Below are 567,216 nucleotides of genomic sequence, written 5' to 3'. Positions count from 1 at the left end.
CATTCCAAAAACATGCTAGGTTAATTGGCCACTCCAAATTGTCCATAGGTATGAATGTGAGTGTGAATGGTTGTTTGTCTATATGTGCCCTGTGATTGGCTGGCCACCAGTCCAGGGTGTATCCCGCCTCTTGCTGGGATCGAAGACAGCTGGGATAGGCTCCAGCACCCCCGCGACCCTCGTGAGGAAAAGCGGCAGAAAATGAATGAATGAACGTTTTAATTTTTTAAACGTAAAGTCGGGCCTGGATTTAATGTGCCCTCTGCTGGCCGCTGCCATACAGTGATATCCATAGCAACTACTACATAACAACACCTCATTAATGCCAGTGTTATGATATGATTCATTGGATTGACATTTAATCTTCCCCGTCAATAATTCCAGGTTCCTCAGTGCCCTGGCGGTGCTAGCCGAGCGTCCCGAGCTGGTAGAAAGGGTAATGATCACCAGGACCATCTGCACTGAGGGAGCCTACCAAGTTCGCTTATGCAAAGACGGAACATGGACGACAGTGCTGGTGGATGACATGCTGCCTTGCGATGACTACGGCTTCCTTCTATTCTCCCAGGTTTTATAACGCACACAAGCCACAAATGACACATGAAGCAACACAAAACATTGCACGGGAGCGAGGATATTATGCTGTGTCCTTTCCAAACCACAGAGGTTATTGAAGATGGAAAGATACAGGTGGAGGGTTCACCTTCTGACGGGCTTTTTATAGTCCTGCACGCACCAGATTGTGACCCCTGAAGGCAGCCAAACATGAATGTGACTGTTAATGTGTCATTTCACCCGATGTGCCATTCATCTTGTTGATGGCTTTCATTGCATGCTGTGCATCATAAAAGCCACAGCGTCCTTATTTTTGTATCGATCATAAATGCTTCAATTAACAGCGCTATTTAGTGCCTAACCTCAGTGTTCCATAGTCGCCGGGTGCGTCAGGGTCTCTAAATGTGACTCTTGGTTGTGGTCACTCCAGGCCCAGAGGAAGCAGCTTTGGGTGGCACTCATTGAGAAAGCCCTGGCAAAGCTCCACGGTTCCTACTTTGCCTTACAAGCGGGGCGTGCCATCGAGGGCTTGGCAACACTGACGGGGGCTCCGTGCGACTCCCTGATGCTGCAGGTCAGCTCCACCAACCCACGGGAGGAACCCATCGACACTGATCTGATCTGGGCCAAGATGTTGAGCTCCAAGGAAGCCGGGTAAGACGAATTATAGCCAATGGCAAAGAGTGTTTTTTTTTCCAATCTGTGTACAGTACAGTATGTTCGTAGTGAAAGAGGTCCTGTAACCTTCACTTTGATATTTGTGCTTCCAAAGCAGCAGACTAACTAGCGGAGCCCCAAAATGGCTCCATCATCTGCAGCCAAACCGGCGGCCCATCTGTCAGACAAGCTGCAGTATGTTTTAATAAATCAAAGCCAGGCACGTTATGACAGCATAGTGATGGCATACGCTTCATCAGCAAAGTGGAGGAGTGTTTTGCAATACATCGCCAAGCATAACACGCATCATAAGTACATTGGAAGCCAACTGTTGTTGCTGCTGTTGTGTAGGTTTCTGATGGGGGCCTCATGTGGGGGAGGCAACATGAAGGTGGACGATGCTGTCTACGAGTCGCTGGGTTTGCGGCCTCGCCATGCCTACTCCATCTTGGATGTACGAGACGTTCAAGGGTACAGGTATGGATGGCACTTTTACTCCCATTCAAAAATGTGACTGATCTCAATAACTCGCGGATTTTTGCCATTCGGTGGTTATTATCGGGAATGAGAAATCTTGTCGCGTTTTAATCTTGCGAGACCTTGTGACACGCACCGCGGATGCCTTTCTCTCGTGTGGTAGAACGAGCATTGTTGTCTTTGCAAAGGCATACTTCTAACAGATCTCATTTTGGATCTCTACAGAAGAGCGAGTGCGCCCGTCTTGTGTATAAACAAACATCTAATGACAGAAAGCCTTGCTATCTTGTGTGGTGGCTGCTCTTGAAGTGCGTTCACGAACAAAAAGGTATCTTCTCATTGAAGTGCCTCTACACTTACCGTATAGAATGCATATTTAAATTCACCCAAGGCTTCTAAGTCTCCTTTTTGTGTCCTTGCGTTCCCTTCAGCTGCAGCTCTAATTAATGCAAGCATGAATCATACAATAGTAGCTTTTGCTCACTTAGAAATATAAGTTTTTCCATAATCTCATTTTGACCTAAATTCAAAGATTATTTACAACAATACTTATTTACAAATACAAACAATACAAGCAGTTGATGTTTGCTAAATACAAGGATGAAGAGTCTTGAACCTGTCATGATGTGCTATGTATATATATATATATATATATACAGTAAAGTCTCGTTATATCGATATCGGTTATAACGAATTACTGCTTATTACGATACTATTTTCATTTCCCGGCAAATTTCTAGTCTTTTATGATATAATTAGTTCCGTTAGTACGATACCCGGTTATTATGATAATCCGGTTACTACGATGCCCTTTTCATCTCCCGCCAGCCAATTTGGTCTGCTTATATCGATACAAAATCAGCTTAAATCAATCTTTGCTTAAGGATTTCAATACCAAAAAAGAACACGGCGAACGGCTGCTTCCAGTCAACTTTATTTTTCACACTTCCACCACCAGAGCACAGCACACACACCGATTCCCGCACTTCCTGGTTCACAGGTCATGCTCAACCCGCCCCACATAGCTGGCCAAACACATGCCTGCAACAGAAGAACCAACTGACATAGCATACACACCTATTCCAACGAAGACACAAGCGTACAAATACATGTATACCCCCTAGTATGCTGGACCATAGTGAGGATAAGCGACATAGAAAATTGATGAACAAAAACAGTCCAGGGTGTACCCCGCCTCTCGCCCGAAGCTGGGATAGGCTCCATAACCCCCGCGACCCTCATGAGGATAAGCGGTAGAAAATGAATGAATGAATATATTAGGAAAGCAGGAAGTGAACAAATGTAACAGTTACTGATTGTAAAAGTACCAGATGGAGGGGTAGGATTTAATAAGCTTTGCTTCTTCCTACTCCTTTTGGACATGTGGAACTGTGAACTGATTATGTGATGCATTCAATTGTAATCTGATGCATGTTCAAATGAAATAAAACCATTACCATTATTTGATGTGAATTATGTATGCTAATATGGACATTTGTATGTTTTATTTTATTTCTTGGTGGATAAAGGATCAAACATCCTTTTGTGAAAGTGCTCTTCATATGGAGAGGGTTTGATATAAATAGAAAGCAGGTGCACCCTGACTGTGGTGTAATCCCTTTGATCGGGTGAGACGAGGGCTGGGGGGGCACGCGCAGTGAAAACACACAATGGGGAGGGGGTGGGGGTGCTTCTTCTACCTGTGAGAGGAAGTGAGGAAAAGTCTCAGATGTCCTTTTCTAAGAGCCGCACACTTTAATTTTCTGCCATAAAGCAAGTGGTGGTGTGGAAGAGCTTGATCCAAAATGGCAAGGAGGACATGAGAAGCTGCTTTTAGGAGCAGCTTTTCACCCGACTGCAGATGTTTGGGAAAGTCAGAGCCCTCTGGTGTGGTGCTGATGATATTATTAGTAGAAGACTGAAAATAGATTCACTACAGATAGATTCCGCACTACAGAGTTTTGCCAAAATTAGCCCCCAACTAGGGGGTGGCGAGTGGCCAAGGGTGGCCTGGTCCATCCCTGGTCAGTGAAGGGACACTTGGTGGCAGGATTCCCCACTTACGTGTACCTTGTTTTTTTTTTATTTGTATGGAAAATTATTATTAACAATAAAATGTCATAAATAACATAAATTATTAATAATTTATATTTTGATTAACTCAAATACATGGGGAACATATCAAAAGTAACAAGAAAATAAATATTTTAAATAAAAAAATTACAAAAATGAAAATAGATTAACATCAATCATCCCAAGGCCATTGTGTAGTAAATCTATACAAGCTTTACATTGACTACTCTCAAGTTTCGAAATATGCTTTCTAATCAAACATTAATGTTTCTGAGGTGGTTTTCCCTCCCTTCTCACCATCCTTCTTCCAGGTTGCTGCGCCTCCGTAACCCGTGGGGTCGATTCTCGTGGAATGGCAGCTGGTCGGACGAATGGACGGACTGGCCACAGCACCTGCGTCACGAGCTAATGGCTCACGGGAGCAGCGAAGGGGTCTTCTGGATGGAGTACACCGACTTCATCAAGTAGGAAAAATGAACTAGCCTTCATCCATCCATTTTCTATTCTATACCACTTATCCTCACTCAGGGTCACGGGCATGCTGGAGCCTACCACAGGCGGGACTGGTGGCCAGCCAATCACAGGACACATATAGACAAACAACCATTCACACTCATATTCATACCTATGGACAATTTGGAGTCGCCAGGGCTCTACATTCATTCATTCATTTTCTACCGCTTTTTCCTCACGAGGGTCGCGGGGGTGCTGGAGCCTATCCCAGCTGTCTTCGGGCGAGAGGCGGGGTACACCCTGGACTGGTCGCCAGCCAATCACAGGGCACATATAGACAAACAACCATTCACACTCACATTCATACCTATGGACAATTTGGAGTGGCCAATTAACCTAGCATGTTTTTTTGGAATGTGGGAGGAAACCGGAGTACCCGGAGAAAACCCACGCATGCACGGGGAGAACATGCAAACTCCACACAGAGATGGCCGAGGGTGGAATTGAACTCAGGTCTAACCACTGTGTGCTAACCACTTGAACACCTTGCAGCCTGGCTATCGACTGATGTTTATTTTTTTTCTTGAATGAGACTTTTCAGTCATTCATTTTCTACCGCTTATCCTCACGAGGGTCGCGGGGGTGCTGGAGCCTATCCCAGCTGTCTTCGGGCGAGAGGCGGGGTACACCCTGGACTGGTGGCCAGCCAATCACAGGGCACATATAGACAAACAACCATTCACACTCACATTCATACCCACAAGTCACCAATTAAGCTAACATGAATGTTTTTGGAATGTGTGAGGAAGCCGGAGCATCCGGAGCAAATAACATGCAAACTCCACACAGAGATGCCCGAGCGGGGAATCAAACCCAGGTGTCCAAGCTGTGTGGCCAGTGTGCTCACCACTCCTCAACCATGCAGCCTAACTAGCCTTCAATCAATTTTAACTAGCCTCCATGCCCCCTAGAGGCCCCCAAGAGTCATTACAGCCTCTTCCCAAAAGCTGGTATATTTCCTCCCAGCACAAGAGTCATGATGCCCTCATGCTGTGGTGTTTTCTCTCTGCGCCACAGTCAATCACAGCACTCAGCAGTGCAGTGTCTGTGCTGATGCTTTGATGCTTATCAAATGTGAGCAACGGTAGCTGGCAAACATACACTTTGTCTTCATTCCAGACAAGCAGCTGTCGCAAATGTAAAATGCATGAAGTTCCAGCTGGGACAGGGTTCATGTGAGGATCTACTCAACACGAGACGTTTCAAATGTCAACGCTTTTGTTTGTGGACAACAGTGATAAAAAGGACTCTGAAAATGTCATCTAAGTTCCACCATGATTGGCATGCGTCATGTGACTAAGTGTTTAGTAATCTCATTGCCTCGGTGGATTTTACTCACCATCTGGTTTTGGCAGGAAACTCAGTGGGACTGTTGTTGTTTTTATGGCATGTTGTGTTGACAAGCATGGAATGGACTCATTCCATGCTTGTGTGATTGGGGCCTTTTTACTATTACTCTCCTGTTCTGGTGGAATTAGAATCATCTTTCACACATTTTAATTGACACTTCATGTAGTCTATTGAAGAGCTGTTTCATTTGAAAAAAAATGGAAGCCAGTTCCCATAATGGAATATTTTAGATGCTGATGTTTTTCAAGCAACTCCAATTTTGAACCAATGCATTCCATTAAAGTAATAAATCATATCATTAGCAGATATTGCTTTCACTTCTGCACTGATATCCAATATTTTTCCAAGGCGTATATTTTTCCACCTCTGCCTTTACGGCGTACGAGTGGTTAGCACGTAGTTCTCACTGCTAGGAGACCTGAGTTCAATTCCACCCTCGGCCATCTCTGTGTGGAGTTTGCATGTTCTCCCCGTGCATGCGTGGGTTTTCTCCGGGTACTCCGGTTTCCTCCCACATTCCAAAAACATGCTAGGTTAATTGGCGACTCCAAATTGTCCATAGGTATGAATGTGAGTGTGAATGGTTGTTTGTCTATATGTGCCCTGTGATTGGCTGGCCACCAGCCCAGGGTGTACCCCGCCTGGAGTAGGCTCCAGCATGCCTGTGACCCTAAGTGAGGATAATTGGTATAGAATAGAAGGCTGGCGACCAGTCCAGGGTGTACCCCGCCTCTCGGCCCAAGACAGCTGGGATAGGCTCCAGCACACCCGCAACTCTAGTGAGGATAAGCAGTAGAAAATGGATGCATGGATGTCTTGTAGATCTACAGGCAGCTAAAGGCATTCATGCATTTTCTACCACTTATCCTCACGAGGGTCGTGGGGGTGCTGGAGCCTATCCCAGCTGTCTTCGGGCGAGAGGCGGGGTACACCCTGGACTGGTGGCCAGCCAGCCAATCACAGGGCACATATAGACAAACAACCATTCACACTCACATTCATACCTATGGACAATTTGGAGTCGCCAATTAACCTCTCATTTTATGTTAATGCCTTTTGTACAGAAAAGCGGTGACATGAAAAAATGCCGGCATTAACAGGCAACATGAAAGGGGCTACAGTGGTGTCTTCCTGCCTCTGTTACAGCTCTGAACTCCCCTGAAAGGGTAAAAATATTGCTGGGTGGACTTTACACTATGCAACACATTCACATGGGATATCCCTGCTTTTACAGACTGCGTGAAAGGGCCTCCACAGGTGGCTTCCGCCTCGATTACTGTTTTCCTATTTCTCTGAAAATGATACTTGATATCCCCCATTTTTGCACCATGCTATTTATACAGAAGAGTAGCACGCAAAAAGATTGTAAAATGCTGGCTATTACAGGAGGTGTGAAAGGGGCTACACATGTTCCTCCTGTCATTGTGTGGCAGTGCCATTTATACAGAAAAATGGCAGGGAAATGCCAGCTTTCTTTTTTACTGGCAGTATAAAAGGGGCTTCACAGGTAACTTCCCAGTTTTATTACAGCTGCAATAATACCTGCTGAAGGCTGGAGGTTTGACTTTGCAGTTTACACAGAAAAGTACTGATAGTGCTCTAAATATTACCAATTTATTCATCCTTCCGTTCTGTGTCCATGCCGTTTGTAGGGAACAGCAACATGGAAAATAGGTGGAAAATTGTGGAAAAGTGTTCATTCCAGCAATATTGTTGTTGTAGTGATTTAAAGGCCGTGAGTTTATGTATACAGTATACTGTGTGTTTGTTATTCATGTACCTCCTGTCTACAAAAATAACATTTGCAATAAGTCCACAAGGGCCGAGGCAGCTGTCCTGTTTGAACAACTCCACCTGAAAAATGTGTTTGGCCCTGAGGACCCCATCTGTCTTTTTGGCCGACTTCCCACAGACACGTAATCTCTCGGCTTTGCATTTAAACCGAGCAGCCGATGACTGCCTGGATTGGAAAACAGAAGGAAAAAGGAGTGATGAAAGACAACACAATCACTCCTGACGCCCCGATGTGGACTTAAAGAAGAATGTCTCCACCTCCCACAGGTACTTTGACTCTGTGGATATCTGTAAGATCCACTCAGACTGGCAGGAGGTGCGGCTGCAGGGATCCTTCCCGAGCAAGGCCAGCGGTCCCGTCACTGTCACAGCCCTCACCGTGCTGGAGAGGACGGCGTTGGAGTTTGCTCTCTTCCAGGAGGGAAGCAGGTACGCATCGCATGAAGCAGCATCCTCAAGTACCGTGCCCTTTCACCTTCAGACCCACCTCCTCGATTACCTCCTAGGCGCTCTGACACCGCCGACAGTCACCTGCTGGATCTGTGCATCATGGTGTTCCGGGCCTCTTTTGGGAGCAGCAATAAGCTGACCCTGGGCCGCCTGTTGGCGCACAGTAAGAGAGCAGTGAAGAAGTTTGTTGGCTGCGATGTGATGCTGGAGCCGGGGGAGTACGCCGTGGTGTGTTGCGCCTTTAACCACTGGCAGATGAACGTCAGTGGGTCAGGAGGTCCACCCACACCTAGTAAGTGTGCATTGTTACCTCCTGTGGTTGTTTGTCGTCCCGAGAGGGTTTTTTTTATTGCCTTTAGATAACAGCATATGCATCTATTCTCTTCATTGCTTAATAAAAATAATAATAATAATGTCCGTTAAAATAATAATAATCATGTATATTAATAATGTTTTAATGTCTGACTTTTTATATCTGACTGATGTGCCCTGCCCCGCTTTTAGCCTTGTTTTAGCTCAAAATTAATGTTTGGATATTGTATTTTAATGCATCATTTACTCTGTTTTTACTCAACTCTATTTTTATTTCTTTTTTTTCTCCAATGTAAAGTGTCTTTGAGTACTTGGAGAATTATTATTATTATTATTATTATTATTATTATTATTATTATTATTATTATTATTATTATTATTATTATTATTATTATTATTATTATTATTATTATTATTATTATTATTATTATAAATGCTCAAAAATGAACACCACTCCAGTACAAGTCCGAGTCAGTCACACTTCTGGGAAATCAAGCTGTCCATTTAGGAAGCAACACTAATTGTGATCAGTTTCACTTAGCAAGATAATCCTAATCCTAGTCCACAGCTTCTATATCATGGAGGAGATACCAGGAGACCAGCCAGTATACCACCAGACATGAAGAGGGCCATAAGGAGGACAACAACTTAGCTTAACTGCACCGGCAGATTACTCGTCAAGTCAAGTTTGTTTATATAGCCCTTAACCAACAAAAGAGTCCCCCGAATCCTTTGAATGGAACCCCCAACCCATCCATCCATTTTCTATACCGCTGACACTCATTAGGGTGAACCCCCAAAACAGGCAACGAAAAACTCAAAACCCCATTTGGGGGGGGATAAAGACGGGACTACGGAGGGTCATGTCACAACAAATGGGCACTGAGCCTGGGATGATGATAAACAAATTATTCATTCATTTTCTACCGCTTTTCCTCACAAGGGTCGCGGGGGTGCTGGAGCCTATCCCAGCTGTGTTCCGGCGAGAGGCGGGGTACACCCTGGACTGGTGGCCAGCCAATCACAGGGCACATATAGACAAACAACCATTCACACTCACATTCATACCTATGGACAATTTGGAGTCGCCAATTAACCTAGCATGTTTTTGGAATGTGGGAGGAAACCGGAGTACCCGGAGAAAACCCACGCATGCACGGGGAGAACATGCAAACTCCACACAGAGATGGCCGTATGTGGAATTGAACTAGGGTCACCTAGCTGTGAGGCCTGCGTGCTAACCACTCGTGCCACTGCAATATATGGTCTAAAATCTATATGAATCTCCATATAATGTGCTTTTTATTTAATATTAATTAACATGATATTCTGATCACATCTATCCCTAACCTGACCTCCATTTCCGTCCTAGTCTCCAGTCCAACCAGTGGAGCCCAGCGGCGACCCAGTCAAGACTTCCCAGGCTACATCCTGGCTATTTACAGCTCCAGGCAGGTGATGGTGGAACAGGTAGAGGCGACCGCCACCACGCTGGCAGACGCCATCATCCTGCTGACAGAAAACAAAGGCGAAAGACACGAGGTAACGTGCGGTCATTATGGATGATTATCGATGATTGCTGGACTTGATGTTGGCTCATAAAAAGTGGGCGCCATCCTAGGGCCGTGAGGGCATGACGTGCTACTATTTGACACACGGCTGGGCGGGGCTCATTGTAGTGGTGGAAAACCGCCACCCTAAGTACTACCTCCACGTCTCCTGTGACTGTACGGACAGTTTCAATGTGGTGTCAACGCGCGGCAGCCTCAAGACCATCGACAGCGTCCCACCTTTACACCGGTACACACACACACACACACACGTGCACAATACCTAAGTGCTATTCTGGTTTGGTTGTAAATAAATATTTACACCTCATTAATCCGCCTTAATTTAATCTACATGTTGTATATAGTACATTTAATACTTCATTCATGTTGCGGTTGCGGGTATGCTGGAGCCTATCCCAACTTACTTCAGGCAAGAAGTAAATGAACCTTCTTTCAATGTTACCACGCGCTCCGCTACCATTCTATTAGATTTTATTCTATAAAAAAAACTTCAACTATATTAGGAAAGCAGGAAGTGAACAAATGTAACAGTTACTGATTGTAAAAGTACCAGATGGAGGGGTAGGATTTAATAAGCTTTGCTTCTTCCTACTCCTTTTGGACATGTGGAACTGTGAACTGATTATGGGATGCACTCAATTGTAATCTGATGCATGTTCAAATGAAGTAAAACCATTACCATTACCATTACCATTACCATTACCATTACCATTACCATTACCATTACCATTACCATTACCATTACCCATCCACTCCTCATTTCACTGCTCTCTGTTTCCCCCCACAGGCAAGTGCTGGTGGTGCTCTCCCAGCTGGAAGGAAACGCCGGCTTCTCCATCACGCACCGACTGGCTCATCGCAAGGCAGCCCAAGCATCTCTGGGCGACTGGACGCCCACCAAAGCCACACACAGCCCCCAGCTCACCCCAGACATTGACGGGCTGCACCGACCCAGGCCGCTATGACCACCGTCCAACAATATGGCTGACTGTCAAAGCACTGGAAGACCGGGAGAAAGACACACATGTGAATGTATTCATCAACACTGAAGCTTTCATCCAAGTTGGAATGAAACGGGGAGGGTGGGGGGGGGCGTAGGGTCGGGGACTCGCTCAGCCTCAAGCCCCGCTTTTAAAGTGTCAAAACGTGTGGACAGCTTCCGTACAAGCGCTGTATACGTGGATTCCCAAAAAGTCAGGGTGGAGTGCTGTAACTACTGAGCCATTTTCCAAGACTTTCTCCTTAAAACTCCGCCCACTCTGAATACCAGAAAGAGCACCCGACCCAACAGTTGGTACCAATTGAGCCAAACCACTTTCCATGTTGGTTTTTTTATAATTTTGACAATGCAGGTACAGTACCAGTCTTACATGTTTCATCCTTATACTTTTTATTGTTGTGCATGTGTGAAGGTCTTAGAACAGGGGTCTGCAACCTTTAACATCCACTCTTGAAAGCATATTAGCTCAGCTCAACCTTCTCTTGCTTATCCAATCAGCAGTCATAGTGCAGAGCTTGGCATGGGAGCCACAACAAGGAGCCTAAAAAACCCCACATGGGGCTCCGGAGCCGCGGGTTGCCGACCCCTGTCTTAGAAGAAGCCATCATTTTTACTTACATGTTCATGCTCTATTTTTATCTCAGGACCAAAAGGTGTCATTGAATTGTTCCTACAAGAGAAAACCTACTACAATGTTTAACATGTCGCCATCTCGTGGACATAGAGTGTAATGGACATCATAACAACAAACAGAAGTCAAACAGCCTATTAAATAGCTGACAGCTTTGCACTCACCCATATTTTACCTATATTGTTTTTACCTCTTTTTAGACATGATATGGACTAAGGAACTGGGACATTATCATATATTTAAAAAATCTCTAAATATGGCTAGTGTACACGTACAGAGAACATTTTAAGTATATTTTTCCCAAAGGTGTTGGATGACTTTTCCCTTTTCTGGTGACTTTAGGCTAAAATTTGACCATTTCCATTCATTGGGATATTTGGACCAAATTTTGACATTTCCCTTCATGTGGGTAATTCCTTTTTAAATTTGATTTTTGTCTTACATTTGAAGCAAATTTTGACTTTTCATCTGTTATCAAATTTTGTTGTTTCCTTAACTCGGACATTTAAATGACATTTCCGTTTATTTAGACCAAATATTGACATTTCATATATTGAGATGTTGGAAATTTTCCGTCATAGAGAGGTATGATGAGGTGTATTTATTTTTTACCTGTTCCTTTTATTTTTGCTGATTTCCCTTAAATCTCATTTAGACACTTTTCTTTCTCCAAATTTTTTATCAAATACATACATTTTTTTCATTTGCATAATTGTACTCAAATTTTGACATTTAAAGCAGATTTTGACATTCCCCTTGATTTAAACATCCATCCATTTTCTATACTGCTTATACTCACGAGGGTTATCCCTATCCCAGCTGTCTTTTGGAGCAAATTTTTCAGGACATTTAGCTCATATTTTGAGATTTTCCTTATCAAGACATTTTGTTCCAAGTTCTTTCACAGCAAACCACACCTTATTGACCTTGCAACGGAAAAAGGGCCTTCCTAAACTGTTCCCACAAAGCTAGAAATATAAACTTAACAAAATATATTGAGAAAAAATTTAAATATTAAAATTAATAAACGAATGAAAAGGTTATCCCAGCACCTTTATGTCCCTCTTCCCCCAAATTGGTGCGGTCTAAACACTGGAGGCTTGTTTACTCCCCCTTGTGTGTCTCTAAATGGAGTGAATGAATGCTGTGTTGGAAGGTCACCTGGATGTTTGTGTAATATCATACACACATTTCAAATACATTGGAGTTGTCAAGGGAGTCCCACAGGAGCTGTTAGGATGGTGGTGGGGGATCTCTCTTTGTATGTATGAGTGAGAATCCAGGCCCTTGCATTTTGTTGCAGCAAGAAAAGGATTTAGGACAGGATGCCTGACGGCTATTTTACACTTTTCCCTGTTAGGATTCCTCCCGTGAAACCGTGCTGCTGGAGATGAATGCGGTACAGTCTAGTGACAGCTAGGTTTATTTCTGTCTTACTTGAAAGCTGCGGAGTGATTTTGGCTCCATTTAAATTGAAAACTTGATTTATTTTTGTCTTTTTTGCCATTTTTTTTTACCTTCAGGGGGAGTTTAAAAAGTGTAAATAAGTTTTCCAAAGAGACATCCATGTATACAATGTCCACTCTTCCAGATACCTTCACTGAACATCCGTGCAATTTAATGTATTTTCTATTGGTTTGCAGGAAGGTGATGACTTCCATCTAATGTTTGTTTTCTGTCTTCATAGTCACTTTGGCTCTCACTGGTGTCCTCTCCTGTTTAAGCAGTGGTGGTGTTAGGTTTTATTTGTTTGGTTCACTGGCGCCCCCTACTGCTGGTCAGAATAGGTTACAGGCTAGAGACAATAAACACTAGCTGGCCTTTTCTCTGCTATGACATTGTACAGGTGCAAAGCTAAGCTCTGGTGTAAAAAAGAAATAATGGTAATACAAAAAAAATTCAAGTAGTTAAATCCAACAAACTACAGCTTCAAGCTTACGAATGTGATATACAGTATATATATTTTATTGATCCTTTTCTGTCAGGGGGAATGAGTATATGTGTACAAATTTCTTTGTTTTAATATTTCAATCTCAGGTTCCACTGGACCAAATAAACGTGTTTTTTTTAATGAAGCATCAGTTTTTGTTACTTTGCATTGAAAGCTGGATTGTAAACCCTGATCTCACAGTTGGTCTTATACATGTGAAGAAATGTTTGACATTTGCCTTGATGGGAATATTTGGATCTTATGTAAACAATGGAAAATTCATCCATCCATTTTCTACTGCTTATCCTCACCAGGGTGGCGGGGGTGCTGGAGCCTATCCCTATCCCAGCTGTCTTCGAGCGAGAGGCGGGGTACACCCTGGACTAGTGGCCAGCCAATCACAGAGCACATATAGACAAACAACCATTCACACTCACATTCATACCTATGGACAATTTGGAGTCGCCAATTAACCTAGCATGTTTTTGGAATGTGGGAGGACCCACACAGAAAAACCCACACATGCACGGGGAGAACATACAAACTCTAAAACATACCAAATTGTCCATAGGTATGAATGTGAGTGTGAATGGTTGTTTGTCTATATGTGCCCTGTGATTGGCTGGCGACCAGTACCCCGCCTCTTGCCCGAAGACAGGCTCCAGCACCCACCGCGACCCTTGTGAGGAAAAATGGGTAGAAAATGAATGAATGAATAAATGATGCAATTCAACATGATGCAAATAAGTAAAGTGAAAAAATGTAATTCAGTATGGTCCTACAAAAAGGATTTGGCTTTATTCCTTCTAGGCACTTGGTAGTAGTCAGCTGGGATAGGCTCCAGCATACCCCCTGTGGACCATAGTGAGGATAAGCAGCATAGAAAATTGATAATAATAATACATTTTATTTGTATATACTGACATTGTATATAATACTCAAAGACACTTTACAGAAAAATGGAGTTGAGTAAAAGCAAGTAAACAGAGTAAAAGATACATTAAGATACAACATTCATTCGTTTATACACAGCTAAAACATGAATAGAAGCGGGGCACAGCACTCAGGTATAAAAAGTTAGACATTAAAAACAGATTTAAACAGGTGGGTTTTTAGTTGTTTTTTGAAAATGGGAATGTCAGAGCAAGCACGGAGTGAATGGGGCAAAGAGTTCCACACGACACTAAAAACAGAAACAAATAACATTATAAACTTCACCAAAAACATAATAAAATACTATAAATAACATCTACAACTCTAATACTGTCAAAGGACAAGAAAGAAAAAAACAGGCATCAGAATTCCAGACATCAGCGAAAGCACCACCCCCCCTTTGAGACAGTCAGGAACAGCTGATCAGCTGACCTGAGTGAGCGGGAAGCTTGTAGCAAATTTGTCCATTTCACTTCTTTCATATGTTCCTTATTGGGACGTATGTTGTAGATAAAATGTCAACATTTGTATTCATTTTAGACATCGACATTTCCCTTCATTGGGACATTTTGGCTCAATTTTAGACATTTCTCTTATCGACAACAAAAAGCCCCCCCCCCCCTCCTCTTTTTAAAGTCTCCTTCTCCCAAATTTCCCCCTCCTTCTGTAATCCATCCCTCCTTTCTAAAAATGTCCTTCTGTCCTACTTTCGAGTCTTTTCCAGCTCCCTGTCTCTCCACTCTGCCCATCTCCCCACCCCTAAACCTCAGCTACACAAGCAGTCCAGTCCCCCAAGGGGACATTTGTTCCAGAACCCGAAGGCTTCATAAGAGGATGACACCCCCGCATAAGGAGCCGCCAATCACCTCAATCCTAAACCAAGAAGCAAGCAAAGACACCCAGTAGGAAGTTGATTTTACCCGGAACCAAAAGGTAGGGGCTATCTGCTGGCACTCCAGCGTGTGTGTGGTAGGACGTATCTGGGACTGCACAGGCACCGCTGAAAATGTATAATGTTTGGGTTAAATAGTGCTAGGACTGCTGTTCTGGAGATATGGAGCATTTTAATTAGATAGAAGCTGGTTTTTCTACTCTAATTCTTTTTTCTTTTTTTTTACCGTAATACCGTAAATTCACCTGGCATTTTAGTCGAGTGGTTAGCATGGAGGACACACAGGGCCTTGGTTCGATTCTCCGCTTGGGCATCTTTATGTGTAGTTTCCATGTTGTCCCTATGCGTAGTCCGGTTTCCTCCCACATTCCAAAAACATGCTAGGTTAATTGGCCACTCCAAATTGTCCATAGGTATGAATGTGAGTGTGAATGGTTGTTTGTTTCTATATGTGCCCTGTGATTGGCTGGCTGGCGACCAGTCCAGGGTGTACGCCGCCTCTCGCCTGAAGTCAGCCGGGATAGGCTCCAGCCTGTGATAGGCTCCAGCATACCCTAAGTGAGACCCTAGTGAGGATAAGTGGTATAGAAAATAGAAGGATTGGATGCTATAGTAATCTCAACATGCAGTGTAAATCCACCCCCTAGTGGCTGTTAGCAGCACTGCATGACCTCACAGCAATCTGATTGGATGCTTTCTCAGTGTCGTTATATTGATTGCTGAGATGTATAAAAATTTGAAACTGAATAGTGTGTGTAAAAAATGTGTTGACAAAATGACTGCTTTTACATTAGAATGTAATTTATTTATTTTACGTCAATTATTCTTTTTTTATGTATTGTGTTATTATTAGCATAATAATAAAACTAAACAAAATATAAGCACCCCCCGCGACCCTCGTGAAGATAAGCGGTACAGAAAATGGATGAAAAAATTAATTACTTTTTAAACTAGTGTAAATATGTATTATTATAAATGTTTTATCATTGTCATATTTTTATATTTAGATTTTTATCATTGTCAATGTTTTTTGATTAAAAATCTGACCTTAAATTAAATTATTAAAAAAATACTAAATTATTATTTTTTAATTTTAATTATAATTTTTTCTAAATTGTTTTTTTTTATTGGACTTCACTTGGCTTCCTTTCTTCATTCCCTAATCATCTCAGACCATGGCATCACACATCCCAGCTCTCCCACAGTCCTACACTCCAGGCACTGACAGCGTCTTCTCTGACCAGTCTGGCTTCTACTCCCTGGACTCTAATGTTCCTGGTCTCTCCAAAGTCATCCTCAACAATCTCAACCTGACTGACTATGGACAGTACAGGTAAAAATAACAACAGGCCACCAAATGCCACCTCAGATTAACTCAAAATGAACCGTATGTCATCTCTGAATAGGGCTGCCCTGGATGGACAGACCAAAGGAATCGCCTTCCGTAACTACAAGGAGATGTTCCAGAAGATGGAGGATACCTTCAAGTTCTGCACCGGCTGCAACAAACTTCAGGAACATCTGACCGAGGGTCAGATCCTGAAGCGATGTGTCAAGTGAGTCCAATAAATGCGGGGATGCATTAACACTGATTAGCAGCGAGCGTCAAGTGAAACCAGGGCTGAGCTCTGCTTTGACATTGCTGTCCATGAGAGGACACGGTGGAAGATATCCAGGTGTAAATATAGCTAAGACCCTCTGGCTGTGACTCATCTCTGAGGAACTCTACAGCCTATAAAACAAACTTACGGACACTTTTAATGTCAAAACATCCCATCATATACTTCACAGCCTACTTTTATGACAGGGTTTTAAAGAAACAATATGCGATAAGCTGATTGCTATTAAAAAAACAGCATCACAACCGTTGTGATGGCCTATAATGCTGGTGGACCAGCCAGGACACATCTCATTTGTGTTGATGTTAATGTTACAGAGTTGTGCGCATATAGTCTTTGTATATAATGACATTACACACAAAATATCACATAATGTACATCAGAAGTTATATAACAGCCTGCTCTTTATTATATGGATTTAAAGTTACAATACGTAATAATTGGATTTTAGCATGGGAGTATTCTAAAAATGTTCAATGGTACACTACCTGGTAGAATGAACAACAACAATGCCATTGTCATGGAAAAACGATGGGTCTCCTATAATGTTGGTGGACCAGCCAGGACGCCTCATTTGTGTTGATGTTAATTTTACGGAGTTGTGTGCATATAGTTTATGTATATAATAATATAATAATACAATGATATTACACACAAAATATCGCATAATGTACATCAGAGGTTATATAACAGCCTGCTCTTTATTATATGGATTTAAAGTTACAATACGTAATAATTGGATTTTAGTATAGGACAGGGGTGGCAAACTTTTTGACTCGTGGGCCGCATTGATATGACAAAATTTACGGGGGGGGGGGGGCAGACTATATATTTTCCACGTAACAGTCCACCTGGTATTATTGTATCTGTAAAATTGTCATGCAATCTGCTATTATTATTAATTATTTTATATTTATATTTAAATATTTTAAAAATAATAAAATAATTACAATAAAATTAAAATAATAATTATATTATTATTATGTAAAATATGCAACTATAACAATAATATTATATATAATTAATATAATAATTAGCATTCATATAATAATTATAATAATCATAATAGTTCTAATAATAATTATAATAATCATAATAGTTCTAATAATAATTATAATAATCTAATAATAATAATAATTATTAGTATTATTATTATTATGTGCTTGTGTCCCTTTTTTCAGGAGCACTTTGTAAACAACAGACCATGTCAAAAAACGAAATTGATAAAACCATCAAAAGGTTGGCTCAGGCCATGATGCCAGGTTGTATGTTGAGTTTAAATGAAATACTTTGGAAAGATTGGGCGGGCCGTATTCAAACACTTGGCGGGCCGGATGTGGCCCCCGGGCCATAGTTTGCCCACCCCTGGTATAGGAGTATTCTAAAAATGTTCAATGGTACACTACCTGGTAGAATGAACAACAACAATGCAATTGTCATGGAAAAACGATGGGTTGCCTATAATATTGGTGGACCAGCCAGGACAGAGCTCATCAGTGGCGGTTTTGACATTGAATCACGCCCTGGGCTGATCGACGTTGTGGCTGGTTTCTCCTCTTCTTTCTTCATTGCGCACCTTTTTTCCTGTTGTGTTAGCATTAGCATGGAAGCTAATGTGTTGCATGCATGCAGACTTAAATTAACAGCAATGTTTATATTTTGTGACACGATGTCACAAACACACAATGTTTGTGTTCCCCTTCAGTTACTGATCAAATAACACATCACCACATCGACTTCTGTTGGTAATTGGAAAAGCTGTCCCAAATGAATTTGTTTTTAGAGTGGCATGTGAAGCCCCCCAAAAGCCTCACACACACACACACACACACACACACACTAAAAATTCTCAGCTGCCTCTGCCTCTCTCAATAGTACTTACTCAGAGCAGCTGATGTTTTATCACAGATTAGAAACATGTAATTACATTCCTTGTCTGTCACTGCCAAAAGTGACTTTTTTTACCTTACTAAAGTTACTATACATTTGCACATAAAGCCACTTTCCCAGGCTTATAATTTGAATTAGAATGTGTACAGTAAAGGAAGGATGCGAAAAGAATATGCTTTCCTGTCAGACTGCGTATCCCACCCATGATGTCATCTTGTGTGGAGTGAGAAGGTGACGGACAAGGTCAGCAGGATGCTATTTATCTCCTCCATGTCAGTATAGTGTATACACTATATGTAGTGTGTAAGGGATGTGAGGCAACCGCATAGGATTGTATTGCAGTTGGGCAAGTCACTGCAATACATTCATTCATTCATTTTCAACCGCTTTTCCTCATGAGAGTCGCGGGGGTGCTGGAGCCTATCCCAGCTGTCTTCGGGTGAGAGGCGGGGGAACACCCTTAGAGTTGTTGATGTTATTTATAGTATTTTATTATGTTTTTGGTGAAGTTTATAATGTTATTTGTTTCTGTTTTTAGTGTCGTTTATCAATTTTCTATGCCACTTATTCTCACTATGGTCCACAGGGGGTATGCTGGAGCCTATCCCAGCAAACTACTGTCAAGTGCCTAGAAGGAATAAAGCCTTTTTGTAGGACGATACTGAATTCAATTTTTCCCTTTGCTTATTTGCATCATGTTGAATTGCATCATTCATTCATTTTCTACCGCTTATCCTCACGAGGGTCACGGGGGGTGCTGGAGCCTATCTCAACTGTCTTCGGACAAGAGGCGGGGTACACCCTGGACTGGTGGCCAACCAATCACAGGGCACATATAGACAAACAACCATTCACACTCACATTCATACCTATGGACAATTTGGAGTGGCTAATTAACCTAGCATGTTTTTGGAATGTGGGAGGAAACCGGAGTACCCGGAGAAAACCCACGCATGCACGGGGAGAACATGCAAACTCCACACAGAGATAGCAGAGGGTGGAATCAAACTCAGGTCTCCTGCGCGCTAACCACTTTCCCGCCATGCAGCCCCATTCACACATGGGGCAATCATTCATTCATTCATTCATTCATTTTCTGCCGCTTATCCTCACGAGGGTCGCGGGGGTGCTGGAGCGTATCCCAGCTGTCTTTGGGCGAGAGGCAGGGTACACCCTGGACTGGTGGCCAGCCAATCACAGGGCACATATAGACAAACAACCATTCACACTCACATTCATACCTATGGACAATTTGGAGTCGCCAATTAACCTAGCATGTTTTTGGAATGTGGGAGGAAACCGGAATACCCGGAGAAAACCCACGCATGCACGGGGAGAACATGCAAACTCCACACAGAGATGGCCGAGGGTGGAATTGAACTTTGCTCTCCGAGCTGTGAGGTCTGCGCGCTAACCACTTTTCCGCCATGCAGCCCACTGCAATACAATGTGCAGTAATTTGGAGGTGAAGTAGGTACACATGTCCATGCTAATGAGAGCCAATGGTGAGCATTCCCAGTAAGATGAAGTGAATAAAAATGTTTATAATTGTGGTGTGTACTCATGGTAAACCACTAAGAGCTGTTTTTAACATCCCTTGTACCCTGACAGGTGTTTAAATGTGTACTACTGCACCAAAGACTGCCAGGTAAACAACTGGCCTCAGCATAAAAAGGTATGCAAGACGTTGCGTCTAGTGGCCATCGACAGACTGGTGGAGTGGCTGATGTTCACCGGTGAGTAGCAAAGAGGAGACAACATGGGGAGGATCGCTGTGCTAGCAAACATTATCATCCGTACAGGAGATCTTCCACTTGCGACTGAAAAGTGGTCCAAGCCTGCTGCAGAGGTAAAAACCTGGCAGGACTGGCTACCCCTGCAGGAGGACTACCTCATGCCCCGCCTGGACGCCATCTTGACATGCGCTAACATGGAAGCCCTCTGGAAGAACGCCAGCAGGCCGCGACCAGAGGACGCCGACTTGCGTCAGTCCGTGTGGCGAATTCAGAGCGAATTCCTCTCCCGCGTCCTCGCAGTGGGTGTCGCTGTGCAGCACTACAAACTAGACCCTTACGTTAAACCGCTCACGATTCACATAGTTGGGGCATCCCATAATGAGACCATGGGAGCCAGACTGACGGACTACGACGAGCTCAGCAACATGTTCCCTGGACATCAGGGCATGGAGGTGGTCATGGTGGGACCGGAGGTAGTGGAGGGACCCATAATGAGGCCTCCACTCACAGCATTTGGGCCCAAGCAGAGGGTCTACATCAGCGCCTATAAGGGACTCTACCATCAGTTCTGGGAGGAACTGGTGGAGAAAGAGGAAGCCTCCAAACCAGACCTGGTGGTCGGGTTTCATCCTGGTATGTGAATGCATTTTAAGGTTGGGGTTTGCTCATGTAAGGTGATGGGGGTTGTTTTCAGCTTCCAGGAATTGCGTACAGGGCCATGCGACATGGGGCCGTGGATTATCATGTAGCAATATGAGGTGATGCTTGGGGATGAACGTCACAACGAATCGGGTTGCGGTATGGGCAGGCACGTACGTTATGGACAACAAACAATGGGGCTCTATCTTGCAGGCCGTTGTCTTTCTTACTGTGGAGTCCTGAACACTGACCTTTACTGAGGCAAGTGAGACCTGCAGTTCTTTGGATGTTGTTGTGGGGTCTTTTGTGACCTCTTGGATGAGTCGTTGCTGCTTTTTTGGGGTCATTTTGGTTGGCCGGCCACTACTGGGAAGGTTCACCACTGTTCCTTGTTTTCGCCATTTGTGGATAATGGCTCTCACTGTGGTTAGCTGGAGTCCCAAAGCTTTAGAAATGGCTTTATAACCTTTTCCAGGTGTCATCAAAAATATGCAATAATGACCAAGATTATTATTCATTCATTCATTTTCTACCGCTTATCCTCAAGAGGGTCGTGGGGGTGCTGGAGCCTATCCCAGCTGTCTTCGGGCGAGAGGCGGGGTACACCCTGGACTGGTGGCCAGCCAATCACAGGGCACATATAGACAAACAACCATTCACACTCACATTCATACCTATGGACAAATTGGAGTCGCCAATTAACCTAGCATGTTTTTGGAATGTGGGAGGAAACCGGAGTACTTGGAGAAAACCCACACATGCACGGGGAGAACATGCAAACTCCACACAGAGATGGCCGAGGGTGGAATTGAACTCGGGTCTCCCAGCTTATGAGGCCTATGCGCTAACCACTCATCCGCCGTGCAGCCCAAGATTATTATTATTATTATTATTATGAAAACAAAATGGCAAAATAAGACAAAAATTGTGTCTGTCAAATGATTACAAACTTCAATTAGATTAATCACATTTTAATCATGCCACTTGTGGCATAGCGCCCACAAGCTGACTTTCTGAAATGTTTCTCCCCTGCATCATGTCATGTATACAAAACCATAATTATTTACCAGTGCCATGGAGCTAATGTGTGTCGGATGACACAGGTTCCTCTATGGAGGCTCACAGAGTGCCAGCTCATTAATGCAGCACTATAAACTCACGTATTCCACGCTATGCCTGCCGTTCTGTGACCCTTTAACCTGCCAAGCAGCAGTAAAGCTCCCTACGGGCCGCACCCGTAAACCCCCCACCCTGTGGCTCACTTATCACCATGAGCTAAATATACTGTATATATACTGTATATACGGAACTCTATCATGCAGGGAGAAAACTGCTTGAGTGCCTGGCTTCTGGAGACGCAGGAAGCATGACCAGGCAGATAAATGCTACAGGAATGGATTGTTATGATTGGACATTTAGATTTTTAAAACATGAATAGATAAACAAAAATATATGAAATAAGACGTTCCAAAAAAGGCCACAAGGACTATATACTGTACTTCATTCATTCATTCATTCATTTTCTACCGCTTATCCTCATGAAGGTCGCGGGGGTGCTGGAGACTATCCCAGCTGTCTTCGGGCGAGAGGCGGGGTACACCCTGGACTGGTGGCCAGCCAATCACAGGGCACATATAGACAAACAACCATTCACACTCACATTCATACCTATGGACAATTTGGAGTCGCCAATTAACCTAGCATGTTTTTTGGAATGTGGGAGGAAACCGGAGTACCCGGAGAAAACCCACGCATGCACGGGGAGAACATGCAAACTCCACACAGAGATGGCCGAGGGTGGAATTGAACCCGGGTGTCCTAGCTGTGAGGTCTGCGCGCTAACCACACGAAATTCATGAGTAAAACTATGTAAAAGCACACAGTCTAGGCCATGTGCAAGCACTAAAATGCAATATTTTGACATGAATTCCAAGTATTTTAGGCTGAAGGCGTCACTTTTTTGTACCAGACTTAGCTAAACGCCGTTTCATTCGCCCTAATTGTATCAGATAATCTCTAAAAGCTATTTCTCCAATCTTCACTTTGCATAAAGTCCACATTCTTTTTAGTGCTGCTGAAGAGCCAGAATGCAGCACTTTATCTCCTGAAGGTTTAAAACATGAAATCCTTGTTTAATGTTTTATCTTGATGAGAAGCACTAACCTCGGGTGAGGCGGAACAGCTGAAGCTTAAATGAATTCATAGCTTGCTCTCGCTATGCACGGTTATGCTTTGACGCCATTCAATATGAGCCGATGTCCTCCAAAAATCGTGAGGTCGTTATTGATCAACGAAGAGCCCACTCAAGGACGGAACAGTGAGGGATTGAAAGTATCTGATTTCCGAGCTCAGATGACTGGGTGAAGGGCGAGCTATTCATACTGCGCAATAAATCAGAGTCAGGGCTGAAGTGACAAGTGGCGACTGCGAGTGCAGGATTATAGGTTAGGTTGAAACCGGACTGCGGGTCTCACTTGTCAACATGTCAGTGTCAGGAGGCCACCGTGGATTTTCAGTTAGTACGATCATCCTAATGAAATGTCGCTTTATTGTTATTTATTGTGTATATAAATGACACCATGATCAGGATGATTTATGCAAATTCTGTTTTGAGTTCATTAATCATCATTTGCAGGTTTCCACGCCAACCAAGGTCTGGTGGAAGGTTGGCTCCCCACTCTTCTGCTGCTTCGAGACTACAACATCCCAGCCTTCTTCACTATGTACAGGTCAGTCATACGGAAATAGTACTTTTGGAAGTAAATCTTATTCTGTTCTTTTCCAACAGTGACATGGAACTAAAGTACTCGCTGCAGATCCTCCTTGAGTTAGAGATGCACATTAGGGACAGCGGAGCCAACCCATTCACATCACAGAAACCAGAACAGGTTCAGGCCTGTCCCAACAAGCCACCCGTGTATTGCAATTCTCACTACGTCGCTTTCCAGGGACTGTTTCCGCAAGAAGACCTTGAGGAGACCAACTAAAAGATAGACTTTGTTTAACACAGGCGATGCTCATGAACGTGACTTTTTTGTTGCATTTTATTGAATTCAGACACCAGGGGACTTCTCAGTTTGTGTCTGTCATGCCCCACCAAGGGACAGGATTTTTTTTCACGCTGCCCTGATTTCAAATACTAGAGAAACTGATAATATGTAAATATTCATTTATCTATACTGTACAGACTGAATTTGAAACTGAAACCAGGAAAGTGCATCACAATAGAGAGCATACAATTGTTTTCAAGTGTAAAATTGCGTGTTGAGTACTACATATTTGCACCTGGCAGGTCTGCACTAAAATGAAAAGCCTCTCATCAACTGCTTGGGAAGCAATGCAATCAGATACATGCATGTCATGGGTGTGCCTATGCAACAAGACCAAAATGACTCTAATCAGGTTTTAGACTACTTAACAGAACATATAAATAGATTATACATGTATTATTACATAAGCACATGTATTAGTTTTCCCCAGTGTGTGTTGCATTTTTGTGGTCAAGCGTGTGCAGACTAAATACAGCTACTGTGGATCAGGTGTACATAGTGGTCAGCAAATGGTTGTCTTGTAGTTTTTCTTAAAGATGTAATGTAACACTGGCCTCTAGTGGTGACAATATGTTAAAACATCCAAATCGTTAGCCTCAAAACTGATCAGTGTCAACTGCAATCAAATAAATACGTACATTTGTGACTGTTTGTGGAAGGGTATTATTAACTGTTTTTTTTATAATTATTTTTTATTTTAAAGAAATTACCGTATGACGTCAATGTATATTTGTAGCACGAGAGGTCCAGAATAGTTTGGAGTCCTTTCTCGAAAGAAAAGAACAGGTGTTAATAGGCAGGTCTGGGAGAAGCTCTGCCCCGAGTGGTTGAATGAGAAGTAAAATAAACAACACCACGTCTGACGAAGCTCCAAAATGACGGAAAATGTGCGGTAAGTTTGATCAAATGGCTATTTTTGTAATTTTTAAATATACAAAGTAACGCGCATGCGCAGCTGTCAGATCGCGAGGCGACTCATGACACTGTACGGCTAGCCTCGCTTAAAGTCAGAGCTCAATGTCACTGTTTTATAGTCTGAAAAGTAGTGAAAATGCACTTTTTAGAACATTTCATAATATAATTTGTAGTTGATTTGTCCACCTTGGACCCTCCAGTAAGTAACGCGCATGCGCAGCTGTCAGCTCACGAGGTGACGCATGACACTGCATGCTAACAGCTAGCCTCGCTTGAAGTCAGATCTCAATGTCACTGTTTTATAGCCTGAAAAGTAGTGAAAAGGCACTTTTTAGAACATTTCATAATATAGTTTGTAGTTGATTTGTCCACCCTCTACATTAGACCCTCCAGTCTCAGGCTAATAATAGCACAAATATCAGTGGGAAAGTAGTAACCAACATAAAGCACAAAACCAGCAGGGTAGAGAACCGATGACTTTGATGGCAGCCATGTTTTTTAACCAATCTTGCTTACATTTTACAGACATGTGCATTTACATGTGCTAGCCATTCCCCTAATGGTGTACGCCAAGTTGTGTACCAAACTGTGGTGATTCAGCTCAACACCTTAAAGTTACAGTGGGTGTTTGTCAAATAAATACTGTAAAATATTCATACATGTGCATGTTTTATCAAATATTCACCCTTTTGTTTGCAGCTGTTCAGGAGTAGAAGACACAAACAAATATGCGTATCTCTTTCCAGAGAGCCTCCACAGCCCAAAGGTAACACCACGGCCTTCCGTACCCAAAAGGAGATGTTTGAAATGATGGAGGACTCTTTTAAAGTGTGTGCACACTGTGAGAAGAAGCCACATCACTTATCAAACCCACAAAGCCTGAAGCGTTGTTCCAGGTAGACTACAACCACCTGTTATCTGCCATTTGCAGCCAATTTTGTTACAACCAAGCTTATTTTTGTCTTTTGTGCAGATGTCTTAATGTGTATTACTGCTGCAAGGAGTGTCAAAAGGAAGACTGGGGCAAACATAAAAAATTCTGCTCACAGCTGCGTCTTGTTGCCATCGACAGAGTGGTGGAATGGCTTATTTTCAAAGGTGTTAACTACTACAAAGTACTATAAATATATATACAGTATATGTACAGTGTATATAGCTGTATTGGGCTGATTTTTTCAATTTCCCAACAGGAGATCTTCCCTTCCCTACAGTGAAATGGTCAAAGCCTCAGTCAGATATCAAAAACTGGGATGACTGGCTGGCCATGCAAGGCGATCTCACCGCTCGCCTCCATCCCATTTTGACTGGAGTGAACATGAAGAACATGTGGGCCGATGCTGGCAGACCTCAACCTGAAGACGACCTCTTGAAGCAGTCACTGTGGAGGGTTTGCAGCGAGTTCTTCTCCAGGCCTCTAACCATAGCCTGGGGTTTTCGACTGTTCGGCTTGAACCCTTATTCCAAACCTCTCACCATCCACTTGGTGGGAGCCGGACAAAGTGAGACGCTAGCAGCAAAGGTGACGGACTACGACGAGCTGAACAAGATGTATCCAGAACATCAGGGTATAGAGATCGTTATGGTGGGACCGGAGCTGGTGAACGGACCTATAATGAGGCCTCCACTCAGGGCGTTTGGGCCCAAGCAGAGGGTCTATATCAGCGCTTATAAGGGTCTCTACCATCAGTTCTGGGAGGAGGTTGTTGAAAAGGAGGAAGCATCCAAACCAGACCTGGTGGTCGGATTTCGTCCGGGTGAGAACATTTTCCACATAGCTCCATTGTAATGACGCCATAACACACATATCTTGCGTGGAAAAGGACGTGTGCAATGTTTTCTGCTCTGTTTTGTGCATACACAATCTTTAACCCAAGCTATATTCACAGTCAGTCCCATTATAATGTGTTAATGAGAGTCAACAGGTAGCGCCGAATGTATGGGGGGGAAAAAAGTGATAGCGTAGCAACGAAAGGTCCTGTTTGCTCAGTACAATAAGGCTAAGTTCACAATAAGTCAGCATAATCAGTAATGACGTGGTGATATATTAACCTTATCATACTGATGTTTTTTTTAAATATTATTTTTATTTTGTTAAGGGTTTGATGCCAGTCAGGGTTTGGAGCAAGGCTGGCTTCCAACACTACTTCTTCTCAGGGATTATGAGATTCCTTCTCTTTTTACTACTCTGAGGTGAGAGTTTGCAACAATAATTTTTTGTCTTATCACCAATGTGCTGTTTTATTTCTGACATGTATTTTGTGACCCTTTTGTCTTCAGTGAGACAGAGATGACTTATTCGCTGCAGATCCTGCTGGAGTTGGAGATGGACGTGAAGGGAAGTGGAGAGAACCCTTTTCCCTCACTCAAACCAGAAGTGGTTGGCTCGTCCCCAAATAAGCCACCAGTTTTCTGTAACTCGCATTACTTTAGTTTTCAAGGTCTGTTAGAGAATGTTGAGTTTGAAGAACCAAATGAGGCCTGAGTGATGTTAGGCGGGCATGGATGTTGTCTATACAGTTGCCCACACATTAAGAAAATGAAGATTGATGTTTATGCAGAAGAAAACAAGTTGATACTTTTATTACTCCCATCAAAATACGCATTTCATGTATTTTTCTTACTTTCTTGTTTAAAACTAATGACATCATTCATATGGAGTGGCAAGTCTGTTCTGTGGCATAAATAAATACATATATAAATAAATACTAGTTAAATATAATCATCTTTCTGGCATTGGCAACAGGTCTCGGATAGTTATATCCCGTGCCTGTTTCTAGTCGGGCATATTTCGCTATTGCGGTGGTGCCAGATGCAAGTTGTTTCTATTCGACTGAAAGATTTTTAGTCTAACTCAAAAAATATTCACTCAAATAAGAATAAATATATATCTTTTTTGTCTGAAAATTCTTCCATGATGTTGTTCTATTATGGGTACGAGTTGGGTCAGTTTGCCTCTACGCACTTGTTTTGAGGGGGAAAGTAAACAGAACACACAAACCGGAAGTTGTTGTCATTTCCCACTTCTCTTCCAAAGCGTTTATTTTCTTGTCTGATAAACCTAAGCGTTTGGAATCAACTCTGGAGGAAGCCGTCGCATTATTGGAACTATATTTAGTTGTAATGATTATCTCATTTTCCTGGGCTATTTATTTTATATTCGTGTCGAAGCCGTTGTTTGGGAAAAGCTAGCGAGCTAACAAGTGTTAGCCATGGGTCGATGACGTTAAAGTAAATTTCCTGACGTGGATTGAATCGTCTGGAAACCGCAGATGGATTTCTCAAAGTTCCTGGACGATGATTTTGATGTGAAAGACTGGGTGAACGGCGCCTTCAAGGTGGTGCGGAAGGATGCACCGGGGAAGGCGGACACGCACGCTGCGACGCTGGTTATGAAGCTGCAGTTATTCATCCAAGAAGTAAACAATTCTATAGAGGGTCAGTTGTTCAATTAAACAATGTTTAGTTTTAACAGTACATAAAGTTGTTTCAAATAACACTCACTGGATGGCTGTTTATTTGCTGCAGAGACGAGTAATCAGGCCCTGCAGAACATGCCCAGAGTGCTTCGAGAAGTGGAGGCATTGAAGCAAGAGGCGTCTTTCCTTAAAGAGCAAATGGTTCTGGTCAAAGAGGACATTAAGAAGTTTGAGCAGGACACAGTGCAGTCCATGCAGGTATTGTCGGATAAAAACAACTTTTACTGATGCTTCAATGGTGTGACACATTTGAGAACAGGTATATATATATATAAGTAGACTTAAGAAGTGAAATTGGCTTAACTTAAATTTGCTGAAGTGGTCCTTTTGGCATTGTTAGGTTGAGGAAAAGCTTAATTTCCATCAGTGTGTATTAGGGATGACCGATTTTTTCCATCACCCTTAGCCGATATTTCTGGCCGATACTGCTTTTGCTCCCTCAAATTACATGACAAAATGAAAACGATAACAAATATTCTAGGTTTCAAATTTAAACAAATATTTATTGAAATGTAAACACTGAACACAGTAGGATTCAGCTTTCTTAAACACACAATTAAACGGCATTATCAACTTTAAAGGAATAAATATTCAACCATGTGCAAAACATTTCTGTTGTAGTTTTAAGTTTTATCTAGCATTGATGTGATGACATTGACACAATTTAGTAAGAAATATAAAACATTTCTCTCATCATTAAAGTTTGTGTTGGGCACGTTAAACACCTCTGATAGCAGACACGGCTGCTCCAATTCGTTTTGTGTGTGTGTGTGTGTGTGTGCGTGTGTGTGCTCGAAGAGAGTGCACACACATAACACGACACGCAACTCCTGCAAACACCATGGGACTGAATTGCCAAGGTTGCCATTAAAGCGGTGTTGGTAACAGCTGTACATATTAGTACATATTAGCCTCCAACTACATCAACAGCTCCCTAATTCCAATGGTAGGCCCTTTGAAAGATGAAGCATTCAGCAACATTCCTGGTTTTCACACCCACAAACTAAACTATATTTTCAAGAACGTATATTGCATGTACTTGGCGTTCATGTTTCCTATTTCAAAGCAGGTGGCAATATTTCAACTAAGTTCAACTATTAGAGGCTAATTAAAAGTTGAAAACGTACCCTTGTTGTGATTCACCACTGTTGCAGTGGGGGAGGGGTACCGCGACTGCGTGTGTTGCAGGGTCCTCCGGCAACACAAAGCTGCCCGGCGCATGTCTGTCTGTAAATCATGCGGCGGAAAAATACATCGGCGAATACCGATTCAAGTAAAGAATGCAAATATCGGCCGGCCGATGTATCGGTCGATCCTTAGTGTGTATTCATCAAAATATCTATGAACCAAGTTGTATGTTAAAGAAACAATTAAAGGCTGGTGTGGTTGCTAGGTTCTGGTGCAGATTGATCAAGTGAAGAGTCGCATGCAGTTGGCAGCAGAGGCGCTACAAGAGGCTGATAAATGGGCTACACTAAGCACGGACATCGAGGAAACCTTCAAGACACAGGTACAATCACGTGTTCCTTATTTATGCTCTCTGTTCACTCATAACTAAGAAGAACGCACACTTTCAGGATCTTGCAGCCATCTCATCCAAGCTGACCAGCATGCAGAACAGCTTGGCCATGTTGGTGGACACGCCAGACTACTCAGAAAAGTGTGTTCATCTTGAGGCTCTGAAAAACAGACTAGAAGCCCTGGCCAGCCCACAAATCGTGTCCGCATTTAATTCCATGTCTGTAGGTAAGTGGAGGTTCGTCCAACTGCTACATATTTGTGATATTTTTGTCTAACATTGGTGGTTGATTTACTTTCCCTTTACAGAGCAAGCCAAGCTATTTGCTAAAGTCTTCTCAGAAATTGATAGAATGCCGCAGCTCCTTGCATACTACTACAAGTGTCACAAAGTGAGTATACATATTAAAGAGAAATAACAATATAAGAACCTTATGAACCTTCCCAACCATTATTTCAAGGTTTAATAACCTACTTGTTTTGGCCTCGTTCTCCTCCTGCTGCTGTTGTTCTCCCTCTGATTCTTTTGTAAGAAAGTCCAGGATGACATTTTGTTGCATTTGACTTTTCCATACTGGGACTGCAGCATTTAAATGGTCCTGGCATACTGTGTGGTGGAGCAGAGGGCTCAGTATTTCCTGTAGGGATAACATATATGCATGATTGATGGGCTAAAGCTATGAACTCTTTGTAAATATAATAATAATAGTAATATTGTGCCCAAAACATATAGAGTGATGGTAATGCTCTCCATTTTGTTGCATTTTCCTGGTTTCAGTTTCAAGTTCTGTACAGTAAAGATAAATTCATAAATATCAGTTTCAAATATTTCAAATCGGGGGGGCAGGTGGGACAACACTTGATTTTCGTAATGGCCAAGACCTAGCTCAGTCATATTTTATTAATTTGCTATGACACATGTGTGAATGGGGCTGAGTGGGTAGCGTGCAGGAGACCCGAGTTCGATTCCACCCTCGGCCATCTCTTTGTGGAGTTTGCATGTTCTCCCCGTGTATGCGTGGGTTTTCTCCAGGTACTCTGGTTTCCTCCCACATTCCAAAAACATGCTAGGTTAATTGGCGACTCCAAATTGTCCATAGGTATGAATGTGAGTGTGAATGGTTGTTTGTCTATATGTGCCCTGTGATTGGCTGGCCACCAGTCCAGGGTGTACCCCGCCTCTCGCCCGAAGACAGCTGGGATAGGCTCCAGCATACCTGCGATCCTCGTAGGATAAGCGGTATAAAATGAATAAATGAACATGTGTGAATGTTCTGCGTATAAACGGCTGTAATGTGACTTCTTCAGGGGCAGCTTGTGACTATATGGCAGGATCTTTCCCAGAGCGAGCTCAGCCTGAATCAGCAACTATCCGAATTCTACGACACCTTACTCTCCACATGGCACACTCAGCTCCAGTGGTGCAGCCAGGTAGAAAAAAAGTCTCAAATGTTACATCATTAATATACTGAAGATGCATTAATAATATTCACCTCCAGGTGTTCAAGAACCCGTATGAGGTAGTGACAGTGCTGCTGATTCAGACTCTGGGTGCCTTGGTTCCCTCCATCCCCGTGTGCCTGAGTGCAGCCATGGAGCGGGCGGCCCAAGAGCAGTGCCTTAACGCCCTGCTGGAGCTTCACCACACCACGCTCACCTTGGGACACAACTTGGAAGCCGCCATGATGCCACACCTCGGTCTGTTGTGACACGAGTGAATGGATTATGTAAATGAATGTGGTAAATTTTAGTGGTGATAGTCTTTGTTTTGTTTCTTAGGTGAGAATAACCTCCTTAAGGTGAATGAGCTTGTGTGTGTGCTGTATGACCCCTATAAGTCTTATCAGCTCCAGTATGGAGAACTGGAGGAAACACACCTCCTCATCCAGATCAGTGCTGTTCCTTTGGTAAGATATGGTAAACACACGTCTTATACACCATATATACAGATGGATATCTTTACTACAGCTAGCACTGCCTCCAGCATAGACATGGCACCTTTTCTTTCCTCTTTTATCACACCTTTCACTCTCTTGTCCACCTCCAGGAGCATGGTGAGGTCATTGATTGCGTGGAGGAGCTGAACCTCTCAGTCGGGAAGCTGTTTGGACTGGCAAGTGCCGCCGTGGACCGCTATGTGAAGCTCACAGATGGACTAGGCGTGGTTGGCCTCCTCAAGGCTCTCAAAGCACTCTTCACCAAGTAAATGTCCTTACACGCATACTCTATTGATCCTTGTGCATGCATGCTAGTAGTGTTGTTGTTGTTTTACTTTCAGGTATGTGTCAGACTTCTCGACTACACTGCAGTCCATCAGGAAGAAGTGCAAACTGGAGGACACGCCCACTTCTTCCGTGTTCCAAGAGGACTGGACAGCTTTCCAGAACTCTGTCAGGTTTGTGACTAGGGGTGTGAGAAAATATCTTTTCGGCGATATATCGCGATACTTCGTTCCACGATACTGTATCGAAAAGTATAATTATGGATATTTTTAGCCATTTATCATAGACTGTATATGGTATTTATTCAAGTGCAGACACGGCAAAGGTTCATTTCTGATTTGAATTTAAACCTCCGATCGTTAGGTGGCAGCACTTACGTAGTCAATTAGGCAAGGACGTTGAAGGAGATTGACGAGTGAAACGTCCTCACACATAAACACAGTTCAACATGGCAGAATGCCAGCACATAACAGCGGCCCCTGCGGCGTACAAGGCTGAAGTGTGGACACATTTTGGATTTCTACACAAAGTAGGGTGTGCAGAAATTGACAAAACCCATGCCGTTTGTAAAATGTGCTGTGCCCGAATAAAGTATTCGGGAAACACGACAAATCTGCGAGACACCATGAGGACCTGCCGCTAACAAGCAATGCAAAGGTCCTTTTGTATGCTACAAAAGTAGTACTGTGATATTGCAGGTATTTTGTTTTTCACATTTATTTTTCACTATTTTGTTCAATAATGGTTATTTCAAGCATCCAAAAAGGACTTTTTTTTACTGATGTTAGTTACTTGGTTCCACAAAAATACTGTTCTGATGGTGGATAAGTCAGGGACTGTATACTCTGCATTTTTTCACAGCTAATAGAATGTGAACATTTGAGCAGGAACTTGAATGTATAATTGAATGTATTTGTTTTTTATGTTTTTTTTGTAAATTTAAAGATGGATGTTAAAGCTTTATTCATCTAAATGCTACACTTTAAGTTTTTACAGAGGGAAGTTTGTGATACAGCATAACATACTGTTCTAATGGAATAAAAATGTGTTTAGTAAGTGCATATTGCTGGTGTAATTCAGTTTTTCCAGGAAATAATCTTTAACTGCAAGAAAAATAATAAAAAATATCGCTTTAACAGTATCGTGATATATTATATCGTGAGCCTAGTATTATCGTGATACATATCGTATCGCCAGATTCTTACCAATACACACCCCTATTTGTGACTTTTGTACTGGTGTGGATACGCCTGCTCTCCTCCCTGCTTTGCTGCACCAAATGCGGTGTTATATTCAGGGTGGTCTTGTATTCAGGTCAATACGGAAAACTAATTTCTATATTTTGCCAGCATTCCACATGATTCAGTCTGTCACATTGCGCTTTACAGAATCATCGCCACATGTGGGGAGTTGCTGAGACAATGTGGCGCCTTCGAGCAGCAGCTGTCAAACAAGTAAGTGAGCTAATGTTTTCCTGAAATCATTCATCCTCTGGCGTAGAAGAAGCAATGCTGTAATTCACTGTCATGAATCTTCCTGCAGGATCATGGCCACGGCAGGTAAGTACCTGTCGGAGTCATATAGCCCCCGCAGCCTGGCGGGCATCCAGGAAGCGAGTGCAGCTGAGAGGAAGGTTGCCACCCAAAATCCCTGGCAGGAGTATAACTATCTCCAGAGGGGCAGCATGGCGGAGTACAGCTGTCTCATGGAAGTGCTTTACTCGCTGAAGGTGTGACAGGACGGTCACCAAGGCTGTGATAGTCTGCAAATGTGATCCTATATGCGTCTGGTTGTGTTGCAGGAGAAGGGCGCTGGCAACTCCAACCTGTTAACTGAGCCAAGAGGGGCGCTAACCCGACTCAATCAGCAGGCTCAACAGCTGGCGTTTGACTCTGTCTTTCTACAGATTAAACACCAGCTCTCCCCCATCGCCAAGATGGAGGTGAGCCTCTGCTAAATCGGGCACATGCAAGCGTGTGTATTTTCGAGTAATCTAATTTACTGTATTATTGTGTTCATGCACAGAGTCAAGACTCGCCTGGTTTAGGAGAGAGCTATGCTGAAGACCTGCCTACATTCAGCTTGTCACCACAGGAGTACATCACAAATGTTAGTATTGTTTTTTTTAAGTTAATTTAGCAGTTTACTTAAAGGACATCTATTATGCTCATTTATCGGCCCTTTGTATTGAGTTGTGGACTCCTACAGAGCAGCTACACACGATACACAACACAGAAAGCTTTCTAGAGCTTCCAGAATAAGCACCTTTTTCAGCTGTATTTTCCTTGACTTTCAAAAACCGTTTTAATTCACTCCACCCATGGCCCGCCTCCAGGCATGCTCACTCCGATGTGATTTGTCACACTCCCAAGTGTTCAGTCACTTCTGGACTACTGCGAAACCCCACTTTCTAATTTTCTTGGTATAGGAGTTGATAATAAATTAATAAATCAGTCAGAGAGCTCCTTGAAAAGTGGTTGGGAGGTACTGGTAGTTTTTTGCGGGACTACCGGACGTGGATATACCCAACGATTGTGGTGAAAAAGGCTATTCGCAACTCTCGACATCAGTGGGCTTGTAATTTGCACCTCACTCCCTGTATGCACACTTTATAATGCTACACAAGCTAGCTCTACACAATGGAGCAGTTTGAGGAAAGGCGGGAATGAACTTTGTTTCCAGATGGCTTCAACTACACAATGTTGTCCTGTTCCAGATAGGTCAGTACCTGATGTCTCTGCCGCTCCATTTGGAACCCTTCGTGACACAAGAGGATCCAGCATTAGAGTTGGCATTGCATGCTGGGAAGTTACCCTTTCCTCCAGAGCAAGGTTATTGAATCCCGTCTCTTGGGGTTTATCCACATATTCTTTTTCTCTTCATGACTTTCAAATTCCGCCTCAGGTGATGACCTTCCTGAACTGGACAACATAGCGGACTACTGGCTAGGCTCCATCGCTCGGGCAACCATGCAGAAGTACTGTGACGCCATCCTGCTCATTCCTCAGCTCAGCACACATTCCACCAAACAGCTGGCCACAGATATTGGTAAGTACGCTTGGATGCTTTTACCACAACATGACGATAAACATATGCATATACATATTACATATACATATTACAGCTAAAGATGAGTGAAGCAGCATTTATACTTGCACACATTTTTCCTCCAAGTTGGCCTGCAATTTGCCATAGCATTATTTGTCATTTATGTATTTATTATAGACGAGTTACAGTGCATAAATTATGCACTAGCATGGAATTATTATATGCGCCACGCACGCAAAATTCCGTACCAATGCTGGGGCAAAGTGCATGCAAGTGTAAACAAGGCTTTCTTCAAAATCAATAGCTCCCTCTGGTGGATTATTTTATTATAACACAATTTACCTTTTCCCACACTGACCAGTTGACATCATTCTAAAATGTATAACATGTTTGTGATTTTTGTTTGTGCTGCTCAGATTATTTGAGCAACGTGATGGATGCTCTCGGCCTGCAGCCCTCTCGTACACTACAGCAGATTCTCACCCTGCTGAGGGCCAAACCAGAAGACTACAGACAAACCTCCAAACAGTTACCTCGGCGTCTGGTGTCTACCATAGCAACCCTCCGCTCCATTGACTACTAAAAACAGCCTTTTTTTCCATCCCCATCTTTCTCTGCATTACCTATGTCTATTGAGGTGACGGTTTGTATACCAACTCGCAATATTGTGCGGCATACTACAACAGGAAGCAACAATGTCATGACTAGACTTTTTGGCTTTGCTACTTTCCGAGATCAGGGTACATGTAACAGCATTGAATTACTTATCATGCTAATGATTTGTAACATAAACAGCATAGTTGCGTGTGGACATTTCCAATATTTTTTAAATATGCTGTAAATGTGTACATAAAGCATTTACACAATATATTGTTGTCCTAATCTTACTGAGGCATTTTAATGCAGTTGGGTAAGGGTTTGTTAATGACATCAGATTGTCTCCGGTTCAGTTCAAAACATGGAGTGACTTGGAAAAGATTGCTAAAAAAACAGTCTTTGCTGAGTGTGTTTTGCAGGAAATAATTTTAAAACAGCAGTGCTCTCCTGTCGTTTGGAAGGTCTACGTCCTGAAGAACGTCTGTCACATAGATGATCTTTGACCTCCCTTTGTACAGTAGGTGCTTTGGACATAGAGAAGATCTTTGACTCATTTGCAGTAGGTCCTAAAAAATAGTAGACTGGTTCAAGACTCTTCATCCTTGTATTTAGCAAACATCAACTGCTTGTATTGTTTCTTGAATTGGCTCATCGTTGTGCATTGTTTGAGGGTCTTACTCAATCCATTCCATAGTTTGATTCCACATACTGAAATGCTATGGCTTTTTAACGTAGCCCTAGCATAGAAGTGTTTCAAATGTACTTCTTCCCTGAGATCATATTTCTCCTCTCTTGTAGAGAAGTATTGGATGACATTTTTAGCTAATTGGTTATTTTTAGCCTTATGCATTATTTTAGCTGTTTGAAGATGAACTATATCAGCAAGTTGAAGTACTTGTGGTTTTAGAAATAAGGAGTTAGTATGTTCTCTGTAGGCAGCATTATGAATTATCCTTACTGACCTTTTTTTGCAGTACATTTAGCGAGTGAAGATTGCTTTTATAGTTATTAGCCCATATTTCCACACAATAAGTAAGATATGGTAGAACCAGAGAGCAATAAAGAGTGTGGAGTGATTTCTGATTAGGAACAAATTTTGCTTTGTTCAATATTGAAATATTTCTAGCCACCTTATGTTGTATATTTGTAATATGAGGTTTCCAGCTCATATTTTCATCTATTGTGATCCCCAGAAATGTATTTTCCTTCACCATTTCAAAGTCTACAAATAGATCTGCACTACAAAGTTGAATGAGGTTAATGTACACACAATGAAAATATAATGCTCACATTTAATTGAAAATTATGTGCATTTGTATTAGTCCAGTTAATTTCGATCTTTGAGTTGTGTGTTGCTGGTTTTATGGATTGACTACTGCATCAACATGGATCATCACTGAAGGTATCTGACAATGATTTATCTCCACTTTTCTGATTTTTATGTAGCTAAATGTGAATATTTGACATAATCTGGCAGCATCTGGTGATTGGTGCTCATCTGGCTGGCCTTGGAGTCTGTATGGAGACTGATGGAGCATCATCCAGCATCCACCTGCTCGCCTCCAACATGGACCAGTGTTTGGCTGTGACGTCATCCGTCACCGCCCTGCTTGCTTGCCTGCCTGCAGTGTAGCTGCCTACAGATGAGGATGGAGACTATACAAGCGGCCTTGCCTTCAACTATTATCCCGAGTGGACGTTAAAGGACGCGAACGTTGACACAAGTGACCCCCCCCCCCTCCTCTCCCCGCCTTTTAAAAGCTTGAGAGGTGGAGGAGAGAAGAACCGTGCGACGAGATGCTCCGAGGCGGCGATAAGCGAGGGAGCGGTGGGCTGTGGCGCTCCGGACACGGGGTACCACCGACCGCCGTGGAGGCTCTTTAGGGGAAGACATCCACCGGGTAAACGTCAACGAAATAAACCCAAATCCGATCATCGGGGTGGACTGGGAGTGCTGGGATACCTTCGGACCGGGTGGAGCCGCGCGATCGTGAATAAAAGATGAGGCACCCAGCTCCGGAGCCTCTCATCGGGTTGGTGTTTATGCATATACGCCGCTGAGGATCCACCACTTGCACCCTCATGACACGGGCCGTGTCGTATCCGCGCAGGAGATGCTGTGTGCGGCCACGCGTGTGAGCGGCGCCCTCGGTCGAGCAGGCTCTCCATACCGTCTTCATGTTGATGCAATCTGGCCGTCACGGTGATGCAAGCGGGCCGCCTGTGGACACAACAAGCAGGCCTTAGTGGAACACGGTGGAGCTCACCACCGAGTGATGCTGCGTGGAGCTCTCCAAAGGATTTAAGTGAAGTTTCAAACAACAACACAAAGTAGCCAACATGTCCAAAGTGGTCAGCAACAAAGAGAAGAAATCCTTCAGCAAGAAGCTCTTTCGGAGAAGTTCTGTCCGCTCCGTGGGCAGTTTCATGAACAGAGTTCTCCGGACTCTTTCCACTTTGTCTCATTTCAGTACTGACGAGCAGGCCGCCCACGACGACAAGGACGACGCTGCTTTGATCCCGACCACCACCGGGGGTTCGGTCCCGTCCGACGACAGCGACTGTGGGGGGTTCCCTTTTGGTGACAAGGTGCCCGGCGTGGCCGGGCTGAAGAACCACGGCAACACCTGCTTCATGAACGCCATCCTACAGTGCCTGAGCAACACCGAACTCTTCGCAGAGTACCTGGCCTTGGAGCAATTCCGGGGTGGGGGAGGAAGTGGAGGAGGAGAGGCCGGCAGTGGGACCGACACTAAGGCCAGTAAGTCCAACGGGGTTCTGGTGCAGAAGAAGAGCAGCCAGCAGCAACAACAGGAAGGGTCCGGAGAGGTCACTGAGCAGCTGTCCGGCCTGGTTCGGGCTCTCTGGACCTTTGAGTACACACCTCAACACAGCAGAGACTTCAAGGTATGTGTGCATCATAACATATCATAGCAGTCTCCGGGCCTTCTGGAGATTGTGAGCCACACATTAACATATACTGTACATTATGTTCATTTCCATGGTTCTTTTCTATGCATTATAACGCCAGAAAAGAATTAATATTCATTAATTTTCTCTGGAGCCTATCCCAGCTGTCTTCGAGAGGCGGGGTACACCCTGGACTAGTCACCAGCCAGCCAATCCCAGGGCACATATAGACAAACAACCATTCACACTCACATTCATACCTATGGACAATTTGGAGTGGCCAATTAACCTAGCATGTTTTTGGAATGTGGGAGGAAACCGGAGTACCCGGAGAAAACCCACGCATGCACGGGGAGAACATGCAAACTCCACACAGAGATGGCCGAGGGTGGGATTGAACTCGGGTCTCCTAGCTGTGATGTCTGCGTGCTAACCACTTGCCCGCCGTGCAGCCAAGAAGTTAATATGAGCTACATAAATACACGCCATTGTTGTCGAAATGGGTGTGTCCCAATGGCGTGTATTTATGTAGTCATATTATCTAAGAATGTTTTATCATTTTCTATACATGCTGTGATCATGCATGAAGAAGTACATAGATGGTGACACAGATGGTAATACAGTATTTCATATGATTGGTAGCTAGCCTGAATTTGCCCCAAACGGGCAGCACGGCGGTCGAGTGGTTAGTGCACAGACCTCACAGCCAGGAGACCAGGGTTCAGTTCCACCCTCGGCCATCTCTGTGTGGAGTTTGCATGTTCTCCCCGTGCATGCGTGGGTTTTCTCCGGGTACTCCGGTTTCCTCCCACATTCCAAAAACATGCTAGGTTAATTGGCGACTCCAAATTGTCCATAGGTATGAATGTGAGTGTGAATGGTTGTTTGTCTATATATGTCTATGTCTATATTGTCTCTATATGTGCCCTGTGATTGGCTGGCCACCAGTCCAGGGTGTACCCTGCCTCTCACCCCAAGACAGCTGGGATAGGCTCCAGCACCCCAGCGACCCTCGTGAGGAAAAGCGGTAGAAAATGAATGAATCAAAATGAATGTTAACAAGACTCGAGGTATCACATTCAAAATATTGCACAATTGGAAAAAACGAGTGTGAAATGTTTTTCGGGGCCTTATAGGCTTAAAAACCAAGTCTGAGTGAGTACTAATGAGCCAGTAGAATCTTCATGCCTCTCATATGAAACCAGCGAGTTTGTTTTATGTAATATTTGTCCTATTTTTATCAGCAAATATGAAAAACTGAAGGTTTTTCTTAGAAATGCTGCCTTTGAGGATGACTGTTGAAACTCATTGAACGTCTGCTGATGTCTGCCTCCTGCTTGTCAGCTTTCATAACAGAACCTTGTCAGATTTTCACCTTGCAAACCCCTTCACCATAGCGAAGTGTTCTTCAAAGATGTAGTCCTTCTAGTTCTTAGTTTTGTCTGATTTCATCTCTTGCTAGTCCATACCAGAGAGGTGCTCCAATGACAAGGACTATCTATGTAACATGTTGTTTATTCTTAAAAGCATGCCTATTTTGGGCTGTTTTGGTTGCCAGCCAGAATATGAACTGTCTGGCTGGGTTTACATGTATTGTGTTCCTAGCGACAGCCTCTTAATATGAACTATAAGGCAGCCATCGCAATCACAGACGTACATAGGTGACCATGAGTGAGCAGAGGTGACTTTGTTGTGTGTGAAGGACACACTGCTGTCAGCGAACTGCCACTCCACTCATGCTCGTCATCAAACCGTGACGCACACGATATGACAAAGATGGCGTTTCTCTTGCACTAAAAAGAACGCAACTATATGTGCAGAACGTGGTGTCAAAGAGCGCTCTTCAGTTCAAGGGGAATTCTCAGCATGACGCCCAGGAGTTCCTCCTGTGGTTGCTGGATCGTGTTCACGAGGACCTCAACAACATCATCCACCCCAATGTGAGACCCCCCAGGACGGTAAACACCCTTGATGCATGCATGCAGTAGATTTGATTCATTATGCATGCATTGTCTGAAAAATACAAATAAAAAAAACACACATTTTATGTGTTTGCAGCCTCCAGTAGAAAATGAGAATGCTCCTGAAGGATCTCCATTGCCAGCGCCTGGATCTTTTGTGCAGGAGCTTTTCCAGGCGCAATACAGGTGAAATACCATCTGTGTTTGTGAGTGACAAACACACACTAACCATATAAGCTGGAGCGCCCTGTGGGGCTCTCCATAGTAATACAGTATACGACACTGATGTTTGCCAAATGATGCACCGCTTTATGTTTTTGTCTGCAAATATCAGCTTATCTCTCGACGGATCGACTGCCGCTTATTGTAAAATCAAATTCAAACCAACCTATGTTTTTTACAGTAAAAACAGTAAAAAAAATAGTAATGTAAGGATAAATATTCATTCATTCATTTTCTACCGCTTATCCTCACAAGGGTCGCGGGGGTGCTGGAGCCTATCCCAGCTGTCTTCGGGTGAGAGGCGGGGTACACCCTGGACTGGTGGCCAGCCAATCACAGGGCACATATAGACAAACAACCATTCACACTCACATTCATACCTATGGACAATTTGGAGTCGCTAATTAACCTAGCATGCTTTTGGAATGTGCGATGAAACCGGAGTACCCGGAGAAAACCCACGCATGCACTGGGAGAACATGCAAACTCCACACAGAGATGGCCGAGGGTGGAATTGAACCCGGGTTTTGTAAGGATAAACAGTTCATAATAATAATATGCATAATATCTCCTTTTACCTTTTTCCCCTATGCTTGTTTAACTTTATTCTGATATTTTGATTTCATCATTACATTGTAACATTTGCAGGGCTGCACGGTGGATGAGTGGTTAGCACACAGGCCCCACAGCTATAGACCCTAGTTTGAGCCCACCCTCGGGCATCTCTGTGTGGAGTTTGCATGTTCTCCCCGTGCATGCGTGGGTTTTCTCCGGGTACTCCGGTTTCCTCCCACATTCCAAAAACATGCTAGGTTAATTGGCGACTCCAAATTGTCCATAGGTATGAATGTGAGTGTGAATGGTTGTTTGTCTATATGTGCCCTGTGATTGGCTGGCCACCAGTCCAGGGTGTACCCGGCCTCTCGCCCAAAGACCGTCGTAAGGATAAGCCATAGAAAATGCATGAATGTACCCAACATTTACCAAATTTACCTTTCTTGTTTCTTTTTAAACACAATTCAACATTTAAAAATGTTCCCCTAAAAAGCAAACATCAACACATGAGTATGATGAGTATGATGGTGTTTCCTTGCAGATCCTCCCTGACGTGTCCTCACTGCCAGAAACAGAGCAACACGTTTGATCCCTTCCTCTGCATCTCACTGCCAATCCCGGTACCACATACACGGTACGTGTACACGCTCAGACAAAGGAATGCTAAAATGAGAGGAGGATGTCTATCTTTGACTATCTTCTCCTTTGTGGTGCAGGCCCTTGTACGTGACAGTGGTGTACCAGGGCAAGTGCTCCCACTGTATGAGGGTGGGTGTGGCCGTGCCTCTGTCTGGTACCGTGTCCAGGCTCAGACAAGCTGTCGCCCAGGAGACCAAAATCCCTGCTCAGCAGGTACTTCCTCGTTTGGGAAGCTTTTTGAATCTGTTTAGGGATGAAACCTTTACGCCACGCATTCATCTGTGCTCAGATCGTCCTCACGGAGATGTACTACGACGGCTTCCATCGCTCCTTCTGTGACGACGACGATGACCTCGAGATCATTCAGGAGAGTGACTCCATCTTTGCGTTCGAGACACCCGAGCTCTTCAGACCTGAACAGATCCGCTCGAAGAGAGGCGGTACACATTTGTTTTGATTTTGATATTTTTCCGGCTTTTGAAAAAGAGCGGTTGTCTTATATTCATGTCAGTATGGTAATTCATTTTTTTTTATTAGTAATGTCCTTTCATTTAAATAACATTTAAATTATATATTTTTTTAAATAGGCCTTGAAAAAGAGAGGTTGTCTTATATTTGTGGTAATACTATAAATTTTCTATAATTTATATTTAATGAGAATTACATTGTGTTATTAATTTCACCTTTTGTCTTAATTTTGATATTGTTAAAAAACAGGCTTTGAAAAATAGGCTTATATTTGGGTCATATCAAAAATTGATATATTGAATATTTGTAGGGTTTGATTTTGTACATTTAAATGATGTGTTTTAAGTTGTGAAAACCAAGGGGTCATCTTATATTTTGTTTAGTACAGTCATTAAATTACAGATTTTCCATTTTTACATATTTTTACATATATTTCACATTTGATTATGTATCAATTTCATCCAAAAACAATAATTGCAATTTTGCATTGTTGTTTTTTTTTTATATTTTTAATTTAAACACAGGGAGTCCGCACGCCAACCTCAACCAGAACAACTTGAAGTACGGTACAGACAACAATCGAATATCCACCCAAATCCAAGAGCCGACTACTCCGCCTCCTAGTCCCAATATGAACAGCGGGCAGGACGAGAAGGTGGTCTTGTTGGTGTGCAACCGAGCCTGTGCTGGCCAACAAGGACGCAGGTACATAGAAAAGAAAAGGATTGTGAATTCTGCTTATTTTTCTGTCCTTTTGGAAAGCCTGAAAAATGTGTTTTGGCAATTCCTTCAGGTTTGGGAATCCTTTTATACTTTACTTGGAGCGTACAGTCACATGGGATGTACTCCAGAAGGAAATTCTGGAAAAGATGCGGCACCTTTTGCGTCCTGGAGCCGTTGTCCAGGTATGGGAGACAATAAAATCACGCTCTGTAAACACACACATATACGTACGTATATACTATACATATATATATATTTCTCAATTGTTACACTCTTGTGTTCTTTTAGGTGGGGCCCTTCACTTTACGTGTGGTAGGTGTCGTTGGGATCACATATCTCCTTCCTCAGGAGGAGCAACCACTCTGTCATCCATCTGTGGAGAGGTAGGGCCGTCTATCACCGCTAGGGGGAGGTGCTGCACCTTTTGAATATTGTTTCTTTGTGTTGTGCCAACAAAGCATGGGAAATGATGCATTCTCATCTGTTTCATGAATATTTATGTAAAATTAAAACAGGTTTCAAGTCATTTAGGACAATAATAATAATAATATTCTTTTTTAAACAGAGCGTACAAGTCTTGTGGTCCTGGTGGGCCACCTCATGTCAAAATTGTTGTTGAATGGGACAAGGAAACAAAAGACTAGTAAGTAGCACTCAAGTACATATGCTGGCCAAAATATTAGATACAGCTACACAAGCTAATGAGATGCAAACTACCTTAAAATAATGATGAAATTATTATGTTTGTGGTTTGCAATGGTGTTGAACTGCACCGTATAAGGAAACGCAACACCACGACAAACCACACTGTAAATCATCCCTGCTAGGATGGTTAGACTCTTTTTTTTTTTTTGCTTGCAGTCTTTTCAAAAGAACAGAAGATGAATATATCCCGGATGCTGAAAGTGTCCGTCAAGTGAAGGAGCAACACCTCCAGCCTCAGAGCTGTTCACTTGCTCAGTGCTTTCAACTCTACACCAAAGAGGAACAGGCAGGCTCAAACGCTGACATTGAATCAAAAGTGGTTACTAAACAACGTCTTTGTCGGAGTGCTTGGAGCTTACTTTGTAGAAAACACACCGAAAAGGTTGAAATTCTAACTTTTCTATACATTTTCTGTGCCCAGCTCGCTCCCGATGACGCCTGGCGGTGCCCACACTGCAAGCAGCTCCAGCAGGGCAGCATCAAGCTTAGTCTATGGACCCTGCCTGACATCCTCATACTGCACCTCAAACGTTTTAGACAGGTATGGATGGACTCTATAAGGTCAAAAATGCCTTCATTTTTCCATTCCTACAAATAAATAACCTAAATATGTTCATTAGGATGGGGATCGGCGCATGAAAATGCAAAACATGGTGAAGTTCCCCCTGACCGGCATGGACATGGCGCCTCACATGGTCAAGAGGAGCCAGAGCAGCTGGAGCTTACCCTCTCACTGGTCGCCGTGGAGACGGCCTTACGGGATGGGCCGTGACCCCGAGGACTACCTTTATGATCTGTACGCTGTGTGCAACCATCACGGGACGATGCAGGGAGGACATTACACAGGTATCACTGCCATGGAGATGAGAAAAATGCCCTGTAATGTTGCAGAAAATGGATGGATGGACAGAGCTGGATGGGTCATATTTAGCTGAATCGTCACAAAATTTGATACACATCGTTAGGGTATACTGACAAGTACATGTTTGAAATTTGAGCAAGATTGGTGGAAAAATATGACTGCTATCAATCAAAACTTTTCAGCAAGTCATTGACCATTTGTCTAATAATTAGAAGCCTTTGAGGATATCTGTATTAAGCAGAGGGCTGCACGGTGGAAAAAGTGGTTAGCGCGCAGACCTAACAGCTAGGAGACCCAAGTTCAATCCCACCCTCAGCCTCTGTGTGGAGTTTGCATGTTCTCCCCGTGCATGCGTGGGTTTTCTCCGGGTACTCCGGTTTCCTCCCACATTCCAAAAACATGCTAGGTTAATTGGCGACTCCAAATTGTCCATAGGTATGAATGTGAGTGTGAATGGTTGTTTGTCTATATGTGCCCTGTGATTGGCTGGCCACCAGTCCAGGGTGTACCCCGCCTCTCGCCTGAAGACAGCTGGGATAGGCTCCAGCATCCCCGCGACCCTCGTGAGGATAAGCGGTAGAAAATGAATGAATGAATGTCTTAAGCAGGGGTCCCAAACTGCTGTACATCTGGAGAACCTCAGAAGGTCATTCTTTATGTGTATATAGATCTGGTTCTACCATATCTTACTTATTGTGTGGAAATATGGAGTAATAACTATAAAAGCAATCTTCACTCGCTAAATGTACTGCAAAAAAGGTCAGTAAGGATAATTCATAATGCCGCCTACAGAGAACATACTAACTCCTTATTTGTAAAATCACAAATACTTCAACTTGCTGATATAGTTCATCTTCAAACAGCTAAAATAATGCATAAGGCTAAAAATAACCAATTAGCTAAAAATGTCATCCAATACTTCTCTACAAGAGAGGAGAAATATGATCTCAGGGAAGAAGTACATTTGAAACACTTTTATGCTAGGACTACGTTAAAAAGCTCATATGGATGCTCATATCGCCTCGTACTTTGGTACGGGACAAAAAAAACTATAAACTATATTAGGAAAGCAGGAAGTGAACAAATGTAACAGTTACTGATTGTAAAAGTACCAGATGGAGGGGTAGGATTTAATAAGCTTTGCTTCTTCCTACTCCTTTTGGACATGTGGAACTGTGAACTGATTATGGGATGCATTCAATTGTAATCTGATGCATGTTCAAATGAAATAAAACCATTACCATAACCATAACCATATATTCGGTGATGACGGTACCCATTTTTCTTTATCTTGTAGCTCAGTGTAAGAACTCCATTGACGGACAGTGGTACTGCTTTGACGACAGCGACGTTCATCCAGTGTCAGAAGACGAGGTGTGCAAGCAGACGGCTTACATCTTGTTCTATCAGAGACGTGCCACCATCCCATCTTGGTCTGCCAACAGTTCTGTGGGAGGTATGTATTTTACCGCAGTCGGGCTCTAACATGTTAGATATACATTCATAGATATAATATCGAAAAAAAAGTAACAGCTGTTGGAGTGCAAACAGACGCATCTGCCTCACAGCTTCTGAGTTTGCATGTTCTCTTGGTTCTTACGTGGGTTTACGCCTGGGACTCTAGTTTCCTCCCACAGTTCAAAAACGTGCATGTTATGGGACGCTCGGTCCAGGGTGGTTTACCTGCCTGATAGTTGAAAAACTGCCTTCAGGATCCACAAGTTCTTCCCTGTGTGAGCACTGGATCAGTCGCCTGATGGGTAGCCGCCCACCAAGCCAAGCCTCTTCGGGTTCCTCCAGACGAACCTCACTGGCGTCCCTTTCAGAGTCAGCTGAGTTTGCCGGGGAACGGAGCGAGGATGATGGTAAATTCCCGTGGTGTTGAAATTCCCGTCAATAAGGAGAGGCAGTCATGTATTGTTAATGTGAACCTGATCTACCTTGCAGCCTTATCGAGCCGCCCTGCGGTCAGAGGCATGCAGAGGCAGACTTTCTCCTCAAGGACTTCCATCGCTAGTCCGCTGGTGCTCAGTGAGAATGGCCAGAAACCATCCTGGTCTCACTCTGCTAAGCTGCAACTTCGGTCCAACTCCCCGTCGCGCTTCTCTCTGGAGTCCCACTCCTCATCGCCGACACTGGAAATGATCGGAGAGGTGGTTGATACCAAGTTGGCCGCCTCCTCTTTTAGTGGCTCCCCTAAGCTTGGAGGCAAGTCTGTGTTGGATCATAATCCCGGCAGCAAGAGGCTGATTGAGCAGCTTCACTCCAAAGCTGTGTCCCAAGCAGAGACCAGGCTCTCCATCCCAACTGGGGACAACAACAACCTAGTCAGCGGCGTTGAACAAGTCAGTCCTCGACATGGAGCTACTGCGAAGGAACTGAAGCAGAGAAACGTGCCTGCGGATAGTTCAGGTGTCAAACGGACCTCAGTAAAGACCAGCTTGGAAAGCGAAAGGAGCCCCAAGAAACGCCCTGCTGCCTCCTCGACGTCCTCCAGTTCTCTGTCTCCTGCGTCCCCAGCCGTTGATAAGTCCCCAGCTCGAGCACAGACTAAAGGTGCTGCAAACAATCCGAAAGACAAGAGCGACGGAACCCCGAAGACCAGTAAGACTGGTTCCTCCAGAACAGCAACCCCCTCCAAGAAATCATCCCAGACACAGGAGGGGTTACATCCTGAATCGGCGAGGAAGGGCAGTTCTCCTGGAAGTTCACACCCTCAGAGGAGGACCACTCCCAAAGGCGGCGGTGATAAAGTGTCAGCCTCAGGAAGGACTAAAGGAGCAGACAGGAGTACCAGCCGGGATTCACGGACCGCCGCGGCATCTGAGAAGAAGGTTAACGGTGGAGGTCCTCCGTGTAGGTCGGGTATTGGGAGTAGAGTCGATGGTAGGCCAAGTCGCGCTGTGGAAAACAGGATGGTTGCACGTAGTTCTAGCAGCAGCTCCTCCATGACGAGTCTGCGATCCTCCAGTGTTGTCGTTCCTTCTACCGCCCCGGCGTCAAGAGCACCTCGAAGGAACAGTAAGACCGAGGACAAAGCCTTGTCCTTCTTCAAAACCGCCCTCAGGCCCAAAGACGCTCGTAAATCAGTGGACGGGGGCACGCCTGAGGATGGCGGCGGTGGGGATCCATTGAAAGAAGCAGTGACGAAGAAACCCCAGAACGCAACCTCCGAGGTCACCACAGCCAAGGACTCAAAGATTCCCTCTGCAGCTAAACATTCACTGCTGCCGTCTGCGAAATCCAAACTGTCAGAAACCACCAACCAGGCTTCCTCTGCGAAAGACCCTGCCAAGAAAGAACCTGCCAAAAAGACCATGCAGTCCAGGAAAATCCCAATCAACTCCACACAATCCAGCCAGAGGTCCAAATGAAATCCATGTGAGGGTCTCGCTCTACTTTCTCGTGCAGCTCCTTTCAGCGGTTACTGGTTACCAGCTGCCATACTGGAACACTTCCTGTCCACTTTGTTGTATACTTATTTAGGAATGGTTTTACCAAAGCACTTTGTATGGATTGCATTGATTTACAGGAACTCCTCTGTGTTGTAAATACGCATGGGTTGCTCATGTATCGGAATGATTGCCTTGTTGTGTCCGTAGCTTAGCCGCAGGGAGTCTGTGGGGTGAAGCTTCGTTTCCGCCAGGCGGTACGTTTCGGTATGTGGATCGGCATGGGCAACATTTTTTTAACGACATTCTCTGTTGTGTTGACGTCATGAGCAGAAGCGAAGGTCTTTGTGCAGAAATGAGACACGATCAGCGGTGCCTCGAAGGCTCCAAGGCCGCCATTAATTAACACTTGATTAATGCTCGGGTACTAATTTACCCAAACCACAACAGGAATTTGAATGTGTGTAACAGAACCAATGTTGTAATAGCTGCTCAATTAGCATTAATAGTGCTGTTGAGTTAACTAACTTGCACTGAGTTGCAATATTTTAAAGCGCATGCAGAGATCGATAAAGCCGCTGGATGTTGACAATTTAGTAGTGGTTGCCTACAGCCACAGCTGCCAGTGTTTTTCACCCCTGCTTAAATTGAGACGCCAATGGTTACCAATTAGAGACTCTGTATTTATGGTGGGCGGAGCTGGACACACTGTTGCCCGTTGTTTGGAAACGTCTGGCGGAAATGTGGATTTTTTTTTTTGAGTGAGAAAGCGAAACAGAGAAATTAACTGCAAAGGGAGTTCAACGGCAGTTTTGTTTTTAAAACTTATTTCCCGAAATCCCTTTTTGCTCTCCTTTCAAGACGGGGAGACATAACGTGTCTAACGTGTCAACATCAGTGCCTCAGATAATCATAGTATTTATTGGATCTTGTATAACTGCAGGTAACAGTTTATAAGTAGAACATTTATTATCATAAGCACTGAAAATGTCAGTTGAAGTCACACCTATGTAACCTTAATCACTGTTTACACACACTTGATGTAGTCTTTGTGCAACAGACAGGCGGCTGGATGGCAAGCATGTATCAGTGGCGTTAATGGACATCACGTATGCGTTTATTTACTTGTAATAACAATGTTTTAAATCCTCAACATTTACTTCCGGCGCTCTCCGACTGCCACAACGTCTCAAACATTCCTCTTAAATAGAACACAGGGTGTACAAAGGTCACACACACATTTAACACAGTTGAGCACACACCAGCCACAATAATAGGTACACCTGCGCAGCCAATCAAATGGGTACAAATGCTGCAAAAGTAATATTGTTTTTGCGGTTTCATTATAATGCATTATGAATATATTCTAAAATGATTACCTCGCTGAAAACTTATTATCTTTGTATAAATTGTTGATATTCTGCAGGTGTACCTATTGAAGTGGCCCATGAGTCGGCATGTACATAGTGTGTTTGAGGCAACTCATCATCGCCGCTTCCTGCTCACGCAGCATCACGGTCCATGTGGAAAAAAAAAACAAAAAAAAAAAAAAGAAGAAGATGTTGCATGATGACTTGCTTATGCATGCACTCAACTATGCAAGCAAACTCTTGCTAACGGCCACCACCGCTGACTACGTTGAAAGCTCTTGGATGTGTACATAGTATTTCTTAGTGTTCTATTTTTACAACAAACAAAAAAAGCCAGCATCAGAGAGCATGTGGATGGCATTTCTTTATCGACGCTTTGTTTGCACAACTTCAAAACTAATATATGAAATTTTGTATGAATGTTAGCAACTGCTCATTTACTCCAAAGTAAAGGTCATCTCACTTGAAAATGAAGGATGTGCAGACATCTTTTATTCAACGCACACACCGTAGTCCATAGAGAAAAATACAGCTTGTTTTGTGTTATTAATATAATGCATTCATATTGCATATTCTTAACTGGCAACTGAATTACAAAATTTTAAAACTTAATTTATTAGAATTTTTGCTGGTTACCATAAAAATATGAATTATGTACTTGGTAATATTATTTACATTATGTTATACTTATATAAAACACTAAAAAATATATATATACCTGTTTATTAAAATTATAAAATGACTTTTTTTTAACACAAAATGTCTTTTTTATTTAATCAAAATTATTTTATTAATATTTTTTTCATTTTTTAAATCAGAAACACCAGTTATTAATTTTTGTTTTTAAGTTTAGAATATTTATTTAGTTTATTAGTGTTTTTAAATGCCTACCAAATAAAAATAACATTATTTTTGTATTTTTGTTTACATATAGTTTATATTCTTATATAGTTTATATAAGAAAATAGTTAGAATATATAGAATGAATAGAGTGAATATAGTTATATTCTTATATATATATTTTATATTTATTTACATTTTACATTTTTTAATAATCAATTTTATTTTGTAATATTAACCTAACAATTCAGAAATAATATTTTATTTATAGTTTTAATGATAATAATAATAATCTTATGTACAGTACATACACAATATTTTAATCAAATCTGCTGAAATGTCACATTTTTTTTCATGGTATTTATTTTGTTTAATATTTTTAAATGGCAAAAATCAAAATTGTTAGTTAAAGTGTGTTTAATTTACTGATATACTTACCTTATTAAATTAAATGACATTTTTTTTCAAGAAATGATTACTTTTATTTACCTATCAAAACAAAATATTATATTTAATTTTATTGCATTACAATTGATTAATTGTTATGTATTTATTTATTGACTTATATATATATATATATTTTACAATATTTTAAATGATTTTTTATTTGTACTTTTGATTTTGAATTTGACCTGGAAAACTCATCCAATATTAATAATCCAAATGAATAAATACAATGACAATACTCGAAGCTTGTTCAAATACAGAAGGTATAGATTTGTTTTTGAATAGTAATTCTCATCCTGTCCTCTTGGTGTCGCTGCCCGTTTGCCTTAAAAATAAGACCAATCCATAACGGGGCTGGAAATTGGTGCAACTTAATTTGTCTCTGAGAAGCAGCCTTTCATTTGAAGTGATTATGTGTATTATTAAGATATATGGAAGTGTCACATAAAGTCCGCGTGTTATTAAACTACAGCGCCGTCATTTATTTGAACCGCTGATTCAATTGTGCTTTTATTAGTTTGGCCTCAGGCTGTGAACGCTAAGAGTTAACGCTTGTAATTTCCTATAACTGTCATCACTTCCATTTTTTTTTGGCAAGAAGCGATGCAATGTTGAAAATGGCAGAGGGGAAGTTGCTGGGGCGACGATGCACCTTGAACTTGGGACCGCAAAGGAGCCGAACTCCTCTGCTCCGTCGTCAATAATCATCTCAAGTTTGTAGCGCTTCCAAGAGCGCCTCATTAACCCAAAGCTCACTGGAGAATTTGGCTTAAGTTTTATGTCAGTTCAAGCGTGACCCCGTACCGGTCCCGATCCTGCACAGCCAGCAAGTCTTCCAATGACTTTACATGTCGCCTACACTCAAATGGGCCTCGCGCAATCTTGCTGTATTGATCCGTGCGATCCCAGCGTCTCCCAGAGCCAAATTCGATCCTTATTGATGTCACGGATGCGCTGGTTTGAGACACTTTGGGCCACCATCTTCATGATTGGTTTTAACCTTTTTTTTTGTTTCTTCCAACTGATCAATGCCGTCAAGAAGACATCATCCTTTTTCTTCATTTGATCAGCCTTTTTCTTGATTGCAATTGCTCCTTTTTGTTTGTGAAGCAGAATTACGCAACAACTACAGAGTTGGCAGAGTTACAGTTTCGGTGCAAATCAGGATATAAATGCTAATCTTTTCCATTGAGGGGCCCAGAATGAAAAATCAAAGGATAGACTTTGTAAACCAACTCATGAAGCTATGCTAAGCTAACAGGAAACTGAAACTGTACATCAATGATATCTCCAAAGTCACGAAAGACTTGCTGGATGATACCACTGCTTTTTGTTCTGAAGGGAGTACAGACGAAGTCATTAGAAAGGTCAGAGAAGAAATGGTCGCACTAAAAAGATGGTTTGATGATAATAGATTGTCCTTGAACTTAAATAAAACTAAAATAATGCTGTTTGGTAACAGCAGAAAGGACACGCACCAGCAAATACAAATAGACGGTGTAGACATTGAAAGGGTGAAGGAAAATACATTTCTGGGGATCACAATAGATGAAAATATGAGCTGGAAACCTCATATTACAAATATACAACATAAGGTGGCCAGAAATATTTCAATATTGAACAAAGCAAAATTTGTTCTCAATCAGAAATCACTCCACACTCTTTATTGCTCTCTGGTTCTACCATATCTTACTTATTGTGTGGAAATATGGGCTAATAACTATAAAAGCAATCTTCACTCGCTAAATGTACTGCAAAAAAGGCCAGTAAGGATAATTCATAATGCCGCCTACAGAGAACATACTAACTCCTTATTTCTAAAATGACAAATACTTCAACTTGCTGATATAGTTCATCTTCAAACAGCTAAAATAATGCATAAGGCTAAAAATAACCAATTAGCTAAAAATGTCATCCAATACTTCTCTACAAGAGAGGAGAAATATGATCTCAGGGAAGAAGTACATTTGAAACACTTCTATGCTAGGACTACGTTAAAAAGCCATAGCATTTCAGTATGTGGAATCAAACTATGGAATGGATTGAGTAAGACCCTCAAACAATTTAAAAAATTAAACATTTAAACATTTAAAAAATACAAAAAAAACCCCAAAATTATTAAACTATATTAGGAAAGCAGGAAGTGAACAAATGTAACAGTTACTGATTGTAAAAGTGCCAGATGGAGGGGTAGGATTTAATAAGCTTTGCTTCTTCCTACTCCTTTTGGACATGTGGAACTGTGAACTGATTATGTGATGCATTCAATTGTAATCTGATGAAATAAAACCATTACCATTACCATTACCATTACCATTACCATTACCATTACCATTACCATTACCATTACCATTACCATTACCATTACCATGTTACCCATTTCCCAGAGCTACCTCCATCAACGTAGCAAAAATAAACAGTACTACTACAATTGCCGCCACTATCTATAGAGTGGCCCGCAAGGCATGCTGGGTAGTCCAGAGTCAGCTCCCTTCTTGATACAATACAGAAAGGCAAACAACAACAAACATTTTTGGTGTCTGTAAATTAGCCTACTAACTAACATATAGACACAAAAAAACGATGAAATGATGAACGTCTAATCCTCTTCATGGACCAGGAAGTAGCCTGCTAGCTAAGATATAAACAAAAATGTTTTTTCAATTGGATTTCAAACTGGATTTTTTTTTTTTACGATGGAACACTTACTTCAAGTAGGCTGCTAGCTAACCCATAAACACAAACATACAACATTCCCTTTGCCCCATCACAGAATACGATTGGTGGAGTCCAGCCCATCTACTCCAATCATCTTGTATCGTTCTTCATGAACCAGGAAGTAACTTTATGACTCACAAGAACTTTTGTAAACACTGCTCTAATTTTTTAATAATCTTTTTAACTTTCCACTTGTACCAAAATGGTACAATCCATTGTTTTCTGTTATCCTAAATAGCTACTCATTGTCATCTGCTGCCTAGTTCTTGTCAGTGTACACGCTGCTTGTTGCAGAAATTGAGCCCAGTGGTGTAAAAAAAAAATTGTAAAAAATGTATTTTCCTTAATGTTATTAAATTCCTCTTACTAACAGTCATCCTCCGTGAAGAGCCTGGAACATTTCCAAGCTTCTCATTTCCATATTGGTTGATGCTCTCGCTTTTTGCTAGCCAACACAATAGCAGCAAGAGTGCAGCCAACAAATGGAAAAGCAGGAGGTCAAATAAGTACTTCTCAAGTCGTACTTGTTGGTATTTAGACATCAGAGAGCCTGCACCCGCTTTGATGGTCCTGGTGTTTGTTTATCAAAAACACAAAAGGAATAAGATGACTTTAAAGAACACAAAGAGTTTGGTCATGATGCATTCATGTGTAACATGATGTAACATGTAACATGATGTAACATGATCCGATGCCGATATTTACCGATATGATATCTCATTTTTATGCTGATATCAGTACCGATAATTATTGTCCATCCCTACTCACACATGTATTACATATATTTAGAAGTATACTACCCTGAACGCATCATCATCAACAGTAATGTCGATAAATATATAATATTAATTTATTAGAATTTAAATAGGCTGCACAGTTGTAAAGTGGTTAGCGCGCAGACCTCACAGCTAGGGTGAGGATGGTGAGTGTGAATGGTTGTTTGTCTATATGTGCCCTGTGATTGGCTGGCCACCAGTCCAGGGTGTACCCCGCCTCTCGACCAAAGACAGCTGGGATAGGCTCCAGCACCCTCCGCGACCCTCATGAGGAAAAGCGGTAGAAAATTAAATAAAAATTAAATAATAGTAAATTAAATAATAGTAAAAAATGTGTTTTGGCTAATCTTCAAGTATTATGTATCAATAATCAAGCATCATTTTCTATCCCACTTAATCCTTATTAGGGACACGGGAAATGCTGGAGCCTATCCCAGATGACTTTGTGCAAGAGGGTACGCCCTTTCACACTCACATTCATACCTATGCATACATATTCATACCAATTAACCTAGCATGTTTTTGGAATGTGGGAGGAAACCGGAGTACCCGGAGAAAACCCACGCATGCACGGGGAGAACATGCAAACTCCACACAGAGATGGCCGAGAGTGGAATTGAACTTTGGTCTCCTAGCTGTGAGGTCTGCGCGCTAACCACTCGTCCGCCGTCCTTTTTAAGTTCTAATAAATGAATATTATATATTTCCCCGGAGAAAACCCACACAGAAATACAACAGAGATTCAAACCCAGATCAAACCCAACTGTGTGGCCAACACTTGTCCACTGTGCGATTATCATCATCATCATTATTATTATTAGCATTATTATCATCATCATCATCAGTAATGACTAATTTGTCACAACACCAATCCAAGGCATAATGCATTCTCAATGGAAGACTTTTTTTTTTTTTTTTACCACCACAGAAGTTCAAAACAGATTCCATAATTTACTTGTTTCGGGGGAGTGAGCATGTCAATTATTTCTCTGTCTCTCGCTGGAGTCCAGTGGTGCAATACTTTAGTTCCTTTTTAATTGGAGATGAAATATCTAGCAAGCTTTGAGTGCAGGCGGCAAGAGAGCAGCTTTTTAACCAATGCAAAATACATGATGTGTCAGCCGGGACATGCATTACATAAGCCTGAGCAAGCTGCTGCAGAGTGGTGGACTTCTTGGAAACACAACCAAGACCTCCTTTGAGGAGGATTAGTCCTCATGAAGACTTTCATGAATGTAGATAAATAACAAACATATAGTGAGTGGGGTTTGCCATCATGAAGTGTCCAAATGCTTTTCTAACAAACATGAAGAGATTGGTTGCGAGGTCTTGGACTTGTGCTCCACATCAAGGACCGTGGGTCAGATACAATCCAGTCCAGGATGTACGTCGGCCAATGTCAGCTGGGATAGGCTCCTGTACGGATGGATATTTTTAAAATGATTTGATTCAACAAGTCCCTAACCACAAAGAGGCAGGAACGCTTACCACTGTATACATGACAAATAGAAACGATACCAGCAGTGGTCTGATACTAGTATATACACAATATCAATTGTGTGAATCCTGAAAAGTTGTATAGCGCAGCTGGTAGAGTGATTGGATCCAGACCTAGAGATGGTTGGTTCAATTCTGAGCTCAAACTAGCAATTTACTCTTACTTTCAGTATATTTCCACAGCATTTCAGTCAAGCTTCAGCTTCCGAATGACCCCTGTGTTTATTCATTAATTTTCGCACCTTTTCAAAATGTTTACAGAATTCACACACATTGTAATGGTAATGGTAATGGTTTTATTTCATTTGAACATGCATCAGATTACAATTGAATGCATCACATAACACTGGGGAACAATATTTTTTCAACTTTCTGTTGCATTGGATTTTTTAACTGATTCTGAATGATTTTTAGGTGCTGATTTCAAATCTGAAATTAGTTTTTCTCCATAAGCTCTAGTTTTCATGCAATTTGAGATAGATGAAATAGTCTAAATATATGAACTTACGTAACCCAAATCTATGCGTTTTTAGATTATATACATAGATTCCATTCCTGTTCCAGTTTTCAAAGGTTTGCCTTCATTAAACGCTAAAGACATTGGACATGATACGAACGAGGAAGACAGTTGTGACAATGAATTGCCAGAAACTGAGTGGGAACAATCCGAGGAATGTTCTTCAGAGACTGAATCTCCCCCAGTCCCCAAGCCTCTTCACCAAACTGAACTGAATGACTTAGTTTGGGATTTAGGTCTTTCAAAGAAAGCAGCTGAGCTTTTGGCATCAAGATTACAAGGTAAAAATCTTGTTGATCACACTGTTAAAGTGTCATATTACAGAAAGTGCGACCAGCTTTTTGTGACCTTCTTTTCTGAAGACAGACAGTTTGTTTACTGCCATGATATCCCAGGTCTTCTCAAAGAACTGGGTGTTCCTCACTATGATCCAACTGAATGGCGGCTCTTTATAGACAGTTCTAAACGCAGTCTCAAGTGTGTTCTTTTGCATAATGGCAATGTTTACGGGTCAGTGCCTGTAGGTCATTCAGTTCATCTGCGGGAAGACTATGATGACATCAGAATGGTCATGGAATTCTTAAAATATCGTGAGCACAACTGGATCATTTGTGTAGACTTGAAAATGGTAAACTTCCTTCTTGGTCAACAGAAAGGTTTCACCAAGTTTCCATGTTTCCTCTGCATGTGGGACAGTCGAGCACGAGACAGACACTGGGTCCAGAAGGACTGGCCTGTTCGTGAAACCCTTGAAGCAGGCATGCCAAATATCACACATGACCCAATTGTTGACAGAGATAGGATCATCTTTCCTCCTCTGCACATCAAACTAGGTTTGATGAAACAATTTGTCAAGGCACTGGATATCGAAGGTGAATGTTTCCAACACATAATCAAAGCTATACCAGGGTTGTCGTTCGAGAAGATCAAAGCAGGTGTGTTTGATGGCCCACAGATTCGAACCCTCATTCGTGATGATCAGTTTGTTGCCAAGATGACCGCCTTGGAGAGGGCAGCATGGTTATCCTTTGTGGCAGTCACTTAGAACTTCCTTGGAAACAACAAGGCTGAGAACTACAATGAACTTGTGAACAGAATGCTCCTCGCTTTTCGTGCTCTCAGGTGCAACATGAGCATCAAGCTTCATTTCTTGAACAGCCACCTTGACCAGTTCCCTGAAAACCTGGGGGCTGTGAGTGACGAACAAGGAGAGCGGTTCCACCAAGACCTAAAGATCATGGAAGAACGCTACCAAGGTCGCTGGGACAAAAGTATGATGGCCGACTACTGCTGGAGTATTAAACGAGATTGCCCAGATGAAGTGTACAAACGCAAAAGTTACAAACGCAAATTCCTGCCTGACTAAAATACTGTACTGACAGAAAGTGATAAGCGTTATTAGCTGTGATTGACACTTATCTGAAGAAGGTTGTGAATTATGCTTATCTCACGTTGCGATAAAGACTGTTTTCTGAGAAACGCTTCCAGAAAAACATATGGCACTTCTAACAATGGTGTACTTTAATCTAAAATCACTTTTTAATGTTCTGTTTCTTTTGCCTTGTTAAATATACTGATTTGTGGCTGACATTGCAATATCCTATAATAATGCTCGATTTTTTTCTATTTTTAATAAAAATTAAAGATTGCATAAAATCTGTAGCTTGCAGAAAAAAACTAACTTCAGATTTAAACTCAGCACACTTAAATTGACTAAAAACAGGTCTTACTTTAAATGCAACATTTTGAGTGTTCCCCAGTGTAATCAGTTCACAGTTTTTTTTTGTTTTTTTCAGTAGGGACACCTTGCAGGAGATCTACATACCAGAGGTGGGCGGTCACATTGTTTGCCTCACATCCTCTTGACTCGTTGCAGGCTTTCTCCCAGCACTCTGGTGGCGCCTCATAAGAAGAGCATGCTGGGAAACGGGAACTACGACGTAAATGTCATCATGACCGCCTTGCAGACAAGAGGCTTCGAAGGAGTTTGGTGGGATAAAAGAAGGTCAGTGCACTTGTCAGTGAAGCAAAAGTTATCATAGGGACACAGAAATTTGTATTAAACTGCAACCGTACATTGTTTACCTTTTGGTAATGGTAATGGTAATGGTTTTATTTCACTTGAACATGCATCAGATTACAATTGAATGCATCCCATAAGCAGTTCACAGTTCCACATGTCCAAAAGGAGTAGGAAGAAGCAAAGCTTATTAAATCCTACCCCTCCATCTGGTACTTTTACAATCAGTAACTGTTACATTTGTTCACTTCCTGCTTTCCTAATATAGTTTCAGTTTTTTTAATTATATATTTAAGTTAAATTATTATAACTATTTTTTTATTTACATTTGTTCACTTCCTGCTTTCCTAATTTAATTTAATTTAATTTAATTTAATTTAATTTAATTTAATTTAATTTAATTTAATTTAATTTAATTTAATTTAATTTAATTTAATTTAATTTAATTTAATTTAATTTATTCATTCATTTTCTACCGCTTTTTCCTCACGAGGGTCGCGGGGGTGCTGGAGCCTATCCCAGCTGTCTTGGGGCGAGAGGCGGGGTACACCCTGGACTGGTGGCCAGCCAATCACAGGGCACATATAGACAAACAACCATTCACACTCACATTCATACCTATGGACAATTTGGAGTCACCAATTAACCTAGCATGTTTTTGGAATGTGGGAGGAAACCGGAGTACCCGGAGAAAACCCACGCATGCACGGGGAGAACATGCAAACTCCACACAGAGATGGCCAAGGGTGGGAATTGAACCCTGGTCCCCTAGCTGTGAGGCCTGCGCGCTAACCACTAGACCGCCGTGCCGCCCTTAATTTAATTTAATTTAATTTAATTTAATTTAATTTAATTTAATTTAATTTAATTTAATTTAATTTAATTTAATTTAATTTAATTTAATTTTTGTCCCGTACCGAAGTATGAGGTGATATTTTTCGTTTCATTGTCCGCTGACATTGTATCATCTAGTTATAATATATATTTTTTTATTATGCAACAATTAATTATTACAAGGTAAAAATAATGAACCCACCTCGTCACTATATCACCTATATCGCTAAAAAAGCCGTAGAGCCATGTTCCACCCACTTGCTGCACATGAATATCTCTTCCATAATGCAGGCTAGCAGTGTGGATGGAATCCCGAGGCTTTATGAGCAAAGTGTGTAGCATCACAGAGACACACGCACTCACGCAAATCTAGCACACTTCCTGTGACACTCCTCCTCCACGACTGTCTGCGTGATTGACTGAGAGATGGGTGATGTTTCTCACAGCCAGGTGGTTCAGCCAACGCGTGAGGCCTCCATTATTGGCATTGGCGCGTCTGGACCAACATCACAGGAATATTAAAAAGATTCTGGGATGTCAATCATCACCTCCGATGTGTCTTTTCCCCTCTTTCTCTCCCACTCCTTTTGGCACCTCCTTCTATCTGCTATCATTAAAGCGATGCTGAGATGGAAACTGCACGGCAGAGGAAGGCAAACACTTTGATGTTTTGCACGCGTTCACAGAGGCAAATAACACACTTTGATTTTTTTGAAGCTGCTGCGCTCTCAAAACGTGCGCCCCCTAACATAGATTTGCACACACATCCTGTCAAAAATGAGGCCGGGAGTTGCCACCCTGTGTGTGTCTGGACTTTTATTCCATAAGCTGCTGAGACGGGACGATGACTGAATGTCTGTCCTGTTTGATTGGATCACTACGATAAACGGCCCTTTGCATCAACGGGAAATCGAATGAATTCATACAAAGCTGTGATGAGCGCAGCTGTCTCCAGCATCTGACGTGCAATCTGAGAGATGCTGCTTGTGGAGCTTGGATCATCCTCCACTGTTTGTGTGTGTGTGTGTGTGTGTGTTTGGATGCACACTATGGGAACAGCAGTCCATTTACTGTCCAACGGCAACAATAACAAAAATGTATAATAATCATTATATTTGGGCTGCACGGTGGTCAAGTGGTTAGCGCGCAGGCCTCATGCATGCGTGGGTTTTCTCCGGGTACTCCGGTTTCCTCCCACATTCCAAAAACATGCTAGGTTAATTAGCCACTCCAAATTGTCCATAGGTATGAATGTGAGTGTGAATGGTTGTTTGTCTATATGTGCCCTGTGATTGGCTGGCCACCAGTCCAGGGTGTACCCCGCCTCTCGCCCCAAGACAGCTGGGATAGGCTCCAGCACCCCCGCGACCCTCGTGAGGAAAAGCGGTAGAAAATGAATGAATGAATGAATTTAAATAAGATAATAATAAATTATATGAAATAATAGTAGTTTTGGCTAATCTTCAAGTATTATGTATCAATAATCAAGCATTATTTTCTATGCCGCTTAATCCTGATTAGGGATACGGGAAATGCTGGAGCCTATCCCAGATGACTTTGGGCAAGAGTGTACCCCCGCCTCTCACCTGAAAACAGCTGGGATAGGCTCCAGCACCCCTGCGACCCTTGTGAGGAAAAGTGGCAGAAAATGAATGTAAATGAATGAATGAATAATAAATTTTATTAAATAATAGTAAAAAAAAATATGTTTTGGCTAATCTTCAAGTAGTATGTATCACTAATCAAGCATTATTTTCTATGCCGCTTAATCCTGATTAGGGATACGGGAAATGCTGGAGCCTATCCCAGATGACTTTGGGCAAGAGTGTACCCCCGCCTCTCGCCCGAAGACAGCTGGGATAGGCTCCAGCACCCCCGCCACCCTTGTGAGGAAAAGTGGTAGAAAATGAATGAATGAATGAAATGACCCGCAAAAAATGCGACTTATACTCCAGTGCGACTTATGCATGTTTTTTCTACCTGATTATGCAATTTTGGCCTTGTGTGACTTATACTCCGGAGCGACTCCAGAAAATACGGTAAATATTTTAGCCCTAGTAATAACATGTATTAAAACACAACAATATATAGTAAGTATGATTTTTAAGTGTAATTTTTGCGTGTAATTTGCGTGTGTAAAAACTAATATGATTACTGGGAAGAGCTAATAGTGGTGCATATGCTACGTTGTAATGCTCTCCATATGAAATAGTGATAGTGTGTGTGTGTGTGTGTGTGTGTGTGCGTGTGTACAATGGAATCTTTATGTGTTTCCATGCTGATGCTGCACACCCAGACATTTGGATGCACTGCATGAGTGCATGTGGACTCAGGTGTGGTGGGTCTGCAGTCCAGGGGGTTGCTGACACATCAGACGTGTTTTGATTCACCATGGATGTGAGGCTCATCTCGAGGCAGCCTTGAGATGAGCCTTGTTATCCTCCTCAGCGAGAGATGCGAGGCGCGCATCCTAATTAGCACACATCTCCTGGCGAAAGACGAGACGCTGAGTTCTGTCTATACTCCTCCTTCCATCTCGTCAGCTTTGCCAGCTAAAAAAAGACACAAAAAAACCCCAAACACTCTCAGGAGTCTGACGGACGACAATGAGGTGCAACATTGTCTTATTTGGAGGACTGGCGTGCGGCCTTTCACTGTCATTGGCAGAAGATCATAGCACTTACAAAGCGTCCAATCAAATTGCTGTTGTCAGCCACTAAGGAGAATATTTGTATGTGATCTATTAACAAGCGTTATAGTCCATAATTTATCATTTGGGCATCAACAGACGATTGTACAACTTCCCAATACTCCCTCAGGGACGTTTGCATAATATGTGGACATTGCTATGATTTGCTGTTATTGTCCTTCTGCCGTCATAGCACTTACAACGATCCCAACGATGTCATGTTCCGCAGTCATATTTCCATGTTATCTGGGCATTGCTATGATATACTGTGATTTATTAACAAGCATCAGTCTGATATCATCTCCTATGTTGCAGGAGCCTATTTGCCTGATACAGCATGTTGTGATGCATTCAAGTATCATAGGAGTCCTTTTGGCCTCTCATTCACATGCCAGAAGAGGTTTTTGTCTTTAAAAATGAGCTTTTGGTGAAGATTTTTGAAAACTCCGCATCAACTCATTGTATCCATGTGGATGCATGTGGATCACTGTATATATATATATCTATAATAACAGTTACTATGGTACACATTATGTCATTGTATGGTCATAGCACCTCGTACTTTGGTACGTGACAAAAATAAAAATAAAAATAAAAATAAAACTAAAATAAAAATAAAAATAAAAATAAAAATAAAAATAAAAATAAAAATAAAAATAAAAAACTATATTAGGAAAGCAGGAAGTGAACAAATGTAACAGTTACTGATTGTAAAAGTACCAGATGGAGGGGTAGGATTTAATAAGCTTTGCTTCTTCCTACTCCTTTTGGACATGTGGAACTGTGAACTGATTATGGGATGCATTCAATTGTAATCTGATGCATGTTCAAATGAAATAAAACCATTACCATTACCATTACCATGCTTTCAAGCATGCAGATAGATAGATGGATAGATGGATAGATGGATAGATGGATAGATGGATAGATGGATAGATGGATAGATGGATAGATAGATAGATAGATAGATAGATGGACTTCCTTTTTTGTCATTGCACAATAACAGAGCAGTGAAATTGCCAACAACATGTAGTTGCCTGGCTCCTGTATAATAAATAATAATAATAATGATGAAAGTAAATAGATTAGATCAAATATGAACAACAATGTGCAGCGTGAAAAATGTGCATACATGCTTTTTGTGCATACAAGACTAAACATATGCCTCCCTTTGATTTACATTGATAAAGAAAGGCACCATTTTGGGCTTCGGAGGACAATGTTGCCGCTGTTTTGCTTGCTATGATCTCATTCACATTGCTCTGATATCATCGATTGTGCTGCATCATCCCGTATCGTCATCTACCAGTAGTCTGGGCATTGCTATGATATGTTGTTATAGCCCCCCCAAAAACTATTTTTTAACATTTATTTTGGTTAGAAAGAAAAAGTATAGCATAAGATGACCCAACTTTAACTTAACTTCTCCTGCCTCTACCCCCCCCCCCCACCATAAGCTTATTTGAGCACATCACCCTCACACGCCTATTACGTGCCTTCCCCACAGGCCACACTTCCAAAGCGACTCTGCAAATAGTTGTAAGAACATGTATCATTATGTACTTGCGACCGTGCTACACAGTTGTCAGTGCTTCCTCTTAATTTGGCTCCAAAGCCACCAGCCATTTGGACCGTAGGGAAATCCTGTCGGAATACACAACTATTCGGAAGGACCGAGAAAAAGGTTTCGCTGGAGAATGCCTCTGCAGTGTCACTCGCTCAGAATCCGAGGGAAGCTCGTTTTTCATCCCTGCGTGCCGCATCCTGAATAAAGCATGGAGAGTGCCGTGTGAAAAAAACAGAAGTACTGTTTTAATGTAGTGCACCTTAAATGGAGCATGCATGTAAAATGCATTCTGCTGCAGGGTCGTACTTGTTATAGAATTGCTAAGAACAACTCAGGGAAGACATGGATGTGAAATTTCATCTTATGCTCATTAGAAGTCAGTGAGTGGCCGCATTGAGTAGATGAACTACATCTGGGTGACATTTCTGTGACTTTTAAACACCCCCAAGTTTGTCTTCAGACTGTCAATGACTTCATATTCCTTTTTGGTGCTTTGGAGAGCTTTTTCTTTTTTAATGTTCATTCCAAAATCATTTGAAAAGTCGCAATATTTCAATCGTTAGCCGTCTCTACAATGTCACTGCAGTGGATGGGATGTTATTTACCTCAGTAACTTCTCAAGGCAGTGTTTACAATTCATTTTATTCATTTCATTTCGGGTGCTTCTCTACACAATCTACCGTCTTATCCTTGATGTTTTTATGCTATTGGTATGCTATTATTACAGTGATAATGATGTCAAGCAGTGAGATTTTAATTACTGCAACTGTATGGCTGTAATTCTGTTTACTATCATGGTTCATGTCTTTATTGTTACTATTGCTACTGGTAAGTTGGACTGTTTCATTTCACTGATATCATCTCCATTGTGACCTTGAGCCCTCATTGACATTTAACTGTTCTGTTTGTCACTGTTGTTGTTATGGGAATTCTTGTTGCTGCTGTTTTTGTCTCTCTCTCTCTACTGTTAAAGTACCTCTACCTACCCCAGTTTCTCTTCTTCTTCTTGTGTGTGTTTTTTCTTGTTCCGGTCCGGCCGCTCCAAATTCGTTCAACAAAAACATCAAATAACGGCAAATAAAATTTCATAGTACAGGGAAGTTGTAGCCAACCTTTCCTGACACAGAGCAAATCTGTTTAGCATGTAAGGGCATTTAGATCAACAATACTATCTGCCCCAATGGCTGGACGAGACACAAATAAATAAATAAATAAATACAATTATTTGTAATTAATAAAAAAACAACTTAAATTATATTAGGAAAGCAGGAAGTGAACAAATGTAACAGTTACTGATTGTAAAAGTACCAGATGAAGGGGTAGGATTTAATAAGCTTTGCTTCTTCCTACTCCTTTTGGGCATGTGGAACTGTGAACTGATTATGCGATGCATTCAATTGTAATTTGATGCTTGTTCAAATGAAATAAAACCATAACCATTAAAAAATAAATCATTTTAAAGTCTGCTAATTAGCAGATGGAGATCATGTGGTGTTCATTTTAAAGCATGGGAATACAAAAGTTTGACCTTCAAGTAACAAAATGGCCGCTTAATTATTATTGTGGCGGTGCACTAGCTGGTTTTTAATAGCGGTGTTGTTTGTTTTGCTGCTGTGCTGCTCTTGATGCGGAGTGGGGCTGGTCTGTAATGGACTGCTTGTATCAGGGTTTCAGATGCCGACCAATATAATCACATTTTTTGCTGATATCGGACCAACCAGCTGATAAAAATATCAGATGGAGACACCCCTAGTTTTTATGATAGTGACTATAGCTCACATTTTAAAGTGCTCATGACACCAAAAAGTCTGAAAAATGTAAAAATTTAAGTACTCACTTAATGAAATATCTGTCTGATACCAGCGCTTCATGCTCTAAAATTGATTGTCAAATCAAAATATCAATTTGTCAATTTAATGTCAATCTCAAAGAACTGCACCGACGGAGTTGGGGGAGGTCTAGCAACAGCTGACTTGTGTGTTAATTTAAATAACTAATTAAATCATTTTCTACCGTGTATCCTCACAAGGGTTGCAGGGGGTGCTGGAGCCTATCCCAGCTGTCTTCGGGCGAGAGGCGGGGTACACCCTGGACTGGTGGCCAGCCAATCACAGGGCACATATAGACAAACAACCATTCACACTCACATTCATACCTATGGACAATTTGGAGTGGCCAATTAACCTAGCATGTTTTTGGAATGTGGGAGGAAACCGGAGTACCCGGAGAAAACCCACGCATGCACGGGGAGAACATGCAAACTCCACACAGAGATGCCTGAGGGTGGAATCGAACTCAGGCCTCCTCACTGTGAAGCCTGCGTGCTAACCATTCGTCCACTGTGCAGCATGTGTTAATTTGATGACTTAAATTGTAGCTGTGAATGTGTATCAGTTCAAATGTGTTTTTAAAATAAACAAGTATTAAATCTGATTAACCGTAATCACTCGCCAATTTTTCACCAAATACTCATTAAGCTAAACAAGCGCCTCATTAGCTGCAGTGCAAATAGGTCACATCACTGTGCTATATGAAGGCAAAGCAGGTTCAGGATTTGCATAGGCTGTCTCTGAAAGACTTTAGATTTGAAAAGAAAGCAATGTGTGTGCGAGTGTGTGTGAGTGTGTGTGCGAGTGTGTGTGTGTGTGTGTGTGTGAGGAATTTGACCTGCAAGCAATCTCAAGAGGGCCTGGCGCTGGGAGAGCCTAATCAGACTCTGGCTGCCGCTTGTTCCCCAGGATTGCTCCTTCCCGGCCCTCAGGCCTAATTAGGACCCATGTGCACCATCCGCTGAATTGCTGCTTGCACTGACGTCTGGCAAGACTCTCACCTGTGTGTGTGTGTGTGTGTGTGTGTGTGTGTGTAAAACGTCCCGGAAATGAGCTGCTGGTGTGCAAAGGGATGATGGGAGGAGGTAGCATCAGAGGTAGCGGAGCCTCACTGCCTGTATGTCCCCACTTGGAGGTCGCAGGAGTATAATGAATGTTACGACAAGGGAGGGAAAAATGAATAAAAAAAAGGGCTGCGCTTTAAGGGTCTGAGGTAGAGGAACATCTTTTTTATGGGTACGTTTCTCCTAGTAATGATGCATTGTGACCACTTGCGGGGAGAAGTCAAAAGTAAGAGTACATAAATCTTGGTGCTTGAACATTTTAAAAGCAGAAGAGCAGAATTCAATATTTATCACATATCCCTCCAACAATGTAATTATTTACATTGAAGAAGAGACACGGGAAGCAGAAGACAAACAGGAAGAAATTAAATATTCCTCCAACCATGGAATTCAATTTTTTAATACAATATTTGTCCAAAAATGTATTAAATTCAATGAAATTAATGGCCTCATAATTCGAATACATTTCAATTGGAGATTGGTAAAGTATCATTACACCTCTGTGTATGAGAAAGTATCAAAAGGTAAGTAGAAGAAGAAGCAGTGTTAGGATACAGGAAGTAAAAGTGAGAAACAGGAAGTGGGGAAGGTGATTAAGGTGACACACCTGACATATGAAAAGCTTGATAGTTCTGCTGGTTCTTGGACTCTGCCACCTACCAAGGTTGGAATCTTTTCCAAAAGCTAAATCTTTCTGACACAGCTTAGCTAGTAGGAGCACATTAGCTTAGCACATTTTACAGTTATAATGTTTTACCTCTTATGTTACCTGTTGACAGAATTGAAGATAATTTATTTATAGGTTTGTCACCCATGCTTCTTATCTTACATTAAAAATGTCTATGTTACAAGTGGAGCAGATGTAATATATATTTTAACAACAGGCATCTAGCAGGGCAGCTGCGGCAGCTTCGTAGGACCACTGCCGAGCTATCTGGGCATGTTAGAAAGCTCATGTATGACCGTCTGTGTTAGTGACAAAGGAGACTGAAATGTTTTGTCCACAATCGTTTGTGATTGTGTTCATATGTAAAATAGACGACAATATTGTTTGTTTATCGATGTTTTGAAGTGCTAGCTAACCTGTTCGCAAATTTGCAAGTTATCATCTAAGCTAGCGATTTAGCTTGTGTTGATATTGATGCATTACAGAAAGCAGACCCCTTCGGACATTATATCATTACAAATTAATCTGTTAGATGAAATTTTGGACAGCAGATATAAAGCCCATCAGCTCTGTTCTTGTGTCCACATTCACTCTCTAATCTGTGTTGGTGTTAATGCGGTGCTTCAGTGAATCCGCTTAGTCCACATACAGTCATCTCTCCCACACATTTCCACCATATGATCTTTTGCGCTGTTTTGTTGCAATTATTTTCGTGTCAACTTTTCACCTCTTACTGTTATTTTCTCTTTATTTCACATAGCTAGATATGTTCCGGTCGGCAACTGGCACCTTCCAAGAAGCAAGAGTGGAAAAAAATCTCCATTGAGGTACTTTAACATGCTTGTTTATGACTTTGTTCCTCACTCTTTCAGAAAGACAGCATTGCTTTATTTTTGATTATGAATCGAAGCTTTGATAATAACAATAACATAAGACAAACTGGTTACTGTGGACAGTCTTTATTGATAGAAACACTTACCAAAACACCCCCACTCCCAATTTTGATAATATTGTCGCATTTTCTTCTTCTCTTCTTTTAAAATGTAATTTACAACCACTTCCTCCTCGTCTACCGCGCAGCCAAGATGGCAACTATTGTTGCATGCACTGTTCGGGGCGTTTTGAGTACAACATCCGGGTACTTGCCGTGTGAATGCGCTCAAAAGGTTACAAGGATGGAAGTGCCCGATTTGAGACACGGCCCCAGCAGTCATTATTTAAAAAAACAACCTTTTAAAGTAATATTGAACATGTTCTGAAATACTTCCCGCATCTGTCCCTTTAACTGTGATTGGCTGGCGACCAAGGGTGTACGCCGGTGTACGCCGTGTCTCGCCTGAAGAGAGCTGAGATAGGCTCCAGCATGCCTGCGACCCTAGTTGAGGATAAGCGGTATAGAAAATGGATGGCTCTATGATTTAGTGCTTGGCAAGCTATAACAAATACACCCAAGAACATTATTTGTACTTTCTACAGCCGCTATAAAAATTGTATCCCATAATATCCTAGGGTGTAATGTTTCAATGCACCCTGCTACACATGATAACAGTGATATACTGTACTTGCTTGTCAGGTAGCAGATGACCCGTGTCTCACTTGTCAGTATTCAGCACAAGGCCAAATTCCAACTTTTTCCCGCAGTCATGTGACTCCCAGTCTATTTGATAACCTGCCACAGTGAGCTGCCTCCTCCTTTGTCTTTACACTGTGATTGAAATTCCTAACACCCACTCGTCCGCCTATCATACCACCACCGCCGCCCGCAGCTCAGTCTTGGCGACTACAACGCATCTCCAAAGATTTTTTTTTTTATTATTTTGCTCTCATGTGCCAAGAATGCAGATGAAATAACACTGAGTGTTTGAGCGTGAAAGTATGTTTGGAGTTAAGATTTTATTCACGATTGCCAGTTTTCACCTTGAAGGACATTGATTTGTATTACAGAAATAAAGCGACCATGCCCATAGAGTGCATCACGGGAGGAGCAGCAATTACATACTTTGAAAAGAAAAACAAACAAACAGCCATAAGGTTCCTCGGTAGCATGTTCTCGGGGTCAATTCAATGCCTTGTTAAAATTGTCTTTGTTTGTGAAGCAACATAACTGGCATACATGAAAACATCTTTACAATTCCAATGACATTAGTAATAACAGTGCTTTTTTCATTATGTAAGCATTTTATGACAAACCCATTGCAAACAGTACCAGCTCTGTGATTTAGCTTACTTTCTACTTAGTTTTTTGCAACATTGGTTTGAGGCTGGCACTAGACATCTTCCAATGACCGGGTATTGGGGCCTAAATAACAAAATATCCGACTTAAATATTTATCTTTCTACTCTACACAGTGCTGTGCATTAATCTGATGAACAATAAATAAATGTCATTTCTACAAAAAAAACACTGGTTCTTGTTTAGAGGTACCGAATTGTTTCATTTTTCCCTCCCTTCCTCCCATCCATTCTGTAAACCATTAAACCAGTAAACCATTCTGTCATTAAAAATCTATTATTTTTGTCATAATGCCAAACCCTTTAGCATCAGAATAGGTACCTCCCATGATATCCATTGTTAGCTAGCTCATATTAACTTGTTTTCTCTCGGTAGAATGCACAGGAAAGGGAAAGAAATATGTGTTCATGTTTCACACAAGGACTGTGAATGATGGGCAACATTTTTAATAAGTGCTCTTTTCTTTTAAAGACAGTAGAAAGTCCAAGTGTTTTATATGATGCAACTCAATGCTCTTGATTGTGGCAGCCTCACTTGATCAAGAAATGTGCAAATTCAGCGATTTTTATAGAAGAAAAATTTAAAAATCATTGGACTCATACAGCAAATACATTTAGAATAGTTTGAATACTGCTTTTGTTTTTTTCATCATGACCGCCTCCCTTGACTGCTGTCACTTTTTGTGTGACATTGTAATAAATTGTCATGAGAACAAGTTTGCCAACCAAAATTATTGGTGGAAATTGAAGAATGAAGATGAAAATGAAGAATTAAATTTTTGGAGGGTTAGGAGAATATTTCTGTAAATGTTCTGAACTTCTGTTTCCATGCCGGTGTAGTTGTCCGGATGTGAAATTGAAGCTGAACTTCCCCTAGCTGATGCCACGTTGTTGTTTTAGTTGAGACTAGGAGTCTCCTAGCTTTCAGTCTTCAGCTTTCAGCTTTCTCCTAGCTCTAGAGACCCGAGTTCATTCCACCCTCTCTGTGTGGAGTTTGCATGTTCTCCCCCATGTGTGTTTTTTCTCCGGGTACTCCGGTTTCCTCCCACATTCCAAAAACATGCTAGGTTAATTGGTGACTCCAAATTGTCTATAGGTATGAATGTGAGTGTGAATGGTTGTTTGTCTATATGTGCCCTGTGATTGGCTGGCCACCAGTCCAGGGTGTACCCCGCCTCTCGCCCAGCAGCTGGGATAGGCTCCAGCACCCCCGCAACCCTTGTGAGGATAAGCGGTCAACAATGAATGAATGAATCAAGAGCGCCTCCGCTGGTTGCAGCGGAGTACTGTGCCCTCATCAATGCCACACAGTAGATTCCATCAATTGTGTTGGGTGGTTGCGTTGCTCTAAAGTGGTTCCTACGTTACGTTATGTCTTTACTTTGGAGTCATCTGCAGCTATTCCTGAAAATATGAATATATCCAAGGTCTTAGGTTTAAGATGAACTGATTCTTCTGACTCTTCATAAGACAGTATGAATGTAAAGAAACACGAAATCGTGACGTTGCGGTGATGCCTGTTCATCTCATATCTTGGCTCAGTGTCCTTGGTCTCTACTCCCACTTGAAATCATGACCCACCATTTCATAGAACTTGACATTAAATGGTCTGTAGAAGTCTCGCAGCTGCTCGATGGCGTCCCGGTCGATCTGTACATGAGTCCTTCCCTTGGACTTTCCCAGGCAACGTGGTGAGCCACTGCTCTCGGGCTTCTTGAGGCACGGGAAGCCTTTGGTACGGTTGAAGTAGAAGTGCTTGTCTGTGACAATGCGCTTAAGCCCCAGAAAGTCCTGCACCCGTGCCAGCTCACCGGCCGGGTCCGTAATGAGGCGTTCGCCACTGACAAAGTGGATCTGAGCCAGAGGGAAATAGCGCAGCCAGTTCTCCAGGTGAAGGGCGTACAGACCGATGCGAATGGCGTTCCAGGATGTGTCCACCGAGCCTGAGGTTTGGTTCTGGAACGCCAACTCTTGGAAACTTGGCAGGTCGGGATTTTTGGACAAAGTCTGCGTGTAGTCGGATATGGCTCGGGTGACGGGGTCTCGGACCACCACAATGAGTCTGGCGTCTTGGGACATGACGGCTATCCGGTGCGGCGTCTCTTTTGTGACAAAGTAGCTTGGCGTCTTCTCCATTGTGATTTGGCCTTCAAGAGTCCTTGGCATCAAACCTCTGAAGGAAAGATAAATCAGAGTAAAAACATCTTGTTTACATACACCCTATTTCTTTCTTTTTTTGGTGTGGACACAGTACTTTTGAATTATTGCTAAAGCTAAGAAACTAAAGGACACAATATCTTCTGCATCAGTGTTAGAGTGTTAGATGTTTGTACTAGGAGTACTTGAGATACAATGATACTGTGATATTTTGCCAACAAGGGTATCACAATAATGAGATTCACATCACATCAAAAAGTAATCAGAAAGTACACAACTGCACATACATTAGCACATACTACAGGAACAGTACTGATCAGTATCAGATTTAGTATTGAATATTGAATCATATTGAATGTTGGATACCAAGGGTCTCCCGATACAACTTTTTCACTTTTTATATTGCACTCAGCAATCAAAACAATAAATAAAATGGAGTATCAAGTCTCTATAAAGAGAATTGCACTTGAATAACTAATGAACTTTGGGTATTGGTCTTTAACAGGAAGGCTTATTGTTGTCTACTGTTTTTAAGCCCTTTGAGGCTCTTTTGTGATTAAGGTCTATATAAATAAACTTCACTTGACTTGACTTAACATGTACCGAATGACACAGTCCGACTTTGCGCCATTTTGTTCTATTTGGTTATTTTGGTTCATTGGAGTGAAATAGTCCCATACTGGGGCTGTGGCGTTTGGCTTAGAAACCATCGCTTTTGTGCCTTCATGCGCATTCAAGTTAGCTTGTGATGTTAACTTGTGCTAATGCTAATCTGGCGGACTTCTCTCTGTATCAACTCACTAGCAGCCCCGCCAACAAAGAGGCTGAATGGCTGAGAGGAGGGTTCACTCTCTCCCTTCATTCCAATAGAGAATCAACATGCCCAGAGAGATGCAGCGTGAACCCTCTTGTCATCCAGCCTGTGTGGTTAGAGAGAGGCAAACAAACACTCATGCACATGTCACTTTATTTAGGCCGGCAAAATTATCAATGTTTTTTTTTAAATTTATCATTCGATTAATCAATTTATTGATTATTGTGACAGGCCTAGTTGATACTGATATCATCATACATCATTTAATGCTTGTTTTCTAGTGTGGAATGCTAGATTAGGCATCAAGTGATACTACCAAGAGAATAAGATCCATTTACTTCTTGAACCATCTGGTGTAGTGTTCCCGCTTCTACATCACAATTCACCTTTCATAACAGCGTATGAACACACATTGTGTTCTACGTCCATGTGGTGTATTAGAGTGATCTATTGGTGCTCTGTTGTATGTGTCGTATATTGTACTTACTACTGCTGCCAGTAGAGGGTGTTGTATCCACATATTGAAGATGTGTGCAGCCACTGAACAAGTGCCAAAAGACCCCAAATCCAGATCCAGTGAAAATCTCAAGTTTGGCCAAAAAAACAACTTTCTTGACACAAATTAAGCCACTGAAGCAAAGTGTCGTCACAAGAGAATTGTGTCGCGCATAAGCTCTCCTGTGCAGCACGCTTCAAGAGCAATAAATCACGATGAAGGCACACAACTTCATCCAGCAGAAGGTGATTATGTTGACTTACACTCTAGTTGACAAAGTAGGGCACAGTGTGGTCTTGACATGGATAGATAAACACTCAATATGTCTGAATCATGTCAATCAAATCCATTATGCGTAACAATATCTTTTAATGATGATCTTTTTTATGAATTGGTGAAGATGGCGCACCGGATTTTCACAAGCTTAACACGATATAATGGTAAATAAATATATTGTTCACCGTGTCTTGCCTTGTAGCCTTCGTCTGTGTTTTATCAATGCAAATGATGGACAGAGCACATAACTGACTTCTTTTGATTGACAGTAACGCCTGTCCTGCAGTTTAAACGACAATACTGAGTGGAGTGGAGGAATGCAGCTATAATCACATATTTTCTGTGCTTGTCATATTCATGTAAATTTTCTAGCTAATTCTTTGTCCGGCTTTCTGCAGCTCCCCTCATTTATAAACTTTCTTTGACTTCTTTTTAATTGTTTGAGACACGGCACACACACACACACACACACACATGTACACCGATCAATACATAACTCTCCGGCACCATAGTCTGACCTTTACTCATCAGAAGCAAATAAATGTTTATGACACCCAAACAATTCTCCAAAGTCTTGAGTGTTGACGTTTGACCTTATCCTTGACTCCTGACCGTCACACTGTCTTGAGTGCCAATTAGTGGGGATGCTGTCTGTTGTGATTATTTCATATCAACACTGCTGCATGACGGCAAATCATTAACAAGAAATACATAGTCGCTATAGATCTGTTATGATTTCATCTTCCTTCATAAGATGTAGACACCCTCAGGACACGTCATTAGGTACACCTGCATCAAAGAAGTGAACAGTTGAGGGTCTCATAGCAAGTGATCGGTTTGTGTGTTAAGTGCATATCTAGTAGACAAATGAGCGTCTGACAGGCTTCCTACAAAAAGCTTTTTAATGAGGACGCACATTGTTAAAGGGCCTTTGTGTGACAGCGGGGAATCAATAAACATTTGAGCTGTTTGGGGCGGACAGTAAAAGTACAAGTTATTTCACTTTTAATTAATGTCAGGACACCATTTTTTATGATTCAATCAATTTTAGTATCCTATTTTTAATCCATGATGGGAAATTATTACAATGTCCTTACACCACCCAAAGACCCTTAAATATGCATGGACCTGGACACAACATTAGGTACACCCAATGACAATAGCAATATCAAATACACGTGTGTATTACTGAGTTTGCACTTTATTTGCAGGGTGGAAACTGCAGTGCACCATACTGGGAACTGCAATACAAATATTAGAAACGTCCCAATCACATGCGGTCCAATTCACAGACACAACAATGAAGATAAATAATACATAAATGAATGAAATTGTGCGGGTTTGCCTAATGAAATGTCCAGGATCTTTGCCCCAGGAAGAGGTGCCGTACCTGTACCACTCCAGTCCTCTGTTATAGTTCCGGTCAAAAAAGTGCGTTTCGGTACCGGCAGCTCTCACGTCCGGATGGATCCGTATGAACTCCAGAACCGCCCTGGTACCGCCCTTCTTCACTCCAACTATGATAGCATTGGGTAACTTCTTATTCCCAAACTTTGAATGGCCCACGGGGGGGCTGGGCGTGTCCGTCTTGGCGTGGAGCGGAGCAGAAGGTGGCCTCTCGGCTGGATGGGACGGAGGAGGAAAAGAAGAAGAGGATGTGGAGGCGCATGAGAGGCGAAGACGCCGGGAGCCACCATCAGCCCCCGGCTGACTGCAGCTTGGAGCTGGATCCCCCGAGGCCGGCATTATGAGTGGGTCCGAGTGGAATAAAGCGCAGTAACACATGAAGGAGAGGAGAAGGGACAGCAAGCACACTGATGTTTTTGTGAGCCGGCGACTGAAGAGGAGCGCACATGCCATCTCTCCTTGGATTCCAACAGTGCATCTTTTTAAATCAATCTTCCCAAATGTCTGCAAAGCGTTAAAAAGCTCACATCCCATCTCCTCGGACGCGCGTCCAAACTTCCATCCTCCAGAAGACACCCTCCTCTTCTTCCTCCTCCTCCACCGAGAGTGCCGCTCTTCTTGGCAGCGGTCATGACGCACCGGTGAGGACGCGCGCACATTCTCTGACAACTTCAACTGACTCCAGCAGGATTGCAAGGCAGTGACGTCACGGCGTCTTTGCGTTAAACAAGCTTTGGCTTTGACTTGGCAGACTCTCTCACATCACAGCATAGCATAGCAATCTCCACATGCCATGCAAAGGAGCAGCGGGGATGACAGATGCAGTGTTGTCATGGCAACCGCAATGAGCAAAAACAGCACTAAGCATCCAATCAAATGTGAAGTCAAGCCCTATGCTCCTCACAACCACTAGGGGGCACCTTTTCACAGTTTCTGGGGCTTGCTATGATATGATATGAGTATCAATCAAATAAAAACTGTATAGTTGCTGCTCAAGTCAGCTAATATGAAACTTTAACACAGTGAGCACACACTGTTGAATAAAACAGCACATCTCCAATGACAGACACTAATTCTCTGACGGCGGTTAGCTTTGGGGCCAGGACACAGGTCGGGTCATCCCTCTCGGTTCCCCGAGGACTGACAGCCCCAGTGGGTGGAAAAACAGCAAGATAAAAAACTCCGAGGACTGCATCAGCGTGCAGGGAGGAGTCGAGGTGTCACCAGCGTTGCTCCTGCGGGTGTCTGCGCCCAATCTCCGAGCCCTCTGATTAAAGAATGATTTATAGGGAGCCGGTCGGAGGGGCCCCCCCTCAGCAATTCGTCTAGTGAATGAGATTTTTCCTCACAAGAGGGCGGGTAAATCAAACCTCCAGGCGAGTAAGTCTGAGCAGCTGGCAGATGGGAGTCTGTGATTAAATGTTATAATCACCTCTGCTGAGCGTACAGTCTTTTCATCTTGTGTTTTTTTTATCAGGGACATTGATTCCTTAAATTGGTTTACAGGGGATATGTATTGTTTTACCTATAACACACTACACAGGCTCTTTAGTGTTTTTATTCATTCATTCATTCATTTTCTACCACTTATGCTGGAGCCTATCCCAGCTGTCTTCAGGCGAGAGGCGGGGTACACCCTGGACTGGTCACCAGCCAGCCAATCACAGGGCACATATAGACAAACAACCATTCACACTCACATTCATACCTATGGACAATTTGGAGTCAATTAACCTAGCATGTTTTTGGAAAGTGGGAGGAAGCCGGAGTACTTGTATGCAAACTCCGCACAGAGATGGCCTAGGGTGGAATTGAATCGGGCTTCCTAGCTGTGAGGCCTGCATGCTAACCACTCGCCCGCCGTGCAGCCTGAGTCACTTTCAGTAGAACTAAATTATCTGTCATGCCGTCCCTAAGGGACTGAATTTTTTTTTTAGTCCTGCCGATTTGTAATACTAGAGAAACTGACAATATTTATTCATTTATCGGTGCTGTACAGACTGAACTTGACATTGAAACCAGGAAAATGCAAATGTAAGAATTAAATTGCATGCTGAGTACTATAAATTTGTACACGTTGGTAGGTCCGTATTGATGTGAAAGCATCTTGCGCCACACCTGACAGAGAAAACCCACACATGCACAGGGAGAACACGCAAACTCCACACAGAGATGGCCGAGGGTGGAATTGAACTCGGGTCTCCTAGAGCTAGTCTCAACTAAAAGAACAATGTGGCATCAGCTAGGGGAAGTTCAGCTTTAATTTCACATCTGCATGCACAACTACACCGTCATGGAAACAGAAGTTCAGAACATTCACAGAAATATTCTCCTATCCCTCCAAAAATGTAATTCTTCATTAATTTCCACCAATAATTTTTGTTGCATATTTTTATATTTAAAAAAAATGATGATGAGGCATTCAACCATCAGGCAGTCAAAGTTTATTTATAAAGCACCTTACAACATCCCAATGGTGTCCAAGCTGCTTCACAACAGTAAAAACAATGATAAGATCATTAGAGAAAAACATCTAAAATACTTGTACTCATCATGTGTCGAGTGTGAATAAATTAGTAGACCTTTGAGTGGGTGGAAGGGAGTTCCAAAACTTGGAGGGCAAACGCAGCAAAAATAAGTTCGCACCATTCTTCATATTTTGTCCTGACTTCCAATGTTGTGTGTTGATAGGAGCGCAAGGCCTTGGAGTAGTAGCAGACAGCTAAAAGCTCAGCCAAGTATACTGGAGCGAGGCCATTAATGGCCTTGAACACAAATAAAATGGATTCTAAACTGTACCAGGATCCAATGGAGAGAACTAGGGAGGACGAGAGTGATATGGGCGTGTTTTGGAGCATTAGTATAAGGAGACAGGTGGCCGCATTTTCACTCCTTTGCCTAGGAGGGTCTGATTTACTCCAATGTAGAGGGCATTGCAATAATCAAGTCTCGAGCTGATGAAAATATGAATCATTTTTTTGAAGATCTGCTTTGGATAAAAAGGGCTTTACCTTTGCCAGGATTCGAAGTCGTAAAAACTTGCTCTAATCACAGAACTAATTTGCTTATCAAAACGATTTTTAACGACAGGAGCAATAAGAGGGATCGGAGAGCTAAAACTGAGAAGCTCTGAAGGGGAAAATGGAAATTGTGTCTGGAGATGAGTGATCCTAATGCTAGGATCACTAATGTATAGTGCCCCACGGATAGAACCTTGGGGCACGCCAGTGAAGAGGGGAGCGGTTTTGGAGGAAAAGTTATTATAAGTTATATTATCATGACTGAGAAAGCAACTGTCAGGTTTAAAAAAAAAAAGAAGAACTGACTTTCTAGCATCGAGGGCTGTGAGAATATTATTGTGTACTTTTAATAATGCGGGTTCAGGTCCTAAAGCCTGATGGAAATGTGTCAGCAATATTATGGCTTGACAGATATGACTGGAGTTATACGAGGACAAGTTTCTCCATGACCTTGGACAGGAAATTGGACGGAAGTTGGAGTTAATGGGTCTTTTTGAGAAGTGGTCTAACTAAAGTAGTTATAGTATCATATAGTATAGTAATAGTATCTTTAACTTCATTTATTGATCATCCAGGGATAAAAAAGAGAGGACAGTTCATGGGGTTTAGTTTTTGGAGTGATTTTTTAAGAAAAGAAGTGAACATTGTCTCAAAGTTTACAAAGTGTATTTTATACAGGGCAGCCAGGCAGACCGGGAGCTGAGATAAAATACTTGTTGCTAGGCAGAATTCATGGAGCAAAGTCCTTTCATTGGGAACATGAGAATTGTGTAAATAGTCATCTATTCATATTAAGTTCACACTACTTAGTATTGTATACAAAACACCAAAGAAAGTTGTCATGTGGTGTATTTTGCCACTATTTACGTACATAAGAACATTTCTTTTAATCATTATGAATGAGTAAACTCCACACAAAGAAGCCCAACATAGATGCAAACCCAGATCTCGTTGATCTCCTGACTGTGTGGCCAACAGTCTTGAGGAAGCAAACTGTCCATGATGTCTTTTTCTTCATATCGCTGTTTGTCTAGTGCAGAATTCAAAGAGCCAGCTTTTCTTGCTGACCACTGCGCCTGCAGCTCTGCTCATTTGTCAGCACTAAAGTGAGGCCTGTGGAGGTGGCGGCGGCGGTTGTGGATTGGGGGAGTTAGTGTCTCACTCTTCCTACAGATGATGAGCACAACTTCACCTTACAGATGGATGAAGGATCACCTCTGTGCAGAAACAATTCACAGCCACCTTCTTAAAGTGCACACATTCCCAACTGATTTATTATTGAGTGCCACTGTTGACCCAGAAGGGACTATGCTGCATGGAGAATGTTTATTAGCTGTTGATGTGCTTGATTTTGAGTGGCAGTGGCTCACGAGCAGTGTCTAGAAACTAGAAGGTTGGTGGTTTGATCCTTGCATCTTCCACCCAGTCACTGTTGTTGAGTCCCAGGGCAGCTGAATACTGAGTTGACTTCATTGTGAAGTGTTTTGGGTGCCTTGAGAAGCACTATATAAAATCTAATCCTTTATTATTGCTGTAACAATCAAGGTAAACATTTGTAAATATTCAAAACATATACAAAAAAATATCAATACAAATGATATTTACTGAAGTTGGTTTTTGACTGTTGTTACTTTGACTTCAAAACTTCAAAGCTCTTACAACAGCACAACCTACCGGTGGAATAAGGACTACACAACATGCACTCATGTTCAACGAGGGATGCGTTCAAAAACCTTCCAAATAATTGGACCCCTTGTATTGGTATACAATACAATATTAATATTTAGCATTGATATTAAATATATATGTATATATACAGTCCCCAGCTACAACTTTGGGTACAAAGAAAAACTACTTAGTTTGTATATTTTTATTATAGTGCTTACACAACAATGAGTGAATTCAAGAAACAATACAAGCAGTTGATGTTTGCTAAATACAAGGATGAAGAGTCTTGAACCAGTCATGATGTGCTATATATATATCACTATATTGACACTTACTATGGTACCCATTATGGCATTGGATGCTCATATCACCTCCTACTTCGGTACGTGACAAAAAAATAAATGAAAAAAAAAAAAAAAACTTAAACTATATTAGGAAAGCAGGAATTTATTTATTTATTTACATACACGTACTTTGGTACGTAACAAAAAAAACGTAAACTATATTAGGAAAGCAGGAAGTGAACAAATGTAACAGTTACTGATTGTAAAAGTACCAGATGGAGGGGTAGGATTTAATAAGCTTTGCTTCTTCCTACTCCTTTTGGACATGTGGAACTGTGAACTGATTATGGGATGCATTCAATTGTAATCTGATGCATGTTCAAATGAAATAAAACCATTACCATTACTCCTCATTTTACTAACAGCTTTTTCTATTTTCCTTATTGTTTTACTATACATAGCTGGGATAAGCTCCAACATACCTGTGGCCCTAGTAAGGATAAGCAGCATAGAAAATTGATGGATGGATTTTTTTGTTTAGCATATTTTTTATGACTGTTTAGGCAGAAAAGATGCACAGTGATGATGTGCCCAATATGATTTAAAAACGAGCAACTAAATTTTATCCATCGGCCTTTGGAAGTAAACCCACAATGTATAACAGCAATACTACAAGAGAACACAATACAAAATACATATACAATTGATTGGGATTAGTATTCTTTACCTTCTCAGAAAGATGAACGATGAATCTCTTGAATGAAACCGATGCTTGGCTTGATTTTTTTTTGTTTTGTTTTGTGCAAATTCTGCTGAGGCATCATCTTGGCAAGACATCCAATCCCTCCCGGGATGTCTTTGGAAATCATATGCTGATCTCTGTAATGTGTGAGTCTAATAGTCCAACAGGGTACTGCTGACTTTGGGAGATTCACATAAGCCCCCCCCCCCCACCTCCCGGTCCGTTGGGAGACCATCACAGTTCAATTGCTGCTTCACCAGGACTTTTATCAGCGCCATTGTTAGATGATGTGTATCCCCATAGATATGTGTATTATGCTATAAGATTGTCACTTATGTATTATATCATTTAATAGGTTTATCCTTCCATCTATCTTCTACCGCTTATCTGAGGTCGGATTGCAGGGGCAGCAGCCCAAGCCGGGAGGCCCAGACTTCTCTCACTTGGGAGACATAGTCTCTCCAACGTGTCCTGGGTCTTCTCCGAGGCCTCCTACTGGTTGGATGGGAGGCGTCCAGGAAATACATTTTTTAAAAATGTAGGCTAAAGGCTGCACAGGAGGTTAGCACGCAGGCCACACAGCTTGGAGACCCGGTTCCACCCTTGGCCATCTCTGTGTGGAGTTTGCATGTTCTCCCTGTGCATGTGTGGGTTTTCTCTTCGGGTTCCACATTCCAAAAACATGCTAGGTTAATTGGCGACTCCAAATTGTCCATAGGTATGAATGTGAGTGTGAATGGTTGTTTGTCTATATGTGCCCTGTGATTGGCTGGTCATTGGTGACCAGCCAGAAGACAGCTGGGATAGGCTCCAGCACCCCCGCGACCCTGGTGAGTATAATTGGTAGAAAATGAATGAATGAATGAATAAACATGTTGGATTAAATATAAAGAGAAGGGACTGACTGACTGCACCTTCCACTTAATACCACAAGATGGCAGTAAATGCATTTAAAAAGACCGTTAGCAGGCCTTCATGGGTACTAAAAGCTGTAGAAGAAGCCATACAGTATATTGAGTATAACCTGTTACTGTGTGTACATGATAAATATTACAATACCAGTTCTTTTTCAAATGTTTTCTGATGTAATTGCAACAGAAGAGACAATATGGCAAACAGGAGCATGAGAATGAATGAGAATATTTCACTTATACTTTGACCTCTGCTCACAACTGTAGCTTCCATTCTTGCATTTTATATACTGCTTTTCCTCATTACGTTAAGTAAGAAAATACCAGCTGACTTCCTGTGACAGGTGGGTTACAGGCCTGGACTGGTTGCAGGATAAATGATAGAGTTTATATATATAAAAAAAAAAAAAGACAACTGTTTTTGGTTGGTAAATCTGGCATGCTCTATGTTTTATGTGAACACATGTGGTGTGGACACATGACACACACACACATAACCCACAAGTGAGTTCTCTCCCAGACAGGAAATGATGTCAGCCCTCTGTCTCCAAGGAGATGGAGGCAGTTGCTAAGATACAGTGACACCAGGGTTTTTCCTCACTGTTTTCTTTTGGCCAAACCAAATATCAGCACCAAATATGTATTCCCGGGTGTTTTTTTTTGTTTGGCTTTTTTTTTCTCACCTTTCCAAACCACAGTTTGGAGGGGGTTGGAAGTGATAGATGTGTGTACAAGCACAAACCCAGCACCCAAACCCCTCCTCCAAAACTCCTTCACAGTGTGAGCTGCACCTCTGTGGTGCTATCAGCATGCCACATATGTCTTGGCGCGCTAGCATGTCGCTGCCAAATCCTTGTGGCCCTCCCTCCCCTGTTCCTTCTCCTCCTCGCTATGTGGGCTCCCAACACAGCATTAAGAGTTTATGGGCTTTGGGTTGCACTGGAAAGTACCACATGCTTTTTTTTCTCTGACTATTCCCTCCTGTGTGTTCTTCATCTACTGATGACACAAGCAATACGGTCATGAGTTTATTTATTGAGCATAAAAGCTTCCATACGCACACACAGATGCTCAAGGGTGAGCACACACACACACAAGCCATACATGCATAAGGGGGGATATCAGATTCAATGTGCAATGACACAGTGAGGACACAGAGTGGAAAGCAGGGGAAGGAGGGAGCGCAGGGCCGGGGATTTGGCATGGGAGTCATTTTAAATGGCGTGGCGGCCGAGGGGTAGTGGTGGTGAGAGGGGTGGAGGTTGTAAGGCAAAAAAAAATGTACAGACAGGAGAGTGAGGGCTGAAAGGCGGCCAGGTTGGGATGCAGACTGGATTGTGAGCCGAGATTTCAGCAGGGAGGGACGGGAGAAAAAAGAAAGGAGGGAAAGGAGGAATATCCTCTGCACCGCTGTGTGACTGGAAATTTAATAGAGAGAGAGAGAGGGAGGGAGGGAGGGAGGAGGCAGTGGATTGGGGGGATAGAGATGGAGGGGGAGGGGAGAGGAAGAGGGAGGCAAAAAGGCACAGAGACCTCATTGCTGTGCTGCTTTCAGCGGAAAAAAGTGAGCGCTAGTGAACAATGCTCACTACGGCATTCATGGGAAGGGGAAGTGCATAAGGGAGGGGGGAAGAGATACAAAATGGAGGGAGGGCGGGTGTATATCTGGGGGGGTTGTCTCTCGCAGCAGAACCAGCCTTCTGTGTCCTTTGACCTTTCAGTGCAGGCTGAGACAGAGCAAAGATGCACTCACTTGGAGCTGACTTTGATAGAAGTCGTCACTTTGTGTGTTTGTTGTCAAGTATCAGGCAGTATGCTACTCTGGATGGGGAGAAGTACACAGAACTGTTCTGTAGAACCCTTGATAGATAGTTTAGTACACTCTTGAATCTCACAAAAAGTGAGTCCACTTCTCATATCAAAGCAAGTATTTTATTATACAGTATATTCCCAAGGGACAATACACTAGAAATTAATATATTTTAGAGCAGTGCTTCTGAAATAGTGGGTCGGGTTCCCCCTAGGGGGGAATGGGGAACTATCAGGTGTGGCGCAAGATGCTTTCACGTCAATACAGACCTACCAACATGTACAAATTTATAGTACTCAGCATGCAATTTGATTCTTGAATAGGTTATTGTTGCATTTTCCTGGTTTCAATGTCAATTTCAGTCTGCACAGCACCGATAAATGAATAAATATTGTCAGTGTTTCTAGTATTTTAAATCGGGAGGACGCGAAAAGAAAAAAATTCAGTCCCTTAGGGACGGCATGACAGATAATTTAGTATCGACTGAAAATGACTCAGGCTGCACGGCGGACGAGTGGTTGGCACACAGGCCTCACAGCTAGGAAACCCGAGTTCAATTCCACCCCCTGTGTGGAGTTTGTATACAGGTACTCCAAAAACATGCTAGGTTAATTGGCCACTCCAAATTGTCCATAGGTATGAATGTGAGTGTGAATGGTTGTTTGTCTATATATGCCCTGTGATTGGCTGGCCACCAGTCCTGGATGTACCCCGCCTCTCGCCCCAAGACAGCTGGGATAGGCTCCAGCACCCCTGCAACTCTTGTGTGGATAAGCGGTAGAAAATGAATGAATGTGGTCGGACTGCACGGCGGATGGAGTGTTTAGCACACAGGCCTCACAGCTAGGAGACCCGAGTTCAATTCCACCCACAGCCATCTGTGTAGAGCAGGGGTCAGCAACCTGCGGCTCCAGAGCCGCATGTGGCTCTTCAGCCTCTTTATTGTGGCTCCCTTTGCGATGCTTGAATATTTTTAACACCCGAGTGGGGAAAATGCACGTCTTTTGTAATGAGTTTTAAAAAATCCAACTTTGTCTGAGACCATGAATGCATCCTGAGTGAGTTCTGACTGCTATCCAGTTCAGTACATTAAGGAAAACAAGTAATACTTACCTACAAATCTAAAAAATAAATTTGAGATAATTTAAAAACAGCGGCATGGGAACTTGTTTTTACGTTTACAGTAGTTTACACATACATTTATGTAAGTTTATCTCCAAAACTAGCAAGAGTACTCCAACTCGTCTTTTCTTACCTGAACTACTTTGATACCCCCAAATTCCCTCCAATGTTGTTTTAAACATACTATATGTTTTGCGGCTCCAGGCTATTTTTCTTCAGTGGGCATTGGGTAAAATGGCTCTTTTCATAGTAAAGGTTGCCGACCCCTGGTGTAGAGTTTGCATGTTCTCCCCGTGCATGCGTGGGTTTTTCTCCGGATTGGCTGGCCACCAGTCCAGGGTGTACCCCCATAGGCACCAGCATCCCCGCGACCCTCGTGAGAATAAACGGGAGAGAATGAATGAATGAATGAATGAATGAATGAATGAAAATGACTCATCAGGCAGCCATTATTGTCTAAATAGCTGGCAACATGAGTGAAAACAGTCAACATGTCCAAATTGTATCTATCACCGCCTTAATCCTCTTGGACATGGAATTCACCAGAACTGCACAGGTTGTTACGGGTCCAGTCATCCATGATGGCACCATTGGGTGATTGTGCTCCTCAATTTTTTTTCACTCAGTTGAATCCAGGCCTTCAGTTTCCTCATTAAGGCCCTTGATCATCTTGGAGGTGCCTTTGAGTTCCTTATCATGTTGCAAAGTTTCTCTCAATGAACTGCAGTCCCGATGGTGCCACACCGTGACGCTACCAGTAGGAAAGACAGCTGTGTAAACATAGTTTCATTTGTATTGTATTGCCGCTTGACAAGGTGTACTGTACAGTGTACAGGAAGTACAAGTTTATTTTCATATTTATACAGTACATTCTAAAAATAAAAAGTACATTAGTTATACCTATTAAGGGTTTAATGGTCCTTTTCATCTTTGGTATTTTATTTGTAACCATTATAACCTTAAACTACGTGCAACATTGAGAACTACTATCCATCCCTGCTGTGTTGATGCTGCTGAGTCATGTGACCGGAATATGTGACAACATGCTCTCTTTAACAGGACAAGTCATGTGGATGAAGTGCTTCAATGGCTCCATGACTGCAGGTGTAGCCATGAGAGCTACATCTTAGCTCCTCTTAGTGCGATTCAGAGAGCGGCGACATGCGGAATGTGCGTAAAGACGAAAAAAAAAGCTCTTGTGCGCAGCCTGCATGCGCGCCTTCTCCAAGGATGACCAGACGCGCGCATGCATCCTCGTCCCCTTCAATCTAATGTGATCATAGCAACATCATTGTCTGCCTGTGGCCTTTAAACTGCCCCCCCCCCCGGATCGGGTCTCTCTCCTTCAACTCTTTATGGAGAGTATGCGTGTCTATGTGGATTGTGTTCATCTGTAAACTGCCATCATCGTCGCCACCGTGAAGACCCCCGCGTTGCGTTGGCGCTGCGGAATAACCGACAAGAAGAACAAGAAGAGGGCAGCTCTCATCTCGGGAAACAAGCCAATCCATTTTGTGTGTGTGAGTGTGTGTGTGTCTGTGTGTGTGTGTGTGTGTGAGGCAGAGAAAAGAGAGACAAGCGACTGCTGATGGGGGCTGTTGAGGGAAAACATCGAGCTTGTACGCCGCAACATTGAGGTAAGTGCATGTTGTTTGTGCAGGTGTATAAGGATGAAATGGCCGGCGCCGTGATTGCAGTTGATTTCCCCCCCAAAAATGTACACCCGGTGACGATTATCAGGTGGGGAAATTGTGCACATGCTGAAAACATAGATGCCAATTTAGGCTCGATGAATAATTAATACGCATAAAAGAAAAGAGTCAGGTTAAATACGAAGCGGATGCATTATGTAAGCACACTGCCTTAAAAGACACGGCTTGGTGCAGTTGTCATTAAGCAGGAATGGGTGCAATCCATTTAGTAATGCAGCATGTGCAGAATTAGGCCTATTCAGAATTTCAATTGCGTTCCAGAGGGAAGGTGCGCCGTATAGTGAGCGCAGCTGCATAGATGAATAAGGCCATTCTGTTCAATTGTGGGACATATCATGCAGAAAGAGACTGTACGTTGGTCCACTCTGTGCATTTTTCATGTGATACAAAATCCACTTGACATTTGATGAAAGTATTTGGCATGAAGCGCCATTATTTTTATCGCCTACCCTGATTCCCACGTCCTAAATCAATCTAGTGTTGTCATAGTTACAGTAGATGATGTTGGCCCTGTTGCACCTGTGTGGCTTTGTGTTCATGCACACCATCATCTCACCCAGGGCCTTGTGTGGACTTAACACCCCCACCGTAGACTCCCCCCTTTTTTTTTTTGTCTTTTAACCCCCCCTCTCTGAAAACAAGTCCACCATTTTTGCCTCTTCATAAACCTTAACGACTGTGTTGTGGAAAAGCTTGATACAATCACGGCGTGATTGGTTTGTAGCAATTGGTCAGCAGCTTGCAGCTAATTTGTCTTTTCACGACTGAGCGCTCTCTCAGGCCTGATCGAATAATCAATACCGACATTGTTGCAATCTGCTCTCGACACCAAAGAGCAACAAAGATTAAAAAAAAAGTAAAGAACACCTTTGAGCTTTGAGGGACGTTAAAATTCATAAAAACACGAGCAACGTCCTGATTTCCTATCACGCTTCGGAATCAGTCAGTGTATAGTATTCTATTACCTGAAGAGCATCTCCTGAGGTTTAACTCGCCCCATATGGTGGAGAGATTGAAGATGGCATGTCAAGGCTTTCAGAGTCAAGGTCTCGCTCTTGCAGCACAGTGTAGTGTTTGTTACCTTGTGTGGTCTTTAACATGTGTACAGATTGTCTTTTTGCTCCCTTGAGGCCGTGCAAAGAAACCACCAGCTTGCCATATCGTGTACATAAACCTCATGCGTGGTAGCGCATTTCGCAAATAATGTTTCAGACCTACATTTCGGCCATTTTGGCTGCTGCGGAAATAGGATTTAAGATGTTTAATTGCATTAATGGAGAGGGAATATGAACAAAGCCGTGTGCTCACTTTTCAATGAAATCTTTGTCATATTTAAGAATAGTTGCCAGAAATGCAGCCATATTTGTATATCACTTATATGTTGTTGTTGACATCGGGGATGGTTATGGATAATACAGTATGTGTGCCTGCTGTATGAGGGTGTGAGAAAGTCTGTGGGATGTGCAGAGCATCTAAAAAAAAGACTATTTTTAGCACGCACACACTCCCTCATGAGTTTCCGTAATAGCTTCCTTAAGAGTTCTCAGAGCTATGGTTTTTCATAAAGACTGATGCTAACCTTGTAGACATTATGATTCATACCCCCCCATTCCCTCTCCTCCCCTCAATCTTTCATCCTTGGGTTCTTCCAGTTTCTCTGCAATTTTCCGACATACTTTATACCGTGATATTAAAGATATATTGATATTTCAAATAGTGGTGCTTGAGAGCAACAAATGCCCATCAAGCTGCAGCTAACATAATAATGTGGAATGGGGCACTGGACAGTAAAAAACACAAGATGGTGAGTGAGCAGGTTGCCACAGCAACCGTGTTTCTAGGAGCCCATGCATCGTTGCTGCATAGGAGAGGAAATGCTAAACACTGCCATTGGAGCATTTGGGGAGGGGGGGAAAAAAGCACTGTTGTTTGTTAAACGGCAAAATATATCTATCATACATTCGGCATAAGATGGAGATCTTTATGATGTAAGAAAACAATAGAGCGTTTTTTGTCTATCGTAGCCTTTCTAAATTTAGTGAGTCTGCTGATGCTTGCAGGCAAAGGTGTGCGACACCCTCTCAACCAAGGACATCATTTGGCTATAAATGCATATCACCCTGCTTCTTGTTCACAATGGCTGCTTTCATGTTTGCTTAATTGTGTGTTGCTTATTACACGCAACACATGCAGCCAGTATGTGGAAAACTTATATGGTGTAAAACTTTAAATTATTATTATTTATTCTAAATTATGTGTACAAATGAATATTTGATGTCATCTGTTTATTCTCCACATTGTTATTATTATTTTCTATTATTACGGGAGCTAGGCAAAGACATTTTGTTGGCAATTTCACTGCTGTGTTATTGTGCATTGACAATAAAGGAAATCCATCCGTCCGTCCGTCCGTCCGTAATAATCCCTGGATAGCTTAGTTGTCAAAGTACTGCATAAGGATACCATTTGTTAGCTAGATTGCGTGAATCTATGCATCGACTTTGTTTCTATTCTCGTTAACTCCAAAATAACCCTTCCATCGGTATGGATGTACTACTTGTGCTACTGCTTCCAAACGAGTGCCCTTTTTTTCCGAATTTTGTGGCCATTTTCAGACGATGACCTCAACATTAAGTTCAACGTCAAGAAAATGGCAGCTGACTCACCCAGTTGTACTACAGGCCACAATTTGGGAGCGACTTCTTTACAACTCAAAGCCTGACCTTGGTTGTCTCCCGCAACAGGACGTTGTAATATTTTCATAATTAAATTCCGTCCTGGGCATCCTTGCATGAATGTGTTAGGCTAATATCTCAAAGCTACTGCACTGTGCATTACTTGACCTCCTTTCCTTCTCATTTTCTTTCTTCTTCCCCCTCCCCTTCCCTCCACAGTGAGAAGAAACAAACAACCTCTGCAGAGAAGAGGAGGCTTCCAGGGACAAAATCCCCTCCCAAATATAATTTTTACACTACTAATTGTCATGGGAACCAAAAAAAGACATGCTTTGTGAAAATGACATGTAAGGAAGAACAAGGCGCTTAGCAGTCAAAGAAGCATGAGCCAAGCAAAATAAGAATGTATTAATGATAGAGTCTTTTAATATAACATTACACCCTTCTTCTAAATTATTGAGCAGTCTAGTTGATCGGGAAAAACAGCAAAAGAGCATCAAATATGAACATGAAGGCAAGCACTTAAATTCTCCTATTTGGAGGTGATTTATCAGCATCATACAGCAGTAGGGGTGGGTCATGACTCAGTTGCCATGCGTGTTGTCATGGTGACCAGCCCCTCTACCCCTTCCCCCCTCCTCTGGTTGGTCCACCTTTTGTTGTGGTTCCACAACCATGGACCTGAGCTGACAGAGGCAGCACCCCCCTGCCCCGTCCCCTGTAGCTGCTCCAATCAAGCGAGCCGTGTCATCTGTACAAGGAAAAGTCTAGATCAAGTCCCGGACAGTATTTCGGAAAACACAAGATACCTCAATCTCCAAGAGAACACCATTCAGGTGAGCGGATCGTCACATTTGTGTTCATGGCACGTGTTTGGACAGCAGGTGCTACAAACATGCCACCGTGTTTTTGTTTCCAGGTGATAAAGTCTGACACCTTTAAGCACCTGCGGCATTTGGAAATCCTCCAGCTCTCCAAGAACCACATCCGGCAGATCGAGGTGGGAGCATTCAATGGACTGCCAAACCTCAACACGCTGGAGCTCTTCGACAACCGTCTCACCGTGGTACCGTCGCAGGCCTTTGAGTACCTCAGCAAGCTAAGGGAGTTATGGCTACGGAACAACCCCATCGAGACACTGCCAGCGTTCGCCTTTCACCGCGTTCCCTCGTTACGTCGTCTCGATCTCGGGGAACTTAGGAAACTGGATTTTATCTCAGAGGCGGCCTTCGAAGGTCTGGTCAACTTGCGATTCTTGAATCTGGGCATGTGCGGCTTGAAAGACATCCCGAACCTCACCCCGCTTGTACGGCTGGAGGAGTTGGAGTTGTCCGGGAACCAGTTGGGGATAGTCCGTCCTGGATCCTTCCAGGGCCTGGTGTCGCTTCGCAAGCTGTGGCTCATGCACTCCAGAGTGTCGGTTATTGAGCGCAACGCTTTTGACGACCTAAAAAACTTGGAGGAGCTTAACCTTTCCCACAATTCGCTTCATTCGCTGCCCCACGACCTCTTCACGCCGTTGCACCAGTTGGAGAGGGTGCACCTCAACCACAACCCCTGGGTGTGCAACTGCGATGTTCTGTGGCTGAGCTGGTGGCTTAAAGAAACGGTTCCGAGCAACACCACGTGTTGTGCCCGATGCCATGCGCCCCCGGGTCTGAAGGGCAAGTACATCGGCGAACTGGACCAGAGCCATTTCACTTGCTACGCCCCCGTCATCGTGGAGCCGCCCACTGACCTCAACGTCACAGAGGGCATGGCGGCGGAGCTGAAATGCCGCACGGGAACCTCCATGACCTCCGTCAACTGGTTCACTCCAAACGGCACTCTGATGACTCACGGATCGTACCGCGTGAGGATCTCCGTGCTCCACGACGGAACGCTCAACTTCACCAACGTGACCGTGCAGGACACCGGGCAGTACACTTGCATGGTGACCAACTCCGCTGGCAACACCACCGCCACCGCCGTGCTCAACGTGTCCGCTTCAGACCCAAGCAACAGCTACAGCTATTTCACCACCGTCACCGTGGAGACGGTCGAGACGGTGGGAGGAGGCGATGATAAGAACTCAGCAATGCAGTACATTAACGAGACCTTCATAGATTTCCCTAATCCAACCGTTGATAGAGGGTTGGACGGCGTCACCATATCGCCTTCTCTCTCGTCTCTCTCCTCACTGTCGCCACGAGCCAATAGAGCCACTGAGAACGCGGTGACTGTGTCCATCATTGACGTAACTAACATTCCGGGCCTGGATGATGTCATGAAAACCACCAAGATCATCATTGGCTGCTTTGTGGCCATTACGTTTATGGCCGCTGTAATGTTGGTGGTCTTCTATAAGCTCCGCAAGCAACACCAGCTGCACAAGCACCACGGCCCGGCCAGAGCCATCGAGATCGTCAACGTGGAGGATGAGATTGGAGCCGGAGCGGGTAGTGGTATCTCGGGCGGGTCTACAATGAATACCGGCGGTGGCGGCGAGGGATCCCTAAGGATACATCATCCGGAAATAGTTAACCTTCCCAACATCGGACGATCAGATACCCTGAACCATTACTACAAGACCCATCACTACAACAACAACGTGATGGGGCTGAGTATCGGTAGTGAGGGAATGGGACCAGGAGGCATGCTCAAGAACCACCCAGGCCAGGAAATCCCCATCTCCTGTACCCCTGTCCCCATCTCCACTTCCAATCTGCTCCCATCTTCAGGAAATGGCACCAACACCAACCCAAGCTCTATGTCCCCACCTCTGCCCATGTCTCTCCCGATGCCCACCATGGGCCTCCACGGATCCATTAAAGGTTTCATGGGACAGAACCAGAACCCCCAAATGGAGCCTCTTCTTTTTAAGGGGAGCTCGAAGGAAAATGTCCAGGAGACTCAGATCTAAAAGTGAGAGAATGGCGCTGGCGGACAGAGAGGGGATTCATGTTGGGTTTATGCTGGGAATGATTAGACACTAGAGTGCATTGACTTTGACACCAGGAGACAGGATAGAAGAGACACGGCAACACACAAACACAAAGACTCGCCCATGGTGGTGTACTGAGCCAAGGATTACCACAGTGGGCCACTTGTGTTTGTAGTAACACTCATGGCCGAGGAGATCAAGGAACGGACATTGCTACAATGTAAATCTGTGCCAAAGCAAATGTTTTTTGCATTCTCTCCAAGCCGTGTGCCGTGTTGTCATTTGGGGGAAAAAAAACCAATCCATCTTGGGGACTAATCAGTCCTTAAATCGTCGGCCGGCAGAGATGGAAGACACGCACACTAGTACTTAACATGCAAAAGATGGCGGAGATTACAGAACGAAATCCCAGAGACATTTTTCTCGACAAAAAAAGAAGGCGCACTCGCTCTGAAGTGACTCAATAGACTCCCTCAAGGTGACAATAATGTAGGCATAAATAGATGGACAAAAAGGTACAGTGCAGTACAAACTACTGTGAAAAATCCACAAATTATATAAATATATTTTCATTTAAATATGTATCATTGCAGACTCCGACGCAGAGATATTTTGGGGTGGATGTATATGCCGGTAGAGTTTGTTTCTATGTGAATAAGGATGGGTGGCGATGTTGGTGGTGGTGGTGGTGGGGGGGGGGGGGGGGTGTTATGGTTAGTTATGATACATGTTTTCAGTTTGGCTACTTCTCAGAGAACATAAGGGCTCAATTGCAACACTCATTGTGGATCTTTGAATTGGCTTTGTGACATAAAGTCTATTTAGTTTGTAGTACAGTAAATGCAGATCTCTGTTTGACAAACTTCTGTCTGTTGCTTCAGTAGTAATCATTACAAATTTTTGTGTTTCCGAGGGTGTATTATGTATTTTGTAACAGCCAGCTACTTGGTATTTGAATCGTATCAATTCTGACAATGCCATAATGTTTGAACTAATGTTTCACAAACAGGGAGAGGTTAATCCGATGCAAAGACCTGTATGGCGAAAATAAAGTGTTGACTTATTTGTGTTATTTGAAGCAGATCCGTAGCCAGGAATTTGATATGACCTCCTCGCTCATGGTGACTATAATCATGCCATAAACGCTGTCATTACGACCAGTCGACATCTCTCTCTTCAGCCGCATTTGACAAGGGATCGAACATCCGTCCTAGGACGATTTAGAATGAATGGAAATGTACAGTATATGAATAATAACAATGTCTGGTTGTATGACAATTGTAAGAACTGCATTTTTACAGTGTAACTTTCATATGTTCGATTGCCATTTGCGCTTCTCGCGTTTAAACTATGTATTTCTTTATTTTTGTTAGTTTGATATAATGTGTACAGTTGTCTAGCCATGTATCATTAAGTGTGAAATAAATGAATCATATATTGGATTGTAGCGGCTCAATGTGGCGACCGCGTCAGGGAAACGATGGGCGATGAACGTAGGGCTTGTTGTTCCGCCATTAGTCACTGCGCTAATGAAAGGTGTCATCTGCTCTATTAACATGTTGAAACAGCCCATTAGTCACTCTCCGACATACGCTACGTATGTAATATATATATGTGGATATATGTCCAAGTATTTCCGAGTGAAGGGCCCTTCGTGTGATGCTCCAATGAACACTTGTTTGGCTAGACGGAATGTGAAATGTTTGTTGCAATTGAGCACAGGCTGGATGTGTGTGAACGCTGAGATGAGCAAAGACACAAATGCTATTTTTTATCCTTATCATTAAACGCATTTTATTGATTTTTTTAAACTTGATCAAAGATCGACAGTTGGTTGGATTTACATCACAACTCTAAGTGAACAATTCAATGTACTTTTTACACATATTTTTAAGTAACCAGTGTCTGGCAATGGTAATGGTAATGGTTTTATTTCATTTGAACATGCAACAGATTACAATTGAATGCATCACATAATCAGTTCACAGTTCCACATGTCCAAAAGGAGTAGGAAGAAGCAAAGCTTATTAAATCCTACCCCTCCATCTGGTACTTTTACAATCAGTAACTGTTACATTTGTTCACTTCCTGCTTTCCTAATATAGTTTACGTTTTTTTTAATTTTTTGTCCTGTACCGAAGTACGAGGTGATATGAGCATCCAATGCCATAATGGGTACCATAGTAAGTGTCAATATAGTGATATATATATAGCACATCATGACTGGTTCAAGACTCTTCATCCTTGTATTTAGCAAACATCAACTGCTTGTATTGTTTCTTGAATTGGCTCATCGTTGTGCATTGTTTGAGGGTCTTACTCAATCCATTCCATAGTTTGATTCCACATACTGAAATGCTATGGCTTTTTAACGTAGTCCTAGCATATAAGTGTTTCAAATGTACTTCTTCCCTGAGATCATATTTCTCCTCTCTTGTAGAGAAGTATTGGATGACATTTTTAGCTAATTGGTTATTTTTAGCCTTATGCATTATTTTAGCTGTTTGAAGATGAACTATATCAGTATGTTGTTGTTTTGGGTAGGCACACGTATGTGCGTGTCATTGAACACATCAAAATATGCTGATTGATGATGTATTGTGCATGTGTCTACCCAAGCAACACAGCTAATAGTGAATAAAAAAAAAGACAAAGACCCGTGCTAAATCAAATTAGACCTACAAGCTCGCATTGACAGCATAGATCTAATGGGTTTGATTACAGTGCAGTCGTATTCCATGTCTCAGATTTCCATATGTCCGATCCATCTACTTGTTTTTCTCTTTAACCATATTTCAATTGTGCTGCAAAAATTTGAATTGTCACTTGAAAAATGTTGTGTAAATCCATCCGTCTTTTATTGGTTATCGAATATTGGTCTTTGAAGGATTTTTGTCATACTGACATAAGTGAGTACACCCCATTTCCCCAACTATTTTTTATTACAGTATATCTTAAGGGACAATCTAAGGAAGATATATTTTCTTCCAAACTGATACCAATAACTTTCTGCTTCTCAAGACCAATGCCGGATGATAATTGATAACGTCTTTATAACATTTTTAAATGTAAATTTGACTGTGGTTTGTGCACACCTGGAAGTAAGAAAGGGTTTTTCCCAACTCTGGATGTTCCGATCAGGGTTTTATGCTTCCGATTCCAACACTGATCATCCATGAGTGAGATCAACCAATACCGATCCGATTTCAATTTACTTTAAGTAGAAATCTGGACGGTGTTCAAGTGGTTAGCACGCAGGCCTCACAGCTAGGAGACCCGAGTTCAATTCCACCCTCGTCCATCTCTGTGTGGAGTTTGCATGTTCTCCCCGTGCATGCGTGGGTTTTCTCCGGGTACTCCGGTTTCCTCCCACATTCCAAAAACATGCTAGGTTAATTGGCCACTCCAAATTGTCCATAGGTATGAATGTGAGTGTGAATGGTTGTTTGTCTATATGTGCCCTGTGATTGGCTGGCCACCAGTCCAGGGTGTACCCCGCCCCCCGCCGCCCGAAGACAGCTGGGATAGGCTCCAGCACCCCCGCGACCTTCGTGAGGATAAGCGGTAGAAAATGAATGAATGAATGAATGTAATAATCTGTCCTGCCTAACTTATAACAGAATGAATCCAATGTGCAGGTTGTAGGGGTCTCCAACTTTAATCACTATTGGACTACATGTTGAATAGGACAAGACATAATTAGTACAATGACAACAAGAGAGCAAAATTGTTCAGCGACACTTGAAAGAGTTCGTACCTACCTACCAAAACGAGCTATGAACTAACCGTATCTCTTAATAGTTTTAAAAACAAAACATTAGCCACGTTCACATGGACCCAAATATTCCAATTCCATTCAGGTTATTTGCTCAAACTGAAAGAATGTAACCTTTGTATACACCTCATTCCGAAAGAAAAGTGCCAATCCGAATGAATATATAATTGGATTCCCAGGGGTGGAATATTCCTTTCCCCATTCCGATCGGAAAGATTCCATTCGGAAAGAGACAAACTCCTCATGTAAACGTGGCTACTGTGATAAAAAGTCGCCACAAAGCTGTCGCCACAGACACTGCGTGTACACAAAGATGCAAAATAAGTCGAATGGCAATACGTTTGATAAGGGGGTGATCAAACACGCTGGCATCGATTGGCGTAGCCTGTGTCAATATGGGTGTTGCCAACCCTACATGACACGGCGCACACGTAGTGTTTGTCACCGCATGCCGATCTGTTTTTGGAATCGGATTTGAATGGAATTTTAGGCATATGCCAATCACATGTTTTTCACGTTAGACATTGAGGGTTGGCCCATCGATCGGACCACCTCCAGTCCTAACCAAATATGCCATTGCTGCGGTTCTGCGGTTCATTGAGAATATAACCGTAAATGTAAAGGGGTGTACTCACTTTTATTGGACACTGCAACCAAGCAAGATCCATCAGTCCATGATACTATTTCTATGGTATGCTATGATGTATTTACCATATTATTATTATTTTATTGGCCACGGCGACAGCATCTCTCAGCATTCACGTGAAATTTATAGTTCCAGAGTAAACAAACTATCACTATATCGTGTTTCTGACTGTAATGCAGCGACGGTGTGTATGTTTTATTGTTGCTTTTATGTTTCATGAGCCCTCACTGAGACATAATCAGTCAAATAGTCAGGAATACTCCTGATAAAGACATAAGGGAAGGTAGCTATCAGACAAAAAAAAAAAAAAAACACCAAGACTGTTGTCTATTAAAGCGCTGTCTCCTATGTCAACAAACACCACCTCCTTCTGTTTAAAGCTTATTCCTGCTGTTTCATCTCGCAAGTAAAGCAATCGATCAAGTGACTCAGGTTGTCGCAAAGGCAGCTTTCAGACTGGTCATCCCATACATACGTATATATATATATATATATATATATATTATATATATATGTGTGTGTGTGTAAAGCTGATGTATATCGAACTGAAAGTGAATGTGTCTCAACCAGGGTGGACACACTACGAATAGAAATGAAGGCTAAAAACACAACATATGGCCGCTCCCTTGATGTGATCCATTTGGCGGCCCTGTCGTCAGATTTCAAAGAGCATACGAGATAACGCCTCATGTGCACGGTCGCCATGGATGCCAGGCTTCCTCCTTGGATGTTATTGTGGAGAGAAGTGTGTTTTTGCACTCAACCATATGGGGGCATCGACTGTGTGAAATGCAACTTGATAATCCTAATTTGCAGGTTAGCGTTCCAGCGTTAAGATAAAAAATGATGTTTTATAATGACTTTGTATGTTTAATGTTGTATCTGACACTATGTGCTGGCTTTCCATCCATTGGCTACCCCTACAGGATTATTCCGAGACACCCTTAATGATATGGACTGTTGTAGCTGGACTAACAAGCAGGAAGGAAATAGACTGACCTTTCTGGTCCCAACAAGGTAAGCTACTCCGTTTCGTGAAATAAGAAATAACTGTCTTGTTTATGTTTCGTTTTTTTGTTGTCAACTTTAGAAAAATCTAACTTATAGAGGTCAACACCCAAATTTACGCCATCAGCGTATTTGTTTTTAGCTGTAGCAAAACATAATCGGTTTTATTTGAATTGCATTGTCGTTTTACTTGCTATGTACTGAACATAGCAATGAATATTTTACTATACAACAAATAAAAAAAGAGCAGCACCATGAAATGAAATATGAATAACACGCCAACATTTCCAGTATGTAATTACGTCAAACAAACACCTTTCCCTGCAACATTAACACCCCTTGGGATAAATACGTCTGCACAAATGTAGTATATTTTACAGTAAATCTTGTTAGGCATATGCAGCTTCATCATAATATATAGTATGTAAATCAGTGTCTTATGCACAGGTACTGCCTTTTACAAATTAGACTTATTATTATAAATGTTTTTTGATTAAATAAATAAAATAATCACTGCTTAAATTAAATAAAATTAAATAAAATTAAATAAATTAAATAAAATTAAATAAAATTAAATAAAATTAAATAAAATTAAATAAAATTAAATAATGAAACAAAAGTTGTAAAAAACCCTTTACTTTAAGAGTGTCTGTGACTGGGATTATTCAACATAATTTAACTATTTGTGTAATTTTAGCATCTATGTGGCTATTTTAAATATGCATTTTTGCTATTCATCTCTTTATTCGTCAACAGACATTTAAGGATTTTCCTTAAATCAAAATATATATATACAGCAAATTCAAGTGTTAGCATATTTGTAGTACTGTATGTCATGTTATATGTTTGGCACAAAAAACACTCCAAAACAGCAGGTGTTATCCTGAGGTACACACCTTTTATCACAAGGTTAGTCTATGAAAGACTCTGTAGACACGTTACATACTATATATATATATACACTATATCTCCTGTCTTTCCCCTTCAAATTCAATAGCGTCCCAGAGGTGTTCCTCTCAAGGGGATCACCCCCTTTCCCCACCCCCCGGGCCCCTGTGGCCCATACACAGACTGCACAGTCTGGGGGGGAACCTGACACAACATCAACTCGTACTGTGAAGTCGAGGTGTCAGTCTGTGGGTCATGAAATGAAATGCCTCTGTCGTTCCTTCACACTTCATAGGCAGGACAGACATATCGGATATGGCTGTGTGGGCTGCAGGAAGAGCAAAACAGAAAAAAAAATGTTGGTTATTCTGCATTATTAGTTGGTACTGTCTTGTCTGTTGTTATCTACCTATGATATTACTGTGTAAGAATGGTATGTGGAATATTAACCTTTTGTGAGCTTTGTTGTTACTAAGTAAGGCGTTATCACTTTCTCACAGAATTTTTGCCTGGCACAGTGTGAACTCTGTTATGTTGCGGTTTTAGCTAATTGGCGATTTGTCCCACATGCTGTACATCGGCTTTTATTAAAGAGAAGATACCGGTATCACATTGTTATGCTGTAATCGATAATTATCGGACATCCCTAATATACTGTATATATGCAGTATGTAGTCATATTAATGTGAGGTTGGGGAATCGGATCATGCATCAGATTACAATTGAGTGCATCCCATAATCAGTTCACAGTTCCACATGTCCAAAAGGAGTAGGAAGAAGCAAAGCTTATTAAATCCTACCCCTCCATCTGGTACTTTTACAATCAGTAACTGTTACATTTGTTCACTTCCTGCTTTCCTAATATAGTTTAAGTTTTTTTTATTATTATTATTATTATTTTACATTTTTTAAATTTTATTTATGTCACATACCCAAGTACGAGGTGATGTGACCATACAATTACATAATCGGTACCATAGTAACTGTCAAGGGGGCCTCGATAATAGTTTAGAATTTGGCTTATAGTGGTATAAATAACAAACGTAAAAATGCAGATGAATCAAATGCCGTCATTGTGAGAAGAAGGAACGTTCATGTGGGGAAGTATTTACTCAGCGGACTGCCTGAGTAAACTAAACACTAAACCGGTTAGAAGTTTGGCAGAACCTTGTAGCGTGAATTAAAGCTAGCAGGGTTAGCTTAGTTTAGCATGATTATGTGGAAAAGTTTAAAGGTTAGCTAGTTTGTTACCAATAAATAAATATGATTTACAATTAGAGACAAGTGTATTTCATTATATTTTTATACGATTTTGTATCATTTTATATCGTCATATCGTGATACATCCCAAAAATATTGTGATATACGTTAAGGTCCATATCGCCCAACCCTATCTTTCAACCAAGATGGTTGAATTCTGATCTTTGATGCCTTTAACCTCCATTGTACCTTATTCATTCATCCATTGGCAAAATTTATACTTTTGATGGTTGAACATTGAAGAATTTCACCTAAAAATTGGTCAAACAAAAGTCCAGGCCATGAATGTGATAAATTGATCCACAATATTATTCTATTGCTTTTCCTCCCGTGGTTGTTCGTCTGTATGTTGCCTTCACAGTCGTCCACTGGCGATGACACTGCTGAAGTGGACATGCGTCACAATCTATCCAGTGTATGTCACTGGATTTCACAAGCCCGCAGCCTTCCTCAGCACCTCCGGGGATAAAACAATCAGCCTGACCAACAAGGCATGTAACCTAGAGAGGGGTGGGGGGTGAAAGCTGATTGTTCCCGCAAGCACACAAATGTTGCTGAAGCGGCTGATCTGTGTTTAAAGGTTGACAGCTTGACTTCATGTCACATACAAAACATAAAAATCCCATCTATTTTTCATCAACACTTATACTGTAATGCATTTTTCTTGTGTCGGCTATGCCATGAAGTGACGGAGATTCCTGTCCTATGAATATTTAGTTTCAAGCAGACACCTTGGAGTAATTACTGCAGGAATGTACAGTGTGGAGCAAAATGTTCCCCAGTGCATACATATACAAACACACACGCTCTCAGGCTCAGATGATGTTATTAGATTATACTTACTTGATTATTGATTTACCATAACGTCTGATGGAGACCATGTCTTTACTCTGGAGACTGCGTGCAGCTTTTTTTTTTTTTTTTTTTTTTTACTTTTATCGACGCCCCGCATTATGTCAGAACATTTACTTAGCCTCCTCGTGCCCTGAGCTTAGAAGAGCTTGCCATTTTGGCTAATTTGTTTGCTTTCTGGCTAATTGAATGAGAAGATTAGAAGCACTCTCACTCTGCAGTTAGTTTAGCTTGAGCTAGGATGCTAGGTTATGCTAAGCTAAAGGCTATAATCCGTACGACACAAAAAAAAACATTTTAGTTTAGGTTAAACATGACAAATTCATGGAATTCTAACTTATTTATTTATTGTATATAACACATGTTTTTAAGATATTAACAGGACAAAACCCCACCTCGTTCCCCACCTTGTCGCTGCCATCTTGCCAATTCTCCTTCTGTCCTAAAGAAGGACATTTTAGTCCCATGAGGGCGAGAGAAATATTGATGTGGAGAGATGAGCTATTGATCGCGAGGAGAGGACAAGCGAGACAGTTGACATGCAGCAGACTGCTCCATGTAGCAAACAGCATAAGGCGCTAATGACAGAATATTAGCATTAGCGAGGGAGAGTGATATGTATTTCAGAGTATTTCAGAGTTTTGTAGTAGGAAGGTACTGCGCTTGTGTTCCATCTTTACATGACATCACATCAAATATTGAGCAGAAATGGAGAAAGAAAAGACTTTGATTGGCAAAGTTAGCTTCAAGTTAGCTTCAAAGCCCCAGCAGATGGCTCTACAGCAAGACCAAAGTTATTTGTATCTACTGTCGCTGTGTTTGACTTATCACAGATTAGAAGGCCTTCCAGAGACTGGATCAGTGCAGCTATAGTTTTTATTGTCATATACAGTGGTAAAGGTGTCACAACCTTCATGGGAGCCGTCTCTCCGTCAATTTGGATTGAATTGTGAGCTGAAATGTGAGTTATAGCTGCTTTTTGGGCTGTCAATGTGATAGCCGTGGTTGAATTTGAGTGCTGTGCTAGCATTAGCATCGTACTAACTAGGGAAAGATAGAGATATGTTTCTATTGAAATTAATCCAAACAGGTTTCAAACTCTGGTGCAAGCTAGCTAGGTAGCTAGGTAGCTAGGTAGCTAGTTAGCTAGGTAGCTAGGTAGCTAGCTAGAACGCTGAATGATCGGTGTGATTATTGAAATTAATCAAATCAGGTTCCAAACACCGGCGCAAGCTAGCTAGCTAGCTAGCTAGCTAGCTAGTTAAAACACCGAATGACCGGCATGATTATTGAAATGAATCAAAACAGGTTTGAAACACCGGCGCAAGCTAGCTAGGTAGCTAGCTAGCTAGAACACCGAATGACTGGCGTGATTATTGAAATTAATCAAAACAGGTTCCAAACATCGGTGCAAGCTAGCTAGGTAGCTAGGTAGCTAGAACACCGAATGAATGGCGTGATTATTGAAATTAATCAAAACAGGTTCCAAACACCGACGCAAGCTAGCTAGGTACTAGCTAGCTAGAACGCCGAACAACCGGCGTGATTCTTGAAATTAATCAAAACAGGTTCCAAACACCGGTGCAAGCTAGCTAGCTAGTTAGCTACTTAGCTAGCTAGAACACCGAACAACCGGCGTGAATATCAATTATCAGGCTTATTGGTGGGCAAAACCGTTCATTTCAGTGAACCGGATCATTCCGGTTCATTCAGTAAAAAGATTTCGTTCAATTGGTCGTTAGGCTGTGATTGCCCCCTATTCATAGACCCGGTCACCCGTGTCGAGTCAGTCCGTTCACTCATGTTCACGTTCGTTTCGACTCAACAGCGCAACAACACGTGATGACTAGTTATGTGTCGGTCATGAACGAACTGGTCAAAAGAACTAGTTCTTTTTTGTGAACGGAATGAACGAGGTCACCCACAGTGTCGGTCAATCTCTCGGTCTCGGTCTTTCAGTCAGCTAACCCCACCCACCAACAGAGCGAGGCGCGATGATAGAATAAGACAGACATTCCGTTCACAAAAAAAAAACGAGTTATTTTGACCCGTTCTTTCATGACCGACCCACCACTAATCAGGCTACGGGCTTTGCGTTTTTGCGTGTATCTTGTGATTTTCCACGTTTTTGCACGTCGCCAACATGTACATCGTCCATGAATAACTCATATTGAATACATTCATATTGATAATGCTGTACAATGTGTGAACCGCAAAGTGGGGAGGGAGGACTTTATATAAATATTTATGCATATATAAAAGAAGAGATAATACAAATGTGTTCCATCCTGATTGACTGGGATGATGACATTGATGTGAAATAGCTTTGGCCTTTCTGCGGCTGCAATATGGCTTCCACAGAGATGCATCTTCTTGTCATGTGGCTGCTTTGACATTGGATGACGACAGGAGGAAGAGATTCATGCACAAACTTAAGAATTGCTAATATTTTGTCAAAAGAGTGCTATATTTTTTCTTTTTCCAAAGCAGATAGAGATGTAACAATAGTAAAATAAATTTCTGTATTTAAGCATAATTTTACTTATTCTTAGCCCAAATTAAGCATTTTCAAGCATAAGATGGCTAAATCCATCCATCTATTTTCTATGCTGCTTATCCTCACGAGGATCGCGGGTATGCTGGAGCCTATCTCAGCTGACTTTGGGCGAGAGGCGGGGTACACCCTGGACTGGTGGCCAGCCAATCACAGGGCACATATAGACAAACAACCATTCACACTCACATTCATACCTATGGAAAAAACATGCATGTTTTGGAGATGTGGGAGGAAACATGGAGAAAATGGGGAGGAACTCCACACAGAAATGCCCAAGCGGAGAATCAAACCCAGGTCTTCCTGATTTCCTGACTGTGTGACCTACGTGCTAACCACTGAGTCTATGTCATTGTCTATGTTAATATATATTATTTTCTCTGACTATCGGGTACTACTAATGTAAATGTGACTATATGGGTGTTATTCCATGTCTCGAGGACTCTAATAATGTTAAAAACTAGGGTCTAAAAACAGATTTTGTACGCCATAACTACAAATGTATTCCATTTATTAATATTTAAGCCGGGGCTGCATGGCTGGATGATAACTGATAACGTCTTTATAACATTTGTTGATGTAAATTTGACTGCGGTTTGTGCACACCTGGAAGTAAGAAAGGTTTTTTCCCAACTCTGTATGCTCCGATCAGGGTTTTATGCTTCCGATTCCAACACTGATCATCCATGAGTGAGATCGACCGATACGATCAGAGTAGAAATCTACACAGCAGCCAAGTGGTTAGCGCGCAGGCCTCACAGCTAGGAGACCAGGGTTCAATTCCACCCTCGACCATCTCTGTGTGGAGTTTGCATGTTCTCCCCGTGCATGCGTGGGTTTTCTCCGGGTACTCCGGTTTCCTCCCACATTCCAAAAACATGCTAGGTTAATTGGCGACTCCAAATTGTCCATAGGTATGAATGTGAGTGTGAATGGTTGTTTGTCGATATGTGCCCTGTGATTGGCTGGCTGGCGACCAGTCCAGGGTGTACCCCGCCTCTTGCCCGAAGACAGCTGGGATAGGCTCGCGAGGAAAAGCGGTAGAAAATGAATGAATGAATATTTAAGCCTACTTTGCAGAAATGTGCTTATTTATTAGTGACTACGATAAACGAGGAATGGCTGTGATGTGAAAGGGATTTGCATCACATATGTCTTTTTCAGGAAGTCACAGATTTGTTATCATATGTAACAGGTTAACATTATCCGCAGTGTATATTATCAGCAAGTGTAAAAAGAAGTTAACCAGCACCATTAGTATCATGTCTTAACCTTTGGGGATTTGCATGCTATATGTTATATGTTTTGGCAATAAATTGAAGTATTGAAGTCACAGAAAGCCAAACAAAAATCAAAAACAAAACATCCTTTTCGTGGCCACTAAACATAAATCTGTCACCTGTCATCCAAAAACGGCAACAGAATTTGTGTATTTTGTGACAAATTTGCTCAATTTTACAATTGCACGACCTTGTACGAAGAGAATTTTAAAGAATGTCTCGTGCTTTGTGTGTTTTTATTTGCTTTAGATGACTGCAGAAATAGCAAATACGTTCCCACAGGCTGTTATGCAAATGCGGAGGCTGCGACTGTATAGCGGAGTTGACCAACACATTAGAATTAGCATTGTTCACACATCCGTTCGTCTTTAGGCCGCTCTCTGCACCCCCCCAACTCTCTCGCTGCCTCCCTCCTCCCTGCGTCCTCTCCTTCCCGTTCTCGCTGCAGTGTTGCTATAGCAACAGAGAAATGTGGGAATACCTCCGTCCTTCAGAATGCAGGAGATGGAAGGAAGCGAGGATCATTTGAGGATGTGTTATTAATTAAAAGATGGAATCTAAACGCAATACAGTCAAAAGAGGACTGCGGATGGGAGGTGTGCAACGCCATGTCCGAGCATCATGTTGGGCCATTTGTCTGACGGTACATGTGCTGGACGTCTCCATTTTTAGTGAGGCTGCAGTTTCCATGACGACGTCCAGACTAAAATAGCAGCACATTCTCCTGCCTCTCTCTCTCTCTCTCATTCTCGCTCTCTCTTTCTCTTCGCTGTTCATTCCAGATCTTTTGGTTTATCAGGTCCAATCCTCTTCATATCCATTCATCATATGGGGGAATCAAGCACATGTACCCCCCCCCCCCACGTCACCCCTCCCGCTACCCTTTCTGCCTTACCTCCCGTCCCTATCATTTCCCATAGCTCCGCCCATCTCTTATCTCCAATTTTCACTGGGCTGCAACAGATTCTGTCAACATGCATCAAGCCTGGCGTTGCCACGACGACGCTCTTGAAAACCACCGCAATAATTTCCAACAAAGACAAAAAAAAAACACTAGAGCCCACACGGGGGCGGGCAGGCCGGCGGGGGTGAGGAAGGCACTGGATGGAGGGAAGTGTGTGTGTGTGTGTGTGTGTTTTATGTTTATTTGAGTGACAGTAAGACAGAGAGGCAGCTGCAGTGTTGTAAGTGACCCTTCAGTGAACCGCTGGGTATCGAACGCCACTTCTCCACACACTTACATGCTGTATACATGTGAGGGCCCCATATGGTGATGTCTTGACTATGTACAGTATATGTACAAGTGTGTAATGCTGACCTATTTCTGTTTTTTCAAAGGCCAACCTGCACCCGATACTGTACATGTGATCACTGTAGTACACAGCATACTGTACACCATGCTAAAACCATTTGTACATACAATGTGTGTCTATCCTTTTATTACAAATTGCATATCATAGTCATATAGTATAGTATATTATATTTTATATTGTATAGTATATTTACTATTGAGTACAATAGTTCCATCCATCCATTTTCCATGCCGCTTCTCTTCACTAGGATCACATGTATGCTGGAGTCTATCCCAGCGGACTTGAACCTGGTCAATCACAGGGCATATACAGACCAACAATCACTCACATTCATACCGATGGACTATTTAGAGTTGCTAATTAACCTAGCATGTTTTTGGAATGTGGGAGGATGCGGCCTATTTCACTCATGGATAATCCAGTCAAAACGTGATCAGACCATTAATTAATTCATTCATTTTCGACCGCTTATCCTCATGAGGGTCGCGGGGGTGCTGGAGCCTATCCCAGCTGACTTCGGGCCAGAGGCGGGGTACACCCTGGACTGGTGGCCAGCCAATCACAGGGCACATATAGACAAACAACCATTCACACTCACATTCATACCTATGGACAATTTGGAGTCGCCAATTAACCTAGCATGTTTTTGGAATGTGGGAGGAAACTGGAGTACCCGGAGAAAACCCACGCATGCACGGGGAGAACATGCAAACTCCACACAGAGATGGCCGAGGGTGGAATTGAACTGGGGTCTCCTGCGCGCTAACCACTCGACCGCTGTGCAGCCCCATTCACACATGTTCATTCATTCATTCATTTTCTACCGCTTATCCTCACGAGGGTCGCGGGGGTGCTGGAGCCTATCCCAGCTGACTTCGGGCAAGAGATGGGGTACACCCTGGACTGGTGGCCAGCCAATCACAGGGCACATATAGACAAACAACCATTCACACTCACATTCATACCTATGGTCAATTTGGAGTCGCCAATTAACCTAGCATGTTTTTGGAATGTGGGAGGAAACTGGAGTACCCGGAGAAAACCCACGCATGCACGGGGAGAACATCCACAAAGAGATGGCCGAGGGTGGAATCGAACTATGGTCTCCTAGCTGTGAGGCCTGCGCGCTAAACACTTGTCCGCCATCAGACCATTCCAAGCTGCTAATATTATGTGAAACCAAAATGCATCTTGACTTTTTGCTTTGCTTTCTGTAAAACCTAAAAAGCTTACCAAACCTCCTTTCCCTATTCTCCCCAACAATGACCTACTCTATTGGATTGTATTCTATTCTCTTGCTGAGGCTGAGGGTAGGACAAGCTGAGTATCTCTCGCCAAATAGAGAGAAGAGCCACGTCGTATTCAGTAGGCCACAGAATATAATAGATGCTATCTTATCAAATAAGATGTCAGCTCAGCGTCTTCACACTCAATAATCCCGTTGTATTCCAGAAAGCTGCTTTGATACTAACACATACTTACATGTGTGCCAAGTCAGGGAAAACACTCCAGGCTGTGTAATTTCCAGGCCAAAGCCACAGCAGATGACAAAGCACATTATAATGAGTGTTTATGGCCTTGGGACGCTGTATAAATGTGTGTGTGTGTGTGTGTGTGTATGTATAATCCATGTAGCCAGGTGGCATCGTCTCTAAGAAGAGAGAAGTGGCATCATCCACTGATGGTCTCCTTAAGATCCCGAGCTGACTTAAAAATGTCTGCCAGGGTGAGCTGTCATGTCAGCGCCGGATGGGAAATTGGCCCAGACAGTGATTTGGAGTGTGGCTGGAGATGAAGTAGATTGAGGAGGTCAAGTAGGAGGACTATAAAAGCTCTGTCTCCTTTCCTGGAACATGCACTTAATGCCAATGAAGATTTGGGATGTGCTGCAGTGCCTCCTGCAATCATTCAAATAAGCAAATATGTGAGGTGAGTGGCCCGACTCGCACACACTGCGTTCATACATCCCGGATGAATATTTAATGGCAGATGTTAAAAAATCTGGACGGAATGTGGCCATATTTTCAAAATGACGGCCTCTGGCATGCATATTTAATAGGTTATGTAACTCATGAGAAAAGGCACATGGAGGAACGTAAGTTTTTGGTGTCTTTTACTGCCTTTTACAATTCAAATGTTCTTTTGTATCAGCAGGGGTGGAGGAGACGAGGAACTTCTAGATGCTTCTTTCTTTGGTCCTTCTCTTTTGCAGCCGTACAAATGAGGATCCATGCCTGAGGTTTGTTGAAGCTGTAAGTCATTTTTTTTTAAATTATTTTTATGAATTTTATTCATTTCATGTATTTAGTTAGTGTTAGTGTATTTTTACAAAGTTTACATAGTTTTTGTTGTATTAGTTTAGTTTGAGGCATTTATTCTATTTAAGTATATTACATGTATATGATATTTATATGTCAGTATAGCTAGAGTTAAAAAGAATTTCATTATATATACATACATATATATATATATTTGTAATGATTTTGTTTTTATTATTGATTTTTTTATTGATTTGTACTGATTATTTGAATTAGTTTGTTCTATTTTTTATTTAATTCTAAATAATATTTTAACATTCATTATATATGATATACTTTATATTTGCTCTACACTATTATTATTATTTTTATTATTATTAATAATATTATATATATGTATATATTATTTGTAGTAGTAGTACTATTATTATTATATATTAATATAATTACCATAAATATGTTACATATAAATTATAAATAATTAATATAATATTTTAACATTCAATATATATGATTCATATCTTCATATGATTAATATAATTCATATATTTGCTTGACATTATTATTATTATTATTATTATTATTATTATTATTATTATATTAATATAATTACCAAAAATGTGTTACATATTATATGAATCCTAAATAATGAATATAATAATTAATACAATTATTCTATTTTTTATATATTATATTATTATATTATACATTGCTCTACACCTCCTCTACTAAGGAGACTGCTGTTTGAGGTTTACATCCAAAATGCTGATGAATATTTAATCTAAGGAACATTTCACTTGAATTACTGTAGGCATATTTCATGTATATATTACCAATATAAATGTGTTCTTTATTGAAAAAAACTAAAAAATTTGTACTATTATATGGAACCCGCGTACCGCCAGCGGTACTCAGCCCGCAGCATGAGAATGAGTGCTTTAGAAGGCTTGCGTCTTATCTGGTATCATGTTTCCCAACAATTCAATTTTAATATCACGACATTACTGCTGCGCTGGTCCTGATTACACTGTACTTTGTTATTATATTTGCACAGTGTATGTGACAAAGGATTACCGCCGAGCCTAAACTCCAGCAGCATATCTGTGGCAGACACCACGGCTTTGTGCGTAAACCTCTTTGCACGCCGCTCTTTTCAAAAGCGCCTCAGCAAAATGTGAAAAGAAAGGGAAAAAAATCAGTACAGTAATGTTCGTTAATCTTATTTGGTGCTGCGCTTATCTTTTTAGGGCAACTTATCTCTCCCATCCTATGTTATACTGCCAGGTTTGTACGCGTCATCGTTCTCAGGATGATTCAGTACGGTGTTGTCAGGAAACTCATGCACGTACTTAGTAGCAGGAAACTGACATCATTTACACTGCATGTCATTTTAGGGCAGCCATATTTGTGCAATGTGCCTTTTCCCCTCTTCTGATAAGCACAGTGGAACTTGTGTTGCTGTAACCACACATATAGCGCATCACTTGACTTGACTAATCTTCAATTATTTATTTTAGTTCAGATAACAAAAGAGTTTTCAGTGTTCTATTTCTGACTCCAGTCTCAGGGTGTGTTTGACACCCGCCCCCTAAACCTTCCTACCCAACACCTCGACCCCCCATTTGGAGCAGGCATGTGGAAATGGCCGGAAACGGCAACATGCTGTCTCGGCCGTGACGTGGCCTGCTTACATGATGATGTTTCAGGTGGGGGCGCCATGGCGATCGATCACCTATTGAGTCGTATCCCAGGGATCCTCACGGGGAGGAAGTGTGGGCTCAGGGCTTTGGACAGCTCACTCAGGTACTAACTAACTACTCTACTACATGTATTGTACTGTAGTACTGGATGTATGGGTCACATTCTTTATGTCAGCCTCATTCATTCATTTTCTACACTGCTTGTGCTTTTGTATCATCATGGTAACAATAATTCACAAAATTGGCAAAAACATATTTTGGGGGTTAAAATCGCACATTTTTTTGCCCTTTTTTAATACAGTATTTTGCCATAATAATTAAATAATTAGAAAAAAATAAAAATAATAAATAATAAATAACAGCCCCCGCGACCGTCGTGAGGAAAAGCGTCAGAAAATGAATGAATGAATGAATAACAAAATAACAAATAAATAGCTATGAATAATAATAATAATAATAATAATAATAATAATAATAATAATAATAATAATAATAATAATAATAATAATAATAATAATAATAATAATAATAATAATAATAATAATAATAATAATAATAATAATAATAATAATAATAATAATACATTAATATCAGATGCTATCATAAAAACAATATTAATAGCAACATTATATTGACCACTATAAAATGCAAGGAGACCAGGGTTCAATTCCACCCTCGGCCATCTTTGTGTGGAGTTTGCATGTTCTCCCCGCGCATGCGTGGGTTTTCTCCGGGTACTCCGGTTTCCTCCCACATTCCAAAAACATGCTAGGTTAATTGGCGACTCCAAATTGTCCATAGGTATGAATGTGGAATGAGTGTGAATGGTTGTTTGTCTATATGTGCCCTGTGATTGGCTGGCCACCAGTCCAGGGTGTACCCCGCCTCTCACCCGAAGACAGCTGGGATAGGCTCCAGCGCCCCCCACAACCCTCGTGAGGATAAGCGGTAGAAAATGAATGAATGAATGAACTATAATATTAGAGTGGTTAGCATACAGGCCACACAGCTAGGAGACCTGGGTTCAATTCCTCCCTCGAGTTTCTTGTTGTTATTCCCACTGTACACATTCATGGCATATAAAATACATTAATAAAACGATTTAATACCACAATTAACTGCTAACACATGCCACTGGCGGCTTAGTGGGGTAGCATGTTAAAAAGCTTCAATTGGATTATGGATTAAGTCAATTGGAAAATGTATGATTAATCCATGTGATCGGTATCGGCCTATTTGAATCCTGGATGGAGCATCCCTAGTTATAACATGAGGACTGCCTGTCATATTTTTGTATAGCATTAAACTCAATTAGCCTGGGCTCTTTACCATGCCAAAATTTTTGCCCTTTTGTGTAGCTTTTCTTTGCTACGTGTCGCTACAAAAGCGTGAGAAGAGCAGGCTGAAGGCCTCTGAGTTGCACACGGTGAGTTAATGAACATGACTTGCTGCCTCGGCCTTGTAATGAGCCCCAACATAGGAGGAAATGGCGCCCCCGGGCTCAATGCGGAGTGCACTTGGCAGCATGCATGTTGCTTCAGTGTGCCCGTGAGGCTGCACGCTAACTCATTAGGATATGATTTCTTCTCCTCTCCCTCATTGTCACTCTGCTTTTAGTCCATCCTGTTGTTCCATCCTGTCGCTGCCCTAAATAACACATAATTACCACCAAAAATAACAACTCTCCTTAGCACCTGTCAGCTCTCGTTCCTCTCCTCTCAGTCAACTTCTTGACAAAAAAAAGCCTTCTCAGCATGGCGGAAACATCAAATGTTATCCGAATGTGCCTAAAAAAGTGACAAAGTGTGACAGAGCGATATAGACGAGCGAAGGCTGATGTCAGAGGAGATCACAGCAGCACACGTCTCCCCTCCTCTTGTCAAACTCGCTTTGGGATGTTCATGTTGCTTTGCTGTGCATTTATTTGCCGTCTTAGTGGAAAAAAAAAACAATGAAGTGAATAATGTGCATTAATGCAAATGCAGTCCTGCTGGCTCTGCTCAGCGTATTTGCATTTTCTATAAAAAGACAAACTGGGTGTCCTATTTGGAAGCAGACAATAGGAGCACTTTAGCAGCAACATATGCATTTTACCATCACTCCCCCCCTTTTATGGGTGACAGTTATACGTGCGCAGCACAGACGATAACCCCAGTTTGATCAGTACCCAAGCTTACCTCATCGGTACCTTCTTCCACGCTAAACGCCAGCCTCCCATCATGCTCCAGTTACCATTGCGGCCCGTTCCAGTGCACATTGCCCCCGGGGCACAGAATAAGGTTCTGTCAATGAATACTTGGTGGCCTCCGTTCTTTTAGGGTGGGACCAGCACACATTTCAGCTGCTTGTATCCGCAATCTCATTCTTTCAGTCACGACCATAGGTGAGGGTGGGAACATAGATTGACCAGTAACTCAGCTCTCTCTTCACCGAGACGGTCCGGTACTGTGACTGCATTCCTGTCGATACTGTGCCGATCCCCCTGTGAACAAGACCCTGAGATACTTGAACTCCTTCACCTGGGGCAGGACCTCATTCCCAATCTGGGGAACCTGCAATCCACCCTTCGACTGAGAACCATTTAGAGGTGCTGAGTGTGATCCCAGAAGCTTCATACTCAGATGCTTACCGCCCAGTAAATACTGAAGGTCACAGTCTGATGAGGCCATCAGGACCACATCGTCTGTAAATAGCAGAGACGAGATCCTAAGGCCCCTGAACCGGACTCTCTTGACGCCTTGGTTGCGCAGAGAAATTCTGTTCGTAAGAATTAGGAACGGAACTTACTGCCAACAATGCGAACCAGGCACCTTCTCCATTTGTACAAGGACCGAAGGGCACGTAGTAGTGCGCCACCAATCCTGTACTCCTGGAGCGCCCCCCCAGGGGACACCGCAAGGGACATGGTCGAATGCCTTTTCCAAGTCCACAAAGCACATGTATCGATGTGTTGGGGAAAACTTTGGCATGCACTCCAGGATCCTTGCTGGTCCAGACCAGTTCAACCAATGGTTGTACCCTTCTCTCCAGCACCCTGGAGTAGACTTTCCATGAGAAGCTGAGGAGTGTGATCCTTCTGTAGTACAACCTTATTGAAAAGTCCAGATGTACTGTTCCCAACATCCAAGCAATGTTGAAGAGACTGTCAGCCAATACAGTCCGGTAACATAAAGAGCCTTGAGGAATTCAGGTCGAAACTCATCCACCCCCAGAGCTTTGCCACTGGGGAGCTTTTTGACTATCCCTGCCACCTCAGCCCTGGGGATGGAACGATCCACGTTCGTATCCTCAGACTGCTTCCCCTCTGAAAGGTATGTCAGCGGGATTGAGAAGGGCCTCTTTTCCACCAGCCGACTATCCCCTCAGTCAAAGTCAGCAGGCTCCCATCCCCGATGGAAATAGGGGGCACCACTTTACCTTTTTGAGGCGTTGCACGGTTTGCCAGAGCCTCTTCAAGGCCAACCAAAAGTCATGATCCATGTCTTCACCAAAGTCCTCCCACACCTTAGTTTTGCCGGTACCTGTCAGCTGCTCCCCACATATATTTTATAGGTATTTGTGGTATTATTCTACATTTATTATTATGATTCTATAGTTTGCATGTTCTCCCCGTGCATGCGTGGGTTTTCTCCGGGTACTCCGGTTTCCTCCCACATCCCAAAAACATGCTAGGTTAATTGGCGACTCCAAATTGTCCATAGGTATGAATGTGAGTGTGAATGGTTGTTTGTCTATATGTGCCCTGTGATTGGCTGGTGACCAGCCAGAAGACAGCTGGGATAGGCTCCAGCAGCCCCCGCGACCCTTGTTAGGACAAGCGGTAGAAAATGAATGAATGAATGAATAATTTACTTTACGTATTTGTGCATTACTTTGAAAAGGCATGAAGGCCTCCTCCTAAAATAAACCTTGTTACTGTGTACTGTTGCCCATGGCCACTAAATAAGGAGATGCAATGTGTATTTTAATATTAATATAAATGTTCATTGTTGAAGCTGCTGAGGTCTTCGGGCAACGACTGTCCAAGATTTTGGGCTCTCATGAACGTGACCTTTGAAAGTGAGTCATACCAAAGCTTCCTCCGAGGCCATCAGGTAGGAACCCTTCTAATAGAATTGACCAGAAGTTCTCCTCAGGACTTGAACTTTTTTTTTTTTTTTAGCTCAATTTGTGTTTAATTTGCCACATCATTTACTATGAGTCATGAGCCTGTCAGCTAGTAGAAACTTTCTTTTCTAACCCTGCTTTTACAGGCTCTCAATTATATAATCGCTAGCCTTCTCCTCTGCTTCCGCCACCTCATATGGAAGTGACTTTATTTCACGCTCACCTCTGTACAGTACATTATGTGTGCATATTCCTGTAGAAATGGAAAGGTGACAAACGGTGCCAAAAGGAGAGGATGTGTGCGTTCTGTTCCAAACATGGAACATCCTTTCTTCTCAGGCACGGTGACTTCGCTGCTGCAGAGTGCAATTTCTCGCACATGCTAATTAAAGCTCAGATTGCATTAGCTTCAGAATCATAATGAAAAGCTTTTAATTAAACACAGTCCCGTGTGCTGTGTCTCCTGCATTCAGTACTTCTTAACACCCTCTGCTGGAAGCATAATATCTGCATGTTACTTACTGCAACAGTACCCCCCCCCCAAAATGCAAAATTTAAATGATTTAGTGTTATTTACCTTTTTTTCTTGGAGAACTTGGAGCAACAAACTGCAAAGCATGGAATTACTGTAAATTACCAAAAAATACTTAATATCGCCATCGCCATAATATTCATTCATTCATTCATTCATTCATTTTCTACCGCTTATCCTCACAAGGGTCGCGGGGGTGCTGGAGCCTATCCCAGCTGTCTTCTGGCTGGTCACCAGACAATCACAGGGCACATATAGACAAACAACCATTCACACTCACATTCATACCGAGTAGAGTCATCAATTAAGGATAGAGTCATCACATTAGAGGAAAAAGTTGTAATCTCATGAAAATAAAGTCATAATATAAAAAAAAAAAGGAATATTTTTTCTTTTCTACCGTGACCCTAATAAGAGTCTGCATGTAAGTCGTGGTGAATAAGCCAACATTTTGAACTGCTAATACCATGGAGATAAAATGGGTGTTATCCAGGCCAGGTTGAACACTCTCATTCACACTCTGCAAAAATGAGCATCTGTTATCAACATACAAGGTCTAAAAATAGCCGTGATTCTGGAGAAGAAATTCAGACATTTATAACCCACCAACCCACACAAGAGGGCGAGTCGTCTTTTGCTGCAAATCGTGTCATGTAATGTGATTACTAGCAGAACGGTGTATGTTAATGTGCTTGTGTGCAGACGATCCACAAGTTAACCCCCCCTCCTCCCCGCCCCATCCTACACTGTGCCACCAAAGGAGTTGTGGACACCCTGAAGAACATGGCATCTTGAGGCATCAGCGAATACTCTCTAGTGGTGAGGAATGCACAGTGGAGAGAATTCATTTCAACTGCACTTAAAAGAGAAATGAGCTCTCTGTTTGCGTCATCACACAAGGACAGATTGACACAATCATTATGGCCTCATAAAGGCCTCATTATGCATTTTAATAGAGCGTATGAATCAGTGTTTGTTGCATATTGACTTTTGACTTTGTTGATGTATTTTATGAAAAAAACACTGACGAAACCTTTCCATATTTCTACAGCCCCCGTTAAGCGGTGACGCAGTCAGAGATTTTTCGCTGGGGTGGTCAAGGTGAGACCATTACTTATTACTAGCAATAACTTGGTACCTGAAATGTCAAGATGGCCAGGGGTCATGAGGATAGTTAGACAAAATATACATATCAGTTACTATGGTACCCATTATGTCATTGTATGTTCATATCACCTTGTATTTCAGTACATGACAAAAAATAAATAAATCTAAAAATGAAAACTTTAACTATATTAGGAAAGCAGGAAGTGAACAAATGTAACAGTTACTGATTGTAATAGTACCAGATGGAGGGGTAAGATTTAATTAGCTTTGCTTCTTCCTACTCCTTTTTGACATGTGGAACTGTGAACTGATTATGTGATGCACTCAATTGATGCATGTTCAAATGAAATAAAACCATTACCATTAGCATATAGCTTTAAAGCCCATCAATATGAAGTGTGAGTCCATGACAATATTGACAACATAATTACCTGCCAACAACGTCTTTATCACGGCCTTTAGTGTGATGTGTTGTTGAAAATATTGATCTTGTTTTGTTTATGCAAAATATAATTGTGGGGCTGCACAGTGTACAAGTGGTTAGCGCGCAGGCCTCACAGCTAGGAGACCCGAGTTCAATCCCACCCACGGCCATCTCTGTGTGGAGTTTGTATGTTCTCCCCGTGCATGTGTGGGTTTTCTCCGGGTACTCCGGTTTCCTCCCACATTCCAAAAACATGCTAGGTTAATTGGCCACTCCAAATTGTCCATAGGTATGAATGTGAGTGTGAATGGTTGTTTTTCTATATGTGCACTGTGATTGGCTGGCCACCAGTCCAGGGTGTACCCCGCCTCTTGCTCAAAGACAGCTGGGATAGGCTCCAGCACCCTCGCTTCCCTCGTGAGGATAAGCGGTAGAAAATGAAATGAAATGAAGTAATTGTATGGTCAGAAATGTATTTCCTATCGCGCACTAAATTAAAATGAGTGCAACAGTTCTCCAATAGAGGTATGAGTGTCCAGTTCACCTCCTTCCGCCTGCTCACTCCAGCATAACTGGACGCTCGTCACTGAACGTGCACGATGGGCCTCCTTCCTCCGTACGTTGCTTGTCAACTCTGTGACTTCTACCAGGAATCTGACGGGTGATGACTTCCATCCAAGCTGGCATCGCGCTCTTGTCTCTGTTGCGTGTTTAATTACACTACACACCATGAGGCACTAATGGGCCCCAATGCGATTTGTGTAATTGCGTTACACTCAAGCGACTTAAATTCAGTGGAACCTCCAAAGTCAAACACTATCAGCGCCGCTGGTTGACTTCCTGCTTGGTTAGTACCCTGCACATTCCAGATTTAGCATTCATGGGTTTTTGGGAAAACCACGAAAGAGTGAGCATGCGGCGTTCAGTATAGTTGTCTTGACTATACAGTAAAAAAACACAAAAAAGCCTTTAGATGCTCACTGAGCTGAACTCAGCTGAACTCAAATATTGCTTAAAAATTCTTTTACACCACCTTTGGGCCGTTTGATAGGCGAGATTGATTGATTAGTTCTAGGAATCCACATATTTTCCAATGTAAGTGTACTGTCAGTGTAACACAGTTGAGTACTGTATTTTCTGGACTATAAGTCGCACTGAAGTATATGTCACACAAGGCCAAAAATGCATAATTCGGTAGAAAAAAACATACATAAGTCGCACCAGAGTAAAAGTCGCATTTTTTGCGGGTAATTTATTTAGCACCATCAACGTATTTATTTACTTACGTCATCTTGGAAAGCAAGTTTTAACAATAAAACAATTGAGAACAGGCTGAATAGGTGTAAGATATGCTAACCAATGGTTATTCAGCTACACAAAAAATAAACATGAACAGAAAAGGTGTCCAGTGTTTATGTAACATAATAAGTTTTTTCATTTATAAGTCGCTCTGGAGTATAAGTCTCAGGTACAGCCAACCTATGAAAAAGTGCGACTTATAGTCCGGAAAATACGGTATAAACAGTGGTGAACTGATGTTTACACTTGTAAAGCATAGGTTGCATAGGTAAGATATGGGTTGTAATGGACATAGTTTGACACTGAAACAGATTAATTCCATCGCCGGTGAAAAATATGAGGTGGACCAGTGTCACTGTATTCTTAATGTGTTGTCACATCCTACTGTGTAGAAATGTATTACCATAACGACTCCAGGCATGACCTCTATCCAAAGTTCACCATGCTGGGGAGAGACGTGGTGGCAGACGAGTGGGGGGTGGGGGTGGGGGGGGGGTGGGGGGGTCGAGCACAGGTGAGAGAAAGCCATCAGCAATATGTTCTCTCCTCTGTGCTTTAAATATAGCCTGTTGTTTGGAAATGTCCCAACGTTCTAAACTGGCTGTGTGTCTCACACTCAGGTCCAGCTCTTGCAGTGGCTGAATGTATCCTGGCAGTGGCGCTGTTGTTCAGTGTTGGCGTGGCGGTGCACAGAAAAGAATCATCCTGAGATTATGGACTAAAATACCAAAAGGTACCTCTTTGTTCAAGACAAGTTCAAAGCTTTAGGAGAACTTAAGTAAAAGCAAATTAAACAGACAGGAATTACTTTTTTTTTATTTGGATCGCTTATGACAATGTCTGACAGCCAGCTTTTGGGTCACATTCTTCCTTTTCTCACTTCCCTTCCTGGTTTGGATCCACGGCAACTGTTGATGATAATGATAATATTGTGCTTTTGCATCATTTCCAAATCCAATACATCACATTTTATTCTATAGGTGCATCTAATGAAATTTCTGTATACGCTTCTCCTCCTACCTCGAACATCCAACTTGCACTCCACCTCATCCTTGCCCAGCTCGTTGACGGCCACGCAGGTATATTTGCCTCCGTCGAAGGTGCTCGGCTTGCGAATGTTGAGGGTCAACACCCCTTGGTTGTTCTGCATCAAGTACTTGGGGTCCTCGCCGATGATCATCTTGTTCTTCATCCACATTATCTTAGGCTGGAGAAATGACATGAAGGAATAATCCGGTTGTTGAGACTTTTCCCTTGCTTGTGACAAATGGTGGGGGTGTTGTATGACTGCACAGGCCATGTTAACATGATCATAAATACCTTGGGGAAGCCTCTGACAGAACAGCTGATGGCGGTGGTGTATCCAGCCACCACAGTTCTGTCCATTAGGGGCTGAGTGAACTTGGGCACAGAAGACATGTCTTTCTCCTGGTACGGGACTTGTTTCAGCTCCAGGCCTGTGGATGGAAAAAAAAGAACAATATAGTGCTCCCTCATTCATCACAAATAGCCCGCAATGAGTTAAATCCACTTATCCAAGTTTTTTGGTGAAGATGATCTATGTTTTAAGGCTGTAAAACCCCTCACCATACACTCTAAAAAGTCCAAACCTTCATTTGGATTTTTTAGATGAAACCAAGTTGGAACCAAGAAATGTCCTGATGCCTGTAGCGTTTTTGTATACTTGTTAAAACATGTAGCTCTATCCTCCTTCTGTAATGGCGCCCTACAGCTGCAACTTCTTCTTCCTCCTCCCACTTCTGAGTGCAAATGCAGATGCCTTTGACGGTGCAGAACACTCGGTCGGGGATAAAACTTCAAAGTCACACTGCTAGCGATTGAACATTTATGTAGATTTGGCGAGTCAAACACATTCTGTACTGCACAGGAAGGCACAGAGGAGATTGATTGACGATGGTCCACATTCCCTTAGCCGATCAGGATGCAAACACAATAAATGTTCATACCCTGTAAAAAAAATTCCATGATGTCGCAAAAAAACACTGTACAGTAAATATAGTGCCCACATTTAAAAAGGTCCAATCATCTTATTCCCTCAGACCTGTCTTGGCAATGGTGGCCGTGTTCTTGCTTTGGCGAGGTTCCTCGCTCAGTCCGCACAGGTTCTCGCTGTAGACGCGGAACATATATTGGTTGCCCATGATGAGGTCGGACGCTGTGCAGTTTGTCCGTCTGTTGTGCTCATAAACAGTGAACCAATCCTGGAGAATAAACACATTGTCACACAGTTTTCCACAGACAGCAAACCTTTGTCTTACCTTCGTCTTCATGTCGGCCTTCTGGATGGTGTATCCGGTGATCTCACAGTTGCCGTCATCGGTGGGGGGATCCCACTCCAGCGCAGCGTTGAAGCCCCACACATCAGTCACCCTCACATTCACAGGAGGTCCAGGATTTTCTAAATGGATTCAATGTCAACGTAATGCAATCAGTGCGTTGTGACCCTGTGAGGACGTTTTTGAAAGGGCACTTACCAACGACACGTAGCTGGAAACTGGCCCTGTCCTCCATGTTCTCTATCTTTAGAAGCAGCTCGTACGTTCCAGAGTGCTCTCGTTCTGCTGAGCGGATGAAGAGGATGCTGTCCACGTTGGAGTTACGGACGTTGACCGTTTTAGGGTCAATGGGTTGACCATCCTTGTACCAAGTTGCAGCAGGACGTGGTTTACCCTGTCAGACGAGGTAATGCATAAATTAGGTTAAAAATGTGATTAAAATAATTAATCGTAGGCTGCACGGTGATCTAGTGGTTAGCGCGCAGACCTCACAGCTAGGAGACCTGAGTTCAATTCCACTCTCGGCCATCTCTGTGTGGAGTTTGCATGTTCTCCCCGTGCATGCGTGGGTTTTCTCCGGGTACTCCGGTTTCCTCCCACATTCCAAAAACATGCTAGGTTAATTGGCCACTCCAAATTGTCCAAAGGTATGAATGTGAGTGTGAATGGTTGTTTGTCTATATGTGCCCTGTGATTGGCTGGCCACCAGTCCAGGGTGTACCCCGCCTCTCGCCCAAAGACAGCTGGGATTGGATCCAGCACCTCATGAGGATAAGTGGTAGAAAATGAATGAATGAATGAATAATTAATTGTGTTCAATCACATTTTGTCCACAGTTAACTCATAATTAATCACACTTAATCTCTGATAGAAATGTCTTATCTATAACGAGTAGTTATGTGGTAACCAATTTGATACGCAACTACATCAAATTCTATGTAAAGGCAGCGCTTTGTTCCATTTTGTGTGTCCTTGAACGCATCATGTAACCTTGTCCCACACTGTATATAGATAGACTAACTAAACTGTATTTTACCCTTTTTCTTTCACTTCATATTTAGTCCCAAAATGCTGATACTATATGGGAATGTGGGAATTCTTTGTCCATTTCTGGTCAATATTTGGTCCCGTTAGAGACTCCATTGTCCGAGCTACTTCCTCAAACTACAAACACTACGTGTTTGACGACGACCCTACAGCCCTACTTTAAATACACAGAAGGATAATAGATCATTAAAAATTTGTCATAATGTGAAATTCCTCTCTAACCTGGAAGGGGATGGTCAGGTTGATCTTCTCTCCCACTCTCCTGATGTATTTTGTCCTCAGCTCACGAGGGAGGCGGATCTTGGGATGCTCTAAATGATTTATACAGTTCAACACAGGGGTGTATTCACATTTCTGCCCACTGGTTTACACCAAAAAGTACCCACAGAAACGTGAGATGATGACTCACCCATGATCTCACGGATGGTGACGGGCTGAGACATGATAGCAGGAGGACTGCGCCCTGCGATGTTCACCGCCACCACCCTGAAGTTCATCTTCTCGCCAACTGGAAGGCCACGCACCACGTAGCTCTGCTTCTCACACAGGTCGGTGTTGGCCACCACCCACTCAGTGTCTGCAAATATTCAAAATGAATTTGATTGTTTTGGTTTTGAATTTGATCAAAACCGTATTTGACTGTTTCATTTGACTTCATCAAAGACCTCCATCTTTGCAGTATTCAATCACGTAGCCATCCAGACCACCAGCTCCTATCCTCTCTGGGGCCAGCCACTTCAGGGTGCAGGTGCTGTCCGTCACGTCGTGTACCATCAGACGTGTCGGCTCACTTGTCGGGGCTGAAGTTCACAGAAAGAAAGTACCAGAAGAGTTCTGTTGACAGGAAGTGTGGCGGCCAAGTGTGACGCCTACCAATAGGCATGAAGGGTTTGGAGTTGAGACTGGGCTGAGACAAGCCGATGCTGTTGACAGCAAACACCCTCATCTCATAGAGTACGCCTTCAATCATCCTCTTGGCCTCGTACGTGGTTGATTCGTACACGTCGAAGTTAAGCTTCGTCCACCTGGAAGAGCCTTTTTTCTTCCTCTCCATGAGGTAACCTGATGGAGGTGAAACATTAAAAGACAAGCAAATGTGCATATTTCACTGTAGAATCATTCCATCTTTACCCTTGATTGGTGCACCGCCATCAAATTTAGGGGGCTCCCAGATGATGGTGGCACAGTCTTCTCCCACTGAGGTGCACTTGACATGCTCAGGAGGGTCGGGCACATCTGAAATTTAAACAAATTAGTGTGAAGAATCATCCATGCTCTATCAGAGCAATTTTACTTACCAATGATCTTCACAAACAGCATGGCCTTGTCTTCTCCAGCAGGGTTGGTCACAACGATGGTGTAGTTGCCCTCATCCTCCCGCTCTGCACCCTCTATGACGAAGGAACTCAGATCCTTCCTGCTCTCCACCCTCACGCGCCCAGTGCTGTCTGTGATTGGCTAACACACAGGAAAAGGCATTATTTGGGGTAAGGCGTTCCTTTTTACACATGCATATTTTAGCCATACTTTCTGTTTATGATGATTTTTCACACTTGAATCCATGAATGCACCATAGTTGACTGGCTACAACATATCTTACATTATCTTACATTATCTTACATTAGTGGTGAGTACTTTTACATTGTATACTTTATATATTTCATAAGTGTGTGAGGTATATTTAGGGCTTAACTTAATTTGTCCTGAGTAGGGAAGGAATGCCATCTACTAATAAGTCCCTCTTATTGCAAATGTTGATCCAAACTCTTAGGAGAACAGCAATGTCCAGCTAGTAAAGCATGATTCCAGCCACCCATTTGTAACTATTTGAGGTAAGGGGTTTATTTATTCCAGTGGATGACACACCGAGGGACTAATTGGGGCACGGCATCCATTCGAGTAGGCATACTGTAGATAGATACTTCATTCATCTCCAAGAGAAATCACGTCAGTTGCACATCCTCTTTAAAGGGGTCAGAATGAAAATACCCACATGTAAGGTTAGAAGCGTGGCTCGTGTTTGTCCAAAAGCTATTTCAGATCAGCTCACCAGAGAAGCTTGTGGTCGGATCATCTTAGCGTTTACGAGGAACTGGGTGGAGAATCCGGTGGCAATAGGAGCCCATAACTAGATGTATGGCTTTACAGTGGTAGCAAAAGGGTGGCTACTGTATGTTGCTAGTCGATGCTTGGGGATAAAAAAGTGTGGCTTTTCCAACCTCACCTGTTCTCCTTTGGACCAGACCACTGTGGGTGCAGGCTCTCCTGTAATCTCCACATCCAGACGCAGTTTGTTGCCCGCCACCACAATAATAGTGTTTTGGGACACCATGCTTCCAGTGGTGTCCAGGTGGATCTTTGGTGGCTCTTGAATTGTTTCATAGTGCAAGTGTGATCAGTGCAAGCTTTTCACATTATTATATTATTATATATTATATATAATAATATTCGATAATAATAATATTATTAATCATAGTATAAATTAGATATCATATATATAATATAATAGTAATATATATATATTATATTTATTATATATGTGTATATGTATTATAATATAATAATAATAATAATAAAAATATAATATAATAATAATAATATTATAATATATATTATATATTAATATATAATATATATTGTATAATATTATATTATATATTATTATATATACTATATATTATAATATCTAATATATATTAATAAAAATAATTATATATATATAATATTATATATAATATTATACATATATTATTATTTTTAGTATTAGTATTATAATATCTAATATATTATATATTATAATATTATTATTATATTATATTTCATATTATTGAGGTAAATCAAGTGGACCTACCTTGTCGAGGCACGTAGTCGATCTTAATTTCTGTTTCAAGACGGAGAAGAAAAAGGTTTATTCTGTTTACTGACGATGAACAAGATCACCTCAGAATTGTTTCTCACCCAGAAAGTTGAGTTTCGCCGAAAGTGACAAAGCGTATCCATCAGGAATAAATGTGTAGTCTCCAGCATCCCCTGGCTTCACATCGTTAATGACCAGACGATGGAACCTGACACAAACAGGAGAGACACTCAATATTTACATCAACGCTATTCTATTCAGGGAAGCTTTGCCTTTCATATACCTTCCAATGTGAGTCATTTTGATGCGGTCGCTGGGCATCACCTCCACACCATCCTTGAACCACTTCCCTGTGACCTTTTCATCAGACACCTCGCACTTGAACACAGCCTGCTCTGTTGCCTTCACTGTCAGATCAGCAATGTCCTGCAGCACCTCTAGTTCCTTTTCTGGACAACACAAAGGACAAGTTAAGCTAGGATATCTTCATAATGATATTAGTGTCCAATATTAACAGTAGTACCTTCCACCTCCAGCTCTCCCTTGGTATGACCCCCGTTGGTCCAAGCGTGGTACATTCCGATGTCATCAAGTGTCGCTTCCAGGATGATGAACGTGTGCTTCCTTCCATCTTTCTTGAAGCGGTATTTTGTAGAATTATTATCTTTGAGGATTTCCTGATCCTCAAAGAACCTGGAGGCAAACATTACATGCATATTTCATATTTCATTTGAATTACATGGAACTACAAAAAATATATGAGCGTATCGTCAGCTATAATTATTTTAAAAAAAATAATAATAAATGATATGGAGATAGGCTGCACGGCAGCAGAGTGATTAGCGCACAGACCTCACAGCTAGGAGACCCGGGTTCAATCCCACCCTCGGCCATCTCTGTGTGGAGTTTGCATGTTCTCCCCGTGCATGCGTGTGTTTTCTCCGGGTACTCCGGTTTCCTCCCACATTCCAAAAACATGCTAGGTTAATTGGCCACTCCAAATTGTCCATAGGTATGAATGTGAGTGTGAATGGTTGTTTGTCTATATGTGCCCTGTGATTGGCTGGCCACCAGTCCAGGGTGTACCCCGCCTCTCGCCCCAAGAGAGCTGGGATAGGCTCCAGCACCGCCACGACTTCCATGAGGATAAGCGGTACAAAATGAATGAATGAATGAATGAATATTATGGCGATGCTACACTATGTGTGTGGTCTGTGGAATATTATGTAACAGCTTTTGGTGCCAAAAAACTGCATCACATTACAAATAATAGTCAAGTTCGTTGAACAACTGCAATCATTGACGACAACATTGTCATGTTTAGGGATCTAGTATAGCTTGACTGAATCAAAGGTATGCACTGACCACATGACATGGGCCCCCTCCTCCGACACCTCAACCTCAAACTCCACTCTTTCCCCCACCACCACGTGGTAGTCATCCATAAGCTTGGTGATGGTCACAGGGGGTTCTGGGTGGATAGTAGAAAATGTTCATAGACATTAATAGACAAAAAGGGCAAAGATGACTCACCTTTGACGAACACCTCAGTGAAACACTTGTCATCGCCGACCACGCACTCGTAGGCGGCGTCATCAGCCAGGTTGGCCTTGTTGATGGTGAGCGTTCTGATGTTGCCATTTGTCTCCATCACGTACCTTGAAAATGATGTCAAGCAACATTGATGAAGTGGGCCTGTTTGGACCTGATGCCTTTGTATTGGACTTAAAGGAGCATTGTGTAATAATATGACATATCATCAATGCTGCAATGGCTTGTTACCATAGCGACCTGCCTCTTTAAGTGGTCCATAGTACCGTATGGGTGGACCAGCCTGGATACAGGTTATGTTATTGATATGAATATTTCAGTATGGGATGGTAATGACTTAATACTAGCAACTTTTAGTAAAGATAAGTCACCCCGTACTTCGGTACGTGACAAAAATAAAATAAAATAAAATAAAAAAAAATACAAAAATACAAAAATACAAAAATACAAAAATACAAAAATACAAAAATACAAAAATACAAAAATACAAAAATACAAAAATACAAAAACAAAAAATGAAAAACTAAAAAAATTTAAAAATTTAAAAATTTAAAAATTTAAAAATTTAAAAATTTAAAAATTTAAAAATTTAAAAATTTAAAAATTTAAAAATTTAAAAATTTAAAAATTTAAAAATTTAAAAATTTAAAAATTTAAAAATTTAAAAATTTAAAAATTTAAAAACTTAAAAATTTAAACATTTAAACATTTAAAATTTAAAAATTTAAAAATTTAAAAATTTAAAAATTTAAAAATTTAAAAATTTAAAAATTTAAAAATTTAAAAATTTAAAAATTTAAAAATTTAAAAATTTAAATTTTTAAAATTTTAGGAAAGCAGGAAGTGAACAAATGTAACAGTTACTGATTGTAAAAGTACCAGATGGAGGGGTAGGATTTAATAAGCTTTGCTTCTTCCTACTCCTTTTGGACATGTGGAACTGTGAACTGATTATGTGATGCATTCAATTGTAATCTGATGCATGTTCAAATGAAATAAAACCATTACCATTACCAAGTAATAAATAAGTAATAAACCCAATAAGACAGAGTAGGATATTTGATTCAGTAGGTCTAGTATGAATTTTCACAAGCTTTTTCCTCACATGAAACATTAAATTCAAGGTCTTATTTTATCCACATTAGCCTACATGAGGCATAAGACGTCTTGGCAGTGTGACTTAGTGAGCCCTCTGGGGGGGCTTCTTGTGATGGCCTAAAAATAAAATGTGTTGATGGCAGCATCGGTCCAAAGTACGACTTTGTGGAGGAAGATAATTTTAGCTGCACATTTTTAAAACACTGCCCATCATCTGAGCTCGGTGACTAATTTACAGCCTAATTTTTGCTTTGAGCGTGAGTACTGCATGAAGCTTTGCACACATGTTCCTAAAAAAAAGGCATGTGACAGATTTAGTGTGTGTTTTTATGCATGTACTTGGCAGAGGGTTTGATCTCCTGGCCGTTCTTCAACCATTTGACCTGGACGTTGGGATCGATCACCTCACACCTCAGGACAATTTTCTTGCCCTTGTCCACAGTGTAGCAAGAGTCCAGCCTCTTCAGGAAAGCTGGGAGAAGCACAAACACGGACTGTTTGTCCTCTACTTGTCCTTCATCTTTTAAATACTCTCAAGCCCCTCCCACCTGACTTACCCTCGCTGTGCTTGGGCTCCACAGTCATCTTTTTCAGACGTTTCAGCATGCCCCTTAGGTCGGTGATGCCGTACTTGAAAGCGATTTTCTCATATTCGCTCGGGTGGGCACTCTTCAGCAATTCCCACACGTCTATCTGCTCCTCTTCCTTTTCAGGCCTCTTCCTGTCAGTCACATAAAATGGCGTATGCATGTATTTGGCACCACGGGAGGAAAACATTCTCTTTTAATGAAATAATTACACAGCCTGTGAGTTTGTGCTTGGTAGTGTTGCAACGTGAAGGATGTTCTTACTTCTTAGCGGCTTTGAGAAGAGCGCTGAAATCCAGGTCTCCCTCATCCTCTCCCACATCCCTGTGTGGATGGACGCACGCTTGCGATGAGGATCAAGCATCAGGACACCAAGACGTATGAACGTGCACTTACGCTCTCTTGAACGCAGACAAAATGTCCGCCTGTTCCTCTTGCTGGGAGGCTGAAATGAGAGAAGTTGCAGACAGGGCGCATTAGGAACGGATCACATCAGAACATCAGTGCACACGGAATGCCCGGCAGTCTCTAAACGCCCCGTATTCGCTTTCACTCACCCTCCACGGAGACCTCGAAGGTGGAACTGTCACATTTGTCTTTGGCTGTCACCTCACACCTGTAGCCGCCCGCGTCGCCGGGGACCACTTTGATGATCTTCATTTCATATGTGTAGATCTTTTTTTTTGGAGGGGGGGGGCATAGGATTAGTAATAATAATACATTTTATTTGTATAGCGCTTATTGTACTCAAAGACGCTTTACTGTAGAGAAAAAGAAATAAAAATAGAGTTGAGTAAAAGCAGACGGCGATCGTGTGGTTAGCGTGCAGACCTCACAGCTAGGAGACCCAAGTTCAATTCCACCCATGGCCATCTCTGTGTGGAGTTTGCATGTTCTCCCCGTGCATGTGTGGGTTTTCTCCGGGTACTCCGGTTTTCCTCCCACATTCCAAAAACATGCTAGGTTAATTGGCGACTCCAAATTGTCCATAGGTATGAATGTGAGTGTGAATGGTTGTTTGTCTATATGTGCCCTGTGATTGGCTGGCCACCAGTCCAGGGTGTACCCCGCCTCTCGCCCGAAGACAGCTGGGATAGGCTCCAGCACCCCCGCGACCCTCGTGAGGATAAGCGGTAGAAAATAAATGAATGAATGAATGAATGGTTCATTGGGTTGGACATCGAGCATTGAGCATGAATGGGAACCGTGCAGCATTTGCAACACCATCCCATCATGCAAATTAAGGTGCACCACTAACAGGATGAAACACCTGCAGATTCACATTGACGCGCTAGGCCGGTATTAAAGGTCACGTAAGAACTAGTAGTATACGTCCAGTTGCAATGATGAGAGAGTGATGTGACTATACACTATTTAAGCGTGTCTAGCATAGATGAAACGGTTTCCGTTACCTTTGTATTCCTGTCATAGCTTTCTTTGAACTGCATGTGCTTCCCAGCCTTGCTGCCCAGGTCCAGCCACTTGCCCTTCAGCCATTTCATGGTGGGCTTCCTGGCCAGGGTGCTGGAGTCCACCTTTGCAATGAGGGTCATATCCGAGCCTGTCATTAAACAAACACCACAAGGTTCAAGCAGAACCAGATTGAAACAATATTATTGTAGCTTTTATGCATCTGTGCATGTCTTAACCTGCAACAGCGATCACATGATCGGCTGGCTTTTCCAGGAAGAGCCCCGTGAGCTCTGTCGCCTCTGAAAGACAAAACAACCAAATGATTATCCTTCATAATGTATTGTATCAACTGGGTTTTTTGATGCATCAATGAAACACCATCCCTGAAAAGACATAAATCACATTCAAGTGCAATTATTTTTTGAACAACATGATGCAAATATGCTGGCAACACATTCGTACGTGGAGAAAAGGAGCATCCTGTTTCATAGCAGGCAGGAGAAAAGTGCAACAAGTAGAAAACGCTAATCAAAAACAGAGCACATGAATTCATTTTTAACACATATCAAATATCTACGACAATATGCAAAATGAAAAACCTCCAATGTACAGCTCACCGGCGCAGTGTGATACAACATAACAACACATTGTGTGCTGGTGTGACATAACAATAACAATAATGGCATGCAGTGACGGTTCATCATCTGGCTTACCCTCCCCTTCAGGGTTGACCACAGCTGAGGGAAAAACAATGTGCAGTTATACTGGAGTCACTGGGAGCTTTGTACGAGTGACTTGACCACACAATGACTTTTACGTCTTGAGTCATAACCCAAAGTCATCAAGCCTAATTATTGCTATAACTAAGACTATAACTTGCAATGGCTTTGAACGCTAATGTTGGACTGACAAAATCAATCACACACTTCTTTATCTTATTTTAACAGTATATGTTTGAATTGTGGGCTGCACGGTGATCGAGTGGTTAGCGCGCAGACCTCAGAGCCAGGAGACCAGGGTTCAATTCCACCCTCTGTGTGGAGTTTGCATGTTCTCCCCGTGCATGCGTGGGTTTTCTCCGGGTACTCCGGTTTCCTCCCACATTCCAAAAACATGCTAGGTTAATTGGCCACTCCAAATTGTCCATAGGTATGAATGTGAGTGTGAATGGTTGTTTGTCTATATGTGCCCTGTGATTGGCTGGCCACCAGTCCAGGATGTACCCCGCCTCTCGCCTGAAGTCAGCTGGGATAGGCTCCAGCACCCTCCGCTACCCTCGTAAGGATAAGCGGTAGAAAATGAATGAATGAAGGAATGTTTTAATTGTGGGCTGCACGGTGGACGAGTGGTTAGCGCACAGATCTCACATACTCCGGTTTCCTCCCACATTCCAAAAACATGCTAGGTTAATTGGCGACTCCAAATTGTCCATAGGTATGAATGTGAGTGTGAATGGTTGTTTGTCTATATGTGCCCTGTGATTGGCTGGCCACCAGTCCAGGGTGTACCCCGCCTCTCGCCCGAAGACAGCTGGGATAGGCTCCAGCATGCCTGTGGCCCTAGTGAGGATAAACGGTATAGAAAATGGATGGATGGATTGTACATTTGAACATAACATGTGTACATGCTAGCAGCCCCGCCTCCACCCACTAAGACAAAGACACTGTATGAGTGACAAAAGAGCTCACAAATTAAAATGAATCAAATCAAAAGTCTATATGTGCCCTGTGATTGGCTGCCGACCAGTCCAGGGTGTACCCTGCCTGTCGCCTGAAGACAGCTGGGAAAATGAATGAATGAATGTTTTAATAGTCTGCCAGTGTAGTGCTTTCACCCAAGATGATTATTTAATGCAATGAAATATTTTTCTGCGTCTCAGGAGGTTCAGAAAGTTACTTCCTGCTTCATTAGCCAAACAGCTGGTGTTGCTATAACTCAACCCACATATGCACACTTAAGCCCTGTGGGAAAGACTTTAAACAGCCTCGGTATGGTAAGAACTTCTATACCCCTGGAGACGCACTGACGGATGGTGCAATTCCTACTATGGAGTCAAGCGTCACACTTTTAACCAACACAACAAAACAGCTTATAGTGCAAATAGGGAAATGTTGCAAGATCTTGCCTGCACCAGCAACTTAGTACAGTAAGTTTTTAGAAATGTACTTAATGCTCTGTAAAAGTTGTCACACTGTTTTGGTTTTGTGGAGGACGTCCTGAACCCGTCCAGAAGTTGGCACCAGACAAGACGCCGTTAAAAGGTTTCTTTGGCTCCTGAATGCCAGCACTTTAGTTTCACTTGTAAAACTCGAACCCAGCGTCAAACTGAAGACAATAATGTCTCCACTCTGTGTATCGTCTTCACGGCCTTTGGGTTTGAAGACAGACAGAAGGACGCGGTACAAGAAAAACATGGTTTCGCATCCTCCCTGCAGGACTTGGCATCCTGAGGAGTTTATTAGTAGGTCGTAATGTTCAATTGAGGGCAAAGTCATGATATCGCATGGCTTGTTTGCTTGCAGCAGCTGTTATTGTTCCACAACGGAACCACAGCTGCGTTTCTTTCTCCCTCATTGTTAAATCTGCTCGAGCAGCAGAAGAGAGCTGGTGTTGCACCTTCTACTACTTCTACTACTTCTCTACTACTTCTCAAGTGTCGAGAAAGACAGTGGGACACAACACGGGAAAACAGTTTCCCGTTTTGTTATTCCTTCTGATTTTTCTTGAATTCAATTCAATTGTGTTTTTCACCTTCTTTATCAAAATCCTGGCTTTCTTTGGCTCCATTTTTGGTAATGCTAATGCTAATGCTAATGCTAATGCTAATGCTAATGCTAATGCTAATGCTAATGCTAATGCTAATGCTAATGCTAATGCTAATGCTAATGCTAATGCTAATGGTTTTATTTCATTTGAACATGCATCAGATTACAATTGAGTGCATCCCATAATCAGTTCACAGTTCCACATGTCCAAAAGGAGTAGGAAGAAGCAAAGCTTATTAAATCCTACCCCTCCATCTGGTACTTTTACAATCAGTAACTGTTACATTTGTTCACTTCCTGCTTTCCTAATATAGTTTAAGTTGTTGTTGGGTTTTTTTCATTTTTAATTTTGTAATTTTGTATTTTTTGTATTTTGTATTTTTTAATTGCTTTTCTAATATAGTTCAATGTTTTTTTTGTTTTTTATTGACTCCAATTTTAAATTTTAAATGTTTTTAATTTTTGTCACGTACCGAAGTACGAGTTGATATGAGCATCCAATGCCATAATGGGTACCATAGTAAGTGCCAATATAGTGATATATATATAGCACATCATGACTGGTTCAAGACTCTTCATCCTTGTATTTAGCAAACATCAACTGCTTGTATTGTTTCTTGAATTGTTTCATTGGCTTTTTGGAACATATTCATTGGATTTACAGTATTTCTTACGGTAAAAATTGATGCACTTAGCATTAATTTCAATTAGAGTTAATGACAAGGTTCCACTGTAGCTGCCAACTCCATTTATTGCATGTGAAAACCGTTAGCTAACCTTTTGACCGCTGATAGAAACAACAATAGAAACAAAAATACTACACTCGACACAACTAAGACAATAATGTCACAAACACTTGTGGTCAGTACCTATGTCAACAAACACATTCTCTTACCATCAAAATCGGCTTCGGAATCTGCTGCGGACAAAGCGAGAAGCAGGGGTGAAGTCACAACGCGACAAAGAAGCAAAACGGACAGATTGCATGCAGAATCAAAACAATTGTAGCAGCAAACAAAGTGTAGTGCTTTTTATGCAGTCACATGCAGTCTTGTTACGTGACAGTAGTTGACTTTCATGTTGCAATTTACTGATTAAAGTGATAATGAACTGTAATTATGCTCGTGTAAAGTTTTATCATAATACAGTACCCTTTCTTTGGAGATGGAACAGGAAGGTGTTTACACTGTGATACTTAGAGGTATTGCCGGAAGTATGAATGTTACTTTTAGCATCATCCATGTAATTGTGTTCCTAATATGGTACTTGGAAGCCAAATATAATAATCTCAATGTCCTCCTCCAATGGCAATCATTACACTTTTCTTCTTTCCTGTCACTGGTGCTCGTCAGTGGGTGACGTTACAAAGAAAAACACACAAATAAATTGAAAAAAAGTCATATTTGATGCTGAAATCTCCTGAGATTTCCTGATGTTCACACAGCTAGTATAAGTGGGTTCGATTCCCGCCTTGGGCATCTCTGTGTGGCATTTGCATGTTCTCCTCGTGTGTGCATGGGTTTTCTCCGGTTACTCCGGTTTCCTCCCACATTCCAACAACTGAATTATCCATAGGTATGCATGTGAGTGTGAATGGTTGTTTGTCTATATGTGCCCTGTGATTGGCTGGCCACCAGTCCAGGGTCCAGCACGCGATATATGTACATGGATGTTTACTGTATATAGAATGAACTCCAAATTGTTCGACATTTTCATTTTTTGCATTGAATTTCGAAGTATATGACAAAACAAACGTTCACACACAAAACCTACTGGACACATCATTAGGTACACTTGTACACAATGCAACCCAATCCAAGAGCTGTATTAAATGTATACCTTTATACATCAGAGAGGTATTCATTTCACAGTATTATTATTATGTTTTTTGGGGGGTTCTCATTACATTTTCAGAGGTATTGTTTATATAATTTGTTATGTTTTTTATTATATTATGTACACTACCACTCAAAAGTTTGTGATCACTTGGACATTTTTTGGGCCAGTTTGAGATATGGCTTTTTCTTGGCAGTCCTGCTATGGAGTCCAACATCCTGAGGTTGTGCATCGTTTTTCTGTCCTTGTTAGACCCAGTTTGTGCTGCTCTCTGAAGGGAGTAGTTAACAGCATGGTAAGAGATTTTAGTTTTAGTTTAGATTTTTAAATGGGTTTTCTAATAATCCATTAGCCTTATAAAATGATTAACTTGGATTAGCAGCCATACCAGTAGATTGATGCAGGGGATTGACAATTGTTGATAGTAGGCCTCTATGGTAATGCTAATGGTAATGGTTTTATTTCATTTGAACATGCATCAGATTAATTAATTGTGAATTGAATGCATCCCATAATCAGTTCACAGTTCCACACGTCCAAAAGGAGTAGGAAGAAGCAAAGCTTATTAAATCCTACCCCTCCATCTGGTACTTTTACAATCAGTAACTGTTACATTTGTTCACTTTCTGCTTTCCCAATATAATTTAAGTTTTATTTTATTTTATTTTTGTCCCGTACCAAAGTAGGAGGTGATATGAGCATCCAATGCCATAATGGGTACCATAGTAAGTGTCAATATAGTGATATATATATAGCACATCATGACTGGTTCAAGACTCTTCATCCTTGTATTTAGCAAACATCAACTGCTTGTATTGTTTCTTGAATTGGCTCATCGTTGTGCATTGTTTGAGGGTCTTACTCAATCCATTCCATAGTTTGATTCCACATACTGAAATGCTATGGCTTTTTAACGTAGTCCTAGCATAGAAGTGATTCAAATTTAGTTCTATGCAAAAATGTAGATCGTTCTTTGAAAATCATCTGATTAATTTTAATTGTTTGTGAAATGTAGGAAAATTTATTTTTCTTTGGAAAACAAAGAAATTTGCAAGTGATCCAAAACTTTTGAGCGATGTGTATAAATAAGTATTTTCATGGTCTAGCTCCAAAGTACATATCTGTGTTTTAGTTTTATGCTTTCAAAATTCTGGAATGGTCGTCCAGAAGATGTGCAACAATCCTTAACTTTGTCAATGTTCAAATCCAGGCTGAAAACACAAAGTATTGCACTCTTTTAACTTTTATGTTTGATGGACTTTTATGTAATGATTTTTTAAAAAGTCGTTTAATTGTGAAGGCGTACCTAATCATGTGTCCTATAGGATGTACTACACATTCCAAGCACACAGCACAGCAGGAGAGGGAAAAAAAAACAAGCTATTCATGGGGGGAAAAAAATACATTTTGGGGTTTTGAGGGAAATCATTTGTGGCAAACCTGCAAAGAAGTGATGACAGATTTGACTTCATGCCGAGAGAATCATGTCATTCACACACAGTGAAGCACATGTATGCACTTTGATGTGAATACATTGAAGGGATTACGTAGACAGACTTAAGAGATCGTCACGTTCCGTGTACGTACCTCCATCTGCAGGGGGTAAGTCTAAAGCAAATGAATGAGAATTAACCCTATACTTTCATACATATTAGGCAGCGTGTGCTTATGTAAACACATGATGGGTTAGGATGCCTACCATCTGATTCCTGCTGTGATGCAGCTGCGTAAATAAGAGATCATGGTTAAACAGAAACATAATTATGATAAGACCCGCTTCGACATTAAAATAAAAAATAATAAAAAAGATCACTCAGGCCTGCAATAAAAATAATCAATGCAGTCAGTGAATGAGAGGAAAATCCACATCCTTACTGTCGTCTCTGCTTCATTCCTCTGCAATCCAAACATGCTAAAAAAACAAAAGTCAAGGATGCAAATAGAAGATGTTGATTCAACACAATGTGACAATAACAGAAGTGGTGCATGCGGTGGAGAGGGGCTAAGAAATGCAAACATGCGGAAAGAAAGAGACATAATCACTGCCGTGACAAAGGGAGTGATTGACCTTTGTGTGTTTCTCTCATAATCACGGCTGATTAGTTTCAATGCATTTTCCAACAATCACTTCATCACACATAGTAATACCTTGCAGGCAACTTCTGGATTAAAAATAAACCTCACCCGCTTCTGCAGATGTTATTATATATATATATATATATATATATATATATATATTTTTTTTTTTTTTAGTGCGTGCAGCAAATGCAAAGCAATCCGACACAAGTTGAACAGCTAAACAAACACAGTAGATAATGTTGTCACACCAGGCTTATCAACGTTTGTGTCAGTGTGCCGTCTGTGTGCCGTCTGTGTGCTACTTGCAGCATTATTGTTATTTAAACAGCGGCGCATGAGAGGATGTTCTACATTTTCAAAAATGGTGTTAAAAGGCAAATAAACAGACTTAGTGACAGTCAATTACCGCGGTCAGAGGCCATCGCAGCTCGTGGCTTGACACGGTGAGGTGACAGTGCGGCAACGTGAAAATGTGCAAGCTATAATCGAGTGGCGGCGTGATAATGAAAGGCGCACAAAAGGTCAGAAGGTAAATGGCGGCATGCAGCTGACTTACCCTGCTCCTCTGGTTTGGCTGTGGGAGGAGAAACAAAATGTGACCCTTTGGTTTATAGTCCCTAATACAACAACACATTATTATTATTATTATTACCATATCTGCATAGGGTTTATTAGCTTTTATACGAGTATATCACAGGGCTTGTCAAATAGAGGAGCAATGAGCCTACCCTCATAAAATACAATATAGTTGGGGGGCCTCCATACACCCCCAAAAATAGATTTTCTGTAGCATATTTTGGCTACACGGTGGTCGAGTGGTTAGCACGCATGTCTCACAGCCAGGAGACCCGAGTTCAATTCCACTCATCTCTGTGTGGAGTTTGCATGTTCTCCCCGTGCATGTGTGTTTTTTTTCCGGGTACTCCGGTTTCTTCCCACATTCCAAAAACATGCTAGGTTAATTGGCGACTCCAAATTGTCCATAGGTATGAATGTGAGTGTGAATGGTTGTTTGTCTATATGTGCCCTGTGATTGGCTGGCCACCAGTCCAGGGTGTACAAATAGAAGACCAATGAGCCTACCCTCATAAAATATAATATAGTAGGGGGGCCTCCGTAAACCCCCAAAAATAGATTTTCTGGAGCATATTTTGAGGTGGCGACACAGTCGACGAGTGGTTAGTGCACATGCCTCACAGCTCGGAGACCCGAGTTCAATTCCACTCATCTCTGTGTGGAGTTTGCATGTTCTCCCCGTGCATATGTGTTTTTTTTCCGGGTACTCCGGTTTCCTCCCACATTCCAAAAACATGCTAGGTTAATTAGCGACTCCAAATTGTCCATAGGTATGAATGTGAGTGTGAATGGTTGTTTGTCTATATGTGCCCTGTGATTGGCTGGCCACCAGTCCAGGGTGTACCCCGCCTCTCGCCCAAAGACAACTGGGATAGGCTCCAGCATGTCCGTGACCCTAGTGAGGATAAACGGTATAGAAAATGGATGGATTGTACATTTGAACATAACATGTGTACATGCTAGCAGCCCCGCCTCCACCCACTAAGACAAAGACACTGTATGAGTGACAAAAGAGCTCAAAAATCAAAATGATGAAGTTCATTTTCTTTTATTGTGTGAGTAATTCATTGAGAAATCTTGTTATATTTTAATGTGACAGAAAACTTGCAACACTCCAATAAGCTAGTATTGTTTGCATGTACAGTAAGCCTTTATTCCAATACCCACATAGTCTGTGGGGTGAGGTTACATTGTGTATTCCACATGTGTTACTTGTGTTATTGTTGGTTGCAGCATAGACATCATTACAAATAGACACCACCATAGACATACAGTATGTCAGGCTTCATTAGAGTGTGACAAATAATAAACATTTATTCTTTGGCACCAAAAGAGAATTCCACTGTATCATAATAACATACATCTCTTCCTAATCAATTTACAGATTTTATCATCAATTTATCATCCACATGTTGAGTACTTGACAGTGTATTCCACTCTTTTAAGTGATGTTCCACTCTAAATGCTGGGGTTTATTTCTGATATCCTGACAACCTATGAATGCTGTAGTATTAGCGGTGAATATTAATCTAGCCTGTTTATGAATAGTTGGCTTGAATCCCTGATCCTATATCTTATACGTTATGTCATTGGTTTCACAGGGTGACACATATTCAAACCTTGTCTGGGATCGCCTGTGATTCATCCACATGTGACTGTTGACGTGGGAACACTCGTAAGTCTCGTATGCATTCTATAAAATGACCACTTCTTTTTCGAAATATTTAACCTTTGACACCAATCTTTAAAGCTGGCGTCTCCAAACGAGCTCCAATTACTTGAGGATTTGGGCGCTATTGGTTTGACAAATTAAAAGCATAACAGTTCACTTGAGAACGGCGTGGGTGCACGAGTGCCAAGGCCACCGTCTGGTAAAAGAATATTTGGGATGGAAATGGAAGCATATTAAATACCAAAGTCCTCTCTGAGGGGTCAGTCGAGGGGGCCGTAAAGGCCAACGAGGGTGTCTCATGTCTTCCCTGAAGACTTGCTCTGCTGTTTTTTTTACTTCTCCCTTAAATAGCAGCACAAACTCGACCTTCCTAACTCTTCATAAATTTACGCTTGCATCGTTTGCAAATCTGCTTAAGTCCCGATCGTCTCATGACACGTTTGCCACCAAGCAGCTGCTGCTCAGACTTTAATGTACACGATATATTCTACGCTACGTCTGTCTGTTAGGGAGCATCTGCAGTTTGGCAAGCGCCTCGGTAGCGCCATAATGTGCTACTTGGGCATAATTGTATGAATTGAAGACAATTATTGCACTATGACGCTTTTTGGCTGCACATGAATAAGATAAATGTTTGGTTTTGACATACATAGGTTAGCATCTGCCCCGAAAGACGGCGAGACGCAACACGGAAAACCATTTTCCCGTTTTGTTATTCCTTTTGATTTTCTTGAATTCAATTGTGTTTTTCACCTTATTTATCAAAATCCTGGCTTTCTTTGGCTCCATTTTTGGATCAATTTAGGTGAGAAACAACAACGGAAACGCTGAATTCAAGAAATAACTCATAGCAAAACAAGAAGGTGGTGTTAGTGTGCCTTAAATGGTTATTTATCAGCATTTGGAATTGTTTACTGCATGTTAAATTATAATTTTATATAATTTTTTCACAGGCTTCACAGCGGACAAGTGGTTAGTGCGCACCTCACAGCTAGGAGACCCAAGTTCAATCCCACCCTCGGTGTGTGGAGGTTAATTGGCCACTCCAAATTGTCCATAGGTATGAATGTGAGTGTGAATGGTTGTTTGTCTATATGTGCCCTGTGATTGGCTGGCCACCAGTCCAGGGTGTAACCCTCTCCTCCCCCGAAGACAGCTGGGATAGGCTCCAGCACCCCTGCGACCCTCATAAGAATAAGCGGTAGAAAATGAATGAATGAATGAACTTTCTTTATCAAAATCCTGGCTTTTTTGGCTCAATTTTTGGATCAATTTAGGTGAGAAACACTAATACCAACAACGGAAACGCTGAATTCAAGAAATAACTCATAGCAAAACAGGAAGGTGGTGTTCATGTGCCTTAAATGGATATTTATCAGCATTTGGAATTATTTACTATATGTTAAATTATAATTTTATATAATTGTTTGGCTTTTTGGGACATAATCATTGGATTTACGGTATTTGACTGCTAGCTGTCTGGCAACAGCATGCATCAATTTGAACACATTAAAGCACCGATACCAGCAAACTTAGCTGCCAGCTGTCTCAGCTTGGCGACAAGCAAAGGGCGAATGTGTTAGCTTTAGCATTGGTGCTAACAGCTTCATGTTAGCTACTTTGGATAAAAGGTTTGTGGAGGTTATCTTGGCAGATGCCAGTTCATAATCCTTTTACTAGCGGTGCATATTGAATATCTCGTGTAGAGTCAAGTTTCATCTGGACATATTCTTGCTAGCGCCTCAGTATGGAAAGTAACTAGAGGTGCTAAATTACGTCATAATCTGATATGCATTATTGGCCATTTGATTTGTGTAAAAAAAATGTACACATATTTTCAAGTACTTTTTTTAAATATTTGTGTCCTTATCTATTATTTGTATATGAAGTACATGCACCCAATACTTGTCCATGCGAAGCTAAATGTTAAAATGATTGGAGTTATTCCCGTGTTAAACGATGCCAAAGTTTCAGATAATGAGGTTTGCACATTTGGAATTGAGCCCTAAAAGACGTTTGGGATGGCTCAAAATGCTTGGTTCCATAAGGCGTGGTAAAACTGTTCCTTTGTGATGTCACACAGTGGCGGACTTCCTTATAAGGTTAACATGAAAGGCGATACACCTGGAATAGGTGCAGATTCTGGAAGTTTTCTGTGCAGGTTATTGTGTGTAGCTGCTCTTTTGGACAGCACAACTCATTACAAAGGGTCAAAAAATGAGCATAATCGGTCCCGTTTGCATTGCAATTGCATTTGTATTTATGCATTACTTTGAAGTACGGCCATTTTAAAGCCTGGCTGTGGGCGACGTGTCTAAACAAATGACAGCACTAATGCAATTTGACATTGTGGGGCTTAATGCAGGAAAATTAATTTAACTTAAAACGATCTTCTTAATCATCCAAATATAGATTTATGGCTAACGGGATATTTAGTGTGGAGAGGATGGGGACATTTTTTCACATTGACAAAACCATACCTCGTATGCGGATTTTTACGTAATTATTGTTGCTTTAAAGCTAGATATTGAATGTATTTATTAATATATATTCACATCCAACTTTGAAAATATGTTTATATTGAATGACTGTAAATATGAAGTATTACTTTTTAAAAGTTACTCATGCGGTTGAGGTGATTATTTGGGGGTCTTGAGCTGAGAGTGATGCCTTACATCCTGATTTATCTCAGCTGTCACTTTTACTGTATAACCTGATATGCTGGCATGTGTCAAACTGAACATCAGCGGATGGAGAGGAAGACGAGGAAGAGGAAAAAAAAGACGAAAAGGTCATGGGTTACTGGTGATTATTTTTGGCTGAGCTTCGAGTGCAGAGGGGGAAAAAAAGTCATCTTGATGGATGATTAACTTGATGCCACTTTCATCCTAAAGTCTTTATACGTGGCAGCCGGGGGACTCGAACAGTGGCCTATCACTTGGTTAGAGTGCGGCGCGAAATTCAACCTCAGTTAGCATCGTGTGTGGTTATATTTCTAGGATGACAATGTGCAAAGAAGGCAGATAGCCAGACACGAAGTGGGGAACAATGCACAAAGCCCATTATATTCCCATTTATGAAAGGACGGATATGTGAGGATTAGACGTGGGGGGCGGGGGGGGGTGTCTGAATGGCCCCATGTTCTTACTGCAACCTTGGCCTGTAATAGTGCAGTCATCCGACATCCGACATGACAATTTCTCATATTAGGTTTCTGTCAGTGTAATGATTTGTAGTCCATTTGGGTCAAAGGTCAAGGACAACAACACTTTGAGCATATTATACCCTGGTGATATTTAGACATGCAAGAAATGACCCCAAAAATGTCATAATCACTGGCTATGTGGTTATTTATCGGCTCTATAAATCTAGCTAATCTATATCTATAAATTCATTTCTACATTTTTGTCAGCATTTTATCGGTTAGGCTCAGAAAAAGTTATTATTTTTTTAATATACTAATCACTGAAGCAATACAAGCCTGTAAATAAGAGCTATATTTACCAATATTATGCTAAAACTACACTAACGTAAGACAAGCCCAATGATTTTTCATTATATAAAGTCCCAACGACGTGCATCTAAAGATTTTATGCTAACACGCAACTTGAATGCTACATAAATATATAACTTTATAACTGATGCCAAGCGTTTTTCAGCTCTTTATCCACATGGTAACTAAAAAAAACACAAATACTATAACAAAAAACAACACAACATACGTTAAGTTATTACAGCCACGCATTAAAAAGCCATATTGTGTGCCAGATTGCTGCCAGATTCTAGTCATTATGGATGCTCATTGGGAACAATGGTTAAGCAAGTACAACAAATTAGCTCATTATAACTCTGCACCACTTAAATGTTCTTTAATGATTCATATAATGATTTTTACTTTTTTTAAAAAATCATGCAATATTTGAAGTTACAAACATGACAAAAAACAGCCCATAATATACGCATCAACACTAGTATTCCTATACATTGGCATACCTGCAGCTGGCATGGTTTTATTCCTGTGTCTTCTCTTTGCTGCTGGAAGACTGGGTGCCAACGGGTAGCTTATTCCTTTTATTTAGTTGCTCCTTGCAGTGTTATTCAAAGCTCTCGTGGCACTCGAGTCACCCACACCCCACTGTAAGCGAGAAGCGCAAAGGAGACCGGCGTCACCCTAAAGCACTTTCAAGAGGAGACGCACTCACAGTGTGAGAGCAAGAGGAAAAAAAAGAGGGGTGCAGAGGGAGGGTTTGTGGTGCTGAAGGTCTGGGAATTTTAAAATGACACTGAAGTTTTAAACTGGTATTTCTCATCTCTAATGAGTCACTAAAAAGCCATTGCAGTGGTATGCTAGTCCAGGGTGTACATCAGCCGCTCACCCAAAGTCAGCTGGGATAGGCTCCAGCATACCCTGTCACCCTCATGAGGATAATCGGTATAGAAAATAGATGGATTTCTTCCTGCTTAGTATTCAATAAAACCTGATAGATAAAGGATACCTGTCACAGCAATGAGGAAAATTGTGATGATAATCATAGAACCAGAAATTGAACTTACAGCAACACAGGAATAGTTCAGCTTTTCTGACCTACAAATGTAGTTAGAATGTTGTATTCTCATTTGGAAGTCAGCCCTAAAAAAAGTTTGGGATGGTTCAAAACGCTTGGTTTCAAAAGGTGTGGTAAAACTGTTCCTTTGTGATGTCACAGAGGGCGGACTTCCTTATATGGTTCCTTATATAGTTAGGAAGTACTTTGGGGCGTGTGACCAATCAAAGCAGAGTGGGCATGTCTGGAGGCGGGCCGTGGGTGGAATAAATTGAAACAGACCGTTTTGGGAGGAAGCACAAATCAAAGGAAATACATATACTGGAATAGGTGCAGATTCTGGAAAATCTAAAAAGTTTATGTGTGGGTTATTGTGTGTAGCTGCTCTATAGGAGGTCACATCTCCATACAAAGGTAAAGAAATAAAATGAATCCAATATCAACTACATACACAAATGACTTTTACCAAAAAAAATACAATGTAGTTGAAGAAATAAATAAATAAATAAATAAATATCTCCTGAGAAAAGTGTGCGGATAACCATAGAACATGAAGTGCTTATGGCAAAGTACGACATCCCATAGCTGCTCAGTACAATACGAATGATATGAATATGAATGACATACACACACTAATATTAGCAAGCAGATGCTAAAAGCATGAAACCAAAATAGAATAGGTTGAGTAGTTTTACTTTATTGAAGTTGTATTTAATTCTATTATACATTGGTAAACGACAACCAAATGTTTTGAATAAGTACAAATACCACTTTACCACTTTATGCGTTATTTAATTAGCTTTTCATAAGCCATGCTTGGACACTCTCTTGCTGCCAGATTGTTGCTTTCTGCCCAACCTCGTGTTGCGCAAAATGTATAAGAAATGACAACTTTGTAGTAGAATTCCCCACAAAATGTATCTTCAAAACAGATGTAACAGCTTCCACATCTGTGGGACACTGTTTTACGTGAGGGTCAGAGGTCACTGACCTATCCGATAATGTCTGTTCTTGTCCATCCCAGTTGTTGGGATGGACTTGGAAATGGTGACGTCTGCCCTCGCCGCCACCTGTCTTCATTACTTGTTGTCATCTCCTTCATGTGTCAGCAATGTGCACGTGCCAACACCACAGAGGCCACCTGGGGGGGGGGGTGGGGGGGGTCGAGAGGTCAGGTGTAAGGCTGTGAAAGTAGACAAGCATGTCAGACTTCACACAGAGACGTGTACCTGCAACTGAAGTCCTGTCAGTCCACATGGAGGGAATGTTCTGTGCTACGAGCAATTGAACTGTTAGTCATTGACTGTTAATCTCATGATTATAAAACACAGAGGATATCATGTATGTTAGCATGTAAATGTTAATTTACACCTCATTTCATCAATGGAATTGTGTAAAGATTGAGATCTTTTGGGTTTTTGATCAATACATACACTCTATTGACGGGTGGGAGATTTCACCATGTTTTTATTCTTCCACAGTAAAGAGACAATTTACTGCGGTTGCAGACAATCCATGATTTCATGGTGTTTTCCAGGAGCAAAATTGACCAACCAAGGTGTTTGTGACTTTGTGACACTGCAATAAATTGCGATGCTTCACAGCCTCCTTCCAAATCCCTGCTTTCATCTGATAAAGCTGGTGAATTGGAGGACGACTATAAATAACCAGTGACTTCTGTGGATAGTGCATTTAAGAGACAGTCGGGAAATAATTTGTTTACCCTACAGAAATAATCTAGTCTACATTTGTGACCTTGTTTTCGCAGATTTTATTGCCAACTGTTGCTTTTGAGCGCTGTGAGACAAATTTGTGTTTTGTTTCTGCTCGAGGCAAATACAAATAAGACTAAGAAAAGTATATGATTGAATTGGGTTAACATTTCAAGCATGCATTCAAGTGAAAATATTCTTTAAGAACGCTTTAATTTCAATTGAAAAAAATATAATATAATATATGACAAATCCAAGACAAAGTATAGATTCATTTTATTAACGGTATATACTGTATATGTACTGGAATTCCCACGGCCGTCGGATCAGTATTTGACGCAATGGCGCCCTCTTGTGATTAGAATTTACTCTTGCATTAATATCAACTTACATACATTACAATAATTTAAAAAATAATTAAATTCAGCGAGTTATAGCATTATATTATATATGATATATATAATTTGTAGATATATTTACTAAACATTACTGGAATATTTAGATATATTTAAAAAATAAAAAACTTTCCCATTCCCGGGATTTTGCCAATAGAAAATGTTTAATAAGAAGTGCAACACTGGCAATATATATATATATTATATATATATATATATATATATATATATATAATATATATATATATACACATATATACATATATATATATATACATATATACATATATATATATACATACATATATATATACACACACACACATATATACGTATGTGTGTGTATACGTGTATATGTATGTGTGTCGTTTTTTTCAACTTTTTTTTCAACTTTCAACCCCAGAAGCACTCAAAAATTGCATAAAATGCCAAAGTTTTAGGGCGGTGATTTTTGACAAAACTCATAATTATGCTGTGCTTTATTTAACTTTGAGGTATTATGCAGCAGTTTTAAGTCTTATTTTCAATATAGCCAGCAGGGGGCAACAAAGTCTACATTTACTAATTTTTTGGTTCCAAACAGCTTTACTATACACTACATTCATTCATTCATTCATTTTCTACCGCTTATCCTCACGAGGGTCGCGGGGGTGCTGGAGCCTATCCCAGCTGTCTTTGGGGCGAGAGGCTGGTGGCCAGCCAATCACAGGGCACATATAGACAAACAACCATTCACACTCACATTCATACCTATGGACAATTTGGAGTGGCCAATTAACCTAGCATGTTTTTGGAATGTGGGAGGAAACCGGAGTACCCGGAGAAAACCCACGCATGCACGGGGAGAACATGCAAACTCCACACAGAGATGGCCGAGGGTGGAATTGACCTCGGGTCACCTAGCTGTGAGGCCTCCGTGCAGCCCACTACAGTATAATATAATACTTGTCACACATCATGTATTACAGTTCATGTTTTTGATTATACATGCATATGATTTCAATACAGTATAATTACTGTATCTGTTTCAGAATACAGTTACTGTCAGAATTATTTGAATTTTGATATTAGTATTCCCAATTGAGACCAGTGTTGTTATTGTTTCTCAGTACAGACATTAAAGTCAAGCGCTATAATTGAAGTATTTTATTTCAGAAAAATCACACAGAAAAATGCAAAATAGTACTACCACACATTGGTACAATACAATATTTCATGTGCATACATCAAAACAAAGGCTTCTTTTTACTTTTGTAAATACAAGTTCTATATACAACCTTTTCTACAAAAACAATTCTTGCATTTTCCCCTTCTTTAAAGTGTTCAGCCCATAATATTTGTATGATTCAATGGAAATGCATAAAAATTATAATAATAAAAAAACTATGTTTTATTGTTTGGTAATCAGCATACATGACGACTTTTGTCCAACCCAGAAACCTGGCATCATCCTCCCCTTGAAGGAGCTTTTAATCTGCCTCAAGAGTCGCACCTCCTGCCTGCCCAATCCCCCCCCTTGCCCCTCTTCATTCTCCACCGCGTAAAAATTGACCACCCCCGCCGGCTGGTCGAGGTACACACCAATGGTGCTGCACTGCGGAATGTCTGAGATTTCATCGTTGATCCCGTTGATCCACACCTGGTAGTGGGATCCGCCCCAGCCCAGACCCCAGGACTGTTCGTTTTCACCCAGGCCGCATGGTCCATCGCTTCCCCTGCGGCCCGTACCTTCATAGGTGACCCCGGCCACCACCCATCCGGAATACTTGACTTCCCAGTAGGCTCGGAAGCCCAAGATTCCTTCTTTGCATAGAACCTTAAAGTGGAAAAGAATCTCATGAATCATCTCACAAATATGGAAACCATCTTTATTGTATTATAATCTCCTCTACTGCCCCACTGCTACTGTCAAACAGTACAGTCGTAGTATAGACTTACATTCATTGTGTATGTGTAATGTACGGTACATGTTTGAGTTAAACACCTACCTGAGGAACATACTCGTATCTTTCCGGTCTGTCCCATACAGGACAGGTTACGTCATCAGTCATACGGCACACTTGGGATCCATCCTCCGTAATCCACAGCATTTTATTGGCTGTCTTGCTATCCAGAGAAAGGTTGATCCAGTCTTTCAAAAAATAGGAAATAAAAATCAAACAAGTTGTTTTCAGCACAGAAAATAGACTAAAATAGATAGACCCCCCCCCCCTCCCTTACATTTAAGGAGCTCGGCTCTCCTTGTCGGCTCTGGGATGTTGGGATCATAGTCTGGAATTTTTTCTGGATTAAAAAAAAAAAAAAAAACATTTACGGCAACATGGAGAAGAAACTAAATGGTTCTTGTTGGTTCAGCACCGAGACGCTTTCAGAGAACAACGGCAAACAGAGCGTGGGAACATTTGGCTAAATACAACCTAAATTGAAATGCGTTCACAGAAAGGCATCGCAAATCAAATGCTGCTCTTTAATGCAATCGAAAAGCCAGCATTTCAAGAAATGCTGCAAATGTTAGACAGTACTAATAGCCTTTCTCAGCCTGCATGCATGATGTACTTCAGTGTAACTTTGATCAGTATACTCTAAAGTAAAGTAAAGTAAAGTAAAGTAAAGTAAAGTAAAGTAAAGTAAACTAAACTAAACTAAACTAAACTAAACTAAACTAAACTAAACTAAAGTAAAGTAAAGTAAAGTAAAGTAAAGTAAAGTAAAGTAAAGTAAAGTAAAGTAAAGTAAAGTAAAGTAAAGTAAAGTAAAGTAAAGTAAAGTAAAGTAAAGTAAAGTAAAGTAAAGTAAAGTAAAGTAAAGTAAAGTAAAGTAAACTAAACTAAAGTAAAGTAAACTAAAGTAAACTAAAGTAAACTAAACTAAACTAAAGTAAACTAAAGTAAACTAAAGTAAACTAAAGTAAACTAAAGTAAACTAAACTAAACTAAACTAAAGTAAAGTAAAGTAAACTAAACTAAACTAAACTAAACTAAACTAAACTAAACTAAACTAAACTAAACTAAACTCACCTTTAAAAAGATCCACATTTTGGGATATTTTGCCTACAAACATAAGAAAATAAAGTCAGTCCAAATGGTGGCGACATGAATGATCTTGTGTGACGTCCACTCACCAGGTCTTCTGGCCGCAAGCAGGATTCTGGAACTGGGAGCAGTGGTTGGCATCTTGATCTCCTCTCGCCTGGGAGCGTTAAGTAGCTTCACATCTGTCAGCGGCGCTCTGATGCTATGGTGCAAGGTGCTACCTCATATATACGCACGCCCGCCCCGGAAAGAGGGTTTTGGTTGGGTTCCCCGGGGGCAGCCGGCGTGACATTTTGGTAAGGTATGTTCAGATAATCAACTCTCTCATGGGCATGACGCAGAGGCGGCCAAAACGGGATTGTCACATCAACGCCCCAATAGCTCATATTTATCTCAGCAAATATGGAGTTCAATGATGACACCAAGAAATACCTTCTCTAGATGGTGATGGACCAGCGTATAATACAACTAAATATAACTAAAACAGGGCTGCATGGGGGATGAGTGGCTAGCATGCAGGCCCCACAGCTACGAGACCCGAGTTCCCAAATTGTCCATAGGTATGAATGTGAGTGTGAATGGTTGTTTGTCTATATGTGCCCTGTGATTGGCTGGCCACCAGTCCAGGGTGTACCGCGCCTCTCGCCCGAAGACAGCTGGGATAGGCTCCAGCACCCCTGCGTCCCTAGTGAGGATAAGTGGTAGAAAATGAATATATGAATAACTACAACAAAGTAAAACTACCCTGAGTTTGTATGTATGTATATTACAATGAAGTATATCAAGTACTTATTTTACCCATTGAAAAGTATCCATTGTCAATGATGATAAGGTAGGACACACAGAAGTCAAAGTTATTCCTAGTTATCCCGAGCGGATCCCAGTGTTAGATCCAGGATCCCTTTGTCTGTCATCAGCGCTACAAGAGGTCCAACTGATTTATGATCAGCCTGGAGGAAGAAGGAACTGATGTCAAAAGATCCTCGTGTCCAGGCTTTGCATTAGCATTCTAGTCTCATGTGCCACAGTGGGTCAGCCACAGTGGGTCAGCCACAGTGGGTCAGCCACAGTGGGTCAGCCACAGTGGGTCAGCCACAGTGGGTCAGCCACAGTGGGTCAGCCACAGTGGGTCAGCCACAGTGGGTCAGCCACACCGAGACAGGAAAGCCTTGACTGTCAGCGTTCCAAAACTCTAACGGCTCGCCAACGCAACCGAGAGATTAGTGTTTACGATCAGCGACATGCTAGCGCGGCTCGTGAGCTTGGAAGTATGAAAGTAACGGGATGGTAAACGCTGACGTGATGATCATGTAGGTCAAGCCGCCTTTTTGTCATGTGACTTGCCAAGTGTTCAGTATTTAGGTCAAATATATACTGCATGTACATGTACATCTATAGCTTAACTTTTATTTCATGGGTATTAGTATTGTTAGAATGATTATCAATGCTATGCTATGCTATGCTATACTATGCTATGCTATGCGTCACCACAGCAGAGGACACAGCATTATTTGTAGCATAAAAAAATGCTCAAGGACATATTTGTATGCTTATTAGTATGCAGCATTTTATAATTAAAATTTAAAATATTTATTCTATATTATATTATATATTAATATATTATATATTAATTAAAAATAATAAAAAAAATCATAAAATAAATTCTATATACATCATTTTATAATTAAAATTTTAAATATTTATTCTATATTATATTTTATTCAATATTATTTTATATATTATTATATTATATATTAATTAAAAATAATTACAATTTCATAAAATAAATTCTATATACTGTATAGTACTACATATGATATACGTAAGCACATACTGTATGTTTGTATACACATTGTACTATTATTACGGCTGTCAATTGATTACAATATTTAATTTTGGTTAATCACATAGTTAACTCAATTAATCACGATTAATAGCAGTTTGAAAGATGTTTTTACCTATAATAAGTAGGGACATACACCTCTTTGTGGTAAATGATTCGATACACGGGTTAAAATACGATTGATACGATTCAACAGTTCCATTTGTTGACATAGACATTCAACTTAAGAGGCATTTTTTAAGTGTTTCAAATATGTAAAAGAGCGCATCATAGCACAGAGCTTGCCATGTTTAAAAAGGTTAGTGGTGCAGCGCACCAGTTCCTGTTACACCACCCCTCTTTGCACCCGCTCATCATATTGGCCGATTTAATCTGACATTTTAAAAGTCCATGCCACCAGTCCATGACCCCAGATCACCTCTGCGGCGTATTAAAAGGTATATCGAGTATATACAAGCGTCATTAAGCCGTCACAGAATTATGTGGACCATAAAAAAAAGTCCAGAGAAGAGAAGCCAAGTGAACCCAACGGTCAAGTTCCTCCTGGCCTTGTGCATCCCTTCAACTTGAAAAAGGGGGGGCTGAGTAGCCACACTGAAGAAAGACTGGATCCACTCGGTGCTTTGCTGTCTTTTGTTTTATTTTGCGAGGTGCAAGTCTCATCATAGAACGGTACAGCACAGCACAGCACAGGTGAAAACCTTCCAAATAAAAAACGGAAAGTGTATAAGTACAATATACATACTATATATACATATGTATATAATATATACACAACACACAACAATAATATATACTACATATAAGTATATAAATCAGTGCCATGTTGTTCAGCAGTACATTAAGCATTTTTTGACAACGGTTGGAAATATTTTGATCCCCTTTATCTGCATTTGTTAACCTACTCTTTACTTTATTTCTTTCTTCATTATTACGTCATTTTATTTGATTTGCTTATTTACTTATAATAATAATTATTATTTACTTTACTTATTTATTTACTAATTTAACCATTTGCATTGCACCTGTTTTGTCATATAACTAAAATTATTATTATAAAAGGCTCCAGTTTAAGATATAAGCACACTGAGTGTGTAAAGGAAGGAGCATAACGCATTCCTTTCGATGCCCCAAACCTTCTATTCAGGCCAATTAGCGCCAATTAAATGAATCACACGGCGATGGACGGTATTCCAGCTTTTAATTCAATCACAATAACTAAAATAATGAGGCGTGCATCGTCGGCGGCCGTCCTATCCAAATAAATAAATAAATAAATAAATAAATAAATAAATAAATAAATAAATAAATAAATAAATAAATAAATAAATAAATAAATAAGTAAATAAATAAATAAATAAATAGTAAATAATACATTTTATTTGTATAGCGCTTTTCAAGATACTCAAAGACACTTTACAAAAGAATGAAGTTGAATAAAACAAGTAAACAGAATAAAAGACACACCAAAATACAACATTCATTGGTTAATACATGAGTAAAAACATGAGTACAGTTAAAACATGAGTAAAAGCGGGGCGGGGCACAGCAGTCAGATATAAAAGGTTAGACATTAAAAACAGATTTAAAGAGGTGGGTCTTGAGTTGTTTTTTAAAGGTGGGAAGGTCGGGGCAAGCGCGGAGTGAATGGGGCAAAGAGTTCCAGAGGGTGGGGGCAGCGATGGAGAAGGCTCTGTCTCCCCAGGTTCGGAGCTTGGTCTTACAGGGGAGTGCCAGGAGGTTTGAGTAAATAAATAAATAAATAAATAAAGTAAATAAATAAAGAGTCGCATCACAGCGCTAATATTAAGGGCAATTTCAGTTTCTTACCGGCTGCCTCTTCAGTCTTGTATATCTCCAGCTTGCACAAGGTTTTGGGGCGCAGCTCAACTACCTTTTTGATCCCACCTGTCTGCAGCCTTACCTGCTAAAGGGGAAGTCGTGCTCTATTCCAGACGCCCAGGTGTGCTTGGAGCTGATTCCCATTTCCGGTTCCGATTTTGTCCACCCTATCTCCCGTGTTTAATTTAGCGATGATGATAACGGAAGAACATGATACCTGGGGCCTGCACGGCGGGCGAGTGGTTAACGCACAGACCTCACACCGAGGAAACCAGGATTCAATTCCACCCTCGGCCATCTCTGTGTGGAGTTTGCATGTTCTCCCCGTGCATGCGTGGGTTTTCTCCGGGTACTCCGGTTTCCTCCCACATTCCAAAAACATGCTAGGTTAATTGGCCACTCCAAATTGTCCAATTGACCCTCACGAGGAAAAGTGGTAGAAAATGAATGAACATGATAACTGCAAAGAAAAATGTGTTATTTGCTTAATTAGGGCTATGAAAAGTTTTTTTTAATGGGGTCATTTATTTGTTCCTATGATTCAAAAATAAAGTTTTTATCTAAATTATTTTTGACAATGGTTTGACTTGACACCCACACAAGCAAGCGCCTGGCAAATGAAGCAAGGAAAAACTCTCTGGGGAGGAAACATTGAACAGAACCCAGGCTCTGTGGGGCGGCTGTCTGTCTCGACTGGATGGGTTAGGCTAGTCAAAATAAGAGGAGAGGGATCGTGAGAAAACAGGAGTCCAAGGGACAGGGAGGCGTATCAGGAGGAAGGGGGTCGGTCTAACAATGAGTAGGTGTATTATTTTGGTGTTTGACTACAGGAAGTGTCAAATAAGAAACTAAGAAATTAAATAATAACAATAATCAAATTAAAATCATGGCAAAAAAAGTGTTTCCATGACAAAATAATATCTGATGTGTTATGATATTGTTTTCCATAACAACTAATCTCAGTGATCATACTGTTATTCCAAATATAGGGCACTCCTCCAGGTGGTTATTAAAATACGCTTGCTCTTTAGTCTTTAGTACAGGTGTTATTTAAATAATGTGCTTGTAAAAAAACAAGATGGAAACAAACAAGCTAAAAATAGTTTTTATGAGGATCATCAAAATCCCTGCAGGCTGTGTTAGTTTTCCAATTGAGAATAAAGCCACAGTGGAGACGCTTTCGGACATGTCTGTTTGTTTCTTGTGTCAGCTGATCAGACCTGTTGACAAGACTTCAGTCCTGCTTGTTGACAAGACTTTCCTGCATGGACTAAAGTCCCTACCATATCGTATGTCTTCACCTATATCTGTATGTACGCCAATGTCAAGTGGCTGAGGTGCTCCTTTGACCCCCTGTGGAGAAGCCGCTCCACTGACCTCAATGCCTGCTCGGGACACCCTTTAAGGCCACCCTGGCTCACCTCCCCAGAGGTATAAAAGCCAGGTCCAACAGTGCGAGTGTGTGTCTTCGCTTTGCATGAACCAGGACATTTTTGAAGCTGCTTGCGTGCGGATACATTCGTCAAGATGCCAACCAGGCCTAATTCTGCCATAATTCTGCAGGAGACCAGCAAATCAGGTATAGGATGCAGGTTCAACACTGAAGCTGCATCTTGAGAAAGTGGAGGTCTTACAGTGTGGAAAATACGGTCTATAGCAGGGGTGGGCAAACTGTTTGACTTGTAGGCCGCGTTAACAAAATTGTCCGGGGGACCAAAATATAATGTAACACACACTATCTTACACTTATAATTGTAACAGTCTGCATTGAATTATTTGTCTAACTTTACCTGTAAAAGTGTTACACTATCAGCTGTATGTTCTCATGTCCAGGAGCACTTTTAACATCAGACCATATCAAATTACAAAATAGAATTTTACAGTTTTATTTGTACTTTTTTTAGTCAATAAGACATCCGACTTGCAAGTCATGTTGCCAACTTGTATGTTAAAAGTTAAAATACTTAGAAAGCAACTGAGGGGCCGGATTTGAATGCTTGGTGGGCCGCATGTGGCCCCCAGGCCGTAGTTTGCCCACCCCTGGTTTATAGAATTGAATGCTGTTTTTACCTTTTTGGGTCTTGTCTGTTTTAGACAAGAAAATCAAGTCAAACAAGAATGAAAAGAAAAAGACAGGTAATTATATTGTTTATTATTATACGTATATAAACATACTGTATAGGTATATATGTATATAAAATGCATATTTCACTCATATTTTCTGCTGTGACAGAAAAAGTCTCAACCTATGTGGTCAACATTCAAGAGCCGACAAGAAGAACAGAACTTCTGAAGTGTAAAAAAAATATTTCTTCGATTCAATTTGTTTTAATAATGATAAACCAAATCTATACTCACCTTCTGGAGGTTTGTTAGAATAAAATGTAGATAGAATGAATATAGTGTTAGTTATCACCCTTATATCCATTTGCTTAGACCCTGATCAGACCCCCAGTGACCCCCAGGTCCTAGTGGTGCCTGGATGCACCAACAGCGACCCTGCAGATGTTCATGTTAATCCTGCAAGAATGTGTCATGATAAGAAGTCATAAAACAATAATAGTAATGACTCTCACATATACACACACACATAGACAAACAAATACAGCTCGTGCAACTGCCTTCTCCCCCCTTAAAGTTGCACGACCATGTAGTAGGGACCCCCGAAAGAGAATAAAAAGAGAGGAGTGTGAACTGCATGCTCAGACTGGAGCGGCATGTCACTGGGTATGTGGTTCCACTCTCCTCGCTGCGAGTAACTTTGAATATTATTGTCTGTCTCTTCTGTATTTCTGCATTTAAGTGTTTTTAAGTGTGACAGGAGTTTGAACCTGACAAGGTTGTGTTGCTACTAAAATGATCAAATATATTATTATTATATTGTCTTGCCTAGACTGGATTAATTTGTCCTTGGATGACAAGACCGCCAACAGGATGCTATGGATTTCTGACAATGGCTCCAAGGTGTGTCGCAGGCTTGAGGAGGTGTGTCCCGTCCTGGACAGACCGGAAAGATATGAGTACTCACCACAGGTAAGGTTAAAAATAGCACAGATGTAATATACATAATATATATAATTCATCGTGCTGCATCCACGTGAAGGTGGTGTGCAAAGAGGGAATCTGGAGCACGAGGGCCTACTGGGAAGTAGAGTACACCGGCTGGGTGGTCATCGGCGCCACCTACGAGGGAGCGGGACGGAGGGCCAACTCTGGGCCGAGCGGCCTTGGGGAGAACGAGGAATCCTGGGGTCTGTGCTGGGCGGGAACACGCTATCAGATCTGGTTTAATGGCATCAATAAGGACATCAACGACGTCCCCTTTTGCTCTACCATCGGGGTGTACATGGACCAGCCTGCCGGCATCATCAGCTTTTACGTGGTGAGCAGGGAGGGATCCCAGAGGGAGGTCAGGCTGCTGTATAAGGTGAAGACCAACATTGAGAAGAAGATTCTTCCTGGATTCTGGATCGGGATTCAGTCTTCATGCACGTTACTCAAGAAAGAAGACTGAATGCTACATTGACATCAATTCATATTCTATGTGCCTTTAGATCAGGGGTCAAGGGTCAGCGTCAGGTCCTAAATTGGTTCATGGGTAAGTTATTTATTCTCAAATTGTGGTATGAGTACCACTGGTGGTACGCAGGATCCATCTAGTGGTATTCATAACTCTGTCTTGGATTCATGTTTCTTTGATTTTGTTTATGTGCTTTAGCATTAGCATTAGAATTAGCATTAGCGTATGCCAGTGTTATGGCAATACATGATGTTTAGCTCCTTGGAAACCTTGCTGAAGATTAATATTTTCTATTTGATGTTAGGGCTGTCAAAAAGAACGTATTAACGGCGATAACAAATTTATTTAATCAAACAAATGTATTGAATTTATTTTACATATTTTTGTGTTTGTAATTAACACAAGCGCACCAGAGCAAGCACGCCTTGGGCCCATCATTCACAATGTGAAAAATAGTAACTATGAGCTAGCTAACAATGCATGTCAATAGGGAAAAACTGTTTTATTGTTTGATATACATGCTGTGATCATGCAAGAACAAGTACTGTACATTTATGATAACATGTAATACTTACAGTATCTTGCCATATTTTGATGATTTAAAATATTATGGAAACTTTTTTCCTTGGCGCATTGATTTCACATCAAGCATTTAGCTTATGCTACTTCCGTAAATAACAGTAGCATCGATACAGCGACATTACTTATGATGTCTGCTCTCCTTGGGATGGCTGTGTCTTCCAGCACAAGACGTGTGCTCCAGTCCTGACAGCAAACAAGCATTTTGTCGAGTCTTCGCAGCAAAATTGAGAGCTAGGTATCCAGTCTTCTGTCTGTGAGTGACACTCACACAAACGGCTAGCGAGGCATCGTGTTAGCTGCTACTATAATAATATCACTGTAGCTTGGTTAATATGGAAGTCCATTATGTAAATTGTTGCTGTTTTTTGTGAGGGGTTTAAGCGTCAAAATATTTCCCATGACATCCATTGTTCGCTAGCTCATGTTAACTTGTTTTATTGCGCTAGAATGCACAAAAAAGGGAAAGAAATATGTGTTCATGTTTCACATATAGATTGTGAATGATGGGCAAAATTCCAAAATAGGTGCAGTTCCCCTTTCAGGGTTGAAAGGCCGTAACACGGAAGCGCACAGCTGCTATTAGCAGCTGCTATTGGAGCTTCACCGTGTTCTGGGTCCCAGGAGGGGACATCCTAGAAGATTCACAGCGCAGAGAAACCTCCTTTTGCTCCCCCCTCCCTCTCTTGTGTTTGACTTACCGTCATGTGACCAAGCAGCGACAGGCAACCAAACACCGCCCACCAGGCAAGCCCAGACATACCACAGAGAGAGCAGGATGATGGCAGAAAGAAAGAGGAGCATTGTTTGGTTCTATTTTCAGACTGAAAACAAGACCACGACGTGTTGTATCATTTGTAAGAAGAAAGCTTTTATTGTGCTAATAAAATGTATTTATGATAAACTGCCCAAATTCATGTTATTATATTATATTCATTCATTCATTTTCTACCACTTTTCCTCACGAGGGTCACGGGGGTGCTGGAGCCTATCCCAGCTGTCTTCGGGCAAGAGGCGGGGTACACCCTGGACTGGTGGCCAGCCAATCACAGGGCACATATAGACAAACAACCATTCACACTCACATTCATACCTATGGACAATTTGGAGTCGCCAATTAACCTAGCATGTTTTTGGAATGTGGGAGGAAGCCGTAGTACCCGGAGAAAACCCACGCATGCACGCGGAGAACATGCACACAGATGGCCGAGGGTGGAATTGAACTCGGGTCTCCTAGCTGTGAGGCCTGCGCACTAACCACTCATCTGCCATGGAGCCCCCATAGAAATATATCATCATTAATCTTTTTATTCAATGGGCATATTTCAGATAAAGCCAATGGTGATAACAGCGAGATTAATTGGTTACAAATATGTGATTAATCTGATTAAAATTTGAAATAAGAGTCTATTATATTGGAATAAATTGTAATGTAACTGATTAAACCTGTCAGAGATTTTTCAAATAATCAGCCTCCTAATTTAGTACGAGTCTGCAATATATTTGTCCCTGCCTGGACGCATCTTCTTGTGTTAGCATTAGCAATAGCATCACTATTCAGCGCCACTCGACTGTTTACTGTTGTGGTAACTGCTTCAAAATGGTGACACTGGCGTGTTGCTATGACAGCTCTCAAATGCAACAATCTCCTGTCGATGTGGCTGAGCTGGGGGGCCTACGGATGGCATCCCCCTGGCATGGAGACCCCACTTTGATATGCCAGGGTGGATACTGCACAGGGATCGCCTTCCCACTTTGAAAGGCCGTGCCTCGGCTTGTCACCTTCACACCTCAAGCGTCAGCTTTGCATGACCTAAAACTGGGGCACATCAACACACGCTATACATGGAATCCCAATGCAACCTTCATTTGACAGCCGCTAAATAAGGCACTAAAGATGGAGACTGAATACACTCATAAGTCATGGAAGTATGTGCGGAGCATTAGATGTCAATCACATGTAAAGCAAAGGTTATGTTTGGATAACCTGTTGGAAAATGACATACGGGATCATTTCAATAGCAAAAAGCAGCATTAGTTAGCACCAGCATTTGTAAAGTCTATTCAAGTGTATATTTAATGGCAAATTTGCCCAGCTGTCAGATGAGGACTTTGATGGATTTGTGTGAGAAGATTAATTAAAAATACGTTGAATGTATTGTTAAATACTAGAATAAAGTTCAACTTAACTCAGTAAATGAGACGTACAGTCGATGTCTTCGCCATTAAGTCTTCCTCTGCGGAATAAGGAAGTCGAGGCAGTACTTTTAGTGAGGGAGAATGGCTGCACTGCCATCTAGTGGCGGAACCAGAAATGTCCTATTAATTATACTGTATTTGGCAAAACAACTGTTTAACATGCGTGAGGGTGGTGAGGGCTAGACATTTCATTCTCCCAAGTGACTTGCATTTTGTGAATGAATACTATTATTTACATGAGAAACATTTAAAGTGCTTATTGTGTGTTAATATTAAATTGCTGCATATAAATACATCTGTCAGTATCCTGCATTTAGAAGCCAAAACTATCATATTACATGGCAACGCTTGTGCAAAAGCTTGATGAGGTGGATTCAGTGGCTGGTTTGGAAATAATATCTTTACGCTATGTGCCCCCGTGTTATTATTATTCCCATCTGGGCAAACACCACCATCAATGATTGGCAGCACTCATTCATCATGACAACTTTGGTACATAGAGGGAATATTTACACAGCATAGCCAAGCGGGGGATTTAACTGTACTAAGTCGTGTATTGAACATGCATAATAGAATGAAATATACTGTAATTGTTCAGCTGTTTCTAGGATAACACCTAAAATAAAACAGTACTTGTACTAGTACAAAATCTCTGTGTTTCAACAATTACTGATAGTTTCTTCACGTCCTGTCTTTAACATGGATATCAATTTTCTAATGTGTAAAATGGGTAATATGAAAATGAATAGAGTTAGCAAATAGTTCAGTCAATAATAAAGAAAAAATCAATAAAGGAGTAACATTGACCGAATCAGGATTTACAGTATCTGCATCACCTTCTCAAGTCTACTGCACTATAAATATACACTCTAAAAAGTAATTCAGAGTATCTGTTGACACCACTTGATTTAATACATAAATGCAATGTAAAAAAATGTAATTAATTGATTTAGATAAACTTTCTAAGTTGCTAACTTTATTTTTTAAGTTATGTTCAAATAATAATGTTGGCTATTACATATATATATATATATATGTTAAGTTAAAAAGCTGTGTGCATTATTATAATTAAGTAGACAACAAATTAAACTACTTTGAATAAAATGATAGTCAGTTGACTTAACATATTTTTTTGAGTTACAAACTTAAAAACTTTATTATTCTTTTTTATTTAAAAACAATTATTCACTAAGCATTACTTCAAATAAGCTTTGAGTGAAAAGGAAACGCTAGTTCGTGCAATGCAATATTGTTTGTTGGTTCAAATCAATTTCAAATGAAGTTGTCATAACTAAGAAAGACTAATGGAAATTGTTCGGTTGATTTTTTTTTGTTGAGGCTAAACATTTATTTTTTGAGTGTACTTTATTTTTGGACAATATTACCACCTTGTGTCAATACTCAGTATTACATGTTTAATTAAAAAAAGTCTCTTTATTATTATTATACAAAAAATTGTTTATTTGCCTTGATGCATTTATTTATAGAGATTTTATTGTCATTTTGATGCTTTTAAAGGGGACTTGTTATGCTGATTTATGCTCTTCTATTATGCTGCCCTTTGTATTGAGTTGTGGACTCCTGTAGAGCAGCTACACACAATAACCCACACAAAAAGCTTTCTAGATCTAAAATATAATACAAATAGAAAGTTCACCTTCACCAACTCCTCGTTCATCTGGATCCCGATGTCCTTGTTCTGAAACACAATTTTAAAAATGCTTATCAGACTGGAATCTTTCCATGGTGTCCCAAGAAGCACTACCCCCATTGTAAGTTTGGATTATTTTTCCTCCTTTGATAATAATTGTTTCATTTTGTGGTCAGTTGTGTTGTCATTGACTATTTCTATTAGTTTGGTGTGAAACGTTTAAGTGTAAATGTAGATCGGTGCGTCTATTTAGGCCATCAGAGAAGGCTTTGCTGGGTGTGACTGCACACCACTGTTATAAATTGTTCAGAAACATTTGGACCTTTAACAATGCTTGCTTCTCCATTACAGAAGTAACATGATGATATTTCAATGATGAAAATGAAAACTCGAGAAGAAAATACTGACAGACCAGCTGTGTCTTTTCTCTCCGTACATTCCTTACCACAAACCCACGCTCAGCAAAAGACAAGAGAGGCTGTACATGCCGGGCACGCTGGGAGGGATGAAGATGAAAAAGGGAGGGTAAAGGAGGAAGGGCCTGACAGAGAGTGCAGTGTTGCAGAATTGATGAAAAGACTACAGCTTGGACAGGTATAGAGGACACAGAGAAAAGCAAAGGAGAAGTTGGACTGTGTTTTCCGTCATAGCGTTCAAGAAGGGATGCTGTGAAAGCAGCTGGCAAAGTGATGGAGATGGAAGGCAGGCATGCACGGTTAGCAAGGTACGGCATCATTCTATACTAACTATTTCAACACTTTTACACAATGCAGTTATAGAGCGTCATTCTAAGCTACTTTTTAGAGTATCCACTTGGTTATCTCAGTGAATGACATCCCCGAATGTAATTTGCTGTGTAAGCGTGTAGGAGACATGCAAATGTGTCCAACTTCACATGATGCTCTTTGGGGCGCCACAAAGCTCACTCTGTGTAGCGCTCACAGAGTTCATGTTTGTACTCCCCTCTATCATCATCATCATCATCATCATCCCTCTTTAGCATTTCAAGCCTCCACACTCTCCTCCTCTTCTTCACTCATTAAGAAGATTTTCCAAATATCCAACAGCACCCACATAAGTCCGGGAATTAAGCTATGGGATTGTTTGAGCTGTCTATGATTTAACAAAGACGTGATTGTTTTGGTCCATTTAGTCAGTGACTCCCTTAAAGGGGATAGCAGTTTGCATTTTTTTAAAGTTATTATTAATTCTACGGTATCTGTTGTGCATATAATGGTAATGGTAATGGTAATGGTAATGGTAATGGTAATGGTAATGGTAATGGTAATGGTTTTATTTCATTTGAACATGCATCAGATTACAATTGAATGCATCACATAATCAGTTCACAGTTCCACGCTTATTAAATCCTACCCCTCCATCTGGTACTTTTACAATCAGTAACTGTTACATTTGTTCACTTCCTGCTTTCCTAATATAGTTTAATTTTTTTATTTTAATAAAAAAATTATTTTATTTTTGTCACATGCCGAAGTACAAGGTGATATGACCATCCAATGACATAATGCATACCATAGTAACTGTCAACAAAAGAAGTAAGCAATTGCTATTATTTTATGTAAGTAAATAAATTTAAGTCAATGTTTAAGTTTGGAGAAATGATCTAGAATATTATTTTTATTTATATTTGATTATATATATATATTTTATTTTATAATATTATTTATTTTTATTAATGTGTTATTATATGTAGTAGTAGAGGCAGTAGTAGGATAGCTCTAAAGTCTATCAAATACATAACGCCGCCATACCTAGCAACAATATCTTGACACTATTTCCAAAAATGGTTACTTTTTAATAATGGTCCCTAGTTCCTGTTCATGAGCTTGTAAAATCATCTTCTTACTGGTTTTATCCACTTTTAGGAGAAGAGACAGGCAATCGGTCCAAGTTTTCATGAGGTCCTGATGGAAAAACCTAAAAATAAAAGGCTTTGCTGCACATCTTAAAAATAAAATGTAATCTCTAAAGCTGTAAGTTTGATCATGTTGTTTTTCTTCAGCGAATACGTTGTTAAAATGTGAGTTTACCGTAGCTCACATCGCTACTCGTACTCGTGCTGACGTTTGTGTCACTCCTTAATCACAAAGATGAAATTCTGGCCAATGTAGTTCGTGCACGACGGCTAAAAACAGCCTGCACATGACAACAGAAACAAATGTGCTCAAATTCCTGGAGACGTTCAACACCATCCAGCCTCCACACATTTGTCTCCACCGCCAAATGTATTTAGGATTTCTGTCCTCAGCATTCCCGGCCACATTCCTGCACTTTGGGACACATTCCGAGTCCTACGTCCCATGCTGCCGCTGTCAGATTGTTTTTCACACACTCCCAACCACCTCAAGCATGCAGCTGACACCTGTCACTCCAAGTCGTATAGCAGGGATGCTGGACAGCCCAGAATAGAATCGTAGGAAAGTTTAGCTGCAAGTGGGTGAGCGGGACACCAAGTCAGAATGAACAGTTGACCTGGGAGAAAGAAAAAAAAGTCCTATGGGAATGTGGTCGGTGTGTTCAGAAGTCATGGGGTGTTGAGCGTGGGAAAGATCCTACACGGCAAGGTTGTGGTAAGGCCTTATGTTTACATCGACGACACATGCACACTTGATTTGACTGCTTTGGATTCATTTGGATTGACTAAGGAACTCAAACAATGCACAACGATGAGCCAATTCAAGAAACAATACAAGCAGTTGATGTTTGCTAAATACAAGGATGAAGAGTCTTGAACCAGTCATGATGTGCTATATATATATCACTATATTGACACTTACTATGGTACCCATTATGGCATTGGATGCTCATATCACAAAAACTTAAGTAATAAATAAAAATATATTCATTCATTCATTTTCTACCACTTTTTCCTCACGAGGGCTGCGGGGGTGCTGGAGCCTATCCCAGCTGTCTTTGGGCGAGAGGCGGGGTACACCGTGGACTGGTGGCCAGCCAATCACAGGGCACATATAGACAAACAACCATTCACACTCCAAGAAAACCTACGCATGCACAGGGAGAACATGCAAACTCCACACAGATATGGCCGAGGGTGGAATTGAACTCTGGTCTCCTAGCTGTGAGGTCTGCGTGCTAACCACTCGACCACTGTGCATCCCCCTCTTACAGTATATAATAGGCAAAATTCCTTCTTACTTCTTCTTCTTACTTTTTTGATTCATTCATTCATTTTCTATCGCTTATCCTCACAAGGGTTGTGGGGGTGCTGGAGCCTATCCCAGCTGTCTTCAAGCGAGAGGCATATAGACAAACAACCATTCACACTCACATTCATACCTATGGACAATTTGGAGTCGCCAATTAACCTAGCATGTTTTTGGAATGCATGGCGAGAACATGCAAACTCCTAGCCGTGAGGTCTACGTGCTAACCACTTTGACTGCCGTGCAGCCCAATAAAAATACAAAAAAATACAAAAGAAATAAAAAAAACTTATATTATATCAGAAAGGCAGGAAGTGAACAAATGTAACAGTTACTGATTGTAAAAGTACCAGATGGAGGGGTAGGATTTAATAAGCTTTGCTTCTTCCTACTCCTTTTGGACATGTGGAACTGTGAACTGATTATGGGATGCATTCAATTGTAATCTGATGCATGTTCAAATGAAATTAAACCATTACCATTACCATTACCATTACCATTACCATTACCATTACTATTACCATTACCATTACCATTACCATTACCATTACCATTACCATTACCATTACCATTACCATTACCATTACCATTACCATTACCATTACCATTACCATTACCATTACCATTACCATTACCATTACCATTTGTATGGCCTTATACTTGTGATATGTCCTCTGCAGGATGGACGAACAAGACAGAATAAGCCAAGCATCCAGCGTGGCCACAATCTCCTACTTCCCTGTCATAAGGGTTAGTTCAAGTCTATTAGGTGAAGTGTGCAAAGATTCCGTTTTAAAATTTCAACTGATGTCACAGGAAAGTGATGGAAAGGTGCAAACGTTTGGAAAAAGATGCCAGTCGGCCAAGAGAGACCCCAATTGTCTTGTGGTCATCAGAGGATGGCTCAATAAAAAAGTATGTCAATTTTAAGTTGTGTCATCAAGATAAAATACCTCATTAAGTCCACAATCGCCTCTGCAGGACAGTGCTGGCTTGAAATTATGGAAGAGAAGATGGTTTGTCCTCTCCAATTACTGCTTGTTTTACTACAAAGGTAAACATCACTAGCTGACTATGAGATTATATGAATCACACTCACTTTCTTTATGTATTTTTGGCACCCAATCAGACAGCAGAGAAGAATTGGTGTTGGGTAGCATTCCTCTACCAAGTTATAAAATCTTATTTTGCACACCGCGAGAATGCAAAAACAGGAAGTTCACCTTCAAGGTACTGGTATACCTGTTATTTTACTGTATACTGTACTTGATTTAGCAGTGGTATATTGTTTGAAATCATATTTAAATGTCAATACCAGGTGGTGCACCAGGGAATGCGTTCGTATTACTTCAGTGCAGACACTCAGGAGGACATGCTGGGTTGGGTCCGAGCACTCAGTCACTCGGCTTCCATGGAGACAGACAATTCTATAAGCAGGTTTGAACATAACATGGGCATCTTCATGCTATGCTGAAGTCATTTGTTGTATTTAGTAATATTTTGGAGAACTTATTGTAGACGCTGCTCGAGTTACCAAGATTTCACTCAAATGGGTGGCAGCAGCGAATCAGTGGATCTGCCCAAGTCCTCCTCAGATGGAGAGGGCTTGTCCCAAAATCCCAGACACGTCAGCAGAACTCTGATAGAACCAAGCCAACTCAGAGGAGGCCATATTGGGACGTCTAGCATGGAGCAGAGAGGAAGGAGAAGTGGACATCAAAAGAACAGAAGGTTGTCAACACTATGATTCCAATGAGTTCTTCTAATTGTACGTATTTATGTCTTTTTTTGGAATACCCAGTCCTTCAGCGAGAACTCCAAGCCCATGGGGTCCAAATCGGGAGGGGGATTTCCTCCCCTTCAGCTTAGACCACATCGCATCACCGACACAAGCAGAAAACGTAGTAACAACCTCCAAAGGTCAGCTGGGATCACGCCCTCACACGCCGGTGGGAAGGGTTGACATTCGACCACAGGATGACCCGGTCACGGTGCCGGACACGCTGTACTACACACCTGTCTCGCCGAAGATGGAGTTGAAATCAAATTCCAGCACTCCGATCACAGAGAGGCGGCAACATATAAAAAAGGTCAGTTTGTAGTTGAATAGGGGTCACAGTTCCAAGTATTTCAGGTATTTTTTGCTAAAAACATTTCCCTTTCTGGAGGTAACGTCAATTAATGAGTTATGGATAGATTTGGGCCCAGAGTATGACTTCCATTTAGAATTAGATGCCATTTGCATGGTTTATGCTAGATGTTCTGTTTCCAGCCGACACCTACATACGGATCTGTGCATCATGCCCCCAATGGGCGAAGACCTCTTGGAAAGGTGAGTACACACTGCCATACTGTACACCAGGGGTGGGCCAATATTTTGACTTGTGGGCCGCATTGAATTAACAAAATTGTCCGGGGGGCCAGAACATATATTTAACACACACACTATATTTTATGCTTAAATTTTCCATAAATTATTATTTTAATAATTATAGCTATACTATCAGCTGTATGGTGTCATGTCCCTTTTTCAGGAGAACTTTAAACATCAGACCACATCAAATTATGTCATTTCATTTTACAGTTTTGTTGTTTTTTTTTTACAAAATAAAACATCCGGGCTGCACGGTGGACAAGTGGTTAGCGCCATATCTGTGTGGAGTTTGCATGTTCTCCCCGTGCATGCGTGGGTTTTCTCCGGGTACTCCGGTTTCCTCCCACATTCCAAAAACATGCTAGGTTAATTAGCGACTCCAAATTGTCCATAGGTATGAATGTGAGTGTGAATGGTTGTTTGTCTATATGTGCCCTGTGATTGGCTGGCTGGCCACCAGTCCAGGGTGTACCCCGCCTCTTGCCCGAAGACAGCTGGGATAGGCTCCAGCACCCCCTGCAACCCTTGTGAGGATAAGCAGTAGAAAATGAATGAATTAATTTCCTGGCTGCACGGTGAGTGAGCGGTTTGAGTGCATGTCTCACAGCTAGGAGACCGGAGTTCAATTCCACCCTCGGCCATCTCTGTGTGGAGTTTGCATGTTCTCCCCGTGCATGCGTGGGTTTTCTCCGGGTACTCCGGTTTCCTCCCACATTCCAAAAACATGCTAGGTTAATTTCCGACTCCAATTTGAAATACTTAGAAAGCAACTTGAGGGCCGGATTCAAACACTTGGTGGGCTGCATGTGGCCCCCGAGGCTGTAGTTTCCCCACGCCTGCTGTACACCTTTAATGTAAGTGTGACATCATTATTCTTGCTCATCAGATAATAAAATACATAGAAATGTCACACTCATAGGCGCCATAGAGACAATACCATAGGCCTAAAAGGTGGATATACTTTAGAGGAGTCAGTGTTCATCTTGTATTGTGGTATAAATTGATAGATTTCGCCTGAAAATGATTCCTCCGCTCAGTGACAGTGTGTGTGTGTGTAGAAGTAGAAGCGGTAGAAAATGGATGCATGCATACAAACAACTCATAACCATCGTTGGAAACATGAATTCTTTTGTGTTGTTGTTGTCTCTTCCTCCAGAGCTACTCTACAGGGGACCACAAAGACTTGTTGCCCCCTTTGCCACCCTCATCCAGGGCTGCACACGTACACCACCCACACCATCACCACCGTCCCTCCAGTGTACCAACAGTGCACGTGGTACAGCAAAATAATGATGCACTGATGATCCTACAGCCACCGAAGTTTGAACCAATACCATCAATGAGGCTGATTGAAAGTGATGCTGATGTGGGTTCCTACTGAAAATGACCTGATGTTTATATAATGTTTGTATATGATCTGTTTTATTCTCTTTGCAGGCTGTGCTAACAAGGTTGTGTGGCTGCGATAAGCTTCTACAGTCTTTGTCCTTAGAGCTGTCTCATCTACAAATGGACAAGGTGGCCAGCTTGATAGTCACTCACAAAAATGGTTTTTTTTTCAATATTTTTGTCTACAACAGTTTTCTTTTAACAGGACAGTGTTCAGTGTGCTTTGGAGGTGTTGAGGCTGCAGCTGGAGGACTGGAACAGCCAAGGACCACGAGCGCAGGAGGAGGCCCGGACCCAGAAAGCCTTGCTACAGGAAGAGCTGGTCACAATACGGGCCAGAATGTGTGATGTATCATTGGTGCGTCAAAAGAATAATTAGTCCGTTTCTTGAGCCTATCCCAGCTGTCTTCAGGCGAGAGGCGGGTAAACCCTGGACTGGTGGCCAGCCAATCACAGGGCACATATAGACAAACAACCATTCACACTCACATTCATACCTATGGACAATTTGGAGTCGCCAATTAACCTAGCATGTTTTTGGAATGTGGGAGGAAACCGGAGTACCCGGAGAAAACCCACGCATGCACGGGGAGAACATGCAAACTCCACACAGAGATGGCCGAGGGTGGAACTGAGCTCGGGTCTCCTCGCTGTGAGGCCTACGTGCTACCCACTTTTAACTTTTAACCACCGCCATGCAGCCTAAGAATAAGCAAGTGATGTCCAAAAGGATGAAGAAAACCCCAAAAGAAAGAAATTGTCATCATGAACTTTGTCGACTATAGCTACCTTTATATTTGTATTTATAGGAAATGGAGCGGGTGTGGACTCAGTATGAGAGAATGGAAAGTGAACTTTCTGTGTTTCGCTCACACCTGCAGCACATTTGTAACTTTGGAATGCCACAGGTATTATATATTTGACAAAAAATTGGCCTCTTTTATCTTGAATACCCAGTGTGTAATACCATCCTACCTTGCTTCCATCCAGGAGCAGTCCCAAGCCCAGAGAGAGTTATGGATGATGGAGGACATCCTCGCCGGGTTAAAGGTCAACAGGGATCACTTCCACTTCCTTCTAGGACTCCAGAGACACCACAGTTAGTATGAATCCCTCTCTGAGGCTTCTTCCTAGTGGTTGTATCATTTGTTAGCACGCATGCGTTACAGTTTTATTGTGTGTTTAATCATCAGAGACTGAAATAAATGCAAGAATAACCAACTTTGTCTTTAAGTGTTTGAAACCTCAGGGCCTCATCCTGGATCTCCTGGTTCTCCTGGTTCTCCCAAAGAGATGCCTCATGGTCTGCCAATAGTAAGTCCATGGTGCCTATCGTGCATCACAGTATTATTTTTATAATTACTCAACCATGGAAATTAATGTATTTTTGTCAAAGGTATTGTGACCACTGACCTTGCACAAAATACAGGAAAAAACTTAAGATTTGGTTGATATTTTGTCAATAGTGTGCATGTATATACAGTTTATAAGATATTTGACAGCTTTATATCTCCATCCCTGGAGAATGTGGAAGAACAACCACCGGTCCGCCCTCCTCTACCACAGGAGCTCCAGGAAAGTATCCAGATCAGGAACCAGAACCGTGGCAGTACCGAGTCATCATATGAGGTAGTAATAAGAGTATTATTCGCTAGGTTTGAAACTTTATTAATCTGTTATTGTCTTTTAGGGGATCTACTCACTCACTGATCACAAAAGAGGCAAACGCCAACCTGACCTTCTGAAAGCGAAATTACACAAAGAAGCAACTGGTTGGTGTACAGTAGACTAAAAACTACAGAACGGTTACAATATTATCATCTTGTCTCTTCTTTTTTTGTCTCAGCATCTCAGTCAAATACTAAGTGGATCACAGCAGATGCAGCAGGCCAGTCAACCAAGGTTTGATTCCTCATGTGCTGGTTTACAATAGCAGGAAGTGTGATCCAAGACAACACAACCAAATATAGAAGCAGCCCAAAGCTGATTTTACCTCTTTGCCATCTCAGCCAAATGGCAATCTTTGTGATTCTCTCATCTTTTCTGCATTTAGGGCATGTTGCATTACCAGTGTTGGCCAACAGGGGGTGGCAGAAGCTTATGCCTCAGTTGCACTTACCCCCCATCTGGCACCCAACAACATTTTCCTCATATACATGCATGCCTACATGCACACATGTACCACCCACATACGTAATATGCTAGCATGCACTATTCTCATGTGAAGATCATCACAGAAAAAAAAACCTTCTAAGCAGTCTATATCGCCTTTAGAAGATGAAGATGAGCGAGGAGGAGCAGATGGAGAGGATGAAGAGGAATCAGGAGAGGATGACGAATAGGAAGAAACCTCCCATACCCTCAGCAGCTGCAAAGAGCCAAAGTCAAAGTTTGGAAACACAAGTGGAGGTTTGATGGCTGATGGAAACAAATCATATCATGTTTCTTACTGCGCACAATTTACATAGAGAAATTATCTTCATGGGCTGCACGGTGGTCTAGTGGTTAGCGCGCAGACCTCACAGCTAGGAGACCCGAGTTCAACTCCACCCTCGGCCATCTCTGTGTGGAGTTTGCATGTTCTCCCCGTGCATGAATGAATGAACCTTCTGAATGTGTTTTTTTCAACATTATTAGAGCTCTCTAGACATGAAGTAGCACCCCTATAGTCACTTATACACTCATATAATTCATTATTTATGACATTACACAATTCTTTTTGCTGGAGACCCGAGTTCAATTCCACCCTCGGCCATCTCTGTGTGGAGTTTGCATGTTCTCCCCGTGCATGCGTGGGTTTTCTCCGGGTACTCCGGTTTCCTCCCACATTCCAAAAACATGCTAGGTTAATTGGCGACTCCAAATTGTCCATAGGTATGAATGTGAGTGTGAATGGTTGTTTGTCTATATGTGCCCTGTGATTGGCTGGCCATCAGTCCAGGGTGTACCCCGCCTCTCGCCCCAAGACAGCTGGGATAGGCTCCAGCACCCCCGCGACCCTCATGAGGATAAACGGTAGAAAATGAATGAATGAACCTTCTAAATGTGTTTTTTTTTACATTATTAGAGCTCTCTAGACATTAAGTAGCACCCCTATAGTCACTTATACACTCCTATAATTCATTATTTATGACATTACACAACTCTTTTTGCTGGAGACCCGAGTTCAATTCCACCCTCGGCCATCTCTGTGTGGAGTTTGCATGTTCTCCCCGTGCATGTGTGGGTTTTCTCCGGGTACTCCGGTTTCCTCCCACATTCCAAAAACATGCTAGGTTAATTGGCGACTCCAAATTGTCCATAGGTATGAATGTGAGTGTGAATGGTTGTTTGTCTATATGTGCCCTGTGATTGGCTGGCCACCAGTCCAGGGTGTACTCCGCCTCTCGCCCGATGACAGCTGGGATAGGCTCCAGCACCCCCGCGACCCTCATGAGGATAAACGGTAGAAAATGAATGAATGAATGAATGAATGATCTTTGGGAGGATTTTACTACATTTTGTGGTAGTTTGAGGTGTTTGTGATACTGAATACGGACCATCTTTTATTCATCTTATTTCCTTAGGACCCCTTTCCTTTAAGGATGACACGAGTCGTCACGGCTGTGCTGCCGTCCTCCCTTGTGGTTAGGCGGGTTTCTGTGGAGGATTCCCCGCCTGAGCTCAGCCCACTGCTGCCTGACCAGGTGTCACCTGAGTTCCACAGCAAAAAAAAAACCAGACCATCCAGCAGGCCCCACCAGGCACACCCGGAAAGTGCTGATCAAACCTCACAGTGTCTTATGATGAAGGCAGGGAGACTGGTGTCTGGAAGCACCAAGCTGGATTCTGCTGCTTCTATGGAGAACTCAAGGGTGCATCTTGGTGGTCCAGGAGATGGAAGTATTCGCTGTGAAATCAAGGTAAGGAAAAAAAACATCTATTGGGTTAAAAGAACGACTTGAATTGAGATGATGCTCATCTGTTGGAGCAGGCGGAACAGACCTCTGCCCTCCTGACCTCTGACATGGCCCCTGACCTCTGTGTGACCCCAGAGCAAAGCAAAGCCAAACTCAAGCGTGCTGAAAGAATAGGCCAGCGAGCCACACACAGGTATATTGTTTCTACCTTCTGGTGGAGAAGATATAATTCAAAGAATGCTGAAATTCCAAACTGTATGTATTTAATCTATCAGTGCAGTCAGAGAGAGTGACACGTCACCAATCAAGGGGGTGGAGCTTCTCCATGACACCCATGACACATCTGGGAAACAAACCTCAACATCAGGTACTTATTTTGTTCTATTATTATTATTACATTAGAATACATATACGTATTTCCATGGAAAAAGTCTGGAAATGATGGTTTGGGCCTCGAGATTTATACATGCTAACCAACAGCTTATCCCCAAGTCAGTCAGAGCTTTGACAGTCCACTGGTCTGGCGCCAGTTGGTGCCATTTCGCTCCAATGCAATTTGCTGTGGCGCCTAGTGTCGCCAATAAGATGCCTCGTGGCCTGCAGTGGCTCAAACTGCCTCCCAACTGGCTCGTGGTGGCCCGTAACGACAGCAAAAATGGAGTTTGCCGACAAGAAAATTTGAAAATGTTTAAAATCTTCATTGCGCCGATTGCTTGATGCAAGCAGCACCAAGTGGCCAAGTGGAATCAAATGTCGCAACAGTCCGCCTATTGGAACCCATTGGAATGTAATGGCACGAGCCAACTTGCGCCAATGATGCCAGGAGTCCACTGGGCCGGCGCCAGTTGGAGTCAGTTCACACCAAAGATTATGTGATTGGCGCGTAGTGGCGCGTAGTGGCGCGTAGTGGCGCGTAGTGGCGCGTAGTGGCGCGTAGTGGCGCGTAGTGGCGCGTAGTGGCTCGAGAACACTGCACTGGTGTGCAGTGGCTCAAACTGCCTCCCAACTGGCTCGTGGTATCCCGTAACGGCGGCAAAAATTTAGTTTGCCGGGAAGAAAATTCGAAAATGTTTAAAATCTTCATTGCGCCGATTGCTTGATGTAAGTGGCGTCCACCAAGTGGAATCAAATGTCGCAACAGTCCGCCCTTTGGAATCCACTGGAATGCAATGGCACAAGCCAACTTGCGACAATGATGCAAGGAGTCCACTGGGCCGGCGCCAGTTGGAGCCAGTTCGCACCAAAGATTATGTGATTGGCGCGTAGTGGCGCGTAGTGGCGCGTAGTGGCGCGTAGTGGAACGTAGTGGCGCGTAGTGGCGCATAGTGGCTCACGAACTGGCACCAACTGGCACCAACCCAGTGGACTCCTAGCATAAGATAACAGCAATGAATCAAAGTCATCAAAACAGTGGTTGCTATTATCATATTCTTTATTCATACATAGAAACGTACTGAAGAGTTTTCACTGGTATACATTTTCTGTTTTAGATCATGAATCTAATTGCCATTTGAAGACCTTCAGAAGTTCCTTGCGTTATGTTCCTTCAGACCCTACATCTCAAAATGAAGATACACAGAATGCACAAGTTGACAAGGCAAACCGTCCATCAAAGTTTGGGAGCACAACACAAAACAAAAATCACACTCGTAGGGCCGGAGTTGCCACCAAAATCAAACGGCCACCATCTCCACATCACATCACGTCTATGACGGTCTACCAAACAGATGGAGGTAAGGAATTTATGAGTTACAAGGATGGAGAACAGCAAGAGACTCATGAACTTGATGATGGTGGTGACGATGAAGAATGGAGTATTTCATCATCTGATTTAAGATCCAAGTGGTTCCTTTCCACGAACCACCGTCATGAATTCCTACCTTTGCACATCCCTGACATTGACATCTGCTCTGAAGGGGCGCCAGGTAAGGAAAACCAACCCGTTTGTCTTGATGATGGCAACTTGATGTCCTCCACAGTCAGTCAGAGCTTAGAGAAAATGAAAGAAAACCACTCGCTGTTCTATAAGATCGCTTGTGACATCAGCATTTCGGACACGGACATCACCAAGAATGATTCCTGCATATCGCCTCGGCTGGGGAATGAAGAAGAGCTTTTCATCACGGAATGCATGGTTGAAAGAACATCTGATCAGGAGAGAAAGGACCTCAGCCAAGTGTTGCCAGATGAAAACAGTCACTCAAATGAGGAAAAAGCGACCACAGAGAATGTACTCAAGCTGAACATTAAAGAAACTAGATCTCCTGATCAGACCTTGGACTGTGGCAGCGAGGCGAACGGTGGCACCAAAGAGCCAGAGGAAAGTGGTGAGGAGAACCAAGAGACGAACAACGATGTCAGTCGGAGCGCCTCTTTCCAAAAGACAAAGGTGACCGTTTTAAGGACCAGTTTGTAGAAGGAGATGGATTGATCTGTTTATGGGAATGCAGGACGACAATTCAAACTGGATCACGGGAAGAAAAGGTACATTGTCAGGAATGCGGAGACTGAAGATGTTCATTCCTATAAAATCGATCGGTGCTGGTGATACGTATGTATGCACCGCTACTGTTCCTCTGACTGGTGGTTGACCAAATCCAGGTCCACTGTAGGATGTCCGAACAGAACAAACCAACTGTCACTTTCTCTCTCAATTGTCCAAATACCACACGATCACGCTCTTCTATCAACGCACTAGGTAGATGAATCAGTGTGGTTCTGCAATTATATAGATACAAAGTAAATAGATGCCCTCTCAGGCCGTGTCCAAATTCCACATCCACACTGTGCCAGATTAGTAAATAGTTGCAAGGCAGAACGATGGGTGGCGCTGTGAACAAACACACACATGGAACTATGTGATTAGAGAAGAAGAAAGACCACATGCGCAAGTACGTATTTTTCCACGTTCCAAGGCTCATCTAGACTTATGAGTGGAAAAACTTCTGCGAGTCAATATGGAGTATTAGACAACAAAATATCAGAAGAATGTCAACTGGGGTGAGTAATGTCCATTGAAACGTTCAGGCAATATGTTGGCTTGTTGTCAAAGCACACTTCTGGTCATGTGACGGCAATGAGGGAGCGTCATTTTCAGATTTTCCCACTCTGGTCGGTTTTCGAAAACTACCATTTCAGGGCACCCAGAACTCGACTCATGAGACAAAGTGAGGGGCAAGTAACCATTGATGGACTACACTGCTGATGGAGATGTCATACAACTTCATGTCCAAACATTCAAACCATCCCTTTAACTTGATTGCTGGCTGAAACATAGTCCATATCGAACCACGGCCTTAGAAAGTTTGACTCGATCAACTTTTCTTACTTTCTCACTCCTCGGGAAGTAAAGCAATTTAATTGGCTCATTTGGAGTGACGTCACTACGTTTACTGTCATTACGCCAAGTCATTACGGCCGCCTTCAGCCACTGCAATCCGTCTGCTAGCATGATTATATGTTATTATTATTATTATTATATTACAGTTCACATTCACTTTAATTGGTCATGGGTCCATAAAGAGCCATTACTGGGTCTGTATCCGGACCAAGGTCCGCTATTTGGCGATGGCTGACATAGATAATGCAGACTCGGAGGGGGGTTATACGTATGGTCTACAGTTCCGTCTGCTATAGGGCTGGCCTTTTTTACAATTCCTGTCCATATTCAGTACTGCTTTGTTTTAGTCCGCCAGATAAATATTGTTTTTTGTGTTAGCTAGTACAATAGCTTGGTTAATATACAAGTCATTAGCCACGTTTACATGAGGAGTTTTTTTCTTTCCGAATGGAATCTTTCCAAATGACCTTTCCGAAAGCAATGGTATACATGGAAAGGAATATTCCAATGGCGTGTCTACATGCGCCGCTATAATCAACCAGAATAGTCAATGGGGCATGCCCAGTAAAGCGTAAACACCAACATCACGTGATACCGACTTCCTCCAGTTTTTCTTCCACTTGTTGGAATAACTCCGTATTGCCAGTTTTTCCTTCGTCCGGTCTTGAAATTTAGTTTGAATCAAAAACAAACTTTCCTTAGCAGTCCAGTGCCGATTGCTGGCCTCCATTGTTTTAAATCGAAGAACATCTGGAGCTGCGTGTTACGTCATATCTCAGCATTCGCTGAAAGAACGCACCCGGGAACAGGAAAAGATAAAGTTCAATCTTGCTAATATTTTATAATTAAGCTCAGCACATGTTTTATATAGATATGTATTTTCTTTTTTAATAAAACTGGACTTGTGAATGGCGTATAGAAGGGTTTAGATTCTGTTCCACAGATGGCGCTAATGCACACCAAAGCTGCTTGCCAACCGCCGATAAACAACAGAAGAAGAAAAACACCACGAAGAAGAACGCAGTCTGACAACTTTCCGATTGAGCGGGTACAAGATACCTCAATCGGATTGGGGAAAGGAATATTCCACCCCTGGGAATCTGATTATAAATTCATTCGGATTGGCACTTTTCTTTCGGAATGAGGTGTATACAAAGGTTACATTCTTCCCGTTTGAGCAAATAACCCGAATGGAATTGGAATATTTGGGTCCATGTATACGTGGCTATGTAGGCAAACTACTGCCGGATTTTTTGTGAGGGCTTTGATGTCACAATAGGTACATAGGTCCCACGACGTACATTGTTAGCTAGCTCATACTAACTCATTTTCTCTTATTACTATTACAATGCACAGAAAGTGCATTTTCCTTTAAAGCAACAAAGTTACAGATTATTGCACAGTACTACTGTAGGTTCCGCATCTTTAAAATTATTTAGAAGTTTGAAGTGATTGTGTCTTGAAGTGTACAACGGTGTGCTTTTCTGAGTGTAATTAGACATCATTTTTGGTCAGCTATCTACATCATACATTAAAGATGAACACACATAGAGGTTAACGCCTTTAAAATAAATATCCTGTGTATTTTTGCATAGCAACAAAGGCGGTGTATAACAACATGTGCTTGTTTTTCTATGTTAATAAATATGCTGTGTTCTGCATTGAAATACCCTCCAGCTCCTGATTAATTCACACAATATATATTTGATTATATGCCTTTTCCCCACTCTTTCTTCTTTTTTTGCTTATAATGGGCATCCCCCAGGTGCTGCTGATGCAGAATTTAGAGGAAGCCCCACTCTGGAAAAAAAATGCCTTTGTCACTTTAAATCCTCGCCGTGTCTTAGTCGATGACATCATTGTCTGAGAGGACATTACATCATCCCTTCCCAGGCTTGCTCTCTTAAAGACAGCACCACCTTATGTTTACCCAGCAGCACACACACACACACACACACACACACACGCAAGCACGCTAAATGATAACAATATTGGGGTGAGGTTATTTTTAGATTGCATGAAACGGAACATTTTGGGAATTTCACATAATGATGGTTCATTGTGATGCATACATATAATCATGGGAACAGGTGTAATATGACAATAAAACACATATTAATTGTTAGTTATATTGAATAATCGGTAGGATTGCACCTCCACAACAGTTTCTGCACACTCATACGGTAAATCCGGTATTTAAGGGGTTGTGGAAAGGGGAGCTACACGCTGCAATCATGGTGTGTTTGCAAATAAAACGTCTGTCGCCGCTCATTTTGCGCCTTTTTTCCTCCCCTTCTTCCCCACACCGCATCACCGTGTGTGTGTGTGTGTGTGTGTGTGTGTGTGTGAATGGTACAGAAAGATGCGGAGAATGCTAGAAGAATGTTTCTTTAAGACCCATTACCTTCCAATCCCACAGAGAGGGAGGGAGGGAGGAAGGGGGGGGGTCTTTGCTAAGGTGGCGTAACGTCTCTCTCCCTAGCTCTCTTTCTCTCCCCCCACTCCCACTCCTCTTCCTTGACGTCGTTTACATGTGGAAAAAAGGGGGGCATCACATACACACACATACACATTTATACACGTTAGGGAGAGTGGGCTTTTATCGGTGCCGACACGCACAAATGGATGAGGGGAGAATTTCACGGCAAATATGGACACTAAAGGCTGACAAGCGACGGCCGTGGTAAGGATGCAACTTTGACAATGGATGCATGCATGGAAAAAATGCAAAGGCAGGAAGACGTGCTGTCATGAAGCCACTGACAGGTGTGTTGTGTTGTGTTGTGTTGTGTTGTGTTGTGTTGTGTTGTGTTGTGTGTGTGCGCCCAGTGAAAGCCACTTAAATATATATCATATATGTGCAGTCTTAGGCCCTTTGGTCAACGTGCAATACAATGAAAATGTGTGCATTTTTTTCGAGTCATGACGTGAGCTCTGCAGGATCCACGCCATGTATCCACGTATGCATGCACGCTTTTATCGCTTGTGTGTGTCATGAAAGCCCAACACACACATGGGTTATTTTTTTTCACTAGAAGAATTTGACTGTCCTCCATCTAGCAATGGAGACCATCGTCGACCTGTCATCTCGTCATTCTCCACCATTGAGTGCGTGCATGGCCGTGGAGGATTCCGAGTGGAAATGTAAAAAAGGAAGAGGAGGAAAGGCGTGTTTATGTTTTCATCACTGCAAAGCAGCTGTCGACAATCACTTATCGATTCCAATGATGCGTTTCTTCACCCACGGGTGGAGGGAATGGAGGGGAAGAGGGGTGATGTTTAATGGCATTAGAAGTGGACTGAGGTGGTGGTGGTGTTGGGGGGGGGGGTTCTCTTCTCAATGAGAAGTCTATGTGTATTGTTTATATGTATTTAGCTATTTAAGATCTTTTTGGGCTGCACGGCGGTCTAGTGGTTAGCGTGCAGACCTCACAGCGAGGAGACCCGAGTTCAATCCCACCCTCGGCCATCTCTGTTAGCATATCTGAGTTTGCATGTTCTCCCCGTGCATGCGTGGGTTTTCTCCGGGTACTCCGGTTTCCTCCCACATTCCAAAAACATGCTAGGTTAATTGGCCACTCCAAATTGTCCATAGGTATGAATGTGAGTGTGAATGGTTGTTTGTCTATATGTGCCCTGTGATTGGCTGGCTGGCCACCAGTGCAGGGTGTACCCCGCCTCTTGCCCGAAGACAGCTGGGATAGGCTCCAGCACCCCCGCAACCCTTGTGAGGATAAGTGGTGAATGAATGAAGCTCTTTTTGTAGTGCCTTTGTGCTGATTGATTAGTTACTTAATTTAGAGGTGTCCCAAGACTTTTGCCAACATAGTCTCTACTGGTCCAGGTTTGTTTTTACAGTAATATAACTCACCTTCCATTTCACATTAGAGACACACATTAAATGTATTTTAAAGGAACACTGCGTCCGCACAGTGCATGTAGGCCACACAGTCACCCGGGTTCGATTCTCTGCCAGGGCATCACTGTGTGGAGTTTGTATGTTCTCCCCATGCATTCCAAAAACATGCATGTTAGGTTAATTGGCAACTCTAGATTGTCCATAGGTATGAATACCAAAGACAGCTGGGATAGGCTCCAGCATACCCACTACTGTAGTGTGGATAAGGGGCATAGAAAACGAATGGATGGATGGATGGATAACTTCAAATTTGCCCGTCATCCACAATCATGATGTGAAACAGGATTACATGTCTTTCTCTTTTCTGTGCATTATAAAGATATAAAAACAGCTAAAAATAGCCAGGTAATAATACACGTAATGGGAAACAACTATTAAAACGGACATTCATGATAACGTGTAATACTTGTAATACAGTTTGTTTGGCATATTTTGGTCATATTTTTTTGCATACTTGGCATAAATTTCACATAGCAATAACTTCAACACACATAACACTTAGCAGTAACTCAAAAATAATAGCGGCTGACCCAAATCGTCACCATATTAAAATAATAGTATGAAAATTGTTTGTGGCCTGAGTCATCTTTTGATAATGCTGGCCATCTCTGGTAAAATCCCTTAAATCCTTAGTTGAAAGGATCATAAGCTAAATAGACACAATAGGTGGTTCCCATTACTTTCATTCTTAGCTGCGTCTTTTTAGCTGTTTTTATATCTTTAGAACGCACGGAAATGCATTCATGTCTCACATAAGTGACTCACTCATTCAAAAAAAAAAAAGCACAGTTTTCCTTGAAGTAAATGAAGTCAGTGCAACCTCATAGTTTTGCATCAGTGCTCATCCATTATTGGAATTTATTTACTGGGACACACAGTCAAGATGCCAAGTGGCTTTTTCGCCAGCTCACCAGCATGAGGAGCTAATTCAAAGCTGGATCAGCTCTACCAATGAGAAGTCCTGATGTCCACATTATAACAGTTTGTGCTCAAAATGTTTATGTGTGAAAAAAGAACAGGCTTTATTGCGGTGCCCATGCAGGCTCATTGGGAGGAATGAAGAATAAGACAGGAAGGAAGGAGAATAACACCGTGCACTTTATTAATGTGCAGTCCATTTGCATTTTGGCCGCCGGTTCGCGGCACTGACACAAATACCGTAGTCGGTGGGAGAGGAAATTCAACGATTGCAGTGAGGCGTTCAGGACTGTAGGTCACAACAGCATTGCTGATTAAATGAAGATGAGTGGAGTGAGATCACATTTTCAAAGCCCTTACCTGAGATTTTTCATTTCTTGTCAAGACGGGAAATGGGAAGATCAATACCATTCTAATGTCTCACCGTGGTCAATATACAGTACAGGAGGGGGCTGCAAGTTAGCTTAGGACAAGGAGGCAGAGTGAAAGTGCAGGCTAGCCCTCTCTGATAGGTAGAGGAATGGACATAACATTGGGTAGTGCTGTCTTTCTTTGCAATGTGCATGAACATTATAAACCTAACGTATCTCTGCTTGGGCAAATCTAACGTACTTAATATTTGCGCTATCAAGATTACAGTTCAAGTCACGCTTTATCAGATAGAGATAGAAAAGAGACTTCATTTTATACATTTAAAAATGTTGTAATATTGCTAAAGGAACTGCTAAAGGCACACGTACTGCCTCAATGTTGTTCACGGATGTCGGTCAACACATCACTCAAGTCGAGGGTCACCGAGATGTGATTCAGAACGATAAAGGAACCAAGGATAAGTGGTATAAACCGTTTATTCTCCACTGAACAACAAGCAGCAATCACTTAGCAACAGTTGCTAACAACAATCACACGACACGGAAACGGATGTGAAACTCGGTGCAGCCAGGAAGCGAATGAATAAAAACTACACAATCCATAATTCCAGCACATTCACACTATGAAATAATAATGTAACATTATGAGTTATTTATGTTGTGACCAAGGGGGTAACTTTGGGTAAACCGTTGGGATGTGGTGGGTTAAAATTCATTCATTCATTCATTTTATACCGCTTTTCCTCACAAGGGCTGCGGGGGGTGCTGGAGCCTATCCCAGCTGTCTTCAGGCGAGAGGCGGGGTACACCCTGGACTGGTGGCCAGCCAATCACAGGGCACATATAGACAAACAACCATTCACACTCACATTCATACCTATGGACAATTTGGAGTTGCCAATTAACCTAGCATGTTTTTGGAATGTGGGAGGAAACCGGAGTACCCGGAGAAAACTCACGCATGCACGGGGAGAACATGCAAACTCCACACAGACATGGCCAAGGGTGGAATTGAACTCAGGTCTCCTAGCTGTGTGGCCTGCACGCTCATCACTCGACCACCAGTTTAGATGTAGTAGTATTCATTCATTTTCTACCGCTTATCCTCACGAGGGTCGCGGGGGTGCTGGAGCCTATCCCAGCTGTCTTCGGCCGAGAGGCGGGGTACACCCTGGACTGGTGGCCAGCCAATCACAGGGCACATATAGACAAACAACCATTCACACTCACATTCATACCTATGGACAATTTGGAGTCGCCAATTAACCTAGCATGTTTTTGGAATGTGGGAGGAAACCGGAGTATCTGGAGAAAACCCACGCATGCACGGGGAGAACATGCAAACTCCACACAGAGATGGTCAAGGGTGGAATTGAACCCTGGTCTCCGAGCTGTGAGGTCTGCGTGCTAACCACTTGGGCGCCGTGCAGCCTGGGGGTTAAAATGGTGCCTGTTTATGTATTTATTGAATGATTTCCTTTTTTAAGGAGTCTGGGTAATACGTCGTTCCTGTATTAGTAATACACTGTCATACTTTATTTATGCCTCAATGACACAGTATGTTAATTCGGGGGTTATATTGGCTACATCTGATTTTTTGCAGAGGTCATGACCCCAATCTCCCGTGCATATTTCACGCTTGGCTGTGACCCTTTTTTGAGCCACTGATTGCATTTATTTGCATTTTGCTTTTTTTTGTGCGGAAATATTTACGATCAAGTGGAACAATTAGCCACCATAGACTGCATTAAGAACCGTCATATTTGTAACCAAGTTTATCATACTGTTGGAATCTCATACTGGCCCATGTCTAATTGCATTGCATTGAGCTGTGGGGCGAAAAAACACATTTACTAGGACACCTTCATACGATTAAATAATTGATTTTATGATTAGGTATTTTTTGTGATATATTAATTTGTTTCTTTTTGAGCATATTTTTGCGGTACTGAGCTACATGTGAAGCAAACAGTATGAAAGTGCCTACATTTTAAAGACACCCCTCAGTGTGATGCAGTGCAGTTCTACAGCACCGCAAACTGCAACTGCAATAATAAATATATGGTCAAGTTGTATTATCATTGCAGCGTAGTCTGTGACTTTCTAACGCTACGATTTTCCTTCTTTTTCAGCTCTTGCTTGGTGCTTTGAGAAGTGCCACATCCAAGGAGCAGCATCCCTCTCCTATCCCAATCTTACCGCGCACAGACGCTCGCCCTTCCTCACCCTCTACTCATCCCCGCCACCCGCAGAATGGCTTCCCCATAGAAGCACCCCTCTCTCTGAGCTCATAAGCATTCTGATCACTTACCATGCAGATTGGACATTTTTGAAGGAAGATCACATAGGGAAGAAGAGCAGGAGGGGGGGCTGTGGAGGGGGAAAAACAATAACAAGAAATCATGCTAACCAAAAGGATTATATTCTTTCAAAATTGTTTATATTTTGAGCGTCAAACTGTCATCATACATACAATCGCTTAAAAAAATATAAATACTTTTTTTCCCAATTGTTGATACACACTCACCGGTCTCATGATGATGTGCGAGGTGATGCCCACCATTTCAGAGGATGGGCGAAGTGGCACGGGTGGGGGCTCCTCCTCTCCTGCTGGGGCTGGGGTGGGAGGCCCCGGTGGTGCGGTGGGTGGCGGAGGAGGAGGAGGCGGAGGGGGCTTTGGCGGCAGGGAGCTCCGAGGCGGAGGAGATGAAGGAGGCAGCACGGGTAACCTGGAGTCTCTGATGGTCAACATGCTGACAGAGAGGGAGAGGCTGCTGGAGAACTTGAGGGAGACGCAGGAAAGCCTGGGAACGGCGCAGCTGCGCCTCAGAGAGCTCAGCCATGAGAAGGAGTCCCTTCAGAGGCAACTCTCTATTGCCCTGCCACAGGTAAGCAGTTTGTGTGATCCAATACTCGGTGTCTTCACTGTAGCTACAACAGTGCGTCCTCCATCTGGAATGATAAGACGCTCAATCGAGGACAATGGCTACCACAGTGGAACCTGCTAAGTCGGTCCTGTTTATGTCAACGACTTGACTATGTCGATTAACTTCTCAAATCCTGGTCCACCGTCTTCTCTATTTCGTCACCTGAAGAAAGATCTGCACATGTACGAAAGGTTTATTGTCACTGTAGTCAAGACATAGAATGAAATTAGAGTATAAAATATCATTCATTCATTCATTTTCTACCGCTTATCCTCACGAGGGTCGCAGCGGTGCTGGAGCCTATCCCAGCTGTCTTCAGGCAAGAGGCGGGGTACACCCTGGACTGGTGGCCAGCCAATCACAGGGCACATATAGACAAACAACCATTCACACTCACATTCATACCTATGGACAATTTGGAGTGGCCAATTAACCTAGCATGTTTTTGGAATGTGGGAGGAAACCGGAGTACCCGGAGAAAACCCACGCATGCACGGGGAGAACATGCAAACTCCACACAGAGATGGCCGAGGGTGGAATTGAACTCGGGTCTCCTAGTTGTGAGGCATGTGCACTAACCACTCGGTCGCTGTGCAGCCTGTATAAAATATCATATGAAATAAAAATAAAAACCTTCATAATCGCCCATTCTCTGGCAAAAGTCACAAGTAAATGTGCAAGCAATGGCTAATTTCGTTTTTTGATTTTGATAGGTGAGTGTGAATGGTTGTTTGTCTATATGTGCCCTGTGATTGGCTGGCGACCAGTCCAGGGTGTACCCCGGCACTCGCCCAAAGACAGCTGGGATAGGCTCCAACACCCCCGTGACCCTTGTGAGGAAAGCGATAGAAAATGAATGAATGAATGAATGATTGATTTTGATAGAACAACCGCTTATGTCAACATCAGTCAGCCAGTCCGAAAGGTGTTGAGTACTACATTTAGCTGAAGGTGACGAAAACCATTGCTGGTCAAGCAAATTTGTCATGATCATAATTGAGGATCTACCCTACCTCTTGCCCGAAGACAGCTGGGATAGGCTCTAGCACCCCTGCGACCCTCGTGAGGATAAAAGAGAATGAATGAATGAATGAACAAAAAGTAAACATGGTTGCTAACATTAACTCACCATTTTACTGCACTGCTTGGTCCAACTACTTTGGCTGTGAAAAAGCCTTTAAAGCAAAGGTTCACTTTTTCAGTTGCCAAAACCAGGTACCACCAAATACGTACATAAGGTATTATTTCTAGTACCTGGTCGGGACAGGTAATGAGTCACGTAAGCCATTGGTGCCTTCTCTTTGGCTGAGCAGACTCATCATAGTTGAATCATAATTAAGGATAGAATGCTACTAATGGCTGCATGGCGGTCATGTGGTTAGCACACAGACCTCACAGCTAGGAGACCTGGGTTCAATTCCACCCTTGGCCATCTCAGTGTGGAAGTTGCATGTTCTCCCCGTGCATGCGTGGGTTTTCTCCAGGTACTCCGGTTTCCTCCCACATTCCAAAAACATGCTAGGTTAATTGGCGACTCCAAATTGTCCATAGGTATGAATGTGAGTGTGAATGGTTGTTTGTCTATATGTGCCCTGTGATTGGCTGGCCACCAGTCCAGGGTGTACCTCTCGCCCGAAGACGGCTGGGATAGGCTCCAGCACCCCCCGCGACCCTCGTGAGGATAAGCGGTAGAAAATGAATGTGTTATACAACATTCATACATTCGGTTCTAAGATTCTATAATACCTAAGGCTGTGACTTGTGGGTAGATTTAGTGGCTAAAGGACGCACCCTGTGAGGTAGCTGTTGCTGCCGTGTGCTATCATCGTGTGCGTGGCTGTGAAGTGAGCTCATGAGACAAGTAAGGCTTTGCAGTGACAGCTCAAGCAGCAGCGAGCAGCACACTAAGGGAATGCTAAAAGTGCTTCAGCATCCTCGCCTAATGTTTGCGTTCAGATCTTACATTTGGTGTATTATTTGTTGTCTAACAAGGTGTTGGTGATAAATAATGCCGGAAGATATTTGCTAAATGGCACAAGCCCAATTTGAATGAATACTTGATCTTTCGTAAAATGGGAGAATTTTGCTGATTAATAATGAGTGCTATTTGAGGATTTTCTCCTCCAGCTATGATGAACAGCTTTGCTGCCCCCCCCCCCCCCCCCCCCGGGATCAATCCCCACTTCTGACTGGCTGTGAGGCGTTTCCAGGCGTGTTTACTTTGCTGTCACACTCTCTACTGTCTTCTCAGCTGTACGGCTAGTGAGATCCTGCAGTCCACAGAGGAAAAACGTGTTCGAGCAAGATTTTACATGATTTACTGAATGTGATGAAGTCATTTAACTTTTGGCATATATGGCGTGGCATTGAGAGGCACAACTTTACATCTTTTAGTAGAATTAATGGTAATGGTAATGGTAATGGTAATGGTAATGGTTTAATTTCATTTGAACATGCATCAGATTACAATTGAATGCATCACATAATCAGTTCACAGTTCCACATGTCCAAAAGGAGTAGGAAGAAGCAAAGCTTATTAAATCCTACCCCTCCATCTGGTACTTTTTTTTTTACAATCAGTAACTGTTACATTTGTTCACTTCCTGCTTTCCTAATATCGTTTAACTTTTTTTTTGTTTTGTTTTAATTTTTAAATTTTGTTATGGCCTTAAGTTTATTCATGGAGTTTAGTAGTTTAATTACTTGCAAGTGTGTAGTATTTTCTCATCACTGGGGTCCACAAAATTTACTAAAATGTAAATTAAATGAACAAAAATGTTAAGTTATTTCAAAGCAAAATTTAGGTTCATGTTGATTAAAAAAAGAAAATTAATATGAATATTTGGTGTCATACAGTCAAAACAATTTACAGTAAAAAATCATTATATTTATTATAGAGGCAATCTATGTTTTCTTTATACTTCAAATATGGTAGAATTTGCTACATTTTTCAGCGAAATGATACTTTAAGACAAATAATTAGTCAAATAAAATTGTATTATTCATCACATAATAAAAAACATACTTTTGCCATATTGGCCATATTAATTGAGTTGTAGTTTAATTGCCTGCAAGTGTGTAGTATTTTCTTATCACTGGGGTCCACAAAATTTACTAAAATGTTAATTAAATCAACAAAAATGTTAAGTTATTTCAAAGCAAAATTTAGGTTCATGTTGATTAAAAAAAGAAAATTAATATGAATATTTGGTATCATACAGTCAAAACAATTTACAGTAAAAGATCATTATATTTATTATAGAGGCAATCTATGTTTTCTTTACGCTTCAAATTTGGTAGAATTTGCTACATATCTATGGCAAAATGATACTTTAAGAGAAATAATTAGTCAAATAAAATTGTATTATTCATCACATAATAAAAAACATACTTTTGCCATATTGGCTGGCGACCAGTCGAGGGTGTACCCTGCCTCTCCCCCAAAGTCAGCTTTAATAGACTCCAGCATACCCCCACCACCCCACAGAAGATGAGCGGTATAGAAAATGGATGGATGGATGAATGGACGGGTTGCTATTTGCCACAATTATCACCTCTCACACAAGACCGCCGCCACCATTTTAGCTGTTTATCACATCTCTACAATTGGATTCTCTTTGAACACAGAAGCGTGAGATGGAAAAAGCCAAAAATCAAAGAGGGCCAACTGAGGAACGGACTTCCATCCAATCCAGAAACAATCCTATCAGGCGAAAAGACCTACTGTGTAGCCATCTGCAGCCACCTCTCTGTGGCTTTTTCTCTATCCTCTTATTACTTGGCCCTTTCTGGCAACGTACCACAAATAATGCTAACACTACCCCTTGGACGTGAATGTGTAGCCTGTGGTGCCATGTTAATAAACGATAAATGTGAATCAAACAGTATTAGTTATATATATAAATATATATGCGTAATAAGACAATGTGTCCAGTTTCGAAGCTGCAAAGCAGTGTTGTAAAATGACTTGTCGACAGTGTTATTTGTGGGGGGGGGTCTCTCTTGTGCATTCCAGTGCAGGGCCATTGTGTAACAGTGTGATGTAATGCATCCATGTGTTCACAAGGGGCAAGTGGAAAGTGTGTCAGTGATTTGCATGATTATGTTGTTTTACCTCACGGCCTCCTGTATGGCCTCCTGTATGGCCTCCTGTATGGCCTCCTGTATGGTCTCCTGTATGGTCTCCTGTATGGTCTCCTGTATGGCCTCCTGTATGGCCTCCTGTATGGCCTCCTGTATGGTCTCCTGTATGGTCTCCTGGATGGTCTCCTGTATGGTCTCCTGTATGGCCTCCTGTATGGCCTCCTGTATGGTCTCCTGTATGGCCTCCTGTATGGCCTCCTGTATGGTCTCCTGTATGGCCTCCTGTATGGCCTCCTGTATGGTCTCCTGTATGGCCTCCTGTATGGTCTCCTGTATGGTCTCCTGTATGGCCTCCTGTATGGCCTCCTGTATGGTCTCCTGTATGGTCTCCTGTATGGTCTCCTGTATGGCCTCCTGTATGGTCTCCTGTATGGCCTCCTGTATGGCCTCCTGTATGGTCTCCTGTATGGTCTCCTGTATGGTCTCCTGTATGGTCGCAGCTGGGCTTTGTCGAAACGGTGCATCTGTATTTATAATGTGTGTATCTCTTATTGTCACAGTATTTGAATGATATTTTTGTTTGGCTGTGTAATGTCTGGGTTGTTTTTCCCTCCTATAAAACACACATTGACGCACAATTGAAACACTTTGTTTTGTTTGCTCCTGAGTGCATCTTGTGTGTTCTGCAGGAGTTTGCTGTGTTGACTAAAGAGCTCAACGTTTGCCGGGAGCAGCTTCTGGAGAGGGAGGAAGAGATTGCCGAGCTCAAGGCAGAAAGAAACAACACACGGGTAAGATGTTGTGCGGCCATTTTGCCTTATTAGCACTGTCACAGCACTCGCAGTGCTATCTTCCTCACCCGGCGTGGTGTGGAATGTGTGACACTGACTCACTGCTCCCTCCATGTTTTCCCTGTCTTCGCTCTTCTACTGTACAGTTGTTGCTGGAACACCTGGAGTGTCTGGTGTCTCGTCACGAACGCAGTCTGAGGATGACGGTGGTCAAGAGGCAAGCCCAGTCTCCAGCGGGGGTGTCTAGTGAGGTGGAAGTCCTCAAGGCCCTAAAGTCTCTCTTTGAGCACCACAAGGCTCTGGATGAGAAGGTGGGTCTGAACACCACACTGTAAACCCGAATAAGTTAGCAGAACTTGTAAGTTAGTAAAAAATTTGGGGGTGAAAAGAGAAATAGCTTTCTTTTTCTGCCATGCATTCTCCATTCTTTCATTTTCGTTCTCTTTCCATAGGAAGAAGGTATGCATGTGTAACCTACACAGTACAAATCTACCTGATGCAATGGATTTATTCTTAATTTATTCATGGTTTGATTTATTCATGTTTAATAGATACTTTAAGTAACTACAAATTATTTTAAGTAGGTTACACAAATCTGCAAAAAGTTCATATTAATCAAAAATGACAAGTTAAATAAACTGAGAAGACAGATAATGCAAGTGGCAATCAACATTTATAAGTAGAACCTTTAAGAAAATTTGAAGTTAACTATTCTTATACCAATTAATTATTTTGAGCATTCGGATTTCCAGTGTCTTAAGTTGTATGTAAAGTATCTTTTTAAGTTAATCTTACTTAATATAGCCATAGTTCAATTTAATCAAAACAAAAATGGAAAAACATGTTAAATGAACTTGACATAATTAAGTTATTTGAACTTTTTAAAGAACTTTGAGTATGCATAACTTCATTTATTTAAGTACTTGGAACATTCTGGTTTACAGTGCACATTTACATTAATCATCAAATTGAATAATAATTACAGTCTGCTCATTTTAAGAAATGAGTAATGTTTACTGTTGAAGGACACAGACTAATAATATTGTAAAATTATAGTAGATGAGGTTCACTTTTGATAAAAGTGATGCTCAAATAGTCACTTTTCAAGCTCTGGGATTCCATAAAGTTACGGGTTTTCACGACATCATGAAGGAAAACGTCCTGCCCATAGCTAGATGACCCCATGTGAACGCCCACCACTTCGGCTTTGTCATATAATTGAGTCGCAGTTGGCACCGTCCTTTCCCGCAGGTGCGAGAGCGACTCCGAGTGGCCCTCGAGAGAGTGTCTATGTTGGAGGATCAACTCGCAGCGTCTTCTCAAGAGGTAAAGTCACGTCAATTTGTGTCCATACTAATATACGTATACTCCCATGTGACAATACTCATTGTTGTTGTCTGTCACCCTGCTTTGTCTCCCTCTTTCTGTTTTAGGTAATCTCTTTAAGAGACCAAATTAAAAGGCGTCAACAAGGGGTGGACAGCGGGAAAGATGTAAGGGAGGGTTTTATGGATGTTGGTTCCAGTTGTTTTGTTTTTGTATACGTGTTAGCGACCAGAAGTCAAGTAGAAAAGTAGATGTATGGGTATCATGGTGTATCAGTGTGCTTTCAGCTTCTCAGCAAATTTTATCCACGTTCGGCTTCAACCTTATTCGCTTACGTGTTTTTTTTTTTTTGATGTTGTCGTCATCGCAGCGACTTCCCAATGGTCCTGCGTCTGGCCTGGAGGACAGCGAGCTGGAAAGACAGCGGGAAGGAGAAATAGAGCGACAGAGGGCTGAACTCTCCCAGCTGAGGGAGAGGCTGGCCCTAATGTGCCGGCAGGTGAGTGTGTGGAAGTATATACTATATATTTATTATATATATACAGTGCACCCGGAAAGTATTCACAGCGCTTCACTTTTTCTACATTTTGTCATGTTACAGCCTCATTCCAAACTGAATTAAATTAATCTCTTACCTCAAAATTCTACACAAAATACTCCATTATGACAATGTGAAAAAATGTTTTTTTTGACATGTTTTGAATTTATTAAAAATAGAAAACAAAAAAATCACATTTACATAAGTATTCACAGCCTTTGCTTAATACTTTGTTGATCCACCTTTGGCAGCATTTACAGCCTCAAGTCTTTTTGAATATGATCCCACAAGTTTAGCACACCTATCTTTAGGCAGTTTTGCCCATTCTTCTTTGCAATAAGTCTCAAGCTCCATCAGGTTGGATGGGAGACGTCTGTGCACAGCCATTTTCAGATCTCTCCGGAGATGTTCGATCGGATTCAAGTCTGGACTCTGGCTGGGCCACTCCAGGACATTCACGGAGTGGTTCTGAAGCCAATCTTTTGAGATCTTGGCTGTGTGCTAATGTCTACTGTCTGTATGGTCAAGGTACATGACCAGTCTACTGAGGTCAAGAGCGCTCTGGAGCAGGTTTTCATCCAGGATATCTCTATATATTGCTGCATTCATTTTCCTTCTATCCTGACTAGTCTGCCAGTTCCTGCTGCTGAAAAACATCCCCACAGCATGATGCTGCCACCACCATGCTTCACTGTAGGGATGGTATTGGCCTGGTGATGAGCATTGTCTGGTTTCCTCCAAACATGGCGCCTGGCATTCACACCAAAGAGTTCAATCTTTGTCTTATCAGACCATTTTCTTTCTCATGGTCTGAGAGTCATTCAGGTGCTTTTTGGCAAATTCCAGACGGGCTGCCATGTTCCTTTTACTAAGGAGTGGCTTTCGTCTGGCCACTCTACCATACAGGCCTGATTGGTGGATTGCTGCAGAGATGATTGTCCTTCTGGAAGGCTCTCCTCTCTCCACAGAGGAACGCTGGAGCTCTGACAGAGTGACCATCGGGGCCTTGGTCACCTCCCTGACTAAGGCCCTTCTTCCCCGATCGCTCAGTTTAGAAGGCCGGCCAGCTCTAGGAAGAGTCCTGGTGGTTCCAAACGTCTTCCATTTACGAATAATGGAGGCCACTGTGCTCATTGGGACCTTCAAAGCAGCAGAAATGTTTCTGTATCCTTCCCCAGATTTGTGCCTCAAGACAATCCTGTCTCGCAGGTCTACAGACAGTTCTTTTGACTTCATGCTTGGTGTTTGTGCTCTGACATGCACAGTCAACTGTGGGACCTTATATAGACAGTTATTATATTTCCAAATCATGTCCAATCAACTGAATTTACTGCAGGTGGACTCCAATTAAGCTGTAGAAAGATCTCAAGGAGGATCAGTGGAAAAAAGATGCACCTGAGCTCAATTTTCAGCTTCATGGCAAAGGCTGTGAATACTTATGTAAATGTGATTTTTTTTGTTTTCTATTTTTAATAAATTCAAAACATGTCAAAAAAATCTTTTTTCACATTGTCATAATGGAGTATTTTGTGTAGAATTTTGAGGTAAGAGATTAATTTAATACAATTTGGAATGAGGCTGTAACATGACAAAATGTAGAAAAAGTGAAGCGCTGTGAATACTTTCCGGATGCACTGTATATCCATATAATGCCTTTTTTGATAGAAATGTTTGGGACGCTGTCTATGAGAAGTGCCCTTGCATTCTGATGAATTTTGAGCATCATAGCAAAGTAGAGTAAGCACATTTTGACTAAAATAAAAGGCAAGGAACGCTGTAATACAATGCTTCTGTGTAATATAATATATTTTTTTGTTGGTAATTTTGCTGTATTGCCAAGGTGTGCAGCAGTTGCATGTTCTCCCCGTGCGTGTGTGGGTTTTATCCCACATTCCAAAAACATCCATGACTCAGTTTCACATCACCAAAAACCCTAGTGAGGATAAACGGCATAGAAAATGGATGGATAGACAAATAAGTTATTCACTATTCATTCATTCATTTTCTACCGCTTATCATCACATGGGTCGCGAGGGTGCTGGAGCCTATCCCAGCTGTCTTCGGGGGAGAGGCGGGGTACATCCTGGACTGGTGGCCAGCCAATCACAGGGCACATAGTATAGACAAACAACCATTCACACTCACATTCATACCTATGGACAATTTGGAGTCGCCAATTAACCTAGCATGTTTTTGGAATGTGGGAGGAAACCGGAGTACCCGGGGAAAACCCACACATGCACGGGGAGAACATGCAAAGTCCACACAGAGATGCCCGAGGGTGGAATCGAACTAGGGTCTACTAGCTGTGGGGCCTGCGCGTTAACCACTCATCCAACATGCAGCCCTGTAAATTTTACCGCTTATCCTCACGAGGGTCGCAGGGGTGCTGGAGCCTATCCCAGCTGTCTTCGGGCGAGAGGCGGGGTACACCCTGGACTGGTGGCCAGCCAATCACAGGGCACATACAGTGTTCACTAATGTCCACTAATTTGTGCCTTTTTGTCAACTACTGGGCTGAAGTGTGGAGCACACGCTTGCAACAAAATATATTCCATCCATCCGTGACAGCCATCTCACCTTCCCTATGGGACAAAAACGAGCTCCGAACGAACCGCATTGCTTGTTTAATTTAAACACAAAATGTCACTGTGGTGAAAATAATAACAATAAGAAGAAGAAGAGTCACATTTGGAGTTTGTGGACCGGAGACGAGGCGGATAACTATCAGGGCTGCACGGTGGACGAGTGGTTGGCAGACAGGCTACACAGTTAGGAGACCCGAGTTCAATTCCACCCTCGGCCATCTCTGTGTGGAGTTTGCATGTTCTCCCCATGCATGCGTGGGTTTTCTCCGGGTACTCCGGTTTCCTCCCACATTCCAAAAACATGCTAGGTTAATTGGCGACTCCAAATTGTCCATAGGTATGAATGTGAGTGTGAATGGTTGTTTGTCTATATGTGCCCTGTGATTGGCTGGCCACCAGTCCAGGGTGTACCCCGCCTCTCGCCCGAAGACAGCTGGGATAGGCTCCAGCACCCCTCGTGAGGATAAGCGGTAGAAAATGAGTGAATGAATTATGCTTACAATAATGTGTAATAACCAAATGAGAAAACAATAGTAAAACACCGGGCTTTGCTACACATCCTAAAGTAAAGCTCTGTCTACTATGTGTCAGTCAGCTATTTTTATTATTTTTCTTCAACGAACAGGCAAACCTAGCATGATGTTGCAGTTAAAATGTGAGCAATGTAAGCATTTTGGGGTAAATTTGGGGTAAATAACTACAACTAAAATAACTAAAAAGAGGGCTGCATGGTGAATGAGTGGTTAGCATGCAGGCCACACAGCTAGGAGACCCGAGTTCAATTCCACCCTCGGCCATGTCTGTGTGGAGTTTGCATGTTCTCCCCGTGCATGCGTGGGTTTTCTCCGGGTACTCCGGTTTCCTCCCACATTCCAAAAACATGCTAGGTTAATTAGGTCCGTAGGTTAATTAACTCCAATTAACTCCATAGTTAATTGGCGATACCTTAGGTATGAATGTGAGTGTGAATGGTTGTTTGTCTATATGTGCCCTGTGATTGGCTGGTCACCAGTCCAGGGTGTACCCCGCCTCTCGACCAAAGACAGCTGGGATAGGTTCCAGCACCCCCGCGACACTTGTGAGGATAAGCGGTAGAAAATGGATGGATGGTAGAAGAGTCAAACTTCAATGCAACAAAACTACTAAATGCGACCATTTAGTCGCAGTCTGGAGCCCCGAGTGATGAAACGTTTTATCCTTTAACATCCAACTGTCTGGTCAGAGGGCGAGTGAGACACTTAATGAGAAAAATGTGTGTATTCTCAAGTCAGCATGTTACGCTTATGTCACATCGGCTTTTTAAGAGCGTTACAAAATGCCCGATGGCCACTTGGTAATGAATCACTGTCACTATTTATTTACACTGTTGCTGCTGTGGGAGTGAACACTGACTCACCTCGCTCTGTCCAATCTGTGCCGTCTTGTGTCCCTTTTGTGGCGTCGCTTCAGGTTGGCGAAATAGAGGAACAGCTTGCGGCCGCCAGGAGGGAGGTGACGAAGTCGGAGGAAGCCAATCAGAAGCTGCAACGGGAAGTGAAAGAGGTCTGTTGGGTTCAGTGGCCAAAACTCTGATCTCCCTTCACTGCATGGGGCACCCTGTGTACATCTGAACATAATAAGTCATAAAACATCAGGGGTGTCACAGGACACCTCATTCACCAGACAATGTATGAGATTGGGTCCACAAGAACAAGACAAGATGAGATTTTAACGTTAATTTTTAGAAAAGTACAATGAAAAAATATGTCTGGAGAAACAAACTTTTTTTTGGTACATTTTGAAATGTCCATATCAACAATGCAAATGAGCGTCAATAAAAGAACTCGGTGATTAGGGTGTATACAAGTCTGAACATGTACGTGAGTTTCTCTGACAAATCTTTAAATAAAGTTGATCCAATGTAGAATTACTACAGCTTCTTCTTGAACATCAGCAAGTAGGAAGCGTTGATGTTAACATTGATGAACAAAACAGCCAAACGTCACTCGCTAACACTGTGAACACCCAGGTGTGCCCAAAGCACTTCCATATTATTGTGTTATCATTCATATCCACCATGCCGTAGTTGGCAGCATGTTTTATGTTGCATTTCTGCCTTTTCTAGGCCCTTTGCCAAAGGGAGGACATGGAAGAGAGGATTACAACACTAGAACGCAGGTAAGGCTTATTTGGTTTCTAATAACTGCTCTATCCAATTCACCACTGAGACGTACGTATATAGTTGCCAGGTGCTTGATCACAAGTAAACGAGCATTTATACTTATCTCTCATTGATCACGGTTAATTGATTCCAGACCCGGAAGCAATAAGGATATTATTCTTTGTTTACACCACATGGCTAACTGCAGGGACACAAGAGACAACCACAACTTTAAGTATAGCAGACCAGCGAGCGAACTAGTTAGCCTCCACTTTATTTAAACATAAGAAAGGGTTTCAATTGGATTGGGGGAAAAAAGGACAAAGAAGCCAAAAACCTGCCACTTCCACATGGAATGGGAGGAAAACTTTTATTCACTCTATCATGTCGGCCATGCCATAGCTGACTACATGCAGTGTGAAGGTCTTGTCAATGTTTTGTGTCATTACTGACACCTAGTGGCCAGGATACTACATGTAGTGGTCTGCCCCCTTGCTGATTTCTTTTTTTTTTGCATGTCGGCCACACTTAAATGTTTAGGATTCATTCATTCATTTTCTACCGCTTACCCTCACAAGGGTCACGGGGGTGCTGGAGCCTATCCCAGCTGTCTTCGGGCAAGAGGCGGGATACACCCTGGACTGGTGGCCAGCCAATCACAAGGCACATATAGACAAACAACCATTCACACTCACATTCATACCTATGGACAATTTGGAGTCACATGTTTTTGGAATGTGGGAGCAAACTGGAGTACCCGGAAATGCACGGGGGGAACATGCAAACTCCACACAGAGATGGCAGAGGGTGGAATTGAACCCAGGTCTCCTAGCTGTCCGCTATGCAGCCCATGTTTAAGATTATCAAAAAAATTTAATTTTAGTCAATGACTACACAACTGAGCACAAAACGCAGTTTTTAAACGAAATTTTTTATTTTGAAGGGAGCAAAAACATCTAAACCTACATGGTCCTGTGTGAAAAAATGACAAGGCGGTCCATGCTGGGAAACCCTCCAATGTGGCTGAATTACAACAATTCTGCTCATTGCAAGTTAACGCTTGATTGCAGCTGCAAAGGGTGGGGCCCAACCAGGGCAGGGGTCGGCAACCCAAAATGTTGAAAGAGCCATATTGGACCAAACATGTCTGGAGCCGCAAAAAATTAATAGCCTTATATAAGCCTTATAATGAAGGCAACACATGCTGTATGTATCTATATTAGCTATATTAGCCTACTAATAATCAAAATGACTAAGTTGGCTACAAATACATAATGAGCCTTCATAATTAAATGTTTATTTTCCCTGCAGCCTATCCTATAGGGAATGACGCACAACGTGACTACTCTGTTGTACGATGCCGCCTCAAGTTTAACTTCATTACAATATTAATTAATTGTTTCATTCATTCATAAAGAAATCAGATTTTTTATTTTGAGGATTCGAAAAAACAACAACAAAATGAAACATGCATAACATGCCCCTTATGGGGGCAACAAACAGAGTGCAAAGTGCGAGTGCAGAGTGAATCACTTTTTTCACAAAGGACCATACAGGTTTGGGTTTTCTTCTCCAATAAAACATTTCATTTAATAACTGCATTTTGTGTTGTCATTGACTGATATTTTAATTTGTTTGATGAAAAAAATCAGGGAGTGGGGCAAAAACCTTTTTTACACCACTTTTTCACATTTTTTCTGGAGTTATACTAGGCCATAGTAAACCACAAAACAGCAATCATCAATTAATTTTGATTATTGCCAGATGTGATCTGTAAGGAAAAGTACTGGGACACATTACCATTTTAAAAACTACAAAACTAAGAGGTAGTAATACAATATAGTTCTAATACAATTTGGTGTCATATGCAGGTACCTCAGTGCTCAGAGAGAGGCCACTTCCCTCCATGACATCAAAGACAAGCTGGAAAATGAGCTTGCCAGCAAGGAGTCACTCCATAGGCAGAGCGAAGAGAAGAACCGACAACTTCAGGAGCGTCTGGATGAATCGAAGCAGAAGCTCCAGCAAACCCTGCAGAGAGCAGAGACGCTACCTGAGATCGAAGCGCAGCTGGCACAAAGAGTTGCTGCTCTCAGCAAGGTAGACAGACGATCTTAGACCAATTTCGATACAGTATGTTACCGTGGATTCTGTTTGTTGATCAATTGTCTTTTTCAGGCCGAAGAACGCCACGGCAACTTTGAGGAGCGACTACGACAAATGGAAGCCCAGCTAGAAGAGAAGAACCAAGAGCTACAGAGGGTAAACATCATGTAGATCGTCCTATTTAGTGTTAAGATAATCAAATGTCGGCTGCACGGCGGTCTAGTGGTTAGCGTGCAGACCTCACAGCTCGGAGGCCAGGGTTCAATCCCACCCTCAGCCATCTCTGTGTGGAGTTTGCATGTTCTCCCCGTGCATGCGTGGGTTTTCTCCGGGTACTCCGGTTTCCTCCCACATTCCAAAAACATGCTAGGTTAATTGGCGACTCCAAATTGTCCATAGGTATGAATGTGAGTGTGAATGGTTGTTTGTCTATATGTGCCCTGTGATTGGCTGGCCACCAGTTCAGGGTGTACCCGCCTCTCGCCCGAAGACAGCTGGGATAGGCTCCAGCACCCCCGCGACCCTCGTGAGTATAAGCGGTAGAAAATGAATTAATAATTACTTTTACACCAAATTTTAAAGTCTAACTCACGCTGTCATCTTACAAAGAACACTAAACTCATCACACACCAACCTAACCCTCAAAAAGTATACCCAAGAAATATACAAATATGTACCAATGAGTTAAAAAAAAACCACACATCTCTGTGTGGAGTTTGCATGTTCTCCCCGTGCATGCGTGGGTTTTCTCCGGGTACTCCGGTTTCCTCCCACATTCCAAAAACATGCTAGGTTAATTAGCGACTCCAAATTGTCCATAGGTATGAATGTGAGTGTGAATGGTTGTTTGTCTATATGTGCCCTGTGATTGGCTGGCCACCAGTTCAGGGTGTACCCGCCTCTCGCCCGAAGACAGCTGGGATAGGCTCCAGCACCCCCGCGACCCTCGTGAGGATAAGTGGTAGAAAATGAATTAATAATTACTTTTACACCAAATTTTAAAGTCTAACTCACGCTGTCATCTTACAAAGAACACTAAACTCATCACACACCAACCTAACCCTCAAAAAGTATACCCAAGAAATATACAAACATGTACCAATGAGTTAAAAAAAAAACACACATCTCTGTGTGGAGTTTGCATGTTCTCCCCGTGCATGCGTGGGTTTTCTCCGGGTACTCCGGTTTCCTCCCACATTCCAAAAACATGCTAGGTTAATTGGCGACTCCAAATTGTCCATAGGTATGAATGTGAGTGTGAATGGTTGTTTGTCTATATGTGCCCATGATTGGCTGGCGACCAGTCCGAACAGCTGGCATAGGCTCCAGCATACTCCCACGACCCTCGTGAGGTAGAAGCGGTAGAAAATGAATGAATGAATGATCAAATGTCACCCACCCATTCATGTGGTGTCCATTTGCTCCATTCAGGCGAGGCAAAGGGAGAAAATGAATGATGAACACAACAAACGACTGTCAGATACTGTGGACAAACTTCTGTCCGAATCCAACGAGAGACTTCAGCTGCATCTTAAAGAGAGGATGGCAGCACTGGAAGAAAAGGTAACCTGATGGCTAATTAGCGGTTTTATAGCCAAAAAAGAAGAATCCAATATGTGATTTCATTTTCCTAGAATGCTCTCTCGGAAGAACTGTCCAATATGAAGAAAATCCAGGATGACCTTCTTGCAAACAAGGTATTCATCTGTAATGTTTGAATCGTTTTGAATTGTTTTCCTAACTCAACAAACGATCAACAACAGACAAATATACAAATAAACAAGGTGAGATCTACTCTTTTTTTCTGGATTCCAGGAGCAGCTCATTGCCGAGCTGGAACGCATCCAGCTGGAGCTGGACCAGCTCAGGGGCAGGCCTGGCTCATCTTATTCCAGGTTTGTCATAATCAACCATAAAGAGTTGATTTATAATGCGCTCAATCAGGAGCTGGACAAACAAAATATCTTCTCAGCAGCAAGTGAACGTTGTTACAAGCGTGGTCATCTAACAATAACTCTGGATCTTACCATAGGGCGGGCAGCGTGAGCTCACTCCCATCCACTCTGTTTCGAAGATCTCTTCCGGGTAGCGCCTCAGAGCTGCGGTACCCCCAGGGCGGGGGCTCCCTTCCAGCTGGCTACAGCAACTCCTCATCCGGGGTGGTGGTCAGGCGGACTCACCGTGGCCGCTGGGGGCAAGCTCGGGACAATTGTAACAAGGTGGCGTAACATGAGAATCCCGTCTGTGTCTCGTTTTGGTCCCCATCTCTTTTATCACCATTACTTTAATCTCTGCTTCCAGTATGGTGAGTGGGACAGTGGCACCATGATGGGTCCTGGATACGAGGGCGGTGTGGAGGGAGGATGCTCTGATGATGAAGATGACAGGGAGACTCTGTTTGGGTCAGAACTGCTATCTCCTAGCGGCCAGACAGATGTACAAACGTTAGCCATTATGCTACAGGAGCAACTGGAGGCCATCAACAAGGAGATTAAGTACGTCATTTGTAGTGTAGAGTTTTTTTCCAGATAATTAAACTTTCTAATTGTCCTCTCAGACTCATCCAGGAGGAGAAGGAGAGCACCGAGTTAAGGGCCGAGGAGATCGAGAGTCGAGTCAGCAGCGTGGCCCTCGATGCGGCCCCCATTCCGCCTTCCTCACTGGGAGGACGAGATAGCATCGGTCGGGGCTATATGACCCCCTCTATCACCTCGTCTACACTGGCATCTCCTTCACCCCCTAGTTCTGGACACTCTACCCCCCGTCTGCCTCATTCTCCTGCCAGGGAGACTGACAGACAGGTTTGAAGATAAAGCAAATGGTTTTTTATAGAGGCTAACCAAATCCTTAACACTTTTCCCCCATCTTGCAGAATAGCAAAGATGAAGAATGCAGAGCACTAGCTTTGATTGATTCCAACCCTCCACCTGTCCCCCGAGCCCTACGTCTGGACCGAATGACCCACACTCACCCAGGAGCAGGACTGGATGACCACAGGGAATTTCGCAGGTATACAAAAAGGTGCTAAGGTCACAAAATGTAAAAAATACTTCATGGGTTACTTCACTTTCATCTTCAGTCTGTCTGCTGATGGGGCCACCACGGCTAGCCAGGATTCACTCCACAAAGCCAGCAAAAAGAAAAGCATTAAGTCATCCATCGGTCGTCTGTTTGGGAAAAAGGAAAAGGGGAGGATCGGTGCACCCGGACGCGAATCTACCTCTTTGGGTGGGTATTTTCATTGGAATGCTTTCACTATACTGTGTTGCCGATACTTGCTGTTACTTTATCTGTTTAAAGCCTCAACGCCCTCAGATGACCTGGGCCCGGCTGACCCATTGGGGTTGGCTAAACTGGGGACAGGAACAGTAGAAAAAGACCGCAGAAGCAAAAAGAAGTGAGATTTTTGAACCCATTAATCCATAATGACGTCAAAATCAGATGTTATATATATAATATATATGTTCTTCCATTGTGCACCAGGCATGACCTCCTCGAGGAGGCTTGTCGTCAAGGTTTGCCTTTCGCCTCATGGGATGGACCAACGGTTGTTACATGGCTGGAGGTATGGTGACCTCTTCACCTCATGGTTATTATTTCCTCCATATCGCCACATAACAATACATGTGGAGATACAGAAAAATAATGAACGTATGTTTGTCTTGCCTGTTTAATGCAGTTGTGGGTCGGAATGCCGGCATGGTACGTGGCAGCGTGTCGTGCCAACGTGAAGAGCGGCGCCATCATGGCCAACCTTTCAGACACAGAGATCCAGAGAGAGATAGGCATTAGCAACCCTCTCCACAGGCTCAAACTCCGCCTGGCCATTCAAGAAATGGTTTCCCTCACCAGCCCATCCGCACCCGCAAGCACACGCTCGGTAAGAAAAATGTTAAGTTATCAACCTAAAAGTCAAGACAACTGTCAATTTCTGTCATTGCAGTCGACCAGTAATATTTGGATGACACATGCTGAAATGGAGTCGCTGACTGCTGCTACCAAGCCAGTAAGACTGACTATTACATTCTTTGTTGTATTAAATAATTTGGATAAAAGAAATTAGAATCATAATATATTACCACGATGTTAGATTGAGTTGAATCATTTTGACGTAATTCCTTAATGTTGACATTTTTTTTTCTTTTTCTTTGTCTTTTATTAGGCCTGTTTGGCAACACCTTTCCCTTACTGTTCCCTTAAAATCTGTATGGAAGTAGTGTTTTTTCCGACTAATTCACACTAACAAAAACTTTTCCTTCTTCTGCCTTCCCTGTTCTTGTACTCGTTTTCACCATAACACACACACACACACACACACACAAACAAACATATATGCACACATACACACTTTCCCCTCTATACATGCACCTCTCCATACCTTTTCTTTCTTTCATTATTCCCCTTCCTGAAAACACAAGGAGCAGAAAGAGTTCAGCTGGGACCAGGTGAGTTTTACTGCTCAAATATATTATTATATATTATTATATATTATTAATATTTCATTTCATTCCTGTTTTTCAGGACTTGTAAGGACATTTTTTGCCATTCAAAAAAATGTCTATTGAAAACATGGGTTCTTTTTCCCATTCAAAGCATGCAGCGAACTTCCACATCTTAGCATGGTTTTCTGCAAGGGTGCTTTGTTATGTGAACAAACTAGCCTTTATCAGGTTTGAAGCAAACATACGGTATAATTAGTTTTGGACATGTATATTTCAGGCTGAAGTCATTTTTAATGGTAATGGTAATGGTTTTATTTCATTTGAACGTGCATCAGATTACAATTGAATGCATCCCATAATCAGTTCACAGTTCCACATGTCCAAAAGGAGTAGGAAGAAGCAAAGCTTATTAAATCCTACCCCTCCATCTGGTACTTTTACAATCAGTAACTGTTACATTTGTTCACTTCCTGCTTTCCCATTATAGTTCATTCATTCATTCATTTTCTACCGCTTTTTCCTCACGAGGGTCGCAGGGGGTGCTGGAGCCTATCCCAGCTGTCTTCGGGCGAGAGGCGGGGTACACCCTGCACTGATCGCCAGCCAATCACAGGGCACATATAGACAAACAACCATTCACACTCACATTCATACCTATGGACAATTTGGAGTCGCCAATTAACCTAGCATGTTTTTGGAATGTGGGAGGAAACCGGAGTACCCGGAGAAAACCCACGCATGCACGGGGAGAACATGCAAACTCCACACAGAGATGGCCGAGGGTGGAATTGAACCCTAGTCTCCTAGCTTTGAGGTCTGCGCACTAACCACTAGACCGCCGTGCGGCCCCCCATTATAGTTAAACTTTTTATTTTATTTTATTTTTGTCACGTACCGTACGAGGTGATATGAGCATCCAATGCCATAATGGGTACCATAGTAAGTGTCAATATAGTGATATATATATAGCACATCATGACTGGTTCAAGACTCTTCATCCTTGTATTTAGCAAACATCAACTGCTTGTATTGTTTCTTGAATTGGCTCATCGTTGTGCATTGTTTGAGGGTCTTACTCAATCCATTCCATAGTTTGATTCCACATACTGAAATGCTATGGCTTTTTAACGTAGTCCTAGCATATAAGTGTATTGGTAGTATTTAAAAAAAAGAATGGTTTGGGGTGGGTATGAATATAATATATGTACAGCATGCACCAAGTCAGCTGATATAGGCTGCAGCTTTCCCTGTGAGCCTAATGGTTTAGTGAAAAGAGATCCTTAAATACACAACATTTCCGATAATTGTGCTCTGCCCCCGCTCTAGATCCTGGCTTATGGCGACATGAACCATGAGTGGGTGGGAAATGAGTGGCTGCCCAGTCTGGGTTTGCCCCAGTACCGCTCCTACTTCATGGAGTCACTGGTAGATGCCCGAATGCTGGATCACCTCACTAAGAAAGAGCTAAGGGGCCAGCTAAAGATGGTGGACAGTTTCCACAGGTTGGTTTACTTTAAATTACATTCTCAACCTCACCTTTGGTGTCTTGTCGGTCATATCTTTGTATTTCTGCAGGGTGAGTCTTCACTATGGCATCATGTGCTTGAAGCGCTTGAACTATGACAGAAAGGAGCTGGAGAGGAGGAGGGAGGAGAGTCAGCATCAGAACCAAGGTGACCCATTCAGGGCCTGTAAACACTACATAGTTGTTTAGGAATACTTTACAACTTCCTCACTATGGCCTCCTCTTTAGATGTGATGGTGTGGTCCAACGAACGTGTGATGTGCTGGGTGCAAGCTATTGGTCTCAAAGAGTTTGCAGACAACCTGTTAGAAAGTGGAGTCCATGGGGCCCTGCTGGCGCTCGATGACACCTTTGACTACACCGACTTGGCTCTTCTTCTCCAGATACCCAACCAGAATACACAGGTGTGAACAAACCATCAAATCCATACGTAGGAAGCTTGCTGGATTTATCTGTGAGAAACTTTGCATTGAGCGTCTTCATATGATTTAATCTTTTGCTGGTTTTGCAGGCACGGCAGCTTTTGGAGAAAGAGTACAATGCTCTTATTTCCATGGGAACAGAGAGGAGGCCAGACGAGGTACTGTCTGCAGAATAATCAGTCAAAATGATGTGTTGAATTTTCTTTCTGTTGGTGCTTCAGCTGTGTTTACATCACTGCTAACCATGTCCCATGTACTGTATAATTCAGCCACTGGTGGTCTATAGTCACAACAACATGAAGACAGCTGTTATTGTGAATCACTGTTATTTCCGTGTCGGGTGTTCCATAGGACGGCACCAAAACGTTCACACGGTCACCCTCGTGGAGGAAGATGTTCAGGGAGAAGGACCTCCGTGGTGTGACCTCTGACTCCTCTGAAACATTGCCCGCCAACTTCCGTGCCTCGGCCATCTCTACACCTTCTGTCACCCTGAGAAAAGTCCAGAGTGAAGGTGAGGAAAACTGCAAAATACAGCCAACATGCACTGTAGTAGCATTTCACGCAACTGCCAGTTGATAAGGAACACATGGAGATCCAATAGCGGAGCCATGTCATGTCATCCTTGTCTGCGATTGTACACCATTGCAAACATGAAGTAATATAATAAACAACATATTTTGTCAATAAAAGCTTAGCTGTTGCAGTACCTCGGTCAAGGAGGTGTTGTCTTTCAACAAGTATTCCAAGTATTCCAAGTATTCCAACTTACTGCATAGGTCTGATTTGAACAGAAACAGACGCTAACCGAATAAATTTTTCCCATAAGACATAATAGAAATCCAATTAATCCAATTAAGCTAAAAATGTTAAAGGGGACCTTTTGTTTAATTTTTTTGACCCTTTGTATTGAGTTGCGGAGTCCTATAGAGCAGCTACACACAATAACCCACACAGAAAACTTTCTAGATCTTCCAGAATCTCCACCTATTGCAGCTGTATTTCCTTAGATTTCCGCTTCCCGACAAAACGGTCTGTTTTAATTTCTTCCTCCGGGCACACCCACTCCGCTGTGATTGGTCACATGTGCTTTTGCCTGAAGTACTACACACTTGTCAGAGGCGCCATCAGAAGCCAGACCGTGAGGGCGTCGCTTTTGCAGACAATCTTGGTATAACATTGGTAGTGGAAATGTGATTATTACACGTTTTTGCGGGACTACCAGACATCGGTGAGCACTGTGGTTCTCTCCACCTCGGTGGATGCACAGCGTGTTCAACGTTAATGCACCTTTCCCAGTGAGAGCGCACTGCTTCTGGCTTCAGCAACAGTGTGGTGGATATCTCACGTTCTTGTTCACAAAAACAGAAATGACATACTCTTGCTGGGAATCACCAACTCCAATAACTTTTTCGAGAAACAATTTGAAATGCATATAAATACATATGAATTAAAGGGACACATTAACATTTAAGGTTACTTTTACCTTCATTGAAGACGTGATTCTTGATGCGCAGTCACCAACCACCGACATCAACACCTTCCTGTTTTGACTTGAGTTGTTTCTTGGTAATGGTAATGGTTTTATTTCTTTTGAACATGCATCAGATTACAATTGAATGCATCACATAATCAGTTCACAGTTCCACATGTCCAAAAGGAGTAGGAAGAAGCAAAGCTTATTAACTCCTACCCCTCCATCTGGTACTTTTACAATCAGTAACTGTTACATTTGTTCACTTCCTGCTTTCCAATATAGTTTAAGTTTTTTTTTGTTTTGTTTTAATTTTTAAATGTTGTTATTAATGGCCTTAAGTTTATTCATGGAGTTTAGTAGTTTAATTACTTGCAAGTGTGTAGTATTTTATTTTTTATTTTTTTATTTTATTTTTGTCACGTACCGAAGTACGAAGTTGTATTTAGCAAACATCAACTGCTTGTATTGTTTCTTGAATTGGCTCATCGTTGTGCATTGTTTGAGGGTCTTACTCAATCCATTCCATAGTTTGATTCCACATACTGAAATGCTATGGCTTTTTAACGTAGTCCTAGCATAGAAGTGTTTCAAATGTACTTCTTCCCTGAGATCATATTTCTCCTCTCTTGTAGAGAAGTATTGGATGACATTTTTAGCTAATTGGTTATTTTTAGCCTTATGCATTATTTTAGCTGTTTGAAGATGAACTATATCAGCAAGTTGAAGTATTTGTGATTTTAGAAATAAGGAGTTAGTATGTTCTCTGTAGGCGCCATTATGAATTATCCTTACTGACCTTTTTTGCAGTACATTTAGCAAGTGAAGATTGCTTTTATAGTTATTACCCCATATTTCCACACAATAAGTAAGATATGGTAGAACCATAGAGTTCTTGAATTCATTATTAATAACACACAAAATGTGTCCTTACCACACACGAACCATAAGTTCCGCTGTATTCGCAAAGAATTCATACGTATGTCATCAATTTCAGGCCCTCGTGGTAGTTTAAATGACAATCAAATGATGCAGCTAAACAATATCACTACCTTTTTTCTGTTAGTGAACTCGGGTCAAAGAGGAGAATCAGCGTCAGTGAGAACATATTCCTGCTAAGACAAAAGCACATCAGGTGAGGAAACTAAACTTCTACATCTACAACTGAAGCTACACTAACGTCACGGTTCTTACTTTTCAGACCTCCATCACCATCCTAACCTGAGAGGGGGGAGGCGGGGGACCCCACAAATGAATCCCAGGAAGTGATAAACAACATTCTGGAAGAATCAAAGACTCTTGAGTGAATGAGGTCAAAGGATATTATAATGAATGGATGCCTTTTTAAAAAAAAAATCATCTCTCTTTGTCTTAATCTCTCAATCCATTGTTGTGGCATGATGCTGTTTGATTCTGTAGAAAGTGACCAATTGTGACTACATCTTCTGTTTCTGAGTGTGCAACGGGCAATACTGACATATTGGATTTCTAGTACCGAGCGGCTCCTGTTTGGAACAATACTCACATCCTTTCAGGTGAATTGGATAACGCTTTGATAAATGATAACATCTTCTTAGTAACATCGCAGTTCAGGACAGGGGAGGTCAAATGGATGTTCTGAAGCCATAAAATACATGCAAGATGCACAAATGTGAACAGGACAGATAATGGAATAATCCTGTCGAAAGCAGAAAGAGATAAATGAAGCATTTGTGTTCATATGCATGCCAAAATATACCATTTTAGAGTGATGTCAATCATCTAATGACGTGGAAGCTTGAGTGTAAGGACTTTGTAAAATGTGTGTGTTTTTATTCTTTATCAGTTTTTTTAAATTGATAATTGCTATTGTATGTATGTACAGTATGTAAGCGTGTAAACTACTATATGTTCATTTCATACTTAGGTTGAAGACTGATGTTTATTTCATTTTAGCTTAACAAAAAGAAATATGTTTTAAATGATGGACAGTAAAGATATGCTACTTGTATGTGTACATTTTGGGGAAAAAATAATTGTCTTATGGGTTACTAAGTTCATATGACTGGAGAGTAGTGATGATAATTGAATATAATATGATAATAATAATGATCATGATTGTAAAAGCTGTAATTAAAAAACATACCTGTATGTCGCCTCTGGTTATTATTCTAATTAATAATAACAAACCAGTCAGAGTGAGCCATCAGAAAAAGCAGCAACCAGTTGACCAATAACAGTTGTCTTTACTGAAGAGTGGTATTATCCAATATTAAAAACTAAGACCCAAGTTCTGAGGTGCTGACCCTGTTTCTCCAGGTTTTGGAACTGGACTGAAGTTGGTTCTTGGTTTGTTCATTTAAAATTGTCGAATATATCTGGACTCACCTCCAGCCTCCACATTTCACCTTGCAATAAGGACTACTTGTTTCATTTGTCATGTAACATTCTTCAAACATTAGTTTTAGATTCCACCCTGGTTGTGTGATTCATGGAATAATGGATCATTATGCTCTCATTGTGCCGCGGGAGTTTTGACTGTATATTGACTGCTTGTGACTGCTTTGAAGCGGGTAAGACCAGCGCAACAGAAGCTCAAAAATACATGCTTTCACTTTTCAGTCCCAAAATACCAGAAAACTCACCAACAACGCCAGAAAAAGTTGCTAGTCGCTTTTGAGGAAATAACGCCAAGGGGGTTTGTCGCCATGTTGGCCACACTGGTGCTGTGTGCCTTTAACCCCGCCCCCCCCGCTGCTTAATGAGGACACAGTGTGACTGCCACACATCTTGACCAATGACATTCGCCCTTAACAGAAAACCAGAAAAAAATAATTGGCTCCCAAATGGCTTCGACCTACGCGAGCCGGCTCCTGTCGTTCATTTCACAGATCCGGCTCTTAGAGCTGATTCGTTTGGGACCGACACATCACCAGTGAATAAATATTGCCTTGAGTGAATGGTGTAAGCACGTCGGAGAGTTGAAGTTTGAGTTTTTATTCCTGCCATAAGACACCCCTACACCGTGGACCCTAAATTAACATGCTAACTTGCCTTAGCACAACTTCTAGAACAAAAACGGCCAAAACGTAAAGAAACTTCAGCCACATGCTTGTGCTCAACAATCAATCAATAATTTCGTAGCATCAAACATTCCAAATCAGAAATGAAAGGAAAAGGAACAAGACTCCTGACGTGACTCGGCATAATTAAGGACTAACTAACTTGAGGTTGCATTTTTAGTCATCAAAGAGAGGAGTAAATATTTGTGACTTTTTATTGTATACGACGTCAGTATCCAACATTTTATGACTTAAGTGACGTAACTGCACTCAGCAACTTTAAACACAAAAGTTGTCAACAAGCGTCATTGCGTTTACACTTTATGAAGCTTTAAAACAAAGTCATCAAATAATTTAAATGTTCAATTAAAAACATTATACACATGCTTCTAAATAGTTACACACGCCAATAAGTAATTAAAAACATTACAAAATTAATGGGTATTAATAAGTTCAATAATAATAATATAACATAATATTTTCTCAATTGAACGAACGAATGAACAATTTCACATATATATTTCACGTTTTAATTATTTTCTATTTATTTGCCTATTTTGGCTTGAAGAAAATACACATTTTCTGTATGGAGTGCAATGTTAACAACTTCCTGACACATAATTATTATTGAAAGCAATTGTGTTGCGCCCTCTACTGGCAGAGACACATCCTTCATCTGTACAAGTGAGAAGACTGTATTTTCAGGTTCATTCATTCATTCATTTTCTACCGCTTATCCTCACAAGGGTCGCGGGGGTGCTGGAGTCTATTCCAGCTGTCTTCGGGCAAGAGGTGGGGTACACCCTGGACTGGTGGCCAGCCAGCCAATCACAGGGCACATATAGACAAACAACCATTCACACTCACAGGAAACTGGAGAAAACCCACACATGCACGGGGAGAACATGCAAACTCCACACAGAGATGGCCGAGGGTGGAATTGAACTCGGGTCTCCTAGCTGTGAGGCCTGGGCGCTAACCACTCGTCAGCCATGCAGCCCAGACATAAAAGAAATATTTTTGAATCTGTTGTCGAAATGATGTTTGTTCAAAGTATAACACAACAACCATGTCACTTGATGTTAGTTAGCTCAGGCTTTCAGTATCGTTTTCAGGTCAGATTAAACATGGAAAGTGCATCAGCACGCAAACGTGTCGCAATCGCAGAAAGGACCCTTTAAGAAGAATGCAACAAGGTGATGCTCTTCCAAGAAAGAGCATTTTCCAAGCACGCTCTCTAGTCATTGCACAGCTGCACTCACGTAAACACGTCGCCTACTTCTTCCTCTGGCTATTTCTCTTAAACAAACACCCATCCAAGTAAGATAAACGCGCTTCAAATCAAAACAGAGCGGGTCATCAGAGGTTTGTGTCTTCGGATGACGCAGTGTGTGTTGTGCAATTGCTGAAGTAAAAGAGAGAGAACACATTTTGGTGGTTTCAGGTACATTTTTCTTTAATTAAACCATGACTGACCATTTTTAATGATAAAAAGTCAAAATGAGGCGCTTAATTCATTCAGATGAAAGAAACAAGAGTCGGTCCATCAAGACAAACTGATATAGTATTACACTTCATTATATTCATTATTTGTTACAGTAATAGTCGTGTTATTCCCAATTCATTAATGGTTTGTAGACTTTGTGGATGATAACACCGGGAAGTTATAGATGTCTGCAGCTCTATAAAAACAAGGAAGAAGTCCATATATAGTAGCAGGAGTTCCGCTCTGCATTAAATCCGGCTTTTGAAGGTGACTCATGAACGAGGACACTCCTTCTCATGCAGGCGCCTTTAAAACGGCACCACATCTTTGGAATTAACAGAAAACAACTTTCTTTACTGGAGCTATAAAATACCTTATTTGACTGAGTAGTATTGCAGATTTTGTCTTTTTTTTAATTACTATTGTTTTCATTGGGAACTATTTGAGTCTTCTTTCAGAATTACGCCAAATTGTCTAAATGTTTTGGTTAGCAAAGAAGAATTTTTCCTTTTTGTCCATTTTTCTCCTCATAATCCTGCTTCCTGTGTCTCTATCGTTCTATATTGCTGACTCCAACCCACTTTTAGCCTTTAACAATCAAGTCAGAGAGGGGCATCTTTACACAGGTACTTCATATTTGATCTTAGTGTCAAATATAAATAAATATACAGAATATTTGGTTTTATCCTTTGCAGAAAACCACAGACGAGGGATGTATCTACAGATGACCCAGGATGGGAAAGTATCCGGAAGTGATGTCCAGACGCCTTATAGTGAGTGTTTTGGGTTTTTTGGGCACAAAATGTCCCTGCAGGCATAAAGAAGTTAACCAATATATAATGAAATTACATTAAATAAATAAAACTAAAATAAAACATAAGTACTCACTATTTGATGACACCCGAGGGAACAGGAAAATGATACTACAGATGCCCCAGGATGGGAGAGTACTACTAAGAGCATTAACTTCCATTTCCTAGTTTATGGTTATCATTGTACTTGTGGAGTTAATTAATGGAGTTAATGTGATGTCACACATGATGATGTTTTCGAACTCCACATTTGACGTCAAGCCCTAAGTGTCCATATTGTGCATCCAGGTTTGCTTCAGTTGCAGTCGGTACAACCAGGTCACATCGCCATCAAAGGTCGGAGGTCGTCCCTGTTTTTATGTACAGACAGCCGGGGCTCTCTGAGGGGGCAGGTAAGTAAAAAAGGGGAGGAGCATCCTGAGGTCTGCATTGTGTCTTTTAACATCTGTAGTGTTGTTTCCCACATCAGATGCACTTCTCCGAGGACGATTGCACCTTCCAAGAGCTACTCCTGGCGGATGGATACACCCGTTTCCTATCCTCACACCACGGATGTCCTGTGTCACTGGCGTCCCGGCGTTCCCCGGATCAACACGCCATCCCCTTCACAAGATTCTTGCCACTCAAGGATACCCTTCCATTGGAGGCTGCATCCGAGGAACCTCCAAAAGCAGAGGCGTACTTCAATGTGGACTCCGATGACCCTCTTGGAATGGGTCAGAATTCCATGCTCAGTCCTCATTTCTCAGTGGACAAGTGACGAAGGAAAGAAAGTGAATAGGACACATGTACAGGTTAATTTATTTAATTAAGTTAAGTGAACTGCATTTTAAACTATATTTTCAAGGTTGATAATATTTTATTTTATTTATTTAATATGTCTATTTATAATTGCTAAAGACAATGATTACTAGTCAGTTTTTATTTTTATTTCTTGTGAACGTGTGGTTGATTCTGAGCAATAAGGTTATGCTTGTATATTTGGGGTACTTTGTCAGACTGGAAAACATTTGAATGGAAATAAACAATATTTTTAATTATGTTTTTTTGTATTTTTAAGTCGACCAGAATGACGTCACTGCTGAACGCACCGTATTTAGCAGCTGTATTGAGCTGCCCCCTAGTGGACAGTTAGAATAGGACCTACTGACATGAAAAAAAGGTGATATTTAAAAGAGATTAAACGTGCTGGCTTCATTAGTTACAATCATGTAACCACCAGAATGACTGTGGTTTTTGCCCTTTGCTTGAAGCCATCTTTATATTCAATAAAGAATAACCATCCAAACCTTACACTCTGCTTCAATATTGTAGTAGTGTGTATGTTTGTGTAGAAGCCATTAGGCCACCTTTGACATAAACTAGTACACGTCTTCCATGTTGCGGAAAGTAAGGCGTATAAGTGTTCCAGGAGATGTGTGCTAAAACAGCTCCCAGTATGATGCAACACAGAATATTAGATATCATTAAATGACTACCCCTCTAATAGGTGAAGTCAAAACTGAGTTTTATTACCTTTGTACATGAAGATCTTGCATTATACTAATAATCACTACGACTAAATAGAAAATTAATAAAATATAGCATTTATTCAGGAAAGTCAGGTTTCAGGTTCTCATTCAGTGTTGCATTACCATGTGATGAAGGTTACATGAACATGAACTTGACATTCTTCACATGAACTTTGAAAGAATGCAGAGTTGCTTTACAAGAGATCTCAATGTGTGTGCAACGAGAGAACGCCTTACTGTTTCCTGTTACAAAATATGCAAAGTAACAAATTAAGACGTCATAGTGTCTGGACACACACACATAACATACATTCTCAAAATCAAGTCAGTTAGTGTTAAAAAAAAATTTAAATCATTGACAGTATCTCATACCTCACATTTCAGCAACCATATTATTGAATATGGGGGCAATATTATAGAAATGAAATAGTAGTCCGTGAGTAGTCAGTGTACAGCTTGTATAGCAGTATAGATTTGCTGTTCACTGAGAAGGAGTGAACACAGCCATCATTGCCAGCTAGCAAGTGAACACAAGCGAGTACAAATATTGTGTATTGCCTATCAAGCACGGCGGTGGTACGTGTTGTCAAGGTTTGGGGCTGCATGACATGAATTCCAACATGTATTATGACTTTCCAAAGCACAACATAAGAATCTGGGCTGCATGGCAGTTTTCCAACATGCTCATGAGCCCAAACACACCTCCAAGATGATTAAATGGGCTTTCACTTGTCCCTTCCGAGGCAGTAAAAGCCACTGTTAGCATATTCACTTATTGATGTAGCAGCATCAGAAGCAACTGGGGGTTCAGTATCTTGCATGAGGATACTTCAACATGCTCAAGGACACACATGTTCCTACACAACATGTCAGATAGGGGCCGAGCTGACTGATCACCACAAGGTGATGAATGGATTCGATGGCGGGGGAGGATGCCGGACAGATGTGGGAGATCCAAACGTGTCGTGAGGATGTGCTGGGAATGACTGGTAGAATCTCCCGTTCTCTCACCTGCAGCAGAGCTTTGCCTGCATCCCAGGGGAGCACCGAGGAATTGAGTCCAAATGGGCCATATTCCGTGCCTCCATTGCTGAGGAAATCAGGTGATCGGTGCCAACCTGAAGGAGTCCAATCCAGCATGTACGGCTTGTGGGACTCCTGAAGCAGCTGACAGGTACTGGAACACGACTTTCGCTCGGTCTCAAGGAGGTTCTGGCAAACCGTCCAACATCTCAAAAAGGGGAAGCAGTGCCATTATGTCATTGTATGGTCATATCACCTCGTACTTCAATACGTGACAAGAAAAGTAAAAAAAAATATATTAAAAAAAAAAACTTTAACTATATTAGGAAAGCAGGAAGTGAACAAATGTAACAGATGATACTGATTGTAAAAGTACCAATTGGAGGGGTATGATTTAATAAGCTTTGCTTCTTCCTACTCCTTTTGGACATGTGGAACTGTGAACTGATTATGGGATGCACTCAATTGTAATCTGATGCATGTTCAAATGAAATTAAACCATTACCATTACCATTACCATTACCATTACCATTACCATTACCATTACCATTATTATTGAAATAACTGGCAGGACTAAATGCTGAAATTCCTGTTTTCCCTCCCCAGTGCAGGCAGTACTCATGCACCATGCGGGGCTGCATGTTGATATATGAGAAGCTTACTCACGTTTGTGAAATACTGTACAAAATACTGTTCAAAATATTCTACAAAACATTCAGCATTATGTCGGAGATCCTCCTTTTACACCTGGGTGACAAGCGGTTCCCTTAAAAGACTATTTCCTCCTAATTCAGAGTTCTGTTCCATGTTCGGTTTACTCAGAGAACCATTCAAATTGTTATAGGTCCCTCCAATAGCATAATAATCACCCTCAGGATCCAGGTTCTCCTCTTGTATTTCCTCCCCCTCCTCGTCCTCGTCTTCCCACTGCGAGTTTGTGATATGTGCATAGCGGCTTCGATCCTCACACTCCGTTTCACGATGGTAGAAGTAGCTAAAATTGGAGACTATGACCGGCACCGGCAGGGAAATGGTAAGCACACCAGCTATGGCGCACATGGAGCCCACCAATTTCCCCCACACTGTCACTGGGTACATATCGCCGTAGCCCACTGTTGTCATGGTGACCACAGCCCACCAAAAGGCGTGCGGTATGCTGACAAAGGCCGTGTCGTTGTGGTCGGCCTCTGCAAAGTAGATGGCGCTGGAGAAGATGATGACGCCGATGAACAGGAAGAAAATGAGAAGGCCCAACTCACGCATGCTTGCCCTCAGCGTCTGACCCAGAATCTGAAGGCCTTTGGAGTGACGGGACAGCTTGAAGATCCTGAAGACCCTCACAAGTCGGATGACTCTGATGATGGCCAAGGAAGTGGTTGGACTGGCCTCGTTGTCCCGAGCTAGCTCTGTTCCCAGAGTGACAAAATATGGCAAGATGGCGCTGAAGTCGATGATGTTCATGACATCCTTGAAGAAGTGGATCTTGCTGGGACAGCAAGCAAAACGCATGATGAGCTCAAAAGAGAACCAGCAGATACACACGGTCTCCACCAAGAAGAAGGGGTCTTGGAAAACACTTGGGGGTTGAGGCATGTTCTCGGACGTGTTCTTTGCTTGGCTGTCATCCTTGTAGAAATTCTGCTGAGATGGCGGAGACACCACAAAAAAAACTTGTCAATCATACTTAAAAAAAACACATGTGCGAGTTTCTGTGCATCCATTCTGTGACGAGTGACTCGAGTGAATCAGATGAGCCTGTGATCGTGTAAATGGAAATGACTGACAACTTGAGAAAGAACGTTTTTTTTCATAATTACAGTAGGATTACCATTGCAACAAGGCATCATCAGTAGGAAATTCATTCATTTTATACAACTTCTGGGTCAAAAATGTGTATTTTTAATGCTAGCATTTGGATAAAGTTTGACATGAGCTCTGATAAATATATGTATAAGTAACATTCCTACAGTATATATATTCTATACCACTCTGATGTTGGCATACTTCCCTTTCAATGGATTGAATTTGAGCTTATTTTAGTTGTTTTGTAAATATCATGTGATTTGGGCTGATTGATTGTGTGCATGATTGGGTGTGTTTCCTGTGATTTCTAAGTGTCCCTGAATGCAGCTGCAACTTGTGCCCAAAAAGTTATGAACATGAATGCACATTTCTTAAAAAAAAAAAAAAAGCTAAAAAAAAAGCTCAGTACTGATCGTAGTATGTTCCTAGTTTTAATGTTGCTTGTTGAGTATGTGTGTCCATAATCGGTGGTGTCCAACTTTAAAATAACCACTCCCCCCTTCTTAATAGTATCTGAAATACAAAAAATATATACAACCAACAACAAAGCCAGATTTTCGGATGAATATCCACTCGCTTTGACAACAGTTTTTCACCGCAAAGCCATATGAGGATCAATTAGAACAGCAATATACATAAAATATTCAAGATGAAACATTCTTAATGCGCAAAATAATCATTCAAACTTACTTGTTTGTTAGTATGATACACAGTACAACTTGACGCTCCGTCTTCTTCCTGCTCCCGTCCCCTCGCGCTGTGACGCATTCAGGTGCACTCGTAATTTTGAATTAAAAAGACAATTTGACACAAAAATCATTGACCCGCACAGAATCCTCCATTTTGTTTATTTTTTTGTACGGATGACATGAATGCGGCACATATTAGCTAGCTATTTTTACTGTTTCCTCGACCTCATGCTACTAGATGAGAATACTCCTACCGAAAAAGCTAAAATTAAACTTGTAAGTATAAAGTGTTTTGGGGGGATACTATTTTCTCGGTATTCTGATAACCTACATAACTCCAGTGTGTTGTTCACCATCTCATTGGCTGTCACTTTTGGCAGCCATCATAAACCAGTTGACATTTACCACGTCACATTTCAATCATAGTTGCCTCAATCTCTCTTTCAGTCCACCTGTCTCTCTATTTTACACATCATTTCACGTGTCATTCAAACAGGGTAGTTGGAATTCAGGTTTAGGGCTTAAAGTCATACACTAAAGATGTTTGTTATGTTAAATAGAACTTTTAAGCACTGTTTGTTTTTGTCTCAATGAGGGTTGTAGGTCAGTGAGTGTTTATCACTGAAGGTGGCTACCCGGCCTACAGTAAGTGTTGATCACCTTACAGGGCTCTCCTCATACTAAATATAACCTTGTGAGATGTCTTAAGAGAAATGGGAGAGTGTTTCACTGTACCACTTCCCATCAATCTCATCCCGTCCACATTCATCACCCCTTCAGTGGATCTTGGACTGGACTAAGTTACAGTACTTTCCTGGCAGCGTACGAAGGCAGGCTAGCAATGCGTTAACATGACCCGATGCATTCTACTCATCCTGTGAGACCTTTTAGTGTCCTGTTCTAAGCCGTCCGAAGACTTTGGCAGAGTGTCTGCTCACTGTGTGTATGTGTGACCTTTTCCCTGCACACCTAACCTCATCTCCTTGAGATGCATTCAAGCCTCAACTGTCTTCTCCTTCATGTATTCATGCGTATTAAAAGTAGCAAGGGTTAGTCCATGTACAACTTGTCCCGTTGTCGCTATTTTCCTCTCCCCACGAAGGAGGAAGTTATCAGCTTTCCCATATAGACGCAAGAAGTTACAAACTTATATGTAAATACTACTAGTATTTAGTACTTCAAAATAAAAAATAAAACTGCACTTTTGGCGGAATTTTGTCCATCCTCTACAATCCTAATGTGAAACATGTAGACATATTTATTTCCCTTTTATGCATATTATAACGAGAGAAAACTAGTTAATATGAGCTAGTGAACAATGCACGTCATTGGGACGTACTCAATGACCGTAAGGATTGTGAATGATGGCCAAAATTCCCCCCCAAAAGGTGCAGTTTTCCTTAAAATGCACTTTAGTACATATATAAACATATTGCAAAGAATATATAAGTATAAAAGTACAAGTATATAAGTATAAAATAAGATGAGTGAAGGGAGAATTGTGATGGTTAGTTGAGTTGTCCTGCCTTAAGGTCAGACATTATTAGACATATTTTGTCCCCTTTTATGCGCATTATAACGAGAGAAAACAAGTTAATATGAGCTAGCTAACAATGCACGTCATTGGGACTTACTCAATGACTGGAAGGATTGTGAATGATGGGCAAAATTCCCCCCAAAAGGTGCAGTTTTCCTTTAAATGTACTTTAGTACATACATAAACCTATTGCAAAAAAATAAGTATAAAAGTACAAGTATACAAATATAAAATAATATGAGTGAAGGGAGAATTGTGATGTTTAGTTGAGTTGTTCTGCCTTAAGGTCAGACATTATTAGACATATTTCTTTCCCTTTTATGTGCATTATAACGAGAGAAAACAAGTTAATATGAGCTAGCTAACAATGCACGTCATTGGGACTTACTCAATGACCGTAAGGATTGCAAATGATGGGCAAAATTCCCCCCGAAAGGTGCAGCATTCCTTTAAATGCACTTTAATACATACATAAACATATTGCAACAAATATAAGTATAAAAGTACAAGTATATAAGTATAAAATAAGACGAGTGAAGGGAGAATTGTGATGTTTAGTTGAGTTGTCCTGCCTTAAGGTCAGACATTATTAGACATGGCATGCACCTCACTCCCACACAAACATACCTCTGGCATCTCCTTCTCAATGCGGAAATCCGGCAATGTCTCCAGGCAGAAGATGAGAATGGACACCACTATGACCATAACGCTGATGATGGCAATGATACGAGCGGCAGATGAAGACTCCGGGTGTTCAAACAACATCCACAGTCTCTTCTGCATTTCATTTGAGGGCAAAGGCTTCTCTTCTTCTTTGGAAAAACCTTCATCCTCTTTAAAGCGGCTCATGATGTCCTCCCCTAGCTCGTAGAACATCAGCTCATCCATGAAGATGTCCAAGGGGATGTTGGTGGGCCTCCGGAGCCTCCCACCCGATTGGTAAAAGTAGAGTATTGCGTCAAAGCAGGCCCGATTTCGGTCCAAGAAGACTTCATTTCGCATCGGGTCAAAGTAGCGTGACCTTCTTCGTGGGTCGGCGAGCATGGAGTCAGGGAACTGGGCTAAGGTGCGAAGTTGGGTTTCGTAGCGCATCCCTGATACGTTAATGACCAGTCTTTCACTCAATGCCGACCCCCTCCTCCATACTGCCTTGCATCTCTTCTTCTCTTTTTCATTCGTGTTAATCTCCGTCTTGCCTTTTTCCTCAATGTTCAGTTGGTTCTTCATCTTTTTATCTTTTTCTGCATCGCTCTCTTTCCTTCGGTCTTCTTTTTCCTCTTTGTTCTGGTGGTCGCCTTTGTCCATCCCACGTTAGGGGGCACTACAAAAGGCAATTCTAATGGAATCGGAGGCTGAAAATTGTTTCCACTAATTCATAAACATATTTACCCAGGAATTGTGCTAGCTAGACCAACATACTCATTGCATGGATATTAAGATGACTACTCACTCAAAACGATCACATTGTTCCTTTAAGCTTGTTCGTCTCGTTCATGTCTGTCTTCACGCCCTTCAAAACGTGTGCTGGTTGTCCTGGATGGACACCCACCGTCAATCTTACTAAACTCTCACTACCAGTGGGCTGCTCAAGGAACCCCCACAATCTTCTGTCGCCTCATGTTTGTCCCTTCCTGGATTTATTTTTTTTGGGAATGTTGAAATTCAATCTCCAACCCCTCCCTGTCCTTTTCTCCCCCGATTTTAGCATGGAGCAGCGCAGCCTCTCGAGTATCACGTCTACATGGGACCCCACTGTGTTGGCTTCACTAACAAGCTGGCTTCTCTGGCTGGGGGGGCCCCCCCGCCCCGCGCCCCCACTGCCCTGCAATGGAATCCCTTCAAGATCCCTGCGGACAACCTGGCAGTTTGTTGGTGCTTGTTTCTGTAGACATCCTTTCAAGATCAACTAAGAGTATCAGGTAATGCAATACTCCAGCGGTTGTAGAAACATGGCGTCTTCTACCATTCAACAACTCATTGACACCATCAATATCAGTACAAAAAAAATAATCAACTAAAAACCGTCATCAAGTATGTAAAAACTAAATCAGGCTATTATTAACCTTTATGGTTTCCTCAATAAATATCGCTGCAATAAATAGCACTCGGCTAGAATACCACTAATATTGTTATTATTAGGAATAGCGGTCATGGGCTAAAATAAGGAAATGCATGCAGATAGTATTTGTTATGACTCAACCTGATACTATGGATTGCAGTCATGACATCATTTTATTCACTAAGTCTTGGTGTGTACGCATACCTTTTACCAGGCATTACATTATTATTCATTAGTGGTGAGTACCTATATACCTATTTATACTGTGTCGCCGGTTAACAATGGCAATTGAAGAGAGAAGGGCAGTGAGGGTTATGGAGCTGAATATAAGCTAAAAACAGTCACTTTTATTGCAAAAACTTTAAAGTCAAGCCTATTTGAAGTGAAGGGGGAGCGAGCAATGTGTTAAAAATATACCTTTTTGGGGGGGGGGGGGTGGAGGGGTATTTGCTGGTGATCTTAGGATTTAATTGCCCCACAAGGAAAGTGGGGATCTACTGTATAACATTGAGTATAACATTTCACACTGCCAGATGTCTAAAAAAAAGGGACAAAAGCACAAGGTATGTATGTATATGTGTGTGTACACTGTAAACCCGAATGTTCAAAGTACTTAAATAAATGAAATTATGCATATTCAAAGTTCTTAAAAAAGTTCTAACAACTTAATTATGTCAAGTTCATTTAACATGTTGTTCCATTTTGAGTACTTTTAACTAATATGTTTTGATTAAATTGAACTATGGCTATATTAAGTAAGATTAACTTAAAAACATACTTTACATACAACTTAAGACACTGGAAATCCAAATGCTCAAAATAATTAATTGGTATAAGAATAGTTAACTTCAAATTTTTTAAAAGTTCTTCTATGTTGATTGCCAGTTGCATTATCTGTCTTTTCAGTTTATTTAACTTTTTGCAGATTTGTGTAACTTACTTAAAATAATTTGTAGTTACTTAAAGTATCTATTAAACATGAATAAATCAAACCAAGAATAAACTAAGAATAAATCCATTGCATCAGATAGATTTGTACTGTGTAGGTTACACATGCACACCTTCTTCCTATGGAAAGAGTTCAAATGAGAATGAAAATTAAAGAATAGAGAATGCATGGCAGAGAGAATGCGAAAAAGAAAGCTATTTCTTTTTTTAGCCCATCATTAAAAAAGTATATCTAATATCAACTCCAAATATTAAAGCTCTGATATACTCAAATGTTTGAGTTTATGAACTCGAAAAAAATGTGGCAACTGATTGCCTCACTTTTTTTGAGTTTTGCTAACTTATTCGGGTTTACAGTGTATATACTGTACACATACATACATATAAATATACACACACATACGGTATAGAGTGTATGTGCTTCTGTGTTTATACAGACAGTCTCCTGGCATCATGTATTACCACTAGAGGGCCCTAGTGATTCAGCACATATACTGTAGGTGGGAAAAATATCTGCCAACAATTGCTGCATTCAAGCACAGGGGGGGAAAAAAACATATTGCAAACCAGGCTGCTACATTTTATCTTCCATAGCCCATGCACATAAATGGATGGATGTTGCTAAAAGATGCTTAAAATGGCTAAGTAATAATACCCATGATGATTAGGATAGAACCACACCACTCAATTATATGTATCAAGGGGATATATATATATACAGTATATATATATATATATATATTGTGATGCTGTTATATTTAAATACTGCATGTCATTGTAAATCAGCCCCACTTATCAGATTCTGATGGTTGCAAGTAAAGGAGGCATCCGGTGTTTGTAAGTGGATATCACATACTTTACCTCACCATTCTCAAATATCATGACACAATTTCAGTCGACCTTAAAAATTATACATCAGCATAACGTGCCATGTCCTCAGTTTTCAGGCGCTAAATGGCTAAAATGTGTCAATGGCTTAAAAAAAAAAAGGATGCGGGCGTCAGTCTATTACAAGCTTCTTGGAAATGTTGTCATCCAAATACTTTGGACAGTACAATTCCATGTGTCATATTACATCAAGTCAGATGACATCAATCACACTGCGCAGACAGCCATGGAGACGGCTTAGTAGGAAAGGTATACAAATCTAACAACTCCAAAGAGGCTATTTGCACTACTACATTTTTTATTATGATTTGGAGTGCAAAGCAAAATATGGTAATTGACTAACTATTATATGCAACAGAACCAATGTTGTAGCAGTGGTAAGGAGCAAAGTGCTCAACTTTGTAACATTTTCAAGCGCATGCAAATGCTGCTCATGATAATTCAAACGTAGCTACTCTCATTTTATGGAGTTCAGGAGGTTGCCCACAGCCACAGCAGTTTTTTTTTCACCTGGTGCTAACCCAAGACCCCAGAGGTTGTTTTGTTTTTGGAGCGTTCGTGTAAACTAACAAAGAAGGAAACAAACAAAAGATGATTGTAAATTTTCCCCATTTATTTTAAGTTCATCTCAATGATTCGAAGCAATTTTCTCTGGAAAAAAAAAAGAAAAGCATCTCATGATTTTGAACCAGTTAATTCATTCAAGCTGCTATGGAGATTGGTTTCACATTAGTTCACATTGACATTCATACATTTTTAAGTCTCAGTAGTAGAAATATGTTAAATTATGACATTTTTATTGATATGTTTCTATTTTTTTCTCTCTCTCTCTTCAAAATATAAAAAGATAGATCATGAACATTCCGTTGAAATATACTTTATACAGTTCTCGTGTTAGGACTTTTCCAAAAATAAAAATCCGGCTTAAGTCACACCCAGATTACCCCAGTGACCACCTCGTCTTTGCATTTGCGCTCCTGCTGAGACTGCAGTGCAGTGGCTCTCAATACTACTCAACATACATCTTTTATCTTTGGAAAAACTTGTGAGGATGCATGACGGTCTGCAAAATCCCATGTGCGGTGTCCGATAATGTGCATCATTAGAAAAATCTAGAAGACTGAGATTTCTCTGGTCTCGTTATTTTGTAAAATAAACCATTAAACCATTAAGCCACGACGCACAGTTCCAGATATCCACGCCTTAGGGGGAGCGTTACAGTAAGTGTCAATCAGTGGCATTCCTGGTGCAGATTGCATACAGTGTCTTCAAGTGAACAAACCAGAAACATCTACGCACAAACAGGCACATAAAGAAAATGAACATTGTGTGTTTGAGAGCAGGAAACACCCTAAAGAGGACTTTAACATATATTTTATGACAGCTTTCAAGAAAAAAACAATTACGTTATCTACTAAAAAATGGAAAGACATCTTTTTTTAATTGAGAAATTGACAATTCTTGGCCTTAAAAAGCACACACACACTCACACACACACACGGTTAAGTGAAATGTATGCATGCACCGATTTGACAATTTTTTTGACCGCTGCAGCGAGACAAAAAAATGTAAAAGACCACATTGTTGCAGATAGACCCTGTAATACTAGCTTAGACTTCCACCTTGCAACACGATGAAGATGAAGCTACCCGAGCTACAGGACACCCTGAACCAGCAGGGCCTGCATGGAAGTCACTTGGAAAAAATAAAAAATAAAGATGAGGTCATCGATCAATCAATCAATCAACAAATAAACATCCATCTCCCCTTGGTGGACACTGGGATCGTCTCCTAAACACTCGACTGACATCATTTTTTTTTGGAATCACTTTTGACTGTGCTGCATGTAACAAGCCAGTTGGGATGCTGCATGGATGAAACAATAATTTATGAATTTATGAATAAAAACAAGCTACTTTTACACACCGTGGTGTGTTGCCATTTCCCTCTGGGAGGAAGACGTTTCTGCTCTACAACACAGCACAGTGGTCACCGTTTTTTTTTCTTCTTTTTTTTAAGGATTCATGACATAACATAACGGCGGAAGAGGAGGCGATGTCGAGACTTTGTCCCCCCACCCCACCCCCCACCCCGTTCCCGCTTTAAGATTATCAAGTCATAACGCATGCGTCTTTTTTTTTTGTTGTTGTTGAAATTTAAAATCTCTACACATCACTGTGGGGTGTTCACATAATCTAAAATGTCCCAAAGAAATCAACACCTACTGAACATCCACACGCCATCGACACGACCTGAGTCCTTAACAACAGAACTTTGGAATTATGGTTCCATGCAAACCTCCTTGTGTCTCTAACCTCATATATTCATACACAGTGGAACCTCAAAATTAGAACATTAATTTCAAAGGAGGAAACGCCTTGAAAAGGAAGATCGGAGTTTGCATCTCTGTGTGGAGTTTGCATATTCTCTCCCAACTAGTTAGCCTTGTTCTAAACTTGTGTTTCAAACAGAGTGGAGAAGAACACAGCAAGAAACCCAAAACTTACCACTTCCACATGTAATGGGAGGAGACTGTTTTTTTCCCACTCTATCATGTCGGACATGCCAAGGCTGACCACATGCAGTGTGAAGGTAACCCAATCTTTGGTAATGTATCATCAATGTAACGGTACTGATGCCTAGTGACCACAATACTACACAGTACTACATATGAATGTCTTTGAATATTCATTCATTCATTTTCTACCGATTATCCTGCTGGAGCCTATCCCAGCTGTTTTCGGGCGAGAGGCGGGGTACACCCTGGACTTGTCGCCAGCCAGCCAATCACAGGGCACATATAGACAAACAACCATTCACACTCACATTCATACCTATGGACAATTTGGAGTCGCCAATTAACCTAGCATGTTTTCGGAATGTGGGAGGAAACCGGAGTACCCGGAGAAAACCCACGCATGCACGGGGAGAACATGCAAACTCCACACAGAGATGGCCGAGGGTGGAATTGAACTCGGGTCTCCTAGCTGTGAGGCCTGCGCACTTATCAGTCATCCGCCGTGCAGCCCGACCATACAATTAATCATTCATTCATTTTCTACCGCTTATCCTCACGAGGGTTGCGGGGGTGCTGGAGCCTATCCCAGCTGTCTTCGGGCAAGAGGCAGGGTACACTCTGGACTGGTGGCCAGCCAATCACAGGGCACATATAGACAAACAACCATTCACACTCACATTCATACCTATGGACAATTTGTCGGCAATTAACCTAGCATGTTTTTTGAAAGTTTTTTGGGGAGGAAACCGGAGTACCCGGAGAAAACATGCACAAGGAGAACATGCAAACTCCACACAGAGATGGCCGAGGGTGGAATTGAACTCGAGTCTCTTAGCTGTGAGGCCTGCGTGCAGCCCGTCTTTCTATATTTTTTGACATATTTTGTCGACCATAGTCAACCACAAAACAGTTATCATGTATTAATTTTTGAAAAACTGAAACATGGTAACAATGTGGGATGATTAAAGGTTTTATGACGTGTATAGTGTCCCGATGATCCAGGTGCTTTTATGCCCCCGGTAGGGGCAGTTTGACAGTTCCAAAACAGGTCCAAGGTGAGAGACCAGAAGAGTGGCTCAACGGATCCCTATGAAGAGAAACATCATTGGACCAGCTCTTTTTGAAGTACTATAAAGTGCTCCCTCTGGGATTCTGACAGGAGACCCTCACAATTTTTTTTCGGCCTTTACCACCATCGGCGAAAATTCACCCCCAGGTGATAATTGTTTGACAGCTCCGTCCCCCTCTTCATCTGAGTGTTAAACATATGGCCATAAGTCCGATGACAACCACAATGCAAATCATCAAACTGCGGCTCAGGGTGTCCTGGAGTCAAGTGCACATGTGAGCACCACTCAGGTTCAAATCAGGGGAGCAGTTCCTCCCAATCACGCCTCCAGGTCTCACTGTTGCTACCAAAGTGAGCGTTGAGTCCCCAGCAGAAGGAGTTTCAACTGGGAGAGCTTCAACTATATTCCGATGGAGGTGGCAGCCATTGAGGCCAGGTTCCATCCCTCCATTGTTGAGGCGGCTGATCAGTGCTGTGGTCGGGGCCTGTGGTGGCGTTAATTCCAGAACCCATTGGTGTACACCAGGGTACGAGATGCTGTCAAGCTGAAGAAGGAGTCCTATTAGGCCTTTGAGGCCCATGGGACTCCGTACCAGCTGGCCAAGCGGTCTGCGTCTGCGAAAGTCACTGAGGCAGAGTTCGGAGAAGCCATGGAGAATGACTTCCCGACATATTCTTAGGCCACCATCCCCCACATCAGGAGGGGGGAAGTAGTGACCAACCAATACCATGTATGGTGATGTTGGACACGCTGGCTAGGGAGGAGCTGGACAAAGTGGCTGGGAAGTCTGGGCTTCCTGCTTAGTTTCCTGCCTCCGCCACCCAACCCAGATAAGCAGTAGAAGATAGATGTGTTATGATCAGCTTTTAAGGTTCCACTGTCTATTCAGAACGTCCTTCTTCAGGCCTAAGGGAACAGAACCTCTGTCCAGTTTTCCCTGCTACAGTCATGTCTCAACCTGTCTTGTATTATTGCCAAAAGAAAAACTAATAAAAGCAAACTATGAGTGTCAATCAAGCAAAGTACAGAGAGCTTCATGTTTTCCAGTCGCTGCTGTTGCTGCTGCTACCATTGTTGTGCAAACAGTTCGACTTTGCGCGTAAGCTAAATCGGCAAACTCTGGGACGACAACAGTGAATGAAATGGTCGGAAAATATACTGCTTGATTGCATTTTTAAAGTCAAACTATGTTAGCATGGATGCAAACCCTGGAATGAGGAAAGTAGGGCAGTAGGAGCAAAGAGATTTCATCCAACAGAAACATAGTTCAGGGTGTACGTTGCAAACATACATTTCAATATTCACATTTTTTTTTTACTTTTAAAAACAAAATAGATCTTCTCTTTCATTAGAATCTTTTTTTTGTTTGTTCAAAACATGAATTGCATATAACATTTTTTAAATTCATTTTATATATAGGTTTTTGTATCTCTAGCACCCTCGTCTTCAACTAAGGGCTTGCAGAAAAGACAGTCATGCAAAGTAGTCATGCTGGTAAACAAAGTTACAAAAATGCATCATCTCCCACATCCCCTGAACCCCACCCACCCCCCAACACGGTCAACCCTTCTTTGTTTAACTCAGCGTCCATCCATTCTCTTTGACATGAGTCCATCTTTGCTCAGTCTTTTCAGTCAGTGCACGTGGCCAACTTCCATGGAGTCCGCCATTTCTTCTCATTTTATCTTTTTCATTTTGCATTATTTTTTTCATTTTCCAATCCTCCCATCCTTGACCACCTTCCAATCAGATGCCGTGGATTTGTTTTTATCAAAATATAGATTTTTTTTTTGTAATACACTTGTTCTCTACTTGGTCCGCTTCTGCTTCTCAAGGGCCGTCCTCATCTTGAATATCGACTCACCAGTGAAGCAACCCGCTGGCAGCGAGAGTACTGCAGAGGGATTTTGGGCAGTATTCATCTGTGGGCAGGGGGATTCTTGTGCCTTGATGGCAGTGTAGGCCCTTTGTGTGGAATACATCATGTGACTGGTCCCGGCTAATGGACGGTTACACTGGGTGTAAAAAGTGTCCTTGTGGAATAGGGCAGAGAGGGGATTTTTTAAATTCTAATTAGCAGAATTGGCCAAAGACTGACAACAGTCTGCCCCTGTATCCTTGAGTCTATTTTCCGCTCGAGCCGCATTTGCTTCTGTGTGCTTCACTCAAATAGAAAGTGGATGCAAGTGGCAGTTAAAAGGATTAAAGATTGTTTTTAGAAGCTCATTTTGCTAATCGACATTATATCAGAGATCATTCAGCAGGTATCCCCCCCCCTTTTTTTTCAGTACATGAGAGGAAAGGGGAGGTCTTTAACGTTGTCGTCGTTTGATGCTACATGGGTTTATTTCGTCATAGTAGCTTTTACGTTAGAAGTGAATGGAAGACAAAGTTTCTTGATCATGATAGCCGTCTTATTCTCCTCTCCAGAAGTGTTTTTGAAAGTGAAGACCGATGCTTTTTCTCTCATGTACCGTCTGTGTGTCTTCACTGGAAAAAGGATCTCAAGAGGGGAGTGACATCTAAACTGCATAAATACCTTAGTCTTCAAGTCAGGTAGTCTCCCAGCCAACGAATGCTACAGTATGTTAGCAGAGATGCTACATTGTTCATTCAGTCCCTTGTGAAGACAATTATTTTTTTTTTTTTACGTTGCTCAGTTCATGGTACAGTAGAGTAGGCCATGGAACAAGATGGCCGCCAGTGATGTTGTCTCTTGAGTGATGTCATCTGGAATGTGTCTACAGGAGTCTTTTTGTTTCTCTCCCAAAGTGTGTCAGTGCAGTGCTCAGTCAATTGGCCCGAAAAAAGGGGGGGTAAAGGAGAGCATGGGGGGGGGGGGTCTCTGTCAGACAGATGTCAAAAAATGGCGGTGGTTGGAGTTCAGAGAGGCTACTTTGGTAACGACGTGAGCAGGAGCAGACCGTGTGAATTTTCTGGAATTCATGATTAACTGGTGGCCCTTCTTTCTCGTCACCCCCTCCGCCAAAAAGATCTCCTTTTAAAAAAAACTGTCCATCCACGTCAGGCTTGCCGCTTTACGTGGCTCCCGCTGCAAATATGTGTTAACAGCTTACCGACTCCTCGTTAGAGAGAAAAGGCGAACGCTAGAAACTTAACACTGTGAAGACAAGAACAGAGAGCCATTACCAATCACATAACATCAGCATAAAGCAGGGCATCGATGCATTCATGCTATAAGCTCGCACAATGATTCTCAAACTGTACTACGAGTACCGCTGGGGGTATTATTTAGTGGTGCGGAGGCACACCACATTTGTACTATACTGTAGAGTCACGCTTTTCCTGGGCGTTCAGTTCCATACCCACCTGTCATTGGCCCATACACCCATAAAAATGTGTATTTTTTTACACACCTACCATTGTTCACTCGGAACACAATCCAGGTTTTAACTTTTAACCTTAAATACGCCTCACACATTAATTACTTATTAAAGTGAGGAGCTCGGACATCTGGGAGGAGCTCAGAGTAGAGCTTCTGCTCCTTCACATGGAGAGGAGCCAGTTGAAGGGGCTCCGGGCACCGAGTCTCGATGCCTCCAGGCTTAGGTGGGAGAAGGACCCGTGGGCAGACCTAGGACACACTGGAGTGATTATGTCTCACAGCTGACCTGGGAACGCCTTGGTGTCCTCCCAGTAGACCTGGAGGAGGTGGCCGGGGACCGGAATGTAACCCTTATTACTTACTATGCTTTTTGTAAAGTATCAGTACTCAGAAAGTTATAAAAAGTGGAACCTCGTAAACCCCGGTTAGCAAATTTTTGCCTGCGTTTGCATGCATGTGTGTCTTGTTGTGTTTATTATATATATTTATAGATTAATACATTTCATGAGTCCAAATGTATTTGTTATGTATTTTTATAGATTAATTTATAGATTAATTTATAGACTAATACATTTAATGAGTCCAATTGTATTTGTTACGTATTTTTATAGATTAATCTATAGATTAATTTATAGATCAATACATTTCATGAGTCCAACTGTATTTGCTGCGCATTTTTATCACAAAACGTCCAGGTTAGCACCATGTTAGCATGGAAACCGGAAGTCATCGACCCTCATCTATGATGTCGTCAGAGGTTGACTCTGTAGTTCTTTGCTCGTCAACACAGTTACACCACAACTGCAAAATAACCAAACCAACTTGCAAGTTCCAGCACTTCATTAAAGGAGATGAGAAACGCTATTGAATTTAAGAAAAAATTGAAAAAAAAGTGTTTTGGACCTTCTGAAACAGATTAACGATGCTAACTGAGGTTCCACTTGACTTTCGCTTAGCGGCAAGCAACCATGTGACTATGTGTCACATAGTCTATGTGTCCCCATAAGTGACACATAAAAACATAAAAATGTAAAAATGACTGTGGGCTGGTTCATGTATTCTGTATGTTTAAGCCATATTATCACGTATTTATAAATTACAACTGACTTTCTGCAGAAAAAACAATAAAAAATAAAATGTTCTGACCAAAAATCTGCAAATTTGTGGGGCTCTACCGCACCATGGATCTAAACCATGGCGGTAAGAGGAGGTAGCAAACATTTTCGAGGTGTAAAAAGTTTGAGAACCACTGATTTAGCTAATTGTTATATTGGTTTACAGTAGCGTTCAGCTAATATAAACCCATCAGTCATCATATAGCTCGTTTTTAGCAAGTATGTTCATTTGCACAACACAGCTTTGTAGCAATAGTTTTTGACACAATGCTATCAAATCATCTACATCAATAAAGTGGTGTGTGTGTGTGTGTGTGTGTGTGTGTGTGTGTGCAGACATTTCCATTCGGGGTGACCATGTACACATGTTCTTCTGACAAATGGACACACACAAATACAGTACATGTAATGTTCATGGGAACATGAAAAGAACATGTAATTCATTCTTGTGGGGAAAAATAAACAGGACAGTCGTCTTAACCTCCCTGTAGAAGCGATGCGTCATGCAAATTCAACAACAAGCACGTCTTGTACTGCATTTCCTGCAAGCATGCTTTGTTTACAGGGGGGTTAAATACTTCTGCAGCAGCAATACAAAGCAGAGAATTCAACATTTGTGTATAAATGTACACATAATTTGTCTTTTTGGCGTTCTTGTCCATTCCTTCCCCGTCTTCTGTATCTGTTGTCGCCAGGGATTGTCGCCGAGGTTTTTTCTGCTTGAAAAAAACAGAATTCAAACTTTCTCGTCCATAACAGAGTACAGAACTCATATTCTATAGTAGTCTTTTAACCACTGTACAGCCTTTTCAAATAATTTGTTGTTCTTCTATTTATTTAACCGACAGTAAGACAGTAATATACTTTAATAGTTAGAAAATTAATTAAAGATAAGATGAGATATGCCTTTATTTGTCCCTCAGTGGGGAAATTTGCATTGCACAGCAGCAAGAGGACAGAACCAGTTAAACAGTAAAAATAAACAATATAAAAATAAACAATATAAACAACCTAAACAAATTAACAATTTTACCCAGGATTATATACAAATAATTTACAAGATAATATGAAATGAAATATATGACCAGTATATATAGATCTTGCTAGTGAATTGAATATGTAGTATTAAATATAAATAAAATAAATAAATAATAAATATAAATATGCAGTATTTCAACCCTACACATGAAATAGTGTACAATTCAAGACTTCTTCACATTGTTTTAAAAATAATTCGCAATACGTGGACAACAATAAATCCCTGATTTTCACTGCGGCTACATTCCAAGACCACTGGAAAATGCCCAAAAACCACATGTAAAAAAAAATCACTACATTTACATGCAGTCAATATTCCGGTTGCTGAAGCATTTGGCATAACAAGTTTACATGGTACTTGTATATCCCAATCAAAACAACAACGTTTTTCCGCTTCTTCTTCCTGTATACAAAAACAAAACCACCAGCACGGCCGGTAGTATTTGTCGATAAAGGACAAACATTTTTCTGTCTTTCACCACATTAATGAGATGGTGTTTCCTCGTCACGCCAAAAGTATGCAGTTTTGCGTGCTGCCATGTTTTCAAATTCAATAGTTCTTGTCAAAGAATGGAACATGCACAGAACACAATTCAATGTTCCTTTCGATGGGCTTATCCCGTATACATGATCCAATATTCAGGCTGGAAAAGAAGTAACCCAGGTCTAATATTCGGGTTTTTAAAAACGGAATATGAGCATATTTGGGGTTTTTCAGAAGGGTTATTTGTGTTTATATAACCATGCGTAACCGGGTTATTGCTAATATTCCGGTTAGGATGGGATTATTTGACTGCATGTAAACGTAGCCGTTTTTTAGTACGAGAGGCTCACAGACTACATAATCCAATCTAGTTTCCAGTAACAATTTAGGTTAATTAACTTGTGTTCACCTGTCCAAGCAAGTTCAGTTTTAATGAACATTTTTGTTGTTATAAATTTGCTGTATATTACAATATTTATGCAATTTTTTTTCTCCCCCAGATTAGCTGGTAGAGATCATGCATTACAACTTGCTCTAATGGGAAAAAAAGTATTGTAACGTAATGGAAATAACTTGATGTAGTACAATTATATACTATACTATTATATACAAATTACAGGGTGATTAAAAAAAAGAATACATCAAAATAATTACGCATTTACTACATTTAAAAGCATGGACCGAATCAGTGGAAAGCATTTTGTGTCAGCTTGGAATTTCTCAAACCAATGTCAAATATCGATGACATGAAAGATGGAATAAAAGATGCCATCAACACGGCGAGTCGTGACATTCTGAGGCACGATTGGGAGGAATTCTCTAATTGATGTTGTCCTTACTGTCGGTGGTGGCCAGATTCAGCAGTTTTCTATTGTTTTTCGGTTTTGAAATATTGCACGTTAATTTTGCTGCATTCTTTTTGAATCACCCTTTGTAGTGTATGTCCTTAACGACGCCCACGTACATTAGAATCAATATCTCGTCACAAAAGGTATTCAAGATTTACACATTGACAGTAGCTTCACTGCACCAGCTCTTCCCCAGACTTCCCATTTACTCCAAACAGCCATGTTGTAGTACCAGGGGAGAGAACATGAGTAGCAATATCATAAAAAAAGCAGAATGTTGTGTTCACCCAAATTTTGTAGTGTTTTTATCTTGTGGAATAACATACTTCAAGTTATAATGAATTATGAAACCTTCAATGGCAAAATGGAGTATTTTGTGGCGTACTTCTGTCACCTTTGCATGCAAAATCGTGTTTATTATAACAATGGCAGTAAAGTATTGAATATGTCATCCAAGTCTAATGCCATAGAACCTTTTGTACAATTTCCTACTAAATTCGAGTAAGAACACAACCTACCGATTCCTCGCTATGAAGCCACACTCAGAGTATGCATAGATAGGACAGATTGCATTTGATAGGACTTTAATGTATTCACGCGTCTTGATACAGATATGTACATGTGCAATAATTACGGGTGTGTTAAGCATCGCTAGTTAAATCTAGCTAATCTGCATGAATGTTGACATCAGGGGCCTCATAGAGGCACTTCTTACATTTATTTGCCTATTTGGATTTTTCATGAACACAATTGTATGATATGATCGCATCATTCATTGAAATTCAATACAATGCAAATACAAAGTTAAAGCAATAAAAAAAAGATAAAGTGACATTTTCTTAGTAATAGAAACGTTTCCAAAAAAGGAAAGAACATCATGGTACCCATACTGTGGAAGAAGGAGTGTTGGTGTGCTAAAATGCTTACAGAGGCTTTTATCCAAGGAGAGCTAGCAAGTACTGTAATGTACTGCACTAACAAGGTCATTGAAGCATAAACCCATAGCGCCCATTAGTACACCACATTGTTGTTTTTCTGCAGCTTCAATCAAATTTCAAACTTCTTGTCCCACAATTCCTTTCATTTTACGCTTCCACACTTTACCCTTCATGAAATATATTTTTGGTCGTTACTCACAATGATTGTAAGCCAAACAAACCCGGTAATCAGACGATGCCAGGCATGCGTTACTTCGAAACGTGGGTCTAAAATGATGACAAGGTTTCGCTTGGAAGCACATTGATTTAAAAAAATCAAATAAAAATGAACATTCCGAACTGGAAATTTTGACACAAGCCACGTATACATGGACCCAAATATTCCAATTCCATTCGGGTTATTTGCTCAAACGGAAAGAATGTAACCTTTGTATACACCTCATTCCCAAAGAAAAGTGCCAATCCGAATGAATATATAATGGGATTCCCAGGGGTGGAATATTCCTTTCCCCAATCCGATTGAGGTATCTTGTACCCGCTCAAACGGAAAGTTGTCAGACTGCGTTCTTCTTCTTGGTGTTTTTCTTCTTCTGTTGTTTATTGGCGGTTGGCAAGCAGCTTTGGTGTGCATTAGCGCCATCTGTGGAACAGAATCTAAACCAGGGGTCGGGAACCTTTTTGGCTAAGAGAGCCATTAAGGCCAGATATTTTAAAATGTGTATCTGTGAGAGCCATATACATTTTTTTAAACATTGAATGCAATAAAATGTGTGCATTTTTATGTAAGACCAACAGTTTTAGATATAATGGGCTCTAATTGTGTAGACCAGGCACACTACCGCACGCCAATGGGGTGTGGCCAGCACACTTTCGTGAGCAGCGCAGTGTCTAATAATAAATCAAATACTTGTTGCCATTAATACAACTTCTGCTGCTGCATAATTTTGCACCATACTCCGTATATTTCATTCTTTTGGCCATCTTTGCCAGAAGGCTTGGTTCTGCATCTTTAGCTAGGTGGCTATTTGACTAAAGGAGAAAAGTTTATATTTACATGTTGACATCTCAATGACCGAGGTAGACTACCGCATTACCCAGTAATAATCGAGTTTTGGTGTTTGACCTGGAAAATATCAGGAAAGATGGATATGGTCGGCCGTATTGCAGTAGAAAATAGATGGATGAATTAAAATGCATAAAAAAGTTTTTAATATTTGGAATTTTTAATATTATTTTTAACAGTCATTTCTGTGATGTTTACTTTAAAATGTTAGCAAAAATACATTTTTATTGTGGTAAGAAATGCTTGAGAGCCAGATAGAGTCATCAAAAGAGCCCTACCTGGCTCCCGAGCCATAGGTTCCCTACCTCTGATCTAAACCCTTCTATACGCCATTCACAAGTCCAGTTTTATTAAAAAAGAAAATACATATCTATATAAAACATGTGCCGAGCTTAATTATAAAATATTAGCAAGATTGAACTTTATCTTTTCCTGTTCCCGGGTGCGTTCTTTCAGCGAATGCTGAGATATGACGTAACACGCAGCTCCAGACGTTCTTCGATTTAAAACAATGGAGGCGAGCAATCGGCACTGGACTGCTAAGGAAAGTTTGTTTTTGATTCAAACTAAATTTCAAGACCGGACGAAGGAAAAACTGGCAATACGGAGTTATTCCAACAAGTGGAAGAAAAACTGGAGGAAGTCGGTATCACGTGATGTTGGTGTTTACGCTTTACTGGGCATGCCCCATTGACTATTCTGGTTGATTATTGCGCCGCATGTAGACACGCCGTTGGAATATTCCTTTCCATGTATACCATTGCTTTCGGAAAGTTCATTCGGAAAGATTCCATTCGGAAAGAAAAAAACTCATGTAAACGTGGCTACAGTGTCTAATACCTGACAAACTTCACTTACAAGTCAGTCTCATGGATAAAATACACTTTTTAAAAAAATCAAAGACCAATGGCTCATTAAAGGGATTTTATGACATGAGTTCTGGTGGGATTTGGGTGCTGAGGAAAGTAGTTCCGTGTTGCTGGGTTGCTGAGTTTAAGTAAAGAGTTTGGCTTCTCAAAACAATATACATTCAAAAGCATCACAAAAATGCTTACTGGAAATAATATAATTATTTCATAATAATTATTTTATTATTAATAATAAAAAAAGATTTATCTGCTGTCGTATCACTATCACGCCTGCATATCTTGTTTTTTTTTTTTTAAATGGTACGTCCGCTGTGACAACAAGGAAGTGTCACCCTACAAATTGCATCGTTTTCCATCGACAAAGGAGTGCAAGTGTACACTTTTGCGAAGAGTATTATGTTCCTAAAAGTCGCCCAGGACAGACGCTGAGACGTGTTTTGACGGGTCCTGTTGTTCCATAACTATAGGTAAGAACTAGCTAATTAGTGCCGCTCATTAACACCTTGTTGTTCGAATCTGTGTATTCTGATTCATTTGGCTTCGTGCTAAAAGTAACGTCGTCATCCCTTGTTTTGTACTCAGATATGTTTACTTTCACTATCCCAGCAGTAAACACTGTGAAACCTGTGAAGCAAATGTGTGTAACAATGGACATATTGTTTAGAGAAGCCAAACTCTTGACTTAACTGACCCGGCAACTAGCCGGAACTACTTTCCTCAGCACCCAAATCCCAACAGAACTTGGCTCAGGACCGGAAGTGACAACTTCATGTCCGCAAATCCCAACTATCGCTAATACCTTTGACCGTTACACATATTTTGCATATGTAAATGACTCAGCGAGTACCGCCCTTAACGTTATAGACTTTAAAAGTACCTACAACTCATTAAAAAAAAATCATTTTATTGCATATGAATTATTGTGTAAAATCCTTAATGTTTATGGTCAAGCAATTAAATAAATGAAAACATTCTTTTATTTTTAATTGTCGGTTTTATCCCAAAATTCTGTTAAAAATAAATAAATAAAAATAAAACTGTGCACTTAAACCTGATTTTTTTAAAAATATTTTTATTATAAAATGTACTATTTATTGCACTTTTAGGTGTGATTATTTTCCGTATATTATTAACATGGCTTAACATGAAATATTTTGTACAAAATATTGTAAGGAAATTAGAAAAAAAAAGTCTTTAGACTTGTGAATAATGCCGAGTTGTTGAAATAACAAATTAAATTTGCAAACAACATATTGCTTAATGTTTGTACAGTTTTCTACTAAATGGCCAGGAGACCACATGCATTTTTTTCTGCGATTATTATTACTATTATTAATTAACTTACTTCTGAAATGTAAAATATTGAAATGTTTTTTGGCTTTTTTTCTTGCATTGATGTATTTTTTTTATTTTTATTTATTTTATTTTATATTTTATTTATTTTTTACAGCAGCTGTTTTTTTTAAATAGCAAAATGCTGCAGGCCCTTTACACTGTACATTCACTAATTTTCACAACTGTCAGAATGTAAAAATCAGTTGGCTATACATGTATCTTTTTTTTTAATCTTTGGCCTAAAATGAATAGAAGGTTTTTGTGATCATAACACATAAAAACAGTGTACACTAAATGTGAAGCTGTGATACAATTCCACTTATTCTAACGATTAAAAAAACGTATCTTTAAAGCTTTTTTTTTTTTAATTAGACCCCATCAGCTAACCTGACACATGCATCATAAACCATGAGATTCACAAGACAAGAGGTCATTCCGTCTACATTCAAGTTCACGTGATCTTATTGCTATCGGTTTTGCGCGCTGCAAAATCCGTTGAAAGACTCTTAGTGTGCTGTTGGGTTGAGCATCTTTTCGCATCTGAGCTTGTGCAACCTCCCCGCTACAAAATGGAGGGGATTGGGGAGCGACAGCGGCGAAGCGGGCCCGGCGCCTTGTAGGTTTCGAAAGGAGGGCTACTGATCGGAGCTAGCCGCAGAGACGAGCCTGCTATTCCTGTGACGCTTGTGACACTGCGAGATTTCTCGTAGTTGGTCGCTACAATACGATGGATGGGGAGGACAGGAGGGGGGTGGTTTACAGTACGTCAAATGCAAACAAAGAAAAGAAAAGAAATTCAGGTCATTTGGTTTGAAAGTCACACAATATTTCAACATGAAAAGAAAAAAAAGAAGCATGTCAGCCAAAAGAAGACAGTAAATCCAAAATGTCATGAAATCATAAAGACATACAAAGGACAGACAGACACACACAGACAGAACAGACAAGACAAAACAAGAAAATGCGAGTTATGATATGTCTTTGTTGAGCTTTTTCCTTAGCATACAATTGTATGAATTAGCACATAGCTAACAGTTCCAATGAATAAAGCACCCATCATAGTATTATTGCATGGAGCATTATGTACAGGTGTTTTAGACAACGGACAGTAGAAAAGAAGCAGTTGACCACGTGAAGTTTGGAGGTGAGTAAGTCCATATCCACATGAGCAAAGGTATTTTTTCAAATATTCATTTTTGTCTCTGCTTACGTTAAATGCAGACTTACTTTTTAACACAAATATTAAAGATGGTACCAATTTGCAGGGGCACTTTAGTTATCATTGTTCCATGACAGCAAACGTCAGCTGGAGGGGTACACCCTGGACTGGTGTCCAGCCAATCACAGAGCACATATAGACAAACAACCATTCACACTCACATTCATACCTATGGACAATTTGGAGTCGGAGTACCTGACTTATTTCTTGATTATTCAAGCTATCCCACAAATGTCAAATGTTATAGTAAGGTAAATAAAATAAAAAAGGGTCGCGGAGGGGTGCTGGAGCCTATCCCAACCATTCACACTCACATTCATACCTATGGACAATTTGGAGTCGCCAATTAACCTAGCATGTTTTTGGAATGTGGGAGGAAACCGGAGTACCCGGAGAAAACCCACGCATGCACGGGGAGAACATGCAAACTCCACACAGAGATGGCCGAGGGTGGACTTGTGAGGTCTGCGCGCTAACCACTAGAGCACCGTGCCGCCTGGTCTGTTTTTTCTTTCTTCTTTATTTTTTTAGTGTGCTATAGAAGCATCAGATCCAGACTCGGTATCGGCCGATACTCAAAATCAAATGACTCGGACTCGGGGGCAAAAAAAAACCCTGATTGGGACATCCCTAATCAGTATCGTGCTGTTGTTGTACTTGCTTATATTTACCAGTTTTGTGTATTTTTGCTTATTTTTTGAGGTGAGGCATTTCATTGTACAAATGCATTGTACAACAAAATACTCTATTGTTCTAAGAGTACATTGTGATAATTCACCAATATCATGAAGAGTACAGGTAATTATTTAAGCTCAAGCAACTGGAAGATATACAAATATCAATAATTAAAGATAGTAGGCAGACCATATTTGAAAGAATACCCATGTACATGTGGTCTCATATTGAAAAAGACAAATACATAAATATATTTGAAAAGGTTTTAAACTTCAGATGGCCAACATGTTACAAATTCCACCTTCTAGTTGTATTCTCTGGACATCCTGCAACAGAGATGATGTTTTTTTTACAGTGGGAAATGACACTTTTACTGTCAAATGTCATTGTTGTGTCCTTTACCACTGTAGATTCAGCATGCAAACGTGAAGTTACGACAGATAGTCAGGTGGAGAACGTCATTGGTAGGTGGCGCTCAAGTTGAGCTAAGTGGAGTTTAAGCCTTTTATTTAGAATGCATGCTGCTGTTCTTCATTGCATAGAAAAAAAGCAGCATTCAAGAGTCAAGGTTTCCCCTTAAAAGAAGTTTTTGTGCATTTTCTGTACAACTTCAACCATCTCGAAGCAGCAGCAGCCCTTCAATGACGTTTTGCTTGACCCAACCAAAAATAAAAGCCCTTTCTTCTTGCCTTTTTTTTTACTGACTTGGGAACATTAGCCGAATGGCAAGTCAGTGAAATATTGATGATGCATTTCTAGGTCTCTATGTTTCTCCAAAAAGGATATATCTATATATCTATGTAATATATATATGTAAGATAGACGGACAGAAATATATATAGATGGATAGCAACATACAGGAATAACCTAAACTGATGCTAAAGAATATTCTATTTAATGAAAATAGATTTGCTACATCAGTTAAATAAACTGTTGACAAAAATGCTAATCTTCATTTATCGATATAAAAAAATATATAATTTTAATATATTAATTTAAAGTAGCTGCGCAACGTGAACTAAGCAGATCACACATATATATTAAAAATTATACAAAATATTCCTTTCTCTAAATGTGTGTTTTTCCTGTATTATGGAGAATTTTAAACACTTGTCAAGTGTGATGAGTAGGGGTGTCACAAGATCTTGGGAGATGAAAACGTGACAAGATTCGGGAAAAAAAAAATGCTAATAAAAAAATAACTAAATTACACAATAAATGAAAAATTAACTTTTGCCGGGCCTGAACCCATTCAATTCGTTAGTAGCGTTCATTTTAGACGATCTTTCAAGAAACACAGAATGTTGTGTTCGATGACCATGTAAACATGAAACCTACCAAAAGACTTCATTCACTCTTTCATCAGAAATTTTTTTTTTTCTACCCTTTGTTTGTTTTCTACACCAAACTTTGTCGTTTTTGCGACAGCTCAAACATCTAAACAACTATACCACAACATAAACAATAAAAAATATATATTTTTACATCAAAATAACAATTTATGTATAAATATAACACCATGAACTATTAATAATTTTTACATTTTGAACGGCACTATGCTCTTATCAAATGGACTACTGCCACCTAGTGGCCGTTTCTATGGCATTCAAATTTAGCTCAAGCCTCATCTATTGGCGAGGAGTTGCATCAGCAAAAAATCATGGCTCCTTTGTTCCATAAAACAACAGCATGAACAGATTGAGCCCTAGTCATAAAGTCTGCGGCAATCGAATTTTTAGTAATCGGTCGGTTTGATTAATCGAGGAATCGGAAAAAAAAAACATACTTTTGCTTGGTTAAAGAGAAACTATAAATTCACAAGAAAAACTGAAGTAAGCCAAGACACCAATACTAAATACTTGATAATAAATTAACAAAGACGTCAATGAGAAAAATACTTTTCCGCAATGGCGTTCATGGCACGAACGGTGCAATCAAACAAGTAAGTTTTCCACACAAACTAAACAACATCGCGGCTTGAAAGTAGCAATTGTGAAAGGTGTGTGCATCTTACCGTAGTGGTTTGTCGGTCATGAACGAACGGGTCAAAAGAACTAAAATACCCGTTCAGACCGTTCAGCTGCAGATGCAGATTCAACGTTGAACGTTGAAGCATCGATACCGAGGGATTTACCAACACTGTCGGTGACCTCGTTCATTCCGTTCACAAAAAATAACTGGTTCTTTTGACCCGTTCGTTCATGACCAACACACCACTAGTCATCACGTTTTGTTGCGCGGTTGAGTCGGAACAAACGTGAACATGAGTGAACGGACTGACTCGACACGGCTGACCGGGTCTATGAATAGGGGGAGATCACAGGCTAACGACCAACTGACCGAAAAGACCGAAATGAAGGATCTTTTTACTGAATGAACCGCAATGATCCGGTTCACGGAAATAAACGGTTTTGCCCACCACTATCTTACCGCACAGCAAATGCCGGGATTTCATTGTTGCCGCATAATGGCGCCGACAAAACGCAGCGTTACAATGGCTACACACCACGATGTTCAAATTGCGTTTTTTATACATTTAGTTTTCCTTCTCTTTTGTTGCCTTGTCGCTTTTTCTTCAATCTTCCCGCATCTTCAAACACCCGCTTCCTTCTTCTTCTTCTTCTGCATGGGTGACGTACGAGCAATGGTGTAATCGAGGTATTCAAATTATCCGATCGCAGCCCTAGGATGGAGACAGGGCTCTAGCATACACGCAAACAACGCAGAAAGATGTAACATAGTAGAAATGAAATTAGTACAATATATTGTCACATATTTAAAAAAAAAATTTCCATTGTAAAATCTCGTATTGTCTAATTTTATGAACTGAATGTCTTGTGACACCCCTAGTGATGAGTCAAATATGAAAAATGAAACATATATGCATGCTACATTATGGAACGGAAAGGTGGTTTGTAGTTTTTCTATATGTATAATAGTAGTTATAAAGATGTTTGTTTTTAATGAACACAAAAGCCACTGCAGTCTAAGACTAACTCATCGCCACCTTATCCCAACAAACGCTGCCCTGGGCTTCTCTATCACGGGAACGAGTCGCTCGTGGTTCATAGGCACACTTTGCTTTACACACTAAGAGGAGGGTGCGTACATACAGTACTCATATGCAGTACCTACCGACAGTCAAGACTTTAAGATACACTTGCACTGCAGTGGCGGCCTGGAGATGGGATGGAAGAATGAGCGTTAATCACAGAAGATTATGGAAGTTTATGGGGTGGGGTGGGGTGGGTGGGGGCACAATGAGGAAAGAAAGGGAGGAAATTACTGCAAATAATCCGACCAGAGTCTTAATCAAGCAAAATAGTTTGAAGTGAAACGATGGTATAATCCCTGAAAGAGCATGATGCTGTGTTTATTTGGTTAACTGCATGGACTATCAGGCGGTTATTAATGGGAGGGCATCCATTGTGTAGTATATATTTTCCCAAATATTCAAATCTCCTTCCAATAAAGTGGTATTTGGTGGTGCGAGTGTGTCGTCCTGGTGAAGTCTATTCCAGTGACTGCTTACATGGGATCAATTGCCTGTTAAAGATGCTGCGACTCCTGTTACCCGTAATTAGATGAATTGATCGGCGCGTGACCACCACGTCCACTGTAAAGCCACACAGTGGGCTTGTAGCAGGAATAGGAAATGTGACCACTTTATTAGGCACACCTCATGGAGGCAACTGAATACTGTGCTGACACGGCATGTTTCAGATACCGACAATCAAGGTCATATTGATCGTTATCTTATAGCACGGCCGTACAAACCTTTTCCGCATATACTGAAAAACAAAAGAACGCAAGGGACACTTTGATGTATTACTTTTGTATATCTATATATGTATATATATATATATGTATGTATATATATATATATACATACATATATATATATATATACGTATATATCAGAATCAGAATCAGAAAAGGTTTATTGCCAGGTATGATCAAACACATACTCGGAATTTGTTTTGGTATAGTAGGTGCAGTGTATATATGTATATATGTATATATCTGTATATGTATATATATATATATATATATATATGGGTATTTTTGTCTCCTCTCCGTGAATCACCACCTTATCGTGGTGGAGGGGTTTGAGTGCCCGAGTGATCCGAGGAGCTATGTTGTCTGGGGCTATATGCCCCTGGTAGGGTCTCCCAAGGCAAACAGGTCCGAGGTGACGGGACAGACCAAGAGTGATTCAGAAGACCCATATGAGCAAGAACGAGAGGAGACAACGTACCTCGCCCGGATGTGGGATACCGGGGCCTCACCCTGGAGCCAGGCCCGGGGGAGGGGCTCGCAGGCGAGCGCCTGGTGGTCGGGCCTTCACCTGTGGAGCCCGGCCGGGCCCAGCCCGAAGAAGCCACACGGGATCTCCCCCTCGTAGACCCACCACCTACGGGGGCAAGCATAAGGGTCCGGTGCAATGTGTGTTGGGTGGCGGTCAAGGGCGGGTGCGTAGGCGACCTGGTCTTCGGCGGCCAAATCTGGTTCTTGGGACATGGAATGTCACTTCGCTGGTGGGGAAGGAACCTGAACTTGTGCGAGAGGTTGAGACATTCCGACTAGACATAGTCGGACTCACCTCGACCCACAGTTTGGGTTCCGGAACCAAACTCCTCGAGAGGGGCTGGACCTTGTTCTACTCTGGAGTTGCTGCAGGGGAGAGGCGGCGAGCTGGTGTGGGCTTATTAATAGCCCCCCGGCTTGGTGCCTCTGTGTTGGAGTCAGCCCCGGTGAACGAGAGGGTCATTTCCCTACGCCTTCAGGCTGGGGAAAGGGTCCTGACTGTCATTTGTGCGTACGCACCAAATGGCAGTTCAGAGTACCCGGCCTTCTTGGAGTCCATCAGCTGGTGACTCCGTCATTCTACTGGGAGACTTCAACGCACATGTGGGCAATGACAGTGTGACCTGGAGGGGCGTGATTGGGAGGAACGGCCTCCCTGATCTGAATCCGTGTGGTGTGATGTTATTGGACTTCTGTCCGAACCACAGTTTGTCCATAACTAACACCATGTTCGAACATAGGGATGTCCATAAGTGCACTTGGCACCAGGACACCCTAGGCCGCAGGTCTATGATCGACTTTGTAGTCGTACCATCAATCCTGCGTCCGCATGTTCTGGACACACGGGTGAAGAGAGGGGCTGAGCTGTCAACTGATCACCACCTGGTGGTGAGTTGGATTAGATGGCGGGGGAGGATGCTGGACAGACCTGGTAGACCCAAACGAGTAGTGAGGGTGTGCTGGGAACGTCTGGCAGATTCTCCCGTTCGTCGAGTCTTCAACTCTCACCTCAGAGCTTCACCTGCATCCCGGGGGAGGACCAGGATATTGAGTCCGAATGGGCCATATTCCGTGCCTCCATTGCTGAGGCAGCTGACCGGAGCTGCGGCCGCAAGGCGGTCGGTGCCAGTCGCGGCGGCAGGCCCCGAACCCGATGGTGGACACCAGAGGTCAGGGCTGCCGTCAAGCTGAAGAAGGAGTCCTATCGAGCCTTGATGGCTTGTGGGACTCCAGAAGCAGCTGATAGGTACCGTCAGGCCAAACGGTTTGCGGCTTCGGCGGTTGTCGAGGCAAAAACTCGGGTGTGGGAGGAATTTGGTGAGGCCATGGAGCACGACTTTCGGTCGGCCTCGAAGAGGTTCTGGCAAACCATCCGGCGCCTCAGAAAAGGGAAGCAGTGCCCAGTCCACACTGTTTACAGTGGAGACGGGGGCCTGCTGACCTCGACTGGGGATGTAGTCGGGCGGTGGAAGGAATACTTTGAGGCCCTTCTCAATCCCACTGACATACCTTCTATAGAGGAAGCAGAGTCTGAGGACACATACGTGGACAGTGCCATCACTGTGGCTGAGGTATCTGGGGTCGTTAAGACGCTCCTCAGTGACAAAGCTCCGGGGGTGGACGAGTTCCGCCCAGAATTCCTCAAGGCTCTGGATGTTGAGGGACTGTCTTGGCTGACACGTCTCTTCAACATTGCATGGAAGTCGGGAACAGTACCTTTGGATTGGCAGACCGGGGTGGTGGTCCCCCTTTTCAAGAAGGGTGACCGCAGGGTGTGTTCCAACTACAGGGGGATCACACTCCTCAGCCTCCCTGGGAAAGTCTATTCCAGGGTGCTGGAGAGAAGGGTACGACCGCTGGCCGAACCTCTGATACAGGAGGTCCAATGCGGTTTTCGTCCTGGTCGTGGAACACTGGACCAGCTCTACACCCTCACGAGGGTGCTTGAGGGTGCATGGGAGTTTGCCCAACCAGTCTACATGTGCTTTGTGGACCTGGAAAAGGCATTCGACTGTGTCCCTCGTGGCGTCCTTTGGGGGGTGCTCCGGGAGTACAGGATTGGTGGCGCGTTACTACGTGCTATCCGGTCCTTGTACAAACGGGGCAGGAGTCTGGTTCGCATTGCCAGTAGTAAGTCGAGCCTGTTTCCGGTAAACGTTGGCCTCCGCCAAGGCTGCCCTTTGTCACCGATTCTGTTCACAATTTTCATGGACAGAATTTCTAGGCGCAGCCAAGGTGTTGAGGGGGTCCAGTTCGGGGGCCTTAGAATCTCATCTCTGCTATTTGCAGATGATGTGGTTCTTATGGCTTCTTCGGGCTGCGACCTTCAGCGTTTACTGGGACGGTACAGTACCTCCAAATCAGAGGCCATCGTTCTCAGTCGGAAAAGGGTGGAGTGCTCCCTCCGGGTTGGGAATGAGGTCCTGCCCCAGGTGGAGGAGTTTAAGTATCTCGGGGTCTTGTTCACGAGTGAGGGAAAGTGGGAGCGTGATGGATCGGTGCAGCCTCAGCAGTAATGCGGTTGCTTTGGGTCATGACCGAAAGAATGAGATCGCGGATACAGGCGGCTGAAATGAGTTTCCTCCGTAGGGTAGTTGGACTCACCCTGGGTGAGGAGCTCAGCCATCCGGGAGGGGCTCAGAGTGGAGCCGCTTCTCCTTCACATCGAGAGGAGTCAGTTGAGGTGGCTCGGGCATCTAGTCCGGATGCCTCCCGGACGCCTCCCTGGCAAGGTGTTCCGGGCATGCCCAGCCGGCAAAAGGCCCCGGGGCAGACCTAGGACACGCTGGAGGGACTATGTCTCACAGCTGGCCTGGGAACGCCTTAGTGTCCTACCGGTGGAGCTGGAGGAGGTGGCCGGGGACCGGGAAGTCTGGGCTTCCCTTCTAAGACTGCTGCCCCCGCGACCCGGACCCGGATAAGCGGAGGAAAATGGATGGATGGTATTTTTGTCCATTGTTTGCATTGTCCAAATATTTCTTTCTTCTAATAAACATGAGTTTATTCCCCAAATACTCTGACTTCATTCCAATGCTAGTACAACATTTTCCCCAACCTAATTGTCCAAAAATGACAACTTTACTTTTGTTTGTTTGTCATAATATTACGACTTAAAAAAAATGACATTCTTTCCTCTAATATTTCAACTTCAAGGTCGTATAATGACAGTGTTTTTCCTTGTATTATTAATAGTTTATCCCCATAAAACTTGTCTCATGAGAATACAACATTTTTCTAGTTCTGATCAGGTTTTATTCTGACGATCCCGATACCGATAATCCATGAGTGAAATCGGCTGATACAATACCGATCACATGCATGCAGTATGCCACTTGAAAATGAAAATGGCTAGAGCTAGTCTTTTTTGTAACATTTATTTTATATAAATAGCTATAGTTGAAGCCAAATAAAGCCAATATGCTAGTTTTACCATAACATTAACAAAATGCTGGTATCCACTACTCATCTTTTTGGATTTCACAATGCATGTATTTCTAGTCTTCTCACATTATTCATTGAAAACCTGAATGAAAAGCAAGTTTATCCACCTTTGCTGGGTCCCTCCAGCCACATCCACTGCCTTCTGAACTGCAGATGCAGCCAATTCTTGTAATATTGCATCTTTTATTATTCTTATTATTTGTCTGAATTTTTGACATTATTTGCTGATTGATTTCTTTTTCGTTTTCTTGTTGAATTATATTTTTTAATGTGCAACAGGCCAGCAAAAAACAGCTGCGGGCTACAAATGCCCCCCCGCCCTCAATTTGGACACCCTTTATAAGCTTGCGCTTATAAATTAAAAATAAATTAGCTTAAAGAATTTGTTGTTGCATTTGGACTTTCCATGTAACAAAACATCGTGATGGCCCCCTGTGATGGCTTATTGCAGCACGTGTTGCCATAGCAACTGCGGATCACCTCTCATGTTGTGTTAGCGCTCATGGCTGTGCTAATTACTGTTCAGAGAGCTAGTAGAGATGTTATTAGTAATAACACATTCCTCTGTGGCACTGATTCTTAAAATGTGTACCACTGGAGTACATGGAGTTGTACTAAAATTAAAATATACAGTACTTTTCTGAAAAATATACTGACAGTCAATAGAAACTTTTTTTAATTTATGCATATTTCTACTTGTAGGAGAGTTGTAATTATATGTTGTAGACTTATTGTTGTCTTAGTGCTCCAATAGTTTAGATAATGATGAGACCCAAAGACCCAAAAAAAGGCCAGCATTGTTAGTCCAGTTAACGGCATCATGCCACGTCTAATATTTGAACGTCGTCTCCGGGTTCCGGGTATGGCGGAGCCCGGTTTGAGCTACAGTGATATATCCAGGCGTATGGGCTGGACCCAACCCACAATCAGAAACCTGCATGAACGCCACAAAACGATAGTCTCTGTTTACGACAGACCGCATCCACGGCTAGAGAGAGTGACAACTCCCAACCAGGATCGCTACATCCGGTTGCAACACCCGTGAGACTGGTTCCGCTGTGCCAGACGTACAAACCCGGCAGGAACAAGACCTGGATCGGCAGCCCCATTGTGACTTTGAAGTTTTTTGTTTTACTAGTACTGCTCTCAATGCTATGACTGGTACTATACTACGTTGTTTGTGTGGGTACTGTGAAAATGTGAGAATGATGTGGAGGTGGGGTGGGAGCTTTATTTTAAGCAAGATGAGGCATCTCTATACTACCACCGCAAGGTTAGACCCTTTTATTAAATACCCTCCGCATTCATCAGGCTTCGCGGCACTAGACTTTTTTTATGGGGATACCTAAAAGACGAAGTCTACACTAAGAGATCTACAACGGTGGCTGAATTGGGAGCAGTTATGGAACATGAATGCACACCAATACAAAATAAATTGTTTTGTGTTGTGTGTAGTTCCATTGCTTTGCGTTGTCAGCAATTTTGATTCACATGTAAATTCAATGAAATCAATTAACGAGTAGTTTACAATTACATACCAAATACTTCAGTAGAATGACGGTGTCAATCAAGGCATTTAATTTTCAATTATTTCAAATAAATGTGGCTCAGAATATTGCAGAATATTGTGATGAGGTGATATGACAATGGGGACAAGTGTAACAAGCTAATTTTGGAGTTTCAACTAATTGGACGTGACTAGACACTACAGATATGTTGCATATTTATGGCCCATAAAACGTTGGCCCATAAAAACGTCGGTCTTGAAGAACCGAAACAATTATTTAATTTTGAATGTGCTATATAGTAAGTGATGTTAAAACTCAAATCAGAACACAACAGAAAACAAAATACACCAAATACACATAACAGTCTTATATACAATAATCTACAAGAAAGAAAACATAATGGAACACACCATACAACAAAAACCCTGTTAATAATTACACAGGAAAAAAAAAACAATAAAATAACACAATGACACACAGGTTGCACACAAATAATGACAACGCAAAGAGAAAGACGGGGAAAGACACACAAAGAGAGCTAAGAAGATGGAGGTCCTTGTTGCAGAAGATCTCCAGAAGTAGTGGCCAACAACCATATATAGGGACCATTGAACCTACTCTATGTCAGCCATGCATATATTTGCATTTAGAGCACAGGAAGCCAGATGGCCCACAATCAAACTGGAAGAAACATTTAAAGCTTTTTCAAAAAAGAATTTTTGCAAAGACACCTTGAAAAGCGTTTATCTACAAAAGAAATCGAACCGGCAGCACACAAGGATCCCTCTTTAAAAACAGGAGTATTCATGTTTTAAAAAATGTAATTGTTTAGATGTTAAATATAGTCTGTGGTGACGTTTCTTCTGTGCTTTATTTAAAAACCCCTGATTTGCTATAAAGAGGGATTTTTTTGTGCATATTTGTCCAAAATGATCACTGTCATGTCTTGCTTACCTTGTTGTAATTCTACCTGCCTGTGTGTCTGGTCTTATTATGTATGCGCAAAGTCTTTCGGTGACCAAGCGTAGCCCCCAGCTTGTATGTTTTATTTTACTGTTCTCATAGCCAGCAGCACAGGAAGCAAAGAAGCTTTTGGGGCTGCGCTGTGGGCACTGAAAGCTCCTTCACACCGGGTATGAGGAATAGTATTTCCGAAGCATTACACGCCAACCACACCGCATAACATCTTTTTTTTTTTTGACAGCACAGAACCGTGCTGAGGTGGTGGTGCATTCAGTGACTTTAGCTTGTCGTCAGCGTGTTGTGTTTCAAGAGGTACTTGTCCCCTTTGAGCTTCATGTCTCTCCTTACCCCACAGACCATGGGCCTTGGAATATTTTGCAGCTTTGAACAACACGACACTCAAAGTCCCAACCCAATGGACAGCTAGACACAAACAAAATGTGGACACAATCGTGTAAGATATTATATCAAACAATGCTGTGCAAAAGTCTGAGACCACCATGACTGATGTTTTATCAAAGCGAAGCTGCCATTACTACGTTTAAACACTTTAAAAGTTGCTTGATTGAAGAGAAGATTGTCAGCTTAAAAAAAAACTCTTATCCAAAAAGGACATTAATTTATATATATATATATTTAATATTATTACAAATATAAATATTTTTAAAATATAAATATTTATGTATTTGTTTCATATTATTCAAGTATAAATATTTAAATGTGACCTTACCTTACACTTCATTTTTTATAATGCATTTTTTTATATTTAATGTGAATGTTATTTTATTTCCCTTTGATGATTCAAATTACTGTAATAATTACTGTAATAATTGTGTATTAATAGAATTAATAAAATTTTGACAAAAAAATCTTGACAGTATATATAATAAATGTAAAATAAATATTACTTTATCATACATAATTATATTCATTTCTAAAATAATAAAATATTTTTATTTTATTGAATATGTTAATAATTAAATCAATGAATGACATTTAATTTAAAAAATCTAATTAAAATGAAGGAAATTAAATCAATTTAACATAAATTTTTTTGCATATAGTTGCAGGAGCCACAATTTATGTAATTTTCACCTTTTTTTATCTTTCTTACTTGAACCTATTTTATAGGTATAGGTTATTAACTATATAAAAATATGAGGGAAAAAATCACTTTAATACCTATTTGCCATAGCCAGGTGTCCCAATACTTTTGCTTTTCTTCTTTGTTCATGTGTACACACAAATAAACATTTTGTTTGTATTTAAGGCACAAATATTGTCATATTTCTGGACATTTGTAGTTTTTTTTTGCCTTTTTTTTTTAAACCAAGGCTGAGACCCGTTGGGGGAGGACAGTCACGTCGATAAACACATTTTTGTAAAAAATAAAATATTTTTTTTTAAAAAAGGTGTGGGGACGCGGGGGGTTAAAAGAAAAACAAATATTAAGCCACACACACGACAACACGAACACAAAACTCAGACAGCAATCGAGAGGACAGAGTAAAAAAAAGGTGTAGGAGGAATGAAAGAGCCCACATACACACGCGTGATATGACACAACCTGAAGGGAGAGACAACAACAACAACAAGAGGCACGTCAGACGACAACAACGTCAACTGCTGTTTCCCCCCGTTTTCTTCTCCAATTAGGGCCTTTTGATGCTTTTGCTCTGTACAGTATGCATATTTGAAGCTTTGTCACATACACACACACACACACACACACACACCCAAAGCTGTTTGTGTGGCATATTGTATTAACATATTTGTGCACATAAGAGAGCAAACCATATGCAGCTTATAGCATTGGGCTTAGGTTAGGTTCTTTCATATGTTCATGTTTATATTGAACCTAACCTTAGCTCAAGAGCTTGCACACTTCAGGACACAGGGACGTCTCATGACGAGTGACTGTGTGTACATGTGCGTCTGACATTGCATTTGCATACAAGAGGTGCTGCTGCACTGTAATAGCATGCTACAGTATAGGATGGAGATGGAGTTGTATGGAAGTGTAGCTACTGCACCTACGGGCTTTTGCTTTATCTTGATTTCATTTTCTGCATTGTTACCTCTGGCCTATGGTTTGATCCAGGAGGAGGTGGAGTTTGCATTGAGGTCCTGCTGTAACAGAGACCCTTCCATCTTATACCAATCCTCAGTCAGAGGGGAGTCTGGGCTGGGTGCCAGGGCTGCTGCCTCTAGTTTGTTGTCAACAAGGGGGGTGTTGAAAAGTTTGAAGGGAGTGCGAGGGAGTGTTTGGGTGCAGGTTGGCGGTAGCAGTGATTGGTGGTGGTTTGATTGCGATGAGTCGTGGATGGGTGAAGGTGTTGGGTTGTCATGAGCACAAAGATGATGGTGGTTGTTAAATGAAAAGGGGGAAGGGGGGGGCAGGGTATGGACGTGGCACAAAAGGGATGGGAATGAGTGTATGGATTTATTTAAGGGGAATGAGGGGCAGGTTCGGGGGAAATTAAAAGGGGCCATAAGAAGGGTCGGGAGAGAAAGAGAGAGAAGTGACCAGAAGTAAATTAATGCATGGTCAACTGTCTGAGTCCAGAAGACAGAGAAAGACTGTTCATGAGCATGGATGGACACGCAACCAAACACACGGACATCATGGAAAGATGGACAACAGAAAGTCAAACAAGACAAATAAATCAATAAGGAGACGTAACGTTTGAGGCCAGACAGAATTAATCAAACCAAGCGCTGATGACACACATGGATGTAAAGAGGCGGGAACAAACATGAGCAGAGCACAAGAGCTGAAGTGTGCATGTGAGTCTACTTCCTCCAAGTGTGCTCTCCTGTCTATATGAGGCCATCCCTCCTAAATGTATGCATGTTGGACTCTTTACATAACATGTTTGTGTCCGTGTTTTTCCCCTACCTTTCCGCACATTCCCATCTGTGGCTCGGAATTCCCTGGTGTTAAGCAGGAAACAGGCGCGGTCCTGCTGGTAGCGTTCCCGGGTAGGACCCCGCCCGATGGGGCTCCTCTCGTCTGGGCTGAGCACCTGGTCGATGGTGGGGCAGTCTTCGTTGGCCAACGCAGCCGAAGCTGCATCGCCGTTCTGCTTGGAATCTGAGCAGGAAATTGCATCGTGGGTATCATATCACAGGCAATGTCAGCATTTTTATACAGCGGTTATTGGATAGCCACACTGTAATCAAGCCCCTAATAATGACTCAAAATGTTTAAAGCAACATTACATAATAATATGCTCCATACGCTCCAAAATCCTCGTGAGGCTATACAGTTGGCTTGTGACGAGATCACCCTCTTTATCAGTCAACAATATTCCTGGACCAGCCAGGACGCTAGCATCAATGATCATGTTAGTATTCAGTCGGAGAGTGTCAGTGACTGGCATGAGTTGTGGCTGACAGCAGCTCCTGTGTGAGTGTTCACTGTGGCATTGCGTGAGTATTCTACTACACTGGATACTAGCTAGGAACAATATACTTGGACAATAGCCGCAAAGTATTCTGTTAATGTTCGCTTGAGATGCTATGGAATGTCTCGTTTATGTCTAAGGCGTCTTAAATTCTATTATTATGTCTATATTGAGCAATACAAGCATAAGTAATGGTAATGGTAATGGTAATGGTTTTATTTCATTTGAACATGCATCAGATTACAATTGAATGCATCACATAATCAGTTCACAGTTCCACATGTCCAAAAGGAGTAGGAAGAAGCAAAGCTTATTAAATCCTACCCCTCCATCTGGTACTTTTACAATCAGTAACTGTTACATTTGTTCACTTCCTGCTTTCTAAATTTTTTTATTATTTTTTTATTTTTGATTGTTTTTATTTTTATTTATTTTTTATTATTTATTTTTATAAGTGACTGTAGGAGTGTTGCTAAAAGTCTACAGGGCTCTAATAAGCCATATTTAGAAGGTTTTGCAATTGCAAAAATACTCAATTTATCAATAAAAAATCCTAGAATTCCGACTCTGCACCTTTTGGTAGTGTTTTCGTGGACTTCCTGCTTCCACGTTAAAGGTTTAATAAACTGTCATCTTAATTGGCTTTATTTTTAGCGAGCATATACAGGTACCGGGCTGTACGGCGGACGATTGGTTTAGCATGCAGGTCTCACAGCTAGGAGACCCGAGTAAAATTCTTCCCTCGGCCATCTCTGTGTGGAGTTTGCATGTTCTCCCCGTGCATGCGTGGGTTTTCTCCGGGTACTCCGGTTTCCTCCCACATTCCAAAAACATGCTAGGTTAATTGGCCACTCCAAATTGTCCATAGGTATGAATGTGAGTGTGAATGGTTGTTTGTCTATATGTGCCCTGTGATTGGCTGGCCACTAGTCCAGGGTGTACCCCGCCTCTCGCTTGAAGACAGCTGGGATAGGCTCCAGCACCCCTGCGACCCTCGTGAGGATAAGCGGTAGAAAATGAATGAATGTTTAAGTTTAGCACGATGAAAAAGTGGTTAGCGTGCAGGTCTCACAGCTAGGAGACCAGGGTTCAATTCCACCCTCGGCCATCTCTGTGTGGAGTTTGCATGTTCTCCCCGTGCATGCGTGGGTTTTCATCTCCGGGTACTCCGGTTTCCTCCCACATTCCAAAAACATGCTAGGTTAATTAGCGACTCCAAATTGTCCATAGGTATGAATGTGAGTGTGAATGGTTGTTTGTCTATATGTGCCCTGTGATTGGCTGGCTGGTGACCAGTGTGTACCCCGCCTCTCGCCCAAAGACAGCTGGGATAGGCTCCAGCACCCTCCGCGACCCACGTGAGGTTAAGCGGTAGAAAATGAATGAATGAATGAATGAATGAATGAATGAATGAATGAATGAATGTACAGGTACCGTGAACATTTCCAGCTGTGGTTGACTGTTAGCTGTGGTGTAACAATGGTTACATAAGAGCAGCTTCATGCTGGTGTGAAAAGCATTCCATTTATTTATGATCCGATTAGTTGACGACCCCAAAAAAAAAATAATTGGTGATTAGTCGGCTATCAAAATAATGGCTTGTGGCTGCCCTAGTTTATATTTGTCTGAAATTTTACCAGACAACAGCGAGTGGAGCCATGTTGACATTCCATCCAGTATTCCATCTGTAGTCCTGAACTTTGATGAAGTGGAAGAAAACTAAGCAGACAAAATGTCGTAAAAACACTCAATGAAGCCAATATTTCCCAGCTCCCTCATGACCCCCATGATGCATTAAAGGTGCATTATCACTACATGTCACCGACGCATCAAAGAGCCAACAAAGAGCCCAATTACCTCCCTTCCTGATTTTACTGATGACGGCGCTTGGAAAATATGTGAAGTCAGCGCAATTTGAGAGGCATTAAGCTGTTTTAATAGATAATTGAGTTCAGTTTCCGTCCCCTCCCGCCCCCCACCCACGTAGTGCTTGTTCCTGGCTGGCAGATGGGTGCCTGAAGGCAACCTTGGACCTAGCAGTTGATAATAAATTACACATGAGTTCTGATCAGTGTGAAGATTTCTCCAGTGTGGGTCCAACACAATCATTCATTCATTCATTCATTTTCTACCGCTTTTCCTCACGAGGGTCGCGGGGGTGCTGGAGCCTATCCCAGCTGTCTTCGGGCATGAGGCGGGGTACACCCTGGACTGGTCGCCAGCCAGCCAATCACAGGGCACATATAGACAAACAACCATTCACACTCACATTCATACCTATGGACAATTTGGAGTCGCTAATTAACCTAGCATGTTTTTGGAATGTGGGAGGAAACCGGAGTACCCGGAGAAAACGCACGCATGCACGGGGAGAACATGCAAACTCCACACCTAGCTGTGAGGTCTGCGCGCTAACCACTAGACCGCCGTGCCGCCCCAACACAATCAGCTATGCAATATTACTTTATATCTTCTATCCTGTGACATTTTAACTCCACCACCACTTCACATCATGTTAGTCCACCATTTGTTCCAGAAGCAGAAAAAAAGAAACATCTCACCTCTGTTGATCTCGATAATTTCTTCCTGGGCGAGAGGACAGTCACCCCCAATGCCTCCAGAACCCATCACTCCACCTAGGACATTCCCCAAGAGCCTTTGCGGCGAAGCAGTAGCCATGGCCAGGGCGTCTGGCTTGCAGTAGTTGGGAGACCCCGGTTGGGGTGCTCTGGGAATGTGTTTGTTCTTCTTTTTGGGAAGCTTTTGTTTGGCCATGGCCAGAGAGTAGTACATGCCGAAGTTGTTGACGATGACAGGAACGGGCATAGCGATGGTCAGCACACCAGCCAAGGCACACAGAGCGCCCACCAACATCCCCGACCACGTCTCCGGGTACATGTCTCCGTAGCCCAGGGTGGTCATGGTGACCACGGCCCACCAGAAGCCGATGGGGATATTCTTGAAATTGGTGTGGGCGCTCGCCGTCGGGTCATCTGGGTCGGCTCCGATTCTCTCAGCGTAGTAGATCATGGTGGCGAAGATGAGGACACCGAGGGCTAAGAAGATGATGAGCAGGAGGAATTCATTGGTGCTAGCGCGAAGGGTGTGGCCGAGGACACGCAGGCCCACGAAGTGGCGGGTCAGCTTGAAGATTCGGAGAATGCGGACGAAACGCACGACCCGCAGGAACCCCAGGACGTCCTTGGCAGCTTTGGAGGACAGACCACTCAAGCCCACCTCCAGGTAGAAGGGCAGGATGGCCACAAAGTCGATGATGTTGAGGGTGCTTTTGAAGAACTCGAACTTGTCGGGGCAGAAGATGACTCGCAGCAGAACCTCGATGGTGAACCAGATGACGCACACGCCCTCCACGTATGTCAGCCAGCTGTCGGTTACCACCTCGTAGACTATCTCCTCGCGCGTCACGTTGCCCACCGTGACATTCTCTGTCTTGTTGAGGATGGTGTTGAAGGCCTCATGCGTCTCCATGCAGAAAGTGGAGATGGAGATGAGGATGAAGAATAGGGAACCAAACGCCACATACTGCAAGCAAAAGAAGAGGACACGACAGCAAAGAGTTGGTTTGCTCATGAAACACACAATATGCTCACACAACATTCACTGTAACTTTAGGGTGTTGATTCCAATCGCCAGAAAATTTGGTGCCCCCATTTATGGCACTGATGAGCACCTGCGTGGAAAATTTGAGCTAGATTGGTTGAAAAACACAGCCACCATTAATAGGTCTTTGGAACTTAGCAACGAATTTCCCAGAAGTCATTAGCCACGTTTACATGAGGAGTTTTTCTCTTTCCAAATGACCTTTCCGAAAGCAATGGTATACATGGAAAGGAATATTCCAACGGCGTGTCTACATGCGGCGCTATAATCAACCAGAATAGTCAATGGGGCATGCCCAGTAAAGCGTAAACACCAACATCACGTGATACCGACTTCCTCCAGTTTTTCTTCCACTTGTTGGAATAACTCCGTATTGCCAGTTTTTCCTTCGTCCGGTCTTGAAATTTAGTTTGATTCAAAAACAAACTTTCCTTAGCAGTCCAGTGCCGATTGCTCGCCTCCATTTTTTTAAATCGAAGAACGTCTGGAGCTGCGTGTTACGTCATATCTCAGCATTCGCTGAAAGAACGCACCCGGGAACAGGAAAAGATAAAGTTCAATCTTGCTAATATTTTATAATTAAGCTCGGCACATGTTTTATATAGATATGTATTTTCTTTTTTAATAAAACTGGACTTGTGAATGGCGTATAGAAGGGTTTAGATTCTGTTCCACAGATGGCGCTAATGCACACCAAAGCTGCTTGCCAACCGCCAATAAACAACAGAAGAAGAAAAACACCACGAAGAAGAACGCAGTCTGACAACTTTCCGATTGAGCGGGTACAAGATACCTCAATCGGATTGGGGAAAGGAATATTCCACCCCTGGGAATCCCATTATATATTCATTCGGATTGGCACTTTTCTTTCGGAATGAGGTGTATACAAAGGTTACATTCTTTCCGTTTGAGCAAATAACCTGAATGGAATTGGAATATTTGGGTCCATGTATACGTGGCTAGTGAGCGTTTGTCTAATGATTATGGAATGACCATAACACATGCCGCATTTACAGTCATGTGACAAAATGAGGTCCCCTGATTTGTTTGGATACGGTATGGGGGTTGTTTTTGGTCATGAGGGATGTCTCACTCTCCCACACTGTGAAAAATACCAGTTATATAAACTTATATTACATACCCACAGGATACTAGTCTCAGTTACTTCATATAGAAGTATAATACATTAAACATAAGCACGGTGCCCAAAAAAGTGGCTCAGGTGAAAGAGATGTGAGTCAGAGAGACAAACGCATCCAAGAGATAAGTCAATCTTCAGGACTTTAATTTAATTAGATCGCAGCTGGTGTGTGAGTTTTGAAGTCCGGGTGGAGTTCTTGAAAGCGGATAAGTAGGGGAAAAAAGGTGAAACAATCAGGATCCTGTGGAAAGGAGAAACCTTCATTCATGAGAACGGCTTTGAGGTAACTGTTAAAAGAGAACCTTTAGCACTGAAATGTTCAACAGCCCCGCCCCTTAGTAGTATTGTTGACATGCTTTCCAGACATGTATACCGTATTTTCCGGACTATAAGTTGCACATTTTTTCATAGGTTGGCTCTTCCTGCGACTTATACTCCAGAGCGACTTATAAATGAAAAAAACTGTTAATGTTACATAAACACTGGACACCTTTTCTGTTCATGTTTATTTTGCCTACAGAGAACATACTAACTCCTAATACTTCAACTTGCTACAAACAGCTAAAATAATGCATAAGGCTAAAAATAACCAATTAGCTAAAAATGTCATCCAATACTTCTCTACAAGAGAGGAGAAATATGATCTCAGGGAAGAAGTACATTTGAAACACTTCTATGCTAGGACTACGATGATCACTATATTGACAGTTACTATGGTACCCATTATGTCATTATATGGTCATATCAGCTCATACTTCGGTACATGACAAAAAAATTAAAAAATAAAAAAATTTAAAAATTTAAAAAATGTAAAAAAAAAATAAAAAATAAAAATTTAAAAAATAAAATAAATAAAAAATAAAAATTGTAACAATAAAATTAATAAAAAATTAAAAAATAAAAATTAATAAAATAAAAAATACATATATTAGGAAAGCAGGAAGTGAACAAATGTAACAGTTACTGATTGTAAAAGTACCAGACGGAGGGGTAGGATTTAATAAGCCTTGCTTCTTCCTACTCCTTTTGGACATGTGGAACTGTGAACTGATTATGGGATGCATTCAATTGTAATCTGATGCATGTTCAAATAAAATAAAAACATTACCATTTTTGTGTAGCTGAATAACCATTGTGTTAGCATATCTTACATCTATTCAGCCTGTTCTCCGTTCTTGCCTTCCAAGAGGACGTAATGTCTGTTTTGGTCAAGTAGTTTATAAAATAAAATACCCGCAAAAAATGTGACTTATATTCCAGTGCGACTTATGTATGTTTTTTTCTACTTAATTATGCATTTTTGGCATTGTGCGACTTATACTCCGGAGCTTATAGTCCATAAAATACGGTACTTTTCCCATTACTCATAAGAGCAATTTTGCAGGCTTTTGCCCAAGCAATTGTCAATGAATCAATTCCACCGCGTGTGTTTGTGTGCGTGTGTGTTGTTACTGCACAATCTTTCCTTGGTGCAGTCCAGTTCCAGGAGGGCCGCAGTGTATATTTATAGATGCAGTATACTTTGTGCTTCATCAAATAAATAATAAAACACAGACATGGCCTGAAGAGCAAAAGAGAAAGGTAATTCATACTTGAATGGAGCCCATATATATAAGGAGCCCTGAGTTGAGTGCCTTTAGTGTATTGTGCGTGCCGTTGTGTATTTTTGACATTGCGCACTTATGTAATATCCAGAGTAAACTTCCTTAACAGAGGCGGCCTTGTGGCTAGCTCATTGAAAAGCCTATACGTATATTTATAGAAGGCATTTAGCCAAAAAGAGGTGGCCCTGCAGCAGTGAGTCCAGTAAACATGGCCTCCAGGTGTAAATGGATGTGTCCATTCAAGAAGCAATAAAAGGCTTTAGTTCAAGTACGCCATATTATTCGACTTTTCTACCCCCAAAGAGTTGCGCTTCCTCTTCCCGCTCCATGTCTCTCCTGTACCTCTTTTCTCCGCTGCTATGTCTGACCTACTTTCTCCGATTGCTGCAGTGCTCTCCCCCTCTATCGCCCAAACACACACACGGCTTCTCAATCACCCTCCTCCTACCGTCCCCCCCACCCTACCCCACCATGCCGGTGTGTCTCAGGGAAGCAGGATAGCACCAGCGGGACCCGCTCATTACGCTTCCTCATTGGCTGGGAACCAGAAATGTTTCACACGTACAAATGAGGGCAAGCAGGAAGAAAAAAACGAGCATTGCCCTGAAGTGTTATGCTGCTTTTTGCTGATGTTATTCCATATGATGAAATGTGTGATGTAATGGATGCAGCCATAGATAATCATGGCAGGAAATCACACTTAAAGTTATTCTTGTACTAGAGCTTAACTTTCTACTACATTCTGGAGCAGGCTTATTGTATGAGATCAGAAATAAGACTGACCAATGACTGAACAAACATTGGTAAGTAAACCTAATTGGAATAAATAAACCGAATTGGAATATTTGGGTCCATGTATACGTGGCTACTGAACAATCCCCTACCAGCCTAAACAAGTTGAAACGGCTGGTTGTTTATATAAAACAACTTTAAAAAAAAAGAAATGCAACTGAGGTTTCAACACTTCAGTATTTGCGTGTATTTTCTTGGTTTCACTTGGTGATTAAGTCCCTCCTTTCTGCACCATGTGACCATACAGTCATTGGTCTGCTTCTTAGTCACTAGCCACGTTTACATGGACCCAAATATTCCAATATTTGCTCAAACGGAAAGAATGTAACCTTTGTATACACCTCATTCCCAAAGAAAATTGCTAATCCGAATGAATATATAATGGGATTCCCAGGGGTGGAATATTCCTTTCCCCAATCCGATTGAGGTATCTTGTACCCGCTCAATCGGAAAGTTGTCAGACTGCGTTCTTCTTCGTGGTGTTTTTCTTCTTCTGTTGTTTATTGGCGGTTGGCAAGCAGCTTTGGTGTGCATTAGCGCCATCTGTGGAACAGAATCTAAACCCTTCTATACGCCATTCACAAGTCCAGTTTTATTAAAAAAGAAAATACATATCTATATAAAACATGTGCCGAGCTTAATTATAAAATATTAGCAAGATTGAACTTTATCTTTTCCTGTTCCCGGGTGCGTTCTTTCAGCGAATGCTGAGATATGACGTAACACGCAGCTCCAGACGTTCTTCGATTTAAAACAATGGAGGCGAGCAATCGGCACTGGACTGCTAAGGAAAGTTTGTTTTTGATTCAAACTAAATTTCAAGACCGGACGAAGGAAAAACTGGCAATACGGAGTTATTCCAACAAGTGGAAGAAAAACTGGAGGAAGTCGGTATCACGTGATGTTGGTGTTTACGCTTTACTGGGCATGCCCCATTGACTATTCTGGTTGATTATAGCGCCGCATGTAGACACGCCATTGGAATATTCCTTTCCATGTATACCATTGCTTTCGGAAAGGTGATTCGGAAAGAGAAAAACTCCTCATGTAAACGTGGCTATTGTTCATGCACTCATTGGTCAGTCTTATGTTCAACCTTTGATAACACATCACACTGCAAGTTGAGCACTGACTGCATCATGTGCACACACTCCACCAACAGAGCCACAAAAATGCTATTAATATACTGTAAAAAATAAAAGCTTTTTCAAGTAACCCCCAAAATAAATCTCCTTTCTGCTAATTACAGAGCATTACTTTTTTTGTACACATTCCCACTAAACTCTCATCAGACCAAAAGAGTGGCAAATCTCCATGAAAAACACACACAAAGAGAATGTAGTGGCAAAGCTACAGTCACCTCTTCTACAGCATGTAGGCTACGCAGGTGGAGGCACAGGAGGGGGTGGACAGGTGGGAGGGAGACATGACGACGCTCCACTGAAGAAGCATGAAGGAGAAAGTTGACGGGACAAAAAGTGGGATAAAAATACTTGCGCTACAAGAAAGAAATGCCAAAAGGGGTTTTTGAAAGCACAAAGATTGGCGAAACGTAAATAGGTGATGAAATCAACATATCGGATTCAGAATGTCACGTTTAGGTTTATTCTAAACAGAAAAAGACACAAACAAAACACCAATAGTGTTCTAATTACATAACTGATTTGTATATTAGCCAAGCTACCGCCATATTATTATCGTAGCAGCTAACAAAAAACTGTTTTTATCTCACGGACTAACACAACACGTCGCTAACCGCTAATCTCAGCGTCATTCACAGACGGAAGAGTGGATACCTAGCTCTCAATTTCGCTACAAAGATTCAACAAATGCTTGTTTGCCGTCAGCATTTTTCTTGTGCTGGAAGACACAGCCATCCCAAGGAGAGCGGCTATTGTAAGCGTTGTCGGCCATATTTGCTATTTTCAAAGCAAAACTATGTATTATCAAGATTCCGTGATGCATTAACGGGGACCTATTATGTATCGAGTTGTGGTCTCCTATAGAGCAGCTACACACAATAACTCTCACAGAAAATATTTTAGATTTTCCAGTATCTGCACCTATTCCTGTTGTATTTCCTTGTGATTTGTGCTTCCCGCCGAAATGGCCGGTATTAATTTATTCCACCCACAGCCAACCTCTGGGCATGCCCACTACACTGTGATTGCTCACACGGCCAAAGTGTTTCCTAACTATGAACCATATAAGGAAGTCCACCCCTCTGTGACATCACAAAGGGGCAATTTTGCCACGCCTTTTCAAACCGAGCATTTTGAACCATCTCAAATTTCCCAAACCCTCGTGAGGATAAGCGGTAGAAAATGAATGAATGAATAATTTATGCGTAATGTGAATGAAGTCAGGAACTCCAATCACTTGTGCCTGATGATGGACTCGTTAGGAATTGTAAACAAATGTGGCTTTCCTAGCAAGAAAAACAAAGGAGCAGCGCTTGGGAGAGGGCAGAGAGCTTATCTGCTTCCAGTCACGTCCATATAAGGAAGTCTGCCCTTCTGTGACATCACAAAGGAACAGTTTTACCACGCCTTTGGAAACTGAGCGTTTTCAGCCATCTTGAACTTCCTTCAGGGTTCACTTCCAAATGCGGAAACCTCATTATCTGAAACTTTGGAATTGTTTAACACCAGAATACAACATTCTAACTACATTTATAGGTCAGAAAAGTGGGAAAAGCAGAGAAAGGTTCCCTTTAACATAGCAAACAAAAACAGTGAATACACTGATTACTGTCCTTTCTCATTAAGGTGAATGTCCATCCTTTTATACTTCTGTACATGCACAGCGCGGGTGTTTGGGCCCTGCAGAACTCACATAGCGAGCGTCCACAAGTGATCAGCACGAGACAAACACGCGTTTGGCACGTGCACCGGCCTGATCTCATATAGCGAGCCGTCCGCTGTACGAGTGCCGCATTGAGGCGAAGGCGGGAAAAAAGAAAGAGGTGGAGGAAGATGATCTGTCACTTCATACTTATTTATCTCCTCTGGCGCTTCTCTTCCATGCATCTCATCCCCTGCAACATGAGTGTGTGTGTGTGTGTGTGTGTGTGTGTGTGTCGCTCTGAATATATACGATCCGGTGGTGCAGTGTCATATGGGCATGAAGCCTAATGCGTTAAATTTCCAACAGTAAAGCCGACGTGTGTGACACCTGCAGCCCACATGACCTTCAAGGCCCAATGGAGTCTCCCTCGCTCTCTAGACTCTCAAATTAGATTCCGAGAGATCATCAACATAAATTTAAAAGGTTGAGAGCGAGCGAGAGAGAGAGAAGAGCGGGAGGAAGGAAGTTGAGGAAGACAATGGTGTGCTTCTCGCCAATCCCATGCGACAGAGGACGGCGAGAGGGGACAACAAAGGGAGGAGGTAGCAGGAGCGTGTTGGGGTGGGGGGGGGGGGCGTGTATGCAATATAACCACATGGAGACGGCTTATATTTGTACATGGCGGTGCGCCGTGCGCTTCCTTTAACGGGACCCTTGTGGCGCCGTGTTTACTGCGGCACCATCCAGAAGAGCTTTATCATTACAGTATTACACACAGCAGCACCCCCTTACCTCCCTCCCCACACCCTGCACTGCCTGCTGCTCTCGGTCGCCATGGCAACCACTGCGTTATAGCCTCTGCTTTCAGACACCAAGGACAGGACTGAACCAAATAGTATCATGATGACCTGCTAGTCAAACGTCTTATAAAGGCTTGATCAATAAAGCTTTGTGTTTTTAAACGCTTGAGCTGCATCGGCGTGATGTTTTTGCGAGAGCTCAGCGCGCTCGCTGCAGACTCAGCACAAACTCGACGACACTGACGGATAATCTGAAGAAGGAGGCATGAAAAATGAATATTTAAATGACGTGTAATGGAAACCACGCTCGCCCTCATGAGGAGGAGGACGAGCTGATGCGGGGCGAATGGCTGGTGTCCATCACCTCCCAATGTAGCCACTTATCTTGCAGCATGAGTGTAACCTTGGCGGGGCAAGAGGGGGGGTTTACTGGAATAGCCTCCCCTTGCATCATCATCATCATCATCATCATCGCCATCATTGGCAGCTGCTGTATCCCAGTTACACAGCAGTAGCAGGTTCATGTGAAACGGGGAGCAGATGCAGTCAGAGTCAAGGAAGGAAGCGTAAAAAAACAGAAGTAAGACATGTTTTTCCACTTTTACACCTCAATGACCCCCAATTGTAAGGCTTCTTTATGTGAGTATTGGAAAAGTTTCATGAACTAAGAAAGTTTATCAAATGCATCTATTGGAACCACAACAAATGCAGGCTAAACTTGTGGCATGCTGCATTCAGGACGACTGGGATATATCCGACTTAGAGCACACACGGTGCATTCGGAAGGTTTCTTTATGCTGGGAAAGTTGATCCAAAGCATCTACAACAATACTGTAGGCCAAATGCTGTAAGACTACTGGGAAACATCCCACGTACGACACGTTCTATTCAAACGTAAACACAAAACATGGCTGACAGCTATACTTGTAGCGCTCCTAACCATTTTCTATATTGTTTATCCTCATTAGGATCGCGGAGGTTTGCAGGGCAAAGCATTCACACTCACATTCATACCCATGGAGTCGCCAATTCGACCCCTGTTTTTCAACCTATCTATGGTAATGGTAATGGTAATGGTAATGGTAATGGTAATGGTAATGGTAATGGTAATGGTAATGGTAATGGTAATGGTAATGGTAATGGTAATGGTAATGGTAATGGTAATGGTAATGGTAATGGTAATGGTAATGGTAATGGTAATGGTAATGGTAATGGTAATGGTAATGGTAATGGTAATGGTAATGGTAATGGTAATGGTAATGGTAATGGTAATGGTTTTATTTCATTTGAACATGCATCAGATTACAATTGAATGCATCACACAATCAGTTCACAGTTCCGCATGTCCAAAAGGAGTAGGAAGAAGCAAAGCTTATTAAATCCTACCCCTCCATCTGGTACTTTTACAATCAGTAACTGTTACATTTGTTCACTTCCTGCTTTCCTAATATCGTTGAAATTTTTTTTTTGTTTGTTTGTTTTATTTTATTTTTTGCCACATACCGAATTACGAGGTGATATGACCATACAAGTTTTTATTTATTTTTATTTTTATTTTTATTTTTATTTTTATTTTTATTTTTATTTTTATTTTTATTTTTATTTTTATTTTTATTTTTATTTTTATTTTTATTTTTATTTTTATTTTTATTTTTATTTTTATTTTTATTTTTATTTTTATTTTTATTTTTATTTTTATTTTTATTTTTATATACAGCACATCATTGTGCTTGTATTTAGCAAACATCAACTGCTTGTATTGTTTCTTGAATTGGCTCATCGTTGTGCATTGTTTGAGGGTCTTACTCAATCCATTCCATAGTTTGATTCCACATACTGAAATGCTATGGCTTTTTAACGTAGTCCTAGCATAGAAGTGTTTCAAATGTACTTCTTCCCTGAGATCATATTTCTCCTCTCTTGTAGAGAAGTATTGGATGACATTTTTAGCTAATTGGTTATTTTTATCCTTATGCATTATTTTAGCTGTTTGAAGATGAACTATATCAGCAAGTTGAAGTATTTGTGATTTTAGAAATAAGGAGTTAGTATGTTCTCTGTAGGCGGCATTATGAATTATCCTTACTGGCCTTTTTTGCAGTACATTTACAAAAAGGTGCAGCGCGTGTTTTTGTAGCGCCTGTGTGAGAAATTTCAAGCGGGTAATAGCGGTGCCTTATTTCGGTACCCTTTGTTGCTGTTTTTGACGACTCAAGGAGGCGACAGCACCCTAGCCTGGCTTTGACGAGTCAAAATCCTGCATCCCGGTTATGCTGCAAGTACATACGCAGGGGAAGTGTTGGCGTTTAAACCGGAATTGAGGAGCTATAATTAGCTAATCTTTGCATTTTGTACCGCATATGTATTCCTTCTCAGGCGCTGAAAGGTGGTTGCTCTTGGAAGAGATCCTGCTCCATTAACATCACAACACAGACTTCAGTTTCAGAGATTCCCTGAATGACTCAACTCGTTGAGATGCTACGGTTGAATCGGTGAGCTCTCTCCCACACACACACACACACACACACACACATGAACAAGTCTATAACGTCACAGTCTTATCAGCGCTGCAGTGTTCACACCCCCTCCCGCTCTCTCTTCCTCCGTTGCATTTGCACTGCAGTGCTGTCAAACATTAGCGGAGACAAACAAATAGTAACAAGTGAGCTGCATGTGTCCTCTCTCATCTGCTTTGTATTCAGAACATATGACTGCAGCATATTATGTGCGTTTGTCCTTGCCACGCAGCCCCCCCCCCCTCTTTCTACGCCAATCTCTCTCTTTCCCCCCCTTTTTTTTTGCGCTCCACTGCTCTGCACCCTATTTCCTGTCCGAGACACACAAGGAGAGTTTGGTTATGACACCTCTACACAAATTTGTCTGTGTCCTGTAATCCGCCTGACTGCTTGCTACTACATGCAGGAATGCATGGTTGTAGACACCCACTATGTATCCCACCGGATAGCCTTTGATTGTTTAGATACGCTAGGGGTCACCGACATGGTGCCCGCTGGCAAAACCGCATTAGGTACTTTTCATTCAGGTTTTCGGTTAATAATAGGAAAAGACGAGACATCATTCTGAAATCCACAATTTTCCATGATTTTCCTCTTTCCGAATGGAATCTTTCCGATTTCCGATGTACCAGAAAACAGTGTATACATTCATTCATTTTCTACCGCTTTTCCTCACGAGGAGTGCTGGAGCCTATCCCAGCTGTCTTCAATCCCAGCAAGAGGCGGGGTACACCCTGGACTGGTCGCCAGCCAATCACAGGGCACATATAGACAAACAACCATTCACACTCACATTCATACCTATGGACAATTTGGAGTCGCCAATTAACCTAGCATGTTTTTGGAATGTGGGAGGAAACCGGAGTACCCGGAGAAAACCCACGCATGCACGGGGAGAACATGCAAACTCCACACAGAGATGGCCGAGGGTGGAATTGAACCCTGGTCTCCTAGCTGTGAGTTCTGCGCGCTAACCACTCGCTGTGACGCACCAGTGTATACATGGAAAGGAATATTCCAATCTCCTGTCTACATGCGCCACTATAATCAAACGGAATAGTCAACGGGGCATGCGCAGTAAAACGTAAAAACAACATCACGTGATTCATCAAAGATGGCGGACGAGAGTGTGATTACTGTTGGGACAGTTGCTACGCTTTTTCCACAGTTTCGAGTTTTTCAGCCGTCCAGTCTTGCAATTACGTTCAGTTCTTTTAAAGTTTGTATCAGAAACGAACTTTCCGCTGTAGTCCAGTGATGACTGCTTGCCGCCATTTTCAAAACCGGAGAGACGTCTGCGTGTTACGTCACGGCTGAGCATGAAAAGAACGCAGTCTGACAACTTTCCGATTGAGCGGGTACAAGATACCTCAATCGGATTGGGGAAAGGAATATTCCACCCCTGGGAATCCCATTATATATTCATTGGGATTGGCACTTTTCTTTCGGAACGAGGTGTATACAAAGGTTACATTCTTTCCGTTTGAAAGAATTGGAATATTTGGATCCATGTAAACGTGGCTAATGTGAGCTGTGGAAACCAGCATTTGTTGATGTTCTGGTAAAACAAACAAAGATTTGATATCCAATATGCATTATCGACAAGGCATATTACCAGGAAGCGGTGAGACCTCCGGCTTCCTGTCTGTGTCCGTCCGAGCTCCACATGCCTTTGCTGACTGAGCACTTAATAACATGCAAAGTCAGGTAGCTAAGATTGACTTTGCTGGTGTATACAACAAGTGGTGAGTCACTGGTGCGTTCAGGCCACCACTCGGACGGGAGGGACCGTCACAAAGCAGCAGATGGCCGCACAGGAACCGACCCGGTGACGTCTTCCAATTGCTGTTTCATAAGGACTACACAGAGCTCCAGCCTGACCGTTGCCATTTATTTTAGTCGATTTGGCACAATTTGGTCAGACAAATGACACGTTCTCAATGTAATGAATGTATATTATTTTGAGTGCTTTACATTGATATTTTATTATGAAAATGTGAGGATTTTAGACCAAAACTACTTTAATCCATCAGGAAAATGTTTCCACTTTAGGTATGACGTCCAATATGACACATTTATGCAGTAGATCTCCACTTTTCACTGGGGTTACAAACTAATAACAAGTAATTAATACCCCAATAAAAATACCCTCCCCTTTTTTCATGCTAAAATGAAGGGAAATATCCTTGCCACGCATACCAGCCATGTTGTTTGGTCTGGAGACAGTGCCACTGAAAAAAACACAGGAAGCAGAACTGGAAGTAGCAGAGATGAGGATGCTGAGGTTCTCATTGGGAGTGACCAGGATGGATAGGATCAGGATAAGTACATCAGAGGCACATTACATGTTATAGGCCTTGGAGATAAAGTCACAGAGGCCAGACTGAGATGGTCGGGACATGTCCAGAGGAGAGATTAAATTAAATTAATAATCAAAAGAGTAAATATATTGGTAGAAGGATGCGTTTAGAGCTGCCAGGTAGTAATGTTCAATGAATGCACCATTGCATCACACTGTTTCTAATATTTTGCCCATGTCCATGTTTGCTAATTACCGGTGAGTAAGCCAATATTTCTGTAACTAGTCTTACCACGCCGTCTTGTTGTATTTGAGAAAGAAAAACATAACAATTTTATTTGGTAAATACTAAACATTGCTTATGACGGTACTTATAAGGACTCACAATATGACCTGGGACTCGACTCATGACCTTAAAGACTTAAAACAACAGCACTGTAAGATCCATCCACAATAATAAACATATAGATACGTTAATGCATCGTTAAATAGCGGGTCCAGGGCGTATACGTTGCATGGATGACGAGGAGGAAGTTGGACAAAATGACAGTTTGTATTTGTATAAACGGGCCTGCATGAGGGCGCTCCTCAGGGGTCACACAGGGGAGGCGTGTCGAACACCGTGATTTATCTGCGCGCCGTAAATGCGAGCGCTCAGCAGAATGCTTTATGGTCCGCTCCACTTACAGAGTATGGGCCCGTGTGTAAAGGTGAGTGTACTGAGAGGGATTTATGTCCACTCAGGTGTTTGAAAGGGTCAAAAGTGAGACGCATTTTGTAATGGAAGTGGATAAATGAGTGTTTGTACCATGGGAAGTCCTTTAGTTACACCTTGGCCTGGTCATTCCTCATGAATATTGAATAAAGTCAACTTTGCTTGGCATTAGTCTTGTAGTTAATGTACGTCCTTTGCAGTGGGATTTTCCTGACTGCATTCTGGAAGCCATCCTGGAGGTTTTACTACACGGTCCTATACTAACGGACTGGACGCTGATGCAGCAATTAACCAGCAAGGCTAAACGAATGTCAACAATGCAGAAGAAGAAAAGCAAATAAATGGCAGGATTTTTAGAGATGATGAAATAAAGTCACGGCAGCACAGTGGTCGAGTGGTTAGCGCGCAGATCTGACAGCTATGAGCCCAGGGTTCAATTCCACCCTCGGTCATCTCTGTGTGGAGTTTGCATGTTCTCCCCGTGCATGCGTGGGTTTTCTCCGGGTACTCCGGTTTCCTCCCACATTCCAAAAACATGCTAGGTTAATTAGCGACTCCAAATTGTCCATAGGTATGAATGTGAGTGTGAATGGTTGTTTGTCTATATGTGCCCTGTGATTGGCTGGCCACCAGTCCAGGGTGTACCGTGCCTCTCGCCCGAAGACAGTTGGGATAGGCTCCAGCACACCCCTCCCTGACCCTTGTGAGGATAAGTGGTAAAAAAATGAATGAATGAATTAATGAATTAATGTAACATTTACAGGGCTTCTTGGCTGCACAGTGATCGAGTGGTTAGCGTGCAGGTCCCACAGCTAGTAGACCTTAGTTTGATTCCACCCTCGGCCATCTCTGTGTGGAGTTTGCATGTTCTCCCCGTGCATGTGTGGGTTTTCTCCGGGTACTCCGGTTTCCTCCCACATTCCAAAAACATGCTAGGTTAATTAGCGACTCCAAATTGTCCATAGGTATGAATGTGAGTGTGAATGGTTGTTTGTCTATATGTGCCCTGTGATTGGCTGGCCACCAGTCCAGGGTGTACCCCGCCTCTCGCCCGAAGACAGCTGGGATAGGCTCCAGCACCCCGCACGACCCTCGTGAGGATAAGCGGTAGAAAATGAATGAATGAATGAAATAAAGTCAAGTCATTAAATGCTAAAATCAATAATGACCACCCATCAAAGAGGAGAAAAGGAGCTTCTTGAGTCAAATCAAGCGGCAGGCTCAAGTTTCAGCTTAGCAACCGTACTCCCCCTGGAACCTAAAGACTTTGGTTTCGCTGCCAAGAGCTTGAGCTCACTTCAAGAAGAATGAGGCGGAATTAAGTCTTTTCGGATCATAAAAACTGGGTGGCGACTTGTTTACCTGCAGTGCGATGGCAGCACTCGTACGCTCATCCGGCAATAAAGGTGGGCATCACTCATACAGTACACTCTAAACTTGAATAAGTTATCAGAACTCAAAAAAGTGAGGCAATCAGTTGCCACATTTAAGTATATCAGAGCTTTAATATTTGGAGTTGATATTAGATATACTTTTTTAATTTGGGGATGAAAAGAGAAATAGCTTTCTTTTTCGCATTCTCTCTGCCATGCATTCTCTATTCTTTAATTTTTGTTCTCATTTCAACTCTTTCCATAGGAAGAAGGCGTGCATGTGTAACCTACACAGTACAAATCTATCTGATGCAATGGATTTATTCTTAGTTTATTCTTGGTTTGATTTATTCATGTTTAATAGATACTTTTTTAACTATGGATTCTTTTAAGTAGGTTATACAAATCTGCAAAAAAAATCATATTAATCAAAAATTACAAGTTAAATAAACAGAAAAGACAGATAACATTTATAAGTAGAACTTTTAAGAACATTTGAAGTTAACTATTCATTCATTCATTTTCTACCGCTTATCCTCACGAGGGTCGCGGGGGTGCTGGAGCCTATCCCAGCTGTCTTCGGGTGAGAGGCGGGGTACACCCTGGACTGGTGGCCAGCCAGCCAATCACAGGGCACATATAGACAAACAACCATTCACACTCACATTCATACCTATGGACAATTTGGAGTGGCCAATTAACCTAGCATGTTTTTGGAATGTGGGAGGAAACCGGAGTACCCGGAGAAAACCCACGCATGCACGGGGAGAACATGCAAACTCCACACAGAGATGCCCGAGGGAGGAATTGAACCCTGGTCTCCTAGCTGTGAGGTCTGCGCGCTAACCACTGGACCGCCGTGCAGCCCTTAAGTTAACTATTCTTATACCAATTAATTATTTTGAGCAATCGAATTTCCAGTGTCTTAAGTTGTATGTAAAGTATATTTTTAAGTTAATCTTACTTAATATAGCCATAGTTCAATTTAATCAAAACATATTAGTTAAAAGTACTCAAAATGGAAAAACATGTTAAATGAACTCGACATAATTAAGTCATTAGAACTTTTTTAAGAACTTTGAGTATGCATAACTTCATTTATTTAAGTACTTTGAACATTCGGGTTTACAGTGTACTTAAACTACATGAGTGCTATAAACACAACTACAGTACGTTCAATTTGAAGAGGGTCACAACTTTTGATTTGATCCACAATGGCGGCCGTAATAAACTAAACGGAAAGACTCCAAGTAATCCACGCTATGCGTGCTAACGAACACACGCACAAGCCATATAATTAATGCAATCGCTTCCCCTGCCAGTTAAGTTGCAGTAATACAGCATTGTATAATAATCAAGCCATGGCATGTGTAATTAGGCCAAAGCCCGGGCGCGTGCAGAGCAGTGTGAGTGCACGTGTCCATCCAGTATTTCCCTGACGCAGCTGGAAACAAACTCATCTCTCTCCGGGGTCATCTTCCATTCCCCTTGTTCACCTGTCAATGCATCTTATTTTGGGTTCTGTCCACTACGGTGTTTTTCTAACAGGCGACAGCACGTCCCAGCTGGGGGTCGAATTTGTGTTTATAGCAGCACTGTGCTCTCCAACAACACAACTGAAGCTATGTGACCTTCAGGGACGGGATCCAGTGTTGCTCCTCTAAAGTTAGCAGGGATAAAATCCACTATGCTATTATCAACTAGCAAGTTTTAGATCCTCTTTTAACCTCAGAAGGTCAAATAAAAACATTGTTTTGGTCAATATGACTTTTGTTTTCCATAGTTTTCAAAGGGCAGGGTAATGTACCTTGCAGTTATTAAATATTACCCGTAAGTACATTTTCTCCCTGGAGGGGTCGCTACAGCAAGACCACCAGGTGATGATTTGGCTTCGTTTTTAGGCTGGATGCCGCGGAATTAAACCCTCTGCCAGGAAAGAGAGAACTCTGTACCATTACACCATCATGGATGCCGTGTTCTTTTCCAGGAAAGGCAAAAGCATGTACCATGACACCATCCGCAAGACCAAAATAAATATGATACTCTGAAAAGGGAGTACGAAACAAAATGTGAGAAACGCAGTAACAGGTGCTACAATGGAGTCCGTTTAAGTCGACATCCCTCCCATTGGCTAACTTACGGCATCACGCGCAGTTGTTGACGCAACCAAAAATAGCCATCGCTTTCACATCGACTTGGGACTTTGGCCACAGACTTCAAGAGAATAGGCTACTTTTTAACCTCTTTGTTGACAAAGATTTCCTGCATTTGTGCTAAATGTTCATGTTTGGTCATGTGACCAAGCTTTGGAAGTAAGTGGCGGTCCCGTCTTTGTTTTTACACATTTTCACATGACCACAAATCTCATTCATTCATTCATTTTCTACCACTTATCCTCACGAGGGTCACGGGGGTGCTGGAGCCTATCCCAGGGCGAGAGGCGGGGTACACCCTGGACTGTTCGCCAGCCAGCCAATCACAGGGCACATATAGACAAACAACCATTCACACTCACATTCATACCTATGGACAATTTGGAGTCGCCAATTAACCTAGCATGTTTTTGGAATGTGGGAGGAAACCGGAGTACCCGGAGAAAACCCACGCATGCACGGGGAGAACATGCAAACTCCAAGGGTGGAATTGAACCCTGGTCTCCTAGCTGTGAGGTCTGCACGCTAACCACTAGATCACCATGCCACCCGACCACAAATCTGATTTTGCAAAAAAAACAGGAATGATGGAAGTTGTGTACCTAAACAGCCAGATTTCATGGAAATGATCTCTTTGGGTCTGAAATTGTATGTTGATTTCGACTTAAGCGTGTACTTCTCAGTACTAAAGAGCTCCAGTGGGCCAGGACTTAAAAATATATTTTTTTCAATTCCTTAGCAATCTTTTATTATTATGAAACATGATGATTGTAGCTACTTTCTTACTTTTAAGGTACATAACAACAAAGAATGTTTTTCTTTTGCCGCATTTTTGACAAGAAAAACACATTTTCCGCGAGAAATATACCAGCAAAAATAACTGAAAACACTGCATAGAATTTATGCGGGGCTGCACGGTGGTCGAGTGGTTAGCACGCAGACCTCACAGCTAGGGGACCTGAGTTCAATTCCACCCTCGGCTATCTCTGTGTGGAGTTTGCATGTTCTCCCCGTGCATGCGTGGGTTTTCTCCGGGTACTCCGGTTTCCTCCCACATTCCAAAAACATGCTAGGTTAATTGGCGACTCCAAATTGTCCATAGGTATGAATGTGAGTGTGAATGGTTGTTTGTCTATATGTGCCCTGTGATTGGCTGGCCACCAGTCCAGGGTGTACCCCGCCTCTCGCCCAAAGAGAAGACAGGGATAGGCTCCAGCACCCCCTGCAACCTCCATGAGGATAAGCGGTAGAAAATGAATGAATGAATGAATGAATGAATGAATGAATAATTTATGCGTAATGTGAATCAGGAAGTCAGGAACTCCAATCACTTGTGCCTGATGATGGTGTCGTTAGGAATTGTAAACAAATGTAGCTTTCCTAGCAAGAAAAACAAAGGAGAGGGCAGAGAGCTTATCTGCTTCCAGTCACGCCCATATAAGGAAGTCTGCCCCATTGTGACATCACAAAGGAACAGTTTTACCACGCCTTTTGAAACCGAGCGTTTTGAGCCATCTTAATCTTCTTCAAACCTCGCAAACCTTATTATCTGAAAGTTTGGCATGGTTTACCACGAGAATATAACATTCTAACAATATTTATAGGTCAGAAATGTGGAAAAAGCAACTCCATTTTACATACTAACAGTGAATTGAAGTCAATAAATGGAGTTTTGGCAAATTTGGCTAAATGTATGTTCTTCAGCACTAATAACACAGAACTAAAATTTTAATGCTTTGTGTCGCCACCCCTCATTTTTCTGTATGTGGCCCATGGTGGTAAAAGCTGGAAACATGGACCCCTGGTCTAAGCAAAAGCTGTCTCCGCTTGAAAGAACCAACAACAACAGGAGCGGATGAACTTATTTTAGACTCTTGACGTAATAAGATTGACGCTTTTCAACCAGGACCGAAGAACAAGCATCATCATCCTCGCCTCAGTTTAGCACCTTAAATGTACGCTGCTGATTCGATGATGAACCAAATCTCGTCTTCACTTCATCAATACTGAATCCTTACTTATTCAATTAGTATTTCTTGCCATTGAAAACAGCGCCATAGAAAGCAGACGGGGGGGGGGGGGGGGGGGGGGTCTAATGTATAGAAAGCAGGCGTGGATCAATAAAGGCATCAGATGCAAATCACGTGGTAATACAGCCCATTAAGGACAAAACATGTTGAAGTTCTACCAAATAAAAGCAGCTGTTGACTGGAAGTTGATTTTAATAGGTGAGCTTCTTTAAAAATAAAAAAAATAATAAAAAAAAGAGAATAATCAATGAAATATCAATCAATATGCTTCCAGGCTGGAAGATTGGATGGCTGAAGCCTGCAAAGATAATCGAAGATGCAAAGACGAGGATGCCCCCCTGCGCCCTGCAGCCCTATCACGCATGTCACATCCTCCGTCGTTTAGCGCCAGCCCCCCCCCCTCACATGCATGCCCCCCCCCCACTTTGACTGCATTTTCCCACCATTTCTCTCTCACCCCTTCTCCATTTCCACCAGCAGCAGCAGCAGCAGCAGCACCCGTTATACCTCTTTTCTCTTTCTCCACTGCTCACCCCCTCCTCTCTCTGGTGTCTACTGCAGCAGAAAAGAAGCCAGCATAGACACCACAGCACTAGCATGTAATGTGTGTGTGTGTGTGTGTGTGTTACTACGGTAAATAAACCAGCAAGAAAATGCCAAAAATGAAGAGAAGCTTAGAATATTAATATATATATATATGTGTGTGTGTGTGTGTGTGTGTCGCATTCAGGCTCAAATGAAGACATTGATTCGTTTGATTCATGACATCACAGCCTTTCAATCATCCCTTCCTGTCTCCTTTTATTTCCTCTCTCATCTGTCCCTTTGTATATTTCTCCCCCTCTTCTCTCCATCTCCTCTCCTCACATCATTTACATCCCTCAGGACCAAAAAAAAAAGGGTTCTGCCATGTCGAATAGGGATGGGGGGGCAAGCGATCCGAGTCATGAAACAGGAGGTAAGAGGGTGTCTTTGCCCCAAAGGTAGCAACTACACCTGCACTGCACTCTGTTTAACCCCCCCACCCCCACCCCCCAACTTGGGCGCCATATTCCAGCTAACCGTTACAGCTACACAACATGTTTTTTTTTTGTCTTTAAGATGGTGCAGATGTTCTAAAACCTTTTAACAATTGCATGGGATGCTCCCAATGGGGCTGAGTATGGCCCACTGCGTATGGCCCACTGTGTATGGCCCACTGCGTATGGCCCACTCCTGCTGTGGAACATCACAGCCCAGGTAATGAGTGAAGAAGCTTACAATAAATCAATCATGGACTTAGAGTGACAAGCTGGCGTATTTATTAGATGCCTTGATCCGCATTACCTGTCCATCATAGCCTGGAACTTCACCTTCTGAGGTGGATCCTAATGTGTGTAATTTGTGTTATTTTACATGCAGAAGTGCACCGATTAGGATTTGAGCGTACAAAAAAAGTGCCACATTAAAATCTGCATGGAGAGTCTGCATAGACAATACATGCTGCAGTTGTCCTCATTTAGAACTCAGACAGCGTTCATCCGTACTCTAAAAAGGCGCAATTCGGACAGCAAACGCGTGCGTAAAAATTCATAGAGCCCGCGCGTAAAAGGCGTAGCGTTCAGGTCGGAGAAGGAGGAGAGCTGTCAAAAATAAGTAGCAGCACCAAGGGCAAACGCGCGGAAAGACAGCAGCCTCTTTGGTGAAAAAAAATCAAACCATGTGCCATAAAGCACTAAGAATGGTTTAGAGTGAACCCAGGAAGTTAGCATATACTGTATAGTAGCTGCTGTTTCCATATTTGTATGAATTATTCAACGTCAGAGTATATCCCGCAATGTAGTACATATGCTATACAGTCAGGCATGGCGCACGTAGCAACAGTGAAGGGGGGGGGGGGGGGTGCTTATGTTCAAAAGTTGTTCAAAAGTTATTAAGACGTGCAAAACTCACCCGAGCGTATTTGGATGAATAGGGGTCCTCGAAGAGCGCCCAGATTTTAGGCTGCCAGGTTTTCCACCAGCCCGCCCTCCTGGCGTCCTCCTGCATGCAGAGTCTTTTCAGGTCCCCGTCCGCGCCCCCCAGAGCCGGGTCGTCATCCGGCGCGTCCGGCTCGGGCGTCTCGAAGCTGTCCAGCGCTTCCTCGGCGTCCCGATGCTGGCGGTAGTTCATCCAGCAGCACGCCTCCACGTCCGTCTCATCGATGCCCCAAAAGGCGAGCTCCTCCTCGAACAAGGGACCGCACACGTCGTTGGGACAGTGCAGCTTCCCTGTGCGGTAGTAGTTGAGGATGAACGAGAAGACGGACGGGTGGCGGTCGAAGAAGAACTCGTCCAATTTGGGGTCGTAGTCGAAGTTGCTGAAGGCGTCCGGCTCGGTGAGCCACGACAGGCGGGTGCCCGGCAACGTCTTCAAGGTGCTCCGGTACGTCTCATGGCGCACCCCGCCGCAGTTTATCACGATTTTCTCGCTTTCCGACGGACAAGTCATGTCTGCGCTGTAACATGCTTTGTTGGACGACTTGTTCCCACCCTTGCGCCCTTTGAAAGAGGATACACACACCGAACTGAGCATAGAGGACCGGAGGGGGGGAGGGGGAGGAGGAGGAGGGAGGAGGAGGGAGAAGATGAGAGAAACCGGAGGGAGGAGGAGGAGGATGAGGAGGGAGGAGGAGTCTGCGGGAGAAAAGAGAGAGGAGATTTTAGCGGAATGTGGATTATTAATGATGCTAATCATGGCAAGAGTGCTGCAAAATAAGGATGCAAAAGGTCACGGAAATGACCTTGGGAGATGCTTTTATGATCAATCAGAAGAATAGGGGCTTACTTCCACACTCATTTTAGGACAAGTCATTTGATTATACCCCACCCGTCCTAGTTATGTCTCCCCCTTTTCCTTCACTCGCCCTGCAATCTCCAAATTGATCTCGTTCATGTCATTCAAATCCTTTCCCAAATTAGGCCTGCATGGGTATTCCATGTGAGAGGCTGAGAGTGCGGAGAACAAGGAAAGAAGGAGGGAAAGAGTCCATGCATGCATGTATGTATGTATGTATGTATGCACCCCCCCCTCATCTTTTTGCTCCTGATCCTGAACACATCGGTGACGTAAAGTGGTGCAGCACCATGCATGTGTGTGTGCTGATTGTCCCCCAAGAGCGGTGCGTTCGTGTTAATGTTGGCTACACACACACACACACACACACACACATTAGATCCATGCTGCATGCACAACTATGTCACTTTCTGCCATGCTGGAAGGGGAGGACGCCGCCAATCACATTTTGACTCTTTAAAAAGGTGTTCTATGCAGCAGGATGGGATGCCTGAATTCAAACGTATCCTGCTTGGAGTTTGTCATCAGCTGATGACAGCGATTTGGCAAAGTTTAGCTACTCATGTTGGTAATGGTAATGCTTTTATTTCATTTGAACATGCAGCAGATTACAATTGAATGCATCACATAATCAGTTCACAGTTCCACATGTCCAAAAGGAGTAGGAAGAAGCAAAGCTTATTAAATCCTACCCCTCCATCTGGTACTTTTACAATCAGTAACTGTTACATTTGTTCACTTCCTGCTTTCCTAATATAGTTTAAGGTTTTTTTTGTTTGTTTTTTTTTAATAATGCACCTTGTACCGAAGTACGAGGTGATATGAGCATCCAATGCCATAATGGGTACCATAGTAAGTGTCAATATAGTGATATATATATAGCACATCATGACTGGTTCAAGACTCTTCATCCTTGTATTTAGCAAACATCAACTGCTTGTATTGTTTCTTGAATTGGCTCATCGTTGTGCATTGTTTGAGGGTCTTACTCAATCCATTCCATAGTTTGATTCCACATACTGAAATGCTATGGCTTTTTAACGTAGTCCTAGCATAGAAGTGTTTCAAATGTACTTCTTCCCTGAGATCATATTTCTCCTCTCTTGTAGAGAAGTATTGGATGACATTTTTAGCTAATTGCTTATTTTTAGCCTTATGCATTATTTTAGCTGTTTGAAGATGAACTATATCAGCAAGTTGAAGTATTTGTCATTTTAGAAATAAGGAGTTAGTATGTTCTCTGTATGTTAGATATTATTGAATGTATAGCAACATCACAACATCAGTGGCAATTATTAGTCCCATTTTTTTCTTCATTATGAATGTTGGATATGCATTTCCACCCAAAAATAGTGATTGATGTGGTTACTCATGTTAGACTGCTATTATTTTCAATACAACTCATTTAATCCACTTCAGGGTTTAATAACAATGAAACGTGTTATTTAAATGTATTTTACGCCCATTTTTATTGATAAAAAGCGGTGTTATGTAAACATACTCATCTTTAAAGGGTCAAAAAGTATATTTTTCATATATATATATATATATGTATGTATACAGCAGTTTTAAAACACTGACTTATTTAAAAGTTACGGAAATGTAACAGTGAATTTCAGCTAAAATGAAAGGAAAGGTATATAAAACTGTGGTGAGACCAGCCATGTTGTTTGGTCTAGAGACAGTGGAGGTAGCAGAGATGAAGATGCTGAGGTTCTCATTGGGAGTGACCAGGATGGATAGGATCAGAAACGAGTACATCAGAGGGACATTACATGTTAGAGGCCTTGGAGATAAAGTCAGAGAGGCCAGACTGAGATGGTCGGGACATGTCCAGAGGAGAGATAGTGAATATATTGGTAGAAGGATGCTGCCAGGTAGGAGGTGTAGAGGAAGACCAAAGAGGAGGTTTATGGATGTAGTGAAGGAGGACATGAGAGACAGATGCGGAAGACAGGGTTGGATGGAGGAGATTGATTTGCTGTGGCGACCCCTGAAGGGAAAAGCCCAAAGAGAAAGACGAAAAGGGTAGACAGTGAATGCAGCACGCTGAGTAAAGCAGCCCCAGCGTTCTAGTGTCTTGCAGTAATGGAAGCAGTCCTGCATACGGTAGAAGTCAATGAAAATGTGCTGCAGTACTTTCAGGGGAGGTCATGCAGCAAGTAAAAAAAAAATCAATGTTGTTAACCTTTTCATGTATTCAAAAAAAATACAATATTCCCCCAAGCCGCCACCATCCCTCTTATTCTCCTCCACTTTCCCTCCATCATTCTCTTGTTTGTGCTCTTATTCCCGCATAAAGGAATCACCTTTCACTGAGGAACGACAACTTGTCTTTCCTCCTCCCCCTTTTCTCCCATCTCCTCCCACTCCTCATCATCACCAGCACCCTCCCCGTCAGCATCCCTCACGTTTGCACAACTTTCTCCTCTTATAGGACACTGCAGCACTTCTGTTGAGTTTTTTTAACGCAAGGAGCAACTTCTCTCTCAAAGTGTGATGGCGGACATAAGGAAATGGAAACAAGCCCAGAATGAGGTAAGTTTTGACTGAAGGAAATTTGGATGATTTAAGTGTCATTTTTTTTGTGCTAAAGTTTGTAAGTCACGGTTAAACAGCATCTAGATGGGTGGGTGTGTGGTTTGGTTTGCAGTTCAGGACCACGGACAGCTCCTTCTGAATCTCTCTCTTCGTCTACTTTTGCTGCACTTTCTAACAACATCACTGCTAATGGGCAAGTGTGTATTGCTTCATATTTCACGCACACAAGCCTAGAACTGTTAATGTCTTTTTGTTGACCCCCCCTCCCCCCAGGTGTCATACGTAGTCAGTTTATTATTTTGATACTGAGTGTGTGCTTTAAATTGGGGGTTTCTTTGTGTGAGGATGCATCTGGGTTTTGTTTTATTGTTTATGCCTTTTGGTTGCAAGAGCAGATAAGGAAAGTGAGCAATGGGTTATAAAATGGAGGGGGGGGGGGGCATGAAGGTGAGAAAGGAGGCATTGAGTGTTTCTACGCTAAAAAGGCTAAAACTGGATGTGGTGTGTGTGTGTGGGGGGGTCTCTTTCTTTCTGCTTCTCTTTCTCCTGCAGCATTTCCTGCCTCGGCCACCATGTCCTACACCCCCCCCTCCCTCCTCTCCATCGCCTCAGATGTCTACACACGAGATGGGTGTACGCGGTGCGCTCACCTGGCACTAAGACACTGAAAAGGGGGCATCGCTGGAGCTGCTAATTTATATTAGCACAAACACTGCAGCAAGAAAAAGAGGAGGAGGAGGTGGAGCGGGTTTGGTTGAGTGTGGGGGGGGGTAGTGCGGGATTATGGGATGCATTGAGTGTGAGGTAGCAGCAGCAGTAACCAGGGAAGAAGAGTGCGCACACAGAGAAGGAGAGAGAGGAATTTGGAGGAGTGCTGACTATGCGGAACCAACCTGGCTGAAAAGCAATAAAAAAAGGACGGGGGGGGGGCATGAGAAGGAGAAAAGGACATAAGGGAAGGAGGAGGGTGCACCTATGCAGAAGGAGGCGGGGCTAATGATAACGTATTAAGTGATAGGAAATGAGCAGAAGGGTGTAAAAGAGATGGTGCCTCAGGGAGGGAAGCATGTGTGTGTGCGTGTGCGTGTGCGATACCTCTCAGCCATTTTACTCCTGCACCCCCACCCCCACCACTACCATCACCACCCGCTACCTCATCAAAGGATGTAACCACAAGGCGTCATGCTGTTCCATCCAGATCACTTCTCTGCCTCCCCTCCGCATCCCTTTCACCATCACCCTCAGTGCATAGGAGACCCCAGCAGGTGAGATGGGGTACTGCAACCGAGCTGTGCTGCCACCTCCCCCACTTTTACTACCTCAGAATGCAGAACCTTATGCCGTGAGTGATTCCACAGCCAAATATTGTGATAATAACGGATACAGCAATAAGTAAATAGAGGCTGCTTTTGTATCATAACAAAAGTCAGCATGCAAGCGGGCCAGTTCCCACAACTTGAATGAAATAGCCAATCAATTAAGCAAGCGGAAAGGAAATGGCCCTACCTCCCCAGGGGACAACCAATCAAAACATACCGCAGCACACTCCACTGGGGGCACTTTTCAGCCAAATAAAAAAGACCCCTCCTTTGTATATGTTCTTAAAATAAACGAAGTAGAGATGATTAATACATGGAGTAGAGGCAGCATCCCTCCACTAAAACCATTAAGCTCAGGAGAATGGAGACTGGGATTTCAATACAAATCTCATGGATTCTCACGTGGATTCTTCATGTGGAACAGACAAGAGAATAACTAAAGTCTTTTTTTTTTGTCTTGAACACAATCAGGTGGCCATGACGAGATAATGACAGGTCAATGAGGCCTTCAAGAGTAGCCAGCAGGGGCGGGATTAAAGTCATGTGGTCATCTTGAGGTACAGTAATAAGAGGATGTCTGTATGACAATAAATACTCAATGAAAGTATTACATTTTAAAACATTACTATTAATTAGGATACAAAACCTGCACCCTTACTGTGATGCCTGTGTTATTATTCATTCATTCATTTTCTACCGCTTATCCTCACGAGGGTTGTGGGGGGTGCTGGAGCCTATCCCAGCTGTCTTCAGGCAAGAGGCAGTGTACACCCTGAACTGGTGGCCAGCCAATCACAGGGCACATATAGACAAACAACCATTCACACTCACATTCATACCTATGGACAATTTGGAGTCGCTAATTAACCTAGCATGTTTTTGGAATGTGGGAGGAAACCGGAGAACCCGGAGAAAACCCACACATGCACGGGGACAACATGAGAGAGATGGCCGAGGGTGGAATTGAACCCTAGTCTCCTTGCTGTGAGATCTACGTGCTAGCCACTTGACCACCGTGCAGTCGTCCTGCGTTATTATTTGTCTGGCAAATGAAGTTGCAGTTATCAAACCCAAAAAGTCACATTGAAATTTCTCATAGAGCTCAAAACACCCACTGCGTATTTAGTAAGTAATATATAAATATCGCAGGGGTCACTAAGGTTATAGCCAGGTTATAGCCCCCGCCCCCCATGACCACATGAGGCACTTGCAAGCCTTTTTCTTCTGGTTTTCAGTCATGAGTTGTGGATACCAACATTTTGTTGACGTTCTGGTAAAACAAGCCGCTTTGTTTGGGTTAAAATAGCTAAAAAAAAAAAAAAATGAGTGGCACACATTTTTATTTTGTAATGCTGGTCTAATGATGAAGACTTTGGAAATAAAAATCAAATTAGGATGCACTAAAACTCAAAAATGGCACCAGTGCTGACATAAACGGTCATGTACTAAGTCGCTAACAGTGACTCACTTTGAGGCATAGTAACTCACACTACGTCAACACAACAATTCCTCGTGTTTTCATTAACACTGGAATTCTGACATCCCAATCAGGTCCAATACACTAAGTTCATTGAACTCAATTAAAACAAACTATTTCATGTTTTAACTGCGATGCTAATGCTATCAAAATATCGTGATATTATCGCGAGTTAGCCAGTGTGCCATTTATAATCTTGGATCGTTTCTTTCATGAGCAAAAAAGAATTTTTTTAAAGACAATCCACTATTAGCTATTGCACGTTTAAGGTGATTGAAAGTCAATACTGATGGTCTTCCTGCAACATGAAGTCCATTAAGATCATGTTTTAATCTTCATGAGGTCATGCATGGATGGGACTAGGTATTAGTGATGTGGAGGGGGGGACGTGAAGAGCAGTAGGGTTACTTTACGGGGTATTGGACCCCCCCAGAAGAGGTAGGACAAATACTGAACCCAATCAGGTACCTGATATCCAGTATGGACCCCATAAGGGGGTTCATCATCAAATGATTCATTGGTGAGGAGGGGAATAGATGAGGGGAAAATGTGGGGGTAGGTTAACCTCAAGGTCAAACATTTGAGCACTGGATTGTGTGAGTGCCACCCGCCGCTGCTGCTGATGATGACGATGATGATGATGATGATGGAGGCAAACATATAACAGCCACAAAGCCAGGGCAATAATTCAATGAGGAGCCACAGAAATAGATCCAGTCTCTCATCGCTTGTCTTTTGGTGTCTTTAGGATCAGCAGGATCGACAGCATCCTCACCAGATAGATCTCTTTTGGGCTCAAATCAAAAAAAGGGGGGGGGTGTTTTCTGGGTTACCCTCAGTCTAAAAATAGCACCAGCTGTAGATTTATAATGCAGGACTAGTGTGTGTGTGTGTGTGTGTGTGAGGGAGTGAGGGGTGGGGAGCAAATGGAGGAAGGCGAGCATTACGGGAAGATACAGTTGGCAGCAAGAAGCCAGGAGGGAAGCGATGTAAGGAAGGAAGGAAGGATGTAAGGAAGGAAGGAAAGGGTGTTATGAAACTGGAGACTTAGTGTGCATATATGTGTGTGTGTGTGTGTGTGTGATGCAGCGGAATGCAGATGGAGCAAGTTGGCAGAGGTGGAAGAAGATCAGCGTCTAGACGTTTAACTGCCCTCCTACACTTCCTGGATCAGATCCCAGTTGTGATATACACTACATGCATTTTTTTTTTAATGTGTATGCATTTGTGTGTACTTGTTTTGTCAAACCTTGATACACACACACACACACGCATAGATACAGTATAAACACACAATGCATGCAAAGCCATCACGCATGCATGCATGCATGCATGCAAAAAAAAAAAAAAGACAGCAAGATGGGGAAACACCCACCAGTGCTGCTGCCATAAGCCATAAGCAATAACGCTTATGCAAATCAATTTCACGTCACAGCAAGCTTTATTGGATTCGATAGCGACAGCAATAGAAGCGGTACGGATGCAGTGGTTAAGGCGCCGCATGCTATTAAGGACAAAACGAGACTTGTTGAATGCAGTCGCTCCCCGCTATGAACGGAAGGCGGAGAGGAGAGCTAATAAAAAGCATCCAAACACATGAACGGTTAATACTCACTTTGCCTTCAGCGGGTTGTGTGGCAACAACACGCAAAAATCATCAATCACGGTGTGGATTTTCTTTCTTTGTTAAAAAAAAATATACAGAGGTGGAGTATATCCAATCGCATTCAAAGATGATTTAGTTGTTTTTTTATGTGTATCGCCCAGCAGGAAAAATGCCAAAAAAATATATATATATCTTATTGCCGAGTGTTACTTATGATCATGCTGATGATGGCAAAATGGATTAAAATGAAGCAAGGAAAAAAAACAACACCCTGAGAACTGTCTCTGTTTCCTATCAAATCACAAAACCGCCCCTTTTCTTTGTCTTATTGCCAAAATATGTCCGGTTATATATTCTATCTGTATCTATAAGACTCCTTGACAAATATTTCAATGGAGATGCAGCCCTCTCTTTTGCCTTTTCCCTCTCTCTCTGTTCCTTCAGAGGAGCGTCACCTCCTGCACTAGTTTTTTTTTTTTTTTCACCCCCCCTCTGCACCCCCCTCCCTCCCTCAGACGATCCATGTGGGCGGATTAGACCTACAATACAGTAGGGTGGGAGGAAGCAGGTTGAAAACAGATGCCGGGCTAATATGGTCAATTTACACAAATAGACAAATACATGCAAAAAGAAGGGGGAGATGCGGAAGGATGCTCTGTGATTTATTGCCATCTGCTGCTCTTCTTCTCCATTTGTGATGCTGGAAGGCTGCACAAACACCATTTTGTCTCCAGGTTCCCAGCATTGACAGCAGCAGTCATGTGGCACCGCCGGAGTGGCTACAAAAGCTATGCAGGGACACCTTGATACAAATATTGGATATACTCCATAGAGATCATACTCATTTAGGATCATATTTAGGATTATGTTTGTCATTATTTACATTTTTAATCAGAATCTGAATCAGAAAAGGGTTTATTTACACATACTAAGAATTTGTTTTGGTATAGTAGTAGGTGCAGACACATCTATTAAAAAAAGAATGAAAAATACAAACTATACAGAATAAACAGTATAAATATATGTACACAGTCTGTTTTTTGTTTGTTATTCCGGAAGTGCAGTCTGATTGTTTTTCCTAAAAGTCCAAACCGGACGTTAATGTAACGCATATAGTGAAAGTCATTTAGCCAAATAAGATACTCAAATGTTAACTAGATACTAAAATATTATCCTGAAGGAATAGGCATCTAGAAAATGTATTTGAAGTAACATAATTATTAATCACTTAATACACTCATTTATTATTAGGCTCAAAAATAACATATTTCCAACATTCATTCATTCATTTTCTACCGCTTATCCTCACGAGGACTTATTATCACCCTGGACTGGTGGCCAGCCAATCACAGGGCACATATAGACAAACAACCATTCACACTCACATTCATACCTATGGACAATTTGGAGTGGCCAATTAACCTAGCATGTTTTTGGAATGTGGGAGGAAACCGGAGTACCCGGAGAAAACCCACGCATGCACAGGGAGAACATGCAAACTCCACACAGAGATGGCCGAGGGTGGAATTGAACCCGGGTCTCCTAGCTGTGAGGTCTGCGTGCTAACCACTCGACCAACGTGCAGCCCCAGTTTCTGGAATTGAACTCGGGTCTATTTCCAACATTATTTCTTGGATTTGCACATTTTCACCAACTACAGTATTTTGCCAACTTCAAGAGACACACACTACATTGTTATCTTTCGAGGCCACTTGCAAATAAATAAACAAATAAGCTGGCCATTTTTGACATCCTTTTAGGGGGGACATAGTGGGGGGACATAATTTTCGTCCCTTTGTATTGAGTTGTGAACCTATAGAGCAGCTAGACATGATAATACGCACACAAAGCTTTCCAGCTCTTCCAGAATCTGCACCTATTCCAGCTGTATTTCCTCAGATTTCCTAAACAGTCTGTTTTAATGTATTCCACCCACTTAGCTGTGGTTGGTGTCTCCCAAGCCTTCCCGAAGACTTCCGGACTGCTGCCAAAAGCCAACTGTCTAATTTTGTTGATATATATTTGAATAGCTACAGTAGTCAAAAAGTGTTTAGGAGCTCCTGGCTTCGGACCCCCTGACTTACTGTGTACAAACTCAAGAGTTATGACATAGGTCCGTGTTTAAGTGCAGACAATCTTGGCACAACATCAATAGTGGAAATGTTATCATTACATGTTTTTTTGCGGGAGTACCTGTGTTCAAAAAACCTGGTAGATACACCAATTGTGTTGAAAAAGGCTATTAGTATCTCCGGGCAATGGTGAGATTGTAATTTGCATGCATGTAATAAGACGCTCCCTTATGCACATGCTATAATGCTACACAGACAACCCTTTACTTACACAAAATAAACCAAGTTAGGACACTTGACGCTCATGTAAATTTGCTGTCCTTCAAACCTGAACAAATATTTCCTGGAATCCATTAGAACTAGCTGCGTGATAACACGGGTGTATCTGGAAAACGCCCATATATGGTAGTCCGGTTCACTGTGATGTCACAGGCAGCCTTTGTTAGACAAAACATTCTGAAACTGAGCATTCAGAGCCACGCCAAACGTCTTTCAGGGCTCACTTCCAAATGCGCAAACCTCATTATGTGAAACTTTGGCATCATTTAACACGACATTTACAACATTCTAACAATATTTACAGGTCAGAAAAAAATGTAAAAGCATGAATGTGCCCATTTGACATGTCCATGTTCCCATTTCTCCTGTATCGTCATGAACTACTTGTGTCGCTCCGGTTCCGGCAGGTCGTTTGAGCAGCAAGACAGGATGTAAACAGAAGCGGCATCTGTTTTTTTTTATGGGAACATAGCATCATGTGCAAATGAGGTTGTTGGTTGCAGTGATGTTTTTAGCTACTGTACACGAGAAGGGCAAAATACAAGGAACACCTCCAAAAGTCCAATGATCAGCAGGTCTGCTAATGCACTTATTACTGACAGGAAACTCCAAGAGAGTGCATGATGGACAATACGAACTCATGAAAATTACAGTAGTAGTAAAAGGACAAAGGGCTATTGTGTTTGTGTGTGTATGTAGCTTACTGCGGCCGCAAGTGCATCTGAGAGGGATGAGAAAGAGAGAGAGAGAGATGATGAGCCAAAGAGACACGAACGGGCGAGACGGGAGTAAGGCGTTGAGTATTAGTGCAAAGCAGCTTGTGTTATTGTTAAATGAGGCAGTTTATGAAGCTTAAACAGCTCGCTGGTACATGCAGAGGCTACAACAGAAGCTCATTAGCCGCTTTGACGCTAAACTTGCTTTGCCAAATGAGAAAAGTTCTCCAAAAGGAGTTTGCAGCACTTCAGTTGTTAGAATGAGGTCAGGTTTCTTCAGGTGAGCCTAGATATGAAACATATTTTACATATAATCTGACATGATTTCATTGTCAATTATATCAATTATGGGGGCCAGTGGCCGTATATTTACTCACATCAAACTATTTATTTTTGTATTAAATAAAATGATGGAAAAATTTTGCCATATTTTCTCAAATATTGTAGTAGCCTGGAGAAATTAGTGACTCAACTACAGAGAGTACCAGTTGAAACCGATATTTAAATTGTCCATAGGTATGAATGCGAATGTGTATGAATTATTGTCTATATGTGACCAGTGATGGGCTGGAGACCAGTCCAGGGTGTACCCCGCCTCTCGCCCAAAGGATAAGTTGTATCCAAAATGGATGGATGTTTTTTTTAATGTTTGCATTAATGGTAAAGCACATTTTGTACAACTATATTCTCATTATAAATCATCATCTGTTTCCATTCACTCATTATTAGTAATGAGGTTGTGTATTTTACCATAATAAAACCCACCAATTTTTTTTTTTTGTTTAAGGCCACAGGATGGTTGATCAGCACTTATCAAGGCAACAACAGCAGAAGCAGTGCATTGTGTTAAGTAGCTCACTGCGTTTGCTCATCAAGCTGCATAAATACTGAATGTTCTTACTTAAGCGCCAGCATTAGCCAACAGATAGGCGGCGACACGGTGCACTTCATGCATAAGGAAGCTAGGTGACCTGAACGCATCTTTGCGTGGTCAAGAAAAAGAAAAGGCACTTGGTGAAGGGGACGGGGGGGTCTGCCATACAAGCACACAGGGACCCGGCGACACCAAAAACCCAAAAATTAAAAAAAACAAAACAAAAAAAAAGCCACTTTTCCCAAACATCCATTAAACATGAATACAAAATTCAGGTTCTTACCTGACCTGGCCCCCAAAAATCACAATCTTTCAGGTTGCTTCAATATTCTGGTAAAAGTGTGTGTGTTTGTGTGTAAGGATGATAACTTAACAAAACATGAGCCACTGCAACCACAAATGATTAATTATGATTAATTATTCATCTTCAAACAGCTAAAATAATGCATAAGGCTAAAAATAAGCAATTAGCTAAAAATGTCATCCAATACTTCTCTACAAGAGAGGAGAAATATGATCTCAGGGAAGAAGTACATTTGAAACACTTCTATGCTAGGACTACGTTAAAAAGCCATAGCATTTCAGTATGTGGAATCAAACTATGGAATGGATTGAGTAAGACCCTCAAACAATGCACAACGATGAGCCAATTCAAGAAACAATACAAGCAGTTGATGTTTGCTAAATACAAGGATGAAGAGTCTTGAACCAGTCATGATGTGCTATATATATATCACTATATTGACACTTACTATGGTACCCATTATGGCATTGGATGCTCATATCAACTCGTACTTCGGTACATAAAAATAAAATAAAAAACATTGAAAGAAAAAACTTAATTATATTAGGAAAGCAGGAAGTGAACAAATGTAACAGTTACTGATTGTAAAAGTACCAGATGGAGGGGTAGGATTTAATAATCACAGTACGTGACAAAAAATAAAAAAAAATATTTTTTTAATGTAAAAATGTAAACATTTAAAAATGTAAAAATGTAAAAATGTAAAAATGTAAAAATGTAAAAATTTAAAAATTATATTAGGAAAGCAGGAAGTGAACAAATGTAACAGTTACTGATTGTAAAAGTACCAGATGGAGGGGTAGGATTTAATAAGCTTTGCTTCTTCCTACTCCTTTTGGACATGTGGAACTGTGAACTGATTATGTGATGCATTCAATTGTAATCTGATGCATGTTCAAATGAAATAAAACCATTACCATTACCATCTTTATCTATTAATAACAAATATTGTTTTGCTACTAAAAGAGAAATCTTTCAGCATGCATGTCTGTTTTTATTTACTTGTAACCAAAACTGCATTCAGCCGGTCTACATCGACTATAGGGGGACTAACGTTTGCATCCATGATACAGCGACTACTACGTAAGGTAAATAAACAACATTAAGCTATAATATGTCAGAAGACTGGAGTTAGATTCACGCTGATTTTCTTTTGGATGAGGAACCTCATCTAGGACGTCTTTGGGGTCCAACATCGCAGAGGCAGCAAATCAAGTGTAGACAAGGTCCAAACTAATGAACTCTAAATTTAGTAGGTGTGGCTTAAACGCTGGTGCGTTTATCATAAATCAATATATGCTGATAATTCATCAGATAATAGTACTGTAAGTTGTGTACCACAATGAAACATTATTGAATAGACACATTTGTGTACTAGTAAAGTGTTTTGAATCCAGAAAAAAAGCTCAATGGTCCAACAATAATTTGTGAAGCCAAGGTTAGAAAAATACACAGAGAAATGGAAGCGCTAGATTTTGTAGCTTGTGCAAAATTTTTTCTTTATTGTAACTTTATTGTACGCCAAATATAAGACAGTATTTTTCCAAGAAAAGCCAAAAAAGACAAGTTGACTTGTATTTGGAGTTTACATTTATACATAGGAACCAGCAGTGGCACAGATATAGCAACTGTTAACAACTCATTCATAATTAACTCAATTCTTAGATTTTGTTCAAAAACAGACCTTATGAACAGAGGGGTGGTCTTATATTCAGTGTTATGGTCAGGTGTCATCGTCAGTTCAGACAGTGTAATATGCAGCTGGATGTCTTATTTTTGTATTTCGAAGTGGACAAATACTGTAAGGAAATGAGCTCAACGTAAATATCCGTATTGGATGAAATGATGCCGTTTATGCAAACACTTACTTTATTTATCTTTATTCGTTTCCACACACAATGGCTTGAGTTTCTGAATGTTCAGTCTTTGTGTCCTTTCAGTCACTTTTTCCATTAAAAGTACAAAACGATGTCTTGATTGGTGCTCCCTGTTAGCTTTAAAAGAACAAACCTGAATCAGGACTTGATGCAGTTCTTGGGCAACCTGGGCTTGCGCTCCTCCTTCTTTTCCGTGTTGTTGGCGCTGCGGCTCTTTTTGATCTCAGCCTCCCAGTGCTTCCTCACCATGGTGTACAGCCTCATGGTGGCCTGGGCATCCTGGACCTGGAAGAATGTTTTTCCGAATTACATTCATGGTAATGTTAATGGTTTTATTTCATTTGAACATGCATCAGATTACAATTGAATGCATCACATAATCAGTTCACAGTTCCACATGTCCAAAAGGAGTAGGAAGAAGCAAAGCTTATTAAATCCTACCCCTCCATCTGGTACTTTTACAATCAGTAACTGTTACATTTGTTCACTTCCTGCTTTCCTAATATAGTTTAATTTTTTTAAAACTTTATTTTATTAGAATTATCAATGATAATTATTATTGTTATTATATAAATATTAATAATTAATTTATTATAATAATTATTATTTCATAAAAAAATTATAAATTTAATTTTTTGTCACATACCAAAGTACTAGTTGATATGACAATTATCATCCAGGGATACGTTTTTACTCACAAAATCAGCATCTTATCACACATGTCCAAAAGGAGTAGGAAGAAGCAAAGCTTATTAAATCCTACCCCTCCATCTGGTACTTTTACAATCAGTAACTGTTACATTTGTTCACTTCCTGCTTTCCTAATATAATTTTTTTTAAAATTTTATTTAATTTTTTTTTTTTTGTCCCGTACCAAAGTAGGAGGTGATATGAGCATCCAATGCCATAATGGGTACCATAGTAAGTGTCAATATAGTGATATATATATAGCACATCATGACTGGTTCAAGACTCTTCATCCTTGTATTTAGCAAACATGATTGACATAGCGTGCTGATAAATAACGTCAGTAAGTAGGATGACTTACTGAAGAATGTTCACCCTGCTGGACCTTGACGTTGAGTATTTTCTCGCAAAGTACTCTCAGCGCCGGGCGGTTTTTCTGAAAGAAGAAAATACATGTAGAACAATGAACATTCTGTTAAATGATGCCGAGAAAAATCCATCTGTTGGTACCATGACAATCTTCCTGAAGGGTTTGTACTTCTGGGTGTCACGGATTTTCTTTTTTGGGTGATCCAGGTGCAAAATCTGCAAAACGAAAGAATAAGTTACATTGAATGGGGATGTAGCTGGTTATTACAGCTGCAGGAAGGGACTAATATAGCACTAAGAACAGTTTGAACACTTCTCAGATTCAATTCCTCCAAAAGGGAAGGATGCCAATATCAGAATTGAACAAAACATATGTAGCATGATGATTTATCTACTGATCGGTGCTCGTGTCAAAGCAGGGGTGGCAAATATTTTGACCCGTGGGTTAACAATGGGGGGCCAGAACATATATTTAACACACACAATTTTATGTTTAGAATTTTCCTTGAATTGTTTGTCTAATTTTAGATATTTTTTTTTATATACTATCAGCTGTGTGTTCTCATGTCCCTTTTTCAGGAGTACTTTAAACATCAGACCACATCAAACTATGCCATTTCATTTTCCAGTTTTGTTGTTTTGTTTTTTTTTTTACTAAATAAGACATATGACTTGCAAACTTGCCAGTTTGTATGTTAAAAGTTGAAATACTTAGAAAGCAACATGAAGGCTGGATTCAAACGCTTGGTGGACCACATGTGGCCCCCGGGCTGTAGTTTGCCCACCACTGTCCTAAAATCACCATGCAAAATACGCATATTTAACCTGGGATTACTATAAAATGAATCAACCAATGAATTATGTTCACTATTTCAGGTTAATTAACATAATAATAATTACCATTTATGGTTTTTATGTGTGTATATGGTTTCAGATCAAATGTCTGAAGGGGTACGCCACTGTAAAACATTTGGGAACTACTGACTTACTGTAAACTTAGGAAAGGGCTTCAGACGGAGTGTTGATGAAGCCCAAAAAATTACCACTTCCACATGGAATAAGAGGGTATCCAAAAGCCACTACGTAGTGCATCTGAGTAGCAATACCTTTAAGTCATTGTGCAGCGCATGTCCCACCAGTATCCTTCCCTTTATTATCTCTGCAACTTCTTTCTGCACAGTTCTTACGTCCTCTCCTGCAATTGGAAGCAAAAGGAACAACCAACATGAGGAACTGATTTACTGTGACATTGCAGAAAACCAGCTGCATGGCGCTCGAGTGGTTAGCGCGCAGACCTCACAGCTAGAAGACCCGAGTTCAATCCCACCCTCGGCCATCTCTGTGTGGAGTTTGCATGTTCTCCCCGTGCATGCGTGGGTTTTCTCCGGGTACTCCGGTTTCCTCCCACATTCCAAAAACATGCTAGGTTAATTGGCCACTCCAAATTGTCCATAGGTATGAATGTGAGTGTGAATGGTTGTTTGTCTATATGTGTCCTGTGATTGGCTGGCCACCAGTCCAGGGTGTACCCTGCCTCTCGCCCGAAGACAGCTGGGATAGGCTCCAGCACCCCCGCGACCCTTGTGAATATAAGCGGTTGAAAATGAATGAATTGCAGAAAACCATCACTCACCATCTATGATGTCCTCAGGCCGGATGCCGCTGACGGCCGTCCTGTAGTCCGTCACCTTCTCGGTGGGCTTCACGTATTTGTCATAAACACACTTCCCAAAATGGTTGACGAGGGAAACGCGCGCCAAGATGCTCTCCTCGCCATCTGGACCGACTCCCACCATCTCACAGTCTATGCCGACAGCCTTTGTGAGGCTGATGGAGAACAAGAACACAGGATTGAGGTCACATGACAACACATTAGCCACGTTTACATGAGGAGTTTTTCTCTTTCCGAATGGAATCTTTCCGAAAGCAATGGTATACATGGAAAGGAATATTCCAATGGCGTGTCTACATGCGCCGCTATAATCAACCAGAATAGTCAATGGGGCATGCCCAGTAAAGCGTAAACACCAACATCACGTGATACCGACTTCCTCCAGTTTTTCTTCCACTTGTTGGAATAACTCCGTATTGCCAGTTTTTCCTTCATCCAGTCTTGAAATTTAGTTTGATTCAAAAACAAACTTTCCTTAGCAGTCCAGTGCCAATTGCTCGCCTCCATTTTGTTAAATCAAAGAACATCTGGAGCTGCGTGTTACGTCATATCTCAGCATTCGCTGAAAGAACGCACCCGGGAACAGGAAAAGATAAAGTTCAATCTTGCTAATATTTTATAATTAAGCTCGGCACATGTTTTATATAGATACAGTGAAGAAAATAAGTATTTGAACACCCTGCTATTTTGCTATTTCTCCCACTTAGAAATCATGGAGGGGTCTGAAATTTTCATCGTAGGTGCATGTCCACTGTGAGAGAGATAAACTAAAAAGAAAAATCCAGAAATCACAATGCATGATTTTTTAACAATTTATTTGTGTGATACAGCTGCAAATAAGTATTTGAACACCTGTGTATCATCTAGAATTCTGACCCTGAAAGACCTGTTAGTCTGCCCATTAGAAGTCCACCTGCACTCCATGTATCATCCTGAATCAGATGCACCTGTTTGAGGTCGTTAGCTGCATAAAGACACCTGTCCACCCCATACAATCAGTAAGACTTTAACTTGTAACATGGCGAAGACCAAAGAGCTGTCCAAAGACACCAGAGACAAAATTGTACACCTCCACAAGGCTGGAAAGGGCTACGGAGCAATTACCAAGCAGCTTGGTGAAAAAGGTCCACTGTTGGAGCTATCATTAGAAAATGGAAGAAGCTAAACATGACGGTCAATCTCAATCGGAGTGGAGCCCCATGCAAGATATCACCTCGTGGGGTCTCAATGATTCTAAGAAAGGTGAGGAATCAGCCCAGAACTACACGACAGGACTTGGTCAATGACCTGAAAAGAGCTGGGACCACCGTTTCCAAGGTTACTGTAGGTAATACACTAAGACGTCATGATGTGAAATCATGCATGGCACGAAAGGTTCCCCTGCTTAAACCAGCACATGTCAAGGCCCGTCTTAAGTTTGCATATGACCATTTGGATGATACAGAGGAGTCATGGGAGAAAGTTTTATGGTCAGATGAGACCAAAATAGAACTTTTTGGTCATAATTCCAATAAGCGTGTTTGGAGGAAGAAGAATGAAGAGTACAATCCGAAGAACACCATCCCTACTGTGAAGCATGGGGGTGGTAGCATCATGCTTTGGGGGTGTTTTTCTGCACATGGGACAGGACGAGTGCACTGCATTAAAGAGAGGATGACTGGGGCCGTGTATTGTGAGATTTTGGGGAACAACCTCCTTCCCTCTGTCAGAGCATTGAAGATGGGTCGTGGCTGGGTCTTCCAACACGACAACGACCCGAAGCACACAGCCAGGAAAACCAAGGAGTGGCTCCGTAAGAAGCATATCAAGGTTCTAGCATGGCCCAGCCAGTCTCCAGACCTGAACCCAATCGAAAATCTTTGGAGGGAGCTCAAACTCCGTGTTTCTCAGCGACAGCCCAGAAACCTGACTGATCTAGAGAAGATCTGTGTGGAGGAGTGGGCCAAGATCCCTCCTGCAGTGTGTGCAAACCTGGTGAAAAACTACAGGAAACGTTTGACCTCTGTAATAGCAAACAAAGGCTACTGTACCAAATATTAACATTCATTTTCTCAGGTGTTCAAATACTTATTAGCAGCTGTATCACACAAATAAATTGTTAAAAAATCATGCATTGTGATTTCTGGATTTTTCTTTTTAGTTTATCTCTCTCACAGTGGACATGCACCTACGATGAAAATTTCAGACCCCTCCATGATTTCTAAGTGGGAGAAATAGCAAAATAGCAGGGTGTTCAAATACTTATTTTCTTCACTGTATGTATTTTCTTTTTTAATAAAAGTGGACTTGTGAATGGCGTATAGAAGGGTTTAGATTCTGTTCCACAGATGGCGCTAATGCACACCAAAGCTGCTTGCCAACCGCCAATAAACAACAGAAGAAGAAAAACACCACAAAGAAGAACGCAGTCTGACAACTTTCCGATTGAGCGGGTACAAGATACGTCAATCGGATTGGGGAAAGGAATATTCCACCCCTGGGAATGCCATAATATATTCATTCTGATTGGCACTTTTCTTTCGGAATGAGGTGTATACAAAGGTTACATTCTTTCCGTTTGAGCAAATAACCCGAATGGAATTGGAATATTTGGGTCCATGTATACGTGGCTACTGAAAGGTGGTCATGTGTCGCTGAAGCTACTGTGATATCACTCACCCTTCAAAAGCTTTTGTCTTCACCAGAGCGGCCTCTGTGTCTGGATTTTTCTTAACACCCATCTTCTTCCTCATGATATCTGCTGCCTCCGGCCCCACAGTCGCCTCAAGGTCCTCAGGGTCCACATCATCAAACCAAATGTCCACTCTGCAAGTCATGCAAAGCAATCATGTAGCTTCATTATTTTAAATACAGTAGAAATTAGGTGATGCATACGCACTCTGGAGGTTTGGTCACTTTGGCCTCAAGTTTGGGCTTCTTGAGTATCTGCTCGTCATTTGGTTTGTATGTACTTTTCCTTTTAGAAGCAGATGGCTGTTTTGTCTCTAACGCAGCAGGACTTTTAGCCTGAGCAGCAAAAGTTTTGTGTTGGACGACTTTTCCTGAATCTGTCTTACTGGACTTATTTTTCCCATGTAGATTTTCTTTCTTTTCTTGCTGGGAACCATTGCAGAGTTCTGATGTTTGTGGCTTATTTGTCTTGGTCTGAGTTGACTTTAAAGTCTGTGGGAATGAACAAAGTGTTAAACATGACATGACTTTGTTTTTATCGGAAGAGAAGCTGTCTTACCTCTTGTAATAATTTCCAGTTGGCAGAGAAAAGTTGTTCATCCTTTGGAGGATTTGTAAGTTGAATAGTCGAAGATTTTTTTTCAACTTTAGCTTTCTCCATTGGTATCCAGAACTTCTTTTTTTTCTTTTTCACAGTTGTGTGTTTCCTAGCAGGTTGTGATTGTCTTTCAGAAGCATGCTTTTTTTTGTCTTTCACCTTCGACATTACAACCATTTGATGACAGCTTCGTGAGAAGTTATAGCAAATACACGGCTGTTAGCCTCTTCGTCATTAAACGTGCTCTTTGCACTAAACTATGCGAGGGGGTGAGATACTGCTCACAAAAAATACATAAAATACGCGGACGAATGCTCACTGCTTTAACTTTCTCCTGATACACGTTTAACTTCTACCTACCCATGCGACAAAACCACGCAGAAGCGTCCTCTTCCGCTTAGTGTAACAGCTTAAAGTGTTCGACGGCAACATGAACCTAAGAAGAGCTAACGTCTATCTAGAAACAAACATCTTAGAGAAAATATAGAAAACATATATATGTAATTGTCATTTTAAATATATAATAATACTACAACGACGACTAATAATAATAACAATAATAAAAATAAAATATCTAACATATCTAACAGCACGCTGAATCTACAGGAGGAACGTTTGTTTTTCCAAATGTTTCCCGTTTGTAGAAGTGCGGGGGCAAATGTAGGCAAAACAAATCAATTGACGATGCTGTTGGCAGATTAAACTCCTTACGGAAATCCTAAAAATACAGGTTTGTTTTGATTTTTTGTCCGTCTCAATACAATTTAGGATTAAATGTCGATTAGGTTTTTATACGTTTGTTGCTTGGGATGGTTTCATTTTGTACTTTTGAGTAAAATGTCATCTAGAGCTTGAAGTTTCATACATACCGACAACCATTGCGTGTTTCTAAGTTATTTCTTCACTCTGTGATTTTGTTTTCAGACCATGGTGGAAAACTCTCCTTCTCCTCTTCCCGAGAGAGCCATCTATGGCTTTGTTTTATTCCTTGGATCACAGTTTGGCTTTTGTAAGTGGTATTTTCTTGTTCCACTATACTAGTATACTCCAGGGGTCTCACCTATAAAGTAGCAATGTTACAAGATTTAGAAATATGTGATTAATTCTGTCATTAATTTCCAGATTAATTTTAGATTTTCAGATTAATTTACAGTACCTAAAGGAAATATAGCAACATCATGTGGATGAAGCTAAATGTTTATTCATCCCGAGATGCCCCTTTTATTCTCTGTACAGTTCTGTACTGTGTGTGGGCATACATCCCAGAGGAGTGGCTCCGTTCAGTAGGACTTACTTACTGGCCTCAAAAGTAAGCAAACGTTTTTATATGCAGTCTTTTTTGACTTCATGTTCATTACATCTTCCATCATGTCTTGTAGATATTGGGCCCTAGCTATTCCAATCTATCTGCTGGTCGCATTGACCATCTTTGTTGTGATGCTGTATGGAGTGAACATGTACAACACGGCGCCGCTTGACTCTATCGACACCATTACTGGTATGAGCATTTCTATTAAATCATTTATTCTTATAAAAAATAAGGAACTTCCTTTTTCATACATCTGGGATATTTTTCAGATGTATATGCAAGAGGCCAAATGAAGGAAGTCCCCCAGAAAGGTCAAATACCAAGACTTAAGGACGTGCCCATCAGTGAAGTCAACAAAATGTTGTATTTGTCACCTAAGTTATAAACATGTTTACATTTTTGCAGAACATTAAAGATTAAGTTATACTATAGATAGAAATGTGTCTTTTATGAAAAAATTTAAATTTGTTATATGTAGTAAGTTGTTTTTACTAATGAGACAATTTGTTTTTGATGTAGTATTTCAACAAAATGTATCTCATTTCTCCCGGCAAAGTACACATAAAATCATTTATCATTCATGCTAACTTGTCTCATCAAAAGTGTTATAGGTTAACTACAATGCAGGTATTAACATGAATATGGCATAGTATATTGTTAGACTTGGTTTAATACAGAATTGGAATATGCTGTTTATTAAGAAAGGCATTGCAGTGTATATTCCGGTACACTAGGTGGCGACAAAGAGCCTCCGTAAAGTCTCCATCTGTTAATACTCGACAATGAAGGAAGTAAATAATGCTCGCTTCCGGTGCTCGTCAGTGTCTGTACCTGAACACGGTTTGTCGATGGTTTTGTTTCTAAATCAGGGTTTTAATGTCACTGTAGCGGCCAACAAATGTCGGACGCCCTGCCAGTTTGGTTCGCGGTCCAGGCGGAGCTCCTGGGACACGAAGAGGAGCTGGACTCTCAGTCCAGGAGCTGTTTTGCTTGCTACGACGACGACACTTTGTTCGAGATGTTCCACCTAACGCGACCTTGCATCGAGTTCATCGCAGACATCATCCGTGTTCGCATGAAGAAATACATGCTCTCGCCGTTAACCGTAGATACCATGATAATGGTGACGCTCAATTACTACGCCCACGGCTCCACCGCCATTGCTCTTGTGAAGCGTTTCAACCTGAAGACGGACTGCCAGAGCATCGTGTGTACGGTGTCCGAGGTGGTGGCCAGTATGTCCGATCAGTTCATCTCGTTCCCGCAGACCCGAAGGGCGAAAGTGGACATCGCTCACATGGTGGAGGAATTCTGCGGGATTCCAGACGTGCTGGGAATCCTGGCTCCTACTCACTTCAAGATCCGATCCTCGCCCAGTGATAAAAACACGTTGGCTTTCACACGCCAGCAATTTGTCAACACGCTCGGCTACAAATCTGTAGTCAGTCAGATAATTTGTGATCTGGATGGCAACATCCTGAGTGTGGAGAAGTGTTGTGTGGGGAGCACATGCGAGCAGGACTTATGGCGTACGTCGTTTCGAGGGCGAGAAATCGAAGAGGAACTGTATGGACAATATTGGGTTATAGGTAAGGATGTTGGATTGTGTCAGGAACGGAACAATCCGTTTTTACCTCTTTACTGATGGGTGACTTCGGGAAAGAGGTGGGGTACACTTTGGGCACATATTAACCCTTAGATCAGGGGTCTCAAACTCAATTTACTTGGGGGCCACTGGAGCTCGGGTCTGGGTGAGACTGGGCCGCATCAGGTTTTCCAAAAAAAACGCATTTATTAAAAAGAAAAACATTTAAAAAAAAAACTTCGCTTTGGTTCCAATTTTCTACAAGAAAAGCTCTGATAAAACATTCCACTGTTCTCAAATATCTTACTTTTTATTTTTTTACACAAAATAAGATGAAAAATAAATAAACAAATCAAGAATAAAGAAAAATCAGTAATAAATAAATCAATATAATAATAATAATAAAACGGCAAATAATAAAAACTTAAAAAACCACATATAGTTGGTGGGTAGACAAATGATTTTTTCAGATTAAAATGAACAAAGCATTATTAGAGCCCTGTAGACATGACAAAACACGACTATAGTCACATTTATACTCTTTTTATTTACAACATATTGCGCAACTGCAGGGTCTTGAGACACATGCTAACTCGCAAACGAGAGAGCTAGCGACCTAAATGGTAGCCTTCAAGTTATTTCCTTTAAACTTAAACAGCCAAAAACTTACCACTTCCACACGGATAGGGAGGATAACTATTAACAGTTATTTAACCTTTAACATGAACATGAATCAAATGTAATAATTTTTTCTGGGTACATGATACCATACAGCATCCATATCAAACTTGCGCGGGCCGCACTAACATTAAACTTTCATATCAAGGCGGGGGCCTAATTTTCTTTTTCAAAGATGTTAAAAAGTGAAAAATGAAGATGTTTCTAACATGAAATTATTCTTGTGTGGTCCTAAATATAATACTAAATATCATAAGTGATTATTCCCAACCAAAATGGCAAAAATGGCTTAAAAACACATTGATTCTAATATGGGTCATTTTTGACCCACTTATGGAAGAGTGTAGGGTCCAGTCACTCATGCATATAAAATAATATAAAAAATTGATAATAGTTACAGTGATGATTTGGATATTTATCAATATAGTGCAATCAAATCTATGACACCGCGGTTATGCAGACTAGATCAGGACCGGACCAACAACGGATGGTTCCTGATGTCCTATTAATTCCACTTTCTTGTCTCTTAAAGGAGGTGAAGGCTACAACTTAAGCAAACGACTCCTGACTCCCGTGTCCGACCCCAAAGGTGACGCTCAGTTCCGCTTCAACGAAGCCCATGCCAAGATTCACAATGTGACGCAGACAAAACTTGGCTCCCTGAAGTGGCGTTTCAGATGCTTGACTCAGCTCAGCTTTGCGCTAGACAAGTTAACCAACGTGGTCAAGGCTTGCTGTGTCTTGCACAACATCGCCAAGAAGTTCTCTGTGCCCCTGCCGATCGGGGATGACAAATTTGAAGACCGACAGCCGAGCAATCCTTGCCCGGGATCGGCGGCGGCGCTTAGCTCTGACGGCTTGAGGGCTCGACAGGAACTCATCGATTCTAGCTTCAATGCTCCGCCGCATCAAGAGGAACCAGAATGATGGTGTCAGATGTTTTGATTTTGATTTTCACACAGGAAGATGGAAGTTCCTACACCATCATGACACCAAAAGGGCACACTCGACAGACATTCCATTAGGTGCACCAACAATCTAACGAGATCTATTCCGAGAGTTGTAGCACAAATTCATCCTTGTATTCATATTTAACCTTCCTCTTGTGTTAGCTTTCTGGTATCATCTCTTATGTTACCGGGTGGGTTTTGACCCATGTATTAAATCAGCTATAAAATACACTAAAAACAATAAGTTACCATCAAATTTGCTTCTCATGTCTTGGTTACCTTCTTAGGCTTCCTCATCCAGGAAAATGTTGGTTTTAATACTTTTGGTGTGGCCATGTAGGCCTTTTTTTGTCACTATACCCCTCCATTTCAATTTCCAAAAATGGTTAAAAGGAACCTCAAAAGAATCATATTCATAAATTGAAGGTTCTTGAGAACATATCTCTTAAATCAATTAGTTTGATTGATTTTCTCATTTTAGTATTAATCACTAAAGAAACATCTATGGTGTTGGGGTGAATTTTGACCCATATATATTAATGTCAAGAAAAGGTAGAAAAAGAACTTTAGTATAAAGTGAAATGAAAAAGCAGAACAGGTCCAGATCTTGGTTCACTGTACTTCTTGCCATTCTTTCCATGATCCAAATTGTAAATGTGAAATCAGCCAATCAAATGAGTGAATTCACCTCACATGTAAACTGGACATTGTTTTTCTGCTGGTATACTGGAAAAGCGGTGAAAATGAGAATCCCCTGAAGCTTCCATGATGAGAAGAGGAGCTGGTTGTCATTGTGTTGGCTAATTGTACACTTATGATTTCAGTTTTGCCTCAAAATATTGCTTTATAATCATATTATTATTATTATTATTATAACCGGGTCGAAACCGACCCTAACAATACAGTGGTCATAATTTCAACCAGACCATTTTAAAATGTAGTAAAAATTATTTTTTTGGTTTTATTTTGTTGAAATAGAGTTTCCTGACAAAGTCAAAAAGCCTTCATGCAATAAACAAATGTTATATGATTCTTTTTATGCATTAAAATGTAAAACGGGTCGGTGCCGACCCTAACACAAGAGGAGGGTTACATAACTTTAAATAAATAAGCAGAGCTCCCACATTCTATTGTGCGCTCCATCCACTTTTTACATGTACACTAATTCCACTAATTCCACTTCTCCAACGTATCAGATACCACATGTCACATACAACAACGTAACAACGTAACGTAATGAAGGAGTGTGACTGGAGGACACAAACATTACCAACATTATGTTTTACTGAAGTGAAATAAATGGATAAAAAGTACACCCCCGCGTCTGTAGCTGACATACAGTAGGTGGCAGAGTTCCAGGTTTTATTTTAAGATGTGCAGCAAAGCCTGATTTCTTTTTCTACACAAATCTGTCCCCAATTGACATTTTTAATAAGGGACTTTTAATCATATTTGTAGTCATGTAGAACTGCGCTGTATCACACTAAGTGTTTTGAAGTGTGACTTTCAGGTAATTAAATAAAGCAACCTAAATATTACAAATACTTTTTTATCTCTGGAAAGGAATACAGTTGTTATTGTGGATTGTGCAGGTGTACCTAATGTCAACCAACGCTTGATTGCAGTTGTTGCTGCAAACACTTTTTCACACCACTGTAGCTACAGTATTCCGATTCAGACTGTCGTTTTGTCGAACTCTCTCATCGCTGTGGCATTCACGTATATCACGTCAGAGTTCTCGTATATGTTTTCATCAGTCTCACCTCGAGATTTCAGATAGTCCAAGATGGACTGGTGCAGGAAAACATACTGGGACTGCAAAGAAACCAGAAGTCAAATTTGTAATGTAGAACATGCTAACGGTCCAACAACAGTGAGTAGCTAGCATGTGTGTGGTACCTCCGTCTGCACCATGTGTGGCCGCCGCAGTCTCATTTTGTGCACAAACGCGTTGATGCCTACTTTTTTGTCTCCGCGCAGCTGCTGAAGCAGAACATCTAAGGCTATAATGGTGCCGGTCCTTCCCACTCCAGCACTAGAAGACAAAAACATGATCGTCAATTGTCCTATATTATCATCATCATTTGCAGCATCATACCTGCAGTGAACTACAGTGGGAGCCTTGGTCCCTTGTGTATCAATGTGCTGCCTAATAAGCCCTCTGAACTGGATCAGGACATCCGTACCCTGAGGGACGCCGTGATCAGGCCAGGCAGTAAAGTGGAAATGTTTCACCATTCTCTCTGTTGAGTCGTTTCTCTGGAAACACACCACACGTCAACAAGTTAAAGTGTACAGCAATTAAAATATTGCGATGTATTGTAACTGTATTGGCATACATGTTTCACATGGAATTCCCTTAATGTCCAGTTGGGCTCTTGCTGTTCAGATGCAATGGTGATGGTCAGCTCTCCTTGAAGGCAACTCCTGCCTTGTGCAGGCCAGTAATGTTCACATTTAGTCTGGAAAAAAATAAAAACAGGGCTGCAGGACGGTCGAGTGGTTAGCACACAGACCTCACAGCTAGGAGACAAGGGTTCAATTCCACCCTCGGCCATCTCTGTGTGGAGTTTGCATGTTCTCCCCGTGCATGCGTGGGTTTTCTCCGGGTACTCCGGTTTCCTCCCACGTTCCAAAAACATGCTAGGTTAATTGGCATATGTGAGTGTGAATGGTTGTTTGTTTATATGTGTCCTGTGATTGGCTGGTGACCAGTCCAGGGTGTACTCCGCCTCTCGCCCGAATACAGCTGGGATAGGCTCCAGCACCCCCATGAATGAATAAAAAAATAAACATTAGACCCTTAGATGCATGAGTGACCGGACCCTACACTCTTCCATAAGTGGGTCAAAAATCACCCATACTAGAATCAATGCCTTTTTATGACAATTTTGCCATTTTGGTTAGGAATAATCACTTGTATCATATTTAGTATTAAGGAGTTGATAAGAATTAAAGGTTCCTATTGGATTCCATAGAAAAAGGAATGCGGGTCATTTTTGACCCACTTATGGAAGATAGGGGTAGTACAACAAAAACTACATTTTCTTAAAATGTATAAAAGTAAGTTAAAAATGTGAATGGCATTATATCAAAAACATGTTTTTGAGGAATACCTAGAATATGAAATGATAAAAAAAATTATTATGAAGATATTTCAAGAAAACAACCTGACCAGGTCATTTTTGACCCACTTATGGAAGGTTGGGGTAATAACACAAAAACAAAAATTTCTTAAAATGTATAAAAGGCAAGTTAAAAATGTGAATGGCATGATATCAAAAACATGTTTTTTGAGGAATACCTGGAATATGAAATGCTAAAAAATCTTCATTACAAAGATATTTCAAGAAAACAACCTGACCGGGTCATTTTTGACCCACTTATGGAAGGTTGGGGTAGTAACACAAAAACAAAAATTTCTTAAAATGTATAAAAGGTAAGTTAAAAATGTTAATGGAATTATATCAAAAACATGTTTTTGAGGAATACCTGGAATATGAAATGATAAAAAAAATTTCATTACGAAGATATTTCAAGAAAACAACCTGACCAGGTCATTTTTGACCCACTTATGGAAGGTTGGGGTAATAACACAAAAACAAAAATGTCTTAAAATGTATAAAAGGTAAGTTAAAAATGTGAATGGCATGATATCAAAAACATGTTTTTTGAGGAATACCTGGAATATTAAATGATAAAAAATAATTCATTACAAAGATATTTCAAGAAAACAACCTGACCGGGTCATTTTTGACCCACTTATGGAAGGTTGGGGTAGTAACGCAAAAACAAAAAAATATTAAAATGTATAAAAGGTAAGTTAAAAATGTTAATGGAATTATATCAAAAACATGTTTTTGAGGAATACCTGGAATATGAAATGATAAAAAAAAATTAATTACAAAGATATTTCAAGAAAACAACCTGACCGGGTCATTTTTGACCCACTTAAGGAAGGTTGGGGTAGTAACACAAAAACTAAATTTTCTTAAAATGTATAAAAGTAAGTTAAAAATGTGAATGGCATGATATCAAAAACATGTTTTTTGAGGAATACCTAGAATATGAAATGATAAAAAATAATTCATTACAAAGATATTTCAAGAAAACAACCTGACCGGGTCATTTTTGACCCACTTATGCATCTAAGGGTTAATACAGCTGGCTGACGTGGTCCTAATGTCTTAATGCAGGGGTGTCCAAACTATATCCACCATACAGAAAACATAAGGGGCCCACTTTGAGCCAGTACTGGAGCCACTAAGTCAATACAGCGTACATAGTTATGTTATATGAACCAAACATCCCCATCTTAGCCGTACAACACACCCGTATTCCTTCGACGCAGTTGGTCACCATGACGATGGCGCTCACTCTCTGCTCCCAGATCATTCTCCAGAAATCACTGACTGTGGAAGGCAGAGGCCCCTGAGTGGCGATGTACTCTCGGGTACTGCTGTAACCCTGTGAAGGTAATATAGCGTACTCATGTGCATACAGAATGTAGCCTATGGCAGTGATTCGCATCTCCACACACAATGCACACTCTCAGAGTCCTTCATGAAGGCTGATTTTTGGGTTTTGTAATAGGTTCCCAATGAAAACATCATTTTGTCAAAATGTAACCATGCAAAATACACATTTTTCACCCAAGATTGGCCAATTAATTCTGTTCAATAATTTTACTCAATTATACTAAAAGGTCCCAAGAACCAGATTTGGCCGCCCAGGACACCCGCCCTTGACTGCCACACAACGCACCGGACCCTTATGCTTGCCCCCGTAGGTGGTGGGTCTACGAGGGGATGTGGCTTGGGCATCTAGTCCAGATGCCTCCCGGACGCCTCCCTGGTGAGGTGTTCTGGGCATGCCAAGCCGGGAAAAGGCCCCGGGTCAGACCTAGGACATGCTGGGGGGGATTATGTCTCACAGCTGGTGTCCTCCTGGTGGAGCTGGCTGGGGACCAGAAAGTCTGGGACCCGGATAAGCGGAGGAAAATGGATGGATGGATGCTAAAAGGTGTAATGTCCTCTCTCATTGGGATGGCTGTGTCTTCCAGCACAAACGAAATTGAGCGAAATTGAGAGTTAGGTATCCACTCTTCCATCTGTGAGTGACACTGAGACAAGCGACTAGCGAGACGTCATGTTACTCCGCCAGATAAATACAGATTTTCGTGCTAGCTACTACAATAACAATATCGCTGTAGCTTCAGTCAGTTATGTAAATGTCAAAATAGGTAGGTCCCATGCCTGTGTATTGTTAGCTAGCTCATGATAACTGATTTTTTCTCTTGTTAGAATGCACAGAAAATGGAAATAAATATGTATTCATGTTTCACATCAAAAAGTGTAGTACATTATAGTGTATTTAAACTATTTAGTCAATAAAAAGCAGTACTTACCGGCATGTAAGAGGCATTGATGTAGTCTGACATGCCATTTGTGGTTTGTAGCTTCACTCTGCACCAGTCATCTGAAAGGAGAGTTAAACTTTCAATGTGTTTTTTTTTCTTAAATAGTGACCATCACACACGCACTTACATGGTAGGATGTTCGTGAAGCGATTCTTTGCAGAGTTGTCAGGTATCAAAGCAACATTTTGCGTCTGATCCATGCCAACGGGAGCAAGACGCTGCATGACAAACGAAAGGGTTAAGACCTCAAAAGACAATCAGAAAAACACTTTGTGAATCACCTCGTATTCCTCGCAGAAACCTCTGTTCTTATCCATACTTAAATCGGAGAAGTGTGCAGGGAACTTTTCAAGAGGAATATCTCTGGAAACAGAACACATGACACACAGCATGACATCAAACTATGAATGGCTGCATCGCTGATCTTCATAAAGGAAAACTAATCAAGGTTGATTCCATCCAAACGAGAAAATAACATCATGTATAGGTCTTAAATCTGCCTAAATATATATACAGTGAAGAAAATAAGTATTTGAACACCCTGCTATTTTGCTATTTCTCCCACTTAGAAATCATGGAGGGGTCTGAAATTTTCATCGTAGGTGCATGTCCACTGTGAGAGAGATAAACTAAAAAGAAAAATCCAGAAATCACAATGCATGATTTTTTAACAATTTATTTGTGTGATACAGCTGCTAATAAGTATTTGAACACCTGAGAAAATGAATGTTAATATTTGGTACAGTAGCCTTTGTTTGCTATTACAGAGGTCAAACGTTTCCTGTAGTTTTTCACCAGGTTTGCACACACTGCAGGAGGGATCTTGGCCCACTCCTCCACACAGATCTTCTCTAGATCAGTCAGGTTTCTGGGCTGTCGCTGAGAAACACGGAGTTTGAGCTCCCTCCAAAGATTTTCGATTGGGTTCAGGTCTGGAGACTGGCTGGGCCATGCTAGAACCTTGATATGCTTCTTACGGAGCCACTCCTTGGTTTTCCTGGCTGTGTGCTTCGGGTCGTTGTCGTGTTGGAAGACCCAGCCACGACCCATCTTCAATGCTCTGACAGAGGGAAGGAGGTTGTTCCCCAAAATCTCACAATACACGGCCCCAGTCATCCTCTCTTTAATGCAGTGCACTCGTCCTGTCCCATGTGCAGAAAAACACCCCCAAAGCATGATGCTACCACCCCCATGCTTCACAGTAGGGATGGTGTTCTTCGGATTGTACTCTTCATTGTTCTTCCTCCAAACACGCTTATTGGAATTATGACCAAAAAGTTCTATTTTGGTCTCATCTGACCATAAAACTTTCTCCCATGACTCCTCTGTATCATCCAAATGGTCATATGCAAACTTAAGACGGGCCTTGACATGTGCTGGTTTAAGCAGGGGAACCTTTCGTGCCATGCATGATTTCACATCATGACGTCTTAGTGTATTACCTACAGTAACCTTGGAAACGGTGGTCCCAGCTCTTTTCAGGTCATTGACCAAGTCCTGTCGTGTAGTTCTGGGCTGATTCCTCACCTTTCTTAGAATCATTGAGACCCCACGAGGTGATATCTTGCATGGGGCTCCACTCCGATTGAGATTGACCGTCATGTTTAGCTTCTTCCATTTTCTAATGATAGCTCCAACAGTGGACCTTTTTTCACCAAGCTGCTTGGTAATTGCTCCGTAGCCCTTTCCAGCCTTGTGGAGGTGTACAATTTTGTCTCTGGTGTCTTTGGACAGCTCTTTGGTCTTCGCCATGTTACAAGTTAAAGTCTTACTGATTGTATGGGGTGGACAGGTGTCTTTATGCAGCTAACGACCTCAAACAGGTGCATCTGATTCAGGATGATACATGGAGTGCAGGTGGACTTCTAATGGGCAGACTAACAGGTCTTTCAGGGTCAGAATTCTAGATGATACACAGGTGTTCAAATACTTATTTGCAGCTGTATCACACAAATAAATTGTTAAAAAATCATGCATTGTGATTTCTGGATTTTTCTTTTTAGTTTATCTCTCTCACAGTGGACATGCACCTACGATGAAAATTTCAGACCCCTCCATGATTTCTAAGTGGGAGAAATAGCAAAATAGCAGGGTGTTCAAATACTTATTTTCTTCACTGTATGTACATAAAATATCCAACCTATGTTTCAAGCAGAGATATATAACGGCCTTATCTTTAATTTTTTTTCATTCTGCCTATTCATTTTAAAGACTATTCAACTGTGAATGCAATTTCACTGCTCCTATCTTGGCATTCATTCATTTTCTACAGTTTATCCTGACTAGGGTCGTGGGGGGTGCTGGAGCCTATCCTAGCTGTCTTCCAACAAGAGACGGGGTACACCCTGGACTGGTCGCCAGCCAATCACAGGGCACATATAGACAAACAACCATTCACACTCACATTCAATTTGGAGTCGCCAAAGTTAAATTAACCTAGCATGTTTTTGGAATGTGGGAATGTGTTAGTATGCTAACCCACGCATGCACGGGGAGAACATGCAAACTCCACACAGAGATGGCCGAGGGTGGGATTGAACTCGGGTCTCCTAGCTGTGAGGCCTGCGCGCTAACCACGGGACCACCGTGCAGCCGTTCTAAGTGCAGTATTTTTATAATGCCTCATATTAACTAACTAGTAAGATCTCATAGTGTATAGACTGGTCATATATTTCATCTTATTTCATATTATCTGCAAACTGTATTTGTATTTAACTCTGGGTAAAATTGTTAATACTTGGGTTGTTTATATTGTTTATTTTTTTATATTGTGTATTTTGTACTGCTTAACTGACTCTGTTCTCCTGCTGCTGTGCAATGCAAATTGATCTTATCTTACTCTCACATTCATACCTATGGACAATTTGCAGTCGCCAATTAACCTAAGCATGTTATTGGAATGTGGGAGGAAACCGGAGTCCGTGGAGAAAACCCACATGCAAACTCCACCCAGAGATGGCCGAGGTTGGAATTGAACTCCGGTCTCCTAGCTGTGAGGCCTGCGTGCTAACCACTCGGCTAATTGTACAGCCTTACGTGAATTTGTCAGGTGAAACAGCGACACCACCAAGGAAAGACTTGTTCCTCCTAAAAAAAAAAAAATAGAGAGATGCGACTGTTACACACACACTTCCCAAGCAATCAAAGAAGCACCTGTGAAAGCACCAACCTGATGATGCTATTTGATCTTTTCCTGACAATAAATATTGTCAAACACACCAGGACAGCAAAAAGCAGGATAGAGATGACTGATGCTGCAATGACGCCTAGAAAGATAAAAATCCACACTAAAATCTCTGAAAGAGTCAACACAAATAAACAAGTACACTTGAACTCACCACGAGGATCGGTGGAACAGTGAAAAATGTACGCTTTGGATCTCATCACGCTCCCAGATAGTGACGATAGAGACACCCCGTATGTTCTTGCAGGTTGGAATCCCGGCATCCTGATATGGCGTTGTTCGATATCATCCACTATGTAGGTTTTTCCACTTACGTTCACCTCCACGGCAGTCCACAAACCATCTGGCTTATCCCATACAATCAAGATAGAATAGCCAGAATCCCAGTTGTTGCAGTAAGCCATTAAATCAGGCGGAACTAAACAGGAAGATACCTTTAAATCAATGTAAATACAACGTGATAAACCAGTGCAGTACTTACTGGTTGTCAGGCTGTGCTGACACTGCAGAAAGTGAGTGGAATTTCTTTCATACTGGAGCGACACGTTGTATGTCGCGCCTGGATATAGTCTTGAAAAAAACACATTTTGGCCTTCTGCTTGGCTTACATGAGTGTGAGAGCCATTAGAGGCGGTGGCACTTGTGAATAAGCCCTTGGTCGCTCCTTGGATGGATGATGTAGTGACATGCCAGGTCACATTGGTGCAGTTAATGGCTGAAACACGGGAGAATTATCAGTAAGTCATGTGTCCACACAGTAGTACAGATCAATTCAGCTTTGGGAATCTGGTTAAAGACCAAAACTAAGCTAAATACAGTTCCAAATAAACTATGGTAATGGGAATGGTTTTATTTCATTTGAACATGCATCAGATTACAATTGAACGCATCACATAATCAGTTCACAGTTCCACATGTCCAAAAGGAGTAGGAAGAAGCAAAGCTTATTAAATCCTACCCCTCCATCTGGTACTTTTACAATCAGTAACTGTTACATTTGTTCACTTCCTGCTTTCCTAATATAATTTTAAATTAAATTAAATTAAATTAAATTAAATTAAATTAAATTAAATTAAATTAAATTAAATTAAATTAAATTAAATTAAATTAAATTAAATTAAATTAAATTAAATTAAATTAAATTTTTGTCACATATACCGTAGTACGAGGTGATATGAGCATCCAATGCCATAATGGGTACCATAGTAAGTGTCAATATAGTGATATATATATAGCACATCATGACTGGTTCAAGACTCTTCATCCTTGTATTTAGCAAACATCAACTGCTTGTATTGTTTCTTGAATTGGCTCATCGTTGTGCATTGTTTGAGGGTCTTACTCAATCCATTCCATAGTTTGATTCCACATACTGAAATGCTATGGCTTTTTAACGTAGTCCTAGCATAGAAGTGTTTCAAATGTACTTCTTCCCTGAGATCATATTTCTCCTCTCTTGTAGAGAAGTATTGGATGACATTTTTAGCTAATTGGTTATTTTTAGCCTTATGCATTATTTTAGCTGTTTGAAGATGAACTATATCAGCAAGTTGAAGTATTTGTGATTTTAGAAATAAGGAGTTAGTATGTTCTCTGTAGGCGGCATTATGAATTATCCTTACTGGTCTTTTTTGCAGTACATTTAGCGAGTGAAGATTGCTTTTATAGTTATTACCCCATATTTCCACACAATAAGTAAGATATGGTAGAACCAGAGAGCAATAAACTGTAGAGTTCATAGAGACCACTTAAATGTAGAGTATCTTTCCAGTACCTGTTACAGAGAAGCCTTTATAAGCGGTGCTGTTGAGCCCAGAGAACATTGTGATCACAGTGAATGGATACTCCATTCCAGGTTGCAAAGGCATGAATGAGAGGGAGACTTTTGCCGATCCGTCTGGGTCTACTGTGACACTTTTGTCATTGATGTGAATCACGTATGTCCACTTGACATCCACCTTCTTCCATTCCAGAGTCAAGCTGGTCTCAGAACGTTCAGTCACACTGACCACAGCCACCATTGAAGGCACTAATGATGACAAACACTTGCATGGAAGCCCTTAAGAGAATATAAATATAGTATTGTATTGATAGGTCACATACCAGTCGAGGCATCGAATGTGAATCCAGTGCTGGTAACATTTTCAAAGACGGTGATAAGCGTGAGGATGTATTTTTTCCCAGCAGTGAGCGAAGAAACCTCATGTAAAAATCCAAAAACTGGCTCCTCTACGGTTCTGTTGTGGTTGCTATATTGTAGAACGTATGTTGAGATGTTGTCAACCTTCTTCCATGACAGAGTAATGCTGCTTTCAGTTTGGGTCTCCACATGCACATTTTGAACATCCTCGGGGGCTGAAAGAGAAGATCATTTGGTGATCTTTGTCCAATTCCACGTTTTTAAACAATATAAGACAACCTACCAGTGGCGACAGAAAATGCGTATCCGCTGCTGTTGGCGCCCATAAACTCAGAGATGAGCGTGAATTTGTATATTCTTCCAGCAGTCAGGTGACTAACTACATGTGTGATGAACATCTGACCTGACAAAGCGTTAACCCTCTCCTCCTTTTCACCGCCATTGAAGCCATATTGCAGGAAGTAGGTGGAGATGTTGTTTACCTTTTCCCACTTAAGTGTTATGCTGGTTTTGTTTTGCTCCTCTACCGTCACATCTTGAACGTTTTCGGGAGCTAACGAGACAAAAGAGTTTAGCATATAAAAAGGCTAAGGAGGTAACGGCAACAGATGATACGTACGCTGGCTCGTGGTGAAGAGGCTTGTGAAGGTGGTGGGGATCACAGTGGTTATCACTGTTGATATTTCTGTACTGCTTCCTGTTGAGTGCGGTGGGGATTGTTGAGTGGTGGCGCCCTTAAAACAGTAATAAATAACAGCACACTGGAAATCAAAACATGTACTATAATCCAGGGGTCTCAAACTCAACTCAACTGGGGGCCTCTGGAGGTCATGTCTGGATGAGGCTAGGCCGCATCTAGTATTCAGTCCTCGATGTCCGAGCTTGACCAAATTGTCCGTAAACATGGCAGGCACCTTATGGTGGTGGTACAAGCATTGGGTCATTACGGTATTTTTTTTGGCAAAGACCCCGTAACCCAGTGAAAAAGGGTCCGTTACTCACCAGTTCAGAATCATTCATTCATTCATTGTCTATCGCTTATCCTCACAAGGGTTGCGGGGGTGCTGGAGCCTATCCCAGCTGTCTTCAGACAAGAGGTGGGGTACACCCTGGACTGGTGGCCAGCCAATCACAAGGCACATATAGACAAACAACCATTCACACTCACATTCATACCATTCATATTCAATTTGGAGTCACCAATTAACCTAGCATGTTTTTGGAATGTGGGAGGGAATCGGAGTACCCACGCATGCACGGGGAGAACATGCAAACTCCACACAGAGATGGCTGAGGGTGGAATTGAACCCTGGTCTCCAAGCTGTGAGGTCTAACCACTCGACCAGTTCAGAGTCAATGATAGCAAATAGACTTACTATTCAATGAAAATGACAAGGGCTGCACGGCGGTCGAGTGGTTAAAGCGCAGACCTCACAGATAGGAGACTCGAGTTCAATTCCAATTCAATTCCAATTCTGTGTGGAGTTTGCATGTTCTCCCCGTGCATGCGTGGGTTTCCTCCCACATTCCAAAAACATGCTAGGTTAATTGGCGACTCCAAATTGTCCATAGGTATGAATGTGAGTGTGAATGGTTGTTTGTCTATATGCGCCCTGTGATTGGCTGGCCACCAGTCCAGGGTGTACCCTGCCTCTCGTCCCAAGACAGCTGGGATAGGCTCCAGCACACCCCCCCGCGACCCTCGTGAGGATAAGACATAAACTTTCTTTGTCATTGCACAATAACACAGCAGTGAAATAAGAGGTTGAAAATGAATGAATGAATGAAAATGACAACACACTGCCATTGCTAAATAGCTAGTAATACAAGTGAGTACTAAAATACTGGTGGTAGCATCATTGTGTAGGGCTGAATAACTGCTGCCTGCATTGGGGAGCTGTGGTTTATTGAGGAGAAAACATTATTTCCAACATGTATTCTGACATTATGAGCAAATTATGACCCTGTTTGTCGCTGCAGCTCGCATTGGTGTACTGTATATACTGAGAGCAATTTCTAATATTTTGTCCCTGTCAATCACATCTTGTAATTTGATGGTGCAGGTGTACCTAATGTTGTGAAATTACTAAAGGTAAAGTATAGTACGTATAGTTTACAAATACTATATAAAACAGAAAAGAGCATATTGTTAATTTACCGTATGTCACTGTCACTTCCTCATTCATGGTATCATTTCTGTTACTGATGCTTAAAATAAACTAAAAATGAAATAACTTATATGTCAGCCTCACCAAAGTCCCTCGCCGACCTCAAATGCAACATTTTGACACGGTGTAATGTAATGTAAACAACAATACACCGTGTGATCATCAAACTTACCCAAAGCCGACTCAGGTAGACACACATCAACAGGTGACGAGAAGTGATTTTAATCGTCATTTTTAAAATGACTTCTTTGAGTTTACAGTCCCCGAGCGTCGTAATGGATGTATTGACAAAAATAACAACAATTATGGCGGGTTAGAAAGTGTCAGCATTAACTTCATCTCACAAGTGTTGACTTTGAATGTAATTCTTAACCGCGCCCTCCTCTGGTAACCTCTGGTCTGCATGTTATGTTTGCAAGGCTCTGCTTCTGCTTCTGCCCTTTTTACAACTCTCAGACCTTTGCTCCGTGTGCCACTTCCTTGGGAACACATGTACTACACTGTCAACATCATTCATTATGAAGGCTGTTGCATTTGCGTTGCAACTTTATGAGTGAAATTGAGGAAATCATTTTCACAACATTTTAGAATCGTGGTTATGCTGGAGCCTATCCCAGTTGTCTGCACCAGGCACAAATAGAAAAACAACTATTCACACCTATGGACAATGTAGGATCTCCAATCAATCTGACATCCATATTCGTGGAATGTAGCAGGAAGTCGGTGTACCCGAAGAGAATCCACGCACGCACAGGGAGAACATGCAAACTCCACACACAGATGTTAGCGATCTCCTGACTGTGACGCCAACATCCTAAACACTAGTCCACCGCGTGGCCCATATTTGTTATTAATTGACCAAATACAAAATACAGAAGTCTGCTCTGAAAACCCTTAGTGAATTCCTTGATATGGTTATTATAGCTTCCTTACAATGGTGATCTATGAGGAACTGGGAATACAAACCATGAACAATACTTTCAGTACTTTCAGTACTACTACAAAGCAGCAGTGCGTTGTATCCTTTAAGGATGCTGTTATGTCAACAACTATGTTTCTTATGATATTATTTTGTGGCTATTTTATAAACTGCTTGTCCTCATTATTATTAAATAAAATATATGTATTTTTTATTGTCTTTTTTGGTGGAGGCAATTTTTTTATTCATTAACAGCCATTTATTTATTATTTCTGTTTTAATATTATATACACAGTTAATATATACATAATATTATCTAAAGAGGATCAGGTTTATCCAACATGGACTGATCATGGAGGCCGGTCACTGAGGTACGAGGGCCAGCTCCAACTTGTGGTGCCTAAGACGAGACTTAAGACCAGGGGAGACCAGGGGGAACTCTCTCCCCTCCCAAGTAAAAAAGGCCCCTAACATCGAAAGCTTTAAGTCTCATCTTAAAACCCACTTTTATTCTCTGGCTTTTAACACCGAGTGAGTCTTATGGTCCTGTATCTTTTAGTTCTTTCTTTTTATTTTAATTGGCTTTATTTTTTATACTTTTATTGCTTTGCTTATTTTTAATATTTCATTTCTTATTTAAATTTGTATTTTATTTTTACTTTTTATTTTACTAGTCTGTGCAGCACTTTGGAAACTCTGTTTATAAAATGTGCTATATACATAAATAAGGTGGATTGGCTGTAATGAGACCCCCAATAAGACAGGTGGCAGTACACACACACCAACAACTAAGGTAACTAGCCAATGCTAGCCACTCAGGGCTAGCTGTTTTTTTTCCCCCTTTTGTGGTGTTTTAAAAGGCTGAGAAAGCCTCGCTTTTCACACACACACGCAAAGTGGGCGACGCCATACACAGGTGAACGTGAACCGGAGCCACGCCAATTACAATTGTTTGTCAGGTAACATTTCGCTAGTATTGTGCTAGCTTTGTATACAACAGCTAACCTTGTCACGACTGACCTCATGTGCATGTTGTTCAAATTTGTATTAAATGCTAATGTATTACTCGACATGACTGGTATTGAATTAACTAAGAAATGCAACGTTATTTGGTTTTGATTGCGGCGTTTTTCTTTATTTTAGAAATGCAGTCTGTAGTGAAGCAAAACCTCAACTCCGAATGTGAAGGAGACATCAACAAGCTCGTCAACCTCAAACTGAATGCATCCTACACCTACCTTTCCCTGGTAACCTTGTGTCCACCTGTTCTACTTGCTTGTATTATTATATTACTACTTGTCATTTATAATTAAATAGTTGGTTTGTTTTCTACAGGGCATGTATTTTGACAGGGATGATGTTGCCCTGAAGAAATTCTCTAGTTTTTTCCTGGAGCTCTCTGGGAAAGAGAGAGAACAAGCTGAAAAGCTGCTGGAATATCAGAATATGAGAGGGGGTCGTATTTTGCTGCAGACTATTTCTGTAAATCTGACTTTTTCTCATTAAAATACTGTATATACTTTGATTTTAAAATCATTCATTCATTCATTTTCTACCGCTTTTTCCTCATTCAACTTAAAAATGTCTTGTGCAGAAACCAAGTAGGGAAGATTGGAGAGGTGGTCTGGATGCCATGTCTTTCTCCCTGGACTACCAGAAGGCCATGAACTCGTGTATCCTGGATGTACACCGCAAGGCAGGCACCCATACTGATCCCCATGTAGGTCTGCCGTACGGTACAGTCATACAGAAAACAAGTGGATAGAATTCTCATCGTTACTTGTTTATCGTAGCTTTGCGACTTCCTCGAGCAACACTTCCTCAACGACAGCCACGACACCATCAAGAAGCTGGGAGACTACATCGGCAGCCTGACCCGCATCACTGCGTCCGAGACCCACGGTCCCATGGGAGAATACCTGTTTGATAAACACACACTGTGAAGACCAGCATTATGCATATTTTTATGGTGAAAGCTAATTTTGTAATACAGGAAAACCAACTACCCTAGCATACCTCAACGCCTCATAGCTATGGTGCTCAAGTAGTATTTTCCTACTACCTTATGTATGGATTCGACACTATTTCTTACATTCCTGTTGGGCTACACTTTGAATAAACCAAGACTATGCGAGCACCTCACTTTTGATTGCATTTTCTTCTATCTACTAACCTCCACACATGCTGTCATGTGACATTTCATTATGTCATGTGTACACCTATAGCACACTGTGACGATATCAACAGGACTTTGCTTAGTCACTATCGGACGGTAGCTTAAAGTTTAACATTTAAGCAAGCAGCACATAGCCTGTGGGTAAAAAAAAAAGACCTGTTTCAGGAAAGATAACAAGGATGTGACTTGTGCAGCACAACCACCCGTTGTAATCTAATGATCCAGTGTGCGCACACACCCGAAATGATGCACACGCATGTCTTGCTGCCATACACTGAAAGTGTGCTTTCACTTCCACTTCTTGAGCAAAGAACAAACTATGATGAGTGATGGGTGATCTATCATATTTTCACATGTATAAGTGTTAATATAAGTGTTTATATTCAAATGCAGAGAGTAATAGGCGTCTGAGGCCAACATACATCTTTTTTTAAATCAAATGTAAATACAGTAAAGTCTCGTTATATCGATATCGGTTATAACGAATTACTACTTATTACGATACTATTTTCATTTCCCGGCAAATTTCTAGTCTTTTATGATATAAATAGTTCCGTTAGTACGATACCCGGTTATTATGATAATCCGGTTACTACGATGCCCTTTTCATCTCCCGCCAGCCAATTTGGTCTGCTTATATCGATACAAAAGCAGCTTAAATCAATCTTTGCTTAAGGATTTCAATACCAAAAAAGAACACGGCGAACGGCTGCTTCCAGTCAACTTGATTTTTCACACTTCCACCACCAGAGCACAGCACACACACCGATTCCCGCACTTCCTGGTTCACAGGTCATGCTCAACCCGCCCCACATAGCTGGCCAAACACATGCCTGCAACAGAAGAACCAACTGACATAGCATACACACCTATTCCAACGAAGACACAAGCGTTGCAAAGTGTTATGGAATTACGAGGTTACTTAGACTCGAGAGAAAATGCATCAGATTGTTTAGAAATGTTAAACAATATTGAATCGTTTGTGTTAAAAGGTGAAAAGAGGAAGCAGAAGAAGATGGAAGATTTTTTTAAAGTACGTATTGCAGAATAAGTACAATAATAGTAATGTAAACGTTGCAGTTTTTGTTTTCCATACATGTACTCATACATGTACTGAGTTGCAAGAGTGCGTTATGAAAATAATAAATGTTGAAAAAAAATGTGACCCATCTGACTTTAACCGAATTGTGTTATGTATATGAATGCAATCATTTTTTGCAACAATGTTTATGTGCAGCCTAATTGAGGTTTATCAGTCTGGAAAAGGTTGTAAAGCCACTTCTAAAGCTTTGGGACTCCAGCAAACCACAGTGAGAGGCATCATCCACAAATGGTGAAAACATGGAACGGTGGCCAAACAAAATTACCCCCAAAGCGAAGTGACGGCCCATCCAAGAGGTCACAAAAGACCCCACAACAACATCCAAAGAACTGCAGGCTTCATTTGCCTCAGTTAAGGTCAGTATTCATGACTCTTGACACTGGCACACCTTGTATGGCAGAATTCCGAGGCACTGCTGAACAAAAAGAATACTACAGCAGGGATCACACTGAAACTGGTGCAGCTCCAGTTCCGGTGGATGTACAGCACAACGGAAAGAATCCGTTTAGGGTCACAGGACTGGATCAGGACCAGAGCCGCCTTGGATTCAGTGTGATCCCAGGGTATGGCTAATTTCGATTTTGCCAGAAAACATCTTGATGATCCCCAAGACCTTTGCGAAATACTCTGACGAGACAAATGTTCAACTTTTTGCAAGGTGTGTGTCCAATTAAATCTGGCATAAAAGATCATAGCAACAGTAAAACATGGTGGTGGTAGTGTAATGAATGGTCTGGGGCTGTTTTGCTGAAGACTTGCTCTAATAAATGGAACCACTAAACCTGCTGTCTACCTAAACTCCTGAAGGAGAATGACGCCCGTTGGTGTTAACCAGCATTTAGTTCTTAATCCATTTCTCTCATTGGCAGCATCCATTTGTTTATTCCCGCCATGTTGGCTGTAAACTACTTACTAGAAAAGGCTGTTGCATGTTGGACTGTCGCCCCAGAGATGTCCAGATGTGGCGGTGCAAACACATGGCAGCATGCCTGTGGATTACCACACCCACCGCAGTCTAACAAATGCAACATATGTACAGTTACGCTGCAAAGCAAGCGTCGCCGTATCCCATTCCGAGTGAAAGTCATTAGATTGATAGTAGACTGACCGCAGGAGGTCATCACTTTTCCACCTTTTGTTCAGAAAGTGTGACCGAGCTTGGTAAAACGATAGGAGAGTGTTCACGTTCAACGCAACAGATGTGTTGTCAGCATTCGAATATCACAAGGGGGGGAGGTGGGTGGGGTGTAGGATTAAGTCTCAACGCTGCTCCAATGATTTGCCGACGCTTTAGCTTTGATGGGAACAGTTGTATTGCGGGAATGATGGCTGTGTGAGCACCAAATTCGGAAAACACAACTGTCACCGTAGTGAGGGAATAATAGCAACATATCTGCAGGTAAGATGGATTTGTGTTGTTGTTGTGATTGTTTGATTCCATTTCAGTTGAACTAACAAAATGATGCTTGGAATTAATTTCACCTACCAGTAGCTTCATCCAGTATTCGGAAAAGTGCGTTCCAGGTGGTCATAGCAGCTGAAATACATTGACCAATCACAGTGATACATTTGGCTGTTAAAGAGTTACTATGACTATACTCCATTTTTATTGGCACAGAGTGCATTATGCATTATATATATTATATTGTCTAATATTTTAAAGCCACACTGCACGCTACAACCACAATAACAAACATAGTATCACAATAAACTCCGTTCTAAAGGCAGAATTTCCATATAGTTCATGTTGCTAAATGATGGAGGAAGCCGACTCCTTTTTATCTAAGCTTTCAGGGACCCAGCGTCTGGATTAATATTGTAGAGTTAAATCCAGTTACGTGCAGTGACAGTATGAGTACAAAAGTAAGAGGGCCAAACGGTGGAGAGAAAAGCATGGGTTGCAGTGGGGAGGGCAAACAAGAGGGATTAGGGTCAGCCATGTCGAGCTTCTAGCTTAGAGATGTTCTATGCTTCTAGTGTAGTGCAACACAGACGCGGGGATTACGCTGGTGGACGGACGCAGCTGTGCGATCTGTCGCGGCGATGCCCAACAACGTGACGCACAACACAGTAAAATAACTGTTTGTTTTTTTTGTCAGCTGACATGAGGCTGGTTAGTGGCGGGGTCCGGTCCCGAAGGGCTGCGGAGCCCCTGGAACCAGAGTCGGAGGAAGCGACGGAGAAAGTTCACCACGAGCATCAGCATACAGAACACCACGGCCACTCCGAGCATCACCCGGGACATGACTACAACCACATGAAGGACAAGTTCATGAATGAACTGCAACATCTACCCAGTGAGTGAGCATAATGTCCTTCATCTTGCGAGGATTTACTAGGAAATCATACACAAAGTTAAGCACAGTACAAAACCAACTCATTGGAATGTACTCAAATTATGCATGTATATATACGTATACTATGCATAAGGCTAAAAATAACCAATTAGCTAAAACTGTCATCCAATACTCTACAAAAGAGGAGTAATATGAAAAACTACATTTGAAACACTTCTATGCTACGACTACGTTAAAAAGCCATAGCATTTCAGTATGTGGAATCAAACTATGGAATGGATTGAGTAAGACCCTCAAACAATGCACAACGATGAGCCAATTCAAGAAACAATACAAGTAGTTGATGTTTGCTAAATACAAGGATGAAGAGTCTTGAACCAGTCATGATGTGCTATATATATATATCACTATATTGACACTTACTATGGTACCCATTATGTCATTGGATGCTCATATTACCTTGTACTTTGGTACGTGACAAAAAATAAAAAATAACAATAATTTTAAAAAATACATAATAAAAATATATTTAAAAAAATAAAAATAAATAAATATAAATAAAATGAAAAAAACTTCAACTATATTAGGAAAGCAGGAAGTGAACAAATGTAACAGTTACTGATTGTAAAAGTACCAGATGGAGGGGTAGGATTTAATAAGCTTTGCTTCTTCCTACTCCTTTTGGACATGTGGAACTGTGAACTGATTATGTGATGCATTCAATTGTAATCTGATGCATGTTCAAATGAAATAAAACCATTACCATTACCATTACCATTACCATTACCATTACCATTACCATTACTAATGTACTGTCTATACTAAAGGTTGGCAGCAGTTATTGTTTTGCATCTTTCCATCAATGGTGTAGTTCAGTAGCATGTCCTGATTGTTGATATGTTGTTAGCTGTATTATGCTGAATTATGTACCATATTTTGTTTTAGCAATATCACAGATTAAAGCATTGGTTCTGCTGTCGAGCCGTAGAAAAGGTACACGGATGGCAAGTGCATCGGATTATCGATGCAATCTTAAATGAGACATTTACTGTAAATCCATTTGAAAACACTAAAGGAGACTTTGGATGAAATTAACAGAGGTTCTTTTTCATTGTAGTTCCCATGTGGGCTGTCGGAGCCATCATTGTGGTGGTCCTGGTTTTGGTGGCGTGCTTCATCTTTTGTGTTTTCAAAAAATGCTTTGGGAAGAAGAAAAAGCCCAAGAAAGTGAGAGAGAGGAAGACAGGGCGCCGCAGGGTGGCAAAGGAGGGCGAAGGCGAAACTGGAGAGAAGGTACAATCGAATGCGGATGTGGTGAAGGATGCAGGATGAGTACTCACTGTGCTGATGTATCTCCTTTTAGGAAGGGGAGGTGAAGAAGGAGGGGGAGGAAGAGGAGAAAGAGCAGGAGAAGTTGGGGAGGTTGGAATTCTCCTTGGATTATAACTTCACAGATTCCCAGGTGCCTCTCCTGGAACACACAAAGCCCAAACAGTCAAATTCTACATATGACTAACCTGATGTTCTTTACCACAAAGCTCATCGTGGGAATCCTTCAGGCTCAGGATCTGGCTGCTATGGACATGGGGGGCACCTCAGATCCTTACGTCAAAGTTTTTTTGCTGCCGGACAAAAAGAAGAAGTATGAAACAAAGGTCCAGCGCAAGAATTTGTGTCCGGTTTTCAATGAGACATTCATTTTTAAGGTATGGTTGTACGGTATATCTTGTTGTGTATTTGTTGTTTTTAAGTCTAGAAGTGAATCAGGCTTTTACACTTTGACTCTTTTTCTAGATCCCATACGCAGAGCTGGGAGGAAAGACTTTGGTGCTGCAGGTGTTTGACTTTGATCGTTTCTCCAAGCACGACATGATAGGCGATATCAAAATCCCCATGAACAGCATTGACTTAGGTCAGCCAATTCAACAATGGAAGGATTTGGAGAGCTCGGAAAAGGAGGAGGTACATCCTGCTTTCAGTCCATAGGACTTCTACGGATATTAGACTGGAAAGCGTTGTTTTGTTTTTTTCACATGTGTTTCTCTCAGCAGGAGAAACTGGGTGATATTTGCATCTCTTTGCGATACGTCCCCACTGCTGGGAAACTGACAGTGAACATCATGGAAGCGAAGAATCTGAAGAAAATGGATGTCGGCGGCTTGTCAGGTGATGTTGCGATCCTTCATGATAATCACTCTTGGAAGTCAACCACCAAAGTTCTACAAAGACCTGAACAACCTGCCATCCCCAAAACTTGTCCTTGGCCACCCAGAGAAAACCCATGCACAGGGACAACATGCAAACTCCGCACGCAGAGATTTGAACCCAGATCTCCTGACTGTGTGGCCATCATGCTAACCACTTGACTGGCGACCAGTCCAGTGTGTACCCTGCCTCTTGCCCAAAGTCAGTTGGGATAGGCTTAATTTATTTAAGTACATTTAAAATTGTTTTAAGTTAGGAGACCAGGGTTCAAATTCACCCTCTGCCATCTCCCCGTGCATGTGTGGGTTTTCTCCGGGTGCTCCGGTTTCCTCCCACATTCCAAAAACATGCTAGGTTAATTGGCCACTCCAAATTGTCCATAGGTATGAATGTGAGTGTGAATGGTTGTTTGTCTATATGTGCCCGGTGATTGGCTGGCGACCAGTCCAGGGTGTACCCCGCCTCTCGCCCAAAGACAGCTGGGATAGGCTCCAGCACCCCCTGCGACCCTCGTGAGGAAAAGCGGTAGAAAATGAATGAATGAATGAAAATTGTTATAATTTGACTTACTAAAAAAATGAGTAAAATCTACTCAAAATAGCTGAGGTTGAGTTTTGTAATTAATTTATTTCAGGACTTTTTTCAGGAGCAAAATTCGAATGAAAGGGTTAAAAAATGTACTCCCTCCAGTTGTTCCCTTTTGATTTTTCCACTTGCGAGTGTATTAATCGTTGACATTTGGGAGCCTTTTTCATGTTCCTAGCCATAAGCATTTTACAATCACAAATGTTGTTCTTAAACCTGTGTTGGTGGTTTCTTCTATTCCCAGATCCATACGTGAAGATTGTCCTGCAGCAAAATGGAAAACGTATCAAAAAGAAAAAGACTACTGTCAAGAAAAACACACTCAATCCCTACTTCAATGAGAGTTTTAGCTTTGACGTCCCCTTTGAACAGATACAGGTAGGTTAATCGCTACTTCGTGAAAGGCACTGGTAATACAAAAAGCTCATTTGTGTTGTATTTTCAGAAAGTACAGGTTGTCATCACAGTGTACGACTATGACAAGCTCGGCAGCAACGATCCTATCGGTAAAACCTTCATGGGTTATGGAGCTACGGGTGTGGGCCTGCGACACTGGTCAGATATGTTGGCTAATCCCAGACGTCCAGTAGCCCAGTGGCACACTTTGCTGCCAGAGGAGGAAGTGGATGCAGCGGTCAAAGCGAAACCTCGCTAGATTAGAGATGTTATGGGGTTTTTTTGTGTCATCCTTAATGTTGTGCTTTCCATGCATTTATTGGGGTATACAGTGTTTTGAATTATGTGTGTGTGTGAAATACTGATGTTTTTATATTTGTCATTCTCTTCCCCTACTTGTTAAGTGAAACAAATGTGTGTAATTTTGCTCACATATGCTCAGATGGAAGTATTTAAGAATGTGTTAGTGTCAGTTACAGTACACAGCAAATAAATCTCCCATGGTAACTTACCTTGAATGAGGTTCAACCTTTTTCATAATGTTTTAAGTTAATATTAACGAAAGCAAATGTTAATCATATATTTTCTGGAATGCCATTACTGTAAGAGAAAAAATGTCCAATTAAGGGCTGATGTCATGATTTCGTTTTGTAAATCATTAAACGTACATCAAAGCGTGTGAAGTGTGATCATTTGTGACATTTAACGTATAACATAACGTATAAATCAAACAACTTGGACGCTGTTCTGCTTACTGTAAATCATGGATTGCTGTCAATTAGTCACGGCGTACTTAAAACCATCTGTTTACTTCCGGGTTACCACCGCCGGGGTCCTTTTAGCTGCAGGCCCTAAATGGCACCAGAAGAGGGCGCCTGTTCACAACACACGGTTGCGTAGCAACGATAGCTAAACTCAAGTTGGTCCAGCTTTCCAAAAAAAAATTCCCGTGGGTGTTGAGTTCACGGAAATTGTACTACCACTAACCTGAATTTGAAATCGAGTGTAAGCCCTTACGAGACCGAATGAGCGCCGGGCGGCCATCAGAAGGGGCAGGCTGCGTCAGCTGGTGGGGCTTCAGTCCTGCACGAGACCTCATCAATACAGGTTAGCACATTTTCATCAATAGCTGGATAGCAATAGCAATAGCAATATTCGTGTTTATTTATAATTAACAAAAGAATAAAAACAATACAAAATAATCATGTAAAAATACTCACAACACAGTCTTCCCAGAACTCCACAGATTTTTACTTCCTGTGTGTGTACTGGCTAGGTGTCTCAATACTTTTGTCCTGTTAGCATGCATTCTCTGATCCGTTTTCAGGTCCAGTGAGACATGAAGGGGAAGTCAACCTTTTATTGGTTGGAAGTGGCGATCCGAGACATATTCTGAAGACTATTGCGAGTCTGAAGGAAGATGATGTCCTTCATGTGAGACTCTTAATGTCTCTAATGCCTTTTAAAGTGTGACACAATGAAGCAGACATATACATATATATGTTGATTGCAGGTGTGGCTGTTTGAAAGCAGCATGGAGGTGATGGCAAGACAGATGCTGCTGCTCTACGTTGCACTGACTCCCCAGGAAACGATGGGTCTGAATGGTAGGCTTATTTGGCCTTTGTTTCAGCTCTGTGGTCATTTTAATGTGAGTATGCATCTTTAGAGAAGACAGAGGTGTTCCTTGAGGTGTTTGGCAACAGCATGATCCGCAGTCAGACGGAGGACACCTTGAAACGTGCAGCCTTGCAGCTCTCGCTCTACATCAGCAACACAATGGAGTCGGAGATGCATCCTTGCCTGGATACATCTCTTCTCAAGGTACTCACGTCAGCGTCCTTAAGAGTTTTACAAGTTACAAAAACTTATCCAACTGCTGTATGGTCGCAGTTCAAGGAGCGAGATGAGCTGGTGAGGATTTTTAAGTCGTGGATGCAGCCATCTGCATCACCTACTCCTATCTCCATATCCAAAGCCTGGGATTATAGAGTGAGGCAGCACCTTGGGACACGCTACGACTCCAAAAAGGGTTGCTTTGACTGGGACCTCACAATGAAGCTACATGACAAAGGGGTACTGCATATTTTATTCTTATATTTATGCCACCTAGACACTCTCGGAATTCATTGGATTAAATGTGGTTGAGTCTTCTGGTCCATGCATCCTCAAGTATAAAGGTCAAAGGTTGTCCTTGAACTTAAGTAAAACTAAAATCATGGTGTTTGGTAACAGCAGAAAGGACGCATACCAGCAAATACAAATAGACGGTGTAGACATTGAAAGGGTGAAGGAAAATACATTTCTGGGGATCACAATAGATGAAAATATGAGCTGGAAACCTCATATTACAAATATACAACATAAGGTGGCCAGAAATATTTCAATATTGAACAAAGCAAAATTTGTTCTCAATCAGAAATCACTCCACACTCTTTATTGCTCTCTGGTTCTACCATATCTTACTTATTGTGTGGAAATATGGGCTAATAACTATAAAAGCAATCTTCACTCGCTAAATGTACTGCAAAAAAGGTCAGTAAGGATAATTCATAATGCCGCCTACAGAGAACATACTAACTCCTTATTTCTAAAATGACAAATACTTCAACTTGCTGATATAGTTCATCTTCAAACAGCTAAAATAATGCATAAGGCTAAAAATAACCAATTAGCTAAAAATGTCATCCAATACTTCTCTACAAGAGAGGAGAAATATGATCTCAGGGAAGAAGTACATTTGAAACACTTCTATGCTAGGACTACGTTAAAAAGCCATAGCATTTCAGTATGTGGAATCAAACTATGGAATGGATTGAGTAAGACCCTCAAACAATGCACAACGATGAGCCAATTCAAGAAACAATACAAGCAGTTGATGTTTGCTAAATACAAGGATGAAGAGTCTTGAACCAGTCATGATGTGCTATATATATATCACTATATTGACACTTACTATGGTACCCATTATGGCATTGGATGCTCATATCACCTCGTACTTCGGTAAGTGACAAAAAATAAAAAAATTGAAATAATTAAAAATAAATAAATAATAAAAATAACATTTAAAATAAATAATAAAACAATATAAAATAAAAAAAATTAAATAAACTTAAGTAGAATAAAAAAATAAATTATATTAGGAAAGCAGGAAGTGAACAAGTGTTACAGTTACTGATTCTAAAAGTACAAGATGGAGGTGTAGGTAGTCATGATGTGCTATATATATATCACTATATTGACAGTTACTATGGTACCCATTATGTCTTTGTATGGTCATATCACCTCGTACTTCGGTATGTGACAATTATGTCAAATTAGTATGTTTTTAATTAAAAAAAAAAAAAAAATTAAAAAAATTATATTAGGAAAGCAGGAAGTGAACAAATGTAACAGTTACTGATTGTAAAAGTACCGGATGGAGGGGTAGGATTTAATAAGCTTTGCTTCTTCCTACTCCTTTTGGACATGTGGAACTGTGAACTGATTATGTGATGCATTCAATTGTAATCTGATGCATGTTCAAATGAAATAAAAGCATTACCATTACCATTACCAAAGGTAATTCTGGTTGGCAGTCCAGCCCCAAATCTTCATGAATGAAAACACAACACAAGACGTATGCCCTAGGATTTGTAGGCTGGTCGATGCATGGAGGTTACTCATGCCATATTTCAACCAATTTGTCTTTTCCACAACGTGGTCCACAGTGTAGCGTCATTAACAAGCAGCAGTATGTGCGGTGGAGGGAGTGCGGCCTGGCTTTTGAACTAAGGGAGGGTGTCTACCAATCAACCAACCCGAGCCTGCTGTCTCCGCGCGTTTTCAACCAGAAAGGCAACCGAGTGGCTGTGATAGGCTACTGGGGGGACATCGTGTCTGGTCCGTACATCTCCTTTGGCACCGAAACCGAAGACGAGAGCTTGCTGAAGACGCAGAACGGGCAACACATGAAGGTAAAATGGCGTATGGCATCATTTCATGGCCATGTTATACTGTGTTTGTCATTTCCTTTGTATACACAGACAGCCCAGGACATATCCTTTGCAAATGTGCAGGAATTCTTCCAATCATTGTCCAGGAGACAACATTGTCCTGCTGCTCATCAGCCAAACACAGACGAGGAACCACCACCACCAAGTCATGACCATAAACCTGTCCCCATCAATAGTATGACTTCAGACATGACGACAATGAGCACTTGAGGCCATTTTAATCAGCAAATGTGTTTTATCATATTTTTTTTTTTTAGACCTGATGCATCTCAATCGTGTCTCTGTCAACTTCCTGCCTTTGGATTCCCTTCAGAAGCTGCCCAAAAAAGGGAAATATGCCCATTTCTTCGACATCATCTACTTTTCCACAAGGTGACTACCACAACAAATAAACGCCCACCAATGGACACTTCATTATGACACAGCTCTTGTAGTGTGTACCTAATGAAACGGCCAGGGAGAGTACAGTATAATCTGCTTTAACCCTTAGATGCATAAGTGGGTCAAAAATGACCCGGTCAGGTTGTTTTCTTGAAATATCTTTGTAATGAATTTTTTTTTATCATTTCATATTCCAGGTATTCCTTAAAAAACATGTTTTTGATATCATGCCATTTTAAGACATTTTTGTTTTTGTGTTACTACCCCAACCTTCCATAAGTGGGTCAAAAAGGACCTGTTCAGGTTGTTTTCTTGAAATATCTTCGTAATGAAAAATTATCATTTCATAATTCAGGTATTCCTCAAAAAACATGTTTTTGACATCATGCCATTATCTTTTAACTTACCTTTGATACATTTTAAGAATTTTTTGTTTTTGTGTTACTACCCCAACCTTCCATAAGTGGGTCAATTATGACCCGGTCAGGTTGTTTTCTTGAAATATCTTCATAATTAAAAAATGTTATCATTTCATATTCCAGGTATTCCTCAGAAAACATGTTTTTGATATCATGCCATTATTTTTTTAACTTACCTTTTATACATTTTAATAAATTTTTGTTTTTGTGTTACTACCCCAACCTTCCATAAGTGGGTCAAAAATGAACCAGTCAGGTTGTTTTCTTGAAATATCTTCGTAATGAAAAATGTTATCATTTCATATTCCAGGTATTCCTCAAAAAACATGTTTTTGATATCATGCCGTTCACATTTTTAACTTACCTTTTATACATTTTAAGAATTTTTTGTGTTACTACCCCAACCTTCCATAAGTGGGTCAATTATGACCTGGTCAGGTTGTTTTCTTGAAATATCTTCATAATTAAAAAATGTTATCATTTCATATTCCAGGTATTCCTCAAAAAACATGTTTTTGATATCATGCCATTTTAAGACATTTTTGTTTTTGTATTACTACCCCAACCTTCCATAAGTGGGTCAAAAATGAACCAGTCAGGTTGTTTTCTTGAAATATCTTCGTAATGAAAAAATGTTATCATTTCATATTCCAGGTATTCCTCAAAAAACATGTTTTTGATATCATGCCGTTCACATTTTTAACTTACCTTTTATACATTTTAAGACATTTTTGTTTTTGTGTTACTACCCCAACCTTCCATAAGTGGGTCAAAAATGAACCAGTCAGGTTGTTTTCTTGAAATATCTTCGTAATGAAAAAAATTTATCATTTCATATTCCAAGTATTCCTCAAAAACATGTTTTTGATATCATGCCATTCACATTTTTACTTACCTTTTATACATTTTAGTTTTTGTGTTACTACCCCAACCTTCCATAAGTGGGTCAAAAATTTTTTGACCAATTTTTTTGGGTCAAAAATGACCCGTATGCATTTCTATAGAATCCAATAGGAACCTTTGATTCTTATCAACTTATGAACCCCTAAATATAATACAAGTGATTATTCCTAACCAAAATGGCAAAATTGGCATAAAAAGGCGTTGATTCTAGTATGGGTGATTTTTGAGCCACTTATGGAAGAGTGTAGGGTCCGGTCACTCATGCATCTAAGGGTTAATTCTGCATCCCAACATTTTGAGTCTCAGCCAGCTGATGCTGTATGCTACTGACCATCCTGTTTCTCTGCCCTCCCCGGTTAAATGCTTCTGTTAAAAGCTGTGCGCACCATTTGGGCTCCAATATCTGGCAGATTGCAGCACCAGACGCTCTGCTTGTTGTCGAGTTGGCCAAGTAAGGTTTTTTTGTTTTTTTTGGAGGCTTGTTACTATAGTGATAACACACAAAAATACAGTTGCTTCTGTACCACAGGTACATTTTGGACCTGAACAAAGAGCAAGAAGCGGGCTTTGCGGAACGAGTGTCCAGCATGTGTACGGAGGCTGGATTCCAACCGTGTCGTGAGGCAAAGAGTGATGACGTCCATGCTGTTTTCACACCACAGAAGGACATTGCATAGAATTTAATGATTTTAGCCAGTATATCCTTACATGACGTCACATACTATTTCACAGCACAAGTGACGAATACAACGGCGCAATTGCATGCAATACCGCAATTTATTCATGTCAGTGGTGCAACACTGCAGAGACCTTAGCCTTCATGATGGTGTGGACTCACTTCCAGCGTCCTCCAACCTTCCCTTTACCGTGACCTTTTTTGCTTTGAGACAAGAGAAGATCTTTGAGTGGATAAAGTCCGTGTGGGTGTGTCGCCTGAGTACCACATGCAGATGGACTCACAACTTTTGAGCGTGTTGGATTCTGTTCAGGAGGACGTTGATCTGGAATAGAACAGACAGTGGGGTGTTTTGATTACCCAAACCCCAAAACACACCCACCCACCAATGAGATAATCAAATGATGCATTTTGTTTGAGCAAAGCAATTGATTGGAGGATAAGCAGCATAGAAAACGGAAGAATGGAGGTGTAATGCCGCCTCTGTCCACCAAAGGGAGGCTGATGTCATTGCACTGCCCCAATGAAAGTGTTGTTCAGACACAATGCATTATGGGAACATCTGTTGATATGGGTATCAAAAAGATTATTATTTTTTAAACTTATTGGTACATGTTTGTATATTTCTCGCTTATACTTTTTGAGGGTTAAGTCGGTGTGTGATGAATTTAGTGTTCTTTGTAAGATGACAGCGTGAGTTAGACTTTCGATTTAGTGTAAAAACTAAGCATAATCAGTTTTCAAAGTAATGGTAATAAAAATCACAGTAATTAATAATAAAAATAATAGTAATTAATAATAAAAATAATAGTAATAATAATAAATTAATTAAAATAGTAACTAAAATCACATAAATAGTAATGTAATTAATGTAATTAAAATAGTAATAATAAAATTTATAGTAATTATATTAATTACCTTCTGCAACCATATGTTTAGTTGTGTTATCATTGACTAAATTTGTTTTATGATCTGAAAGAGACAAACACTGTACCTGTATATGGTGTTGGAATTAGAATAACCTTATAGTCACTCTGACTGTGTGGGGACACACACTGTGCTTCTGTCTGCCGTATCAACATGACATGATGTGCATGCCTGACTTAATGGAATACATTTTTTATTTAGCATTGTCCCTTGAGAAGATATACTGTGATTAAACAGTGTGCTCTCTTTTGTGAGATACTGCATACTTCACATACGTAGTATATATTAAATGTGACAGTGATTTGGTCAAATGTGGTCTGTGAAGGAATTACCTCATACTTCTGCCTCTTCATTTTCTCAGAGAGTTCAAACTTCTCTGACTCCAGCTGGTAGATACACTCCCACATCTCCCTGGCTCTTTTTCTAAACAGAAAATATGACAGAATTGAAGACTGAAACATAGGATCCAATACTAACAACCGTATGGCTGCTGCCTTTTTAATAAATGTAACATTTTCTTTGGGCAGGCCTCACAGCTAGGGAGACCAGGGTTCAATTCCACCCTCGGCCATCTCTGTGTGGAGTTTGCATGTTCTCCCCGTGCATGTGTGGGTTTTCTCCGGGTACTCCGGTTTCCTCCCACATTCCAAAAACATGCTAGGTTAATTGGCCACTCCAAATTGTCCATAGGTATGAATGTGAGTGTGAATGGTTGTTTGTCTATATGTGCCCTGTGATTGGCTGGCTGGCCACCAGTCCAGGGTGTACCCCGCCTCTCGCCCCAAGACAGCTGGGATAGGCTCCAGCACCCCCGCGACCCTTGTGAGGATAAGCGGTAGAAAATGAATGAATGAATGAATGATTGGGACGCCTGGTTATGACTAGAATTAGATTATAGGAATAGGGAATGGGAAAAACACAACTAAAGATGTCTTAGTGAAAACTAATAAAGCGGAGTATCTGTAAACTTTTCTATATACTGTACAGTGTATTATTAGAGTGTATTTGAGAGGGGCAAAAAAATATGAATCAAAAGGCATGTACCTAAATGGAGTGTCCAGTGAGTGTATAAAAATCACATAAGTTAAAAAAGTCAGAATTAAAAAAACGAGTTAATAATATTCAAAGTGACCTCAAGTCGTCTTCCCTCAGGTTATCGATGGCGAGCGGCATCTTCCTCTCAGCAAGCGTCTTCTTCTTGATCTCCCTGGCAGTTTGCTTCTTGCCCTTCCTCTGTTCTACCTGCATCATGCAAGTGTTTTACTACACATTCATATTGGAGACACTTAGGAGTACTTTTACTGCCTACTACAGTACTACTGACCTTGGCCAGGAATCCGCCAAAGTGAGCCCCCATGTTGGAGAGCACTTTCTTCTTCTTGGCCTCGTCATCCGCCCTCTTCTTAGCCTCCTCCTCCTCCTTCCTCTGCCTCTCCTCCTGCAGACATCGTTGTTACAATGTACCGTAGGTGAGTGTCACAGGTCGTCACTGTTCATCACCGCGATCCTCGTCTGTCTGTCCCGCTCCTTTTCGGCCCTCACGCGCTGCTGTTCAGCCCTTTCCGCCCGGCGACTCTCCTGAGGAAAATGAATGAGTGATTTATCCTCCGTCGTCCACACAAATTTCATCTTCTATGGAAGCAAAGTGATTACAATCCTCGATTTGAGACCCATCAGCTCCTCCTCTTCTTTCTTCCTTTGCTCAAAGTGGACGTCAATCAGGGTTTGGAGCTCCAGAAGATCTTTCTCCATCCTCTTCCTGTGGATATCCTGTCAAGGAAAGCAACAAATGAGCTCTTTCTTTTATTATTAATATTATAATACCAGTATAGTAAACAAAGGGAAACATACATCAAAATCAACCCTCTCTCCTTCAGGGATTTTTGGGGGAGCAAGTTGGGTGACCACTGGCCTGTAAAATAGCATCAATCATCACTCATCAATATGCTAATTTTATTCAAATGTATTCATTTTATTAAGGGCTGCACGGTGTTCAAGTGGTTAGCGCGCAGGCCTCACAGCTAGGAGACCCGAGTTCAATCCCATCCTCTGCCATCTCTGTGTGGAGTTTGCATGTTCTCCCCGTGCATGCGTTCGGTTTCCTCCCACATTCCAAAAACATGCTAGGTTAATTGGCGACTCCAAATTGTCCATAGGTATGAATGTGAGTGTGAATGGTTGTTTGTCTATATGTGCTCTGTGATTGGCTGGCTGACCAGTCCAGGGTGTACCCCGCCTCTTGCCTGAAGACAGCTGGGATTGGCTCCAGCAACCCCCGCGACCCTCGTGAGGAAAAAGCGGTAGAAATGAAATGAAATATCCTAAATATCCTAATATTTCAGAAAAACAAAACGTTTTGAAAATATTATTAAAATTATAAATCCTGAGACAATTTTGCTAATTATTACATTTTTAAATTCATTCATTCATTTATTCATCTATGCCGCTCACTAAGGTTACGGGTATGCTGGAGCCTATCCCAACTGTCTTTGGCTGAGAGGCGGGGTACCAGCCTCACTAGCCAATCACAGGGCACATATAGACAAACAACCATTCACACTCACATTCATACCTATGGACAATTTGGAGTGGCTAATTAACCTAGCATGTTTTTGGAATGTGGGAGGAAACCGGAGTACCCGGAGAAAACCCACGCATGCACGGGGAGAACATGCAAACTCCACACAGAGATGGCCGAGGGTGGAATTGAACCCTGGTCTCCCTAGCTGGGATAGGCTCCAGCACCCCCCACAACCCTCAGCAGCGGGGGGTGCATTCCAAAAACATGCTAGGTTAATTGGCGACTCCAAATTGTCCATAGGTATGAATGTGAGTGTGAATGGTTGTTTGTCTATATGTGCCCTGTGATTGGCTGGCTGTACCCTGCCTCTCGCCCAAAGACAGCTGGGATAGGCTCCAGCACCCTTGCGACCCTCATGAGGAAAAAGCGGTAGAAAATGAATGAATGAACTTTGTAAAGGCAAACTCCTTGATCTCTGTATATCATGCAGGTGTACCTAAATAAGAGTCTGGTGAGTTCATGTGCTGTTAAAGCACAATAATCATTTGTGATGCGTAGTAGGTATACTCATACTCACTTGTGTTTGGGTCGTTCTCCTTCAACAGCAAAGTATATGAATCAATATGGTTCATTCTACACATGTACTGCAGGTTTCCTGTTTGTCTTTAAAAAGCTCTCACCTCCTTCTTCTTGTTCCTCATCGTCATCTGAGGAGTGAAAAAGTGTCAGGGTGCTCAATAAATGTTGAATAAAGAGCACAGATTGATGAAAGTGATGTGCCTTACCCTCCTGGTGAACTCTACAATGGGAAAGAATGGTAATGGTAATGGTTTTATTTCATTTGAACATGCATCAGATTACAATTGAATGCATCACATAATCAGTTCACAGTTCCACATGTCCAAAAGGAGTAGGAAGAAGCAAAGCTTATTAAATCCTACCCCTCCATCTGGTACTTTTACAATCAGTAACTGTTACATTTGTTCACTTCCTGCTTTCCTAATATAGTTTAAGGTTTTTTTTTTTACTTTATTTTGTTAATTTTTATTTTTTGTCACATATAGTGTTTCAAAATTCATATTTCTCCTCTCTTGTAGAGAAGTATTGGATGACATTTTTAGCTAATTGGTTATTTTTAGCCTTATGCATTATTTTAGCTGTTTGAAGATGAACTATATCAGCAAGTTGAAGTATTTGTCATTTTAGAAATAAGGAGTTAGTATGTTCTCTGTAGGCGGCATTATGAATTATCCTTACTGGCCTTTTTTGCAGTACATTTAGCGAGTGAAGATTGCTTTTATAGTTATTAGCCCATATTTCCACACAATAAGTAAGATACGGTAGAACCAGAGAGCAATAAAGAGTGTGGAGTGATTTCTGATTTTGCTTTGTTCAATATTGAAATATTTCTGGCCACCTTATGTTGTATATTTGTAATATGAGGTTTCCAGCTCATATTTTCATCTATTGTGATCCCCAGAAATGTATTTTCCTTCACCCTTTCAATGTCTACACCAGGGGTCGGCAACCTTTACTATCAAAAGAGCCATTTTACCCCCACGCTCACTAAAGGAAAATAGACTGGCGCCACAAAACATAATTTAAAAACAAATTGAAATTTATTTATTAAATTATTTAAATTTATTGTGTGAAAAATTAATTCGGTTAGACCAGGGGTCGGCAACCTTTACTACCAAAAGAGCTATTTTACCCATATGCTCACTAAAGGAAAATAGCCGCAAAACATAATTTAAAAACAAATTGAAAGTTTGAATATTTCTTGCGTGAAAAATACATTTGGTTAGAACAGGGGTCGGCAACCTTTACTATCAAAAGAGCTATTTTACCCCTATGCTCACTAAAGGAAAATAGCCACAAAACATAATTTAAAAACAAATTGAAAGTTTGAATATTTCTTGTGTGAAAAATACATTCGGTTAGACCAGGGGTCGGCAACCTTTACTACCAAAAGAGCTATTTTACCCCATGCTCACTAAAGGAAAATAGCCGCAAAACATAATTTAAAAACAATTTGAAAGTTTGAATATTTCTTAATTTGACCAGTTTTAATAGCAGAATACAAGAAATTGCTGTTTCCTGCCACATGTGAAGCATAAATGTAAGCCAGAGAAGCAGAGAAGAGAAAGGTATCTGTCTCAACTCATTACAAAGATGCGTATTTTCGGGTGTTAAAAAAATACTTTGCAAAAGGGAGCCACAACAACGAGGCCAAAGAGCCACATGCGGCTCTGGAGCCGTGGGTTGCTGACCCATGGTCTACACCGTCTATTTGTATTTGCTGGTGCGTGTCCTTTCTGCTGTTACCAAACAGCATGATTTTAGTTTTATTTAAGTTAAAGGACAACGAGACAATGAGAAAGAATGGGAAGAACACATACTAAATGAACTACTAAGTGAATTGTTACAGTAAATAATAACAATTACTCACCCCTGGTCTTCAAAATCAGACATTGTGACACTAAAACAGCAAAAAAACAGCTTTTGTTCAAAGACAATAGATGAAAACAAATGCCATTCGTTGTTAATGATCTCGGAATAGAAAAGGCCGCAGCTGAGTCATGGCACCCAGGATAAGAGTGAGGTATTATGTGGCCAATCATTCTTCTGTTTAATTTGATTTACTCCAAAGGACGTGGGATGGAGGGCTTAGAGCATTTGACTGCCAGCTATTAACACCAGCCGCCTCTCTTATTGCCATCTAATCTACATGCATCGGGGCCCACCTGAGGGGCACCACTCGGATACACAACACCCCATTGTTATGCACAATATGAGGAACACCTGAGCAGTGTAATGAGGTCTAAAACCTCATTTTGCCTTCACAAATATTATAGTGCTCAGTTTATGTGGTAAAAACTCAAGAAAATATTATGTTAATTTAAAAAAATATTTTTAAAATACAAATATGCTTTAAAAACGGTGAATCAGCCAATTCAGTATTTTTTTGTGTATCATATTTTTGCAATATTCTAGTTATTCAGTATTTACCCCTTAAAGGGGGTCCTGTTAGGCTCATTTTGGGCCCTTTGTATTGAGTCGTGGACTGCAGTATACATAGCAGCTACACACAATAACCCGCACAGAAAGCTTCCTAGATCTTCCAGAATCCGCACCTATTCCAGCTGTATTTCCTTGGATTTTAACCGTCTCAACTGTCACAGTGAGTCGGTGTTAGGAAAAAAAAAACCCTGAAACCGAGCTTTTAGAGCCATCCCAAACATCTTTCAACACTCATTATCTGAAACTTTGGCATTTTTAACACAATAATACAACATTACAACAACATTTATAGACCATAATAGGTTCCCTTTAATATTATAGCGATAACAAATCTTCCCAAAATTAACAATCTGACAATTTCAGTCAGTTGTGAATGAAATTCTTGGATCAAATACCAAAAAATTCAGTCATCACAACCCTAATGAACACATGCTCGCAGTGTGTGCGCCTGTTAGAGACGCATGGTAAACATAAAGCTGGATTAAATGTAACATAGTATTACTCTCTGAGTCAGTGTGAGCAAGGGGTCAAGCATTAACACATCAAGCAGATAAGCACTGTGAGGCCTGTTTGGGACAGCCTGACAGATCCGAGTGGTCTCTACCACAAAAAGATGAAATATGTCCCAACCACAGTAAGCAAACAAACAGTGAATTAAAAATAAACACTGTATCAACATATGTGTGTGTATAAACGCGAGAGAATGATTGTACATACCAGTTATTCAGAGGGATGATGAGGCGTAATGTGCAGACTGGCTGAGGCACGGCTCTTTTATAAAAGGCCCCCGGCAGGTGGGGTGACATGAAGGGGACGTGGAATAAAAATGAGCATGTGGATTATTGGCGGCTTTTGGGAGCTGAAGCCCTGAGACCGAGTCTGGCAGAGCGGCTTGTGAACCAGCGAGGGCCTCGATGCTGAGCTCACAGCTGAAATAAGAAGACAAAAAAAGACAGGTGGTGATAGCTTACAATAAAAGAACATTTTTTTTTTTTTTCAAAACATCACAATCAATCCTCAGGTCAGAGGTCAATTCATTGCAGAATTACATGAAAGCTTGAAACATGTTTTTTTTTTAAAAAAAAAAAAGCACAGACAAGTCAATTTTCTTACACAATGTATTTATGTTATTTCTAATAATGCATTAAACAGTCGGACAATAGCAACAAACCCAGCGGGTCTGTGATGAAAACATAACGTTGACCCGTTTTGCCTGCACATTAAAAAATATACATTGTGTTGTTTTGGTGTTATATACGTAAATATATAGTATATATATTAGGGATGCCCGATATTGGCATTTTTGAAAACCGATATGGTCAAACTCTTAATTCCCGATACCGATGTGTGTCACATGTCATATCTCCTGTGGTGGAATGAACTGTTAAAAACTTTTAATATCAGTTTTCATGATGAGGAAAAAAATGTCAACCGATATCACATTTTTATGCTGATATTGGGCCCCATCCCTAATATATAGTATATTATGTATATATACACATACAGTGGTGTGAAAAGGTTAGAAAGCCACTTCTAAAGCTTTGAGACTCCAATGAATAAAAAAAAACAACAACAATAAAAACAAACGTGGGTTCCACCAAGTCCACCTCTGACCGGCTGACTTTGGAGTGGCCTAGTCAGAGTCCTGACCTAAATCCTAATGAGATGCTGTGGCATGAAACCTTAAAAAGGCGGTTGGTGCTGGAAAAGCCTCCAATGTGGGTGAATTACGACCATTGTGCAAAGATGAGTGGGCCAGACTTCTTCTGAAGCACTGTAAGAGACTCATTGCAAGTTATCACAAACGTTTGATTGCAGTTATTAACCACTTATTAGGTTTAGGCCATGTAAGTTGGTGTGCTCACTCATTTAACACCACTGTATGTATATGTGTGTATACATACACATATATATATCTAAAAAAAATATTCATACCTGGGTGAAAAGGATTGCTATACAATGCCCGACAAACAAAACATTTCAAAATAAAACAGCCACATTTGAGTGTAGTAAAAAGCAAAATGTCCTAAGTTGAAGGAATGTTGTGTGTGCTTGCCGCCATCACCGATACAACACATTGGCACCATTTCTAGGCAGAGAGAAGCACAAATAGTTCAAGCATTCACTGGTATCAAAACATGAACATGCCCCAGTACAAAACAACCGCTGAAGCAAGTACTAACTTAAAATAACAGGAAATGGTTCAACCCCCATTGAAATGACACATTTATTCTGTGCACTTCCATGGACACCAGATAAATACGGATGTAATAAAAACATCATCTCACTCGTGACCCCACTGAGTTGTCTCTTCTTCAACAACAACCTGAGAACATGTCCGGGTGTCCCTCCATCAGTAACTCGAGTAAAACACGTCCACTTCAGCATCCTCTTTCTCTAAAGGTTTTTCTTGACCTCAGGCCGACTCTCCTCAGTTTTGCTGGGCTCTCTCTGGCCGGGGGGACTCATCAGCTCCAGAAGATCGTGCAAGGCTTTTGTGATGTGAGCACCAAACTTATGGGCATCCTTGAAGAAAAAATAAAAAATAAAATGGAGGTTAGGGCTACACGGCAGTTGAGTGGTTAGCGTGCACACCTCACAGCTAGGAGACCGGGGTTCAATTCCACCCTCCGCCATCTCTGTGTGGAGTTTGCATGTTCTCCCCGTGCATGCGTGGGTTTTCTCCGGGTACTCCGGTTTCCTCCCACATTCCAAAAATTTAATGCATTTAATGTTAATTGGCCACTCCAAATTGTCCATAGGTATGAATGTGAGTGTGAATGGTTGTTTGTCTATATGTGCCCTGTGATTGGCTGGCTGGCCACCAGCCCAGGGTGCACCCCGCCTCTTGCCCGAAGACAGCTGGGATAGGCTCCAGCACACCCGTGACCCTTGTGAGGATAAGCGGTAGAAAATAAATGAATGAATGAATGGTTGCACGGTGGTCTAGTGGTTAGCGCGGTGACCTCACAGCTAGGAGACCGGGGTTCAATTTCACCCTCCGCCATCTCTGTGTGGAGTTTGCATGTTCTCCCCGTGCATGCGTGGGTTTTCTCCGGGTACTCCGGTTTCCTCCCACATTCCAAAAACATGCTAGGTTAATTGGCGACTCCAAATTGTCCATAGGTATGAATGTGAGTGTGAATGGTTGTTTGTCTATATGTGCCCTGTGATTGGCTTGCCACCAGTCCAGGGTGTACCCCGCCTCTCGCCCGAAGACAGCTGGGATAGGCCCCAGCACCCCCGCAACCCTCGTGAGGAAAAGCGGTAGAAAATGAATGATTTTACGATCTACACATACAGTCGCCCATTGTTTATCGCGGTTAATTAGTTGCAGACCTAACTGTGACAAATCAATTTCTGTGAAGTAGCATTCCTTATTTATACAAGGCATAGAAAAGCTGTTTAATATGGGTTTTAATAAAATAAATAAATAAGACTTCTATAGTCACTTTTACTCCCATTAGCATTGACAGGATACTTGGTGACTATTGGAAATGTAAAGTTACTGACACCTAGTGGCTGCAGTGTAGTAGAACACTACAGCAATGGTGCGGCACCAGGCACTGCCACTCTCCGCCAATAGCGGTTCTAGCTATCGGCAATTGGAAAGAAAGCGAAAGAAGGAAAACTCTATTTATTAACGCTCAGTGCTCACCAAATCCTCATCAGGTCTGCCGCCCTCTACAGGCGTGATCAAACGTCAAACGCGATGTAGCTAAGGGGTGACTACCAGGTTGTGAACTCACAGTGTCAGGGCATGAGTGCTTGCAGGAGATGTGGAAGTTGATCAGGCTCTCTCCCAAAATGTAGTAGGACACTCCATAACCGTCATCTGCCACCTGAAAGACCAGCAGACCACTCATGGCTACCTCGGCATTAATTAAATCGTATTGTAATTGTAATTGTAACACTGACCGGACCAAAGCCTCCTCCACAGGAAATGTACTCCGGATGGTTCACTAGGTCAAACAGCTCCACCTGCTGGACGGATGTCTGACTGGTGGACAGCCTCCATGGCTCTGACAGAACCTGAAACGGGAACAGTGAGTGAAATGTGGAGACTAATGGTAAACATTGAATAGGAAAGTCGAAAAGAACCTCTTTTAGGAAAGGTGACTCCACTCCCAGGTACTGGGACACAACATAGAGGCAAAAGAGGTGTCTGTCGATGCCAGCGCCGGTCATTGCCATGCGGTACAGATGCTGGTGCTTTTCTGAAGCAGTGCGGAACAGACGCCTGCACACTTCCAATGGCTGGTGGAGGAAACATTGGTTATGCTAAATATAAGCGATGGGTCGCCTCTCACAGTTGGACAACGATTGGACGCAAAAGATCTCGGGGAAGAACAAAATCTGAAACGCTTATATACACTTATAAACACTTATATGTCACCTGGTACTTTGGTATGTGACAAAAAATTAAAATAAAAAAAAACAAAACTTAAACTATATTACAAAAGCAGAAAGTGAACAAATGTAACAGTTATTGATTGTAAAAGTACCATATATATATATATCAATATATTGACAGTTACTATGGTACGCATTATGTCACTGGATGCTCATATCACCTCCGGGAGAAAGAATGAAATGAAATGAAATGATTTTTTAAAAATAAAATAAAATAAAATAAAATAAAATAAAATAAAATAAAATAAAATAAAATAAAATAAAATAAAATAAAATAAAATAAAATAAAATAAAATAAAATAAAATAAAATAAAATAAAATAAAATAAAATAAAATAAAATAAAATAAAATAAAATAAAATAAAATAAAATAAAATAAAAAGTAAAAGTACCAGATGGAGGGGTAGGATTTAATAAGCTTTGCTTCTTCCTACTCCTTTTGGACATGTGGAACTGTGAACTGATTATGGGATGCACTCAATTGTAATCTGATGCATGTTCAAATGAAATAAAACCATTACCATTACCAAGAGGATTTTTCCTCACCTCTCCTCCCACTAGCGCTCTGACAAAGGCACTACTCTCATTGGTGCAGGAGCGAACGGTCTCCGTCCTGCCCTCCCTGAACAGACGGGTCATGGAGGCCTCATAAGTCAGGCAAAATGTCTTCCGATTCTGCAGCAGCAAATCAAAAGTCATCTTTATGTGCAGGTCAAGATAATCAGGTGCCAGAGCGGCCAAAATACCGTAGACATGACAACAGCGCGTGGATGCTCCTCACCCGAAAGTAGGCCAACTGAAGAGCCACCTGGATGAACGCATCTGGGCTGACTCTGCACTTCTTGATCTTTCCCTTGCCGAAGTCTCGGAAGGATAACACGTGGAAGTCTATGTTGTCAGCTAGGGCTTGGGCCACCGCCAGGGAACGAGAGATCTGCTCCTCGCACTGACACACACAGACACAGGGTTCACGTTCAATCCCATTTAAAGATGCTACATTCTCAAGCCGCGCAGACGCTTCAACGACTTGATGTACTAACCTCTGGAGGGATTTCCCAGTTGAGCTTCTGAGGTCCTGCAAGCGATGGATCCACGTCTCCTTTGCAGTGCCCCTCTCCGTTGTAACCCAGCTGGAAACAGTCGGTGGCCAGGACGTACTGTATAGACAGTAAACATGATGCTAAAGGTTACTGCTGTCTGCATTTTTTTAACTACATTATTATTTTGCTCTTGGGTCGTCGTCCTTGCCTCCCACAGGTGCGCTATCACTGGCGCGTCGGCCCACGAGTGCTCCGCGTTGATGCCGTTCTTACCGTTCTTGAAGTAGACCACCGTGAAAGACTTATCAAACCACCTGTGTGACAAAAACAATGGACGTGACTGACATAGCAACAGCTGCCATGCCAGGTTTGGACTACAACTACCTGTCGTAACACTTTCCGTGCAACAAGCACTTAGCATAGCGGTCTAGACTAGCCAATGGGTCATCTCCCATCATGCCCTGCTCGTCGTCATCTAAGGTCACGAAGAAGGCGGCTTTCTCGATACAGTCCAGTGAGCGCTTGTTGATTCCGCTGCTGAAGTACTTGCTCCTGGCTTGAGCCCATGGAACTCTAGGCAAAAACAAGCACAATGAGTTGGAAAAAACAAACAAACAAAAAAAACCAATGGCCGCATGTGAGGCAGACCTTTCGCCAGCAGTGAGAGCGCCAAGTTTTTCTTCTCCCGCGCAAGGAGAGCAAGGGTCATCGAGAATCCTCTGAATCTGGAATTCAATCTCCCTGGGAGACAGGAGTCTGCCTGCCTGGTACACCCTGAGCCGAAAGTAGCGTCCTCTGTGGTAGACGGCCACGTAGTCGCTGTCCTGCCAGTGCTGCACAGTGTCTTCAAGAGGCCAAATACATGACATTGCATTCATAACGTTGACATGAAATGCAAAACACAGTATGCACTGTACATTAGCTTGTAGCAGTATCTGAATTTATTTAAAGCCGCATTCCACATGACCATTTTCTATACCGCTTATCCTCACTAGGGTCGCGGGGGTGTACTGGAGCCTATCCCAGCTGTCTTTGAGCGACCGGCAGGGTACATTCTAACCCAGGGGTGGGCAAACTTTTTGACTCGCGGGCCGCATTGATATGACAAAATTTACAGGGGGGTGGGGGGGGGGCCACTATATATTTTACACGTAACAGTCCACCTGGTATTATTGTATCTGTAAAATTGTCATGCAATCTGCTATTATTATTTATTATTTTATATTTAAATATTTAAAAAATAATAAAATATTATAATAATTACAATAAAATTAAAATAATAATTATTATATTATGTAAAATATGCAAATATAACAATAATATTATATATTATTAATATAATAATTAGTATTAATATAATAATTATACTAATCATAATAGTTCTAATAATAATTATAATAATCTTATAATCTAATAATAATAATAATTGTTATTATTATTATTATTATTATTATTATTATTATTATTATTATTATTATTATTATGTGCTTGTGTCTCTTTTTTCAGGAGCACTTTGTAAACAACAGACCATGTCAAAAAACGAAATTGATAAAACCATCAAAAGGTTGGCTCAGGCCATGATGCCAGGTTGTATGTTGAGTTTAAATGAAATACTTTGGAAAGATTGGGCGGGCCGTATTCAAACACTTGGCGGGCCGGATGTGGCCCCCGGGCCGTAGTTTGCCCACCCCTGTTCTAACCACTGTACAACGCGCCGCAAACATGACATATCTAATCCACAATGTGAGATAACAGGGGAGGTATGTTGCGTATTGCGCCCGCATTTATTTCCCAATTGCCCGCCAAGTCAGCAAAACCACTTCCTGAAAGGGACACGTGGTTAAAGCCGGCCAGTGATCCTTCAGGTGTCGTCACTTCCAGCGACTTCCTTAAATCACTACTGGGGAGCTGTGGTTCATTGATGGGAATCCCATCATGTACTGTGACATTCTGAAGAAGAGCGTGATCCCTTTTCTTGGTAAACTGGTTTTCCAAGATGACGGGGAACGCTAACGCTAAAGTTGAAGATTAAGGAGTCACCACGTACTGCAATGTCTCCAGACATGAACCTGTGATATCAAATACTACCCCCCATTTTCAGTGGATAGTAAATCTATATTGCTATACAAGCTGTACACTGACTACTCTTTCAGTTCTATAGTATTGTCCATTGGAGAGATTTAATTAAATGTTTGCCGAAATGTGAGGGACTACTTTTGTGAGATACTACATATCATATGAATTGATGGAAGGATGCAATCTGTTCCTCTGGTTTAATTCTAGCTGTAGACTAAAATGACACACAGTAATATGCCTGTTATTTAGTGGTTGTGTCTTACAGCAGTTCAATAAAAGAAAATATATAAATATATAAATACTACCTGTAAGTCTTCCAGGGATTCGACAAGTGTCAAACATCCTCTCAAACTGATAGGAACAGCAAGGAACTGCAGACCTCAACAACCACTGAGTAGGAGGAGGAGGAAGAAGAAGAAGAAGAAGAAGGGACCGCAGCAACGCCAGTCAGGAAAGGAGAAACCGAAACGAAGGAATAAGGAAATCAAGCAAAGATGAGAGAAGATCATGTGTGGGCAAATAAAAACAAATAGACCTTTGAGTGGAACAGTCTACAAACCCACACAGAGCTCAATAGGACAAAAGGTGATAGGTGAGGGATGAGATGGTGGGCTGCACAGCAACTCACACACAACACCGATGACTGATGAAGACTACATCGTTGAGATGCTGACATTGTGTATCAAGAGGCCACTTGGAGGGGATGTTGACGCAGTGTGTTATGTGTTTGTGTACATGTCCGTCTCTTTACCCGTCTCCTCTCCAGGAGTGCGTGTGGTGTTGAACATCCTCTCACACTGAGCCGCACACAGAGGAATGACAGTGCCGGGTATACGACTCTGGGAGGGGGGAGGGGGGGTCAAGGGAGTGGAACACAAAGGCAAAGAAAGAATGGAGGAAACATTGAGTAAAGCAAAGGGGGTGGGAATGGGGAGGGGGGTGTCATGATGTGAGAACACAAGGGTCTTCACATACACATGAACATGTTAAACCAATGGAGATGTACAGTACATGCAAAAAAATAATGGAGGTAAACATGATCACACCATAACATTTACATTTCTAAAGATAATCACAGTTGGCGCTAACTCACAGGTTTGAGTTCTTCTCTGTTGAGTTTGCGGCGGTATAGAAAGAATGCGTGGATGGTGTTGCCGGCACGGGCTGCCTGGATGGGTGTCGGAGTTACATACAGGAAGTCCTTAGGGACAGAAGACACAAAAAAGGGGTCAAAACCGGGTAGTTTAAAGGGGTCCTGAGTTCATATTCACTGAGCTGCAACTTCAGAATATGATGTGCAATAGTAAGTGGAAAAAAAACAATACCATGCCATAGTAGTTACTGTTGACCATTATAGGGCTCCTTCCTCGCAAGTAGACATATTCCTCCCACCAGTCGCTAACCTATTAAAATAAACATAAACAGTCAGAAAGATAATAATGTAGCATTTGCACACGTTCTTCATTCATTCATTTTCTACCGCTTGTTGCTCATGACGGTCGCGGGGGCGCTGGAGCCTATCCCAGCTGTCTTTGGGTGAGAGGCAGGGTACACCCTGGACTGGTGGCCAGCCAATCACAGGGCACATGTAGACAAACAACCATTCACACTCACATTCATACCTATGGACAATTTGGAGTCGCCAATTAACCTAGCATGTTTTTGGAATGTGGGAGGAAACCCACGCATGCACGGGGAGAACATGCAAACTCCACACAGAGATGGCCGTGGGTGGAATTGAACTCCGGTCTCCCAGCTGTGAGTCATGCACGAAAACCGCTCAACCACCGTGCAGCCCGGAAATTAATTAATTCATTCATTTTCTACTGCTTTTCCTCACAAGGGACGCTGCGGAATGCTGGAGCCTATCCCAGCTGTCTTCGGGCGAGAGGCGGGGTACACCCTGGACTGGTGGCCAGCCAATCACAGGGCACATATAGACAAACAACCATTCACACTCACATTCATACTTATGGACAATTTGGAGTTGCCAATTAACCTAGCATGTTTTTGGAATGTGGGAGGAAACCGGAGTACCCGGAGAAAACCCACGCATGCACGGGGAGAACATGCAAACTCCACACAGAGATGGCCGAGGGTGGAATCGAACTCCGGTCTCCTAGCTGTCTGTGCGCTAACCACTCATCCGCTGTGCAGTCTCCTTAAAACATTCATTAATTCATTAATTTTCTACCACTTATCCTCACAAGGGTTGGGTTGGGGTGGTGGGGTGGGGTGGGGTGGGTGCTGGAGCCTATCCCAGCTGCCTTCGGGCGAGAGGTGGGGTACACCTTGGACTGATCAGCCAGCCAATCACAGGGCACATATAGACAATTTAGCAGTTACAGCGGTAGACGAGTTTGCATTCACAAAATAAAAATAAAAAAATGGAAAAAAATGCTATAAATAAAAATGCACTTATTTATTATTTTTAAATTATTTTATATTATTATTTATTATATTTTATTATTTTATAACTTTTTATATTATTCATAATTAACATTTTGCAGCTCATTCATTCATTCATTTTCTACCGCTTATCCTCACGAGGGTCGTGGGGGTGCTGGAGCCTATCCCAGCTGTCTTCGGGCGAGAGGCGGGGTACACCCTGGACTGGTGGCCAGCCAATCACAGGGCACATATAGACAAACAACCATTCACACTCACATTCATACCTATGGACAATTTGGAGTGGCCAATTAACCTAGCATGTTTTTGGAATGTGGGAGGAAACCGGAGTACCCGGAGAAAACCCACGCATGCACGGGGAGAACATGCACATTTGCACACGTATTCATCTTAAATAATGCAAACCACAGAACCTCTCACCAGGCATAAACTGTTAATGATATTTTCAAATGAGTGTGAACATGAGGTCCACTTACATAGTTGGCAGCCCACAGAGATTTCAGTTTGAGGTACCACTGTAGGCGATTGCCCAGGCGGCTCTCAAACTCGCCAGCCAGATTAGTCATCCGTTCATATTCGGCGTCATCCATGAGCGGACGCACTGACTCCAAATACTGAACAGGAAAGACACACAGTTACACATTGAGGAGATTAAACAGAGTTAGAAGGACGGGGTTTTAAATGTAGCATTTAGTTAGCAATCTATGGCCGGTTGCCATTTCCCGTACTTCACATGGCAACCGACCCTTTTGAGCGTGTCCTTGATGGCCGGCAAAGGCAGGTTTGGCAGTGAGCCCTGGTAGCTGTAGAGCAGTGGCTTTCGGCCAGAGAAGATACGCACCAGTGCCTGCCATATGGACACAAGCATGGGGTTAATAAAACCTCCTCAAATATTTCAAAACAACAGCTCACACGGAGAGGCAAGAGACTAAGAACTCACCACCCAGACTTTGGTGGTGTTGGACATCTTGCCGTGCTGCTCGAAAATCCAGCGGTGGTAGGAGAGAAGCTGCTTGAGGCACAGACGCATGGTGAAGATGAGCAGGAGCCACAATAAGGTGCTGAAGAGCACTGCTGACACCACCGCCTGACACTGGGTGCTCATAGACTGGCTGGAGGGTTTGAAGGAATTTGTGAGTGTCACTGATGAAGAATAGTAGACATTAGGTCCTTTTACTATCATTATTCCATATTATATTATTATCACATACTACAGTATTAATTGTCCCTGTACCCTAGAAACCGCACATGAATGATACGGGAAAAGGCCGAAATGATACTGTGTCAAAGCCCAGGGCAGTGATACTGATAAAATATAGAGTTTAACCATGTCCAGTATCAGCCCCCGTAGCTGTCCACTCAGGGCGCGCTGCTCTGGTATCGTGCCCGTGAAACAACCAATCAGAGAACAGCACACGAGTGCTTAGTGCCTAGTGCTTCTCCAGTCACCAAAAAACCCAAACTTGATTATGAGAACTTTAATTGTCAGACATTGATAAGATAAGATAAAATATTATTGTTGAAATATTTTTGCAATTGTTGTGTTTACACTGTTTAGATATAATACATGTAATAAACTGAACATTTTATGGAAACAAAATGGTCTTTTGATTAAAAAGTACATGATAATAAGCTCGTGATTAAATAGTATGTGATAATAAGATCATCACATGGTTAGACCTTCGGTCTCGGGCTGATACTGACACTTGGGGGCATGATACCGGGCCTGATACCAGACAAACCATGTGATAACCTATAATTATTCAACAACTTTAACTAAGTCTCAGGAGGTCCCGGTGTTGTGTAAAATCAGCCCTTGGTGCTGAAATGCAGACAGTGCTTTTAGTACATTTATTACAAGTCCTTAAGACTGAATGGAGTACACTAGAATGGAATGTCAAATGGAATTCTGGCTGATTTGGAAACCACAAAAGTAAACACGGGAAGTCAGATCTCGATAGGTACCTGACAGGCAGGTGCTCTTGTATCTTGGCTATAAGTCCCATGGAGGGGTCGGAGCGGGTGTACATGGTGGCCAGGATTGCTATGACGACAAAGAGCCAGGAGGACGGGCTGGCAGGATACACTCCTGTTATCACACTGTTCTGTTGATGGGATAGCAAGGATTGACTGTTTAAGAAAAACTGCACTTTTTTTTTTTGCCCATCATTCCCAATCCTTATGTGAAAAAGAAAAAAGTTAATATGAGCTAGCTAAAAATGCACATCATTGGGACCTTCCTATTTGGTGATAAAGCCCTAAAAAAACAGCAACAGTGTCTATTTACATAACTGATATGTATATTAACCAAGCTACAGCGATATTGTTATTGTACTAGCTAACACAAAAAAATATTTATCTGCCGGAGTAACACGACTCCTCACTGACATACGGAATTTTGACGGAAGAGTCGATACCTTGTGCTCAATTTCTCTAAAAAAACTCAACAAGATGCTCGTTTGCTGACATGTGCTGGAAGACACAGCCATCCCAATGAGAGCGGACATAGTAAGTGTGGTAGTTTCAATGCTATTGTTGTTGACAGGCTAAATGTCAGTCATGTTTTAAATTATCAAAATGAGTCCAGATACCGTAAGTATTAAATGTTATCGTCAATGTACTTGTTAATGCATGATCACAGCATGTATATCAAACAATAAAATGCTAAAAAAACATTTTTAGAGGGCTTTGTAGTTGAAATACAGATATGTAGGTCCAAATGACCTGCATATTAATTTGTTAATTTGTATTCTCTCGTTAGAATGCACAGAAAAGGGAAAGAAATATGTGTTTCACATAAGGTTTGTGGATGATGGGCAAAATTCCAAAAGAAGTGCGGTTTTCCTTTACACCTTATGTACATAATGAATAACAGTGTAATGTTTGCAAAGTGAACGTGAGCATCCAGTGTTCTTTATTGATTGACAGCAGACAAATATGAATTTTTTCTGGAATGCATCACTGTACATGCTGCTGCGACTTCCACTTCATTCCAAAAGCTATATTCTTGTAATGAATTACCAACGCACCTTAAGCCTAATGATGCGCTTCTTCCAAGAGCGAAGGCCAGAGCGGTAGATCTCGGTGAGGGCCTGATGGGACAACTGCAGATCAATGCCCTCCGGGGTGACTGTGAACTGGAAGGCCACAGCCTGGTGGGCTTCTGCCATGATGACTGTGCATGGAGACAGCGAGACAGAAGACAGATGATGAATGCATTTTAAGGGTTAGGGGGACAGGATCTCAGCTGCAGTCCGCAACGCGGGCCATGTGAGCGTCTCAAAACAGCTGCTTTTCATTCCACGGATGACCCACTTCATTATGTGACATCGGGGACCGCATGCAAACTGTCAGCAAGAACAATAAACAAAGACTAACATGTCCGACGGCTGAAGCTGGTCGTCAATTTGTAAAACGAGCCTACCTGGATGCCACATCCATCGTACGTGCTGGCGCTTTTAGGAGGCATGTTATTAGTGAGCACTTTTTAAATGCAAAGTCAGCTTGAATGAATTTGATGTGAAAACGCTGACCAGCTGCTGAAGTCAATTACCGTTTCTCTTCCCAAAGGGGATTGATTTTCATCCAAAAATAGGCTATGGCGTTGGTTAAAGCCCTGAGGTCTCGAACCCAGCAAGGGCCATTTTGACTTAACATATTGCATAGTTACAATAGTGCAGATTTTCTTGACAAGCGATTACTATTTAACTTCAGTAAAGAGCAACATAACTTTCCATAAATGATAGAAGACCAGGGATCCCACAGCTGGTTTTTAATTGGCACATTCTAAAATACAATTAAACAAAAAAAGGTTTAGGTAGTCATAACACTAATGGTTTTCATAATGGATACACCATGAGCCAAAAACAGAGGTACATTTTCCTATAGAAAACAATGTAAATCTAATGAATCAGTTCCATAACGTCTTCGCATATCTACAGAATATGCCGTTAATCCCCTAAATATCAGGATGGCTCAAAAAAAAAATCCATCTTTTCCGTATGCAGCTATTGGCGGAAAAGTTTTGGGCACCCCTGCTTTATGCTATGTTAAGAATGGAATATTTTCCACTCTGTGATAGCTTAGCATGTTGCTATACTTTGTTAAAAACAAAGTGGAAGATTCACAACCACCACAGCCAAGTTGTGCATTCAATTTTGCACAGTATGTGCTTTTATTTCTCAAACTTTAAGAATTAAGTACATTGTCTACCTGCCCTTGAGTGATATACAATGTGTCACAAAAACAGTTCAAAACTTTGTTGACAATCCAAAATAGATATTTTTGCAACATTGCATGTGCTTCTTTTCCCTTCTTCCTCCAATGTGTTCAAGCAAAGGTATGATAATAGTACTAGTTAAAAGTGTCAGCTACTACTAGTACACATGTTGTAACATATTATTCTCTTGCTTTGGGTGTGTCATCAGGCAAGGTTTAATTTGTAGACCACAACACTCCCTTGGTTGTGTAAGCAAGTAAACCATTGGCATCCATTTTTGCTAGAACTGACCTTGTAAATATAGCACTTTATTACCTGTGACTATGCAGTGTCTTATAGGACAGTAAGTTGATGTAATAGTAAGCTTTAATAATAAATACGATAGGTTAGTAATGCTATTATGGGCCCTCGGACTTTTTTTTTAGCCATACTAAAGTGGGCGTCCACATTCAGAGGCGTTAGCTAGCTAGCTAGCTAGTGTTGTGATTGAAAACAATAATATTCCTGGAAGTTTTAACTCCAATATTCAAGTCGTGTTTAAAAGCTGCGGTGACAGCCTGGTGTAGTATGCTATCGGTAGCAAACATGTTAGCAAGGTTGACACTTTGCAAGCCTACAGCTAGTGCTAGTTCCGGTGTTACACTTCTGTTTACATTTCCACTTGACAGATGTTTTGTTTTTCTGGCGTTTCTTTAATTTTAGTTTAACGTGTGTATGGTGACGGAGAGTGGTGAATGAACGAACGGAACGAAGCAAAACGCCTGCATTCGTCACCGGTCAACGCCGAGTACATTTAAACTGCAACTAGCCGCGCTCCCAGCCCATTACAGTGTTAACCACAGACGTCATGTCGTCCTCACAACAGCTGCATTATTGTCAAAATCTTACCCGTTCGTCCTTTACAGGGGGTGTAATGGCAAGCAAATGAAACGTTGAAATTAAGACATCGACAAAGCCCCTCCGTGTGTGTCGCCGTAGTCAGTCGGCCCCAACTGTACAGTAGCTGTCCGCTGTACGGACCCGACGATGCGTTCATGACTGTCGGAAATGGTGCAATCATTAACTTTGGGGAAATGTTGTACGTGATGGTGAGTTCGTTGCTTCCAAATAAGTGACATTAACATCTTAACTGGTTATTCAAAGTAAAACATTATTTGTAATTGTTTGTACTGTGATATTTGAGACATTTTCTGGAAGCTCTAGAAAGCTTTCTGTGCAGATTATTGTGTGTTGCTGCTTTATAGGAGTCAAAATCTCAATACAAAGGACCAAAAATTAGCATTGTAGCATAGTAGGTCACCTTTAATAAACTAATTAAATCCTTATGCCCACTTTGGACAACTGAACCTCACAATTCGTCCACCAGATGGCACTACATCTTTCTATCCAAAGCATACAGCAAAATTTATTGTCATAAACTTCATAATAGTAAGTATATAGTTATTTAAGGTGGAAAAATATTTATAATATTTTTACAGTGCTTTGAGTGGCTGACATTTTTGGTCATGAGACTAAAATGCGAGTGAATTTTAAAGGCCTAATTTTTCTCTCCCATGGATCCTAATGGAACATCTCTTAAATTATGAGACTACACAATCATGTGTTACTGTGGTACAAAGTAAAATAAGGTAAATAATTAATTACAGTACACACACACACACACACATGGATTTAGGGTTTATTATTGTAACCATAACAATAAGGTGGCTCTCTCTTATTATGACCATCAATTCAATCAGAACTGTTCTTTTTTTAATCACAGGCAATAGTTATAATAGTGCACTTTTTATATTTAAATTATGATACAGACATTTCTTTTTTTTTTAAAACACCATATTCTACTGAGCCTTATGGATGGAGAATAGTTTACAATCTTGGCCACAGTTGGGTCATGACAGTGAAGGTGGCGAGTGTGTGTGAAGATGAATGATGATGATGATGATGGTGAGCAATCATAAAAAGAGTAGAGGTTCGCTGATGAGGTGTTACACAACATGTGAAGGAGGGGGGCAGATTGGTCAAAAGGAAGAAAAAGCAAGACGCGAGTCTGTTAAATTGGCGTGCCTTTTAGGGTTCCCTTGTTAGTTTTCGTGGATCAGACCTAATAGTTGAATCCGCGTCAGGTCATCGTTATTACTCAGCCATCATCCACCAATCTCCCAGAGATAAACACGGTGAATTACAATAAATAGAAACAAAAATCTCTACATACTGCTATGTCTTTGACATAAAAATAGGTAGAAATAAACATCCATCCATTAATTTCACGAGGGTCTCGGCGGTCGCCAGATAATAGAAATAAATAACATTTTATGGAAAATGTCTCTTGTTGGCATATTTGCAAATAAATAAACTTGGCTGTATAAGTGAATAAATATGACAAGACAAAACATAAAAGTCATAAATTAGCACTCCGCGAACAACATCCTGCACATTTGTTGCATATTGCGCTGTATGGAAGACAGTGATGAGTATCAGCTAATCTAACAGAGTACTTGAGTAATACCAAATGACCGTATGAGTCGCTGTGATGACTATAAACGGCGTGTTATGAAAAGCGTTTGCTTGCCTGTCCTCTTTCCAAAGTCCAGGTCAAGCAGGAATGTGATACAGTGAGCCGATAGATGAATATCCTGTTGTGTCCTTGACGGGAATACTCGGTAAGCAAGCTTGACAAGAGAGGCCATGACTGTCATTCTCTTTCAATGTGGGACAAACAGCTGTGATGAGGTTCATGGAAATATTCACACATAGTGTTATTCCTCTCTCCATAGAGTAAGTTCATATTTCTGTTGAAATAAACACAACAACAAAAACTTTTCTTCAGAGCAACAGGGGTCCAATGCAAAAAACGGTATATGCATTAGTTCATCTTATCTCTGAATGGGAATAGCAAACAAAAAAAATAATAACCAGGTAGCTTCAACTTTCCAGTATGTTCTCTCCTTGCTGCTATCACTGTATGTCCTCAAAGGAAATAAATAAGAACAAAATCAAAATATATTTTTCACATTCACATACTTAGCTTACTTGGTTGGTTTTGTTTGAGTCAGTGTCGGATGCTCAAGCCCACTCTATGAGAAGGCTAAAGGATGCTAACGCTCCAGTTTAATTTGCCGCTGGCATACAGTACAGCAACATGTCTTTCAATATGGAGTAGTTGTTGCTTGTTGCCTGAGAGTGACATGAACACACACAACACACTTAATTCTTTTTGGTATCTGATGCTGGAGTACAATGCTATCGGGTCGTATCAGCATCCTTTATCAGGCTGATTTGCTAACTGGCATGCACATTAGCACTTCAAAATTCCTAGTTTGGATTTTGAGAAGCTGTATCTAAGATGGATACCGAACTACTCATTCACATATTATGTTGTCATTAAAGGGTGATCCCATCTTTTTTTAAATTTCAGGGTTGGAATCCAAGTACTCCAAAAGGATCAAGACAATTGTTAAAAACAAAAGCATGATGGACGGGAAGGCTCAATCCTTGCTAATACCTAGCACCTCCGCTTCCACCAAGGAAGAATAGCAGGAGCTTGCGGCTCGCAGGGATGCTGGGAGATGAAGTTAAGAGTCTTGGTCGGGCATCCTGCTGCGTGGGTTCAATTTCTAACCTACGGTTGAGATTGGGTTCCGTTGGTGGACAGCAGTCGGGTTCTCTCTTTCGCTGAGCCTCTGCGCTGCAGAACTCCCCCGCTGCCTCCTATACCTCCGCCATCTGCTCGGTCTCCCCACTCGCACCTGTCGCCCCCACCCTCTGAGCGCCTCGAGTTTTGGCGGGTGGGGGTCCTGTGGGGTCGCCCGTTCTTCTCATCTGGGAAGGGATCTGCAGACAAGAACAAAAAAAAATCACTCTCATGAGTGATTCTTATTACGCCTCGGATTTCCAGTACAGCTCTGGGTCCTGACACCTGTAGAGGTTCTTTGATGACCCTGCAGTGGTTGGGCGTAGAGGTGAGGTACAGGACACTGATCACCGACTTGGTCCCTGGCAAGCCACCTCCTGAATGTGGTTGACTAGTGATTGACTTCAAGAGGAAGAGGACTACAATGGTCTACAGCTCATCACCATTCAGGGCCGGGGTGTGGTAGTAGTGGACCACTACAAGTACTTGGGAGTCCACATGAACTGCAAGACTGGACTGAAAGAACAGTTCTAATGTCTACATAAGGACATGAGCAGACTCTTGGTCCTTCAATTGCATTTAAGAGTTTTTTTTTTGAGCGACTGCAACCTTGTAGATCAATAAAGTCTGCCTAAGGTCTATGAACACATACAATACGGTGAGGGCTTACATTTGTGATTAGCGCAGAGACCCGAGTTCAATTCCACCCTTTCACACCCTTTCACAGTTTCACACATCTCTGTAGGGAGCTTGCATGTTCTCCCCGTGCATGCGTGGGTGGGTTTTCTCCGGGTACTCCGGTTTCCTCCCACATTCCAAAAACATGCTAGGTTAATTGGCCACTCCAAATTGTCCATAGGTATGAATGTGAGTGTGAATGGTTGTTTGTCTATATGTGCCCTGTGATTGTGCCTATTATGATATCCCAGCTGTCTTCGGGCGAGAGGCGGGGTACACCCTGGACTGGTGGCCAGCCAATCACAGGGCACATATAGACAAACAACCATTCACACTCACATTCATAACTATGGACAATTTGGAGTCGCCAATTAACCTAGCATGTTTTTGGAATGTGGGAGGAAACCGGAGTACCTGGGGAAAACCCACACATGCACAGGGAAAACATGCAAACTCCACACAGAGATGGCCGAAGGTGGAATTGACCTAGCTGTGAGGTCAGTGTGATAACCACTCGACCGCCGTGCAGCCCGCCTGAAAAACAAAGCGCCGATAAATAAGTTCTTCTGCTGGGCACCATGCTGGCTGGCGCTCACCAGTCCAGGGTGTACCTCGCCTCTCGCCCAAAGTCAGATAGGCTCCAGCATACCCCATGACCCTAGTCAGGATAAGCGGTATAGAAAATGGATGGATATGCTGAAGGCAAAAGTAGAAGCTTCAGCTGCAGCCTCCCTTAAAAGGTGAAGCTATGCTGCCACCTAATGACTGACTGGCTGGCCAACAGTCCAGGGTGTACCCCGCCTCTTGCCCGAAGACAGCTGGTATGGGCTCCAGCACCCCCCGCGACCCTCGTGAGGATAAGTATTAAAAAATGAATGAATGAATGAGATGCGCCTGTATACTTCCTGAGATACAATGTTTGTTATGATGCATGCATAATCTCACCAGATAAGGCTTGCACCAGGGGTTGATCATGGGAGCTGAGAAGCTGGGCTTGAATCGTTTCCACCACTCGTCTGAACCTGCGACTTGGACCTAAGTACGCACATAAATGTTAAAGGGGACCTATTATGCTTTTTCCACTTTTCTGACCTATAAATGTTGTGAGAATGTTGTATTCTCCAGTTAAACAATGCCAACGTTTTCAGATAATGAGGGTTGTGCATTTGGAAGTGAACCCTGAAAGAAGTTTTGGGATGACTCTGAAACGCTTGGTTTCAGACCACTAAACTTGCCTGATATGAGGGTGAACGTCACGCTGTAGATCCCTGTCTCCCTCCTGCCCTCCCTCTCGGTCCTCTCCCGGTCTCGTTCCCTCTCGCCCTCGGAGAAGGCAATATCCACCTGGAACTTGACGGGCTTCTGGAAGACGGAAGGGCCGCCGGAGGACTTGTATTCGGCCCTGAAGCTTGTCTGGGAGATGACGCTGTGACTGAGCGATGGGATCTGCATGGTGGGGAGACAGAGAAGAAGCAGAGAGACCGACAGACTTACGAGGCGGGAGAAGTACGAAGGGCCGACGTGAGTAAAGGGAGACAAAGGGTGAGGGTGAGGAGAAGAGAGAAAGAGTGAGCCGTGGGCGAAAGCAAAGTGATTCATCAACGTGCCACGAGTGAGCAAGACTGAAATAAAGAGGACACAGATATAAAAACTGAAATGAAGTGCATACGTTGAGAGAGTGAATGGGAATACGGCCTAGACAGTGAGCCTGGTGGTACATGACAGAACATTAGATACTTACAGACAGGAAGGCGTGGACAATGTCGGCTTTGACAGAACTCAAAGGTTTGTCTCTGATCACCACAAAGATCTGCTCCTCTTTCTCCAGGCCAATGAAGTTGCCAAACCACGACTTCTTAGCCAGTCTGATGGGGCATGAGAAGCAGAAATCAATGAAGCAGAAGAAGGTTTTGCTAATCCATAAAGGCTGACTTACTCAGGGCTAGACTCTGGTGTTAAACTGGACATGTCTTCTGATGTCGGAACTAAAAGAGACAAGAATTGTGACATTTGTGTGGTATTCCGGATATTGTATTACAGATAGAATTGGTGCCCACATATCCTTTAGTCTACATGGTCATTCACCTTGCAGTTTGCGGCGATGGAATCGAGGTGAGCCCAGCAAGTTGTTCTTAAAAGAATTGAGGCGAGTCCTCCAATGGGCGGAGCTGCTGGACGCGATCCCGCTTCCCCCTCCTGGGCTGGAGGGCGGGGTCAGTGATAGAGAGCCCACCCCGCCCCCTCCCTCTGCCCGCGAGGAGGAGGAGGAGGATGAGGAGGAGGGCGGGGTGGAGGAAGGGTGGTGAGGGTGGTGGACAGGGGTGCCCAAGGGCGTGGGCAACGGAGAGCCCTGGGGTGTGACCTGTGGCACAGAGTGGGCAGAGTTTGGGTACAAGCTCTTAGTCACGGACTTTAGGACAGATGACGAAGGGAAGAAGAAACGGGGGATGGGTGAGAGAAGCGGAGAAGGGGAAGGTGAGCGGGAGGATGGGTTGTGCAGAGGCAGGGATTTGATGGGCTGGAGGTGAGGCCGTTCGGCGGGTCCCTTGGTGGGCAGGGTCTGGGTCTTTGGATTGGGGGGAGCTTTGGGCTTGTTGAGAGCCCGCGCTGAGCGAGGTGTCGTGGCGCTTCCCTGTTTGGGCTCCTTTGTTTGGGGGGTAACAGCAGCAGAGGTGACGTCTGATTGGCTGAAAGTGAAGATGGGGCTTTGATAGGACTGGGGAGTGGGGTTTGTGGGAGTGGGGGCAAATGGAAAACAAGAAAGAGAGGGGATGGAACATGGAGAAAGAAGGATGGAAATGAATATCATGCTTCATGACAGAAGACTGCATCTTGTGAGTCGTGAACGTGTCCAATGAAAGTCTAGCCGTGCCAAAACAGTTATATCATACAGCGACAGTTGTGACAGAGACAGGCGCAATGATTCCGTTACTGTACTCTCCCAATTACTCACACACATTAGTTATTGTGCAATAAGCTGTTCATGCAAGATATGAAAGAGAAGTGACATGAGGATAATAGAAAAGTGAAAATGTCACACAAACCTGCACAGTGAGGTTTTAATCTGAGGAGCTTGATTTGTGATAATGTTCAGATAATTTGAGGAGATTGACACATGGGGTGTGCTTTGATATTTAATAAAACATCTTAAAAATTTGCTACAGAATTATAAAATAATTGACTTCACATCAGGGAGATAAAAAAAGAACATTTTACCAATGGATATTGGCAATTTGTTCAGCCACTGCCAGCAACTTTCACAGCAACAGCTGAGTCTTACCCTGGGACTACTAAGAGGGCTGGAGGAGAGACCAGTGGAAGCTCCACTCACAGAGCGAGACCTGACGGATCATCAAAATAGTCCATTCATCAAAATGTATATTTTGCTGTATTCCATAAAGAATATGAGTTTTGATGTACGGCACCTCTGGCTGTGTGCGGTGTCCAGGGCCCTGCGTGGAGGTGTGGGAGACCCCTGTTCAGTGACACTCAGCACCTCCAGGCTCTTCCTCTCTGGGCGGCAGCGTCCGTGTCGCGTTAGCATGGGCGAGTCAACACGCTTTCGAGGAGGATCTGCGCAGCAGCCATTGAAAAGTCCAGATTTGCATATGTTTACATGAACATCCATAATAATTAGTGAGTAAAAAGAACGATTCCAATGATAAAATATAGAAGATAAAATCCATCCATTTTCTATACCACTTATACTAACTAGGCTCGCGGGGGTATGGTGGAGCCTATCCCAACTGACTGTGACCTGGCAGTTAGGTGTACTGTTGAACAGTTTTGTAATTTCCGAGTGTTTGTGAATGTGACGTGTGTCCTGACTGTGTGTGTGGCTGCATGCAGAGAGGACAGTTAGTTGACGGATTTTGTTTTGGTGTAGTTCGGCTGACAGTAGCCTGAAAAACATTCATTCATTCATTCATTTACCGCTTATCCTCAGGAGGGTGTCGGGGGTGCTGGAGCCTATCCCAGCTGTCTTCGGGCGAGAGGCGGGGTACACCCTGGACTGGTGGCCAGCCAATCACAGGGCACATATAGACAAACAACCATTCACACTCACATTCATACCTATGGACAATTTGGAGTCGCCAATTAACCTAGCATGTTTTTGGAATGAAAACCCACGCACGCATGGGGAGAACATGCAAACTCCACACAGAGATGGCCGAAGGTGGAATTGAACCCTAGTCTCCTAGGTGTGAGGTCAGCGTGCTAACTACTCAACCACCGTGCAGCCCGCCTGAAAAACAAAGCACCGATAAATAAGTTCTTCTACTGGGCACCATGCTGGCTGGTGACCAGTCCAGTGTGTACCCCGCCTCTTGCCCAAAGTCAGCTGGGATAGGCTCCAGCATTCCCAATGACCCTAGTCAGGATCAGCGGTATAGAAAATGGATGGATATGCTGAAGGCAAAAGTAGAAGCTTCAGCTGCAGCCGCCCTTAAAAAGTGAAGCTATGCTGCCGCCTAATGACTGACCGGCATCATTGCGTGGAGGCAAGTCCTCGTCCTCATAGCTGGGGTAGCGCTCTTTCCTGTCCAGCAGTAGATAATAAATCATCTTCTCCTGGTTTTCTCTGAAGGGAAAAAACATAAGAAATGGGACACAGTGGTTTCGGAGTTCAGTTGTGTAAAAGAAATACCAAAAATGGAGAAGTCTAATCTCTTAAAATTCCACCATCTGGCCTCTTCTGATAGCCAGTCAGTCAAAACTTCCAGCAAAGACAATGAGATTATCTTCCTATACAGTAACATCACATTATTTTGATATTTTCAAAAGAAGAAGAACCTTAATGGTTTCATTTTTTGGCCCTACATTGTTTTTCGGAATGGCTGCACAAGTCCAAACAGTCATTTACAGCCTCCCTTGTTTCCCTACAAGTCAACAGCTTGCTTTTTTATTAGCTATTATGTCGGCCCACTAAGCAGTCAGCGTTTTCTTGTGCCGGCTCTATTAAGCTGCTTCTCTTCATCTATAAACATTTATACTCCTCAATCCTACAGAATATAAATATAAATTAAACCCACAATTTAGCAAAGATAGCAAGCGCTTGTAAAGAATGCACCTTGAAATGGAATCCACTATAAAGCAAGAGTTAAGGCCTTGGCCAAACTTGTGTGTAAAAACTCATCTTGGCAGTTTGGAGCAGGCTTAATAAAGACCAGATGGCACCAAAAATGTCCTAACTTAATATGTCATGTCATTTGGGGTTCATCTGGCCGCAAAGTGACACGTTTGTCATATTTGGAGTTAAAAAATACTTACTCTTCACACTGCAAATCACGTGTGAGCTTGACCCGGTCTCTGAAACAGCCCAGTGAGTGCATGCTATCCAGCACATCTGGGTCCAGCTCAGTCAGGGATAAGATTCGCCTCACACACACTCTCCTGGGAGGAGGCTGCTCGGGGCAAGGCTCATTACGACCACCCCTGGGACACACACACATACAGTATGTGACATGACGTATCATGAATGGGACTAAATATCACTTCAAAAGAGTACTTCACAGAAGAGTGACCGTATACTCACAGATACCAGGCATGTTTCTGAATCGTATCAAGCTGCAAGACAGACAAGAGGGGAAAGTAATATAGGTTTTTATGGTTTATGACTATGATGATATGACAACGAGAATAAGCACAATTTATCGATACTGATAATCCATGAGTGAAATCGACCAATACCAATACCGATCACATATATGCAGTGTAAATGTTTAAATGTACCACTAGCTATATTAGGGGTCAACCCTGCAGACAACAAAAGTTCCTTCTGCATTAAAAGTGTTGGCATTAAAAGATTTGGGATCTAGGCGCTGGCTGATGGAGGATCACATCGCGAGCCTTAAAAACTAAAAAAACTAAAAAAAGTGTTGGGCCCCAAAATGCGCACCAATTTAAAGCGTTTCAAAACGGCACCCCTGTGAGACGTTTTGTAGGGTGCAAAACTTATATCACTCTCACAGAGACAGGAAGTCCCACACACGGAAGACATGCTTGTTCTGGGTGCCACAGCGGGGGCAGAGCTCATCGGCGGAATGGATCAGCGGAGGGGATCTTACCGATTAATTGGAGCACCCAAAGTCGAAAAAAACTTTTTTTAATGATACAAAGCGAGAGTCAAATCTCTTTTTTGGTAGGTTCCATGTTTATATAACCATTCATTCATTCATTTTCTACCGCTTATCCTCACGAGGGTCGGGGTGCTGGAGCCTATGCCAGCTGACTTCAGGCGAGAGGCGGGGTACACCCTGGACTGGTGGCCAGCCAATCACAGGGCACATATAGACAAACAACTTACATACATACCACTTACTGAGTCTTACTGAGTCTTATGAGCTCGCATAGTAGTTGGTTAATATTCTGCATCATACATTGGTAGTGTATTGTCCGGTTGATGCGGCACAATACTCTTATTGTAGTACTGCAGCTATATATGCAGTATATGTATTTACATTACAACAGCCATTTTTATTCATTCATTCATCCATTTTCACAAGTGTCGCAGGGGTGCTGGAGCCTATCCCAGCTGTCTTTGGGCAAGAGGCGGGGTACACCCTGGACTGGTGGCCAGCCAATTACAGGGCACATATAGACAAACAACCATTCACACTCACATTCATGAGTGACAATTTGGAGTTGCCAATTAACCTAGCATGTTTTTGGAATGTGTGGAAATTCCACACAGAGATGGCCGAGGATGGACTTGAACTCGGGTCTCTTAGCTGTGAGGCCTTCTTGCGAACCACTCGACCGCCGTGGTTATGGTTGTGTTCTATGGTTATATAACCATAGAACACAATTTTCTATGTGCCTTGAAAAATCAGTCAAATGGTCTACAATGGCCGGAAGGAGTTAGTTGTCTTTTTTAAAAATGGCTGGGATTGAATGAGTTATTTAAGAGGTGTCCTTCAATACTTCAGTCAGTCACCTACCGTGAGTCGTTTTTCAGGGTTGACCTCAATCATGCCCTTGAGCAAAGACTGGCAGTCCGGGGGTATGAAGTGCGGCATGTGGAACACGCCGCTCTTCACTTTCTCCAGGAGCTGGCGTAAATTGTCATGATCAAATGGGAGGGCGCCCTGAGAGCAAAAACATGTGGTCAATATGTGGGTCAAACAGTGAACGACATGAAGACTTACCACGAGCAGAGCGAAAAGAATGACACCACAACTCCATACATCCGCTCTCCTTCCATCATACTTCTCTCCCTACCAAAGAAAGAATCCTACATGAGCCTTAGCATCACTATTTATGTCCGCCGCTGACAAATATCATGAAATGTCACATACCCGTATGACTTCAGGGCAAGCATAATGTGGTGATCTGAAATACAAGTTTGCATTATTATATTCAACATTCAAACAATTTTTTAAGAGCATATTATTACTGACTGCACTCACCCGCAGCTGGTCTCCAACAGACTGTCTCCCACCTGGAGAGACGCCATGCCAAAGTCAGCAATACGGATGTTGTTCTTCTCATCCAGCAGCAGGTTCTCAGGCTTCAGGTCTCTGTGGCTGCATCAATGCATAAATAATGCTGCTTGTACAGTGCTTTTTCATTTAATTACAACTTCAAATCAAGTAACAATTCCTATATGAATTATTACTTGAGAGAGAGAGAGGATGGCATCCATTACAGCACGTCGAAGTGACCATCGGTACAAATGACTCAAGACCGAGGAGTGAAAACATTTGTAATGTAAGAACCAACCAGATGGAGTGACTGTGGCAGAAGTCCAAAGCAGAGATGATCTGCCTGAAGAACTTTCTGGCTTCTTTGGGCGTCAGGCGGCCTTTTTTTACCAGGTAGTCGAACAGCTCTCCTCCTGACACATGTTCCAATACCAGGTATCTGCAGACAGACGAACATAATATTAGGTACACCTCCATAATCCAAAACAAGAGTTGTATAGAAAATGGCCAAGGTAGCTCTCAGTTGGCTGCACAATACAATCCACAATACTACACTACTGTTAAATCAATACTATCCAAATGTGCCAATCAAAAGTGAGCTCAGACTAACTTTTCTTTAGCGATAAATCGGCTACCTATCAGTATCAGCTGATTTCTGTGACAAAGCACGGTATCGGCATATGGCCGGTCTTTATAACACCGATCACATCCGCCGATCAGCTCCACCCCCATTGCAACATCCAGCCTATAGCGACCCTCTCCTGCCAGGGAAACCAATCGGCAGCCTCCCATGGTTTAGATTTGGAGGGAATTTAGGGCTATCAAAGTAGTTCAGAAGAGTAAAGCAGCTGTGAATGTGTCACCCACTAGTGAAGCCCAATGGAATCTTTCCAATTGACCTTTCCGAAAGCAATGGTATACATGGAAAGGAATATTCCAATGGCGTGTCTACACGCTGCGCTATGATCAACCAGAATAGTCAATGGGGCATGCCCAGTAAAGCGTAAACACCAACATCACGTGATACCGACTTCCTCCAGTTTTTCTTCCACTTGTTGGAATAACTCCGTATTGCCAGTTTTTCCTTCGTCCGGTCTTGAAATTTAGTTTGAATCAAACACAAACTTTCCTTAGCAGTCCAGTGCCGATTGCTCGCCTCCATTTTTTTAAATCAAACAACATCTCAAGCTGCGTGTTACGTCATATCTCAGCATTCGCTGAAAGAACGCACCCGGGAACAGGAAAAGATCAAGTTCAATCTTGCTAATATTTTATAATTAAGCTCGGCACATGTTTTATATAGATATGTATTTTCTTTTTTAATAAAACTGGACTTGTGAATGGCGTATAGAAGGGTTTAGATTCTGTTCCACAGATGGCGCTAATGCACACCAAAGCTGCTTGCCAACCGCCGATAAACAACAGAAAAAGAAAAACACCACGAAGAAGAACGCAGTCTGACAACTTTCCGTTTGAGCGGGTACAAGATACCTCAATCGGACTGGGGAAAGGAATATTCCACCCCTGGGAATCCCATTATATATTCCTTCTGATTGACACTTTTCTTTCGGAATGAGGTGTATACAAAGGTTACATTCTTTCCGATTGAGCAAATAACCTGAATGGAATTGGAATATTTGAGTCCATGTATACGTGGCTAGTGATTTTGAAAAAGTATGTCAAATATGTTCCACCCTCGGCCATCTCTGTGTGGAGTTTGCATGTTCTCCCCGTGCATTTCCTCCGGGTACTTCGGTTTCCTCCCACATTCCAAAAACATGCTAGATTAATTGGCGACTCCAAATTGTCCATAGGTATGAATGTGAGTGTGAATGGTTGTTTGTCTATATGTGCCCTGTGATTGACTGGCGACCAGTCCAGGGTGTACCCTGCCTCTCGCCCGAAGACAGCTGGGATAGGCTCCAGCACCCCCGCGACCCTTGTCGCAGTAGAAATGAATGAATGAATGAATGTCAAATATGTGATCGGTATGGGCCGATTTCACTCATGGATTATCATACCGGTATCGGCAGCATAAAACCCTGATCGGAGCATCCTTAGTGAATACTGTATAAAGGCCAGTCTCACAGCATTTGTAGGTACTCAAGTAAAAGCAGCAACAGGTACAACAGGTATGCAGTGAGAACTCACAGGTACTTGTTATTCTCGTAAACATCGTGCAGCTTCAACACGTGCGGATGCTCGATGAGTTTCAGGATGGCAATCTCTCTCTCGACCTGTTATATAGCGAGGAAGTAATGTTGAAGTAGTATTGTCATTGTGAGTGACTCTCAAACTCTACCTTCATCAAAACCGACTCGGACAGCTTCTCCCGGTTGACGATTTTAATGGCGACCTTTTGACCTGTGATGCAGTGGATGCCCAGCTTTACCAGTCCTAAAAAAGGAAGAAAAAATGCCAAGGAATGGAGTTAGCTGCGCATCAAATTGTGGCATTAACGTTTCGTCACGACATGCTCACCTGTCTGCCCCTTTCCCAGTGTTTTTTCCAGTCGATAGGGCCCGACATATTGAGCGGACTGACTCAGAGACAGCTCCTTACTCATACTGCTCTGACTTGAGGCACACTACACTACAGCTATTATTGCGATTACTGTGATCTTATCCAGACGTTATGGTCATATCTGGAGATACTCTGCGAATATGGAGAGAAATCTATCATCTCCATTTAAAACCTGACTACTTGCGCTTGTTGTTTGCGGCTGACCAGCTCGGTAGCGATGGATAAAAGCAGACACGGATACAACACAGGCATAAATGTAAACATGGCAAACTAATTAGTTGAACATTAGCTTATTTGTATTAGAGCATCCTTCCATACAGCCGACGATAGCTATAATCATATCTTTAGAAATATGACATTGAAGCATCAAAGCAGATATGTCGCAGCATTGGTGAATATTTATCTTCGTGTCAGGCCTATTTTTGTCCGCTTACAGGTACAACATGCTAGTGGTGTAGCCTCGCCGCCGCTCTCCCACACAGCAGCGAGGCTAGCTTTAGCTTCGGCGACTTAACCAGCGGCCGCCTGTCAAAAGAAGCAACACCGCCTTAAGTTGTTCGCCTCCGAGAAACGTGAACACTTGTCGGGCGACGGACGCCTCATTCCCTGAATAGGTGGAGAAAATAGCATTCCAGCGTCGTGTAAAGTCCTCCTCCCCTCCCTGTCTGCCTGCTAAGCACTCGGCTCTACATCCCTTGGAGTAGCACCAGCCGATATCGCAGCATCTTCTCCTCTTCCCCTGAACACACACGTCCGAATAAAAATATCCCCGCGCTAATATCGACCACTTTGGCTCCCGGTGATGGTTTATGGGCTTTGTACGTCCTGTTGTATCACACTTCCTTCGCTTTTCTTGACGTAAATCGATGATTTCTCTCCCCTCTTCCTTCCTTCGCATCACTCGCATCAGCATCCGGGTCCTTCTCCATCCTCACGTCTCGCCTCCTCCCAGGCCCCGCCCCTCCTCCTTCCTGCATCCAGGCCGTAAACAGGCCCCATTGCCAGAGTTCTCATGTGATGCACCATTTCAAATAAATGGTAGTATGCTAACTTTATCGTTTCAGGCATTATGGGCTTATTATTATTTATTATTAGTACATATGTAGTACATGACTATGTAGCACTTTTACTTTCCTTACACTAATTTAGCACCACCACTCTTGCGTGGCTTCATTTTATTTTAATATTGTCCTCTTCTGGGCTTTATCATTATTGTTACATCAGCAAAGCATATATCACATGGTATTACAATACAACTGAGAGAATCAATTACATACATGTAGAGTGAAACAATCCCAAAGCCATAGAGGTTTTGTGGTAAAAAAAAAACCAAAACAAAACATTTGATGAATCATCTGCAAAGTGAAAAGCTTCCTAAGATCTCAATCTGAAATGTTTTGCGTGGGTGGATAATTCCCCAAAGCCTAGCTTCAACTATGCCAAGCTGGGTGATTCTCTTGCATGCAGCCAGTACAATTTCTCTCACATTTGTGCTTATGATAAAATAGAAATGGAAGACTATTTTCTCCAGCGATACAACGCTTTATGATAGCTTATGCATTAACCCCATGGAACCATGTGACCTTGTGTGTACTTATATATTTAGATTTTAGAATAATACAACTTGGTAAAGCACATAATTCTTCCCAAAATACATTTATCATCCAACTATATTATTTTTTCACACCTCTCAATTGAAAATGAAGATGTTTTAGCAAGTTTAGCCAGATGGTTCAGTCCAGTGACAGTCCTGGGATGGTAAGCACAGTTGAGTAGGGTCTATAAAACACATCTAATATTAATAATGCACAAAATAAAAATAAATTTTTTCCATGTACATACACTGATGTACACTGATAGAATGTGTTTCACTTTCTAATTATAATTTTCCAGTTTGCATTTAAACTGGCCATAATGTGAACTTACATATTCTATATATTGCTGATGTTGCTGAATGTGTCATGATCCTTCAGACAGGGTCTTTGCGCAGGTCTGGAAGGCGTCTATGAGGTCTCTGCACTCCTTTACGCCCTTCTCTCTGATACTAAAACACAAATCCAGATCATCACACCTTACCATTATCTATGCGTCACTATAGATATGAACGTATTCATTGAACAAACACGTGGTCATTTAGCGTTAGGATTACCTCTAAACTGATACTGTGTAAATTATTATGACAATAGTGCAGTTATGTTTAAACGGGATGCCTTTACAGTGCACGTGAGTATAGGGTAACCTGTACAGTACTAATCACCTCAGCATGTGTACATGCAACAAATGTCTGCTGTTTTTTTATGCGTATGAAACATGAACCTGTGGCCTTTCAATGTGTAGCACAGGTCAGGCTATTTTAAACCTTTAATGCTTCTCAAGATATTTTTGTTATATAACAGTCCAGCGTAAACAAGTGTCTCAAAGTATCCAAGTCTACTACAACTGTAGTCAGTATATTCTTTAATATAACAAATTTGTCACTTAGGAGTGGAAACTGAAGTTATAGAAATACATATTAAAGTACATGCAATCAAACAAATGCCTTTTCAATGATACTCACCACTTGCCAACATTGTCTTTGATAAGCTGGCAGGGTGCCGGCAGGGCTTCATCACAGTCTGGCATGTTGACAGAACAGCTGCAGTTTCTGTCGGGAGGTGTGGTCCTGTAAGAGTTTGCAAACAAGTGTGGATCCAACATGAAGGGGACAGGCAAGCATGGAGGGGTGAGGAAGGGTAAGGGAGGGAGTGTCATGTAGCATATTAGCTCCAAGGCGGAAATACTCAACATATTGGGTTGTGTCTTGATGTTTGTATGTCTTTCTCTTATCTATACTATGTAACTATGCATTCTTAATTACATGTTTTTGAAATACTTGAATACTTCCTTTGTTTTGGGGAGTTTTATTATTGAATATGCAGATAACTGACCTTTTGAGGTGACCATTGTGCATCACAAAAGGCCCTCCATTGCATCTATAATACTCACAACAGGGGAGCTGCCATAAGGGCTTTTTTTTACAGTTGCTTTGTTGGTTTAGGATGCTAAGCTAACACTTGCAGCATTTGTTTAAGCAACAGCAATGTATTAGCATTGAATGTGACATTGTAAATGAGGCGGTTCATATTCTTCATTTTTTTTTGCCATGGAGTATGAGCTTTTCTGAGATTGTAACATATGTATGTTGACAAACATTGAAGTGAAATTTGCAATTCATGCGCCTCTGCTCCAGTTTGCGGGTTAACACAAAGTGGGCAAAACCAAGTATATTTTGCATAAAAAAAAACAATGCCAAACAATTTTAAAAAATACAGTAAGGTACATAATATGGTTACACTTGCATAACTGAGTTGACAGTAAAATACTGGTATTTTACATCTATGTTCACATTTACAGTAACTCACGTGTTTACCATTTATAATAGAAAAATAATATATACTAATAATCAACAAATCGTGATATTCTGTGCATTTTCTATTTTTACATTGCCCAAATTCGAACCACTAGATGGCAACAATGTACATATCATGTCATCATGTTTCCTTTACAATGGGAGCATCCCTCAATTGAAAATTATTAATCAAAATATGGTGTATGGTGACATTGTTGAGAATATTTTGGTGTCCTTATTTCGCAACAAAGCACTCCCCATAATAAACACACGGTTAAACAAACAAACGGTCATTATTACATTTCTAAAAGCATATAAATGATACATCTCTTGCGTTAGGTCTTAGTACAGGTGCAGATGTTGCTAATATTATAAGCAGTGAGCGAGTATAGTAGTATAGTAGTATAGTAGTATAGTAGTACTGTATACCTTTGTCGTGGTTTTCCAGTGTGCCATCTACTTGGTCCACATGTGAACTGCAATTGGAGTCTTCTAGACAGACACTGGCTGTCTACATACTGTAAAAGAAATACCACATGAACTCTTGAGTTATATGTACACTTTGATATGTGTAAAAATGGAGCTGTGACTATGTGGAATAAAACAGACACGCGTGATGTTGGCTGTGGGTGGTTTTCAAACATTAAGTTGTGAATTAGCACAGATTTTCCCCATTTGCGGTATTACAACAACGTCACGGCTTGCTGAGTTTCCGTGTATGTTTATTTAGCTTAACAATGTGGGGGGAAATGTGGAAAAGCACGCCGGGCTGGTTAGCAGAGGAGCCGGGGTAGCTTAAGGGAGGTCAGCGCGGACACTGAGCCGAGCCGAGGAGAGAAACCCTACGAAGAGAGGAGTACGAACAGCCGCCTTCAAAAATGGCGTCTCTGGATGAAAATGTGTAAAGATACATATGACAAAAAAACGCGGCCTGCTTTCTTTAGGATTATTTTTATCAGTCTTGTCGCGGTCTTTGTGTGTGAATGTTTCCTTTGAATACAATAAGAAGGCCTAAACACTGGAAACCGAGTGAAATAAAGGCACTTTTATTTGTATGCGTCGTTGCTGACAGCTAGCATCTGCTGCTAGCATGCTAAAAGAGGAGGAGGGGTGTTAGCAGTGGTAATGGCGCTCGCTATTTACATGCAAAGGACAAACTTGTAAATTAGGGATTTCTCCGCCGGGGGTGTGTATGTATGTATGTATATGTGTGTGTGTGTGTGTGTGCGTATGCGTGTGTGTGTTGGGAGAATCGCTTGACCGTCTCTGTGCGTTGCAATATTTTCTCGGCGCTAGCAGCGTAGCCAAAACTAGCCTTAAAGAAAGGGGAGGAGGCACCAAAAGAGAGGAGAGGAGAAAAAAGGGGACGCGTTCAAAATCAAATGTTTATCAGCAATTCAGGCATTGGCGGCCAAATCCGAGACATCTTCACCATGAACCGTACTGGATTTGGACTACCTTCGTGGGAATGATAAAAAAGGAGGAACATGAGGAAGAGTGTGTTTTATCGAGGTGCTTGGATTATAACCCTGTAAACCCCCCTCTTTTTTCATCCAGCTTTCTCCTCCTCCCCTCCATTTCTCTTTCAATATGCTGTTTTCCACTCCTGAGGACTTGCTTATGAAACTGGGGAAAATAGCCTGAAACCGAGCACACGGGAAATACTGGGTTGTCCTCCCCTCGCGACGACGCGTTCACTCCCCGCATCGCACACGGTTGTACCCCACATAGATGGATAGAAATTACCCGGGAACAGGGTTCGGCGATTTGGGCGCTGGAGCAGGATGGAGTTACGAGAGATCGGCCAAAGCAAGGTAAGAACGCAAAGGGGAGCCAGACAATGTGCATGCATGCATGGGGGTCACCGGGTAAACAAATTGTCGCCATTGGCTTCACACTCCACGGATGCATTGTCATCCAAACAGTTGCATAGTAATAACATTATCAACAGCAATGGACGCGGTGTGTGCGTGTCGTGGGGGTGGGCGGGGTGGAGAAAGGAAAAAAGGTTGAGGGGGATTTTGAAATGAATGTGATTGACAGACAGTGGCTTTTTTAGGTGGATGCTTGGATGGGAGATGGTGGATGGAGGAGGTGGGGGTGTCTCTCCATAGCTTCCCCCCCTCCCCGGTTTTTGCAGGCCTGGACATGCTCTGATAAATAAATAAATGTATTGCTTTGATAGGATTGATAGAATGCTGCAAAAGCTCCACGGCAGCCCCCCCTCCTCTCTTGACAGACATCAACAAGAGGATGCATTGCTGTAATCATCTTCACTGTAAACCAAAAAAAGGGGGGGGACGAATGTGGTCGGCTTCTGTCAAAATGTCCACATTTCTTGCTGCATTGGCTGATTGGAGATGATTTGCTCATTTGCATAATGAAATCGTGCCATATAACACCGCATCCTGTTCGTATCGTATATCTATATGCAACTTAATTTGATCCTAATCATGACGAGGATATTGTTAATGAAGATATATCTATATATTTATATATATATAAAAAAGCAAGCACCGTGCACCGGACCTGTGGTACCTCCACGTTAGCATGCCAGCTAGCTTTGCAGTGCACGGAGGGTAATTGCGGCCTGCTAGCATCACCTAGCTACCCGATTGTAGCACATTTTTACCCCGCTATCCCCACCTCCAAAAGCTATTGTGCTCCTTCAGGACGATACATATGCTCCAATGAGAGTTGCTGGTGTTTGCGAGGTGATCGGCTGCGTTTTATACGTCGCACAGCGCCGTCCAGCTGTTAGCTACATCAACGTAATCAATGGGAGCTGACAAATGAATACATCGTCTCGTCTATTAATCAAGTGAGCTGCGGTTCACTAATCTGCACGAATATCTTGATTTATTTCCTGGCCGAAACGCAGCCCTCACACACAAACTATAGAGGGCCTTGTCTTGTGTCTGCTTTGCTGTCTGTGCTAAGAGGCAGCAGCAAAGCACAATTGCTAGCATGTTCACAAATGGTCAGCGGGTCATGCATGAGAGCTGCAAGCACTGCATGTTCATGTGATGGATGTCATGTTCTAGCCAGGAATAACATATATGGTTAACAAAATATGCATCCACTCTTGAGTTTCAGATATTGATATTTATTACAATTATTGTAAATATAGAGAAATTAGATTTTACAGGTGGAAGCCACCATGTGTCTTTGGGTCACATTTTATGTTTTCTATGTTAATGTGTTCTGAAATTAATGACACGCTCCTCCTCCTCCTCCTCCTAGTCTTGTCTATGGGAGTTCCAGATCATCCCACCCTGAATCGGAACTCCTTCACCGCCAAGCCTACGCCACCCCACACCCTCTGCAGGGCTATGCCACCAATCACCACCCTGGGAGCTCTGGCCAAGGCGGGGCTTGGGGAGCAGCTGGACGGAGTTTGGGTGAGATAAAATGTCATACCTACCCGTGTCACCAACATTAGGGCCCCCACCCCAATGAATTGTGGGGTGGCCGTGGAGGTCCTTGTTGGAGATGTGCGCTTGAAAAATGTGCATAGCATTACTGGATTTGGGCTAAGGCCGCAGGAGAGCCCCTGGTTTTTTAAGACAAACAATAAGTTATGCATTATAGCACTGGAATTGTTTTTAAAGGGACTATATGCATCTTGCTAATTTACAATGTAAATGATTTATTATTGCAATATACATAATATAATTATTGACAAATATGTTTGATAAGAGAAGTCAGCCACTAGTAATAATAATCAGGATGCAAAATGGATCAGATCTGTAAAACTGTAACATTCTTATGTAAGTATTAAGAACTGATCATATCTTGCAATCTCTTTGCATATGACTGAAGCTCATTCTTCTTCTCCTTACTCATGGGACTTGTCTAAAGTCCTTTTAAAAAGGCTATGCAGTCATTGTTAACTGATGTTAGCAGTAGTAATTATTATGACTAGCTAATGAGCACAGTGGGCATTGCTAAGCAGGAATAGGGTGGGTGCAGTACATTTATAAGCGAGTGCCCTCTAGGCCGCCCCCCCCCTCTGTGACATACAGCAGCTGTAATACTAAAAGGCACATCTAACAGGTTTGTTTCTTTCTCAAAGGTCTGTCGGGGCTGTTTGACACCGGCCTGCACCACGCCAGCCCCTCGGCCCCCGACGCCTCTGTCATGAATCTGATTTCAGCACTGGAGTCTCGAGGTCCCCAGGCTCCTCCCTCCGCCTCCTCGCTACTCTCCCAGTTCCGCACACCGTCCTGGCAGACAGGTGGGGCTTTGCTGCATCTTCACTTCAAATGGGCCCTACTGTCAATATGACATTGAAAGAACCTCATGTTGATTATATTATCTTTCTGCTAGAATTGTGTAGTTTGTGGTAATTGTTTTTATTTCCAAAAGATTATTCTTGTTTTCATTTAGTGGATGGCTAAATGGATATTTTGAGTAATTTTTCATTTGTGTTTTTTCTCCCCCCCCCCCTGCACAGCGATGCACACACCTGCTCCTCCAGAATTATTCATTTCTGGAGCACTTCCTGGCTCTGGCTCCTTCCCCTCCTCCTCCGCACTCTCAGCCTATCAACACCCAGCATCCTTTTCCAGCCGCTCCTTCCCCGGTGCCTCCCTTTCCCTCCAGGATACGCCCACATTTAGTCCCACATCCAATGGTCTACTCTCCCCACATGACCCCTTGCTGCACATCAAGGCTCCTTCCCAGTCTAGTTTGGGTTTTGATAGACTCCTGTCCTCACAGGGGGCTGCAGCAGCTGCCTACAGGGGCAGCCAAGACCCTACGGGTGCCACATCAGCTCAGGCATCCTCTGCCCGGCACCTGCAGCCTCACCAGTTCAACTTGCTTTCATCACAGCTCCAGGATCAGTCCTCTCAGCTGTATAACGCCTCAGTATTCTCCTCAGCCCAGTCCCAAGCTCAGTCCCAGTCCCAGTCCAATTCGGTTCAGGAGCGGGCAGTGCCCAGACAGGACAGCGTCATCAAGCACTACCAGCGGCCCACGCCGGCACAGCCGCAACTCTCGTCGTCTGCTGCCCACTCCTTGCAGCACTACCTCAGCTGTGGAGGGGCGGGGTACCAACAGATCGCCACCCATCACAGGCATGCTGGACTGTCTTGCAGCCCACTGGGGGACCAGAGCCCCTCATCTGACCACAAGGCCTCCTCTCGTACAGAGCAATACCGGCCAATCATTCAGCCTCCGTATTCTTCATCAACCTCCTCCTCCTCTTCCTCTAACGGGAAAGGCACCAAAAGCAGCTCCAGCAGTGGCTACTCATCTGCCAGTTCAGCATCATCCTCAAGAACCCCTCTCACACCCCCTTCTGCATCCTCTACTTCCTCATCGTCCTCATCTTCTTCTGCCACCCCTGGCGCCCACCCTTCTAACTCAATCCCCACCTCCAGTTCAAGTGCAGCCCCCTCCAGACAGCAGCCACCCCCTCAACCGGCTCCACCTCCCCCGGCCCCTCAGCAGCAACAGCCCCCTCCCACCACCACCTCAACACCTCAGTCACTCCCCAAATCCTGCTTGTCAGGCTACGGTTCTCCCGTGCCCCCTGTGAAGACCCCCACCTCCGCTCTTACAGGTCAAACCCCACCCCAACAGCAGACTCAGTCATACTCCCCAAATCAGCCCCCAACTTCTCACCTGGCTCAATCTTATGGAGGCTTCAGTTCCCCACAAGCCCAGGACCTGAGCTCAAGTACTGGGGCAAAAGGTTATGGAAGCTTAGGAGGGCGGAGTCAGTCATATTCCACTGACATATATGGAGCTGATTCTGCTTACGGATCACTTCCGTCTTCTCTGGGTGGAGCTGGAAGCCCATCACTGGGCTACGGTGCCCCAGGCCATTCCCCAGCGCTTTTAAGGTCCAGTGGGTCGTCAGGTAGTGGGGCATCTGGGGCAGGAAGCAGCAGTGGTGCTGCGAGTGGAAACTCTGGGTCAAGTGGAGGAGCAGGGAATGGCATGACCAGTGAGAGAGGTGGGGGAGGTAGTGGTGGAGGGTCTTATCATATTCCAGACTCTAGTCCCTCCCCATCTGGAAACTCGGGCATCATCCGCCCAGGGTTGCACTCCCCAGTGCCTGCATGTCCCACGCAATCTCCTGGAGGTGCTGGTTCTAATAAATACATCTCGTCCGTCCTCTCCCCGACCTTCCTAAGCTCCCCACAGGGCTACCCCGACACCAGAGCTCCCAGCTCCCAACCTCAGTCCTATCATCCCCCCTCCTCCAAAACAAAGGCTGACACTTCAATGCTTGGAGTTGGTTCTCAGAGATCCCAAGAGGAAGTAGACGATGACGATGAGTTCTTGATTCAGCACCTGCTGCAGGCGCAAGCGAGTCCTGCTCCCCAGGCTTCTCATCACCACCCCCAACAACAGCCCCAACAGACATCCCAGCAAACGCAGCCACAGCCTCAGTCTGCACCACCGACAACCGATGCAGGCAAAGGCCTCAGCTACGACATGGCAAAATCCTCGGAGGAAAGGTACCACCCACAGAGTGTCATACGCACCCACAGCGCCACATCCTCTGCTGGAGTCGGTAATGCAGCTTCTGCAGGATCGATCTCCGGTCTGGAGGGTCAGCTGGAGATGTCGTTGAAGAAACAACAGCAACATCAACAACAACATCATCACCAACAGCAGCAAAGGAATGAGAGGCCTGTCGGGAGCAGCAGGAGTAGCGGAGGCCGAGGCAGTGGCGAACAAGTGCACTCCCACCTTCTTCACCATGACAACCTCGGCTCAGTTGTCCACTATGGCCGCGGGGATCCTTACACGCAACACTCCCTGGCTCCCCAACACTCCTCACATAATCAACATGTGTCTTCACATTCGCAGATACCACCCCACTCCCAGATGGAGCTACAGAAGAAAGAGCGTTCCGAAATCCCTTACCCTCGGAAAACGCCAGAAATCCAGCCGCAGCATTCCCAACCTCAAACCGGTGCATCTCTTATGGACTCCCCCACGGATCAGTCCCACCAGCCGCCCCACCTCCTCCAGTCCGTGCTGTCTCACACAACCCGCAACAAACTGGAGCCTCATCCACAGCACCACAAGATGGACACGCACCAACAGCATCAACAACAACACCACAAGATGGACGCGCACCGGCAACACCAACAGCACCATAAAATGGACTCCCACCCATCACATCAGCAACACCCTAAAATGGACTCCCACTCTCAGCATCAGCAGCACCACAAGATGGACTCGCATCAGCAGCACCACAAGATTGACTCTCATCCCCAACAACAGCAGCACTCCATTAGCCAACAGCAAGCTGTGATGGAGAGCGCCGGTGGGCGACTTGGTTCAAATAAGCATCAAGCTCAGGCTCAGTCCCAAACGACTCAGCTCCAACTTCAACTTCAGTCACAAGCTTTAGAGGTGGCAGCCGCTCATTATAACCACGGACCGTCTTCACATCAACACGAACAGGGCCAGGTTAAACAAAGCTCAGTGGTTTCTTCGTTAGACATGCTGGAGCGCTCTCTTTCGCAAACATCCAGCACGGACGTCGTCATTGCCGAGGATAGACGCGGCGGCGTCGGTAGTGGGGGACGGAGCGCAGGAAGTAGCGAGCGTCACAGACAACAGCAGGAGCAGCAGCAGAGGCAGCACCCGTCTCACCATCACCCGCCGCCACACTCGGCCTCAGAGCTCCACTCGTTCCTATCCGAGCCAGAAATCGGCATGCCCACCCCTTCCCACATGCACCACCTGTCACAGCACCACCCACAGCAGCAACAGCAGCACCCCAACTCTCAACACCAACAAGGCCATCCGCACCACCCTCACGCCCAGCAGCAGACCCCGCACCCTCACCATATACCCCCTCCCTCTGCCCCAGCCCATCCCCAGTCGCAGTCTGATCCGCAGCAGCCGCTCCCGTCCCAACTCACCCCCCAGCAGAGCCAGCTAGACCAGCAGCGCTCAGAACAGCACCAGTTTGACACAGTCAGCCCAGTGGAGAAAGGAGACCAGAACCAACAAAGTAATCGCTTTGTTCCTCTCACATCCATCTGCTTCCCTGACTCCCTTCTCCAAGATGAGGACCGCTCCTTTTTCCCAGGCATGGAAGACATGTTTTGTGCAGAGGACTACAAATCAAGCTGTGCTGGTGGTGCAGGACCGGGTCAGGAGGAGATGAATGAAAGCCACACTGTGCAGGAAGGTATGGGGTCCATGAAAGCTGGACAGAGTGGAGGTGGACCCGGGGGTGGTAGTGGAGCTGGATATGATATGATGGGTCATCATGGAGATCAAGGTTATGAGCCGTATTGTCATAGCCTGGAAGAGCCTAGCAACAACACAATGACTCTGGATCTGGACTCCCTTAAAACCCATGAACTGCCCTCCACTGTTAACACTGAACAACTGGGTTTAATCCAGTCCCAGGGCCCGCCTATGGGTATGGGCCCTAATAGCGCTGGATCTAACACTCCTGGTGCAAAGATGTCATCTGGGCCTGGAGGAGCCAGCACAGGAGCAGGTTCTGGGGGCCTTCAGTCTCCGATTTTCTGCTCATCTCGTCCGAAAAAGCTCCTCAAGTCAAGTTCGTTCCATCTCCTAAAAGAACGCAGAGACCCTAACACACTGCCAAAGAAAAGTTACGCTCAAGAGTATGAATTTGAAGATGATGAGGATAAAGCTGACCAGCCAGCTGATATTAGGTTGAACAGTCGCAGGCTTCCTGACCTTCTTCCAGACTTGGTGTCCAGCTGCAGGAAAGGAGGAGGCAGTGGGTCTCTCAGCCCCCTAATGGGCGACATTGACTTCTACCACTCGTCTGGCTACCCATCAATAGGCGCACACTCTCTGCTGCCTCAGGATGGCCCTAAGAAGAGAGGCCGGAAGCCTACTAGGCCGAAGAGGGAGGGCCCTCCGCGGCCTAGAGGAAGGCCTCGCATCCGCCCCATGCCTGAGCCCTACACACCTCGAGGAATGATGGGAGAAATTGCAGGAACAGTAGGCGGCGGAGGGGGATTCAGTGTGGAGGGGCGAGGTAGGGGCAGGGGCCGCGGGAGCCGAGGAAGAGGAGGTCGGAGAGAAGATATGTACATGGAAATGAGCGGGAAGGAGCAGGAGCAGCTGCATCACCATCACCATCAGCAGCAGCTCCATCACCAACCTCAACAGCATGAACCTATCCCACCTCTGAAGGTCAGTAGCTTTACTGCATATTTAAATGAATCTGTTTCACATACATGTAGTATATGCCTACAATAATTCATATAATTTTTCCATTTGTTATAGATCAAGTTGCCAATTCCCATGTCCTCCTCTGATGCCTTGCTGAGGACAGACTCTCTGTCCGGCACAGACCCCGCTTTGTCTGATGGCTCAGTGGGCTCAGCACCCTCACTTGGGCTCAGTCCTGGTCCATGCAGCACTGAGAGCACCAGGGCACAGGACAAAAACAAGCAGAAAAGCCAGATGATGAATGAAGGAGTAGATGGGGACGGTCTGGAGGAAAGGGTAAGCGCTACTGGATGATGATGATGATGATGATGCTGTGTTGTTGTTTTTAAATATTTCTTATTGAAGCCGAATCGATCTGGTTCATGTGTCACTTCCAGGGTGATGAGAAGGATTCCGAATCCAAGGCTGGCTTAGTCGCTTCTTTCTTAGACTTCCTCAAGACCGGGAAGAGACCCCCAGGATTGGATATTTCCCCCGGAATGGAACCTGACAACGGTGAAACCTCTCCTTGCAAATCAGGGGGTCTGCGCCCATTATCTCCAGCACCTCCTCCACCCCCGCCACCACCACCATTTGGGGACAGTGAAGGGAACGGCGGTCTGGCCCTGGGCAGCTGCCCCAGCCCTAAGCGCTTGGAGGATGAGTTGAAGAGGAACCTGGAGACCTTGCCATCGTTCTCCTCTGATGAGGAGGACTCTGTTGGAAAGAATCAGGACCTCCAGAAAAGCATCTCCTCAGCCATCTCCGCCCTGTACGACACCCCTCAGCTGACAGCTAACATCCATCCGCCGTTAGCTCCTTCTCCGCCGCCTCAGCTACAGGCTTCTCAGTCCCCTCTGACACCCACATTGCAGCCCCCGACCCTTAGCCCTCAGCCTGCTATGCATACGCCCCATGCACAACTCCAGCCGGATGAACCTGGCATCCTCCAGTCTGAGGAAGAGAACATGGATGAGAGCAAGGAAGAAGAAGAGAGGAGCACCAGAGGGGATGAGCAGAGCGATATGATGGAGGAGAGCGAGCCTCAGTTGGAGACTATTGGCGCTCCGAAGCTTGAATGTAAGGCTTAACTCATTCCTCGCTCTCTAGTTACGTAATCACCAATACTTGATGAGTGTTAGCTAATGCACACACAATATGCGGAATTCTACATTCAGAATTGTATGCAGTTTGCATAATTAATCCATCATGTGGGTCAAATGTCATTTTTTGTTTTTTCAGGGTAGTTAAAATTAGTATTTTATTCATATTTCAACAGCAGCAGATGTCGTGTCTTATTTACAGCACTGTCCCAAGGTTTTTGCATACATTTACACCAACAGTTGGCATATCATATTCATATATTAAAACGGCCAGCCTGTGTTTTTCTATTAATATTTAGCTTTTAAATACATTGTGGTGCTTGCCTTGTTTTCTATTGATCTGTCATGTGGTCCTCAGCCTTGATCTCTTTCCTTCCAGTGTCCCTCCCGGAGATTCCTCCCGCAGCGGCAACCCCCGAACCTCCCTCCGCCCCACCCTCTCCTGCCTCCTCCTCCTCCTCATCTCCCTCTCCTTCCCCCCTTCCTCCTCTCTCACTGCCCTCACCTCCTCCTCCTCCACCACCACCCGAGGAACAACGGGAAAACTCCAAACCGCCGAGTCCCTTTGCTGCCAAATCTCCGACTCATCCACCTCCCCTCACCGCTACTCTCCCTCCACCTGCAACTCCCCCTCCTCCTCCTTCTGCGACTTCCCCTCCTCCTCTTCCTCCTGCTCAAGCTTCTCCACAGAAGGAGTCTCCCACACCCTCCCCGGAGTCTGCTGCCTCTCCCGAAGAAGAGCGACCACCGCCGAAGATCACTTCCTTGCACCTGGCTCAGAAGCAAGAGGACGCAGCCATCGCTGGAGAGAGTGAGGAGGATGAGAGCGAGAGCGGCGGGGAGGGCATCTTCAGAGAGAGGGATGAGTTTGTGGTGCGGGTGGAGGACATTCGAACACTCAAGGTATTTGTGCGGAGAAAGCCAAGTGCCTTTTTTAAATCATCTCTTGAGATCTCAACCCCTGACAGATGCCTACACTCTTTTGCACACAGTTGGCTCTGCAGACAGGCCGGGAGCCTCCACCCATCTGGAGGGTACAGAAAGCTCTGTTACAGAAGTTCAGCCCAGAGATCAAAGACGGACAAAGACAGTTCTGCGCCACAAGCAACGTGAGGAAGCTACGCACATCATCTTTGTTTCAGAGTGGGACATCCTGTAAGGGTTTTGTTTGTCTCTCTTAGTATCTGGGCTACTTTGGTGATGCCAAAAGACGTTACCAGCGCATCTATGTCAAGTTTTTGGAGAACGTCAACAAGAAGGACTATGTCAGAGTCTGCTCTCGAAGGCCGTGGCGCCGAGCCACTCCTGCTCTCAGGTACATCTTAACCTTCCTCTTGTGTTAGCTTTCTGGTATCATCTCTTATGTTACCGGGTGGGTTTTGACCCGTGTATTAAATCAGCTATAAAATACACTAAAAACAATAAGTTAGCATCAAATTTGCTTCTCATGTCTTGGTTACCTTCTTAGGCTTCCTCATCCAGGAAAATATTGGTTTTAATACTTTTGGTGTGGGCATGTAGGCCTTTTTTTGTCACTATACCCCTCCATTTCAACCTCAAAAGAATCATATTAATAAACTGAAGGTTCCTTTGTTACCTGGCTATTACTGAGGGATATAGAACATATCTCTTAAATCAATTAGATTTTTTTATTTTCTCATTTTAGTATTAATCACTAAAGAAACATCTATGGTGTTGGGGTGAATTTTGACCCATATATATTCATGTCAAGAAAAGGTAGAAAAAGAACTTTAGTATAAAGTGAAATGAAAAAGCAGAACAGGTCCAGATCTTGGTTCACTGTACTTCTTGCCATTCTTTCCATGATCCAAATTGTAAATGTGAAATCAGCCAATCAAATGAGTGAATTCACCTCACATGTAAACTGGACATTGTTTTTCTGCTGGTATACTGGAAAAGCGGTGAAAATGAGAATCCCCTGAAGCTTCCATGATGAGAAGAGGAGCTGGTTGTCATTGTGTTGGCTAATTGTACACTTATGATTTCAGTTTTGGCTCAAAATATTGCTTTATAATCATATTATTATTATTATTATTATTACCGGGTCGAAACCGACCCTAACAATACAGTGGTCATAATTTCAACCAGACCATTTTAAAATGTAGTAAAAATTATTTTTTTGGTTTTATTTTGTTTGAAATAAAAGTTTCCTGACAAAGTCAAAAAGCCTTCATGCAATAAACAAATGTTATGTGATTCTTTTTATGCATAAAAATGTAAAACGGTTCGGTGCCGACCCTAACACAAGAGGAGGGTTAGGAACTTTGCTGATTTCAGTCATTTGGGACACCGTGCAATAATGAAGAGAGGGCAGTGTTGATGATACGGTTTGTGTTGTTGACTTGGAATGCAATTTCTCAACGTGCTTCAGGCGCCAGTCCTTCCCCAGAATGGCTTCCCCTCCCTCAAACCAAGCACCACCAAAAGAGGAGAGATTGACTCCCCCCAACCAGCGGGATAAGGAGCTGAAGGAGAAAACGAGAACGAGCACGCCGCCGGCGAAGGAACAACGGGAGAAAAAGGAGTCCCCAGCTGCGGTGGCCAAGGCCAAGGAGAAAGAGCGTGAGGCGGATAAAGACAAGGACAAGCGGGTGCAGCCGTCTCAGGAGAAAGCGGAGAAACGCACAGCAGATCGCGGGAGAGCGAAGGACGAGAGGAAAGCATTGGAGAGGAAGGAGAAACCCGAGCGACCACCAAAATCCAAAGCAGCCAAGGTGAAGGCGGAACCACCTCCTAAGAAGAGGAAGAAGTGGCTGAAGGAAGCTCCCTCTTCTTCTGACTCGGACTCATCGGATGAAGCCGCTAGTGAAAATGAAAGTAAGTTTTTACATTTAAAAATATTTACTTGTGGTGACTTAAGTTGATTTCTTCCTCTACTTAGTGCCTGTGAAAGGGGGCGTGAACAATCGAGCCATGAGGGAAATGTTCCGCAGCTACGTGGAAATGCTTGTCAGTACAGCCCTGGACCCCGACATGATCCAAGCCTTGGAGGACACAGATGGTGAGAACTCATTTCATTTAACTAGAGAGAGCAGAAGAAGGTGGAAGAATCCTAATTGGGATCAGGAGCAAATATCCTACCTTCATAGATAGCGCCATGGAATTCGAAAGAAACAAATTCCCGAAAATGCCATCATCTCGGAGAGCTGTTAGAAATATTTCCTAACATGTGTGAGACCTAATCCAATCAGTTGAAAGAATGACGAGCGAGAGCACAGCCGCCACAGGTCGGCCCGCGTTATTAAAGAGTAGAGTGTCAGCCTCGCGGATGATGACTAATGACACCTCCTCTACCTTGACTGGCTGCCAGATGAGCTTTACCTCCCCCCCATGAGGAAGATCGACAGCATCCTGAGTGAACAGAAGCGGAGGTTGTTGAGGAGAGTCAGCATGAGCTCTCAGCATCAGGTAAAAACCTGCTCTGGACTGACCTTCAGGTCTTTTAACAATGTAACACGTTGACGAACGTGGTTCACTCGCACTCCTGTGTAATCTCCTGCATCGTCTTTTTTTTTTTCTCCACAGGAGGTTCTGCATGCATACCCCCAGATCATTGTAGACCCCTTGGACTTGGGAGTGGTGAGGGTGCGGCTTAGCGGCGACGCCTACAACCGCAAGACTCTCAACAGAGTCAAGAAAAGCCTGCCTAAACCACAGGTGTGTGTCTTCAGCTGTCGTATAACGTCTTGAAAGTAAAATGTTAAAGGGACACCCAAGGACGCTATATTGAAATGCTTATGGATATTAAAATGGTTATGGTTTTATTTCATTTCAACATGCATCAGATTACAATTGAATGCATCACATAATCAGTTCACAGTTCCACATGTCCAAAAGGAGTAGGAAGAAGCAAAGCTTATTAAATCCTACCCCTCCATCTGGTACTTTTACAATCGGTAACTGTTACATTTGTTCACTTCCTGCTTTCCTAATCTAGTTTAAGGTTTTTTTGTTTTTTTTATAATGCACCTTGTACCGAAGTAGGAGGTGATATGAGCATCCAATGCCATAATGGGTACCATAGTAAGTGTCAATATAGTGATATATATATAGCACATCATGACTGGTTCAAGACTCTTCATCCTTGTATTTAGCAAACATCAACTGCTTGTATTGTTTCTTGAATGGGCTCATCGTTGTGCATTGTTTGAGGGTCTTACTCAATCCATTCCATAGTTTGATTCCACATACTGAAATGCTATGGCTTTTTAACGTAGTCCTAGCATAGAAGTGTTTCAAATGTACTTCTTCCCTGAGATCATATTTCTCCTCTCTTGTAGAGAAGTATTGGATGACATTTTTAGCTAATTGGTTATTTTTAGCCTTATGCATTATTTTAGCTGTTTGAAGATGAACTATATCAGCAAGTTGAAGTATTTGTGATTTTAGAAATAAGGAGTTAGTATGTTCTCTGTAGGCGGCATTATGAATTATCCTTACTGGCCTTTTTTGCAGTACATTTAGCGAGTGAAGATTGCTTTTATAGTTATTAGCCCATATTTCCACACAATAAGTAAGATATGGTAGAACCAGAGAGCAATAAAGAGTGTGGAGTGATTTCTGATTGAGAACAAATTTTGCTTTGTTCAATATTGAAATATTTCTGGCCACCTTATGTTGTATATTTGTAATATGAGGTTTCCAGCTCATATTTTCATCTATTGTGATCCCCAGAAATGTATTTTCCTTCCTAAAACAATCATCTGTTGATGTTGTGCAGCAACAGAAAAGCACTCAGGAGCACAAACCTCTGCCAAGGGCCAACAATCTGAATTTAGATCATCATTAAATTGCACACCCGCATATGCCTGAATTCACGTCATTAAGTTCCATGCATTACTCACTGACGAATCAAGGACACTTCTCGCTGCCTCTCTTGCTTTTTTATATGTATTACACAGCACCACTCATAATCTGTGGACAGCATGTAGATGCCACTGAACATTAGTCAACACTCAACCGTTATTGTCTAAATAGCAGGCAACATAAGTGCGTAAAACTCACAGGGAACGTGTTCAAATTTTATCCTGGGTGTGAATATTTAATGTGGTAATGCGAGCACCATTGTTATCCTGCGCTGCCTTAATCCTCTTGGGTAGGGTTGTCAAACTCAATCGCACAGGGGACTAGATAGTACTCCCCACCCACATGGATATTTTTTTTTGGTTCATTCATGCCTACTTGAAATTTCTACTTTCCCATTGTCCGCAGATATACGACTGGTTGTAAAAACATGCTAGGTTAATTGGCCACTCCAAATTGTCCATAGGTATGAATGTGAGTGTGAATGGTTGTTTGTCTATATGTGCCCTGTGATTGGCTGGCCACCAGTCCAGGGTGTAATTAATTAATCATGGTCTGTAATTAATTGATCTCAATCTTTTTTAATCGCACCTAAAAATTGCTGAGAAAGACCAAACAAACTGTTGTTTTCCAACTGTCATACAGGAAGAGTAAAGTTGGAGATTAAAAATAAGATTAACACAATTAAATTTATTAAAACATTCATTTATTGCAAGCGCACAGACATCACAGCTAGGACACCTGAGTTCAATTCCACCCTCAGCCATCTCTGTGTGGAGTTTGCATGTTCTCCCCGTGCATGCGTGGGTTTTCTCCGGGTACTCCGGTTTCCTCTCACATTCCAAAAACATGCTAGGTTAATTAGCGACTCCAAATTGTCCATAGGTATGAATGTGAGTGTGAATGGTTGTTTGTCTATTTGTGCCCTGTGATTGGCTGGCCACCAGTCCAGGGTGTACCCCGCCTCTCGCCCGAAGACAGCTGGGATAGGCTCCAGCACCCCCGTAACCCTCGTGAGGATAAGCGGTAGAAAATGAATGAATGAATGAAAGATTATGCAAAGATTATGCATTTCCCAGCATGCTTTGCTGTAGTTAAAATGATCACTTTTGAATATTTCACACCTTTTGAAGGTGTTATTTTGCACAGCCAGGGCATAATGGATAAACGAGCTTTTGGTCTGAATCTGGCACCCTTAGGAATTAAGAATGGTTGTGAATTTTGTGTACTTTATACTGGAAGAATGGCTGACTTAGCCAACTCAATGCTCAGCACAGGTTGTTAGTGAATATGGTTATTTTATGTTATTTATGCAATGCTGCTAGTGAGTTTAATTTGGATTCAAATTGCCAAAATGACTCCAAGCACATGCATCATTTCAATCTGATTCACTGTTGTCATGTTTTTGTTTTTTTTAGGACCTTAAACTGTCATCTGAGTCATATCGAATCTACAGTCTGTACCACTCCCTCCACCATTATAAATACCACACCTTCCTACAGTGTAAGAAAGAGGTAAGCTCGGATGACGTGAGCCACGCTAACCTGCAGGCGTGCTTGAGTTGCAGCATTTTTTCTGTTTGGCTTCTCCCACAGACCAACACCATCGAGCAGGCGGCTGAGGACCCGGGCCAGGAGGAAGTGGTGCAGCAGTGCATGGCCAACCAGAGCTGGCTGGACACGCTCTTCGGCTCCTTCATCGAGCTGCTCACGCTCAGCACCAAAGCCTGAGAGAACAGCCCGGAGGGATTGGATTAATTAAAGTCGGATATGAAAAGGAAAAGAATAATGGACCCCACTGTACAGCCCCCGCCCTCAACATCCCCCGAACCAACTTTCCTCATATCTCAAAGACGTGAGGATGTGTTTTCAAGGCCCTTGATGAACTCAAGGATGTCAGAACAATGCCCTCTTGTTTTCCTTCTTGAACAGTGACTAAAGAAATGTGTTGCTTTGTGAGGAGTGGGACTCCACCGGATTAGGAGTCACTTGGGGGGTCAAGGATTCTGACCGGGTGGCGGTCGAGATGGGAAAACGAGGAGCCGCGCCGCCACTAACATCTCGTTATTCAGACAATATCTCAGAGAGAAACTATTACTGCTTAGTTTTTACATAAATTATTTTTTTGAAAAGACTAACATCAGCTGTTGGCTTTGGGAAAAAAAGACTGGAAGAGGGCGAGAATGCTTTTTAAAGTGCGAGTGGAGCGTGCGGTGAGCACCGTGAACATGGACTCTTACCATTAGATGTGTTAATAAATGGTCTCTCTCTCTCTTCTCATTCTGTGCTACATAAAGGGCAGCACGACTCAGCCGTGTGATAATATATAAACACATTTTTATTATTTATATGAGGAGGTTTTTAACTTAACAAGCGCTGGTTTGCTGCCCTAACATTTTAAATACGTACTTTTTATCGTCCACAGGTTCAGTATACAATCGTGACCCACATATCCAAGCCGTCTTCCCCTCTATTACTTAAGAATGGACACCAAGACTGACATCATGTATGAAATACAGTGGGTGTAAAATAGTCATAAAAAGGAGAAAAAAGAACAGGAAAAAAGAAAGTGGGGGAAGTGTATTTGAAACTTTACATTGTTGTGCTTCAATTCAATCATCTCTCATTGCAGGTGCAAAGAAAAAAGTCAATTTCCAGAGCGGGAAGGAGGAGTATAAATAGGTATTATTTAAAGAGGAAATAGTCATGTCATTTTTATCATTTTGATGTATGTGCATACTTATTTTGAAAACAATCTAATTTTCCATACAAACGGGAAAAGATGTGTAAATATTGTACAGTTCTTGATGATATTCTTTGTCCTTCTGTACATTAACTCTCCTGTATTTGAGAAACAAATAAAACCTGCAAAGATCAATCAGTGTTTCGTTTCTCTATTATATTTCATTTATTAATAATCTAAGTCCTCACAAGTGTTTCAATTCCAGATGTGTGTGAGGGCTGGGTTGACGACATTTGGAAAACGAAACTGAAATCTTTGGAGTTTCCCGTGAAAGCAGCACTCGCCACTACTTAAAGCTGTGTTAGCGGGGCAAAACTCATTGTCATGTTAGAACGACGGCACCTGAACTCACCACAAAGCCGAAGGTCGACCATTTTCCAGGTAAAATGTTTCTTTTTTTAAAAATATTTTCACTGAAAATACCTGTCGACTTTGTTATTTTAAGTCGCGCCGTAGTATGATTTAACTTTAACTAGTGCACAAGCTCGGGCTAACATACTCAGGCTAACATTTCGCGTTCAGTTTTGGCTAGTTTTGATATGTTATTAAAAGGAACGACGGAGTTACTTCTTGTTCCTTTATCTTACGGCTCAGAAATGTGTTAATTTATTAAAAAACATATGTCACCTTTCAACAATGGAGTTGTTGGGAGATTCCAAATCTCCACAAGTCTAGTGGTGGTACCTTTTTATTCTTTGTTTTATTTAGATTCGTTTTATCTATCTATGGGGTAATGGCGCCCTCTACAGGTCAGCAATGTATCCTACTCTATAGCTATTACTTGTACTGTATGCACTTTTAGTACTTTTTATTTTTGCCTGTAGAAAACGACTAAATGATTTGGTTATATGTTTTGTTTTCTTGCTCCTTTAGAGATGGCTCATTCCAAACCTCTGCTAATTCAGTGGCTAAGGACTCAGATTGACAGCGGTACATATCCAGGCGTGCACTGGACAAATCAGCAGGAAACCGAATTTTGCATCCCTTGGAAGCACGCTTTGAGACAAGACGCTTCTGATACGGACATTCTCATCTTTAAGGTACAACTTCTCCTGTAATTAGAATGTTAGATGATAAAATATAGATTATACCGTAATTATTCCCGTACATTTCTGTGCTGTAGGCCTGGGCAAAGGTCAGTGGCAATGGCCGCATTCAGGGCGACGCCTCGGTGTGGAAGAGGAACTTCCGAAGCGCCCTGCGAGCAAAAAAGTTCAAGATGATCGCAGACAATAAGAATGACACTGCCAACCCTCACAAAGTCTTCCGCTGGCCAGACTCAACGTCAGTAGGTGAGGCATTAATTATTGTTACTAATATTATTAGTTATAGTTATAATTTCTCTCATATTTTATTGAACCGGGCTGCACGGCTTCACAGCTAGGAGACTAGGGTTCAATTCCACCCTCGGCCATGTCTGTGTGGGGTTTGCATGTTCTCCCCGTGCATGCGTGGGTTTTCTCCGGGTACTCCGGTTTCCTCCCACATTCCAAAAACATGCTAGGTTAATTAGCGACTCCAAATTGTCCATAGGTATGAATGTGAGTGTGAATGGTTGTTTGTCTATATGTGCCCTGTGATTGGCTGGCTGGCAACCAGTCCAGGGTGTACCCCGCCTCTCGCCCGAAGACAGCTGGGATAGGCTCCAGCACCCCCGCGACCCTCGTGAGGATAAGTGGTAGAAAATGAATGAATTTTATTGAACCGTTATTATTATATATATTATTATTATATTGTGTGTATATATATTGTTATTATTTAGTATTAGTTATTATTTAATATGGTTTTGATTTATACAATTTTTTAATTATCAAGAATGTGTTTTTTTATTGTTGTGACAAAAAAGTATGCATTTAGCACTGTTTATTTTATTGTTATTATTACCAATATTGTTATTGTTAATATTTTATCTCACTGATATATGTTAAAAGGTAACCGTAATAATTAAAAGTATTATTGTCTTCATAAAGGCAGATTTTTTTTAACATGTAGAGATAAATAATTACTACATGTACTGTATATACTGCACTTTTTACAGTTCTTTTATCTTGTACACTCCATAAGACTCAGCTGGACTCCTGAGCCAACACGAGCCTGATTTGTATGAGAGTCCTCCCTTACATGAAGTAAGTGGCCGTGTTGTGTCTACTTCTATCACCGAGAGACGCTAATTCCGATACAAATGCTGTGTCTGCCTGCCTTAGATCCACGTCGTCCCATTTCTGGAGGATCTCTATTGTGCAGAAGGTGAGTACTGATATAACACGAGGTACTGACAGATGATTGCTTCTACAGTAATGACCTAAAATGCCTCCAGAATCCAACCCGAAAGAAGATATTCTACAGCGGTGTCTACAGGAGATGAACATTGGGCCTGAAACAGGTATCAGCATCATTCCATACCAGAACACAGTTGAACGAGTTGTTCAATTCCTAACAACTTTCCCCGCACCCCACCACACACACACACACACACAGAGGACACTGCAGCCTTTGAGCTTCCTCCCGAGCAACAGGAGCTCCAGCATCAGCATGTGATTGGCGGGCAGGCGTTGCCAGGGCAACAGCCATATCCAGTAGCTTTGGAGGGTGCCGTCGGCGAAGCCAGGTTGCCCGAGCAACCGGCGCATCCAATGGCGGGAGCCATGGGAGGGGCGTACGGGGGCCAATATGCGGTGCAATTTCTAGACACTGTGAACAAGACCAAGGAGGGAAATCATTTCAGTAAGTTGGTATTGAAAGTGTGCTTGTAAGTCTGATTTTAATACCTTAATACCTTCTCTCTTGCGTACACAGAGACACAATTCAGGATATCTGTGTACTACAGAGGGGAGAAGGTGTCTGAGCAGCTGGTTGACAATGAAGCTGGATTCCGCTTAGTTTACAGGTAAAGCTCCCAGTATAGGAGGCACTTTGAGATTAAACAATCCAGGACTTTTCATACAAAATCCCACTGAAGAGAACCACATATGTGTGTTACACAGACAGGAAGTAGGAATATACAATCATTCATTTCATGTACCTATAAACGGCAAGGAGGATGGAGAATTCATTTGGAGATGGTGATAAGCTGCAGAGAAGCAAATTTGAATTCATTAAACAGTTGTTGGGCTGCACGGCGATCGAGTGGTTACCGTGCAGACCTCACAGCTAGGAGACCAGGGTTCAATTCCACCCTCGGCCATCTCTCTGTGTGGAGTTTGCATGTTCTCCCCGTGCATGCGTGGGTTTTCTCCGGGTACTCCGGTTTCCTCCCACATTCCAAAAACATGCTAGGTTAATTGGCGACTCCAAATTGTTCATAGGTATGAGTGTGAGTGTGAATGGTTGTTTGTCTATATGTGCCCTGTGATTGGCTGGCCACCAGTCCAGGGTGTACCCCGCCTCTTGCCCGAAGACAGCTGGGATAGGCTCCAGCACCCCCGCGACCCTCATGAGGAGAAGCGGTAGAAAATGAATGAATGTGTATACAAAACCTGTTTACGATGTTCTAAATACAGATTTTAACATTAGAGCCCTCTAGACATGACATAGCAGCCACATAGTCACGTTTACATTTGTATTACCCAATGTAGTAGATATTCATTCATTCATTCATTTTCTACCGCTTATCCTCACGAGGGTTGCGGGGGGTGTTGGAGCCTATCCCAGCTGTCTTCAGGCGAGAGGCGGGGTACACCCTGGACTGGTGGCCAGCCAATCACAGGGCACATATAGACAAACAACCATTCACACTCACATTCATACCTAGGACAATTTGGAGTCGCCAATTAACCTAGCATGTTTTTGGAATGTGGGAGGAAACCGGAGTACCCGGAGAAAACCCACGCATGCACGGGGAGAACATGCAAACTCCGCACAGACATGGCTGAGGGTGGGATTGAACTCAGGTCTCCTAGCTGTGAGGTCTGTGCGCTAACCACTTGACCGCCGTGCAGCCCATAGTAGATATTATCAGTTAAAATGAGACATGTTAGACATAAATAAGATAACACAAATGGTGACCACGTCTAGTGCTTGTCTCACCAGATATCTAGTGACACCTTGTGGCCAATGTAGAATACTACATTCAAATTTACAACGCTTCTCTGCCTTGAATTTGTAGTTTAATTCATTTAGCCATTTTTATGATTGAAAATGCTTCATTTATGGTAATGGTAATGGTTGTATTTCATTTGAACATGCATCAGATTACAATTGAATGCATCACATAATCAGTTCACAGTTCCACATGTCCAAAAGGAGTAGGAAGAAGCAAAGCTTATTAAATCCTACCCCTCCATCTGGTACTTTTACAATCAGTAACTGTTACATTTGTTCACTTCCTGCTTTCCATACAGTTTAAGTTTTTTTTTCAGTTTTTAATTTAAATAATGCGCCTCGTACAGAAGTAGGAGGTGATATGAGCATCCAATGACATAATGGGTACCATAGTAAGTGTCAACATAGTGATATATATATAGCACATCATGACTGGTTCAAGAATCTTTTTAAAATTTAGATAATTAACATAAATATAATAAACAGAACCAATGTTGTAATCGCACTAAGAGGCACCTTTCTTAGCCAGCATGAATAGCTTTGATGTGTGACACTGAGAAACATTTTAATTTGCATGTCGAGGTAGATAAAGCGGCTGAATGATAAGGAGGTCGCCTACAGCCATAGCTGATGCATGTGTTTTTTGACCCAGAGCTCCAGGCGGTTACTTGTTTTCGTAGACCAAACACCCGGTACTATAGGAGACTGCAGATAATTGAAGCGGTAAATACATCATCTTTACTTTTAGGCCACAGATGACGGAGCCCATGATGGACAAGGAGTCAGGCCTGTCTTTGGTCTCCCTGCCCAGTCCCACCACCATTAGAGACCAAACCCAGGCCAAGCTGACCCAGTGCATCCTGGACAAGCTGGGCGAAGGCTTGGATTTGGGCGTGTCAGGTGACATCATTTACGGCCAGCGGCGAGGTGAAATCAAAGCGTTTTGGAGTTTCTCTCAGTTCGACCAAAGCGGTCAGAAACAAGAGATCTCCAAGCTGCAGCGACAACCACTTTACCAGTTCAGGGACTTTATCCAAGGTAGGATTTGACTCAGTGGTGTGTTTACTTGCCCTGATGGCTGGAATCATTGTGTAGGAATTCTGGACTTTATTGGAGGCAAAGCGTGTGGGCCCTGCTCTCTTTTCCTCTGCTTGGGTGAGAAGTGGCCTGATCCGGACAATAGACCTTGGAACAAGAAACTCATCATGGTGGAGGTGAGGTCAAACTTAACATGATTTAAAATCAATGTTGGGCAAATGAGTCTAATAAATTATTACTTATAGTTACTTTCCCCATTTCTTTCCCTTTTAACACGAGAAATTAGTTAATATGAGCTAGCTAACAACAGATGTCATTAGGACACACCTATTTACATGCTTTGAGCATGCATTAACATGTGCACTGACGATAACATGTTGCGGTCTTTTTTTCTGCTCCTTAGTCCCGTGTAAAGCTTTTATTAGACAGTGAAATACATGCAAAAAATAAAAAAAAAATACATGCACCGATCGATTTATGCCAATTTCTTCAAAAGGAAAAACAAATAAATCGAAAAAGAAAAGGAGTTAGACAAAAATAAAGTAAACATGCATTAACGTGAACTAGGCTGTTCATTTTCTGACCATAAATATGAATTCAATGCTCGCCCCATGCAAATGTCTGAATTTAGACATTACAGTAAAAAGTACTCAATTCCCACTTCTTATTGGAATGGATTCTCCTTGACTCATGCCCCACTACTCCAAGTTTCATGGAAATTGGTAAACTATCCAATCCAATCCACTTTATTTATATAGCACAATTTATTAACAGAGTTTCCAAAGTGCTGCACAGACTAGTAAAATAAAAAGTAAAAATAAAATACAATAAATAAAGGTACAAATTTAATTTAATCCAAAACTAAAAGATCAAATTAGAAATAAAATAGATATTAAAATATTAAAAACAAGAAAAAAATAAAACCAATTAAAATAAAAAGAAAGAACTAAAAGATACAGGACCATAATACTCACTCCGAGTTAAAAGCCAGAGAATAAAAGTGGGTTTTAAGACGAGACTTAAAGCTTTCGATGTTGGGGGCCTTTTTTACTTGGGAGGGGAGAGAGTTCCATAGCTTGGGGCCAACCACAGAAAAGGCTCGGTCTTCCCTGGTCTTAAGTCTCGTCTTAGGCACCACAAGTTGGAGCTGGCCCTCGGACCTCAGTGACCGCGCTGGAGAGTAAATTTGGATGAGGTCTGAGATGTATTTGGGGGCCAGGCCATTCAACGCCTTAAGTCCTAAAATCTTAAATCATAAAGCGAACAGGCAACCAATGCAGGGAGGCCGGAATTGGGGTGATGTGCTCCCCCTTTTTGGTTCCTGTTAAAAGCCGTGCCGCAGAGTTCTAGACTAACTGTAAGCGGGTTTTTGTGTGAGTGTGCAGCCTGACGCTGATGTAATTCATATTCCTCTACCTCCATCTTCAGGTGGTTATCACGTCGCTGGAGATCTTGAAGAACCTGGCAGTTGAGGGCGGCGCTTCCTCCCTGCAGTCTGTGGAACTGCAGTTGTCGCTGGAAGAGATGGTCATAGGCTGACGTTGCCCTTTTCTTTTCTAGTGCCAAAGTCACCAACGTTTACAATGAATCCTTTGCATAGCACTTGCACAAACCTCATGTTTTCCTCTTGTGCCTCTGTAATTTTACGTACTTAAAGTAAGATTTATGCACAATGCCAATTACAAGATCGACACTCATTCTGTTCATCATGTGTTTAATCATAATCACATTTCTCACTTAATTGGTTGATGAATGAAGCCAGTTAAATCAGAGGCGTGAAGGCTATTCCGCGCAGACCTCACAGCTAGGAGACCAGGGTTCAATTCCACCCTCAGCCATCTCTGTGTGGAGTTTGCATGTTCTCCCCGTGCATGCGTGGGTTTTCTCCGGGTACTCCGGTTTCCTCCCACATTCCAAAAACATGCTAGGTTAATTGGCGACTCCAAATTGTCCATAGGTATGAATGTGAGTGTGAATGGTTGTTTGTCTATATGTGCCCTGTGATTGGCTGGCCACCAGTACCCCGCCTCTCGCCCAAAGACAGCTGGGATAGGCTCCAGCACCCCCGCGACCCTCGTGAGGAAAAGCGGTAGAAAATGAATGAATGAATGAATATCCTGGGGGGCCAATTAAAATAAAACAGTTAAAAACGCGTGCCTGTGTGACTTCTCTCTAAGCGTCTCCACCACTTATGACAAATATCCGAGCATTTAAAGTAGCAAAGAAAGAAATAGATAGAATGGACTTCACTGATTTGAGTCCTTCTCTACTTCATCTGTGTCTGATGCCGACTCTTCTGTGAGGCTGTTCTCCCTCAGTCCCGCCATCGGGACCAGCTTCCCATCTGCGTCCACTCCCATTGGCTGAATGATGTTATCCCTGCGGTAAACGTTAACGTAGTTATGATGCTGATGGACTTGCCTGATTATGTTGATTTTAACACACCTGGACAGCTTGTTGAAAAGCCTAATGAGCCTCTTCGCCTCCTCCTCCTTTTCCTCCTCTGTCATCCCCTCCATGTGGTCTGCCTGCTCACTTTCCACTCTCCCTGTCACCGGGTTGATGCGATCTTTAACCTGGCGGTACTCCTCGGTGTCCGAATCTGAGTCGCTGGAGTAAAGAGCGTCGCTGCTGAAGGCGCTGGACGCCGGGCCACCCAGCAGGCCTCTGGTGGCGAGGAGGCCTGCTGCGTTGCCGTAGCCTGTGTACTTGACGAAACGCCTCACTAAGCAGAGAAAAGGAGGAGAGGTTTGTTGTTATTTATAAACAATTATAGGTGTTTAGTTTTACCATTTTCCTTGCAGAGGACAAAAATGAGGTCAGCGGCGCAGTGTTTGAGGTCCGTGTCCAGGTGAGTCATGAGACGGATCAGGCGACTCTTCAAAGTGCAGCCTTCTTCCGGCCTCTGGGAAACATCTCTCAGAGGAGGCAGGATCTGTTGTTCATAAAATGGACACATGATTATGGACCAGCACAAATACAGTGTAAAAGCAATATATACAAATGAACAATATTATTACATATTTCCTGATGTAATGGCGTGTTTCTTTATGGGCCCGGCAGCTTTCTGTCAGTAGATTGAGGACTGGAGTCAGTTTCTCTTTGACTTTATCTCCCTGGGAAGCACAACAAAAGCAATAACTATGTTATTGTTGCATCGTGATGATATCATCTATACTGGTAGTCCCATTTTGTTATGCAAATATGACCCCAAGAACATTCATTCATTCATTCATTTTCTACCGCTTTTCCTCAAGAGGGTCGCGGGGGTGCTGGAGCCTATCCCAGCTGTCTTCGGGCGAGAGGTGGGGTACACCCTGGACTGGTGGCCAGCCAATCACAGGGCACATATAGACAAACAACCATTCACACTCACATTCATACCTATGGACAATTTGGAGTCGCCAATTAGCCCAGCATGTTTTTGGAATGTGGGAGGAAACCGGAGTACCCGGAGAAAACCCACGCATGCACGGGGAGAACATGCAAACTCCACACAGAGATGGCCGAGGGTGGAATTGAACCCTGGTCTCCTAGCTGTGAGGTCTGCGCGCTAACCACTCAATTTTTTCACACCAATTACCATCACAGTTTGGTTCGAAATATGTGGCTTGTACTTTCAGGTACAGTAATTGACTTACGGCGTATGCAGTAAACTAATGTTTACAGCCAGAAATAATGCAAAGCCCATGAATCTATTCTGGAAATTCATTCATTCATTCATTTTCTACCGCTTTTCCTATAATGAATGAAAATATTCACATACAGCAAGAACACAAAGCTAAGCTGTGGATGTTTTGTGTAGATAACATTGCATATACTGACTTACTGTACATTGGATTGGTTTTACAATCCTCAATGCACAAAAAGTGGCGCCATTTGTCTGTATGCTGCCCTTAGTGGAAAAAGTACACCCCTGTCCTAGAGGACTTGCTCACCATTCCCACTAGAAGTGGATAAGATTGTGAAATCTCTCTTACTGCTTCCAGGCGTCGCTCCATGAACAGCAGCAGGGTGTGGACAAAGTCCATGTTGACTCCCTGGTACTGCTCTGAGTCGAGCTCCAGTGGCACCATCAGAAGAACATCCAGACACTGCAGAGGCAGCGCCGACAACAGGTTGACTGTGTGACTGCAAGATAAAAAGATAATAATTTTATAAAAAACTGACTTAAATGAATGAAGGAGTGACAGCATCGTTATTTTAGTCATGTTCTGTATATTGAATTTAATGAGAGATGAAATGGTTACCCCTGCAGTTCATCAGTGTCCTCCGGCAACAAGCACTTCCGCGTCATGCAGAGATGCAGGATTGCCACTAGATGGCGGTATAGAGCCGCATCAGCCTGGGGAGTGAACCAACATACAGGTGTACTATTGTGAAAGGAAGCAAGCAGGAATTCAGTTCACACTGGTGCTCACCTCACTCGGGGTCTGCCTGTGGGTTCTGTGCGTGACGTTGAAGAGGATTTTGAGGATCTCAATGATGCGCTGAGAGGTCTCCAGAGAAATGGGTGGTGCCGATGGGTCCTGTACACACTCGTACTGCTCCTTCCATTGCACGTCCAGGTAGCTCTCCAGGGCGGCTGAGAGGATGGAGACACCTCCCTCCTGGAACAGGCAAATTCAGATAAAACTCACTGTATCCTATATCAAAACTTAACTCCAGGGTCTCTATCACTGTTGTACAACTGGAAAGTCACCTGCTGAAGCTGAGTGCTGAGTTCAGGTCGCAGTGCAGTGATGAGGAAGGTGAGTCGTAATTCGTAGAAATGAACACTAGAGGAAGACGGGCAACTGATACTGGAGGAGATGCGCTCTTTCAGGCCACATATCAGCCTGACCAAAATAAGATAAAAAGCTGTGTTAAACAGTATGGTCAACATATGAATATAAATAGTAGGGGTGTCATGAGATCAAACTGGCCGTACAAAAACAAGACGAGATGAGATTTTAACATTACTTTTAAGTACCATGACAAACTTATTCATTCATTTTCTACTGTTTATCCTCACGAGGGTCGCGGACATGCTGGGGCCTATCCCAGCTGTCCTCAGGTGAGAGGCGGGGTCCATCCTGGACTGGTCACCAGCCAATCACAGGGCACATATAGACAAACAACCATTCACACTCACATTCATACCTATGGACAATTTGGAGTCACCAATTAACCTAGCATGTTTTTGGAATGTGGGAGGAAACCGGAGTACTCGGAGAAAACCCACACATGCACGGGGAGAACATGCAAACTCCACACAGAGATGGCTGAGGGTGGAATTGAACTCAGGTCTCCTAGCTGTGAGGCTTGTGTGCTAACCACTCGTCCGCCGTACAGCCCCCAATATATTGAAATATACTGATTTAATTTCTACTAGGTTCTGCACTGTGTGTATGCCAGCTGCCCTGCCTCCACCCACCGAGACAAAGACACAGTATGACTAACAAAAGGGAGCGCCTCCGGTGCGCCTTATAGGTTCCAAAATCTGTAAAAATGTTGAGAATCAGAGAACAATGCGTAATAATGCGTAACAATGTGCCGCTTCTCCTTCACATCGAGAGGAGTCAGTTGAGGTGGATGCCTCCCGGACGCCTCCCTGGTGAGGTGTTCCGGGCATGCCCAGCCGGGAAAAGGCCCCGGGGCAGATCTAGGACACGCTGGAGGGATTATGTCTCACAGCTGGCCTGAGAACGCCTTAGTGTCCTCCCGGTGGAGCTGGAGGAGGTGGCCGGGGACCGGGAAGTCTGGGCTTCCCTAAGACTGCTGCCCCCGCGACCCGGACCCGGATAAGCGGAGGAAAGTGGATGGATGGAGATCTTGTGACACCCCTAATAAACAGCCATGAATACAAAATTCCCACCTGAGTACACTGAATCTCTCCTGTGCCCAGGTGCTGTTATAGACCACATTACACAACACCTTCAAGGCCTCTTTCTTCTGCATCTCCTCTCCTGACGCCCCATCCTCTTCATCGTCGCCGTCCATCTTGCTCTCACGCCGGTCCTTCCTCCCTCGCTGTAGTTCCTTGTGATGGATGCTGCCTCTATGCGTTTCATTAATGCTGGGCCTGTGGCTTCCAGGCCAGCTGATGCTGTCCAGGTCGCTGCAGTTGGTGGCACTGTCATCATTCTTGGCATCATCCTCAAACGCACAGCACTCTTCATTCTGGTCGTTGACTTCGGTGTCGCTGCCATCGCCGCAACACTTCGGTGCTTTGACCTCGGCGAGGGAACAGATGATGTTGTCGTAGAAATTGGAGTCAGCGTCGCTGGGGTCATCGATTGCGTCACTCGTGCTCAGCCCAGCCAGTTTGGCCAGAGTGAGGAGGGCGCTGTCGGTGACCAAAGGGCCCAGGACCCTCTTGTCTCTGGAGAGTATCCTCAGGGTATGGAGTGCTACTCTCAGAAGACGACAGTGGACTCCAGTTCGTATAAACCTCACCAGCACCACAGCCAGACTCTGAAGACAAATAAGTGCACACTTGAACAGAATTCATGACAGGAAGATCCAAGAATAAGACGGAGCGTCCAGACCTGTCTGAGGAGGAGACCCTGGTCTTCTTGGTCATTCCCTTCCCAATCAGAGTCAGAATCGGTGCCATCTCTTACTTTATACTTCCTGAACTGATAAAACAGGACATGACAACTATGGGTTATTTTTATGGTGTATAAACCAGATTTTAGATTTAAAAGTGATATTTCTGAAATTTCATATTCATTATATTCTCTTCATAGCCATAAGACTCTTACTTGTGTGTGATGCTACTAACACTTTCCAGTGTTGTACAGGAAGTGAGTTTGCGGTGGGCTACAACCCCAACAGTAGCCTGTGTTATTATTATGATGATGATTATTACTACGTTACTGCGATTGTATCTGTTGTGAGATCATTCAAACCTGCAATAAAAAGCCTGTCATTCCGGTGATCAAGTTTGGTGCTTGTGTGTCACACCAAACACGAGAGTTCCATTACTGACACCTAGTGACCGGTGTAGAATACTATCATCATATCACCACAGTCTATTCTGAATGCCTTAAATGGACTACAATACTAAACTAACAATACATACAAATAACAATAACAGGCCGTATTCAGCCATTTTCAAATGCCGTGGCGATAGGAACAAGCCAAAGGATCCCGAGCATTGTAGTGATGCTGGCCTTTTAGGTGGCTAATTAGATGAAATTTGATATGTTGAGGCTGCATGGTGGTCGTGTGGTTAGCACGCATACCTCACAGCTAGGAGACCCGAGTTCAATTCCACCCTCAGCCATCTCTGTGTGGAGTTTGCATGTTCTCCCCGTGCATGCGTGGGTTTTCTCCGGGTACTCCGGTTTCCTCCCACATTCCAAAAACATGCTAGGTTAATTGGTGACTCCAAATTGTCCATAGGTATGAATGTGAGTGTGAATGGTTGTTTGTCTATATGTGCCCTGTGATTGGCTGGCCACCAGTCGAGGGTGTACCATGCCTCCCGCCCGAAGACAGCCGGGATAGGCTCCAGCACACCCGTGACCCTTGTGAGGATAAGCGGTAGAATATGAATGAATGAATGATCGACGCCACGTTTGTTTACAAATGAGCCCAGGGGAACAGGCCATTTGCAGCATGTCACAGAGAAGGCGTGCTTGATTTGCTCACACTAACCCACCAACAGGACAGTACGGGTAATCTCACCTCATTAGAGCTATTTTTTTAATGTTACCAGATTCATCACTATGATGCCATAATTCCTCAAATCCCCACCTATACTGATAGAACTAAAACAAATTTTAACACAATTTACTCTCTGTATTATTTTAATATTTAACAAAATTATGTATTAGGAAAGTGACAAACTACCCATACTGTAGTATTGTGGCTGTTTAGGCATGCGTAACTGCCGCAGCTCTGTACCTCTTCCAGCTTCCTTTGCTACAGATGAGCAGCCAGACAGCCGTGCGAAAAAGACACAGGAAAAGGAGAAAGAAAACAACATCAGTACACTCATAAAAGAGATTCACTTGAATGCTGCTCAGAGTCTTCAAAAGATTATCACGAGGGCAGGGTGATGGAACCTCAATCTGCCTGAGCATGCAGCGAGAGAGGATCAGGGTGGTCTGATACAGCAGAATTACTAATAAGACTAAGGAAGAGAGCTGATAAAGGGTAGAGGAAGTGAGTGGATGACGTAGAGGAAGGGGATAGTGTGATAGTGGAGGGAAGAAATAAACACTACGGGGGCTTGGTGGTTAACTATTTGCTGCCAGATGCACTGTACTGTAAAAGATGCTTACGTTCCTTTTGTCCATGTCCTCTGCGTCAAAGAAGAAACACTGTGCATACTGTTAGAATACAAAAAGAAATATTTGTCAGTATACATACTGCATGCACGATGTATTTGTGTTTACATTACCTCTCTGTTGAACTCCTGCAGCTGGTTGTGAACGCCATTCTCATCCCTGTGCCTGATGCACCAAATAATCCCCTCCACATCCACGACCATGCTTCCTGCACACGCACATCCGCCAATAACGGAAATGAATGGTGCACAATAATCACAGTGAGTGAGAGATTATGTATACCGTTCACAGCACAGGCATGATTCATGTAAAGATAAAATGACTTGAATGTGACTTTGAAATGCACACGTGAGATAAATCACTCATGATACAGAAACACATTTAAACAAACTATCTTACCTTGAGTTGTTATCTTTTTGAAGTGGGTGCTGCAGCAGCTCCAGTGTTTCTTAGTTCCTCGTATGCGTACAGTGAGCAGGATTCTGGCAGGTTTTGCTCAGTTCACTTGCCACTTCACTTCTCCACACACTCTCTCTCTCCTGTTAATCCAAGAGAGATGCAGGGGCCACAGAGTTTATAATCCACTAATGGACTCCAAGATTATATATATGTGCTGACCCTGTAACCTCTTCTAGGTTTTCCAGACTTGCACTCCTCTATCTCTCTGTCTCCATCCATCAAATCTATCTCCCTAATCGCTGTGACGTCATTAAAATAACCATGAAGATGTTACTTATAACCCTCTTTTAACCCCATTTTCTATAGCACTTATCCTGGTCCTGCACTGGTCAGTAGCCAATCACAGAGCACATATAGACAAACAACCATTCACACTCACATTCATACCTATGGACAATTTGGAGTCGCCAATTAACCTAGCATGTTTTTGGAATGTGGGAGGAAACCGGAAAAAACCCATGGACACACGGGGAGAACATGCAAACTCAAGCGGAGATTCTAAGCTAATATTCTGAAGTTTCCATCCAACAGTTTGAATCTACAAATTCTACAGACACTGAGGAATGGGTGTCTGAACACACGGAAAATTTTGAATTTCTGATGATTGCTTCTATTTACTGCTGTCAAGAGATTAAAAAAAGGAGCAATTAATTAATTGATCTCATTAATCTTTTTTAATCTCACCTAAAAATTGCTGAGAAAAACCAAACACATATATGTCCAACGAATGCCCACCTCAGGGTGTGACTGTTGTTTTCCAACTGTCATACAGGAAGAGTAAATTTGGAGATTAAAAATAAGATTAACACAATTTAATTTATTAAAACATTAATTTATTGCAAAGTCAAAGCGCGCAGACCTCACAGCTAGGAGACCTGAGTTCAATCCTACCCTCGGCCATCTCTGTGTGGAGTTTGCATGTTCTCCCCGTGCATGCGTGGGTTTTCTCCGGGTACTCCGGTTTCCTCCCACATTCCAAAAACATGCTAGGTTAATTGGCGACTCCAAATTGTCCATAGGTATGAATGCGAGCGTGAATGGTTGTTTTGTCTATATGTGCCCTGTGATTGGCTGGCCACCAGCCCAGGATGTACCCGACCTCTTGCCCGAAGACAGCTGGGATAGGCTCCAGCACCCCCGCAACCCTCGTGAGGATAAGCGGTAGAAAATTAATGAATGAATGCTTCTATTTTCTTCAGACACATGTTCCTTCAAAATAACTAACCACGCCTTGCATGCCATTCCAATGTTGACAAAGGTACTACAAACAACAAGTATTTCACACAGGTTTTTCTATAATTAGGCATTCCAATTGCCTTCCAAAGGTGTGCCATTTTGGAGAACCGACGTCACTAATATGATGCAAACAAAGCTCTGTGGCTTTCTCACACTGTAGCTTGTCTTTGAAGTTTGCTGTGATTGTTTGTTAAATTAAAATAAAAATAAACTTCAAAGGCACAACACTGATGCACAGTCCAGGTTTTCCTTTGCTCCAGGAGTTCCTTGCCTTTATGACAAAAGTGGCTAAATGGTTGTCTATTAAGGTTAAAAGTTCAATGTTATTTTGGTATCAAGGTGTGGCTAATACATCCAGGCTAAAATTGATATGTGAAAAATACAATATGTGTACCTGGACTAACTATTTACATTTACTGGACCCTTGTTAGTAAAAGGCCAATTGTCATTGGAATTGCGTTGAAGTTTGCAATTGGTCAAACATATGTGTTTATTGAGCCTGCAGTTCCGATTATATCCTAGATTGGTGTCTCAACAATGTTACCTTTCCAATGACATACAACATGCCTGGGTGTACAAACAAGGTGCAGCGTAAAAAGAGGACCACCTTATTGTTATTATGTTATCAAGACATTTTGGACAGTTCTGTGCTTTGTTTACTTTGGTCCATGTAGTTTTGCAAACATACCAGAACCAATGTAGCACATTACACACCATTATACTGTTATTTATACATCTGCGATCCGTAAACCTGACTTCCGATGCCATTCCGCTGATCTTTTGACCTGTTTTGCTTGCATGGATGTCACGGGAGCTCCTGAAAGCAAGAAAAAAAAATCTGTGAGAAGATAATAAAACAGAGAATGACAGTTTTTCCTGGCAGGATACTCACTCTTGTGCCCAGTAGGTAGAGGAAACGGGGCCAGGAGGCTCTCAAGTGTCCAACTGGTAGCTGCAGTGTTACAACAACAGGATGTACACAACATCAGGGATAAATTGGAAAAAGAAAGAGAAGCGTCCCCACCAATTACTCCCATGAATGCATTATATACCTTGAAGATGAATAGGATGCAGGCTATCAAGATGCCAAAATAACTGCTGATAACACGCAATTTATTGAGACATTGTGACAAAGTGTCATAACACTGGGGCCACAATAAATCACATCTGAACACCACTGACCCGTAAGGTGTCAATCAACTGGACTTAACTAGTTACGTAATGCGGCTTTTCATTGTTCTGTTATCATGTGCACTCATGGACTCTTTAAAAGGTGTACCAGGGACGTTGAGCCTTAATCGAGGTCAGTCCTCCATGTGTGCGTTTTTTTTTTTTTTGTGGTAATTATATGGCAAAACATTTCATTGGCTATAGTTGCTGAGGCGCTGCAATGATTCATTCAGCACAGCCAATTAAATGCTTTGCATGTTAGAAATTCATGATGGGACGCCATCATGTAGTACCATATTGGTACTTGTATATTTCTTACCTATGTTTGAGTGTTAAGTTGCCGTGTGATGATTTTAGCATTCTTTCAAAGACTGTTATACTGAGTCATGACCTCCTGCAATTTCCAATGGATTGACAAGCTTGTTGTGGGTTCCCTTGTAGGTCGTGATTCTCGCCAAAGAAAGACCTACAGTTGCCTCACGTGAGCGTCTCGAGCTAATAGCCCATTTTTTTTCCACAGTAATAGAAACATATGACCAGAGGAGATTTTCCTGCCTGAGGCATTCACAGTCACGCAAAACAGTCAAACAGCTAAACGACACAAAACTTAGCTCTCTATGATATCATACTCGTCAAGGTTTAATGTAGATTTTACACACACTATTTGTTATTTAGCAAAAATAGGAATACATTTTCCAGACCATTTTTTTAGCAGATAACAGTGTTGCAGTGGGAATGTCATCCAATACCTAAACTTGACATGTGTACCTAAGTTTCACAGGGAAACGTATTAAGCGGGAAACTACAGGGAATTTCCTGTATTTTACGACGTATTGTGAGCTATTTTCTATTTAATGATGAAAATAACACCCTCTAAGGATTGCTAATGCATTCTAATGTCAATCCTATGTTTGAGTTGGAAAATTCAACTGCTACTGAAACTGCTACTTATTGCAGCATGCATTTATTTAGCAAAATGAAAATTGATCACTTTTCTTAACGCAAGGAAGACATTCAGGAGTTTACTCAGCCAAGAGGATTTGCTTTCTTTCGGCACGTAGTCCTTTTCCTTGGTTTAGTGTGTGAGCGTGTGTGAGGAAATTAGCATGTATGTCATCCTTCATCACATGTGAACTCATCAGGGTGCACCGAGATGTGGGTGGTGATGACTCTCTGCTCGACTCTATGACAACACCGGCTTGCCAGACGTCACACACACAGGAGGTAAACAATCCAGTCACATGGGGAAGTTACGCACTGGAAAGGGGCTGAGAGATCATTTATCTAGTAGTTTAAAAAGGCATTGGTTTAAAACTGCATAATTAAAATAACATTTTTAAAAAATAGTTGTAAAAGGCTTACTGAGCCTTCAGTGATTGGGGTGATATTGACAATAGAAGACAGTACCCCCCCCCCCCCCCCCCACACACATTTCAAGCATTTTTATCTTCTCGAGACACAATAATTGTAGTTTAGAGTAGTCAATGTACAGCTTGTATAGCAGAATAGATTTACCATCTATGAAAATGAGTCAACATTCAGCTATTGTTGTTTTTACAGTCAAACGTGATAGTTGTAGCGTCATGGTCTGGGGCTGCATGAGTGATGCCGTAAGTGCAGAGCTGCGGTTCATGGTGAGAAATGTAATGGTAATGGTTTTATTTCATTTGAACATGCATCAGATTACAATTGAATGCATCACATAATCAGTTCACAGTTCCACATGTCCAAAAGGAGTAGGAAGAAGCAAAGCTTATTAAATCCTACCCCTCCATCTGGTACTTTTACAATCAGTAACTGTTACAATTGTTCACTTCCTGCTTTCCTAATATAGTTTATAGTTTTTTTTGTCACATACCGAAGTAGGAGGTGATATGAGCATCCAATGACATAATGGGTACCATAGTAAGTGTCAATATAGTGATATATATATAGCACATCATGACTGGTTCAAGACTCTTCATCCTTGTATTTAGCAAACATCAACTGCTTGTATTGTTTCTTGAATTGGCTCATCGTCGTGCATTGTTTGATTCCACATACTGAAATGCTATGGCTTTTTAACGTAGTCCTAGCATATAAGTGTTTCAAATTTAGTTATTCCCTGAGATCAGGGGAAATGTGAATTCCAACATGTTCGGGCATATGTTAAGCACTGGCACAGCTTTAAAAAGTCCCAATTTGGCACTGTTATCGGATAAAATGGAAACCAAACCCATCAGGTGTACTGTGACATTGTGAAACAGACATGATCCTCTCTTGGGGCACATGGCAAACAAGTCCAAGATGAAAAGTGTCTTACTGAGGTAGCTGAATGTGGTGGTGATGGAGGGGCCGAGTATTTCTCCAGACGTGAACCAAATTCATGACTCTGAAGTATACCCAAGTATTGTCCCTTGAGAAGATCTAATAAAATGGTTGATGAAATATGAGGGATATGCTTATTTCTGTGAGCAAATTTGTATAAATATTTGATGTATTTTGTGTTGCAAGATCAAGTGGTTGTTTTCCACCAAACATTGTATGTGTGGATCGGTGGGAGCGAAGGACATTTCAGGAATAAACACGGTGACGGCATATGTGACTCAAGGGGAAAAGGCACAGGAAAAATGGGCCGATAAAGAAAAGCCCGGAGGAGAATCAGTGTTATTTTGGGCGCGCCGGCACTTCCTGCAGGTGATGGAAAAGAAAGAAGGATTTCTGGAACAATTGCTCAGCAGCAAGTGGACTGAGAGGAGAGGGATGGAGGAGGATGTGGAGCAAAGGAAAGGAGGGGGTGAGGGGTGTATGTCGGAGCAAAGGAAAGGGGGTATTACGATCAATGTAAACATCAAACAAGGTACAAGGTCACTTTGAGTATCATCACATGATCTGGTTGTTAGTAAAAGCTTGTTTACAATAAGCCATGCAATAAATTAGGATGAAAACTCATGAATGTGAACACATGACGATCGTGGGAGTTGGCTCGGAGTGACCATGACGACAGTCCAGACACACCCCTTCACCCTGTCAACCTATAAAAGTTCCAAAGTGGCAAAGCATGACAGACTTTGACTTAACAGTCACTAAGCGACAACAACAAAACCTCTGAATTGATGGTTCACTCCAAAAGCAACGGCGGATTTTCCAATTTTCTTGGTGGTAAGTTAAATCCAGCTTTTGGAAAATACTTCTTAAGCATTACATTACTTGTGGTTCCTCTACCACAGGGTACTGCGGTATGGAGATAGCTGTTCTCTTGCTACTGACTGTGCCTTTGACTGCTGCCTCGCCACTTCGACCAACTCCCAGGTCACTACAAACTCACCTGCGTACTTAACTGAGTCACTTCTGCTCTAATATGTACCTTATTCTTCCGGGAAACCGCAGGTTGGACAAAGACACCTCACTCGCAAGGAACACCGTCCAGGCATCGGGGGCACAAAGGAGAGAGGACGCACAGGAGCAGCACGTTCCATTCTTGAAGATTGTTCCCTATCACCCAGAAGCCAAACATCTAGACATGAACGCAGTCAAACGCAGGTAATAAACATCATTGTAATAGAGTACACAAGTGCACTTGTTAGTACTACAGGACTACGTAAAAGTCATGAACGTTGTTTTATTGACATTTTTACAAATACGGCTGTTAGCAGTGGCAAGAAAATGGGCTCCAATCCATGAAATTTAGTTTGGTTGGTTCCAGTTATTAGATAATTGTAAGAAAAACTTGAATTTTAGCCAACAGGTTCTGTTGACTTAGATATTGTGGTTAAAAACATGGCTAATGGTTGCGGTTTGCACACTACTGTACTGTAAATATGCAACTAAATACAATAGTCTCACAATGGAATTGAGTTTTTTTTACCACCTTATTACATTTTTGACTGTTTATCAACTGTTTGGCACTGTATTGAAATGCATAAAAAAAATCCAAAAGTTGGTCTGGTGGGACACATTATGGTCGTTGACTAGCATGCACTAGCATGTAGTTTCAATGTGTTTTTTGACATTATTTCATCCAACAGTTTGGCAGTTAACCTCCGTCCCAAGCGTGCACCCCGTGGATGCAAACTGGGCACCTGCCAGGTCCAAATCCTGGCCAACACTTTATACCACATCAGCAAAACAAGCGGAAAAGAAGAGTCCAAAAAAGCCAACGACCCGCAGGGATATGGCAGATAAAATGGACGTTGTAAGAAGATGACATTATGGTCTGTGTGTGTTCTGATTGACTGGTACTTGTTACGGATGTCTATTCCCTGCAAGAATATTGTAATCCTGCTTTGAAACACAATCTTATTTAATTGTATTTACAATAATATATTTAAATCCTGATTAAATTTTTACAAATACAGAATTACAAAACATGTGTTTCTGGTGCATCGTTGATCGTGAATGAGGCATGTTGAGCTTTTTTTCCTGACTGCATATAATCCAGGCTTGAGCGTGTGATATTTTTAGTCCTGTGCAAGATCTTATTTCTTGCACCTCACCATGTATTGTCCCAACATAGCTAACATACTAAGATGCATCAACACTGTCATGTAATAAATAACTCCCACAAAATCCAGGTGTGACTTTCGTGTGGTTGTGAGTGACCACTCCTATTTATGGAGGAGGTATTCGCCTATTTCCAGACCACACCCTCACCTGTGTGCTCTGCTTGCTCTGCACCTTGTTTCTCCTCGAATCGGCTGACTGGAGTGACAAAATCTGTGATAAAAGTGAAGAGGGGAAAAAGTGGATAATGGTTGGGTCATTTGGGTGGCAAAAACATGACTTGATTGTACTTCCTGGCATCATGATTCTGTGAATCGAGGGAAAAAAATGCTAGACACCGGAGACGCAGCAGACGCTGGACACAAAAACAGCAAATCTGAGAAGGACCAGGTGAGAAAGTAGACATTAAAGGTATAATTATTTAGAATAGGCAATAGGTTATTTTGAGAGTCGCCATACTTAAGTCATTGTGACGAGTGTTGGATGCGCGCGAATGTGTTAACACGTATGGACAAGATAGATAAGCATTCCTTCGTCTCAAACAAAGTACAGTTTGTTTCTTTCGGCTTTTTCCTGATGACGGAGTGACCAGTGATGCAAAGAGGCACCGTCTTTTGTCCAACCTTTCTGTATTGAACACTATACTGTTTACTTGTTTGGTGTTGCTACTCTGTGTTTGCTAACTATCGAACACTAAAGTGCGGAAGTTAGCCGCTGATAGTCTGACATGCTAACATAACAATGGGAATGTACACATACCAGAAGTTGTTTTCGGTAACTTTGAACTGACATTTGTCTTAAACACAGTACGAAGCTTGCATTTAATATGCTAAATGCATGAAGGAAGGTCCAGTGTTCAGAGACTGTGGTAAAAGTTGTCACCGTGTTTGTCAAACATAAAAGTAGGTTATCATATGAGGGCCGCGTTACATGTAGCTCTGAGACCAGCTGTAGTGGCATTCTCTTGCTGAATTGACGAGCTGGAACAACGAATTGGAACGCGGCCCATTTGTACCGCTGTTTTTATTGTGTTTTCTTAAATAACAAATGGTCAGATCAATTGAATAATTCTATTCTAGACATATTATTAGTATTATATTATATTATTATTATATTAGTATTATAATATTATATATTATCATATATTTATAATATGATAAAATATTGATTATATATTATCATATTATTATCAAAGTTTAGAACTTTTGCAGTTTAGAATGCTTTTAACACTCACACATCTCAGGCTTTCACAATCTCTGCACATACACAAGGGCCAATTGCAGCACCTTGTTAGAAGTCACAGTCCGGTGTAGACCCTGCATGTCTCACCGGTGTAAGAACTGCTATTTTTTATGTACTTAAGTCAACATAAAAATTCTAAACACACTGTGGCCTTATTTGCACCATCATACCCAGTTTACATATTCAGTTAATATTTAAATGGAGAAATAGTTTGTGTTGAACATGTTTTACAGAGCTGGATCCCCAAAATCTTCAAGAAAAGAATTTGTTCCACCTTTGTTGAAGATTCTTTCAGGTACTGTGAAGTTGGTAGCACATCAGTGCTTCATCATGGTGTGTCATTGACATTGTTTCTCCATTTTTTTTAGTAATGGCGCTCTGTGTCAGTGTGGGGGAACAAGGGATACCCATGCCTCTGTGGCTCTCGGAGACTATTTCAGCACTGCCATTGTCAACCACTGGGACAGTGCCCAACACTCCTCTGAATGCCCAACGGATGCCTTTGGAGAGTTGCAGTTTGCTGGATCCAGCAAGAGACACAGCTATGTGGGTCATTTGGATTAATTCTTAATGAAATGTTTTATCAGTGTGGCTCATTTTACGGACAAAGGGCCCCCGATCAATTAATCAGTTAATCAATTAACTTGATTATCGAGTCTCCAGTAGTCACACAGTGTGTGGTCTACAAAAGCAAATACCTGACAGGGACTATAATTAGCGTCGGGTCAGAATACATTGATTGACATTAAAAGCTATGGCTGTCGGCAACCTCCTGATGTAGTATTTTATTTACAAGATGGTAATATCAACATTTGAAGTATCATTAGTGGTCAGCCTATTATTATGCCTTATTGATATTCTTATGTATGTATGCAATCTTCACTCACTAAATGTACTGCAAAAAAGGTCAGTAAGGATAATTCATAATGCCGGCTACAGAGAACATACTAACTCCTTATTTCTAAAATACTTCAACTTGCTGATAGCGTTCATCTTCAAACAGCTAAAATAATGCATAAGGCTAAAAATAACCAATTAGCTAAAAATGTCATCCAATACTTCTCTACAAGAGAGGAGAAATATGATCTCAGGGAAGAAGTACATTTGAAACACTTATATGCTAGGACTACGTTAAAAAGCCATAGCATTTCAGTATGTGGAATCAAACTAGAAAAACAAACCCAAAAAAATGTAAACTATATTAGGAAAGCAGGAAGTGAACAAATGTAACAGTTACTGATTGTAAAAGTACCAGATGGCGGGGTTCTTCCTACTCCTTTTGGACATGTGGAACTGTGAACTGATTATGTGATGCATTCAATTGTAATCTGATGCATGTTCAAATGAAATAAAACCATTACCATTACCATATGTACTCCAAATCATTATCAAAGTTAATATGTGAACTTGCTTCTTTTCAATCGTCACCCATCCTCTTTGTAGTTGAGGTAAATAAATGCTCCAACTCCAATGAGAGAATTTACGGGGAATAATACAGTACTTCATAACTTGGAATATTAGTTTTTACCTATAGCATGAATTTGTAATTTATCTCTCCACAGTTCTTGCGCCTGTCATGGGACACACCCCCGTCTATGGTCTACACATTAATGACAGCCCACTGGGGTCTGCCTGCACCTAACCTGGTGGTCTCCGTAGTTGGTGGAGAAGGCAGGACGAAGGTGAAAACGTGGGTGCGTGAGGTTCTCAGGCAGGGACTGGTAAAAGCCTCACAAAGCACAGGTAAACACACAAACAAATGCTACAATCGCTGCTACATTGATGTGTAAACACTCAACAATGTTGTTAACGATCATGTGAAAAGTGTTTTTCCACATGCAGAAGTTTGGTGGCTTGTGCAATGACAGCTATTTTAAACAGAGGGCCTCCTTGGGGGTGTGACCCTAATTTGGAACGACAATGGCCTCGTCTTCCTGACTAGTTTGCCAAGTGCAGGTGGCACACGGCGTTCTCCCACCATCTGAGGTCATTTCTCCCGGCTTTTCCTCTCTAAGGCCTCAGATCAAAGCTAAGATAATAAGACGCTCTCACACTATGTGTTCATAACAAACCTTCAGGATGCTTCAGATATACTTGGGAACAACAAACATGGCTGCTGTGTATTTAAATCATTATCAGCATGGAATGCATAGTGACTTATTTGTGGTGTTCCAGGAGCCTGGATCCTAACAGCGGGTCTCCGAGAAGGGGTCGGGCGCTGCGTCGGAGAGGCGGTGAGGGATCATGCAACTGCAGCTTCCTCCGTCTCCCTCAACAAAGTGGTGGCTCTGGGGGTCGCTCCCTGGGGGCTCGTCCACAATCGGCAGCAGCTGGTCAATGCACAGGTTTTAGTCTCCTCTTTTTTTTTTTAGTTTTCCCACTACTTTTGTCCATGTAGCATAGCTCAGGACTTTAATATTCAACCTGATTTTCCTCCTTGCAGGGCAGTTTTCCTGCCAAGTATTATGTCCATAACACAACTCGGGATTCGTGCTGCCTGGACAACAACTACCAGGCCTTCCTGTTGGTGGATGATGGGAGTGTGGGACGCAGAGGTGGAGAGACGGGCTTCAGGGCCAAAATGGAGGACTACATCTCACACCAGCGTACCGGCATTTGGGGTAACTGCTTTTGTTTTGAATAGAACGTATTGTACATTTGTGGCCTTGACTTTGCAATCAATCAGTCAGCTGTTATTATTACTCGTATAACCGCCAATAAGACAAAATACACACCTTGCAGCCTGATGCTTTCTGCACTGGTTGCCCGAGGACTTCTTTTGGTATTTGCACGACTGCCTTTGCATGTCCAAGCAAGTGTTGCTCCACAACATGTAAAGTCAAGCCGTCTTTACTCATAAAATGCTTTAACTCTTGCATTCCTCTCTTATGGTTTGGTGTTTATAGGCAGTGGAAGCATCGATATCCCCGTTTTATGCATGCTGGTTTCAGGCGATGCCAGCCTGCTGGAGGTAAGGCCTCCAATGTCAAAACGTGATTGCATCACTTTTGAGAAATCTCCCTACTGTGTTTTGCACCAGAGAGTAGATCTGTCCCTGAAGAACTCTATGCCCTGGTTGGTGCTGGCAGGCTCAGGAGGCATGTCTGACTTCCTGAGCGATGTCTTTGAAAACCTGTCATCGACGCCGGTCGTACAGACCTCCGGTGAGGGGGACTCTGAGGCCGGTCCCAGTGTGGACCTGAAAGACAGAGTTGCGGAACGGGTTCGGAAATACTTTCCCTCTGAAGTAGAGACAGACAAACTTGTTGAGCGGGTAAGTGCAAAGGAGGGGGAGGGGAATAAACCTGTGTCGGTTTTGATTGGCAGGACAGGAGGAGGGCAAGGCAGAAAGGGTATAATCCACATACCCGGTCTTAATATAATATACAATACATGACCACAAAGTCTAGGTTGACCTTTCTTGAATGCCCCTGGGCTTAAAATTCCATCATAGTACATACAGGATATTTCATAACAGTGAAGGCACATTGCCAGGTCATTTCATGCAAAATGTCCCCTGATACAATGACCCCTTAGCTTGTATTCCTCTTGTGCAACTCTCACTGATTAAACAACAAGCACCAATAGCAGTCTCTCTCTCTCCACCCTTTTGATTTTCCATATTCACTGTAGTAACAGAACCAAAAAGAACAACAGTACTCGTCCATTTTTTGGGACCCTTCATATTATTTTGTAAGCGCAGTGTGTCTTGCTTCACTCTTTGGGTAAGATATCATAGCAGTTGGTACCAGAGGGGTGCAACCATCACTCAAATAATTAGAGTACCGTAAACACAGAAAATCAATGGCTTCCACCCAATCCTGTCTTCTGCATCCGTCTCTCTCACACCAACTACAACTACCCTCATGTTTAGGGGTGTGTATTGGCAAGAATCTGGCGATTTCATACGTATCACGATACTAGGCTCACGATATGATATATCACAGTATTGTTAACAAGGCGATATTTTTTTTGTTTTTCTTGTAGTTAAAGATTATTTACTGGAAAAACTGAATTACACCAGCAATATGCACTTACTAAACACATTTTTATTCCATTAGAACAGTATGTTATGCTGTATCACAAACTTAAAGTGTAGCATTTGGATAAATAAAGCTTTAAATTTACCAAACAAAACCCCATAAAAAATAAAATAAATTAAATGATGTCTCAAGATTTATTATGCTCAAATGTTCACATTCTATTAGCTGTGACAAAATGCAGAGTATACAGTCCCTGACTTTTTTTGCGGAACAAAGTAACTAACATCAGTAAAAAGTCCTTTTAGGATGCTTGAAATAACCATTATTTAACAAAATAGTGATATCAATTTGAATACCTCAGGTCAGGTCCTCATGGTGTCTCGCTAAGTGGAGTCGCAGATTTGTCGTGTTTCCCGAATACTTTATTCGGGCACGACACATTTTACAAACGGCATGGGTTTTGTCAATTTCTGCACACCCTACTTTGTGTAGAAATCCAAAATGTGTCCACACTTCAGCCTTGTACGCCGCAGGGGCCGCTGTTATGTGCTGGCATTCTGCCATGTTGAACTGTGTTTATGTGTGAGGACGTTTCACTCGTCAATCTCGTTCAACGTTCTTGCCTAATTGGCTACGTAGTAAGTGCTGCCACCTAACGATCGGAGGTTTAAATTAAAATAATAATCAACCTTTGCCGTGTCTGCACTTGAATAAATACCATATACAGTTTATGATAAACGCCTAAAATATCCATATCATACTTTTTAATATCGATACAGTATCGTGGAACGAAGTATCGCGATATATCGCCGAAACGATATTTTCTTACACCCCTAGTCATGTTCTACGCCTCCTACCTGGCAGCATCCTTCTACCAATATATTTACTATCTCTCCTCAGGACATGTCCGAAACATCTCAGTCTGACTTTATCTCCAAGGCCTCTAACATGTAATGTCCCTCTGATGTACTCATTCCTGATCCTATCCATCATGGTCACTCCCAATAAGAACCTCAGCATCCTCATCTCTGCTCCCTCCAGCTAACATGAAATGTCACTCTGATGTACTCATTCCTGATCCTATCCATCATGGTCACTCCCAATGAGAACCTCAGCATCCTCATCTCTGCTCCCTCCAGCTAACATGAAATGTCACTCTGATGTACTCATTCCTGATCCTATCCATCATGGTCACTCCCAATGAGAACCTCAGCATCCTCATCTCTGCTCCCTCCAGCTAACATGAAATGTCACTCTGATGTACTCATTCCTGATCCTATCTATCATGGTCACTCCCAATGAGAACCTCAGCATCCTCATCTCTGCTCCCTCCAGCTAACATGAAATGTCCCTCTGAAGTACTCATTCCCGATCCTATCCATCCTGGTCACTCCCAATGAGAACCTCAGCATCCTCATCTCTGCTACCTCCCAGTTCTGCTTCCTGTCTTTTCCTCAGTGACACTGTCTCTAGACCAAACAACATGGCTGGTCTCACCACAGTTTTGTGTACCTTTCCTTTCATTTTAGCTGAAAGTCTCATCACACATCACGCCTGGTTAGTCAGGGTACCATAAGTAATGCAGTACAAAACTGATTAGGGTTTTTTTTACACTGGAATGTAGAAAAAAAACAATTTTGTACTGTACCAAAATTAATCCAGATTATACTTTATTTTATTGATACCCTTTGCCCTCCGCAGGCTCTGAGCATCTACAACAACAAAGACCTGATCACCATCTACCATGGAGAGCAGGAAGGCCCCAATGATTTTGACACAGTCCTGCTCAAAGCTCTAGTGGGAGGTATTATACATTCAATCCACTCTTAAGAACATTGCCGTGTCCAACCTATTGGTGTGTGTGTGTGTGTGTGTGTGTGTGTGTGTGTGTGTTCTCAGCGACTAAGCAGCGCGCGTCTGTGGACCACAGCCCGTACAATGAAGAGCTGAAGCTCGCAGTCACATGGAACAGGGTGGACATCGCCAAAAGTGAACTCTTCAATGGAGACATCCAGTGGAGGGTGCGGGGAAAAGAAACACAAGCAAGAGATGAATACTTAAGTTATGATTAATTGATATGATTGTTGCTATATAAACAGTATGACGACTTGGAGGACTCCATGACGGATGCCCTGATCAACGACAAGCCTCAATTTGTGCGCCTCTTCACCGAGAATGGCCTCAACATCCTGGACTACCTGACCTACGGCAGGCTGGAAAGCCTCTACAGATCAGTGGCTGATGGGACGCTTCTCTACCAGCTCCTCCAGCGCCGCCTGGTGGAGAGACTCGGTACACCGCATTCACAGGATTCTCCTCACAAAGTCGCAGCTGAGAGCATCCACAGTGGACCAGCGACTGAGCTTAGCCTTTTTGAGGTGTTCGTACAGCTTCTGGATACCTTTCAATGTGTTCCTACTGTCATTGTTTCATGATGTGTTCTTTTCCCTGAAGGTCTCAAGAGTGCTTGAGCTGTTAATGGGGGATATCTGCCAGCCTTTCTACTATGATGCCTTGGACTTGGAGCAGATCTTATCCAAGAGGAGGGCAATGCGGGTATTGTTAATCTCTGTTATGTACTGCACTGCATTATCCTGAATGGTCATCAAGTCCCCCCCACCCCCAAAAAAGCGTGCCAGTAAGCTGTTACGTGGAGACTGCTTGTATCGGGAGAAACGCTGCCTCTTTCCCTGGGCTTCGCTCTTCATCTGGGCCATCCTCCAGAACCGCAGTGAGATGGCCACTTTCTTCTGGGAGATGGTATCTGCTCATACTAGCAGAAATGAATGATGTGATTACTTGCAAAATACTAATCATGAGTTCTTCTTGTACTTTCCAGGCAGGGGAGTCTGTTTTGAGTGCTCTGAGTGGGTGCAAGATGCTAAGGGAACTTTCCAAACTAGAAGTTGAAACTGAAACCAAACTCTCCATGAAAGAGTTGGCCCAGAAATTTGAGAACTTGGCACATGGTAAGACTCATTCAGATTTCACAAAAGTGAGTACACCATACACACTATGATATCTTCTCATTCATTCATTCATTCATTTTCTACCGCTTATCCTCACGAGGGTCGCGGGGGTGCTGGAGCCTATCCCAGCTGACTTCGGGCAAGAAGTGGGGTACACCCTGGACTGGTGGCCAGCCAATCACAGGGCACATATAGACAAACAACCATTCACACTCACATTCATATCTATGGACAATTTGGAGTGGCCAATTAACCTAGCATGTTTTTGGAATGTGGGAGGAAACCGGAGTACCCGGAGAAAACCCACGCATGCACGGGGAGAACATGCAAACTCCACACAGAGATGGCCGAGGGTGGAATTGAACTTGGGTTTCCTAGCTGTGAGGCCGAGGCGCTAACCACCCGTTCACCGTGCAGCCCTCTCAAGGGACAATACTATAGAAATTCAGATTTACTTGGATATACTTCAGGGTCTATTTTCACTTGCAATAAAAATGGTAATGGTTTGATTTCATTTGAACATGCATCAGATTACAATTGAATGCATCACATAATCAGTTCACAGTTCCACATGTCCAAAAGGAGTAGGAAGAAGCAAAGCTTATTAAATCCTACCCCTCCATCTGGTACGTTTACAATCAGTAACTGTTACATTTGTTCACTTCCTGCTTTCCTCACGTACCGAAGTATGAGCTGATATGAGCATCCAATGCCATAATGGGTACCATAGTAAGTGTCAATATAGTGATATATATAGCACATCATGACTGGTTCAAGACTCTTCATCCTTGTATTTAGCAAACATCAACTGCTTGTATTGTTTCTTGAATTGGCTCATCGTTGTGCATTGTTTGAGGGTCTTACTCAATCCATTCCATAGTTTGATTCCACATACTGAAAAAAAATGGTTGCCAAAATGAGATTTCACTGTCTAATGTTGTTTCTGTACATTTCAGATGTCTTCAGCTCTTGTTACCGCAGCAATGAGAGTCGTTCCTTTACCCTCTTGATCCGCAAATCCCCAGTCTGGGGCGGCACCACCTGCCTCCAGATGGGAATGGGTGCAGACGCTCGGCTTTTCTTCAGCCACGATGGAGTGCAGGTGGTTTCCTGCGCTCCCTTAGCTCACCCTCAAATAAGTATAGATGATGCCGTGGAGTGAATACAGTTTTTTTTTTTTCCTCCCATACAGTCTCTGTTGTCCCAGATCTGGTGGGGCGACATGAAGAGGAACACAGAGGTGTGGAAACTCATGCTCACCTTTTTCTGCCCCATTCTCTGCTACACCAACTTGATCTCCTTCAGGTAGTCACACAGGGCCAAAGCTCATAGCCTACTTTTATTGATTGATTGATTGATTTTTTTATTTATCCTACCTTGCAGGAAACAAGAGGACCACCAGAAGGGGGACGACGGGAAGCCGAGCGAGGACGGTGTAGGTCGGGACAATGACAGCCTCTACGGCACCACCATCTTCTCATTCTCCGACATTAAACACATGTAATCACATGCTCGCCATTCATCCTATTTCTGTTCATGGCTTTGACTGAAGTCATGTTGTTTGCGCCAGTGAAGCAGATGCACAAGGAGGATACACTCCCAGGACGGCGACCATCAAAGGTAGGTCACCACCTCGCACTCCTGACTGAGCGCTGAGCCAATCACGTGTCCGTCTCTCTTCCCGCAGGCATACCTCACACGCCGAGACCTCCCGAGCGGCCGTTCATTGTGTCAAGATGGCGTCAGTTCTGGTTTGCGCCCGTCACGTCCTTTTTGGGCAACGTCCTCATGTACTTCCTCTTCCTACTGCTCTTTGCCTACGTGCTGCTGGTGGATTTCAAGCCACCACCTCCTGCTGGTCCTGCCATAACGGAGCTAGTGCTGTACTTCTGGGTGTTCACCATCGTGTGTGAGGAGATCCGGGAGGTAAGCGAGGAGAGCGGATTCCTTTGCATGCATTGATTTGTATTGAGGTTTTTATTTTGCTTTTCCAAGACTTTCTTCTTAGGCACGATGACTCTGCGGCAGAGGGTCAGGGTGTACATTCAAGATGTGTGGAACAAGTGTGACCTCACCGCCATCATCCTCTTCATCATCGGACTTGTGTGCAGGTAAAGTACGTTACATTAGCAGCAACGCGGTTCAGAATGCAAAACTGCAGTTATTTGCTGAAATCGTGACCGTGGGTGTTTCGGAGATAAGGCGACCTTTTTTTGTAAGTGGACACAGTAGACGTTCACATGGCAAGAGGTGATCATGTGACATGGTAATGGTAATGGTTTGATTTCATTTGAACATGCATCAGATTACAATTGAATGCATCACATAATCAGTTCACAGTTCCACATGTCCAAAAGGAGTAGGAAGAAGCAAAGCTTATTAAATCCTACCCCTCCATCTGGTACTTTTACAATCAGTAACTGTTACATTTGTTCACTTCCTGCTTTCCTAATATAGTTTTTTTTTTTTAATTAATTTATTTTTTTTCAATTTTATTTTTAATTAATTAATTTAATTTAATTTAATTTTTGTCACGTACCGAAGTACGAGGTGATATGACCATACAATGACATAATGGGTACCATAGTAAGTTTAATTTTAATAATTTGTGATTTTAGAAATAAGGAGTAGACGTAAGAGTAATAGATAATAGAGGTATAAGAGTAATAGACCTAAATGATGAGAGGGATAAATGAACATTTAAAGTTTTTTTTGTTTATTTTTCTTTTTTTTAATATATTTTATATTTATTTTATATATTAATATATTTACTTTTCTTTTTTCGTATTGAAGTACGAGGTGATATGACCATACAATGGTGGGTACCATAGTAACTGTCAATATAGTGATATATATATATATATATATATATATATATATATACTTTTACAATCAGTAACATTACATTTGCATGACAATGTTACATTTGTTCACTTCTTGCCTTTCTAATATATTTTATATATTTTTTTTATTTTATTTTATTTTTGTCACATACCGAAGTACGAGGTGATATGAGCATCCAATGACATAATGGGTACCATAGTAAGTGTCAATATAGTGATATATATATAGCACATCATGACTGGTTCAAGACTCTTCATCCTTGTATTTAGCAAACATCAACTGCTTGTATTGTTTCTTGAATTGGCTCATCGTTGTGCATTGTTTGAGGGTCTTACTCAATCCATTCCATAGTTTGATTCCACATACTGAAATGCTATGGCTTTTTAACGTAGTCCTAGCATAGAAGTGTTTCAAATGTACTTCTTCCCTGAGATCATATTTCTCCTCTCTTGTAGAGAAGTATTGGATGACATTTTTAGCTAATTGGTTATTTTTAGCCTTATGCATTATTTTAGCTGTTTGAAGATGAACTATATCAGCAAGTTGAAGTATTTGTCATTTTAGAAATAAGGAGTTAGTATGTTCTCTGTAGGCGGCATTATGAATTATCCTTACTGACCTTTTTTGCAGTACATTTAGCGAGTGAAGATTGCTTTTATAGTTATTAGCCCATATTTCCACACAATAAGTAAGATATGGTAGAACCAGAGAGCAATAATGTGGAGTGATTTCTGATTGAGAACAAATTTAGCTTTTGTTGCTTTGTTGACATGTATTTTTTGTAGTCTTATTGTCTCCCAGCTACTCAACTGGAATCATCTGGCAGGCCACCATGTTTCTGCATGGTCGCACTTCTGAAAAACATCACAAGCGTACAGGCGGCTGTCACACAAGTATACAGGTGCATGAATTACTTCATCTGTGCGTCTGCCCCAGTTAATTTCCCTCTCTTTGTGTCGGCCTCACACATTTTTGGCTCGCCTCTTCTCATACTTGGCAGTGCACCTGCATACCTGTCTGACAAGCTACTGTATGCTTGTGATGTTTTTCTGAAGGGCAATTGCAAACATGTCAGATGATTCCAGTTGAGTAGCTGTAAACAATAGGATTATACAAAAATATACATGCGACATTATCATGATCACCATCCTGCCGTGTCAATATGTCTACTGTGTACACTACCTGTCCCAAATGATACTCTGTAAAGAAGCACTGAAGCCATTAGGAGGCGTCATTGCTGTAAAATGTAGAGTGGATGTTCATCTGTTGCAGGATGTTCAACTGGTCCTATGAATTTGGCCGGGATGCTCTGTGTGTGGACTACATGGTCTTCACCCTTCGACTCATTCACATCTTTGCCATTCATAAACAGCTGGGACCGAAAATCATCATCGTTGGAAAAATGGTAAGAGGAAGTGACACAGCAGTAGTTCTGAGTATGTTATAATAATAATAATAATAATAGTAATAATAATAAGACCCTTGTGAGGATAAGCGGTAGAAAATGAATAATAATATGCTGCACGGAGGTCAAGTGGTTAGTGCGTAGACCTCACAGCTAGGAGACCAGGGTTCAATTCCAGTCTTGGCCATCTCTGTGTGGAGTTTGCATGTTCTCCCCGTGCATGCGTGGGTTTTCTCCGGTTTCCTCCCACATTCCAAAAACATGCTAGGTTAACTGGCGACTCCAAATTGTCCATAGGTATGAATGTGAGTGTGAATGGTTGTTTGTCTATATGTGCCCTGTGATTGGCTGGCCACCAGTCCAGGGTGTACCCCGCCTCTCGCCTGAAGACAGCTGGTATAGGCTCCAGCACCCCCCGCGACCCTCGTGAGGATAAGCGGTAGAAAATGAATGAATGAATGATTAGTGTTTGGGGCTGCACGGTGGACGAGTGGTTAGCGCGTAGACCGCACAGCTAGGAGACCAGGGTTCAATTCCAATCTCGGCCATCTCTGTGTGGAGTTTGCATGTTCTCCCCGTGCATGCGTGGGTTTTCTCCGGGTACTCCGGTTTCCTCCCACATTCCAAAAACATGCTAGGTTAATTGGCGACTCCAAATTGTCCATAGGTATGAATGTGAGTGTGAATGGTTGTTTGTTTATATGTGCCCTGTGATTGGCTGGCCAACAGCTGAAGACAGAAGACAGCTAGTATAGGCTCCAGCACCCCCCGCGACCCTCGTGAGGATAAGCGGTAGAGAATGAATGAATGAATAATACTACTAATAATAATGTTGTTTTCAGATGAAGGATGTCTTCTTCTTCCTCTTCTTCCTGGGGGTGTGGCTAATGGCATACGGAGTGGCCAATCAGGCTTTGATATACTCCTACGACCCACAACTCGATCGCATCTTCCGCCGGGTTTTCTACAGGCCGTACTTGCACATTTTTGGACAAATCCCAGTCGAGGAAATGGATGGTATTGGACTGCGGATTATTACAATGCTCATTATTTACTTAAGGGGGGGTAATGGTTATTTTTATACATTTTATGAAGGGAAGCTTAATTAAATTACAGCAGGGGTGACCCAATTTCTTGAACTGTTAAAGATGCTAAAACTAATGTTAATGCTGGAGCCTATCCCAGCTGACCCCTGGACCTGTTATATGTAATCTGTGAAACATTATGTATGGATTTGATGCAGGAAGAAAATATACTGTAAATTAACAACCTTTGTCCGTGTTATTCCCAGTGGGAAAGGACTGGGATGTTCCATGCACCAGCAATGTGACACTGATTGAAGAAGGCGCAGAGCCGTGTCGGGTTATGTACAGTAACTGGCTGGTGGTAATCCTGCTGGTTATATACCTGCTGGTCACCAACATCCTGCTCATCAACCTTCTCATCGCCATGTTTAGGTAAACGGCAGCACCAAAGTTTATTATTATTATTATTATTATGATATTTTCTTTCACCGTGACTGCTGTGTTTTGTCTGTGCAGCTACACTTTCTCCGAGGTGCAGGCCAACAGCGACATTTACTGGAAGTTCCAGCGATACAACCTCATTGTTCAGTATCACTCGCGTCCTTCGCTAGCACCGCCCTTCATCATCCTCTCTCACATCAACCTCTTTATCAAGAGGAACATCCGCAAGGTGCCCTCAGTCAAGATCCACCACTTTGGTCAGTCTTCACACGGGGTTATAATGAAACAGAAAAATATGACAATGGTGAATGATTCAAATAAAAAATGGTGTCTCACTAGTTTTACAGTTAAAAGGCAAGGCAGCCAATCGGCTCATGACGTGGGAAACCATTCAGAAGGAGGACTTCCTCACAGCTCAGAGCAAGATCCAGAAGAGCAGCGACTCTGAGAGGCTGAAGCGCATGTCTGCCAAGTGAGAACACTCGGACACGCCTTCTGTAATGTAGTTTTAATATGTACACGTGTACCTAATGTTGTGGTTGGTTCATGCATTCTAGAGTTGATGGGGTGATGAAACACTTGACTGAAAGCAGAGACTTTGACCACAGGCTGAGGACTCTGGAGACTGAGGTATTACTTTTACTCGAGAGATGCTCGATATTCGTTGCCAATACCAATTTATAGGCAGCAGCTTTTTCCTAATGTCAGGTCACATCTCATGTAATGAATGAGCACCTTATTCGGGATGTCCAATTATTATCGGCCCGATATCAGCATAAAAATGTGATATCAGTTGATATCTGCATCTAATTATGAAAAACTATATTAAAAATATGCTGTATCACCACAGGTGATCGGAAATTGAGAGTTGGACAATATCGGTTTTCAGCTAAAAATCTAATATCAAACATTCCTACATTATGCTTCTTTTATTGTGATGCTACTGGAAAATAACAAGGAATCAAACCTGGGTCTCATAGCTGTGTGGCCTGCAAGTTAACCACTCATGCAGCCATGATAGAGACATTCGTTCATTTTCTACCACTTAACCTATCCCAGCTGTCTTCGGGCGAGAGGCGGGGTACACCCTGGACTGGTGGCCAGCCAATCACAGGGCACATATAGACAAACAACCATTCACACTCACATTCATACCTATGGACAATTTGGAGTCGCTAATTAACCTAGCATGTTTTTGGAATGTGGGAGGAAACCGGAGTACGCGGAGAAAACCCACGCATGCACGGGGAGAACATGCAAACTCCACACAGAGATGGCCGAGGGTGGAATTGAACCCTGGTCTCCTAGCTGTGAGGCCTGCGCGCTAACCACTCATCCGCCATTCAGCCCTCTTTTTAGTTATTTTAGTTATAGTTATTTACACCAAAACGCTTATATTACACTCGCATTTTAACTGCAACATCATGCTAGGTTTGCCTGTTCGTTGAAGAAAAATAATAAAAATAGCTGACTGACACATAGTAGACAGAGCTTTACTTTAGGATGTGTAGCGAAGCCCGGTGTTTTCTCATTTGGTGCTTGTAAACAGGCTCTAAGGATACACATTATTGTAAGAATATCATTTAAAAAGTCAACTCTGCATAATTCATTCATTCATTTTCTAGCGCTTATCCTCACGAGGGTCACGGGGGTGCTGGAGCCTATCCCAGCTGTATTCGGGTGAGACGCGGGATACACCCTGGACTGGTGGCCAGCAAATCACAGGGCACATATAGACAAACAACCATTCACACTATATATAGCAGAGAAAGCTTTCTCGTCCTTCCAGAAGCTGCACCTATTCCAGCTGTATTTCTTTGGAAATTTATTCATTCATTCATTTTCTACCGCTTATCCTCACAAGGGTCGCGGGAAGGGGGGGGGGGTGCTAGAGCCTATCCCAGCTGTCTTTGGGCGAGAGGCGGGGTACACCCTGGACTGGTGGCCAGCCAATCACAGGGCACATATAGACAAACAACCATTCACACTCACATTCATACCTATGGACAATTTGGAGTCGCTAATTAACCTAGCATGTTTTTGGAATGTGGGAGGAAACCGGAGTACCCGGAGAAAACCCATGCATGCACGGGGAGAACATGCAAACTCCACACAGAGATGATAGCTGAGGGTGGTATTGAACTCTGGTCTAATAGCTGTTAGGTCTGTGCACTAACCACTCGTCCACCGTGATAAGCCCCATGATGAAGACAATGTTAAATTGTAAATTTACAATGAAAACCTCCATGGCATGTCTATTCAACTTACCTGTAATTGTTCTGGGGGGGGCAAGCGGGGAGTAAGGCGTCTTCCTTTAATACATATCGTCATGTTTGATTTATGTTGCGATTATGTAGCAAAGAGTTTCATACTTTTGTTCTTCTACTGAGGTTTGTGCCACATAGAAATGTGCAGCTTCCCAATCTTTATTGTTACCAGCATCATTTAAATGGATTCTTATTCGTGAATTTATTTAGCCTAACCTGTCTTACTGATTTATAGACGTAACAGAGCAGAGTCTGGAATGGACTGCTTGTATCTGACATTTTAGATCCAGATTTTTCTTTTTGCTGATATTGGACCCATGTTTGATATCAACATGGGATCAGGACACCCCTACACTAAATTGAATGAACTCCTCTTACGTTACATTCTTGTGTCAATTCACATCACAGATGGAATATTGCGCCAACGCTCTGAGCTGGATTGTGGATACTTTGGCGCAAGGTAGCTCCTTCAAGCCTCCTCGGCCGCCGCCCATTTTGAAAGGTACTACCCTAAAATGTTTCAACTCGTACTCTATACCTCACTTACTTGTTTTTTTTATTTTTTTACAGATGTGTTCCCATCCCCTTCTTCTAGCTCTTGACGATGCAACCTTTGGTGAGGGCTAAAAGTCTTCAGTTTTATAACCTCAGCTGTTGCCATGCCAACCGCTTGCCATATTATGACTGGATTCCAAAGTAGCTGTTACATTGTTACAGTGTTGAGTACATCTAAATGCTTTTTGATGTTGTATTTATATTTTTCCACTGCATATCGTCTATATTTAACACTTAAAATGTGGTTTTGACACAAGGGGTGGGGGCTAAATGTATGCATGATCACTGGAGTTGTTTGTTTAATGCGAAATATTTTTGATGGATGCACACTTTCGCAACTCTAAAGTGCAAATATTTGTTTTAATAAAATATGTACAATTTATACCTGTTTCATTTAATGCAAGGTGGACATTTCAGTAGACAGAAGGTATACCTAATGTTACGGCCGATCCGTGTTGTTGGATGTAGTGTAGCGTGACAGGGTGTGAAGGTGCTTCCCAGGCATGTGGGCAGGTTAGTCACGGCTCTTGTGAAGGTCGTAGCACCAGAGCGTTCCTCTTGAAGGAGTCTTTACCGTAAATAGACAACCGGGCCACCTGTCAGCCGCACCATCGCAAATGTTAACTGTTGGAGCGCTGTCCATCGCAGTGCATTGGGGTTTAGTAACAGCTACCAGGAAAACTGGACCATATATGGACCCCCAACTGATACCTTATGGCTCTTACACCACTTCTATCATAAATTCTGCCTTTCCAGCGACAATAGTGCTCAGTTTTAAACAGTGGGTGTTATGGTTGCAGGTGTTGTAAAACATTTCAATTGGGTTCAACCTCAAGTTCTGTGATAAAAAAAAAATAATAAAAATCATATTGCAACCTGACCCTATGTTGTCTCTACCATTTAAGCCTGCTAAAGCTGCTCCAGAAGCACCCTCCCTTAGCCAAACAGGCTAAAAGCAACAGCATTCTTCCCGACATGTGTCGCTGTCAATCACTCTCTCACCAACTCGTGTGTGTGTCCTCTGGCTCATAGCTGACTCGGGAGTCCTCTGACAGCTTCACCTCCTGCTCCTATTATACCCCAAATTTCCTCCTTCCGGTCTGAAGTCAAAAGATGGCACTTGTAAAAATCTGGGTGGCGGGTCTTGTTCTGATGCTACTGCTTTGCCCGTCACCGACGCAGCTGTCGGGTTTGGCGGGGGCTCAGGATCGCTTGGAAAACTACAGGAGTGTTGACCTGTTTGCAGATGAAGATGGGGATGGTGCTGGGGAAGAGGAGGAGAAGGAGGAAGAGGAGGAAGGGGTGGCAGAGGAAGAATCAGATGATGGGGCTGAAAGTAATGAAGAGATAGAGGAGGAGCAGGAGGAGGAAAGCACTGTGGAAAAGGAGACTGTAGAAGAAGACCCCACTGAAGATGGGGAGTCTGACATAGAGGCCGATGAGACTGAGAGTGAGGAACCCGAAGAAGATGCCAATAAGTCGGTGGCTGACGAAGAGGAGGAGGCAGAATCAGTAGAGGAACTGATGCAAGATGTTGAGGATGAAGCAGAAGCAGAATCAGTGGAGGAGGAGCAAGCTGATGAGGATGATATGGATGAAGAGCAGGTCCCTGACAAGGCTGAGGAGGAAGAGGAGAATGATGAAGGTGAACATGCTTGTTTCCATTTCGACCCTTCCATTTAAAAAGTCACCTTTAGTAATAAATGGTTTATAAAGGGCTTATAAAGTCATATGATAAGGTTAAGTCCAGCTATAAGTCTATCCCAGCTGTCTTGGGGCGAGAGGCGGGGTACACCCTGGACTGGTGGCCAGCCAATCACAGGGCACATATAGACAAACAACCATTCACACTCACATTCATACCTATGGACAATTTGGAGTGGCCAATTAACCTAGCATGTTTTTGGAATGTGGGAGGAAACCGGAGTACCCGGAGAAAACCCACGCATGCACGGGGAGAACCTGCAAACTCCACACAGAGATGGCCGAGAGTGGAATTGAACCCAAGTCTCCTAGCTGTGAGGTCTGCTCGCTAACCACTAGACCGCCGTGCAGCCCTCTGCCAGGAGCTGATCATCTAAAAACGATATACTAAACGATAAACGGTATAATTTAGTTGACCGTCTTACATCCCAACCATTTGTAGTGTTGCTATTCATCAATCAAGATGGTTCCCTTATGATTCTGCTGATGTTCTAACAGATAAAGACGACGACTTGGCAGAAACCGACACACAGCACTTCCATTCAGGCTCTTTGTGCAATGTTTGCTCCATCTGCAAGGTATACAAACATTCCGAATCATTCCGATCAGACGTCCGCAAAACAAGAACGACCTCTTCTTGTTGTGTGCAGCACTGTGCCAGCGAGTGTGACAAGTGTCCATGCGAGGAGGACGATGAGTCGTCCCACTGTGAAGGCTGTCAAGTATGCGTCTTCTCTTCTTTATACGAACGGGAGTGTTTGACACTATATGTACAGTACATGCATAATGGCTTCCTGTCTTCCATGCAGGAATGCTCCCAGTGCTACCTTTGCCCGATACTGTGTGACACCATTTGCACACCAGGTACAATATTCATCAGGATTTTTGAAATATAGTTTGCAAGAATGCATATAAATAGGTCATGGTAATGGTTTAATTTCATTTGAACATGCATCAGATTACAATTGAATGCATCCCATAATCAGCTCACAGTTCCACATGTCCAAAAGGAGTAGGAAGAAGCAAAGCTTATTAAATGGTACTTTTACAATCAGTAACTGTTACATTTGTTCACTTTCTGCTTTCCTAAAAAAAAAAGCGTCATATTAAATAAAATAATGCTGCTGTAATTTTCCAAGAATATTTATTATGGAATATATTTTAACAAAATTCTAAAAGTACTGTACTTTTACATGAGGAGTTTATTTTACAAACAAAACATATTAACATTTAAATAAAACATATTAAAAAAAAATTAAAAATCCCCAAATTTTACATATTTTTGAGAATATAGAATGATTTTTTCAAAATGACCGGAATAAAATTTTAATGTGTGGGAAAATAATGTGAAAAATAAAATGTAATCCTATGGGAATCTGTTATGTCAATAATATGAACCCAAACATATGCCTGTTATGAGTGACTGTTCTTGTTATTTAATGAGAACAAATTTTGATATTTACTCAGTAAAACTACAACTTCATTTGCATAATATTAGGACTTTTTGGAATTCATTGACATTTTTGTGAGAATATATATTAACAAACATATATTGTGGCGATGAATACTTTTCATTAGACCTTTCATAGACTAATATAGTTTTTAAAAAATTTTAATAATTTATTTTTTTCAAATTTATTTGTAATTTTAATAAATTTTTTATTAATTATTTAATTAATTAAGTAATTAATTTAATTTAATACATTTTAATGTAATGTAATTTTTGTCACGTACCGAAGTACGAGGTGATATGACCATACATAGTAAGTTAAAGTATTTGTGATTTTATAAATAAGGAGTAGACGTAAGAGTAATAGATAATAGACATACAGTATAAGAGTAATAGACCTAAGTGATGAGAGGCATAAATGAACATTTAAGGTTACTTTTACCTTCATAACCTTAGTAACACGACAAGATCGCTGCCATATTGTACGCTAACTGAAGAATGCACGCCAAAGAGGCAAAACCGTGGCAACGGGGGCAGATACCTGAGGTTCCACTGTTTACGACAAGAGTGCGCTGGTGTTTTCGGGAAACTACTGCAAATATGTTTGCTAGTTTTTATGAACTCACGGACCAGTCTGATGACATTCATAGGCTGGTATTGGCCCGGGGCTCAACACTTAGAAAGGTTTTAATATTTTAAATGCCGGGAGGTAGTTTGCAGTAAAATGTTTATTTTTATTTTTTAATAGGAGAGGGGGAATAAAAAAGGAAACTGTAATCACAAAGGCCTATTCAGATTTGGCCTATTCAATATTTGTAAAATTGCTTTTATCAGTCGGTCGGTCTATCTCTGTATCCAAACATTAGTCTTTTGGTTTTTTTTATCCTAACAATAATGTGTTGTTCATTTCAGGAGGTCTTGTTGATGAGCTTACCGCCTCCATCTTTCAGTAAGGCGCCTCAAATCATTTACAAACACCTCTAAATACATAATATATAATAATTATCATTTATTCTTCTGGTTTTGCAGGGCTGTGGCTTCTTTACTGTAAAGACTTTTTTAAGTGTTGACTGGGACACAGTGCGTTCTCCCATCACTCAAAATGGGAGCTGTCCAGCTACACGGGCTTCTGATCATGGATCACCAGCAAAAGGTCATGAAAATGCACATTTTTGTCTGTGAATGACACAAATTAAACGACCTATTGGCCATGTTCATTCCCGCTGGCTTAATCGGATATTTACATTGTGGATTGTGTCTGCTTTTTGACATGTTTAGATGTTTTATTTTAAAATCACTGTTAACTGCGCTTGAAAAACAAATATTTGCCTCATGTATCAATGCAAAATAAAAATATATTTGCTGTTTATACTAGATCTAGTATAATAAACGACACATACTAATTTGTGTGATACATTGATTTTCATTATATATTTATTCAGATTTATTACATTTTCCTGAGGCCCGATCCTGTAGGAGAAGTAAAGTCAAAATATTACCCAAAAAACATGTCATATTACTAAAATAATGCTGTAATTTTCCAAGAATATTTATTATGGAATATATTTTAGCAAAATTCTAAAAGTACTTCTACATGAGGAATTTATTTTACAAACAAAAAATATTAACATTTAAATAAAACATATTTAAAAAAATTTAAAAATTACCCAAGTTTTACATATTTTTTAGAAAATAGAATGATTTTTTCAAAATGACCAGAATAAAATTTTAACATGTGGGAAAAAAAGTGTAATCCTATGGGAATCTGTCAATAATATGAACCCAAACGTTGCTGTTTCATGAGTGCAAATTTGGACATTTACTCAGTAAAACTACAACTTCATTTGCATAATATTAGGACTTTTTGGAATTCATAGAAATTTTTGTGAGAATATATATTAACAAACATATATTGTGGCGATAGTTCCTTATGTCGGCCTTGGAAGGGTAAGGGTAAGGATGTGCCATGATGGAAAACCAGTTGGGCAGACCCTCGGTGCCATGGCTCCATTTCCCACACACCTGCATGTACTTCCTTGAAATTGCGTTTCCTCAGACTTGGCTTGGATGTGAGCATCATTAAACAATCTGGCACCGAGTTAATCCTCAAGCTAAAGAAAGCGTGATTGAGAAGAAGGCGTCAGACAATGACAACACCCTCCATTTGTGTATGGAATGTAATGACGGTACCAAGACCAAAGGAGCGCGGTTTTTTTTTTTTTTTGTTATTGCTCCCAGGGATGTAAACTTTATGTACAGTCAAAAGCAAGAATCTGTAGCTGATGTAGCAAAGCAGCAATGATTTATGACCATTACAAACAAACTTGGCAGAGCCGCTGAGCAGCGAAACAGGAGACGATAAAAACAGCAGACGCATCAATGGGAAGAAACATTGTCATTATAGCCTGGGAAAAAAAGCCACAATAAGAAAACACTGAAATGTTGACACTAACATAACATTTGTTACCTCAATTTTACACTAAAGAAGAGTTGCTGTCTTGTTTTATTTTGTGGTTCCATGATTATTATAATAATACATTTTATTCAAAGTACAGTACTCAAAGACGCTATACAGTAGAGAAAAAAGAAATAAAAATAGAGTTGAGTAAACGATGCATTAAAATACAATATCCAAACATTCATTCAGAGCTAAAACAAGTTAAGATAAAAAGTTAGACATTAAAAACGGATTTAAAGAGGTGGCTTTTGAGTTGTTTTTGAAGGTGGGAAGGTCGGGGCAAGCACGGAGTGAATGCGGCAGCGATGGAGAAGGTTCTGTCTCCCCAGGTTCGTAGCTCGATCTTACAGGGGAGTGCCAGGAGGTTGGAGTCTGAGGAGCAAAGGGGACGCGGGGGATTGTGTGGATGGAGGAGGTCTGTGAGGTATGGAGGGGTCAGATCGTGGAGAGCTTTGTAGGTGATGAGAAGGACTTTGATATGGATACGTTGGGGGACGGGAAGCCCGTGGAGGTTTTTAAGGACCGGGGTAATGTGTTCACGGGAGCGGATGGAGGTGAGGAGTAGTTTGTTGAGGGTTTTGGATGTTGTACTGTAAAGAATACTGTTTCAGTAGTCGATTCCGGATGTGATAAACGCGTGGATCAGGGATTCAGCTGCAGAGAATGAAAGTGATGGACGGAGTCGGGCTATGTTCTTAAGATGAAAAAAAACAAAAATCTCGGCACTCAAAAGCACCCTGTCCCAAGAAGCACAAGTTCACAGTGGCTATTTCCTAACTTGCTAATTGTCCACCACTTTCTGATACTGTACAGGTTTACTGTTGTTATTTTTGTTTGGCGTAGCTGGTGGCAAAACAGATTCCTAGTGGCCGCTCTTTCTGTGGAATGAGACAATCTTTGCGGGAGAGGACATTGATGTAAGCGGACGATATACAGTAAAGTCTCGTTATATCGATATCGGTTATATCGAAGTATTGCTTATTACGATACTATTTTCATTTCCCGGCAAATTTCTAGTCTTTTTTGATATAATTAGTTCCGTTAGTACGATACCCGGTTATTATGATAATCCGGTTACTACGATGCCCTTTTCATCTCCCGCCAGCCAATTTGGTCTGCTTATATCGATACAAAAGCAGCTTAAATCAATCTTTGCTTAAGGATTTCAATACCAAAAAAGAACACGGCGAACGGCTGCTTCCAGTCAACTTTATTTTTCACACTTCCACCACCAGAGCGCAGCACACACACCGATTCCCGCACTTCCTGGTTCACAGTTCATGCTCAACCCGCCCCACATAGCTGGCCAAACACATGCCTGCAACAGAAGAACCAACTGACATAGCATACACACCTATTCCAACGAAGACACAAGCGTACAAATACATGTATTTAATTGTGTTGTATTCAGATATCTTTTTATCGCTTGCAATAATCACTGTTTTTCATATGTACATGCTGGCGTTCGTGGTTTCTCTCGTGTGTATAGAATCTATACGGAATAGGTGTGTATGCTATGTCAAATATCGATATAACGAGACTTTACTGTATGTGATGGCACCAACCCCTTCCACCGTTGTAGCCAACATGTACTTTTTTTTAAAATATCTGACTGCTGGGCGGCACGGCGGTCTAGTGGTTAGCGCGCAGACCACACAGCTAGGAGACCGGGGTTCAATTCCACCCTCGGGCATCTCTGTGTGGAGTTTGCATGTTCTCCCCGTGCATGCGTGGGTTTTCTCCCACATTCCAAAATAATTGGCCACTCCAAATTGTCCATAGGTATGAATGTGAGTGTGAATGGTTGTTTGTCTATATGTGCCCTGTGATTGGCTGGCGACCAGTCTAGGGTGTACCCTGCCTCTCGCCCGAAGACAGCTGGGATAGGCTCCAGCACCCCCCACGACCCTAGAAAATGAATGAATGAATGAATATCTGACTGCTGTGCCCCGCCCCGCTTTTACTCATGTTTTAACTGTGTATTAACCAATCAATGTTGTATTTTGGTGTGTCTTCTATTCTGTTTACTTGCTTTATTCTACTTCACTCTTCTGAAAAAGTGTCTTTGAGTATTTTGAAAAGCGCTATACAAATAAAATGTATTATTATTATTATATTATTACATTAGAAGTGGAAATACAAGTACTGGACCAGGTTCAGGTATTTTGACGACACATGGGTTAAGGTCAAAACGAGCGGAGTAGATTTGTTTACTGGACACATCAACTGTCGTTTTTGAACTGCGAAGTCCAGGCATGGAAGGACACATTCTCAATAATGAGGTCTAGACAAAACCTACTCACACAGACCAGTACCTTGACTCCCATAAACCACTAGAACACCAGCTCGGGGTTATCAGAAGCAGAGAAGACACCTACCGCCAATGGAAGACAGAGGGGACAGAGTGGAGTGTTTTGGGTGTGGTGCAATGGCCTTTACATTGGAGAGACCAAGCAACACCAATACAAACTCATGGCACAATAATCAGAAAGCAGGTTCAGACACCCCCCCCCCCCCAAAGATTGTCTAATTCCACAGGAGTGGTCACTAATGAGCTGTTTTTCCACCAGGCAGGTGGAACCTGCTTTTATGCAGAACGGTCGTTCACCAGCCACGCTAGGCCACAATAAACACAACAGCAACCCCCACTGTGACCACCCCAAGGGGGAGCAGGGAGCCTACACTTTTAAACTGAAGCTGCCTTCCACAAACCAGTTGCTACGATTCAACCTGAACTGGTTGACTGAGAATCGACACCGTGTCATTGTTTGAGACTGCAGGGCTTTTCAATGAATGCATTAGTTTTGTTCCAACATAGACTTCAGAAAAGTACATGTACTTTCTATTTGGTGTCACAAAGTGTTAAGTACCTTTTTACCTTCAGGAAAAGAAATCATCTTTCAAAGTTAGACGTGATGTGAAAATGTAACATTCTTCCATTCATGTGGCCTCAAAGGTATTTACAAACTAAACAAGTGCTCACCTGCCAACAATGTCCGAAGGAACGTCTCAGGCCTGTGACTGTTACATAATTCATAGACGAAAATAGGCCTGTACGTATGTGAATGGACAGGTCTACTAATGTGCGTGTGAATCTGCGAAAAACTGTGAAAACTGGACAAATGTGTGAATGGACAGGAAGATGTTTGCATTTTGTTATGTTAATTGAATGGACAAACGGATGTTTGTATTGTGTATGGAAATGTAAGGACAGACATTTATGTTATGTGTGTATGTGAATGGGGCTGCACGGCGGTCGTGTAGTTAGCTCGCAGACCTCACAGCTAGGGGAGCCGAGTTCAATTCCGCCATCGGCCATATCTGTGTGGAGTTCTCCCCGTGCATGCGTGAGTTTTCTCCGGGTACTCCGGTTTCCTCCCACATTCCAAAAACATGCTAGGTTAATTGGCCACTCCATAGGAATGAATGTGAGTGTGAATGGTTGTTTGTCTATATGTGCCCTGTGATTGGCTGGCCACCAGTCCAGGGTGTACCCCGCCTCTCGCCCGAAGACAGCTGGGATAGGCTCCAGCACCCTCCGCTGACCCTCGTGAGGAGAAGCAGTAGAAAATGAATGAATGTAACATTTGCAGGGCTTCTTGGCTGCACGGTGTTCAAGTGGTTAGCATGCAGGCCCCACAGCTAGTAGACCCTAGTTCGATTCCACCCTCAGGCATCTCTGTGTGGAGTTTGCATGTTCTCCCCGTGCATGCGTGGGTTTTCTCCGGGTACTCCGGTTTCCTCCCACATTCCAAAAACATGCTAGGTTAATTGGCCACTCCAAATTGTCCATAGGTATGAATGTGAGTGTGAATGGTTGTTTGTCTATATGTGCCCTGTGATTGGCTGGCCACCAGTCCAGGGTGTACCCCGCCTCTCTCATCCAGCACCCTCGTGAGGATAAGCGGTAGAAAATGAATGAATGAATGTGAATGGATGCATGGATGTGTGCCTTGTGTGTGTATCGGAATAGACAGCCAATTATGATATGTGAATGGACAAACATGTTTGTGTTATGTGCATGTAAATACGAAGACAGGTGTTTGTTATGTGTGCATGTGAGTGGTGTGTGTGTGAATGACAGACAGATGTTTGCATTACGTGTGTATTTGTCAAGAAGCAGGGAGCATACACCTTCCCATCGTTAATAACACGGTGTGGCCCCATCTTGGCAATTGTTCTTCATTCATTCATTCATTCATTTTCTACCGCTTATCTTCACGATACTGATACCAAACAACCATTCACACTCACATTCATACCTATGGACAATTTGGAGTCGCTAATTAACCTAGCATTCCATTTTTGGAATGTGGGAGGAAACCGGAGTACCCGGAAAAAACCCACGCATGCACGGGGAGAACATGCAAACTCCACACAGTGATGGCCGAGGGTGGGATTGAACTCATGTCTCCTCGCTGTGAGGGCTGCGCACTAACCACTTGTCCGCCGTGCAGCCCAATTGTTCTTCAAAGAGATTTAAATGTTTTCTTTTCCAAAACATCGCACTCTCGGTTCACATAACCGCATGCAATGCGTGGTTTGTCAATGGCTGTGATGAGACCCATCAGCATTAAGAAAAGGGCAAGCAAACCTGTTGAGTAGGTTCACTGACATCACTGATGAGTGTATAAACAGTCTGTGATTGACTGAACGTTCGTGCGACTAAGTACTCTGGAACTTTATCAACAGAAAACATTTTCGGTCTCTCTGCAAAATTCCTAATGATATTCTGCAACCACTGTACAACAAAGCAGCTCTTCAATGTAAACAGTGAAACATTCACATTAAATTAATTTGAATGAGTTTACGCCCAGCACTTTCATGTCCTGAAATGATATCTTCTGGCCATAATCCCATGAGTTTCATTTTACCTCTCAGGTGTCAGTTTACCAAAGTACTTAAAGAGCAGTCAGTGTGTCTTTTGTTTAAACAGGATGCAATGCACTGGAACAGTCTGCCTTATGGGGATTGTGCTTTTGTTTATGCAGGCCCTTTGTGGCCGTTTGTCTCAAAGGAAGTGGAGGATACCACTTCTTTTATTGTCAGCGTTAGAGCTCATTTAAAGTAAGTCAGGGTGTTGCACCTGTGAACTAATGCATTCAAATGTTAATATTATGATTCTTAATATTGTAAAACGGCACCTAATATTGTGATGCTACAGAATGTCATAGTGACACAAATGCATCACTGCAACTGAAATCATAACAACCAACTGAGCCGTGTTGCCTTTGTATTAGATCTTATTCAACTGCCTAATGTTGTGGTATAGTTAATGCTGCGTGAGCATGACAAATCCCTATCCGTCGTTATCTAAACTATCACTTAATTAAAAGCTTTGGCCAAAACAAACCACAATAAAACCACAGGTCATGTTACTTGTCTTCCCCCATCCAGGTTAACGTTGTCATTGTACACAGTGAGGGACCCCTCCCATCCAGCATCCCTCCCACACACACACATATTATATCCTTGACATGTGATACAGCACATTTTACATTCTGATTTGGATTGTGTGAAAGTAATATATTATTATCAGTCGGGTTTTTTTTTGTTTTAATCAATAAGGACTTGAGGCCTGGGTGCTAAGGTAAGAATACTCCTCTCTTTACAGCCCTAAAGTTATGATAATGGTTTATTTCATTTAATCACGTGTTTACACTTGGGTTTACCAATAAAGAATGTATAATGATCGATAGCTTCTTGCTAAATAGCTAAATGACTTCTTTAGTTAATAATAAACAAATGAATTCTATATAGCTGTATGTTAGGCTGCACATATAACTGTGTTTTTGTATCACCATTGTAATGCAAATGTGCAGTTCGATTTCACTGATGGATTGTGTGATTTAGTCAGAAAATTGGCTGCACAAACTAGACAAATTAACACCGGATTGTATTTCTAATGCTTTGCAAAGAAATATTCTATTATTGAGCTATTTTCTTTCTTAGTGAAGATGAATCTCGACTTTACTGTGCTGTGTTGGAGTTTGGGAGTGTTAATCAATAATGGTGAGTCATTTTATGACATTGTGTAGGTGTGCTGTACTTGATATTTGAACCGAATTCGTCACAAAAGAAAGAGCAGTGTTGACATTTGCCACACACTTTGTCCTTACAGTGGTCATTATTTACAGGAGAAACATAGTCATCTTAATTACACTTTGCAGTGACATAGTTTGCTTTGTTTTGATATATAACAGGTGCGCCCCGCCTGTGTTAAACAAAGTAATAAAGGATATCATTAATTTTGTGTCAGGTCTGTATGGCATGCATTATATTTTCTTTCATTTTTTATTTCCAAAGCAGCTGCTGGGAGTGACTGGTGCTACACAGGTTGCGGTAAGTGCATGCTTGATTACCGTAATAACTTGAAGAGACACATTTGGTAAGTTTGCAGGCTCCTCCTTGAACAGATCACACGCCAAACCACTGGCATGAACTCCCTGACTCTTCCTGCGGGGGGCAAAGGCAATCGCCTGTAAATATATTGACCAGCCAGGTGGAGAAGAATGAATACCTGCACAACTTCACTTTTGTCAACTTCACATCCCAGGGTGCCTTCAAGTCCGTCATAAACACTGGACATACAGGTATCCTATACCCTGTAGAATTTAAAATATATAATCTGTTTGAATGGATGGTGTTTTTCCGTTTGAAAAGAAAGGACAAGCTGAATTCCCTGGCTTGTTTACATTGAAATATCCCTACATTTTATGTGTTGTGTTATTGTGTTTATTGATGTATGGCATACATAACCGGATATGACGTTTAAGTCTGCGCGACGTGCTGTGTGTAAGTTTTTACATTGCTCAGTCTTGATAAATATAGAAACATGTACTTTTAATTAGTCAGTAATAAAATAACCCCTTATATATCGCAAATATAATGCAAGCAGAAGTTGCGTTTTGCTTTATTAATAATGTTTTCCGCTGTATTTTAGTGACTTTTCTACTTCCCGTTTGCTAGAACCTAGCTAGCATGATGCTGGCTCGTGAGCCACTCATGCTGCATTCCATTTGCATCGGAAGTCTGAAGTCAGACTTGGGAATGATGTCACAGGTGAGGTTGCGGTGTTCCAAAAAAAAAACAACAAAAAAAACAAGATTGCCAACTCCACAAAAGCTATTCTCGCGCTTAAATAAACAGGTCACGAAAACATGTCTTGCACTTGTACGCCATTGTTAGAACCGCGTGTGTTTACGTTTGCATTAAATACTTAAAAACTTAAAAAGACATTGGAATGCAATGTCTTCTCAAGCCAAGTCAGGGGTAGTGAGGATTTGGCGACTTTCCGACTTGGAAATTCGACCTCCGGTTTAAAGTTCACACTCGAAACTCATAATTCCCGACTTCCGGGTCTAAATGGAATGAAGCATAACTCAACCTACCACTAACACGCCACCTGATTTGAAGTAGCTAACCAAAGGGTCACAGAACATTTGCTTCAACTATGACTATTTTTTATCATTGTTAAATTCAGACATTATGCTTTTATTTAATGACAAATAACGAAAAAAGTACTTTAAATAACCAGCCCTGCTGATTATTAATGAGTTTTTAATCTTGCTTCTTTTGTTTTAGCCAAACTCCTCATAAAAGACAATGAAGTTGAGATTAGTGGCGGTGGACTCAATCATACGTACTCCACAATCCAGCTCCATTTCCACTGGGGCGACACCCAACACCACCCCGGGTCGGAGCACACCATCGACGGACACAGATACCCGATGGAGGTACACGGGTGGTGGTCACTTTGGACCACGTGCCTGAAGAATGCAACATGATATTGCATTTATTTATTTGCAGATGCACATTGTGAGTCTGATGAAAGGCCTTTCTGTGGAGCAGGCCCTCCAAAATCCAAGGGGGATCGCTGTTCTTGGCTTCTTCATAAATGTGCGTATAGATCAACAGAAAGGTTTTGCAACATGCATCATAATGATGACTCTCGTACTTAGGCCACTGAAGATGAAAATCTGTCAGGTCCTTGGAGCAACTTGACCTCTTATCTCCTTAAGGATACAGGTAGCGAGACATTTTTGTCAATTCCACTCCTTCTGGTTAATCTGGTGGCCTGTCTTTTGAAAAATGCCTGGGATTGAATGAGTTATGTTGATTATGTATTGATATTGCCGCATGGTGGACAAGTATAAGCTTCAAATTGTGCAATACTGGATTTATGTGCAATAAGATTAATTAATTCAAGTGAAACTCGGGTACAATAAGTGCAATATTACATTTTGTTTACTGAAATTCCACATTTTGGTTACTGCAATTCCACATTTTGTTACTGTATAGGTCAGGGGTGGGCAAACTATATATTTTACACATAACAGTCCACCTGGTATTATTGTATCTGTAAAATTGTCATGCAATCTGCTATTATTATTTATTATTTTATATTTATATTTAAATATTTAAAAAATAATAAAATATTATAATAATTACAATAAAATTAAAATAATAATTATTATATTATTATTATGTAAAATATGCAAATATAACAGTAATATTATATATAATTAATATAATAAAGAGTATTAATATAATAATTATAATAATCATAATAGTTCTAATAATAATTATAATAATCTAATAATAATAATAATTATTATTATTATTATGTGCTTGTGTCCCTTTTTTCAGGAGCACTTTGTAAACAACAGACCATGTCAAAAACCGAAATTGATAAAACCATCAAAAGGTTGGCTCAGGCCATGATGCCAGGTTGTATGTTGAGTTTAAATGAAATACTTTGGAAAGATTGGGTGGGCCGTATTCAAACACTTGGCGGGCCGGATGTGGCCCCCGGGCCGTAGTTTGCCCACCCCTGGTATAGGTTATTGTTGTTGACTGCAATTCTACATTTTGTTACTGCATAGGTTATTGTTTTTGATGTACATATATTTACACTTATTTTGAACAACACCTGACACTTTTATATTCATATTGTTATTGTTTTTATCTAAAAATCCAGTGGTGTCCAATCATAATGATTATTAGTCAGTAGGTTTGGAGAACATATACTGTCCAACCCCCCCATGTACCTGTTTTTTTTTGCATGTTTCCACAGACACTGAAATCAATGTGACACATGCCATCTCCATTGATGACCTCATTGGCAACGTGGACCTCTCAAAATTCTACCGCTACATGGGCTCACTGACCACCCCTTCCTGTAATGAAGTGGTGGCCTGGACCGTCTTTCATGAGCCTATTCCTGTCAACAAAAATCTGGTGAGTTAGCAATATGTCTTTAGTTGGGATCAGCGTTCAAATGTGATATCGGTATCTGATTATTTTTCATTCATTCATTCATTTTATACCGCTTTTCTTTACGAGGGTCGCGGGGGGTGCTGGAGCCTATCCCAGCTGTCATTGGGCGAGAGGCGGGGTACACCTTGGACTGGTCGCCAGCCAGCCAATCCCAGGGCACATATAGACAAACAACCATTCACACTCACATTCATACCTATGGACAATTTGGAGTCACCAATTAACCTAGCATGTTTTTGGAATGTGGGAGGAAACCGGAGTACCCAGAGAAAACCCACATATGCACGGGGAGAACATGCAAACTCCACACAGACATGGCCGATGGTGGAATTGAACGCGGCTCCCCTAGCTGTGAGGTCTGTGTGCTAACCACTTGCCACTTCACATACACACATAACATAAATAAATATTTGACAAAAAGCAGGGAGCATACACCTTCCCATCGTAAATAACATGGTGTGGCCCCATCTTGGCAATTGTTCTTCATTCATTCATTCATTTTCTACTGCTTACCATCACGATACTGATACCAAACAACCATTCACACTCACATTCATACCTATGGACAATTTGGAGTCGGCAATTAACCTAGCATGTTTTTGGAATGTGGGAGGAAACCGGAGTACCCGGAGAAAACCCACCCATGCACGGGGAGAAAATGCAAACTCCACACAGACATGGCCGAGGGTGGAATTGAACCCTGGTCTGCTAGATGTGAGGCTCTCCGCTCTCATTGGGATGGCTGTGTCGTCCAGCACAAGACGTGTGCGCCAGTCCTCCGCTTAAAAAATTCCGACGGCAAACAAGCATCTTGTTGAGTCTTTGTAGCGAAATTGAGAGCTCGGTATCAATTCTTCCATCTGTGAATGACGCAGACATGCGATTAGCGACACGGGTTAGTTTTTCATATTAGATGCTACAATAATAGCAGTACTGTACTGCAGCTTGGTTAATATACAAGTCAGTTGTGTTTTGTTTTGTGACAGCTTTACTGTCTAAATAGTTTCTTCCCATGACACCTGTTGCTAGCTAGCGCATATGAACTCCTTTTCTCACGCTGGAATGCACAGAAAAGGGAAATATGTGTTCATGTTTCAGATAAGGAGTGTGAAAATTCCAAATTCCCCTTTAAGTCTTTCAAAGTAAAGAATTGATGTGTTTTTAAACAGCAGCTCGTATGAGTGCAGTTTTCTTAGCGTTGTACGTGCCAGTGTAACTCTTATTTGATTGACAACCCAGTTTGGGTGTTGACAGACACCCGGGAGCCTTTGTCACTCAAGAGGCCTTGTTAGCGTTATCTCATTGATTGCTTTAACTTTTTTTTTTTTTTCCCAGAATATGACATTGTGAGGTAGCATTTTTTAAACAAACAATTTTTAGGTGACCCAGATTCCAGTTCTTTTTTGTATTTTCACTTTTTTGTTTAAAAAAGGTGACTTTAGTAACCCAGCAGTATTGTTTTTTTATTCAATAAATATGTTTATGTTATCATATATTTGTGCTGAAACAGGCTAAAAACATGGAAATATGCTAAGATGTTATATAAAGTGGATTCCTACACAGTAACGATTCAGTCCTGCAAATTTGTGGATTTTTGGTTAAAAAAATAAAATAAATTTGTATTTTTTTTTCTCCTGAAAACACGTTATTCACATCTAAGTCGGTAATAGTTTTTAAATACATGATAATACAGGTAAAATGTACAGCATTTTACACACACAACTGTTGCATATTTTTAAAAAGTTCACGCTAAAGTCAACTGATGAGAAGATTACTGCATTGTTTTTCTTGACTGACTTGTTCCTGTGACAATGGGAGCAAAAAAAAAAAACAACAAACAAAACAATCAGATAATTGGAGTTGTCTAAGCGGTGCCGACTCTCTTTTTCTTCAACGTGACGGCAGCCCCTAACCGTGTGTTCCACACATTGTCTTGCGTGTGTGGCTGATTGATGTCAACCGGTCGGATGCCAGCACTGTGGTATGTGTGTGATACTGCTGTGTAGTTTACAAACATGTGACATTTTGGATGCACAAAAGAAATGATTCCTTTGGATACGTGGCACTGCATAAATTAGAAATGATAATCAATTTATTACAATGTATGCGGTCCATTTGCCCTTTGCTGTGTAAATCACTTTTTCTGAATTTTTTCAAATACATTAGTATTGGGCTGCTCAGCGGAAGAATGGTTCGGTCCTCCTTATTGCCATTTTTTTTTAAATTTTCCAAATGTTTCAACTTTCTTCATAAATAGTAAATGTACTGCTTTTAATAATATGACGTATTTCCCATAATGTTTTGTCATTGTTCCCATAATATTATAGTTTTTTCTCTTCACTTAATTTTCCAAAAATGACAACTTTATTATTTTGTTTGTTTCTCACAATATTATGACTTACCAAAACCATATTTTTTAATTTAATGTTTCAACTTTATGCTACTAAAATTTTATTTTTCCCTATAATCCCTATATTTTTCCCATAATATAAAATATATATTTCATTATATGACAACTTTTGTTTTAGAATATTTTGACTTTATTCTTGTAAAATTATTGTAGATTTTTTCTTTTTTGTTGTTTTCTTGTTAAATTATATTATTACAATGTGTCCTGTGGCACAATAAATAAACAGACGCAGTCCCCCAGGACCGCACTTTGGACACCCTGGTATAGAGTGCACACATAGCAGCCTGGCAGCATTTTATTGGACTGTTACCTACCTAAGGCTGCACGCGCAGACCTCACAGCTAGGAGACCAGGGTTCAATTCCACCCTCGGCCATCTCTGTGTGGAGTTTGCATGTTCTCCCCGTGCATGCGTGGGTTTTCTCCGGGTACTCCGGTTTCCTCCCACATTCCAAAAACATGCTAGGTTAGGTTAGTGACTCCAAATTGTCCATAGGTATGAATGTGAGTGTGAATGGTTGTTTGTCTATATGTGCCCTGTGATTGGCTGGCCACCAGTCCAGGGTGTACTGGACTGCCTCTCGCCCGAAGACAGCTGGAATAGGCTCCAGCACCCCTGTGACCCTTAGAAAATGTAGAAAATGAATGAACATTAGTATTAGTATAATAGAATGCATCTAATTACAAGCCCTAATTACTCACATTCACACCAATGGATTTTTTTCTCTTCAGGTTGAACAGTTTCCCATCAAGACGGGCCTCACCAACGTTTACCGACCAGTACAAGAAATCCACGGGCGCAAAGTGTATTCGTCGCCCAGTGTTGTTCTTCCTCCCAGTGGGTGGCAAGGACAAACATACACGTGATTTTTACATTTTACTTAGCTTCTTCTTCTTTGACTGTTTTTATCTCTCCAGGTAATGAATGGTGCTACGACGATCACTGTGGTATGCTATCATCAAAGCTAATCTTCTACTGGACATGAGTTATGTGTTCATGATGCCTCTTTATAGAGTTCAGTCCTTCCAAGTGGAGCCTTCTGCCCGACTCGCACTGCGATGGCGAGCGTCAGTCACCCATCAACATCGAGGCACAAAAGGCTGTGGAGGATGAACACCTCGACGGCTTCAGTTTTACAAAGTTTGACGACAAACACGTCATCAAGTACATCACAAACACGGGCCATACAGGTTGGGAAAAGTCTCCTCTCGCAGGGGTCATCTCTAATATTTTGGAGATCTTATTTAGCTCCATGAAAAAGGCAAATCATGGATGTCATTTGTAGCGCCTCCCTTGGGATTGATGTCAAAATGATTCATTTGATACAGATATTAAAAAAATTGTACAATCATCTGACTGTATCTGTGTGTTTGCTCCCTTTTAGTCAAGTGTGTCTTGAACGAGGGGATGGTGGAGGTGTCCGGGGGCGGCCTTGGTCACGTCTATTCTACTCTCCAGCTCCACTTCCACTGGGGATCCTCATCACAGGGCGGCTCAGAGCACACCATGGATTCCAAAAGATTCCACATGGAGGTATTAGAATTCCCGTTCAGGATTGTTGCTTGTTTCATGAGATTTCACTGACCGTAATGAACTGTTTATTTGAGGTGCACATTGTGAACAAGAGGAAGGATTTAACCCTGGAGGAGGCGGTTATCACCCCAAACGGCCTGGCAGTGATGGGATTCTTGATTGAGGTAACAATGGGGTTATCATAGGGCATTCATTCATTCCTTCATGCTGGAGCCTATCCCAGCTGTCTTAGGGGGAGAGGCGGGGTACACCCTGGACTGGTGGCCAGCCAATCACAGGGCACATATAGACAAACAACCATTCACACTCACATTCATACCTATGGACAATTTGGAGTGGCCAATTAACCTAGCATGTTTTTGAAGTCAAACTAAAGTCTACTAGCTGTGGGGCCTGCGCGCTAACCACTCGATCACCGTGCAGCCAAGAAGCCCTGTAAATGTTACATTAATTTATTTATTCATTAATTTTTTACCGCTTATCCTCACAAGGGTCGGGGGGGAGGGCTGGAGCTTATCCCAGCTGTCTTCGAGCGAGAGGCGGGGTACACCCTGGACTGGTGGCCAGCCAGCCAATCACAGGGCACATATAGACAAACAACCATTCACACTCACATTCATACCTATGGACAATTTGGAGTCACCAATTAACCTAGCATGTTTTTGGAATGTGGGAGGAAACCGGAGTACCCGGAGAAAACCCACGCATGCAGTGTGCAAGTGTGGAATTGAACTCGGGTTTCCTAGATGTGAGGCCTGTGCAGTGCGTCTCAATTATTTTCTGTTATGAAATGATTTTCGCTGCCCCCCCCCCCAATTTAATAATAATAATACTAGCGAAATTGATATTTATTCATTTATCTGTACTGTACAGACTGAACTTTAAACTGAAACCAGCAAAATGCAACAAATGCAGAGTATGCAAGTGTATTTCACAGTCAAATTGCATGTTGAGTACTATAGATTTGTACATGTTGGTGGGTCTGCATTGAAATGAAAGTCTCTCTCTGACAGACAGTACTGTCATAGGGTAATGTAAAGTTAATCTTCATCAATCTACAGTATATACTGTATATTTCCATACAGCTCTTTGACGATTTGAAATATGCTGATAATCACAATAGTCAGCGCATCTTACCTCCAAGTCCCACGCCTCAGTCAGTGCAATGCCACTGAGTCATGATCCGAAACCATAATCTCTCGATCTGCCGATGTAATCTTAGAACAGAATGTAGCTCTATCGAACATGCACAAAGATTGGCATGGAGGTGAAATTGTGCAACAAATGTATTATTTTGAACTTTGAACACAAAATCCTGTGTCACAGGGGTGTCAAACACGTTTTCATATGAATATGAGTGTAAAATCGCCTTGTGATGTTATTGTAATAATTAGAATTGCCCATGCATTTGATTATTATATATTCATTTGTTTAAAAGCATAAGCATATTTTCAAATATATATTTTTGTTAACAAAAAATTACGATCATAATAATCTAATAATATTAATACAGTAGAATTTTGAGACAAACTTCTCCATTGACCAATTATTTATTGATCCTCATGAAGGGCCGCGGGGGTGCTGGAGCCTATCCCAGCTGTCTTTGGACGAGAGGCGGGGTACACAGAGTTCCCACGCATGCACGGGGAGAACATGCAAGCTCCACACAGAGATAGCCGAGGGTGGAATTGAACTCGGGTCTCCTAGCTGTGAGGCCTGCGCGTTTGTCCGCCGTGCAGCCTTAGGTTGGTAACAGTAAAATAAAATGCTGCCAGGCTGCTATGTGTGCACTCTATACCAGGGTGTCCAAAGTGCGGTCCCGGGGGATTGCGTCTGTTTATTTATTGGGCCACAGGACACATCGTAATAATATAATTGAACAAGAAAACGACAAAAAAAGAAAAAATCTACAATAATTTTACAAGAATAAAGTCAAAATATTCTAAAACAAAAGTTGTAATATAATGAAAAACATTTTTTTAGTAGCATAAAGTTGAAACGTTAAATTAAAAAATATGGTTTTTGTAAGTCATAATATTGTGAGAAACAAACAAAATAATAAAGTTGTCATTTTTGGAAAATTAAGTGAAGAGAAAAAGCTATACTATTATGAGAACAATGACAAAACATTATGGGAAATACGTCATAATATTACGAGCAGTACATTTACATAGACTAATTAAGAAGAAAGTTGAAACATTTGGAAATTTTAAAAAATGGCAAAAAGGAGGACAAAAATTCATACTATTAATATGCTTTTTCAAATGCAAGTGCAAATGTCATGAAAACAGTGTAATTTTACCAGGATCTATGCAAATATTTATAAATTCAGGGGCAATATATTAAGGTTATTTGAATAAAATACATCATAAATCTCAAGGTTGTGTTCAGGGTAAATCTGCATTATTTTCCTCTTTGCCGAAACTCTCAACTTCAGCAGTTTCTTCTCCAACCACACCTACTTTGTTGCGAAGGGTCAGAGGTCAAGGGGTAGCTCCAGCCCTCCTCAGAACTACATAGACAGCCTCAACCGGTTCCGTGCTCATGGCTGTCAGCAAACAGTAAGAATTGGATATACAGTAATTGGAGAATCCGGTCAAACTGTGCTGTGTTCATGAAACAGCTGTGTGCAAAGTGGGGCCAACAGTAGGAGCAGCAGTGAATGTGAAGTAGGTGTTAAGCTGCGTTCCAGTGATTAAATTGGTTGTCATCAGGTGTGAAGTGTGTGTAAACCCTGCGAGACGGCGTGTCGTTGCGCAATTTTGACATTTTCAAAATTGATGGCACGCCTAATTTCTGTGAATGTGAATGCAGCCCGAACGCATCGCAATTTAGGCCTAACCAAATGTGGGTGGTGTGTATCAAAGCATGTCCCATTCACATTGATAGGTTAACTTTTCCTCCACCTATTAGAGCAAGCCTGGGGGAAGCCTCTTGAACAAACAAGTGATCTTAATGCAAAGTCTTCCAGTCCGCAACTGTGCTTCCTTTTTCTAGTTTCTGCCGCCTTCCTGCTTTTTCCATATTCTCTTTCTGCAGCTGAGATCATTTAGACTTGCCTTTCTTTTCTGCAATGAGAACTTCTTCCACTGATGCAGGAAGTGGTGACGACCATGCATACCTGTGGGACCAATGCACACCATGCATACTATTGTTGTGCACTAGATGTAAAGAATACGTGCAATTATAAGCACAGCATAACTCTTCAGGTTAAGCTATCCGTGTTTAACAAATGACAGGACACAACCACTTCGGCCATTGATGCACCGAAAAAGAATTCATACAAGTAAATGGAATGCTAATGAAGGTGGCCGCACCCAAACCATGGTTGTTGGCTGGCAGAGGCCCCATTCCATTTCTCTTTCATTTGCACCACAACTGCCTATACCTTTTTAGAGAAGAAATACTGTACGTACTGTAGATCCTACACCGTCCACCTCAGATTAGAGCATGAACTGATGACGCTTACTGGGATGAGACAACCTGAACGCTTCCAGTTGCAATCGATTCAAGGTCGTAAGAACACAATGACTTGGATGAATGAGGATATTCACATTCATTCATTTTCTACCGCTTATCCTCACGAGGGTCGCGGGGGTGCTGGAGCCTATCCCAGCTGTCTTCGGGCGAGACGCGGGGTACACCATTCACACTCACATTCATACCTATGGACAATTTGGAGTCGCCAATTAACCTAGCATGTTTTTGGAATGTGGGAGGAAACCGGAGTACCCGGAGAAAACCCACACATGCACGCGGAGAACATGCAAACTCCACACAGACATGGCCGAGGGTGGAATTGAACTCGGGTCTTCTAGCTGAGGATATTCACAGACATGTCCAAACATGAAGAATCATTTTGTGTGGTAAAATGTACCTCGGCACTATTCCTGTGACAAAGGTAACCGAAAACACGCATGAACCTCCCATTTTCATGGAATTTAAGCTTAATTGATATCATTTCTACTGTATCGTCTTCATTAGCCATGTTTACATGAGGAGATTTTCCTCTTTCCGAATGACGTACCAGAAAACAGTGTATACATGGAAAGGAATATTCCAATCTCCTGTCTTTACATGCGCCGCTATAATCAAACGGAATAGTCAACGGGGCATGTGCAGTAAAACGTAAACAACATCACGTGATTCATCGAAGCCGTCCAGTCTTGCAATTACATTCAGTTCTTTTAAAGTTTGTATCAAAAACAACTTCCACTGAAGTCCAGTGATGACTGCTACCCGCCATTTTCAAAACCGGAGAGACGTCTGCGTCTTATGTCACAGCTGAGCATGCGCTGAAAGAACGCACCCTGACAACTTTCCGATTGAGCGGGTACAAGATACCTCAATCGGATTGGGGAAAGGAATATTCCACCCCTGGGAATCCCATTATATATTAATCCGAATTGGCACTTTTCTTTCGGAATGAGGTGTATACAAAGGTTAGATTTTTCCCGAATGGAATTGGAATATTTTGGTAAACGTGGCTATTGACCTTAATAAAACGAGGAAGCCAGTAGGGATGGTGGTAAATATGACATCAATAAATCGGTCTGCCATTGGTAAAGTTGTGTAATAGTTGTGTGTATCCTATAATTGCCAATTGTGCCATGGACTTTGCTTTCTAGGCTGCTGTCTCCGACAGAAGTAGCAGCGCTACCGAAAGTGACGATGTGAGTCCAGTATCATTTCCACCCTTCCTGAAAGCTGATGATAACTGAACTAACTAAATTGTTCACTTTAGTCGCACGATTCCTCCGATGACTCCGACTCCGATTCAGCCACCGATGCCTGGAAAAAACTTAGCGTCTACCTGGCTGCAATACAAAGCGTCGGTGTGTATAATATATCTTTTATGCAGCGGGCAAGTTAAAAGTAGAATATGTGATGTGACGCAGGTTCACGGGTGGAGGTCACGAAGGAACTTTCCCTCGCCGAGCTGCTCGGCGACATGGACTTCACCTCTTACTACCGCTACAATGGCTCGTTGACCACTCCCTCATGTAACGAAGCAGTGGTTTGGACGGTGTTCAAAAAGACAGTCAAAGTGGACCAGAGCCAGGTAAGCACATAATGACTACTGTAATGGCGTCGGTGGAACAATAAGCGCCAAAAGGCAAAGCGTTGTTTTTTTTCAATTTTCCATTCCATGTAATCAGGTGTTTAATGGTACAATTATTAGATTAACGTTATGGCACACCACCTCCCTCTGCTAAGAACACTGCAGGAATGCTTTTGCGCACACATTAGGGTTGGTGTCACTCCGGTCAATCTGGTTGTGACACACCCACAGGCCGATGGCATGAGGCACGGTGTGCCTGTCCTATCTAGTCTGACTGGTGTGCCTCCCACCTGGTCTTTGACCATGAACTCATGAAGCCTGCTGAGATGACAGGCGAAACGTCTTCGAAGACAACCAGAAGAGTCTTATGTATTATGTACAGTAACGGAGAGTCACCACATCAAATTAAAAGCAAAAAAAAAAAATTACGAATACAGACCCGCCATCCACCAGTACAAGCCTAGAGAGAAGATTGTCGCTTTTTGATGTGTTTGGTAAAAGGCATTCTGGTAGCATGGATTAACTTGTACAATGACAAATATGCTCAATAGATCGATAGATAGATAAAGTAGTATAGTCAAATAAAATTCATTCATTTTCTACCACTTATCCTCACGAGGGTCGCGGGGGTGCTGGAGCCTATCCCAGCTGTCTTTGGGCGAGAGGCGGGGTACACCCTGGACTGGTGGCCAGCCAGCCAATCACAGGGCACATATAGACAAACAACCATTCACACTCACATTCATACCTATGGACAATTTGGAGTCGCCAATTAACCTAGCATGTTTTTGGAATGTGGGAGGAAACCGGAGTACCCGTAGAAAACCCACGCATGCACGGGAGAACATGCAAACTCCACACAGAGATGGCCGAGGGTGGAATCGAACTCGGGTCTCCTAGCTGCGAGGCCCGTGCGGTGCATCTCAATTATTTTCTGTTATGAAATGATTTTCGCTGCCCCCCCCAATTTGATATTCTAGCAAAATTAATATTTCTTCATTTATGTGTACTGTACAGACTGAACTTCAAACTGAAACCAGGAAAATGCAACAAATGGAGAGTATAATTGCATGTTGACTACTATAGATGTAGGTCTGCATTGAAATGAAAGTTGCTGACAGTCCCATCAGGGGAGGGGGGAATTGAACCCTGTGAGGTCTGCATGCTAACCACTGGACCGCTGTAAAATAAAATAATAAAATAAAATAAGGTACAAATAGCAAGTACAGTAGAGCAAGAATATAAAAAATATAATAGCAAAGCAAGTAAAATACAAAACAAAAACCTCCATCTCGTGCTGTTGTGCAAGAGATGTTGTACAGCATATACATGTACATGTTGATTTAGTGCAGTAGCAGTTCGAAGTATTATAGCTCATTAAAGTCATTAAAACTTAACTTTATGCATCCTCACATTGTATTAGCATTTGAGACCAAATATGAGGTGAAAGAAAAACAGTAAAAATAAAACAGTAAAAATACAGTATAGTCGTTAATCTGTGCAACATGGGGGAAAGTTAGCAATGGGCCGCTCACAACAACAACAACATGTACATATAAACTATGGGATTTGTAACTTTTTTTGTAATCCTTGCACCCGAAAGCTTCCTGCCTAGTTTAGCCCCGCCCACGTACCGGTACCGGTTGGGGACGCTCGGTGCAAGTTATTAAACACAACAGCTTTTGTTTTTTCAGTAGGCTGACATGTTGTATTTGTGTACTTTATCAACCCCACTTCCAGTTGTCGATGTTCCCAAACTGGACGGGTTATCACAACGTGTTTCGACCAACGCAGGCTCTTCACGGCAGGACAATCTACACCACGGCGGGATGCAGTGGACTGGCTCCCACTGTGTTCTCAGTGCTTTTCCTCTATTTCTGTCTTTCTTTCCTGCACTAACACACCCCAGTAATTATTCGTATTATTATCCAGCCTGCACTTTTCCTCATTGTAGATTATTGCAAAACTTTAAAAGGGAGGGGGGGGGCGGATATTAAATACATTGTTTCTTTGCCAGGCATATTATTAATCTAGTCGTTTCTGAGCACGACAGCAGTGGAAGTTATTGCACCTAGTGTTTGTTTGCTTAATGACTTGGTCATATACTAAAGTGGAGGCTTACCGGAAGGTTGTGTATTGTATATATGTGATAAAAAATACTTCCTCATTGAACTTTGACCAGACTATATAAATAAAGTGTAACAGCTACCATGTTGGTAATTGCACCATTGTTTAGAAACTATAGAACATGAAGTACAGGAGTGGTGTCCAAAGTTGTTAATACATACAAATACTGTATATATCTAATCCTGTCCTGTCATTTGACTTTATATATTTCAGACATAGTTGCTAATGGTGATTAATCATGATTAATTAATGTAAAAACTGGCTGAGATGTTGTTATATCTTAGCCTTTCCTCGGTTTGTCACAATTTTGCTGTTTGTTTTTAGTCCTACAATGCGCCGTGGGCCGTCCAACGGTATCCTGTAAAGATCATTCATTTGGCAAACTCAAATAAGAATCTTACACAAACTAGCCTGTTTGCTGCATCAGTAAGTTCTGTTCTGGCGAAGAAAGACGAAATGATGTTGAGAAGCTGTTGGTGTGGATACCCTCCTCTCTTGCCACTCTTCACTGTCTTCAATTAAGGTAAGATGTTCATTTATCCATTTCATTCATTATTATAATTATTTCACATTGTTTTATGCCTGTGAAAACTATAATTATTCTTTATAAAATGTATTTTTGTACATATTTTTATTGTTTGGAACAAATTTACCTTATCTCCTATGTTTACATTATATATAAATCTATACAATGTATGGGTTTTATATTCTGAAATGAGTATTTAACATTTTCATGATGTTTTCCTGCAACTTCCTAGTTGTCTACAGCAGCAGGGAGTGGCAACGTCTTTAAAATCCATCCAGGCTTTAGAAGTATTGTGTAGTGGATTTTATCACCTTTTAGACTTGCTTTTGTGTGAAGGCATTGTGCTTAACTAGGCCAGCAGACGTGTGAATGGTACAACTACTCTTGCTACTTTTCAGTTCCTCTTGTTTTTTCCTACATTTACTGGAGAGGGATGGGGCCGCAGGGTGGCCTAGTGGGTGAGCATGTTGGCCACACAGTCAGGAGATCTGCGTTTGAATCTCTGCTGGGCATCTATCACCTGTATCTGTGGGTATTCCGGCTTCCTCCCACATTCCAAAAACATGCATGTTAGGTTAATTGATGACTCTAAATTGGCGACGCCTAGTGAGGAAGTAATAGAAAATGAATGGAGAAGGATACTTCAAGTACGCAATGCAAAAAACAGCAACACCTGGTTATAGCATGTTTTGTTGTTGTTCTAAGCATGAGGATCCTCTTTAGATGCGTGATTGACACCCTGAAACTGTATTTGATTGTTCCAAATGCCACCTGACAAAAGAGCTAGAGGGACACAATAAAGGATGAATCTGCTGTCTGGTGCGGTGAAGTGTCTCAGAAACAGGCCTGACCGGGTATCTCTTACTAAATGTTCTCAGGTATTAATTGGTAGGGGCGTCATGAGATCATAAGATGAACATGAGATCTCGCTTCGAGAAATAAGAGGTAGAGGTCTATCACACTGTGAACTGTGGCATCACTTCTGTGAATGATCATATGTGTTATTTGGTAGTGACAGTACTCGGCATCCACTTCCGTAGTATGCCCTGTGAGTGTGTGGCCGCCATGATGGTGAGCAGAATCCAGAAACATTGCATTGTAAACGCATAACAAAAACATGGATGTGTGGGGGAAAAAAAACAACTTTTTAACATTGGTTGTTGTAAATCAACAGCACCATGGACAATAGTTACAAAGTGTAAATTGTGTATCATACAGTACTTCCAGTTCAATATACATATAAATATTATTTTGTATGTTCATTAAGTGGTTTCCAAAAACATGCTAGGTTAATTGGCGACTCCAAATTGTCCATAGGTATGAATGTGAGTGTGAATGGTTGTTTGTCTATATGTGCCCTGTGATTGGCTGGCCACCAGTACCAGAGTGTACCCCGCTTCTCGCCCGAAGACAGCTGGGATAGGCTCCAGCACCCCCACAATCCTTGTGAGGATAAGTGGTAGAAAATGAATGAATGTTAATTAAGTGTTTATAACACAGTAAGGAAGGGTAAAAATGTAAGCAAAAAAGAAAAAAACATTCCTACTGCTGCTCATATTTGTGCAGTTTAATGGATTTTTACTAATGAATACATTACACAGCTTTGTGGCCATTTGTCTTGCTCACCATCATGGTGGATGTTTTGCTCCAGCACCATAGAAATGTATTAATTTCCTACCGCTTATCCTCACCGCTTATCCGCGGGGGTGCTGGAGCCTATCCCAGCTGTCTACGGGCGAGAGGCGGGGTACACCCTGGACTGGTGGCCAGCCAATCACAGGGCACATATAGACAAACAACCATTCACACTCACATTCATACCTATGGACAATTTGGAGTCGCCAATTAACCTAGCATGTTTTTGGAATGTGGGAGGAAACCGGAGTATCCGGAGAAAACCCACGCATGCACGGGGAGAACATGCAAACTCCACACAGAGATGGCCGAGGGTGGAATTGAACTCCAGTCTCCTAGCTGTGATGCCTGAGCGCTAACAACCCTCCCACCGTGCAGCCAAGCATAGAAATGTTAATGTCCAGACAGAAGCTGAAGTAAGTTAACATTTATTCAAAGTTACTAAAGTTACTGTAGTAGAGCCTAATTCAGACCTGCTTCCTGGTACAGCACTCTAAGCATCATGGGAAATGTAGGGTGTTTTTTTTTTTTTGGCTTAACATAATGCTAATCTACACCAATCTACTCCACATCAACAAAAATGATTAAAAGTAGCAGCTCCAACTGTCGTCATAGTTGTTAACCTTTATAATTTTTAGGTTTTGTTTCAAAAAACTTCAAAAGTCTGTTTGTCCGATTCTATATTTTGTTATTGTAGTTTTCTTAAAAGTAATGTTAAAATATTGACTTATCTCCTGAACCCAATATCGTGTCTCGTGAGCGTATGTGAATGGAGTGAGTGTATCGTTGCAACCCATTAATTGGTTAATGATAACTAAATGACACCAATGTGAGTAGGATTTTGAACACTGTAAAGCAGGGTTGTCCAACTTTCATCATGATTAGAGCTACTTTAAGAAAAAGAAAGGCGAGGTAAGCTATTTGTCAACAATTAGTGTGGTCATTGTCTTGTGATCATTTGTCATTAGAGTCTTGATAACCAGAGAAGAGGAAGAGACCTGGTATACACGCTGTACTGGCAGCTCAACACAATATGGCTGAAACCAGAGCAGAATTAACACTGATATATTCGGCACGTCTGCCACTTCATTTTACCTTTTGTATGACACTTCAGTTCCGTTCCGGTGTATTAAAACTCGCTACTTTTTACATTTTGAAAAAAAGGCTAAAGACAATCCAGAACTGAGTGTTTCAATTCCAGTTATTTCATATGGGGGAAAAATCTGAAGTCACACCAGCCCTAATATCAGTAGCGGGGTCTAGCTATGGGCCATATGGCGCCCTCTACAGGAGCCCCCAAACGTGATCACACGTCCATCACGTGATGTGGATGAAACCAAGCAAGTTTTGCAAGATGGGGTCAGGAGGAGACAGAAAGGTATGGTGCTATAGCATCACTTTATGTTCATCCAGAGGCGGGGCGTGCCAAAGGGCAAACCAGGCATTTGCCTGGGGCCCCAGCTTTTAGGGGGCCCCTTAGAGACCAAAACAATGGGCATTTATGATGCCAGTATGAAACAACAATCAGCGCGAGTCGCAAGGTTTTTTGTTTGTTTATCGTCCACGAGGGGCCCCATGAATTTCTTACGAGGACCCCTGCCCCGCCACTGTGTACACCACAGTATGAAATGTACATGATCAAAGAAGCTAACGTTACTTGGTGCCTGTAGAGATGGCCGAGGGTGGCATTGAACTCGGGTCTCCTAGCTGTGTAGCCTGCGTGCTAACTACTTGCGCACCGTGCAGCCTGGCTATAGACTGCTGTTTATTTCTTTCCTTGAATGAGACTTTTCATTCATTCATTTTCTACCGCTTATCCTCATGAGGGTCGCGGGGCGTGCTGGAGCCTATCCCAGCTGTCTTCCGACGAGAGGCGGGATACACCCTGGACTGGTCGCCAGCCAATCACAAGGCACATATAGACAAACAACCATTCACACTATAATTCCTATAGAGCAGCTACACACTGTAACCAGCAGAGAAAGCTTTCTAGTCCTTCCAGAATCTGCACCTATTTCAGCTGTATTCATTCATTCATTTTCTACCGCTTATCCTCACAAGGGTCGCGGGAAGGGGCGGGGGGTTGCTAGAGCCTATCCCAGCTGTCTTTGGGCAAGAGGCGGGGTACACCCTGGACTGGTCGCCAGCCAGCCAATCACAGGGCACATATAGACAAACAACCATTCACACTCACATTCATACCTATGGACAATTTGGAGTGGCCAATTAACCTAGCATGTTTTTGGAATGTGGGAGGAAACCGGAGTACCTGAAAAAAAAACCACGCATGCACAGGGAGTACATGCAAACTCCACACAGAGATGGCTGAGGGTGGAATTAAACTCTGGTCTCCTAGCTGTGTGGCTAACCACTACTTCACCGTGCAGCCTGGCTATAGACTGTTTATTTCTTTTCTCGAATGAGACTTTTAATTGTGTAAATGTGGATTTATGTCAAATGCAATTTATGGGGCGTTTTAGTCATCTGCTCAGGTCATTCAAACCAGAACCGACATTGCCTTATATGGAGAGGGTAAGCTAATTAATATTCCAATAAATAAATGAAATGTTAAATATTAACCCTGGCTTAAATGTATTGATTCATTTTTTTGGCCTGTGAAAAGAATTTGTGGGGGGGGGGGGGCTCAACTACAAAAAGATTTGTATCTCTTGATGTGGAATCTCCATGTCATGTGTCTTTGAATGCACCACCGCTAACAACCGATCCAAGACGGGTGATGTTGTCAGTGGGGGTTAGAGGTTGAGGACAGGTGACAAACGGAGGCGTTTTTACGAGGAGCTGAGCTCATAAAAAGCGGGGAGGAGGAAGGATGAAGCTAGTTTATTGTACAAGACAGGAGAGCACACACATACAAGTAGCTTAAGGTAAGACGTACCACGTTTATTCAATCGTGTTTACTCCTTAGCATTTTCAAAGTACATTTTACCGGATTTGCCAACTTTTTACGACTTTTTACGACGCTCTTTGCGTCGTAAAATTGCGTCTCCTTAATTAATTACAGTGGAACAGATGTTCATTGGGGCTAAAGTATATGCTATTTTGATCACTTCTTCCATATTAAAGCTAGTTTACTGATTTTTTTTTCATTTGCCGTCACCAAAAAGTATGCTCACACAGCACATTTATTAATTTTCTTTGCTTTATTAGATGAAGTGGCTATTTGTTGCCTTCGTTGCTTCTATCCTTGTGGTCGGCGTCTACTCTGGTGATGATTCATCGAGTAAGAATTGCTTAGTACATTTCTTAGTACAATCTTTCCACATGTAAGACTGACCATTCCCCCCTTTTTGACTTTCTGACTCCCCCTTTTTCCTCAGTCTGGTGTTACCATGACCCTTCTTGCGGTAAGTAACCATTAGCTCGCTTTTGCTGTTTTTTTGCTGCTGTGTTGCCCTCTGGAAAACCTCAATTTCTCCTACTTTCAGATGACACAACATGGCCGACGAATTTTCCAGAGTTTTGCAATGGCAGTAGACAGTCACCCATAAACATCGTGTCTGATGATGCCACAGAAGATGCAGGCCTGACCGACTTTAACTTCACTCAATTTGGCAACACCAGCGCACTGAAAGAGATAACCAACACTGGCCAAACTGGTGAGAAGGATATTATAACAACGCCATTGCTCATGAGGTGATTTGATTTTTTTTTGTGTGTCTTCCAGTCAAAGTGAACATGAACCCTGGGGTGGAGATTTCAGAGGGTGGTCTCTCCGAGGCCTACGACACCTTGCAGTTCCACTTGCACTGGGGCAACGGATCGAGCACGGGGGGCTCCGAGCACACAGTCAATGGGAAACGCTACCCAATGGAGGCAAGCTATCACTTTAAATGTTAATTAAAACAGTTGCACCACTTTGGTAATGGTAATGGTAATGGTAATGGTAATGGTTTAATTTCATTTCAACATGCATCAGATTACAATTGAATGCATCACATAATCAGTTCACAGTTCCACATGTCCAAAAGGAGTAGGAAGAAGCAAAGCTTATTAAATCCTACCCCTCCATCTGGTACTTTTACAATCAGTAACTGTTACATTTGTTCACTTCCTGCTTTCCTAATATAGTTTAAGTTTTTTATTATATATTTAAGTTAAATTATTATAACTATTTTTTATTTACATTTGTTCACTTCTTGCTTTCGTAATATAGTTTAAGTTTCATAGTTTTTTTTAATTAAATTTTTAAGTAAAATTATTATAAATATATATATTTTTTTATTTATATTTGGGGGCGGCACGGCGGTCTAGTGGTTAGCACGCAGACCTCACATCTAGGAGACCAGGGTTCAATTCCACCCTCGGCCATCTCTGTGTGGAGTTTGCATGTTCTCCCCGTTCTCCGGGTACTCCGGTTTCCTCCCACATTCCAAAAACATGCTAGGTTAATTGGCGACTCCAAATTGTCCATAGGTATGAATGTGAGTGTGAATGGTTGTTTGTCTATATGTGCCCTGTGATTGGCTGGCCACCAGTCCAGGGTGTACCCCGCCTCTCGCCCTAAGACAGCTGGGATAGGCTCCAGCACCCTCCGCCGACCCTCGTGAGGAGAAGCAGTAGAAAATGAATGAATTAATGTAACATTTACAGGGCTTCTCGGCTGGTTAACGTGCAGGCCCCACAGCTAGTAGACCCTAGTTTGATTCCACCCTCGGGCATCTCTGTGTGGAATTTGCCTGTTCTCCCCGTGCATGCGTGGGTTTTCTCCGGGTACTCCGGTTTCCTCCCACATTCCAAAAACATGCTAGGTTAATTGGCGACTCCAAATTGTCCATAGGTATGAATGTGAGTGTGAATGGTTGTTTGTCTATATGTGCCCTGTGATTGGCTGGCCACCAGTCCAGGGTGTAAGCGGTAGAAAATGAATGAATGAATAATTTAAATTTGTTCACTTCCTGCTTTCCTAATATAATTTTATTTATTTATTTTATGAATGTTGTGAATTTTATGATTTATTTTATGACTTTTTATTATTTGTAATGATTTTTTAAATTATTTAATTTTTGTCACCTACCGACGTACGAGGCGATATGAGCATCCAATGCCATAATGGGTACCATAGTAAGTGTCAATATAGTGATATATATATAGCACATCATGACTGGTTCAAGACTCTTCATCCTTGTATTTAGCAAACATCAACTGCTTGTATTGTTTCTTGAATTGGCTCATCGTTGTGCATTGTTTGAGGGTCTTACTCAATCCATTCCATAGTTTGATTCCACATACTGAAATGCTATGGCTTTTTAACGTAGTCCTAACATATAACCTTCGTACCACATGTGTTCACGTTTGGACTCCTCACCCCTGCAGTTTCACATCGTCAACATCAAGGGCAGTCATAACCTAGACACAGGCGCTGCCGTCAATGACTCTACGGGAGTTGCTGCTCTGGGTTTCTTTATTGAGGTTAACATTTTATTTTTTCTTGCATGTGACGTCATGCTGTGCTGTGCATCTCAATCTAAAGCTCCCTCCTTTTTTTAGGCAGATGACAGTCTTCCAGATGACCAACCGTCCAGTTGGCGCATGCTCACGTCCTACTTGCAGAATATCACGCTAGCCGGTAAGCTGATGCTCAAGTTTAAACTCCAAACATGACTTAACAGAGCTGAGACTGTTATTCTGTCACTGTCAGGTCAAGTAACCCCCATAGAGTCAGAGATTTCACTGGACGACCTTCTGCCGGGAGTGAACCGCTCAAGTTATTATCGTTATCTTGGCTCGCTGACCACGCCTGCCTGCTACGAAGCAGTCGTCTGGACCGTTTTTAAGGATTCCGTCAAAGTCAGCAGCAACCTGGTAGATTTTTGTGGTCTTTTTTTTGTTTTTGTCTTTGTGTCCACGGTCTATGACCAGACTTCTAAACTTGTCAATATCCCTTCCCCCTAGATTGACCTCTTTAGCACAACGCTGCACGTCAACACCACCGACTCATCACCGATTGCGGTGAACGTCTTCAGGAACATCCAAGACTCTCAGCCAGTCACCACCCAGCCCAGGGAAGACACTAGCGACTCGTCCAAAGCTTGCGTCTCTCTGGGTCTGCTGGCTCTCAGCCTTGTACTGGCCTGGAGTTAGTCCTCCACAGTTGACGCTTAATTGCAGATGAACCCATTTAGGAATGTAGCTTGGCTTCACCGACTTTTTAATCATTAAATTGTTTTTTGGGATTTTTTTTTTATGTGTGGAACCTAATCTACTTTAAGAATAATACTCAAAATTGTAATGACTAAATCCTCGCTGCGGGATGTCAAAGTGAGGCTAGCACCTTTACAAATGTTACATTTTAAATTGCTCAATATAGTTTTAAGTTGAAACACCAGCTGCTACCTTTTTACGGTCACACACAGAATGAAGCTATTGTTGCTTTTATATTATAAATATTTCTATTTATTTGACCTTTATGAATTGTATGATGGAGTTTGCCCGGTGATGCACAACTTTGCACAAAACTGACTTTTTTGTCAAGTTTTGTGTGTGAACTTCAAATGATTATATAGGTGAAACTTAAAGGAGTTCCGAGCGAGCCACAAGAAACCCAAAACACAAAATACATCGCAGCCTTTTATTTCCTGCAAGACTGATTACATCTGTTCAAGTGACACTTGCCAATAAATGTGCGCACCTTTTGTGTGTCTCTGAACCACCTTGATGTGCTTTTTTTTTTCTTTTCGATAATTACTCAAGCATTAGCCAAAAATGTACTTGATTTGAGAGTGCAACCAGCAATTAAATCTAAGGGTGTGTTTGGGTGGAGCCAAAATAAAAAATGATCTACATGTCATCACAGATCTGATATAGACTTGACAGTGACGGATTAGGTTCTGGTGACCCAATTAACGTATTACTTAATGCTGCAACCTGCCCTGCGAGTGACTGTCCCTTTAAAAGTATCAGCTACTGTACAGGTACAGACTAATCATGTGATCAGTGTATGTTACCACCTTGATTGTTTTTGCAGATTAAACTGATTGAGGACTGAGGACGTCTGCTGTGAGAATGATGATGTCATGACAGCCATGATGATGCATTTTCATTTTTTTTTAAGAAAAAAAAAAATCCTTTTTTTCATAATGTTACAAATCCAGGTGCTCTACAACAGTGATTTATGAATAAATTCCTTAATGACCAAAAGAGACACCAAAAGGAAGCTGCTTCTTAGCGATGATGATGATGAGCCCATGAGGTCGCAGCTACATCTTTTCGGGTCTTTAGGATTGGCCGGAGCGAAGGACGGCGGAGTAGCGGGACATCGGAGCCAGTCCACGCCGATAGAATTTGGGGTTACAACATCTTGGTCCAGTCCTCCGCTTTTGATTACCCAGTAGTGGTTATCCTTGAAGAAATAGGCGTCACCTGAATAGAAAACAGTAGTCTTGTGATTACAAAGACATCCATTTTGATTAATACTGCAGAGGTCACACTAAAGTGTCAGAGGTGCTTGACAAGATTCATTATGTTACAAAGTGGTTTAATTGTTTTGTATTTGGCATTCACTTGCATCGTCGTGTCTGCAGGCGCACTTCCTTGACAGCTTTCAGTGTGCACATTCAGCGACATGTCTTTGAATGCACCTTTTTACGGACGTAGCTGAAATGCAACTCAACATTGCAAAGTGATCCCAGAAGTACCTTGCAAGGAATGCTTGCTTTGAAAAGCTTTATGGCTCCAAACCCTGGTTTGACCTTTAACCTCAGCTATTACTGACATCTCAGGTGACAGGTCCCGTTTCTCATTTTGACACTGGAATTTAGACTTTTTTAGTTGAAGTTGCTTCTCGGAATGCAATGTTGGGTATGCAGCTTTAATGCTAATTAGCTGTTTGCCCACTGAATATACATTGTCAACAATGTAGCATAATGGAGGACACAAATGTTAGCAACTATGTAGCATCATTTGGACTTAAGTTTTTTGGTTCCGATCCAATTCCAATTCTTCATTTTGAATCCGGTTCCTGGAGCTTGCATGATTGCAAAGATGGTGGTAACCAAAGTTTTGCATGAAATGTCTTCTCCATGATTCCTTCAAAATGTTAATGCTCCCGGAAGAATGTGGAATGTGAGTCCTGGTTTGAGGCTTGATGTCCAACGCCATTCTAGGTGACCCTATTTGGGTCATTACAATGTTGTTTTGACATAGAACGTTAAGCCCAAAGAAAATCTCAAACACGTGGCCCACGGGCCACTAGTTTGAGGCCCCCGCCTTGATATGAAAGTTTAATGTAAGTTTGATATGGATGCTGTATGGTATCATGTACCCAGAAAAAAATTATTACGTTTGATTAATGTCCATGTTAAAGGTTAAATAACTGTTAATAGTTATCCTCCCTATCCGTGTGGAAGTGGTACATTTTTGGCTATTTAAGTTTAAAGGAAATAACTTGGAGGCTACCGTTTAGGTCGCTAGCTCTCTAGTTTGCGAGTTAGCATGTGTCTCAAGACCCTGCAGTTGCGCAATATGTTGTAAATAAAAAGAGTATAAATGTGACTATAGTCGTGTTTTGTCATGTCTACAGGGCTCTAATAATGCTTTGTTCATTTTAATCTGAAAAAAATCATTTGTCTACCCACCAACTATATGTGGTTTCTTAAGTTTTTATTATTTGCCGTTTTATTATTATTATTATATTTATTTATTACTGATTGATTTTCTTTATTCTTGATTTGTTTATTTATTTTTCATCTTATTTTGTGTAGAAAAATAAAAAGGAAGATATTTGAGAACAGTGGAATGTTTTATCAGAGCTTTTCTTGTAGAAAATGGGAACCAAAGCAAAGTTTATTGATTTTTCTGTTTTTAATAAATGCAGTTTTCATTCATTCATTTTCTACCGCTTTTTCCTCACGTGGGTCGCGGGGGGTGCTGGAGCCTATCCCAGCTGTCTTCGGGCGAGAGGCGGGGTACACCCTGGACTGGTGGCCAGCCAATCACAGGGCACATATAGACAAACAACCATTCACACTCACATTCATACCTATGGACAATTTGGAGTCGCTAATTAACCTAGCATGTTTTTGGAATGTGGGAGGAAACCGGAGTACCCGGAGAAAACCCACGCGTGCACGGGGAGAACATGCAAACTCCACACAGAGATGGCCGAGGGTGGGAATTGAACCCTGGTCTCCTAGCTGTGAGGTCTGCGTGCTAACCACTAGACCGCTGTGCCGCCTAAATGCAGTTTTTTTTTTTGGAAAACCTGATGCGGCCCAGTCTCACCCAGACCCTAGCTCCAGTGGCCCCCAAGTAAATTGAGTTTGAGACCCCTGTGTTAAAGTCTTTGCCTGGAAAAAGGATGACTGGACGGACAAGACCATTGATCATACGGAATCTACAGATGGGACTGTCGTCCTTTTGTAGTTCTTAACGCGAAATGATCTTTGTGACCCGTGTCATGAGTTGACGAGACTGTGACTCCACATTCCAGAGTCAGTTTGTCAAAACATTACATCCTGATACTGATCACATGTCCATCATCTGTACGTCATACATTCCAGTCATAATGTCATTCCTTCACGCCAAACCACCAGTTTAGCCAGTGATGTTACCTTCGCCCCAGCTGATGATGTCATCCATATGGGAGGGTACTCCGGTCCACAGGTCGTTATCGCGTGGATAGCCCGGTTCCGGCTCCCCGATCACCTGCTGGCCTTTGCGGGTTTCGTCAAACCTCCAAAATTCGCCTTCGCTGAACAGATAGGTCTTGCCATTATGTGCCCAGATGAAGGCGGCGTCCACCCTGTCGACCACAGCGCCGCTCTTCCTCCTCATCCCCCAATCAGAGAGGGGCCGTGGATATCCGCTCATGGCCACCGTGTCCTTGAAGACCCAGTACTGAGATCCTGGGTCACAAACAAATCATGACTCGTCATGTCTAACGCTATTTGATCCACCTTTGTGTCAGCTTGGTCACCAATGAAGAAGATGATACTGCTGTCGCTCTTCCTCTCGTACGCAGCGTCGATCCTGTCAGTTCCTGGAGGAAGACCCATCCAGAAATTTTGGATCTGAGCCGGATTGAGGGACACCAGCATTCCGTCTCGCTTGGTTCTCCAGAAATAGGCACCTTTTTCCAGACAAAGAAATCAGACTAAAGCTTCACTTTGTGGAATTTGAGGGTAGTCGTCACCTTTAAAGAAAAAGACTTCCCCTCGGATGTTGGCCACCGCGTCAAATCCTCCATTGCAGCGGCCAGGAACAGTTGGGTCCGACCTGGGGAAGCAGAGGTACTACAGTAAACCTCGGATATATCGGATTCGATTGTTCCCACTGGTTTTGTCCGATATAAGGGAAATCCGTTATATGCGTATACCGGAAAATGTCCGTTTTACGCATATATCGGATTTATATCCGTTATAAAAAGGCACTTCCTTGACTATGTTTCCGATGTACCTGGACTGGGCAATGAAAAGAGACGTAAGGTAATGACAATTTAACTTTATTGGACTCTGAGCATAACAAATTGTTAATTAAGCTAGGCCCTGTTAGCCCGTCAGGCCTACGTTATTTCCAATAGTGAGGTTAAGATCTCATTCACTGCTGTGCTAGTATTATTGACGTCACTCACTTTTATATTTGTCCTAAATCTGGAGCCAGGAGAAAGACACGATGCGGCCATCCGATATATGCGAGGGAAATTGGAACGGGACTGGAGATTTTGTCCGAAATAGGCGAAATCCGTGATAAAAAAATCCGATATATGCAATGAATTTTTATTGGAAATGCATTACAGAAAAATCGGTTCTTTTTTATCTGTCCGTTGTGAGCGAATTTCCGATATATCCGAGGTTCACTGTATTTGCAAAGGATGTAGTTCAACAGACATCCACTAGAGAGCACTACACAATAACTTATAGCTGGAGCTACTGGTTCAGGCTGTTTGCACTACAATTCAGCAGACTTGAAAAATACACCACAATATATGTATTTAAAAATAAAAAATATTTGAAATAAATAATAAAATAATAATAAACATAATATAATATATATAATAATATAACAATAAAATAATAATAAAATATAAATAATAATAATAAAATATTTAAAAATAAACTGCAAAACTGTATCTGAACATTAATGAATAATAAAGAAGTTAAACATTAAAAGGGACCTATTATGCTCATTTTTCAGCCCTTTGTAATGAGTACTGAGTATTGAGTAATTCAGCAGACTTAAAAAATACACTACAATATATGTATTTAAAAATAACAAGTATTTAAAATAAATAATACAATATATATATAATAATATTATAATATAATAATAATAAAATATTAAAAATAAATAATACAATTATATATATAATATGATATAATATATATAATAATAATATTATAATATAATAATAATAAAATATAAATATAATAATAAAATATTTAAAAATGAACTGCAAAACTGTAACTGAACATTAATGAATAATAAAGGAGTTAAACATTAAAAGGGACCTATTGTGCTCATTTTTCAGCCCTTTGTAATGAGTATTGAGTAATTCAACAGACTTCAAAAATACACTACAATATATGTATTTAAAAATAACAAATATTTAAAATAAATAATAAAATTATATATATATATAATATCATATAATATATATAATATTATAATATAATAATAATAATAAAATATAAATAATAATAATAAAATATTTAAAAATAAACTGCAAAACTGTAACTGAGCATTAATGAATAATAAAGGAGTTAAACATGAAAAGGGACCTATTATGCTCATTTTTCAGCCCTTTGTAATGAGTATTGAGTAATTCAGCAGACTTCAAAAGTACACTACAATATATGTATTTTAAAATAAAAAATATTTAAAATAAATAATAAAATAATAATAATAATAATATATATAATATAATATGATATAATATATATAATAATAAAATATAAATAATAATAATAAAATATTTAAAAATAAACAGCAAAACTGTAACTGAACATTAATGAATAATAAAGGAGTCAAACATTAAAAGGGACCTATTATGCTCATTTTTCAGCCCTTTGTAATGAGTATTGAGTATTGAGTAATTCAACAGACTTCAAAAATACACTACAATATATGTATTTAAAAATAACAAATATTTAAAATAAATAATAAAATTATATATATATATATAATATCATATAATATATATAATATTATAATATAATAATAATAATAAAATATAAATAATAATAATAAAATATTTAAAAATAAACTGCAAAACTGTAACTGAGCATTAATGAATAATAAAGGAGTTAAACATGAAAAGGGACCTATTATGCTCATTTTTCAGCCCTTTGTAATGAGTATTGAGTAATTCAGCAGACTTCAAAAGTACACTACAATATATGTATTTTAAAATAAAAAATATTTAAAATAAATAATAAAATAATAATAATAATAATATATATAATATAATATGATATAATATATATAATAATAAAATATAAATAATAATAATAAAATATTTAAAAATAAACAGCAAAACTGTAACTGAACATTAATGAATAATAAAGGAGTCAAACATTAAAAGGGACCTATTATGCTCATTTTTCAGCCCTTTGTAATGAGTTGTAGACTCCTATAGAGCAGTTACACAAAGCACACTAAGCTTTCTACTTCTTCCAGAATCCACACCTATTCAGCTGTATTTCTTTGGATTTCTTGGTTCCCGCGAAAACGGTCTGTTTTGATATATTCCACTCACGGCCCGCCTCCAGGCACGCCCACTCCGCTGTGGGTGGTCACACTCGGGAGTACATATAAGGACTTCCTGTTTGTGCCGCTAGCTTCCAACGGTACAGGAGTTGATAATAAACAACAATGTATCTTTTTTTATGTCAGCTTTGAACATACAGCCATAAGTGTTGGATTCCGAATCCGATCCGGAAGTAGAGACTGGACAGTCAGACGTTTCTTAAGAAGAGAGGTTATTCAAGACGTATCCTCAATGGTAAGTAGCTTTTGTATTTTAGCTAGGTTTTCTACAGGGAAACGGCTATTAGCAACCCTCCCTGTATGCAAAGGGCTTTGCTCCATCTCCGTGACTTACACAAAATAAACACAGTTAGGACACTGATAAGGTACCTACTGCTTGCTCTTCTGACTTCAGCAAGTTTGTGGGCTAGTCCAAACAGTCAGCCATTGCTAGCAACATAAACAGAGGAGCAGAGCTTGGGGGGGAGGGCTTATCTGGCTTGCAGCCACGCCCACATAAGGAAGACCGCCCCTCTGTTGTGACATCACAAAGGGGCAGTTTTACCACGTTTTTTGAAACCGAACGTTCTGAGCCAGCCTAAACTTTTTTCACTCCCTCACTCCTTTTGTACACATTTAATTTTATTTAAAATAAAATTGAACAATCTGGTCCAAATATAATTTTTTTGTCATATATTTCCCAGAAAAAAATGCTCTTGGTTCCATAATACTACCTTTTCCACATAAAATTAGGAAGTTCTTCTTTTATACTACACGCAAATCAGACTTTTTCTAAATATATTTTAGTAGTATTAGTATTTTATTTGTAAAATGAATGGTTATTATTATTATTATTATTATTATTATTATTATTATTATTATTTTTTTTTTTTTTTTATTTATTATTATTTTTTTTTTGGTGCACGTTGCTCTCTGTTTTGAGTACAGGTTCCTACTAAATTTGATCCTAGAAAAATGCTAACATCATAATTGTGTTTGAGGTGGATTAACTCACGGCCTCGTCGGTCTGGGTGGAGGTGGGCTGGGCAGACGGGGGGGATTTGGGTCAACACCTCCTGGTCGCTCACCATCCTTGGTGCCTGTAAAACCAATGTTGAGGTAGTTACTGTCACACAGGATGCAAACATATTCTTTTTTTAAACACACTTAAAGGAAACAGTATTCTAAATGTTTGTGGTTGTGTGTTTGCAGAGCTTCTGCTTCACAAACATCCGTCACAATTCACATAACTCATCAAGAATCATTGCTTCTTCCTGCTCCTTTTCAGACACGTGTAGCAGTAAATCGTGTATTGTGTATATGTGATTAATTTCAATGTAAATGGGTCATAATTGTGTGCTTCAGATGTGTATATATATATATACGTATATATATGTGTATATATATATATATGTATATGTGTATGTATATATGTATATATTAGAGACACATGCATCCGAATCCGAAGTACACAATTATTACATTAAAATGAATCACATATACACAATGTATATTATACATAATATATATCATGTATATGTATAATGCATATGTATACTATATATGTATATTATAATATATATATTATAAAATAAATAAATATATATATAATATAATACATAATTATATAATATATATAATCTATATATAATATATGTTATATATTTCTTTATTTACATAAATTATAATAAATATAAATAATATAATGTATCAATATAATATATATATATATTTATATATATATTTTTTTATATTATTTTAAAGAACAGTCTGATATATATGTATATTATAATGCAGAGGTAGGGAACCTATGGCTCGGGAGCCAGGTAGGGCTCTTTTGATGACTGTATCTGGCTCTCTTACCACAATAAGGCATTTCTTACCACAATAAAAATGTATTTTTGAACATTTTAAAGTAAACATCACAGAAATGACTGTTAAAAATAATATTAAAAATCAACAACTTTTTTATGCATTTTAATTCGTCCATCTATTTTCTACTGCAATACGGCCGACCATATCCATCTTTCCTGATATTTTCCAGGTCAAACACCAAAACTCGATTATTACTGGGTAATGCGGTAGTCTACCTCGGTCATTGAGATGTCAACATGTAAATATAAACTTTCCTCCTTTAGTCAAATAGTCACCTAGCTAAAGCTGCAGAACCAAGCCTTCTGGCAAAGATGGCCAAAAGAATGAAATATACTGGGTATGGTGCAAAATTATGCAGCAGCAGAAGTTGTATTAATGGCAACAAGTATTTGATTTATTATTAGACACTGCGCTGCTCACGAAAGTGTGCTGGCCACACCCCATTGGCGTGGGGTAGTGTGCCTGGTCTACACAATTAGAGCCCATTATCTAAAACTGTTGGTCTTACATAAAAATGCACACATTTTATTGTATTCAATGTTTAAAAAAATGTATATGGCTCTCACAGATACACATTTTAAAATATCTGGCCTTCATGGCTCTCTTAGCCAAAAAGGTTCCCGACCCCTGTTATAATGTATATAATATAAATATAAATATAAATATAAATATAAATATAAATATAAATATAAATATAAATATAAATATAAATATAAATATAAATATAAATATAAATATAAATATAAATATAAATATAAATATAAATATAAATATAAATATAAATATAAATATAAATATAAATATAAATATAAATATAAATAATGTATCACTATAATATATATATTTTATATTATTTTAAAGAACAGTCTCCTGTTCCTGAGTACCATTAGATGTGCGATGCCAGTGTACCATCAGAGGTTCTCACACCACAGTTTCTTGGTGGCCCAGTGAGTCATCATGGTAAGAGGTATTTAAACACATGACAAAAAAGTCTTATGATAAAAATGACAACTGTGGTCGGAAAACAATGACTCTGCAATATTCCTATACGTTGCGACAGAATTCATAGACATTTATGTCTGTCAGGAAGAAAAACAGGACCTTAAAGTGGTAAACAGGAACTTTGCATATGCGGGACGTACGACACCAGCTAGTCAATGATGTAATGTTTCATTGTAATAATAAGTCAATAGTCAAGGCAACATTGACTACAATTACCAAGTACTGAAAGCTAAGCTGTGAGGCTAAGTTAAAATGGTGGATTTTTTATTTGTGTGATTGGTGTTGCTTGCCTACATCAGTGTTTTTCAACCTTTTTTGAGCCACGGCACGTTTTTTTTTTACATTGGAAAACATCACTAAGTCTATAGGAGGAACGAGCTCGGTGTTGCCACACGGACCAATATTACATTGCTCTGCCAGTCTTTACACCACAGACACTCCACAGTAGCCATGTTTACATGAGGAGTTTTTCTCTTTCCGAATGACTTTTCCGGAAACAATGGAAAGGAATATTCCAATCTCTTGTCTACATGCGTCACTATAATCAACCAGAATAGTCAATGGGGCATTTGCAGTAAAACGTAAACACCAACATCACGTGATACCGACTTCCCCAAGTTTCACTTGTTGGAATAACTCCGTATTAACAGTTTTTCGTTTGTCCAGTCTTGAAATTTAGTTTGAATCAAAAACAAAGTTTCCGTAGCAGTCCAGCGCCAATTGCTGGCCTCCATTTTTAAAACTGAAGAACATCTGGAGCTGCGTGTTACGTCATATCTCAGCATGCGATATGATAAATTTAACCAGGAAAGGATCAAATTCAATCTTGCTAATATTTTATAATTCAACTCGGTACATGTTTTATATAGATATGTATTTTCTTTTGACTTATGGACTTATGAATGGCGTATAGAAGGGTTTAGATTCTGTTCCACAGATGGCGCTAATGCACACCAAAGCTGCTTGCCAACCGACAATAAACAACAGAAGAAGAAAAACACACCCTGACAACTTTCCGTTTGAGCGGCTACAAGATACCTCAATCGGATTGGGGAAAGAAATATTCCACCCATGTGAATCCGATTATATATTCATTCGGATTGGCACTTTTCTTTCGGAATGAGGTTTATACAAAGGTTACATTCTTTCCGATTGAGCAAATAAACCAAATGCAATTGGAATATTTGGGTCCATGTATACGTGGATATTGACATAATATTTTCAAATGATGATTATTCATTCATTCATTTTCTACCGCTTTTTCCTCACGAGGGTCGCGGGAGGTGCTGGAGCCTATCCCAGCTGTCTTCGGACGAGAGGCGGGGTACACCCTGGACTGGTCGCCAGCCAATCACAGGGCACATGTAGACAAACAACCATTCACACTCACATTCATACCTATGGACAATTTGGAGTCGCCAATTAACCTAGCATGTTTTTGGAATGTGGGAGGAAACCGGAGTACCCGGAGAAAACCCACGCATGCACGGGGAGAACATGCAAACTCCACACAGAGATGGCCGCGGGTGGGGTCTGAGGTCTGCGCACTAACCACTAGACCGCCGTGCCGCCAAATGATGATTAATGAATGTTAATTATAAAAAGTGATATTGGATAATTCCTCACGGCACACCTGACAATTTCTCAAGGCACACTAGTGTGCCGCGGCACAGTGGTTGAAAATCACTGGCCTACATGACACAAACATAATGTTAAAGTGTACCTAATAAAGTGGGCAGTGAGAAAAACCGGCATCTTGAACATTGACTGACCATAGAGCTGCTGAATGGCCAGTTTGTCATCCAGGGCCAGCTGGAAGTGGGGGATATCTCCCACGGGACCCTGGTAATATGGCCTCATAATGGATGGGTCAGAGGAGGAATGGGACAGGCCGAGCGCGTGGCCAAACTCGTGCACTGCCACCGTGAACAAGTCTGTAGTGCCACCGCTGGCCCCTAGGGGGACATTTGTTACATACGGTTAAGATATTAGTCAACATGCCAAATGTGTTGCATAATACACAGTGGGGGCATCCATACCTCCATAGCTCCACCTCTCATCATTGTCAAAGTGTGTATCGCCCGAAATTTCAGCCATGCCTGGGAAAAAAGCATGGGCCAGAGTGCCCCCCTCCCCGTCGAAGGGGTACCCATCATCGTGCAGCAAGCGGTTGAACGACACTTTGATGTCGGTGGTGGTTTCCTTGCCCGAACGGCGGAACGTCAAGGGAGTGACATCACTCCAGGCTTTGAAAGCGTGAGTAAAGATGCTGTCCACCAAGGTGGAAGGAAGGCCGGGGGAGAGGGATGGCAATGGGTAGCTGTGGACACTGCAAAGGGAACAGTTGACATGGCGTTAGCGAGTTAGTTAATGGTTAATTAATGGTTAATAGTTAGTTAATAGTTGTGTTCTAATCTCTGATTGGGTATCTATGTGTGGTTTCCTCCCACATTCCAAAAACATGTTAGGTTAATTGGTGACTCCAAATTGTCCATAGGTATGAATGTGACCAGTCCAGGGTGTACCCCGCCTCTCACCCAAAGTCAGCTGGGATAGGCTCCAGCATACAGATAAGCGGCATAGAAAATAGATGAATGGGTTTCATTGTGGTGTATGATTCATTCATTCATTTTCTACTGCTTATAGAGTCGTGGGGTGTGCTGGAGCCTATCCCAGCTGTCTTCGAGCGAGAGGCGCGGTACACCCTGGACTGGTGGCCAGCCAATCACAGGGCACATATAGACAAACAACCATTCACACTCACATTCATACCTATGGACAATTTGGAGTCGCCAATTAACCCAACAAATCGACCGATTAATTGGTTACTAAAACAATGGTTAGTTTCCCTAGCGCAGAGGTGTGCAAACTACAGCCCGGGGGCCCACATGCGGCCCACCAAGCGTTTGAATCCGGCCCTCATGTTGCTTTCTAAGTATTTCAACTTTTAACATACAAACTAGCAACATTACTTACAAGTTGGATGTCTTATTTAGTAAAAAAAACTAAGCATTTTCTAAAACTAAGCTTTTCCCCACGAGGGTCGCGGGGGTGCTGGAGCCTATCCCAGCTGTCAATTTGGAGTCGCCAATTAACCTAGCATGTTTTTGGAATGTGGGAGGAAACCGGAGTACCCGGAGAAAACCCACGCATGCACGGGGAGAACATGCAAACTCCACACAGAGATGGCCGAGGGTGGAATTTAACTCTTAGCAGTGAGGCTTGCGCGCAACCACTCGACCGCCGTGCAGCCTGACCATACAATCATTCATTCATTCATTTTCTACTACTTGTCCTCACAAGGGTCGTGGGGGTTGCTGGAGCCTATCCCAGCTGTCTTCAGGTAGGGAGGGACCAGCCAATCACAGGGCACATATAGACAAACAACCATTCACACTCACATTCATACCTATGGACAATTTGGAGTCGCAAATTAACCTTGCATGTTTTTGGAATGTGGGAGGAAACCGGACGGGGGTAACATGCAAACTCCAGATGGCCGAGGGTGGGATTGAACTCGTGTCTCCTAGCTGTGAGGTCTGTGCGCTAACCACTCTACCGCTATGCAGCCGTTGTGACTCTAATGTTATCACCGTAGCTCACATAGCTGTGCTATAGTGGATAGTAGGAATCAACACACCTCCAGGTTAGGTCACTTTTGTGCCACTTAAGTCCTGATAGCGCATATCTTTTCCTCCTCCTCCTCCTCTTTTTCAACTTGTCCTCGGTCCCGACAATATCGGGAAGAGAGCATCGCGGTGTTGACATGAGACGTAGCGTTTCACCATCTGTAAAAGACAAATATACAGAATAAATAGAGTTGTGGAAAAGCGTTTTCCCCATTTTTTTCTATCATCAAAACAAATTTAAATATTAATCAATGACTTTTTATTATTATAAACTTTTTATTATGAAGGGATAGCACGCAGACCTCACACCTAGGAGACCCGAGTTCAATTCCGTGGGTTTTCTCCGGGTACTCCGGTTTCCTCCCACATTCCAAAAACATGCTAGGTTAATTAGCGACTCCAAATTGTCCATAGGTATGAATGTGAGTGTGAATGGTTGTTTGTCTATATGTGCCCTGTGATTGGCTGGCCACCAGTCCAGGGTGTACCCCGCCTCTCGCATGAAGACAGCTGGGATAGGCTCCAGCATACCGTGCGACCCTTGTGAGGATAAGTGGTAGAAAATGAATGAATGAATGAAAAAAAGTGATATTGAGCTTAGGTTTTGTCATCTGTTAGAATCCATGAACCAAAGATGCTAATATTTGGGACTGTTGCAAACGTGCTAGTTCTATTCCCAACAACATTCTGTGTCAGTTGATATGAAAACACATAAAAGAGGAAGTTAGAGGCCTCATAATACGAGGAGTCTTTACCAAGCATTCCGGTTTCCCTCACACCACCGAATCTTTGCATGACGCGAATGGCTTTCTCGATGGCCTCCTTGGTCTGCAGCTTACTCGTCCGCGGGTCGGGAGGAGGAAGATAACCATACCTGCTCAACCAATCCTGCGGGATACAAAGCAAAGAAAATAGGAAGTGTGTTCATGTGTTGTTTCCTCCAAACATGATGACCACAGCAGAATACACGTAACCACAGCAGAAAAACATGTATTGCTGTTTCAATTTAGGTACTTCAATTTCTGTCCGATTTTGGCTTAGTATTGCATTTTTTTGTGTCCCTGTTGAGGGGTGTACTCAATGGTGTGGCTGTCACTATAACCGAAAAGCAGTTGTGGGTGCCAGTTGAAATACAAACACAAGTGATGTGGTCATGAATGTCTGTTCAAACAGGAAAGATGAAATTCTCGTAGAAGTGATTTTGAAACCAGCCCTTCCCTGTACCGCCTCACCAAACAGTTGATAGGAAACCACTAACCACCATAATAAAGAAAAAAACTATAGTATTCAATGTAATACAACACAAATTAATAAAATATCAATTTTAGCTATTTTTTGTTATATGAAATAATTTTCAGTGAATTCATATCATAAGTATTATCACGTTGAACATACTTGCATCAATACTCACCACTGCTCTGCTGTACTGCTCGGGCACAGCCGATGCGCACGCGGCCAAAGTCAAAACCATCCACAGTAGATCCATGGCAATGGCTGCAGATAGAAATATTTCTTATACGCTAGATATCTTTACGCCATGCTTCTAACCATAAAACAGGCAATAATAACAAAGCTCACCAAGGAGTTTCCTCTCTGAAGCTTCAGACTGTTCTCCTGAGACTAGGATGGGCTCATCGATTGAGCTTCTTGGTCTACTCTCTCTCTCTCTTTCTCTCTTTCTCTCTTTCTCTCTTTCTCTCTTTCTCTCTTTCTCTCTACTCGAGTTCATGTCACAACCCACCACAGCCCACCCCACCCATGTGAGCATCATCCAGAAAGGTATTTTGAATATATACTATATCTAGTGTGCTTGTAAACCAATATTACAACCATAATTTTATGCCTTTCAGAATCAGAATTGCCTTTATTGTCATTGTATTACATATAACGAAATTTAAGTGCAACTCCACGGTGCATTTTGTAGAAAGTAAAAATAAGAATAAAGAAAAAGGATGAAAACAAAACAAGGAATAGCAATATAAATATAAAAGTGGCAGGTGCTGTTGAAAATAAGTGTAAATATATGTACATAAAAAACAATAACCTATGCAGTAACAAGATGTAGAATTGCAGTAACCAAAATATGGAATTTCAGTAAACAAAATGTAGTATTGCACATATTGTACCTGAGTTTCACTTGAATTCATTAATTTTCATTCATTTTCTACCGCTTATCCTCACAAGGGTCGGGGAGGGGTGTGCTGGAGCCTATCCCAGCTGTCTTCGGGCGAGAGGCGGGGTACACCCTGGACTGGTGGCCAGCCAGCCAATCACAAGGCACATATAGACAAACAACCATTCACACTCACATTCATACCTATGGACAATTTGGAGTCACCAATTAACCTAGCATGTTTTTGGAATGTGGGAGGAAACCGGAGTACCCGGAGAAAACCCACACATGCACGGGGAGAACATGCAAACTCCACACAGAGATGCCCGAGGGTGGAATCAAACTAAGGTCTACTAGCTGTGGGACCTGCGCGCTAACCACTCGATCACTGTGCAGCCAAGAAGCCCTGTAAATGTTACATTAATTAATTAATTAATTCATTTTTTTTTACCACTTATCCTCACAAGGGTCGGGGAGGGGTGTGCTGGAGCCTATCCCAGCTGTCTTCGGGCGAGAGGCACGGTACACCCTGGACTGGTGGCCAGCCAGCCAATCACAGGGCACATGTAGACAAACAACCATTCACACTCACATTCATACCTATGGACAATTTGGAGTCGCCAATTAACCTAGCATGTTTTTGGAATGTGGGAGGAAACCGGAGTACCCGGAGAAAACCCACACATGCACGGGGAGAACATGCAAACTCCACACAGAGATGCCCGAGGGTGGAATCAAACTAAGGTCTACTAGCTGTGGGACCTGCGCGCTAACCACTCGATCACTGTGCAGCCAAGAAGCCCTGTAAATGTTACATTAATTAATTCATTCATTCATTTTTTTTTACCACTTATCCTCACAAGGGTCGGGGAGGGGTGTGCTGGAGCCTATCCCAGCTGTCTTCGGGCGAGAGGCACGGTACACCCTGGACTGGTGGCCAGCCAATCACAGGGCACATGTAGACAAACAACCATTCACACTCACATTCATACCTATGGACAATTTCATTCATTCATTTTCTACCGCTTCTCCCCACAAGGATTGCGGGGGGCGCTGGAGCCCATCCCAGCTGTCCCTGGGCGAGAGGCGGGGCACACCCTGGACTGGTGGCCAGCCAATCACAGGGCACATATAGACAAACAACCATTCACACTCACATTCATACCTATGGACAATTTGGAGTGGCCAATTAACCTAGCATGTTTTTGGAATGTGGGAGGAAACCGGAGTACCCGGAGAAAACCCACGCATGCACGGGGAGAACATGCAAACTCCACACAGAGATGGCTGAGGGTGGAATCGAACTAAGGTCTACTAGCTGTGAGGTCTGCGCGCTAACCACTTGAACACCGTGCAGCCCTGAATGAATCCTATTGCACATACAAGTCCAGTATTGCGCAATGTGAAGCTTATTGTACATAACAGTGAGGTCTGTGTTTTAGTAGTGCAAAAATAAGTAATGTTAATTTATTATTATTTATTATTTCAGGGGGTATTATTGTCTTTGTAAAATCCTCATTAGATTGTGCTAGTGTTGTGGCCGTACTCTGTTTTAGAATTTAACCCTAGACTGTCAAATTTTACACAGACCATGAGTACTGTGACTATCCTCATGACATAATTATAGTAAAGTCTGTAATGATGCATGCAAGCCGAGTATATGAGGACACAAAAACTGACACTTCCATCACTGTGGTTGAGGTATTTGGGGTAGTCAAAAAGCTCCCCATTGGCAGACCAGAGTGGTGGTCCCCCCTTTCAAGAAGTGTGAGAAGTGTTCATACTATATGGGAATCACACTCTGGAGTGCCGGAGAGAAGGGTATGACAGGAACCCTGGACCAGCGCCACACCCTTGTAAGAATACTGGAGGGTTCATGGGAGTTTGCCCAACTGGTTTACATATGCTTTGTGGACTCTGTGGAAAAGGTATTTGACCGCATTTTATGGCCCGCTACAACCGGAGCAGAAGCTTGGTTCACATTGCCAGCACTACGTCCAACATCTGGGATGAGACTCAGCACCTCCAAATCAGAGGCCACGGTTCTCAGACGGAAAATGGTCCATTGCATCCTGCGGAGTTCAAGTATCTCAGGGTCGTGAGGTTCAGAATCTGTGGTGATGCGGCCATTGTACCAGACCATCGTGGTGAAGACAGAGCTGAGCCAGCAGGCAAAGCTCTCAATTTATTGGTCATTCCACCCTCACCTATGGTCACGAGCTTTGGGTCGCACAAGATCTTGTGGATCTGCTCCTTCACATCGAGAGGAGCCGGTTGAGGTGACTCGGCCATCAAATTCGGATGCTTCCCGGATGCCTCCCTGGTGACGTGTTCCGGGCATGCCCAGTCCGGAGAAGGCCCCGGGGCAGACACCCTGGAGGGATTTTGTCTCATAGCTGGTCTTAGAATGCTTTGGTGTTCTCCTGGAGGAGCTGGAGGAGGTGGTCGGGGACCGTGAACATAGATGGATGGATGACTTTTTAAACATGTTAATATTTTAGAACAGAATTGTACAAATAACGTATTTGTTTATATATATTATATACTATATTGGCAGTTACTATGGTACCCATTATGTCATTGTATGGTCATATCACCTCGTACTTCGGTACGTGACAAAAATACTACTAATAAAAAAAACTTACTATATTAGGAAAGCAGGAAGTGAACAAATGTAACAGTTACTGATTGTAAAAGTACCAGATGGAGGGGTAAGATTTAATAAGCTTTGCTTCTTCCTACTCCTTTTGGCCATGTGGAACTGTGAACTGCATGTGAATGCATGTTCACATGAGATATTACCATTACCATCACATCACATCACCATTACCATTACCATTACCATTACCATTACCATTACCATTACCATTACCATTACCATTACCATTACCATCACCATCACCATCACCATCACCATCACCATCACCATCACCATCACCATCACCATCACCATTACCATTACCATTACCATCACCATTACCATCACCATCACCATCACCATCACCATCACCATCACCATTACCATTACCATTACCATTACCATTACATCACCATTACATTACCATTACCATTACCATTACCATTACCATTACCATTACCATTACCATTACCATTACCATTACCATTGCCATTGCCATTGCCATTGCCATTGCCATTACCATTACCATTACCATTGCCATTACATTACCATTACCATAAAAAAGCAAAGCTTAAGTAGCAATAGCAACAAACACTTCCAATTACAGTATCAATGCATCCTTTCAGTAAACAGTAAACACAGTCAAATGTTGCCGAATGCTTTTGAATAGGAAAAATAGCGCCCTCTTGTGGGCGAATAGAAATAAAAAATTAAAAGCAATAATAACAAAAAGTGTACTGTGTTAGTTTTTCCTCCGATAAATATGATCTCTTAGTGGTTTATTTGTTAAACATTAAGACATTTTGGATATTTCTATGCTTCCAGTCTTCTAAGAAATGTTTATGAACGTTGTAATTTAGGATGAAAGAACCTCAACTGACCACTGACATTCCCATTGCTGTGTCCCAATACATATGTCCATATGTTGTGGCTAAGGGAAATTGATGATGCTGTTTTAAGTGGAATAGCTCAGGCATCTCACATAGCATCTCGGAAAGCCATTACTGTACGCTATAGCGTGCCTCCGTGTGATGCTCTCTCTCTTTGGTGTTATCTTTCCTTCCCCCATTCTTCCTCCTCTCCTCATCTTTAATTTCTATCCATCTTCAGGGACCCCTTGTGTGAGTCATGCATGGCAGGAGCATCATGGCCGCATTAAACGTAAAGTCCCAAATGAAGAGGGTTGATTATTCATATGGATGACGTACAGTTTTATTTTCGTTAAAGGGTTCCAAGGCCTTCACAAAAGGGTTGACTCTTGGCAGCTACACAGTATACTAACACGACACACGCATACGCACACACACGCACACACACACACACACACACAGCAAAAGAAACAATACGTTGAGGACCTGTGAAGTGTAAAGACAAATAAATAGCATTGAAAAGACAAATGGTAATAGTTGAAACTGAGTTGCAATCGACAGAGGATTGTGAGCAGCCATTTCTTTGTACAACAAAGTTTCTGATTGTCTTGTGGTTTAGTTTGCACATGCATGGTTTTTATGATGTTGCCATGGCGGTGTTGCAGTACAATTTCACAGTATTTCGTCTCTGTCCTGCTTTGATTGTCAGCCTGTAGTGCATGCAGGCAGAGATGATTGTCAGCAGCTCATACTAGTGATATAAAAAAAAATGTCTTTTCTTCCTCTTAATATGTTGATTTACCTGATTTGTTTTGGTATAGAAAACCCTGTCGGAGTTTATATTGACGTGTTTAGCCATAAGGTTCGTTTTCGATGAATGGATTAGCAGATTTAAGTCTACAAAGTGCAGACTTTTTTGAAGTAAGTGGAATATTGTGCACAGCTTTTTGCTGCATTTGTAACAAGGAACTGTGGTTCCACTTCACAATATACATGCTGGCATTTACTGAGTAGAACTGCATCCTTCAGTAAAGTAGTCCACCCTGTTTCAACCTAATCCTAAACTATGTCTACTGGCTAAGCAAATACTAAGCCAATGCCGGTAGCGTACTGTCAAGTAGAACCAAAGCTGCTCCTGGAACCACAAAAGCTCACTTCTGTGTTATTGTTTTTTTTTATGTTCTTCTATTAAACTGGTGGTAGTTCACTGTAATCTGGCCCAGTACTGGCCCAGGTTCTGGGTCATGCCCTGCTGCTCAGTTCCTGGAACCTGGACCGGCACCGAGACGCCGGGTGATATGAGGCCTGAGGGGAGAATGGACAGAGGTGGTCAGTCTCAGAGATAGTATGTCTAGCAGTGCTTGCTGAGAAGTACTCACCAGTGTTGGAGTTGGCTGAGGGTGGGGTCTGCAGGTGAGGGGAGGCGTATGCTGAGGAGTCAAAGCTGCGCGGGGCAGATGGAGATGGCGGCAACATGCAGGAATAGGAGGAGGTCGACTGCGGAGGGATGGACTGGTGCAAGGGGAAGGGGGGGGGGGCACAGTAGAGAAAAGGTAGAAGAAATAAACTATTATTTTCCAACATATAGTTAGGCGCTTGTTGCATGTAGTGACAAGATAGAACCGCTAGAGGGTGGTCGAGTATTTTTGACACCAGAATGTCATACACTCAACAATATATCACAATATAAAGGCATTCCAGACATGATATTTACCCAAAATGTCAAGATACAAATGTAACAATACTTTTGTTGTAACAATACTACTGTATTTCTAATATTTTTCTCCAGTTATACTGCCATTGTGACAAAAATATTAGCTCTCAGTATGCATATTTACCTATTGTGTTAAATTAACAATTAACACATCTCATACAGTGCCAAAGTGGACATTATTGTATTATGTTTTTTTTGGGGGGGGGGGTGATAGGACATAGTAGGGCGTTTAATTTTGAGCCCTATATGAACTCTGCCTATCAACAATTTAAAGCATAATTTATTCATTCATTCATTTCCTACTGCTTTTCCTCACGAGAGTCGCGGGGGCTGCTGGAGCCTATCCTAGCTGTCTTTGGGCGAGAGGCGGGGTACACCCTGGACTGGTGGCCAGCCAATCACAGGGCACATATAGACAAACAACCATTCACACTCACATTCATACCTATGGACAATTTGGAGTGGCCAATTAACCTAGCATGTTTTTGGAATGTGGGAGGAAACCGGAATACCCGGAGAAAACCCACGCATGCACGGGGAGACTCCACACATGCAAACTCCACACAGAGTGTGGAATTTAACTCTGGTCTCCTAGCTGTGAGGTCTGCGCGCTAACCACTCGATCGCCGTGCCGCCAGCACAATTTATGAATGAGTCAAATGAATTCTGCCTAGCAACATGTAAGTCGTTGTTGTACTACTAGTAGCAGCAGCCGTGAGGATTGAGACCCTATGAATTATATGCAATTTCAGTCAATTTTATAATGAACCACAAATAATTGTTGTGTGTGTGAAACATTGCTGGAAGACAAAGTTGAATGAACTAACCACATATGGAGGACCAGCAAAATAATTTTGTTGGTCCCCCATCTGTATGTGTATAAATACACATTATGGTATAATATAATGGTAATGGTAATGGTAATGGTAATGGTAATGGTAATGGTAATGGTTTTATTTCATTTGAACATGCATCAGATTACAATTGAGTGCATCACATAATCAGTTCATAGTTCCACATGTCCAAAAGGAGTAGGAAGAAGCAAAGCTTATTAAATCCTACCCCTCCATCTGGTACTTTTACAATCAGTAACTGTTACATTTGTTCACTTCCTGCTTTCCTAATATAGTTTAAGTTTTTTTAATTATATATTTAAGTTAAATTATTATAACTATTTTTTGATTTACATTTGTTCACTTCCTGCTTTCCTAATATAGTGTAAGTTTTTTTATTATATTTTTAAATAAAATTATTATAAATATTTTTTTTATTTTTGTAATTTAAATTTGTTCACTTCCTGCTTTCCTAATATAATTTTATTTATTTATTTATTTTAAGCAAAGCTTATTAAATCTTACCCCTCCATCTGGTACTTTTACAATCAGTAACTGTTACATTTGTTCACTTCCTGCTTTCCTAAGATAGTTTAAGTTTGTTTATTTATTTATTTATTTATTTATTATCAAGTAGGAGGTGATATGACCAAACAATGACATAATGGGTACCATAGTAACTGTCAATATAGTATTATATGATATATGATATGATGTGTGTATTGCTGATCTTCGGTGAAGTAGGGAAAGTAGGCGAAGAGTAAGGTGTGCTCACTGAGGATGTCGTGCTTTGCAAAGTGCTGATGGAGTACAAATCTAACCTGGACTCCAGAAGAGAAGACTGACAGCGAGCTGTAGCTGGGCAGCGACGACTCAGCCTGACTCAACATGGACCCTGGAGAAGACGTAACACGAGTATTACAATATATGATGCTGTTTTAATATGAATGGAATCTTACCTGAACTGCTGCCGTGTTGCTGATGATAGACAGATGTGTTGAAGGAAGTGGTCAGGGGTGCTTGGCTCTGAGAACAGGAAGTAACACCTCCTGACCTCCTTTGGTTGCGCAGTTTCTCCTCCCGCCTCCACTTGGCTCTCCGGTTGGAGAACCACACCTTGGATTTTTGATGTCTTATGTTATTTTATGAAGAAAATACAAATAAAAAAAAGGAATGGTCCGGTCTGTTCACCTGTATCCTGGCCTCGGGGAGATCAATCTTATTGGCCAGTCTCTCCCTTGCAAAGACATCTGGGTAATGCGTCCTTTCAAACTCTGTGGAGCAGATAAAGTCTTCGGGACTTTAGGAAAAGATGCAAGAAAAACAACCAATTTTTCTAAATCCATAAAAATAACTGTTATTATAATATTATAATAACTATTATTATTACTATTATTCAATTTTATTATTCACCCACATTGTGTGTTTGTCCAATTTCCTGCATCATATCACTGTTGACTAATTAAACTTTCCGTGGGAAACACAAATCAAGGAGGCTGAGAGATGTATCCTTACAACCATTTTTGAAATATTTATCTGTTGCACTTTGTATGAATTATTGATGGTGATGGAATATGCGGAAAGTTCAAATGAAGGGATTCAAGTTGAGGAGCTGCCTAAGCATTTTTATTTCAAAGTGGGGGCTCTGAAATCCCCGTAGGTTTTTTCCACTTTTGTCATCAACATTTTGGCTCCCAAATAAAGCCAATGTTGATATAATATCCAAATGTTTTTGTCTGTGTTAAGCTAGCACTACTATAAAGGTCCTAATATGGCAAAATATTATTATGTTATTTTGTTTTTCCTGACAAGCATACAAGTATACAGCTGGGATAGGCTCCAGCATACCCCCTGCGATCCTAGTGAGGATAAGTGCCATTGAAAATGAATGGATGAATGCACACACCACATGGTGGCGCTGTTATTGAAGTTATTATTCTTAATGTTGGAACTTGGGTTGACTTAATTTGTCACACAGCTCTACAACACCTACTGTAACTTTTGGGTGTGTGAAGTTTGTACACACCTTAAAGGGACGGACAAGCATAAACAAATTGGCAAAAAAAATTGTTCAAAAATATTGCAGTTTTTGGGACTTGGGACAGATTGTTGCTAAACAAAAGTCGTCCATTTGTCTAATATTGATAAAACTTTGAATCTATATGTATTACATGTATTCTAGCATGTCTTCCAAAGCCACAAATGTGCTCGACATCCTAACTTTATTTACCAAATATAGAATTATTGAATTATAAATGCAGATTCATTTTTTTATGGCAATGGTAATGGTTTTATTTCATTTGAACATGCATCCGATTACAATTGAATGCATCACATAATCAGTTCACAGTTCCACATGTCCAAAAGGAGTAGGAAGAAGCAAAGCTTATTAAATCCTACCCCTCCATCTGGGACTTTTACAATCAGTAACTGTTACATTTGTTCACTTCCTGCTTTCCTAATATAGTTTAAGGATTTTTTCAATTTAATTTAATTTAATTTAATTTAATTTAATTTAATTTAATTTAATTTAATTTAATTTAATTTAATTTAATTTAATTTAATTTAATTTAATTTAATTTTTGTCACATACCGAAGTACGAGGTGACCATCCAATGACATAATGGGTACCATAGTAAGTGTCAATATAGTGATATATATATAGCACATCATGACTGGTTCAAGACTCTTCATCCTTGTATTTTATTTATTTTTTTACCCGTGAATGTGACCATTTTTAACACCAAACTAAAAAAGTGAGTGCATTTCATGCCTGATACTTAATAATGAGCTAATTTGCCTTTTGATAGATAAGCCATTTAACACATGCTTAATATCAAATCCATATTGCACACACCCCATAAATTAAATAAAGCCGGTTTGGCAAATTGTTTTAATTGGCGTGATTATAATTGACGTCTTTGTCAACACATGATTGTTATTGTGCCTCGGCCGTGCGCTGAGGTCAGTGTACCTCATTAATGTCATTTGCACGGAGTGACCACACTGATACACTTCCACTCGGCTGCACAGTGGACATCGCGTCCTTATTTTGCTGGAGGGGGCCCGCTGCAGCCATATCCAGTCAAGGGTGGTGTTCTGATGCCTCTTTCTCGCTTTCTCTGTTAATGTGCATATGAGCAGATTTTTTTTTTTTTTTTTTTTTTTTTACTGCATAATGCATTTGCAGTAATGATGCATTATCAGAACTCAATTCTTCATGCAGCCGTAGGGCCATTTTTGGGGAACGTATGAATAGTTGTGGTCTTAATTTGATTTTTGGAGCAGTCAGGGTTGATTGCTAGAAGTGTGAGAATATCCACTCATCAGGCGCATAATATTATTAGTGGTATTAATATAACAATATACTGTATTTATTATAGTGGTCTTCAAACCAAGAAGCATTTTCCGTTTTGATTACAAAGTGCTCTTAGTATGATTCAGTGCACAATCTTAAATGAATCCTTGTATTGGAGCCACCATTGTGTACTATACAATCGCAATACAAAAGGATAATAAGATATTCAGCAGCATAATAAACATAATTTCATTCATTTCATATAAAAATTGAGCATTTTTTGATACAGGTCTTGTATTGACTTTTACGAGGCGTATCCTGCCGCCATTCACCTTAACCCACCAAACTTTTTCCACAGCAAAATGGAAGAATGCAGGGGACCATCTTGATATTTATCGCTTTAGCTTATTAAACACATTAAAAACAATCAAATGTAGGTCAAGATATAGTAATATATCTTTATATTTTTATACATTTTTTGCCGCAACAAGTCTCAGGCCGCATATGCCCCCCCCCCCGGGCAAGACTTTGGACACCCGGGCCTTAACCCAATGTAGCGTGCCTGTCCGTAAAGCATGATATAACGACGTTTGCGTGCTATGTCCTGACCTTTCTCCAGCGCCTCGATCTGCTCTTGCGTGAAGCTGGTTCGGTTCCTCTGCAGCTTCCTCTTGAGCTGCAGCCTCAATTGAGACTCCTCGCCGTCGTCTCTCTCAACGGGTACACCTCCCCCTCGGCCTGGGCCTCCTCCTCCTCCTACTGCTTCACCTCCCATGCCGCCCTCCGTGTCCAGCAGGCAACCTTCAGACACTGGAGACGGATAAAAAGGCCCGTGATGAAAAAGTCCTTTAGAAGAGGATCTTGTTAACATCTCACCTGTGCTGTGTTGAGTCTGTACACCAGTGGGGTCATGGTACCAGTTGTTGGGCCCGCTCCAGTTAGAGCCACTCTGCAGGTTGAGCATGGTTAACTTCTCATACATACTACAAGTGTCCCAACCACCATGAAGAGCAAAGCAGCAGTCCTGCCGTGTGTGCGTGCTCTTGCCCTGTTTACTGTCACTTTGGGCTCCTCGCGCCGTCCTTCCGATACGACAACTCTTCGTCCTGCAGGAGGGGGGGGGGGGGGGGGAAGGAAAAAGAAGGAGGGGTTCATATCGCATGAGTTCACACATGGTCGGCATTGTGGCGAATTAGCCTCATGATGACAGACAGAAATGGAGTTAGTTACATGCCGGCTGTCGTAACGTGTGTGTGTTTTTTACGTTGGAATGCTGGTATACCTTTGGGAGCCGACGTACATTAGAAGCCACTCTGGAAGCCATGACATTTATTATGCTACTGGCTTTTAGCTTTCTTGATAACACGTGTGCATGACATAGACATCCATTAGCGGGGTAGGGCTAATACCGCCTGCATAAAATTGTTAGTAAGTTTTTTAAATAAGGATTAAAGTCAGTGATATCCATAAATCATACATTGTTTGTTTCCATATATATACATTATTTTTAAAGATGCTACACAAGGAAAGTCACCCTGACTTCCCAGAAAACAACAACGACGACAAAGGTCACCAATCCCAGTCGACCCACTGAAGACCAGACGTCAATACCAAATCACAGCATTAACTTAATATAGAAAAAGACAAAGTTTCAAACTTACAATGAGATGATGGCGGGGCGTCCCGTGTATACCTCTATACTCCCCGATTCCCCCTCGTACCTTGTTCTCCAGCTTTGTTGACAATACTGTGTCCGTACAGGCAAGGGTGCAGAGGAGAGAGATGGAGGGAGTGAAAGAGGGAGGTGGTGCAGGAGGGGAGGGTGCTCTGGAGAGAAATGCGTCTGCAGGCGCTCTTGTCCTCGGAGCGATGGCGAGAGAGAGATAGATAGATAGAGAGGCGGAGAGAGAGAGAGAGAGAGAGAGAGAGAAAGGAAGGGAAGGGAGGGAGAGGGCCACCGAGGGGTGACAAAGTGAGTCAACATCAGTGTCAAGTTTGAACTTAATGCCAGCGAGAGGAGGAGGGGGGAGGCGCGCAAAGAGTCCAGCATGAGGCACACATAATGGAGAGATAGAGCAATGATAAATACATGATGGGATCCCATTTTTAAATACATAATGTCAATATTGACTGAGGAGAATAAACATCACTAAAGTACCCAAGTCCCGGAAGATATATTTAACATATTGAACTTAGATAAGAAACATTTGTTCTCATTAATATAACATAAAAACAATTACAATTGGTATAATTACACATAAATACAATTAGTCAATCACATCTAAAGCTTAAAGCTATTAATATTTAAAATAAAAACAGGCTATACACTCAACCTGCTTAATTATGATGTATTATTATTATTGATTATGTATTATTGCACTACAAATTTGATGTGATCTCTTCCATATTTATTTGTTTATACATTCTTAGTCTATTTATCTATCAATAATCAATAATATATATAGAATTAAAAACATAATATCTGCATTCTAACATTTTTTCCCTCCATTGTCATAATTTAGTTTATTTTGAACATGCTGAACAAAATTAATGAACATAATATAATATAATATAATATTCCACTGTGTAACAATGCAACCTCCCCCCAAAAGGAGTATTTTATTGTAATAAATCATTAAATAATTCAATTTACCATATTTACTTTTTGTTTTTGCTTTAGCTAAAATAAAATATTATTTGTATTATTATTTATCAATGATGTGGGCATTCTATTTCTTCACAATGTATGAGCCGCACATTAAAAAATATACTATAGAAATAGTCAAATATTACATATTTAATGGTTTGCTTCATTAAATCCTCCATAAATTCTGAAATATTTCAATAATGAGCATAATATTATATTTACCATATTTACTTTTTGTTTTTGCTTTAAATAAATCAAATATTATTTGTATTATTATTTATCAATGATGTGGGCATTTTATTTCTTCACAATGTATGAGCCGCACATTAAAAAATATACTATAGAAATAGTCAAATATGACATATTTAATGTTTTGCTTCATTAAATCCTCAATAAATTGTGAAATATTTCAATAATTAGCATAATATTAATCAAAATAATAATAATAACAAATGCTTTTCCTTGTCAAAGTGTCCCGTCTAAGTTAAGAGACTTAAACTTAAACTTGATCACACACACACACACACATATGTGACGTGAGGTGTAACTAATGACGCAGGTATGACGGTTTGTATGCAGCATCAAGCAGTGTGGTTTAAATATATCTCTTAGCTGGAAGATGGAGGCAGAGGCTAGAGATGGAGGGAGCGAAGAGGAAGTATGTGACTTTGGGGTGGGTGCAGGGGCTTGGGGATGGGGAGGGTGCCAGCTTGTTTTATTTCCGGTTGACAAGACTTTGCGCTCCCTTTCTCTCTGTCGCTCCCTCTCTCTTTCATACTCGCCTATTCTTTCTACGCCTCTGAACCCCCCCCCCCTTCCATCCACCCCACAACCATTGCTCTGAGTCTATCTTCCCCCTCTTTCTCAGAGGTTCATCACGTTAACATCATCTATTAAACTATAATAGACGCCATCACAACATCGGGGGAAAAAGTGTATTGTCATTTTTTTCAACATTTTTTTCAGCCCTTGTGTAGACAATTGACTTTTATAGCCTGGAGTCCAATGATGGGTGTAGAAGGGATCTTGATGGACAGATATGGACTTATACTGGACCCCTATTTCTAAGACTGAGGGCTATATTTATTATTTAGTTATGCAAAAACTTCAAACAAAAAAAATCAAAAATTTTGGTGCTGACCAAGATAAATTGCGAAAAAGGTGTCTTCTATTTTTCCTAAATAATTTTTTTGAATGATTTCATGAGGGCGGCACGGCGGTCGAGTGGTTAGCGCACAGACCTCACAGCTAGGAGACCAGGGTTCAACTCCACCCTCGGCCATCTCTGCGTGGAGTTTGCGTGGGTTTTTTCCGGGTACTCCGGTTTCCTCCCACATTCCAAAAACATGCTAGGTTAATTGGCGACTCCAAATTGTCCATAGGTATGAATGTGAGTGTGAATGGTTGTTTGTCTATATGTGCCCTGTGATTGGCTGGCTGGCCACCAGTACAGGGTGTACCCCGCCTCTCGCCCAAAGACAGCTGGGATAGGCTCCAGCACCCCCCGCAACCCTCGTGAGGAAAAGCAGTAGAAAATGAATGAATGGATGAATGATTTAATGAGGTCACGGGTGCAGCAGTCTCAGTAACAAAGTCCAGACATTCTGGTGTCTCGCAACTTCTTCCAGTTCCACCAGGAGGCCACTAAGGTCGGGCCCGGTCGGCTGTGGGACATAATCTCTCCAGCATGTCCTCGGTCTTCCCCAAACTGGGCATGCCCGGAACACCTCACCATGCAGGGAGGCGTCCAGGAGGCATCTCAACTGACTTCTCTTGATGTGATGGAGTAGTGGCTTTATTCTGAGCCCCTCCCACATGACTGAGGGTGAGTTCAGACACCCGATGGAGTAAAGTCATTTCAGTCGTTTGTATCTGCGATTACGTTCTTTCGGTCACAATCCAAAAAACAATCCAAGAGCACAAAGTTCAACAAGTAAATTGAGAGCTCTCTGGAGACGACCTCAAGCTCCAACCTCCCCTCACTCGTGAAGAAGACCCCAAGATACTTGAACTCCTCCACCTGGGGCGAGACCTCAGGATGCTGGGTGCAATACGCCCAGAAGCTTCAGACTCAGCTGTGAACCAGCCCAGGAAACGTTGAAGACCACTGCCTGATAAGGCTATCAGGACCACATCGTCTGCGAATAGCAGAGACGAGATCCCCTAAACTGGACTCCCTCAACGCCTTGGCTGCGCCTGCAAATTCTGTCCGTTAAAATGATGGACAGCCTTGGCTTAGGCCAACGGAAACAGGCTCGACTGGTAAACCAGGTTTGTGGTCCAGTTTTACAAGAACCGAATCAAGCACCAATCCCGCACTCACGGAGCACCTCCCACAGGACACTGTGAGGGACACGGTCAAATGCCTCTACAAAGCACATGTAGACCGGTTGGGCAAACTCTCATCTCCCCTCCAGTACCCTAGCGCTGATCCAGTGTTCCGCAATGGAGACGAAAACCACATTGCACCTCCTGTAGCCAAGGTTTGATGGTTGTACCCTTCGATACAGAACCATGGAATTAACTCCAAGAGAGGCTGAGGGGTGTGACCCCCCTCTATTTCGGATGACCCTTCGGTCACCCATCTTGAAAAGGGGGACAACTATCCTGGTCTGCCATTCCAGAAGTACTGTTCCCAACTCCCAAGAGGCCTGTCAATGCCAACCAAAACAGCCCCTCAACATCAAGAGCCTTGAGGAACTCATCCACCCCCAGAGCTTTGCCCCCAGGGAGTGTTTCGACGATCCAGATACGTCAGCCACTCTGATGGAACTGTTCGTTTTTGTGTCCTCTGACTCTGCTTCCTCTACTGTTGTTTGGTGTGGAGGCACAAACGACAGTCAGGACCCTTTCCCCAACCCAAAGGCTTAGGGAAATGACCCTCTTGTTCACCGGGGATGACTCAAACACGGAGGCACCAAGCCGGGGGGCTATTAATAAACCCACACTGGGACCCAAACATTGGTCCAGGTGAGTCCGACTATGTCTCGTCAGAATGTCTCATCCGTCTGCACAAGCTCGGGCTCCTCCCCCAGCAAAGAAGTGACATTCCAAGTCCAAATAACCAGATTTGGCTGCCAAAACAAGCAGTTGGTGTTTGCAAAATACAAGGATTCTTGAATGTGTCATGTTATGTTTATTCATTCATTCATTTTCTACCTCTTATCCCCAAAAGGGTCACGGGGGTTCTAGAGCCTATCCCAGCTGTCTTTGGGCGAGAGGCGGGGTACACCCTGGACTGGTGGCCAGCCAATCACAGGGCACATATAGACAAACAACCATTCACACTCACATTCATACCTATGGACAATTTGGAGTCGCCAATTAACCTAGCATGTTTTTGGAATGTGGGAGGAAACCGGAGTACCCGGAGAAAACCCACACAGAGATGGCCGAGGATGGAATTGAACTCAGGTCTCCTAGCTGTGTGGCCTGCGTGCTAACCACTTGATGACCGTGCAGCCCGTGAATAGACTGCTGTTTATTTCTTTTCTTGAATGAGACTTTTCATTCATTCATTTTCTACCGCTTTTCCTCACGAGGCTCGCGGGGGTGCTGGAGCCTATCCCAGCTGTCTTCGAGCGAGAGGCGGGGTACACCCTGGACTGGTGGCCAGCCAATCACAGGGCACATATAGACAAACAACCATTCACACTCACATTCATACCTATGGACAATTTGGAGTCGCTAATTAACCTAGCATGTTTTTGGAATGTGGGAAGAAACCGGAGTACCCGGAGAAAACCCACGCATGCATGGGAGAACATGCAAGCGCCACACAGAGATGGCCAAGGGTGGAATTGAACTTGGGTTTCCTAGCTGTGTGGCCTGCGTGCTAACCACTTTATCACCGTGCAGCCCGCCTATAGACTGCTGTTTATTTCTTTTCTTGAATGAGACTTTTCATTCATTCATTTTCCTATCCCAGCTGTTTTTGGGCGAGAGGCGGGGTACACCCTGGACTGGTGGCCAGCCAATCACAGGGCACATATAGACAAACAACCATTCACACTCACATTCATACCTATGGACAATTTGGAGTCGCCAATTAACCTAGCATGTTTTTGGAATGTGGGAGGAAACCGGAGTACCCGGAGAAAACCCACGCATGCACGGGGAGAACATGGAAACGGCACACAGAGATGGCCGAGGGTGGAATTGAACTCGTGTCTCCTAGCTGTGAGGTCTGCGCGCTAACCACTCGCCTGCCGTGCAGCCCCATGTTATGTTTATCTCTTATTATTTATAACTATTTCTAATCATTATTTATTATAAAAATTCTTCTTTTATACACTGCAATAGAGGTGAAACAGAAACTTCCTACTCCTTTTGGACATGTAGAACGGTGAATTGAATTATGTGATTTATCCCATAATGCCACGCATTATAAATAATAAAATTAAACTATTACAATTTCCATAAAAAGTATTTGAATAAGACAACTTTACAAGAATAGAAAAGAGATCCGTTCTCAACTACCGCTCGCACGCTCTCTCTTGCGTTCCCTTTCTTGTAAAGTCATTGCTGCATCTCATTGTGTTCCAGTTGTTGGAATGTGGCCTAACCTATGTGATCCCTATGTGCTGAGTGCAATAATGTGTGAGCGTGTGAGTGTGTGTGACGGCGCGTGCTTCGCTGCAAAGATTCATGTAGCTCCAGGACATGCTTTTTTTTTTTTTTAGTGCATCTTGTTAGTTCATTCCTGTCACCTCTCTCTCTCTCTCTCTCTCACTCGCTCGCCATCCCTTGCTTTTTTGCCGCTGAAGGGGGGTTGGGGAAGGGGTGGTGGACATGGGAGGGGAGGGCAAGTGTGTGCGTGTGGAGGCAGTCACCATGGTTACAATGCCACGACAAATATTCATCAAGATGTTAAAATAAAAACAACAAACCGGAGTGCATTATAATTGCTCTTACTGACTGGATCCTGTAATGCATTCATATCTGATGAGTGATCGGGGCAGGTCGGTGGGGCGGCCATCTTTGCTTTAAGGTAGTCATGTGACGCACAAATGCTAACTTGTTGTGTTATTTCTCCTTTACCTGTTAATGGAATTCCCTATAAGGACTTCCATGAGACTCTTTTTCCTTACCGCCGCCGCCGCCGCCGCCACCACCACCACCCACCTCCATCTCTTGCTCTTCCTCTACTGTTGTGTAGCCCCAGGCCATAGTGTGATGTGTCCTCCCTCTGTCCCTCCCTCCCTCTCCCTCTCTCTCTGTCCCTGTCACCTTCAATTGCTCTATGAAACTAGACACACTGCCTGGGGCACGAGAGAGCCAGCGAGCGAGGGCGCCGGGGAGGGAGGAGAGCGAAAAAAGAGAGATGGACAGCTTTAAAGACAAACAGAAGGAATAAACATTGGGTGTCATGAGAAGAAAGGAAAGTGACCCACAGCCCAAATGTGGATAAAAAAAATCAGTATTATGATGCAAGGTGAGCACAGCCGGACCTAGGAGGCCATTTGACCTTTAACCTGGGTATCTTGGAGTTAATCAGGAAATTTAGCAACAGCAAACACCTTGCTAAACAGGTTTCAAGTAACACAGGGGGCACGGCGAAACACAAGGAACATGAAACCATATTACGCGACCGTGGGAGGTTAACCTTTAACAAGGAGTCATGTGACTGTTTTTGTTTCTGACGTGCCGTGAATAGAAAAACAAGAATATAATATATGAGCTGATATATGCTGTAAAAACGATACATAATTATAACTAATCCAAAAAATAAAGGGAACACCAAAATAACACATTCATGATCTGAATGAATGAAATATTTTTATTAAATACTTTGTTCTTTAAATGTTGACAACAAAATCACACAAAAATTATGAAAGGAAATCACTTTTTTTGCATTTATTAAAATTACACTCAAAATTAAAGTAGAAAAAACACTACATGCTGGTCCAACTGTGATGTATTGTCCTTAAAACAAGTGAAAGTGAGGCTCAGTAGTGTGTGTGGCCTCCATATTTGATTTCAATGATGTGAGTGCATGATGTGAGTTACAATATGATGTTTAAGTGTTCTCTTATTGTATAAAACCTTTAAAAATTTTGCAAGGCAAAAAAATTTATATATTCATCATGGCAAGATGCCATAACACACACATAGTCAGCCATTTTGATTTGCAGGTGCCATTAAAATATTTTTAAAAAGGATTAAACATGCCTGATACAGTTCCGGTAGGAGGAGCTTCCGCTTGCATTCGGGTTATTCTATTGGTTCAGGTGGACCACTATGCCGCCTTCTCATTGGTCAAATTGGTCAACCAGGTATCATAATGATTGTGCGTTGCAGTTTGTTCTTTTGGATTGTGGCCGGAACTGTTTGTTCTTCAATCTGTACCTCTTTTTGGATGTTACTGGACTACAACACCGCACCATAGCCGGAAACGGGATTTATCTTCCTTGTTTACTCAATCAAAACACAACAGTTTGGGTGTTCATTTGTTGTTTCACATTCACGAGGCGGGAAGGTCGACGACGTAGACAAACGACATTTTCTGCGGATTCTAACTCCCTTTAAAACCTACTATTTAATTTTACGTCTTTGTGGGCTGGACTACATCTAATCTGTGGCGAGAAACACCCCGCAAAATGTCTCTAAAGTCAGAGTTGATTGTTATTTTTTGGGGAGTAACAGGTGAGTGGCCGTCTATATAGTCTTGCTAGTCGCCGCCATGTCTGTTTCTTTGTCCTTTTTTAAAATTAATATAACGGAACAGCGTATCTTTCATTACACATTGTTTCAATCTCCTCCAATCATAAAAAAAGCTTGAGCAATCGGCGTATGTATTGTCATTGATGGCTGAATTGTTTTATTTATTATTTATCTACCTAAAAGTGTCCGGAAAGTTCCCATTTAAGATGGCTATTAATGTATGGCTTCACTATTGTGCCACTCTGTAAGGAAGTTATGCAGTTCTGCTACAAATACAAACATGTATTGTAAATATTTTGATTAATTTATTTAAAAACACAAATAAGTGATTTTTCCCCCCATTGTTCCACTTAAAAATGTAATGTGTTTTCACATCTAGGATTTTTGGCCTTGTCATATGCGATAGATTGTGGTCAACCACCCCTGTTGGAGAACAGGATTGTAGGAGGAATGGATGCCTCAGACGGGGAGTGGCCCTGGCAAGTGGATATACAGGTGGGTCCCTACAGACACAGGCACTCCTCCAACTCAACCACCTTTACCCCACAGCCCTTAATTGTATCTGGTGTGTTTCCAAGCAGTGTAGAAGTCATTTGTTTTATCAAGATGACCTGAGGACAGAGGGATCCACTTGTGATGAAAAGATGACTCACATTGTGTTTGTGTTTTTTACAACATCCTGTTTTGCTTCCAGAAAGCTGGTGTTCATGTCTGTGGAGGCTCCATCATCACGGAGAACTGGATCCTGTCGGCAGCTCACTGTTTCCCAAAGTGAGAACACATACATACATATTATCAATGGCATGCTAAGTAGGTGAAAAGGCAACTCATTGTATATGTATATACTGCATGTATTCACATGAATGCATATATTTGTGAAAGGGAATGCTGCACAAAAGGATAACAATGTGTCAAAGCATGCACTCTTCATGTGTTGCATGTGCGATTATTCTTCTGACAAGTGCACCACATGGTGGCCTGGGTTTACTTGCAAGTTCTCACACAGCTCAATTTGCCACTTAATGTTATGACCTGCAAGTGGGCATCTCTCATCTTTTTTTTTTTTTCAGTCCGTCTGACGTGAGTTCGTACATCATATACACCGGCCGCTACCAGCTCAACGGCTTCAACACTCACCAGTCAGTACACCGTGTGAGCTATGTGGTGATCCCATCCGGATACGTCGAGCCTCAGAGCGGTAAGGATGTAGCTCTGGTACGGCTGTCCATCCCAGTGGCCTGGTCAGATTGGATCCGTCCCGTGTGCCTCCCTGCCTCCGGCACCTTGTTTCCAGGTGGCATGCCATGTTACGTCACCGGCTGGGGGAACATCCGTACTGAAGGTGTGGCTCGACTGAGGTTAGGTTTAGACATTTCTACATAGGGAAGATGTTTGCTAAGTCAGAAAACAGTTGCACTAGTTAGCATTGATACAGATGTATTAGGATAGATATTAGTACAGTGGTACCTTAGTTTTGGTTACTAGTTCATTCCAAAGAGTGTTGAAAACTGAATCATACAAAGTTTGAAACAATTTTTCCTTTAGGAAAACCCAATCAACTTGATCCAGACAAACAAAAACATTAACACAAAACACTGCTAGTATAGAACAATTATAGTTTAGCGTGCAGAAAACAATGTGAAATGCATATAAATGGCAAATGAAATGAGCATTTAATATCACTTTTACCTTACCTGTCATCAACTGATGCAACCACACCCACGCGTGAGGTGGTGCTTTGTGGCGCTTTGGCTTATTTTGCAGCCTTACTCGGTACAGAAACAAAGCAGAGAATAGAATACCAGCTTCCGGGGGCCTCTGATGGCCAAGTCTCTTTCCTTTTCCTCCTGAGCTCCCGACTCGGTGAGAATTGGCTCGCTATTGATATATCCATTCAGTCAGAGATCCAAGATGTCTCCATCATCCTGTGATGACAGGTGTGTGTCGACACCCACAGGTGATATCTTGTTCCTTCTGCTGATGAGATGTTTGTTTTCTACGCACACAGCACATCTTGTCCCAAGGCCCGGCCTTGCATGTGTCCCTATCTGGGTGGTGGCGCCTGTTTGTCTTTGCTGAAATGGGCTTACTGTACTTTTGCAAGACCTTTGACTCACTTAAACAGTTGTTCCTTTTTGTCCAATAGCTGATTAATACTGCATTATTTCTTATGGGCGATTTGTAATCACTCGCTTGATAGATGACTTGGTCAAATAGTCTTTTCTGTACTGTGCTCACTTTGAGGTACTTGGAATGATTGACTTATGTTTACTGAATCACTAAACTCTTATGAAATGCAATTCCATTAACACACTCTAACACCTCTACTTCTATGAAACCCTCTATTAGATCAAATACCAATTATGTTGAAATATTCTTGTTAAATCTCACACTAATATATATTGTATGTATATATATTGTTATGCTTTGTTAAATGAACTTATGCTAAACTCTTGAGTGTCCCTCTGCTGTAAAATCTATAACTGCATTATGCTAATGAGTACTTTTACAAAAACCAGGGCGTACGAAAATCAAGGTACCACTGTATACTACTAACGGATTGTTGATCATACAAGTGTATACTGTTTACTGAATGTACAAAAACTATTTTCTTCCATTTCAATTTTTAAAAAATATAATGAAACCTGAAATTGCGTCACACAAACTAGTCAAAGATTGAATAATTAGGATTTTTATGTTTAGTTTACCTTTTTATTGAGCATAGTAGGTGGTCAATGTAATGCTGTAGTGCAATATTTGTGGCTTTACAAGTCAGTGTTTTTTTTTTTTTTTGATAATGCAAACCAAATAACTATACATGTAATACTGCAATCAAAAAAGACATTGTGAAAACATTGTTCCCCTTTTCTCCCACTCCTCGCCCAGTCCCGCTACAAGGAGCGGGGACTCTGCAGGAGGTGAAAGTGCCAATCATCTCGCAGGGAACATGTCAAGAGATGTACCAGCTGGAGCAGGTGGACATCTTGTATGACATGATCTGTGCCGGCTACCAGGAGGGCGGCAAGGACTCCTGCCAGGTACTGTTGGATCATCTCCTTATGTTGCTTTGTTTACATTCCCGTTTGTGTGTGCGTGCCGCCTCGTAACCCCGCCTTCCTCCCCCTTCAGGGTGACTCAGGAGGGCCCCTTGTCTGCCAGATGGTGAATGGGACCTGGGTACAAGCCGGAGTGGTGAGTTTCGGGCTGGGCTGCGCTGAAGCCAACCAACCAGGTGTGTACGCCAGACTCACCAGCTACTCTAGCTTCATCAGAGACAACATACCGGAGATTCAGCTATACGGCCGAGCTCATCAGCACCAGCCAGGAGGGACCACCGTGGCTCTGCTTGGCTGTCTGTCCACCGTGCTGACCCTGCTTCGGCTATAAGTAAGCTTTAACTGTGTAAGTGGATTTTAGGGAAGGAAGGTAAACCCGCGCCAAATGAAGGGATTCATTTCATTGATACAGTCATTGAACATGAAGTAATATGCACCCAAAAAAAGTAATATAATCTTAATTTGTAGATCTTAAATGTGGTTTCTAAATGTTTTTGATACTTTTTTATTTTAAATGGTGACTGAACAATATTGTTTTGTGTATTTCAAATAAATTTCTTACAATACAGTGGGTCTTAGCATATGGTTTATAAAATCAATGTCACAAAAGGCAAAGCAATTAAAAGAAATACTTAAATTGTTTTCTAAATTTAACTTGTATTTTAACCTTGAGCTTCTTTTCAGTGTAGCCCTTAATCCTTTATGACAGGGGTCCCCAAACTTTTTCCAGTGAGGGCCACATGACTTTTCTTTCCTCTGAAGGGGGCCAGGGTCAGGGTCGTATGTTTGTTTATGTTCTATGACTGGGGCAAAGTGTGGTTGTAGTCACGTCACAATAGGTTACCATTTCCAGTTCTATGACAGAAAAATGACCATGCTTTATTGTTCAGGGGGCCGGGACAAATGTGGAAGTGGGCCGTGTCCGGCCCCCGGGCCTTAGTTTGGGGACAACTGCTCTATGATTTTTGAGTGCTAAATTTGACTCATGTGGCTAATAAAGGCCAGATTTTGACCATACTTTTATTCTAAAGAATAAGACATACCCAGCAAAGACGGTATAAAGCTCTAATTTTACTAGAGTTTGACATTCACAGTCTGACAAAAGGTGGATATTTTAAAATTCAAGATTGTATCAAAGTGAAAATGCACTGCTTAGTAATACAGTTTACAAAAACTACTTTTAAATGAATTGACTCAGTCAGGCATCAGGCGGGATGGAATCAGAGAGGATCATGGGCGAGCCGAGCTGGAGCTCCTGCTGCAGTGATTCCAGATCGGCCGGAGTCATGCGGTGAACCTCGCTCCAGTCAGATAAGAGGGAGGCCGAAAGTGGAGCCGAGTCGTAACTGCAAACAAAGATGTATTAGCGTGTGCATGACCAGAACCACCGTGAGCATAGATTAGCATCTTACCTGTCTCGGTCGCAGTGTTGCAACTCTGTAAGCGACTGGGTGAGAAGGTCGTCCAGGTCGAAGCCCACGCCGTAACCCGCCCCGCTGCCTTTAGGGGTGACAGAGAAGACCGGGGGCAACACATCCTCAACCTGAGAGAGGCCAAACCGGATTAATTCAACTTTGCTCTCTTCATAGCACACCAACTGAAAGCATGCAAACTGAGACCTACCTGTGACTTGGACAGCTGCAGTGTTACTGTGTGGATGTCGGGGGCGATGGAGGGGCCCTGTTGCCCAGTATCTGTGAATCCCAAACTGGCATGAGCCTGAGAGGGCACCCCCAAGGCTCCGCAGAGGGCATTTGTGGTCTGTGGCGCTGATTTCTCCCCGACAGAAGAGCACAGCTTCTCCATTGGTCCATCATTAGCAGAAGAGGGTGTGACATGATTGGCGCCGATATTGCCGTTGGTATCGCTGGTGCTAGTCTGGCCTTTGGTTAAAAAACTCTCCAGGGGGAGGAGCTGTGTCTGAGAGTCGGGTAGCGCTTGACTTTGGAGAAAGTTCTGTTGCGGCGGAGGCGGTGTCCTGTGCGCTTTTGCATGTTGTGATGGCCTCGTCTCTAATTGCTGTCCGTTCCAATTACCCAAGCAGTTGAAAGTGCTCGGGCCGCTGCGCTCGTCGTGAGGTTTGAGCATGTTGTTCTTAACAAAGCCGCCAGAGACGGCCATTAGGTCCACACAGCCAGTTACAGCAACAACATCTGCTGGTTTCCTCTGGCTCATTGAGAAAAGCAGCTGCTGGTTTTTACTGGGAGGTTGGAACAAACTGGCCTGACTGGCTTCAAGTTGAGAGATTAGCTGCTCATGAGATAGAAACATTGTCGCTTCTTTTTCCGCTTTACCGTTAGGTGACACTTGAGCGTTGTCACCCACAACCGTATGGTTCACAGTATAGTCTTTATTCTTGCCTCCGTCACTGCGGCTGTCCATCATCTTTGTCCATCGCTGTAAGAGGCTTTTGTCGTTATCGCTCAGTAGAACCCCGCCCAGCGAGTCCCCCTGCCTCCCTTCTCGCCGCTCCTTCTCTTTAAGTTTTCTCTCCCTTTCCCTCGCTCGTTCCTGCCTCTTCTTCCGCTTCTCTTCCCGCTCTCGCTGGCGCTCCTGAGCCGTGATAGGTCGCCGCGACTCCAGATCAGACAGAGATGAGGATGCTCCGCCTGTGGTGGCCGCCTCGGAGCCCAACGTGGACACACTGCCATCTGCAATACAAATGATTGACAAAACTTTATATATAGTTCCTGAAGACTACAATAGCACATCCAATAAGGCGGAAATATCCAATCCTACCTCCCCTGGCTTTATTTCGGAATAAAGCAGCTTTAAGAGCTGCTTTGGTGTCTTCCGATATGGCGCCATCTTTTCTGGTGCCCTCTCCGGTGCTTTGCGATGGCCTCTGGTTCTTTGCCAGCGACTGTGAGAGACTGTGAGACAGTGATTGAACCTGGGCCGCTGACAGCGACAGAGAAGGCACGGTCCCGGCAAGAGGCGTCATGGAGGAAGTGGGCTGGTTCTGGCCTGGCTGAGGACCTTGACCGGTGACCCGTGCCATGTTGTCCTGTGTCGTTTCCCCATCATGACCAGACACAGGAGTGGTTAGATCTATTGTCTCTGGCTGGCCGCTGTCCGAGCTGGCGCTGGGCATGTCCACGTCAACCGGGCCGCTTTCGCTTTTTGTGAGACACGGTAAAGTGAGGACGTCTTTGTTACAGGTGTCCATCTGAGTCGTGAACGCACGGTTTGGCTCGGCTGGTGTTTTTTGCTGTGTTGACTCGGGCGCTCTCATTTGCTGTATGTGCGGGGCTTGTCCAACATCTGTTGGACGTTGCGTGGAGTCGCTCAAGCTGGAGGAAACCTGAGTGACACACTGCTTGCTGCTCTGTGCTGCCGCAGTTCCTTCTCTATTCACTCTCGCTAACGGCCTGAACTGGAGCCTCTGACGAGAGCCTTGCTTGTTCCTATGAAAGTCCTGGATCTCCATCAGAATTTCCTCTTTTATTTGCTCCTTGCTCATCGGAAGCTTATCAAACTCAAAGTCAAAAGCCGGCACGCAAATGGGCTCATCGTCAGGATCGTGGTACTTCGCCAGATAAGGATGTTCCAGTGCTTGAGTCACACTTACGCGCTCACGTGGATCAAAGCGGAGCATGGATGCCAGCAGGTCCAATGCCTTGGCCTCAGCTTGCGGATAGACCTTAGCGAAGGGCACACCAGATTGGGATGGAAGACTCTGAACGTATGATCGGACCCTGTCGGCTCTAATAGCACCAATTAGCCCCTCGGGAGGGGTGCCCAACACGGACAAAATGAGCTGAAGCTGATGGACGTAGTGCTTCCCGGGAAAAAGCTGCTTTCGCCCCAACATTTCGGCAAAGATACATCCTACAGACCACATATCAATGGCCAAACTGTAGTGGTTCAGAGACAGCAGCAGCTCAGGAGCACGATACCATCGGGTTGCCACATATTCAGTCATGAAGGAATGGGACTCCTCCGGTTGAGAACTGAGACCCCTGGCCATGCCAAAGTCACCGATTTTTAGCTCGCAGTTCTCATTCACCAGCAGGTTGGAGGGCTTGAGGTCACGGTGGATAACGTTGGCGGAATGAACGTACTTAAGGCCACGAAGGAGCTGGTACAGGAAGTAGCGGGTGTGCTCCGGTGTGAGTGCTTGAGCGGAGTGGATGATCTGGTGCAAGTCGCTCTCCATGAGGTCCAGCACTACATAACTGCACAAATAAAAAAAATAATTAGAAACTAATGCTAATCACTAGCAATTAAAGCATATTTTTGCTTAGAAAAGCAGCACATACACAGACTTGAAGGCAGAGTGGGGAAGGTTAGGCTGCAGGATGTCATTGATGGCAATGATATTGTCATGTTTGAAGTGCTTGAGAATTTTCAGCTCCCTCAAGGTGCGCTTGGCGTTGGTCACCACTTCAAAGGCATTGGAGATCTTCTTTATCGCCACCTGCTGGCCTGAGGTATGTAAAGCACAGAAAGAATAACATTGAAGTATATACTTGCAATACACAGTGAATAAGTGTGTTTGAAAACTAAACATCCGTACCATTGTCTCGTCTCCTGGCAGACGACACAACACCATAGGCCCCGGTACCGATGGTTTCAATGACGTCATATTCCTCACCCACATCAAACTTCACATCTAACGAGTGTTTCTTGAGAAGAGCCAAGTTTTTGGCAGTCGTGCTGGTGTCTGTGTTTCCTCCCATTGCCTTTACTGCATGGTGGTTTTCGTTGCCTTTCACTGTTGTCATTCTTTCAGGATCCAAGGCCACAGGTTGACCGTTTTTACCAACTCCACCCTCCTCAGATGACATCTGTAGAAATGACAGAGATATTTTATTATTTATTGGAACATTGTTTCACTTGTGGACAGCATAATATAACCACCAATAGCCGTTAGTTACCTATTAATTATTGGCCAATCAATAATTGACAGCATGTGCATAAGAAACAACCCCTGGACTGAAACGTACATGCCAAACAATTTAGCATGTATTTTACAATTTTACATGCCAGTGAAGTAAATGGAATATCACACAGTGTTTAGCAACAGGTTAAAGACGGCAAAATCCGGCAGTTATCTCCACATCTATCACGACAGGGGCGTAGCCTGCTCAACCTTTCCAATGCTTTCAAATAACCAACGACATCAAGTCTGTGTAGTTTTTGTGTGTATAAAACCAACCGTGTAGGTGTGTTTTTGAGAAGGACGCCAGCAAAATACCGCTTACATCAGCCTTTTTTTTGTTAATCCCGTGGTAGCATGTCGGTCTCTTATTTTTAATCTGCCGTTTCCTTGTCTTTGTCTTCTTCTTCTGTGTCGTTTCAGGCGTTAGCCAGTCATGAAGTCGTACTACCGCCATCTGCTGGACAAAAGGTACATAGCGTTAAGGGTTGGCCAATTAATTCGGCGACAATAATGACGCTAAGCGATGCTACATTGTTTAGTTGAACGACGATTCCGTGTGCTAAAGAATCCTGTACATAAAGTAGATTCATTTCCCGAATATCATCACCAAGGAGACAAATAAATTAGGCGCACTCTTTCCGGAATGTCTTGTTGATTCCGCATTGCATTTTGATTGGCATTTATTTAGCCAATCAAAATCATGTGACATCTGGTATTGTTATCCAATAGAAATCAAAGAAGGCGGAACAAGCATTTAAACCCTAGTTTTCATCGTATTTCTAATGATTTTTGACATTTTTTCGATATTAACCATCACCAAAAACGAAATAATTACATGTATGTATTTACATTAACGTGGTATATGCTTTGTGTTTACACTACACTATAATGACTCATCTGTGAGTTAACATGTTCACTCTAAATAAACACAAATTACGCCACTCCTGTCCCGGGGTCCAACATCTGGCCGACCAATGAAAAGGCGTGTCTGGACTCCGCAGAGCCAATCAAAAGTGAGCACAGTGGACAGACCCAGTCTCAACCCCACAGTGGCAGCAGAACATCACTTCTTCCTGGCTGGTGTCGGAGGGGTCATTTTTGGTGGATTAATCATGGCAGCATCAGACATACCCGCGTGGGAGAGGAAAGCCCGCATGTTTTTGGGCGTCTTTGGCTTGATTTTGTCTCTTTACGCTCTTCACGTGGAATTATCCCGCGAACACGACCCCGAGTACAGAGCGATGTGCGATCTGGGGGAGTCTGTGAGCTGCTCCAAAGTGTTCACCTCCAGGTGTTGTGTTTTTTTCACTCGGGTGCAAGAATGCATGGTGTGGGATTTAACTAAATGGTATTTTGTGGCAACCCCCCCTACAGCACTCACCCCCCACCCCTTGAGTGCCACGTTATACACCCTACCCTCTCACATGGAAGGACTTTTCACCTCCTTTCAAAACTTCTCATGTTGTTATCTTGCAAGTTTCACCACAAAACCAGTCTCAGTTTCTATTTTTAACTCTTGTTTATTATGATGGTTTTCAGATGGGGACGTGGTTTTGGCTTGGTGCAGTTCTTTGTCCCCAAAGATAGCCCTCTGAACCAGCCCAACAGCGTACTTGGCCTTGTGTTTTATACTCTGCAGCTTGGCCTGGGTGAGTAAAATGACACAGAATTATAGCATGCTCTGCATTCCAGCTACATTCTGTGTAAATATTGTTGGATCGATGTCTAGTGGGGTGTATGGTGGTTGTTTACGACCCAGCTGTGGTCCAACTTCCTACCGTTTTTGTCTTTTATGGCAGGTCTGTCCCTTTCCAAAAAAGCGGCTCTCATCCTGGTGCTGTCGTCTTGGGTTTCTGTGGCTGGATCGCTCTACCTGGCCTTTATTCTGGCCTTCGTCCTGGGGGACTTCTGCATGGTCTGCATATCGACATATGCAGTCAATTTTGCCTTACTCTACACCAACGTCAAGCGAAGGAGCGCCATAGAAGGGCACAAGGAGAAGGCAGGATAAAGTAAGATGTTCCATTCAGCACCTATGGTGTTTTTTTGCCTTGTTTACACCTGCTGAGACTTCACACCAAACCAGGACTCATCTCCATTCTTCAATCAGTCATGTTGTTGAACTGTCATTGTACAGTCTGATGTGATTACATTCAACCGTACTTCTCCAAATAGATATTAAAAACTAATTGTTTTTAAAAAGTCCAGCTCTGTATTATTAATGTTTTAGCATAGCAGCTCCTAATGGGATGATGTCACCACCACCATCAAGGTACGGTACTGTTTTCATAATAATGAACCTGTAATGAGTCCTTCTCGCCACTGGAGAGCGCTAACTTCACTTCATTTTGTAAGTAAATACAATATCAGTGAGAGCAGTTTTTGCCTCGTAATGAGTCCTTCCCGCCATTAAAGAGCGCTAACTTCCCTTCAGTTTGTGAGTATACACACACATCAGTAAGAGCAGCTTTTGCCTTGTAATGAGTCCTTCTAACCACTAGAGAGCGCTAACCTTACTTCATTTTTTAAGTAAACACATCAGTGAGAGCAGTTTTTGCCTTGTAATGAGTCCTTCTCGCCACTAGAGAGCGCTAACTTCACTTCATTTTGTAAGTAAACACACACAATATCAGTGAGAGCAGTTTTTGCCTTGTAGTGAGTCCTTCTTGCCACTAGAGAGCGCTAACTTCACTTAATTTTGTAAGTAAATACAACATCAGTGAGCAGTTTTTGCCTTGTAATGAGTCCTTCTCACCACTAGAGAGCGCTAACTTCACTTCATTTTGTAAGTATACACAAACATCAGTGAGAGTAGTTTTTGCATTGTAATGAATCCTTCTCGCCACTAGAGAGCGCTAACATTACTACATTTTGTGAGTATACACACATCAGTGAGAGCAATTTTTGCCTTGTAATGAGTCCTTCTCGCCACTAGAGAGCGCTAACTTCACTTCATTTTGTAAGTAAATACATCAGTGAGAGCAGTTTTTGCCTCGTAATGTGTCCTTCTCACCACTAGAGAGCGCTAATGTAACTTCATTTTATAAGTAAATACACACACACACACACAACATCAGTGAGAGCAGTTTTTGCCTTGTAATTAGTCCTTCTCGCCACTAGAGAGCGCTAACTTCACTTCATTTTGTAAGTAAATACATCAGTGAGAGGAGTTTTTGCCTCGTAATGTGTCCTTCTCGCCACTACAGAGCGTTAACGTCACTTCATTTTGTAAGTAAATACACACAACATCAGTGAGAGCAGTTTTTGCCTTGTAATGAGTCTTTCTCGCCACTAGAGAGCGCTAACTTCACTTCATTCTGTAAGTAGATACATCAAGTGAGAGCAGTTTTTGCCTCGTAATGTGTCCTTCTCACCACTAGAGAGCGCTAATGTCACTTAATTTTATAAGTAAATACACAAAACATCAGTGAGAGCAGTTTTTGCCTTGTAATTAGTCCTTCTCGCCACTAGAGAGCGCTAACTTCACTTCATTTTGTAAGTAAATACATCAGTGAGAGGAGTTTTTGCCTTGTAATGAGTCCTTCTCGCCACTAGAGAGCGCTAATGTCACTTCATTTTGTAAGTAAATACAATATCAGTGAGAGCAGTTTTTGCCTCGTAATGAGTCCTTCCCGCCATTAAAGAGCGCTAACTTCCCTTCAGTTTGTGAGTATACACACACATCAGTAAGAGCAGCTTTTGCCTTGTAATGAGTCCTTCTAACCACTAGAGAGCGCTAACTTCACTTCATTTTGTAAGTAAACACACACAATATCAGTGAGAGCAGTTTTTGCCTTGTAGTGAGTCCTTCTTGCCACTAGAGAGCGCTAACTTCACTTAATTTTGTAAGTAAATACAACATCAGTGAGCAGTTTTTGCCTCGTAATGAGTCCTTCTCACCACTAGAGAGCGCTAACTTCACTTCATTTTGTAAGTAAATACACACAACATCAGTGAGAGTAGTTTTTGCCTTGTAATGAATCCTTCTCACCACTAGAGAGCGCTACCTTCACTTCATTTTGTAAGTAAATACAACATCAGTGAGAGTAGTTTTTGCCTTGTAATGAGTCCTTCTCGCCACTAGAGAGCGCTAACTTCACTTCATTTTGTAAGTAAATACATCAGTGAGAGGAGTTTTTGCCTTGTAATGAGTCCTTCTCGCCACTAGAGAGCGCTAATGTCACTTCATTTTGTAAGTAAATACATCAGTGAGAGCAGTTTTTGCCCTGTAATGAGTCCTTCTCGCCACTAGAGAGCGCTAACTTCACTTCATTTTGTAAGTAAATACAATATCAGTGAGAGCAGTTTTTGCCTCGTAATGAGTCCTTCCCGCCATTAAAGAGCGCTAACTTCCCTTCAGTTTGTGAGTATACACACACATCAGTAAGAGCAGCTTTTGCCTTGTAATGAGTCCTTCTAACCACTAGAGAGCGCTAACTTCACTTCATTTTGTAAGTAAACACACACAATATCAGTGAGAGCAGTTTTTGCCTTGTAGTGAGTCCTTCTTGCCACTAGAGAGCGCTAACTTCACTTAATTTTGTAAGTAAATACAACATCAGTGAGCAGTTTTTGCCTCGTAATGAGTCCTTCTCACCACTAGAGAGCGCTAACTTCACTTCATTTTGTAAGTAAATACACAACATCAGTGAGAGTAGTTTTTGCCTTGTAATGAATCCTTCTCACCACTAGAGAGCGCTACCTTCACTTCATTTTGTAAGTAAATACAACATCAGTGAGAGTAGTTTTTGCCTTGTAATGAGTCCTTCTCGCCACTAGAGAGCGCTAACTTCACTTCATTTTGTAAGTAAATACATCAGTGAGAGGAGTTTTTGCCTTGTAATGAGTCCTTCTCGCCACTAGAGAGCGCTAATGTCACTTCATTTTGTAAGTAAATACATCAGTGAGAGCAGTTTTTGCCCTGTAATGAGTCCTTCTCGCCACTAGAGGAAGCAGACGTCCACCCACCCGTCCACATTCGACGCCGCTCACAAGGATGAGAGAGTAGAGAGACAATTAATTTAAAATTTAAGTTCCCTTCCAAAACAAACCACTTTACATCAGGACAACAACTATTAACACTTTTTATTCTTCACTATAATAAAAAGAATAAAAATGTTACGAAATGTTAAAAAATGCCCTAGAATGAGTTCATCTTACCCTAAGAAGAGCCAAAAGCAAAGCGCCAGTTCGTAATTGGTCCTTCTCGACACTAAAGGCCGCTACATTCACCTTACTGGCGTGAGAGTATTTTCTCGCCAAGAAGGGGCTAATTTTTCCCATGTAATGACCCTTTCTCACCACTGGAGGGCGTAATTTCAGTTAATTACGATGTTGTTGCCTCACAAGCTTGTAAATACACAGGACTTGATGGAAACTGTCCTTTATGCCGATAGATGGCATAAAGATGATTATTTTAATTATATTTTGGTTGAGGAAAAGCGGTTGAAAATGAATGAATGAATGTACATATAATATTCATAATATTTAATGTATGCTTTCTTAATGACACGACCATAGACTAAAAACTAACTCTTAATGGAGCACTATTAGATAATTTCTTCCCTTGACAATTACTGACATGCATAACAAGACATTTGAACTTTCCTAACTTTTAATTTTAATGGTGTATATATAATGTTTATGTTGAAAAGTATGTTCCAAATGTGATGTTTAAGTGTTGTCTGGAAAAATGTCAGCCAATACCCTCAAACGTGTGACATTGTGAACAAGCTTCTTGTACAATGAAGTTGTTTTAAGGGCCTCAAGTAATGATAAAATCCAATACTGACAGGCAGTCTTACTGCATATTTGCTGCGTCTGTCTGCAGAGTTTTGCTTTGTTACACAAAACCGGTTGTTACCAGGCAGCTGGTTTGTACATGCGGGTATACGGAACAATAGAAGGTATACACAAAAGACAAAAGCAAAAGGGGAAAAAAAAAGAAACGTAAGAAAATTGATTGCGTAATACGGTACAGTGCAGTATTCCGTTTCATTGACGTTTAAGACAAAACCTAACTGAAGTACAGGAAAACAACCAACTGAAATCATGGTACTTAAAACCTCAATACAACACACTCACAACACAAATGAGAAATTGTATTGTACACATAAAAATATGTTCCTTTGTTCCATCTCATCCAGACTTTCTAGTAGAACTTGTAATAAGTAGTGTCTCCAGAAATTGACAAGCTGTTTTTGTGATTGTTGTGACCTAAAATCTCACAGCTTTTTTTGCCAAGTTTCATACTGTAATTGCTTGATGAAATGGATTATTACAAGTTAAAATAGCTTTGATTTCTTATTGACGGTTACTATGGTACCGATTATGTCACTGTATGGTCATGACAAAAATTAAAAAATATATATATAAAAAACTTAAACTATATTAGGAAAGCAGGAAGTGAACAAATGTAAATAAAAAAAAATAGTTATAATTTAATTTAAATATATAATTAAAAAACTTAAACTATATTAGGAAAGCAGGAAGTGAACAAATGTAACAGTTACTGATTGTAAAAGTACCAGATGGAGGGGTAGGATTTAATAAGCTTTGCTTCTTCCTACTCCTTTTGGACATGTGGAACTGTGAACTGATTATGTGATGCATTCAATTGTCATCTGATGTATGTTCAAATGAAATAAAACCATTACCATGATTTTAAAATTTGTATTGGTACACCTTTTGAAATAAGGGTTTTACTCACTGATCACTGACCCACACACTTTTCTGGCCCATAAATGTTGTATTCTCGTGTTAAACCATGCCCAAATTTCAGATAATGAGGTTTGCGTATTTGTAAGTGAGCCCTGAAAGAAGTTTGGGATGGCTCAAAATGCTCGGTTTAAGAGGGCGTGGCAAAACTGTTCTTTTGTGATGTCACAGAGTAGCAGGCTTCTTTGGCAAATTTCATTTATATAACACAAAATGACATGAACACAAAATGTCCAAAGGATGTCTTATGTGTCATTTTTGGTTCTTGCCATCTGAGTTGGGAATTTCCAGATTCTGTGGTTGTGGGCGGGGCAAGCTAGCTATCAGCATATGCGTACCTAGGACCGGAAAGATATCAGAGGTTTCCATCATGTTGTCTTTTGATTGTGATGTTTAGAAATGTTACGCAACACTTTCTCATGATCTTTGCTGTCAAATATGAAAGATTTATTTTTTGGTACTTACCTAATTTAATGTTCCCCCTGACATGGCCCCCCTGGCAAGGTACAAAATCATTTTCAAGTTCATCAGGTGTCTCAGACTTGTCGTGCATCATCGGAATTGACTGTAAATCATATCTGTCAAAACCATCAAAATGCAGTTTCTCAACTGTAAAATATTTCAAACATTCACAAGTCTAAGAACATGTTTGTGTTTGGGAAGCTCAGAATAAAAAAAAAAAAACGGACACACAACCACGATTATTGAGTGATGAATCCATGAGAATTAGAATTTAGAAATCATCGTTTTCCTGAATAATCAAAGCCAATCGTAAGCGGTTGATCTTTTATTTGTGAAGCGTTGGCCGGGGAGAGCGGTAGTAGAGACACACCTCAAAGTCGGTGGAATGAATCAGTCAAGCTTAAATAGACTGACAGCTCGGAGTTGTGCATTCACACAATGACGATCACAGAATGGCTCCACGTATTGCCGCTACTGAGCCTTTTCACTGCAAGTAAGTTGCACTCAAATTGGACGATCTGGATCGGTTTATCCTGTATATTACTTAAGCCGTAGCAACCACAACATCGCTATGTTTATGTTCTAGCTGCTGATAAGTACCATGACATGAAGATGTTTTTTTTAACCTTTAGCTCTTGTGATCAGTGAAAACTGATAAAAAGTAAAAAAATTAAAAAAAAATACAGACAAAGGAAAAGGACGTTAAAATACATGCATTATTTGAAATGAATTATTGGCCGATATTACACAACTGTTTGTTACTTTAAATAATCTACTTTAATTGGATTTATATTTACATCTTATTTTGAATTATTTTTTTAATGTATGCTTTCTTAATAACACAGTCATAGACTAAAAACTAACTCTTTATAGAACGCTCATCTAATATATATACATATATGTTATATCAGGGGTGGGCAAATATTTTGACTGGTGGGCCGCATTGAGTTAACAAAATTGTCCGGGGGGGCCATAACATATATTTAACATACACACTATTTTATACTTATAATTTTTCTAGATTTTTTTGGTCTAATTTTATCTGTAAAACTTTTTCAGGAGCACTTTAAACATCAGTCATTTAATATATCATACATTTATTTATATATATATTGTTAATATATATATTTTTCTTGTTATTTATTTTCATTTAATTTGTAATTTTTTTTGTTTTTTTTTTACTAAATAAGACGTCCGACTTGCAAGTTATGTTGCCAGATTGTATGTTAAAATTTGAAATACTTAAAAAGCAACAGGCGGGCCGGATTCAATCGCTTAGTGGGCCGCATGTGGCCCCCGGGCCGTAGTTTGCCCACCCCTGTGTTATATACTACAATCATATACTATAAAATATTTATTTTGTATTATTGGAAAATAATATAATAATATTATTATTAATTAATATTATTATTATTAATAATCAATATAATGTTATTATTATATTATAATAATATTAATAATATAATAATAATATTATTTTATTTTATTTCAAATTATGCTGTTTCAAATAAGCTATAAACATATTACTACATTTTAATTATATTTACCCTTCTAATTGTATTTATTTGATAGAAATACAAAATGTATGTATTTTCAGTAGTATAAGTGACTGATTGGCTAATGAAAATCTAAATTGGTGTAATAATGTACTGGGTAAGTTGTTTGTAGTTGTATTGATTGTTACGGTAGGTCTTTGCCGTTCCATTTTTAGGTCCATTTCTACTTCTTGCCTTTCAACTATTATCATGATGAACCGTAATTTGACACTGGACAGTTAATTCCACTGAGATTCCACTGATATACATATATATATATATGTGTATATATACTATATATATATGTATAAGTAATGTAGCAAATAAGGTTCTGTTCCATTGACAATGAACGCATATTTTCCACATGTTCCTGATCATAAAATCAGCATAGATGCATTAGTCATCAATCATGTTACCTCAAAAACATTTGATTGACACCTCACTCAACCCATTAGACGACCGTTTCTCTCATCTCCTGTGACGCAATCAGGAATATGACATTGACTCGTAATGATGACTGACACATTGGATAGTCAAAGAAATTGTGAAAACACAGATACGCTGGTCGGTGAGTGGGCTGTAGTGGGCTTTGTGTCAACATTGCACTAACTTTTAATGGTTTTTTTTCTGTCTGTAAGAGCAAAATGGTCATTAAAGACAAGATAGCCTACCATGGCCATTGACCAAGTGTGACCGAATGGGACACCTACTCAATGCCAGAGTGTCAGCACCACTTATTGTGATTGTTGGGGATAAATATTCACAATTAGCATTCAAGCCATGTCTCATTTAGTAGGACTTTTTAGGCATTCATTCATTCATTTTCTACCGCTTCTGGAGCCTATCCCAGCTGTCTTCGAGACGAGAGGCGGGGTACACCCTGGACTGGTGGCTAGCCAATCACAGGGCACATATAGACAAACAACCATTCACACTCACATTCATACCTATGGACAATTTGGAGTCGCCAATTAACCTAGCATGTTTTTGGAATGTGGGAGGAAACCGGAGTACCCGGAGAAAACCCACGCATGCACGGGGAGAACATGCAAACTCCACACAGAGATGGCCGAGGGTGGAATTGAACTCAGATCTCCTATCTGTAAGAGCTGCGTGCTAATCACTCGTACGCCGTGCAGCACTTTTTAGGCACGTTAGTACAAAAAAAAATATTTGTTATTGAGCATTCCCATCACTAACTGTGCTTTTCAGCCTTTCATTGTCAACCAACTTGTTTTGCACGAGGAATGAAAAGAATGGTGAAGTACTGTACTGTTTGTGATAATTAGTGGTTAGGAGTCAATATTTTCATTGATATTGATATCCGGAAGGATTTGAGTTGACAGGTACAGTTCGGTCAGTCTTACAGTCTCGGGTAGAGGTATGCACGCTTGAGAATGTTGTTTTAATTGAAATAAATAAATAAACTGAAATGATTATTATTAGCCTTGGTTTGTTTATTATTGGGTTTTTCATCCTGACTGACTCATTTGTGTCATGTTTTTTTTTTCCGTAGATTCACATGCTCAGCTGGATGGTAAGTTTTAATTCTCAAGTTATTTATTCCCAGACTGTGGTACGAGTACCACTGGTGATATACGGGCTCCATCAAGTAGTAGTCATGTCCCTATAGGGGACAGAACAGAAGAGTTATTAGGACCTTAAGAGGTACTCCAGTTCAGTCAAAACCTGATGGGACATGGGATCACCATTGGAGATAGGAGGTCTCTTGCAGACTCCCCATCTCTCTGTTTCCTGGAGTTAATCTTTCTGCAATGAAGTTTGTCTTCAGCACAAAACGTGTCTGCATTATAAGGGACCTATTATGCTTTTTCAACTTTTCTGACCTATAAATGTAGTTAAAATGTTGTATTCTCGTGTTAAACGATGCCAAAGTTCCAGATAATGAGGTTTACGCATTTGGAAATGAGCCCTGAAAAAAGTTTGAGATGGCTCAAAATGCTTGGTTTCAGGGGGCGTTGCAAAACTGTTCTTTTGTGATGTCACAAAGGAGTAGTCTTCCTTATGGGCGTGGCTGTAGGCACAATATGTTCTGCTTCTCTGTTTACAAAACAAACTCAGGCAGAAGTTATTGTATTTGGTGATTCCCAGCAAGACACAAATATTTTAATCTGCATTTCAACGGTTTTTCACACGGGATTGTTTTTGTCCCGTGAACATGAACGTGAAATATTGCTAAAGCCAGAAGCAGCACGCTCTCACTGGGAAAGACAAACATTAATGTCAGACATGCTTACCGTCCACGCGGTGCCCTCACATTCGGCTTCTGAGCTCCACCGGACTAACGTTGCCTCTGACAAAGTGTGTCCGACAATGAGTGCTCTTCACTGGGCAGGCAAGGTTGCCGCACGTCCGGCTTCCCCTGACTTCCACCACACCAGCGATGATATGTGATATGATATGCTAATACACGGTAAGTCAGGGGTCTCCAGCCAGTACCTCATGAGCTACCTGTAGCTCCTAAACACTTAGCTCTCCAAAGACTTTATTAATGTATTACCAGCACTTATACCCACTATATTTTATACCCACTCATTTTCATATTGTGACGTCGCTAGGCTCAAAAATGAAAATAATTTCATCTCCAATAGGCTGCTAAAAAAGGTTGGGGAGCCACTGGTCTAAGATCTTCCTTCTGACCCTCCTGATGATTCCAACCAATCAATTTGTGCAATCTCTTTCTTAGTATGTGGTATCGCTTCACTGAACACCAGGATAGTCGGAGGTGAAAATGCTCCAGAAGGAAGTTGGCCTTGGCAGGCCAGCCTGCAGGACTCTGACAGCCATGTTTGTGGTGGTTCTCTCATAAACAAAGAGTGGGTGTTGTCTGCTGCCCACTGCTTCTCCAGGTGGGTAACCTTTACATGATGTCATATACTTTATGGATCCGCTTAAACAATGTGAGCTTTGGCATTGTCTCTGTAGCACAAGCACCCTTGGATGGTCAGTTTCTCTCGGCCTTCAGAACCTGCAGGGCAGCAACCCAAACCAAGTGTCCAGAACAGTTGACACAATCATTTTGCATCCAGACTTTGACAGTTCCAGCTTCAACAACGACATCGCCCTGCTCAGACTTTCCTCAGCAGTCCCATTCACAGCCTACATCAGACCTGTGTGTCTGGCAGCCAGTAGCAGTGAGTTCCACAATGGTACCGATAGCTGGGTCACTGGCTGGGGAACGGTCCAGGAGGGAGGTAAGGTACTTTCATGGTACTGGAATATATTTGTGCTTTGACTACACGATGACTATACTTTTACTGTATTGTTCAGTGTCCCTCCCATTCCCTCAAACGCTACAAGAAGTGGAGGTGCCAGTTGTGGGAAACAGACAGTGTAACTGCCTGAATGGAGTAGGTTCAGTCACAGATAACATGATCTGTGCTGGTGTTTTGGAAGGAGGGAAAGATGCTTGTCAGGTGGATGACTTCTTTTCAGTTATCTCTTTGATTGAAGTCATTCAAGTATGATTTAATATACAATTACTCTCCACGTCTTTAGGGGGACTCGGGAGGTCCCATGATGAGCCAGCAGGATTCCATCTGGGTCCAGTCCGGAATTGTCAGTTTTGGATTTGGCTGTGCTCAACCTAATCTGCCGGGAGTTTATGCCAGAGTATCCAGTTACCAATCTTGGATCAACTCCCATATCAGTTCGGATAAACCAGGCTTTGTCCACTTCAACTCCAGTGGGCTGGATTCTGACAGCAACTACACATGTCCTGGTCTACCACCTCCCATTATGCCGACGGCAGATCCAGGACCCAGTGTCTCAAGTGCTGAATGTGTGTCCTTTGAGTACCACTGCATTGACATTCAGTCATACGCTACACATGGATTCCTATGATTAGAGAAGTTTTAACTGATTGACATGCCACTTAAGTTTCCTTTAACTGGTACAGTTTACCTCAGCACCCATGTTATGGCATTAAATAAGAAATCCTAATCTGTCTTACATTTGCCTTGGGGGCATCCAGCAGTGCAGTATTCTAACTCTATCATTTAGGTTAAATAACAATAGCCACGTATACATGGACCCAAATATTCCAATTCCATTCGGGTTATTTGCTCAAACGGGAAGAATGTAACCTTTGTATACACCTCCTTCCGAAAGAAAAGTGCCAATCCGAATGAATATATGATCAGATTCCCAGGGGTGGAATATTCCTTTCCCCAATCCGATTGAGGTATCTTGTACCCGCTCAATCGGAAAGTTGTCAGGGTACGTTCTTTTTTGTTCTTCTGTTGTTTATTGTCGGTTGGCAAGCAGCTTTGGTGTGCATTAGCGCCATCTGTGGAACAGAATCTAAACCCTTCTATACGCCATTCACAAGTCCAGTTTTATTAAAAAAGAAAATACATATCTATATAAAAATGTGCCGAGCTTAATTATAAAATATTAGCAAGATTGAACTTGATCTTTTCCTGTTCCCGGGTGCGTTCTTTCAGCGAATGCTGAGATATGACGTAACACGCAGCTTGAGATGTTGTTTGATTTAAAAAAATGGAGGCGAGCAATCGGCACTGGACTGCTAAGGAAAGTTTGTTTTTGATTCAAACTAAATTTCAAGACCGGACGAAGGAAAAACTGGCAATACGGAGTTATTCCAACAAGTGGAAGAAAAACTGGAGGAAGTCGGTATCACGTGATGTTGGTGTTTACGCTTTACTGGGCATGCCCCATTGACTATTCTGGTTGATTATAGCGCCGCATGTAGACACGCCATTGGAATATTCCTTTCCATGTATACCATTGCTTTCGGAAAGGTCAATTGGAAAGATTCCATTCGGAAAGAGAAAAACTGCTCATTTAAACGTGGCTATTGTGGCTCTTCCCCCAAGTATAGGTTACCAAAAAGCGTTGCACAAACCTCAGTTATTTTGGCACCCGTCATAATTCTTCACAGAGAAAACTCTTCTATATTGCACAGGGATGAATTGTACCGTTTGGTGGACACTAGACATTGCTGTTGTTGTAAACTCATTTGAGTACTCCAATATGTGTTTGCCATTGAACTTCTCTGTGGATCGTGAACCAGTATCCTTGAATTGTAATGACATCACTTGTTTGCAGTGTGCGGCATCCAATCAGGAAAGACAAAGATAGTCGGAGGTGAAGACGCTCCAGAAGGAAGTTGGCCTTGGCAGGCCAGCCTGCAGGACTCTGACAGCCATGTTTGTGGTGGTTCTCTCATAAACAAAGAGTGGGTGTTGTCTGCTGCCCACTGCTTCTCCAGGTGGGTAACCTTTACATGATGTCATACACTTTATGGATCCGCTTAAACAATGTGAGCTTTGGCATTGTCTCTGTAGCACAAGCACCCTTGGATGGTCAGTTTCTCTCGGTCTTCAGAACCTGCAGGGCAGCAACCCAAACCAAGTGTCCAGAACAGTTGACACAATCATTTTGCATCCAGACTTTGACAGTTCCAGCTTCAACAACGACATCGCCCTGCTCAGACTTTCCTCAGCAGTCCCATTCACAGCCTACATCAGACCTGTGTGTCTGGCAGCCAGTAGCAGTGAGTTCCACAATGGTACCGATAGCTGGGTCACTGGCTGGGGAACGGTCCAGGAGGGAGGTAAGGTACTTTCATGGTACTGGAATATATTTGTGCTTTGACTACACGATGACTATACTTTTACTGTATTGTTCAGTGTCCCTCCCATTCCCTCAAACGCTACAAGAAGTGGAGGTGCCAGTTGTGGGAAACAGACAGTGTAACTGCCTGAATGGAGTAGGTTCAGTCACAGATAACATGATCTGTGCTGGTGTTTTGGAAGGAGGGAAAGATGCTTGTCAGGTGGATGACTTCTTTTCAGTTATCTCTTTGATTGAAGTCATTCAAGTATGATTTAATATACAATTACTCTCCACGTCTTTAGGGGGACTCAGGAGGTCCCATGATGAGCCAACAGGATTCCATCTGGGTCCAGTCCGGAATTGTCAGTTTTGGATTTGGCTGTGCTAGACCTAATCTGCCGGGGGTTTATGCCAGAGTATCCAGTTACCAATCTTGGATCAACTCCCATATCAGTTCGGATAAACCAGGCTTTGTCCACTTCAACTCCAGTGGGCTGGATTCTGACAGCAACTACACATGTCCTGGTCTTCCTCTTCCTGGTACAGCGGTTACTCCTACTGCAGAACCAGGGCCCGGCATGTCAAGTGCTGAATGTAGGTACCTCGATTTCCACCGCACTGACACATGTACTGTACAATCCCACAACAGGAATTTCGACTGGCATGACGGGGACAACTGCACGGCCCCGCCGTGTGCGCACTGCTTGCAGCAGGGAAGAAGGTTGTAGTGAAGGGGGCGAGATTGTCCACGCGGGGGTTGGCACGCCTGGCCTGGTAGGGGGCGCCTTGCTGGGGAGCCAGCGCAACCTTCAGCCGGTCCACCGAGTCTCCCGTCGGCCACCCATGTCCAAAACAAAATACTTGTCGCCGTGCTCCAGGACCCTGTATGGTCCGTCATAAGGTGGGCGTAAAGGCCCACGGTGCACGTCGTGGTGGACAAACACAAAACGTGCCGTGCCCAGGGCGGTGGGAACATGTGGGTCCACCGTGCCGTGGTGTGATGCAGGGATGGGTTTAAAGGTGTCCACCGCCTCCTGCAGGGTGGACCTCTGTAGGGCGGCGGACCAGAGTGCGGTGGCGTCCGGAATGAAGTCCCCGGGGACACGCAAGACCTGCCCGTACACCAGCTCGGCCGACGATGCCTGCAGGTCTTCCTTGGGGGCGGATCGCAGATCAAGCATGACCCATGGCAGCCTGTCCACCCAGTCGGCGTTCGTCAGGCTAGCCCGCAGCGCCGTTTTCATTTCCGAGGTGAACTGTACATCTCGGTCCAATGAGAGGTCCGATGGAGTTCCGAAGCGCGCCACCCACGTGCTGATGAAAGCACGGGCCACTTCTGCGGTCGTAGTGGAAGCAAGCGGGGTTGCTTCTGGCCAGCGGGTAGTCCTGTCTACCATGGTGAGCAGGTGTGTAAAGCCGTGGGAAAGGGGGAGAGGGCCCACTAGGTCGACATTAACATGGTCGAACCTTTTCTCTGGGATGATGAAATGCTCCAGTGGTGCCTTTGTGTGGCGGTGAATCTTAGTGCGTTGACATGACACAAAACGGATGGCATGTCTCTGAGCACAGAGTCCATGAGGCGCTGGAAGGACTGGGCCGCGTTCTTGAGTCCAAACGGCATCCAGAGAAATTCGAACAGCCCAAAAGGTGTAATGACGGCTGCCTTGGGGATGTCGGCGGGGTGTACGGGCATCTGGTGGTAGCCCCACACCAAATCAACCTTCGAAAGGATGGTGCAGCCTGCAAGGTGCGCTGAAAAGTCGTGGACATGGGGAACAGGGTAGCGGTCGGGTGTGGTAGCATCATTGAGGCGGCGGTAATCCCCACATGGGCGGAACCCGCCATCAGCCTTGGGCACGATATGGAGGGGGGACGCCCGCGGGCTGTCAGAATGACGGACAATGCCCAAGCGCTCCATATTGGCGAACTCCGACTTGGCGACTGCCAACTTTGTGGGGTCGAGGCGGCGGGGTCGAGGCGGCGGGGTCGAGGCGGCGGGGTCGAGGCGGCGGGGTCGAGGCGGCGGGGTCGAAGCAGCGAGCTCGGGCGTGGACGGGTGGGCCAGTGGTGTCAATGTGGTGTTGCACACCATGCTTGGCAGAGAGGGCGGAGAAGGTGGGGCTGGTGAGGCTGGGGAACTCCTTGAGGAGGCACTGGAAGTCGTCGCCCTCTGATTGTGAGCAGCACAGCCTTTCACCGGGGCCAGATGGCCGGGCGTAGAGCGCTGGGCTGCCAAGAAGAAGAGGTCCGCCTCGGCCGCCAGGGTCCTCGGGTCTGAGGCTGCAGTATTGGCGAGGGCGGTTTGCACCTGTGGGGGCATGTGCCGTAGGAAAAGCTCCATGAAGAGGAAATTAGCCTCCTTCGTACCAAACAGGTTCAGCATCATCTCCATGTGCTCCGATGGCTTACGGTCTCCCAAACCAGAAATGTCCAGGAGCCGGCACGCATGCTCTTGCCGAGAGAGCTCGAAAGTCTTCAGCAAGTGCGACTTGAGACCGTCGTACTTCCGCTGGGCCGGCGGGGAAGTGATGAAGTTTACCGCTTTAGCGGCCGTCAAGCTGCTCAACGCCGCAACAACATGGTAGTAGCGAAAGTCGTCGTCATCCACGCCGCGGATGGCGAACTGTGCCTCCGCCTGTGCGAACCACGCCGCTGCTGCTGATTCCCAGAACTCCAGCAATTTTAGGGTGCCGTTTGTAGCCATGTTTGCTGTAGCTCCGAACACTTTGGGACTACTGTTGGGGTCACCAGTAAAGCGCCAAAGAACTGGAGTCTGAGGCGGAGTGTCGAATTTGGGACAAAACTTTATTTTTCTTACAAACATTAACTTGCACTCTTTGCTATGTAAGACATGAAGGCCCCGTCTCTCAACCACAACAGGAAGCGGAAAACCCCCGTCCCTTGCACCCACCCCTCCGGGTGGCAACCCCTCCCCTATAGATCGTTCCGGGGTGAATTATGTCCCGGTAACCTACCACTACAATATATCATTTTTTGTTGTGAAAATTGACAAACTGTGAGTTTTACCAAGGTGAATTGTAAAATTTGGTCGAATAAGGACTTGGTTTTTGCCATCATGACTGGAATACTTTTAAATCCTGTTATGGTTATCTTTTTAATGGACTAACCTGGTTGCAGTGTGTGGCGTCATTCCATCAAACACAAAAATAGTCGGAGGTGGAGATGCTGAAGAAGGAAGTTGGCCTTGGCAGGCCAGTTTGCAGAATTTCGGCCATGCTTGTGGTGGTTCTCTCATAAACAAAGAGTGGGTGTTGTCTGCTGCCCACTGCTTCTCCAGGTGGGTAACCTTTACATGATGTCATATACTTTATGGATCCGCTTAAACAATGTGAGCTTTGGCATTGTCTCTGTAGCACAAGCACCCTTGGATGGTCAGTTTTTCTGGGTCTTCAGAACCTGCAGGGCAGCAACCCAAACCAAGTGTCCAGAACAGTTGACACAATCATTTTGCATCCAGACTTTGACAGTTCCAGCTTCAACAACGACATCGCCCTGCTCAGACTTTCCTCAGCAGTCCCATTCACAGCCTACATCAGACCTGTGTGTCTGGCAGCCAGTAGCAGTGAGTTCCACAATGGTACCGATAGCTGGGTCACTGGCTGGGGAACGGTCCAGGAGGGAGGTAAGGTACTTTCATGGTACTGGAATATATTTGTGCTTTGACTACACGATGACTATACTTTTACTGTATTGTTCAGTGTCCCTCCCATTCCCTCAAACGCTACAAGAAGTGGAGGTGCCAGTTGTGGGAAACAGACAGTGTAACTGCCTGAATGGAGTAGGTTCAGTCACAGATAACATGATCTGTGCTGGTGTTTTGGAAGGAGGGAAAGATGCTTGTCAGGTGGATGAACTTCAGTTATCTCTTTGATTGAAGTCATTCAAGTATGATTTAATATACAATTACTCTCCACGTCTTTAGGGGGACTCGGGAGGTCCCATGATGAGCCAGCAGGATTCCATCTGGGTCCAGTCCGGAATTGTCAGTTTCGGATTTGGCTGTGCTAGACCTAATCTGCCGGGGGTTTATGCCAGAGTATCCAGTTACCAATCTTGGGTCAACTCCCATATCAGTTCGGATAAACCAGGCTTTGTCCACTTCAACTCCAGTGGGCTGGATTCTGACAGCAACTACACATGTCCTGGTCTTCCTCTTCCTGGTACAGCGGTTACTCCTACTGCAGAACCAGGGCCCGGCATGTCAAGTGCTGAATGTAGGTACCTCGATTTCCACTGCGCTGACACATGTACCGTACAATCCCACAACAGGAATTTCGACTGGCATGACCCTATTGACATGGCATTTAAGCCACATTTCCATGGAGTGTTATAGTTCAGATCAGATCCCATGGCATGGCTTGGAAGCGTCAACCCTAATTTGGCTTGTTTCCACTGCAGGACAGCATTGCAGTGTTGGAACTCTATTCTTTAGGGACAGTACCCTTGAGGCTCGTCCCCCAAAGGGCAAGTTGCCAAAAGGTTATGTCATACATACATGGGCAAGTTGCCAAAAAGCTATACAATATATTGAAGCGCCGAAGAACTGGAGTCTGAGGCGAAGTGTCGAATTTGGGAGAAAACTTTATTTTTCTTACAAACCTTAACTTGCACTCTTTGCTATGTAAGACATGAAAGCCCTGTCTCTCAACCACAACAGGAAGCGGAAAACCCCCGTCCCTTGCACCCACCCCTCCGGGTGGCAACCCCTCCCCTATAGATCGTTCCGGGGTGAATTATGTCCCGGTAACCTACCACTACAATACGTATATCATTTTTTGTTGTGAAAATGGACAAACTGTGAGTTTTACCAAGGTGAATTGTAAAATTTGGTCGAATAAGGACTTGGTTTTTGCCATCATGACTGGAATACTTTTAAATCCTGTTATGGTTATCTTTTTAATGGAATAACCTGGTTGCAGTGTGTGGCATCATTCCATCAAACACAAAAATAGTCGGAGGTGGAGATGCTGAAGAAGGAAGTTGGCCTTGGCAGGCCAGTCTGCAGAATTTCGGCCATGCTTGTGGTGGTTCTCTCATAAACAAAGAGTGGGTGTTGTCTGCTGCCCACTGCTTCTCCAGGTGGGTAACCTTTACATGATGTCATATACTTTATGGATCCGCTTAAACAATGTGAGCTTTGGCATTGTCTCTGTAGCACAAGCACCCTTGGATGGTCAGTTTTTCTGGGTCTTCAGAACCTGCAGGGCAGCAACCCAAACCAAGTGTCCAGAACAGTTGACACAATCATTTTGCATCCAGACTTTGACAGTTCCAGCTTCAACAACGACATCGCCCTGCTCAGACTTTCCTCAGCAGTCCCATTCACAGCCTACATCAGACCTGTGTGTCTGGCAGCCAGTAGCAGTGAGTTCCACAATGGTACCGATAGCTGGGTCACTGGCTGGGGAACGGTCCAGGAGGAAGGTAAGGTACTTTCATGGTACTGGAATATGTTTGTGCTTTGACTACACGATGACTATACTTTTACTGTATTGTTCAGTGTCCCTCCCATTCCCTCAAACGCTACAAGAAGTGGAGGTGCCAGTTGTGGGAAACAGACAGTGTAACTGCCTGAATGGAGTAGGTTCAGTCACAGATAACATGATCTGTGCTGGTGTTTTGGAAGGAGGGAAAGATGCTTGTCAGGTGGATGAACTTCAGTTATCTCTTTGATTGAAGTCATTCAAGTATGATTTAATATACAATTACTCTCCACGTCTTTAGGGGGACTCGGGAGGTCCCATGATGAGCCAGCAGGATTCCATCTGGGTCCAGTCCGGAATTGTCAGTTTCGGATTTGGCTGTGCTAGACCTAATCTGCCGGGGGTTTATGCCAGAGTATCCAGTTACCAATCTTGGGTCAACTCCCATATCAGTTCGGATAAACCAGGCTTTGTCCACTTCAACTCCAGTGGGCTGGATTCTGACAGCAGCTACACATGTCCTGGTCTTCCTCTTCCTGGTACAGCGGTTACTCCTACTGCAGAACCAGGGCCCGGCATGTCAAGTGCTGAATGTAGGTACCTCGATTTTCACTGCGCTGACACATGTACCGTACAATCCCACAACAGGAATTTCGACTGGCATGACCCTATTGACATGGCATTTAAGCCACATTTCCATGGAGTGTTATAGTTCAGATCAGATCCCATGGCATGGCTTGGAAGCGTCAACCCTAATTTGGCTTGTTTCCACTGCAGGACAGCATTGCAGTGTTGGAACTCTATTCTTTAGGGACAGTACCCTTGAGGCTCGTCCCCCAAAGGGCAAGTTGCCAAAAGGTTATGTCATACATACATGGGCAAGTTGCCAAAAAGCTATACAATATATTGAAGCGCCGAAGAACTGGAGTCTGAGGCGAAGTGTCGAATTTGGGAGAAAACTTTATTTTTCTTACAAACATTAACTTGCACTCTTTGCTATGTAAGACATGAAAGCCCCGTCTCTCAACCACAACAGGAAGTGGAAAACCCCCGTCCCTTGCACCCACCCCTCCGGGTGGCAACCCCTCCCCTATCGATCGTTCCGGGGTGAATTATGTCTCGGTAACCTACCACTACACAAGCCCCCCCAGAATTCACCCATAGTCAAAATCGTCTGTGCGTGCGGGGACAACCGCACGGCCCCGCCGTGTGCGCACTGCTTGCGGCAGTGGACAAGGGTGTGGTGAAGGGGACGAGATTGTCCACGCGGGGGTCGGGACGCCTGGCCCGGCAGGGGGTGCCTTGTCAGGGAGCGGGAGCCTACCCCGGTGAGGGGGCTCCGCCAGTGTCAGGGGTTGGGTGTCGTCCACCAGCGCAAACTTCAGCCAGTCCACCGAGACAGTCTCCCGTCGGCCACCCATGTCCAAAACAAAATACTTGTTGCCGTACTCCAGGACCCTGTGTGGTCCGTCATAGGGTGGGCGTAAAGGACAAACACAAAACATGCCGTGCCCAGGGCAGTGGGAACATGTGGGTCCACCGTGCCGTGGTGTGATGCAGGGATGGGTTTAAAGGTGTCCACCGCCTCCTGAAGGGTGGACCTCTGTAGGGCGGCGGACCAGGGTGCGGTGGCGTCCGGAATGAAGTCCCCGGGGACACGCAAGACCTGCCCATACACCAGCTTGGCCGACGATGCCTGCAGGTCTTCCTTGGGGACGCATCGCAGACCAAACATGACCCACGGCAGCCTGTCCACCCAGTCGCTGTTCGTCAGGCTAGCCCGCAGCGCAGTTTTCATTGAGCGGTGAAACCTCTCGACGAGGCCGTTCGCTTGGGGGTGGTAGGCAGAGGTGCGGTGTAGCTTGACCCCCAAATTCTCAGCAACAGCACTCCAAAGCTCCGAGGTGAACTGCACACCTCGGTCTGATGAGAGGTCCGATGGAGTTCTGAAGCGCGCCACCCACGTGCTGATGAAAGCACGGCCACTTCTGCGGTCATAGTGGAAGCAAGCGGGGTTGCTTCTGGCGAGCAGGTAGTCCTGTCTACCATGGTGAGCAGGTGTGTAAAGCCATGGGAAAGGGGGAGGGGGCCCACTAAGTCGACATTAACATGGTCGAACCTTCTCTCTGGGACGGTGAAATGCTCCAGTGGTGCCTTTGTGTGGCGGTGAATCTTAGCGCGGTGACATGGAATGCACGAACTGGCCCAAGTGAGCATGTCTTTCTTTAGGCCCCGCCACACGAACTTTTGTGCCACCAACCTCACAGAACCCTTTCTGCCAGGGTGCGAGAGCCCATGTATTGTGTCGAAGACGGCACGTCGCCAACCTGCCGGGACCAATGGGCGGGGCAGACCGGTGGAGATGTCGCACCACAACCTGGCCCCGGAGGCGCCAACAGGCACCTTGGCCAGGCGCAGGCCGACATCCGGTTGTTGGAGAGCGCGTACTCCCTCGTCGGTGGCCTGTTCCTCCGCCATTCGCGAGTAATCCAGGTCTAGTTGCACGGTGCTCACAACCGTTCTGGACAGACAGTCTGCCACCACGTTCGCCTTGCCTGAAACGTGGCATATGTCCGTGGTATACTCTGAGATGAAGGACAGGTGTCTCTGCTGTCTCTCTGACCACGGCTCAGCCACTTTTGACATGGCAAAGACGAGTGGCTTGTGGTCGACGTAGGCCGTGGACTCGCGACCTTCGAGCAGGAAACAGAAGTGTCGAAACGCCAGCCACAGCGCAAGAAGCTCCCGGTCGAAGGTGCTGTACTTCTGTTCCCGTGGGACCAGCTTGCGGCTGAAGAAAGCGAGCGGCTGCCAGGCGTCATCCACCCACTGTTCGTAAACCGCACCCACCGCGTAGTCCGAAGCGTCCGTGGTGAGGGCCACCGGGGCTGTGGGGCATGCGTGTGCTAACAAGGCAGCTTGGCTTAGAGCGGACTTGGTGGCTTCGAAGGCGCCCTTCCTCTCCTCTGTCCACACAATAGCTTGGTTGGGCGACATATTATGTAGCGCTTCATATAGCGGCCGCATGACGTGCGCTGCATGGCGGACGAAGCGGTGGTAATAAGCTACCATGCCCAAAAACTCTCTGATGCCGCGGGCTGTTTGTGGGAGGGGAAAGGCGGTGATCACCTCCACTTTCGACGGCAGTGGCGTAGAACCATCCGTGCTGACGAGGTGCCCCAAGAATTTGACCGAGGGGACACCGAAGACGCACTTTGCTGGATTAATGATCAGTCCATTCTTGTCGAGTCTTGAGAACAGCTCTCGGAGGTGACGGAGGTGGTCTTGTTTAGACCGACTAGCCGCCAGGACATTGTCCAAATACATGAAAACGGACGGCATGTCTCTGAGCACAGAGTCCATGAGGCGCTGGAAGGACTGGGCCGCGTTCTTGAGTCCAAACGGCATCCAGAGAAATTCGAACAGCCCAAAAGGTGTAATGATGGCTGTCTTGGGGATGTTGGCGGGGTGTACGGGCACCTGGTGGTAGCCCTGCACTAAATCAACCTTCGAAAAGATGGTGCAGCCCGCAAGGTGCACCGAAAAGTCGTGGACATGGGGAACAGGTTAACGGTCGGGCGTGGTAGCATCATTGAGGCGGCGGTAATGCCCACATGGGCGGAACCCGCCGTCAGCCTTGGGCACGATATGGAGGGGGGACGCCCACGGGCTGTCAGAACGACGGACAATGCCCAAGCACTCCATATTGGCGAACTCCGACTTGGCAACTGCCAACTTCGTGGGGTCGAGGCGGCGGGGTCGAGGCGGCGGGGTCGAGGCGGCGGGGTCGAGGCGGCGGGGTCGAGGCGGCGGGGTCGAGGCAGCGGGCTCGGGCGTGGACGGGTGGGCCAGTGGTGTCAATGTGGTGTTCCACACCATGCTTGGCAGAGAGGGGGAGAAAGTGGGGCTGGTGACGCTGGGGAACTCCTTGAGGAGGCACTGGAAGTCGTCGCCCTCCGGTTGTGAGCAGCACAGGCTTGCACCGGGGCCAGATGGCCGGGCGTAGAGCGCTGGGCTGCCAAGAAGAGGTCTGCCTCGGCCGCCAGGGTCCTCGGGTCGGAGGCTGCAGTGTTAGCGAGGGCGGTTTAGGGTGAATTATGTCCTGGTAACCTACCACTACAATATATCATTTTTTGTTGTGAAAATGGACAAACTGTGAGTTTTACCAAGGTGAATTGTAAAATTTGGTCGAATAAGGACTTGGTTTTTGCCATCATTACTGGAATACTTTTAAATCCTGTTATGGTTATCTTTTTAATGGAATAACCTGGTTGCAGTGTGTGGCATCATTCCATCAAACACAAAAATAGTCGGAGGTGGAGATGCTGAAGAAGGAAGTTGGCCTTGGCAGGCCAGTCTGCAGAATTTCGGCCATGCTTGTGGTGGTTCTCTCATAAACAAAGAGTGGGTGTTGTCTGCTGCCCACTGCTTCTCCAGGTGGGTAACCTTTACATGATGTCATATACTTTATGGATCCGCTTAAACAATGTGAGCTTTGGCATTGTCTCTGTAGCACAAGCACCCTTGGATGGTCAGTTTTTCTGGGTCTTCAGAACCTGCAGGGCAGCAACCCAAACCAAGTGTCCAGAACAGTTGACACAATCATTTTGCATCCAGACTTTGACAGTTCCAGCTTCAACAACGACATCGCCCTGCTCAGACTTTCCTCAGCAGTCCCATTCACAGCCTACATCAGACCTGTGTGTCTGGCAGCCAGTAGCAGTGAGTTCCACAATGGTACCGATAGCTGGGTCACTGGCTGGGGAACGGTCCAGGAGGAAGGTAAGGTACTTTCATGGTACTGGAATATATTTGTGCTTTGACTACACGATGACTATACTTTTACTGTATTGTTCAGTGTCCCTCCCATTCCCTCAAACGCTACAAGAAGTGGAGGTGCCAGTTGTGGGAAACAGACAGTGTAACTGCCTGAATGGAGTAGGTTCAGTCACAGATAACATGATCTGTGCTGGTGTTTTGGAAGGAGGGAAAGATGCTTGTCAGGTGGATGACTTCTTTTCAGTTATCTCTTTGATTGAAGTCATTCAAGTATGATTTAATATACAATTACTCTCCACGTCTTTAGGGGGACTCGGGAGGTCCCATGATGAGCCAGCAGGATTCCATCTGGGTCCAGTCCGGAATTGTCAGTTTCGGATTTGGCTGTGCTAGACCTAATCTGCCGGGAGTTTATGCCAGAGTATCCCGCTACCAATCCTGGATCAACTCCCATATCAGTTCCGATAAACCAGGCTTTGTCCACTTCAACTCCAGTGGGCTGGATTCTGACAGCAACTACACATGTCCTGGTCTACCACCTCCTGTAACTAGTGGTACCCTTACTGCAGGACCAGTGCCCAGCACCCAAAGTACTGTATCAACAACTCCCCAACCAGCAACTCCCCAACCAGCAACTCCCCAACCAGCAACTCCAAGTCCTGCCGGTTCGTATCTTGACAAGCGTTAGATTTCTTGTATCCGCACTAATTTGTCTGAATGTTGTTTGTCTTTTCTTACCTCATTTGGTCTACCCTATCTAGAGGAAGTGTGCGGCACAGCTCCTTTGAACACTCGTGTAGATGGTGACCGTGGAGTTGTACCAGGAGGAACCTGGCCTTGGGTGGTTCGTCTCCACAAAAGCGGGTCCTTCGCTTGTGGGGGATCGCTCATCACTTCCACATTCATTCTCACTTCCGCTGAATGTTTCTCTGGGTAAGTACTACATACTAGCCCTCTGCCTTATAGTCAGAATGTCCACTGTACATAAGTTACACTGATGACAATTTGTTTACGCTACTATAGCTCCAATCCAACTGCCAGTGACTGGACGGCGTATTTGGGTCCGAAACTTGTCAATGGCATAGAGGAGTTTGAAATGACTATGAACATTGAAAAGATTACAATGAGCGAAATGACGGGTTTCAATATTGCGGTGCTGCAACTCACGAAAGCAGTCAGCTTCAGTGATTACATCCAGACGGTGTGTTTGGACATCACCGATGCAACAACCTTCCCTGTTGGAACTCGCTGTTGGGTTGCCGGATGGGGGCAGGTGACTAAACAGAAAAGTAAGGCCATTTTATCATTTGATTGGATCTGATATTGGTTAAAATATATTCAGTATATTCAGTATGTGGATTTTCTACAGGTGATGCAAGAGTTGATGAGAGTCTAAGAGACCTTGAGACTGGAGTAATAAGTTGCAATAGTGCTGATCAGGACAACATTTGTACTCCTAGCTTGGACATTCAACAGGTATCTTCTTCTTGTACTTTCTTGGGTTGTCTCGTGGTTCACAACAAAAGTTGTTTTTGCAGAGGGATGAAGGTGGTCCGCTGCTCTGCAAGTCAGATTCATCTTGGTTCCAGGCAGCCGTTGTTACAGCAAGTGAAAGTCAATCCCTCCGCAACGACATTCAGATCTTTTCCAGGACCATGCGTTTTGGATCATTCTTGAAGGAAACGGTTGGTGACTTGCCATCTCCAGAACCTTCTTCGTCAGCAGGTGCACCACTTTGCTATGGGTCCCTGGTCCTATGTTTCTTTGGGACTTTGACATCAAGCTACCTGGTGCTGTATCATGGAACTGCTTGAGACTATTCTTTGTCGCCCTTCAACCTCCTAGTAGTTAAAGCGCTGAAGAGACATTTCCACCATGCATCATTGTTACATTGTTGTAGACTCCTATAGAGCAGCTATAAACAATAACCCACACGGAAAGCTTCCTAGATCTTCTAGAATCTGCACCTATTCCAACTGTATTTGTTTGTATTTTTGTGCTTCCCATGAAAACAGTCTGTTTTAATGTATCACGCCTGTGATTGGTCACACTCCCAAGTGCTCTGGATTTTCTTTGCCACCCTTCAACCTCCTAGTAGTTAAAGCGCTGAAGATACATTTCCATCCTGCATCATTGTTACATTGTTGTAGACTCCTATAGAGCAGCTATACACAATAACCCGCACGGAGCGCTTCCTAGATCTTCTAGAAGCTGCACCTATTCAAACTGTATTTGTTTGGATTTTGTGCTTCCCATGAAGAACAGTCTGTTTTAATGTATTACGACTGTGGTTGGTCACACTCCCAAGTGCTCATGATGACTTCAGGATAGCCGCTGAACCCAACTTCATAGGAGTTGGTAATGAATGGCGATTTATCTTTTTAAAGTGTTGGATCCCGATCCGATCCGGAAGTAGAGACTTGGACAGTCCGAAGTTGCTCAAGAAAAGGTTACTTAATGACTGACGTGTCTGAATGGTAATTAGCTTTAGCATTTTTGTTTTTGTTTTTACTGTTTAAATTTAGCAGCTTTCTATTTTTCATCATTATATTTGTAATAGTTAGCCAATACCAATACTTATATATTTTATATTTTACTTATATTTTTACTTATTAACTTATTAATACTTTTTTTATGATCGATGCTATTATGCAATTCTATACCAGTGCAAATTCCAAGCACAATAATTCACCTCTCACAGGGCATTTTCATTAAAATACTAATTTTCATAAATAACATATTTCACTATAAAATTACACCTATAAATGTATTATACCAAGATTTATTTACATTTGTCATAATAATATCACAAAGTAGAGACGAAGTTGCTCAATTAAAGGTTACTTTAAGACGTCTCTGAATGGTAATTAGCTTTAGCATTTTAGCATTTTTGACAGCATCTGGAACGTGTAAAGTGATCATAACGTGTTTTTTGCGGGACTACCAGTGTTTTAAAAAACTAGGTTAGACCCACTCATTGTAGTAGGAATGAACTGTTCATTCATTTTATTAAAAGTTTAAGTCCAAAACTCTCTCTCTTTGTCCAGTTAACTCAGAATTAACTGCATTTAATCGCATGTAGAAACACGTTTTTATCTAATGGAAGTTTTTTCTTGAAAATTCGAAATCATGAAGTACGTATCAGAGATGTTCATGTGTTGTTTACTGTACAATTAAAATTGGTTATACAAAGCAATTGAAAAAGTATTTGTACATAGTGCATTATTACTATATGTTGTAGAGTAAAAATCATCATGTATCAAATGTGCATCACCAATAGTGGACGTTGGATGTTGTGGACGTTGGACGTTACACTGAAAATGCCAAATGGAATTATTTATTCCTGTGTGGCCACGGCCTCTTCAAGCCCGCCTGTTTCTGCACCATCGGCATCCGTAATCATCTGCTGGTATTTACTTTTAAAAAATCCAGCCTAAGAATAGAAAATAAATCAATATTATTAGGGTGTCATGTGTGACAATTCGTGTACTTGCTTCCTCACCTTGTAAAGGACAGCCGTGAGTAAAGCCAATAAAGCCAAGCCTCCAAAAGAACCTCCTACTATCTCTTTGGTAAAATCCGGTTGAGGATACACTTCGACTACTGTCTCAATCTGATATGGATAATAACAGTATTTCAATTGATGCATTTAAGCTTTTTATTATAGATGATATCATACCTTGCGAACCGGAGGATTGTTATTAGATGATGTGGAATAGAAGATGTACTTGTCCCTGTCGTACTCCAGACTGGCCGTGCTGGTCAACATGAACTTGGCCTCAGTGAGCCCAATCTGGATGAGAATAAGAGCGTTGAATGGACCGCATCATTATTTGACACACAATTTTTACAGTGCAGCGTTACCTGCTGGATCCATTGTGAACTCATGTTGGTGGAGATTGTGTGCCGTTTGCCCTCCAGTCTTCCCATGAAGCTGTTGCACTTAAATACCCTGCATGTTGCGACTGAGCAGTCCTGTGGGCCATTCAAAGCCAATACAAGAGATACATTTTTTAAAATGATCACATTTTTCATGAATTAATTTACATTTAATTTGAAAATAAAATATTTTTTATTTATTTATATATATTTTTATTTTCATATATATTTTTAATTATTTTATTCTAGTGCATAATAATTTTAGAATTTTTTTTACTGTTTAAGTAAAGCAACTTTCTATTTTTTATCATTATATTTGTAATAGCCAATACAAAATACTTATATTTTTACTTACTTACTTATTATTAATGCTACGATGCAATTCTATACCAGTGCAAACTCAAGAAACACAATAATTCACCTGTCAGAGGGCATTTTCATTAAAACACTAATTTTCATAAATAAAATATTTCAAAATAAAATTACTCTGCTTATGCTTAATTCATCTTAATTATGCTTAATATGCTTAATCCTGGGATGCCATTGTCTTTAATCAAAATACCTGCAAATATAAAGCTTCAAATCCAAAAAATTATTGTCCTACTTTTTTACTTTTTAAAATTAAATAAAATGACACAATTATAATGAATAACATTAACATTATATTTGAATAACCATTATATTTAATTATATTCATATCCATTTTGGTTTCCAAAAATAAGGTTCCTTTCTCAATAACAAGCTTCATACTAAGTCAAATTTTTGCTGCATCTCCAGAAATAAGTATACAAGAGATACATTTTTAAAAATGTATATTTTTTATGAATTAATTTAATATTTAATATTTTTATTTTATTTATATTTTTCATTTATTATTTTTTTTAAATGTATTTGATTCTAGTGCGTAATAATTTTTGATTTTTTTTTACTGTTTAAGTAAAGCAACTTTCTCTTTTTATCATTATATTTGTAATAGTTAGTCAATACAAAATACTTATATTTTTACTTACTTACTTATTATTAATACTTTTTTATGATTGATGCTATTATGCAATTCTATACCAGTGCAAACTCAATAAACACAATAATTCACCTCTCAGAGGGCATTTTCATTAAAATACTAATTTTCATAAATAAAATATTTCAAAATAAAATTACTCTTATAAATGTATCATACCAAGGCTTATTTACATTTGTCATAATAATATGCTTAATTCATCTTAATTATGCTTAATCCTGGGATGCCATTATTTTTAATCAAAATACCCGCAAATATAAAGCTTAAAATCTGAAAAATTATTGTAGTACTTTTTTTTTTACTTTTTATAATTAAATAAAATGACACAATTATAATGAATAACATTAACATTATATTTGAATAACCGTTATATTTAATTATATTCATATCCATTTTGGATTCCAAAAATAAGGTTCCTTTCTCAATAACAAGCTTCATACTAAGTCGAATTTTTTCTGCATCTCCAGAAATAAGTAAATGTTCTTACAATTATCTTATTTTTTTGTATCTGACCAACAAAATCCAGGATCTTAGCGTCTTCATCGATGTGTGTTTGGCAGTCTGGAATCTGAAACAGAGACAATTTGTGTTACTGAGACAGAAAGCCATGAAAGTTCCTACATATATTATATCATACGCTACCTGCAGAGTGCTCAAATCTGCCCAAATGTTCTTATCGCCAAGTTTGACTGGGACCCTGATCACCACGGTGAAGTTCAGGGCTCGGATGTTGTTTGTAACCTGACACCAAAGTAAAGAACGCTGCTTTAGGAAGAACAACCAAACAAGAGTTGAAATCAAGTTTTTTTTTTTTAGTCATGACTTTACCAGAAAGGATGACTGGACTGACTTCTGATTATTCTTTCCGTAGGTGAAATTCACATAGCTGAGAGAACTGTAAAGAAATGTGTGTTTAATGTCAAAGGAATGAATCCTATATTTAGCCGAAACATTCACGCACCTCTCCATTGTTATGAAAATGCTGTACTTGACACCAATTTCTTGAATTTTGTAGAGTTGGCTTAAAGCAGAGTGTCGCTCGTTCCCACTAAAATAGAGACGTGAAAGGAGGTGTCGTAACTGTGGAACTGTGCAACTGATGTACGTTGGCGATTGGACGACTTTACCTTGTTGCATTTGCAGTGACAAAAATACGGTTGTCCAGCTGGCTGTTAGTTTTGATGCCGTATGACACAATGAAGACAGCCTGAAAATCAATCAGAGTGAGATCTTTTAGGAAAATGACATTTAGGGTGTCCTCTATGGGCTGTGATCAAAATGTTTTGGAAGATGATATCATGAAGCTTTTATAACCATGGTAATGGTTTTATTTCATTTGAACATGCATCAGATTACAATTGAATGCATCCCATAATCAGTTCACAGTTCCACATGTCCGAAAGGAGTAGGAAGAAGCAAAGCTTATTAAATCCTACCCCTCCATCTGGTACTTTTACAATCATTAACTCTTACATTTGTTCACTTCCTGCCTTTCTAATATAATTACATTTTAAAAAACTAAATATAATTACATTTTTAAAAATTAAATTTATTTAATTTTTTAAAATTAAATATAATTATTTTTTAAAATTAAATATAATTAATTTTTTAAATTAAATATAATTTAATTTTTTTAAATCAAATATAATTTAATTTTTTTAAATCAAATATAATTTAATTTTTTTTAATTAAATATAATAAATTTTTTAATTAAATATAATTGATTTTTAAAAATTAAATATAATAAAATTTTTAAAAATTAAATATAATTATGTTTTTTAATTAAACATAATTATTAATTTTTTTTATTAAATATAAATAATTTTTTTTATTAAATATAATTACATTTTTTAAATCAAATATAATTTAATTTTTTAATTAAATAAAATACACTTTTTAATTAAATCTAATTGATTTTTTTTAATTAAATCTAATTGATTTTTTTAATTAAATATAATTGATTTTTTTTTAATTAAATATTATTGATTTTTTAAAAATTAAATATTATTGATTTTCTTAAATTAAATTAAATTAAATTAAATTAAATTAAATTAAATTAAATTAAATTAAATTAAATTAAATTAAATTTTTGTCACGTACCGTCAATATAGTGATATATATATATATATATATATATATATATATATATATATATATATATATATAGCACATCATGACTGGTTCAAGACTCTTCATCCTTGTATTTAGCAAACATCAACTGCTTGTATTGTTTCTTGAATTGGCTATCATTCGCTAATCATTAGGTGGCTTATGGACAATTCAGGTCCCAAATACGTTTTGGATGATGGTAGCCATGTTTTTCAACCAATCTTGCCTAAACTTTACAGACATGAGCTTGTCAGTCCTCTATGTTTTGTGTACCAAAGCAGGGGTCGGGAACCTTTTTGGCTAAGAGAGCCATGAAAGCATATTTCCGTAACAGCTATATATCGTGTTAAAGGGGACCTATGATGCTCATTTTTCGACCCTTTGTATTGAGTTCTGGACTCCTATAGAGCAGCTGCACACAATAACCCGCACAGAAAACCTTTTCGATTTTGCAGAATCTGCACCCATTCCAGCTTTATTCATGTATTACATATTCTATATAAGAAAACATTTTATACAAATTGTGCCTTGATTTATGTTATATTTGGAAATATTTTATTTGATTTAACCCACTGAGATCAAGCTCTCATTTACAAAGGTGACCTGGCCAAGAGGGAGTTCAAATATGCCAACGTATGTGTTACCACACATGGGCTCCGTGTTTGCCATGGCTAGCACCTACAGGAAGTAGGGTAGTCAGAGGGTGCACGTAACCCCCAAATTCACACCAGCTGACACACACGCGTGTCTGATGGTCATATCACCTCGTACTTCGGTACGTGACAAAATTAAATTAAATTAAATTAAATTAAATTAAATTAAATTAAATTAAATTAAATTAAATTAAATTAAATTAAATTAAATTAAATTAAATTAAATTAAATTAAATTAAATTAAATTAAATTAAATTAAAGAGAATCCTCAAGTGACCCTCGTGAGGAAAAAGCGGTAGAAAATGAATGAATTAATTAATAAATTAAATTAAATTAAATTAAATTAAATTAAATTAAATTAAATTAAATTAAATTAAATTAAATTAAATTAAATTAAATTAAATTAAATTAAATTAAATTAAATTAAATCCTCACGTGACCCTCGTGAGGAAAAAGCGGTAGAAAATGAATGAATGAATGAATTATTAAATTAAATTAAATTAAATTAAATTAAATTAAATTAAATTAAATTAAATTAAATTAAATTAAATTAAATTAAATTAAATTAAATTAAATTAAATTAAATTAAAGAGAATCCTCACGTGACCCTCGTGAGGAAAAAGCGGTAGAAAATGAATGAATGAATGAATAAATTAAATTAAATTAAATTAAATTAAATTAAATTAAATTAAATTAAATTAAATTAAATTAAATTAAATTAAAGAGAATCCTCACGTGACCCTCGTGAGGATAAGCGGTAGAAAATTAATGCATGAATGAATGAATGTTATCTGGGATTTCTGTAATGTTTTACTAGAAAATGCCATATGTATATTAAAATATACATATACATATAATTTTATGTATATTAAAATGCCAAAAATGCTAAAATATCATCTTGTTTTGTCATGCTGGAGAAGAGAAAGGGGTTGACTCAAACTGTTCCCACAAAGGATATAATAATTTATTAAGTCATGAATTTAAAAGTAGTTATGATTAGCCTTAATTGAGTCATTAAAACTGAGAGATTCTGTGTTTACAGCAGCAATATGAAGATGAATGTTCTTCCATTGACGTAAAAGAACCAACCTTGGAGTCGCTCCTGAAAATGGGCTTATCAATGGTGCAGTCTGTCTTGCCACGAGATAAACCAGCCTCACTGTCCAAGGAGTTGCACTCGATTCTGCCCTTTTTTTGTTAGAAAATGAGTCAAGTCAATGTAAGAAAAATATTCCTATAATATCCTAATTTCTACCTGCAGGCTTGTGAACTTCCTGTAGGAGAAGCCATCTGGGTATGTAAGAAGAACGAGGGTGTTGTAGGAATTTTCCGCCAGGTTTTCCACGGATACGGTGACATTCAAGAGCTCATCTATTCCCACTCTAACCTCTGAAGAGCTGAGCATTGAAGAAATGTTAACATGGATAGAAATAAAAAGCTGCGGCTAAGTTCTTACCTGGTAAAGTTGAAATCCAACCGGAGGTTATCTTCGCATTTGTTGTCTCTACCGCAGTTGATCTCAAAGGCTAACTGTGGATTGCAAATTTAGACTTATAGGGACAATAGGGAATGGGGGGTTGGGGGGCTTTGCTCACCGGATGAAACTTGGTGGTCTGGGCCTGCTGTGCCAGACTCGGACTTAGGTTATTGGCCCCAGGCAAACCCTCAAATGTAAATCTGAGCTCGTTGTAAAGAGGATTCAAAGCATCATCTGGGCAGGGCTGCAAGAAATGGGCATGACGGTGAAGTGAGAAGCACCTGGAGCCTCCATCTTGGTGTCCTTCAAACTTACCTCAATGACAAAGTTCACCTTGAAGCATTTTGGCCGTGCTAGATCGAGAATAATACTCCCAGTCGTTTCTCGATTCCGATTTTGGTCACTGTTATAAGCTCGGTTGTGGGGCACCTTGCGGGTGGCATCCAGCGTCAAAGTATAATTAACCTTTGCTGTAGCTGTGATGGATTCAAGTATAAAATTAACATTCATTCATTCATTTTCTACTGATTATCCTCACAAGGGTCGCGGGGGATGCTGGAGCCTATCCCAGCTGTCTTTGGGCTACAGGTGGTGTTGTTAAGTTGTATTATTTAGTTTTTGTCTGAACAGAACCATTCATTTTTTTACCGCTTATACTCACGAGGGTCACAGGGGATGCTGGAGCCTATCCCAGCTGTCTTTGGGTGACAGGCGGTGTTGTTTAGCTGTATTATTTAGTTTTTTTTGTTTGAACAGAACCATTCATTTTTTACCGCTTATCCTCACAAGGGTCACGGGGAATGCTGGAGCCTATCCCAGCTGTCTTTGGGCAACAGGCGGTGTTGTTTAGTTGTATTATCTAGTTTTTTTTGTTTGAGCAGAACCATTCATTTTTTACCGCTTATCCTCATGAGGGTCGCGGGGGATGCTGGAGCCTATCCCAGCTGTCTTTGGGCAACAAGCGGTGTTGTTTAGTTGTATTTTTTTGTTTGTTTGAGCGGAACCATTAATTTTTTACCGCTTATCCTCACGAGGGTCGCAGGGGATGCTGGAGCCTATCCTAGCTGTCTTTGGACAACATGCAGTGTTGTTTAGTTGTATTATTTCATTTTTTTTGAACGGAACCATTCATTTTTTTACCTGGAGCCTATCCCAGCAGTTTTTGGGCAACAGGTGGTGTTGTTAAGTTGTATTATTTAGTTTTTTTGTATGAACGGAACCATTCATTTTCTACCACTTATCCTCACAAGGATTGCGGGGATGCTGGAGCCTATCCCAGCTGTCTTTGGGCGACAGGCGGTGTTAAGTTGTATTATTTAGGTCTTTTTTGTTTGAACGGAACCATTCATTTTTTACCGCTTATCCTCACAAGGGTCGCGGGGAATGCTGGAGCCTATCCCAGCTGTCTTTGGGCGACAGGCGGTGTTGTTAAGTTGTATTATTTAGTTTTTTTGTATGAACGGAACCATTCATTTTTTTACCGCTTATACTCGCGAGGGTCACAGGGGATGCTGGAGCCTATCCCAGCTGTCTTTGGGTGACAGGCGGTGTTGTTTAGCTGTATTATCTAGTTTTTTTTTGTTTGAGCAGAACCATTCATTTTTTTACCGCTTATCCTCACAAGGGTCACGGGGAATGCTGGAGCCTATCCCAGCTGTCTTTGGGCAACAGGCGGTGTTGTTTAGTTGTATTATCTAGCTTTTTTTGTTTGAGCAGAACCATTCATTTTTTACCGCTTATCCTCATGAGGGTCGTGGGGGATGCTGGAGCCTATCCCAGCTGTCTTTGGGCTACAAGCGGTGTTGTTTAGTTGTATTTTTTTTGTTTGTTTGAGCGGAACCATTCATTTTTTACCGCTTATACTCACGAGGATCACAGGGGATGCTGGAGCCTATCCCAGCTGTCTTTGGGTGACAGGCGGTGTTGTTTAGCTGTATTATCTAGTTTTTGTTTGTTTGAGCAGAACCATTCATTTTTTTACCACTTATCCTCACAAGGGTCACGGGGAATGCTGGAGCCTATCCCAGCTGTCTTTGGGTGACAGGCGGTGTTGTTTAGCTGTATTATCTAGTTTTTTTTGTTTGAGCAGAACCATTAATTTTTTACCGCTTATCCTCACGAGGGTCGCAGGGGATGCTGGAGCCTATCCCAGCTGTCTTTGGACAACATGCAGTGTTGTTTAGTTGTATTATTTCATTTTTTTTGAACGGAACCATTCATTTCTTTACCTGGAGCCTATCCCAGCAGTCTTTGGGTGACAGGTGGTGTTGTTAAGTTGTATTATTTAGTTTTTTTGTATGAACGGAACCATTCATTTTCTACCGCTTATCCTCACAAGGACTGCGGGGATGCTGGAGCCTATCCCAGCTGTCTTTGGGCGACAGGCGGTGTTAAGTTGTATTATTTAGTTTTTTTTGTTTGAACGGAACCATTCATTTTTTACCGCTTATCCTCACAAGGGTCGCGGGGAATGCTGGAGCCTATCCCAGCTGTCTTTGGGCGACAGGCGGTGTTGTTAAGTTGTATTATTTAGTTTTTTTTGTATGAACGGAACCATTCATTTTTTACCGCTTATACTCGCGAGGGTCACAGGGGATGCTGGAGCCTATCACAGCTGTCTTTGGGTGACAGGCGGTGTTGTTTAGCTGTATTATCTAGTTTTTTTTGTTTGAGCAGAACCATTCATTTTTTACCGCTTATCCTCACAAGGGTCACGGGGAATGCTGGAGCCTATCCCAGCTGTCTTTGGGCGACAGGCGGTGTTGTTTAGTTGTATTATCTAGTTTTTTTTTGTTTGAGCAGAACCATTCATTTTTTACCGCTTATCCTCATGAGGGTCGCGGGGGATGCTGGAGCCTATCCCAGCTGTCTTTGGGCTACAAGCGGTGTTGTTTAGTTGTATTTTTTGTGTTTGTTTGAGCGGAACCATTAATTTTTTACCGCTTATCCTCACGAGGGTCGCAGGGGATGCTGGAGCCTATCCTAGCTGTCTTTGGACAACATGCAGTGTTGTTTAGTTGTATTATTTCATTTTTTTTGAATGGAACCATTCATTTTTTTACCTGGAGCCTATCCCAGCCGTCTTTGGGCGACAGGTGGTGTTGTTAAGTTGTATTATTTAGTTTTTTTGTATGAACGGAACCATTCATTTTCTACCGCTTATCCTCACAAGGATTGCGGGGATGCTGGAGCCTATCCCAGCTGTCTTTGGGCGACAGGCGGTGTTGTTAAGTTGTATTATTTAGTTTTTTTTGTATGAACGGAACCATTCATTTTTTTACCGCTTATACTCACGAGGGTCACAGGGGATGCTGGAGCCTATCCCAGCTGTCTTTGGGTGACAGGCGGTGTTGTTTAGCTGTATTATTTAGTTTTTTTTTGTTTGAACAGAACCATTCATTTTTTACCGCTTATCCTCACAAGGGTCACGGGGAATGCTGGAGCCTATCCCAGCTGTCTTTGGGCAACAGGCGGTGTTGTTTAGTTGTATTATCTAGTTTTTTTGTTTGAGCAGAACCATTCATTTTTTACCGCTTATCCTCATGAGGGTCGTGGGGGATGCTGGAGCCTATCCTAGCTGTCTTTGGACAACATGCAGTGTTGTTTAGTTGTATTATTTCATTTTTTTAAACGGAACCATTCATTTTTTTACCTGGAGCCTATCCCAGCAGTCTTTGGGCGACAGGTGGTGTTGTTAAGTTGTATTATTTAGTTTTTTTGTATGAACGGAACCATTCATTTTTTTACCGCTTATACTCACGAGGGTCACGGGGGATGCTGGAGCCTATCCCAGCTGTCTTTGGGTGACAGGCGGTGTTGTTAAGTTGTATTATTTAGTTTGTTTTTGTTTGAAGGGAACCATTCATTTTTTACCGCTTATCCTCACGAGGGTCGCGGGGGTGCTGGAGCCTATCCCAGCTGTCTTTGGGTGACAGGCGGTGTTGTTTAGCTGTATTATTTAGTTTTTTTTGTTTGAACAGAACCATTCATTTTTTACCGCTTATCCTCACAAGGGTCACGGGGAATGCTGGAGCCTATCCCAGCTGTCTTTGGGCAACAGGCGGTGTTGTTTAGTTGTATTATCTAGTTTTTTTTGTTTGAGCAGAACCATTCATTTTTTACCGCTTATCCTCACGAGGGTCGTGGGGGATGCTGGAGCCTATCCTAGCTGTCTTTGGGCGACAGGCGGTGTTGTTTAGTTGTATTATTTAGTTTTTTTTGTTTGAGCGGAACCATTCATTTTTTACCGCTTATCCTCACGAGGGTCGCAGGGGGATGCTGGAGCCTATCCCAGCTGTCTTTGGGCGACAGGCAGTGTTGTTAGGTTGTATTTTTTAGTTTTTTTTGTATGAACAGGACCATTCATTTTTTTCCGCTTATCCTCACGAGGGTCAATGGGGATGCTGGAGCCTATCCCAGCAGTCTTTGGGCGACAGGCGGCGTTGTTTAGCTGTATTATTTTGTTTTTTGTTTGAACTGAACCATTCATTTTTACCGCTTATCCTCACAAGGGGCGCTGGGGATGCTGGAGCCTATCCCAGCTGTCTTTGGGCGACAGGCGGTGTTGTTTAGTTGTATTATTTAGTTTTTTTGGTTTGAACGGAACCATTCGTTTTTTACTGCTTATCCTCACAAGGGTCGCGGGGAATGCTGGAGCCTATCCCAGTTGTCTTTGGGCAACAGGCAGTGTTGTTTGGTTGTATTATTTAGTGGTTTTTGTTTGAACGGAACCATTCATTTTTTTTACCGCTGATCCTCACGAGGGTCGCAGGGGGATGCTGGAGCCTATCTCAGCTGTCTTGGGGCAAGAGGCGGGGTACACCCTGGACTAGTCGCCAGCCAGCCAATCACAGGGCACATATAGACAAACAACCATTCACACTCACATTCATACCTATGGACAATTTGGAGTGGCCAATTAACCTAGCATGTTTTTGGAATGTGGGAGGAAACTGGAGTACCCGGAGAAAACCCACGCATGCACGGGGAGAACATGCAAACTCAACACAGAGATGACTGAGGGTGGAATTGAACCCAGGTCCCCTAGCTGTGAGGTCTACGTGCTAACCACTCAACTCCTGTGCAGCCTAAAATTAACATAATGCATACTAAATCGAATCGAATGGAGTTAAGCAACAAGACTCAGGCACCTCTTTGGACAGCCGAGTGTCTGATCATCATAAAGCAGATGTCAACTTTGTTGTCCATCGGTTTGGTGCAGTCAGCATTCTGAATGGAGATTTGCTTCGGCATGTAGGACAACGCCGTTTCAACCATGACTATGGGTTTGGATCTGGAATCACACAAAGTTAGACAAAAACGATGTTTGGCATTTTGGGAACCGTCGAGCCTATTTGGCCGTGTTGAATTAGGTACTGCAATTGCAGAAGCAGAAAGTGTATTGCGCAGACAGCCACGCCCATAAGGAAGCCCTCTGTGACATCACAATGGAACAGTTTTGCAATGCCCTCTGAAACAGAGCGTTTTGAGCCATCCCGAACGTCTTTCAGGGATCACTTCCAAATACGCAAAACTCATTATCTGAAACTTTGGCATCGTTTAACAAGAGAATAGAATATTCGAGCTACATTTAATGGTCAGAAAAGTGGAATATATGTCGAGCTGGTAAACTTTCAAAGGGCAAAAATTCCCAATCCCCAAAATGTAATACAGTTAAGGAGAAATATAACATTTGGAAAACTTTGGAATAGGTCTGTGCCAATTAGAACATGGGATTTAATTGGAGGACAAGCTTGTCACATCAATGAATATAAAAATCTCTACAGAATCGACGCCATTGTTGAGGAACAACACCCGGTCGCAAGTGCATTTATCTCCTAAATTCATCGAACATTCTTTACCTGAGAAAGACGACAGTTCGTTTTGAACCCACCGCCAGGTCAGGCAGGTTGTCCCTGCTGAGGTCCGAAGAGGACTGGCTGATGGACATTCCAAAGAACCTAAGCCCCGCCTTGACTTTTGATCCTGCAATTCTCTAAATGTATTGTAAAGGTTTATTGTACAAACAAAAGGCCATCGGTTGCATCGATTTGCAAATCACCTGAGAGAACGTGGGAGTGATCTTTCCGGTTCCCTCACCATGAAATATATAAATACTGCCCTGACCATCATCCTCCAGAGGCGCCCCCACTGCCAAATCATTTAGGCCATCAGCGTTGAGGTCGGGAAGTGCGGCGAGAGATGCGCCGAATCGTCCTCTGCGTGATTCGACTCCTTTTAGTACCACCGGATCGTCGAAACTACACTCAACTTTCTGGTGAAAATACAGTAATGGTAATGGTTTTATTTCATTTGAACATGCATCAGATTACAATTGAATGCATCACATAATCAGTTCACAGTTCCACATGTCCAAAAGGAGTAGGAAGAAGCAAAGCTTATTAAATCCTACCCCTCCATCTGGTACATTTACAATCAGTAACTGTTACATTTGTTCACTTCGTGACTTTAATTTAATTTAATTTAATTTAATTTAATTTAATTTAATTTAATTTAATTTAATTTAATTTAATTTAATTTAATTTAATTTAATTTAATTTAGTTTAGTTTAGTTTAGTTTAGTTTAGTTTAGTTTAGTTTAGTTTAGTTTAGTTTAGCATTGTATTTATTTTAATTTTAATTATTTTTTTTAATTTTATTTAAATTTTTACATTTAATTAAAATTAAAATTAAAATTAAAATTAAAATTAAAATTAAAATTAAAATTAAAATTAAAATTAAAATTAAAATAAAATTTTTAATTTTTAATTTTTAATTTTTAATTTTTAATTTGTAATTTGTAATTTTTAATATTTAATTTAATATAATTTAATTTAATTTAATTTAATTTAATTTAATTTAATTTAATTTAATTTAATTTAATTTAATTTAATTTAATTTAATTTAATTTAATTTAATTTAATTTTAGTTTTTAATTTTTCATTTATTTTTTTAATGTTTTTAATTTTATCTTTTTATCTTTATCTTTTTATCTTTATCTTTTTGTCTTTATTTTATTTTATTTTATTTTATTTTATTTTATTTTATTTTATTTTATTTTATTTTATTTTATTTTATTTTATTTTTATTTTATTTTATTTTATTTTATTTTATTTTATTTTATTTTGTCCCGTACCAAAGTACAAGGTGATATGACCATTCAATGCCATAATGGGTACCATAGTAAGTGTCAATATAGTGATATATATATAGCACATCATGACTGGTTCAAGACTCTTCATCCTTGTATTTAGCAAACATCAACTGCTTGTATTGTTTCTTGAATTGGCTCATCGTTGTGCATTGTTTGAGGGTCTTACTCAATCCATTCCATAGTTTGATTCCACATACTGAAATGCTATGGCTTTTTAACGTAGTCCTAGCATAGAAGTGTTTCAAATGTACTTCTTCCCTGAGATCATATTTCTCCTCTCTTGTAGAGAAGTATTGGATGACATTTTTAGCTAATTGGTTATTTTTAGCCTTATGCATTATTTTAGCTGTTTGAAGATGAACTATATCAGCAAGTTGAAGTATTTGTGGTTTTACAAATAAGGAGTTAGTATGTTCTCTGTCGGAGAGGTTTAAGAATTTTCAAGGTGAAATCAAAAGAGTCTCACCAAAGTGTTTATGATGCAAACATAAACCCTCCCCTCTCTGTCTTCTTCCACAAACATGGGGGAGGATATGAGAATGACGTCCGTGTTGGCGTCTCCATTCACATCCATGGCGCACACGACCGCCCCGAAATATTCACCAATCTGATACACCTTTGGCAGGGAACAAAAACCGCGATGTCATCTTAAAGAAACATGCTTCTTACTCGGTAAGATGGTGAAGGCGTACCTGCCATTTAAATGGATCTATTTTGTCAACACCGTTTGGGTAAATCACCATCACAACTCCTCTGTGCTCATATCTCGGAGCACCAAGAACTGTCAACGTGGCATATGGTGTTTTGGCAATCGCCATGGAATAACCTGGAAGTGAATGGGAATATTTAATTTTAACTCTGCCTAGCAACAAGGGCAATCATCATCAGGGCAATATTACATAAAAGCCTAAATGCTTTTCATGTTATTTTTTTTATTTTGAAAATATTCTCGTACCCTTGAAACCCTCGTGAGGATAAGCGGTAGAAAATGAATGAATGAATTCTCATACCCAAATAGCTATCAGAGTCAATTTTTGTAGGCAAATATGGAATTTCCATCTGGTTTGTATACGTCAGGAAGCCCCCTCTCCATTGGTTTGCTCCGACAGCCGCTATCCGTTTCCCCTAAAATCACGAGAAAACTCCAAGTCACTACAAAGTGATAAAAAATAAAGTTATTTGTGCTTTGAACGAGTGCTGTTTTATTACTCCAGGCACATAAGCTGCACTGAATCCTTCCTGAGCCATCTCCATTTTCAGCGTCTCTCCACTTGACTGAGACCCTATAAAAGCAACAAAAACAGGTATTATTGTTTTTCACCAAAGTCTGATTGGAATCATTTTGCAAGGCAATTCGAGCTACAGCACGGTGGTCGAGTGGTTAGCACGCAAACCTCACAGCTAGGAGACCAGGGTTCAATTACACCCTGGGCCAACTCTGTGTGGAGTTTGCATGTTCTCCCCGTGCATGCGTGGGTTTTCTCCGGGTACAAAACAAAGACGGTAGCAAAACATGCTAGGTTAATTGGCCACTCCAAATTGTCCATAGGTATGAATGTGAGTGTGAATGGTTGTTTGTCTATATGTGCCCTGTGATTGGCTGGCCACCAGTCTCTCGTCCGAAGACAGCTGGGATAGGCCCCAGCACCCCCGCGACCCTCGTGAGAAAAAGCGGCAGAAAATGAATGAATGAATTAGAGCTACAATTTATTTTTTATTCTTATGAAATGACTTTTTTTTACAGTTAATTTATCGGTATCAGCCAGTTTCACTCATGGTATTGGAATCGGCAGCATAAAACCCTGATCAAAACATCCCAACCATTTTGACAAGCGAGAGTAGGTTTGCGGCTGTATTGATATCAGCCTTTTAGTACCACCGGATCGTTGAAACTACCCTCAACTTTCTGGTGAAAATACGGTAATGGCAATGGTTTTATTTCATTTGAACATGCATTAGATTACAATTGAATGCATCACATAATCAGTTCACAGTTCCACATGTTCAAAAGGAGTAGGAAGAAGCAAAGCTTATTAAATCCTACCCCTCCATCTAGTACTTTTACAATCAGTAACTGTTACATTTGTTCACTTTCTGCTTTCTTAATTTAATTTAATTTAATTTAATTTAATTTAATTTAATTTAATTTAATTTAATTTAATTTAATTTAATTTAATTTTACTGTTTTATTATTACTGTTTTTATTAATTTTAATTTTAATTTTAATTTTAATTTTAATTTTAATTTTAATTTTAATTTTAATTTTAATTTTAATTTTAATTCATTTCAGCACCCCCACGACCCTCGTGAGGAAAAGCGGCAGAAAATGAATGAATGAATGCATTAGAGCTACAATTTATTTTTTATTCTTATAAAATGACTTTTTTTCCCTGTTAAAATACTAAAATGTACAGTTAATTTATCGGTATCAGCCAGTTTCACTCATGGTATTGGAATCGGCAGCATAAAACCCTGATCAAAACATCCCAACCATTTTGACAAGCGAGAGTAGGTTTGCGGCTGCATTGATATCAGCCTCCTGGGTCAATAAGAATCACACATGCACTAGGACTGCTCTGCTCTGCTCTCTAGTCACCATTCCTACATCGTATCATTATTTGGGACACAAATGTGAGGTGAAAGAATCTGTGCAGCGTAGGAGAAAGTTAGATGGTGCGTTCAGAGACGGTTGAATAAAGTGGGAGAAGTCACCGCTTGCATTAAACATGCAAAATCTGTGGGATTTCTAACTATATATTGATCATTTCTAACTGTCTCATGTAATTTGATGCTTGCATGCTTCACAGCTCTTTTGCATTTCTGTATTTTCCTGATTCGTTTTGACTTCAGTCTGTACAGTACAGATTAAAGAAAATTAGCATTTGAAATCAAGAAGGTGTGAAAAAAATTCTGCAAAAATTGAGAACCACCCGTGGAATTGTATTATTTGGACACTGCAATGAATCATACCGAACAAAAAAAATATTGTTTTTGAATCGTAACCTAACCCATGTATCGAGATGAGTATTGAATCGTCAAATGAAGAAATGGAAGCATACCGGTACCTTCAATAGCAAAGATGGTGTCCTCCAAAGTCCGCTGTATTTGTTTAAGCGCGTTGAAGTTGTCCACTCTAAACACATACTTTTGTGACGGAGACGACGCGATGGTATTCAACTCGTTTATTGCGCTGGATTGATTAAATGCATTTCCCACCTGGCCAAAAAATACATGGTAATAATTGGCAATGAAAATAAGTACAATGATGTAGAAAAACGCGACTTACCCCGATAGAAAATCGAATTATTTTTTTTTTTTCGGCTTCAGTTGCTGCAGATGACAATTCACCGCTGTCATTGGATTGTCCATCAGTGATCACGATTAGAATCTTCTTCACATTGGCTCTAGAGCCTCTTTCTGGCAAGAAGATATTATTCCTACCAAAAGAAAAAAAGTGAATATTCAAAAAAAAAAAAAAATCCAGTAGCAAATATTTTTCCCGATGTTTGAAAAACACTGAAAAAAAAACCTACACAACATGTTTGATTGCTTCAGCTGTGTACGTCAATCCCTTAATCTTGGTTATGGTATTAATATCATTTTGCCAGTTATCAACATTGAAGGTATTAAAATAAAAATGGATGGTCGGATCTGTGGAGAATTGGGCAATAGCAAACTTGGAGGAGATGGAAGAAAAAAAAAAGAAAAGTATTTTAGAAGTAACATAAACAAAAAACAATTCTGCGAGCAATGTGGATCCACTTCTCACCTTGGAGTCTTTGTCTACAAAGGTGCTGATGAGATTGCTGATAAAAATCTTCATTCTTTCAAAATCTTCCGCAACGACGCTACCCGAGCCATCCAGCAGAAACGCAATGTCTGCTCGGTTTCGGCACTCTGTTGAAAAGAAGCAAGCGTACCTTATGAAGCATTTGACTTTTTTTCGGAGGGGGAGGTATTTTTAAGTGAAGAACCTGGCAGAGAAGAAGGCACAGGGTTTATGACCCGATCCAGTTGATCTATCTCCAAGCACAGACCCTTGTACATGGTGATAGTTCCACAGTCTTTCGGGATGGTTGGACCACAAACCTGTAAGTGTTCCGAGCTGTGGTCAGCAGGAATACACCGGCAAGCGTTACCGGGACTCACCATCGTGTTTCGTCTGGAGGCATCAACCGTCATGGTCAAACCCAGAGACATGTTGACCGCAAAATTTGGCTCTGCGTTCAATAAAGTTTATGTTACACGGCAATATTACCACAATGAATTACTACATGCCCAGCTTATTAAGCTACATTAGGTACACCTTCACAATCTAGTTACATGTCATTAGATCCACAAGAGTGTAATTTGCAGGGGGGATTTTTCGATTTTTTCGATTTTTTCGATTTCGATTTCATAAAAATATACATTATTTTGCATTAATATCTTTCTTTATTTATATAATTTGCCAGCAAAACAGTAGCATGTTTAGTCATCCGGTAATGTAATACTTGGTACAACCCCACTCACTTTTTCAACCTAATGTTCACTATTTGCTGTTTGACGAGGGAACCGTGGAAACATGAAACATTTCATTGTTTGGTTGACAGCTACACTTAATAAAAAGAAATAAATAAAATAAAATAAATAAATAAATAAATAAAAAACTTAAACGATAATATGAAAAACATGTCCACCATCATCCAAAACATCTCAAAACCTCAATTGTCCATAAGCCAATTCAAGAAACAATACAAGCAGTTGATGTTTGCTAAATACAAGGATGAAGAGTCTTGAACCAGTCATGATGTGCTATATATATATCACTATATTGACACTTACTATGGTACCCATTATGGCATTGGATGCTCATATCACCTCGTACTTAGGTACGGGACAAAAATAAAATAACATAAAACGAAATAAAATAAAATAAAATAAAATAAAATAAAATTTATTTTTTATAGAATTTAATTTTATAAAATTTAATTTCATTTAATTTAATCTCTTCTCTTAAATTTTATTTTATTTTATTTTATTTTATTTTATTTTATTTTATTTTATTTTATTTTATTTTATTTTATTTTATTTTATTTTATTAAATCAAATTAAATTTAATTAAAAAATAAATAAATTATATTTAATAAAAAATTAAAAGTATATTTAATAAAAAAAAATTATTATATTTAATTAATTTTTTTTAAATATATTTAATTTTTAAAAATTATTTACATTAGAAAGGCCGGAAGTAAACAAATGTAACAGTTACTGATTGTAAAAGTACCAGATGGAGGGGTAGGATTTAATAAGCTTTGCTTCTTCCTACTCCTTTTGGACATGTGGAACTGTGAACTGATTATGTGATGCATTCAATTGTAATCTGATGCATGTTCAAATGAAATAAAACCATTACAATTACCATAATTAAAAAAATGAGAAAAATCCACACCAAAAAGAGGTAAATACCTGTATTGTTAAGTTAGCAAGGCGGCTGCAGCGGGTGAAAGTGACAAGTATAGGTCGACTTCATGTCGTGAATCTTGACAAGCTTTGGGAAATGATGTCACTGGTTATTTTTAATCAGGTTGTGACCATTTCAACATTAACTAAGGAAATGACCAAGGAAGCAGAAGTCATGCTAGGGAGACAGGTGACTAGAGTGGGAGACGAGGAGGCACAGATGATGAGAGAAGGCTATAGCGACAGGGGAATCTCATTAGATGCTGCAGGTGTACCTAATGTTGTGGTTGGTGGGTTTGACAACCTTTCAGACTCCACCTTCCCATCCCAACTGTGCGATTTATATTTCTCACCTGAAATTTCCAGCACACTGCAGGACTCAGTGGAACATTTAAATATTTGCCCACTTCTGTTTTGAGAGTACTGAACGAGGGGTGCACTGACCAGCAAGCTGACAAAATAAATCCGAACACACACATAAGATCAGCCACAATTAACCCATCAAAATACATTTCAATGCATGTACTCACTCCGATTGTCTTTGCACTATCTGGTATCCAAAACCTTCTGCAGGGTTCCTCAAGGACCTCCAAGCCGCAGGTTCAATATTGAAACTAAATGCAGCTTTAATGACTGATAAAGAAAAAGAAAGTGCCACCATATACGGTGTGGCTAGTTCCATCTCCATCAACAGGAAGTAGTTTATTATAATTATAATGAACTCAATTTTACACTTAACCCATGCAAATGTATATAATATGTAGTGTTAAGAAATAAAAATGTCCCTTTTTGTTTGCACATAATTAATACATTTAATTTGGATTGTACTTTAAAACCATAAAATGATATAATAATTGTTAGTCACAACAATAAAGAATCTAACTCTTATCTTACCTGTCATGAAAATTGTCATATAAAGCAGCCGCTCCATTGTGTCACTCCAATGGACGACACCAAAATACACTAAAAATGCTGCGTGGAAACGGTTAAACAGGAAGATGAGGAAGGTGACGTGACATAATTAATAGCAAGGGCACAGAAAGAGGAAGTCGGGGAAAGAAAAAATAGTGACCATTTGAATTCACTTGCTCACTTTATGGCAGGGGCAAGCGAACCAAAGCTGAGCCACTACAATGGTCGCTCTCATTGAGTCAACCATTGAAATGGCGTTTTGATAGTCACATGATTTGTCATAGACACATCAAAAGTGGACTGACTCATGACTTTTTCATGTCCCACAAAGCAACCAAAAATAAGTAGCTGTAGTTCTCCTTTCGTTTTTACTTCCTCTGCACCGTCTCTCCATCTGGCAGGAAGTTTCATATTACGCCAGCATTGATAAAGGGCACACGTTGGTGTAATATAGTAGATCCTTGCATATTTCATATTCAACATTCTTTTTTTTTTGTAATTTCCATCCATCCATCGGTTTTCTGTGCCACTTATACTAATGGACAATTAACCTTTATATATTTTTTATAAGTCATTCATATTTTTATTATTTATAATAATATATTTATAATTTTTCCTCCCACATTCCAAAAACATGCTAGGTTAATTGGCGACTCCAAATTGTCCATAGGTATGAATGTGAGTGTGAATGGTTGTTTGTCTATATGTGCCCTGTGATTGGCTGGCCACCATTCCAGGGTCTACCACGCCTCTTGCCCAAAGACAGATTTTTTTAATTTATATTATTAAAATCCCAGCTGTAGCATGTTTTTGGAATGTGGGAGGAAACCGGAGTACCCGGAGAAAACCCACGCATGCACGGGGAGAACATGCAAACTCCACACAGAGATGGCCGAGGGTGGAATTGAACGCGGGTCTCCTTGCTGTGAGGTCTGCACGCTAACCACTCGTCCACCGTGCAGCCCTCACTTTTGTGTATGACTGCACATAATGGAAATGTACTTTGTGCATGTTTGTATGTGTTTCAGTTGCCTTCTTCTCACCAGAGTGCATTATGGTTTGGCTATCAGACCGCAGCTTCTTTTCAGGAAGCAGAAGTGTCATTTCTGCTAACCGTTTTCTCTTGTCACTCACACAAGCAACAACATAATGGACATGTCGGTAGTGCGAAACTTCACACCCGCACACAACTTTCTGCTCAACAACATGATGCGTAACTGGACGGTGTACATGTGTGATCTTTACTGTGTGTGCCAGTTGACCCTGACTTCCTCTTGGCGAGAAAGGGCGATGGGGAAAGGTCAAGGAAAGGTCAAGGATCAGCACTTGGTGTGGTGCTGAGGGCGAACTGGATTTTGAAGGGCACACCCGCCATGTTTGTGACATTCTTGGGACTTGAAGACTGCGTGTCTGTACTGTATATATTATATGTAATTTTATTTTTTTTAGTTTTATTTACTTATTTCACTGCTTTTCATGTCTTGCAGGTTCTATTTCTTTGTATTAAGCCCCGATTATAATGTAGCATTTTTTTTAGTGAGACTATAAGGAAGCAATGCGTCCCAACCTTTTATATTTCTATGCAATATTCCTCATTGCCTTCTTTGTTTCTTCACTATTTGCCCTTTCCCTAGCTACCCGCCGCTACGCCACTCCAAGTCCGAGTCGTGCTGAATGTCACGAGCCCTCTCTGGTTGCGTCCTGTTCTTTTTATAGCCGAGCAGCTGAAATGTGAGGGGTCACAATGGGAGGATAAATACAAGGGCCTGCCCCGTCCAGAGGGTGTCGCAGACGAACGCCACCCTCTCTCAGCTCTCTCCTCTTCTGACCTCAAAGGTAAAAAAGGACATTTGCGGCATTGCTTTGGTTCTTTTTTGTGTGTTTTCTTTGTAAAAGTACTGGAAAAGTGCATGCCTTACTTCAGTTTTTATAGCATTGTCTGAGTACTATCCTGAATGGGATTATGCAACAATTACTATACATTAGAACCAGAACAACGTAAACTATCCCATCTATGTCACTTCCTACCTTAAGGCTACCTATACATTGTTTCAAAATAGCTCATTATTAATAACTTATGTTATCTGTGAATACTTTCCAATACTGCGGAAGATTGAAGCCATACTTTATTGTTAAATGTTATTTTACCTATATAAATATTATACTATAATTATAATGTTTTAAACCTTTCATATAGAGGCAAGCTGGAGGTCACACTGACTTTTTTTTTTTTAACTTAAAACCCTTGTGGTTAGCGCGCAGGCCTCACAGCTTGGCGACCCAGGTTCAATTCCAACCTGTGTGGAGTTTGCATGTTCTCCCCGTGCATGCGTGGGTTTTCTCCGGGTACTCCGGTTTCCTCCCACATTCCAAAAACATGCTAGGTTAATTAGCGACTCCAAATTGTCCATAGGTATGAATGTGAGTGTGAATGGTTGTTTGTCTATATGTGCCCTGTGATTGGCTGGCTGGCAACCAGTCCAGGGTGTACCCCGCCTCTCGCCCGAAGACAGCTGGGATAGGCTCCAGCACCCCCGCGACCCTCGTGAAGATAAGCGGTATAAAATGAATGAATGAGCTGCAAAATGTTAATTATAAATGATATAAAATGTTATAAAATAATAAAATATAATAAATAATAATATAAAATAATTGAAAAATTATAAATAAATGTATTTTTATTTATAGCATTTTTTTCTGTTTTTTTTTTTTTCATTTTATTTTGTGAAAGCAAACTCTTTCTGTAACTGCTAAATTGTCTATATGTGCCCTGTGATTGGCTGGCCACCAGTCCAGGGTGTACCCCGCCTCTCGCCAAAAAGACAGCTGGGATAGGCTCCAGCACCCCCGCGACCCTCGTGAAGATAAGCAGTAGAAAATGAATGAATGAATGAATTTTTGTTGTTGGTGTTGTTATTATTAGAGATGGCTGATAATCGGTACTGATAATTATCGTCCTGATATCAGTATAAAAATGCAATATCATGAAAACCGATATTTTTATTTATTTTTTAATGTATTGTATACATACATACGTGTTCATTCCTCCACAGGACATGTTAAACATATCAATATCATTATCGGCATATCGGTTTTCTGAAAAAAAAAAGCCATGTGAGTGTGAATGGTTGTTTGTCTATATGTGCCCTGTGATTGGCTGGCCACCAGTCCAGGGTGTACCCCCGCCTCTCGCCCGAAGACAGCTGGGATAGGCTCCAGCACCCCCCCTGACCCTTGTTAGGATAAGCGGTAGAAAATGAATGAATGAAATCTAGATCAGGTGAAATCAAGCTTATTGTGCCCTGTTGTGTCCCAAACAGTAAAATCTAACGCCACGGGTAATTATAGTTTGGTATTCAACATGCATACAGGACCCTCTTTTATGTAACACCCTCGTGCTGAGTTCGAGTGCATGCACTGTGTATATTTAGTTCAGTCTTGTGTTTGGCAGGGGGGAGCAGAGGCGTGGTATGCGACAGAAGGTCAGGGATAAGAGGGAAGAAAATGGAATAGGTCAGGCACACGGTCGTGGATGTCAGATATGTAGAGGCGGGCGTGGAAGAGGTGCAGTTTGGGAAACGGTTTTTCACACGTGAAACCATGTGATCAACCGACCAAATCCATCAAGCTAACCTTGTCTTTAATCATTCCTCTTCCTCAGAGTCAAGATGCCTCACGCATACCCTTTCCTCACTCCTGAGCAGAAGAAGGAGCTCAGTGATATTGCTCTGAAGATCGTCGCTCCCGGCAAGGGAATACTTGCCGCAGATGAGTCTACCGGTAAAGAAGGGAGTTGGATACACATTTAGACCATACTCGTTTACCTGTTATTACATTCAAGACCAGTGATTGCTGTGTGTGTGGGACTTCCTGTCTTTGTGAGAGTGATATCAATTTAGCACCCTGCAAAACATGGCACGAAAAATGAACTTTATTTTTATTTTTTTGTGTGTCCCGTCCAGCCATTGGGGCAGATAGTACTGTTGATCTATGGTAATGGTAATGGTTTGATTTCATTTGAACATGCATCAGATTACAATTGAATGCATCACATAATCAGTTCACAGTTCCACATGTCCAAAAGGAGTAGGAAGAAGCAAAGCTTATTAAATCCTACCCCTCCATCTGGTACTGTTACAATCAGTAACTGTGACATTTGTTCACTTCCTGCTTTCCTAATATAGCATAAGGGTGGTTTTTTTTATTTAAATTTTTTTTGTCCCGTACTGAAGTATGAGGTGATATGGCAATTTAATTAATAATTAATAATTAATAATTAATAATTAATAATTAATAATTAATAATTAATAATTAATAATTAATAATTAATAATTAATAATTAATAATTAATAATTAATAATTAATAATTAATAATTAATAATTAATAATTAATAATTAATAATTAATAATTAATAATTAATAATTAATAATTAATAATTAATAATTAATAATTAATAATTAATAATTAATAATTAATAATTAATAATTAATAATTAATAATTAATAATTAATAATTAATAATTAATAATTAGTAATTAATAATTAATAATTAATAATTAATAGTTAATAATTAATAATTAATAATTAATAATTAATAATTGATTTGATTTGATTTGTCAATGATGGCTAAGGGTCACAATGGAGATGATATCACTGAAATGAAACAGAATTACAGCTTTACTTTGAAAATGAGCTTTAGATTGTTGAGGCATGGGAGGGGGGGGGGGTACTTGGAAGGGTCTCCAGGCTCGCAATGTGACTAAAGCCCCAATCCAGGAATAGATGGGGATCTACTGTGTGGCACCATGGAACCTCCAAAGTCAATCCCTTCTCATGGGAAATAATGCAAAGTGAATTCATTTGTTGTACATACTCTCATCATCTAAAACTCTGTGACTTCCTGCAGGTAGCGTGGCCAAGCGCTTCCAGAGCATCAATGCTGAGAACACTGAGGAGAACAGGAGGCTGTACCGCCAGCTCCTCTTCACCGCTGACGACCGCGCCACCCCTTGCATCGGCGGCGTCATCCTCTTCCACGAGACCATGTACCAGAAGACCGACGACGGCAAGCTTTTCCCCCAGCACCTCAAAGAGAAAGGCATGGTGGTGGGCATCAAGGTTGACAAAGGCGTCGTCCCTCTGGCCGGAACCAATGGCGAAACGACAACCCAGGGTGAGCTGAGAACATAAATGGAACACTCCGAAGTATTCCAATGTTTTGGTCACCTGACCTTCTGTTTTCTTCAGGTCTTGATGGATTGTATGAGCGCTGCGCCCAGTACAAGAAGGACGGTGCTGACTTCGCCAAATGGCGTTGTGTGCTGAGGATCACACCCACCACCCCCTCAAGGCTGGCCATCATTGAGAACGCCAACGTCCTGGCCCGTTATGCTAGCATCTGCCAGATGGTAATAGACAGTACATCCATGTCCAGTTTTACAATACACAAATAATATAATATAAATACCTGAATAATAATAATAATGTATGTTTTTTTCAACCTAATTATGCATTTTTGGCCTTGTGCGACTTATACTCCAATGCGACTTATGTATGTTTTTTTCTACCTAATTATGCATTTTTGGCCTTGTGCGACTTATACTCCAGTGCGACTTATGTATGTTTTTTTTCTACCTGATTATCAATTTTTGGCCTTGTGCGACTTACACTCCATCCGGTGTGACTTATGTATGTTTTTTTTCTACCTAATTATGCATTTTTGGCCTTGTGCGACTTATACTCCAGTGTGACTTATGTATGTTTTTTTCTACCTGATTATCAATTTTTGGCCTTGTGCGACTTACACTCCATCCGGTGTGACTTATGTATGTTTTTTTCTACCTAATTATGCATTTTTTGCCTTGTGCGACTTATACTCCAGTGCGACTTATGTATGTTTTTTTCAACCTAATTATGCATTTTTGGCCTTGTGCTACTTATACTCCAATGCGACTTATGTATGTTTTTTTCTACCTAATTATGCATTTTTGGCCTTGTGCGACTTATACTCCAGTGCGACTTATGTATGTTTTTTTTCTACCTAATTATGCATTTTTGGCCTTGTGCGACTTATACTCCAGTGCGACTTATGTATGTTTTTTTTCTACCTGATTATCAATTTTTGGCCTTGTGCGACTTACACTCCATCCGGTGTGACTTATGTATGTTTTTTTTTACCTAATTATGCATTTTTGGCCCTGTGCGACTTATACGCCAGTGCAACTTATGTATGTTTTTTTTCTACCTAATTATGCATTTTTGGCCTTGTGTGACTTATACTCCAGTGCGACTTATGTATGTTTTTTTTCTACCTAATTATGCATTTTTGGCCTTGTGCGACTTATACTCGGGTGCGACTTATGTATGTTTTTTTTCTACCTAATTATGCATTTTTGGCCTTGTGCGACTTATACTCCAGTGCGACTTATGTATGTTTTTTTTCTACCTGATTATCAATTTTTGGCCTTGTGCAACTTACACTCCATCCGGTGTGACTTATGTATGTTTTTTTTTACCTAATTATGCATTTTTGGCCTTGTGTGACTTATACTCCAGTACGACTTATGTATGTTTTTTTCTACCTAATTATGCATTTTTTTGCCTTGTGCGACTTATACTCCGGTGCGTCTCATGTATGTTTTTTTCTACCTAATTATGCATTTTTGGCCTTGCGCTACTTATACTCCAGTATGACTTATGTATGTTTTTTTCTACCTAATTATGTATTTTTGGCCTTGTGCGACTTATACTCCGGAGCGACTTATAGTCCAGAAAATACGGTAATTTCCTGTGTGATATTATGTCATTTTGCTCTGCAGCTTTCTAATCAATACATTTGTGCAGTATTATTATCATAAAATGTATTCATTTAATTAGCAGACAAAAAGGACACAACCAACAACCCCAGCTTCATCCCCGTCCAGTTTCATACACAAATAATAATATAATATAATAATAATAATAATATAAATACCTAAATAATAAACCGGATATGAGACATCCATGTCTTGAAAATAAATTGTTTTGAAATCAGATTATTAGTTTTAATTAATGCTGTGGGGTTGCTATAGAGCATCTTTAATCCGTTTAATAAAATCAGCTCCAAAAAAACATTTCATTTATTGTAATGGGTCTGCAAAACTGTTCATAAACTGAACTCCTTTAATGACTAATCAGAAGCGGTTCTATGGTAATTGGATTCTGCTTCAGACAGGAATTAGGAATTGAGCAGGAATTTTTGGCCCCATTTAAAAAAAAAACCATCACATTGGTCCCCATTTTTGTATTTTTTTAAATTTTCTTTTAATTGTTCTAACTTCGGGGCTGCACGGCGGTTGTGGGGTTAGCGCGCAGACCTCACAGCTAGGAGACCCGGGTTGAATTCCACCTTCGGCCATCTCTGTGTGGAGTTTGCATGTTCTCCCCGTGCATGCGTGGGTTTTCTCCGGGTACTCCGGTTTCCTCCCACATTCCAAAAACATGCTAGGTTAATTGGCGACTCCAAATTGTCCATAGGTATGAATGTGAGTGTGAATGGTTGTTTGTCTATATGTGCCCTGTGATTGGCTGGCAATAGAAAATGAATTGGATTTTGCCATTACAGAATAAACACATTTTTTGGTACTTCCATGGTATATTTAAATATACTTTCTGTGTTCCTCAGCATGGTATCGTCCCTATCGTGGAACCTGAGATCCTCCCTGACGGTGACCATGACCTGAAGAGGTGCCAGTATGTGACTGAGAAGGTCCTGGCTGCCGTTTACAAGGCTTTGTCAGACCACCACGTCTACCTGGAGGGAACTCTGCTCAAACCCAACATGGTAACCGCCGGCCACTCCTGCTCCTTCAAGTACAGCAATCAGGAGATCGCTATGGCAACTGTTACCGCCCTCCGCCGCACCGTGCCCCCAGCCGTCCCCGGTGCGACCAACCTCAGATGTTCTAAATTCTATTTCATAATTTGTGTGCATTTACTCAAGTCAATCAATCTCCATGCTTAGGAATCACCTTCTTGTCTGGCGGCCAGAGTGAAGAGGAAGCTTCCGTCAACCTGAACGCCATGAACCAGTGTCCTCTGCACAGGCCCTGGGCGCTGACCTTCTCGTACGGACGTGCCCTGCAGGCATCCGCCCTCAAGGCTTGGGGTGGCAAAAAGGAGAATGGAAAGGCATGCCAGGAGGAATTCATCAAGAGAGCTCTGGTGAGTTCAAATATTGCAATATTTATGTTATGGTGTTGCATTATATACATATTTATCATCTCATTTTCTTCTTCCAGGCCAACAGCCAGGCATGCCAGGGAAAATATGTTACCTCCGGATCCAGTGCTGCCGGTGGAGAGTCTCTGTTTGTGGCTAACCATGCCTATTAAGCACAAACACGCACTCTCATACTACATTATTACACCGTGGAAAGTCGTAGGACTTCTCTCTGCTATTGTAAAAACATCTTGGTTAGTGAAGGAGAGTGAAAAAAAAAACCTCCTCTTGGTTGTTGTCGCTGCGGCAAGAAGATTTGCCACCATTCCCTTAACCTTATGCCATTGCACAGGTAAAAATTCCCATGTTGTTTTTACACAGGTTGTACTACGTTCCATTGGACTGATTCCATCAACTGCAGTAATGTCCTTAATACTGGTTCAATGGAATAAAGCGTTTACCCTTATATGCTGTTTTACTTACTTTTGACTTTTTAGAATCACATTTAAACATTCACAAGAAGCGAGAGATGCTTGTAATGCTTGTATTGGTTATCTCGGCAACTGCCAAGTACCGGGTAAGTAAAGGGACACTTTTAGGATTATTAATGAAGAAATTACTACCGTATTTTCTGGACTATAAGTTGCACTTTTTTTCATAGGTTGGCTGTTCCTGAGACTTATACTCCAGAGCGACTTATAAATGAAAAAACTGTTTATGTTACATAAACACTGGACACCTTTTCTGTTTATGTTTATTTTTAGTGTAGCTGAATAACCATTGTGTTAGCATATCTTACATCTATTCAGCCTGTTCTCTATTCTTTTATTCATGTTAGAACTTGGCTTCCAAGATGACGTAATGTCTGTTTTGGTCACGTAGTTTGGAAAATAAATTACCCAAAAGAAGTGCGACTTATACTGCAGTGCGACTTATGTATTTTTTTTTCTACCTAATTATGCATTTTTGGCCTTGTGTGACTTATACCCCGGTGTGACTTATGTATGTTTTTTTCTACCTGATTATGCACTTTTGGCCTTGTGCGACTTATACTCTGGTGCGACTTATGTATGTTTTTTTTTACCTAATTATGCATTTTTGGCCCTGTGCGACTTATACTCCAATGCGACTTATGTATGTTTTTTTCTACCTAATTATGCATTTTTGGCCTTGTGTGACTTATACTTCAGTGCGACATATTATGTTTTTTTTCCTACCTAATTATGCATTTTTGGCCTTGTGCGACTTATACTCCAGTGCGACTTATGAATGTTTTTTTCTACCTAATTGTGCATTTTTTGCCTTGTGCAACTTATACTCCAGTGCGACTTATGTATGTTTTTTTCTACCTAATTATACATTTTTGGCTTTGTGCAACTTATACTCCGGAGCGACTTATAGTCCAGAAAATACGGTAATTTCCTGTGTGATATTATGTCATTTTGCTCTGCAGCTTTCTAATCAATACATTTGTGCAGTATTATTATCATAAAATGTATTCATTTAATTAGCAGACAAAAAGGACACAACCAACAACCCCAGCTTCATCCCCGTCCAGTCTCACAATACACAAATAATAATATAATATAAATATCTAAATAATAAACCGGATATGAGACATCCATGTCCTGAAAATAAATTGTTTTGAAATCAGATTATTAGTTTTAATTGACGCTGTGGGGTTGCTATAGAGCATCTCTAATCCGTTTAATAAAATCAGCTCCAAAAAAACATTTCATTTATTGTAATGGGTCTGCAAAACTGTTCATAAACTGAACTCCTTTAATGACTAATCAGAAGCGGTTCTATGGTAATTGGATTCTGCTTCAGACAGGATTCAGGAATAGAGCAGGAATTTTTGGCCCCATTTTAGTATTTTTTTATTTTCTTTTAATTGTTCTAACTTGGGGACTGCACGGCGGTCGTGTGATTAGCGCACAGACCTCACAGCTAGGAGACCCGGGTTCAATTCCACCCTTGGCCATCTCTGTGTGGAGTTTGCATGTTCTCCCCGTGCATGCGTGGGTTTTCTCCGGGTACTCCGGTTTCCTCCCACATTCCAAAAACATGCTAGGTTAATTAGCGACTCCAAATTGTCCATAGGTATGAATGTGAGTGTGAATGGTTGTTTGTCTATATGTGCCCTGTGATTGGCTGGCCACCAGTCCTGGGTGTACCCTGCCTCTCACCCAAACCTGGGATAGGCTCCAGCAACCCTTGCGACCCCCGTGAGGATAAGTGGTAGAAAATGAATGAATGAATATTCTAACTTGAGTTATTTGACTGTTTATGTTAGATTTCCCTGTCAAAAACAACATCCGGGTTGTTCAGACAGATTTTGTTTTATCACACAGCTTGAAAGCCCTGCAGGAGGAGCAAAATGCTAAGCCAAAAGAAACTCGTTGTGGTTGACTGGGTTATAGACAGCGCGCCACACGTGTAGCTGTCATGGCGAGGGTCACTGGAGTTGGACAAAACCACACCAATGTTAGCCCCTGGCACCTGTTCTCTGATCCATTTCTGGAAAAATGACACACGGGTGTAGGCTTCAGGGGCGGTGCCGGTGGTGCAGGGCATGCCGAAACCAGTGATTCCCACCTGGATCCACCTGGAGTCTTGTTTGCATTGCAAAGGTCCACCTGAATCACCCTGAAGACCAAATAAAGTCATTCATATGACAGCTAACTTGCATAATGATCAATCAATAATTATTATTATAATATATATATTTTATATTTCACCATGCATGCTCCATTGTCCCTCAACCCGGCACAGATTATTTTGTTGTTGAACGTGTGAGCTCCAGATGGGAAGTAGCTGCTGCATTGCTTATTTTCAATGATGGGGACCTCAATCCCTTGCAGGGTCTCTGATGTGCCTGATACTATAGGGGGGCAGAATTCAACTTACAGTCAAGTCAATGTTGTATTTTTTTACTTTTTATATACAATACATCCCTTCATTTATCATAGCCACATGCAGTGTTGCAGTGTAGTATTTTAGTGTTGATTACAGTATCGGTGTGGTGGTTTATGATTATGTCTACTGTTGTGTCTTGAGATAAAAATTTCCATGTTTGGGTCCAAAAAAGTTGAAAAGTAACATAAAAAATACTTTACATTTTTATGATTATTATTTTAGCTCTTGGTTGCATGGCAGTCGGGTCCAAAAAAAGGTGAAAAGTAACATAAAAAATACTTAACTTTTTTATGATTATTATTTTGTGAGTGTGAATGGTTGTTTGTCTATATGAGCCCTGTGATTGGCTGGCCACCAGTACAGGGTCTACCCCGCCTCTCGCCCGAGGACAGCTGGGATAGGCTCCAGCACCCCCGCGACCCTCGTGAGGAAAAAGCGGTAGAAAATGAATGAATGAATGATTATTATTTTAGGTCTTGGTTGCACGGCAGTCGAGTGGTTAGCGCGCAGACCTTACAGCTAGGAGACCTGAGTTCAATCCCACCCTCGGCCATCTCTGTGTGGAATTTACATGTTCTCTCCATGCATGCGTGGGTTTTCTCCGGGTACTCCGGTTTCCTCCCACATTCCAAAAACATGCTAGGTTAATTAGCGACTCCAAATTGTCCATAGGTATGAATGTGAGTGTGAATGGTTGTTTGTCTGTATGTGCCCTGTGAACTATATAAACTATAAATATTCAGACTTTTCTCTTGAACAAAAAAAACAAGGATACTCACAGTTTGTCAGTGGGCCCCAGCCTGTGGCCCAGCACATGGTGCCATTGCGGATCTGACTGGAGTTACTTGCAATGCAAATAGGTCGGATGTAGTTAGTGTAATTGACAGGGGTGCTGAGCCTCATTAGAGCGACATCGTTTTCACGGGTTAGCGATGCGTAGTCAGGGTGCTGGATGATCTGTGACAGGTTTCTGGACACTTGATTGGGATTGGGTCCACTCTGATTGTGTCTTCCAAGGTATAGGGTCCACAGAGGTAATGAAACACTGCAGTTAACAGGGACAGAATGTGAGAGAAAAGTCGGATGATATAGCATCACAGTTGTATACAGTATAAAGTTTGATGTTTTGGAAGACCATGATTGAGCGTGGCTGCACGGCGGACAAGTGGTTAGCGCAGCTAGGAGACCAGGGTTCAATTCCACCCTTGGCTATCTCTGTGTGGAGTTTGCATGTTCTCCCTGTGCATTTAGTATGCATTATGTTAATTTTAGGCTGCACAGTGGTTGTGTGGTTAGCACGCAGACCTCACAGCTAGGAGTTCCCGGGTTCAATTCCACCCTCGGCCATCTCTGTGTGGAGTTTGCATGTTCTCCCCGTGCATGCGTGAGTTTTCTCAGGGTACTCCGGTTTCCTCCCACATTCCAAAAACATGCTAGGTTAATTGGCGACTCACTGTGCAATATCTGATCAACCTCCATGTGCAATATTAAGGGCTCTAAATGCAATATACTAAGTTCTATGTGAAGTGAACTGTTGATTTTGTTAATATTTGGGTTGTTTATATTGTTTATTTTTTTATATTGTGTATTTTGTACTGCTTAACTGATTCTGTACTCTTGCTGCTGTGAAATACAAATTTCCCCACTGAGGGACAAATAAAAGCATATCTTATCTTAAATTGTCCATAGGTATGAATGTGAGTGTGAATGGTTGTTTGTCTATATGTGCCCTGTGATTGGCTGGTGACCGAAGACAGCTGGGATAGGCTCCAGCACCCTCGTGAGGGAAAAGCGGTAGAAAACGAATGAATGAATGATTGAGCGCTTACGTGTTGATGCAGTGGGCAGCAGTGAGTACCCATTCATTGCTGATTAGCGTCCCTCCACAGGTGAATTGCCCATTAACAGCCAGGTAGACTTGCCAGGGCCATGAACCCTCTTGGGCATCCTCGCCTCCCGCTATCCTTGTGTTCAGGGGTACTACGCCACAATCTGGGGAAACATTTCAAGCTCTATTGTATTGCATCCATGTGATTCAGATATTGCTGCACTTACTCTGAGCTGCGGTGCCTGTTTGAAAAGAGAAAATTAAAAAAAAATTTTTTATTGCATTCAGATTGCATCTAGATACGCTTTCCGGGGTGTGTAAAAACTCACCTCGTCTTGTGAGAAGTGTACCCAAAAACAGAGCCCACACTGTCCACGGGATCATGGTGTTGGTCAAGTACAGGGAGATTCTGATTAAATATTCCCAGCCTAACCTGGACTTTATAGCCACTACTCCTTCCAAACCTGTTCTTGAACCTGATTTTCTTTTTTTTAATCTAGACCATCATCGACAAAAAAAAAAAAAAAAATCAAAGAAAAAAGCATCGGTATGCAATCTTACAGGTCCAGCAATGATATCTCCAGAAAATCATCTTTAAACATTCTTGTTTTCAGTTTCATTTTGGTTATGATTCAATCATTTCATTGACAGTTTTTTTCAGCTTTTTTTTACAGCTCACTGATTACTAAAACATGACATGGTCATGTGTGAGTTTATTATCAGACCAGCTTTGTTTGATCACTTTTCATTTCAGTCTTCATTTTGTGTTTCTTCCGCAGAAGTTTGTTTTGGCTTCAGGTCATGAACTAATGGCCGGACATTCTCCTGAAGGAGCTCTTGGTGCACAGCAGAATCCTGACACAGCAAAACAGCCCCAGGCCATCACACTACCACCACCATATTTGAAGCCGTCCTGTCTCCAAATGGCTGGACATTCTCCTGAAGGAGCTCTTGGTGCACAGCAGAATCCTGACACAGCAAAACAGCCCCAGGCCATCACACTACCACCACCATATTTGACGCCGTCCTGTCTCCAAATGGCCGGACATTGTCCTTCAGGATTTCTTGGTACACAGCAGAATCCTGACACAGCAAAACAGCCCCAGACCATCACACTACCACCACCATATTTGACGCCATCCTGTCTCCAAATGTACGCACATTCTCCTTCAGGATTTTTTGGTATATTACAGAAACCTGACACAGCAAAACAGTCCCACACCATCACACTACCACCACCATATTTGACGCCATCCTGTCTCCAAATGGCCGGACATTCTCCTTCAGGATTTCTTGGTACACAGCAGAATCCTGACACAGCAAAACAGCCCCAGACCATCACACTACCACCACCATATTTAAAGCCGTCTTGTCTCCAAATGGCTGGACATTCTCCTTCAGGGTTTTTTGGTACGCAGAAGAATCCTGACACTGCAGAACAGCCCCCAACCATCATACTACCACCACTTTATTTGAAGCCGTCCTGTCTTCAAATGGTCGGACATTCTCCTTCAGGATTTCTTGGTACGCAGAAGAATCCTGACACAGCAAAACAGCCCCAGACCATCACACTACCACCACCTTATTTGAAGCCGTCCTGTCTCCAAATGGCCGGACATTCAGACTACCACCACCATATTTGAAACCGTCCTGTCTCCAAATGGCCGGACATTCTCCTTCAGGATTTTTTGGTACACAGCAGAATCCTGACACAGCAAAACAGCCCCAGACCCATCACACTACCACCACCATATTTGAAGCCGTCCTATCTCCAAATGGCCGGACATTCTCCTTCATGATCTTTTGGTACACAGCAGAATCCCAACACAGCAAAACAGCCCCAGACCATCACACTACCACAAACTTATTTGAAGCCATCCTGTCTCCAGATGGCTGGACATTGAGACTACCACCACCATATTTGAAGCCGTCCTGTCTCCAAAGGGCCGTACATTCTCCTTCAGGATTTTTTGGTATATAGCAGAATCCTGACACAGCAAAACAGTCCCACACCATCACACTACCACCACCTTATTTGAAGCTGTCCTGTCTCCAAATGGCTGGACATTCTCCTTCAGGATTTTTTGGTATATAGTAGCAGAATCTTGACACAGCAAAACAGCCCCACACCATCACACTACCACCACATTATTTGAAGCCGTCCTGTCTCCAGATGGCCGGACATTCAGACTACCACCACCATATTTGAAGCCGTCCTGGAAGGGACTTTGGACATTTGGTACACAGTGCCATATTAATTCAATTACATGGGTTCCTTTTTGTAGATTTTTATATAAGAATCATTAGAATTTAATTATGTCATCACATCGTGCTACAAAATATTGTAATATATACTAATACATGCATACCCGACTCCGCTCAACTATAGCGACAGTTACCAAGCGCTGACATAACGTGGCTATTTATAAGTCGATTGATTGTCTTCAGTCATCTTCCCCTCAGATTCCTTTGCAAAACCAAAATAGGATCTTTCACTAAGGAGGAAAAGCCATGATTGTTGTTTGCAGGGGTACATTACAAACTGTGCATGTGCGCCCTCTCCTGACGGCTCGACGCTTATAGGACTCAAAAAGGGACAAGATCACTCAATGCACGTCAGAATAAAGACAACATTGCTTAAAATCACAGATCTTTTATTACAATAAAGCAAAAAATCAAGTCATAAAGATGTCTGCATTTACACACAATGCAAGTTAATATGTTAATACATCACTGTCCATTTGAAGCCAAAACTTTGAGATAGTCTAAAAACGACTGAAACCTTCTCTTCATATTATACAGTATTTTTACAGAGTTGTTGCACGGAATGTAATAATCCAGTTGTTGACTTGCATGCAGTGTTGTGATTGAACGTAATTGTAAATAAAGATTGTGACAATGCACCAGGGCTGCACGGTTGTCCAGTGGTTAGCATGCAGGCCACACAGCTAGGTGAACCGAGTTCAATTTCACCCTCGGCCATCTCTGTGTGGAATATGCATGCGTGTTTTTTTTCCAGGTACTCCGGTTTCCTCCCACATTCCAAAAACATGCTATGAATGTGAGTGTGAATGGTTGTTTGTTTATATGTGCCCTGTGATTGGCGGGCCACCAGTCCAAGGTGTACTCTCCGCCTGAAGACAGCTGGGATAGGCTCAAGCAACCCTCGTGAAGATAAGCAGTAGAACATGAATGAATGAATACAATCAGCACCACTGTTTAGGTCCAGCTATTACATGACAAGATATATTTACGCTCCTGCTGCAACAGTATGTGATTCTCAGTGCTCACATTTTACCAACGGCGGCGCAACACATTGCATTACCCATGAAGCATTGCACACTCCAAGCCGGATAATCCAGCAGTTCTTAAAGTGGACCTATTATTTCCCGCTTTTCCGACCTATAAAAGTAGTTAGAATGTTGTAATCTTATGTTAAACCATACCAAAGTTTCAGATAATGAAGTTTGCGCATTTGGATGTGATCCCTAAAAGAAGTTTGGTATGGCTCAAAACGCTCACTTTCAGAGGGCGTAGCTAAACTGTTCTTTTGTGATGTCACAGAGGAGCGTGGCTGTAGAAAAACACTTAATATTCAATATTGTTCAACAATTCCACTTGGACCATACAGAACAGTTTTAGAAAAAGAAGGTCAGTCTTTCGTTCTCTTCTATCCAGCCTTTCAATTTCTATGCCGCTTATCCTCACGAGGGCCGCGGGTGCGCTTGAGCTTTTTCACCTAAAATAATGAAATGAACTGAACATTAAACGAGTTAAAAAAATTTGAAGGTGAATCGTTGATAATTACGGTACGATGTGTGAAGTGACATTTGACCTAGTTCATGCGAACTATGAACTTGCACAACACTGCTTGCATGCATGTGAGATGTGGATGGAATCATTGTATGGAAAGCATACAGACGGAAGAATAAGTGAAGTTCACAAAGTACAGAAAATGAAATCGGTCATTTTGATTAAGTCACTTTTTATACCATATGATCAAGTGCTAAATTCTGCAAAGAAACCCCATGAACTGTATGTGTAGTCTAATTCTGTACCAGAACGCGCTGTCATGAGTTACAGCGCCTGAATGAACACCAGGAGGAGTAACAGGCAAAGGCCCGAAAGACTTGCTTTGGTTGCAGAGCCTTCACAAACAAAGCTGTTGTCCTGGTCGATACCAGTGGCAGTGTGGGTCACAAAGCTAATGTTTGCCCCTGCCACTTGCTCTGTGATCCAGTTCTGGTAAAACGACACACGAGCAAAGACTTCCGGGAAACCTCTGTTGGCGCAAGGGACGCCGAAACTGGTGATACCCGCCTGGATCCATCTCGAGCCCTGTTTACATTGCACAGGTCCACCTGAATCACCCTGAAAAAAAAAAAAACATTGTCAGAGTAAGCCCAGATGAAGACGTCAAAGATGAAGATCTAATTACGATATTTTTGTTCACAGTTTTGGACAGTTACACATGTCCAAAGGGAATTAAATTAAATATAATAAAAAAAAATATTCAATATAATTACATTTTTAAATTAAATTAAATATAATTACTTTTTTAATTAAACATCATTTAATTCTTTTAAAATTAAATATAATTTTTTTTTAATTCAATATAATATATTTTTTTATTCAATATAATAGAATTTTATTAAATTACATTAAATTAAAAAAAATAAACAAATTTAATAAAATGTAATAAAATTTAATAAAATGTAATAAAATTTAATAAAATTTAATAAAATTTAATAAAATTTAATAAAATTTAATAAAATTTAATAAAATTTAATAAAGTATGTGATCTTATTATCACATACTATTTAATCATGAGCTTATTATCACGTACTATTTAATCAAAAGACCATTTTGTTTCCAGAAGATTTTCAGTTTATTACATGTATTATATCTAAACTGTGTAAACACAGGAAGTCTAATTACAATATTTTTGTTCACATTTTTGGACAGTTCCATATGTCCAAAGGGAATGAAATTAAATATAATTTTAAAAAAATATTCAATATAATTACATTTTTAAATTAAATTAAATATAATTAAATTTTTAAATTGAATTAAATATAATTACTTTTTTAATTAAACATAATTTAATTCTTTTAAAATTAATATAATTTATTTTTTTTAATTAAACATAATTTAATTCTTTTAAAATTAAATATAATTTATTTTTTTAATTCAATATAATATAATTTTTTTATTCAATATAATATAATTTTATTAAATTACATTAAATTAAATTTTTTTTTTTAAATTAATAACATTTAATAAAATTTAATAACATTTAATAAAGTATGTGATCTTATTATCACATACTATTTAATCATGAGCTTATTATCACGTACTATTTAATCAAAAGACCATTTTGTTTCCAGAAAATGTTCAGTTTATTACATGTATTATATCTAAACAGTGTAAACACAGGAAGTTTAGCTTTCGTTTTTCCATCATGTAACGTGCCAGAGAGTTGAATTTTGATTTGAGAGAATCAGGCTCGTATTCATCCCCATTTTCTTTTCTGATTGATAAAATAAACATAGACATGTATTTGTCTAACTCAGGCGGGGGAATACTTTCTACCAGTCTTTGTTCGTTCTTGCAGTTGATGAGCCATTCAGAAAAAAGCTTGAGGTCGCCCTTGGTTTTCCGACTTGTATTTGCATTTTCAGTTTTTTCGATCATTTCAAGAGTGTCCTCCTCATTAATGGTGATAAAACGTTCCATTTCTAATATTCTGTTTGCTATTTTCCCTATTTGTCTTTCGCCGGGAGTGTCAACCGCTGACATGTTGACAAGAGCACAGACGGCAGCAAAACATACGGGCCTTTTCCCGTATCATTCATGGGCGGTTTCTAGGGTACAGGGCCAATTAATACTGTAGTATGTGATAATTATAGGTTATCACATGGTTTGTGATAGTCAGTATCGACCTTCGGTCCCGGGCTGACCTCCGGTACAGGGCCAATTAATACTGTAGTATGTGATAAATATCCATATAGTCCATATAGGACTAGCATGCCCTCTTGTGGCTGGGTGCGATCACAAGAACAATGCATTTGCATTGGATACATGGATTGGTAGCAAATACACAACAATGGGTTGCAAATTCAGTCAGGCACTAACCTGGCATATTCCTCTGCCCTCCTCCCCGGCACACAGCATGTTGCTGGTGATGTCATGCGGCAAAAGGCTGTAGCTGCAGCCGCATTGTCTATTTCCAATCACCGGAATCCTCACTTCTTGCAGCCTCTCAAAGGCCACGTTTGGCTCTGCAGTCATCACAAGGATAAATTGTCAAATTGACGTATAAAGTCACAGCACACTAATAACAATGATTAGGTTAAATCACATACAGTCATGTGGGCCCTAAAATGTCCACTTTGCTATCACAGTTAGATAGATGTAGATAAAGAATGGGTAGGTAGTGAAAGATACCCACGATCAGCCCCCAGTCTGCCCCATCCTGTGGCCCAGCACATGGTGCCGTTGTGGAACTGGCTGTTGCTGCTTGCCATGCAGACAGGTCGGATGTAGTTGTTGTAAGTGACGGGGCTGCTCAGCTTAAAGAGGGCAATATCGTTTTCAAATGTGACGTTGTTATAGTCTGGATGAACGATGACCTGGCTCACAGTGCGTGAGACCTCTTGAGGATTTGTGCCGGTCTGATTCTGTTTTCCAAAGTACATGAGCCATGGAGAAGTTGAAGTGCTACAATGTAAACGGAAGGAGGGAGAAAAATGGTAATGGTTTTATTTCATTTGAACATGCATCAGATTACAATTGAATGCATCACATAATCAGTTCACAGTTCCACATGTCCAAAAGGAGTAGGAAGAAGCAAAGCTTATTAAATCCTACCCCTCCATCTGGTACTTTTACAATCAGTAACTGTTATATTTGTTCACTTCCTGCTTTCCTAATATAACTTAATTTTTTTTTAATTTTTAATTTTTACTTTTTACTTTTTAATTTTTAATTTTTGATTTTTGATTTTCGATTTTCGATTTTCGATTTTCGGTTTTCGGTTTTCGGTTTTCGGTTTTCAATTTTCAATTTTCAATTTTCAATTTTCAATTTTCAATTTTTAATTTTTAATTTTTAATTTTTAATTTTTAATTTTTAATTTTTAATTTTTAATTTTTTAGTGGATTTTTTTTGTCACGTACCGAAGTACAAGGTGATATGACCATCCAATGACATAATGGGTACCATAGTAAGTGTCAATATAGTGATATATATGTATATAGCACATAGGTATGAATGTGAGTGTGAATGGTTGTTTGTCTATATGTGCCCTGTGATTGGCTGGCCACCAGTCCAGGGTGTACCTCGCCTTTCGACCGGAGACAGCTGGGATAGGCTCCAGCACCCCCGCGACCCTCGACCCTTGAATTGTTGTTGTTGTTGTTGATATCATGAAAAACGATATTTTTTTAATGTATTGTATATTTACATATGTGTTCATTCCTCCACAGGATCATGTTACACATATCAATATCAGCATCGGCATATCGGTTTTCTGAAAAAAAAAGCCAATATCAATAATAATCCCGCATTATTATGACAGATTTGAGCAGTATTTCCAGTCCCATTGGTAGCAGTAATGTTATCTGCCAAACAAATGAAAGATAAGACGGCCTTTCTATAATAATAATTACAGTATGTCTCATAATAGCATCCGCATGTGTACTTAGATTAAATGATTAGGCTTGGCTCATACCACAGCGTTCAATAAATCCTTTCAAGATAACAATGTAGTCATTATATTGACACCATTAGTCATACCAAACACATTTATTGTTGTAAGTGGGTTGGTCCTCTTTGAACTTTGAACCCATTCAGTTTCCTTACTTTTCAATGCAGTGAGCTGCCGTGAGCACCCAGTCCTCGCTGATCAAGGTCCCTCCACAAATGTGAAAGCCCGTGAAGTGCATGCTGACTTGCCAAGGCCACCAGCCCGCCAGGGCGTCCTCACCTCCGACTATCCTGCTGTTCAGTGGTGCCTCTCCACAGTCTGGGTGAACGTGAAAGGTGTCAGTGAATAACACGTCAAAGCCTCTTCTGCTGTATATGCTTGGCATGTTAAAAAATAAATAAGCAGTGCTTACCCTGAGCCTTTAAGTCACCTGTAGGGAAAGAGATGAAAAATCAATTGCCATTCCAGCAAATTTAACTGCAACAAAGCATGAAATTATAATTTTTGGATTTAATATTGAAGTGTTGCACAATGCGTCTCTCTCCCAAAACAGAGAATTCCCTACCTATAGTATACGCATGACACACATACCGGTAAGTTATTGTTTCCGAGTTCAGAAAACATTCTTCCTCATTCTTCCTTTCATTTGAGCTGACAACTTGGTAATGGCAATGGTAATGGTAATGGTAATGGTAATGGTAATGGTAATGGTAATGGTAATGGTAATGGTAATGGTCATGGTCATGGTCATGGTCATGGTCATGGTCATGGTCATGGTCATGGTAATTGTAATGGTAATGGTCATGGTCATGGTCATGGTCATGGTCATGGTCATGGTCATGGTCATGGTCATGGTCATGGTCATGGTCATGGTAATGGTAATGGTAATGGTAATGGTAATGGTAATGGTAATGGTTTAATTTCATTTGAACATGCATCAGATTACAATTGAATGCATCCCATAATCAGTTCACAGTTCCACATGTCCAAAAGGAGTAGGAAGAAGCAAAGCTTATTAAATCCTACCCCTCCATCTGGTACTTTTACAATCAGTAACTGTTACATTTGTTCACTTCCTGCTTTCCTAATATAGTTTGGGGTTTTTTTTTGTTATTTTTTATACACAGCTTTTCTGCAATGAGAGCTTCTTCCTTGTAGTTGAACATCTTGTAGGTCCCTTATACAAATAGGATCGTTAACTCGGACTATATATTTCATTTGGAATGATTTGTATTATTTTAACTGTGCTTTATTAACTGTGAGAGTGTTCTAAGATCCCTTTCACTCTAGTGCCCCTACTTTTACAATCAGTAACTGTTACATTTGTTCACTTCCTGCTTTCCTAATATAGTTTTTTTTTATTAAATTTTTTTAATTTATTTTTTTAATTTATTTTTGTCACGTACCGAAGTACGAGGTGACTTATCTTTACTAAAAGTTGTTAGTATTAAGTCATTACCAAAGTAAATTTACAATCAGTAACTGTTACATTTGTTCACTTCCTGCTTTCCTAATATAGTTGAAGTTTATTTATTTATTTTTGTCATGTACCGAAGTACGTGGCGATATGACCATACAATGACATAATGGTTACCATAGTAACTGTCAATATAGTGATATATATATAGCACATCATGACTGGTTCAAGACTCAATTGAACTCAAGTGAACTTAATTCATGTCCATCAGTATAAAATATACTAATACATTTGCGACCATGAGAGAACCGATAATGTTCAAATTTTGCTCTCTTAAATTTTAATAGCGAGTATTGACAATAAAAAAGTGGAATTCACATGAATGAATGACAGCTAGCTGTGTTATTAGGCAACAGGTGGTTGTTCAACAATCTACCAAAATGAGCATTAAAAATATATATACCGATATTGTATATTGTCCTACCTTGCATTGAGAGTAGTACGCCCAAGAAAAGAGGCCACATTGTCCGCAGCATCATGTTGTTCTCGTGCAGAAAGACGCTCCGTGTTTCCCTTTCCTGTCCTCCTGCGAGTGTTTTTGTACGTCAGCCACTCCCAAATAAACCTGTTCTTTAATACCTGAAGTCCATGGTGATTTCATGTCATGACCAAAATGGGAGGGAAAGGGCAATTCTTTGTGTGTGGATGTCTTTCCATGGTCTTGTTGATAAGATAACTAATCAGTTCTCAGTAGCCCAACTTTGGAATGTGAACCTACTAGTCTTGACAGCCACAGAAGGCGGAACAATGCCGATAACGTAGCTGTAACATGAACTTCAACCAATGTAGACTGGGATGTTTTACATGAAAAGAATCCGGACTGAGTAAATGCAAAGTCACTCTTACAGTCCAGCGTATTATTCTTTGGTTTTTGAAAAGAAATTGTTTGATGTGACAGAGATTGTGGGTACACGTGAACATTTGAGTACATGCCTCTTTGGTAAATAAAGCTTATGTAATGAGCAATATGTTTTCTTTGCTCAAGGTAGGGACAAACAATGCAGTGACTAATTCACGTTGTTTGTACGTCTTTTATGTCAATGGAATTTTCCCACTGCACAAAGCATTCAAATATTCATTCACTCATTGCTGGAGCCTATCCCAGCTGTCTTCAGACGAGAGGCGGTGTACATCCTGGACTGGTCGCCAGCCAGCCAATCACAGGGCACATATAGACAAACAACCATTCACACTCACATTCATACCTATGGACAATTTGGAGTCGCCAATTAACCTAGCATGTTTTTGGAATGTGGGAGGAAACCGGAGTACCCGGAGAAAACCCACGCATGCACGGGGAGAACATGCAAACTCCACACAGAGATGGCCGAGGGTGGAATTGAACTTGGGTCTCCTAGCTGTGAGGCCTGCGCGCTAACCACTTAAGCAACATACAAAATAATAATATTTACATAATATGTATATTGAAGTTCATGTACTGTATTGTACACAATTTATATATATATATCATTCATTCATTCATTTTCTACCGCTTTTTCCTCACAAGGGTCACGGGGGTGCTGGAGCCTATCCCAGCTGTCTTCGGGCGAGAGGCAGGATACACCCTGGACTGGTCGCCAGCCAGCCAATCATAGGGCACATATAGACAAACAACCATTCACACTCACATTCATACCTATGGACAATTTGGAGTCGCTAATTAACCTAGCATGTTTTTGGAATGTGGGAGGAAACCGGAGTATATATATATATATATCATCCATCATCAAATATCATTTTGTAAAATCATTTGCATATTAAATGATTCCGTTTCGCTGCACGAAACTATTTTAGTGTAGTTTAGTAGTATTTTAGTGTTGATTACAGTATCGGTGTATCGGTTTATGATTATGTCTACTGTTGTGTCTTGAGCTAAAAACTTCCATTTTTGGGTCCAAAAAATATAAATATAAAAAATACTTTACTTTTTTATGATTATTATTTTAGCTCTTGGCTGCACGGTGATCGAGTGGTTAGCGCGCAGATCTCACAGCTTGGAGACTCCCTTGGAGTTCAATTCCACCCTCTGTCATCTCTGTGTGGAGTTTGCATGTTCTCCCCGTGCATGCGTGGGTTTTCTCCGGGTACTCCGGTTTCCTCCCACATTCCAAAAACATGCTAGGTTAATTGGCGACTCCAAATTGTCCATAGGTATGAATGTGAGTGTGAATGGTTGTTTGTCTATATGTGCCCTGTGATTGGCTGGCTTGCGACCAGTCCAGGGTGAACCCCCGCCTCTCGCCCGAAGACAGCTGTGATAGGCTCCAGCACCTGCCGCGTCCCTTTTGATGATAAGTGGTAGAAAATGAATGAATGAATCCGTTTCCAAGAAGTGAAGCTTGGAATTCATCAGCTGAAAGGAATAGCCTGTATGACAATAACATGAAGATGACTGATGATTTAAAAAACTTTATTGAGTCAGCACAACAAAAGGAGTAATTTATAATGTTTGATGTTGGCATCTTGTTTGATTAGATACATGCGGAGTAATTTTTATGATATACAGTAGCTAAATGGCTTTAAATCCCATTGTAAATATGTATAGTGAGAATAAAAGGGAATTGGTTTCTATTCTTTTCTATTCCATAAAATGCATAGATAATATCATGACTTTTAGAATGTGTGTACACAGGGCAAATGCGTGTGTGTACAGTTCATTCATAATACTTCCTTAAGCCACCTTGACACTTGTACACATATTTTTGGCACACATCATCTTTGTGCCATGTCGTGCATGAACGGGTTAACTTTTCCACCCCCGTCTTGTAACACGTCGGGGGAAGGGATTCGCAAATAATTTTCAAAGCCTCTCGAATGTTCCTCGCTCACAATGCGCTAATAGTATTACAGCTTCAAGATAATATACGCAGCTTTTCTTGTACTAGTACACTAGTGTACCTTGAGAAACTGTCAGGTGTGCCGTGAGGAATTATCCAATATCACTTTTTATAATTAACATTTATTAATCATCATTTGCAAATATGATGACATTTTGTAACATTTTCGGTGGGATTTTTTTTATTGACTGATACTGTATATACTTACGTACATATTGTATATTGCAGTGATTTTCAACAACTGTGCCGAGAAATCATCAGGTGTGCCGTGAGGAATTATTCAATATCACTTTTTTAATTAACATGTATTAATAATTTTCTGCAAATATTATGTCATTGTCGCGTGTCATTGGTGTAAAGACTGGCAGAGCAATGTAATATTCGTCCGTGTGGCAACACGTAGCTGATTGCCTCGTTCCTTTAATAGACTTAGTGATGCACGTGAGAGGTAGTGTTGACATTTTGTAACATTGTTGGTTAAATTAGGATGCGGATCAAAAGGATCTGCTGTGGCGAGTCCGTAATCAGGAAAAAGCTGAAAGAAGCAAATAATTTTTCCAACATAAAAAACGTACCGTGGCTCAAAAAAGGTTGAAAAACACTGGTATATTGTATACATAGGAATAGCATGCCCTCTTGTGGCTGGGTGCGATCACAAGAACAATGCATTTGCATTGGATACATGGATTAGTGCTAAGTACACAACAATGGGTTGCCATGAAACATTTCTCAATGTGTTATTTTCTCCCTTTGAGTCACAATGAACCCGCCCTGACATGAGTATTTATTGTTATTTATGACTTGTAGCACACTCTCACCCTTGGACCTGTAGTGCTCCTCATTGAGGTGTTTGGAAATTCAGGGTCACTGTTGTTATTAACCAGTTAATTCATCATCTTCTTGGTGGTTTAAGTCCTAAAACATGGCATTCATTAGGTACAGTTTCAGCTAAAATGAAAGGAAAGTTATACAAAACTGTGGTGAGACCAGCCATGTTGTTTGGTCTAGAGCAGGGGTCTCAAACACGCAGCCCGTGGGCCAAATGTGGTCCA

General features: G+C 41.7%; 44 protein-coding genes and 2 long non-coding RNA genes across 81 annotated transcripts in view; 28 read left to right on the top strand and 18 right to left on the bottom strand.

The window, feature by feature from the left end:
- The window catches only part of capn15 (calpain 15), a 36,748-nt gene extending 25,911 nt beyond the window's left edge, over positions 1-10,837 (top strand). For all 4 annotated transcript variants that reach the window (XM_058061792.2, XM_058061793.2, XM_058061794.2 and 1 more), the window contains exons 4-12: positions 385-568; positions 986-1,209; positions 1,564-1,689; positions 4,074-4,226; positions 7,687-7,848; positions 7,926-8,161; positions 9,554-9,723; positions 9,803-9,981; positions 10,540-10,837. In XM_058061792.2, the coding sequence (XP_057917775.2) occupies positions 385-568; positions 986-1,209; positions 1,564-1,689; positions 4,074-4,226; positions 7,687-7,848; positions 7,926-8,161; positions 9,554-9,723; positions 9,803-9,981; positions 10,540-10,717 (1,612 nt within the window). In that variant the 3' untranslated portion in view covers positions 10,718-10,837. The remainder of the gene's footprint in view (positions 1-384; positions 569-985; positions 1,210-1,563; positions 1,690-4,073; positions 4,227-7,686; positions 7,849-7,925; positions 8,162-9,553; positions 9,724-9,802; positions 9,982-10,539) is intronic.
- Positions 10,838-14,859: 4,022 nt separating this feature from the next.
- On the top strand, positions 14,860-24,739 carry LOC131109836 (putative protein MSS51 homolog, mitochondrial). The gene is made up of 7 exons (XM_058062224.2): positions 14,860-15,179; positions 16,311-16,471; positions 16,545-16,694; positions 20,259-20,383; positions 20,450-21,016; positions 23,658-23,751; positions 23,811-24,739. The coding sequence occupies exons 2-7, from the start codon at positions 16,314-16,316 to the stop codon at positions 24,007-24,009; spliced, it is 1,293 nt and encodes a 430-aa protein (XP_057918207.2). The 5' UTR covers positions 14,860-15,179; positions 16,311-16,313; the 3' UTR covers positions 24,010-24,739.
- Positions 24,740-24,751: 12 nt separating this feature from the next.
- Positions 24,752-27,863, top strand: LOC131109837 (putative protein MSS51 homolog, mitochondrial). The gene is made up of 6 exons (XM_078788725.1): positions 24,752-24,964; positions 25,734-25,883; positions 25,961-26,085; positions 26,178-26,741; positions 27,084-27,177; positions 27,265-27,863. Exons 1-6 carry the CDS (start codon positions 24,948-24,950, stop codon positions 27,467-27,469), a joined length of 1,155 nt encoding a protein of 384 aa, XP_078644851.1. The 5' UTR covers positions 24,752-24,947; the 3' UTR covers positions 27,470-27,863.
- Positions 27,864-27,944: 81 nt separating this feature from the next.
- On the top strand, positions 27,945-36,769 carry cog7 (component of oligomeric golgi complex 7). 2 transcript variants are annotated; one of them, XM_058062223.2, is made up of 17 exons: positions 27,950-28,422; positions 28,513-28,661; positions 29,857-29,973; positions 30,041-30,209; positions 30,291-30,373; positions 31,290-31,412; positions 31,481-31,679; positions 31,761-31,888; positions 32,029-32,183; positions 32,260-32,376; positions 33,592-33,657; positions 33,746-33,932; positions 34,005-34,145; positions 34,229-34,312; positions 34,920-35,034; positions 35,108-35,251; positions 35,668-36,769. In XM_058062223.2, the coding sequence occupies exons 1-17, from the start codon at positions 28,257-28,259 to the stop codon at positions 35,832-35,834; spliced, it is 2,310 nt and encodes a 769-aa protein (XP_057918206.2). In that variant the 5' UTR covers positions 27,950-28,256; the 3' UTR covers positions 35,835-36,769. The 2 variants fall into 2 exon arrangements, 1 of the variants encoding a protein (XP_057918206.2); XR_013625741.1 differs by lacking the exon at positions 35,668-36,769 and having other exon boundaries at positions 27,945-28,422; positions 34,924-35,034.
- A 711-nt stretch (positions 36,770-37,480) lies between these two features.
- LOC131109958 (ubiquitin carboxyl-terminal hydrolase 31-like) lies at positions 37,481-50,633 on the top strand. 2 transcript variants are annotated; one of them, XM_058062544.2, is made up of 16 exons: positions 37,481-38,755; positions 40,579-40,716; positions 40,817-40,905; positions 42,038-42,130; positions 42,213-42,348; positions 42,425-42,575; positions 43,128-43,308; positions 43,397-43,508; positions 43,615-43,709; positions 43,892-43,969; positions 44,188-44,317; positions 44,453-44,572; positions 44,652-44,877; positions 46,191-46,349; positions 46,606-46,758; positions 46,841-50,633. In XM_058062544.2, exons 1-16 carry the CDS (start codon positions 38,189-38,191, stop codon positions 48,265-48,267), a joined length of 3,855 nt encoding a protein of 1,284 aa, XP_057918527.2. In that variant the 5' UTR covers positions 37,481-38,188; the 3' UTR covers positions 48,268-50,633. The 2 variants fall into 2 exon arrangements, with proteins under 2 accessions (XP_057918527.2, XP_078644863.1); XM_078788737.1 differs by having other exon boundaries at positions 44,188-44,572.
- Positions 50,634-68,535: 17,902 nt separating this feature from the next.
- LOC131109684 (heparan sulfate glucosamine 3-O-sulfotransferase 2-like) lies at positions 68,536-75,172 on the bottom strand. Its single transcript, XM_058061928.2, has 2 exons — positions 74,486-75,172; positions 68,536-71,525 (listed from the first exon to the last, which is right to left on the bottom strand). The coding sequence occupies exons 1-2, from the start codon at positions 75,034-75,036 to the stop codon at positions 70,907-70,909; spliced, it is 1,170 nt and encodes a 389-aa protein (XP_057917911.2). The 5' UTR covers positions 75,037-75,172; the 3' UTR covers positions 68,536-70,906.
- Positions 75,173-85,265: 10,093 nt separating this feature from the next.
- On the top strand, positions 85,266-92,809 carry lrrc4bb (leucine rich repeat containing 4Bb). The gene is made up of 3 exons (XM_078788719.1): positions 85,266-85,696; positions 88,666-89,282; positions 89,366-92,809. Exons 2-3 carry the CDS (start codon positions 89,040-89,042, stop codon positions 91,346-91,348), a joined length of 2,226 nt encoding a protein of 741 aa, XP_078644845.1. The 5' UTR covers positions 85,266-85,696; positions 88,666-89,039; the 3' UTR covers positions 91,349-92,809.
- A 13,523-nt stretch (positions 92,810-106,332) lies between these two features.
- LOC131109793 (uncharacterized) lies at positions 106,333-118,309 on the top strand. Of its 8 annotated transcripts, XR_013625720.1 has the most exons (8): positions 106,333-106,874; positions 107,100-107,184; positions 108,910-109,006; positions 112,899-112,962; positions 114,245-114,361; positions 114,594-114,643; positions 116,993-117,105; positions 117,353-118,309. XR_013625720.1 is itself a non-coding variant. In XM_078788657.1 (7 exons), exons 2-6 carry the CDS (start codon positions 107,126-107,128, stop codon positions 114,608-114,610), a joined length of 354 nt encoding a protein of 117 aa, XP_078644783.1. In that variant the 5' UTR covers positions 106,333-106,874; positions 107,100-107,125; the 3' UTR covers positions 114,611-114,643; positions 116,993-118,309. The 8 variants fall into 8 exon arrangements, 3 of the variants coding, with proteins under 3 accessions (XP_078644783.1, XP_078644785.1, XP_078644784.1); XR_013625721.1 differs by having other exon boundaries at positions 112,899-112,997; positions 116,993-118,309; XR_013625723.1 differs by having other exon boundaries at positions 107,100-107,197; positions 112,899-112,997; positions 116,993-118,309.
- On the bottom strand, positions 117,171-140,324 carry mybpc2b (myosin binding protein Cb). Of its 3 annotated transcripts, XM_078788653.1 has the most exons (32): positions 140,144-140,324; positions 134,459-134,476; positions 133,523-133,546; positions 133,411-133,431; positions 130,883-130,903; positions 127,936-127,959; positions 127,459-127,521; positions 127,222-127,370; positions 126,367-126,484; positions 126,206-126,254; positions 126,074-126,133; positions 125,780-125,943; positions 125,562-125,694; positions 124,107-124,231; positions 123,939-124,044; positions 123,097-123,266; positions 122,857-123,022; positions 122,675-122,781; positions 122,568-122,597; positions 121,941-122,083; positions 121,015-121,174; positions 120,848-120,952; positions 120,590-120,778; positions 120,382-120,516; positions 120,126-120,293; positions 119,939-120,027; positions 118,868-119,063; positions 118,652-118,791; positions 118,435-118,594; positions 117,693-117,829; positions 117,393-117,579; positions 117,171-117,280 (listed from the first exon to the last, which is right to left on the bottom strand). In XM_078788653.1, exons 1-32 carry the CDS (start codon positions 140,154-140,156, stop codon positions 117,249-117,251), a joined length of 3,402 nt encoding a protein of 1,133 aa, XP_078644779.1. In that variant the 5' UTR covers positions 140,157-140,324; the 3' UTR covers positions 117,171-117,248. The 3 variants fall into 3 exon arrangements, with proteins under 3 accessions (XP_078644779.1, XP_078644780.1, XP_078644781.1); XM_078788654.1 differs by lacking the exon at positions 127,936-127,959 and having other exon boundaries at positions 140,144-140,323; XM_078788655.1 differs by lacking the exons at positions 127,936-127,959; positions 130,883-130,903; positions 133,411-133,431; positions 133,523-133,546 and having other exon boundaries at positions 140,144-140,322.
- Positions 140,325-144,110: 3,786 nt separating this feature from the next.
- Positions 144,111-146,369, bottom strand: LOC131109809 (stonustoxin subunit beta). Its single transcript, XM_078788656.1, has 5 exons — positions 145,923-146,369; positions 145,819-145,851; positions 145,022-145,084; positions 144,790-144,932; positions 144,111-144,617 (listed from the first exon to the last, which is right to left on the bottom strand). The coding sequence occupies exons 1-5, from the start codon at positions 145,972-145,974 to the stop codon at positions 144,192-144,194; spliced, it is 717 nt and encodes a 238-aa protein (XP_078644782.1). The 5' UTR covers positions 145,975-146,369; the 3' UTR covers positions 144,111-144,191.
- A 5,040-nt stretch (positions 146,370-151,409) lies between these two features.
- LOC131110017 (stonustoxin subunit beta-like) lies at positions 151,410-153,366 on the top strand. Its single transcript, XM_058062658.2, has 4 exons — positions 151,410-151,654; positions 151,752-151,814; positions 152,412-152,551; positions 152,622-153,366. Exons 1-4 carry the CDS (start codon positions 151,576-151,578, stop codon positions 153,030-153,032), a joined length of 693 nt encoding a protein of 230 aa, XP_057918641.2. The 5' UTR covers positions 151,410-151,575; the 3' UTR covers positions 153,033-153,366.
- A 4,678-nt stretch (positions 153,367-158,044) lies between these two features.
- plekha4 (pleckstrin homology domain containing A4) lies at positions 158,045-166,323 on the top strand. The gene is made up of 18 exons (XM_078788854.1): positions 158,045-158,191; positions 161,333-161,402; positions 161,469-161,567; positions 161,634-161,706; positions 161,782-161,882; positions 161,971-162,089; positions 162,171-162,383; positions 162,454-162,742; positions 162,925-162,984; positions 164,183-164,392; positions 164,464-164,544; positions 164,621-164,773; positions 165,225-165,323; positions 165,406-165,514; positions 165,650-165,729; positions 165,940-166,044; positions 166,106-166,187; positions 166,262-166,323. The coding sequence occupies exons 1-18, from the start codon at positions 158,157-158,159 to the stop codon at positions 166,321-166,323; spliced, it is 2,040 nt and encodes a 679-aa protein (XP_078644980.1). The 5' UTR covers positions 158,045-158,156.
- LOC144895269 (uncharacterized) lies at positions 165,681-171,643 on the top strand. The gene is made up of 7 exons (XM_078788853.1): positions 165,681-165,729; positions 165,940-166,317; positions 166,690-166,824; positions 167,982-168,317; positions 168,389-168,507; positions 168,590-168,681; positions 169,805-171,643. Exons 3-7 carry the CDS (start codon positions 166,693-166,695, stop codon positions 170,728-170,730), a joined length of 1,605 nt encoding a protein of 534 aa, XP_078644979.1. The 5' UTR covers positions 165,681-165,729; positions 165,940-166,317; positions 166,690-166,692; the 3' UTR covers positions 170,731-171,643.
- Positions 171,644-174,089: 2,446 nt separating this feature from the next.
- LOC131109810 (liprin-alpha-3-like) lies at positions 174,090-203,415 on the top strand. Its single transcript, XM_058062176.2, has 31 exons — positions 174,090-174,337; positions 178,995-179,750; positions 184,562-184,663; positions 184,810-184,974; positions 185,915-185,989; positions 186,097-186,156; positions 186,360-186,488; positions 190,565-190,657; positions 191,220-191,272; positions 193,127-193,355; positions 193,434-193,517; positions 194,793-194,924; positions 194,996-195,058; positions 195,177-195,256; positions 195,394-195,580; positions 195,663-195,856; positions 195,919-196,162; positions 196,234-196,370; positions 196,441-196,589; positions 196,662-196,758; positions 196,845-196,926; positions 197,041-197,241; positions 197,305-197,367; positions 197,780-197,806; positions 199,130-199,305; positions 199,379-199,476; positions 199,557-199,732; positions 199,840-199,908; positions 200,102-200,264; positions 202,291-202,359; positions 202,426-203,415. The coding sequence occupies exons 2-30, from the start codon at positions 179,397-179,399 to the stop codon at positions 202,341-202,343; spliced, it is 3,735 nt and encodes a 1,244-aa protein (XP_057918159.2). The 5' UTR covers positions 174,090-174,337; positions 178,995-179,396; the 3' UTR covers positions 202,344-202,359; positions 202,426-203,415.
- Positions 203,416-206,141: 2,726 nt separating this feature from the next.
- On the top strand, positions 206,142-207,404 carry LOC131109815 (fibroblast growth factor 21). Its single transcript, XM_058062188.2, has 4 exons — positions 206,142-206,377; positions 206,447-206,524; positions 206,852-206,955; positions 207,033-207,404. Exons 1-4 carry the CDS (start codon positions 206,230-206,232, stop codon positions 207,321-207,323), a joined length of 621 nt encoding a protein of 206 aa, XP_057918171.2. The 5' UTR covers positions 206,142-206,229; the 3' UTR covers positions 207,324-207,404.
- Positions 207,405-209,799: 2,395 nt separating this feature from the next.
- Positions 209,800-215,032, bottom strand: LOC131109817 (potassium voltage-gated channel subfamily A member 1-like). Its single transcript, XM_058062191.2, has 2 exons — positions 213,754-215,032; positions 209,800-210,738 (listed from the first exon to the last, which is right to left on the bottom strand). The coding sequence occupies exons 1-2, from the start codon at positions 214,429-214,431 to the stop codon at positions 209,839-209,841; spliced, it is 1,578 nt and encodes a 525-aa protein (XP_057918174.2). The 5' UTR covers positions 214,432-215,032; the 3' UTR covers positions 209,800-209,838.
- Positions 215,033-217,616: 2,584 nt separating this feature from the next.
- LOC131109813 (voltage-gated potassium channel KCNC1-like) lies at positions 217,617-279,212 on the bottom strand. Of its 5 annotated transcripts, XR_013625725.1 has the most exons (7): positions 278,764-279,211; positions 270,930-271,651; positions 249,728-250,709; positions 246,659-246,853; positions 245,838-245,966; positions 236,675-236,717; positions 232,274-232,362 (listed from the first exon to the last, which is right to left on the bottom strand). XR_013625725.1 is itself a non-coding variant. In XM_058062181.2 (6 exons), exons 2-5 carry the CDS (start codon positions 271,548-271,550, stop codon positions 245,845-245,847), a joined length of 1,920 nt encoding a protein of 639 aa, XP_057918164.1. In that variant the 5' UTR covers positions 271,551-271,651; positions 278,764-279,211; the 3' UTR covers positions 217,617-223,730; positions 245,838-245,844. The 5 variants fall into 5 exon arrangements, 4 of the variants coding, with proteins under 4 accessions (XP_057918164.1, XP_057918166.1, XP_057918163.2 ...); XM_058062181.2 differs by lacking the exons at positions 232,274-232,362; positions 236,675-236,717 and adding an exon at positions 217,617-223,730; XM_058062183.2 differs by lacking the exons at positions 232,274-232,362; positions 236,675-236,717; positions 245,838-245,966 and adding an exon at positions 217,617-223,730 and having other exon boundaries at positions 278,764-279,209.
- Positions 274,242-292,643, top strand: pigp (phosphatidylinositol glycan anchor biosynthesis, class P). 3 transcript variants are annotated; one of them, XM_078788660.1, is made up of 5 exons: positions 274,242-274,349; positions 291,797-291,881; positions 292,109-292,181; positions 292,252-292,370; positions 292,451-292,643. In XM_078788660.1, exons 1-5 carry the CDS (start codon positions 274,311-274,313, stop codon positions 292,564-292,566), a joined length of 432 nt encoding a protein of 143 aa, XP_078644786.1. In that variant the 5' UTR covers positions 274,242-274,310; the 3' UTR covers positions 292,567-292,643. The 3 variants fall into 3 exon arrangements, with proteins under 3 accessions (XP_078644786.1, XP_078644787.1, XP_057918173.2); XM_078788661.1 differs by lacking the exon at positions 274,242-274,349 and adding an exon at positions 275,334-276,228; XM_058062190.2 differs by lacking the exon at positions 274,242-274,349 and adding an exon at positions 290,111-291,602 and having other exon boundaries at positions 292,451-292,641.
- On the bottom strand, positions 284,485-291,289 carry rexo4 (RNA exonuclease 4). The gene is made up of 8 exons (XM_058062185.2): positions 290,834-291,289; positions 290,483-290,766; positions 290,263-290,409; positions 287,566-287,759; positions 287,039-287,127; positions 286,074-286,148; positions 285,925-285,999; positions 284,485-285,161 (listed from the first exon to the last, which is right to left on the bottom strand). The coding sequence occupies exons 1-8, from the start codon at positions 291,047-291,049 to the stop codon at positions 285,015-285,017; spliced, it is 1,227 nt and encodes a 408-aa protein (XP_057918168.2). The 5' UTR covers positions 291,050-291,289; the 3' UTR covers positions 284,485-285,014.
- A 305-nt stretch (positions 292,644-292,948) lies between the features above and the next one.
- LOC131109731 (putative nuclease HARBI1) lies at positions 292,949-297,873 on the top strand. The gene is made up of 2 exons (XM_058062008.2): positions 292,949-293,770; positions 294,977-297,873. Exons 1-2 carry the CDS (start codon positions 293,080-293,082, stop codon positions 295,369-295,371), a joined length of 1,086 nt encoding a protein of 361 aa, XP_057917991.2. The 5' UTR covers positions 292,949-293,079; the 3' UTR covers positions 295,372-297,873.
- LOC131109730 (receptor-type tyrosine-protein phosphatase H) lies at positions 296,726-307,081 on the bottom strand. Its single transcript, XM_078788852.1, has 16 exons — positions 306,757-307,081; positions 306,421-306,690; positions 306,101-306,352; positions 305,772-306,026; positions 304,479-304,712; positions 304,152-304,415; positions 303,983-304,079; positions 303,850-303,900; positions 301,095-301,176; positions 300,941-301,031; positions 300,802-300,872; positions 299,727-299,861; positions 297,734-297,856; positions 297,493-297,653; positions 297,294-297,429; positions 296,726-297,209 (listed from the first exon to the last, which is right to left on the bottom strand). The coding sequence occupies exons 1-16, from the start codon at positions 307,079-307,081 to the stop codon at positions 297,069-297,071; spliced, it is 2,688 nt and encodes an 895-aa protein (XP_078644978.1). The 3' UTR covers positions 296,726-297,068.
- Positions 307,082-309,981: 2,900 nt separating this feature from the next.
- On the top strand, positions 309,982-311,361 carry LOC131109732 (ferritin, lower subunit). 3 transcript variants are annotated; one of them, XM_058062011.2, is made up of 5 exons: positions 309,982-310,017; positions 310,368-310,471; positions 310,560-310,706; positions 310,819-310,944; positions 311,018-311,361. In XM_058062011.2, exons 2-5 carry the CDS (start codon positions 310,370-310,372, stop codon positions 311,165-311,167), a joined length of 525 nt encoding a protein of 174 aa, XP_057917994.2. In that variant the 5' UTR covers positions 309,982-310,017; positions 310,368-310,369; the 3' UTR covers positions 311,168-311,361. The 3 variants fall into 3 exon arrangements, with proteins under 3 accessions (XP_057917994.2, XP_057917993.2, XP_057917992.2); XM_058062010.2 differs by having other exon boundaries at positions 309,985-310,140; XM_058062009.2 differs by having other exon boundaries at positions 309,989-310,183.
- Positions 311,362-313,734: 2,373 nt separating this feature from the next.
- On the top strand, positions 313,735-318,677 carry syt5b (synaptotagmin Vb). 2 transcript variants are annotated; one of them, XM_058061377.2, is made up of 9 exons: positions 313,735-313,901; positions 314,602-314,799; positions 315,917-316,092; positions 316,163-316,261; positions 316,338-316,505; positions 316,594-316,761; positions 316,848-316,965; positions 317,834-317,967; positions 318,035-318,677. In XM_058061377.2, the coding sequence occupies exons 2-9, from the start codon at positions 314,607-314,609 to the stop codon at positions 318,242-318,244; spliced, it is 1,266 nt and encodes a 421-aa protein (XP_057917360.2). In that variant the 5' UTR covers positions 313,735-313,901; positions 314,602-314,606; the 3' UTR covers positions 318,245-318,677. The 2 variants fall into 2 exon arrangements, with proteins under 2 accessions (XP_057917360.2, XP_057917361.2); XM_058061378.2 differs by having other exon boundaries at positions 316,851-316,965; positions 318,035-318,676.
- A 102-nt stretch (positions 318,678-318,779) lies between these two features.
- Positions 318,780-325,161, top strand: dnaaf3l (dynein axonemal assembly factor 3 like). Its single transcript, XM_058061376.2, has 10 exons — positions 318,780-319,092; positions 319,313-319,419; positions 319,499-319,592; positions 319,655-319,809; positions 319,879-320,061; positions 321,696-321,941; positions 322,011-322,155; positions 322,238-322,352; positions 324,060-324,134; positions 324,213-325,161. Exons 1-10 carry the CDS (start codon positions 319,011-319,013, stop codon positions 324,358-324,360), a joined length of 1,350 nt encoding a protein of 449 aa, XP_057917359.2. The 5' UTR covers positions 318,780-319,010; the 3' UTR covers positions 324,361-325,161.
- Positions 324,322-332,889, bottom strand: LOC131109418 (troponin T, slow skeletal muscle-like). 2 transcript variants are annotated; one of them, XM_078788732.1, is made up of 12 exons: positions 331,546-332,889; positions 330,257-330,286; positions 328,488-328,606; positions 328,385-328,403; positions 327,138-327,198; positions 326,940-327,056; positions 326,787-326,864; positions 326,611-326,724; positions 326,419-326,528; positions 325,619-325,709; positions 324,644-324,684; positions 324,322-324,563 (listed from the first exon to the last, which is right to left on the bottom strand). In XM_078788732.1, exons 1-12 carry the CDS (start codon positions 331,632-331,634, stop codon positions 324,518-324,520), a joined length of 915 nt encoding a protein of 304 aa, XP_078644858.1. In that variant the 5' UTR covers positions 331,635-332,889; the 3' UTR covers positions 324,322-324,517. The 2 variants fall into 2 exon arrangements, with proteins under 2 accessions (XP_078644858.1, XP_078644859.1); XM_078788733.1 differs by lacking the exons at positions 330,257-330,286; positions 331,546-332,889 and having other exon boundaries at positions 324,323-324,563; positions 328,488-328,514; positions 328,593-328,601.
- Positions 332,890-333,041: 152 nt separating this feature from the next.
- Positions 333,042-345,909, bottom strand: LOC131109415 (carnitine O-palmitoyltransferase 1, liver isoform). Of its 2 annotated transcripts, none has more exons than XM_058061373.2 (19): positions 345,873-345,909; positions 343,795-343,940; positions 342,731-342,870; positions 341,706-341,877; positions 341,511-341,612; positions 341,242-341,379; positions 339,682-339,759; positions 339,450-339,557; positions 339,108-339,195; positions 336,929-337,124; positions 336,665-336,853; positions 336,489-336,594; positions 336,281-336,397; positions 336,022-336,186; positions 335,787-335,915; positions 334,930-335,085; positions 334,747-334,860; positions 334,578-334,670; positions 333,042-333,354 (listed from the first exon to the last, which is right to left on the bottom strand). In XM_058061373.2, the coding sequence occupies exons 2-19, from the start codon at positions 343,933-343,935 to the stop codon at positions 333,226-333,228; spliced, it is 2,361 nt and encodes a 786-aa protein (XP_057917356.2). In that variant the 5' UTR covers positions 343,936-343,940; positions 345,873-345,909; the 3' UTR covers positions 333,042-333,225. The 2 variants fall into 2 exon arrangements, with proteins under 2 accessions (XP_057917356.2, XP_057917358.2); XM_058061375.2 differs by lacking the exon at positions 339,108-339,195 and adding an exon at positions 338,662-338,746.
- Positions 345,910-346,714: 805 nt separating this feature from the next.
- brsk1a (BR serine/threonine kinase 1a) lies at positions 346,715-359,580 on the bottom strand. Of its 3 annotated transcripts, none has more exons than XM_058062426.2 (19): positions 359,199-359,580; positions 359,020-359,114; positions 358,869-358,954; positions 357,016-357,156; positions 356,703-356,819; positions 356,592-356,625; positions 356,442-356,510; positions 356,235-356,381; positions 354,830-354,861; positions 354,565-354,729; positions 353,778-353,875; positions 352,719-352,866; positions 352,574-352,634; positions 351,379-352,009; positions 351,230-351,278; positions 351,035-351,158; positions 350,529-350,739; positions 350,239-350,328; positions 346,715-348,815 (listed from the first exon to the last, which is right to left on the bottom strand). In XM_058062426.2, the coding sequence occupies exons 1-19, from the start codon at positions 359,281-359,283 to the stop codon at positions 348,604-348,606; spliced, it is 2,595 nt and encodes an 864-aa protein (XP_057918409.1). In that variant the 5' UTR covers positions 359,284-359,580; the 3' UTR covers positions 346,715-348,603. The 3 variants fall into 3 exon arrangements, with proteins under 3 accessions (XP_057918409.1, XP_057918411.1, XP_057918410.2); XM_058062428.2 differs by having other exon boundaries at positions 351,379-351,655; XM_058062427.2 differs by having other exon boundaries at positions 348,666-348,815; positions 350,529-350,782.
- Positions 359,581-360,363: 783 nt separating this feature from the next.
- On the bottom strand, positions 360,364-363,901 carry LOC131110060 (uncharacterized). Its single transcript, XR_013625733.1, has 5 exons — positions 363,890-363,901; positions 363,058-363,146; positions 361,798-361,902; positions 361,167-361,284; positions 360,364-361,019 (listed from the first exon to the last, which is right to left on the bottom strand). It is a non-coding gene; the product is annotated as an uncharacterized LOC131110060 (long non-coding RNA).
- prr12a (proline rich 12a) lies at positions 363,471-380,606 on the top strand. Its single transcript, XM_058062732.2, has 15 exons — positions 363,471-364,442; positions 365,872-366,029; positions 366,704-366,865; positions 367,085-371,784; positions 371,878-372,099; positions 372,201-372,882; positions 373,285-373,808; positions 373,898-374,014; positions 374,087-374,220; positions 375,298-375,743; positions 375,808-375,927; positions 376,237-376,334; positions 376,452-376,583; positions 379,148-379,243; positions 379,325-380,606. The coding sequence occupies exons 1-15, from the start codon at positions 364,360-364,362 to the stop codon at positions 379,457-379,459; spliced, it is 7,809 nt and encodes a 2,602-aa protein (XP_057918715.2). The 5' UTR covers positions 363,471-364,359; the 3' UTR covers positions 379,460-380,606.
- Positions 380,607-380,746: 140 nt separating this feature from the next.
- On the top strand, positions 380,747-387,702 carry irf3 (interferon regulatory factor 3). 2 transcript variants are annotated; one of them, XM_058062737.2, is made up of 11 exons: positions 380,747-380,852; positions 381,345-381,511; positions 381,595-381,763; positions 382,536-382,597; positions 382,676-382,718; positions 382,789-382,854; positions 382,950-383,195; positions 383,268-383,358; positions 385,261-385,550; positions 385,608-385,726; positions 386,979-387,702. In XM_058062737.2, exons 2-11 carry the CDS (start codon positions 381,347-381,349, stop codon positions 387,087-387,089), a joined length of 1,362 nt encoding a protein of 453 aa, XP_057918720.2. In that variant the 5' UTR covers positions 380,747-380,852; positions 381,345-381,346; the 3' UTR covers positions 387,090-387,702. The 2 variants fall into 2 exon arrangements, with proteins under 2 accessions (XP_057918720.2, XP_057918721.2); XM_058062738.2 differs by lacking the exon at positions 382,950-383,195.
- Positions 385,954-394,527, bottom strand: LOC131110058 (chaperone Ric-8A). The gene is made up of 14 exons (XM_058062736.2): positions 394,229-394,527; positions 393,943-394,037; positions 393,824-393,871; positions 393,444-393,461; positions 392,081-392,170; positions 391,408-392,006; positions 390,253-390,388; positions 389,972-390,160; positions 389,801-389,895; positions 389,531-389,681; positions 388,571-388,666; positions 388,341-388,485; positions 387,996-388,275; positions 385,954-387,929 (listed from the first exon to the last, which is right to left on the bottom strand). The coding sequence occupies exons 2-14, from the start codon at positions 394,030-394,032 to the stop codon at positions 387,797-387,799; spliced, it is 2,070 nt and encodes a 689-aa protein (XP_057918719.2). The 5' UTR covers positions 394,033-394,037; positions 394,229-394,527; the 3' UTR covers positions 385,954-387,796.
- A 3,623-nt stretch (positions 394,528-398,150) lies between these two features.
- LOC144895243 (uncharacterized) lies at positions 398,151-402,098 on the bottom strand. The gene is made up of 4 exons (XR_013625734.1): positions 401,936-402,098; positions 401,327-401,389; positions 400,041-400,190; positions 398,151-399,422 (listed from the first exon to the last, which is right to left on the bottom strand). It is a non-coding gene; the product is annotated as an uncharacterized LOC144895243 (long non-coding RNA).
- On the top strand, positions 399,528-401,240 carry LOC144895242 (uncharacterized). The gene is made up of 4 exons (XM_078788714.1): positions 399,528-399,835; positions 399,904-399,985; positions 400,064-400,216; positions 400,702-401,240. The coding sequence occupies exons 1-4, from the start codon at positions 399,790-399,792 to the stop codon at positions 400,856-400,858; spliced, it is 438 nt and encodes a 145-aa protein (XP_078644840.1). The 5' UTR covers positions 399,528-399,789; the 3' UTR covers positions 400,859-401,240.
- LOC131110057 (transient receptor potential cation channel subfamily M member 4-like) lies at positions 401,310-418,276 on the top strand. Its single transcript, XM_058062733.2, has 28 exons — positions 401,310-401,566; positions 402,652-402,713; positions 402,787-402,964; positions 403,981-404,161; positions 404,594-404,763; positions 404,862-405,039; positions 405,325-405,389; positions 405,459-405,692; positions 408,103-408,205; positions 408,301-408,422; positions 408,501-408,779; positions 408,856-408,957; positions 409,033-409,161; positions 409,241-409,370; positions 410,327-410,472; positions 410,563-410,675; positions 410,754-410,870; positions 410,941-410,990; positions 411,058-411,296; positions 411,366-411,481; positions 413,487-413,619; positions 414,462-414,636; positions 414,911-415,076; positions 415,161-415,342; positions 415,425-415,557; positions 415,643-415,715; positions 417,761-417,854; positions 417,923-418,276. The coding sequence occupies exons 1-28, from the start codon at positions 401,504-401,506 to the stop codon at positions 417,952-417,954; spliced, it is 3,765 nt and encodes a 1,254-aa protein (XP_057918716.2). The 5' UTR covers positions 401,310-401,503; the 3' UTR covers positions 417,955-418,276.
- A 689-nt stretch (positions 418,277-418,965) lies between these two features.
- On the top strand, positions 418,966-422,399 carry LOC131109734 (uncharacterized). Its single transcript, XM_058062013.2, has 6 exons — positions 418,966-419,552; positions 420,110-420,189; positions 420,262-420,333; positions 420,421-420,475; positions 421,974-422,010; positions 422,091-422,399. Exons 1-6 carry the CDS (start codon positions 419,021-419,023, stop codon positions 422,110-422,112), a joined length of 798 nt encoding a protein of 265 aa, XP_057917996.2. The 5' UTR covers positions 418,966-419,020; the 3' UTR covers positions 422,113-422,399.
- Positions 422,400-429,425: 7,026 nt separating this feature from the next.
- On the top strand, positions 429,426-444,339 carry LOC131109947 (putative carbonic anhydrase 3). 4 transcript variants are annotated; one of them, XM_078788807.1, is made up of 16 exons: positions 429,426-429,531; positions 429,829-429,861; positions 429,936-430,112; positions 431,104-431,255; positions 431,329-431,418; positions 431,481-431,547; positions 432,596-432,759; positions 435,940-436,045; positions 436,126-436,155; positions 436,222-436,398; positions 436,593-436,741; positions 436,816-436,905; positions 441,370-441,414; positions 441,486-441,576; positions 441,640-441,803; positions 443,544-444,339. In XM_078788807.1, exons 1-16 carry the CDS (start codon positions 429,477-429,479, stop codon positions 443,700-443,702), a joined length of 1,749 nt encoding a protein of 582 aa, XP_078644933.1. In that variant the 5' UTR covers positions 429,426-429,476; the 3' UTR covers positions 443,703-444,339. The 4 variants fall into 4 exon arrangements, 3 of the variants coding, with proteins under 3 accessions (XP_078644933.1, XP_078644932.1, XP_057918510.2); XR_013625763.1 differs by having other exon boundaries at positions 429,473-429,531; positions 429,826-429,861; positions 441,486-441,572; positions 443,544-443,687; XM_078788806.1 differs by having other exon boundaries at positions 429,473-429,531; positions 429,826-429,861.
- A 4,497-nt stretch (positions 444,340-448,836) lies between these two features.
- On the top strand, positions 448,837-452,761 carry ca15a (carbonic anhydrase XVa). Its single transcript, XM_058062510.2, has 9 exons — positions 448,837-448,976; positions 449,260-449,332; positions 449,430-449,456; positions 449,538-449,708; positions 449,777-449,925; positions 451,426-451,521; positions 451,600-451,678; positions 451,751-451,914; positions 452,005-452,761. Exons 2-9 carry the CDS (start codon positions 449,260-449,262, stop codon positions 452,191-452,193), a joined length of 948 nt encoding a protein of 315 aa, XP_057918493.2. The 5' UTR covers positions 448,837-448,976; the 3' UTR covers positions 452,194-452,761.
- mmp25b (matrix metallopeptidase 25b) lies at positions 452,499-478,644 on the bottom strand. The gene is made up of 21 exons (XM_078788851.1): positions 478,486-478,644; positions 477,641-477,870; positions 477,374-477,574; positions 474,658-474,740; positions 474,426-474,582; positions 474,288-474,361; positions 472,299-472,431; positions 472,128-472,224; positions 469,620-469,732; positions 469,394-469,524; positions 466,878-466,974; positions 466,711-466,793; positions 466,055-466,187; positions 465,311-465,458; positions 463,710-463,999; positions 463,443-463,625; positions 459,809-459,893; positions 456,242-456,324; positions 456,026-456,178; positions 455,661-455,954; positions 452,499-453,471 (listed from the first exon to the last, which is right to left on the bottom strand). The coding sequence occupies exons 2-21, from the start codon at positions 477,744-477,746 to the stop codon at positions 453,209-453,211; spliced, it is 2,907 nt and encodes a 968-aa protein (XP_078644977.1). The 5' UTR covers positions 477,747-477,870; positions 478,486-478,644; the 3' UTR covers positions 452,499-453,208.
- Positions 478,645-485,665: 7,021 nt separating this feature from the next.
- LOC131110037 (serine protease 33) lies at positions 485,666-489,715 on the top strand. The gene is made up of 6 exons (XM_058062684.2): positions 485,666-486,056; positions 486,454-486,569; positions 486,769-486,845; positions 487,145-487,416; positions 488,961-489,112; positions 489,204-489,715. The coding sequence occupies exons 1-6, from the start codon at positions 486,011-486,013 to the stop codon at positions 489,459-489,461; spliced, it is 921 nt and encodes a 306-aa protein (XP_057918667.2). The 5' UTR covers positions 485,666-486,010; the 3' UTR covers positions 489,462-489,715.
- Positions 489,716-490,104: 389 nt separating this feature from the next.
- On the bottom strand, positions 490,105-494,432 carry mapk7 (mitogen-activated protein kinase 7). Of its 2 annotated transcripts, none has more exons than XM_058062682.2 (7): positions 494,292-494,432; positions 493,650-493,920; positions 493,393-493,558; positions 491,870-493,308; positions 490,754-491,781; positions 490,543-490,673; positions 490,105-490,476 (listed from the first exon to the last, which is right to left on the bottom strand). In XM_058062682.2, exons 2-7 carry the CDS (start codon positions 493,918-493,920, stop codon positions 490,329-490,331), a joined length of 3,183 nt encoding a protein of 1,060 aa, XP_057918665.2. In that variant the 5' UTR covers positions 494,292-494,432; the 3' UTR covers positions 490,105-490,328. The 2 variants fall into 2 exon arrangements, with proteins under 2 accessions (XP_057918665.2, XP_057918666.2); XM_058062683.2 differs by having other exon boundaries at positions 494,338-494,424.
- A 542-nt stretch (positions 494,433-494,974) lies between these two features.
- On the top strand, positions 494,975-496,217 carry vkorc1 (vitamin K epoxide reductase complex, subunit 1). Its single transcript, XM_058062685.2, has 3 exons — positions 494,975-495,306; positions 495,555-495,664; positions 495,815-496,217. Exons 1-3 carry the CDS (start codon positions 494,990-494,992, stop codon positions 496,024-496,026), a joined length of 639 nt encoding a protein of 212 aa, XP_057918668.2. The 5' UTR covers positions 494,975-494,989; the 3' UTR covers positions 496,027-496,217.
- Positions 496,218-501,457: 5,240 nt separating this feature from the next.
- Positions 501,458-520,681, top strand: LOC131110034 (uncharacterized). The gene is given in 26 exon segments (XM_078788802.1): positions 501,458-501,687; positions 504,246-504,266; positions 505,437-505,599; positions 505,676-505,944; positions 506,021-506,195; positions 506,197-506,531; positions 507,821-507,983; positions 508,060-508,328; positions 508,405-508,550; positions 508,633-508,924; positions 511,469-511,628; positions 511,705-511,973; positions 512,050-512,195; positions 512,274-512,565; positions 513,271-513,430; positions 513,507-513,775; positions 513,852-513,997; positions 514,076-514,367; positions 518,052-518,211; positions 518,288-518,556; positions 518,633-518,778; positions 518,861-519,218; positions 519,315-519,486; positions 519,577-519,842; positions 519,923-520,029; positions 520,092-520,681. Coding segments are annotated over 26 exon segments (5,376 nt in total). The 5' UTR covers positions 501,458-501,632; the 3' UTR covers positions 520,368-520,681.
- Positions 520,682-521,542: 861 nt separating this feature from the next.
- LOC131110035 (integrin alpha-M-like) lies at positions 521,543-541,322 on the bottom strand. 4 transcript variants are annotated; one of them, XM_078788805.1, is made up of 30 exons: positions 541,179-541,322; positions 540,815-540,917; positions 540,638-540,735; positions 538,992-539,062; positions 538,817-538,931; positions 538,612-538,739; positions 538,376-538,518; positions 538,129-538,279; positions 537,908-538,058; positions 536,052-536,125; positions 535,853-535,967; positions 535,535-535,668; positions 535,309-535,458; positions 533,751-533,963; positions 533,551-533,684; positions 532,840-532,982; positions 528,005-528,165; positions 527,808-527,933; positions 527,669-527,742; positions 527,465-527,609; positions 527,302-527,400; positions 524,578-524,657; positions 524,412-524,498; positions 524,279-524,345; positions 524,093-524,191; positions 523,938-524,018; positions 522,418-522,528; positions 522,233-522,346; positions 522,056-522,166; positions 521,543-521,986 (listed from the first exon to the last, which is right to left on the bottom strand). In XM_078788805.1, exons 1-30 carry the CDS (start codon positions 541,213-541,215, stop codon positions 521,891-521,893), a joined length of 3,411 nt encoding a protein of 1,136 aa, XP_078644931.1. In that variant the 5' UTR covers positions 541,216-541,322; the 3' UTR covers positions 521,543-521,890. The 4 variants fall into 4 exon arrangements, with proteins under 4 accessions (XP_078644931.1, XP_078644929.1, XP_057918664.2 ...); XM_058062681.2 differs by having other exon boundaries at positions 521,546-521,986; positions 527,468-527,609; positions 541,179-541,321; XM_078788803.1 differs by lacking the exon at positions 541,179-541,322 and having other exon boundaries at positions 540,815-541,034.
- A 1,620-nt stretch (positions 541,323-542,942) lies between these two features.
- aldoab (aldolase a, fructose-bisphosphate, b) lies at positions 542,943-549,861 on the top strand. Its single transcript, XM_058061995.2, has 7 exons — positions 542,943-543,032; positions 544,858-544,976; positions 546,103-546,369; positions 546,444-546,604; positions 548,860-549,118; positions 549,199-549,398; positions 549,476-549,861. The coding sequence occupies exons 2-7, from the start codon at positions 544,865-544,867 to the stop codon at positions 549,566-549,568; spliced, it is 1,092 nt and encodes a 363-aa protein (XP_057917978.1). The 5' UTR covers positions 542,943-543,032; positions 544,858-544,864; the 3' UTR covers positions 549,569-549,861.
- A 1,255-nt stretch (positions 549,862-551,116) lies between these two features.
- On the bottom strand, positions 551,117-554,585 carry LOC131109726 (chymotrypsin-like protease CTRL-1). Its single transcript, XM_058061997.2, has 6 exons — positions 554,472-554,585; positions 554,370-554,384; positions 554,144-554,306; positions 553,094-553,359; positions 552,137-552,279; positions 551,117-552,044 (listed from the first exon to the last, which is right to left on the bottom strand). Exons 1-6 carry the CDS (start codon positions 554,524-554,526, stop codon positions 551,742-551,744), a joined length of 945 nt encoding a protein of 314 aa, XP_057917980.2. The 5' UTR covers positions 554,527-554,585; the 3' UTR covers positions 551,117-551,741.
- Positions 554,586-556,779: 2,194 nt separating this feature from the next.
- LOC131109725 (chymotrypsin-like protease CTRL-1) lies at positions 556,780-563,901 on the bottom strand. Its single transcript, XM_058061996.2, has 6 exons — positions 563,752-563,901; positions 562,263-562,280; positions 562,006-562,168; positions 560,594-560,862; positions 560,278-560,423; positions 556,780-558,513 (listed from the first exon to the last, which is right to left on the bottom strand). Exons 1-6 carry the CDS (start codon positions 563,804-563,806, stop codon positions 558,220-558,222), a joined length of 945 nt encoding a protein of 314 aa, XP_057917979.2. The 5' UTR covers positions 563,807-563,901; the 3' UTR covers positions 556,780-558,219.
- Positions 563,902-567,216: the final 3,315 nt, after the last annotated feature.

This window comes from Doryrhamphus excisus, unplaced genomic scaffold, assembly GCF_037039965.1.
Source record: "Doryrhamphus excisus strain RoL-2023G ecotype Guam unplaced genomic scaffold, RoL_Dexc_Guam_v1.1 HiC_scaffold_24, whole genome shotgun sequence".
In the NCBI taxonomy this organism is placed as follows: Eukaryota; Metazoa; Chordata; class Actinopteri; order Syngnathiformes; family Syngnathidae; genus Doryrhamphus; species Doryrhamphus excisus.
This window is presented reverse-complemented; position numbering and strand designations above follow the sequence as displayed.

What these genes read in the sequence shown, in the direction of transcription:
- LOC131109836 (XM_058062224.2), top strand. Translation starts at nt 16,314, where the DNA reads ATGGCATCACACATCCCAGCTCTCCCACAGTCCTACACTCCAGGCACT. An exon ending in GGAGTGGCTGATGTTCACCG is followed by an intron (nt 20,384 to 20,449) that starts GTGAGTAGCAAA and finishes TCATCCGTACAG; the next exon opens with GAGATCTTCCACTTGCGACT. An exon ending in GGTGGTCGGGTTTCATCCTG is followed by an intron (nt 21,017 to 23,657) that starts GTATGTGAATGC and finishes CATCATTTGCAG; the next exon opens with GTTTCCACGCCAACCAAGGT.
- LOC131109837 (XM_078788725.1), top strand. An exon ending in GGAATGGCTTATTTTCAAAG is followed by an intron (nt 26,086 to 26,177) that starts GTGTTAACTACT and finishes ATTTCCCAACAG; the next exon opens with GAGATCTTCCCTTCCCTACA. An exon ending in TCTCTTTTTACTACTCTGAG is followed by an intron (nt 27,178 to 27,264) that starts GTGAGAGTTTGC and finishes TTTTGTCTTCAG; the next exon opens with TGAGACAGAGATGACTTATT.
- cog7 (XM_058062223.2), top strand. Translation starts at nt 28,257, where the DNA reads ATGGATTTCTCAAAGTTCCTGGACGATGATTTTGATGTGAAAGACTGG. An exon ending in CGCCATGATGCCACACCTCG is followed by an intron (nt 31,680 to 31,760) that starts GTCTGTTGTGAC and finishes TTTGTTTCTTAG; the next exon opens with GTGAGAATAACCTCCTTAAG. An exon ending in ACCCTTTCCTCCAGAGCAAG is followed by an intron (nt 35,035 to 35,107) that starts GTTATTGAATCC and finishes ATTCCGCCTCAG; the next exon opens with GTGATGACCTTCCTGAACTG.
- LOC131109958 (XM_078788737.1), top strand. Translation starts at nt 38,189, where the DNA reads ATGTCCAAAGTGGTCAGCAACAAAGAGAAGAAATCCTTCAGCAAGAAG. An exon ending in ATGTGAGACCCCCCAGGACG is followed by an intron (nt 40,717 to 40,816) that starts GTAAACACCCTT and finishes ATGTGTTTGCAG; the next exon opens with CCTCCAGTAGAAAATGAGAA. An exon ending in ATCCCGGTACCACATACACG is followed by an intron (nt 42,131 to 42,212) that starts GTACGTGTACAC and finishes TTTGTGGTGCAG; the next exon opens with GCCCTTGTACGTGACAGTGG.
- LOC131109684 (XM_058061928.2), bottom strand. Translation starts at nt 75,036, where the DNA reads ATGGGATGTGAGCTTTTTAACGCTTTGCAGACATTTGGGAAGATTGAT. An exon ending in AGAGGACTGGAGTGGTACAG is followed by an intron (nt 71,526 to 74,485) that starts GTACGGCACCTC and finishes TCTTTCCTTCAG; the next exon opens with AGGTTTGATGCCAAGGACTC.
- lrrc4bb (XM_078788719.1), top strand. Translation starts at nt 89,040, where the DNA reads ATGCGTGTTGTCATGGTGACCAGCCCCTCTACCCCTTCCCCCCTCCTC. An exon ending in TCCAAGAGAACACCATTCAG is followed by an intron (nt 89,283 to 89,365) that starts GTGAGCGGATCG and finishes TTTTGTTTCCAG; the next exon opens with GTGATAAAGTCTGACACCTT.
- LOC131109793 (XM_078788657.1), top strand. Translation starts at nt 107,126, where the DNA reads ATGCTTCTTTCTTTGGTCCTTCTCTTTTGCAGCCGTACAAATGAGGAT. An exon ending in AATGAGGATCCATGCCTGAG is followed by an intron (nt 107,185 to 108,909) that starts GTTTGTTGAAGC and finishes ATGATGTTTCAG; the next exon opens with GTGGGGGCGCCATGGCGATC. An exon ending in CATGAACGTGACCTTTGAAA is followed by an intron (nt 112,963 to 114,244) that starts GTGAGTCATACC and finishes GCTTGTGTGCAG; the next exon opens with ACGATCCACAAGTTAACCCC.
- mybpc2b (XM_078788653.1), bottom strand. An exon ending in TCTGGTCCAAAGGAGAACAG is followed by an intron (nt 121,175 to 121,940) that starts GTGAGGTTGGAA and finishes CCTGTGTGTTAG; the next exon opens with CCAATCACAGACAGCACTGG. An exon ending in TTTCCAGCTACGTGTCGTTG is followed by an intron (nt 118,792 to 118,867) that starts GTAAGTGCCCTT and finishes GAATCCATTTAG; the next exon opens with AAAATCCTGGACCTCCTGTG.
- LOC131109809 (XM_078788656.1), bottom strand. Translation starts at nt 145,974, where the DNA reads ATGCCAACCACTGCTCCCAGTTCCAGAATCCTGCTTGCGGCCAGAAGA. An exon ending in AAATGTGGATCTTTTTAAAG is followed by an intron (nt 145,085 to 145,818) that starts GTGAGTTTAGTT and finishes TTTTTAATCCAG; the next exon opens with AAAAAATTCCAGACTATGAT. An exon ending in GATACGAGTATGTTCCTCAG is followed by an intron (nt 144,618 to 144,789) that starts GTAGGTGTTTAA and finishes TTCCACTTTAAG; the next exon opens with GTTCTATGCAAAGAAGGAAT.
- LOC131110017 (XM_058062658.2), top strand. Translation starts at nt 151,576, where the DNA reads ATGCTGTTTTTACCTTTTTGGGTCTTGTCTGTTTTAGACAAGAAAATC. An exon ending in AAGAACAGAACTTCTGAAGT is followed by an intron (nt 151,815 to 152,411) that starts GTAAAAAAAATA and finishes TGTCTTGCCTAG; the next exon opens with ACTGGATTAATTTGTCCTTG. An exon ending in GATATGAGTACTCACCACAG is followed by an intron (nt 152,552 to 152,621) that starts GTAAGGTTAAAA and finishes ATCCACGTGAAG; the next exon opens with GTGGTGTGCAAAGAGGGAAT.
- plekha4 (XM_078788854.1), top strand. Translation starts at nt 158,157, where the DNA reads ATGGAGATGGAAGGCAGGCATGCACGGTTAGCAAG. An exon ending in AGGCATGCACGGTTAGCAAG is followed by an intron (nt 158,192 to 161,332) that starts GTACGGCATCAT and finishes TGTCCTCTGCAG; the next exon opens with GATGGACGAACAAGACAGAA. An exon ending in GTAACTTTGGAATGCCACAG is followed by an intron (nt 165,324 to 165,405) that starts GTATTATATATT and finishes GCTTCCATCCAG; the next exon opens with GAGCAGTCCCAAGCCCAGAG.
- LOC144895269 (XM_078788853.1), top strand. Translation starts at nt 166,693, where the DNA reads ATGAAGATGAGCGAGGAGGAGCAGATGGAGAGGATGAAGAGGAATCAG. An exon ending in GTTTGGAAACACAAGTGGAG is followed by an intron (nt 166,825 to 167,981) that starts GTTTGATGGCTG and finishes TTATTTCCTTAG; the next exon opens with GACCCCTTTCCTTTAAGGAT. An exon ending in GTATTCGCTGTGAAATCAAG is followed by an intron (nt 168,318 to 168,388) that starts GTAAGGAAAAAA and finishes CTGTTGGAGCAG; the next exon opens with GCGGAACAGACCTCTGCCCT.
- LOC131109810 (XM_058062176.2), top strand. Translation starts at nt 179,397, where the DNA reads ATGATGATGTGCGAGGTGATGCCCACCATTTCAGAGGATGGGCGAAGT. An exon ending in GACCGCAGAAGCAAAAAGAA is followed by an intron (nt 196,759 to 196,844) that starts GTGAGATTTTTG and finishes ATTGTGCACCAG; the next exon opens with GCATGACCTCCTCGAGGAGG. An exon ending in ATGGTGGACAGTTTCCACAG is followed by an intron (nt 199,306 to 199,378) that starts GTTGGTTTACTT and finishes GTATTTCTGCAG; the next exon opens with GGTGAGTCTTCACTATGGCA.
- LOC131109815 (XM_058062188.2), top strand. Translation starts at nt 206,230, where the DNA reads ATGTTTTGGTTAGCAAAGAAGAATTTTTCCTTTTTGTCCATTTTTCTC. An exon ending in TGATGTCCAGACGCCTTATA is followed by an intron (nt 206,525 to 206,851) that starts GTGAGTGTTTTG and finishes TTGTGCATCCAG; the next exon opens with GTTTGCTTCAGTTGCAGTCG. An exon ending in GGGGCTCTCTGAGGGGGCAG is followed by an intron (nt 206,956 to 207,032) that starts GTAAGTAAAAAA and finishes TTCCCACATCAG; the next exon opens with ATGCACTTCTCCGAGGACGA.
- LOC131109817 (XM_058062191.2), bottom strand. Translation starts at nt 214,431, where the DNA reads ATGGACAAAGGCGACCACCAGAACAAAGAGGAAAAAGAAGACCGAAGG. An exon ending in TTGAGAAGGAGATGCCAGAG is followed by an intron (nt 210,739 to 213,753) that starts GTATGTTTGTGT and finishes CCGCCATCTCAG; the next exon opens with CAGAATTTCTACAAGGATGA.
- LOC131109813 (XM_058062180.2), bottom strand. Translation starts at nt 271,550, where the DNA reads ATGCTCAGTTCGGTGTGTGTATCCTCTTTCAAAGGGCGCAAGGGTGGG. An exon ending in ATTCATCCAAATACGCTCGG is followed by an intron (nt 250,710 to 270,929) that starts GTGAGTTTTGCA and finishes TTTTGCTTGCAG; the next exon opens with TATGTGGCGTTTGGTTCCCT. An exon ending in AGATGGGAATGTGCGGAAAG is followed by an intron (nt 232,363 to 246,658) that starts GTAGGGGAAAAA and finishes ATCGTATTGTAG; the next exon opens with CGACCAACTACGAGAAATCT.
- pigp (XM_078788660.1), top strand. Translation starts at nt 274,311, where the DNA reads ATGGCGGACATAAGGAAATGGAAACAAGCCCAGAATGAG. An exon ending in CTTACTTACTGGCCTCAAAA is followed by an intron (nt 292,182 to 292,251) that starts GTAAGCAAACGT and finishes CATGTCTTGTAG; the next exon opens with ATATTGGGCCCTAGCTATTC. An exon ending in CTCTATCGACACCATTACTG is followed by an intron (nt 292,371 to 292,450) that starts GTATGAGCATTT and finishes GATATTTTTCAG; the next exon opens with ATGTATATGCAAGAGGCCAA.
- rexo4 (XM_058062185.2), bottom strand. Translation starts at nt 291,049, where the DNA reads ATGGTTGTAATGTCGAAGGTGAAAGACAAAAAAAAGCATGCTTCTGAA. An exon ending in ACTGGAAATTATTACAAGAG is followed by an intron (nt 290,767 to 290,833) that starts GTAAGACAGCTT and finishes TCATTCCCACAG; the next exon opens with ACTTTAAAGTCAACTCAGAC. An exon ending in CGCTGCACAATGACTTAAAG is followed by an intron (nt 286,149 to 287,038) that starts GTATTGCTACTC and finishes TTCGTTTTGCAG; the next exon opens with ATTTTGCACCTGGATCACCC.
- LOC131109731 (XM_058062008.2), top strand. Translation starts at nt 293,080, where the DNA reads ATGTCGGACGCCCTGCCAGTTTGGTTCGCGGTCCAGGCGGAGCTCCTG. An exon ending in TGGACAATATTGGGTTATAG is followed by an intron (nt 293,771 to 294,976) that starts GTAAGGATGTTG and finishes TGTCTCTTAAAG; the next exon opens with GAGGTGAAGGCTACAACTTA.
- LOC131109730 (XM_078788852.1), bottom strand. Translation starts at nt 307,081, where the DNA reads ATGACCCAATGCTTGTACCACCACCATAAGGTGCCTGCCATGTTTACG. An exon ending in AGATCAAATAGCATCATCAG is followed by an intron (nt 303,901 to 303,982) that starts GTTGGTGCTTTC and finishes TTTTTTTTTTAG; the next exon opens with GAGGAACAAGTCTTTCCTTG. An exon ending in GTTTCTGCGAGGAATACGAG is followed by an intron (nt 301,032 to 301,094) that starts GTGATTCACAAA and finishes TTTGTCATGCAG; the next exon opens with CGTCTTGCTCCCGTTGGCAT.
- LOC131109732 (XM_058062011.2), top strand. Translation starts at nt 310,370, where the DNA reads ATGCAGTCTGTAGTGAAGCAAAACCTCAACTCCGAATGTGAAGGAGAC. An exon ending in CCTACACCTACCTTTCCCTG is followed by an intron (nt 310,472 to 310,559) that starts GTAACCTTGTGT and finishes TGTTTTCTACAG; the next exon opens with GGCATGTATTTTGACAGGGA. An exon ending in GCACCCATACTGATCCCCAT is followed by an intron (nt 310,945 to 311,017) that starts GTAGGTCTGCCG and finishes TGTTTATCGTAG; the next exon opens with CTTTGCGACTTCCTCGAGCA.
- syt5b (XM_058061377.2), top strand. Translation starts at nt 314,607, where the DNA reads ATGAGGCTGGTTAGTGGCGGGGTCCGGTCCCGAAGGGCTGCGGAGCCC. An exon ending in AGAGCTCGGAAAAGGAGGAG is followed by an intron (nt 316,762 to 316,847) that starts GTACATCCTGCT and finishes TGTTTCTCTCAG; the next exon opens with CAGGAGAAACTGGGTGATAT. An exon ending in GGATGTCGGCGGCTTGTCAG is followed by an intron (nt 316,966 to 317,833) that starts GTGATGTTGCGA and finishes TTCTATTCCCAG; the next exon opens with ATCCATACGTGAAGATTGTC.
- dnaaf3l (XM_058061376.2), top strand. Translation starts at nt 319,011, where the DNA reads ATGAGCGCCGGGCGGCCATCAGAAGGGGCAGGCTGCGTCAGCTGGTGG. An exon ending in TAAACCTGTCCCCATCAATA is followed by an intron (nt 322,156 to 322,237) that starts GTATGACTTCAG and finishes TTTTTTTTTTAG; the next exon opens with ACCTGATGCATCTCAATCGT. An exon ending in ATCATCTACTTTTCCACAAG is followed by an intron (nt 322,353 to 324,059) that starts GTGACTACCACA and finishes TTCTGTTAAAAG; the next exon opens with CTGTGCGCACCATTTGGGCT.
- LOC131109418 (XM_078788732.1), bottom strand. Translation starts at nt 331,634, where the DNA reads ATGTCACCCCACCTGCCGGGGGCCTTTTATAAAAGAGCCGTGCCTCAG. An exon ending in ACAGACAGACGAGGATCGCG is followed by an intron (nt 326,725 to 326,786) that starts GTGATGAACAGT and finishes CGATGTCTGCAG; the next exon opens with GAGGAGAGGCAGAGGAAGGA. An exon ending in TGAAGAGGCAGAAGTATGAG is followed by an intron (nt 324,685 to 325,618) that starts GTAATTCCTTCA and finishes GTTCTATTCCAG; the next exon opens with ATCAACGTCCTCCTGAACAG.
- LOC131109415 (XM_058061373.2), bottom strand. Translation starts at nt 343,935, where the DNA reads ATGGCAGAAGCCCACCAGGCTGTGGCCTTCCAGTTCACAGTCACCCCG. An exon ending in ACAGTAACTACTATGGCATG is followed by an intron (nt 339,558 to 339,681) that starts GTATTGTTTTTT and finishes TCTGTCCCTAAG; the next exon opens with GACTTCCTGTATGTAACTCC. An exon ending in AGCACTCATGCCCTGACACT is followed by an intron (nt 333,355 to 334,577) that starts GTGAGTTCACAA and finishes TTTTTCTTCAAG; the next exon opens with GATGCCCATAAGTTTGGTGC.
- brsk1a (XM_058062426.2), bottom strand. Translation starts at nt 359,283, where the DNA reads ATGAGTAAGGAGCTGTCTCTGAGTCAGTCCGCTCAATATGTCGGGCCC. An exon ending in TGCCACAGTCACTCCATCTG is followed by an intron (nt 356,820 to 357,015) that starts GTTGGTTCTTAC and finishes GCATTGATGCAG; the next exon opens with CCACAGAGACCTGAAGCCTG. An exon ending in GCCCTCTTAGTAGTCCCAGG is followed by an intron (nt 352,010 to 352,573) that starts GTAAGACTCAGC and finishes CCCACTCCCCAG; the next exon opens with TCCTATCAAAGCCCCATCTT.
- prr12a (XM_058062732.2), top strand. Translation starts at nt 364,360, where the DNA reads ATGGATAGAAATTACCCGGGAACAGGGTTCGGCGATTTGGGCGCTGGA. An exon ending in AACCTATCCCACCTCTGAAG is followed by an intron (nt 371,785 to 371,877) that starts GTCAGTAGCTTT and finishes CATTTGTTATAG; the next exon opens with ATCAAGTTGCCAATTCCCAT. An exon ending in AGCCGCTAGTGAAAATGAAA is followed by an intron (nt 375,744 to 375,807) that starts GTAAGTTTTTAC and finishes TCCTCTACTTAG; the next exon opens with TGCCTGTGAAAGGGGGCGTG.
- irf3 (XM_058062737.2), top strand. Translation starts at nt 381,347, where the DNA reads ATGGCTCATTCCAAACCTCTGCTAATTCAGTGGCTAAGGACTCAGATT. An exon ending in GCCAGACTCAACGTCAGTAG is followed by an intron (nt 381,764 to 382,535) that starts GTGAGGCATTAA and finishes ACACTCCATAAG; the next exon opens with ACTCAGCTGGACTCCTGAGC. An exon ending in GTTCAGGGACTTTATCCAAG is followed by an intron (nt 385,551 to 385,607) that starts GTAGGATTTGAC and finishes ATCATTGTGTAG; the next exon opens with GAATTCTGGACTTTATTGGA.
- LOC131110058 (XM_058062736.2), bottom strand. Translation starts at nt 394,032, where the DNA reads ATGGTCGTGGATGTGGAGGGGATTATTTGGTGCATCAGGCACAGGGAT. An exon ending in GCCATTACATCAGGAAATAT is followed by an intron (nt 388,486 to 388,570) that starts GTAATAATATTG and finishes TATGAACAACAG; the next exon opens with ATCCTGCCTCCTCTGAGAGA. An exon ending in CTTTTCAACAAGCTGTCCAG is followed by an intron (nt 387,930 to 387,995) that starts GTGTGTTAAAAT and finishes CGTTTACCGCAG; the next exon opens with GGATAACATCATTCAGCCAA.
- LOC144895242 (XM_078788714.1), top strand. Translation starts at nt 399,790, where the DNA reads ATGGTTCACTCCAAAAGCAACGGCGGATTTTCCAATTTTCTTGGTG. An exon ending in CCACTTCGACCAACTCCCAG is followed by an intron (nt 399,986 to 400,063) that starts GTCACTACAAAC and finishes GGGAAACCGCAG; the next exon opens with GTTGGACAAAGACACCTCAC. An exon ending in ATGAACGCAGTCAAACGCAG is followed by an intron (nt 400,217 to 400,701) that starts GTAATAAACATC and finishes TTCATCCAACAG; the next exon opens with TTTGGCAGTTAACCTCCGTC.
- LOC131110057 (XM_058062733.2), top strand. Translation starts at nt 401,504, where the DNA reads ATGCTAGACACCGGAGACGCAGCAGACGCTGGACACAAAAACAGCAAA. An exon ending in GCAAATCTGAGAAGGACCAG is followed by an intron (nt 401,567 to 402,651) that starts GTGAGAAAGTAG and finishes CATGTTTTACAG; the next exon opens with AGCTGGATCCCCAAAATCTT. An exon ending in CCAGCGTACCGGCATTTGGG is followed by an intron (nt 405,040 to 405,324) that starts GTAACTGCTTTT and finishes TGGTGTTTATAG; the next exon opens with GCAGTGGAAGCATCGATATC.
- LOC131109734 (XM_058062013.2), top strand. Translation starts at nt 419,021, where the DNA reads ATGGCACTTGTAAAAATCTGGGTGGCGGGTCTTGTTCTGATGCTACTG. An exon ending in GGAAGAGGAGAATGATGAAG is followed by an intron (nt 419,553 to 420,109) that starts GTGAACATGCTT and finishes ATGTTCTAACAG; the next exon opens with ATAAAGACGACGACTTGGCA. An exon ending in CTTACCGCCTCCATCTTTCA is followed by an intron (nt 422,011 to 422,090) that starts GTAAGGCGCCTC and finishes CTGGTTTTGCAG; the next exon opens with GGCTGTGGCTTCTTTACTGT.
- LOC131109947 (XM_078788806.1), top strand. Translation starts at nt 429,477, where the DNA reads ATGAATCTCGACTTTACTGTGCTGTGTTGGAGTTTGGGAGTGTTAATC. An exon ending in TTCCTGTCAACAAAAATCTG is followed by an intron (nt 432,760 to 435,939) that starts GTGAGTTAGCAA and finishes TTTTCTCTTCAG; the next exon opens with GTTGAACAGTTTCCCATCAA. An exon ending in GCGCTACCGAAAGTGACGAT is followed by an intron (nt 441,415 to 441,485) that starts GTGAGTCCAGTA and finishes TGTTCACTTTAG; the next exon opens with TCGCACGATTCCTCCGATGA.
- ca15a (XM_058062510.2), top strand. Translation starts at nt 449,260, where the DNA reads ATGAAGTGGCTATTTGTTGCCTTCGTTGCTTCTATCCTTGTGGTCGGC. An exon ending in AACCAACACTGGCCAAACTG is followed by an intron (nt 449,709 to 449,776) that starts GTGAGAAGGATA and finishes TGTGTCTTCCAG; the next exon opens with TCAAAGTGAACATGAACCCT. An exon ending in GGAAACGCTACCCAATGGAG is followed by an intron (nt 449,926 to 451,425) that starts GCAAGCTATCAC and finishes TCACCCCTGCAG; the next exon opens with TTTCACATCGTCAACATCAA.
- mmp25b (XM_078788851.1), bottom strand. Translation starts at nt 477,746, where the DNA reads ATGTATGAGAAGTTAACCATGCTCAACCTGCAGAGTGGCTCTAACTGG. An exon ending in TTGGACGTAGTGCTGGCAAT is followed by an intron (nt 466,975 to 469,393) that starts GTGAACCAAGCT and finishes AAAGAGAGAAAG; the next exon opens with AGAGAAAGAGAGAGAGAGAG. An exon ending in GGAAGTCTTTTTCTTTAAAG is followed by an intron (nt 456,179 to 456,241) that starts GTGACGACTACC and finishes GTCTGGAAAAAG; the next exon opens with GTGCCTATTTCTGGAGAACC.
- LOC131110037 (XM_058062684.2), top strand. Translation starts at nt 486,011, where the DNA reads ATGTCTCTAAAGTCAGAGTTGATTGTTATTTTTTGGGGAGTAACAG. An exon ending in TATTTTTTGGGGAGTAACAG is followed by an intron (nt 486,057 to 486,453) that starts GTGAGTGGCCGT and finishes TTTCACATCTAG; the next exon opens with GATTTTTGGCCTTGTCATAT. An exon ending in GCAGCTCACTGTTTCCCAAA is followed by an intron (nt 486,846 to 487,144) that starts GTGAGAACACAT and finishes TTTTTTTTTCAG; the next exon opens with TCCGTCTGACGTGAGTTCGT.
- mapk7 (XM_058062682.2), bottom strand. Translation starts at nt 493,920, where the DNA reads ATGTCATCTGAGGAGGGTGGAGTTGGTAAAAACGGTCAACCTGTGGCC. An exon ending in CACTCTGCCTTCAAGTCTGT is followed by an intron (nt 493,309 to 493,392) that starts GTATGTGCTGCT and finishes TTATTTGTGCAG; the next exon opens with TTATGTAGTGCTGGACCTCA. An exon ending in TGCAGCTGTCCAAGTCACAG is followed by an intron (nt 490,674 to 490,753) that starts GTAGGTCTCAGT and finishes GGCCTCTCTCAG; the next exon opens with GTTGAGGATGTGTTGCCCCC.
- vkorc1 (XM_058062685.2), top strand. Translation starts at nt 494,990, where the DNA reads ATGAAAAGGCGTGTCTGGACTCCGCAGAGCCAATCAAAAGTGAGCACA. An exon ending in TCCAAAGTGTTCACCTCCAG is followed by an intron (nt 495,307 to 495,554) that starts GTGTTGTGTTTT and finishes GATGGTTTTCAG; the next exon opens with ATGGGGACGTGGTTTTGGCT. An exon ending in TACTCTGCAGCTTGGCCTGG is followed by an intron (nt 495,665 to 495,814) that starts GTGAGTAAAATG and finishes CTTTTATGGCAG; the next exon opens with GTCTGTCCCTTTCCAAAAAA.
- LOC131110035 (XM_078788803.1), bottom strand. Translation starts at nt 540,972, where the DNA reads ATGGAGATGGAACTAGCCACACCGTATATGGTGGCACTTTCTTTTTCT. An exon ending in CAGTGTGCTGGAAATTTCAG is followed by an intron (nt 539,063 to 540,637) that starts GTGAGAAATATA and finishes TATTGAACGCAG; the next exon opens with AGCCAAATTTTGCGGTCAAC. An exon ending in GAAGCAATCAAACATGTTGT is followed by an intron (nt 538,280 to 538,375) that starts GTAGGTTTTTTT and finishes TTCTTTTGGTAG; the next exon opens with GAATAATATCTTCTTGCCAG.
- aldoab (XM_058061995.2), top strand. Translation starts at nt 544,865, where the DNA reads ATGCCTCACGCATACCCTTTCCTCACTCCTGAGCAGAAGAAGGAGCTC. An exon ending in ATGCTAGCATCTGCCAGATG is followed by an intron (nt 546,605 to 548,859) that starts GTAATAGACAGT and finishes TGTGTTCCTCAG; the next exon opens with CATGGTATCGTCCCTATCGT. An exon ending in CGTGCCCCCAGCCGTCCCCG is followed by an intron (nt 549,119 to 549,198) that starts GTGCGACCAACC and finishes CTCCATGCTTAG; the next exon opens with GAATCACCTTCTTGTCTGGC.
- LOC131109726 (XM_058061997.2), bottom strand. Translation starts at nt 554,526, where the DNA reads ATGATCCCGTGGACAGTGTGGGCTCTGTTTTTGGGTACACTTCTCACA. An exon ending in GCTGCCCACTGCATCAACAC is followed by an intron (nt 553,360 to 554,143) that starts GTAAGCGCTCAA and finishes TGTTAACTGCAG; the next exon opens with TGTTTCATTACCTCTGTGGA. An exon ending in GGGACAATGGAGCATGCATG is followed by an intron (nt 552,045 to 552,136) that starts GTGAAATATAAA and finishes TTTGGTCTTCAG; the next exon opens with GGTGATTCAGGTGGACCTTT.
- LOC131109725 (XM_058061996.2), bottom strand. Translation starts at nt 563,806, where the DNA reads ATGATGCTGCGGACAATGTGGCCTCTTTTCTTGGGCGTACTACTCTCA. An exon ending in GCAGCTCACTGCATTGAAAA is followed by an intron (nt 560,863 to 562,005) that starts GTAAGGAAACTG and finishes TTTACATTGTAG; the next exon opens with CACTTCAACTTCTCCATGGC. An exon ending in GGGCAGACTGGGGGCTGATC is followed by an intron (nt 560,424 to 560,593) that starts GTGGGTATCTTT and finishes TGATGACTGCAG; the next exon opens with AGCCAAACGTGGCCTTTGAG.